This window comes from Anabas testudineus, chromosome 17, assembly GCF_900324465.2.
Source record: "Anabas testudineus chromosome 17, fAnaTes1.2, whole genome shotgun sequence".
NCBI lineage: Eukaryota > Metazoa > Chordata > Actinopteri > Anabantiformes > Anabantidae > Anabas > Anabas testudineus.
This window is the reverse complement of record NC_046626.1, coordinates 3709702-4249557: the sequence shown is the minus strand read 5'-3', so window position 1 is coordinate 4249557 and position 539856 is coordinate 3709702. Positions and strand designations below refer to the sequence as shown.

At 38.9% G+C, this 539856-nt stretch overlaps 6 protein-coding genes across 17 annotated transcripts; 3 read left to right on the top strand and 3 right to left on the bottom strand.

Annotated features, from left to right (window-relative positions):
* The first annotated feature begins 6790 nt into the window (after window positions 1-6790).
* On the top strand, window positions 6791-31845 carry LOC113171503 (solute carrier family 12 member 7-like). Of its 7 annotated transcripts, XM_026373892.1 has the most exons (29): window positions 6791-6899; window positions 6991-7116; window positions 7392-7632; window positions 14975-15066; window positions 15334-15465; window positions 19384-19530; window positions 20548-20602; window positions 21683-21813; window positions 21913-22037; window positions 22118-22222; window positions 22535-22746; window positions 22901-23068; window positions 23178-23276; window positions 23629-23686; window positions 23952-24126; window positions 24772-24890; window positions 25039-25137; window positions 25239-25358; window positions 25730-25834; window positions 26056-26224; window positions 26415-26610; window positions 27061-27230; window positions 27620-27751; window positions 27975-28082; window positions 28446-28547; window positions 29115-29284; window positions 29620-29634; window positions 29943-30076; window positions 30696-31845. In XM_026373892.1, exons 3-29 carry the CDS (start codon window positions 7494-7496, stop codon window positions 30785-30787), a joined length of 3369 nt encoding a protein of 1122 aa, XP_026229677.1. In that variant the 5' UTR covers window positions 6791-6899; window positions 6991-7116; window positions 7392-7493; the 3' UTR covers window positions 30788-31845. The 7 variants fall into 7 exon arrangements, with proteins under 7 accessions (XP_026229677.1, XP_026229678.1, XP_026229676.1 ...); XM_026373893.1 differs by lacking the exon at window positions 6991-7116 and having other exon boundaries at window positions 6795-6899; window positions 14978-15066; XM_026373891.1 differs by lacking the exon at window positions 6991-7116 and having other exon boundaries at window positions 6795-6899.
* A 3087-nt stretch (window positions 31846-34932) lies between these two features.
* col15a1b (collagen, type XV, alpha 1b) lies at window positions 34933-70285 on the top strand. The gene is made up of 44 exons (XM_026375514.1): window positions 34933-35044; window positions 35268-35332; window positions 49171-49358; window positions 49735-49944; window positions 50146-50298; window positions 52166-52240; window positions 52688-52771; window positions 54066-54180; window positions 54379-54419; window positions 54529-54702; window positions 54834-54860; window positions 54945-55007; window positions 55142-55219; window positions 55385-55447; window positions 55538-55690; window positions 58735-58788; window positions 59173-59208; window positions 59353-59499; window positions 59642-59701; window positions 59795-59830; window positions 59980-60021; window positions 60186-60248; window positions 60429-60464; window positions 60606-60689; window positions 60992-61057; window positions 61266-61301; window positions 61589-61651; window positions 62411-62500; window positions 62651-62686; window positions 62808-62861; window positions 62956-63012; window positions 63102-63161; window positions 63406-63450; window positions 64953-65034; window positions 65148-65176; window positions 65608-65706; window positions 67262-67406; window positions 67510-67568; window positions 67840-67962; window positions 68106-68204; window positions 68312-68386; window positions 68467-68664; window positions 68843-68958; window positions 69081-70285. Exons 1-44 carry the CDS (start codon window positions 35034-35036, stop codon window positions 69301-69303), a joined length of 3813 nt encoding a protein of 1270 aa, XP_026231299.1. The 5' UTR covers window positions 34933-35033; the 3' UTR covers window positions 69304-70285.
* A 595-nt stretch (window positions 70286-70880) lies between these two features.
* xrn1 (5'-3' exoribonuclease 1) lies at window positions 70881-89746 on the bottom strand. The gene is made up of 41 exons (XM_026374164.1): window positions 89506-89746; window positions 87819-88051; window positions 87226-87323; window positions 86849-86958; window positions 86626-86736; window positions 86452-86537; window positions 86281-86368; window positions 85974-86142; window positions 85736-85803; window positions 84660-84797; window positions 84408-84574; window positions 83879-83968; window positions 83150-83306; window positions 82815-82934; window positions 82553-82722; window positions 82343-82460; window positions 82081-82176; window positions 81780-81883; window positions 81520-81654; window positions 81095-81257; window positions 80698-80811; window positions 80434-80532; window positions 80221-80336; window positions 79922-80068; window positions 79706-79795; window positions 78655-78790; window positions 78448-78504; window positions 78132-78264; window positions 77958-78027; window positions 77623-77818; window positions 77372-77461; window positions 77144-77227; window positions 76980-77024; window positions 76773-76853; window positions 76328-76465; window positions 76064-76196; window positions 75255-75412; window positions 75015-75128; window positions 74349-74454; window positions 73993-74174; window positions 70881-73901 (listed from the first exon to the last, which is right to left on the bottom strand). Exons 1-41 carry the CDS (start codon window positions 89578-89580, stop codon window positions 73569-73571), a joined length of 5118 nt encoding a protein of 1705 aa, XP_026229949.1. The 5' UTR covers window positions 89581-89746; the 3' UTR covers window positions 70881-73568.
* Window positions 89747-92828: 3082 nt separating this feature from the next.
* cop1 (COP1 E3 ubiquitin ligase) lies at window positions 92829-110191 on the bottom strand. The gene is made up of 20 exons (XM_026375276.2): window positions 109500-110191; window positions 109304-109363; window positions 108173-108270; window positions 107214-107278; window positions 106955-107074; window positions 104685-104753; window positions 102645-102704; window positions 102100-102179; window positions 101878-101935; window positions 101057-101171; window positions 100573-100708; window positions 99313-99456; window positions 98591-98699; window positions 98354-98435; window positions 98123-98239; window positions 97157-97274; window positions 96704-96828; window positions 96353-96513; window positions 95617-95661; window positions 92829-93962 (listed from the first exon to the last, which is right to left on the bottom strand). The coding sequence occupies exons 1-20, from the start codon at window positions 109856-109858 to the stop codon at window positions 93945-93947; spliced, it is 2139 nt and encodes a 712-aa protein (XP_026231061.1). The 5' UTR covers window positions 109859-110191; the 3' UTR covers window positions 92829-93944.
* A 6187-nt stretch (window positions 110192-116378) lies between these two features.
* Window positions 116379-184214, top strand: pappa2 (pappalysin 2). The gene is made up of 27 exons (XM_026373658.1): window positions 116379-117348; window positions 121124-121356; window positions 122212-122439; window positions 122638-123236; window positions 132363-132511; window positions 134753-134892; window positions 135247-135400; window positions 135939-136131; window positions 136402-136535; window positions 140973-141155; window positions 141628-141931; window positions 145963-146091; window positions 146171-146256; window positions 151664-151860; window positions 153053-153166; window positions 154976-155111; window positions 155229-155403; window positions 156120-156185; window positions 156274-156370; window positions 156570-156747; window positions 159136-159349; window positions 160502-160670; window positions 160993-161125; window positions 161921-162042; window positions 167724-167795; window positions 179587-179685; window positions 183039-184214. Exons 1-27 carry the CDS (start codon window positions 116379-116381, stop codon window positions 183162-183164), a joined length of 5400 nt encoding a protein of 1799 aa, XP_026229443.1. The 3' UTR covers window positions 183165-184214.
* A 696-nt stretch (window positions 184215-184910) lies between these two features.
* Window positions 184911-520376, bottom strand: astn1 (astrotactin 1). 6 transcript variants are annotated; one of them, XM_026373631.1, is made up of 24 exons: window positions 520058-520376; window positions 457727-457908; window positions 440489-440745; window positions 440215-440357; window positions 437165-437314; window positions 422970-423119; window positions 421140-421289; window positions 417976-418143; window positions 408967-409051; window positions 406152-406226; window positions 401622-401759; window positions 394045-394195; window positions 374932-375098; window positions 368357-368551; window positions 352951-353078; window positions 328835-328939; window positions 323202-323390; window positions 227343-227620; window positions 224734-224867; window positions 223545-223696; window positions 202373-202508; window positions 200904-201004; window positions 198263-198446; window positions 184911-187622 (listed from the first exon to the last, which is right to left on the bottom strand). In XM_026373631.1, exons 1-24 carry the CDS (start codon window positions 520362-520364, stop codon window positions 187385-187387), a joined length of 3963 nt encoding a protein of 1320 aa, XP_026229416.1. In that variant the 5' UTR covers window positions 520365-520376; the 3' UTR covers window positions 184911-187384. The 6 variants fall into 6 exon arrangements, with proteins under 6 accessions (XP_026229416.1, XP_026229418.1, XP_026229417.1 ...); XM_026373633.1 differs by having other exon boundaries at window positions 423012-423119; XM_026373632.1 differs by having other exon boundaries at window positions 440495-440745.
* Between the last annotated feature and the right edge of the window lie 19480 nt (window positions 520377-539856).

Genomic DNA, 539856 nt, shown 5'->3' with positions numbered 1-539856 from the left:
ATACAGTGAGAGGCAGTAGACAGTAGAAAGGAAAGCAAAGATGATTTAATTTGAAGCTACAGTAATGTGAACAATTTACCAAGAAAAAAAAAAAATAAATCAATTGCTAGTCCTGATCTCTATAGCCTAAACTGGCCAGTCTAGTCACATATATGACACTACAGTGGATGTAACCTAAAAAAAAAACCTAATGTAATCTAACTGTGTTTGAGCCAGCTTTCCTTGAGAAAAGGGCAAGCATCGCAGCGCTGTCAAAATTCACAGAGTCCTGTTGCAGAGGCGAGCCCTGGCACAGGACTCCTGTGAACTCCTCCTGTCACTTAGCCGGCCTGTCAGTCAGCCATAATGGCAGTCAAATAACACTGTATCCACACATAAAGAGCAGGCAGGCAGCTCTCCATCAACATGAAATTTAGTTTGTGAGACATCCGTCAGACAGCCAAGCTACTCTGGACAGACAAATAGCCACCCTCGTAGGCAAACCATCACTACAGGCTTTTCAGCCTCTTACCCAGGCTGTCCATCAAGCAAAGGCTTCACTGTGGTTTTTAATATCCAAGTTTCTTGCCTAAAGGAATAGTTCAACATTTTATGAAAGCATTGTTTATGGAGCATTTTCTTGCTGAAACTCTGATACAACTCTCAACTCTTCTGTCTAATATAATCTTATGTTATATCACATTAGTTTAATTTCTACAAAAGTCAAAGTGGCCAAAAAAGACAAGTGGTTTTATGTAGCATTACAGTACGTGTTTGGCATTGTTATGGGGAAAATGCAGTGACAGGAGAAAGACAGTCCAGTTTTAGTTTTTCCTCCTGTTTCAGTCTTTGTTAATTTGAACTCAAGAATCTTTTTTTTTACATTTTACCTAGAAAGATGCTGCAAAAATTTGGGGGATGCTGTCGAAGCCTTCTGTTACCTAGACTCACAGAACAGCAGATATTCACTTCTAGAACTTGCTGAATGACACTCAACCTTCAGACCAATCAGAGAATTTCAGTAATTCCTGAATACTATTTGACACATTATATCAGAAAGATACATAAATGACTCGGAGAGGAGGTTCTCAGACTCACCCTCCTAACCAACCATAGTATTTCTACTTGACTGGGTTTAGAGCATGTTCACTTACTGTGATTTTATGATGTTGACTACCTGAAGCAGAACAGGACAGACTTTTAAGAACTGTAGAAGAGCACAGGAGAGAGAGAGGGATGGCTGGGCAGAGTAATTGGGTAGATTTTGAGTCCAAGGCTGAGGCAAGGACCCTGGTCGGGACACTGAATGAACTAAGGAGCAGACAATCAGACATCTGTGGACACCAGAAAAAACTTTCTTAAATCTTCAATAATCAATACAGGAAATTATTTTTACAGCAATGTCAAACAATGTAGAACACCTCCAACATGACTGACTGTGGGCTGTGAAATATGGCACAATACGCAATATTTAAAGGGGCCCAGGTGCACTGTGAGGAATTCTGGGAAACTTGGCCCCTTGACCTTCACTTGTTGAACAGCGCAGTATAACCTGGCATCTTTGGGAGGGCCCCCACCAAGTTAGAGGACTCGGCTCTCCCCTAGGGCACACTTCCCAGCAGGCCTCTACACACACCAAAAGCCTCAGCAAATCTGCATCGGTGCCAAATGCTCACTCTAGAACTAAACTGTGTCACTCTTTGCTTCGATATTTTTGCACTTACAATCATAACTGTCATCTCATGGTTCCTTAAATTACGTTAGTTACAGGCTTGGAACACTTAATCCATAACATTTAGCTGTAAGGGAAAGTATGAGGCTTTTCATAGCCAATGAATAAATACTCATGGCTGGTGTTTGTGTAAGTCTAACAACACACTCCTGTGTTACCAGTTTTAGCGATAAAACCTTTTTGATTGTGTGTGCTGGTCAGCAGAAAACAGAAACGTCAAATGGACGTAGCAATTATGAGGGTTTCAGAGATATGTTGGCCATGCCTGAAAGGCACCGGTGTGCGTGCATATATGTGCATTGAGTGTTTATGTGTGAACACACCTCCACAGCTGGATGTGTAGCTCTCAACGTGTCCATTTTGTAGAAGTGAGGCGCGTTCTAAATACAGCCCGTGCAATCACGCTTATGTTTTATAGCCAGCTCCCCGGGCGGTTAACTCCTGGGTGGACACACACCATGCATGTGGGCTAACAATCACTGCGGACAGGATGAGGAGCAATGTGTGTGTGTACGTATGTGTGTGTGCGCGCTGGTGTTTGATTGTGTGGTTGGACTTCATCCTCTCAGCCCTCCACCACTCATAGATTTAGACGTTGTTATTATTTCAGCATAGTTAGCAGCTGTGTTTTGGTGGAGGAACATGGCAATCATCTCCCCACTGCTGGCTTTTCTGTTGGTTGAGGGCTACAGTATTTATAACTGTGGACTGTTTTCATTCTACTTTCTCATGACACAACACAGACGTTTCTCGAAGTCCCAAAATCACATTTGGTTAATCCAAGGTCCATTTGACTTAATAAAATTTTGTGCCCATTTCGCTAAATATAGGTTAAAAATGTCACCAGATTCATCCAGGTGGTTGTATGGTTAGAGAGTTGGTGTTGCAGGCCCCCTAAACTCTAAATTTGCTGCTATTTACATAATGCAAATAAGTTAGTCAGTAAAAAGACAGAAAATGTTTATATATTTGGTACTTAAATAAAGGTATGAGCAAATAAATAAATCACAGATTATAGTTTTTATTGCATTTTAAAAAAGATCCCAACTTTTCTTGCTAATGGTGTTTGTATTCTAAAGCATATGTTCAACATATATAAAAGCATACTCAGTGTAGTTTAATTTGTCCAAAGCACCAAAAACTATGCGCATAGAGGTAGTACCACTGGGGAACAGGGATCCTGCAGGGCTCTGCTCGCTCTGCCAGAAAGTGAGTGGGTGATGACAGGTGACAGAAATATATCCGAGACAGACTTCTCCCTTAACAAACACCTCTGTTGGACTGTGAGCAGTAAAGGGTCACAGTTCGAAGCAGGTACTTCTTAACCGTTGGCTGCAGCATTGCACAGTTTTCTTCTTGCCTAAAACCACAACTACTGGCCCATGTCCTACCTTCTTGCATTCATTCTCTAGTTTGAGATTCCAAGCTCCAAAATTTGTTTAATTTTATTTATTTTATTTTTTTTGCTATTCCATCATTTTGTGGTTGTTTTTCTTACGGGAAGAATTAGAGGTAAAAGTTTCCCACTTATTTATTCATGTCCCCTATAATGTTATACTGTTGTTGTCATTTTCCACCTACAGACTTCCGTCGCCTCCATCCTGCAGTCACTTTGCCAGCAACCTCCATCTCTTCTACTTTTCTCAAGGAACAGCAGGATAGTCAAGCAATTTTCTGTCTTGTAGCTGAAGTCTACAAGATGGACCACTACAGACTACCACACTGATGTGGGTGCACCCTTTGCAGGCTACACTACAACTGTTATTGAATACAAAAAGTCAAGACTTCTTACACTTTCATTTTAATTTTGGGGACGGTGAATTATTGGCCTCAACTGAGCTCTACACCTCTAACCTGCCTGACATACACACACACACACACACACCGATCCCAAAGTCAAATGAATGCGCTTGGCATCTCTCTCTCTCTCTCCCTCTCTCTCTCTCACACTGTTTTGTTGGTAACCCACATGCAGACTTCCAGTGCCAGCAGAGTGTGGCGCAGGGTCGCTGTTTCCCACAGTCCCATAAAAGTCATACTTTCTTCTTACCCCCTGATCCACTGCTGTTGGTCCCCCCCCCCCCACCACCACCATCACCACCACAGAATCCCCGTCAAAATTTTCCACTTGTACCCAAAATAGTTGTCTGACTGCTGGCCACACTTGCCATGGTGCCCTCCTGTCGCTTATGGCTGTCTGAACACATATACACCTTATTACATTTTAATAGAAATTCATGTTCTTGTGAGAGTTTGTATGTGTGAATGAAAGAGAGAGAACGTTTGAGTAAACAAGATATAAATGAAAGCGTAAGTGTCGGCGTAAGCTAAGTGCCAGGTAACATTTACAACTGTACTATCAAATGAAATTTCAAATGTCTTATAACATTTATGAAATTTAAATAGCCAAGGGGGGTCACCAGGCATGTTGACAGTTAAGCTATGCACAAATGGCTCCAGAGATTGTTTGTCATTCAGTTAATATAACACATTTTTTTTACTTAAAAAAAAAGTAGGCTATAACTAGTGTATGCCAGCTAACATTAGTCACTACTCTTTTATTTTATTAACACAACATGTATAATCTTAAGTATGATAGTGAAAAATATAAGTAATGAGTTAATATAAACTATAGTAAAATTATAAAAAATGAATGATAATTACCTTTACCAGAGTTTAATCAGACTTTAATATTATACAAGGATTTTTTATTCTTTGGATAAACTACAAAGAAGTTCTGTCTAATGACATCAGAGGCGTAAAACCTGTGCCAAGTAAATGTGCAGACCATGCAAGCCCCATGGGACAAACCAAAAGACAACAAAATAAAAATGTAATAATTGAACAATATACCAAGATACAGATCCCTTAAAAGTGCTATATGGAACCACCATTTTCGGCTTTACATTGCATTTGCTATCTGTATTACTATTTAGATGTTGAATTATAATAATTTCAGAAATCATCAACTGCCTGAACAAAACGTGCATCCCAGTCCTGATCCCTGTTAATGCTTTTGCCCTAATATCACATTTTAAGGGGGCTGACAACACAGTGCAGGCAGTTGAAATGTATCCCCCGCGTGGTGACACAACAGTTCATCCAAACACTCCAGCGTGTTTGTGCAGCTACCTGGTTTTGGAGTGGGGGAGTCAGTAAACAGGTAAAAATGCTACAAATAGAATCTAGCCACTTAGGAATATAGTCTTGAGGGAGGGCAGCCTGCACCCGGGTCTGCGTCAGCACTGACCTTTTTGCTGTTTGCTGAAGGGATTTGATTTCACCTCTACCTCCCTCGCTTTGACTTTTTTTCAACATTCACACTTGAGCCGTCAGAGGAGGATAAAATGGCAGTTTTGTCCAGGAGGGAGAAGCTGTAATAGTTCAGTGATGAGCCAAATGATACCACACTAGTGATAAGCTGATTCCAGGAAGGAAATGTTTGGCATTTGTACGCAATATCCCTGAAGGTTACTGTATATCCTGGACGTCCATGCGTGCACGCTTCAAAATATACATTTGACATGGAAGTCAGAACCTGCATAAAACAAGGTCCAGTTGTTAAACCATGAAAATCTCAAAAAGCTCCACACTAAGCATTTCTGTCTATGAACGTTTTATGGCTAAAAGCTATTTGCAGTCACCCCCCATTGCTTGCTTACAACTACTACATACTTGTTCATGAGTTGCACATTGGTCTACTAGTCAATGTCACAGCACCCTCTGCTGACATTACACGGTCAAACATCACTTGTTGCTGACGGTGCCATATGTGAAAGAACATGGATACTGTCTTTATTTCCTCTATGTATGCTACTTTATTGTCCCTGTTGTTTTTTTCTATTATTGGTACACCACTATTTCCACTAGTATGATACTATTACTTAAGTTCACTGGTTTGGAAGTATACGTAAAGGAAGTAGCTACGTTTAAAAGATCTGGCTAAACATCAGGGTGAGCTATGTATTAAAGGTAAAATTGGTGTTAGCTTTAATTTAGTTTATTATTGATCCATTGGACCATTTGTCGTCTCATTTTCTTCGAACTCAGTTTATATGTACCGTTAAAAGGTGTTTGCTGTCGTCATCATTCCGTGACGCCGCTTCACAGCCGGTAAATTTATAAACATAAACGAGAGCAACAATAGCGACGGGTCTCCACATGAAACAGTTATGTTGGACTGTGACATCTTATGGAGGAACTTCTGTTGAAGCCAAAATACAACGAACATCTCATAACTAAGTAGAACATATAATTACAGTGAGCCGCGTTTTGCCATTCGCGTTAATGAACTGACTGTCGCACAAGTGACGTTGGTGTTTTTATTTTTCGCGTGTGCTAATTTATATAAAATAATTTCAGTTGGGCTATTACCTTTACATTAAAGAAAAGCCAGTTAAGATGTATCTAACAAAAAGGGGGATACTTAGCTAAACTGCTCTAGACTAAGCAAAGGCAAAGTAAGATAAAGTTAAACTGGGGAGTTAAGCACAAAGCCATACTGTGTGATTATTGTCAAAGCTAACAAATGGTAAGTTAAATACAGAAGAAGCTAACGTTAAGCTAAACAAAGCTAGAAAAAAAGCTAAACTGGTAAGGTAGCTGTCAAGAGCCATCATCTCAAGAACAACACATTGCAAATAGGATATTCACCTGCTTTGGAAAAATTATGTGGCCACAAATAGGCCCAACATAATTACGACTAGGTTTAAGCAGAATCTGGTAGGCTACAAGGCCATAAGTTACTTGTGGATACTTTCTGGCACCTTCAGAAGGATGTTTTCACAGTAGTCTAGGATAAATGTCCCACATGTTTAAGAAAACCTTGCATGAGCAAGCGCTCTAATAAAATGGTCATTCTCACAAACTGGAAACAATTCTTATTTTCTTCCTATTGTCTTTCAAGGCTCCGTTTCACATGTGCCCGTCTATTGTAATATTGGTACTCAGGAGACAGAGGAAAGTTTATGTCCCAAGGTTTTCAAGGTGTTTCCTTTGCTGACACAATGTGTGTGCCTGCAACATGTGGTTCCCTTTTATGCTGAACGTCAGCACTTCATAGCTACCCATAATGCACTGTGCTAAAGGTAACACCCATTTTATTTACCTGGAGGAAACCAGACATGAAAAATACCAGGCTGAAGGGAGGGGAAGAAACATAACGAAGGACACAAGGACAAGAGAAAAGGTTTGGATCCAGTTTGTTTTCATTAAATATGAGTCAGCTGTTTTGTTTTTAGTCAAAGTTGATTGAGGAGATCATTTGGATTCTACTACAGACACTTTGGAGTTTGTCCCACTGCCTGTTGGCAGTAACAAAGGTGTGAGTGAGAGAAGTGGGCCGGTCAGAGCAGAGGGCGGATCCTCTGTGTTCTCCATGTATGGACTCCAGCACACTTCATATGGTAAATAGATGGTCACATGGAGCAATAGTCTTGGAGCAGTGGAGGAGAAAAGGGAGGGAAAGAAGCAAGGAGAGAGACTGAGGAGATACACTGGAGAACTTTTAGCCTGCCTCATGTGCAGGAGGCGGCACGCGATTTAGAGCCCACTGGATCATATTACAAAGAGAAAGGAAACAACAGAGTTGGTGTGAGTGCCATGTTGTGCTCTAAGAGAACCCTTAGCTTTCCTCTTGCACCCTAATAGGGCTCTGTTTCTTTCATTTGGCTTCTTTTAGATTCTCCTGTTATTTGCGAAAGTGAAAGTTCAGATTGTGCCATCCTGCTTGCCGTAACTAGAGACCTCCTTACACTTTCTTGAGGGCAAGTAAACATCCAAGATGCCCACCAACTTCACTGTCGTGCCAGTGGAGGACACAGAGGATGGCAGCAACAGCGTGGGTGCAGCTGGAAGCAACAAACCTGTCATCCTGGTCTTTGGGGAAGAAGACAAGGACAACTTGGAGAGCCCTCAGTCAGGTAAGAATATATTGTAAAACAAGATTTAGTCTTGTAGACATGCTTGTGTGTTTGGAATCATGTGAGAACTGGAACATATCCCAGCATGCACTTAGTTAAAGTGTGTGAGTTTGATGAATCATTAGTGCATAAGCTGACACAAACTGCAAGATATGTGTAATGGTAGGCACACGCTGTGCACATCCCATAAACATACAGTTTGAAAGTGTGTTGATGCTCAGCTAGCCAGTACTTGCCGGGCACTTGCGTCAGTGCAACAGTGAGTGATTGTTTGGGACTTTTTGCTTCATCATGGTGCAGGGCTGTAGAATATTGTAATAGTACACAGGGCAATAGAGAAGCAGTGATGTCATGACTTGGTGTTTTGGGTCTTAACAGTAACAGCTGTTATGTTGTTTTGTATTTTTTTATGAAGGGCAAATGAACAGCCTTCAATACTCTAATATTAATACATTTATGCTGTATATAACTCTACAGCCATGGACATTCAAACTCAGTAAAGACCAAACACAGAACCTTTACTTTGAGATGTGATTCGTTACTTTTGTTTTTTAAACCAGGTGATTGGGGGCAATTAGGTCTTTGGAATGTGGGAGGAAACCCACATTAACACAGGAAGGAACATAAAGACTCCAATCATAGAGAACCCAGCCAGAGACATGTCTGTAAAGCTGCAGCACTAAGCACTGGGCAACCATGCTGCCCTGCAGCCTACAGCTGCTGAGGTGTAAGAGTCTTAGATGAGAGAAATCCATAGCAGATTAATGTGAACTCCTTCCACCTCTCTATTCTTCTCCTAACTAAGGAGATATAAGTTCAAAGCTCTTCCTGCTGCTCCTTCACCCAGGCAGTTTCTTTCTTGAGGAACGCCATCTGTCCAGTACATGAAGTTTCCAAAATTATTTTACAAACTTTTTGTCTCCCACAAAATCCCTACTGTAGGTAACAGATTTTTGGTTTAATTTACTCTATCTTTTTTTTTTTTTTTTGATACTACACATTTTGTTAACTTTTGAGAGTTTGCGGAACAAATCTAGACTACAGAACATTTGTACTTTTACTTGAGCAAAGAATGTCAATGTATGTTTTAGACAATTACCTGCTCTTTCACTCGAGTGTTGAGTTTGTGTACTTTTCACCACCTCTGCCGATATGACATTTCATGTATTTATACTAGCTGAAAGGTCTTTAAAGTCTACAAATTTGAGGGAATGAGCAAAGTTGGGTTATGGTTTTCTCAGTCTGTTTGCTACCATGTATGACCCCTTTTACACTACAGATGGCACTGGAGGTCTTTGAAGATAATGCGCTTTAAGATTTTGACTTGAGCTGCAACAATACTTGTGTTTTTGTCATGAACAGTTTTGAGATCAAGCTAAGAAATGGTTTTCTGGATCATTTTAACTGTTAGATCTCCACTGTGTGTGCATGAACACTTCAAGGGAAGCAATTAAGTGATGCATGATCTGCTGATGCCGTCCTGCTTTTATCTAATGTTTCTGTCTAACTCAATGCAGAGGTGGTAAAAGTAGGAGATTGTTTGCCATTAACACTAGATAAACTGACTTGCTTCATTATCTTTCGCAATCCTTCAGTTGCAATCCCACTTGCCAAGTGGCTGCACTTGTTAAATTCCACACTTCCTCAAAAACACCATGTGACTTGTATCTGCATGTACACTTGTGTGCGTACATGCAGTCAAAATTAGTTCATCAAGGACTGCTACATAGGAATTTGTTTCCTTGGGCAATGCCTAATACGTGCTTCATGAAAGGCGTGGAGGTGTTTGGAGTTGCCTATCTAGATTTATAATTATCTGGATAATTATGATTTTATGTTTTCGTAACTCCTGGGAATTAATGACATACTTTATGTCTGACTTGATTCCCTTGGGGAAATTGTTGTTTGGACAGCTGCAGTAGATGAGGGCACTTATAGGGTTTCTGTGTCTTGTCTAAGGACACCTCCGCATGTAGCCAGGAGGAACCAGAAGTCAAACTACCCTGGGGTTTAGATATATGCATGTACCGTTAATTGTTGCAGAAGGCGTGCAGCAATTTAGAGTAATTGGTCTGTTATGTCGGAAGATTAATGAAAATCGTTGAGCTGGAATCAGTTCCAGCAGCAGGTTAGTGTCCAGACATTAACAGTGCTATGTTCCCAGGTCTAAGAGTTGCAGAACTAAAGAAAGTTCTCTAGAAAAACACACACACACACACACAGTTCTCATTAAACATGCCATCTGTGTAAACATTAACATCCCAGTGCCATCTTCCTAAGCTGTATCTTGCAGCCAGTGTCTTTTTTATGACAGGACCTGCTTGGACTGTGGTTTAACCCCTAAGGTGAGGTTTTACATGTATTGTACAAAGTCCTGTTGGTCACTATTGTTGTCTTTGAGAGAGATAGTTGTCATAGACTCTTTCTTTTTTTTTTAGGTTTCCCAAAGCATCAAGTCTGATGTGTCTGATGAAGTGTTTTACCGTTTCCAAAAATGTCAAAATATTCTGTCAACTCCTTATTTTAAATCCTCAAAATCTATATTGTGAGCTACTATTGGAACCTTCTGATAATACTGGCAAAGCTGATCAGTGAGGGGAAAAAACGTTTCTGGATATAGAGTTTACTTACTGTGCTGGCATGTGTAGTGACTGAACAGTACAACATTATGTTAGTCATCACTAATAGCATTGTTTCTAATGTGTTAGGTAGGTATGATGCACCTCTCCCCTGCAGTAATTCTGAAGGAGGTTCCTTGTTAGTCAGCTGCCTCACCAAACTGGTTTGAGACTGGTCCAGAGGACAGGAAAATTCAAGATCCTCTCTTTGTGTTCTTTTTCCTTGATATAAGGTTGACATTTTAACAATTTCTCCATACATCTGAAATGTTGTCAAGAAGATAACTTGTTCCTATGTTCAGTTGAATATTTAGGTTTATTGCACTTGATTCCAACTTAAACAGATCTATACAAAATTAGGATGAATCAGGTTTAAAGCAAGAGTGAAACTAAGGATCTGTGTGCTTTGCTGACAGCCCCCAGGAAATATTACAGAGCAATATTTCTATCCACCAGGCATTAGTAAATAAAGAGCAACTAACCAAACAGGTAATGGAAAATGTGTATTTATGCAATGGCGAAATGTAAAACGGGGAAAAAGAGGAAGAACATTCCTCTTTTTATACTGTTTTAAAAGGGAAACACTAATGATAACATACCAACATGGACAAAATTGATAAAGACCCACATTGGTCACTGAAGTTACTTGAAATTGACAAAAGTAATAATAAATAAAAATGAACTCAGGAAAAACAGACATTGCTTTTGAGTTGCTGTTCAACAGAAGCATTAAAAAAAACAAAAACAAATCAGTGAAACTAAAACTTATGGTACCCTTAATTTAATGTTTTGTTGCACAACCTTTTGAGGTATTTTGGTTCACTCCTCATGCACTCACAGCTCCAGTTGTCTCAGGTTTGAAGGGTGCCTTCTCCAGACTGCATGTTTCAGCTCTTTGCACACATGTTCAAAATGAGTTATATCAGGAGTCATAGAAGGCCACTTCAAAATAGGCCAATGTGATTTGTTCTTAGCTATTCTTGTGTGGCTTTAGCTGTGTTTTGGGTTATTATCCTGTTGGAGGACCCATGACCTGCGAAAGAGAGCAAGCTTTCTGACACTGAGCAGTATGTTTTGCTCCAGAATGCCTTGATAGATGCAAATATGAGGCATACAAAGAAAAGAACACTGTTCGTAAAGTGCCACATGGAGGAAGCTTGGTTATGTTTTGGAGCTGCTTTTCTTTTTTTGGTAATCATTTGTATTACCAGTCTCTTCAATTTGTCAACAGCTTTCCTCTTGCGGCCTTGTCCAGGTAGGTTGTCTACAGTCCCGTGAACCTTAAAATTCAGAATAATAAGTGCAACTGTAGTTACAGGAACGTCAAGCTTTATGGCCTTTACCTTTATCTCCTGAGACAACCATGATACCATACAGCCCAGTGACTACTTTTCACCCAGACTTACTGATTACATCTGTTAGAGTAAATATGAGGTACTCTCTGATTTATAATTTTCTTATTACAATGTTACTTCACTCATAAGGATAATTTCTTGTTTCTTACTCATTATGAACGATATATGTGTTTGATGTTTAATCCTGTAAGCAACAGGAGCATGTACTCTGCTCAAGCTGCTCCCTGCACACAGACATAAAAACAGGAAGTGGTTTGGGGCTGCGGACTTTGGCTGGGAAAAACAGAAAAGTCCGGAGAAAAGGCTAGCAGTCTCAGAGTTGAACAGTTCTTGTTGCTATATGCCTGTGCTTATGTATATTAATTAAGTGTCTTCTCCTTAGAGGCAGTTCTTTTGTTTGCAGTATAATCATCCTATATTCATTGTAACCATAGCATACGCCCATATCATGCAACTTCAAGGCGTGTCATATTTTTAATAAAAAGCTTGCACAAAGGGGAGACGGACGGAGTCGAAGGTGGAAAGTCCTGAATGAGGCATTTATAACGCTAAGACCTCAGGCCGGCTCCCCTTGCAAGTAAAAAGGCCGAACAAGTGTCCTTGTTGTGCTTTGTTGTCTCCGTCTCTCAGCATATGAAAAGTGTTGTGGCTATTTTAGACCCAACAACATCCATGATGCTAATAACAGGACACACATTAGTGTTACATGTCCCTATGGTAAAATCATTTTTAATCTTTTCTAGGGTACCATCATTTTTGTTTTTTAAAATTCTGTTGAACAACAACTCAAAAGCAATGTCTGATTGATGTATTACTTTTGTCAGCTTCAAGTTATTTCAGTGACCAATAATGGCCATATGTTTTAAGGGCAAATTTTATATTGCACATATTTAATATAACTGATGTATAAACCTCAATGAGCCACAGATGTTATACGCAAAGAAGTATGGACACCTGCTGGTTGAAATGATCACTGCATGTGAAGCTTTTTGCAATTGGTGCAAAGGAAAAAAAAAAAAGAATTAGGGTTGCCACCAGTGTGGCACCAGTGTGAGTCACTGTATGTGCACCAATACACACCTGTGTGTGTGTGTGTGTGTGTGTGTGTGTGTGTGTGTGTGTGTGTGTGTGTGTGTGTGTGTGTGTGTGTGTGTGTGTGTGTGTGTGTGTGTGTGTGTGTGTGTGTGTGTGTGTGTGTGTGTCTTTAAGAGAGAGGCCATCATCCCTTTATGCTAGTCTATGTTAGTCAGCCTACAACTCGTCACAGGGCTAAGGCAATTATTAATAGAAAGGTAGCTTGTGAATAATTACTATGTTCCTGTTGTTTTCACACCACAAACTGCCTGCTGGTGTTTTTTCCATCACCGAGAGCTGCACTCAAAGGTGGATATTGTATATAATCTACCATGAGCTATGACATGAGCCTCATTGTAACTAGTGTATAACCATTGCTTATATCTGTTTTATGACCAGTGTGTTGTTCATTGCATTCCCAGTCAGATGAACGTAATGTGAATTTTGTTGTTTTCTGCATTAAATTGTCATAAAACTTTATCTGATCTTCATTTAAGTCAAGAGTATTACAAAATATGATGTGCCTAAAATAGTAACCTTATAGTGCTAGTGGAAAAAGTATGTGTCAGGTGCTAGAATACCTGGAGTCTTGTTAAGAAAATTAGTTTGGAGGTGTAGGCTAGAGCTACTTTGAGTAATAAAAAACACCCAAACCTTTTGAGTTTGCTCCGTACAAGAATAATGTGCTTATGTGAAAAGAACTTTCATAGGATCTGCGATCAGTTATTGATGATTTACATGATGCTGGAAAGAGTTCCAAAATGATTTCAAAGGCTTCACCTGTCACAATTTCACCAGTCTGCAGTTAGGCAAACAATCTATAAATGGAGACACTTTGGGACTGTGACTACTCTACCAAGAAGGGGCAGCCAGTCAAAATTACCCCCAAGAGCACAACAAACACTCATCAATGAGATAAAGAAGAAACTGTAAGGGACAGCTTAAGATTTGAAGGCATCATTGGAACTGGCTAACATCTGTGTTCATGAGTCTACAGTAGGTAAAACATCGGACAAGCAGGGTGTCTATGACAGGACACCACGAAGGAAGCTGCTGCTTACTAAAAAAAATTGCTGAATGCCAGAAGTTTGCCAAATAGCACATTGACACTGCACAGCAGTACTGGCAAAATGTTTTTTGCAACATTTCAAAAATTTCACATACTATTTATTTCCATTGTATACAGTTAAATAGTCATCCATTCCCAGTGAAAGGAACAGACATGCTGTCCTGCTTCCATATGTCCACTGCCAATTTACGTCATTGATATTCCCAGAACAATTGAATCTGAAGCTAGAGATGGATACACAGTGGCTACAGAATACCACAGAGCTAAAAGTCATTACAAATCTAACTCTACATACTGGGGGTGTTAGATTTTCCAGAAAGATTCTTTCAGTTGGTTTGAAGGACAGAGGTTCTGTCTTAGAAACAGTTTAACTGTTGTGAGCATACAGTAAATGTAACAAACACTAGTCATACACAGTCTTCTTGCTCATCATTGCATGCTACATTTTGCTCCAGTCTTCACTTTGTCATGTGCATCCACAGTACACTGTTCCTCTTAACTGCGCTCTATTGATATCTGAGCCCCTGTTAACCCGATGGGTTCTGCAGTTAAATTGGCATCTAGTGTGGTAAGATTCGAGATCTAACAGACTGAGGCCAATTCATGGCAACCAGGAGCAAGACAAACCAAATTGAGAAACAGTTTGAAAGGCATGTCCTAGTGTTACTCTGGGCTGTTTTGTCTTTTCAAAGGTGTACAAGAGCAGATTCTAGGGGCAGGGCTGTGGGGAAGACCCTTATAAAATTAAATCTTTATCCTCTGTTTCTTTGGCCCTTAATATTTTATAAATGGTACCTGGACTCTGTTATCCCGGGGTTTTATAGGATGCATCCCCATAACTAGATGCGGGAGAGTTCACTGGTCCCAAACATCACAAAGCTTTAAAAAATCAAAAACACCATAAAGACCATGTATGATTAACACATTAAAAAGTAGTTAAAAAGTGACTTTTGATGGCACCCAAAATAATTTTCAGGTTAGCAACCAGCAAGATGTAGGTAACAACTAATTTATTCTTATTTTCTGCAAGCCGACAAATATGTCAATTAAAAAATGTATCCTGTCATCATTATTCATTAAAACATGTAAAATAAGCCAATATATGTAATGTAATTTAGAATTGCATTTACTGATATGTGTGACAATTGTATTGATAAACTAACGAATGATACATGGATTTGCAAACCACACTGCTGTATCTACAGGATGTCCTTTTGTCTTAATAGAAGATGACGGTCAGAGAGAGTCCAGTCCATTCATCAACTCAGACAATGATGAAGAACAGTATTATGAAGGCAAGAACATGGCTCTGTTTGAGGCAAGTTCTTTCTCCACATATCTACAGTTTATAAATGTTAAAATATTTTCTGCATGTGCAAAACAATTGCTAAAAAGCTCATTCTTAATTTATGTGATCTGTGGTACAGGAAGATTATCTGCTATCATGGTATCATTTTGTGTTATAGAAATAACTAATAATATTAGTTTAAGTAGCTAACACATATAATCATTTGTTTTAACTATTTGGTCATGTAAGACAAAAGAAATTAACTGTTTGCGTTTATTTTTCTCTGATGCTCTGCAGGAGGAAATGGATAGTACTCCTATGGTATCATCCCTTCTCAACAAGCTGGCCAACTACACCAACCTGACCCAGGGCGTTCGTGAGCACGAAGAGGCAGAGTACGCTGATGGAGTCAAGAGGGTCACCGTCATGGTATGGATTTCTTTTGTTCTGTGCCATCATTTGACTCCTCTGTGTACATAACCGTTTTATGTACCTTCACCTTTCAAGCAGATTTAAATATGTGCCTCTTTCCCACTTCTGTTTCATTATCTTTGTTTAGAATTCTCAACTAGTAGTCTATTAAAATATGAATACTTCACTTTATCAAATCTTGCCTATGAAATTAAAGAATGAAATCCAAAATCCAGTATGACATTGCAAAATTAATTTCTGCTTTTCAGCACTGTAGTCTACAGCTACTTGTATTTGGGAGTATTTAGAGTAGAGTATCATAGGCTGTATTAGAAGAAAGATGTATCATGCTGTGAGTCTTTTAAACTAACTCTTTGTTCATGTTAGCAGACTGGTTCCTTTGTAGTACGACTTGAAAAAAGGAGAACTTGCCACTAGCACTCTACTTTTTGACAGATGTTTACCACAGCTTTTGTCTCATTTAGAGAGAGCCAACTCTCTCTGCAGGTGCAGGATCAGCCATGTCCTTCAGAGGTTGCTGCCCCTGCCACTCCCATTATGTGTAATCCTTTGGTTCTAGCATTTGTGCATTGTCAGGCCCTCTGAATAGTTTGCTGTCTGAATCATTTTTGCAGTGCTGATTAGTGATAATGATATAATATTTCTGAATTAACAGCTAACAAAATACAGATTGAGTTAGCTGTTAATACATTTTAATCACACCATGTGTGTGCCAAAACAACCCAGTGTTTATACTTTGATATTACTTATTACTTAAAATTGTAGCTGTTATCAACCTTTAAACAAAGTCTCAAGAGCAATAAGATCCCCTTTGTTCTTGGCCCTGTGTGGTGTGAATTGCCTGGCAGGTATGAGAGAAAGACCTCAAATCTCAGTTGACTAGTTATATTCATGTTAAGGTTGAGGTTGTGGCGTAGATATCTTTAACTGTGTGGGCCAGATCAGTCAAAAATCTCTCCCTCACATGTAATAAGACTCCTCCAAAAATCTTGAGTGGTGAATGAGGAAAAAATGTAGCAGAAGCCATGGTGCAAAAATAGATTTATTCATTGACAAGCAAGATGCACTAAACCAAGCCATCGAGACCAATAGTGGTAATGATTTCCATCCACCCAGAGTGCACCCTGTTCTATCTCCAGAGGTTGTGCTACCATTTTCCTCCCTGTATGGGTTTTCCCCTGGTAGAGAATGGCTCTGCCAAAAAAATTCCCCAAAATGCTATCATCCTACTACCTCACAGGAGTGCCAGATGTTTCTGTTAGGGGGAAGCAAAAGCCTCTCAGTTCTACATTTTATGCAGTGTTATCATGAGACTCTCTAATTTAGCAAAATGTCAATAATCTTTCACCACAAGGCAACGTAAGCTATACATTCTATGAACTCAACGGGCATGTGTAGCCGAGACCTGCTGGTGGTTCAACCTTCGCACTTCTGGTTGGCTGGATTGGAGAACACAGACACGGAAAACTGTGTGTACAAATGCTGGCTGTAGCTTCAGATTTAACTACCATATATGTGTTCGGTATTGATCTTTTCATCGAACACTCTTAAATCTGCCCAAATGTCAAGCTAATCAGAAAAAGTATTGCTTCCTCCTTTAGAAAGTGTTTGCCCATACTATCCCTTGTGCATGGTAGCACCATTTACCACTGTGCTACTGAGAATTGTAATGTTGCTGCAAGATCTTTAGCCCTTATGTTTAACAGAAAGTAGAGTAATGGATGGTAGCCTGGTATATTACAACAATATGGAAAATATGACTGCTAAGCTGTTTGTCGCTTCATTTACAAATATTTCACTTGGTACAAAATCCTGTTTATTTCTAAGCCTTTTAGGCTACAATTTGCACAATGTTGGGCATGATGGAATCTGAATTACTAGCATGCATTGAAATTTTCATTCTGTTAGGCTGTGGCATAGGGCAGGATTTCTGAAATATTGAGGTCATGAACCCCCCTACCCCTAAGCCTGCTCTCAATGTTTGCTGAAGCCCTGGTGATCTACTGATTTATTTCAGTGAAATTGTTGAGAATATGCTCTTTGTAGGTCTTTTGTAGTTTTATTGACTGAACATCTACAGTCTAAAAGAGCATAAAAGACAGCAGGGTCTTGGTCTGTCGCTCTGTATAGAGGCATTGAGAATGTTTCACTAAAACCCGCCCCCTGAATGGTAGTTGCATTTTTTTTAAGAGTGCACTGAAGTAAGCTTGGCACTAAAATAATCAGGCTATGCAGAGAGAGTGAGGTGGACAAAAACTGAGATAAGACGAGAGACACTTAGTAACAAAAAGGAGAAGATGTGGGAGATCTGGAAATCCACATCAGGCACTTTTCCACATTTAGGCAGACAACCCAGTGTGGTGGAGATGACCAAGGACAAAGTAACTCATAAAATGGTATGTAGGCTGCACTTTGCTTTTTGGAGAGGCACATGGAGTATATGTTTATACAGTTGGTTGCAGGATAAGAGGATGGAGGATAAGAATAATGTTAGTGGGTTTGAAGTCAGAACAGAACTGTTGTGTGGATTATAGATAATATTTTACCTAATGTATGTTAAAATGATACCAATGTGATGTGAATTATTCAAAAATGATTTCCTTTGCTTTTGGAAATATGAGAAAACATTCATAGTTATTGTTCAAAGGCACTTTTCAGAAGACAAAAACATTCAAATTCAATTGTATTTCTTTATATTTTGATTAATAATTGTTATTCTGTGTCCCAAATGTTGAATGTTCTTCATGTTTTAATGACGCTGTGAGTGGAATTACAATTTACAGGGGACAACCATAAAACTAATATACTATAAAGCACAACTTCAGTGGCCATTTGAACTTCTAAACCATTTGTCTTATAATTTCTTTCCATTGTATTCACAGACACAAACCAAAAACTTCTGATTAATACCTATATTTTACCTGAAAGCAAACCCTAGTTCACTCTATAAGCTAATGCTATTAATGACAAACATTTCTCGTTCTTGTGTATACATAAAGCTTTGTAGGAAGAGCAGGTTAAATCAGGTAATTATTCTCCAACATGATATTTCCCCTTTGTGCTTTTATCATGATACGTTAAACTTGCATTACTTTGTCCTTTGGAGTAGAAAAATGAGCTCACATTTTTCTGTAAGTCAGTAATTTATATAGTTATATTGTATATGTATATTATATATTGTATATGTATAGAGTTATTGCTATGACTGTTCTTTCTATCTATATTGACTATAAAGATGTCCCCTCCTAGCATTGGCACGAGGCTTCAGCAGGCAGAGTTGACTGAATTAGGTCAGTGTGTTCCAAAGTGATGGTCATTTGGTGCAAAATTCAGTGTGTCTGCACTGTGAGCTGCACAGGAGACACGGTAGCAAAGAATTACAAAATATTGTAACTTTGGAAGATACCTATTTGATTCTGCTGAAGTTTTATCTAAAAATTGGTCAAACTAGGACTAGGACTCTGAACCTTTTCCTCAATTTTTTTACATCGGAAACTAATTAGAAAGGTACTGTATCTCTTGAGGACCGCTATCGACAAGTATTTGTTTCAATTGCTACAGACAGTCTTTGCATCACTAAGATGTCACATTAAATTGCCATGGAGATTGCTTTTTGGTTTTCTTGGCAGATTAGTGGTTTGGTCCATACCATACCTGGGATCTGCTGGCTTCGAATCTAAGGGGCGTTGGTCACATGTCATTTTTGCCTCTGCAAATTCTTAATATCGGTTTTGATGCTTGCTTATTATTTATTATTATTATTATTTTGGAATAAGCAAGGACAGGAAAGTTCAACTGATGACATTTTGGAGTTCCACTGGACATCTCTTCTCCTCCTTCTTCTTTGAGCCGTTAATGTTAATTCTCAAATTCAGATTCTGAATTGCATATTTGTACATCTTTATCCATCACCAGGTCCCACAAATGGGAACCTTTATAGGAGTTTACCTGCCCTGCATGCAGAACATCCTCGGAGTGATACTCTTCCTCCGTCTCACCTGGATCGTTGGTACAGCAGGAATCCTGGAGACCTTCGCCATTGTCTCCATGTGCTGCATCTGTGTGAGTAACTCATAAATCCAACAGCTTAGCAAAGTGTCGTCTTGACAGTGATAGCCATGGGATGTCTGAAGTTGAGTCTGAGTCTGAATCACCACAGCTGTCTTCAAATGTATGGTGTATTGATTAATGACAGGATTAATTTCCTTGGCAGAGCTCAAAGATAAGTTCTCAAAAATAGCAGAAAATCAGTGTCTTATTTACAAACTCAGTTTGTACGTCAGTAGCTCCAGATGGCCAAACAGAGGGTTGACTGTTTGAAAGGTTTGAACTTAAATGCTCAGCACTCATGTGATGTGATGGATACAATCTCCACACAACACCCTCTTGCAGTATATACACACCCTGAAAGGCCCTGATGATTTAGACTAAATGATGATAAGAGAACAAAGACGTGATGTTAGTGAAGCTGTTTAGACGTATGTTGATACTATTCCATGTGTTTGTCTTTTTTAAGAGGGCTGGATTTGGTTTTAATAAGGTGTTAGATAAAGGTATAAACCCTATTCCTGAAAAGTTCCGATATTTGCTGAAATGCGATCATCATGAGTCAGTTCTCAAAGACTACTACCAATTTTAAAAATGTACATCTCTCACGATCTGCCAATGGGGTTTTGTATTAAAATCTAAATCAAATCCAGTTTTATGAATTTCATCTAAACAAGTTTTCATTCAACACATTAATGCAGGTGCTGACAGAAACATTAATGTAGTTTGGGATTTAATAAAGAATACTCTCTAATGATCTATAATATTTAAAAAAGGATTTATGTGGCTCCTGCTCTTTATAGACATCTCCAGACTTAAAGCTTGGCCTCATCTAACCTTTTTTTATTTGTAAGATAATATAATAATTCATTTAGAAATGTTTTTCTCTTATTTTCGATGCTACTGAACCCAGAACTCAAACTATGTTATCTGCATTGTTACTGTTGCTTTAAAATAAATGGAAGCTATGTGTGATTGATTACTTCTCATTGATCCCAAGCATTTCTCGCTTCTCACTTATTCTCCCTGCAGACCTTGCTCACAGCCATATCAATGAGTGCCATAGCAACCAATGGAGTTGTCCCAGGTACAATATGAAATTTTGTTGTAAATCTTTTTTCATGATTAGAGATACTGCAGTATTTTCATTCACCACTGTCAAACTAATTTATGTTTGTGGACAACTTTATTAAAATTTAAGAAGATCAGCAAGACAAGGATGTGAAACCTTTGGCATAACCAGTTTTTTCTGCATTAGTTGGTCTGTCTGGACTAACACAATGTGCTTAAGCTAATGATACATTTATACAGTACACCCTATTAAACACATCTATTAAACACTGATAATGTTGGTGGAAAACGTAAGTGAACCATTGGATTTAACAACTGGTTGAACCTTCTTTGGCAGCAGGAACCTCAAACTTGTGCTTCCTGTAGCCGTGGATTAGATCTGAAGAACACTGAGGAGGAAATTTGCATTATTCTTCCTCACAGAACAGCTTCAGCTCAGTCACATTGATGTCTGGTGTTAATGGCTCTCTTGAGGTTATTTCACAGCATCTCTGTTGGGTTTACATGTGAGCTCTGACCACTCCAAAAGGATTTCCTTTGTTTGAAGCCATTCTATGGTGGATTTACTTTGTTCTTCAGGGTCATTGTCCTGTTAAATCAACTTTTACTGAGCTTAAGATGGCAGACAGCCTCGCTGATTTGATCCTGTAGTATAATTTGTTAAATTTGGGAATTTATATTCCCTATAATAATGGAAAACTGAAAGCAATCGTTTGTGTGTAATTAGTTAATAGACAGTAGATTGTGTCAATTATTCCAAATGGTTCACTTATGTTTTCTTGCCACTATGTATAAAAAAAAAACCTTTTGACCTTATTTTCCTTCATGAGCAGCATTTCTGTGGTGAACAATATTGGGTAATTCAGTATTTTACAGTCCTGTAATTCTCATTCTGTTTATTGTTTACAACTTTTTTCTGCTGTTCTGTGGTTATGGATTGCTGGATAATTTTGTGTTTAAATGCAACAATCCCAGTAGGAGTGGAGATATCACAATGGATTACAAAAAGTCATGCCAGAAAAGTATTTTATATGCAGCTTTTAATGGTCAAATTAATGATTTGCAAGTTTCCTCTGCATTCCTAATCTCTTCGAAGCTGGTGGCTCGTACTACATGATCTCTAGATCTTTGGGTCCAGAGTTTGGAGGGGCAGTGGGTCTCTGTTTCTATCTGGGCACCACCTTCGCTGGATCAATGTACATACTTGGTACCGTAGAGATTCTGCTGGTATGTTCTTGGTCTGGCAAAATGATATATTAGGTACCTGTGCCAAACGTTAATAACACATTCCACCAAACCATCTGTCTGCTGTCTTCCCATTTCCAGACATACATTGTTCCAACAGCAAAAGTGTTTGACGAAAATGAAAATGAGCCAATGGTGAATAATATGCGCCTCTATGGCACGTGCTGCCTGCTCCTGATGGCACTGGTAGTGTTTGTAGGGGTGAAGTAAGTATCAGCACAAACACACTCAAGCACACACACCAGCACATAGACTTACAGGACATCTGTTCCCCTCCTCTCTACAGGTATGTGAACAAACTGGCTATTGTGTTTCTGGCCTGTGTGATTCTCTCGATCTTGGCTACATATGCAGGAGTCATCAAGACGCTCATAGAGCCACCTGACTTCAAGTGAGTAACAGCCAAGCACGGTTTGTCACTAAGCAATGACATGTTGTCAAGACTGAAATCCCTGTCAGTTGTTTAATTAAATTTAGCTTATTTTATTTTTAGGGATTAGTGTCCTCACAGAATCTGAGATGCTATAGTTTTTGACCTTGTGATGAATTTATTGTTTAGGGATCATACAGATTGTAGGTCATTCATATTTAGAGCCCAGTTGTTTAGGAATTACAACCTGCATTGTAATTATACAATATGTCGGGTTGATTTAAAAAAAGAAAAATGCTGAAAACACTATTCATCCTCTCTCTCTCTCTGCAGAGTCTGTCTGTTGGGGAACCGCTCTCTGAAGAATGAAATGTTTGACACGTGTGCGAAGATAGAGGTTGTGAAAAACAACACAAAGACCACCAAGCTCTGGTCCCTCTTCTGTGGCGGTCAATATCCCAACTCCACCTGCGATACATACTTCAGCTTAAACAACCTGACAGAAAAAACGGCAATACCTGGGCTTCGGAGCGGAGTTATCCGAGGTGAGAGGCATGTGAGGAAGGATGAGCAAAAGGCCAGTGGGATTTCCTCTTCTGCCACATCATACACTAACCTGGAAGCTGCTGGTTTCATGAGAAATTGCAAAGATGAGCATGAGCAAGCTGCTGATGTATTCTTATTTTGTCTGTCTGTTAGACAACTTGTGGAGTAACTATGGTCAGGCTGGTATGATTATAGAGAAGGAAAACCTACCTTCTGAACCAGCCCAGGGCTTCTCCACTGACACTAATAAGCGGTATGTCTTCAATGACATCACCACCTGCTTCACTCTACTGGTGGGAATATACTTCCCCTCTGTCACAGGTAGAACACACACTACAGCACCTCTGTTAAAAGTGCTGAATTGACAACATTTGAGAGGCGTATATGAACGAATGCCGGAATAACCTTTTAACTGTGTGTTTTATTTCAGGTATAATGGCTGGTTCGAATAGATCTGGTGATCTCAGAGATGCCCAGAAGTCGATCCCAATAGGAACCATAATGGCTATTCTCACCACCTCTTTCATCTGTATCCTCTAGAGTGTGTGTCTGTGTGTCGATGTAGGTTTTGGTTGGTTTTCCAATTGAGCGCAACACTGATTCTGTTGGTTAACAGAATCAGTGTTTTTTCCAGTCGGTTACTAGAAATATGCAGTGTAAGCATTTTATAATAATAATAATAATAATAATTAATACTTTATTGAACCCCTTGGGGAAATTGTGGGTGGACAGCTGCTATACGTTATGTCAGCGCTACACTACGGGGTTTCGGTGTCTTGTCCAAGGACACCTCAGCGAGTACCCGGGAATTGAACACTCACCCTGGGACTCGTAGGCGACTGCTCTGCCCCCTGAGCTTTTGGTCTTAACTTGATATTTAGACATCTCCTGTGTGGTCCTCTTTGGAGCTTGTATTGAAGGTGTGGTGCTGAGAGACAAGTGAGTGGATTTTCTGTCAACTTCTTGCTCAACGTAAACCAGTGAGTGTGGGGGTGCACTGGCAGTTTGAAGGTTTTTATGGGTGATCAGAAGCTTTTAAAAGAGACTCATTAGTGTTGAATAGCTGAGGAGTTTGAAATCAGTATCTAGTGCTTTATTGTGAAGCCCTATGCATTTTGGGATATGACTGAGTACCTACAAGGTACAGGGTATCCTGTCACCCAGCACATCTTGTAAACTTCACACTTGCTTCTGGTTGTTGCAGGTTTGGTTTCTCACTGAAGAAAACACCGGTGATTGGTGCTCTGGCCTGGCCGTCACCCTGGCTGATTGTGATTGGCTCCTTCTTCTCCTGCTGCGGGGCAGGGCTCCAGAGCCTCACTGGCGCCCCCCGGCTGTTGCAGGCCATTGCTCGGGATGGCATCATGCCATTTTTACATGTCAGTATTGCACAGATGTGGGATTTTTCTTATGTTACACTCGTGTTCTTTTACACTCATCACCAAACGACAAGGTGACTGTTGTTTTGTAGGATTAGATTTACACAGAAATCTTTTCGAAGTCTCTGACTGATTTATGTGTATGCTGCAGTTCACTTCTGCCACAATACAGCGATTTGGAAGCATCCAGACATACAAAGTATATTTAGACCACATTCAAATCTTAAATAATGGTTGATGAATTCTGTTTAGCGTCATCCTCTGTAGTACCAAGAGTGTAACATTGCCCGCTTTACGCCACTTCACTATCACTGGGACTGTTGTGTCCTCTCACATTAGTCATGGACTGCTTTAAAAAGATGTTTTAGGGTCAGCAGAACTAAAAGGTAAACATTTTCTTTTTACTCTTTAACATTTTTATGATTGAAAGGTTCCCACAAAAAAGCAGACAGTGAAACTTGCAGTTTTTTTTTGTTTTTTTTTTTTTGGCAAGTTTAGATACATCAGCAATGCTAATAATGAAATGTCACAAAGTACACCTTCACCAACTGTTGGCATTCATCAGATTAAAACAACATTTATGAAAATGATAACTCAGAAGTCATTTGAATTGGCACCTTCTTCTTCTGCATGTCTCTTTCTCAGGTCTTTGGTAGTGGGAAGGCTAATGGTGAGCCCACCTGGGGTCTCCTGCTGACAGTTGGGATCTGTGAAATAGGGATCCTCATCGCTTCTCTGGATGCTGTGGCCCCCATCCTCTCCATGTGCGTGCTCTAACACTGCTCTGTCTTCACCTACACCTCTTGTTTATCGCCTGCTCTTCCAAGCCAGTTTTTCACCTGCACCATTGCGTGCATGTGAGTGCAGTAGCTTTTGTTTTTATTGATCCTTCTCACTGGTGTGTTTGGTCAGGTTCTTCCTCATGTGCTATCTGTTTGTCAACCTGGCTTGTGCTGTTCAGACTTTGCTCCGTACCCCTAACTGGAGACCTCGTTTCAAGTTCTACCACTGGTGAGATGTAAACCAAACTGTGTATTCTATATTGGTCCATACCATACCTGCGATCATTAAACCATCAACAACCTGTGTGTACGTGTGTATGCATCCTGTAGGACCCTGTCCTTCTTAGGGATGAGTCTGTGCGTCTCCCTCATGTTTATCTCCTCCTGGTACTATGCCCTGGTTGCCATGATGATAGCCGGCTGTATCTACAAGTACATTGAGTACAGAGGGTGAGTCTGGAGGCTTCAGTTCAACATATCAATTCAAAATTGTTTTAAACTTTTTATTACTGGTAGCATTCAAGCAAAAACAGATTAGATTTTTTTTTAAAGCCAGTTCAATGTCACAACAAACACAAAGATGGTCGACTGCCAAACTTGTCTGGAAACAGTCAACAGAAGATGGGCCTTAGACAATAAGGCTGATAGTTAGGACCAGGGAATCTGTTGGCCAAGACAGTAAGACCAATGAGCATGCAGGAAAACTACTTCTGACTGAGGATAACGGTGCACCATCTTGTTGGAATCTTTCTCTACAGACACTTCCCTCTTGACGGGAAGAGGAGAATCTTAGTATCCTGACTGAGAACTTTATATTGCAGGGCAGAGAAGGAGTGGGGGCAAGGTATTCGAGGTCTGTCCTTAAATGCAGCACGCTATGCTCTCCTCCGACTGGAAGAAGCACCACTACACACCAAAAACTGGAGGTAAGCATATACTGTTTCTATACTGTAACATTTTCTGGTATCTGTTTCTTAAATGTGGGGATTAGTTTATTTTCTTTAAAAAATAAATAAAAACTTAGTTAATAAAAAATGTACTACATACTCTATGTGGGTAGCTTTTCATTTATATATTCAACTACTTAATTTGATTGTCATAATTATTTGACATTATTTTCCATGATATGTATTTTCTCTCTTTTCAGACCTCAGTTGTTGGTGTTGTGTAAGCTGAACTCAGACCTGACTGTGAAACACCCTCGTCTCCTGTCCTTCACCTCTCAGCTCAAGGCAGGGAAGGGACTCACTATCATCTGTTCAGTTCTTGAAGGAACCTATATGACCCGGGGGAGCGATGCCAAAACTGGAGAGCAGGTTTGTGCAGGGGAGTTAAGTCATCTGCCCTTCTTTTTTAACATTTTTTAGGTTTTTTAGGTGAAACAATGAAGATGTGTTTAAAATGTAGATTATCAAATTTAATTTAAGGTTGAACATATGCCCAACTGTGTAGAAATTACAACCATTTTAAAACACTTTGCCCCTCCTTTCTTTTTGCTTCTTGCAGAACTTGAAAAAGGCCATGGCTGCAGAGCGAACTAAGGGATTTTCCCATGTGGTGGTGTCCTCCAACCTGCGAGATGGATTCTCCTTGCTCATCCAGTCAGCAGGACTGGGAGGAATGAAGCACAATACTGTCCTTATGGCCTGGCCAGTAGCTTGGAAACAAACCCAGGATTCCTCCGCAAGGAAGAACTTCATAGGTAAACTAGATGATAGCACTTCAAACAGGGGGTTTGACAAAATAAGTTTCATGTTTGTTACTTTGGCTGCTCTTTCACTTGTGAGGGTAATTTACTTTGCATACAAGACAGAATAAATCACATTTCTCCCTACAACTGACAAACAAGCTGGTTCAGTATAAGTACTTTACAACAATTTCTTAGTGTGGTGGAGTATTTTATCCAGGGTTTCAGAGGGGTTCCTGAAGCTCTCTTCCCAACCCTGGTCCTCAAGGCCCACTGCTTGTTTTCCACCTGTCCATATCCCACCCACTACTCATTACCTGGATCAGGTGTTTTCAGCCAATCAGAAGCTGATTGGAAAACAAGCGGCACAGTGTGCCTTGAGGACAAGAATTGGGAACTACTGCTCTAAAAGCTACAACAGAGATATTGACACATATAAAATTCCCCCGAACTTTCCCTCTTCAGAGACGGTGAGAGAGACGACAGCAGCACATCAGGCTCTACTGGTTGCCAAGAACATCGACCACTTTCCAAGTAACCTGGAGCGTCTGTCAGAGGGGACCATTGATGTGTGGTGGATCGTACATGATGGTGGACTGCTTATGCTGCTGCCATTTTTACTTAGTCAACATAAGGTGGACATTTTTATATTTCGTCAACTGAATTATAAGTTTTACCAGTGCCCTATTTGACTTCATAGAATCTATATTCATGATAAAATTCAGGCTGATTTATATGCATGGGAAGCAAAGGTCAACCCATGTGGTCCAATCTCTCAGAAGTGGCCATGTGTTTATGATCAACATGTGTCATTTAGTGCATTAGAGTCTGCTGTGAATAGGGCTAACTCTGCAGGCTTTCACCATTGCCATTGACTGCCATTGCATTCAAACCTTCTGCCCAAGTAAAAAGTGTTGATGCTGTGGATGGTGTGCATCATTCTGATCAGTGGTTGAGATGGGATTTGATTCTTTTAGACCGGCATGTTATTGATGTATGAGCTGACTCTGATACGTGTCTGTAGGTTTGGAAGAAGTGCAAAATGCGAATCTTCACGGTGGCACAGATGGACGACAACTCCATCCAGATGAAGAAAGATCTCCAGATGTTTCTCTACCAGCTGCGCCTGGATGCAGTGGTGGAGGTGGTGGAGATGGTGAGACTATTAGAAATTATTAACTGACTCAACATTTCACTCTTCTTACTCACTTTTCGTATGTAAGCAGCTATAAGCAGTATGTAACAGTTAATGTAGTTAGTAGTCGTTGTCTTTTCAAGACACAGGAAGGATTGATTTCACTTGAGAACATTAACTGTAGCAGACAAATCATCATGTATGACTGATAATTAATTTACTAAAGTTCTGTCTGCCTTTCTAGCATGACAGTGACATCTCAGCCTTCACATATGAGAAGACACTGGTGATGGAGCAGAGATCTCAAATGATTAAGCAGATGCAGCTGTCTCGCACTGAGAGGGAGAGAGAGGTACGGTGGCACTCTTGATAATACATGTTAATGTTTTGGCTTTTGTCCCACATTTCAATATTATAATTATGTAATTATATGACATTTCCTGATGTTGACATATATTGTTAATTGTTGTAATAAATGTAACAGACAATTTCAAGCCAGAAAATGCCAGAACAGTGTCACTGTAATGTAAGACTTTGTGTAAAAGTGATTGTGTTCACTATGGTGAAATGTTAGGAGCTACCCTTCTTCCATTTAGGAATTCCATTGTAGAAATGATACAACAAACACACAGCACAATATCCATGCCTGTTCTGCCATTGTTGACCTTTGAACTCTCCTCCCAAACCTTGTGTTGTGATTCGACAACCGGCTCAGATTCAGAGCATTTCAGACATATCGCGCAGCTCCATAAAGAGGAAGAAGCCGTCAGGCGTCGATGCCCGTTCCCACAACACCCTGTGCATACCAAAGGATGAGGTAGCCAAACAAACTTGTACCAGCTAGCCATGGTCCCTTTGCTCTGTTCACTTATCATGCCATCCTTTGTCACCGTCGTAATCCATTCATGATAAGTGCAATAGCTTTAGCTGGTGCTGTTACCAGAAGGTGACGTCGGGCATATCATGTTCAGCCTCACTCTTCTTCTGAGTCCCTAGAGCTCATTTGTGAGTTTACAGCCTGCTGACAGATAAAGACACTAAGAGCTGCCACTAGAGGTAGACAAATTCTTCAATAAGTGCACTCTGATGTGCAACATTATGCTCATTTCCATGAAAGTGATGTGACCAGGATGTTCATCTGTGACTGCAGACAAACAGCATGCGTGTGCCTGTGTACTTTTCTAACCTGCATGTACTTTCATCGTTGCCCTTGTAACATCCACGTGGTGTCTCTTTTATTTTCTTTTTACATTTCTACGTTCCGCATACCTATTAAGCCGTAACTGATGATTTGATGAGACGTCAAGATGTCCAACACTGTAAAGACTCGAGCCACAATTTGAAAAACTCAACTCTTTTTGTCATCCAACCTGTCCTTTGTTAGGCCCAGTTGATCCACGACCGCAACACAGCCTCTCATGCTGCCATGAATGACAAAGGTGCAGCCACCACACCCGATCGTGTCCACATGACTTGGACCAAAGACAAACTGGTCAACGAGAGGAACAAACACCGTGAAGGCATGGCAGTTAAAGACATGTTTAATATGAAACCGTAAGTAGATCCAGCTTCAAGAGCTAGTAGTCCTCGATTTGTAGCTAATGTTGTCAAAGGCTGTGAATGGCTATGAAGCTACTCAACTGCTGCATCCTATGTATTTCAGCACTTCAGTTGTCACATCCTATTGCACTGTTCAGTGGCTTTTGCCTTGCCTGCATACTTGTAATGTCATTTGTTAAACCTGTTGGGAGTGCCAAACTTCCAGCACACACCCACTTCTGTCAAAATGTAATTTAGACGAGGTCTTGAGGCAATGAGAGCATCTATGTGGCTGACAGAACAAAACTGCCCTGTTCAATTTTCTTTTGTTGTTTTTGCTCTTCCTCCAGTGAGTGGGAGAACCTGTAAGTTACTTTATCTTTCAACTTCTCTGTTTTGCATGTGCACGTAATGTCTATGGGGTTGCGAGCGAGAATCGTCTCTGTCGTTAAGCTTGTGTGAAAGTGGCTCAGCAGTTCAGTTTGCACGAGCGTCACCACTGCGGTCACCTGAAAGCTGCATGTGTTTGATTCCTAACCACTCATAATGTGCTTCCTGCATTTTTACTTGGTTACTAACAATATACTAATACTAGAGTGAACTGATCTACAGACATGGTAGGCCAGTGTTTACCTCAGTCACTGCTGTACTTAACTTCTCTGGTTCGATGTAGCAACCATTCCAATGTGCGGAGGATGCATACGGCGGTGAAGCTCAATGAGGCCATCGTCAGGAAATCCCGTGATTCACACCTGGTCTTGCTCAACATGCCAGGTCCACCGAAGAACAAGAAAGGGGACGAGAACTGTATCCTTTTTCAAATGATCAGCTGCGTTAGTCAGCCAATAAAATGCTTTCAGATTAAAAGCATATATTCCTATCAGGGACAACTACTTCCTAAATTAAAAGCAACAATACCATACTGTAAAAATACATTAATAAATCCAAGTCCTGCATTTGGGAATGCCTCTCTATAAAAAGTACAAATTAGTTGTAAGCGATAACGACTTGTAGCATATTGTGTTATAGCTGTTCTATTTTTGCAGTAATGATAAACATTATGATACAATAGTCCAACCCTATTCTTTGGACACAAAAATCTCAGTCTGTCATTTTGTCTTTTGGCTCATGTTTACTGTGACATGCCCACATTATGGCGTGTATGGAAACACATCATAATGCTGCTATATGGTCATTATTACGATGTATAGAGGAGAGGGGGAAATAATCGTGGCGATACAAATATACGAATGCTACACGTTTTGTAGAGTAATATAAAATGTATCAAACGCACCTCCACAACAACAAGCATTTTTCACATTCAAAAGCAGAAGTTTATCACACTGTGGTGAGTAGATACATTTCTAAATGCCTGCATGTGTTGCTCAAGTGTCCAGTAAGTCCTTAACCACAACGTGTCTCTCAGATATGGAGTTTTTGGAGGTTCTGATGGAAGGCTTAGATCGCGTCCTGTTGGTTCGTGGGGGAGGATGTGAGGTCATTACCATCTACTCTTAGCACCAAGATGTTCTCAGCTGTTTAGAAGAACACTGGAAGGAACCGCATTTGGACAGAGGGGGAACCTAGAGGGCAAGATATGAACAACAATGTCCCAGACATTGTACACACAGTATGCTTTCCTCACGCTGTCAGAAGAAAAGAAGCGAACATTGACTCTGAACATTTTAGACGACTGCGCTGGCTGTGAAGGACTGGGGGCATCTAATGTGGCTTGACTGTATTTTCCCAATAGCACATTTCTATTTCCTGAAAGAGGTCATGTCAATGTTTTTATCGCGTCAGTAGGAGGATGAACACTAACTACAGCTTGTTGTATTTTTGTTAATATTTGTGTGATTTTGCTAGTTGCCAATAAGCCAGTTAGTTTCAAGAAGGAATGCTGACTAGAACTTTATTTATTTCAGTACCCTGAAGCAGAACGTTTTCATGGTAATATGAGTACTAACTTTGGAAAAATGAGACTTGATGAGCATTAAAACTTAAACAGGACAGTTTAAGGACAAATTAGCTGTATTGATTACTAGAAATACTGATAGTAACTGTTTTAATGCCACACACGACATTAATTAATGTGCCAAGAGCGATCAAAAAGGAAGAGATTGTGAAAATGAGCTTTTTTTAGTTTTAAGTTAATTGTATATATTGGTTTATTTTATTTTTATTTTTTTTTGTATTTGGGCAGAAATGTCAGTGAGTTCACTCTAGAACAAGCCAACGTGCACTGAGCAGCACAGAGACGATGTACAGTAGTAGTGTTTTCATTAAGTATTGCTTTTTTTTTTCAAAATCTACAGAAGATGTTATTTAGAAGACATGAACTTGTGTTAGAAAACTAAAGTCTGAAACTCTTGTTAGTCTGTATTTCACTGTGATCATGAATTTGATTGTTAATTTATATACTGAATTGTGTCTTAGTAGACAAACAGTTCCACCATATTCTCATCAACAGCAGCATCATATATTGTCTCATTTATTGTAGCCTCATGCCAAAGCAAACAATCTTCTGCAAAAGTATGGGTACCCTCTTACTTCTCAATAAAATTTTTATGAATATAGTTTTCTCTCATCTATCTACATACACTAACCTATAATGATAAAGTGAAAATGTATAAAACATAAATAAATAAAATTGGAATATTTTCTCTTCAAAACTTCTGACATTCTTAATTCAGTATTTTGCAGAAGGTGTACCCAAACGTTTCCGTAAAACTATATTTCTGCACCGGCTTTACTGAGCACTGATCATCTGAGATTTCTGGAAATATAATATTGTATACATTTCATCAACATCATTAGATTATGGTAAACAACATGTTGGTTTTTACTTCAGAAAGGAAGGACATTATGCTCTGTGACTTGTATGTAAAGATCTTATAAATGGACAAAGTGAAGTTCTACTTCCATGGAGGTGCTGGAAGAGCCAGATAACAAGATAATATCAAAATAAGAGTTTCTCCAGAGTCAGAAGTGCTTATTGAAACCACCACACATCTCAAAACATACATTTATACACATTGTGATAAATAGCAGGAAACGCCAAAGCAGGAAGTCGGTATACAAAGGAAATGAAGCAGCATAAGAGTTTGTTAAGGCAAATGTAGAGAACTGCAAATTGTTGTTATGTGAACTCTAATTACGCTTCCTGTTCTTTTCACTTTGTAATGAGGGTCTGTCTCGTCAATCAGAATCAGTAGGTTAGGTCTGAGAGAATTCATTCTTCAATTTATGTAACCACCTCTTTAAGTTTGTCATTGTATCATTCTCATATTGTAACATATACCCAGATGGTGATCAGACGTAATCCGTTCCTGTATGACCCAGATGGCAGCCGCGTGGCATTGTTGTCATCTCTTACATAACAGACCCAGTGTCACTTTCCAAAACTCAATTTAATCCTAAAATCATCATTGTCTCTCGGCTCACAAAAGAACAAAGCCAATCTTGGAGCTGCAATAAGGAGCTGTTGGGAAACTTGGCCCAGGATAAATGGCTTCCTGTTTGTCCCGCAGAGTGGTTAGCTGGGTCAGCACACAGAGAACAACAAGTTAGCCAGTCTGATGCTCTGATCACTGTCTGAACTTCAACTCTGCTCTCTGTAATCCTTACTCTTTGTTCAGTTTAAAGCACAGGCTTTCTTTTGCTAAGATTAATTTAACACTTTACTGTTTTCTCAATGACAGTCTTGTCTTCTGGCCTGAATCCACATTAAAAAACAAAATAACCAGTGTCACCATATAAAAGAAATCACAGTACTCATGAAAAACAATGATGGGTTCACAGGGACTACATTTTTCTAAATACAGGCAATGTTATAGGGTCCACAGTGATTGTTCCAACTAAGTCTGCCAGAAACCTGGGGGTGATCATTGATGATCGACTGAGTTTTACGGACCACATCTCCTCTGTTTCGAAGTCATGCAGATTTGCCCTTTTCAGCATTCAAAAGATTAAACCCTACCTTTTGGACTATAGAACACAACACATTGTGCAGGCTCTGGTCACATCTCGGCTTAACTACTGCAGTGTTTTACTGACGGGGTTATCAGCTGCGCCATCAAACCCCTCCAGATCATCCAAAATGCAGCAGCAAGTCTCATTTTTGATCAGCCGAAAAGGACACATTTTACACCACTGTTCAGATCTCTGCACTGGCTTCCTGTAGCTGTCGCATCAAGTTCAAAGCCCTGACCGTTGCCTTCAAAGTGGTCAACTCAAAAGCACCGCCCTACCTGACCTCCCTCATCGTGGTCTACGGTCCCTCTCGCTCAATGTGCTCAGCAAGCGCTCCTCTTCTCCTTGCCTGAGATATTTGCTTTGTACCTCACTTTGCTTTGAATAAAAGCATCTGCCAAATGACTAAATATAAATGTAAATAAAATATATTTCAGCTGTGAAATTGTTTAGATCACTTGGTTATTGGTTATTACTTCCCTGTTTGTTTACCTAATACCCCTGCCCTACCCACTGCTAATTACCTAGATCAGGTTTATTCAAACAATCAGAAGCTAGAAGGTAACATGTTAGATGAGGGTTGCAGGGTATGTAAAGAAATGATCTGAGACTTAAATTTAGGTGAAGAGCTATTGAGGGAAAACACACATGGTATAGGGAGGGAATGCAGTCTGCAAAGTCAGAGGAAAGGAAGATACCTTTCTTACTTTCCATACCACTATCATTCCAGCTTCTGCTGATAGTGGGGTGTTAACATCACAACATGGATCACTTCACTGAGCCTCCCTGGGACCTTGTTGACCCCTAAAGCTTTGTCTCTGTTTACTGTGAATGTGAACAATTTCTTCTTGGTCTTTGTTGTTTGTTGTAGTGTCTCTCTACAGCTTTTGGGATCAGTATGTTCAGTCTGGCAGTGGACCTGTCAAGATTTGACCGTTTGATAGTCAAAGTATTTCTTTCTGTGACTGACACAGACACTGAAAACACAGAAGGACCTGAAGGATGTTATTCAGCTCCAGCCATTATTGCCCATATGTTTCCATGTCTTTAAATAATGTAGTCGAAGTTGTAGTGAAACAGCAGTTAGGGCATCTTTCTTCTTTTATGGTACAAATGGAGTGATTTAATTAAATGAAACTCTTCAGGTTTGCCTGGATTATAAAAAGTGGCCATGGAAAATGGATAATAATATGATAATGATAATAATGGACACAAAGGGGGGGCTGATAAATAAATACGATATAGCACCCTGTTAGGACTTGAATTATATTTATTTTACCTTTGATTGTGCTCACATACAAAAAACGTGCTTGTCCCAGCCATGCAATTGGCTACTAGGCTTTGATTCATTTATCATTTCATTCATTAGTTTTTGGAATCCCCCGACTGTAAGTAAACTACTAGTTTACTATAGTTCCGCTACAACATATTTGAGGTAGATGGACAGATTTAAAGATGGATTTAACTTCATATTATCCTTAATGGAGGTAAATTGACTCATGCAGCAGCAGGATGGGAGAGAGGGTCCACTGAGTGAGTGAGGGGGGAGGTTTTTTTTTTTTTTTTTTTCCTCCAAGAGAGTCAGATTTCTCTGTTGGCCATTCGTAGAGACACTCACTACAAACTGAGAGTGCCTTTGTACTGAGAGAGAGAGAGAGAGAGAGAGAGAAGGAGCACCAGTGTGACTTCAGGTCTTCACAGTGAGGCACGGAGACCACGGAGTTTGCCGTTTTCATCACTCGTGCATTTCGGGCATTTCAAAACCTGGACTTTTATTCACTGAATTGCTAAAATGTTTCAAAGGTAAGGCCATTTCAAATCCTATTTCCAGGTTTCTTGCATGTAAAGAAATTGAATTGACTTTTATTAACATTCATACCTTGACAAAACCCTTCAGTTCCACCTCGGGGTTCACCTGCGTAGACACTCCTCATCTTCTTCTTCCTCCCTTTTTATGCACAGGCATTAATATTAACAGCAGTAGGATCTTTAAATGCAGCTTGTGTTGACTTGTGTGTCTCCCCAGGTGGTGTCTTGTCCTGCATCTCGTTCTGCTGCGCTGGCTGGCTGCTGCCCATCAGGTTACAGAAGGTAAGATTCATGCTCTGTCTCAACTATAAAGAAATAAACACATGCGATTGATCCTTAAGTTGAGGAGATGTGGAAAAAAAACGAAAGAGGATTTATTCAAATATAGTCCAATTTAGCTCCTCTATGTGTTGGTGCTATGGGCCTAATTTAAACTTTGATTCCAACTAGAAAGCTATATGAAATCCCCTTTTCGAATCTAATAATGTAGTTATATTTTCTCATTATTATTTTACTCTATTACTTTAGCGCTATATGGAGGTACTGAATGCAGCTGTGTAGCATCTTTTATTAGATACCTGGTGCCTCTTAAATACTCCCTCTCTTCCATATGCTACACTTCAGTGGCTGGTTATACATTTCTTTAATTATTCTTTTCTCTCTCACAAACCTACTACGAGACACATGATAAGGATCAGCCTGCCCCCCCCTGCCATTTCCATTTTCACACATCTGTCTGCTGTTGTGGGTTTTTATGTAGCTCCCTCCCTGCTGTGAGACTCTTCTTATACAGCACTGTAGGGGAAAGAGTTTGTTTAGCAACACACCAAAGCTTCCTCTGCCCTCTTTGTGTGTGTGTGTGTGTGTGTGTGTGTGTGTGTGTGTGTGTGTATCTGTGTACAATGAAGTAGCTGGAAGTGGCAGACAAGTCAAACACTGCACCAGGGTGAGAAACTAAGCGTTTAGTTTGTATGGTAATGCCCCGAGGGGTTTCCTCGGCAGTGCACACGCTGTTCGTTTGAGAAAATCAGACACACAACACTGAAAGGATGGCTGGAGGGGGTGGTGTTAGTGGAGCTTTGAAGTTGGATGCTGGGGACACTCTTGATTCTGTGCCAGTTTAATGTCAGCATGTGTAGTTGCTTGAATGGGTGATTTTAGACAATAGAAGCATTGGAATCATTCGTGTTTGGTTGTGGCTGAGCCTGAGGCCTGTGACTTAAAAATCCCCAAACCAGTTCGGAGTACCTGAATGAGCTGTTTATCATTGACAGTGTATCTTTGAGCCCATAACCTTCGCTTTCAGTGTGTTTACGTGCACTCAAGTAACCAGGTTACAGTGGACTTTCTCAAGTAAGCTGATTACTTAAGTGTCATGTAAACAGGAAACCTGGTTACCCTAATCAGGGTAGGGGATTAGAGAAACCTGATTTCCAAAGGTAGAGTAATCAGACTTCTCCTGGAGAAGTCAGATTATTCTTACATGTAAACACTTAACCGGGCTTTCTGCAAGAGCACGTGTGCATAACAAAGGCTGCAGACACTCACCACTCTACTACTATCAGCTGAGAAGTGCAGCTGGATGAAAGGAGAGATCATTACATCGATTAATGATATCTAACCTTTAAAACAAATCTGCCCAAAATTGATGAATTAAAAATAAAACCAAGACAAACTTCCCCATAGACATCTAAGCCACTCCACCGTGTATTTCTTTAATTCAGACAATTTGAGCTGTTAAAAATTGTGAACCATGCTTTTAATGTCAGCCCTTCCAAAATCAGATCGCTAATCAACCAGGTTACATAAGTATTTTTCACCTTATATTCTCCATTCACTATAATACTGTAATTTTGTCAGTGGTGACCAAAAGGTCTGAGAATCGGCCACTTGTCTTGTTCTTGTTGTTGTTGTTGTTCTTTCATCAACATCACTGGGGCCCCATGTGCCCTGAACAAGGCCTTTAACCCCAGGTACGTCAGTTGAGCTGTTCAGTAGCTGCTGGTCAGACTGTGGTGTAGATGTGTGCAACTGTGGTTAATCAGTGAAATGAACGTGAACAAATCATCGTTAAAAGCTGCTTTGTTAATATTTAGACATTTTAGAATGGACTGAGAGCAGGCATTTTCTGAAAACACGATCTGACTGATTTATCATCAATTTAGGGTTTTAAATGAATTTTGGCTCAGTTTTGTGAATGCACCATCATTGTCATCATCATTAGTTTCCACACATGCAGCTTAAAACAGGATTTCACATTTCTGTTTCCACACTCCTTAAAACACGTATTCCTGGCTGTGGGAACCTTCACTTTCCATTTACCGTTGGTTGAGTTGCCCTGAAAAGATCCCATGTTTAGCCAATATACATGATTGTAAGCTGAACTCAGTAGGAGTCAGTTTTGGATGACATGTTTGTCTGTACAGTAAAACCATGTCACACTATTGTACTGCTGACAGTTTCCTTGCTGTTGCAAGGATAAAATCCTCAATGGTATCCATACTGCGGCTGCTAAATATTTGCTTTGTAAACTGCCAAATACGTCATATTTTAACTTTCTCATAACCATTGCTACTTGACCTTATTTGGTCTCTGATGTTGGTGGAATAAAACTTCCACCAAGCTTAATTTTAGTGTTTTACAAGTGTAAAAAGCTGGCATGTCATAGAAGTGTATGAAAGAGCCTCTACTTAAATGTCCCGAACGCCCTCAGTGCAGCGGCGTCCTGTCTGGAATGTGCTCATTGAGTGAGACTGACTTTCATTTGAACACAGCTGGGTACAATGGACCAACTGTAAAAGGTGTCTTTGGTGTATGTGTGTAACGGTCAGCTCAGTGGGATTTTAATGGGAAAGAGAAACATTTCTCATTGGAAATTGGAAAATAAGAATGGCTGTTTCTTAAGGGGTTGCTTTACTTTCCATCGAAAGTGGTCTCATATTTTCCATGAGATGACGCTCACTCAGATGACGTAGCTCTCTGCTTTTGGTTTATGTGCAATTCTACAGTTCTCTTTTCACATTTTTACATGCATAGTTATTGTCTGTTGTTATTATTGATAATTGAAAGTTGCTTCACCCAGCACTTATAGTTCCGGTAATTTGGTAATGTTGAAATTCTTTTATTTTGAAAGAAATCCTGCACACATTAGCTTCTTCACACTTGTGTTTTTGTATGTTTTGGTTTCTGTGCCACAGCTGCCTTTTTCTTATTTACCTTTGGGTTAAACATGACAGCTCCAGTGATTTTCCTCCTTTCATTTCCTGTTATACCTTGTGGCAATGTGGATGTGCTGCTGACTGCCCACTCTCTAGTGTCTGTTTTGGTTGTCAGAACCACACATTGTTTACCAGTAGCAGTAGGGTTGGGGTGCAGGGTGAGCGCTCAAAGATCACGACTGTCACTGGGGTTTACATGGAAAGGAAAGAACTGCAATAGTCAGGGATAGACTTTACCTGCATTAGTCAGCACTTTAAAACACATTGTCAGGTATTGGTATTGAACAGCTTCTGTTGCAGGACTACATTAGTAACTAGACTTACGCAGTGATTATACCAACTGAAGCAGGATAAACAAAGAAAAGCTGAAAAAAAGAAATAACCAGATGTCAAATAACACTTGCTGTGTAACTGCAACATCCAGGGTTCAAGTCCAGCTAAGGACCTTGACTGTGTGTCGTACTTCTTTTCTTCTCATGCAGAAATAAGAATAATTAAAAGGTTCTGTCCTGTTGCATAGAATCCCACCAACAACATATTTGACAGTGTGTAAAACTTATGTCACATATAGACCGACAAGAACCAGACTCACTCTAAGCTGTAGTGTCATTTCATATGTGCAGTAGCATTAGATTATCTACGGAGTGCCAAAGAGGACATTATTTGTCTCCATTTCCCTGCTGTTTCATGTTTAATCAAGTTTTATGCTATCAGCCAGCATTTATAAACACCACTGTAAATAGCATGCATCACTTCACATGTGGTCCTGTTCATAGGAACACTATCTTGTACGGTAACTAAATCGCCAGTGTGCATTTGTTTGCACCAGTGAAATTGGGAATGCACACCAGGGTACATGCACATCAATAAACAAATGGCAGCAGAGCTGTCGTAGAGCAGTCTGTGCAGACATACATGCAGTGGCACACGGTGCAAAAATCATAAACGCTGAATGCAGTTTGCAACAGTGTTGTTGTATGAACTGGCTGGTGATGTATAACTGATATAAAATACCAAACTGCAGTAAAAGAATCATGACCTTTTTGGCTTTCCGTAGAACTGTGACCTCTTGGAATTTTGTTAATTATCTGTATAGAAACTAACCCATCTGTGTGAAGCGTGTTCTTTTATTTTTATCAGTAGGGAAATAACCTAAATTGCTTGCTACTGAGAAATAATATGCACATAGCTCTGCAGAGTGCGGTTGTTTCTGTAGGCATGACCAGTGACTTAACTATCTTACCATCTTTTAAGAAAAGCATTCTTACTTTATATAAAACTATTCTTTTGCCTGTTTGTGTGTGTATGTGCATGAAATCTGGAGGAAACTCTCCTGCAGCTTTGAACAATAGTGAATTTTGTGGTGGAGATTCAGTGGGTGGATGTCAATAGATGGTACGCTGCCAGCGGGACCACGGAGTGACTATGAGATAATATTTTCCTGTCACTTTTCTCTGACTGTTGCCTTTCATTCCACAAAGTTCACATCTAAAATGTCTGTCACAGTACAAAATGTCAAAATACAAACAGGAGTGACATCACTGTCCCGCAAGACCTTACTGTTCCTCTGCAGCGCTCACACCACGACGGCGCTGGTGAGACATTCTGCTGGAGAACACCCCATTACTGTGCATCTGCTGTGTTTCATTACCATTCGTATTAGAGGAAGAGATGAGTCGATCTGAGAGGTTGTTTGCTCTGTGAACAACGCTTGCAGCTGAGCAAACAGCCCCCCTCAACGCCCAACTTGCATACATGCATACACTGAGAGTCTCACATTCAAAGCTCCATGCCTTATACATGCATAAGCAGGATGTAAGCGGATGTAAATAGTTTGCCAGCTCATATCTATGATACCACATGTTTAGGGAAACTTTCATGACTGGTGTAATTGGTTTGATATACAGACTGTAGGCTATGTGTTGTTTTGACAAGAAAATAAAGGAAAGTTCTTGAAAACGTTGAACTTCCTGCCACTGAAAGCAGAAGGCTGTGGTATTTATGCATTGTGACATCATGTTGTCCTTCTGTGTCCAGCTGTCCCACTTATCTCAGCACGCACTATAGGGGAAAAAACCCATCACTGAGCGGCACACTCTCTCTGTCTCTGTCTGTGTGACTATGTCTTTCAGAGGGTGAAGTGAGGGTGAGATGAGGGCAGGCGGTGGCGTTGGTGGAGGAATGGGGTAAAAGTCAGGGACACTTTGTGTAATGGAAACTGTCCCTCTGCAGATGTCCACCTCTGACCCCCTAACAGATCCTAACAACACCTTCTTTTATCTGAATTATATGTTTTAGGCCTTAGAGCATAGCACTAAGTGTGTATGTCACGTGTCAAGTTCATCAGTAGTGGTCACTGAGACTGTTAAATGAATCAGCGCACGTGTTGCACTAACATTAAGGTATGTAATTAAATTACACCACATGCAGGTTCTGTGGTCCTATCCAGGACACAATGAGTGATACCCGGTCTTAATGTCATTGCCATTACTAAGCTGAGCTAGTTAATTCAGTTAATTCACTAAGTTGAAACCAACTGGCCAGCTTCATGATGGTCAGCTCATGCTTAATGTAACATGACCACACAGGACTTAATGGCAGCACCAAAGTAGGTTTCATGACTTTGATTACACACACCTAGGTAAAATATGGAGGATCTGGACTCCAGATCTCAATTATCTCAATGGCACAAAAAGCCCTGAGAACTGTAATATTAACTCTGCGGGTACAGAGAAAAAATAAAATATATGATTCTTGCTAAAGAATCCACCCTCAGTTCCCGATTCTGTCTAGTCCACTGTTGATCTGAAGCTCTCTAATGTGTCGTTTTAGTGTAACGTTCCTCTTTCCCAAGTTTCTGAATAACACAGCCTGCTGCACACGGTGCTACGCTAAGAAGTCAGTGAATACCACGTCAAAGTTTTGTTCAGTAGCGTCAGTGTCTTTGGCTAAACCCCCTGTCTCTGTGTGTTTGGGTCCGCGTGGGCAGGTCAGCTCTTTGGGTTAATCCTGCCCTAAGGTTTAAACTCTCCTCCTGATAATCTAACCGAGTACCGGCTCCCAGTTTTATCCTGTTTTCTTTTCTCCCCCTATTATCTGTTCTCAGATCTTTTCTTGTCTTCTGATCTAAAGATGCTCTCTGGCTGTTTGCCCCCTCCTTTTCCCACACAAGGAGTTGTGTTAAATAAGCACTGCCATGATTGCTCACACCTCTACCAACTATTACACCACTTTAAATGTTATTGGCCCAACATGTTTCAATTGAACTAAAGGATGCAAGATATTCCCTTCACACACACTTTACTCACACACACACACACACACACACACGCACAAACAGTCCCTTAGCCTGCAGGTAGTTCCTTTAACTTCAATGAGGTTAGAGGTGGAGCTGGAGGTTCAAAGGCTGTGACCTAGCAGCACTGGGTATGTCTGCACGTGCAGACTTCTAAAACATCCTCTCTGACTCTCCAGGCTTTCTTTGTCTTCCACCTGTCGTCTCCGAAGACAGGAGATTTGATCAGACACACAGATCCAGTCCATTTCTCACTGTCACCGCTCAAGCGGGGCCACAGCTAGAAAGTGATGCTGCCCCTCAGTGATGTGGTTGGAAATTGCAAGTAGGACACAGCGAGGTCTCTAGTTCATGTGTCATACCGTATATGAAATGCTACAATCAAGGTCAACTCTGCTGCTTCATCACTTTACTGAATCCTGATCCTGTCTTTGGCCTGTGCACTGCCTTTACAACTCATGTTATTGCTGTATATCAGTGGCTGAGTTTGACTAAATGTGGAGAGTGACTCACTGCTCCACAACATGTGACTTGCGACTGTACAGCCTTTCTTTGGCCATCATGTCTAAAAAAGAGCTTCTAAATGGAGTCTAACATTTCCTGACTGAACCAGGCCTAGAAATATGAAATGAAAGCACATCGTAGGAGGAGCGGAAGATGGGATGGAAGGGAAGGGAAGGCAAGGGAGCGGGGGGGAGGTGCATGAGAAAAACAGCAACACAGGCTTCATTGACTACTTGCCGAGTGGCTACAGTGACCATGTGTGTGGGTGTCTAAAAATGTGTAGGTGAGGTAAACTGTTAACCTGAGAACAGGTCCTCTCTGTTGACCTTTGCAGCAGGCCCAGTCAGTGTTTTGCTTCAGGGTTGGTTGAGAGGGTGTGTCAATCAAATGTACTGGGGCAGAGTTAAACATACAATCACACACAAACTCTCTCTCTCTTTGTGTGACTCTTTTCCCATAAACGTCTGAAGATAAGTGTTCAGAGTTTAATGTTCTCATGAGCTTAATATGCAAATTAGAAAGTTAGAAAAATTGTTTATTTACTTTACTTACATATGAAAAAGAAGAATATTGTTAGCATCAGCAGTGTCCAATAAATGAGTTTGTGTGTGGTTCTGGCACAAAAACACTGACCAGTGAGCCAAAACGGCTTTCGCTCTAATTGGCAGAGTGGGCCAACTAGTACACTGAGAAGCATAAAACCAAGAATACACGGACACACACACAGGAAGGCTTTGATCAGCTTTCAATAGTTAGCAGTTTGAGTCAGTAGCATTTTGTTACAGAAATCCAGGTCTTTATTTGTTTTACTGTGGATGTGCCCTTTAATTTGTCACCAATGCCTTGTATGGGTAACATCATGTAGATATTATGTACCAGCCATAACTACCACATGAGCTGAAGTACACCATCATTAACCATCATGTGATGTTCTCAATCAAATAGACTGTATAGTATTACAAATTATACTTTACTATGACACTGAGATAGTTAAATTCAAGGATCAGTTCAGGCTGATGTCATCTAACATAAACATGTAAAGTTAATAACTAAAAGTAGACTTGATGATGCAGGTCTTGTGTATTTTGATTTGATGACTTGACTGTGTCTGGCCACTAGGTGGTGCCATAGGCTGGTATAGCGATAATTCAGCTTGTAGTTTTGGATCTACTTAGTTTATTGAACACAGATATTTGGTATTTTCTTTTATATTGGACTTAACAAGAAAATACAATTTGGTAAAGCGACAAAAAGTATTATTAAAGACATTAGTCAACTCCATCTGAATTCCAAATGTTTGGCAGATAATGCCAGTGGTCCTTATGGAATTACAGTACTCCTTCCCTGTGGCTGCCGCTCCCACTTAAATGATTATTTGTGGGAATAAATTTAGAGCATCCCCCATGCAATTAGTTGTGACAGTAAACCAATTAGAGTTTATTGTTGAGGCGGTTGCTAGGTAGAGTGAGAAGTGAGAGAGAGGTGAAGGGTGAAGGGGTTACCCTTCCTGGAATCCAGAGGCCCTAAACGGGGTCACCCTGTACACAAAATAAGAGGCTCTGAGGATACTCATAAGAATGTGGATTTCATGTGGCTTTTCACCGGCCACGTGAAAGTCTCCACTTTTTTTTTTTTATCTGCTGAATTCTAAACTCAAGGTGGATGACACCTTAGTGACCTCTGACAATAATAATTAGAGCTCCAGCAATTACACAGAGGTGGATAACTATTAGTTAACAGAAGTTATTTTACATTTTGCAACAGTAAGCATTTATTTACCTTGCTATTGAAGGTGCATGCTCTGCTACAACAGCACGACCTGTGTGCTGACATTTGGTGCCAATATTTGTGAGAGCATGCTCAGTAACAGTAATAGTAGTTTTTACAGAAACAAAAGTTGCACTTAGGCTTTTTTTTATCTCAACAATGGATCAAATGTGTAATGTGGAAGGGGGCACTTGTAAAAAGTATGACCCGACTCTGCTGCTGTCTTCACTTCTATTGTACTTTTTAGAGTGTTTCAGCTCATTGTTTTGGTTTTGTGTCTCTCACCTTTAGCTGCTATAAACGTCTGATAAACTTAATGAATGGAATATGGAAAGAAAGTCCAGCTTTGAATATATATCCTGTTGTTGAATATGTCTTCTATAAGTTCTCGTAGTCAGATGACCCACCCCCCACCTCAGCTTAAGTGGACACAGAGATGGGTCAGTGGTTTGTAGGCAGTTGAGGGACTATAATTATACAGTACATACCTAAGACGCTGGTTGTGGGTTGATCTGACATGCCAGGTTTCACTATGGTGGAGCATCAGGACTGCTCCCCTATGTTCCTCTTCCTGACCCCCTCTAACCCACCCTCACCCAGCCTCATTCCACACCCCTCATCTCTGGCTGATCCTTGACTAATCAAGCTTCTCCTCCTGGGGGGTTTCCTCCCTCACCCTGTCTTTAAATCCTAAGACCATCATCTGCTCCATTAGAGACCACCCCACTTCTTTCCTCCCACAACTGTTTATGCGTTAGTGTTTTCTGAGCAGCACGGCTCTCAGCGTTTGAATCCACTTAGCATGACAGCAACAATCCCTAGATCAAGACAGAGGATTACATATTTTACAGATAATATAAACCAGAAAAAGGCAGATAGGAAAGAGTAGAAAGGAGTGGAGGATTAGATATTTTACAGATAATATAAACCAGAAAATGAATTGCAACACAGATCACAGACTGAAATCAATGCGTTTTCATTCTGTAAATGTGGACAGCATGTGCAGTGTGCACTGGTTATCTGATGAGAACAAGACGAAGAAGATTAGGAAGTCCTGATATGTCACTATAGACATAATCAACCCGCAAAACAAAAACAATGTGTACAAAGTCAACCAGCTTTCAGCTGAGAAAAGTGAGCAGTGTCATCACACATCCCTCTCATGCTCAGAGAGGACCAATCCAATCACCAATTCACAGTGTGAATAGCATGGTGCACATTGATTGTATGTGTGGGAAAGCCAAACATCAAGCAGTTAAAGGGCAACTTCACAGATTTTAAACTTACTTCCAGCAAATTCTGGTTTGGAGAGAAAATGCATATGAACGATGTTCCCTCCACATTACATCGTGGGGGAGTTTTGTACATTTCATACCATTTATATACAGGAAGGAAGTTGAAATTAAGGAAGATATTTGTTGGCTCATTGAACCCCTGTTTTCCTACTTTGACAAGTGACAATGTTTAGTGGGAGAGAGTCTTTTGTTTGCTTGAATATATGAAATTGATGTAACATGTTTTGTTTAATCACACCATACTTACCTGTCAGTGTCTAATGTATACACGTGAACACCTCCACCAAAAGCCCCTTCTTCAGAAGCACTGCAGCCCTCATCCTGGACCTCACCAAACATTTAGAGAAGCACAACACAACAGAACAGGCGTCTCTTTGTCACCGTCAACACGGGGCCTCTCTCTGTGATCAGGGAGCTGCAGCAGAGAGAAAGTGAACACTTCACAAATGCTTCCATTTTTCCTTTTTTCCTGTGTTTGGCTTGAGGACACCTAAACTTTGTGCACCGGTGGTAAAGTAAATCAGTTGTTTATGGGACATGGTTATGTGCAGTTATGGCACTTCCAATCTTCAAACATCAGTAAAGTAAATGTCCAACCTGCAGGTTGTTCTTAGTATTTTAATGTTATTTCTCTCTCAAAGGTACCTAAAATTATTTGGAGTCCCAAAGGACACAAGGAGGGAATGCTTTTCCTCCATGTCCTTATAAAGAAATGTCCGTTCAATGTTTGCTCACTCATTTATTTTGGTATATTGTTGGATAATTTCCACAAAGCCTCATTAGTGGAGACCTACTTAAAACTTGACAAGTGAGAGTGTTTGGTTTTTTTATGAATCATAGTGTGATCATTAGTCTAAAGCAACGGGAAAAAGGCGACAGGATGATTGACAACTAATATTTTGCACATGCAGTAGTGTAAATGATGCACCCTATCCCAAACCAGAGCCTCTGTGTGTTCCGGTGGGCTTGACGGGCTGTTTATGTGGCCCAGTTTGTGAGGAGAGGAGGAAGCTGGAGGAGTGGAGTTTAACGAACTACCTCTGTAATCTGCCTGTCTCAGAGAAGAGGGGAGAGAATCAAGTCGGCCGCGTTGGAGGGTGCCAGAGGAGGGGGAGTCAGTAATTACACAGGGAGCGAGGAGGGGAGGGAGAGGAGAACGAATGATATCAGGGAGTTACGGAGGAAGAGGCAGACTGACTGAGGAAGGGTAAGAAAGAGGACAGTGGAAGAGAAAAAGGGGACAGTTCAACAGGTTGTTCCTTGGATGATTTTTGCGACACTGGATCTCCACACTCCGCAGGACTCTCTCTCTGCATGTTGTGCTGTCTGCGTCCTCTCATAGCTGGAAACCTGTCCCTGCACCTGTCTCGCCCATATGCCTGTTTGCACATGTGGAGTATTTCATAGTTGCAGTTCACACGTTCGGTGTACATCACTGCACGCTTCTGCAGCCGTGTGAGAAACAGAAGGATGGGAGCCTTTGGTCTCTCTCTTGCTCTCCTCTTTCTCCTATCTTCTTCCACACAAGCCCAGTGGTGGAGTTTTATCTGGGCAAACCCTAAAACCAGCTCGGACTCTTCTCCTCCTTCCAGTACCTCTCCACCCATCACCTCACCTGGCCCTCCTGACTCCCCAGAGACAACAGAGTGGGTGGGTATGGAGGACAGGTGGACAGAGAAAGCTGTGGAGGGCAGTACCCAGGCAGAGACGTCAGTACTGGCCCTTACTCCCAGCCCCGGAGTGCCGGTCTCAGGCCACAGTACTGAGGAACCTGGGTTATTAGCTCCAGAGGAGAGTGCAGGTGGAGGCAGCCAAACCAGGTCCCCATACAAACCACTGAAACACTGGAGAAGTGGTGAGTGTTACAGGGACACTTACAAACAGAGGCATTTAGAGCTGGTTCGTGATGTCAGATGACTTTCCTAAGCTCTCTGAGTGTGTGAGTAGGTTTTGAACAGTTCAGTGCTTAAGGGGTTGTAAGTATTGGTTTAATGTTGCTAACATGACGAGGACTGGGTTCAGTATTATGTGATGCACCATAACGTAAATAGATGACACAGCTCTGAGTCTAACCAAGCACAAACATGCCGCTCTGAAATGTTCACTAGCTAATGGTTAGCGCTAATCTTTTTTTTTTTCTGTGACTGGATTATTGTAGCTTTTGCTTAACATTTATTTTAATGTGTTAATCTTCATATGCAAAGAAAGAAGCCAACAGAACACAAAGAGCCAAAACCCATACAGCTATCCAAAATCCAATTAAAGTTAGCTAGCCGTGGCAAAAGCTAATTTAGCTAAGCTAAGCCCACTTTGTGTTATTTTCCCTAACAGTCTTTACTGTAATTGACAAAAAAAATACAGATAATATATTTTCATTCACTAACATCTAGGTCATCTCGCTTATGTTGTACAATTATGTTGTAGCATTAGCACCGTCATGCTAAAAGAACGTTAGCTTAGCTTTGCCAAGTAGCAGAGCTACTGGCAGCTTTTGGCACTCCTCAAATGATGTGGTAGTATGGCTTTAATTTATTAAACTGCTAATTTCCATATTTCATTCTAGTCAATAATCGGTCTAGCTGTTGCAATGTTGTAAAATAAAAAGTGATAAAAGTGCGTTTTAGAATAACTAGTGACATCGTCACAGTATGTATAATATGTTCTTATACAATTTACCTATTCAGCCTTAAAACTGCATATTGTATATAGCCACCAATTTTTAAACCCAATTTCTGTTTTGTAGCTTTCATATGGTGCAACATATATATATATATATTTTAACAAAAATTATAATATATATATATATATATATATATATATATATATATATATATTTATATATATATATTGCTAATGACTTATGACAAGATTGTCATTGTGATTGTCATTGTGAACTGACTCCACAGATCTGTGCTGAGACTCTTAGTTTTGTTGCCCTTTGTCACAAACTTTTGATCCCCCCCTGTTTTTCTTGGCCAACTTGGACCCTGAGAACGCGTCACAGCAGCAGCGGTTCGAGCAAAGTCCTCCTGTACCTTGAGATGGCTGCCTTCCAAGCTCTGATACCTACTTACTATCAGGTTGCTGCTGCCAAGTCAGCCTCACACCCAATTCCAGTTTAAATGTGTGTCCCACAGGGCACAGGGCAGGGAAGAGAACCTCTGACTGTAGTCACTAGTCAAGATGCTTACTAAGTAAGAGCAGCAGTAATTACAAAGCACTAGCACATCTGGATTTGAGGCGTTAAAGCTTTGCTGTGTTTGTGTCTGTGTACTTTGTTTGCATGTCCTAAATGAGCCACACCACCCTTCTTTGCAACAATAAATATGGAAAATAGTAGTAGCTTGCAGTTTTTCTATGTTGCACATGAACACATCCTCACACCTTCAGACTTACACGGCTAATCCTCTAATCAGGCGTGTTTCCAGTTGGCCAGGCTGATGAATTAGACTAAATGTTGGCCTGTCTGGTCAGATCTTTTTTTGACCTGTGCACACAAGTTTATTTAAGTGCATTACAAGCTTTGTCTTTGTGTGTGTATGTGCATGACATGAGACATAGGTTGCTGGGCTAAGCTTGTCTGTAATGCTGATGGGAGAGTTTGCTGCAATAAGAGACAGGCTCCTTACAGGTGGGGAATCAAGGGCATGTGAAGCCATCTCTTCACATACACACTAAATAGTCTTAATTACCCACCATTGTGTGTTCGTTTCTGTGTCGGAGGATTATGTCCACGCTAAGCAGAGCAGCGAGGCGTAGACAGAGTCTGGATCAAATCAAGTCAAATTAAAGGCATGTCAGGATGATTCACAAGTGCCTCTCTTCCCTGCTTGTAATGTGGTCAGTGAACCAGCAGTACGCAGGTGACAAACAAGGAGAGCCAGTTTGAAAGGCTGTTAAGATGTTTGTAAGAACAGCTTCTGTGCACCTTGGAGGGAAGATGCACATGTTTGGTGTCAACAGAAGAAAACTATTTTACGGTCGCACAATGAAAAGAAATTATGAAAACATAATCCCTGTCTCTCTGTCTGTCTCCGTCAGATCAAGGCTCAGGAGATCATCTCGACCTGATGGAGTTAATTGGCGTCCCCCTCCCTCCTTCAGTCTCCTTCTCTCCTGGCTATGATGATTTCCCAGCCTACAACTTCGGGCCTGAAGCCAACATCGGACGGCTCACCAAGACCTTTGTGCCAGGCTCATTCTACAGGGACTTTGCTATTATTGTCACGGTAACGCTACAGAGTTGAACGCTTTTAAACCTCCTTCATCTGTCATTAAGGTTTTTAAAAGGTCACAATGACTTTGAATACAGTGTATTGACAGTGAAATGGCATTTATCTAATCATCTACCAGAATCTAAATCAGCCTGATTCTATGAAGTGACAGATATGTATATCAGAGAGGACAGAGGAGTGCCTGTGAGCAGATGAAGTGCCTTCATCTGTTGCCACCTTATGTAAATATGATGAGAAACCATTGAAGCTTAGGTGAAACAAGTGTTATACCTTAACCTGTACCTCAAATATTGCCATCATATAAAGGAAGCACAGTGCTGAAGCATGTCGTTTTAGTAACTTCCAGTGTCTTATTATACCTGTGTTTCAGGTGCGTCCAGCCAGCCAAAGAGGAGGGGTGCTCTTTGCCATAACAGATGCCCGTCAAAAAGTGGTAGAGCTGGGTTTGGCTCTTACTCCGGTCAGTGAGGGTCTCCAGAGCATCTTATTGTACTACACAGACAGCCACCATGCATCCCACAGCCACAAAGCTGCTGCCTTCAGTGTCTCGGATATGACTGACCAGTGGACACGGTTCACGGTGAGCAGAACTTGTTGTTGCGATTCATACAGTTGATACTGGGCTTTCACCCAGTTTTTTTATGATTTGCAAATACATGTAAATTGACTAAAACGCCTCTGCCACATATTAATGGGTCAAAAAAAGGGGTAATTTCTCTGCGGGAAATTTAATATCTTTAGAGCTCTTACATCGTAAAAAGCGTTTTGCTCTGCCTGACAGGTGGCGGTGGAACATGACGAGGTGCGACTCTACATGGACTGCGGAGAGCCAGAGAGAGCTACTTTCCAACGGAGGGCAGGAAAACTCACTTTTTCTCACAACTCAGGCATCTTTGTAGCTAACGCAGGAAGCACGGGTCTTGATAAGTTTGTGGTAAGTGAATGTCATTTGTATCTGTAGATGTTTCAGTAGTAAGACAAGTTTATAGTGGAGGAAAAAGGATTTTAATCTTATTATCAGTGTACAGCTTGTCTACACTGGTCTTTGTTGGCACGCGTGTGTGTGTGTGTTCTGGTCTTCCAGTAGCATTTGAAACAGCTGAACTATCATCTGTCCTCAGTCTGTCTCAGGAAAGTTAACTGTTTGGTTTTGTTCACTCTTTATAGTTTGATTGTTGCTAAGTATGCACAGCACAATATGACATTGCTGTCTTCAATTATTGTCTCTGTAATCAAAGAAACACTAATAGGCTTTATTTTGACTGAGGCTGAATTATTATATATTGGGTCCCTTCTGTATTATATAAAAACATTATATGATTACAATTGACAACAGTAAAAATATGGGTACTCAGTGTAAAACCTCAATGCAACTAAAGTGATTACAGCAGCAATTTTCCTTATATCCTACATATCAAAAGGGTGTAAATGGCCCCACAACCTCTTGTACATAGGGGGTCTGTTGTAGAGACTGTGGGGGTTAGAGAGGGGAAGTATGAAGGGAGGAAATGGAGAGGAGAAGGATGCCCTGTGGAAGGGAGGAGAGGATGGGGAGTACTGTAAGCCAAAGGCTGATGAAATGTCAACAGTGCTTAGTTGTGCTCAGGCCTTTGCTGTCATGTCAAATGTGACAGTATGGTAAAGTGAAACATTCAAGATTCAAGATTCAAAAAACCTTATTAATCCCAGACAGAAAGAAAAGGAACCATGACCAGGATCCACACCAACACAAGTATACACAGAATAACATCAATATCATCAACTAAGGGTTAGGGTAAGGGATAGGCTTAGGGTTGATCAGTTTGTTCAGCCTGTTAGTGTCTGCCACCTTCATGTTGCGGCCCCAGCAAACCACTGCATAGAAGATGACACTGGAACCACAGACTCATAGAACATCCTCAGCATGGTGCTGCAGATGTTGAAGATCTGTGCCTTGTCACAAAGTACATTTGACTTTGAGCCTTTTTGTACAGACATAATGCAATACTTGAATAAAACGTGTTTGTATGCTTGTTATTGAAAGAAATATGTGGGAAATGTTAGTACAGGGTCATTGATCTACAACACAATCTATTAACACAAATATAAAGTTGATCACAACAAGTCAACTGCTAAAACTCCTTACACCCTGATATTACCACTCACAAAAGGTAAAGACAAGCTGCTTGTTTCTGCATCATTCTGCTCTGTTAAGTGGAGCTTGACTTTTTGATCAGGTTACCTGACCACAGGAAATGTGCATATTCAGCAGCAGCCATGCCCAGTCAGAGATAACTGGGTCACTTCTGTGTGTGTGTGTGTGTGTGTGTGTGTGTGTGTGTGTGTGTGTGTGTGTGTGTGTGTGTGTGCGCGCGCATCATTGATTTGTTGTCTTGGGCATCATAGTAGAGCAATCAGGGTCTGGGGCTCTTTTTAATCAGCATGTGTTTGTATATGAACATTCTAAATGCTGTGACAACTGTGTTGACCTATAGTGAGGAATGAACCCCACCTCTTCATATAAAACAACAGCTTTATTAACATGCTGTGAGTCTGAATGTCACAGGCATGCTTCTTTAGAAATCTGGTCTCTATAGTGATAACAGCAAATACTCCACTGTGCGTGTGTGTGGTGCTCCAGCAAAAGAGTCAGTCACTAATATACTGCATGTCATAATGGTCAGTAATGATCATGCTATTGTATAATCTCCCTCATCACTGACAACACTAGTTGTTGTCTTGGTGTGTTTACTGGCACTAATTTAGAATGGACACCAAAATTAGGATGATTAACAGCTCAGTTTGTCTCTCTGTCTCTTCAGGGTTCCATTGAGCAGCTGGTGATAAAAGATGACCCCAGAGCAGCCGAGGAGCAGTGTGAAGATGATGATCCTTACGTGAGTCAAGCAGGCACACAGTAGTAGTTTGTGTGTTCATACAGCAGAAGCGTCCAGCACACAGGACGACTGTTTTCACCGTTTTAAAAACAAATAGTTTAATTTATTTATTTTTTTAAAAGCACAGTAACATTCAATATGTCGATGGTTTCTGTTTCAGTGCAGATTTGTACATGAAAAGAAAGTTTAGACATGTCATGTCAGAAATGTGTGCACATGCTGGTGTAAGAGTTGTGTAGGATAAAAAAAAAAGAATCACACCACCCCCTAGTGGTCAAACAACTCCATCAAACAAGGGTTGCATAATCCTAATTTAACTAAAGAAATACTGTATGTGAAAATATTTAATCCAATAGTCAGTTTAACTTGACTTTCTAGATACTTTTAATTAATTTAGTTGAATTAATTATTTTATTATTGATTCCAGTAATTTGATGTTTTACAAAGGCTTCAGGATATGCCAGCGGAGATGATGGTCTGGATGACAGAGAGACGGAGGAAGAAAAAGCAAAGAATGCACAGGAGAGAAAGGTAGACTGGGTGAAGCACTGGGAGCTAGCACCTCTTAACAAGCCTGTTAAGAGGTTCTTGCTTGTGGTGGCATGCATTGAACAGCTGGCATAATCACATATGAAGAATTTCTCTTGGGGATTAATAAAGTTTTTTGACTCTTGAATACATTATGGCGACACATTTCTGTGAAATTCACTGAGATATTGTATATCTTTGGAAAGTTTGGTGTCCTTACTGGATCAGTTTACTCTACTCGACTATTCCTATTTTGTGCGACAACTTAACTACACTTCCGAGGCAAATGTTGTATTTTTATCCAATTGCATCTATTGGTTGCCTATAGTTGGTCATAAAAAATCTTCACCAAACTCACAAATATTAACAAACACAATATTTTTAAGGATCAAAGGAGCCCTAAATGAAGATGCTCTCTCCACCACATTTCACTTTTGGGATTATGTTTTTATGTTGCCATATAATTCAGAAAAACAGTAAATTGCAAACAAGGCCATTACTTTTTTTTTGCATAAATATTTCTACATGATACACAGCATTGAAGCTGCCCACCATAGTCTCTCTCACACTGGGAAAGCTAGGTGGATTCACTGGTTTTTGGGGTGGTGTAAGAGGATTGTAATCTACAATCTTACCTGCAGATGGCACCAAATCATAAACACTACAGCCTTCAAATGAACTCCATTGTTACAGCTGAGCATTAAAAATGAGCCATTCTGCATAAAGAGCAATTTTACCACTGGTACTTTCATCTTTTTAGCTAATACCTGTACTTAACATATTGAAAGCTTAAGTATATTAGTATAGACTACTTCTATACTGTGATATTGTTCTACTTCCGTAAATGATCTGAGCACGTAAAAAAAAATTTAGTCTATTCAGTTACATTCTGCTGTTTATGATGCAAACCCCCTTTCTATCATCCTGACCCTAAACAAAACTCTAACCCTTGCGTACTGGTGAGTGTGTGTCTGCCTTTCTTTCCTGTAACTTTCATCCTCCCACGACCAGGAAGTCAGTCTGACCCTAAATATGCCATAATTTAAACTTACTCCAAAGCTTCAAAGTCAACTATCCTTCAGGAGGAGAAGTGTTCTCAGATATTTAAGTCATAGTGAATGTGTTCTTTTATGATCTGTAGGTCTTTAACATCAACAGGGTGGTCTAAACGTCATTATTGCTTTTATCAGGAGCCACCAGCAAGTCAAAATGTCTGTACTCAAGCTCTGAAGTGAATGTGCTTTTGTGCCACATAGCAGGAATTTTGACAGCACTTTATCTTTTTCTGCTCTTGTAGGAAGAGAACAGTGCTCCAGTCAGAGCTCCACCCACTGAGATTCCAGAGGTGGAGCTTAATGAGTACTCTGGTCGCATGACACCAACGGAGGCCTACGAAGAAATGCTAACAAGAGGTCAGAAGTAATGTATTTTAGAAATTAACCTAATATAGATAATGAAGAACTACAAGTCAAGTGCATACTGCACACTGTAGAATGAAATAAAAAGTATGTGTTTAGATACTGAGAAAATTGATGCAAAAATCACCTCATTGGCTTCAAGTTGCCCTATAGACCCCTTGATAAAACTTTAAGGTTATGCGTTGCGTACAGGGCCCCACCAGACAGAGGAGCCGGGAAAGAGATCAGAAGATGTGAGTTCAACCATTTTTAATTTTTATTTTGCTGTCAACAATGTGGTCTTATCACAGTTTATAATCTCTACAGACACAAATAATAGTGACAGTTTTATTTGAATTTCAGCGTAATTTCAGGCCTGAGTTGAAAGGAGAGCCTGGAGATGCTGGTCCACCTGGTCCACCTGGTCCCCCTGGACCTACACCTGTACCCGGGCATGCTCAGCCTGGACAAACGGAGCCACAAGGACCACCAGGGGTCCCTGGATCTCCTGGACAGCCAGGGACAGATGGACGGCAGGTCTGTGTGTGTCGCAGAATGTATACCAGATTATTAGTTTATTTCAATATAGAGTGTGTGTGTGTGTGTGTGTTGTCATCCTTTTATGAACCCCAGAGATTATAAGACTTTCATCCTCTCATTCTTCATAGGGAAGTAAGGGCGATAAAGGAGATTTAGTAAGTTTTTTATTTAGTTCTTCTTCTTTGGTAATTGCTCTATCTTGTGTATGTGTTACGACTAAATAGTATTCTGACCTCCAGGGACAGAGAGGACCTAGGGGCTTTCCAGGTTTGGATGGAACACCTGGTACCAAAGGAGAGAAGGTATGTTAAAGCATTCATCTTGTAGTGATCAACTTTGAAATACAGTTGACCTTTATGGTATAACACCACATGAACAGTAAGAGAAGCATCTTCTCCTCTCCTGTCCTCTTCCTCTTCGCTTTTCCCCTGTGCAGGGAGATCTTGGAGTTGGTTTACCAGGCCCTCCCGGCCTCCCTGGCCCACCTGGACCCCCCAGATCACGCAGTGTACCTGTGAGTATCCCTGTTTTTGTTTCTACTTGTTGTACAATAACATCAGTAAAGTATAATTTGCTTTTAGTGATGTAATCAGAATGTAGTAAATGTAGATAAAACTTGATGTGAAAGGCAAGATGCTGGAAGAATGTCAGTGTATGTCTTTATCCATGTGCGTTTCAGTATGGCGCAGATGCCTTGGGTTCTGGGTTTGAAGACGTGGACACTGACTCTGAACTCATCAGGGTGAGATAAAGACCAGTGAGATATATGTGGCAGCCGATGTGAATTCAACGTGTTGAATAAAACAAAGAATAAATAATACATTTCTTCTAGGGTCCTCCTGGTCCACCAGGGCCTCCAGGACCTCCTGGCCCTCCTGGAACCAACTTGTCATCGTCTGCCACAGCTGGGGGCCTCGTTCCTGGTCATGCTGGGCCACCTGGTGCCCCTGGCAAAGACGGGCTCCCTGGCCAACCCGGAATACCAGTACGTCTTCAATTTGCAGTAAATGTTTATCACAAATCCCTGCAGACCTAACGCTTATTTTGATTTTAAACATTTAGCAACAAAACAGATGGGAAGTATTGTTTTACAATGAAATATGTCATATATTGCCTTATTGCACAACACATCATCTGTTAGTCTGAGTTTATGAATATGAACACAGTGTTGTCCACCCTGACAAAAGACTACACGTTTTTAGTCTGCAAATGTTAGTTAGTTTAGTCATTTCATTAAATTTTGCCTAAAATTATAGTTGGGAGGCAAAAGGTCACAGTGACTGGGCTTGAGCTCACTGGAACACACATGTTTTTCTCATTTCTCAAATGCACCAAATCACTTGTGTCTTATCAAGCACAATGGAGCCGAGAGGAATGTAAGACCTCCACATTATTGGGAATTTGAGTGATGTGTTATGATTGCGCTGCAGACTGGCGACATGGAAAGTTTAAATAAAAGCAGGTTGTGTTCTGTTCACATTCTGTACTGGGTGTAAGAATTTTAGTCTTTCCAGTTATCACTTATCTATAAGGGAAAACCTCATTTCCCTTCATGTTTTAATTGTAGTCAGTGTAGTTTTCATTTATATATTACCATTGTGTATTGTGTCGTTTTTCAAGTATATTTCTACATATATGCTTACATCCAAATCCATTTACAATTTAAATATATTTTGGTCAGTCTGTCTATTATTTTCTCTCTCACCCATTATAATTACTTTCAATTCTAAGTTACTCCACACACTTACTCTCACTTATCCCCTTCCCTCCTCTGTTTCAGATGTTTGACGATTGGTTTAGTGGTTCTGGGCCCAGTGGGTCAGGTTTCAGGTCAGAGTTGGCCTCTGACCTCAGTTCAGACCTTGGCACTGGTTTCAGTTATGAATCCAGTTTTGTCTCTGGGTCTGGGCTTGAATTCGGGCCTGCTTGGGGTTCAGGCGAGGTACACTGCTTGCTGTGTTTACTCAGTGAACCAGCAAACAACAAAAAGGCAGAAAAACAGTCAAAAGCCAGTGTATTGAGGCAGCAATGAGATCAAATGTGAATTAAGCAAACAACAACTTCACATCGCTACCACAATGCTCAGGCTGAGGACTGTATGTTATCTCCAACCATGTTGTCTGAACTGCTGATTGGCAGCTGGCTAAACTGACATTGGCTGAAGCGCTTTCTGTGTGTGCGTGTGTGTGTGTGCATGTGTGTGCTAGGACTATCTGTTTTCTCTGAGAATTCCCCTGCAGTCCAAAACTCCTGCTGACATACAGTATGATCTGCTTGGAATTTGGTCAATTCATGTTGGTTCATTCACGTTCAGTTGAAATATTGTCATCACCAAAGGATACATTTCAGCATGAACTTTCACTTTGCGTGATATAGTGACTGGACCAAAAGGAACTGACCACAACTTGCCGTTTAAGCATATTTTATCCAACATGGTGAAGGAACAAATCTGCCTTTTGCCTCTTTTATTGTCTCTTTTTGCATACTGCTGTACTGTATACTGACTGTTCTCTGCCAAGGCACGCTGATGGTCTATTTAGCTCAAAATCTGAAATGGCCCTGTACTACCTGCTTGAAAGTTTAGGAACACTGTTAAATGTTCTCTGTTTCTGCATAAATATACCATAAACATCATATCCACACTAGTCCTAAAGCTAAATAAAGGGAACCTAATTACACAAACGAGAAAAACATATATCACACATGTTTGTTTGTTTTATTGTGGAAAATTATCAGTGTTCAATATTTGTATGTGGCTAAGGTGTGGGAATGTCAGGATGATCAATACATTTGAAAGGGAAGCTAGTGTCAGGTGTCAGTGTCAACGGGCTTGGAGTTGGCCTCTACAGCTGTTTTCCACAGCGTCACTGAGTTCTTGATGAAGGCTCGTAGAGTCCTGTGATGTTGTACAGTTCACACCACGTGTGAGGCATCGACTTAGACTGTATTGTATCTCCAACCATGTTGGCTGAACTACTAGTTGGCACAGGTTGCCCTACTTGCAGTAGGGACTATATTCACCCCTTCTCGTAGACTTTCAGAAGGCATATACAGTATATACATAATATAGACATCTATACGTCATAAACCAAATGTGGAGATATTATGGTATTGATGGTATTTTTATTCATTTGAATGTATGTATTCTATTTATTCAGAAACAGAGGACATTTTAAACAGTACACAACTTTCAAGCACCAGTGTTTCAACATTTTTCCAATTATTAATTGGAACTGTTTATAATAATTTTAACTGTACAACAGGGGCTGAATATGCTGATTGAAACATAGAACATAATTTACATCAGGTCAATTATTTAGGCCCAATAAACTGGATATCAGCATCAATATCACCAACCTGTCAAAAGTTTTCCATTTTGATTTATAGAAACCAGTAATCTAAAGAGCCACACAGCAGTGAACAGTTCAGTGTGCCTTGGAAGTGAATGTGCTACTTAAAAAGTCTAAGGCCTCTGAGGTACGCAATGTTGTCAGTTTGTACAAAAGAATTGTACAGAGACATTGCTGTACTTTGGTCTGTTACACAAAGGAATACACACACAGGAAAATTTAAATTGTAGCTTTATTGGTGAGAAGATGATAAAAGAATCCTTGTGTCATGCAAAATCTTAGCTGAAGGACAATTAGCAGTCGGAACAGTCTTAAGCTCAAAAAATGGGACTTGTGAGATGAGATGAGAGTTTTTTCAGTTTTGTGTCTGTCAGTTGGACAAATTAAAATAAAAATATAATATGATGCCGTTTGCAAATTATTCAGCATTGTTTGGAATAGATGCATTGACTCTAACAATCTTGTGTTGGCCCAGAACAGCGTTAGCATTGATGATCTTATCACTAAAGGAAGCTGACTGAGTATTCCTTTAAAGTGGCAGTCTACCACCTTTGGATTTGCAGTTGGCTAATTGTCAACAAACAGCTTAGCATCCAGTAGCGCAGTTCATCTGTACTGGCATCTTTTCTGTAACTTGCTCCTGTCTTTTTTGTCTGTGTGTCTCTCTATATTTATACAGGGTCCAGCGGGAAAAGACGGAGCTCCAGGTCTTCCAGGACCTGTGGGAGAGAAGGTAATGCTCAACAAGCTGGATCATGTCCTGATCTGGAAGCTCACTAAGCTTTAGGCTCCTCTCCTATTTGCTGTGCATCAGCAGAGAAAAGGAGTAGCTTCACAAGAAGGAAAGGGAGTCTTTACCTGCTTTATCAACCAGGTCTTGTATGACCTTGGTTCAGAATTATAAAGTATATGAGGTGGAAAAGCCAGTAATTTGAAGATGTACAGAGCTGATTACATTCCATTTTCACATTCATATTCTTTAATATGCACACATCTAATCGTAAATAATGTCCACGTTTGAGAAGGTGATGGACTGCCTTTAGTAATGTTGAACTTAATCAAAGTCTAAGTTGAAGTCATTGATATCTCTTTCTTTCTTCCTTCTTTGTGTCTTAAGGGTGACCAAGGGTTACCGGGGCCATCTGGACCAAAGGTACTTCATACTGCTCATGGTGGAGTAGGACAAAAATAAATCTCTTGCACATCATGTATAAATTGTGTATATATATCTTATCTTTCAAAATCTTAACTCGGCAGCTTTTCCTAATAAAGTTCCTGTTCCTTATTCCTTCTGCAGGGTGAATGTGGGGCGGAGGGCAGAGCAGGCCCTTCAGGGCCCCAAGGCCCCACTGGTCCACAAGGGGAAAGAGGCCCAATAGGGCCCCCAGGACCCCCTGGACCTCCTGGACCTCCTGGACCTCCAAGAACAAATTTTTTTGCAGAGGTTACATAATATCAAACAAACAACCTACTATGCTGCTGTGCTGTTATAAAATTAAGTTGCAAAGGAAACAATGGGTTAGTTTAGTGAAGAACAAAGAATGACATATTTCACTCTGACGCATAACATCAGACTGTTGTTTCAGGATATGGAGGGATCTGGAAAGAATGACATGCTCATTGGAGCTGGAGCCAGAGGCCCACAGGTTAGTGTGAGAGTTTGTCAGAGTGTATTTTTATATAAGCTATATGTAAATAGTTTCAAATACGGTAAGTGTTTTCTGATTTGTTTTTTCTAGGGTCCCACTGGTCTACCTGGCCCACAGGGACCAAAGGTAATCTATGTCTGAATATTTATTACCATACACATTATGATTTCACAATGCGTAAGTAGTAGTATACTAGTATTCTATGTTAGTGGTACAGTATGATTCCTACTACATTAGAAGTGTGTATTAAATATATTCTCTTGTGTCTTTTTTAGGGTGACGATGGAGCCCCAGGAGCTCCAGGGCTCTCTGTCAAGGTAGGTTGATTATGATATGTGATTCTGTTGGCTTCTGATATAACATTGACAAATATGCTTTAAAGTAATTTCTTACCAATGAGATAATAAAATATCTACTTTTATATAAGACATTACTTCTTATTCCTCTGACCTACCTCTTTCTACGCTGTGTGTGATTTCAGGGTGAACCAGGGATCCCAGGACCACATGGTATTCAGGGTCCTGCTGGACTACCAGGTCCAAGGGTAAATGACGCTACTAATGTTGTGATAGTTCTTAAGTTAACGGCTGCAACAAAAAAAGTTTGTTCATTCATAGAGTCGAAATGGCTTTGTTCAAAGTAAATCAAAGCTTTAAGTGAAACTAATGTGGACGCGAGGAAATGAAGTGGGTGATTAAAACAGCATATTTCTATTCATGAACAGGGGGCCAAAGGAGAAAAAGGCAGCCCAGGACCCAAGGTGAGTTTTCCAAACAAAAAAGAATCTATCACTATAGTTGTTGTATAGTGCAATGTGTTCCTGACATGCTACCTAGAAGATTGTGTATCTATCTAGTTGATTTAATAAATGTCTTCCTATTTCCTATTGCATGTGCTGTAGGGTGATCACGGTGTTGATGGACTCAGTATCCCAGGACCACCTGGGCCTCCTGGACCTCCTGGACCCATGATTAATCTGCAGGATGTATGTACACATGTATACTCTACACACATCCACACACACAGGTTGAATGAAGAATTGTACTACATGAGCGTTCAAAATACCCGCAGTTGCAATAAAATCGATTGGTGAACACTGATTATTATCAAAAATTATATAAACCAAGAGTACTTAGAACAAAATACCTCAAAATGATGCTAAATAAGTATAAGTTAACTAGTTAGCTGATTACTGAGTTTATCAACAATAGCTCCTTTTGCAAATTACAGATTAGACCTTTAAAGTTCCCAATTTAGTCACTGTATGTACTCAATTTCTCTTTCCAGCTGCTCCTCAATGTTACAGATGGTGTTTTTAACTTCAGTGAGATCAGAGGACCACCAGGGCCAATCGTGAGTACAAAAAAAAGCATTTTACTGTAATTTTAATATAGGTTAGGATAAGAACATGTGCTGTTGAGTGTAGCATAATTATTACTTCACGGTTCTGAATTGTTGCAGTTTTGCTTTATGTTGCGCATGTGGGTTTTGGCTTTACCAAAAATGATGATTAACTCTGTGCATGCATATGAATCTATGTCTGTTTGTCTGCATGTTGCAGGGCCCCGAGGGCTTGCCTGGCAGAGCTGGATTTCCTGTAAGAATATTTTCATATCATTTTAATATTGTATAAATTTGTACATGCATCATTTGTTTCAGTTTATAAACAAAGATGTAACAAGCTTTTCTTTAATCTTGCTTTTGCTGTCACTGGGCCAAACAGGGTAGGTAAAGAATAGCCATGGTTCTGTCACCATCCATGATTTTCACTAATCACTGTCAATCACAATCACGATATACTACACCAGTATATCCAGGTCCCATAAAAACTAGCAAAAGCAACAAGCTAATGAATTTAGGGATGCTGCTCTTATTTCTTCCCAGGGCCCCAGAGGACCAAAGGGAGACAGAGGCCTGCCAGGTGTACAGGGTCCATCAGGGCACAAGGTGAGAACTAGACCACAAAGTGACAAGAGTGTTTTCATTAAACATCATCTACACATCTGAGAAAGTGGAATCTACTCAATTAGTTGAGAAGCACAATGCCTGTACAAAAAAAAAGTCACACACCCTAATATTTTGTAGCCGCCTTTACCTTTCATCACGGGCACTCATTCGCTGTGGCATCATTTCAGTAAGCTTCTGCATTGTCACAACATTTATACCTGTCCAGAGTTGCATACATTTTTTGCCAAGATCTTGTATTGATGATGGGAGAGTCGGGCCGCTGAGCCAGATGAATCCTGGTATTGTCATCTTGGGATATGCCCGTGTCATCAGGGAAGAAAAAAATCCATTGATGGAATAACCTGGTCCTTCAGTTCCCCAAGATCATAGCACTGCCCCCACAGGCTTGTGCAGTAGGCACTAGGCATGATGGGTGCATCACTTCACCCACCTCTCTTCTTACCCTGTAGCTCCCATCACTCTGGAACAGGATAAACCTGAACCCATCAGACCTTCTTCCACTGGACACTTAGTTTTAGTAGTTTCATCAGTCTCCTTAGATGTTTTCTTTGCTTGTTTCATGTGAATAATTTGACCCTTATTATTAATTATCAAATGCCATATTGACAAATGATATTTCTTAATGATAATGAAAATGTACAAACATTGTTTGTACATGTTCATTATCAACTGTCTGCTGTAGTGAGTGAAATGAAAGGTCAAACCCTCAAATTCAGTTACATTTATTTGCATTAACAGGGTGAAAAGGGAGAACCAGGGGTGACTATTGCTGCTGATGGATCAATTTTATCTGCACCAAGAGGCCCCCAGGGGCCCAAAGGCATTAAGGTACCAGACAAGTAACCCTTGACTAATTCTTAATCAATCTTACTCATTAACTTATTATTTAAACCATTACTCCCATAGTCACAGACATCACCCCAGACCCAAATGACTGCATCTGCAGTGTAGTTTCAAATGTTCCATGTATGTTTGCAGGGTGACCGTGGGTTCCCCGGACCACTTGGACACATGGTGAGTTCATATACTAGAACAATAATATGTACAAATGTATGTCTAATGTCTGGAAGCAATTTTTTCAGCTAAAAAAACTGTTTATTTCTTTTTTTGCTGTTGCTGTTTGCATTGACTTCAGGGCCCAATAGGACCCACTGGACAAAAAGGAGAATACGGCTTCCCTGGTCGCCCAGTGAGTACCATTTCTTTGGTTGTGCATAGTCAGAAAATTAATTTTATTTCTCTCTGAGACCAATGTGATGTGTTTATTCTCGCTCTTTCTGTAGGGGCGACCTGGCATGCCTGGAAGAAAAGGAGACAAAGGAGATGCAGTTGGCCTACCTGTAAGAAGAAGCTCTTTAAGCTCATTATTTGGCTTTTTCAAACCTCGTGCTCTGCTCTCCTCAGTCTCATTATGTTCTCTTCATCTCAGGGACCACCAGGTCCTCCTGGCCCACCTGGACCTCCAGGAAGAATTCTTGGCCTGAATGGAGTAAGTATGGGTCTGTTGCCATGTTTACAAAATCTGCTTTGTACTGAACTTAGCAGCTTCATTAGTATATTTCCACAAATACAAATTCAACCATTGGAATAAAGGTGTGATCGTCTAATTCACATAAGATTGCTGCACACACTGACCAGGAACATGTGTACTCTGTGCCACAATGTTTTAACCCTGAATCTTGTGAAGGTTAAGCATTTAGTCTGATGATGTTGCTCTTCTTTGAATCTTAAAGACAGTGTTTCCCGTGCGCCCCAGACCGCACTGCAAAAAGGGACGAGTAAGTCAGACCATCTGACTGGTCTCTTTCTGTCTGAAATCGGACCATCTGGTGGTTCTGTTGGTGTGTGGGTGTAGCAGCATGGCGGCTCTCTGGTCTGGGCTACAAACAGCACCCTGTTCCTCCCACCTCTCTTACCTTCTTTCAACTTCTCCTCCCTTCGCTTTTGCTTACGGTTCTAATGATCTTTTAAAAGGCTTCATATCTGTGCGTCTGGCCTCACTTCATCAGGCATTAACATTGTCTTGTATATAGGTTGTTTTTCATTCTCTTAACTGTCTGACACTTTTCAAATAAAGAAGCCAGTATTTGCTGGACAGAAATGTGATTTGGCTGTTCTGATCTTCAGTGTATCTTGTGTTGATGTAAAGAAACACACCTAGATGCGCTGTTTATTTGTTGGATTCACTCTGGTCTTGCAGGACAAAAGTTAATGCCACATGTTTAAGGGGTCACGGTTTTGCTTGCCTTGTCTGTCCTTACCCTCCTCATCATCTCAGGGAAGAGGAAGCTGGATAAACCTCTGACCAAGAGGAGAAAAATGAATGAAAACTATCCCTACTCATTAAATGTTCTATAAATCAGAGTTGGTTGCAACTCACTTTCAGTCCAGTCCATTTAAAAAGGCAAATGTAGAAAGTTGATTCCTAAAATGTTTGCAGTTATAAGCTTTGAATCATTATTTATTCCACAGCTCCCTCCTTATTTGATTGTATTGAGAGTGAGATGGATCAAACTCTGGCTGATGTGTTTGGTGTTCATGGGTTTGTGGCTTCTACTATGCTGCCTTCTCTCTTGGCTGAATTCCAATCAGCTAAACTATGCAGGGGTCACATAGCTAGTCCTACCAGAGTGACAGTACAGAATTCATTATCATCACCATCATCACTGTCAGATTGAACATCCAAGATAAACATTTTATTAAATTTAGTTCAGTTATTATTTAATGCAGTGCTGAAGAATTCTGATTGGAACCTTTTCTTATTTCTTCAAAATTCACCTGTTATACTTTGGTTGTGGTTCAACGTGAATCTCTAAACTTTCACTTTAAAGTTGTTTGTTTGCAGGACAGCTCTGGTTAGAGCCTCTGAATGAAGTGACTGTTTGAAATCCGTAGAACTCAGCTAATAGACACAAACAAAATGGCAACGTATTTGCAAGATGTTGTTGTGTTAGTGTGTTATACTCAGAGTTGTGGAGGTGGTGGTCTGGCAGGGGGTTTAATGTCACTCTTCAACACATTCCCTTGATAAAATAAGGATGTGTTTTTTAATCTTTAACCTTAATCTTAATCCTGGCTGTGTTTTAACTTGTATAACAGGAGTTTGAAGTACTGACACTAATGTTTTCATCTTTGACATTTGTGTCTTTTTATATAACATTTATTTTATATAACATATTGTTGACAGATGCATGGCTTGTATTCAGTGTGAATCCATTCATACAGTTGGTGATGTGCCCATATCTGTGTGGTGATAATGGGTGTGGTTGTGTCTGTGTAGGAATCAGAGACAAGGGAAGATTCAGTTGGAGTTAAAGGAGACAAAGGAGACCAGGGAACACCTGGAGAGCCAGGCACACCTAGTAAGACCTTAGCTGCCACCAGCTGACTCACTTGTTTACAGTATGGTTTTCATAATGGTGTAAATTACTGCAGCAGTGTTTGTGATTAATAAAGGGGCATTTTTTCTTCTCAGCAGCACCTGGATTTCCAGAGGTTATTGTGGTGAGTACTGATGTTTCGCACACTGTACAACAGATAACAGTACAACCATCAGTGCAATTAATCACAGATTTTTTTTTACTCACTTAAAAAAACCAAAACAAAACACTATTTGTACGAAGGAGGTCGCTAAGACCCACAGAGAATTAAGATCCATGCATACTGTGTATTGTAGAGCCATATGATTTTCTCAGGAGCAACTCATTCTGCTGCCCCTGCAGTGGCAGATGGAAAAAAAAAATGCAGCTTTAATCATGTGTTTCAACGGCTATTTTTGCTACTTGGACATTAAGAAATGACTGTGTTAATATTATTGTCATTTACTTGCTGATATGTGGGAGTCTATGAAAAAGAACTAAACACGGGTGTTGAATCTTGTTTTACATCTCTTTAACTTCCTTTAAAGATTGATTTTTTTTTTTCGGACCTATCAGGGTGCCAGAGGTGATCAGGGATACAAAGGTCAGAAGGGAGAAAAGGGTGACGCTGCTCCACCTGGTCCTCCAGGGCTGCCAGGGAGGTCAGGACTTGTGGTGAGTTCTACTTACAATATTAAACTGTTTCTTGTTATTCCTATTTCAATTTCAGTCCTATCCTATATATTCAAGAAATAATGAATTGCAGTATCTTATCTAACGCATTGATGCAGCTGATGCAACAGTTTATTGCTGTTGACTATGTTTGTAAAGGCAACTTCAACTACTGTTAAAGTTGCACTGAGGGATTAGTTAGTTAGTTTAGTTAAATTTCTTTCATATAGTCAACTCACCATAAATCATATAAACAATATGAGCTAAATAAGATATATATAAACAATATAAACAAATCATCACAACAGCGAAGTATTGAATGGTGACTTTAAAGGGCATGGGCAGAAGGGAGGAAAGACGCTGTTCCTCCCAGTGCTTATATAAAAGCCCAGCCTACACTGTTTGTTTGTTTGTTTTTAAGTTATTATTATTTTTCCATAACTTAACGACTGCAATTGAAATTCGCCTTTTTTTATTCCATTGTGTTACTGTACTGTATTGAGAAAAACTTTTGTACATAACCTCGAGGCGACTTTGATTAAAAACATTATTTGCAGTGTTTTTAATCATACCAAGTCATTAAATTTCATGATATTTAACTTATGGATAAATGCATTAATATGGTCATAATAGTCCACGATGAAGTGGAGAAGTACAAGTGTACAATAACTTGTATATGAGACTTCATCTCTGGATTTAGAGAACATGGACCAGGTTTTATAGAAAATTGCCAATGACTTGCTAATGAAGATGCATACCTAATGCCCATACAGTCAATCTGTTGTTTTCCTCAATCATAACCCTAAACAATTTTGTTTCTGCAACTCTTTCAATAGCAGCCAAACAGCATTTCCCTTTCTCTTACCATTCGACTTCCAAAAAACACTCTATACATATGGTAGCCTTTGTTATTTCTTCCACCATCTCCATTATTGCATATGTAGTGGTTCTGTTTTCTCTGAATCCATTTTGGTGTTAAAGTAATTTATAAAATGATCAAAGTCTTTTGAGTTTTTTTTTAAATATTCCTTCATGTAAAGGAATATTATAAGTGTAAACATTTCTTTTTGCATGCTTTTTGGAGACCTTCGGTCATCCATGGTTTCCCTTTATATTTATCTTCCACCCAACTTATTAGAAATCTCAAGAAATCTAGATGGAAATGTATCATAGGCCTGATCTGGGTCTTCAACATAAAGCTCATTTGTAATTCTTAAGATCTAATTTGAAAGACACATTTCTCAATCTTAGTAATTTACAGAGAGCACATAAGCTGGGTGTTCCACACAGTATATACAACTGATATATGTGATCCTGAGTTTAGCAGAATGAATTTTAATGGTCAAGCTTTCCATAATGAAGTACTGTCATATCTTATGTATCCTTACGTGGAAAAAAGTGACAAGCTGAAATTGAATGACTCTCTAGATAAATATTCTTACTGTTCAAAAACAACTTGTTGCTCTAGAGTGTGTAACTCCTCGGGTGGTGCCTCCTCACCTTACTGGTCGTTGGTTGCAGCCGTGATAAAAAGGTCATTGTCTTTTTGTTCCCGTAGGGTCCAAAAGGTGAGTCCATCATGGGTCCTCCAGGTCCTGTTGGTTCACCCGGTCTGCCAGGAGCCCCTGGGTTTGGACAACCTGGTCCCCGAGGACCCCCTGGCCCTGCTGGACCTCCGGGACCTGCACCTGCATATGAATCTGGTGAGTGTGTGAAGGAGAGGAAAGGAGACACTGACAAATGATTCACCTTGGCCCTCAAGCAAACTCTAAAGCTGCTTCATTGCCTCGTCTCTGTTGTCCTCAGCTGTCAATATTCCCGGCCCACCTGGTCCTCCCGGTCCACCAGGATCTCCAGGAGATCCAGTAAGATACTTGTATTCTCTTGAGCAACGCATTTGAATGTTGTTCTTCTCTATTTGAGCTGTCGCAGAAAATCTCTATCCTAACACTACATGTAATTGCATTGCAATAGACCATCTTGCCAACAAATAACAAACATTTTCTGTGAGCAATAACAAGCTCTGATGTATCTGTAATAGGAAAGACATGGATACATCTATTAATAGTCAATAGTAATCTTTTAATGTGCCGTGAAGGCACAGCACTGATGCGCTATTATATTGTGCGTTCTCAGGTGACGGCCTATATAACAGTCCACTATCTGCCCAGAGAGGCCGAGGAGGGAAGCCTGGCTTATGTGTCTGAGAGAGGAGGAGAGCTGTATGTCAGAACACAGAAAGGATGGCGTATGATCCAGGTGCGTATGTCCGGTTTTCAGTTCACAAACACACACATGCCACCTTTTCGGAAAATAGAATTAGAGCGATCCTTATTCAATCGGAATGACGTGGATGGACCTTAACCAGCTTCTTTGCGTGTGTGTGTGTGTGCTTCTTTCAGCTCGGAGAGTTGATTCCCCATGATCCTTCTTCCTCACCTGTGTCCCAGGCCTCCAGCAGACCTGAAGAATGGAGCAGACCACATAGGATTCACAGCCAGGTACACACACACACATACACACCTGATAAGAACAGGTACAGGTGTGATCTAAAACTCTCTATATGAATTCATTCCTCTTTGGTCATTTACAGTTGTTTTTTTTATAGGAGCTTCATGAGGGCAGGAGAGGATATCAGCCCAGCTACAACGTGCTACCACAGACCTTCAACGCTGTGCCTGGGGTAAGTGTCCACCCTTACACACACCTTACAGATACCCCAGATTTTCAGACTTGGACCAGGTGTATTTTTCTCCTTCCCAGCTCCACCTGGTAGCTCTGAACGCGCCTCTGAAAGGTGACATGCGTGGCATCCGGGGGGCAGACTTCCAGTGCTACCAGCAGGCACGCTCCATGGGGCTGACGGCCACATACAGGGCCTTCCTGTCCTCACACCTCCAGGACCTGGCTACCATTGTGAGGAAGGCAGACCGCAACGACATGCCAGTGGTTAACCTCAGGGTGAGGAGACCTTTACTTTCATTTGCTTTTACATGTTGATTGTAATGGAAAAATTCAATCAAGTAATCACATTTCACTAATGTGGTCTGTTTTTTCCGACATGGCTCCTACACAGTATGTAAATCCAAACTTGATAGAAAGACACCCCAGTTCAGCGTTATTTATCTCCTCCTCCCAGGGTGAAGTACTGTTCAGCAGCTGGATGTCCATCTTCAGTGGGAACGGAGGCATGTTCAATCCATCCACACCCATCTACTCCTTTGATGGACGTAACATCATGACTGACCCTGCATGGTGAGTGTGTGTGAAGCATTTGCATGGAGAGAAATAAAAGGAAATGAGGGGAAATATTCAGAATAGAATCAGCTGTATATAGACTCACTGTTATAATATCCATCTCCCTCCTCTCCTCTCAGGCCAGAGAAGCTGGTGTGGCACGGCTCCAGCACAGTGGGCATCCGTCTGACCACTAACTACTGCGAGGCGTGGAGGACCGCCGACATGGCAGTGACGGGCCAGGCTGCCCTGCTGCAAACAGGACGACTCTTAGGACAACACACCCGCTCCTGCTCTAACCACTACATAGTGCTGTGCATAGAGAACACATACGTGGGCAACACACATCCAAGAAGGCCCTGAAGAGGCAGAGCGAACACACTAACACACCTCCAACACGTGCGCAGGCGTGCCGAGAATACGAAAATATGACACATATGAATGGGAAACACACGCAGGCACATACACACGTCATGATCACGGTCAAACACACAGACAGAGGGCACTTCTGCACATGAAGCACAAGCAGGCGCAGCCAAACTTCCTTCCGGGTATCCGTCCACGCATAGATCACAGTTATTCACTGTCTATTCACTAGAGATGTGTCAAATCACAGCCAGTCTACTAACCACAAACCATGGTTCTGTGTAGTTGGTGTAGTTTTTCTCACAGCTCCAGCTGTGTGTTGGTTTCCATTCACTTTCCCTTCTCTCTTAAAACAAGTCTGAGTTGTGAAGGTCCTAGTCGTAGTGGAGATGAAAGTGAATGGAAACCAACACACAGCGTGATTTGAATACTTGTGATTTTGCAGTAAGAGGACTAGAACCTGCAAAGCCACCGATTTGCTCATGCGTGTTTGAGTAGGAACAGTAGAGTGCAGTTGTCAGTCTATTCAGTTCTTTTATTGGAGCTGATATGTAAACACGGTCAATTTATGTTACAATTACAAACCTCACTCCTGAATGTGACACTGTTGTAGCTTAGAATGTTTAGCAAGGTCAACTCTTTGTAAAGATTTAAGAGACAGGGTTACAGGTTATCGTTGAACAACAGGTTATAGCTGAACAACGCCCGTGTGACTTCATCTTCCTTCTACCAGTTGTTCATCAAAACCCAACGAAAACATCAAAACCAGCTCAGCATTAGTTTAACTCTCAGTATTTAACAACTTCCCTACTCACTTACTTCTGTGACGCTTGTGCATAGTTTGACAATTTCCAGTTTACCACTAAGATCTTCTGTAAAATTGTTGAATCTGAGACCAGTCAAACAAGATTTAAAAAAAAAAAGGAAGCAGCTTTTTTGAGGGAATGTATGAAGAATCTAATACTGAATTATTATTCATTACTCAGCATTAACACAATGTTTAGTATTAGAGCTGAAATCAAAGTGTGATTTTCATTAATTTATACTGTAGCGGGACATAAAATCGAACCAGTTCACTGTCAGAGTTTGGTGAAGGTGGAACATGTGTGTGTATATATATATGTGTGTGTGTGTGAGTGATTTGTTGTTGTCCATATGTTTTTTTGTTTTTTACTCCATAGACGTAGAATTTTATATGACGCACGTTAAACGACTAACACATTTTTCTCACCACACATTGACTTGTAGTTCTGCCTGTAAAGATGATTTCCACCTGGTTGAAAGGAACAAAATGTTTGTAAATGTTTCAATTTCATTGATGCCTGATTATAATGTTCAAACAGAACTTGAGCTTCAGAGGAACATTTCTACTGACTGATGGTGCTCACAGAATAAACGTTTTATCTTGTGTGTTTTTTTAAAGTGGTGCTTTGGTTTTGGACTTAATATCTACTAATAACCACGCACGCACCAGGTCACTGGTCTCTCCAGCTGTGAGGCTATTTAAGAAGTGATTTTTTTTAAGTCATCAGGTGCCGAGTACAGTTTCCCGTGGTGACGAGCAGGAGCCACAGTTAAACAAAAAGTTCACTTTATTAAATGGATATTTACAGCACATTCCTGAATCTAAACAGCAACACATTATCTTTTTAGAGCGAGAATTCAGACTCTGTCTCATTTGCAGGAAAAAAAACAGACATAAAAACATATACATCAGGTGTGCTTCAGTTTCCAAAATGTGTTGAAACCTCCCCTTATTGCCCCACGGCCTGGCAGACTTGTGATGAGTTTTAGAATATCAGCCTTAAAAACAATAATCATAATAAAAAAACATACATACTGGGCCTGTGTCCCTCAAAACAAGGACAGAGTAAATACATGTCACTACAGCTGCTTCCACTGTAGCTTCACCACAAACACTGAAACAACTAGACTTCAGATTACTTAGAAAAGACCAAGACGCATTATGTGTATCATTGCATAATAAAACAGACTGAAGACCGTCTATAAAAAGGGTTTCCATAAAATCCATAGTATGAAAACCAAAAAAATTAAAAACGAAGCAATTTTTATCCCAATGTACGATCATGTAAACGAGCCCAGATGTGCACAGAAGTGGACAATAAAGCCTCTCAGACTTTTAATTTAATGTAATGGCCATGTCATGAAATTATAAATGGTTTACTTGCTATGTAACACTGTTACTATGGCTGCATTTACACAGATACAAAAATAACCTATTTGCAATCGTTACACTTCTAATTAGAAATTCTCTTTTTGTATCAATTCGTGTTTCTGCCTCATTGATTATAAACTGTGTGTGGTTCTTGAATCCTACGTCACACACCTCTGAAGGGCCACTAAGCAAACCCTAACAAAAAAAATATCACATCTGACTGCAAACAAATACACAAATGTGATATCCGTCTAGAAAATACATATAATCACACGTTGTGACTTTGCATTTAAGATTTAAAATATCAATGTTCTCATACAATTCAGATGAGCCCCCGCGTTCAAGAGGAAAAATCCATCTGATTCTAGTGGAAGCAAGGAAATAGATCGAAAAGGTAAAAAAAAGTTTTTTGCACCTGTGTAAAAATCAGCCAACACAAAAAATAGAGAAACTTTATGCATGTGTGAAGCTGCTTCTGGACTCTGGCAGTGTATAAAGAATCCTGATGCTTTGTAGACTTAGAGCAAACATCAGAATAAAAGCGCCAAATTAAAGTGTGAGTGTGAATGACCTGCTGGTGCTCTGAATGAAACGTGACCGCGACCAAATGGGAAACATTAAAACAGCGTTGGACTGATCCATGCTGGACAACAAGCTGTACAACTACTGTACAACATACACAGAGCTTCACAGACTGTGACCAGTACGCGTGTAACCAGGATAGAAGGCCTGGGTTTCTGCACAGGCAGTCAACTAGTTTTCTAAAACAAGCATGTGTTGTTAAGAGAGGAAGCTGCCGCTGCGGAGAGAATCTGCCAAAAAGAGGAATTCAACCATGGCCGCACGTCCCTGAGTACCAAAATCCAATTTCAATCCAAGAGAGTTTCTGAAAAATAAGGACTGTGACTCAACCAATCAGCATTGAGACGTGTGATCTCAGGCTGTGTTGCCAGGAGGCCACAGGAGTCGGCTTCAAACCTCTCCTAAATACACAAGGCGTCACTTTCAGGGCTGTAGGTGGACGGTGCTGGGACTGTTACAAACTGAGAACACCGTGAAAAACCTGCATGTATATACGACTGCGCTGATACACGTTGAGCACTTAAGGTCATTTGCTTGAATTCATATTTCAACAAGACGACTGTGTGGGCAGTGTTCATTTGATCTGCACTAAGAGTGAAAGCTTGTTTCTGAACACACACTGCTGCAGGGAAACTAGCGCACTGCTCATGCAGTTGATGAATTCGTTTTTTTATTTACTTGTAGCTGCGGCCATCAGTTCTATCAGCTACGATAACACGGCACTCGACAAATAGGAAATGGGGAAGCAAAGTGGGCGCATCACCGGCCGGTGGGACGCCGGAGGGAATAAGAGAATAGAATCGACATCAGGCTATTATATGATCCACAGGAGAACAAATCATGATCCAGCTGTGGATAAAAATGGTAAAGAGTGAAGTGAAAGTTGCTAAATTAATGGATAAAATTAAAAGAATCATTGATTGCTGGTCTTGCCGTCTTCTGTGACCTCAGTGTTTAACTAGTAACCAGTAGAGCTACCAGACGTTAGAGCTTCTATAAACCACAACAGAGCATTAACATATTCAGTCAAGGAAGTAAGCCCTTCATGAATTCTGCCTAAAAGAGAAACAGGTTCACAAACTAAATCTCTTGTAGGGGAGATCCGAAGAAAAGACCCAGAATGCACCCTGTTCTTCTACTCTGGAGTCGTTTTCCCACACAGATGAGCCGCAAGTAAGCTGATAAAGGCAATGTTCTCGTTCATGATCTCATGTGGAGCAGTGAGGGGACGAAGGAGTTCCGACAGACGTGATATTTGTGTCGTGAGGCAGATGAATAAAGACGTTTGGTCGTCATGTTTTGAAGATGTTTAAAAGAACGTGACTGAAGCTGCTCACATGTTGTATGAGGGAAAGAAAATGTCATGAAGACGAGGTTTTGATGAGAAATGTTGAGACGGGCTTTAAAACAGTCCCCCACCCCCTCCCTACACACACACACACACACACACACACACACACACGTACACACCATGTTCTCGCTCACACACTCAAACACCAGCTCATCACTCTGAGACTTTAGCCGCCTCGAAGTTGACGGCCAGCTTTCTCTGCTTCCTCTTAGAGGCAGAGCCCGGGGTGTGGCCTGTTGATGGGACATTTTGCCGGGGGGGTGTGCACTGGGCTGCTGTCGTTGGGGAAACGGCATCTGCTGGGCCGGGGCTGGATGACGAGGGGATGCTGTTGGCAGCGTTCGGTAGCTCGCTCTGAGCATGTGGTTGCCCAGAGCGCTCGTTCTGGGCTTTCTGTGATTGGCTCCTGGCCACGGTATGGGCCGCATTGTAAAACTCCCGTGTTTCCTGGTTCTTCTTGTTGGCTGACACTCGTTTCTTGGTCACCTGCGAGGATCAGACGACAGAAGCAATGTTAACGTGAGGGGAGACTCACTTCATCAGGGTAGAGTGATAAGTATTTGTTGTGTGTGTTGACCTGTAATGGGATGAACTGGTTGTGTGAGCCGATGGGCAGTGTTGTTGCAGGCTGGGAGCGTGCGGCACCGGGGAAAGTTCCCGATGTTCCATAAAACGGTTGGTTTTGGTGGTGGTGAGGAGGCAGTGGCATTCCCCACAGAGGGGCAGGAGCATAACCTTGGGGGGGCAACAGCAAACCACCTGGAGAAAAAGAACATACGACACATAAGAGATCCAAAAGAAACTGACAACTTCAGTGTAAACGTATCGTTGCCTGCTCCAAGCCACAAACCTGTGTTACTACTGAGATTAAAGAGCTGCTCTCCAACCTCAGCAACAGAGTACTCACCTCAAACGTAAAGAGGGAACACTAACCTTGTTGGCTGAAGACTGGGGTCATGGCTCCTAAGGCTGGAGCTCGTATCTGACCCACTCCCGGGTATAGAGGAGGTGGGAGAGGAAAGCCCGAACCAACAGAGTTCTACAGATACACAAGAGGACAAAGAAAAGACTCAAACATGTCAATGTCCACACAGACCTTGATGTCATGGTCATGTAACCAGAGTAACGGAGGAGCTGACATGCAGCCATGCCTCCTAAATCTCAATGACACACCGTGCAGGTCAAGATCCATCAGTGTGACCTTAACTGGTCTGCAATGAAAACCATGCCATGTCAAATGTCAAGTCATTTCTAAAGGGCCTTAAACTTCCCTTCCAGCAGAGAATATTTAAAGCTAATCATAAAAATAAGATCATCTTAGTGTTACTATTACAGTGTATTATATTACATTATTACACATCTACTGGTATAATAATAATAATATAACTATTATTGTTGTTGAAATACAGAAGTAAAGTAAATGTACTTTCCACCCCTGACTAAACCAGGGAAACACAAAACGGATGCTTTGACTCAAAGATCTGATGAATCACATCAACTATCCTGCGATAGCTCTGATGCCCTGATGTAAATAATTTAACGATCACATGTGGTTCAAATGAAGCACAGCACTTAAACACAAACACAAATGTGTCGTACCAGTCTTTGGAGGGCAAAGAAGGCTGCTTTCTCCTTGGCATCACTTTCTGACTGACACTGTGGGCCGTGAACCATCAGCCCGTTAGACAGCTTCACCTGACTCACAACGAGACCCTGCAGGAGCAGATGTTAGGTCAAAGTTCAAGGAAACAGAAACAGACAAAACATGTGGGGGGAAAGTGTTCATAATGTGTAATGTAAGAGATTCTGGTGTGTGTTGAAAAGACGATCACTATTAACCTGTCTGTTGCCTATAAAGCTGTACTCAGGCGGTGCCATGCCTAACCCCACACAGACACAAGCCAACTCTGACACCTTACTGCCCAGCACGGTGTTTGAGGGGTTGGCAGAGGACGCTGATGCAGCTGTGTCACCGTGAGGGACGTTCATCTTAGCCGCTGGTGGGGAGAGAGGGAGAGGGGGAGAGAGAGAGAGTGAGAACAACATACAAGGTTACAAAGTTGGTACAACCTACAGTGGCAAGAAAAAGTATGTGAACCTTTGGCTTTCTGCATTAATTTGTCATAAAATGTCTGATCTTCATCTAAGTCAACAATATTAACAAATTCACTGTCCGTCCATGTGTGTGTAAATGATGTGTCATGCTCCCTGAAACACTGTGACATCAGGAAGAAAAAATCCATTGATGGAATAACCTGGTCATTCATTATATTCAGGTAGTCAGCTGAACTCATTCTTTGGGAACATATTGTTGCTGAACCTAGACCTGAGCAACATGCAGCAACCCCAGATCATAGCACTGCCCCCACAGGCACTAGGCTTACTGGGTGTATCACTTCATCCATTTGTAGATTGTCTGCCAAACTGTAGACTGGTAAATTTGTCTTTTGAAAAAGTGAGGTTTGTGAGATTTTTATAATTGATCACATTTTTTGACAAAACACATACTTTTTCTTGCCACTGTATAAGTTAGTCGGTAGAGCTTATTCAAGTGCTGTTGGTAAGAAAGATAAAATGTATAATGTACAATCTACAAAATAAAATCTTTACTATTAAACTTGTAGTCAGAAATAGAGGGAGTTCAGTACCTAGTTTTTTGGAAGATCGTCTCCTGTTCTGTTGCTGGACTCCAGACGGGGCATTGTTCATCTCTTGTGGCAAAGCACTTCCTTTTCCAGAGCCGTCGATCTTTAGCATCTCCTTCAGCACCATGGTTCCCTTCTATACAAAAAAAAAAAAACAACCAAGACACTTCAATGATGATGTCCTAGTGACCCTGTGACCCCTCTGTTCCAGAGGACTCTCACGTCTCTACTGTGAAGACTTAACCAATCCATGCCTCCGATACTCACCATGGCAAATGACTGTGGAGACAACGGGCTGTCGGACTGGCTGGTTGGGGCCTGTGGAGGAGCAGCAGCAGGTGGGGTCTGCTGGCTACCCTTGGAGATCTTCAGACTGGCAATGAGGTCCTCGAACTCAGTTGCAGCCTGAGTGAGAGAACGGTGACGGGAGACAGCGGAAACAAAGTGGTGAGACATTATTTTACACTTCTCATCTTCACTTGTGTGAACAGGTGAGAAGGCAGCAACAGCATTAGATTCCTATACTCTCTGGTAAAGCGGTGAAAGGCAAACAACAAGGTTGAACAAACTGACCCATCTCGATCTAATGTGGACGATTTAAGCAACTTTAGCCAAACAAAACTCAGCCCTTCATCCCCCAACATGCAACACAGTGTGACGCAGCTTCACATTCTCTAGAGGTGAAAGAAAAGCAAACTGAAAGTGCGTGAACCTTATTGGCCGTGTTCTGTGTGGGAATAAGGGAGTTGGCGTCTTCGTTTTTCTTCAACAGTCTGATGCCTCCAACTGGGGTCTGCAAAATACACAAAGAGAGAAAAGAAAAAAAATACACATTGTATGTTAACATCTGGAAAATACATATGCAAATATTGCACAGTGGCTCACGTCTTAAAGTCATGGCTTGTGTTTGTGCACTCACAGCTTTGTTGGAGTGCTGGTTCTTTCCCTGCTGGGCCTGTTCTTCCTACAGTGTGGCACAGGGTTGATCATGTTAATTAGTCTAGTGTATTGATGCACACTATCTGTGTGTGTGTGTTATCTGTACTTTATGTGAGGTGTAAATACGCGCACACACACACTTACATTACTGTGCCAGTGAGCTGGAGGTTTGTTAGGAGGGCCGGAGTTCTGCAGAGACTGCCACACATTACTGTACTCATCTTTACTCTGGATGGAGATTTAAAGAGAAAACATTGCACAGTTAGTGGTGAACAGTGCTCCTTGACCTCAACTATTACTTTATGCACATAGTCTCCATTAGTTCAATCTATAGCGTGGGCATTTGTAAAGTGAAGTGGTGAACATGGTTACCTTGGCCTGTTGTTTCTGGATGGGACCTTTAGAAGGAGAGTTCCTGTTGACCTGGGCGGCTGCCTTCGCCACACCATGTTTGTTGTTATGCTACAGATAAGGGATGAGCAGGTAGAATGGTAAGAGGAGAGACAGCAGTGACAGAATGGAAGAAGCTAAAGGAATACATTTTTACCATTTTGTCATTTCAGACAAGACAGAAAAAAAAACTGCTTGTGTGACGTATTCTCTGCATCCTCTCCTGTTCTTACCTGTGTGGGTATAAAAGGTGACCGCGGTGAGTGGTTGAGGCCGCCCAGCTGGCGGTGTGAGCTGAAGTTGGCGCTGGCAGCTGGCTGAGGTTTCACGATGGCTGTGAGCTTGTGGGAGGTGTGATCCACTCGAGCTCCGTGGGAGAGGTTGATGAGAGCGCAGGGAGGGAGGCGGTAACCTCGAGGTGAGGTACACCTGGGGAGACAGACGACACCATGGTGACAAGGCTAGTGAGGGAGGCAGCAATTCACTCAAACAGAGAAATGTGAATGTTCTGGAAAAACATTTACACACTCAATTGCTACAGTTTTTTTTTTTTTTTTTTTTTAATTACCTGATGTTGAGACCACCAGTAAAATCTTCATCAAACAACACTTCATAGAGAACCTCTGCCTCACGATCCGCTGCAGACACAGACACAGACATGTTACGTACACATCTCCTTTGTCATATCACACATTGGTAGAATATTTAAATTGATCAAACCAATTAAACAGTGGGTCTTTACCTCCTTTAATGCCGATAATGGTTCCTCTAAGTCCCAGTGGCACAGTGAAGCTCTCCCTGATGTTAATGACTCTGTCAAACAGCCGATACTCTGCGTCTGGGTCTGGAACCACACCCTGCTGCTGCTCCAACGGCTACGCACAAACACAGACATTTATTTGTTGTTCAGTGAATGGTAAAAAAAGAATGGCATTACTGTCATCAATAAAGGGGCCATTAATCATCTGCTTATTGGGGAAGAAGGCGTATCACAAATCTGACTTCTCATAAGCATTTACACAAACTCATAGGCTGACACAGAGGCAAAATGTACCAACCCTGAAGAGCAGATGAGGCTTAACTGTCACACGGACTTTCTTGGTGCTCTTCTTCACCTGAGAGTAAGTGGGAGAAAACGAGGAAGAGGTTAGGACATGGGGACAGTAAACACATAATGTGTATGTGTGTGTGTGTGTGTGTGTATATGTGTGTGTGTGTGTGTGTGTGTGTGTGTGTGTGTGTGTGTGTGTGTGTGTCGCAGTCACCTTCGATTTCTCTACTGCCTCCTCGATCCTCTCCACAATGGCGGTTTCCAGCACTTGTAGATCACATGATGCCCTGCTGATGGAGCTGACCGGGTGACTCTTCAGCCATGAAGTGATTTCAGACACTTTCTCTGCCCTGTGGAACGTCCAGAAATGTCAGCGTTCATCGATAAATACTCCATCAACTGAAGGCACTCAGTTGAAACTCTCAGGGTGTTTTTACAGCTTGTTGTGTCTGGATCTTGAGACTTAAATAGGAACCGGGATTTGACCCAGATCAAGCTGGACCATGGTTTGGTTAATGTTTCTAATGTGAAAGCATATTTTGGATAGTTTGGACCTTTTGACTGTTACAGGAAGCTGACACAGGCAACTGTCACACCTTAAACAATAGAAGCGACTGGATAGCATAGTGGAAACATCACCAAACTCCATGTGGGAGAATCCCAGGGTTCGAAAACCGGCTGTGGCCTACCTCCAGTAGGGGTCCTTAGGCAAGACTTCCTTACGCTTACCCTGCCTTTGCACCTCAGATGTAAATCGCTTTGGATAGAAACGTCTGTCAAATGACTAAATGTAAATGTAAGAATAATGGGAAAAGAAGTAGAAAATGAGCAACTGGGGTGAGGAGATGAGACATTAGATTTAAAGTTTAGTCAGAGGACAGACTGAAAGACTCAATTTGAAAAAATGCCAAAATGTTTTTACTGAGAGAACGAGAGAGGGGGGGATATGAGACGATGGGAGAGCCATGTCCCTTCAAAGTCAAGAAACTACAGCAGCAGTACATCAATCAGTGGGAGTCTAGGATGACGCAGTCCACACAGTGGAAGTTCTTTAGTGTGATCCCAAAACTGCAGCGTGAGACAAAAACTAACGAGGTCAAACGTAGACAAACATGGACTCTCCATTGGTTTAGAGTTTCAGGTGTGAAAATGCCTTCAGCTCTTCGCACATATTTTTTCACCCTCTCTATAAGTCTGGATTCATACTTCAACTGCCAATTTGTACCTAAAAGTACATTGAGGTTACGTGTGTATGTGGATTTTACCCATTCTGGTCTTCTCCAGGCCAGATGTCGTCTTCGTAGAAAATATCATCATGACTGTTTCTGGACACTGTGTTGAACACTTCAGAAAACCTAGAAGAACATAAAGAAAAGCATAATTAAAAATGTTCAAATAGCGCAGCATATGTGACTTTTCACAACTGTGCTCTGTTAGAGTTTAAACAGTAGTAGTGTTACTGTCGACGCCTTTGGGATTACCTTTCCAGATATTCAGCTAACAATTCTTCCACAGCACCCGAGTAGAGCCACTCCTTTTCTGTTCTCTTGGTGTAACCGGGAACCTCCTCATTCTTCTTGTTGAACTTCAGGTTCAGACCAACATTCGCTCTTTGCTCCCCACACGGACTGGGCGTTAGAAACAACAAGAAAAATAAAAGCTAAATTAACCCGGACATATTCCTAATGCAACAATTAAGCAGAAAACATTTCTGCTGCAGATCTGAACGTGAAACGGTGAATGAGGAAATCTCCACCATGGGTACGTTCTTAACACTCACTTCCTCTTAGAGCCTCTGCCAATGAAGATGCTTCCTGAGAAGCGCGAGACAAGATAGCTGGTGATGCCAAGACGAGATGCCAAAACATAGCCGGGAAGGTACTTCACACAGTATTTCTAAAACGTATAAGATAAACAGATGTAGGTACGTACAGTAAACATACAAGTCTTCTAAACGCAATTTCTGAGTTAAAAGTGTTTGTGCATCTCTTACATGCTGATTCTGGATTAAGGGTTCCAGCTGCGGCTCGTGCGGCACGTTGAAGACTACGCGTACCCGGCCTTCTTTAATGACATCACTGGAATCTTGCACCTGTTGAGACAGTGATGAAGACATATTTCATAAGCCACCAGGGCTATGATTAAATTATACAGTCTTTATTTTTAGGTTCAAACTTCTAAGCAGCTGTTTTTTATCATTTAGTGTTTCTACAGTATAATGATCTAATGATATCGAAGCAGACAGCTGATCCCGTACCTCTCCCATGGCACCGTAGTATGGGTTCCCCACCATGAAGACAGTGGTTCCTTGAGGGAAGAGTTCATCTAAGCTCTTGAAGGAGGTCAAAATCGAGTAATAAGCCTTGATGTCCTGAAAAGATTAAGGGAGATGTGGAATATGGATAAGTGAGTTATTGTAAATTACTTTGCTTGATGACAGAGTGCAGTAGCATGTTCAGGATTTTGAATTGGAGGTTTCTGTGAATGTAAATTTGTATCAGTGACATTAAAATACTTACTTACTTTACTATCTCTCTACTACAAACAGAAAATAACATGCATTTGGTATTTGCAAAGTTTATATGAATGTTTACATTATGTTAACTTGTCTGTGCTCCTTAGCTTTGGTTGTTTTTTCTAAAACCTCAAAGTACCTTAACCACGGTCTGGTAGGCGAAAGGGAGAACTTGTTTGGCCCACTGTTTCTCTAGCTCCACCACTCCATTGGCTTTGGGGACATATTTCCTTCCTGTCAGCAACTGGCCGTACAAAACCACCTCCGTCTCATTTATAATGATGCCTTTCCTCTTCATGAAACTGTGAGAATGAGAAATGAATTGTGAAAGGAATCCCAAACATAAGAATAAGCATGATCGTGACAGAACAAAACGGTACAATAAACATGGGACAACTAGAAATAACATAATAAACAGCAGGTTTCACATTATGGTCATCATCAAAATAACCAAATATATTTTTTGTCAATATCCCCTACAAACTCAACAATATACCTTTGACACATTTATGCAAAAATGTTTCAAATATGACAGTTAGTTTTCTCATTTTGCGTGTGACATACTATTCAGTGATTCCCTGGACATCTTTGACCCAGTCCTTCTGCTCCTTGTCAGACATGCAGGTGACTTTGGTGGGAGGGGGAGTGGAAGGTCTGTCATACACTTTCTGGACACCAGGAGGTTCCTCCAGACAAAACCTGTAAAAACATGGTGAACATTTACTTTGGAAGTTTCTTTGGTGACCTCCAGTGGTGGGACTGAAACAGACACGCTAGTATGAGCTGACCTCTAACTGCATGCACTGGGCTTTTGTAATCCTTACTTGGTTTCTCCATCTGACACCGCAATGATGCGAGCTTCCTCTAGATGAGGCCAGTTGACAAACACAGACTTTCCCAGCACTTGTGCAGCAACATTGTCGCATATCTAGAAAGGAAAAGGAAAAACAAAGAGAGAAAAGAGGGACACAGTAGATGTGAATGAAAGGCAGAGACATATGCAACATAAGTTCTAAATGGCTAAAAACAAACAGACAAGCTCCTACCTCTCAAGCTGTTTAGATATGACAGAAAGTCATATGGAATAAATAAAAGTGAGACCAATAAACACAAACAAAACTTTACCGTCTCTCCTTCTTGCCCGGCCAGGATGTCCAGCATCATGTTCTCCCCTCTGCTGCTTTGCTGGAACACGACCACCCCAGTCTTCTTCTTAAAAAACTGGAGACAGCAAGTGAGAGGGCTCAATTAACAGAGGAGGGAAAAAAAGGAGAGCTTGAAATCTAGAGAAAAACTGCTTCTTTATTAAATGTTGCTTTTTTTATTACAATATGTGTCAATAGATAAGGTTTAGATCATAAGTCTGTACATATACAGACACACACACCTTATGTTTGATGTGTTGCAGAGTGGGAAAGCCGCAGAAGTAGAGAGCAGAGCGGTCGACGCGCTTGTAGTCGTGATCTAAAGAGACTTGCCAGGCATCCATGGGGATGTGTCTTTTCCTGAATCAGTCAAACACAGTAAAATGAGACTTTCTACATATCCTCTCTATTTTTTTCAAACAATATTTTGCATTTCTCTGAATGGTCCTTACATGGCATGGCAGTGGACGATGTCAGGGAACAGATGGGGCAGGGTGGAGCTGTACATGAAGTCGATTTCCTTGTCGTACGAGTAGACTGCACACTCGCTGTGCCGGTTCCGGGCCTTCTCTTCTTTAGTCAGCTTGTGATTGTAGAGCTCCATGGCTGCTAGTAAGCACCTCTGTACAGTAAAACACACATAATTCGACTTTTAATATGTTTTCTTAAATGACTGTGGCATTACGTCTCCTCCAACTGTTTGTGTGTGTTTACCTCATCTATGAAGGGAATGAGAACCACAGCCTCCCATTCCTGCTGCTTTCCATTAAGATCCATTTTAAAGTCGGGAGGGTAATACTCAATGATGGGAGAACTTTCACTGGTCATCAGGTGCTGAAACAATCAAAACAAGCCATTATCACCTTTATTATTTCAGATTTTAGTCATTAACCCTGTTTTACCATTTGCTATGTCGACTATGTTTAAAATACACAATTTCAGACACTTGCAGCAAGGAAGCTGCACATATTCCTAACAGAGTTTTAAAAATACAAAACAGGCTAACACCTGCATATCTGGGTGTGTGTATTTGGATGTGTGTGCGTTACCCTGTAACACTCAGGAAGCAGCCCCATACTGGCAGCAGGCAGGACTGCCAACAGCTGTTGGAAGGGCATGAAGGGTTTCTCGAGGTCAAATGTCAGTTTTAGCCCAGATATATTCCTGATGTCAGACAGGAAGGGAGCATAGTGGCAAGGGTAGTACCTACAGAAACAAATATTGGTTAAAAACATTTTTTTTAAAGGGAAGAAACTGAACAGAGCAGAGAATTCTTTTTGTGTTGTTTTTCGCAATGTTCAAACATTGTCCTATATCATGACATTACCCGCTTATCCAGGTTGCTTGAATTGAGAGAAACTAAGAGTAGACTAACTGGGAATTCATGAGATGTGGCTGGCAAGTAAGCACTACTGAAGCCACATCCCATCCAATCTACACCAACTCCAACTTCTGTTCAGCGTCTCTGTCATCAGAACAGCGTCTGTGTGTCTGTCTGTCAGTGGCAATTTGCTGGACAAACACAATTTTCATGTTGGCTCAGCAGAAAGTCATCAGTTATGTTTTTGTGTCTGGTTTGATTAAATTTCTCCTGGCCACTACAACTGGTGGTGAGAATGAAATCCAACAGAATTTTAAACAGACTGAGGTCTGTTCTTTAGACGCGTTTGATAAAATGGAATTCTATCCGCTTTGCGAGACGTGTGACTGATGGATGAAAAAATCTGTCTAAAGCGTTTCCTATGTGGCTTTGTGACATGTGTAAGAGATGTTCTTACCAGCTCCAGGACTGAACCCCGTGGTAATAGTAGTGCAAAATCCACTGGATACCTTCCACATAACACCTGGCCTGCTTGGCGAGGAATTCACTGCGAATGGAAAAACATATTTTAGAAAGAAGCAAATCACGAATTGATGTACTGGCAACTAGTTAAAAGCAGTGTGTTTTATTGTCTCACAGTGAGAGTCTGTCCCAGAGATAGAAACTGTGTTGTCTCAGAAATGAAACAGACAGTGAGGTAGGTGACCCTTCATGATTTATGTGCACACCAGCCAACTATTAAAAATGGATATGTCAATTCATTTTAGACCTAACGAGTAGATTCTCTTCTACATGGAGCTAAATGTGCAGACATACATGAAAACGTCATAAGCACTTTTATTTGTCCATAGTCCAACTCTTCGTCCTTAGTCATGTCTTTTTCTGAAACCTTGTGTGTGTGTGTGTGCGTGTGTGTGTGGGCGTGTGTGTGTGCGTGTGTGTGTGTGCGTGTGTGTGTGTGCGTGTGTGTTTGTTTATGCACTCACTCAGACACCACATCCACGCCCATCTTGGTCATGTAGTAGGTGCGTTTGTACTGTCTAAACTCCGTTTCAAATATATCGTCCTCCTCTTCCTCATCTTCTGCCACCGTTACCTCCTCTTCTCCAGCCACTCCACCTGATGAGGTCAGAGCTGCCAGACAGAGGGCATCCTACAAACAACAGGAATATAGAGATTGCAGGAAAAGGAACACCTACATAGAAACTGTGTTTACTTTTATTTGCTGCATCTTCTACCTCCTTCTTGTTGGTGTCTTTTCTAGCAGCTTCTTTCTCTGCCGCCAGTCCGGCCGCTTCATTCAGATACTTATTGCCGACTTTACTCTCAAACCACTTCAAGTCCACAAATACCTCGCTGAAATGTTCCCGGTCAAACTGGAGGGAGTCAGAAAACAAAAAGTTCCATTTTTATTTAAATTATTTAAATGATCCTAGATCTGCAAAAAAAATATATAGGTACAAGATACAACTCTTATCAAAAAGTCGGGACACTGCAAGATACTGTAAAAAAATCGACTGCAATGATTTGCAAATCATTTGAAATCTACATGAGCAAATAGTTTAACAAATAAAGAACAACATTTCTCAATCTAATGACATCCCTAAAATAATTTGGGGACGTCATCATCTAAAGTACATAACTGCACTAAAGATTAAGAGAAAACGAAGAAATTCCAGTATGAAGTGTCAGTGAAGATGGTTCGTCTTTCTGAGGGCAAGTAGAAAACTGTCCTGTGGTTTGACAAGTCAATATCTAATCCAGGCTAAAGAGGAAAGGGACAATCCGGCTTGTTATGAGCTCACAGCTCAAAGGCTAACATTAGAGATGCTTTGAGGGTGTATCTCACTGTGTGAAGGCACCATTAATGTTGATTTTGAGTTTTAGAGGAACTTATGGTGACATTAAGACAGGATCTTTCTCCATCTCTGACCTTGCTTAATTCAGTAAGAAAAAGCCAAACCACACTCTGCACGTATTTCAACAGCATGGCTCAGTAGGAATAGAGTAATGTCGCCCACTGTAAAGATTTGGTGCATTATGAACCAAACTGCTGAGCAGGTGAATAGATTTCTCAAAATTCCTGAGCTTCAACATTTGATATATGGTCTTCTGCTAATTTTAATCAAATCTAAATAATAAAAAAAATGATATGCCAAATAATGTCAATTACTGCTTCCATTTTATGTACTATTTACCTAGCATTCCAACTTTTTAGGATCCAACTTGGGACTTTTTAGGATCACTTACAAACAAATGTTCCAGCCAAGTCAACAGCACTGATGATACAAATTAAGAATCTACATTGTCTCACCTCAGAAAGCTTCTCCAGGTATTTCTCAAAGTTTCTGAGGTTTAGATGGCCGTACTCATTCAGATAACCTGAGGGAGAACACAGAAATCTGTTTAGTTTCTATGTTTATCATAATAAATCCAGTATCTGGTAATATAATAGCACGATCAACGCTTGAATTTAAAGACCTACTAATAAAATAACTTATCGAGATATTGAGAAAATCTTAGTATTGCCTATTTGTGTGTGTGCATCTCACCATCCAGGCTTGGTAGCACACTGATGTAGGTCTTGTACAGCAACGGTAAAGCATCATGGTTGATGTGAAGATGAGGAAGGTGAGGGATGAAATCGTTTCCCACCAGGAAGCCCATAAGAATCCAGTCGTCTATGATTCGCTCCAAGTCATATTCAAAACTGAGCTGATTCTGAACCAAAAACTTAACATCACTACACTGCTTACTTGTAACATATAGCAATGCAAAACACATTAAGACACAAAAACGTTCAATACGTAAATGTTTTTAATTTCCATAATTCATGTGGAATTTTGTGGCATATCTCACCCTGAGCTCAGAGAACTCATAGTCGATGTACTCCCTCATTAGAGACAAGTGAAGTAAATGAAAGGTAGTTTCCTCCGGAGCTGTTATTCTGAATGAGAAGGAAAGAAATAAGTGTTATGAAAAGAAAAAATGTAGACACATATATAATAGGAGAAAAAAATTACTAAACACCTTTTCTGGGACTTCTTTCCTCCAAAGCGGACCTCTTCTCTGAGCAGGGAGAAATTTGGCTCATGGCTGGTTAAACCCAACATTATCTACAACACACGTGTGCAAAGATAGTGTAAACATCCACAGGGCATCAAAATGGCATTGTGTCTAAATCAATGAGCAAGTAAACCCTACCAAGTCAGCATCGAGGCCGTACAGGCAGTGCCGGGTGTTGGGGTCGTGTCCTGGCTTGCTGTTCTCTGAGCGAATAAACTCCATGATCTTGTGTTCTCCTTCCCCTGGTGTCTACAAGAAAGAAAAACACACACATGCCGTCTAAGCACTACTGACTTAAGCTGTAGCTGAATCACTGTAACTGTGGTCAGAAACTACAGTGGAGGGCAAGTGGTTCACACACCTCATGACCAGACAGGTAGACTTTCACATTCTGCCATAGCTTGTCAGTGGAGAGCTTGTTGTGGACGAAATAAGTGAGCTGCTCCTGAAGTCTCGCCATGAATTCAGTACCTGGAATAATTATTTACAGTATGTAAACTTACTTTCTGTCTAGTGCAGAAGAAAACTGATCATGCAACAGCGCAGTAAATAAAATTGACTTTTAACAAGCAGTTTAGTAATACAAACAGTAAAAAAAATACAGAAGACACACTTCCACAATTCCCAAAAGATAACCATTTCAAATGTATTTAGAAATTCACTGTCACTTTAGAAACATTGTCCTGCTATAACAGAGTGTATACTTGTGATGTTGTTCTTGTGTAAGAGCATCCCTACCAGGAGTGATACAGTTGGAGTCAAAGCGGGCCTCTGTGGGAAGCACCTCTCCTTTGTCCAGAGCTTTTTTAATCTTGTCCTCTGCTTCTTTGGCAGACCTAGACACACACACACACACACAGATGTATATAGATATAATAGAGAGCAAGTCGAACTAACTGGCCAACCTTGAGGCTCACACTTTTTTATACACTGAAAAGAATTTTACTAAAAGTTCCTTTAATATATCTAAACAAGAGTTTGCATAGCGATCAGATAAATAAATAAAAACACAGTTAATATTAGTAGCTTCAGACTTGCTTGTAAAATTCAATTTCTTTATTTGGTGACCTCATGAAAAGCTAATCCAACAACCTTATATTTAACTATCACCTTTAAAGTTGAGGAGAGGCCTTTAAGGTTGAAAGAGCTATAAAGGTCAAAATCATTCTATTAGGATTTTTTATTATTACCTATTAGCATTTTGGTTAACTTGTGATTAAACAAGGAGCTCACGGTCATCAAAATTTGTTCAGATAACCCAAATTAACCTTTGCTGGGTGACATCAAATACACAAAGAGAGGCAAGAATCTTGGCCTGCAGCCATCTCTACCTGAATCTCCGTCCCCTCTGCTGGTTCATCTTCGCCCTCGGTGCCACACCGTCCACAGCCATGAAGAAGACCTTACGAGGCTTGATGATCCTGAAGAGCACTTCTAGGTAATGGAAGATGTCGGCAAAAATCTTTTCCTCCGAGATGCGAAAATGGACATCCTCGTCGTTTGGGTGCGAACAGTGGTGGATGATCCCATTCATGTCTAGATAGAGATTGTCAAATTCTGGAATCTGCAGTAAGAAAGAAGCAAAAGGAAAAAAAACAGCAATGCTATGTATAATACAGTTACAAGGAAAGGTGACTGGAACTATTTGCATTTTCCTAGTTTTCTACATAAATTAGTCACGAACTGTGATCTCATCTTCACCAAAGTCCCATATATCAACAAAAGAATATTTCAAAGCGAATGTCTTCATTATACAAACCAATTAAACATACATGTGATGAAAAAAGTAAGTAAGTAAAACAGTGCTTTAATAACTGATTAAACAAGCTTTGGCAGCAATAAACTCAAGCAAGCTCCTCCTGTAGGTGTAGATTAGGCCTGCACAACATTCAGGAGGAACTTTGGACTTTTCTTCCTGAAAGAACTACTTTAGCTCAGATATAGAAATTACAAAACACTGCCATTAGTTTTCTTGTGACTAAGTTTTCTACAATACTTCTGTGAAGAATATATGGTATTGAATTTACCGTCTATAATACATTTCTCAACAGCAACTTTCCTGTGATGTATTGTTTTGGCATCTGTAACAGAAGGTTTCCCTCACATGACAAACTTCAGGGCCATTAGTGAAAGGGTAGACTTGCCATTGTCAGTCACCAAAAGGATTCTAGTGGATTCCTCCAGTGTGATACAGACAAAAAAAAACAAACTAAAAACTCTCCCCCAACACACTGACAACTATGTGGACATGTTTTAGGAACGGTGACTGTGGCATTACCGTAAGACAGGAGCACACGACATACTTCCCATGTCGAGTGTAATGTTAACTAATGTGTAAGTGTATTGTCTTACGCAATGACAGTGAACAGCGTCCAGCTGATGAAACCACTGCCCCAGCGCTGAAATAATTTCTACTGCTGGCGAAACTAGGCCACCTCCGTCTAACCAGTGCCGCTAAAGTAGACTAAATTACTTCATCACTTACAGGTTGACCACATATGTGATAACTGTATTTAAAAACCTTTCACACACTGCAGAGCACGGTGGCTGTAAACTAGCCGCCAACAATAACTAACTGCACACTCTATTTACCTCCTGTTAGCTCAAATTAATTAGCTAACGTTAGCAGACAGTGGTGGGTTATTGTTGTTCACAATATTCTTCAACAACAAAAACCTCAAATATCCAGTGGTAACTTACACACATATACTATGTTATACTGACTTTGACCTGTTTGACATTAAAATGTGTAAATCTTATTTTTATTAATAGTAATCAAACTACAGCAGCAGGCTAGTAAGTGCTGCGAATTGGTAAATAACGTTACGCCTGTGTTAAAGCTACATAGTATATAGGTTAAGGGAGTCAAAATGTTTAGCAACAAGAGAGCTGTCCTGCCGCCGGCAAAAACATTGATAAGCTACGTGGAATGAAAGGCCCTCAGGTCGCTGATAGCAAACAGCTAGCCAGGCTAACGCTAAGGCCACTGGTATCAGTAAGCGGCGTGTGGTGTCCTACCTGATGTTCCTTGACAACTTCACTTAGACAAGGATAGCGCTCTGAAATCCATCGGTAAAATTTCGGTACCCCCATCTTCACCACGGAAATTCCAACGTCTGGATCAATACGCAGCCAAAACGGAAAGGATATATTCAGCTATGTAAGTAACACTACCTAAATACAAGCAAGGCTCAACTGGGTAACATCAGAACTTGGTTTGAGTGGAGGTTTTGTTTCCAACGGCCGCTAAGTAGCTAGTTGTCCGTGGTCCGTCTGCTAAAACATTCCGCCGATACTCAGTAAACATTAGTTCCATTTAGTTGTGTCCCATCGATCTTTTTCTTATCTCTCGCGGCTAAGATAAGATGTTAATACATGAAAAAACAAACACAAAAACAAAAAGCAACATCTGAAATCATTAATAGAAAATCAAGAAATACTGAGTCAGCAATAAAGTCATTCTGAAGTAATAATGAAGACATTAATTTGAACCTACTTAATATATATATTTTTTTTTTATCTTTTTCTTTTTTTTTTTTTAGCATGTTTCATTTATTTACTATTTGATTATAATTGATTATTTTGACCTTACCAGGTATCTTATTTAGATTTTTATGTCAAAAATGTCACTTGAAGACTGAAAATGGTAACCTGTTGGACAACCTTCATAATGTTAGACTGAATCAAACGTTTTTCAAGGTTCAACATTCAAAAAACTTAATTAACCCCAGAGGGAAATTGTTTTGCCTCATTACAGTTCTCAACACAGGCAGAAAGAAAAGGAACCACAACCAGGAAACATCCACACAAACATAAATACACTATACCATCAATAGAGAGAACTCAATATATATACAGAATATGTGAGACTGCAGAGTCACCAGAGAATTTCTGAAGATGGCTGGACGCTATACCTGAAGTCTGAGGTGTACAGGGTGAAAAGAAATGGAGACAGAACTGTCCCCTGTGCTACACACCACAGTGTCAGACAAACAGTTCTCAAGACGTACTGTGGGCGGTTGTTGAGGTAGTCCATGATCCTCGAAATCAGTGGAGTGTTAACCGGATGGTGTTGAATGCATTGGAGAAATCAAAAAACATGAAAAAACATGATCCTCACTAAGCCCCCAGGCTTGTCCAGGTGGGTGTAGGTGCAATGGAGCAGACGGTATCATCCACTCCAACTTGGAGTTAATAGGCAAACGGGAGGGGGTCAAGTGAGGGTTTGACCAGAAGTCGGGGGGACTCCAGGATCAGCCTTATGGCTTATTATAATATAGTGGCTGTAAAAATAATGGTGTTGCTTAGCTTCTTGAAAGCTGACCATTCTATTTAGTTATGTGGTTTCAGAGTTCTGGTATTACTCATGCTGGTTCTCTGTCATATATATATATATATATATATATATATATATATATATATATATATATATATATATATATATACATATACAGTGTAAAGAAATGTATTTGAACCTTTTGGAATTTCATTGTTTTCTGCATTAAATTATCATAAAACGTTATCTGATCTTCATCTAAGCCAAGAATATTAACAAATATAATGTGCCTAAAATGATAACACAAAAAATTCAGTTCTTTGCCACCAAGAATTGTTGATTTACATAAAGCTGGAAAGGGTAACAAAGTGATGTCAAAGACAAGTTCAGCAGACTAAAGTTAGGCAAACAATCTACAAAAGGAGAGACTTTGGGATTGTGGCTACTCTACCAAGAAGTGGTTCAATGAGGTAAAGAAACAACCCTGAGTGACTGCCAAAGATTTGAAGACTTGAAGTATGATGGAGGAAACATCATGATTTGGGCCTGATTTGCTGCATCAGGGCCTAACCAGCTTGTAGTGATTGGGGGGGAAGATGAATTCCCAAGTGCATCAAAAAAATCTTCAGGGTTAATGTGAGAATGTCTGTACGTCAACTGAAACTCTGTAGAAGTCAGGTGATGCTACAGGACGATGACCCAAAACACCAAAGCAAGTCCACAACAAATTCGCTTTTGGAGTGGTCAAGTCAGAGCCCTGACATCAACCCAATAGAGATGCTATGGAACGACTTGAAGAGACGTCCAAAGAATATGACAGAGCTAAAGCAGTTCTGCCAGAAGGAATGAGCTAAAATTCCTCCTGAACAATGTGCAGGTCTGATCCACAGCTACATGAAGCGCCTAAATGTATTGCTGCCAAGGGGAGGTTTGTTTTGTGCTATTATTTTAGACACATTATATTTGTTAATACTTAAGACTTAGTTGAAGATCAGATCACATTTTATGATAAATAAATGCAGAAAACTATGAAATTCCAAATTGATCACATACGTTTTCTTACACACACACACACACACACACACACACACACATACACACACATATACATACATATAGTTATTAAGCTCTGACTCCTGTGTGACTCCCTGTAAGTCTCCAAGCAGTTCAAATCAGGCTAACAGGTCTGTGGATGATGCGGTCAACTTAAGATTGCACTACAACCTCCCACATCCAAGTAAGCAAGGGACCTATGCGAAGATTCTGTTTGTTGACTTCAGTTGTTTGATATAATATTTTGCTGAGTTTTATTATTTATTTTTATTACAATCTCATATGTTGCATTTTTTAACATTGAGACACATTTTTCTTGCATATGTGGATAATAAAACTGCTTCTGATTCATGGGAGTTTTTACACACAGCAAACACACAACCTAGTTATATGTAGAAGTTGAGTCACCCAAACTGTTTCAAAGTGGTTCAAATGATTCACATTTATCCTTCAGGGTGGTTTATTTTCTCACTTGACCTTGTACTCGACTGGTACTCGATTGTTAGCTGTACCCTTCCTTACAGGACAGGTGAAGCAATCTTAATCCTACGGATGGATCAAAAGGCAGAATAGAAAAATGGAGACAGATCGTGTCTGAGATTTCTGTTGTGGAAAGGATTTTCCACTTTAACTTGGATAGATTCTTTCAGTCCTTTGTGTTAAGTGTCCTCTGCCCTTCAAATGAAGGTGGATAGAGGAAAATATTTTCCTCACCTGGACAACCGAAAGTTTCATAGTCATAGTCAAGAGCATTTGAGAACACTTCTGGACACTGCTGGAAACAGATTTAAACTAGAACTACAGCACTGCAGTTGAACGCCTCCTCCAAGTAGTGAAGTTGTAGTTTACATGCACATCTGTTCAGACTCATAGTCTAATATTCTAAAGTTATGCATGATTCCAAGTGAATGTTTGTGCCAGTTGTAATTTAATTCTGCAAAGGCGTTTTTGAGTTCAAATAATAGGACAGGCAGAAAATCTGAAAACATAAAAATGACGAAACATGACAAACCTGTTTTGAAATAATTTATTCAGTTATACAAATACAAAACACCTCTCTAACTTAGTTATCATAAAATAGATGGGTCTTGGCATATTAACCAAGAGCCCTCTGTGTTGACATGAATCGCCACTCCGCAGAAACTCAGATCAGCTCAGATCAGATTAGATGCTGAAGCCTACAATTCATGAAGAGTTATTTCGTTGCTACTTTAAAAGAGCTAAATCTGATTCTGTGAGGTTTTCATTTGTCAACAAGCAACAAATAGCGTACATACATGAGGAGGAAAGAAATCCAGTTTGATGCTGCATCGCAAATCAATACCTCAAGTTTCATGATCATTTATGATTACAAATACATCAAATCTCATTTTGTTCTGACAGGAACAGAAACATGAGCACAGAGAGGATTTCCGTGATTCAACGTTCTTCCTCGACGCTCTTAAGCCACAAACAGATGATACGCTTGACAGAATGAAATTCATGTTATATTTATTAAAACGGGCTTCTCCCAATCTGGAAAACACAAAAATAATTACACATACAGGGAAAGAACACGTTGACAAACCATGGGGTGGGGGGGGGGGGGGGTTAAAATCCTTTTTGCATCATCGTCATTTAGTCTTGTGCTTTGGCCTTTAAAAGGGAAAATGCATCACACTAGTAGCATTTGGCTGGATGTACCCTCAAAAGCAACAGCTTCATTAAAGAACAAAAAACAAAAAACAAAAAAACAAAACAAACAAAAAAAAAGGTAGAACTTATGATTTCATCTAAAACCATAGAGAAGTGTTCCATTATAGCCGATATGTGAAAAGAAACAAAAACGCTTGAAGTCCTTTGTTTCGCTTTGTGCCCAAGCTCAGTCTTTGGGTTTTGTGGCTGTAAAATCACAGCACATCTTGTCCTGCTATGCTGATGCACAGGTCTGAAGTCCTAACTGCACTCTGAAAATGCGTAGCTCATTAAAATAAGACAGGTTCCGTTCGTTTATTTCAGCTCTCCCATCGTTTTCGTCGGGCATCCTATTTCAGCAGGCGCAATGGGCTCTCGCTGCATGAGACTGATCCTTTACCAAACCAAGAGAGGTTGATCATAGTTCTGTCACCCGCTAAAATGTGGTGGGCGTTCAGACGAGCTCAAGTACCTGTGTAGAGTGGGAGAAAGGAAAGATTGTTTTGTTATCTGCTACTTGCTCTCATTGGACACAAAGTTTAGTTCAATTCAGTTTATTTATCATCTCAAGGCACTTTACAGTGTTTAAGGTTTAAGACCTTACTGGAATACAACTGTATATGGAATTCTATAGAAAACCCAACAACCCCACTTTAATGTTTAAAACAATAATATCAGTGTGGTCATTGCTTGAGTGTGATAAGAGAAAATTCTATTCCCTGAATCATGTACATGTAAACATGTACTTTTTACTAAAACTGCTTTTCTTAGAGTTTTAAATATGTTGTGTGTTGTATGAATTATGACTCCCTTTTATGTTAGACTGTAATACAGTAATAGCTGTCCAACATCACTAAGCAGATGAATCACTGTTTTTGGTAGAAATTATATTTGTACATGGCAAATAATTTACTAGTAAATGCATTAGAGTAATAAACAAACATTGTTGACATGCATGGCTACTGATTCTGTGTAACAATCATTCATCAAAAGGGGCGTGTTCAAAATAGTAGCAGCATGGAGTTCAATTAGGGAGGTCATTCATCTATGAAAAAACAAGTGTCAAACAGAAGGCCTTTATTTCAGGACAAAGGCAGCAAATGTTGTACAAGCTGGTTTTAGTGCATTTTTCACTGAACAGCTGAGTAAAATGGGTCGTTCCAGACAGTGTTCAGAAGAACAGCGCATTTTGATTAAAAAGTTGACTGGAAAGGGGAAAACATATAAAGTGCATAAAATGAGAGGCTGCTGAACTAAAATGATCTTAAATGCTTTAAAGTGGTAACCAAAACCTGAAAGACGTGGAAGAAAACAGAAAAGTACAATTCAAATGATTGAAGAAGAGCCAAAATGGCAAAGACTCCAGCTCCAGGGAGATCAAAGAAGATCTAGTTATCTGTGAGTACTCTAACAATTAGAAGACTATGAGAAGCCAAGCTATTGGCAAGAAGCTCCCACAAAGTCCCATTGTTGGAAAAAAAAGAAAAAAGAAAAAAAGGGACGTTTTTCATACAATGGGGCCGGGCCTATTTATTGCATATCCGGGATCATGGATCAGTTTAAATACATTAAAATACTTGAAGAGGTCATATTGCCTTATGCTGTAGAGGAAATGCCCTTGAAATTAGGATTAAATTAAAAATACTGTTCTAAAAACCGAGATATATATCGGAGGAATTGTGGAATGTAGTCCAATCATCCTGGTCTGGAATACCTGTTCACAGGCGCCAGAGGTTGGTTGACTCCATACAACACAGATGTGAAGCAAAAGTGTGGTTATACAATGAACTTTTAGTTCAGTGATTCACAGGAAAGCGAAATCTTCAAGAATTTTTATAGAGTTTATACAGTAAATGTAGAGTTTGTGAAGAATTATGGAGACACTGCTATTTTTGTGAACAGCCTAATATTCCTTTTTCTTTACTTTCTGTAAAGTTGTTGTAATGTTTTGATTTAGAATAGAATGTGCAATGTTCCCCAATGCATTTGTCTGTGTGGGGAAAAAAAAGTTATTGTGAGGATTTTGAGCTTTACTTTATGTTTTTATACACGCTGCTATTAATCTGAACACAACTTTACAAGTGAAAAGATTTGCTTTCTAGTGGTTTCACTCATGTTTGACAAACCTTGATTGTTCCTTGACTGTTTGCAGCAATCAGCACATTTGACTCCTGGAAAACAAAACCCAGTTAATAAATGATGACATTGTTGTCATTTACCACAATTGATTGTTAATTATCTATTGCACATTTTATATACATGTACAACAAAATACAACAATTTGGCTGACAGAAACATGCAATACATATCATATCATCATACTGTGATAATTCCCTGTGATAATGATAAGACACTGCTATATCGTGATCTGACAATAAGGTATGGAAAAACTGCTTCGTCAACAAATCAGATGTGAACTAAAAATGAGGGATCTGCAAACTCACAAAAATCCAAATGTCAGAATGGAAGCTGCTTTGGTACCATAAAAAATTAATCTTTTTTGTTTTTTGATTTTATGTATATTGTGTTTACAGTGTTAATGGTATGACAGCTTTCTTTAAATAAAAAAGCAATATATCGCCTCCTATACAGCCTCCCAATATACTGACTCACATCATGATACATATAATATCAGCAGATCATATCACCAGATTCATGTCAATACACAGTTGCAGTGACTTGAGTTGACTTGAAAAGAAACTACTGTCTGTCACCATTGTGATATACTGACTTGTATTGCCTTGTAAGTCTATATTGCACAGTGCGACTTCCAAATGCACCAAGATGCAAAGGTGTTCTGAAATTATTTGTGTAGCAGAACGACAAAGTAAGTGATGTAATATTCTCTGTTGTGTATCTCACCCCGTCGGGCAGAGCCCTCCAACAGACAGCGCTGACAAACTCATTTGTGTCGTCTTCCTTTTTGTCCTTGTCCAGGACACTCTTCACTGTGTCAAACTTGAACGTTAAGAGTGTCTTGGAAAGTCCTTTGTAGTACAGGTAGAGGGAGTTGTTCTCACTACCTGTTCACGCGCACACACACACACACACACACACACACATAAATAAGAGATGGTGTTTTATTTGCCTTCATTTCCATGCTAGTATTAGCACTGTAGTTATTTCTGGTGATAGCAGCTACACACTGACTAAACATGTCTCGCAGTACAGTTTTTTTGCAACATGCCTGGTATATTCAAAGTTAATTCTCACCACAGGCAACATAGTCTCCATTGGAAGCCAGACCAACAAAGTTCTTCTCATTGATGTGACCCTTGAAGGAGCGAAGACAGTGGGTTTTGTTGACATTCCACAGCTTCAGCTGACTATCTGTTGACCTGCACATAAAATTGGTTTAATTCACTTAATGAATCTAGAACTGGGCATTTGGCATTAAAACTGCTTTAAAGGAGTGTGAAGTAGAACTATCTCAATTGTTATAAGTATTTTTTAAGTTAGCAAAGAAAACAAAGACATAAATGGGTGTCTTGTGCAGTGTCTTGGTCCAGTTTCTTTAGGATAAGACAGGCATAGTATTTGTAGTGTCAGAAACTAAATAAAAATTAATGCAAAATGAACATCTAAAATTTGAGCAAACCAAATTTCTGATATTACACATGGTGTAAGAAAACTCTTTAGCTCAAAAATCAGGCTGAAGTGACTTACGCTGAAACTATTTCCTCCCCGTTGACAAACTTGGCATAGGACACTGCCTTCCTGTGGCCTTTGAACACCATGATTGGCTGCTTAGTGTTGCGTAGATCATAGTAGTGGACACAGTGGTCTATAAAAGCACAAAGAAAACCAAGAAAATAAGCTTTGTATTTAGGCAACATGAAACAAAACTCTAAAAGTGTGTGTGTGCATGTGAAAGGTGTTCTTTATATCTGGAAGTAACTCTCAGTGTTAGCTATATCAAGTAACCACAAGACAGGCAGTCATGGTCAAAGATGGTGCAATGTTCTGTTGCCTGATGGCTTTTACTCCAAACCAGCAAACCAACAACACCAAAGTCAAGGAGAGGTTTACTTTCACAGACACGGTATTGGACCTTAGAGACATGGGGAATGGGGTAAATGAGCCAGCACAATTTACTGTCAGATCACCACTGGACCTCTGTTCATGTCTCGCGTTTTGGCTACTTAGAAGAATGTTTCTGTGTATAGCAGAATAGTTCTAATTCTTACTTCTCCATTGGAAGGGTAATAAATGACGTTTTCAGAAGTTTGTCTGGACCACCAGAGTCTGTGTGACCACAGAAGAAATTTTGTGGTTTGCAAGGAAAAAGTGCAGCGGTGTGAGGTGTGCGCCCTGCAGTCAGGGTACAACAATAATACTACATCTCATGGACAGAAAAACAAGTTTTTTGTCTGTGATTTTGTAATAATGAATGGACCAATTTCTTCTCTAATTCAGACTTTGAATATCTAAAATAAACTAAACAGATTCTTACAAAGCTTGGGGCTAACACTGGAAAATAGCCTTGGAAAAAAAAAAGACTTTTTGCACAAATGTCTCACAATAATTGCAAGTTTGCATCAACTTTTCCCCCGAATGGCAGTAAACAATAACGAAACATAAAAAATAAAAAAAAAACTGACCCTCACAACCTAAAAACAATTCTATTCTTACCTGCACAGCCAAAGGCCAGATGATATCTGGAGGTGGGACTAAATTTCACACAGCAGACATTAGCCTTGGCCTCAATGCTGGCCACAGAGTTGTCAAGATTGGTTGACCATAATTTCACTGGAATAGAAAAAAAAACATGATCAAGATAAAATAAGAGATTTGACTATAGGTAGAAGTAGACCATAACAGAAGGAAATCTAAGTTTTTATATTAGAAAGAATAATGAGCTACCTTTAGCATCATCAGAACCAGAAGCTAAGAGCTTGGGGTCCATCAGATTGAAATCAACACTCCAGCATCTTTTTTCGTGTTCCTAAAGACAAAGCAGAGGAAACCTTAAAAAAGGCATAATGACACATAGGACTGATAATTTAAACCAATCAATCAATTAAATCAAGTAATGCAAACTCCAACAAATGGTAGGAATTGATTCCTATGTTAATACGTGAGGCTCTATGTTTTGACTACCTGATAGACTTTGGACCTCTGGCCGGTGAATCCATCCCACAGGATGACTGTGCCCTCATAGTCACTGCTTGCCAGGAGATTCTTGTGATAGCTGCTCCAGCTGATACAGCTACAACAAACAAGGTTTCCTTTCACTTTACACTGAGTCACATTCTTAATATTTGCTTTGTCCACCATTTATGACTTAGGCTTTTGTTGACCATATTGCAGCCCATGTCCAAAGTTAAATAGAAATATGGAGAGGGTTCTACACTGACATTTATTTTAGGAGACTAGTGCTCATACATGGGGAAAAAGGTGGGCCACAGATGAGAGAAAAAAAAAAAAAAAAAAAAAAAAGTAAAACATAAAAGTAAACATAAAAAGTTATTGTTTTAAGAAACAGTAATTTTTCTTAAAAGAGTAGAACATTAACACATACATAATGCATAATGCACATGATGCTGAATCAAACTGACTGAGAGATCACTAATCAATATTGGAAAAATACACCAGTCTACCACATTAACACCACCTAGTGGACAGACGTCTGAATAGGAACAATATAAAGCTACATAGCCCTAAATGCAAAAAGCTGTGACGCACTGTGTTCTCACCATCTCTGTTAAATGTGTGTGCCCAAAGAGGCTCACACATGACATGCAAAGACACCAATGTTCTGCAGGATCTGCATGCATGTGATTCAATCATCACATGCATGGAAAGAAATTACTTCCCCCTACCTGATTTTGGAATTGCAGGTCATTTCGTTGACGGGATAGTGGATGTCCACAGCATCCTGGATCACAGTGCCATACTCAAAGACCTTGATCTTCTTGGTCACACCAGCAATGGCGAAGTAGTCACAGTCGCGGTCAAACTCGATACTGAAAGAGAAGTGAGGACACAGTCAAAGACTGTGAGCGGGCTCATTGAGATTACACTGAAAGAGACGTGTGTCGCGTCTTTTATAGTGAACACACCTTGTTGTACTGTCTATTTAAAAAAAAAAAAGAAGTAAAACATGCCAACAATACAACTACCACTGGGTAAGTTTTGAATGCATTAAACTGCGTGAGTTTCTGCAGGTTCCAACAAGTTGAATAAAAGCATTTTAAGAACAGGTTCGGACATCAATCGTCTTAAATTGTATGCAAACGGGGGAAGTATGAATGAATAAGGAAAAAAATAAATAAATAAACTGCAAGTTTTAATTTGATCTTGCATCAATGTAAGTCCCTGAATTAATGTTAGCTAGCGACAGCTGATGTGCCCTGCACACATTTAACCAGAAGCAGTAACAATCAGCACCAGCTGAAGAGCTGCTGTTTCAAAGTTTTAGCTCATTCTGAGCTTTGACAACAAGAAGCACTTTTCTATTAATTTGTCACATTTACTCACTGAAGTCTGCAAAAGCTGTCAAGAAAACAGAGCTGTGTCAGGGCAGGCGTGTCATTTGCTGGTGCATTAAAAGAAGCATTAACACAGCAGCAGCTGTTGTTTTCATCCCTGACGCTGTCTTGTTATCATTGGATAAGAAGCAGACCCAGCACTACTTTGCTTATAGTGAACATTCCCTTAAAAACATGTAAAGCACGACAAAGTTACATAATGTGAACTCAATGCTAAATTAATCAACTTAACATAATCATCAATAATTATTAAGGCCTAAAATTCAGACCTATTGAATTTTACATTTTTTACAGACCTGCAGAAAACCTGTATCTAAAACTTGCAGGGCAATGACAACATTTACAGACACTGATGTCCCTTGTTCAAGATGTGCTATGTGATGCAATTGTTTGTTAGAACCATATAGCACAATATGAATATTGTCTTTGCTCTGACCTGTCAATTCTATTAACTTATTAACAAAGAACACAATTAGATGTGACTGAACACATCTTGTTAATTACAGAGTCAATAAAGATCAATGCTGTATGTGTATGTATAGGAGTAAAAGACAATCAAGACAATCAAGTTTAGTCTTTTCCTTTTCATACCTGGAGACGATACTGGAGCCGTTATAGAGGTCACTGGCGTAGGAGAGGGTGGCCAACGGCCGCACAGAGTTGTAGCGCGTGAATTTGGATAAACACTCCATAAAATCATCTAGCTGGTTCAGATTCCTTCCTTCATCTGACAATACCACACACACACAGTTAATATACCTCATAAAAAAAGCAATTGGATCATGATATAACATAAGTCAAAAAACAGAGAATTAACAGAGAATGTTGAAGGAGACGCACAATAACGTATCATTTGTATTGCATACCATCAGATTTTTGAATAAATAGACTTTTTTGAGAGTGCTCTTCATTTTAAGACAGACACCATCCATTTATTCATATACATCTCTACAAAATCAAATGAAGCCTCCCTCATGTCCTGCCTTACTTTACTGTAGTGCAGTTTCTTCAGTGATTAGTACGGGATCAGAAGTACTATAGATCTTTCTAGTGAAATTCTCTGTAGCATTGGTACCTGTGATGCGTGACATTTTGTTGGAGAAGTAGCACTGCTCCAGATCCTCAAAATGAGCCATCAGCCTCTTTCTTCTTGAAGCCAAGGTGCTGTTGTACCAGGTCTGTCGTTTTCCCTGGAGGACATATACCCAGGTTTTTTATGACTGGCAGTTGTGAACACAGCAACCACACAAGACACTTGTTTATTAGTGTTCAGTGTTCTGCTACCATAAATGTGTTGGTATATTGCCAAGATAACACATGTGATGTGCAAATGCTGACTGTGTAGTGGTTGTTGTGTTGCATACCAATATTCACAGATAAAGAACAGGATCTTCTTCCTGTGTTTCTATTTGTTTTACCACCCCAAATACATTTAGCTAATAAAAGAATAAGACTATTCTCGAGTAACCTGTAGGGACAAATATTGATTTTGGATTTCTGTGTGTGAAATAAATGAATCAAGGGGAAATTAACATTTACTTACATTCATCTGATTCAGACCAAAGAAAACAAACTATACTATTAAACTTACTATTTATTAATAGTAATTCGGCTGTCCCCTTATCTGTATAGGTATATATATGTTTTGTTGAGATGGTGTGCGAGTTTTTTTGTTAACATTAAAATAAAATATATGTCCAGTATTTCAATTATTTCTTAGTGCATCCACATCATGCGTGTATAAAACGTTCTATTAAGACATAAATAAATATCCATTTTAAACAATTCAAGTAAAATTTAGTAAGATAAATTAAATATCAGATCTCCACAGGGTTCACAGTGGTTAAAAAAAAAACAGCAATAAGCCAAAGCAATGCGAGTGTTTATCAAACGCACCTGGGTGGCTCCACCAAATCCTGGAGGCTGGCTGTAGTCTGGTGACTCAATAATACAGCTAGGCAACAAACACAAGTAAATATAAGGCACACTATACAGCAACACAAAAGGCTAATTATTTTATATTATTTCCATTAGTACAAACATATATGTGCTAAGATTATATTTTCAGAAAACAAAGAAAGAGTATATTTGCAATTAGAACACAGAGACCAGTTGTACCTGGGTGCTGGTGATGGAGTCTCCACATTAGGCACAGTACACTCAGCCTCCATCATTGGTGAGTATAGCCCGCTCATTTCCTGTAAATGTATATAGAGAAAACGTTTGTCTACCTCCAAATGTAATGAGTTCCTGCAGCTCCTGCTACTGTACAGTATAATGTGGTTTTATAATAATGCATAGAGGTCACGTTTCCCATGATAACATCCATGAATACTGTTAGAATAGTAAGTCGAACCCTCTATCAGCAGACATTTCTATTTTCTCAGTTTGATACAAATTCCAAACTGGCCTCTAAATGTTTTCAAGTATTTTAATTATCTTCACTGGCCCTGTGTTACAGTCATTGCTGATGCAAATGATGACTGCATTTGAGTCAACTCAGCAGACTGACTACTAAAACTTGCCACATGCACTTGTCTCTTTCACCTTACATATGCGTCATTTGTTTTTGACTCATGTCCGTCCCTTCACCATGAAACTTTCTCAATACCTGAGAGAAGCACCTCACAGGCTGACTTTTATGACTCTTTTTGTTTTGTTACCTCAACACGCTTGATGTCCTCTTCAAGAAAGTTGAGTTCTTTCTGTAGTTGCTCCAGTTGCTGTTGACAGAGCCAGAAACACAAGTAAGTGTGCCAGCATGTGCACATTTCATTTAATATCAAATGACTACATTTTGGCTGTGTACACCACTACATTGGCTTTGAAATGAAACAATCAAAAAGTAATTAAATTGTAGCACGAAGACTTTAATTTAAGGGTGTGGGGAAAAGGTCCCAACCTTAGGGACTCAAAAGTGAAGGGACAAACTCACAAAACCATAATTTAGTAAGTCATGTGCAGCTTTTGTCACCATTGATGTCATCATACATGCCCATACCAAAACAATCCATTCTTAACCATGCCTCACTGATGAGGTGGTATGCTAAGCAGCAGTTCATTCCCTTCTCCCTCCCCACCATTTGGTGCAAGTAGACTTTTCTCTCCATTTCTGTCCATAGCATGTTCTTCCTGAACTGGACTATTTTTTTTATATTTTGTTTTTTGGTTAACTCTAATCTTCTGGTCTTCTGGTGTTTGAGGTTCACCTCCTGTGGCAAACCAACTTTATTTACTCTGGTAAACTGTTCTCTTGATTGTCGACTGACACAGACGCATTACCTCCTGGAGGGTGTGAGCTGGCTGACTGTTCGGAAGGGGGTTTTCTCCAACAAGGAAAGAATTCTCCCGTCATGTATAGTTGTTTTCTGTGGTCTTCATGGGTTCTTTTACTGAGCTCACCTGTGTGCTCTCTATTTTTAAAAATGTACCAAAGTGTTGATTTAGCCACACCTAATGTTTTTGCTAGCTATCTGGACTGGTTTTGATTTTTTAGCCAGATGATGACTTGTACACTGGCAGTGACGGCTCCTTAAGCTCCATGCCAACAGATAGTAACAGCCGATTTCAAATGCAAATGCTAAACTTGAAATCAACTCAACGCCTCTTCTGCTTCTGCTTACCTCATAAGTAATGTAATGGGGAAATAAAGACCTGACTAGTCAGTCAAATTCTTTTAAGCCCCTAAAATAGGGTGATGATTAAAGCCCTTCTCAAACATGTGATATGCAACATTATCAATGTGCTAAAGTTTCAGTCATTCAGACATTAGTCACATTCATGTTCATATTCGTGAAAAACATCTGTGAAAAGCACAAATCATACATCCATGATCACTTTAATTTCAAAGATTTATTTAGTTCCACTTTGTGCACAGGAACTGACAACATAATGTATTTTCAACATCAATCCTCTGTGTTTTTCTAAAAATGCTTATAACAGACTGATGCCCTAAATTCCTATTTGCATTCTGCTATGAATTGTGAATTTCAGAAGACGAGCATTAAATTCTTTGACTGTCCTATAGTCTGTCTAAATGAACAGACAGATCAATGTAGTTTAGTTTTTTGCATTGATTGGAGTTTGTAATCCATTCCTGATCTTTTCAGTGAGTTAGTGTCTGCTGCTCCATGATACAGATGTTTCCCTACAATAGGTCATTTAAAGATTAACTGTAAGATTGGGGTTTTCCTTTTATTACTACACCGCAGATGGACTAAGAGGTCGGAGGATGCATTTTATTGTAAACTGTCTGTTTTAGTGCCAATTTGAAATAGTCCCAACTTTACTTTTTTACATAATAAAGTCTAAATTAATTTTTTTTTTGTTTTAGATAATAACCCTGGTGCCCATCTGTTAATGTGACTGCATGCAGATCAGACTTGTGCCACATTTAAAACACTTATTGCTAGGACCGACCCAGTAAAGATTGCTGTGGCAACTGTTACAGAAAAGTCATGAGGGTGCTCATTTACACAGAAAGCTGTCATGTTTAGATGCTGTCAGAATAAAGGTCCTGGATTTATATAGTTTGAAGTAATTAAAAACTTAGAATGTTGACCCCCCCCCCCCCACTAGACAAATATTTTATATTCTTGAAAACTGTATTGTATTCTAACTGACTGCACTTTGTGCAGCAGTACATGAGCTCTGTATATCCAACTTTTATATTACACATGTAAAATACAAAAAAACTACAGTACCTCTCTCTTGTTTCTCCTGGCCTCTTTAAGGAATTCCATGAGGATCTGTCTCTGGGCTGCTTGAGATTCCTAGTAGAGACACAAAGCACACAGTAACACGTCAGGAAAAGTTGCACATTTCTTTTTTGTTTATTCGCAGAAAAGATAACGTTTCACAAAACGTGATGTAAAAGGTTTAAATAAATAATGCTTCACATTATGATTTATCATCTCAAATTCAAACATTCCTAGAATCACACTGACACACAAAAACAGCATTTAACTCGCGTAGAAGTGGGCAGTTCATCTTTTTAAAGTAATTTAACAAAGATGTTCTACATTTGGGAAGGCGAGAGTATGCCATCCAAAACAAACACCACCACCATGACAACTGAGAGTGCTCATTTCAGTCAACTAAGGGCAACAATTCCAACCCCAAAAGTTTATGGGTGTTAGAAGACAACTGTTGACATCTGTGGCTACAAGCTTCTCGTGTTTTGAATGCCTATCATAACAGTATAAACCACAGGCAGGAAGCTGAGTCTTATTTTGGACTGATGCTCTCAATTGGCCATTTCTACATATGGCGTGGACTAATATAAACACCAGAAAAGGTGAGCGACAATAAGTACGTTTCCCTGAAGCTTTGCACAATGTGGGATGAAGACGAAAGACTGGACCCGCCTCAGAAAATTGGAAGGCAGGATGTAAGGAATTTTACTCCTTCACTTAAAAACATACATTTGAATCCTGTCCCGATAACAAAGCCGATTCCAAACCCCTTGAGGTCTACGATTCCGAATTAAATCCAACTGTATACATAGATTTAGTATTCTTGTTGCATTCTGACACTATTTGGCTTGTAGAAGGCTTCACTACAAAAAGTAAATGCACACCTATGTTTTAGTAGTAAAACAAATGTCATTTGTGTGACAGTCAAATTATGTATTTTCAAAAAAAAAAAAAAAAAAGGGGAAACTGTCTCATCTCTCCATTCACTTCCGTTTGTAGCTGTCCTCTGTGTTTATTTTGAACCAGGCTGTGAGGTGTCAGCACTGACTGGTGAATATATATGCAAACACAATTCAAAAAATAAAATAAATAAATAAGAAACACACAAAGTAAAACACATGACTTCCTATGTTGCATTGGTCAAACTGATTGTTGTCTGTATGTTATTTACACCAATGGCAGCATGTATTACATATGCTGGTTAAAAATGTTATTAGCTCTGCTCAACTAAAGCCGTTGACATACATACATACATACTAAAACTGATTGGTAAACTGTAGATTTGAACCATCCACTAGAACAGCATCGGTTTCTGCTTTTGTAAACAAGTTATTTAAAGCCCTGTGTGTTTATAACATAAATAATATTAATTATATTTTTATTATGTTGTCTAAAGGGGTGGAAGTAGGTCAGTTAGTAGAGCAGTCATCTACAAAGCTCTTGGACAAGACACCAAAACCCGTGACATGTGTGACGGGTGTCCAACAATAATAATCAATAAAGTATGTCTTTATGAATTAATTTATTTCATTTTATATGATAGACAGACACTGTGTGTGTTTGTGCACAGACGAATAGAATAATAATCATGCAGTTAAAAAAAACACAGGAAATATATTGGGTTGCTTGGGGTATGTTTGCAATTTAAGTAAAATTAAGTGAAATTTCTCCTTTTGTGTGATGCTACTCCATTTGACAAGTGGTTAATAGAAACACTGTGTCTGCCGTCACTCTAAATAGTGCTGATGTGACAAAACCCAACTCAACAAGATAGGTTTTGGCTTCTACTTCTCTTTTCTCATATGATACAGATAAAAAAAATAAGAAAATAGGACATGTGTCAGACTACCTCAGTGAGAGCTGTGCACTAGGTTTTACACAAAATGTGCCGGTGTAATCCAAACAACACAAACTCTCTGACATAAGCACCATGTGAAGCATTTCTGAATAATCTCATTGTCACTGACTGTTGTTGCTGGATCTTTTTGCACAAAAATTGGTTTAGTGTATACAGTAGTGTAATTCCCAGAAGTTACTGCTGCTGCTCTCCTCTATCAAGAAGACACTATTACATGAGAGGGCAACTACTAAAGTAAACTAAAGTTATGTGCCTAATAGCATGCACAAACAAACTTCCTTTCCCATGCGCCTCCAGAATAATCGTAACGTTCTTATGACTAAACCATTTTAACCAATGTGACCAGATGCCAAACACACTAACTAGTAAGGACAAAAAAAGTCTAAAATGCAAATCTCACCACCCTTAGTCCCTTACTTACAGCCTCCAGCTGCTTTTTCTTCTGAACCAGGAGCTCCAGCATCAGATTGACATTGGCTAGGTCCAGGTTCTCCTGGTCAGGACTCAATACATCCTGGAAAACCTGCCACCTTGATCCATTCTGAGGGTCAGAAATATTGATCAGTAACAAATAGTTAAGGTTTTTTTTTTTTTTTAAGATGCACATGAAAATCAGAACGTGTTAGCTTGAGGAAATCATAAAAAGAAACAAAGCCGTCATGTATGTGTATTTTACTTACAGGATGATCCAATTTTAGTCTCTTCTCCTCCGACCTTTGTTTCTGTTTAAGGATCAGTTCATTTACTGGAACACAACGGGACAGGGCGGTGTAAACAGTGAGAATGGGGGTAAATGAGAGGAGGGAAAACAAATTGTAAATGACAGAAATACTATTAGGGTGCAACTTTAATAGTACAACAAAAATATGGGGGTGAGGCACTTATATTTTTTAGCTGTTTTAAGCTTTAGTTGGTTCATTGTTGAATACCTGTTATAGGGGCTTCAATACCATAGGGGCAACTTTAATATGACATTTGAACAGTGTTGTAGGTATTGGTCAAATATTATATTATGGTAATACAGGAAGGAGAACAACTACAGGGCACATGAAAATTTGTGAACCCTTTAGAATCTCCCATATTGCTGCATAAATATGGCCTAAAACATATTTTGATTTTCAAGTCCTAAAACCAGACAAACAAAACCAAGTTCCACTTTTTCATTTGTTTATTGTGGAAAACTGTCTAATCTAGCAGAAGTATGTGAGCCTTTGCCTGCAGTAACTGGTTTCATGTTCAATTCTTGCTTGTACAACTCAGTATCCATAGTTGTATCAATGATAGTAAAATATTCTGGTCCAGAGGCAGCAAAATAGGCCCACATAATCTCACTGCCTGTACCATGTTTCAAGCTGAAATCAGGGGGTTTGGTATATGTCAAACAGACACTTCTCACTCAAGTAAACAAAATTTATTCTCATGTGTCCACAGAGCACTCTTCCACGTGGCCCTGAATAAACTGCAGGTGGATGGCATTGTTCTTTTTGGAGAGTAATAGCTTACTAATTGCAGCTCATGAACAGTGATATTAGCAACTAGAAGACAGTTGAATACAAGACATTGAATGAAAGCAGACAAGGAAAGAAGTTTGCCTTAGATATATAAAGCAAAGTTCAGCTTTCTGAACTATATTACCTACCAAGAAAGTTTGGGTAAAGCTGATCCACATTATCAACAATATAGTTACACTTGGGACATCTGTTGCTGTCCTCCAGGCTCTGGCGAATACATTTGAAACTGCATAAAAGGAGAAAGAAGTGAGTACTGTGGCAATAACTGAAACCCCAAAAGGAAATGAGAACAAAGAAACACTGTGACAATCTGAGTGACCAATAATTATGGTATTTCTGCAAAGAACTGTGCAGAAAGTACCGAAATGAAAGTGTATGATAATGCCATAAACAAAGCAGTTTGACATATGGTCCCCTACTAAAGTATTGGAACAGTGAGGCCAATTTTTAATTATCATATTTAGTAACAAATCCTTTGCTTGCAATAACTACATCAAATCTGTGACTCATTGACATCACAAAACTTTAGCATTTTTCCTTTGTGATGCTTTTCTAGGCTTTCACTGCAGCCTCTTTCAATTGTTGTTTGATTTGGATGGTTACTCCCTTGATTTCCACCTATAGATAGCTCTCTGGTTTTCATGTTGGCTACACCTCTCAACTATAAATGCAGTCTGAACAACCCAAATCTAAAACTGATCGTATACATCCATTGTTATTTATTGCTGGAATAATCAATGTAATAGGACACACCTGGACAGGAAAACACACCCATTAGTCACATGTTCCAATACTTTTGCTCACATGTAAAATGGTTGGGTTCAAACTAAATGTGTTATCTTCTAAGTTGTATATTGAATCCAGACATAAACACCTGGAAATAAAAGCTGAAATGTTGATCTTCTGTCTCATCTTCATCTTTTGATGTCAAACCCAAATGTTTTCAGTCTAGAGCAAAAATAAAGGAATTGTTCTTACTTTTACAAAACTTTTGGAGGGGAGTGTATCTGCTCTTACACTGGTTTATAGTTTGCATAGTTACTGTTTTTTTTTTCAAATTATTTTAACATGAGGATCAACAACTATCCTGCTTGGAGTTGCTCTAGTCACTTTGTACACATGCTGTCTCATTATACATGCCACATCATTAGTCTGCACCACCATCACTCGTGCATTTAATGTGCATGGCTGTTTTTGTGTTTTTTTCCCATAGCCACTATACTGTTAATTATCATTATGCATTACAGCTGGATACTTACCAAAAACTGTGTCCACACTTTGTCATATGTGCCTCTTCTATCATGTCGAAGCATATTGGACTGGAAAAACAGACATAATTGGTTTGGGCTGCAAGTCAAATTTCGGCTCACAAACTTTTGCACTACTGACAGTTAACTTCCAATACTTTTTCTAATGCAGTTTTTCAAGAGCACTCAAGACACAAAAACAACTTACCAGACAAAATCGTTGGTTTTATCCTCGTATGAATTCAGGAGGCCGTTGTATAAGGGTGCTTGATGGAGGGATTTCTTCCTGCTCCCCGAGGACACAGAGGGTCTGCTCAGAGAAGCAAACCCGCCCCGAGAGGACGGCACGGCGGCCAGAGTTGGCACCGACAAGCCGCCTTCGCTGCCCGTCGCCAGTGGTCGGGTGGGCACAACATTTCCAGAGCTGTTCCCATTAACGTTACTTGAGACGGCGTTGTTCCCACCGCCACTGTTTGTGTTCCCAGTGCTTCCCGTGCTGCTGCTACTTGTGCTAGGCACTGAACTTGCCCCACCAGCACTTTGCTGCGGTCGGTTGCTTGACATCATGCAAGGCCGGCGAGAAACACCCCAAAATCGGCTGCGTTGCTGCTCAGAGCATCCGGACAGTGCTGCTATTTCGCTACTTTAGCAGGCAGCTGGCTAGCTAGCTAACTGGCTTGATTATATGCTAGCATCCTGGGAGAAAGCAACAGTGCCCAAACACCAAGCTTATTTAAACTGCTTCACTTTTGTCACTGACGGCGTATTAGAAAACCACTATAACATAAAGGACAAAAAGACACGAACACCGACACAGACAAATAACAACCACAACTGCGTTTTCTAGGAGATTAGCCGGCTTGCTACTGTTAGCTACAGAGAGGAGTCTCTTGAGTTTCCTCGATTACCCAGACGCCCACCGCCCAGCCGATAGTTGGTTTCAACTATCGCCCTCTAGCGAGAAGGAGTTTAACTGCGCTGATCTCGTCTAATATTTTTTGTTGTTCCAGGCCAAATTCAATAAGTAGCTACAATTAGCAAGGATACAAAAACAGAATAACCAATACAAATACAAATGTAATTGTTCCTATGAAGTTTGCTGTATACTAATATCACTAATTAAAAATTTCCTCCAATGACCTTTACATTCTGTACAACATAGGACACCCTGTATAACCTCTTTAACTTAGAAATAAATGCAGTTTTAGTCCAGTATCTTTGAGCAGTGCTGAAATAAATAGGCTACAAATTTCTGAAAGTTATCAGTTTTAATAATAATGTGTCCAAGACATTGCATTTTAAGCTCCAGAAGGTGTACTTGAATCCATTATGAAATCATCAGCATAGAAATTCATTTTTGATCGTCGAAAAAGAACACAGCTTATGACACATCATCCTCAGAGATACACTTAGGCCTGCCAGTTTCTTCTTCACCTTTGCACACATCAGCAACATCAAAAGAAAATGATTGTAGATCCATTATTTTGTGCTTTTCTTCAAAAACTTTATCAAGAACAGATGGAACCAGCATTGTTTTGCACCTGAACAAAACCATTTTTCAGCACTCGGAAAAAAAAAAAAAAAAAACACAGGGCACAAATTTTTGTTTTCATTAACAGAACTGGCAACCACACTCTGTGCTCACTCTGATTGCACAAAGAAAGTAAAATCCATTATTGACTTATTAGTTGTCATGTCAGACATGTGCAATTTCAATATGACCTCCTGCTTTTTCTGTATGTGTAAAACAGATTTGATTTTCCTTTTACAGAAATGCTCAGAAAAGTAGTAAAATAATGAGTCATTTGTGCAACTTGGTGATAAATATTTAAGTTAACAATGTAATGTAAATTTCTTAACTGCTTTTGAAAGTAATCCTGATAGAAATGGTCCTAAATAACTGCATTTTCTTGTGTTCATTTCCTTTAAATGCACATGCTAAACAAATCCCTCTAATTACAGTGAAATCCTCTATCTGAACAGCAACATCAGCCACATTGTAATTCTGTAAACCTCTGAGGAATTAGATCAAAATCTGACATCAATAGATGAAATCAATAAACATCAGACGTCAGTTGCACGTAATCAATATCTGGTAAATAACAGCTCCATAGAAAGATGATGTAGAAGAATCTTTCCTTGTGTTTGTTATTTTTTCCTCTGGTGATATTGCCTTTACATCAAAAACAAGCAGGTAGGTCACATCCAGAAAGTGCAGCCAGCAGCCGTGCCAAGAAAAACAGCATCACGTCAGTCAAGCATCTACCTGCAGCTTTGCAAATAAAACCTAAGGAGCACTAACGTATTCACACTCACAGTTTATCCAGCCTTTGCTACTTGCTTTTCCATTTTTTACCTCCACACAGGCATGCGCAACATGGATTTTCCCATGTTTTTGTTTGCGGAAGAAGTTTATATGTATCATTATGGGATGTGAAATAAGGTTTTCAGCAAGAGGAAAACTACTGGATACACTGGAGAGTAAATTATTAATTTCCCTGAAGAGGACCAATATGTGAAATGTCTTTCTCTGGACTGCGTTAGTTAGTCATGCTGTGTTTAATTTGATGTACGATCCACAAGAAATTCAGAAAAATGTTGTTTTCAAATTGTAATACTGATTTATGTCACTTTGAATGTGATTCCTGGGGTTTATGGAGAGGACTAAAGGAGAAAGGAAACAAGAGACAGCAAAAATGAAACTAGAAAAATAATTTGAACACCTTAAACTACTCTACACGTGCAATAACTGACTCTGAATAAGATCCTTTGAGCAAAACACCTGTGGTACAGTATATACACCGTGTTGTATTAGTGCCCCCCCTCTTCTGTTTTCTACCAGTGGTGGTGAAAAGCTTGCGCCCTTTCTTTCTCCCCTTTTCTTCTTTCTTACCTTCCTCATTTGTCCTGTACATCAGCCTGGATTTTCTCCTATTGGGTCCCCGCTCTTTTTGCATGAGGGACCAGGTTATGTGTGTATGTGTGTGGTGTGTATGGGGAAGGGGGGGGGGTGTCCTTGCAGGGTGGTGCTGCAGGCTCAGCAGTGTTGTTGCGTTGGAGATGGTTAGTGAGTGGCAGAGAGGTAAAAGAGAAAGAGTGGGTGACACGGAGAAAATAATGAGGGGGTGTGAAGAAACAAATGAGTGAACGAGTGAGGAAAAGTGTGTGTGTGTGTGTGTGTGTGTGTGAAGGAAAACGAGAGACAGAAAGAGGGCCTCAGGGTCAGTGGGGTCAAGTCCGACAAGCTCAGATGAAGGATAATCTGTGGAGGTCCCTTACAGTGGGGGTTGAGGCCCCAGTGGAGCACGCCCATTCAGACTCCCTCACACACACACACACACACACACACACACACTGCACAACCCTCTATTGCTCTCTTCCTCTTTTTCTCCTCCATCTCTTCTCCTTCGTCCTTCTTTCCCCTCCTGTTTTTTTGTCGCTTTCTTTAAAACCCACCCCTCATCCCCCCCCCCAACACAGTTGCATCTGGATTTCAAAGGGAACTTTGCCAGCAGTAAAAGCTGAATGTTTAGCAGGCAGATCCCTCTGTCAGGCAAGCTGAGATTGTGGAATTCCTGTCTCCCACTCTTTAGGAACCGTTTTTTTTTTTTTTTTTTTTTGCCCCTTTGGGGGCCCCTGCCACAACTGCCAGTGGCCTCCTCCAGCTCGATCTCCAGCCTCGAGCCAGGACCCTGTTTGCAAATTGAGCCTGACAAAAAACCGTGGGGCAGCATTTACAAAAAGGCATAGATCAGCAACAGCTGCCCATAGTAGCCACTATTTATTTTAAATTGCACTTAGGGGGTGAATTGTGAGTGATGATAGATTGTGATTAAATACATGAATACATTTCTGCATGTCATAAGCACAAACACGGAAGCTTTAAAAGTCCAACGTGGTAAAACATAAACTTCTACAAAGACAGAGGCAGTATATTGTAGCTGTAAACATTTATGGATTAGTATAGATTTTGTTTGCAGTGTCTGGAAACATCTCGGTAAGGACGGCTGTCTTTTGAGTTAGAAGAGACTGCACAAGTTGCCAATAGATGTTTTTTCCACTTGCATCTTTGAAGAGTGAAGATGTTTATCCATGTGTGCAGAAAAAAAGAGGATAATGCTGAAATCAGTACAAAATAGTGTAGGATATTCACTTCAACTGTGCTTAATGTATTGCTATTAATATGATCCACTGGTGATATTTTCATTTTGATAACTGCCCTTCGTGTATATTACCTGATGCATCCTCTCGCTGCTTTGGCCCACACCATTACAAAGAGTCCAGTGCAACGCAGGTAGCATATCTGGATGACAAAAAGCTTTTCATGTGCGAGACAGATGTTGCGCCTGTCCGCGTCGCACCGCTGAAAAGAGCCAGAGCAGAGTGAGCGAGATCGATAGATCAAGAGAAGCAGGAGGGAGGTGAATAAAAGTCACTTTGATGCGTGAGAGAGAAAGCGAGTGAGGGGCAGCAAAGGAGAGATCAAACACACTTGTCGTACCCCTCCACCCCTGCGGCTCCGCCACCTCCAACATCAGTCATCCGCTGCCAGGCTTAACAGAAGATCCTCCCAATAAGAAGGCATAGACAGTGGTGGAAAGGAACTGAGGATAGATAGATAGAAGTGCACTCACTGTACAGGAGGATGTAATATCACGTTAGAGTTTTGCTCTACTATGTTTGATTTTACACACAAACCAACTATGAACTCATAAGATACAAATCTACTGTTTGAAATGAGCTCCAACTGAGTGAGCAGTTTGTCGCTTCTCATGCTTACAGTAATACATGTGCAATTTTGCTTGGTGCAGCAGCAATACTGCACAGGAACACACCATAACAAATAAAAGCCTTGAATATGCGATAAAAGCATTTTTGATTTAGAAAAATGCCCATGTGAGTGTTGTACTATTGGATTATCATGCATCGTGATGTGTAAGTAGCACTTTATGGTTGTAGCAGCGTGAGGTGGAGCAGATTTTAACTGTCTCTATGTTATTATTTCCTGTTAGGAAGTCAGAGGGCAAAGAGATAAATAAATAAAAAACACAAAATGACCCCAAAAAGATGAAAAAGCACCAGTCACTAGATACAAAATGATCCCAAATTACAGGAGACAAACTAGAAAAGACACAAAGAGACGAAAAACAGACCAATAAGAGACACAAATGTGAAAACATGGACTGTAGTTGTTTTGTGTGTGTGGGATGGTATGGGGAGTGGGGGGCCTTTTATGTGTCAGTGCCCTGGGCCTCGTTTTCAAATCATCTGTCCATGTGTTCAGCGAATAGTTTCACCTCATAATTTAATCAGATTTCTTTAGACTCATCTTATTCATCTGTATAGTACTGCACATTTTCCTCTCAATCCATTCCACCTTAGTACCATGTAGTGTATTTCTATAGTAAGTACACAGAGGCTACTTCAAATGTATAGTAAGCCTACTGTCTTCAAGTACTAATCATCTCCCTACTGTTTGTGATTACTACAAATGTAAATGGCATGCTCTTAGTGGCCACAGGAGTTTTGTTTTACTTGTGCAGCTACTTTTATTCTAATAAAAAGATCGGAATATTTCTCCTTCAGCTGGAGATGGATACAGTCAGGAATAGAGGTCATAAATAAACTTTACCACCCTTTCTGTCTCCCCTCAGCATCATAGGGATGCACAGCTCAGGACTGGGAAGAAGAGAAGAGAAGAGAAGAGAAGAGAAGAGAAGAGAAGAGAAGAGAAGAGAAGAGAAGAGAAGAGAAGAGAAGAGAAGAGAAGAGGATTTCCCCTGTAGAGTGGAAGGCAAGTTTAGGACGCCCCCACCACCACCACCTACCGGTGATGTCAGGGCGGGCAGGGGCTCCCTGATAAAAACCTTTGGACTCAGGAGGATGAGAGAGAGAGAGAGAGAGAGAGAGAGAGAGAGAGAGAGAGAGAGAGAGAGAGAGAGAGATGGACGAGTGAATGAAAGAGGATATTACTACTACTGCATGGACCGGTGCAGAGGAGCAGCAAGTCTTTCTCTGAGGCGCACGCAGACGCACAGCAAAACCAGGAGGAGCAGACGCGCAGATGCCGAACCATGATTTAACGGATTAATATGTATACGTTTTTTAATCCTTTCTCAAAAATGATAAGAAAGGCACTGATCAACAAGTAGGGTGGCTATTTTAGGGCTGGCACTTTGCAGTGCACCTCATTTTGCCCCTGGCTGCCCCTTTGCTTTTTTTTCGATTATTATTATTCCAATTCACCTTGCAGCCATATTTTGGAACAGGACGCACAAATGATGCCGCAGTGGTCAGGTAAAAAGAAATAAAAAGGCTTGTGCAAAGTCAGTACCGAGGAAAATCAGATTTCCATGATTTATGAATGCAAATAAAGTCCGTAATTTCCATAACAAAGAAGACATTTTCCTCAAAAAAATTCAATTTCTCGTGGTTTCAAAACTTTAAATCAGCCTGGCGATGTAAAAAATGCGTTTCTTTGCCTGATAGGTTTACTGAAAGGCAGACAGAAGTAGTTGGAGTATTTCTTTTATATATCAAGCACCTGAAACAAGGTGCAGATATTTTGCAGACAGTAAACATGAATGGAAAGGAGGCAAAGCTTCGCTGCTAAAGATCCGCGCAAAGTGCAAGAGTGTGGAGACCCAGTGCAGGGGCACCAAGAAAGGATTGAAGTGTATTTAGGTGAAAATCTAAATCTGTGATTCTTTAGACGCGTTAAACATTTACTTTATTCTAATTATAATTACCACATATAACATAAACCAAAAACCTCAAAGTGCATAAGTCCATGTGAGAAAGATCGAATGCGACGTTGTCTGTATTAGTTTGATCCAACTGGAAAGCACTGATAGCTCATCTTTGATCACTCTCCTGATTTGTTCACTAAAGTAATTTCATGTAAACTCTCCACAGAGCTGATTTTAAACAGCTTATTGTTGGGCGTAAATAACTCTAATAACTAAATGGTGAGATTTGCTGCTGACTTGGAAACCAGGGGCAGACTTTTAAGGGATTAAAACTTTATTCTCAGTGCAAAACATTCCTGCAAAATAAAAATAAAAACCTAAACCTTAAACCTGAAAAAATGTTGCTCATGAGACTACTGGCTGTCTTCCTCGTCGTTATCACCAACACGTGGCTGCTAAGCCCGGTTCAATCCGACGCACTCAGCCGGTACAAACGCGCCATAGCCCGGCGGGCAGACAGTGTGTACTCCAGGCTAGCAGGTGAACCCTGCACCGTCTCCGGCGTTTGGAGATCCCGGCGGCAACCCCGCTCCATCTCGCCGTCCCAACACCGCCCTCCAGCGGCCCGTCCTAGGACGCACACGAGCCGGAGAGAGACGTACACTGTAGCGAGCGCTGCTGCGGTTTGCGCAGGAGGGTGTAGGTTTGACACCGGGGCGCACCGGGTCAAGGAGAAGGGAGGCTGGGGAGATACAGACGATGTGGCACTGGGAGCGGGGGATACATATGCAACGCTGGCAGGACGTTTGTATGAGAAAAGCTCCACACATGAACAGAGAGAGCCACATTATGACAGCAGAGACGCCACACAGCTGCCGGGGACGCCTGTGCGTAAAGACGCCGCGCACAGCGCCTCCTCTTCGGTTCACGCGCAGTCCCAACGCGACAGGTTTGCTCGCAGCCTCGACTGGACGTTGCCATACGAGAAAGAGGAGAACTCTACTTTGAAGAATGTTTTCCACGTCACTTCAACAGACTCCACGGGACTCCGGGCTCTCTACAAGTTGCAGCAGGGAGATAGAGACCTTCACTCCTCGAAGGGGGCTGTGGAAGACGCGACCGAGGACTACTCCGGGGAGGTGGAAGAGGCGGATCCGCCAGCGAGCCTGCCTGTCGGCAGCCCCTCTCCTTGGGGGAGCCCAGTGCCTAGGGTGCCCCCTACCTGGATGACCGCCCTCTACTTCAGCGGACGTCGGGAGCGGCTGAAGCTGAAGCCAGAAGCAGGGGTGGAGCTGCCCAGGGCCAAGTTCAGCCTGGAGCTGTGGGTGAAGCCGGAAGGAGGGCAGAGCAACCCTGCCATCATAGCAGGTTGGTGTTCACTGATCATGCCTGCATTAAAGAGAGTTGTGGTATCCTACAAAAAGTTCCCCTCTGAGAGCTCATGGTCACACTGAGTGCTTTTTAATATTTCTTTCTTAAATCTCACTGGCCGGTGCAGGATCATCCTCCTATAGTGTCTTTAAATGCTCTGCTCACCTGCGTTGCTTGTTTTCTCCCATTCTACACTGTTGAGCAAATTTCACTCTGATATACAACGTTTACAGTGAGGCATGTGAGCATGAATCAGCTGCTACTGGGATTTGTAATTTAAGAGCAGAGTAGTGTGCTTGTGTGATTATGTTGTTAAATTGCAAAGTAAAAGTAAAAGAAACTGGTCTCAGAAGTCTGGTTTTCAGACTAAGGTCAGACAGAGTTTATCCAGAGTTTACCCCTAAGCTCAGTTTCTACTGCAGACATGGTGACAGTGATTAACAAATAACATGGTGATCAGATTTTCTTGCACTTTCTGCTGCCTGAATGATGCTGACAATTAGCAGGCAATAGTCGGCCACCGCTGAGAGCACAGTGTTCATGCCATCAAGTCCTCCAACCAAAACAGCCACATACTGTGGTAGGGTAGGTCATTTGTTCCTAGCCTCTCATATGAGCCACAGAACGAGCGAATGACAAATATCAGTTCAGTTAGGCTTGTTTTGTATTGTTCATGCTAGTGTATCAAATGCAAGACAGATGCACTTCCAAGTAGAACTTGGCTCATATATTGAATTATATTATTTTATTATGAATACAGTGCTCCCCCCATCTAGCTATTTCAACCTGATGTCATATGGAGGACTTTTTCCAGTTCATTAGAAGGTGATCTGGAGGAGTGGGTAGGCCAAGACTATAACCTCCCAGTACTGAAAAAACTAGGTGACATGGGCGCTGAACTGAAAAAGGCTTCCGTCGGGTGATGTCATGTGGAGGACTTTGTCAGAGGGAAGTTAAAACACTGATAGACACGTGCTCCTCAAACTACAACCAAACGGTTCCAGTTGAAATTTGGTGAAGTTGCCCTCTAAAAAGTAGCTGCATTTTGATATTGGTGTTGACTTTATAAATCCAGTCTTATAAATAAATCTGAGCTAAACGTCAAAGTGATCTTATGCACTGAAATATGAATTTATGAGCTCACATAAGTTGTTATCGTCCCTGCATAGCTGCTCACTCCTGTAGACTACTGCTTTGGTGCTGTCATTGAGGCTTGTTGAAATGTGTCAGCGTAAGAAATCAAACTGTCAAGTGAAGTTTCAGTGTTGAGATCTTGTTGGTATAATTTGCCTGTGTCCATTTCATGTTCCACAAACGCAAATGTTATTCCATGTGGATGTGCAAAGACAAAATCAAGTACACCTTAGTCTAACTACACCCCCGCCCCTCCATCCCACCCTTCATACCCCAGCTTAACCTCTTGATCTTAACATTTTTTAGGTTCTGGTTACACCCCCGCTGACAACCGTAAAAATCATGATGACTATAATTGGATAATGACACTGACAGTGATGTTACTGACAAAGATAATTTAATAATGCAGGATTATCATACTGCAGTGATGATGAATATGATTATTATGACTGGTTGTGATCAAGACACATTACTATTATCTTTATTATTATTATTATTATTACAAATTAATGATACAATCTGATATTAACACTCTCCCTTTCGTGACCCACTCTGTATTGTGCACCAGACAGCCATTAAACCTTAGCCAGGTGATAAATGCGGTTGCACAGCCTCAAATTTAGCTAATAGCTTCCACAATATATATAATGAGCTATCTGTTGACAACAATGTTGCTTTTTAGGCCATTTTTTATTATAATGATCTCAGGCTTTTTTATTCTAGACACAGACTCTGTGTAAATTATGTGGTTACATCACCATGACAAATCCCAGAGTGTGTTTCATTCAGTTTCTCTGCAATGTAGTTAGCTTGCCCATGAGCTTCCATTGATTTGGAGCAGCAGCTGCAGACACGCCGATCTTATGAAACCTTCATTTATCTTCACATGAAGATGAACATCACATTTTTCCAATGAACCCGAATCAAGAATGTAACTTTTGAAAAGCTGCTAGTTTGACAGAACAACACATACATCAAACAAATTGAAGAGGATAAAAGCTCTATGGTGCGGCACCACAGCTGTCCAGATAGTGAGGGAGACCACAAACTGTTACGTCCGCTCACATTTACTCTGATCAAAGATCTGACTCCATTATTCAACTTTTTTCCCCCTCATTGCTTCCTTATGCGAGGGCAGCATTTTGTGGCACAATCCTTTTTCTTTGTAGTGTCCTAAAGGAATCTGACAAATTATGTGAAAAACAAACTGCTATTGTTTCCTCCTAAACATGACATTGATATGGGTTTCATGTCTAATTGTCAGCGATGATGTTACAATGCTTCCATCTATTCAATGTCTTAAGCTCTTTTTTTACTGTTAAGGGTCACTGGGTTACTGGAGTCTATCCCAGCTGTCATTTGGTGATCACAGGGCCAACATACAGAGACAGACAAACATAAACACTCACATCCACACCTATGAGCAATATTTAGTTGCAACCTAACCTGCATGCCAATATATAACTATCACATTTACAGCACCACTGTAAAAATTTTAAGTATATATCATTGAGAACATCTCAACTTTAAAACAGGTGTAAATAGGTGCCTCAATAGTAACAGAAATGTCAAGAAAGGAAATTACTATAAAAAACAATGCAGATATATGTAATAACTTAGAGCCCATTTCCACAGCAGGAACTTCTCCTGGAGACCAGGAACCTTTTGAGGAACTTAGTTCCTCTACCTGCATTTCCACTGGAATGAAATTATTTCTAAAAGTTCAGGAACTATTCGGTGCAGCTTTTGATTTTGTTGATTGTTCAAATTCAGCACAGCATTTTTCAGCAGGCTAATTTAATACACTTGCTGTGACTTTGGTCTTGTTGTGGAAATGCAGATAAGAATTCCCTGGAGTTCACCCCTGGAAAGGTTGCTGGACCTTGTACTTCCTTGAAAAGTGAAGTACTAGGGACTTTCTGGTGGAAACAGGCCAGAGGTAAAATGGACACAAAATTCAGTTTTACAAAATCACTATCTAATTGAATTTGTGTGCTATCTGTAGCACCTTTACGATTTAATTTGTTACACATGCATAGAATAACAATAATGTATGATTGTTAGATTTTGTAGTACAGCTCACAGCATATACAGTATAAGGTAATGCACTTCGAAAAAACAATGGCTTCCTAAAGCTTTCCTTAACTGAATGAAAAAACTGGCTCACATCCTGGTAGACATTTTGCTACAGTTGCCCACTTTGCACACTTGTGCACACATACACATGTTAGCATATACACATGCACACACGTACGACATTGAGGAGGGTGAAGGGGTTCCCTGACCCTTCGCTGTCCCGGTGTTCGACATCTGGGGAGCAGATGTGGATCTGTGTGTTTCTGTTGCAACAGCAGATGGAAACATCAGTGCCTTGCCTTGGCTGAGTGAAATACCTCTGTCCTCTTTCCCCTCTCTCTTCTCTCCCACTGTCTCTGGCTCTATTTGTCCGCTCTGTCTCCGTCTTCTCTCTATCTGTGCACGAGCCTCTCCGTGCCTGCATGTGATGTGCAGTCCCTTGGAGAGATTGCTTGTTTGTGTGTTTATTTATTCATTTTCCCAAAGGCAATGATCATTTGTAAATTAGCTTTTCTTCCAGAAAAAAGTTATTTTACTTTTCTCCGTTTCTCTTATGCTGTAGGTGTATTTGACAACTGTTCCCATTCACTGAGTGAGAAGGGCTGGTCGGTAGGTATTCGGACTGTGGAACCTGCTGGAACCAAAGATGCAAGGTTCTACTTCACGCTTCGGACAGACCGCGCTGTCAAATCTACCACTGTCTATAGCCACCAGAGATATCAAGCCAATGTCTGGACTCACTTGATGGCCACCTACAACGGCCACAACATGACCCTGTATGTTGATGGAGCTAAGGTGTGTGGTTTTGGTGTAGGGCTGAACTTAGGTTCACACTTTGTTTTTTTTTTCATCTACCTCAGGTTCTCTGGAATACAAAGGTAGAACACTGCAGAGCTCATCTAGAACTATTTCCGAGGTCAAGAATGAACTGAGACATAGTTAGAGATTATGGTGGTAACAATTTGTTGGGAACAGATGTGGCCTATTTTAACTCTGCATGCACAATGACAGGTACAACTCAGGACTGTCCTCCTGTAATATGAATTAATATAAGGTGTTATTGTTAGGCAACCTCTAGCAGCCGTAATAATTAAGGAATTAGAATACAGATCAGAGGGTGTGGTGATTTGCATGGCACTGCATTTCAATAAGAAAACATAGGGTGCTACCGATGATAAAGAGAAAGTTGGAAAGGAGGCAATGACAAATAGCACTGCAGAGCTGCTGCAACCTGATGTTTGGCACAAACAGCAGAGTACCTAGTCATCACAGACAACTCTGTGTGTAGGATATCTGTGCTTATTAGTTTGTAGCAGCCTTGTGTCCTTTATCCAAGATTTGAAAACGGTAAACTCAGTGGAAAGCCACGCATAACAGCAATGAGCTCTGGTGTAGCATTTCACAAATTAGAGTCACACATTTATCAACATGATGACATGACATGTGTACTGCTGCCATCCGATGCTGCAGAAACTTGATTGCTATTTAGTTGATATTTGAACTTTAACAATCATTAACATGCATCAATATTTTTGACATGCAAGCTAATGGATTTCTTATTATTACACTATTAGATTATTACGTACTACAGAACGCCAACTTTATTTCTGCTGAGCTTGGCTTATGTTTTTTCTCTGCTTTTTCTCTTAGGTGGGAGAGAGCAATCTCCAGTCAGGAAATCTATACAGCCCTTTCATGAAGACATGCAGAACCCTCTTCCTTGGAAGTAACCAATCAGATCAGGGACACAGCTTCAGGGGTCATATAGGGGGCATAGTCTTGTGGGGCTACACCCGCTCTCAAGAGGACCTGCTGAAGCGGCCTCTTCAAAATGACAACAGCGAGCCAGTCCTGGTGATGTGGGCTGACTTTACTAATGTAACTGGCTATATTTAGTCTTTAAACTGTCCATTTTCCAGTCTATGAGACCATAACATTATACATTTGGAAGATTTTATTTTGGTCTTTAGTAGCATTACTTATGAACTTGCTATGTATTGATTGGAATCTAAAGTTAAGTGTTATACTGATGGATTCTGCTGCTGACTTTTTCAAATATTATTTTCTGACTTTTAGGTGGAACAGTTGTGGACTCCATATAAAGATGGTCTTCATCCAACAATTACCACCACTCCTGTGCCTGAACAAGATCTTGTTTCCCCATTCCTGCCACCTCCCTGTGGCCTGACACCCTGTGATAACACCGACATCATCTTTGGCTACAACAACAACTGGCAGCTCCGTGCCTCGAAGCAAGTTCGCTACAGGATTGTTAATCTGTCCGATGATGATGGTGGAAACCCCACTGTATCGGAAGCCCAGATCCAGCTCCAGCACCAGGCTCTGACTGAGGCCTTTCGCCCTTACAACATCACCTTAGATCTGAGTGTATACACTGTTAGAAACTCCAGCCTTCGACAAAGATTCATTCTCAGCAACTGCCGAATTGGAAAGATTGGTAATCGCCGGTGTGACCCTGAGTGTGACCATCCAAGAACAGGCCATGATGGAGGGGACTGCCTCCGACTGGGGCCCTGCTATAACTGGAAGAGACAGGATGGGGTTTGTAACATGGAGTGCAACAGTATACACTATGACTACGATGATGGCGACTGCTGTGACCCGGGGGTTACTGATGTCCTCAAGACCTGTTTTGATCCAGAGTCCCCTGACAGGTGATGTTGATAGTCATATGTGTATTATCTCTCTCATTTTTGTCTCCTGCTTCCAAAACAAATATAAATTTCTCACTTTTAAAGTTTACCAAAATACGGGAGAAGAATTGAGAATAATGCACACAGAGATACTTGAGGGACATTAATGTTAAACATTTGTGCAGGGAGTATTAGCTTAAAGACGCAATAGCAAATGGCAGTGACCGGCAATAATTCATGAATAAAAACATTGCTTCTGTAAGAGGAGAGAATGCCAAAACAGCACACTTGTGCGAGTGTGAGTGTGGCATTACTACGTACAGTGGCTGTACTGATGTAGTGGTGTGGAATGTACCTTTTTCCAGAACTGATCAAGATAATAGTTGAGTTGTTGCATTTGTTGGGGGGCAGGGAAATTGGCGATAAATGACAGTGGTGCTTAAAAATGTATGAACCTTTCTAGAATTTTTGCATAAATATTACCTAAAACTGGATTAGATTAGTAGTACTTAAACTAGACAAATTAAACAATGTGAGCAAACAAAAATATTGCCTTTTTCATGTTTTTATTGTGGTAAATGATCCAATCTTTAATATTTGTGTGTGACAAAAAGATAAAATCCTCAGCTTTCGGTAGCTGGTGTTACCCCCTTTTGCATCAATACCTTCAGCTAAATGTTGCTGGTTACTGGTATCACCCCGCACATAAACTTATCCCTATCCCTTCTATAGGTTTAAAGTCAGAGCTTTGACTTCACCATTCAAAAATATTCAATTTCTTCTGCTTTAACCATCCTGTAGTAGAAAGAAGTCTGTTTAGTCTCATTACCTTCCTGCATGAGCTACTTTCTGTTCAGCTTCAGTTCACAGATGGATACTAGAGGAAATTGACAATTTCCTGTAAAATTTGCTTGTACAACTCAGAATTCATAGCTGTTCCAATGATGTCAATTTGTCCAGGCAGCAGAGTAGGCTCAAATACGTTACTACAATGATGACCAACTTGTTTCACAGATAGAATAAAGCTGTTATGTTGGAATGCAGTGTTTGGTGCATGCCAAACATACTGCGTATCATTTAAACCAAAACGTTCTACTGGGTCTCATCTGCCTATAGAACATTATTCTAACATTAGACAGGCAGCAATACTCTTTTTGGAAAGCCGTGGTCTCCTCCTTGCAACTCTATCATGCATGTGATTGTTTTTATTGTTTTTGTTTAGACTGAGTGATGGAATCATGAGCATATCAGTCACTGAGAGAAACCTTTAGTTTATCACTACAGGTATGTCTTTGTGACCTCTCTGGCTATTACACTCCTTGCTCTTGCTGTGATCTTTTTTGGTCAGCTACCCCTGGAGAGGGTAACAGTGATGGTGAATGTTCTCTTGCATCCCTTTTTTCTGCCTGGTGAGCATTAACAACTCTTCTGTCAACATCAGACCATGATAGTGAAGATCTAGTTTTTGATTCTTTAAATAAGGCAGGGCCTCCCAGACATATACAAGATTGTCAACATATTGATTGAAATATTTAACTCTAAATTGTCAATTCAAATTAACTGGTAATGCTCCAGATTCACATAATTTTTCAGGTGGAGGTTGTTGCCAGTTAAAAAATTTTACAGAATTGCCCGTGTATCGATTAATATTAAAATAGCAGGAAGAATAAAAGGCCACATTGAAGGAGAGAAATGCAAAAGAAGTATGAGGGGGATTAATTTATAAACCAGTAAGGACATCATGTTTTTCCAGAGGTATAAATGGCCACTAATAAGTATTTATTTCCCCCCGTGTGGTGAGTGGGCTGTGCTATGAACAGCTCAACATGCTACATGTACAAATCGGTACGCTCACTTTCCCTGGTGGTTTCAGAGAGCATACTGTGAAGTGGGGATGATGGGTTAAGAGGCCAAAGTACACACTTATTTTTACTAAACAACTTGAGCAGCAGCCCGCTGCCTTCCATTTGGTCTGACAGACAGGCTCATGCAGAGTTCCAAATAGCTTGCATGAAGTCTCGCCATGAGGTCGTCGGCCCAGGTTCTTAAAGACCTGTTCCTTAATCCAAATTGTAACCACAAGCTTTACACTGGGCCGCTGGGAAGCAGAACATGGGAACTGGAGCTTTTTTTTAAACGATAGATTTAGCACTTGATGTCTAGAGTTGAAAGAGTGTGACAGCTTAACACAAGGATATATTATTTTTTTTCCATTTATATTTATAAATACCACAAAATGACCACTTTGTACCAACATACATGATTTGTTATTGCAATGTCTTGTGCCACAATCCAGGCATGGGGGCAGGGATGTAGCCAGGATTTTAGAAGCACTGAGTACAGTACAGTAATTAAATACCCCAGTATATGTTTATAAATGCGTCATTTATCATTTATCATTGATGGATTACTAGGGGAATGTTTGCTTGGAAGTAGAGTTAACAAATGTTTGTTTTATATAAAACAAACAAACAAACAAACAAACATAGTCATATTTTAATTTTGACCAATCAGAACTAGTACTAACACAAGACTACGGGATGGTACCCATTTCTGGGTCCAGTTGATAGTTTTTAATTTACTATATTTAAGTTGAATATATACAGTAAACCCTAAGATGTTTGGAAGTAGATAGCAAGATAGCAGATTCAGTAGTTTTATGAGTTTACTACTTAAAGTATAACCGTGACACAGGTCTAAAAAACGTACTTATCAACTTGTGTGTCGATTGTACGATAACACCTACTTGATCGTAGGTCACGATACAAGTCAATATACAGGAATAAAATGATGTCTTGATTGTGTGTGGTCTATCTGCTCCTCAACCGATAGGAAAACAAAAAAAGTCTTATGTTATGTTGATCGGTGTGTCATTTAATTTGACATCATGATTGGTGGATTAGGAGATTGCCACCTTTGGTGATCTTTCGTCTGGGACAGCCCAATTTTAACAAAGCATTCTTTTGACCCCCTTGGTGCTAAATCTGGGTCCAGAAAGGAGCAACATGTATTGCTTTGTTACCTTTCACATTGTGGTCAAGAAAAGCAGACTGTTGTTGGAGCAAGCCTCTCCCAGGTGTGAACTTGGACAGCTATGTGAATAGGGAACAATTGAAACACTAGTTAAAGTTAGGTATGAGTAAAATGAAAGTAAAACGTTGGCTTGCATGTGTGCGCTGGGCCATATGCAGAAGCTTATTTGATGGTGTTATGTTGACCTGGTATGAATTTAGTGGTAGAAATTCTCTACCCGGAGGAGAGGAGATGGACAGTAATGAAAAAAAGTTGGAAGGCAGCTCTCCACTCTGTTGTTTTGCAAAAACACACTGTCACTCAGTGGTCTGGTTCTTTGACCCCAAGTATATAAATTAATCAGTGATTCATTCTAGAATAAATTCAGTGGTTGTTGCAAAGAGTAGCCCAAAGAACAAATGATGAAATGAGAACAAACATATTCACCACACTTACCTTTGGGTAATGACTGGAATCAGTTTTAGGTTTGATATATGACATAGAACTGGAGACATCAGTGTAACGTGTTCATTGTGTTGTGAGGACACAAATCATGGCACACAATATTTTGCACAAGAGTCTTTCACAAGCCAGACCTCTCCTGTTTTGGTTTTGAGAGCCGCAATTCAAAAAGTCACAGTTTGTGTGTGTGCACTTACGGGGTGACGTAACTCCTGCAGTGAATCCTGCCAGAGTTCCTGTCTACGTATAAGCCCCCGACCCTAAATGAAAAACAACATTAACAGCCAATACACGGGAGACCAAAGTGTAGTCAAAAACTGGACCCAGCGATCTGACGGTAGTGTAGGTCTTCTGGAAAGGTCCTGACCCTGGCTTGTTGAAAATGCACTTTGGCATACTTGCATCCATGTGTCCGTGTGTGTGTGTCCCTGGATCCCAACTTGCAACTTTTGCAGGCAAAGAGAAAATTAATGGGAGGATGACATTTTAATGTCATTTCAGAAGCAGTGAACCATTTTTATGTTCAGTAGCTAAACGCACACACACACACAAACATACACACACACTCTCTTGTACAGCTATCTTTGTGAGGACATTCACTGACAGCCCAAACCACCAAGGTCCACTGCCCTGCATGATTTCCAACTATCCTCGCCCTAAGATACCAATTCACTCCCCCATCCACCCTGATTTGAAATGGTACCCCTAACCCTAACCTAAACTTAATTATATCCTTAACTTTAAAACCAAGTTTACACTCAAACAGCACCTTTGAAAGATGGAAAACCAGTCCTAACTCAGCTGGCCATACAAGAGCACACACACACACACACACACACACACACACACACACACACACACACACACACACACACACACACACACACACACACACACACACACACACACACTCTCATGCACACACACACACACAGTCTAGCCAGGTGTTCTGATTGTGGGACACTGTGCAGCTGCTGCTGGCCAGCGCAGGGCCAGAGGTTTTTGGAATCCAGCTGCTGTCACGATACAAGTTTGTTGCAGAGAGCCAGTTCTAGAGTGATGGCCAGTTACACCATAGCCTCTGGCATCACAATAAAGAAAAAGGAGTGGGAAGGAAAAAGACAGAGAGAGAGGCAAGGTTGGAGAGGGAGTGATGGGGTGATGGGGACGTCATGTCCATTTATGCTGAGACACATGTTCAGGAATTGCTCTCATTTTTATTTAGCAAGTCCTGGACTTGCCTGGGCTCTTCTGTGGAAAAGAACTCCAGGCAACATGCCTGAGAGAATAATTTCAGCCCTGTTTGGTGCTTTACATTCACAGAAATCTCATGCATGCTTATATTCAGGCTTATTCTGGTCACATTTTATTGTAGGTATGTTTTATTATGTAAAAAAACATAATGCTACAGTGTTTCCCAGAATGATGCACAATGCATTTCATCTTGTTTCTACATTTATCTCCCTTAACATTAAAATGCCAAAGGTGGTAATTCCCTTCCTAATGAGCATGTTAAGAGGACACATGAGAAGCAAATCATAGAAAAAAAAGTGAAGAAGAAATTGTGCGCTATTTCCATTTCCAGGCCATGTATCTTTTATAGTAAGCAGACTGTAACAATATCAGCGTTCATAAGTCAAGTTTTGAGTTATAGCTTCATCACTGAAAAAGCAAGGATCAATATCAGGTACAAAGCAAATCAGACTTTGTTGTCTATTGAGGCAAAGAAGTCTGACTGCTTTTAAAGGGGAAATACACCGCGCTGCCATCATTCTGTTTTGGCACTGATATCATAGTGTTTCTATCAAGTTCTACCAAGTTTTCAGTTTTTGGAGACTAAAACATCATGGTCCAGGCTGTGATTCGTGATCTATGTTGAAGATGTGGAATTGAATAAGCTGCACTGTAATTAGTCCCAGTATTCTCAGTTTGATAAGGTACAGTACAAGAGCATATCTAATTTTACCATTTAACATTTAACAGAATCTCGGGTAATGTTGATTTAGTTAATATTTACGCTTTGGAATAAACCTCCCTAAAGAGCAGGACAGCAGAGCTAGAAATCCTCCACATAGTGGAGTGACATCACAAACAAGCCTTTTTAAAAAAAGATATGATCTGTAACTCCTCCTTATAAACTTTCCCTGGCTTTGAAAGTAATGCTGGATGTGATTACTGTCAATTAGCAGGACATGTTAATGACAACAGCTTAGGTCAGACCAGACAAACACACTGCTTTATCCATTCCGTACATTTTTGCTCTTGTGGTTTCGGTTTTGGAAAGACGGCAAAAGATGCTGAATCCTACTCTTGCTACATCCTCATGCACAGTGTGGAGAAAATGTGTGTGTACCCACTCAGGTACCTGGAATAATAATAAAACATTTCTAATGGGTAATAATATTAAATTGTGTAAATATAAAAAAAAATACTAAATGCGGAAGAGTAGTGATGAAAGACGAAAATAAAACTAGAAGTGAAAATGACTAATTAAGTTTCTCTTCAACCTGCTTAATTTTGTTAAGTCTAATTTTCTTTCCCCAATTGAGAATGCAGCTGACTGACAGCAATTGGTGATGTTATCTTTGTATCCCTTTGCATTGCATAAGTAACTGGAGTTGCACTGGTATTTTGCACATTGGTGAAGTGCTAAAAAGCCTATAGTCTAACAGTCTACAACCTTAAACCTTATTTGGTCTACAACCTGGATTTAGAGTTTTAAAATTGTGGTGGACATGAATCAGCATTTGAAAAAATGTAATGCTGGCTCAGAATACACAGTACATGACAGCTTGCTGTGTTTGAGGCTGACCGCCGCAGACTGGAGTGTCCATGCTGACCACTGTCTACTACAACCAGCAGGTGATGTTATGGTTGTATCTGATTGGTTTAACCCTGCTATGGGTACAGGTTGGGTCAGGGGCTGATTTGTGGTTAAAAAAAACTGACTTGTCAACAATAAGAATTAAAGTGGACACACATCCACAATTTTTCATGGTGACAGTGCAAGTGCTGACTGTGCTCTGAACTTTCATAATTCATAACCATGGCTTTCACTTTCAGAGCTTTAGAGATGTATTATTTGCCAAATTGGCTTCAGATTTCCATTGAGGAATCTTCTTCAGTCTCAGAAGTTGAAGAGTCATCTCTTTAGTGGTCAGCTTTCTGTCACTTGTAATTGTACAGCCTAGGGTGATGGATACAGCACACAGCTTTGGCTGAACTCGGCTTCAGTAGTGTAGTGAGAACAGGGTTTCCCTGCAGCATCTTAAATCTTAAACCTTATTTAGTCAGGCAAAGTGCCTAACACATTCTTATTTACAGTACAACACATACACTTAGGGAACCATTGCATTAGGAGGAGGATTACACACATACAAGGCTTTTGGCTGCTGAGCAACACCTTTGGAGCAATGTAGAGTTTAATTGCCTAACTTAATTGTACACTGACAAGAGTGTATATTGGATGATGGGAATTACAGCTTTCTTATGTCATCTGTTTAGAGTTTTCCCAGCTGAAAGCTGAGAACTTACCGTCACAAGCTCACCTGTCTCTCCTGCAGGGTGTTGGAACAGTGTGAACAGCACTGAGCCAAACCTAAGTATTTTTAATGAGCAATCATATAAAATATATTTCTGATGTAAAAATGAGCATGTTTAGGCCTTTTAGGATTGAAGTGTGGTTAAATAATAATAAATTTAGCCATACAGCTGAGCTTGATCAAATACCTAAACTTTAATATCCGAACAATATCCACCAGTAACTGAAGTAAAGATTAAAGTATGGCTTAGTAATTTTAACAGTTAGCTCCACAGCTGAAATTGATCAGTCACATAAAACCTTAACTCCCTGCTTGTGAAATACAACATGAAACAATAATCCATTACGTTATAATCACTGAAAAAACACAGCTTGGCCTGTGCAAGGTGAACGAAAGCAAGACTTCACAAACAAAATTATGAATGATTCATACATTCAACAAAATGTGTTTTTTGAACTGACTGCCCAGTGCTAGACTGATGACCAGTGGAAGGAAGACCTGGCGGGGTTGATTTTTATTACCTTGCACATAAAGTAGGAGCAAAATTGCATACGCATTAGGTCCATTTAGGACACTATGATACTTCAGGAACCATCCGAGACTCACTTAAAAGCTTGAACTGCCTGGCAGAAGAGACGGACTCAGACCCTGTAGGTCCAAATAACTGAAAGGTGCCAAACCTTTCCAGCTCTGAAAGCAAAAGAGAAAAACGACATGTGACATCACTGCAGCTGAGAAAAACAAAATCAGCTTCACACATCAAAGTGCCTGCAGGGTAATTTATCACTGTCGGAGGGAGAGGGAGAAATGGAGGGTGATGAGCTGGGGGCAGTGGTTAGAAGTACCCTAACCAATAATTATTTAAAGTTACCGGCAATTGCTGTCTGCTAAAGAGATGCCACAGTATACAAATCCCTAAATCCACTCTCAAACTAACACAGAGGATCAGAAAGAGCAGAAATGATGTCTCCATGCTGAAAGGCATGTTCAGCAATAAAAAAACACTTGTTTTCCATCATGCTTTGGCTTAAATAAGAACATTTTAAGGATACGGCTGGTGATTTTCTATATTTTTTGTTATTGTCAACAAAAGTCGATAAAAAGACTAAAACCAACAATGAATTAATGTAACATCTGTAATTCAAAAACCAGATTTTAGCTTATTTATCTCTCCTATAGTGTTGTATACTGTAAACTAAAAGTGAGAAGACATAAGTCACTGTTAGTTTGAGTCTTTTCACATGATAACTACTGATGCTAGTCCAGCGCTAAAGAACAATTTACACATCCTGCTTTGTGCTTAAAGCACAGTTAAATCGTAGTTTGAATTAAATAAGTGGTTTAAAGTGGTTTAATGGTGTAACCGCTGCAGTAAATTGAGATGCAGTCACAGTCTGACATCATCGTGGTGTCTAAAGAGTACTCGTTTCAGCACCAAAGGAAAACACCTGTTTGGTGGACCATGGCTGTCTGTAGGGCCTTTAACTCAAGTGACTGATTTTGTCACCCTCATTCTAGCTGGATATTGTGAACTTTGACAGCCTTAGTGTAACAATATGCTATGTTTTATGTTCCGCATGTAGCAAATGTTACCAGGACAAGAAAAACACTGACATAGTTTATTTGTAGAACATTTCAATAGAAGTCAACCGTTTGAATTGAAAAGAAATAAAAGTGGTGCTGTTTAGTTTAGAAGAGTAAATTAAATTTTTATACACAGTTGCATTACACCAAAAATACATCAAGAATAAATGATACTCGAAAGTGACAATTTTGGATGCAATGCAAATATTCTCAACAAACGCAACACGGATGGGTGAGAACAGGGCCTCAAAAGTCACACTATGAAAAGGGATTCCACATCAGGTGATAATAAATGTGATAAAAATAACTTAAAAATTGGGTGCAGGCCACTCTGACAGGACAGTGCATCATAATGATTTACCATGACCATACACAGTATTGTCTAATTTTGGATTTGTTGTTCCAGCTCAGTTTTCCTTACTGGGGCACATATTGCATTTGTCTGTAGTATCAACTGTTAATTCTCCAGCCACAACTTGGCTTAAATTAAAAATGAATTTAGTATTTGAGTTTTGTATGTTTATTAATTTATTTTTCATTTCTGCAGGGCCTACATGAGTGTAAAAGAGGTAAAGGAGGTGCTACACCTGAGCGGCGCCGACACGCTTAATGTTTTCTTTGCAAGCAACTCAGTGCGTGAAGAGCTGGCAGGAGCTGCAACCTGGCCATGGGCTAAGGATGCCCTCACCCACCAAGGTGAGTGGAGCTACATAAAATTACGTTATAGCTGCCACAATCTCACTGCTCCTTTTATTTATTTATTTATTTATTTTTTGCTTTTGTCAATATATCCACAGTTTTCTTTCCTCCATTCACAGTTGTATTGTTCTTAGTTTCTCCTTTTTGTTATTACCCATCCTTTTAAATTTTACTTTCTTTGCCCTCTTTATTGTCGGGTTTGTCTGTATCCAATCAAGAGGGAGAGAGCAATTGAAGCTGGCAGACATTTACCCGGCACATTGCCTCTTTCCTCTTCCAATCATTAGTCCCGTTTCCACTGGAAAAGACTAATCAGCCCCACAACAACCAAACAAACAAACAGCAGTGTGGGCTCAGAACCATTGTTGCCACACTTTCCCAGATGTTCTTTATTTATTTACGCACAATTTCTGTGCCATTACAATGTAATAAATGGACATGTAGGAAACACATGGGGCAGATGTCCCTTTACAGAAAAAAAAATATTAAATAAAACACATCGCTGTTAGAATTCACACATCCTTGCGACCAAAAACATGTTTGAAACATTGCTACTCCACAGAGGTTTTTAAGTAGTTACACTAGAGCCAATTATACATTTTCACTAGCTATGAACAGTCAGTAAGGTGGATATTAAGTAGGTTTAAGGTAAAGAAATAGCACATTTACTGATGACATGTTTTATGGTAATATATTCACATAGTAAAGTGGTTACTGACTATGTTTAAAGCTACCCTATGTAACCTTCTTTATTTAGCAGAAATATGTTCCCAAACATTTCCACATCATATCTTGTTGTTGATGCTTTCCAAAACGTCAGACTCACAGAACAGCCCTGACAATAGTGTAGATGTATTGTCATTATTGTAGTTTGATTATATTATATTGTATATTATATTATATGTTGTAACGGGAGTGTAGATTGTGTTAGAGGAATCAGCTTTATTTACGTGGAATTTGCTAGGTGTGCTGCTAGGTGTTGCTGACTCAAAGAATTAATTTATGGTACATTTAAAAGATCAGACTATGTTGCTGTGAAACAAGAGAAACAGCTCTCCAACCATCTTTGTTCAGCGCAGATGTATTTGGTGAGTCCACTGCTGGAGGAGTGGCAAGGTTTTATTGTGTCCAGCAGCCTTTGTTTATGGCTGACAGAGTTTTTGTTCTAAATAGTTGTATTTCCTTTTTGGGATATCAACATCCTCTAATGTTGCTTCTTCATAATGAAACTTCAAATTATATAATAATAATAATAATTGAATTTAATATATCATTGTTATGTAGATTGATTGGCCTGAGATTGTCATTAACTTGGTGGAAAACACAGTTTTATTTTAATGCTACCATTTATATTGTCAGAGTAAATGTTCTATTTTCCAATTAACATGTTGAATACAGTTGTCTACTGAATGTCTAGCACATGACATTTGTTTCAGTTGCTCAGCATCTGTCCCTGTTTTAGAAGTTAGCGGATGAAAAGTCATCTCCAGGGGCCCAGTTGTTTACTATCTACATATTTAATGTCTTCATTGTTCAGTGTCTTCACCACTGAACATACTGTTTCTGATTAGAAAACCAATAACTGTCATGTCTGTTTTTGATTCTGCTATTATTGGCATGCTGCAGAAAATCTGTATCACCACTTAAAGACTATTTTTGTAAGCAGTCACCATAGCTTCCAAACCATAACTGATTTTTAAACTGCTATCTCAGACATACTTTTTTAAAGGTCTGGATTTTTATTTAGGCTGAATCTGCAATAAAATACATCCAAAATAAAATAAGATGTCCAAAATGGATTGTTTTTCAGCATCCAGTGTGCCTGCTAAGATATATTTTTAACTTTTCCAAATTTTGTTAACTATTTATGATCACGTGGGGGCCGGATTCTCCTGTGTTCTCACATTATGGACTGTCAGACGGAATCAGGCATGCCTATTATTTACTCTGCAGTAACTGTAGCTCACCTTTTAATACCATGATTTACTTATCTATGATACCTTTGGATGTAGAGGTTAAGAATAAAACTGCGTTGCACTTCTGTAGTAGTTAGAATCTGGATTTTTACAACATAGCTTCATCTCTGTGATAATTGTTTTTGAGGCCCCTGGAATCCTATCAAAAATATCTTATTTGAGTGATAGATTAACATTAATGTTGTGATGTATAGTGGAGTGTATTAATACATAAAAACTTAAAACGACAAACAATAGAACTAATGTTATGGATGTGAAATAGGTGGAATGGTGCTAAACCCATCCTACTTTGGTACAATGGGCCACCACAACACCATGATCCACGAGATGGGACACATTTTTGGACTGTACCACGTCTTCAAAGGGGTGAGCGAGCGGGACTCCTGTGATGATCCATGTCAGGTAAAACTGTTTAATTTTACCACTCCCATTTTGGTATAATGCTTGCACAGTTTTACATTTATTGATTTACAAAACAGAAAAACAATAACTCTCTCTTATTTATGGTAAGATCAAAAATTTTCATCTCAAATAGAAAAGTAGATTTATCCAACCACTATATACTGTACAGATGTGTGGTATGTGCCTCACATGAGTTTGTTGATATTTTCAATTGTTCAAAATATGAAGCAACAAATACCTGGGATTGTCTGTCTACTTTTTTATCTGGTGTCTATGAAGTGTGGATGCTCCTAACTGAATGGGGCTTTTCACTCTCCTGTTTATTGGGTACCCCTATATTTGTATGTGATTTAGGAGACCACCCCCTCCATGGAGACAGGAGATCTATGTGCTGACACTGCCCCAACACCCAAATCGAAAGCCTGCCATGATCCTGGAGCTGTTAATGATACCTGTGGAGTCACAACATACCAGGACACACCTTACAGCAATTATATGAGTTACACAGGTACCGGGACTGATAATTCTTAGCTTTAAATGTTAGTATGTCTACATGAATTAATGACCTACAGAAGAAACCAGATACATACACTTGGTGTATATGGAACAATGGTTTATGGCACTTAGGAATAGTGACTTGAAATAGACATACTGTGCAGCGTACTTACTGTATAACGTTAGATACAATTTGGTGGGACTAGAACAGGGCATATTTAGCCTTTCATCTATAAGAAACAACATGTGTGATGCTCTAATGGAAAAGTAATTTACCTTTTGATATTAGTAATACTTGTGTAATACACAATGCATCGGAATTCACCTGCACCTACATTATTGGGAATGTTTTAGTCATTTCTATTTAAGTGTTTTAGGGGTATTTCCATTGAAAATAATGCATTTAACCAATAAACTATTAGTTAATCATTCTTGGAGCTGTCCCTCCTCCTGATTTCTAACCTGTGATTAGGACTAAATTTAGAAGGCCAGTGCTTGAACCTGATTCCCAATGTTTACCTGGATTATTTTCTTCTGTCACATCGCATCAGATGACAACTGCACCAACCACTTCACTCCTAACCAAGTGGCCAGAATGCACTGTTATCTTGACTTGGTCTACCAGAATTGGTTGACAAACCGTCAACCTGCGCCCATCCCTCTGGCCCCCATAGTGACGGACCAGAGCCCAGATTCTGTGTCCATCTACTGGTTACCACCTATGAGAGGGCCACTTTACCAAAGGTATGTTTGTTACTCTTAGCTACGTATCTGTTTAACTGAGCCTTGTCTATTGTTTGCACTTGTATGTTTTGATCATAACCTACTGTAAATATTGACAAAGAATGCATCATGCAAAGAATTCATTTCTAGTTTTTAAAACCCATTTAAGCCTAAAAAATATTTTTTTTTATAAAACTTGCAACAGCAATTTATTTATTTAGCCTGTTAGGCATTCCTTAAGAAATGTCTTATTTGATAAACAGTGACTGTGTTTGTTTCCTTTTGTCCTAGTTCTTCAGTCCACGTATCTGGTGTCAACTGTGGTGACTGTGAGAAAGATGGCACTTTCCACCAGTATGCATACGCGGCTACCTCACCTCGTATCTGTGACACGTCAGGCTACTGGACACCTGAGGAGGCGGTTGGTGAGTCATAACTGCTGTGTGTGTTTGTGCCCCTTTATCTACAGAGAGTGTAATTACTATTATAAAAGTATCTATAAAAAATATCAAGATCAAAACCTTGAGTTTGAATTTCACCATGACTGAGAATGTTTTTAGCGATCCATTACTTGACCAAAATAGTTAATTGCTCCACAATTTTTTAATTGTTTAAATAAATAATGCCCATATTGAAATGAAAAACAGTAGTGATGAGGAGGCAAACTAATCTCTGCCAAAAAGTACTGATATTGACAAAGTCTCGAGTTCCACTTTTGTTTTCTGCCTCCACAAAGCTGATGAATTGCCTCCCTACACACACACAGACACACACACACACACACACACACACACACACACACACACACACACACTAAATTTCAGCTGTTTGTGAGGCTAATGGCTCCTGAACAGGGAAAAAGCAGAAAATCATTAAATGCTAATTGCCCTCAGCTACAGCCCTCTTTCTGTCACTCTTTTGTTGTAAGTGAGAAGCAAGAACAAGGATTATTAGGGTAAAGTGTTTGGGTGTTGTTCAAACATTGAACCTTCGTGATAAACAAAATACAGATGTAAAAAACAAAACATATCCTGTAGTACTTTAAACATTTTGCTTCATGTAAGCACATGGTCCTTGTTATTGCACTCATAATTTTTGACATTATGTAGGGTGAATGGAAAGAAACCAAACAAACAAACAACAAAAAGCAACCAGGAAGCAAACATAAAAGCAATAAGAAAGAAGAGAGGGGAAACTAAATGCACAAAGAAAGAACAAATGAACGTACCCATGCATCAACACATCTTTTTCTTCAGTGGAAACTCGACCCAAATGCGTGGAAATCCTCTGCTGGAATTCATGCTTTGAAAACAAGCGGTGAGGAGGAACAGGGGGATTACGTCTCCCTCTCTTTCGCTGCGGGGTCATAATGATGATAAAAAGTCAATTACAGTCTTACTCTAAACAGTGGAATGCACATAGTTGAGGAGACAGCCTGTCTGCTGGCTTCCCTAGCTCCCCTTTCACTATTTCCCACTTCTGGAGACAGTCAGGCATGGGGTCACTTTGTCAGACCACGGAGATGGGCAATTTTACCTTCAGCAGAGAAAAGGGAGAGAGGAAATCATAGCAACAAAAAACATACCTTTAATGGCAAAAATCTGCTGGAATAGCTTGCAAAATGTTGTTGCCTGGTCTTTGACTGGTCTGAGTTAGTTTCCAGGCTGAGGGGAAAACAGTTTCATAAACCTGTGCCCCTGTTGAGAGGGATTACGTTGGTTTATGTGCTGCATTTAAAGACGCCTCTTAAAGGTGCATTGTGTTGTTGATTTTACTGCAGTTTGAAGAGAGGGGCGAGAGCTAAACCCAAGGTAGTAACGGCCATACCTGCACAGGGCGAATTAAAACAGTAGATTTTTTTTACTACTGCTTATTCTCAAGTGTTGTGTTTTCCAAGTTTCTTTGTCACATGAGGAAGTACCTGCAGCCTAGTCAAGCTGCACCGGTAGTCCAGTTACTCGAAGATGGCTCACTCAGACATGTAGTTGTAAGGTTTGCTGTGTCACCCAGTGGCGTCTAAAGAGCATGGAGGAGATAATAGGAGACAGGCTTTTTTAGCAGATGAACAGGGCTGTAGAAAAGCAGTAGGACCGTTTCTGTGGGTGATGGACTGGGAGGTATATCCTTGGAGGATCGCACCTCCATCGTGACTGCTGTGAGTTACTGTGATGAAATCCTCAGAGTGACTGTCAGACATTACACTGGTTCAGTGGTTCATGGGGGAGGCCTGGCAGGACCCCATGTGGCCAGAGTGTGTAGGGAGCTGCTGGATGATGGAGGCAGCCATGCCACTGATTGGCCCCCATGTTTTCCTTTCCTAAATCCAAATGAGCAGCTGTCGTGATATTATTTTGTTCTTAACAAATTATACGACGTGCCATTAGTAATGCCACAAACTATTTAATTCCCTATAGATCCCCCATTTTGATAATTTAAAGGAAATTGGAAAATAGCATTAATATATTATAGCAGGAAGGTCTAGTAGGGACAATCAAAAAACTTTATTATTATTGTGTTAGTTGAAAGACATATGGCAGAAGTGATTTCTTTTATGCCAGGAGATTTTTCAGATTCAAATTTTTGAACATCCTTTACCAGAGCTGCTTTACATCTGGTACTTTTGTGGTGCCAGATCCTGTCTCTGATCTCACTGCCTGTCCCATAAGCAGTTTATACAAGTATATCAACTTTACAATAAATTCAGCCTACTCCACATAAGGAAGTTTCAGTACTATTTCAGTATTGGAGAAAAGTCACATTTGGGATTCTGTTTCAGGTTTTAGTTGATATGTCCAATAGAAATGTCTGTTGACATTTAGGAAACCAAAAAAAAAAGCACCCTACAAAATGTACAATTTAGAGTTCTGCTTTCTTAGAGGACAGTGTTTACCTGGCATTCTTTGTCTTTGTTTCAGTGTGACGATGCTCCACACATCATAGTGGTTGTTATATATGTAACACCTCATTAACATGCTGATTTTATTTGACTTTTAGCTGGGACACAGCTGATAATAACACTAACGTAATGCCATTGCATTGTGCTAATCACTAACACTGTAACAATTAACAACTCATTTTGCCTGGTGTAATGGTGTTGCTACTGTGTTGCTACCGTGTGGAATGGGCTTTAAATAAAAGGGCATGACTCATAACTTTCTTAACTGGAAAATTCTGCTCTTTTTTTTTACTAATGAGAATCAGTTTACTGGTAGTTGTTAAAAGTAATACTCATGGTGAGTGGGAGCTTTTGATAGCATCCCAGTAGTCGACATGGAATCAATTACTCTATGTTTTTTGTTATAAATAAATGTGTGAATTATTTCACAAGGCATGTATTGTCATGATTCAAATTCATGATGTATTCATGTTTTATTAATGGATGTTGTGTTTGTACAGACAGAGCTTCAAACTAAGTGCGTGTGTGTGATGTGTTAACGGGCAAAGTACTGTGTTTCATATCCAATCACAACAACACTTCCAAAGAAGAAAACAAGGGCGTTCCTCAATATTGTCCAATATGACATGTATTTATTATGTATTTCACTTTATCTTCAGACAAACTGGCAGGAACAAGTATTATATTTAAACTCTGGCACTAAATTCTATCTTCCAAAAGAATAATAACATTAATCAAAACACTACAGACAACAGAGCCACAGCCTCTTTAGCTAACTTGGAAACATGTACACGCATCTCATTGTACACCTTAAGAGCAGACGGACATTCAAAAAACTATTATTAACATCAAATTACAATCTAGTGTATTTTATCTATATGTTTAAAACAACAAGAATTATGCTGTAGTGCTGTAGAAACCAAAAAGACACATTTTAATTTAAATGCAACCAGATTGACACGGTACTGACATAAAAAAGTAATGGCATAGTTGTCAGTTAGCTGGTTTTCTGTATAAGTAGGTCATGAAATGTAATCCGATCTTCACCGATGTCACAAATATAAAAACAAACACAATAACAACAATCGCTCTGACATTATCCTGTAGTCACAAATATCTTATTGTGTACTATCGTATGGTATCGTAGAAATGTTCTGAGGTGATACTGCATGTAGGGCTTCAAAAGCAAATATAAGAAGCTACAGTAATAAGTTGTGAACTGTCTCTTGTCCCCTTCCTGTAATAATGGCAGCGTACCAGCTGCTGTCGATCAAATACAGACACATGCTTACAGTCATCCGAGACAAAAAGGAGCATTTCATATATTTCCTAGGCTTTTTTTCTTTCTTTAAACAAAACAGAACTATTAACAATGAATAAAATAACAAATAACTAAAATGTGATTTGAGTTGAACTTCAAGTTTTAAACATTATACATTGTAACTACAATCTTGTACTGCTGGGTAATTAGCAGAAGGAGAAGAAAATGTTCCTTCCTTTCCTTAGTCTTTTGAAGCAGCTTCAGAATCCAACACGTCAAGCGAAGAAGCTTGTTGATGCATGTCAATGAGAGACATTTTAAAGTATACTGAATCTTCTGAGACTTTACACACATACTGTACATTTGCCTTTTTATGGTTGTGACATTGTGACAATATTAATTTAGACATTTCATTCACTTCTTACTCTACATTTAACCACCACAACTAAATGCCTAACCCTAACCAATACCCTACCGAAACCTAAAAGTCTAACTTCATCCACGAGTCTTTATACTTTACCCTTTACCCTAAAACAGCCCATTGGGATTGTGTGGTAAAATGTCATCACAGTGCCGATAAATGGAATTCAATGAAAATTTGTCTACAAGATAATAGGAAAAAAGCGTGGAAAAAAAGTGTGTATTGATAACTGTCAGCTGAACTGACATCAATAACACAGTCTATGTGATGTTGCTAAACCCTAGGCCCACCTGATGTGGAGCAGCCCTGTGATCCCAGTCTCCAGGCGTGGAGTCCTGAGCTCAGCCTTTATGACACTAATGTGACGTCACCATGTCCTGAAACAGAGGGATGCACCCTCACACTGAAATTCCTGCACCCCATTGTTCCACATTCTCTCACCCTTTGGGTCACCTACATCTCTTCACGTAAGTCTTTCGCAAACTTGTGTAAACGCAATGGGGTTGTTGCACAAGCCTCTATGTCCAACTACGTAGAATTGGGATCCACATCTATCTAGTAGGTTATAAATCAAATGTGAGCACTAGGTTGTGTAAGTATGAAGATGAAGATGTAGAACTTTATTTTCTTTAGCCAATTTAAGAGAACGAAACCAACCATTCAAGGTCCAGAACCATTGGGATGGGCGCCACTGACACATACTTGATAAACAACCTGACACAACATTTAATCTTAATTTTTCTTTTTTTTTATACTTTAGCCAACCATATTTTTTGGACATTTTCGCATTATTTGCACTGATATTCAAGCTTGAACAGACAGTCATGTTTTAGTGGCTATCTGTCTGAAAAAGAGAAGACACAAAGGTGATAGCAAAAAAAAAAAAAGATTAGGAATGAATCTCACAACGACTAAACGACTCTGCCGTCTGTTTTCTAGACAATCCTGCCATAGCCAACATAGAGCTTATAACAGATATGGGGAAAAACATTAACCTCGGACCGCAGCACGTCTTCTGCGACATGCCCTTCACCTTACGCCTTGACACCCACAACACTGCCATCGCTGCAATAAAACTCTGCACCTTTGATGAGAAGATGGAGATTGATGCAGCCATGTTGTCTTCAAGCCCCGGCAGTCCTATGTGCTCAGGCTGCCAACCTTTTCTCTACCGGATTCATCGACAGCCACCCTTCACCAACCAGTCCCCATCGCCTCAGAGCCAGCAGACATTCACAGACAGGTAACAGGCTAAATGTTGTCAGATGTTCGTAGAAGTAAAGTCACTGATTAGTTACACTTGCTTCACTTTAGATATAAAAAACAAACACAAACCCAGGTGGCAATTCCTTTTGAGAACTGCGTCAACACAAAAAACTTCAGTTGGTTTTAGTGTTATTTGAACCAGAAATGTATTTACTGTACTGTGACATCCTACTTTGATAAATCAGGCAAGTTTACTATGCAGGAGGCAACCACAACGTGTAATGGGAACTGACATGTTTTTTTTCTGGCCAGACCACCTGAACACACTCAGGACTACACCTGGGGCAAGTTCCAGGGTTCAGTTTTCTCTTAGGTGTAGATGAATATTTATATCCTAGAGGCAGTGCCAACCACTGGCTACAAATGCACACAAAAACACCCTCAGACACACACTGCCTTGTCATCGAGAGCTTAGAGGAAAATAAGACTGAAGCAAAAAAAAAAAAAAGATTTAGGGCCAATATGGTGTTGGCATGTAGTAAGTTAGAACAAAGACAGAGACATGGTCACAGTTTCTCAAACCCTGCTTTTACATGAAAACCATTATCAGGATACAGGGTGGGCACCTGAACCAAACCCTTTGGGTCAACTTTTGGTAGAAATGTAAGTATTTTCTTTGGGTTCAGGCAGGATTCAGTTACGTAGGTCAAACTTTAGCTTAAATAGGCATAATTGCAGTTCAAAATACGACTTTACCAAACAAACAATATTCACAATGTTGATACAAATAACTTACTGGTAACTAATATTCAAGAAGGGCTTATATCTGCTAATAACTAAGGCGTCTTTAAGCAGTAGGGTGCCCTTAGTGTTTACTTTGATCAGTTGTTTTAGTGTTATTGTAAATTATCAATAGGTGATTTTCTATCACGAGTTGCCTCCAGTATAACTACCAATAGGGAGTCCAATCTATCAGTAGGTTTTACGTCAGTCAAGTGTTTAAATTCCTTGCCTTGGCATCAAAAGTTCATATTGTGGCAGTACTGGGTGATTTTTGAGAGTTGTTGGAACTCTCGCTTTATCAACAAAGTGGGTGTAGAGTTTAATAGCACTGTCTTGTTGAAGATGTGTGATTGTAGTTCACTCCAACTCAGTCATTATTATATCTGTAAATCTGGTCCAAGATGGTGATCTTATACATACAACATCTGTTTGATTGCAGAATTTACTATTGGCGGAGATAGTGTTGTAGTTAGTTTTAGCCCTAATTGGCTTTTCAATATGACATTAACTGTTTTTTTCAATGGTACATTAATGAATGATGACACACAGCATCAAATAAGACAAACCTGTAGCCTCATAAAGGTGTGTTATGCGCAATGTGATTTGCAACAATAAATGAATGTTACACATATTGTATCTTAGTGTGTGTGTCCTCAGATCTGCTAAACCTCAGACATCTGTCTCTTAAAAGTGTTTGGGTCTGGTTTTGTTTGAAAACTCAGAGCTCAAATGCTTCCAACATGGGGAAGCTGAGCTGCGGCTACTGATCCAAATCTGTTTCAACAAGCATATACTCAATCAAAAGCATGCTGAAGTTTTGGGATCAGTTAAATCAGTTTGTATCCTGTCTCACGTTGTGGGGTGTCCAAATGATTACAGGAATCCAAATGTAAAGCTACAAGCCAGTTTTTGATCTTACCAAACAGCAGCCCCCCCAGAAATCTTCCAACTGTCAACATTTAAAATACAACTGTAGCACAAAAGCTGATAAGAGCTTACCAGAACCTGACAGCTGTGTCACATGATTGGATATCATTCGGGACTAATTTCAAATGCTGTAGCACTCTGAATTTCTGAGAAGCTGTTGCTGTTTTACAGAGCTGGGCAGATGTTAGGTGGACACAGCTTCAAAAACAGTTTTTCAGGGAACACATATCCTATGTTACACAAGCTGTGGCTAAGTGCAAAAAGATGTAAGAGCCGATGGGAATTGAGTTATGTGCGACTAAGGAGGGCAGAGAGGGGTTGATGTGTGGGGAAGAGAGTGTTAGGTAGCAATGAATTTGGAAGAGAAGAGAGGCAGACCAAGGGAGGGTGGAATAATGATGAGAAAAAAAGATGAAAAAGGAGTGAGGTGAGACAAAGGGAATCAGAGAATCAGAAAAGATATACATAAGCATGGAGAGGGACACAAAATAAGTGTGGGAAGAATATATGTTTGAAGAGAAGTAATAAAACTTAAAGTGGAGGTGAGGAAAGAAGAAATGAGGGATAAGGAATAGGACGACAGGGCAGATGGAGACAACAGCAGAGCTGAAGTGAAGCAAAGATTTTTTCTTTTTGCTTTTGGAATAAAAACCAAATGTGAGCAGCAGAGGCCATAAACACTGCTGTGACTGCTTGGATCAGGTCCGTAGCCGTTTCCTCCTGCTGAACTTGCACCATGGTCAGCACAGAGCAGAGGACATGTAGGACTGCTCAGTTAATCAAAATTCCATCTGATGTGATGCTCGAGACTACATTTATTCATAGGTGTATCAGATATCTTTCTTAATTAGGAACAAATGTTCTGAGTGGTGACATAATCTTATCCATAAACCCAAGCTGCTAACCTCAATCACAGTAACAGTTTTGCCAGTCATACAATGAAGTGAGTGTCAAATTGGCACTAAATTAAAACGTCCACAACGCCTCTTATGGTGTTTCCAGCAGTAGCCCTTTCAGTCAGGATTACTGGATTAGTACTATAAATGAGGAGTTTGTCAGGTGGCCAAACAAAGTGTTCATTTTGTCAGCTATTTTTAGTTTTAGCCTTTGTCGTGAGATTAAAAGTCCCTGTACGTTTTATTCATGTTTAGTCAGCCAAATCGTTTTTATTTGTAGTCACTTTTTACTTAACTTAAACTCTGGACATTGTGGCTTCTAGAGGTATACAGAAGTACACAAACTCAGTACTCAGGTATAAATACAAACACCTGTCTAAAAATACTTGACTACAAGTAGAAATGCTGCTTAAAACTCTTTATTCAAGTTGGGGTACTAAGCACATCATTTGTTCAAAAGAAAACAATGTATTTTAACCAATATTAAATTAGACTTTGTAGACAAAATAAATATACAAGTCCAGTCCAGACATACTCTACAAACTGTGATTACTTCACAAAAAATGATTGCAAACTAAAGTTCAATTAAAAATAAAAGCTAAAGTTACTTGTGACTGTGGAACAAAACCACAGCTGGTGAGCAGATTTTAGCCACTTTATGTACTGCCAGGTGGTTAATTCACAATACATCATAATTCTTTTTGTGTTGATTATATTTTTTCTAAAAATGTTCATCTGCAATATTAACCAGTAACCAAAGGAGTAAAATAAATGCAGTGAAGTGAAATAACAATATTTCCTCTGAATTGTAGTGGAGTAAAAGTAGCATAAAATGGAAATACTTCAGTAAAGTATTGTATTAGATAAAAACATTGTAGTCAAAAACAGGAATGACGTGTAACTGGTGTGCACTAGTCACTGGGAAGATAATTTGTGAAAACAGATAAATGTGCATTTGGAATATGCTATTGGTTGAAAAAATAGTCCATGCAATTTTATCTCCTTTTTGTTCATCTGTAAAAATATTTAAACTTCCATTTAGTTGCAACTTTTTTTGTCAAATGAATTGTTCAAAGATGAATTCACCCCCCAAAGAACCCCTAGCACCTTAACTTAATTATCATGAAGTATATATTTGTACGTCTCCTGGTTATCCTGTGCTAAGAAAACAGGGAGGAGGATCTTTTATAGTTATAGCTCAGAAAAACTGATCAATGGCTTGATACTCAATCATGCAAGGTTACAGATTGAAGCCTCTGTGAGTATACCCTCCACTTTTGCTGTTATCCCCTGTGAGCTATTGTTTCCAGAATCCATTGGTATTAAAGCAGATTTTGACATGTTGACTTGGGAACATGTAAATACAGCACTTCCTCTGGACATAAGACAGCTAACAGTAACGGTATTTGCAAGAGCATTATATCACCATTCACTTAATCATCTCCTCTCCTTTCTTTCTCAGCTCTTTAAAACAGGGAGTCAAGTACCATTACACAGTCCAGGTGGAAGCAGAGGGCCTTCTCAGCGAACTCTCCCCACCTCTCCTCTACACCCATGGGCAGCCCTTTTGTGGGGATGGCCTCAAACAAGGGTCTGTGCACCTCAGTGAACATAATTAACATGAGGACTGAACTGAAAGAGATGGTGATGATGGTCCTCTCTTTCTATAGGAAAGAAGAGTGTGATGACCATAATCTACTGGATGGGGATGGCTGCTCCAAGCAATGTCACAAGGAGATGGGCTTCAACTGTAATGGTGAGTGAGACCTATTTACTGTGGTGCAGAAAGAATCAAGTTCCCTTCTAGGCCTTACACAGACTAATGATACTTTTTATATTATCATACATTAAACGCACACACTCTGACCTTTTTCTTACATGTAAAGCATGAATATCAAATACATATTTAGTGTAAAAGAGCATTCACTAAATGAAAATGATACAACAGCTCTCATTTGTGCAAACATTTAAGAAAAAAACATCAAGCTAATCAAATTTAATTTATAAGACATATAAGCTTCTGGCTTGAACTGATTCCACAAACCATTAATGTAACATCACAGCAACATAAGAGAAAACAGATGAGCTAAGGGGTAAAAAGCTAGTTTTTGGTTTGCAAAGTCACAGCTCTTGCTAAGAAATCTGACGAATTTTGACATTAGGCTGGCAAGAAGCGCCAGAAAAACAGTTTCAGCAGCAAAGTACACCGTTCCATCTTAAAACATATGTCAGACATGTTTCCTTTATTAAATTGGGATTGGCCTTTATGAGCAACAGATACAATCTTGGAAATTTTGATAAAATAATGTATTGATTTTTATCAATGATCATGTTATGGCTTTAAAATGGACTCTTTGTAACATCAGCTCACAACAGTTGTTGTGTTTTGCCATTTGGAAAAAAATATTTGCTTTATCTACAGTGAGTAATACGCTTTTTATTATCAAATCACATCTGTAACAGTCAGCCAGCTCTCCCTAGTCAGATCACAACCAGCTGTGAAAGCCTTTGCTTCTGACAATTGTTATACAACGGCCCCATATTTAAATGATGGAGCAGGCCACCTTGTATTTCTGACCACCAGAATCAAAGACTAAAGCATGAACGGAGGGAGTTCATCATTTCTAGTGCCTCGCCAGTGTGTGTGTGTGTGTGTGTGTGTCTTTTTTTTTTTTGTTAGTTTGTTTATTTTGGTGTGTGTGTGTGTGTATATACTCACCAAGAAGCTTAGAATTAGAAGAGTAGCTATGGTTAGGCCTGGTTAAAGCCTGTTATTTTTACATTAAAAGAACAGCTTCAAATCATTTAGATGGTACACTCACATGAAATAAGGCAAATGGCATAAATGCCATGGCATCTGTGTGCCTGGCTCATCTGTTAATGCACCATTCTGGTCGAGATACATCGTGTGAGAATTTTGTAATGCAAACACAGCTACTACTAGCTCGGCTCAGCATGGTGGCGGGAACAGACTACAAGACAACACTGGCAACAAAAAGCATCAGCTTTGTTTGATGTGTTGTGCATGTTAACCACAAATAAAACTGGCTCTTATAATAAAGTGATGTCTTGAAGTAAATACCATGTACTGGTCAAAGTTTGCACAGCTTTTCCATACAACTCTATGTTAGGCTAATGAGATCTGAAACTGGCAAAATACACTGCTTAGATATAACAGAAAGGTATTCTGGCGGAAGCTAACACCTGAAGAGCAGCTATTCAACTGAAATACATTTCAAAAGCTTGCATCGCCCAGACACAATGTGAAATTTAGGTGGCAGGCTTAACAACATACGTAGCTATACAGCAACTATTACAGCGACTTGCCCCCTGGGGACAAATAAAGTGCTTTTAATTTAATTGAATTGAATATTTGTAAGGTTTAGAGGAGAACGTGTGATTTGTTTTTAGAATATACATCCAGATGAGGAACATTAGGAAACAGTTAATTGGTGGCTCAGGTCAGTCATGGGGCTACACGTCAGATTTGAGGTTCTTCATGCTACTTTTTCTCTCCCAACTATTTTCAAATAAATATGAAAGTATCATTTAAGGTCATGTGGTTGTATAACTGCCAGATCGATGCTGCTGGATGCAGTTTGGAATTCTTAAGTGTATGTAAAATCTTTGCAAAATATCAAAGAAGTGGAGCCCTCCTGTATAAGAATCACCCACAAGACTAAGGCAAAATGTTTCTCAGTTATTGGACCAGGTGGTTAAAAAGAATAAAAAGTATGAAAACCATGCAGCATCAAAGAGTAAAAGACAAACAAAAAAGCCACAGAGAGTGTCTCCATCGTTGGGATTCTGCCACAGAACAATAATACTGTGTGTCTACACCCTCGCCTAGTCTGAAACATGCAGACAGGCCACAACAGAAGCTTCCCAACACGACATGATAGAAGGATGGGAGTTTACCCCAATGCTCCATTGTAAGCAGAAGGCGAACAATGATGCCTCTGCCAATGTGATGTTTGTTCCCAATTTTAGGTAAACAAGTAAAAGAATCATTGGATCGAGGAAAGCCAGTGAGATGACATCTCATAGTGATAATTAGCACACACTCGTATATTCAATGGGACACAGGGATTATTGCAGATGCCCTAATAGACTCACACACAAATCACAGGCTTGTCATGTCGAACACACCAATGTCTGTCCAAGTGTCTGTTTCTCATTGAAAGACTTACCAGATGAGAGCAGGCATCAGCTCTGCTGTTGTTGTATGTGGTGTTTTATCCCACGTGTAACACGTCCAAAAGCTCATCAGTAGCCAGAAGCTATAATGAGTAATGACTTTAATAATATGCAACATTTTGGTCATCTGGTGAAGTATTCTTTAATATTTCCTAGAAGTTGTGACACATCAGTTGAGATGAGACAGTACGGGATACTGGTTTGCTTCCTTATTAGGTCTTGTATTGTCTCCACTAACAAATGGATGGGACTTATTCAGGCATTGGGTTTTGTGTTATGAGAGCTTGTTACAAGGCTACAATTTCCATCATCCAGTCAATTTATTGGTCAGGGGGAAACCAGCAGAGACCGACATTCCGTGACTGAAGCTATTAGCGTCTGGTGTTTTACAATAAAATACATCATGACTAGGAAGGAAAACAATTTGGCAAAAACTGTTTGTTACAAATTGCTACACGTAAAATTAATTATTCAGTTGTATGTCTTAGTCATAGACAGAATATTTTTGTTTTTTTTTGCCACATTTACTTGACCCAGTTAACTCCCACTATGGCAAATTGTCTAGCTCTACTTTGTTGTGCTAACTATACAAGTTGCCATAATTATTCAGTTCCCACACAAGCTACTTTTATAGTCATCTCATTACGCACAAGCTGTGGACAAGCTGCACTTGATATGGTTGTTAAGAAATGCTGCTCAGGTTGTTTTTTTTATAAAACGTACAGTTTTTTCAACTGCCTGATTAAATAAAGGCTAACTTGCACAATATGGTTACAGCATCGGGAGCTTTAATTAAAAACAGATGGTCTTAAGAGTTAAGTCAAAGATTGTCAATCATTTCTAAGTTGTGAGGCTTGATAAATAGAAGACTTGGAATTAAACAGGCTTAATCATTTTCACAGGTGCTGTCAAAGCATGGGTGGAGTGTTTGGTTAGTTCACATAGTGTAGTACTGCCAAATGAACTCAGGAGGACAGTCTGGAATGTCTAGGTCTAATTGACTTTTTATCAAAAACATGTTTCCGTCAACTAATTACAGCCAATTGTGCAGCATTGACTCTTTGACAAAGCCCTGTCTACCTTCTGCAAGTGCTTTTTGTTCTTTATGAATAGCGGCTGCAGTACACACTGTTTTTCAGCCTGTACGCCAAGCTACATGATACACTGCTGTAGCACACATGTCTGTAGCCTCTATTGTACACCTATGCCTTGTTCACTAGAAGTATTACAGCCTATTTCGATCTCTTAACAGGGAAAACACAAATTACATAGTTATATATGAACAAATTACATAGTTCTAGTTATTATTATTTTTTATTTTATTTTCAAAATCTTGTTTTTGTTATAATCTTAAATTACCTGCTGTTATATAACTTACACTAAATGAAACTGTCTCACTTCGCATCTCTGCATGCCTCGCTGACATTGCTGCTTGGATTGCCATCCATGGCATTGCCTCAAAAAAGACATTTTCAACTCAACCTCTTCAAGACAGATGTTCTCGTCTTTCCAGCGAGACCTTCAATACAACTCAACATCTGCACCAACATAGGGTCCACAGTGATTGTCTTCATTAAGACTGCCAGAAACCTAGGGGTGACCATTGATGATCAACTTGGCTTTACTGATCACAAAACTCATTGTGAAGGCTTTAGTTGTAGCTCGGCTTAACTACTGCAGTGTTTCACTGCTGATGGGGTTACCAGCATGCACCATCAAACCCCTCCTGATGTTCCTAAAAGCAGCAGCATGTCTCATTTTTGATCAGTCAAAAAGGACACACGTTACACCACTTTTCAGATCTCTGCACTGGCTGCCCGTAGCTGCCGATTCAGGTTCAAAGCCCTGACCCTTGCCTGCAAGGTGGTCAACTCAACAGCACCGGCCTTTCTGAACTCCCTGAAACTAAATGCAGCCAAAAAAGAAAGGAAAAGCATGACTGTGAAAGTTCCTTCTTGACCTTGGAAAAAGTAGTAACAAAAACAAAGCTCTTAAAGCTTGGTCAACTCAATAGTTTAGATCTTTTGTTCTTCCACATAAAATAACGTGTTTATATTTGTCTAGACCAGGAGCAGCATTAAAATTGGTCAGCTCTTTTTAATTCGTTTTAAAATTCAGTTTACCATTCATGCAATGCAGGGAAAATGCTCTCTCTGGTATTTCTCCAGCACCATTTCTCATGCAGAAACATCTGCTCTCTTAAGAATCAGCTGGCTGATTTGTTGACCTAGAAGAAGAATTTAATTCATTAATTTAATTAATCTAATATACTGTCAGGTAATGGCTAAATATAATTAGAAAGTGAACAACAAAGTATATATTGTTTCATTAGATTGTTATCACTCAGGTCCTATGTTCCGATATAAGGAATATATGTTGAGTTACTTAATATTTCCCCCTGCTTAATGCTTATCGAATGTTTGAGAGTTGAGTAAGGGCATGTTTTTTAAAAAACTACATTTTTTTATTTATTAGCAGGCAAAAAATTTATAAAAGCAAGTCTGTAGTTTTGTATTCTACCAGACTTGGAATGAGTTTTAATCATTGCTTTGATAGTTCTTTGCAACACATAATGCTGCTGTTGTCACCCGATGACCCGTGGCCTATTGAAGTGCTTTTGGGATCACACTAACTGGCCAAGTCACATATTAGGTTCCCTTTCTGCCTATTAAGATTACAAAATTATTGTCATACACAATAATTAATTGAAGTCAAAGTTCAATTCTTTCCATAATTTACAGTCTGTTGACAGCATAGAGAGTCAGATATGGTTGAGTTGACGTGGCTAACATTATAAGTGGCCAACGAAAATACAGAATAGATTTGCTCAGATTTGGTTCACTGACAACTAGATTTGGATGGGAGTCTAACAGTGGGGGATGAGTGTATACCCTGCCAGATTAAGAAACCAGGCTTTATATTCTTTCATAAATCCTCCTCTCTTATTCTCTTTTCCATCTCCCAAGGTGAACCCAGTCAGTGTTATGTTTTTGATGGTGACGGTGTTTGTGAGGAGTTTGAGCGGGGCTCTAGTGTTCAGGACTGTGGTTACTTCACACCTTTGGGCTATATGGACCAGTGGGCATCCACTGCCACTGCTTCCCACCAGGACCCCAACCACTGTCCCGCTCATGCTGCCACTGGGGAACCATCACTTAACAAGGTATGTGGGGCACATGCAGCAAAAGATTCAGATGACCAACTCCCCTTGGAGAACACTGTGGAAATCCTCAACTCTGGGCAACAATGTCAGCAGCTGGGTCCATTTCCAAACACCTTGGTTGTCAAATGGTGCATAGAGAGTGAAGGCCATCCAATTCTAGAGTACAAAGCACAATGATGAATAGTAGGTGACAAACCTTCAGTTAAGCATATGGAGATATGGTGCTAGTGGTTACATGTATATAAGTCACTGTTAGCTTCTTGATTTTGATGTTAACAGTGCCTCAGTTTTTCAATTTCCTAACATCTCTCTTTGTTCTTTTCATGCAGAATGTTAGACACATCATTTCATTCCATTCCTGCCTTTCACTATACTTATTTTAAAAATGTTACATGGAATACATAATCTCATTTTCACTGAAAACTTGTATTGACCTCAAATAAAGTTCAGTAGTTCCACTTAAGCAGAGACATCCAAAGAATAAACACAAGTAGAACTATTTCTCAGATCCGTAATGAGCCAGTGCATCATTGATAAATATAAGCGCATGTCTGTTTTGCGAGATGGATTTTAAACCTGCTGAATAACGGATAACGCAGATGAGCTGCGTCTGTTATAGACCATCATGAAGATACTTTGTGCATAACTAGAATAGATTATGTGGAGAAGATTGTCTAGACAATATAGGCAAATGTGAATTTCAGCAATCACATGAGGTCCATACTGTTGAAATGCCAAAGTTTTAGAAACATGCTCAGATAAACCTTGCTCCTCAGCTTAATAGGTCTCAAAGTAATAAATAAATAAAAAAGATACTAAGTAAAGTAAATTCAGCTCAGCTGGAGAGTATGATTTAAGCCTCTTTTATCATGGGAGGATTGTTGGTGGTTCCAGCATCTCAGAACTGGCAGACCTCCTGGGAAGTTTCCCGCCACAGTGTCTATATGAGGAAAGGTGCAATAACAAAACAAATCCAAGTGTCATGAATAAAATCAGTATTGCCTGTCAAATGCTTCACTACTCTTATCCTCAAAGCAAAACATGTTCCAGCACAAACTCAAAAAGGTAAACTCACACAAGTTCAGAATGAAAGCATCAATAGGAATATAAGAATAGAAAATGGACATGTGCATGCTGAAGTTGTTATTATCTGTTGCATTGTTAGCATTAAGTATTATGTTTCTATGTGAAGCTCTGCAGGTACCAGCACCTAGAGGTCAGTGAGAAGCTGCCCACTGACTCCTGGTTCCCTTGCACTTTCCAGTCTGACACCAGTAATGAACTGGAACATTCGTTTTGGCTGAAGGTACTGTATCTGTTTTCCCCTTCACTGAATGATGTGGGTGGCTACTCTTGTGTTCCACTGCTTCCAGCGCTTTCCAGTCCTTTGTTAAATGGGGTCAAAGGGCATCTCACACAGACTGTTTACTCAAACCTCCACAGGCGCACATTTCCCTGACTTTCTAACAATTGCATGATTCATGCAACACAGTGGTTACTATAATTACTTATTTTCCAGGTCAACTGTGAATTATAAGTTCTAATGATCTTTAGATGATTACCAAATTATGGCTAACCTCGTAATTATTCTATATTTACAGTTTTATTTTTGACTGCAGGGGTACTAATCATCGAAATCATTCGGTAATGATCATTACAAGTTTACTGAAAAGCTATCTAATCAAGTCATCATTCATATTTTAATGCTTAAAGGGTTCATAAGTTAACAAAATACTTGCTTCTAATGGAATAATAATAATAATTTAGTAATCAAAAATAGGCCTCTTACTCATTTTTAATGCATAATTTATAATTCTAATTTGTCTGGGGGAACAAAAAACATTAATTACCCACTTTGTTCCTGATCATTAATAAATGAGTCTCGAACCTTACACATGGCACCATGAAACTGAAATTGATGACACTTGCATTTTTTGCCACTGCTGCAGTTAATATGATTCATAAGACTAATAGCCCAGCTTATCTTCGCCGCTCCAACATACTCAGTTCCTCACATACTTTATATGTCCTGCTTTGTGTACGCTTTACTTGGACCTGGCTTTCCCTTCCAGACCCGTGTCTGGTTCTCATATTTAGTAGTTTAGTATTATTTAATCTTTACACAGGACATTTCCCACAGTCAACTCTGCAGGTCCAGACTAAGCGTAGGCTAACTGTTGATTTGACAGATAACTTCACAGCTTTGTTGGTCCTGCTCCGGATTCTGTCCGTTACAGTCAGGAGCTTGTCTCTTTTCTTCCTCGCACATACTCATTCATTTTTTTTTTTCTTTCTATCTCATCATTTCCACTTCTTTGTTGCATGACTCATCTTTCTTTTATGGACAGCCTTTTTATCAGATGTCTGCAGCCTCTCTGGAAGGCCGCCGTCTCCCTAAAGACTTTTTCACCATCTGAAAAGCTTTCATTATAACACCCATATCTGCCAGCTCTCCACGAAACACTTCTTTTTCCTTGAAGTGTTCTTACTGAATTTGAAAGGCCTTCCTTCCCTTCAACATCTAGCCTTGCTTGATCTAAAAAGCTGTCTAAAAGCTGTCAGTCTGCATCTTCATTTGGAAGCCCTGTCTCGGTTTCTGAAAGGCCTTGAACATTTCTTTGAAGCAATGCTCTAGCCAAAATTGATTTTTTGATTATGGAACACTTACCGTTTGTAGACTTGACAGGTGGCTATAAAAGGTTGTAGTTCTATCACGGAGAATAAATGCCAGGGTCAACGTGGAGTCAGGCGGATTGCAGTGAAAACACAGTTGCCTTAATTTGCTGCATAGTGCACAGCATGTATACATTATCAGAACAAAGACCTACATTTGGCTTATTTGTTTTTCTAAATAGTATGTATTTATTAGGAATTCACAGTTATCAATTGCTTTTCACAAATGAGCTCCCTCTCACTGTATAACTGTAAGGAACAAGTGGCTACTTGCTCTTACCTGGCTTACAAATTATGACCCATACAAATCTGTGCATCCTGTACGCTGATGAAAGCAGATTGTGTACTTTGACGGTGTAATTCAAGCTTTGCTCACGGTGACATTAATGGATGGATTAATTAACTATAACTAACATACATTCACGTCAGCATGTCTTTTCAGGTAGGATTTGTCCATCCTGGAGTTGCAGCCTCTGTAATAGTGTATCTGGCTTCAGATGGGTCATGGTCTGGGGAGCAGTGTCGGAGGACAGCCACCATCTTCTTGTCAGATACCACTGGCAAAAACCACTCACTCGGTACTTTTTCTCTACATATCTTTCTTTACATTTATTTCATTATTTATAAAGCAAAGTAATGCTGTAGTGCAGCTTGTTGTGTTAGGAGCTAAACTGGAAACTCTCCCTTCTGCCCAGGGACGCATGACCTCTCATGCCATCAGAACCCGTTGGTAGTCAACGTGACCCATGACCTCTCTCAGCCATTCTTCCTCACCGCCTCGGTTATCCTTCTCTTTTCCTCCCCATCTGTGGCAGTGGGAGGTGTAGCCCTGAGGACCTCTTGCCACTTTAGCACCTTCGCCCTGACCGGGTGCGCATCAGAGGGTGGGCTCCCCCACAGCTAACTACTTAATACACACACGTACACACACATGCAGCCTTTCACACGCAGCATGCCAGTTTCATATCATGCTTGAAAAGGGATAATAGACAAAATAGAAACAAACTCCACATACTGTTCACATCCAACATTTAAATATAATTGTTAAGAACAAAAAATTGGCTATAAAGACAGACTTACGTCTGTGTAAAGAATATTGGCTTAATAATTGAGATACTTTATTTATCCCCTGGGGACAATGTTGGACAGCTGCCAGACAGTATATAATGGTTACTTCTACAGAATTCCTGTATCTTGTTTAAGAACACCTACACATGCAGTCAGGAGGAACCCCTGACCCCGGGGTGCATAAACGACTACACTACCAACTGAGCTGCTGCTGTCCCCCACTGATTGTCCTATAGACAGTTTAAATCAAAACCTTCCAAATCAAGGGGAATATACCCACAGTTAAGTCTAACAGGGTGTGTTTTGCAAAGTAATAAATGAAATCATTTGATCCAATTGATCTAATTTCCCCTTGGAGCCACACTTAACTTTAAACTAACTTGAATAGGCCAAGAGACTAGAAAAAAAAAAGAAATCAGAAACAGCTATCAGTTCAGGCCTACAAGTTGCTGTCGTCTCTGTGCCTCTCATCTGTCTCTTTCTCTCTCTCTCTTTTCCTCCCTCCATTCATGCAACAGCTGTTTGCGGCAGCCGTGTCAGATGGACAGCTGCAGCCCTGTCAAGATAGAACATGCCTCTGTCAGGTAGCTCCTTTCAAATGAAACACTTGACAATCAAGAGATTTGAAACAACAAACAAAAGAACTATCTATATATCAGTATGTCCCTGTAGGTGTACAGGAGGAGGAGAGGCCTCTCGCTGCTCTGTTCAGTGTCAACGTGGTTTTAGCATCACTGTCCTTAATGGCAGGGGAGCTCCACCCCACCAGGTACACTGAAGGTTATATTATGGGTAACACCCTACAATCCCATTTGAATGTTAATTTATTGCCCTTTTACCATGTGAATACCAATGACACAAAAGCCTATTTTGCATACATTCCATGTACTTCACGCCATGGAGGCAAAATAGACCTTTGCGTCCATGACATTTCATTTTTAATAGGGCACAAATCTCCCTTCTTCCAGAGAAAGGCCGAGCTGGAGTGTTTCCAAGGCTCATGGGATCGTGTAGTTAGCTGCCAGCCTGTAGACTGTGGCCTGCCTGATCAGTCACATGTGTACCATGCCATATTCAGTTGCTCCTGGGGAACCACCTTTGGCAAACAATGTTCCTTCACCTGTGGATCACCAGCCATACTACAAGGTAAGGAAGGGCTTTCTGTCTTCTGTTGTATTCTGCTGTACATACTCAGTCCCACAGACCATGCAAATAAATATCTTTTATTGGGAAATGAGAACCTTGAGTGTTAATCAGGAAAGGTCAGAGATGAACTCTGCATAGCAAGTGCCCGTGTTAGCTCCCACTGGCTCCTTCAGTACCAGCATTGGAAAATTCAATTCAATTCAATTCAATTTTATTTGTAGAGCGCTTTTTACAATTGACATTGTCACAAAGCAGCTTTACACAACCAAAGAACAGTACATGAACAGTGTATGTGTATGAGTCATAATAATGTGATTGTCCCTGATGAGCAAGCCGAGGGCGACAGTGGCAAGGAAAAACTCCCTGAGAAGGCAACAGGAAGAAACCTTGAGAGGAACCAGACTCAACAGGGAACCCATCCTCATATGGGTGATTACATGCTGTGTAGGCAGCAGTCCAGTATAACAGTTAAAGTCTTTTAAGTTAATATGGAGTCCAGTTAGTTATTGCAGGCAGACTAGTTCCATTCTTGGACTATCGAGCGTTGAGTCGAGAGCTCCAAGAAACAGCTTCCGACGTCCGCCGAGGCCGGGACCGACATCATAAGGCCGGGACCGACATCATAAAAATCCATGTCCCACTAGTAAGGAGGGCCTCCGTCATCAGTTGCATAGCTCCATCATTGCTTTTCTGTATTGGGCTTGCTGGCTCTAATCTTTAACGGTGTAATCCTCCACCCTATGTTGAGAGACTGTGTGGATTATTTCTTTCAATTATTAAAACGTAGGCACCAAATTCTTGGGGTTTTCCCTCTGTTACAGATGGATACCGTACAAAAACTTTACCACAGAAAAAGGCAGTTTAAAGTATGATTAAAAACCTAATATTGTTTTTGAGCTCTGTGCCCACCATAAGTGTATGTAAACCTCGGACCACAACTGTAAGGGAGGAAGATAAAATGAACAAAAATGTTTTGTCTCTACCTTTTTCCTTCTGATTCCTGCAGTGTCACAGCAGGTCTCCTAACTCCTAATGTTCTCAGCAGCCACCTTGTCACACCTTCAGACAGTTACTGTCTAGTTTTTTAGATGGACAAACCAGAGCAAGATGCTGCCAGTAGCATTTTTTTCAAACAAATTTAAACAAATTCGCGAGAAAACACAAACAGCTGAGACAAGAGTAACTAATCAGTAGTGTTGCAATAAAATCACAGTGAAAATGCCCTTTTCAAAATCACACACTTCATCTCAGTGAGGCTAAGTCCTTATAGTGTGAGAACCACACAACACAAAGTCACCAAGGAGTTCTTACTCGCGTGATATAAAATTCCCCATTGTGCAGCCTTACACAAACACTGTGTGTACACACACAAAGAGCACATTTTCCCTCTATTCTGAAGTCACAGTTTGAACCATAACCAGTCAGAACAAATAACCCTGGGCATCCAATACCACACACACACACACACACACACACACCAAGTCATAGTAGCACACAAGCATAAATAGGCATTACCCATCTTTAGTAAATAAAAAGTTACGCAATGTTGTGGATACTTTTTGAAGTGATTAGATAGAACAATCATGATGTTTGTGGTCAGAAAGCCATAGTAAACGCTCGAATGTCGTAGTAGAGTCAGCATTTAAGAATTGTGAATTCATCATATAAATACAGATTGCGCAGAAATAATTCTATTTGTGGCTTTTGGTTAAGTGAAATATGTTTGCAGGCCATCGTGTATCACTCAGCAGTGGAAGCACAGTGTGTAATTCACAAGAATGTGTTCAGTACACACCAGCTGTAACGGATTTTGATAAACACAACACCAGCACAATGTTTAAATAGGTTATAAAAATGAGATGCCATGTTAAAGATTCGTTGCATTTTATAGACCCAATAAAAAATTGCGAAAGGTTTAGGGAGTTATGATTCTCCACATATGCCAACAGTCATGCTTCACGTGGGGCCATACAGGCACAGAAAATATTAGCTTTGGGCAACGTTGAAGCCATAGACTCCTTCTCTTCGTAACTGTACAAGACAGAGCCATGAAACAAAAGCACAACGTTTTGCAGGACAGAAATTAATCCATGATGTCAACGTGTTTGTGCTTTTCCCACATTTTTACTGTAACTCTAAAGTGCAAAATGTATTGGTCTCATAAATAAGTGTTATAAAGTACCACCACGTAACGTTTAAAGAGTGAAATCAAAATCTTCAATGTTTAGAATCAAACACTGGTTGTTGTGCAACCATATCATTTAAATAAGCAAACACAACATACATTAAGTAAATAAGAAAGATACTACATACAGTAACTACAGCAGTTTCCTTCCTTTGTCCAACTAAACTGTGAAAGCCTCCTCCTCCACTCTCTCCACTTCTTAGGTGACAGTGACAGGCTGGTGTGTTTAGAGGACGGGCTGTGGTCTTTCCCAGAGGCCTACTGCAAGATAGAGTGTCCAGAGGTCCCAAACATACCTGATGCCAAGCTGCTGACAGCAGACTGTCTGGCCTCAGGTCATGATGTTGGCTCTGTCTGCCGTTACAAATGCAACTCAGGGTTCTATGTAATAGGAAGCCTCAAGAAGAAGGCACCGAGGTAAGTGTTGTGGGACTGGTGGAATCTTAGTGGACAGAGAATAGCACTACTGCTGCACTGGAACTATGTAATGTGTGTTGTGCAATACTAGTAAATCTGTGTAGACACACCAATGTAAATGCAGTTTTTGCCTCTCTGCATAATAGAGGAAATTCCTCTTTCAATTTATTTTTCACCATTCCCAATATGCACTACTCAATGGAATTCCGATCTTTGATTTAGATATTTTATGCAGCAGCAGAACAATGCATCACATCAACAATCCTAGCCCCAAGAGCAACTTTTTAAAATGGAAGGATATGGTTTAGAGGCATTTTTAGTTTATCATTTGCAAAAGAATATTCTGTTTTGGAACAAGTTCACATTAGGGCCCAATAAAATATGTACTCCTTTTAACTGGGCCCCATCATTACTTTGCCAGTTGTATTCAGTGGGTAACTGCTCATTACTGAACGCAGTTCACATGTTGTTAATGAGGAGAGGAGGAGGAGACTAAGTTTATATCCTGCTTTCGACAGAATCAGCTGACTGTCTTCACACATTTCAGTCTGTATTACTAGGCATGGTAAGTACCATGCTGTATATATAGTATTTTATTAAAATTACATTGCAGCCTATCAAATATCTAACAAGCTTTTACTATTATATAAAAAGGGAAAAATAAACAGTTTTACATTTTCACATTACATTAAGTTTAAATCTAACCTGATAAAAATGTAAAGATCCATTTGCAGCAGGGTATTTATGAGTTACACTTTCTCAAACATATAAACTTCTTAATAAGCAACCTTGTTAAGTCCAGCATAGAAAGGTGAACAACAGCAGCTATTAAAAACCTTTAGGCAGACTTTTTACATTTCCCACATTCAGTACTATAACACATACTGCTGCATTAACATACTACATACACCATAGCAGATCTTTATTATTGTAAACATTTAAGTTGAAAGGGTTGGTACAGAACATAAGCAGAGGTATGGCATGTGTGAGTTTTATTTCATATAGCCAATTACGACCACACACACACCTGCTACATATTAGTCACCTTCCTCTTATTACTGCTTGCAACTATTTTCAACTTCTTGAAAACATAAATTCTAAAAAAACGTTGCTTTGCCCAGAATTGAGATCACTTAGAGATGTTATCTCTAGGAAATACTTCAAGTTGGAGTGCCTACAAGGGGGGCAGTGGGAAGAAACGGGCTGTGAGCCCATATCCTGTCCAGCATTACCTGACGTATTCCAGGGCATGTACACCTGCACCAACGGCCTGTACTACAACACCATCTGCACCCTGCAGTGCCCAGACCCAACTGAACATGTAAGATTTCTACAATTGCTAATAGCTAAATACTAATAGTCTTGGTTATGATGTACAAAGAAACAACTGACAGGATAGTGCTACAACCATGCCTCCCAGAACTACACACACCACAACGACTGTATGTGCAGTAGATCTGGTTTTAGCCGCAGTCACACATTACTGACACCTTGTCAGATACTGACCTGCCAAAAGTACAGGACAATCTGTTCATATAACTTCTGATACAAATTATGGTTTCAACTAAACTAAATTAAATTAGTTCCTGAACCATTGCTCCTGAGTTTTGAGGAGACAGAGAATTTATTGTCTGTGTTTCCAGAGTGAGATTCGCTGCACAAAGGATGGTCAATGGACAACAGAGTTCGTCATGTGCTCCAGGATTCAGGGATCCTGCTCCCTTCCTCCTAATCTCAACTCTGTAGAGTACACCTGTGACCAGGGGATAGACATCGGTAAGCGTTACCATCTTTCAGAGATGAGAGTGGAATCCATCTAATAAACTGTGCTGATTAGAAAGAACTTGCAGTGCTTGAGTGCCAGATGTTAAATCACTTCAATGCTTCCCTAAGTACTTTACATTTATGCATTTAATGTTTGCAGACTTTGGAATGCTATAGTTGCTTGGCAGTGTTCATTAAAACCAGACTAAATGATATCACCACACACTGAGTAGTAATTTTGACAGATACTTACATTTGTCGAGATATTGTTGAATCGCACCGACTTATGTTGGAAAATATTTCAGAGCACACTTTTACAGACAGTCTTGCATCACACACAAAGTCAGGACGTTCATTGACATAATGCCTTTCCTACCTTCCTTACCCTAACATAACATAAAGCTTATCACCACAACTAAATACCTAACTCTATATAGTGTATAACTCTTACCATCTAACCATCGTTCAAATGTTAGCTCTAAGGTCTTAACTCTCAAACAGCCCTTTTTTAAGGGTGCGATTGAGGATTGTCCTTACTTTATCAAAATGTCCTCACTCCACTGGTAGTAAATTTAAACTGGTCCTCACTTTGCTGGCCTCACAAGAACTCACACACATACTCTCTCTCTTTCTCTCTCTTTCTCTCTCTCATATTGATGGTTGCCAAGACTCCAGACCACAGATCTGAAGTTGTGTGGTCTGGTTTTTCCTCAGTATTTGTACATGAATAAATTCAACAGATGCTAATGAGAGTTAGTGGTAAGTGTTATTTGATTTGCTATTTTTTTCCCTTCCTTCTCCTTGCAGGTGCTGTTTGTGACCCAACATGCATTGTGGCTCTGGATGTGGATCTGCGTGATCCTGTGGTTCTGCCTAGTGGCACTACAGTTGACTCTTTAAAACACTGGATGGTTCCGACCAAAGTCCAGGTGAGAGGGGAGGAAAGTTCTCTTAAGGTCAACTTATTTCTACTCTGTTTTGTGTCATCTAGCAGTTTTTCGATATAATCTTAATCTGATGAAGATAGTCACAATTATTATTAAATGGGGCCAGTTTTGTCTTGGCACCATCTCATATTCATCATAGGCATAACCAAATGTATAATATAACCAAAATGTTTTGTTTAAACTGTTTAATATAATTTAATACTACCATAATTTAAGAAAAACAAGATCTCTATTCAAGAAGTACAGCAACACACCTTGAGGAATGCTTCCTATTACAGTTATACAAGTACTGTTGCCACACGTACGTGATCATGGACTGGAGGTACACATAGTAGTAAACATCTTCTTTACATGTACACACTGACTTGCAAAGTTTGAGCCTTTCACAACAGTAGCTTCAGTAATGTCAGTCTTTAATAAAATCTGTCCCAGGCTGCTTTAACTGATCAAATTGTTGTTTGATGTACTTAACAAATCTGTTGATCAAATTTTCATTTCATTGAAAGCCCAAAAGCACTGGATCTCTCCCATAACGCTGTACATATCAGCTTGCAGGACCGGTTGCACCTGTTTTCAAAATGTTGCATGATGAAGTGGTGAAAAATGAGATAGCTTGATTGGCTTAAATAACCACAAGTGAGAAAGAGATTGTGGTCTTGTTACCATTTGGAAACTCTTGGCAGGTTTTTAACAGTTGTTGTTTTGCTTGCTTGCTGCCATGCGACTAGTTCATTGCTGCATGAAAGCTGATCCGCTGACAAACAGCGCAGATATTTTACACAAAAACACCCATCAGAATAAATAATGTATCCAAACATCTGGCAGTCTGAACAACAGCATAGAGTAAACTGAGCTTCTGCTCCAGACTGACTCCCTTTTGTTGTTAAGTACAAAGTGATGTTAAAGACATACATAATTGATGTATGGTACAGTCGCAATACAAACTTGTAGTAAACTTTGAGTTTACAATATATACTTATATCTCTGATGCCTTTATCTGCTTTAGTACCAACTTACATCCTTGGACAAAGGTTTTCAATTTAGTTATTTGTTGATGTGCAACTTATCAATGAATAGCTTTGATGTAAAAAAAAAAAAACACATGAAAACATGACATGTACTCCGCCTACTGCTAACAATCCCAACCACTGAGTATATATATATATATATATATATATATATATATATATATATATATATATATATATATATATATATATATATATATATATACTGAGTGAATGAAGGAGTGATTTTAAACACAGCCTTGGCGTTGTAAGGAGCATCTCTGATATCTAGATATTTTTTGGATGAACATTGGAAACAATGATTTCCTCAGGAAGTCATGCAGTGATTGTAAAGATAGATGGAACATGTCTGTGTGTTTAGATTTGATTAATGTTTAGCTTGACTTGCAGTTTGATTTCTGTCAGAGTTTGAAAACATCTGGTTTAAGCCAGTGGTATGTGTGTGGTAGGATAGGGAAACGATATCTTTGGATGAAAACTTTTGACGTTTCAATTATCTTAAACTGAAATTTGCTACAATGTTATCAGCTTTAGCACAAAGAATTCCTGTAGAGTCACAACACTTTAACCCTTTAAAGCCCAGTCCAATAAATAGTAGTTACAACATCCTATATTTTTAAATGGAGTGTGTATTGCACACTCAGAAGTTTATGATAATTATTTCATCAAAAGATTTTCGTGTATCAAATATGATACCATTGGCCTTATAGGGCCAATACACATGTATACATGTATACACATGTTTTTATACTGCTGAAATGAATAACCCTGACAAACTGCAGCTGAAATCTTTGAATCCACCATGATGTGTACAAATGTGTTTTATATCAGATATCTGACTGAATAATTGGCAAGATAATATCTTTTAGAGTCTCTAGGAGAACATTTTAAATTCCCAGATGTATACACATGTTTTTATACTGCTGACATAAATTATTACCACATTCAGTGAAAACGTATCCTTTTAATAAGTCATTTATTAATTTAAAACCTCATAAACATGGAGTAAAAGCTTAGTAAGAGACCACACTTTGAAATGGACATGTTTTGCATGGAGTTTAATAAGTAAACAAAACACCAATAAGTCTATGACTAAATTGTCTTTCAGTTTGTTTGTTTTTTACCACATAAAGCTTTAAAAGTCTGTGTGAGTCTCTGCAACTACCTAGAAATGAATAGCCCTGACAAATTGCAGCTGAGATCTTTGAATCCACCATGATGTGTACAAATGTGTTTTATATCAGATATCTGACTGAATAATTGGCAAGATAATATCTTTTAGCGTCTCTAGGAGAACATTTTAAATTCCCAGATGCACCAGCTAATCACACTATCACACAGCACAATTCGCCTCATGTGTGTATGAGCGTGTGTTCGTTATCATTCAAGTGTTTTTGCATTACTGGAAATCTCAGGGAGAGAGCAAGAGGAAAGGTTCCAGCTGACGTCAAGCCTTTTAGGAAATACTCACATCTTCCACACACACCGTGTACACGCATCATCATGAACAAACAAATGTCAGATTTTGGGTCTGAGTTGAAGTGCTGTTGTTCTGCTTTAAAGGTGGGTCTAAAACCATATCTTAGAGATCACTCTGGCGTTAACGCTGTTGCAAACACTGCTCTGGTTTCACCTGACTTTTGGGTGGTCAGTCAGCCAGCCAGTTAGTCCATCCTTGCCAAGGTCAAATAGTTGGCTGCAGGCCTGGTTACTTACGCCATATCTCTGACACTGCCTAGTGATTTCGAAGCATTGTGTTATCGCAAATAGTTTAGAGTCAGGTCTCTCTTGCTGGGTCAGACTGCACAGGAAATCACAGGATAAGATTCACTTTCTCTGTCTATGTTTGTTAGTCAATCAGTTATCTGCTAACCACCTTGTAAATTCCCAGGGTCAAATAAATGACACAAGACCACAGCCTCACCCAATGTTCACCACAAACGTTTGAGTTTTACATCCACTTTAGATGTATAAAGCTATTTATTTTTCTTCCATCACAATGTTTTCGTGCATAATAAACAACAGAAAAACAGTAAAAGCTTCAGATTCATAATGCACTGCATATGTCCTCGAAAACAACACAATATCTGCACGGAATAAGTGCAAGATGTAGTCTGGTTCATTTTTATATAACAGTTCATCCCTAGTTCAAATTTTTGGGTGTTATTGGCAAAAAATGTGCCATTGCAGCATTAGAAACATAACTCAGTGTTTCTTGAATATGAAACAGCACACAGTGTATGTAACTCTAACTATACATGATTATTTATACTAGCTATTTTTAGATTTAGACTAAATTAGATCCCCAGTAATGTTAGTTTTAAGTCCTTTTCATTGTTAGTCAATTTTTAATAGGTTCTGGAAATTTTATTTTCTGTCAGCTCCAAGAACAAGCATTAAAGTGAAATTTTAGCTAACCCCTTTCAGATAAAGAAAAAGTCAGAATGATGCCTAACAACTCTGCAGAGTGATATGAGTTGTTACTGATATGACAATATAATGTATTATTAATCTACTTAGATATCCTTTTTGACTAATTCCATTAGATGAAGCTCATTTACACCATAAAAAACCCTTACATCTTTAAATTTTGACTGTACATGTTGGCACAATGTCTTTAAAAATCTTGATGAAAATTTCTTTACTTTTCGACTTATTCATAGAATCATATTGATACTGTGTAATTTTTTTTTTTGTCAATTTTAACTTGCAGTTTTAGAGCAGACCAGTTAATTTTTCTTTGCTATACAGTGAAGAGACTTAAGTTCAGAGCATCAGATTATTTATTTGATGGTTTTTACATGACATACTAAACAACTTAAAATATAACATATTTTGTAATAAGTGACCTACATTTTAAATGTGCAAATGTGACTGATGCTCAAAGAAAAAAACATGTTGTGACAGAAGCACTGTAAGAGTTAAGTAAAACCCAAAAATAACAGTCAGTCACATAACCAACAACCTCCACAAAGAATGTATCAAAATCAGCCATTTGAAGAGGACCTAATAAACAGGAATATAGAGACCATACTACAAGATACAAACAGATGAGAATTGGACTATTGGGTGGAATTTGTTTCAGGACTTTTATGGTTTATCTCTGTACATTTTTGCAAAGTCCATGGACCAGGATTAACATCTACCAAAGTGAAGGAAAGGCCACATTCTGGAAGAAAAAAAGATCTGGTCATGAACCGTATGAAAATGAAGATGAGAAATTAGTGGTCTCTCTCCCCATTGGTGAGCCAATCTGATTAGCTGTTTAGCTTAGGGAATCACTGCACTGGAAGACAAGGGGGCACACATGAAAGGCACTTCTCATTTTTCATCTTCATCACATCTGAACATTCTAATATGAGAATATTTTGGTGGAGAGAGTTATTGCTTCTCATGCAGGTACAGACATGATATGTTAGTTGACTTTTGGCTATTTTGGCTTTGTCTTTTTGGTGTGTTCAAGTGCCAATTTTTGGTTCAGACAATGGTGACAGGTGGTGCAAAATACAGTCTAGCTGCTAGTCCTTTGATGTTGGAGAACCTGGAGGTAGGATGACCATCTTATCAAGAGATCATCATTTAGGCTTTTATGGTGAAGTGAAAGGCATTTGACAGTCTACTTCCTCTGAATTTGCCATAGGACAACCAAAGCATTCAGAAAAAGAGGATTCTCCTGGTCTGATGAAACAAAAATTACCTGTTGGGCAGAACCTGTTGAAAAAAACACTACTCAGCACCTGACTAATTTCATCCCTACAGTCCCTAAACCCTTGAAGAAAACCAGCTCCAGAGTGCTTATGACAATGATCTGTCACATACAACTCAGCAGTTTTCTGCTCTTAGGGGCCTTGCCAAAGCCATGGCATGTAAACCAGAAGATTGGAGTTCACAGTTGCACTTCCTATCTGACTGAGTTTGAGGATATCTGTCAGGAAAAATAGGATAAACTGCCAAAATCCAGAGAAGCTTGTAGAAATCATTGAGAAAGATTTAAAGCTACCAAAGGAGCTTATGCTGAATGAAGGGAAACTTTAGTTTTTCAATCGAATACATTTGCAAACATTTCTAAAAATGTCTTTTTATTTTGTCAGTGACTAGTTGTCAAAAAGGCAATTTTCTCTCTTTATAACTAACTCTGGATACTTTATGAAATGTCTAATTAAGTCAAAATGTTTTTTACTCATTCATACATTCTCATTGATTGAAGAAATAGCTTCCTTAGATATGAGCTACACTCACAGATTTCACAAAGTTTAGAGTTTGAAACATTTGGTACATTTAGTTTTTTGAGCTTGGAAATGCAGTGTTACCACAAGGTCTATTACTGATTACTACATGATCTCGATGAGGTAATAGGCATGACATCAAAAGTTGTCTCATGTATCATAAAGACAGAGGAAATATTTTTCTACAGCATGCAAAAGATGTAAGCAACACTGCTTAAACACAGTGAAATTGTTGAGTTGGTAGGTTGATAATCTCATGTTAAATCAGAAACTTTCTACACTGTGGTGTAGTTCTTGAGGTTGGTATAATTATCTTTCTATGGCTTGTTAAATGATGCTAATCTTATAAAGTGTTTGCCTCAACTATTTCTGCTCAGCTGTTGTCCTTATATGTCCCTTTTTTTTCCAGAACATAGTCTGCACAGGGATGATGAAGTGGTACCCTGACCCTCAACACATCCACTGCATTCAGTCATGTGAGGTAAGCGTCAAAGCTGCCAAGCTGTCCTGCATTGAAGTTTTTGGAGATACTTTTTTCCTCAGTCTGCCTTTTGCCCATTTGTCCATGAGGCATGTCATGAAGACCATCACACAAAACACTGTTTAATCCAGATGTCTGTCTCACCCAGGGCTTTAAAACGGTTAAATGAGTGAATATCTATTTTACTCAAGACGGATGCATCTGGCCAAGGTCGCCATTTTTGACTGTTCTACAAGTCACAAGTCACAGATCTGATGTTGTAGTAAAGTTTTTAAAACTTAGTAAGTGAAAACCTCTGTTGAACAAAGTGGTTATGGCTGCACCTGTGTTTGTACTTACCTATTCATTCAAGCTGACAGCACATACAGTGTTCTGTATCATATAATGCAACAGAGCACCAAAGCATTTTGTGAATATACAGTTGGATACCTCTTGCTTAATCATGTTCATATTCACAAACATTGGGTATGAGTATATATTAGTTCTTACATAACATGTTTAATATGTGCTTTCAAATCCTTAAGGTCAGAAGCATCTCAGTTTGGTTCCTGTCCCGTTTTTATCAAAGATATTTTATTAACATTGAGATAGGGAATACTTAATCCTTATAACAATTACACAATTTCTGGGCATAATCACATTAAATTTATTGCCCTAGCTAGACTCTTCCAACAATATTAAACATGAAGCAAAACATGCTGTATTCCTGTTGTCATCGCTACTCAACATACCAGAGGCCGTGTGCAATGTGCTTCACATTTCATGATGACAAATCTCAAGAAGATTTGATAGTCTAGCTCTTCAAACTTTACAAGAATTCTTTTCAAATCTGTCCAAAGAACTTTTTTTCCAGGCATCCTGACATTGCCAAATGTTGTTACGCCTGGCAAGCCTAATGGATTATTTGATAAATCAAAATTGAATGTATCATTAGATTATGTTATATTTAGATTAATTATTCACATTGACACAAGGATTTTAAATATTTCTGCCTAGTTTGAAAACAGTCTTTGTGGTAGAGAGTGGTAGGACACGTACTGTTTTGAAAAGGGAATGGGATAACATTTCCTCTTCAGTGAAAAGTGGTAACATATCATCTTATGGCAAAAGATTAGATCTTGTTCATCAACTGAGCAAAATGTAATCAAACAGAACAAAAACAGGAGTATTGCAATTATTGATATGAAAACTAAAATGTGATGACTTCTACAGTCTTTATTATGACAGATGACAAAACTAGATATTTATTTTGTCACCGATTCCCTCACTATTTTTAAAATTGACTAAGCTGTATAATTTGAAAAAGTATTTGCCCACTTAATTGAATCCAATATTTACATATGTAACAAGACGGGTAGCATCAACTCACGCTGTAATATTGTAATTAGCACTGTAGACTAGGGACCAACTATTTCTGCTTCTTTCATGTTTATGACGTTTCATTTTTCCCCATTGGAGTAAAAAGAAGGTAATATAGTTCAGATAGTCTGTCTGTCCATTCATCCAGTACTGGGGTTCAAAACAGTATATCTACAAAATTTGACAGTGTATTTTCCAGTCAACAGCTTTTTTTGCCTTTTAGAAATATGGGGTAAAGTTTTTTTTTTTCATTTTACTAACAAAAAAATCTTAAAATCTGATTTAATTCAGTTTTTGCTCCTAGCAAGAGAAATACGAATACCAATATGTTAAGTTTTGTTTTTTCTACTGAAGGGACAGATTCAACAGATAAAATATGACTAGATATCAGTCAGTACCTTTTGGCAGTAAAACTTAAGTTGCCTACTTAATTTTCCCTGATGTTTTGAATGGCGTTATACTTAATTCTAATATAAGGCGTTATGAGGCTATCCAGACACGCTCAGCCACAAGCAAAGACTGCATCTAAAAGAGATAACATTGTGTATAGGCCTACAGTACAGTAGATGTGATGTGACTGTGTACCTTGTCAAAGAGTTTCAGGCCCGTTCAATGGCAGGTGATGGTCAGTTCATCGAATGCTCTCACAATCACAACAGTTCAGGCCAATTGACAAGATAAAGTATGTGAACCTAATGGAATTTTGTGGTTTTCTCCATTAATAAAACTGATCTTCATCTAAGTCAAGAGTATTAACAAATATAATGTGCCTAAAATAATAACACAAAACAAATTCTGATCTTTCATGTCTGTATTTAGAACAACCATAAAAGCCTTATATTTGTAGTGGAAAAAGTATGGGAACCCTTGGAATAATGACCTAACTGAAGTCAGGCGTTAGCATAAGATAAGAAAATTAGTTTGGATTTGTGCACTAGAGCTAATTTGACTGGCAAAAAACACTCTTTTCTAACTTTCTGAGTTTGCTCCTTACAAGAAGAATACGCTTATGTGAGCCATGCCATCACCAAAAAGAGCTTTCGGAGGATCTACAATCAAGAATGGTTAATTTGCATAAAGCTAGAAAGCGTTAAAAAGTGTTTTGAAAGACTTTAGAAATTCACCAGTCTACAGTTACACAGTTACTGTTAGACATCACGAAGGAAGCTGCTGCTTACTAAAAAGAACATTGCTGCACGCCTAACGTCTGCCAAAGAGCACATTGACACTCCACAGCAGTATTGGCAACATGTTTTGTGGCCCGATGAAACTATATTGAACTATTTAAAAAGACACACAGCACTACATCGGGCGTAAAAAGGTCACTGCATATCATCATGAAAACATCATCTCAATCGTGTATGGTGGAGGAAACATTATGATCAGCCTGCTTAGCTACATCAGGGCCTGGCCAGCTTGCAGTGAATTGGGGAAAGATGAATTCCCAAGTGTAGCAAAAATTATTCAGGATAACGTAATAATGTCTGTATGTGAGCTGAAACTGTAGAAGTCGGGTGATGCTACAGGACAATGAATGAAAAGACAGAAGCAAGTCCATAAGAGAATGGCTTCAGAAAATCTGAATCCCACTTGTGGAGTGGTCAAGTCAGAGCTCAGACGTAAAACCAATAGAGATGCTATGGTGCGACTTAAAGAGAGCCACACATGAGACATCCAAAGAACATGACAGAGCTAAAGCAGTTTCCAAGAGGAATGGCAGAACTGCCACTTGAACAGTGCAGATGTGCAGGTCTGATCCACAGCTACAGGAAGCACCTAGTTAAGGTTTTTGCTGCCAAAGGGGGGGCCTTTACTTCCAATGGTTCATATACTTTCCAGCACTAAGAGGTTTTTATGGTTGTTCTCAATAAAGACATGAAAGATTTTTAGACACATTATATTATGTTATTACTCTTGACTTAGAAGACCACTTGAGTTGAATGTAGATTGAAGTTTAACTAGAGCATCTTTAAATGGGCCATACACAGATCCTTGAGGAACACCTATAACCTCTGAAAGATCAGAATTTGTTTGTGTTATTATTCTAGGCACATTATCTTTATAAATATTCTTGACTTAGATGAAGATCCGATCATATTTTATGAAAAATTAATGCAGAAGACATAATTCACATAATTTTTCTTGCCACTGTAATTGATGCAGGACAAGATCAGGAAGCGTTGTCTCATACATTAATAAAAATAAATTAATTTTAAATTTTAATTTTAAAGTGGCTCTCTAGTTACTCTAATCATCGCTATTGTTAGAAATACTAAAATGGTCAATATATTCTTGTTCACTCCAGTGTATTTGTATTATGGACTATAATAATTATGGCTGCTTTAGTGTGACTTTAAAACTTGTTCCACTGCATAATATTTTGTGCACACTGCAATTTGTATTATAAATGAAAGTTAAAACTGTGAAAGTTGAAACTGTGATTTAACGTCTATCTCAGCTCAATAATTTTTTTGCAGTGACACTAAATCATCTAAAAACATAAACCTGGATAAGTTCTATTTTGCATTCATCTGTTGGGCTCAGAAAAGGCTGGAAATACTGATGGAACATATAAACTGTTGATGTCTAATGGTTCAAAATATTCTCACTACCTGCCAGCTCTACAATTTTCCTCTACCACCTTCCCGTGAATGTTGCTAGGCAAAACAGTTGCTTATTACCAGCTCCTCCATGACAACACTGTAAATTATACCAGACCACATGTGCTGCATATGCTCTGTGCCAGATCTCATCCAGATGCAATAACTACCTCTCTGTCTCTTATTTTGCTCCTGTCCTTACTTCCTTAAAACCAGGCTGACATTTAGTGAACAAGTCAGCTCAAGCATCCTATCAGCAAAGCAGCCTTTATACACCTGCCAGGCAGACACTGTGTTTTGTAAAGTTTTTTAATCAACTTCTAAGGTTCAAAAGTCACAGTCACACCATTGATGTCTGGTAAGTGTACGTGTCTAAGTGTCTTCATGCTTTTTTAGATATTTTGTCCCAGCGTAATTAAAATGTTTGCTGGACCAATAAGGACAAAGAATGTGATATGTGTGTAACCTCAACCAATTAAACACATTGACTCATGCATCACTCCATATGAGGAATTCAGGGAAAGAGGACAGAATAAATCTTTTTAAACCTTTTGAGTGGTGGAGACTGTGCTAATCCCCTTGATCGCATCAAGAAGCACCAGTAGCTGTCCAATCTGAAAGATGTAAGAATAAACTCTATCTCTTACTTATTTCCAAATGACTTAATTCTTCTCCACGTATTCACACATTGTCAGTAATATGTATGGGTGCAATTTGTGGTGATACCAGACCAAATAAAGTAAGCCACATCTTCCAATTTCTTTAGGTGAATCCTGCCATGTTCACAGGCTCTCTTGGTAATTATTTATCGCCTGCAATAATTTTGAATTTTTAATCTCAAATCTGGAACAAGTAAGTAAACATTTTTTTAACACTACTGACGTTAGTCAAAAATATCAAATTGCACCTTGACAATAAAAAATAAACAATTAAACCATTATATACCAAAATAATCAATAAAATACAATTAAAATATAAAACAAACATGCATCAGTGCCTTCATCCTCCAGGAACTACCTACACACACTGGCCACATTAGGCTGGGCAATTTCCTGTACCATGAGGAACTCAGGGCCCACTGCCTCAGTGTAAGATCTGAGGATTTCATTCTCTTTATCTTACAGCAGCCACAATGCTGTTGGCTATGACATTGTGGCCTGTGCAGGCCTCCAACGCTATATCACCACTGACTTACCAAGGCGTTGTGTCTAGATTCTTTCATGCCAGTCACATACTCAGTGTGAACCTGCTCTCATTTGTAAAATGAATGGGTCACCAATGGTCCTCTTTCCATCCTTATGGAGTCTATTTCTGACAGGTTAGAATCATCATTTGCTAGCTTGAGGTCAATTTGTAGGCCTCTCGCAGTGCCCTTCCAGTTCCTTCTTAAACATAAGAGCGGATACTGGACTGTTTTGTGTGTAGCCACTGTATGTGGGGGTTGTCTTGCTTTTGCCTCTCCATTGCACCAAGGTTCACAATCACTACTTCTTCCTATATACACAGAGTGATATCTCTGAAGTTCCTTGAAGAACTAACTTGATGATTAAGTGTTCCCTTAAATGTTTTTTAAGCAGTGTGTGTTTTATTTGCGGTTGCACAAGCATCTACAGTTGTTGTTATTGGGCAGTTGGCAGACAGTGACATTTTAGGTGCAGGCATGATTGCTTTAGCAAGTGCACAGTGGAATCCAAGGTAAAATTACTTCTTGTTGCTGCACATCATTGTATCCAAAATAATTAAACCCTAATTCCGAATCCAAAAACTGAAACCAACTACAGTACAGTGGAACATACAACCATTGAATAAATTGTTTTTTTTAACAGGCTATTTATAAAATATTACCAAACCAGCAAAAACTTAGAGCATGTTCTACTACAACATATGATCTTTTAGCATTTCAGGATAACACATTAAATGTACGTAAATGTATATGTACAGTTAGTACACACCTTTACAGAACACTTTTGCTTTGCTTATCACAGTATTTTTTCTCTCGAGCTAAAATCTCTAAATAGTCATTGATTCAACAGGCACTGAGGCTTATATCCCCTTATAGCTGGCACACTATGTGGTGTGTTTTACAATCTACAGTCCCAAACTGTCATATCAACTGTCAATACACAGCGGGCACACACACACGCACACACACACACAAACACACACACACACACACGCAAACTTGAACTCCGTGAACTATCTTCGCTGTCAAAAGGAAAAACACTCTTAGTCACATGGAGAGGAGAAAAGGCCAAGCCTCACACTCCCCCAATTATTTTCAGAGTTCTGGGCAAGAGGGGTGAAGCAGGTTATGGAGGGGGAGTTGATGAAATGTCTGCTATTAAAAGAACCATACAGATACTTGGTAGGAAGTAAAAAATAAATATATTGCAGCTTGACAGAAAAGTGCTCACTAGAATTCATCTGTGTTTTATAATGTTCTGATGAAGAGCTTGGCAGATGCTGATGACAGCAAACCGCCAATGCTAAGAGGTGGAATATTTATGTTAGCAAGGTGTGGTGTTGGCTGCTGCGGCTTTGTGTGTCTTTTTTACACTGATTGGAAGGGGGTTAATGTATAAAGGAAACACATAACCCACTTAACTTTTGTGAAACAAAACCTTGATGTCTTCATTCAAGATGACTGCACATCTATCCTTTCCCTTGTCCATATCATTGTTCATTCACTTTGAGTGTGTTGAAGTTTTTATTTTGTTTTTAGTTAGGTATTACCATGTAATATGTTTAAGAATGTTTTCAGGTCTTACTATGCCTTTTTAAGTAATGGATATCTATGTTTATATCACCTGATTACATGGTCTGTCATGTCAATAATCTGTGGTAGGCATGGAACAACTACTATTTAATTTTGGGGGTTTATTGTTTTTTTTCTTCTTTGAGCTTGTGAATCTTAATTAGTATAGTTCATAGTGCCTGTAATTTAAATTGAGTGTGTTTGCTGTAGGAAGAGACTGCACTGTTGCCTGGCTTCTTAAGAAGATTTGATGCATCTGTTTGGGCTCACCTGTAGTCTGTCTGCATTGATTCGCTTTAATGTTCTATTCTGACCTTTGATCCTGATGAGATCCCCAGGGAGTGGAACAATGCTTTAGTTTTCCTCATGTTGGAGGGAAGTAGATATCTCCTTATTAAATATCTATAGGCCAATCACTATAATACCAGTATAAGTTTGCATATGAGTTGAGGGAGTTTCTACAAACTAATACCCACTATAAAGGTTTGTAAATGGCAAGAAAAAGTATGTGAACCTTTTGAATTGTAATGGTTTTCTGATTAATTAGTGATAAAATGTGATCTTCATCTAAGTCAGGAGTATTAGTAAGTCTGATTTCTCATGTCTTTATTGAGAACAACCATAAAAACCCCATAGTGCTAGTGGAAAAAGTATGTGAACCATTAATTAAGAATTAATAATGAATTAATAAGTGGTTGACTCACCCTTGGGAGCAATAAACTCAACCAGGCGCTTCCTGTAGTTGTGGATCAGACCTGCACATCATTCAGAAGGGATTTTAGCCCATTCTTCCAAGCAGAACTGCTTTAGCTCTATGATATTCTTTGGATGTCTTGTGTCTCGTGTATGGCTGTCTACCAAGTCGTTCCATAGCATCTCTATTGGTTTGAGGCCTGAGCCTTGATCTGGGATGATGTTTTCATGATGATATGCAGTGACCTTTTTATGCCAGATGTAGTGCTGTGTGTTCTTTCCAAATAGTTCAATCTTAGTTTCGTCAGTCCACAAAACATTTTGCCAATACTGCTGTGGAGTGTCAGTGTACTCTTTCATAAACTTCAGGCGTTCACATGTCTACTGTAGACTCATGAACATGGATACACAGTTCTAATTATGCTATCAAATCTTTGAATGTCACTTGAGGTTGTTTCTTTACCTCATTAATGAGTGTTTGTGCTCTTGGGCTTATTTTGACTGGCCGCCGACTTCTTGGTAGAGTAGCTACAGTCCCAAAGTGTCTCCATTTGTAGATCATTTGTCTAACTGTAGACTGGTGAATTTCTAAAGTCTTTGACATCACTTTGTAACCATTCCCAGCTTTATGTAAATCAACAATTCTGGATTGTAGATCCATTGAAAACTCATTTTGGCGAGGTATTGCTCACATAAGCTTCTTCTTATTGTGCGGAGCAAACTCAAAAAGTTAGAGTGGTTTTTGTCAAAGTAGCTCTAATTCACACCCTCAAAATAATTTACTTCCAGATATGCTAACGCCTGACTCCAATTAGCTTTTTTGAGGTCATTATTTAAAGGGCTCACATATTTTTTTCACTTGCACTATGAGGTTTTTATGGTTGTCGTCACAGAATTGTTCTGTGTTATTTTAGGCATAATATATTTGTTAATACTCTTGACTTAGATCACATTTTATGATAATGCAGAAAACCTTGAAATTCTAAAGGTTCACATGCTTTTTCTTGCCATTGTACGTTCAACAAGTTATAAATGGAGTGTCTCTCGCTAGCTTCAACACTATTGATAACTTTTTACTTCCTCTTCTATGAGTTAAAACTGCCTGATCTTTTAATGCTAACAATATTTTTTTTACATGTTTGCTTAAATTTTTTCGTCTTATTTTAGGTTTTTATGTTCCGTATTAGGCTGTTTTGTTTGTATTGTTGAGCGATAACCCTTAAAATTTTTTATATTTTTATGTGGTTTTAGTCTTTATGCCTACCTCCCTTGGCCAGGCCTCCCTTGTAAATGTTGTTTTAACCTAAGTGGAAATTACCTAGTTACATAATGGTTAAATAAATAAAAAATAAAATTACACAAAGAAGACTGAAGTTCACAGCTAGTACTTGCTTGTTTAATGTGTTGTTATAATTGCTTACATTTATATTTACATTTAGTCATTTAACAGACGCTTTTATCCAAAGCGACTTACAAGTGCGGAACAAGGCAAGCAAACAAAATCTAAGTCAAGAAGAAACATCATCAAAGCAGAGTGCTATCAAAAAAGTGTTTCTGTTTCAAGAGATGTGAGAACGAAAGGGTAGAAAAGTTTTTTTGTTGTTGTTTTTTTTTTTAAGTGCAAAGGAAGATGCGGAAGAGTTCTGTTTTTAGCAGTTTAAGATTGCAAGTGAGGTGGCTGAGTGTGCAGAGATAGGCAGCTCTTGCTTAATGGGTCTGTGCACCCCGGTGTGCGTGCATATATGTGCATTGAGTGTTAAAGATTACAAGTGAGGTGGCTGAGCGTGCACAGATAGGTAGCTCTTGCTTAATGGGTCTGTGCACTGCTGTTTAGAGTGCTATCTGGAAGGCGTACTAAAAATCTCAACATGACCTCAAAATTTTATGTTAGGTCTGCAAAGATGAGCTGTAGAGTGAAGATCAACCCACAATAAGGCTCAAACAATCTTTCAAATTTTCATAAAACTTGGGTGAGTAAGCAAATCTGTATTATGCTGGACTGCCTTAGGCTATAGAGGGTAATTCAGAGATACTAGTAGTGATTTGGGAGAGGCATCTGGTGCAGTTGCTGGTAAAGTATTTACTCAGAAACAGAACGATTAAATTGATTTATTTAGGCCACGGCAGTTTAGTTGGGAAAGGCAAAGGGATTCGTCAAGTAGGGAGTTCTTTGAAGTGAAGCGAAACCTGCAGAAATCTTCCCAGCAGCTGCTCTCTCCCCCTGCGCAGGTTAGGTAGAACCCTGAGTCTTTGAAATGACTCCATTGGCCCACTGGAGAGAGTCAAAAGTATCTTTGGCACTCAGCACTTATTTTCATATTGTTGGCACTTCAGGAAAGCCCTGAAGGTTCAGTTGAAAACATTAAATAGTCCTTAATCATGATGCATTTGAGATTCTATGTAACTTAAATTCCACTAACCGGTGTGTCACTCAAGAGTTTCTCCAGGAGGACTCAATCACTGGCCAGATCTTTTCAAAAACAGTTTGAGGAATTGATATTAACAGGTATGCTAAGTAATATGAAGCATATCCGAACCCTAATCAAATGACTTTTTTGTCTTCACTGTATGCCCCAGTTTAAAGTTATATGTACACATGAACCTCTGTTGCTCCAGTACTTTGAATATATGTACCAAATATTGCCCAAAAAAACCCCAAAAACTTTATTCAGTGTTTCCACAAGACTTCAAAGTAATTTCTACTTGCAACACTAAGAAAACACCTGAATACCTGTTGCCAAGTAGAGCGGGTATTCATGACAATAAGTACAAACACAAATCATATCACAGCTGTGAAATTCCTTGGGCTATAGTGGTAGTAGTTCACAGCAGGGGTTCAAACTTGTGAGGGAGAACCAGTTGTCTTTATGTTCATTCAACATTTAGAAGTTACTAAAAGTTATGAATATATTGTAAAAGTCTTACCTGCACCCAACCACCTGCAACTACACCCCAAAAATTAGATCAGATTGAACTTAATTCATGCTCAGACAAATCTTGGTACATAATAAAAAAATAACGTTTATATAGCATCTGAAGACATCAAATCTAAATTAAATAAATATGTATTTAGACATTAACATATTAACAACCTACTGACATTGGCATACCTTATTTTCTTAAAATCTACTTGAGTTTAATAGACCTAAAGGTCCCAGTTCAGGTCTAAAAGTTGCTGCTCAATTTACCTTTAGGAGACTATATGAGAGAGCAGACAAATCCAACTATAATATGATATTTTGGCATTAATAATTGAAGGAATTAATTGAATTTACATTACTAAAGGTCACAGACATCAGCTCCCTAATACAGAAAGTGCACCTCAGGATGAACATCCTGAGGCAGCTGATGACATTTGACCTGCCAAAGTCAATAATGAGACACTTCTATGCTGCCATCACCAAGTCCTTCTAGATCTGCTCCATCACAGTAGATCATCAAGATCTGCAAGACTCCAGGACTGAAAGCATAGGGTAGAACCGTCCCACCCTGGACAGAATGTGAAAATCTCCCTTCTGGCAAGGGGCTGCACTCCATAGCGACCCAAACCACTCGCCCAAGAACAGTTTCTCCTCAACTGCTGTTGGCCTCATCAACAAGGCCCTGGTGACCCTGCTGACACAGGATCTAGCCCCACAGTCTAGTACTGCTGAGCAATATGAACATTTGCAGTGCTGCTGTTCTTCTTCATTCACTCCATTCTGAGGTCATACCTTTGCATGGTCGAAACTTATGACCACTGTTTTGCGTCTGTCTTGTTTGCCCTCGTCATATATTATTACCATTTGAGCACCAACTTACCAAGTCCTTGTATATAAAAACCAGAGCCTTATTCCAAACATACTTCCTTCCTCTTATTTATGCTTACAAATATGATATAATATATTAAAATATTGTAATATTATATTAAACATATTTAATAAGATATAAAATAATATTTCTTTACTGTACTTTTAGTACAGTACAGCTGCTCCACACCAAAAGTAATATAGAAAAATGAATGACGGTTGGTGTACACTGCAGTGGTGCACCTCGGGGAAAGGGAAGGGGAAGTGTGTGCAGACGTTACGTGACAGCCAGACACACACACATGTTAGATATCAGAGAGTGGTAGAAAGTGTAAATTCTTAGTAAAGTGGTGTAAAGCAATTAGACGTTAGGGTGTTGCAAAAGAGAATCAGTTTTAGTCATTAGGTTGTATTTGGTTTGGCTGGGGGGGGAGGGGTGTGGGGGAAATAATATAAATATTATGTAAACTTTTCTGACAATACTCTTCTCTTTTAACCACGGTGGTTGCTTTGTCAGTGAAAGAATAAAGAAGCTTTGTGAGACAAAATGATCACTTTGAGTGAACTGAATTTTCTTGTTTCTAACTTGTATCTAGCCTTTTGGAGGGGATGGCTGGTGTGACACCATCAACAATCGGGCCTACTGCCACTATGATGGAGGAGACTGCTGCCCATCCACACTCTCCACCAAAAAGGTACACAAAGAGACATTTCAAGTGCTGCACATCTTGTCTGTCATAAGAAAAAGATTGATTTTCATCTGTAACATAACATTTTGTGCACCGGTTTCTTTAAACACGTTATAACTTTCTTATTACATTGCTGTCTACTTTTTTTTGAAAGTGTTGTTAGACTTATTTCCAAAGCTTTCAGGCTCACATCTTATGGGTGTAGCTTAGATGCTAGAGAAGTTGGATTCAAAGCCTGATTCTTCCTGTTTACAGTAGTAGAAATCCGTCTCTGTTGGCACGGGTGCTGTGCTACGCAGGAGACGAAGCAAACAAAGCAAACAAACACAGACTCCTGCTACTTTCCCCTCTCTCTTGTAAACCACTGTGTCTATTTAGTCTTCCCCGTCTGTACTTAAAACAACTGAGGAAAATTTGTGCCCTCCAGCTTTTCCACTCAAATTGTAAATAAGCAGGTTTTCACTGCCTCATGCTGCCATCTCACCTCTTACATTAAGCCATTAGTTTATTGCAGTAGAATGGGTTAAGGTTTGGCCATGATATATCTGAAGAGATTTAATTTAATGACAGTATTAGCAGATAGTAATGAAAACCCCACTTGATTATTTTGGTGACGGTCCCAGAATAATATTTTAAAGCATGTCTAGTGGAGCGGAGAATTATTTTTGTAAATAAACAGCATGATGTATGCCTATAATCTAATTGCATTGAAGTTAAATGCATATGATAAAGGAAGAAAAAATCAATTTCAAGCCTAATCAGCTTGGGGAATGTTGGAAATCTTAGTATCCATCCATCCTAACATCCATCCTGTTCACTACAAGATGCAAATTACACATTACACTAAGTACTCTAAATGATTGCTGTATATATTGTGTGGCTAAGAGGAATGGTATGAATAATAATAAGCAAGCCTAGTTTGGGCCAGTGGTGGAAGCCAGGTCACTCGTTCCCTCAACTGATTCTACATAAACACTTTTTTTTCCTTATTTTCCTATGCTTTCATGGGAACTTCTCTCCCATGCGGACATTTGGGAAGTAGCTTTCCCTCCCACACCCCACCTCTTACTATACTGTATTTGGCTACTCTGCAGCCACATATTCATGACACTCTTTCCGGAGGCCCTACCTCATCGGAGCCCCAGCTGTCTACTTCATGTCCGCAGCACGCCATGACTCACTGGCAGCTCCTTCCTAAACGTAGAATGAGTTCAGCGAGTCTGTAGCTGCCGTCATAATAAATGAGCTGCCAAACTGCCACTAGCTCTTTTACAGGGGAAGGGGGGAGGTGAAGGGTATATGGGAGGAAACAGCGAGGCGTTTGACGGTATGAGATTTGCTCGGCCACTGTAAAACAGCAGCTAAGCAAGCCGGGGGTCGTTCTGAGGAAGTGAACTAAACCGCAGTGAAAGTCAGCATCCTGACTGCCACTGCAGCTCCAACAGAGTGATGGAGCAGAAGTGGGGGGCTAATGAGGAGCTGTGGATGTGGCTCAACTGTATGCAGGTGTAGGAAATTACAAGTTTGTAATACAGCGTGACCCATAACACATATTTGTTATGATGCCACACCAGATAAATTGTAATTCAGGATGCTTTATACCAACTTCCTACAGTTTCATTACTTATTAATCATACATCAGACATAAACATTGAGTTAAATTTTTATCTTATTCTCCTACAAACATGACAAAAGACTGTTTCAGTATCTGGAAGTACAGGTATCCCCCATTTCAGCAACATTGGTCTGATGGGGCCAGTCTACTTGTTTTTATGGAGTTCAGGCAGTATTGCTTTTATTTACAGGGGTAGTTACAGCAATGACATGGGAGGCGGGATACACGAGAGATGGTTCAGGTGGGATTCAGACAGTGGCCAACATGGAAAATCTCCAGAAGAAAAGATCTAAGCTGCCACACCAACAATGGAAACACACAATCTTCCTTTGATTTGTTAACTGGAGTCTGTGATCCAGTCCGACAAAGAGCCAAAGTAGTAAAAACGCGGCAAAGAGCAAAAGAAGGAAGTCGAAGAGTACATGATTTTATGATTGTTTTTAGGTTTTGATTCCTTGCAAGTTAAAATTCATCACTTTGAACCTTTTACTGTCATGTGGATGAAGCAAAAATAACCCCTTTCGAAAGTTTGTAGAAAAAGTATCGAACGTGCTGTATCGCTTGTTTAGTTGGGTGCCTGCACAGCTGAATGAAGATGAAGCTGTCAAGGGAACAGATAATTGGTGTGCCAGTACACGTTAAATGTATCTTAAGTAAAACTGGACCTTCTACAGCTTGTTGAAAGTCCTCAGTGAAACTATTACCGTGCCATCAACCCCGTCACCATCTAAAAGCGAGTGCAATCAGCAGTGAAGGCCGACGAGCTGCTACCTCCCACTCTCCTTCTCGCCTTGCCTGCCATCATTCTTATTTTCTTTCTCTGCCTCTCGCTCTCCTTTAATTCTTGTCCTTTCTTTCTCTCGGTCTCCCTCTCACTCCTTCTCTCCAGGAACAAATGTTTACATTTCTTGCAACAGACTGTTTCGCGGGGCACCAGAGTTTATTTTGCAACCTGTGGTGATGGCTCGCTTCCTAGACAAGAGCTGGCAGCCTCTTGTTGTTGATTCTTAACATGTGTTGATCCGTTTACCTCCAGGGCGGTGCGTTCCTCCCTTCTTCCCCCTAAAGACCTTCAAGGTTTCTCGCCATTCAAAGGCCACGTTGAAGCATTTGACATCATGCACTTTATCGGCCTCCGGGGGGCCGTAGGAGTTCTCTTTGAAACTGTGAGGAAATACAACAAGTCTACTAAGACCAATCTCGGGTTTCTAAGCGGTGCTTACCTTTCAGCACAAAATTGTTCACTAGCTGCTAGGTCGGTTCAAGCAAATTTATTTTTTATTGTCTGTTTTTGCCATTCAAAGTTGTGCTATTTGCTACAGTTGAAATGTAACGTCCCTACTGGGAAACCTCCTCAACTAGTGCATTTCAGTCACTTTGCTTTTACTGGAAGTCCTGATGTAAAATTTTCTTTCCCCCTACTGCTTTTCATGCTTCTTTTCTAGGCCTTTAATTCATTCCTCACACTGGAAACAGTATACAGTATATATGTACTGTACATGGTTGTAGATGTCAGTCACCCACAAAAGTAACACCACCTGGTGGTTTTAATGTTGTGGTGCACAGGGGCCCATGATGACCAATGTTCACCACAACAATACCTCACACATACATTCATACAGCATACAAATATGTGTGTGTGTGTGTGATCTGAAATGTTGAATCTTGTGTTTTTGATTGAATGAAGCCACAGACTGTAGACTGTGTCTATAGAGCTCTGAGTGTTGTCCTTGCTTAATGACAGGTCATTCAGTTTGGGGCCGACTGCAATCAGGACGAGTGCACTTGTCGTGATCCGGATGCTGAAGAGAATAAGAGCAAAGCCAAATACTTGGAAGGAGGAGGTGGAGCAGCAGGAGGAATGCAATAAGATGGAGGGATGAAACAAACTAGTTAGACAGAGTCAAACCACAGACGATACACCACAACAAACAACAAACAAACAAAAATATTCGTTTTTAACATTTTATAAAGTAAAGAATGTCATTGAAGTCGGACTTCATACAATAAAAGTTCATTTTTGTTTTACCATGAGCGATGTTACTGTTAACAAGCAGGATCACATGTGAGTCATGATGGTTTAAAATTTGGTTTCTGTATTGAGTCCAGCCAAATAACACCCACATGTGAATAGAATGTTTCCCTTTGCTGTGAAGAAGTTAGGGGTTATCTTCACTGTTGGATGTGTGTACGAGCAGCAAGTAGGAGCCTAATTGACAACTGAAGTCTGGTTCAGACAGGCTTGAAAAAAGTTTATGCACTCTTGTACGAATCAAGTCATCATAATTGGATCAAATCAGTGTGGTATATGGAATCAAGCACCCTTCTGGACTTGATTAGCCTTGGGATGGAAAACCCAAAAGAACTGGCTGTGCCTAACAACAGTTAAGTACATGCACAGACCTTTGACTAAGGGCCACTGCTACTAACTGTGTTTACTAAATGTAAAAGGATACATATCTGTAAAGACTAACATGTATAGACTAATATATTTGGATCATCTAACATGTACTAGATCACCTGTTAGCAACACTATTTATATCACAGATCCAGTAGTGAAAACATTTATCAGCATGCGCTCAGGGCTTCCCAAAAGACCTGTGTTTTTGATTGTATTTACACAATAACATCATCATGTCCAAATGATAGCTCTGTAACAGTGTGAATTTCCACTTACAACATTCCAAAGTTAAATTGCAGAACTCAAAAAATCATTTTGGGAAACCCAGCCAGAGCTTTTGTGTTCAGATGTTCAGATTCAGTCGACATGTTTAACTTTCAGTTGCCTGCATGTTTCTATGTCTGAAAGGTTCTGCTGTCACTTACTCAGACGTAATAAAGTATCCACCCAGATATTGTATCTCCAAAAGTGTAATCATGCTGTTTGTGATATTTTACAGTACTTTATACTCTATATGAAATAAATACCCACTTTATATCGACTCCTCTTGTCAAGTGTGGTGATATGATTCTTTGCAATTCATTAGATGTCATTTGCACACAATGTTGCTGTCACAATGTACATGAATAGATAACCCCTCAGAAAGGCTGGCTTTTACATTTCAAATGAGCCCTAAATTAAAATTTCCTCTATTTCACATTACCTTTACTACCTTTACTGAACAATCACTACATCAGGTCTTATGGTTTTGGACATTTAAAAAAGAAAAATCAGTGAAGTTTTTCTTTTTTCCCCCAGAGGCACTAGGTTTCCATGGTTTTATAACAAGAGCATATTAACAAGTGCCCCTGATATTAATCAAGCTTCCTATCTTGGCATTACAAAATGTCAAGACAGCTTTTATTCTCCAAGTTAGCCTTTTGAAATCAAAGTTCAACATCTTTTTAATAAATACATTCCACTTGTCTGATATTTCTCTGGAACCTCTCAGATTCTCAGATCAATCATAGCCCTGTGGAAATCTTGTCACTGTGAACAACATATTTTATTGCCAATCAAGATAAGCACAGATTCAACTGCTTTCTTTGTGGTTAAACACTGTGTAGTACAAAAAAAAGAGGATTCAGGAAAAATGTATATTTGACTCAAGGCTCGATGCGCAAATAGGCTTTTCAGGATACAGAAGAACAGTCAGAAACGTTTCATCATATATTCTTTATTGTTTGAAGTAGCAAAGATTAGAGTGTAAAAGATGACCTTAGGATGCCACAGACAGTATGGAAGGTATTATATCATGCAGTTAATAAATGGCTGTATCACATTCTTCTCAAACGTCAAGCAGTCTCCATGTTGTTGCTCAATCCATTTCATGTGTAATTCCACTTTGTTAGATTATTTCACAATTTGTGTATTTCTATAGATCACAATCGGATCAAAGAGACCATTGACAGGAATCAATGAAGCGATCTGACAGTAAAGACTAAGCTACCCAGCAGGTATAACAGGACAACATTATTATTAATATCTACGAAAGCACACAGACATGGTGTAAAATATCACCTGTTGTACATTTATATACATATGTAAGTAAAACACTGTACTGTGCTAGAATGTGATGCTTTATGAAATACCTTGCTGGCTATGCAAAAATCTCCAGGCGTTTATTTTATGTTGGCATGTTAGAAAGTCTACAACAAATATACATTTGCATTTCTTTGACATCAATCTCATTAAACAATGTCCACTGCACAGTGAGAACAGAACAACATTATGAATTCAGTTAAAATGAAAGTTGTAAATATAATCACAATGAACACACAAAATACATTAGTAGAAATGTTAAAAAAACACCTTCCTAAAGACTAATATGGTTGAATAAAGTTTAAACAGAGAAGCAGCTGAAAATATAAGACACTGTTAATTTGCAGATTCAATACAGAATGATCATTTTTAACATAGTTTGTTAGATCTGTGGTTATAACTGTAATATGATAAAAACAAAGAAAGAAAATACAGTTAAATCACTGGTTTGTATTGAACATGTAGCGATAATGATACTGTTTGTGACGCTTGTCGTCTTAGTAGAAGCTCTTCATAACAGCTTCCTTTACAAATGCAAACTATCAATACTACATTCAGCAGGTTATAGCGCAAAAACTTTATGATACCGCTATGTACAGGGTTCTTTTTGAACGTCTATACTACTAAAAGAATTTACAGAAGACCAAACTGCTCCCATGCTACCTCACCTTTCTAGCTTTAATTAAACTCTTTTTTAAAAAATCTTTATGTAGCTTTCTCTGCGTTAGCTTTTTAACATCTCTAAACGACCTTCCATCCCTGTCTCCTTGAAATCTACATTTCTACACAACCAAACTGCAGCTGCACCTTTTGAAGTGCATGTAATCATCAACCAATGTATTTGTGACCGCAGTTTAGTCGTTATTTTAAATGAGAATGGGGTGCTTTGTTCAAAATATGTCATAGGAAAAAGATGGAAACTATGAGCGACTTTACATAATTACACAGCACTTACTAAAAACAGCTTATATTGTATGCTCACCAAGTGTTCACTTGCTGGGTGTGTTGCAGTTATTTTATGATAAACCAGTGAAACTGAAGCTACAGTGAGCGCGTCCACTTTTTAATGCAAACTTTGAAAGAAATAAAAACTAACTATAGTTAGGCTGATGAATGGACAAATTCACTTTGCTGCTGTTTTTGACCACTTGTTTGACATCAAGAGTTGCCTTCTGTAATTTTGTCTACACGTCTAAAGATATGACCAAAGATTGCATTGAAACTGGACCTAGCATGTTACCCTTTATCTGACTGAAAATTAAGAAGCCAAATGAAATTAGTAATAAAAAATTCATGATTTTACAGCAAAGACAAAAAAAAACAACAACAAAAAAAAAAAACGACTCAGTCTTTCTGTTGTTTTAAAATTGAGCTTAAGACCAACAGAAAAACAAGCTGAAACAAAGTGCACGTTCTTCTGTTTCATTTCACTAAGACAGTTGCATTTAATGACTTATTTTCAAATTCATCTCAGCAAGATCTCAGCATTGCACTCAAAATGGCAGAATCTTCACTTCCACGACTAGCCCACTTTGTTTTGCCATGCAGGTATACTGTATCCATTCCTTATTCTCAGTTTAGTGTGAAATATTGCAAAGAAAACCATCCAACTTCAGACACAGATTAGGTTAAGGTTTTAATTACACAAAAAGTTAGCTCTGGTAGCTAAGTGCACAACTGCCTCACAGTTTGAAGTTTTTCTTCCTTCACTTCTTTCCTCTGACTTCCCAGTGGTGCTTTAGTCCAGATTTGGACTTATCACAAAGAAAATATGTATCATTATTATGCAGAATTACTCAGCAGTGAAGAAGGACCAATGAGAATTGATGAGGCATGAACTGTGGAGGACTTTTATTGTGAAACATCTGCAGGATGTGTCAGGTTCGCCTTGGTTTCTACTTAAGATTGCGAGGGAGGAATATTTACCAATAATTGGGTCAAGCTAACTAGACTTGGTGGCATTTCAAACACGTTAAGCATTTCCATATGACACCATAAATGCACATATCTTACAGAAATAAATGGAAACCCTGCATTTTATTTGCTTCTTTGTTGGCTTTGATAAATTTCCCATTTTCCTGTGCACAGCAAAGCTGAAATCTTAGAGCTTAGAGCTCCTTGGGCTCACCGTAGTCATTATACATGACAGTGAGTGTCTGCTCGTCACAAGCCTTGTGTATGTCCTGGCCCATGTCCGACCAGTTCAGCCCAAAGGCCTTGGTGTCAGTGTAATGGCAGGAGAGGAATTTGAGGGACATCCTGCGCAGGCCGATCTTTGGCTCCTGTAGAAGACCCTTACACCATGGGGAGAGTTCGTCTAACTGGGAGAGGATGAGGCCGGCCTTTCTGTTGGAACAAACGATACAGAGGATTGATGCGTGTTGCTCTTAAGACCTTTATGATATCCATAAACCTGTTAACAATTTGGAAAGAAAAACCTGCTTTCATTTAAAAACCAGGACTTTGGAACATACCAAATAGAGACGTAAAGAGTTTTCAGAGGAACGTGATCAAAGGTACAAGTCCAAGGTAGTTTTAAGCTGAATGGCTGACACACAGATAGGGTACCATAAGACGAAATGTAAAGTCTCTGCGGAGTGGGCATCAGACCACCCTTCATCTGAACCAATTTTCACCCTCCTCTTAGAGGAGACCAAAAGACTAGACTGTAAATGCATCACTTTTATTGCTTTTGTAAACTCTTCAGAACCATAAAGGTTGTTAGCAAAACTGTAACAGCTTTGTCACCTTATGCAGTTTTGGAAAATATACAAACCTTTTCACTTGCACATCTTATTGCTTTTTAAGTTTATTTGAAAAAAAAAGTCATTATTGCCCAAGAATCTACCAACAAAAACGAAGAAAACATATTTTTAAATATTTTTGCACGAGTCAATCTTGCCTTTAGAAAAGTATTCAAACACTATTACAATGTCAGTCCAAACTATGGTCTGGTGTGTCCTGTTCCTTGATTTAATATGTGTCTAGAACTCACCTGGTATCCACCTATGGTAAGGTAATTGAACATTCTGTTGTTCAGTAAGATACATGACTGTGTATGTATGTCCCAGGACATAAACCGAGCCACGATACCATTTAGTGAGGAATAGGTCGAGACTCGGACAGTGTTCCCGGTAGCTCAGCATCCGCATTAACGGACTACTGAAAGAAGTCTGGACCTGCCAGGGCTTTTCCTAGAGCTGCACGAGACCTGAGACTGGGCTGACGGTTCACCTTTCAGCAGCATACAGCCAAAACTTTCAGGTCTTTTTAGATTTCAGGTTTTAATTTATTCTTTTCTATTCTAAAATCTTTAATTAAAAAAAAAAATTCAACGCAGTGAAATGTGCAAATAGTGAATGGGTGTGAATACATACTTTACGCCAATAGACAGTTTGACAGTTTTAATGTAATAGTGAAGGATAAGTAATGCCAAATCTGCACTGGCAAAAATAACTGCACCTCTCCTATGACATGTTTCATCACACAGATCCACTGAATCAGAAAGAATAACTGTTAGCACTATTCTGCTTTGTCTCTCAGCCAAGTCAGTTTAAACTTGTGTCACCAGTTTCTGCATGTTCTGTGTATCTCCCCACTCATGCAGACCAATCAGACTGCCCATGCTGAGCCCTGTCCACCACTAGTGTCAACAACCACTGATTATGTTCAACAAGAATGTAATCAGGTTTGCAGTTCATTTGCATAGGAATGTCATTTTTAGAAGACGGGATTGGGTGTTAATGTTGTGGCTGATTGGTGTATGTCTCTCCCAAGTCAAATAACTCTCTACACTGGTCTCGTGTTTTGTGTGTGGAATGTGTTTTTGCAGGATGTTAATATCACCGAAGTCAAGCAGCCAGCAAATGCAGTAAACAGTGAGAAACTTGCTGCCAAGCATCTGAAGGAAGATGGAATGTCGATGTTGATGCACATCAGCCTTTAGACACACTCAACTGTCTACAGTCCATAAATCACACTGTGGCTCTGCTGTTGTTTTAGAATGACATCACTGTGTGACAGAACCTAAAACCTACCCATTCACCACTGCTTCCCGTCTGAAGGAGCTCACAGGGTAAGGTGCTCTGTTATTGACACATTCCAACTTTGACCCAAAGCACACAGCGGCTGCTGAAGGTCTGGGTTGGAATGATGGAAGTAAAAACAGTGGAAAAATGAATGAATGAAGAAATGAATGGCTGTGGCAAGTAAAGCCTAATGGACGACCATAATACTATGGAGAGACTATAAAATGCTTGACATTGTCCTTTAGCCAAGCCAGGCCAGCTGAATAATCATCTCCATTAGTAACATGATGCACAGAGTTCACATAAAGACATTTCATAGGGACACAGAGTGCAATAAATAACCATTATGCCTGCTGCAGCCTTTTTGGCTCTTGCAGTGAAACCTTGTCAAGTGTTTGTCTAAAGTCAGAAAATGGCAGCGGGAGGGGATTTCGTTCATTCCACACACAGTTACTCCTCATTTGTCAGCCAAACCAGCACTTCTACAGCACAGCATCCACCTTCTGCCAAGCCACAAGTCTGCTGGACGTACCGAAGTCACCAGAGCCACAGCACAGTAGACAGATGAACTGATGACACATCAGAGCACCCAGGCTACACAGTCAATATGCACCAGTTAAAGGGAATTAATGACCACACTGCAATATTTGTCCATTTATAAATCTTCAACTCCTCCACAGTGTAATTGTCAAGATTAAATTTTCCAATGCATGCTAGTTCCAGCAATTTACTTCCAGCCGTTCAGTTTAACTCAATTTAGAATGCAAAAGGGTGCAGGTAAAAGAAAACCACATGCTCTGTTAATCATCACAGTCACTCACCTGGTAGAGTCATGAGGCAGATTGTGATGCTGATGAGGTAATGATGATTGGGAAGGTGAAAATGATGAAAACAAAGATGACACTGAAAAGGGAGACGACGGCGGGAAAAGTAATGGAGCTGACAAAGCCCAGACCCTGACGAGACCAATGACTGATGATGGCAAAGATACATTTAACAGTAGCCATAATGTCAGCTACAGTACACGCACACATGCCAAGTCTTCCATGTGAAAACAACAGAAGACAAATTGTATTAGTGAGCTTTGCAAAGAACCAGTGTTACCTTCAAGGGTGAGTTCAGCCAAATGACAAAAAACATGCTGCAGTTGCATGTGCATTATAACGTTGATCACGTGATATAATCAAAAGTTCAAAGATCTACAGAATTGACTTTACTGGTTTTTGCACCTTCAGGACATCTACAGAACGTTTCATGACAGGGGGCCAAACCCCAGCTGCAGAGGTAGAAGATCGAGAAGAGATCGCGTGATATGACTTAATGTTACTAAGTAGACCTTGAGGTGTGATTCTTTTCCTCCATGACAGACAACGTTAAGGTCAGGGTTATTTATCTAACTCAAGTTTAGAGTTTGATACAGGTACTCAATTGTTGCACATGCAGACTGAAGCCGTGCATTGTCCTGCTGAAATATCCACTGACCTCACACATCACACCATTACACACACACACAAGAAACCCATGGCATGGGCACGCACCCACAAACCGTCACAGCTTTTTCATTTTCGCCACAGAGAACCAGACATCCTGAAAACAACCGTTCACATGGACCCGTCTGATGACAGAACATGTTTTCAGTCTTTCAGTACATCTGAGATGAGCTCAGACCCAGAGAACTCACATTTCCGTGCAGAATTGATGTATGGCTTCCTCCTTGAGTAATACATTTACAGGTTGCACTTCTGGATTAGGCAGCACACATTGATAGGTGACAACTGTTTTCCGAAGCGCTCCTGATGCCTTGTGGATATTTTCCTCATGGCAGTGTGGCGACTTCTCATGCAAACCCTCAATCTTTTCACAATATTAGACATAAACTCTTTGCAATCTTGTGCTGAAAAATATTCTTTTTGAACTGATTGATGAGTCTCTCATGAAGTTTGGCACAGCATGTTGAGCTACGCCCCATCTTTGCTTGTGAAGACTGAGCCGTTGATTGATGCTCCTTTTAATCCCATGATCCTCTCACCCTTATAGTCTTATTTAGCTAAATTTGCTTATATATACAAACTGCATCTACCTCTGATCAATGTAAACATAGAACATCTTTTCTATGGACTTTAGTCAGGTAAATAAAAGTTTGAACAAATTGAGAAATGTTTTAGTTTTTAAAGTAATAAAGTACCAACTTTCCTGGAAATGAAGTACTGTACACTAAAAACCTATAGTAGAAGGAAGAGGGAGATTAATAAACATTGTTATTTGGAGTTTTACAGGTAAGGCACAGGAAAAGTCTGGTCTGGACTCATTTATAGTTTGCGCCAGACCTTGATAAGACCCACCAAAACAAGTAGGCACAAAAGTCTGCTTCTTATTTGTAGCTTGTGTGTTCCAGTCTCTGTGGCAAGCTAATATCCTCTTCTTAAACACTCCTTCAAACTAAAACCCACAAGTCCTTTTTTTTTATTTTTGATTTTGTCGATAAGTTGGTGTTTTGAAGTTAAACTTGGCAATAATATAGAAGCTGTGGCCTGTGGATTCATCTTACAATGACTCTGTGGCACTTCACTATGTTTCCTGGTACAGTAAGTGCAAGTGCTGCGTTGTTGTTGGCTATACTCTCTCATTTGCAAACCATATAGAAGCATGTGACAAGCAGTGTAAGGGTTTTGCATGTGTTATCTTATATAATTGTTTGTTGGATCGGTGTTTATTTTAAAAGTTATATGTACATGGATGTCCTCAGCAGAAGCAACATTCCCTCTTGCAAATGCATGTTGACAGAACCGTAACAACTTGAACAGGCTCAGTGGTGTTTTCTGGAAACTGTGTAGTAAGACATAATGTTAATGATGTCAGTGTTCTCAGGCAGCCTGTCTGCAGACAGTGACTTGGTACTGCTAGTGTGCTGCCATACTGTCATTCATTTCATTTTTCTAAAACCTCTTTATGTTCCCGATATTTTGCCACAGATTTTAGTGGTTTGAGGAAATTGGAATATTTATTTGCTTAAAATAAAGAAAAAAAAAGTGTGGTTTGTTATGCTTTCATTTGTCAGGAAAGCAGAGGAACGCTTCACTGGTTCCAAATAGCAATGGTTGTCACCATAAATCCTTGAGCATGTATAGGGATGGAAAATGGTTCAGAATCGCCCCCTCACAAAGACTCTCACATCAGTGCACATTTCTTTCTGATATGGATATAGTGTTATCCATGCGCGCATTAGACAGCCACTTCTAGTTTTGTTATATTGAAAGATATGAAAGCAACTTTACAATATTTGGATGTAACTGCAGCTACTGTTAGTTAATGTTGGTCACTTGCCAGAGCTCCTCTGGTTCTCCTCACACCACAAGTCAGTTTCTCCCTGACTGCTGTTATTTTTCTTGTATCTTTGATGCCTGGCAGTCTCATTTTTATAAGGTGATGGTCCAACACGTGCGTAATGTGTGTAATATTTTCTGTATTTGTTCAATTTAGGCCCTGTTCTCACTTCTGTGACAATTCCTCCTCTTGAGGTGCAGGTATCCCCTACTAGAGGTGTTACCATTCTCTAAAGCAACGGTTTGGTTTAGACCTCAATTATTCAGCCATGGTTTTGCTCATAAAGTTTTTTTTTTTTGAAAGGTTGGGGCCTCTGTCCCTCAATGCAGTGCACAGGAACAGCAGCTAATGGACACAGTGGTACTTTCTTGTGTAACACTCTTGCACAAAGTGGCAAACATCAGGTTTCTGGGATACTGATTATTGGGTATTAAATTTGGAGACATCATGGAGTATTAATATGTGGGACACTCTACCACAAGTGGGATGTCTCAAGCAGGCTGCCAATTACGGAATGGTTAATGCCACCGTTTTGTCAGACCCCTGGAATTAAAGCTGAAAGTCGTGGCTTTGCTCACATTTTTAGGCGTTTCATTTCAAATATGCTGTGGTGAAAATGCAAGAACAACCTTTCATCATTCCATTGTTTCTGGATCTAACTGCATGTAGTGAGCTCCACAGATCACCTGAGGCAGCTGCATTCCTCACACACAGACTTTATAGAAAGATAACTGAACATCCTCGATACATTCCACAACAGGAACAACCTTACAGCTTTGCCTTCTGCTGATGCTTCTGCTAAAATATTCAGTTAAATGATCAGCTTCCTTCACACATTAAGGTTAGAATACATAGATTTCAGAACACACATTCTGTCCAATGGCATTCTTGATAAGAAAAAAATGCAGAAGCGTATGCTTAAGAATGGCAAAAGCTTTGGATAAATCAATTAATAGAACCGAGTGCAAAATGAAAATATGATCCATGATGGAATTATCTATCCTATAATCAGCTAGTTCCTAAAAATATATCATCACCAATTCCATGGTCAGAGTGGTTGTGGACATTTTAGTACATTAATCAATGAGATTCCTCTATAGTTTCCAACTGCATCTTTATCACTTTTCTCACATAGGTGACAAATCACAGCCTCATAGGAAACATGAAGCTCAACTTGACCACATTAGATCTGAGAACTAGGAACTGAATGGATGTTCAGATACATTCATTTACTTATTCCTCTGCTTGTGATATTTTAAATGTTTGCCAAAAAACATCTGCACATTTATACCACAGCAATCCACTTTCAAACTTCAGCTCAATGTGAAAGTATTATTGTTCTAAGTTATTCTATTTTCATTTGACAGTAATAAATTGAAGCAGCAGCCTGAATCCCTCCTAGCAAGAGCAAGTAAACTCATAACAACGCAAAGTATACTGACTTACTAACTGTGATATTATGACCAGAAATGTATAGAAGGGATATGTAAACAATGTTATGTTTATATTCATTATTCAGTGTGGTAGAAACTAATAAATCACTGCCGGACGAGCACTTCTACTTTTACCCTGTGTGTATTTTTGTCTTTCTCTCCACTATAAAAAGTCAGAGAGCAAAGTAAACAGTCTGCTGTGATTGTGATTATGATTTCCTAAGAAAAATTCCAACCATAACAATACTTAATATTGAAAGCACTTTGACTAGAGAGACTGTCATGTAAAAACACCAAGAGCATATTAAAAAAATCTAATATTATTAAGTTCATCAAAGGCCACTGAGTCCAACCAAGGACATAGTCAGGACTCAAGTGGCCAGAATTGAGGATTTTCTTTCAGCCCAGCCAAAACATCTAGCGTTTCTAAGTCAACAGCCAAGCAGCATGCCTTAAATGATGGGTACTCCCCCAGCGATGACAAGGTCTGGCCCCCGGGAGGAGAAGTGTCAAGCCTCGGAGAGACAGCCCTTTTAGTGAATTTATGGTTTGAGTTAAAACGTCACGCGATGTTGGATGAAAAAAGGCAACACAAATGTCCTCTGGAGGATGCCAAATGGTCTTGTCAGGGAGATTCGATATGTTTCTAAAAACAGCAGATCTGATTATCTGCTGCCACAAGAAAGATAAAGCCACATTTGTTCATTCATTTGTTTCCAGATATTGCTTACTTGGCCGATACAAGCTTGCACTGAGTCAGAGCCTGAGCGGAGTTTTTGTTATCTATATCTTGACTGGGTAATGAAAATCTGGTTTATTCAGTGCTCATTGTTTGTGACAGGGAGACTGGGGATTTCTCTTCATAACAAGAGGAGCTGATCTGCAAAGATGAAACTGTGTGTGTGTGTGTGTGTGTGTGTGTGTTTGTGGTTTGTAACCCCACAGTATGTGGTCTATATGTGTGTAAGTCGGTGTCTGATCTGGTGTTTACTGCTGGTGGTACCACAGATCTGTGTTGTCTGGGTGGCAGAGGTATGTTCTCTCTCAAGAGAAATCAATTCATTTGAACAAATTCATATGAAAAACACATAGGACCATAGTTAGACATCTGCGGGGTGAAGTGAGTGCATCTCAACCTAATGCATTTTAGGATACAAACTGCAGTTAATGTAATGAAATTTGGTATGCTCGGTCAGCGGTGGCCACTATGTCAGCTTTCTTTTTTCCCCCTGTTAATCTGATTTTACAAATGCTGGCCCTCATTGGAAAAACATATTAAGACAACCATTTCTGACAACAATTAATAATTTTGCACGGTAATTATCTGATGACCTGCATTAAGCTTGCTGATTATTTGACTCCGCGTCGAGGATTTCTGGTCTGTTTTGCCAGATACGCACCGCGCCCTACAAGCGATCGGTTTACATCAGCCAAAACTGCAGAAAATAAACAAAAAAGCATTTGACTTGGTTGTCCAGACACACAACATGCCAAATTTGGGAGTACTTGATTGGGGGTTAGGGAGTTCACAGAGGGAAAATACCAAAAGGTGGACACAAATGGCATAAAAACAAATCGAACTGACAAAAATGCACATACACAAGCATCTCTGCCTGTGCACTCGTTCAATATAGAGGCTCTTTGATCACACCAAAACCAGATACCATCTCATTTGATGACTTGGCTAAAACAAAACATGTTTATACTTCCTTCTCCTGCTGCCAGGCCTCACCTTGAATGCACTTCTCTGCTGCTTTTCCAGCTCCGAAAGGCCTTTGTTAACATTAATCACCCCTCCCTTTAAGTAAATTGAGGGGCTGTTAATCTAAGTGTGTTTTAATGGAACACTTCAGAAGCAACTCCCTCAATTACATCAACTCTTTCCAACGTGGTCCCTATTAAAAACAACCTTTTATTTAGGGTGGTGGGACCCACAGACAAAGCGAGAAGCCGAGAGAATTAAGGGAGCCCTGGATAATCAGTTTCACCTGCTGAAGTGAAAGCATGCGCCACAGACCGCTGTTTATAAGTGCATTTTGTGGTGGACACATGGCGCTGTTTATAAAGCATTAGGCTACAATTTTACTTATCCATAGTTAGGAGGGAAATGCGGGGCCCCTCTCTGATTGTGTGTTGCTAAACGGCCCCGTTGATGTCACAGAGGTTAGGCTCGCTCGGCTTCCCAGTCAGTCTGAATGAATTTCCTCTGTACCTCTAATTCACACAAACAACCGTGCACAATCAAAGACAGTACTTTCGAAGCTAGGAGCGGAACATCTGCCCACCTCAGAAGATCTAAACAAGGGGTCAGATGCTGCCAAGTTTCAAATGGGCTGATACCATGGAGACTTGGCTATGTGAGCCACAGTAGGATGTTTGTAATTGTGCTGGAGGAAAAAAAAAACGTGATTTGGAACAAATTACTGTATAGCTTGCTTTGAAAAACGTGCGATAGGCCAGATAGGATTACCTTTGTTTTGTTTAGTGTGTTTTGGTTTTAAGAACGTTAAATGGCTTATTTTCTGATAGAATATTAGGATGTAATTTATACACAAAACTGGGACCAGACAAAAGTTTTAGCAGGAGGCTAAAGCGGTTTTTATCAAACAAAAAAATAAATAAAAAAAAAAAGCCCTGACAACAGGTGTCCTTCCGGCGGATCCCGGCACTTTTCTTTTTCAGGAACCTAGAATCTTTTTATGTAATGTAATTGTTGCTGAAGGCTGAAATGTTGCACTGTTTACGGTGACAGTTCCAGAATTCATCTACTGTCTTACATCTACAGTATTTATTACCACTTACCATGTTTCCCTTCTTTCCCTTTGTCACACGCTGTCCGTACCTCTCCTGCACATGAGAAAGGCAGGATAAAGCAGCATCTAGAGTGTGTAGGACTTGAATTTGCTGTGCATCATCTGCTGTTGGCTACAGTGCAGTGAGCAGAAAATAGTTTGCATCAATTAGAAAATGAATAGTAGGGCCCAACTTTGCTTTACTGTGCACTAGCGTATTAATCAGTATATTCATACACAGCACATTTTGTTCTCTAGTGACTATTTCTGACAGCAGGCTGGTTTATGTGGAACTGACTAATAAGTATTAATAACTAATAACTGACTAACAGTATTTCTAAGTGTGTGTGTGTGCTTACAGTTAGATAAAGTACCACAGTTTACAATAGGGTGTGCTTTGAACTGTGGAGCTCTATCGCACAAAGCAACAAGCTAAATCAGACCTTGGATACATAGACAATACTTGTGAGCAGGATCAATCCACTGTTGGATTCGAACATTTTGTTTGTATCAACAGCAAGTTAAATATAGAATACGAAAAGCCTTTTTCTTTCAACAAACAGCTTTAGTTATATGACTTATGAATTGAATTGCACAACTGATGGCATGCAGCATGTCTCCTACATGTAGTTGGACTCACTCACTGAGTGAGGGCTCTAAATCCAGTTAGGATGGGAAGAGTTTTACTCAACCATTAGGAGGTAAACTAATCACTAATGGAGCATATCTGTAATTTTTATTCCAATGCAAATGTGCCCCATGTTTATTTTTTAATGATCTTACAGCTAAATCTGTGCCTGGGTTTTGCAAGACATTTAAAATAGCTGGTGACTATTTTCCTTGTGAGAGCACTGTCCGTTCAAATTGCACTTGAAAGTGACGCTCACACCAAACTGTGATCCAGCCCACACTCTTGTCTAGTTGCCACTTTCCTTCAATCTTGCAGCCAGGCTGTGCTGTTATTATTTGAAGATGTCAATATCAATTGCACAAGTTCAGTGCAGCAGATTGCACTTTGCTGGTGCGAGGGCAACTCATGAATGGTGCACACATCACTGCATTTTCAGACACTGATTACAGAGAACACAGTCTAGATCATTTAAATGGCTCAGTGTTTTGGTATTATGTAAAAGTGTGACTCAGGACAGACCTACAGGGCTTTGTATAATGTTGGGTACTTCTGATAAATTGGCCATCAAGCTAAAGTTGATGATCAATTTGCTTGAAGGAATGCATTTTTCTGATTTCAGGTCAGAAATGTGGGAATTTCTGAAATACAAACCCTTCCTTCATCTGACAGCCTGATAGTTTCTGTCATTTTCCTTTCTTGTCTCCTACAGTTTCAAAGGTACAACTCTGGAAAGCTATAAAAAGCTAACCTGCTAAAAGAGGTTAAATGATAATGGTACCTGGGTCCAAGCTCATCCTCACACCTCCAGGTGAATTCCCCGAAGCTCTCGTAGCGCTGGTTGTAGTGGTAGAGGACACGGTGCAGCGTGGGAGCACCCAGGTCCATTAGAGTGTTGTATGCAGTCTGCTGCTCCTTCCCACTGGTGTAGCCGTTGAACAGGTTATAGATCTTATCAGCTATTTCTGGAAAGATAAAAACAATCAGAGGTCAACACAATCAGGTTCAATGAACACTGGCTTTCTGCAGCATCATCTGCAAGGTATTAGCTGCAAACTAGGTGTATGACACAGTTTCAAAACCTCAAGACCCAGTACGGGACCTAGTCAGGGATGCCAGTAATCAGCACACAGCCTTCTTTCTGTTTATCAAACTGGTCAGCTCACGCTATTCGATACCAAACTATACCTCAGGGAAGAGGAAGGAAGACCATCTAAAGTTGGTGACAGCTTTATCTGGAAACAGCGTTCTACTGCTGCTGTTTTGGAGACACCGTAAAGACTTACACTTCTTCTCTTGGCTGGAGAAATTCTCCCTTCAGGACATCAGAATTTCTGACAACTAGGGCGAATCAGTCTTGTAGCTAGAAGAAACTACTTGGATGAGAATTTGATTTTCCTAGGCCAGTTACTTTGAATTAAACAATAATGGGAAGTAATGAAAATATTGTAAATATTTCCACTTTATTTCAATTATATTGTTGGAAGGAATTCTGGAACAGATTGATGAATTAGTCTAGTTAAATGTTGGCCAATAGGGTTGCACCTGCTGTTTTATGGTCCTTGTGCAACAGTCACAGTGCTTGTTCCATGTAATTTTCTTGCTTGAACTATTTGATACGAAAACAGACAGATTCTACAGAAGACTAACCAGTAAACTATCGGGAAACTTGCAATAATCGAGACAAAAACAAACTGGGTAAGAGATCATTTGGCAGATATTGAACCTACTGCAGATCAGCTGCATTGTTATTTTACTTGAAAATTAACTTTGGGAGCTGCAGGGATGCTTAATCGTGAGCGGCATGCAATGCTCCATAGGCAGAGATTTTCGCGCCACTAGTGAAGACATCAAAACAACAAGAATTTAATTCCCAAGAATAGAGATCAGTGAACTTGACCTTTGACCATGAAAATTAGTTCATCCTTGAGTCTGCGTAAACATTAGTTCCATATTTAAAGAAACCTGATGAATGGATGGAAGGGATGAATGGACAGCCTAAACCTTGCCTCTGGTAAAAATCAGTCAAGTTGAAGTAGTTGCCCTTCTCTGATTTGTTAGAAGGGTGAGCCTTGCTTAAAAAGCCTTACCAGGGAATCTGCACTACTGCCTCAGAGCTAGGGGGTGAGGAATTTGAAATACCAACTGGGTGTCTTTGTGTGTGGAGTTTACATGTTCTCCCCATGCCCACCAACTACTTTGGTTTCCTCCCACACATGCATTTAGGGTTAATTAAGGAGTTTAATTTTCCTGTAGCTTGTTCATGAACACGTAAACTTCTCTGTCTCCGCATGGCTCTCTGTGTGTGTCAACCCTGAGATAGACAGGCGACCTGTCAAAGACGTACACAGGTTCCACTACCCAGGCAGATGAGTTCCCCCATCCCTTAAACCAGAAAGTAACAGCATCAGATGAGAACCCACAGCAATGCTTCCCAGAGAAGTAGACACATTTCAACGCCAGCTATTTGGACATGACATGACGAAGAAGAAGTGAATTACTTGGGCCAACCTAGTCTCCACCATCACCTGACCTAAAGCCAACTGAGATAGCTTGGGTTGAGTTGTGCTGCGGCGTGTGGCGTGCAGCAAAAGCAGCCAGCAGGTGCTCCACATATGTGGGAACTGCTGCTGCTGAGAAGCATTCCAGGTAACTACTTGGCAAGGCTGGTTCAGACAATGCCGCAAGTGTATAAAGCTGTTTTAAAAGTAAAAGGTGGCTACTCTGAAGCATCTGCAGTTCAAAACCTCTTTTGCTTTGTTTACACATTTTTACTTATTACATAGCTCCATATATGTTTCAGTGCTACTAGAGGCTGTGAGATGCACTTTTTCCTACTCTTTCTCTACTGCATACCCATTTTGCATTTTAAATCAATAAAACAGATGTCATTTTACATGCATATCTTGGTATCAGTAGCATATTAAAATAAATAAATCTCTCAAAAACACATAGTGGATAGATATTTTCTTCAGATAAGAAATGTTTATTTGTGGGCCTTCAGGTTAGGAACTTGTTCGCCTGTCATGACCCGGCCTGGGTAATGACGCCAGTAAAATCTGTAAAAAACAAAACCACAGAGTGGAAGTATTGAATTTCTTACCATTCATGTATTTCCAGGCATTAAAATTAACAACATAAGCCCAGAAGTAACACAATTCACTGGCTGGCCTACACATTCTGCAGTAATATCTTTGCTATGAACCTCTCACTGGTGCTGAATGGGAAAGAAAAATTAATCTCTGTATCTTCCTTACTTTTTAAATAGAGTGCTATGTTTTATAGTCAAATCACTGCAAGGTTGTGATGTACACTATCCATAAACATTTAGATTCAGCAGAAGAGAGCTTCTGTAAGCCACCTGTGCGGAGGATTGAAATACCATTCACCCTTCTGTCGCCTGTCTGCCTCTCTGCCCTCACCTTGTGCTTTGACGTCATCCACAGTTGGACATGGAGTTTTGATGGTGACCTCACTTGGGCTGGAACGGCGCCCTGTATTGTCCACTGCCCACAGTCGGAACCTGCACACACACAGATGCGCAAACATTTAAAACCCAGCAATGCAGTTTGATAAATCTGCTGCTGCATTACCTGCGTTCAGTTAACAGCAATCCTGTATAATCAATGCAGAACTGCTGCTGGTGCTAGAATGACAATAAATACGTCTGTACAGAACTAAAGGGCTGGAATTTCACTGAAAGGATAACTCCACCTAGTGGGCAAAATAGGACTTGCATCCACCTGCAGCTTCAAAGAATGAAGCAGCACCACACCCTGCAGTGAGGAAAGAGATTTTTACTAGCTTGGAGTTTTATTGAAACTGCAGTTCCAGAGTTCAAAAGAATGACTAGACTACAGGTGTGCATATTTTAGTGAGAGGGGGATATGATACATGATACATGTTAACATAACTGCAAAGACTGAACATTTGATGCAGCAGCTGGGATGTTTTCTGCCATGCTTCGATAAGAGCATATACATGTTTTACCCTGCACAATGTATTTTCCCAATACGGGATGCCGATCTGAAGCTCAGCCTGCAGGCAGAGATGAAGCCTCGAGTTGGGAAAGATGGATGAGCTGATACACAGGATAGCAAAATCCCCACTGATTCTGGGATTAATAGGGCATGTCGAGTGGCTCACTCAGCCCCCATACATCAAAACTGTTTAAAAAGGCTCTGTCCGTAGGCCTGTTGCCCTTTTTTTTTGTCTTATGATCTCTCTCCTTCTCTTTCCTTCCCTTTGTACTTTGCTTTTCATCTTTTTTCCACCTGTCTTTCTTCATTTTATCTCCTTTCTACCCCAAAACTTTGCTTCTGCTTCATTTGGCGCATTATTCTATTTCACATCTTCTATTTCCTCCTGTCAAAGCTGATAAGATATCAGATAGGTGTCAGCATGTGCATAAGAGCACCTAAGCATCTGGTGAGTGAGTATCTGAGTGATAAGAGAAGTGACTTCTGTCATGGTCACGGCATCACACTGCCAAACGCCTTCACTTAGGAGGTTAATTTAGCACACATAGTCAGTTGCTACTTACGTTTTTTACAATGTAACTTGCAACTTACCCTCTTTTCAGAAAATTAGTAAATTTTGTGCGACTTTGACTAAACTGCAATTTGGATATGACACTACCTTTGAACTCCACAATAAAAAAACAAACAATATACTATAGTAGGGTGTATGCTACTATGGAATAGTAGCATACATATTCAAGTACATAGTTTCGAACAGTGCAAACAGCTATTCTGTCAATTTTGCATGAATACAGTTTGTGCACTTTTGCTTTACTTTCTATTAGAAGTCATTTGAACTGCGACCTGGTATCAGCATCAGTTATCACGTTTAGTTTGCATGTTCATGAAAAAAAGAGAGTAAGTAATCCTACATGTATGTGGTATCAGGCTCCAGGCAGCGAATGATCATACTGATCGAAGACGAGAGGAGGTTGGGGATGTCCCCTAACATCACGCATGGAGACCTGGCCCCAGACAAGATGTCATCCACGAAGCTCAGAAGGGTTTCTGCCACAAAGAGAAACGAACATGTTGAGACAGCAAATTGATCCAACAATTTCACATGCCATTTCAGGATACATTTTGCATTTTGGTACATTCTGCTTCATCTTCAATAAAAAACAAGAGAAACGAATATGAATCAGACTTGTTTTTGAGTTCAGCAAAATACACTGCCCAAAGAAAAAGTCACCTCCTTGATTTAACTAAGCAGGTAACAACAGGTACAGGTAAGAGCATCCCATTGGATAATTACTCCATTGATGATTATTTTTCAGCAGACAAGTTATTTGACCCTAACTGATGCAGTGAGTAGCTTCTCATTTCCTAAACAACCATGTCAGAAGACACATCCTGTGGACGTGGAAAAGATGTTAATCTGTTTCAGAAGAGTCAAATTATTGGCATGAATCAAGCAAAGACAACATCTAAGGAGATTGATGAAACTACTAAAACAGTTTGAAGAAGTGTCCAATGGAAGAAGGTCATGTGGTCTGATGAGACCAGATTTACCCTGTTCCAGAGTGATCGATGCACCGGGGTAAGAAGACGGGTGAAGTGATGCACCCTTGATGTCTAGTGCCTACTGTACAAGCCTGTGGGGGCAGTGCTATGATCTGGGGTTGCTGCAGTTGGTCAGGTCTAGGTTCAGCAACGTTATGTGTCCAATAAAATGAGGTCAGCTGACTACCTGAATGTACTGAATGACCAGGTTATTGCATCACTTTTTTTTTCTTCCCTGATGACATGGGCATATCCCAAGATGACAATACCAGGGTTCATCAGGCTCAAATTGTGTCTATTTAGCAGTGGTTCAGGCAGCATGACACATAATTTTCACATGGATTGACCACTACAGAGTCCAGGCCTGAACCCCATTGACAATCTTTGGGATGTGCTGGAGAAGACTTTGTGCAGTGGTCCAACTCTCCCATCATCAATACAAGATGTTGTATTGATCTTGGCAAAAAATGAACGGGAATAAATGTCGAGACATTGCAGAAGCTTATCGAAACGATGCCACTTTGAATATGTGCCGTACTCAAAGCTAATAGTGGTCCAACAAAATATTAGAACGTGTGATTTGTTTTTTTTATTTAAATAACACATGAAATGAGAGTGCCCTGGACAAAAAGATGGAACCCTTAACCTAATGGCCCTAAACCCTTTTGTTGCACAACCTTTAGAGAGCAATCACTGCAAACAAGTAGTTACTGTAGTTATAAATTAGATTTTACACTAATTGTGGTTTATTTTGATTTGTGGAAGCGTTCCAACAAATTTCTGTCTGTAAACACACTCAATGTTTTCACTTTTGAACTACTCTGAGGTAAGATAAGCTCTGCTAAACTTCACCAGGGGTAAATAAAGTATATAAAGAACAGGGATATGCCTGTTATGTGCAGATTAATGAAACCTGACATTGGACATAGCTCTTTTGTTCCGTAAACAGACCAAAACGTAAAACAGATGAGCACCGCTTTGCTTTACCACAACACTGACTCTAAGCACAGTGTGTACCTGTAAGGCCTATCCATGAAGGGTCACGTTTTGTTTTTAAATGTTCCAGTGTCCACCGTGGAAAGTGAATCCATTTTCTTTTTCAAGGGCAGACAATCTGTCAGCGTGTCAATAATTAGCGAGCAATTCTCTCCTCTGCGTGACAATGAGATTTAATCAGCTGGTTAATCAGATACATGAATGGTCAGATTCATTAGAGAAGCAGCGATTAGCTGCTCAGCTATTACCTTAACAGTGATTCAGTTCTACACATTCAGCGCATTTTGATCTTCCACTTTGAGAGACATTTCTCTCACCACAGGATGTACTTTTTCTATTTCTGTGCCTGAAATAATCTTGCCATCATCTGCGAGGTTATAAAATAGCACATGCAGTCGTTCACTTAAAGCAGGTGTCAAAATCTTAAAAACCCCAACAAATATAAAGGACTGGAGTTGTGAAAAAAAAAAAGGCTTTGAGAAGGTTCAGGGTTGATGGCGGGGGCGTCCTTTTTTTAAAGTAGTTTTTTTAAAAGTTTCCTAACGTTGTGAAATTCCTGCCTCTGACATGCGGATAAGCCCACCCCTGCCCAGCTCTACAGTAATTGTATAGGTAACACCCTACACTGGTGATGGAGCAGTCGTAAACAAGACTCACACAGACAAACAACTTTCGGTGAATAAAACGTCACACAAAACGGCACAGTATTTATTAAACCCTTTGAAGTTTTCAGTCAGAGAGAAAGGACTGGGATTGTTTTTTTTAAATACATCCATCTTTATGAACTGCTGACAAACTGTGATTAGAAAAAACTCCAAGACATTGACCAGATATTCAGATACATTCACCTGAGCACGTAAGAGAGAAGCAACCCTCTGACCCCCAGCTTCTCCTCAGAACTCCATTCCTGCCGCTCAGGCTTGTGGTGACACATGCAGCATGCTATGTTTTCCCAGCTGGCACTGCATACGTCAAAAGGGCATTTGGCCACAGTGCAATTCACTGGAAAGAGGAAAAACCCTCTGCTCGGATGAGCCAACACTCTGTTTGTGCGTGTGTGTGCGCAAAGGTGTGAGATGATGGGGGCTCTGAGGTGGTCATCTGTGATACTCTTCTGTACAAGCAGTGCCTGTATTAATACATGTTTGTGTGAAATGATGGACGCCCTAAGGTGGCCACCTGTGCCTTTCTTCCACAAGAGTCTTGCCTCTACATACAGTATGTGTGTGTGTGTGTGAGTGATGTGGAAGGTGGGGCACCTACGTCTTCCCTGTCAACCCTCGGCATGTGTCACCAGCTGGTGAACAGCAGGCCAAGTGCCACAGAGTTGCGGATAGTAAGCCCGAGGAGAAAAAAAGTGCATAGCAGCTGTCAGAGAGAGGTGTTTACCCAGCGCTGAGACTGACACACGGGTGAAAGATATAAACAGTGCTGGAGATGTAAATGAAAAGTGACATTGTGAGGCTTTGCACCACTTAGCATATTAATTGCAAAGCTGTTTGGAATATCTGTCTAGCGTGTAAGGGGGGCATATAAAAAGGAAGCTGTTTGAAAACTCACACACAACACAGCTGGGAAATATGTTAAGTAATTCTCTCAATATCTGAGCAAGTTGAGCTCTAGATGGGAAACATCAATCCTCATATGCAGCTAACAGTGTGTCGGAGCATCCCAATATTTGTGAATATTAACCACTGCTCGTGTTTACTACAGCTGTCTCTTAGTGCAGACCTTTATGAGGCAAACTAAAGTATGTGTAAAGACATTAATGAAAACTGGGTAAATGTGCCGAAGGCAGGATGTTTGCTCATTTTATTAACCATTCAGGCCACAAATTTAATCTTTTTGTGGTTGGAAAATAGAATTAAACAGCACAAGAAGCAAGGGCAAGGCAATTCCTAAGCTCACTTACACATTATGTCTCACTGTAATGTGATGTCTGATTCTGCAGCTAGATGCAACCACTGGGAGGAAATCGACCCTAAATCTTCAGCGTAGTGTTATGGCTGATCGCTTAAACCCGCTGCTCAAACAAAACGGAATGCATCAGTAATCATTAACATACTGAATACAATGTGTGACAACTGGATAGAAGTACAATTACAATGTGAACTTTGTAACAGGACAAAACTAAAGAAAGTTATGATTTTGTATTTTTTGTTTTGCTAACTTCACCCTGAATTCAAGGGGTTGCTCACATGAGAATGTTGAGGTATGTTATAACTTGTGTAGCAGAGAAAACAGAAGCGAACAGTCAAAATACAACCCAGACTATCTGTCGTGAAGATCAATCACAGTCATGCTGGCCTTGGATCTCAACTTTGACCTATAGTATTATGTGTTCGATGTAGGCACACAGTTCTGTGCGAAATCATGTAATTTTAAAAACACAAAAACAAGGTGCACTTGTTGACAGTTTTACCTCCACGTAAATTGGCCTAGAAATTCTGGATGAATTGTTGGCTTGTTTACAACCTGTCCATCATCTGCCGCCTCTTGTTTTTTGCTCTTTCGGACCTTCGTGTAGTAAAGTTTATGTTTTCCCAGATCTCGGCAATTTGCTGACTTCAAACTCAACCATGCTGTCGATGCTGTCAAAACTACAATCCTAAGAACTTAATTAAAGTTAAGCAGGAATTTTCCTTTGGAAATTCCACCCAGGACATCCGTTATTTTGCTCTCTTGAACCATATTACATATTTGGCCTCACCTCAATCACTGATGTCAAGGCATGTATTTTGCCTTTGGCAGTGTCAAACGGACTGTGATTAGAAAATTGTTCGCCAAGTACAGATTGATGATCCATTCTCACACGTACACCTCCCCGTCTGCAATCACTCCCAAATCACATTTCTCACGCTGTAAAGTTGTGCAGAAGGTGAAGGAAACCGGCTCAAAACGGACTCTGCATGAACCCTTTTAAACACAGCACTGATGTAGATATGGGTCTCTCAAAAACATGAAAATACCTTAGCAACTTTGGATCACCTTATTCTGTGGTGGACTGACACATAACGCTATTACTCTGTGGGTTCAAGCTCTGCCATCCACTCTTTATCTGTCCAATCTTTCCTGTCAATCTCATCTATAACCCGTAAACCACCTGCAGGAGAACAGCAGTAAACAGCCCATTATAAACAGTTTGAGGAACCCAGCTTGTGCGTTGTCATGATGAGGGGAGTGCTTGATGTGGGTGGCCTGCTGGCCAAAAGAACAGAAAGTACACCTTGTTTGAGTATAACAAATATCTCAGTCAAACCAGACGCATAACATCATGTACGCATAACACTATGTCCTGCCATGGCATTTATAGACATTACTCAACCACATGGGAATAAAAAATACATGGAAACAAAATGTGTCTCTAATTTGTTGATTGTTGACAGACAGCTAAAAATATGAAAGCCTTTATCCTTGATGGCTGCTGACTTACCAGCTTGTGATGGTTACTATGGACTTGAAAACAGCATGCAAGAATTCTGACCTTTTGGATTTCTACATGTTGTTATCACCTGATTATTTCATTTAAATAGCTCGATTTAATACTTGAAGTGTTTCATTGTTGTGAAACTTTAGTCAGGTTGCAACCTGGCCCCCTACAAGGTTAATATGATCCCGATTATCTAGGTGGTTGCATAACCCTCCCCAAGAATGCCATACAACAATTTTAACAGAGCAAGAACAGTGTTGATTTACTGCGAGACACAGTACATAAAGAAAAGCTATTTTTCATTCTAGCATGAACTAGGACTGTGCAACGTTTAGTTAGATAAAAAAAAACAACAACAACAAAAAAAACACGACTGCAGGTGGTTGCAAAAAAGCAGCATTTTAAATCAAAAGAGGAAAAATAAGGTTTGATGATTTATGGCATCTTGGAATTGACAACTGGATCTGTTGACAAGACATATTGAAATGTATTTTCTTTTAGCAGGAGTAACGGTCTGCGCTCCCCACCTCTGAGGAACTTGATCCTGTATTTCATCTCTACAGTGCAGGCCAGCCGGCCTTTCCTAGGATGACTTTGGTAGACTTTAAAAAGATCAGTTGGGAAGGGCTGTAAATCTGTCTATTTAGCAAAATTGGTAAATCTGCCTGCAACAGGAAATTCTAGCTTGATGCAGTAATTCCTGGGGAAATAGGTCTACTGTAAATGTGAAACTTAAAGTATGGTATTGCAATAAAATTGGATCTTTTTTTTCTTTTTAAATTTATGGCTATAGGCAGAGATTTGCTTGGCTTTGTTCAAGCACTCTCCCCAAAAAAGGGGGCGCAAATAAAATGAACCATCCATAAAAATTCAGCTTTCATGCATAACCTGCAAATATTAGCATGTCTGGTTAACTAGCCATTGAACATATACAAAAAACAGGGACTTTGATATAGAAATACCATGAACAAACAATGGTAAAGAAGAGCAAAAACTGTTTTGATACAGCTGATTTAATAATCATTTAATCAATCATCTATTCATTTTTTATATCTGTAAAGTTTTCACAGAACTTAGAAAAGTTGGTTTTATCAAATTGTGAAATCTTTGGTCAATGACTAACAATTTGAAATCTTTGATCAATGACTAACATTTAAAAAGACAGAAATGAATAGTTAAACTCTCTTAAAATATATATAAAAATATATATCAAGTGCTTTATTTGCTAATTCAGTGGACGCTGATGACACTGTGCTAAACATGAGAACAGGTAACACAATAGGTTTTAAACGGTTTAACCATCTTTACAAACATAATGGGTTTATCCTGTGTGAGGTTAAGTAAATCCAAGTCTGATCTACGACAGAACATTATGGAGATCCAATTTTAGAGGGCTAGGATTAGGAGAGAGACACAGCTCTGAGGGACTTGTCATTCAGCTGGAGTTGTTTACTCTCCGCATTCTTTAAGTATGATTGGTTGGAAAAATCAAGAATTGCCAGGACACTGTTGTGAGTTATGGGATGCCTCACCTTTTGAAGTGCAGCCTGCTGTCATCATTTCAGTTGTGCAGGCCTGGACCTTTAGTGTGTGTGTGTGTGTGTGTGTGTATGTGTGTGTGTGTGTGTGTATGTGTGTGTGTGTGTACACACTTCCAGCAAATCCACTGTTGTTTTTCTCTGCTCCTTAATGAAAAGGACAGGTGCTTTAAAGATGATAATATTTTTACTTTGGAATCTTAATGTCTATTGGACATCAGACATCAGATAGCTCTATATGGGAATACAGGGGCTCGCACTTAAATGATGGTGCCACTCGCTTCTTATATGGGCCTATGTCTATTCATGAATGTTTTTCGGTGATGTCAGGCCTTTTATAGCATGCAAATAGCTGTTGTGAATTCCACAATGAGATAACACACCTCATAATTTTGCTAAGGATTGCTTCCCAGAGTTTGTGTTGTTGTTTGAATGAATAAATTCCTACATTCATTAATGGGATTTGCAAGGAGGTGGTGGGGCATATACTGTGCAGGACCGACACTAGTTTAATCCAGACGTCCATGTGAGGTTGAGGGCTAGAGTAAGATTGTGTTTTGGTTTAACTTTAGATACCCATGTTGTGTATGAAGTGACTCTATTAAGCCAGTTCACAGTCATTACCTGACCTTAACCCAGTGCTAGTGCTGCGAGTGTCTAAACCCAACCATAAAAATAGTTTAGCTGCTAACAGCACCATGTCTTACAATGAAACAGAAGTCAGGTTTCAAGAAGTACATAGTGTGTCACAGAGCTGATAAAGTGAGAGTAGAGTGGGAAAGAGAAAAAACAACAGTGAGGCAAGGAGAGACAGAGAGCCAAACGGGAAGTTTACAGTGACACCCACACACACACACACACACACACACGGACTGAAGGTCCAGGCCTGCACAAGTGAACTGATGACAGCAGGCTGTACTTAAAAGTTGCCCATAAGTTTGACCACTTCAACTTAAATGTTTTCCTTTCTCCATTCTGTAACAGGTTTCACTATGGGCTGCCTGGGAATTCATCCACTTGTGTTAAAGCAGACAGCTTCCTTGTAACAAGCTGTAATTGGCAGCTACACACACATACACAATTGGCAGCAAAAGCTTTAGCAAAAAACATCTGGACTTGGTTGTCTACCTTTCCATTGAATAAAACGCCAAAGACACCAGCAACACAACAACAACATATCAGGACAAACCCTTCACTGTTGTTTCTTGGCACAACCACTACTGGGCCATGGTGATTGGCCACACAATGGAGATTGTTCTTAATCTCCGAAGAACAACATCCCTTTGAATGTTGTCGGGTACTTGTTGAAAAGAAGATTTAGAAATAATAAGATAAGGAAGATGAGGCTGGGATGGCCTCACGGTGTTGTTTTAACAAAACATCCTTGCGTGAAAGACAAGGAGGAACAGCCCTCCTGTCTGCATGCACTTTCTCCCAGTTTGGTTTGATATGCTTACTGCTGAGCTGCCATTTGCGTCACAGCAGCATAATTCATAGAACATTAAATCTTCACAAGGGCGAAAAATTGTTTTATAATTTGATGGAAGTGCATCTGACCAAATTGATAACAGTTGCTGTGAAAGAGCTTTGCACGGCAACTGTAAATATAGCCAAATACGTCAATAAAAGAATGAAACACCTTGGACAAAGTGGGATACAACAGTCAATTACCTAGAGTCGAGGCTAAAGGCTGCATGCCTGTCATACCTTGTAAACAACTGTAGCCTACAGGTAAAAACAGTTACACAGAGCCTGCAGGCCCACGTATTAATGCTTTTTATGGGGAAAGTCAACATTTGGCTTCGACAGCTCTGCCTTCCCCTCTCACTTTTTCTTTATCTGTCATTCTCCCACTCAATTTGTCTCAATGCTCAGTTCACGCTGACAGCGTTGTTAAGTGCTTCTGGAGCGCTTAAGCGGTTCGTCAGTCGTTCAGTCTCACGCAACCGAGAAGCTTCTATTTCTACAAGCGTGTCAGTTCACACCAACTTGCTCCAATTTTTCTTTTCTTTGCGTGCTTAGTAAAGCACAATCTCCCCAAGGGGAACATTCAAAGCACACAGATTTTGCAGGTTTCTATGAACTTGTGAACTAAACCTAAAAAGACTCATCAAGGCCGATAACTTTATAGTTTTGCCAATGCTTCAAAAACAGTGCCTGTTTTTCTTTGTCTGTCAATTTGATGGCTAGCTTTGGTTGTATTTCTCCTATTAGACAGTGAAGAACAAGGTGGACAGCGGCTGTCCTTTCATCTGCGCCGATAAAAGGAAAACTAGTTCTATGGGCAGTGATGAATTAACCAAACTATACAGTCTGTATAATGGTTAGTTTGCTTCCTTTGCATCCTTCTTTCTTTTCTTTTCACACCCAAATCCTCCTACGCTGTCCTTTGGATGGAGATCATTCTAAGCTCTCTGGACATCAGATCCAGCAACAGAAAGGGCTCCATGTACAGTGGTTCACTGTTCTCACACACTACTTAAACACCTAGTTTGTATTGCAGCACCAACATCTATATAAAGTGGCTTCATTCAGCTTCAGTCTGGATTCAGAGTTCGAAATTGCTTGTGAAGTCAAGTTGTCATGGCAACCTTGAGTGGCCAAACCTAAGCAATCAACTCAGTCAGGTCATTTGCTTGAATCAGTTTACCCATTCCAACGCTTTAGGCAAATGCAATGAAAGGCCTCGTGTTTCAGAGCATACAAGCAGAGTACAAGCACAGTGCTCTCTGCTGTTCATATGCGCATACTGTAAGTGGTGTTTTGCACAGGGCAACAGAGAGAGTTATGTGTGGTATTCAGAAGAGGAATAACAGATCCACATGGAGCGCGAGCAGCAAGCAGGGCCCAAGATGAATCAGACAGTACCGCAATTCTGTTACTCTGCAGTAAGTATTTTTCATTAATTCCATGGCCATGGCAAGAGGGACTTAGCCTCTGACATAAGGAACATTTATCTTCTTCATGATGATATCCAAAGAGGCCTATCTGCTCTTCAATAGAAGTTTCAGCCAAAATATCCTTTTACATATAGCAGTTCAAAGCCACCATCAGAAATTGCTGACTTAACAGACACTGAGCTACAGTAAGTGACACCGGCCACCATAGTTTCAATACTTTACTTATATACTTAAATATAATAAAGATTTTTAGTAATGCCCTGTCAATTATAAAATATAAAATATCTCATCAGCTGACTGTCCTTATCTTTTAGACCTAACTCTAAGGAAAGTGTGAGTCTGAATAACCTAAAATTAACAATAACCAATAGAAGAAATAGCCACTAAAAAAGCATTGCATGAGTGTACGTGTTTTTGTAAGTATTAGGTCATTCGCTCATTCGGATTCCCAGCAGCCAAAGTGAGACACTGGCGGTAATACATTCCTCGCAAATGAATCTTTTTTTTTTTTCACCTCATGGAGAAATTGAGCTCCTCTGTAAGGTATTTCAGCCTTAACATGTTTTACTCAATCCTGCCATATTTTACCTAAACCACTTTTTCTCTTAACAGGGTTGTCATGGCTGGGCCCCTGTTGTATCTGTCTTGCTCTGCGGGGAATACTTGGCTACAAGGGCAATCTTAGTTGTCACTGCGTGAGTGGCAGGGTACACCCTGGACAAACTACCCGTCTATCATAGAGACAGACAACCATTCACACTCTAACCATTAAACTCACCGATTGACTCTACACAGAAAAGCCACAGCTGGCTGGCAGGTTCAAACCCATTACATTCTAGCTGTGAGGCAAGAGTGCTAACCACTCTCTAAATAGGACAATAGGAAAGCAGTAAAGTAAGCTCAAAAACCTGCTTTTAAAATCAGCACTAAATGTTTGTATCAGTGATATACTGTGAAGTCATTACAAGCTTTCTGCAGCATTCTGATGTCAAGGTGCACTAACCCCCAGTAGAGGCAAATTAGCACTTGGTGATGGCTCCTAAGAAAAATCCTGTGATTGGTATTTGAAGATGGTTTTGCTAAAGATGTATGTTCACTTCTAACATAATATAGTTGGGTAGACTTAAATTTGGATGGAAATCTCTCAATTTCTGAATTTGTCCAAGGAAAAAAGCACTGATTGGTGTGAGAATGCTCACTAGCCTCTCATTTAAGCCACTGCATCTCTATGTGATATACTGATGTCTGCCTATTTCAGAAAGGAAAGCACTGACTCACATCTGTTTAAGTATTGAAGAAGATTTCACAAAGGTTCAGCCTTCTTGGAATCCCTTGGTGCAAGCTGCTCCAACTTGAGACTTCACAGGGAGACATCAATGCTCATGTTGGCAAAAAAACGGAGAAACCCAGAGTGATTGGGATCTTAAAATCAATTGGTATTTTGTTATTGTACAAGTCATGGACTAGATATTTCATAAATGTGTGTGTAAGCCGATTACCATGCCAAAGACTGATGATGAACTTTGCGTATCATAACACTAAATCTAAATTGTCAATCTTTAACAGTCAAGTAAAGAGAATTGCAGAACCGTTGACCTACGACCACCTGCGGTAAATTGGATCAGATTATTGGAAATGCTGCCTGACTTGATTACCCCTGATGTACAGTGAAGATAAGATGGGCATTGGTTCACAAGATTCAAAAATCCTGCTCCAGTAGAAACTTTACCTGCGGTTTTGGAAGTTTGGGACTTGCAGTGGTTGGAAGGTTCAGCACGCCCAAATCTGAGGACATGCTACTATTGCTGGGTTGAAAGAGAGTTCTACCAGTATTGTATCAAGTTTATCTTGAAACCGTTATGTCCTTCACGTTATAATCACAACCTTAAGGCTCATTCTCAGGATTTGGCAGGTGGCGTTACTCTCTCTGCAACCTAGACACAGAAAATCAGGGAAAAGTGGCCAGATAGGTGGTGGCAGTGAAATGTCCCTGATGTGTAGCAGTTACACTTAACATGTTTGCAATAAAGCTGTTTATTTTATATCCAGCTACAAATAATTAAGTTGTCGACTTCCGCTTGGTCAAGATGACATAGTGCTGTGCTCACTGCAGTAAAGAGAAAGCAGGTGGGAAGGGTCATGCAGTGGCAGCTACGAGGATGTGACTGATGCTAAAAGGATGCTCAGTCTAGTTTAAGTTTGTAGACACATGTTTCAGTCAATATGTGATGGAGATTGGTGAGTAATGTGTTTATTGATTGCATTTGTGTTCCACTGACCCTTAAGCAAACCTTGCCCTCGCTGGGTGATCAAAGCCTGTTACATCATTGTATTGCTCACAGCTTAGGGGATGTTTGTTTCCACAGCGAGACTGGTCCAGCCGAGTGGTGCCCTGACTTAAAGCAGACCTATCATGACGCTTCCACACATCTGCTTGGGACTCTGCACATGTTTGTGTGTATGTGTGCACTTACACCATGATCTCACCTTGTGTGCCTGAAGCTTGTTAAAGGAGAGATTACTGCACAAACAAGCTGTTGTCAGCTCCAGACCTAACCAAGAACTGGATGCTGTAATCATCAGCTGTGTGTACTGTATGTAGATTTATCTAACATAACATAACCACAAACAAGAAACGAAATATACAAATGCAACCGTGCAGCTGTCAATGACTATACGCTGTGTATAAACAATGCAGCTTTAATAATGTTTTTCTAGAAAGCAGAATGTGCAGACATCTGTTTCTCATGAGCCTTCAGAGAAAGCAGAAATTTGGTCTTTTTTTTTCTGTATTCTTTTGTTTCTTCCACAGATGATCAGTGGTGTCTGTTCAGATCTTTCCCGTAAATGGATGCTCTGTTTTCACTGTCCTTCTGGAATTTATCATGCAATTCAGGGAAGAAATGATATTTCAAATGTTGAAGTTCCGTCAAACACTTAATAGCACTGGCACCACTTTAATTTTCCTCTTTCCCTACCACTTTACCACTGACCACCATCAGCCTTTTTGGGTGGTGGAGAAACAGGGAACGATAGACAGAGAGGTAAGTGGAAGAAAATATATAAAAACAAAATGTCTGGATGTAGTACAACATTTATCTCCTCATCCATTGCCTTTCAGAATTCCACATTTGGACCTAATTTAACAGCAGCATGCTCTTTTTAGTATCTATGTTTTAAGAGAAAAGGTTGAGTGTCAGAAAAAGCACTAAAACAGTAGATTCATTCATCTTAGGTAGCCGAAAAGACCTGTGTTTATTCAAATATCTCCCAATGATATGTTGTACACCTGTAAATATAAAGAGGTCCTACAGGATCATGATTTACCTTTGATCTATATTGCTATATTACACCTTACATCAATGTCTGTCAAAGTATCAGATGCTGCAAAGATACAGCACTACATCAATCAGGACTTCTGATTTATTATCCTGTAAAGGATAATGTCCCTTGCATGATACTGTCTGCACCTAGGAACTAGGAATTTTACCATTATGTTATGTCATTAGACATTTCAATAAAAAACTACTTGAATGGCTTTAGAACTCGTGCTAAGCTTTGTGTAGAAAACTAGAATACGGCTGATGATTTGATTTTTTTACATATTTGATATTGTCAATCAGGGGTATAATGGTTTGGAAACCAAGACACAACTACTATAAATAGTCTTTTCGTCACTCTGTAGTGTCGTGTATCCACTATAGAGTGTAGGTCATCTCTGTTGTAAGGCATTTATTGCCAATTTGCTGCACAAATGTGGCCTCTTCCATTTAGCTTCTACAGTGTCTGCTCCACATTGTACTCTTCATTGTAGCATCTATGTTTTCTGACTTGAGTTTGCTGTGCACTGATCCCCAGCTGCACCACTAGTCACCCATGCTGCACCTCTGTGTGGGGTGCTCAGTGCCTTGCTAGCAGTTGACATGATAATGTTTAGCTGTGTCCTTCAGTCTCTCGCTCTCAGCATGTCTCTGACTGACTTCAAGTGAGTACAAGTATGCTTCAATGAATCCATCACAGGCTACTTGTGCTATTCCATCCAAGACACTAAGTGTCAGAAACCTCAGTCCAAAGCCAGTATGTTGCGTTGTTATTATTTTTAAATACTTTATTGGTCCTATGGGAAAATTATTGTTGTGAACAGCTGCATAACTGCCATTCAAGGCTCTACTACTGTACTTGTGAGTTCAGTGTTTTGTCCTTCGATATATGGCCAGGAAGCAGGGGGTGGAAACCTTATGGCCTCTCACTGCAGGAATTACTCCTCAGAGGTTGTTGATTGAGGTGTATAGCACGCACCTGTCACATTTATTGTCTTCAGAAAGCACATTCATTTTAACCTGTTTTTGGGATTTGTTAACAGAAACAAAAATATAGAAAATCATTAAGCAAATCCTTTGAAAAGACACGGCTGCCTGAAAATATTTTGAATGTGTACTGACTTCTATATTCTTTAGATTGTACATCAAGTAAATTCCTTTTGAATGACAGAAAACCGAAGGATGGTGAAGTTGATAAAAAGATAGGATCGACGAAAACAAGAAATAGGAAAAAAAGAGAGAGAAGAGGCCATAGAAGGACAGGGAAGTAAGGGAAGGAAGGGAAGAAGAAAAAAGTTTAAGCGAGGGGAGATAAGAGGCCTAGAGAGAGAGATGATGATGGAAGGAACAGAGAGAGGAAAGATGAAGGAGTGGAGAAGGAGAAACAAAACAAGACAGCTAGCCAAGGGTTGATCTGGGGAGAACTGTACATCAGTTCATGTTAGACTTATTCTCTGAGATGACAGAAGACTGACAGCTGAAATCAAAACCACACCGAATGTTTAGCTTTCCAGATCTTTCCATCTTTTTTTTTCTACTCCGCTTCTTTCTCTCCATTTCCTTCTTTCCATCCCTCACTCCTCTCTTCTTCTTGGTGGTCCTATTCTCCCCTCACTTTACCTCTTGTGCCCTTATACCTCAGCATGACATCCATTCCCAGTCACCTCTGCCTGCGTGCTAACAGCGGGGTTTGCTCTTCAAAGCAATCAATCATCTGCTAAAGATGGAGTGCGCTCTCTCCTGCATCATGCATACTGTAGGTGGCGAGCCCATATCGACCTCTCTTGCATTATGTGTGTGTTCTCTATCTTTTAATGCAGCTGGACCACAGCAACCAGAGCTGGATAACTTTCTCTCAGTGTAATTAGAGCTGCACTGGGCAATTTCACACACTGGAGAGTCCAAATGGCAGTGTGAAGGAGCTGTTAAAAGTTTTGACAACTTCAGCACCCAGAAGTTATGGAATGCGATCTCAGTAAACTTTGTAATCCTCTGACCTATATGTTATCTGCTTGGTGTGTGGTGGGTGTGGAGGTGATAGGGTTCACGTGAATTTGGGAGTGTGGCGTTCTCTGGGCGCAGCACTTGTTTGTTGCCCTTTAGGAGAAAGTTTTGTGTTTTCGTCTTGAGATTTAATGAGTGTTTTCCAGTGGGTCAAAGTGTTTAGATACCCTACAGCTTTTTATGCAATGTTTTTGCATAAATAGCTGCAGGCCACAGGTTCTTGATAAAGCCAATCACAACTACTGTAACTCTACAAACAGCTCTAAAACACTTCCATATACTGTATTTAGAGATCCAAAGCAGCATTAAGTGTCAAACCTTCCAAAGTGAGCACAAAGACAGTAGTGCAGCTTTAAAAAATCTACCTTGTTTAACTTAATATAAAGACAACATATTGAACGCTGAAATTGAGAATCTCAAATAATTACTGTGCGCAAGGTACAAGACCAATAAACAGCATTTGTTCTATTATGTAACAACTAGAGGCTCTGAATTATTTGCAAATGTATTATACTTCTAAATAATTCTATTAAGTTTTTTATTTAAATTTTACACACTATGCCAAATATTTTAGAAGTGGGCTTGTAGTGAAATTGCAATTTTGCTTTTCTACACTTCTTCAAATGTTATCATGCCCTTCAGTGACCAGTATCAGTTATTGGGCCATACTGTAGATGTGGGTTGGTAGGCTCCTACTCCACTTTCAATCCAAAAATAACTTGGCCAGGTTTAAGAAAAGACTGTGGTTTGGGTTGAAATAATGACTAAAGTAACAATATCAGTTTGCTCATGTAAAAGTGATATGATAAAGTGCAATTTGCCCCCAGTGAAAAATAGTTACATAATATAATAACAATAAACCAGGTACCAGATAGAGACACTGTCTATTTCTATTTGTCAATATTTTAATCAACACATAGAAATAAAACCATACATTTTTTTAGTAGTTATAGTAAAGAAATAATTCGTTTTTTATAAAATCCTAGATGGAGGTATTATTACCCAATAATATATGTTGATGCTGTACATATAAAAGGTTATTTCTCATTAGAAAAACGTCTATGTACTGCACACTAAAACCAATAGAGCACACATGTCTCTGCCATGGTCACAAAGTCAGAACAGATCCTCTTTTTTTTTACTTTTAGCAGTGTTAAACAGATGTAAAGGTCCTTACTTGCAGTGCACAGTGGATTGGACTCATTGCCAACATCAGTGTGCTGCATCTAAGTGTTAGACCAAATGCTAATCTCTCACATAAGACTTGTTAGTATTAAGGATTTCCTTAAAGATGAAACATGTTCTGTTCATTTAGATGCTTTAGACATTGGAAACTGAATGTAAGACATTAATAAATTATTTTCTAATTATTATCGATTAACCACCTATTAGTACCTAAAGTGGTTACAACCAGCTCCACCTTTACCGACCGATGTTAACACATTAATTCATCAATAATTATATTCCCAAAGGGTGGAGTACTATTACTGTAGGGGCTTTGGTGCTTTGAGTTTATTTTGGATTAATTGATTTGTACCTTTACTGTCCGCTCTGCTAGAAATGTTGTTGTTGCTTCAGTGCAGATTAAGTTAAGATTAGTCTATTTTCTTATTCATGCAGAATACCATGAACTATAAATTCAACATAACAACAGAAAATAAATCTGTCTTTGGCTGTGTGTTTGGGTAGAAGCCTGTGTTCTTGTCTTCTAGGGTTATGGAGGTGAGCACAATTCTTCCTAAAACAGCTGTGTAGCTCAATAGGCTCAATAGGTCAAACACTGTGCTGTCATGTAGGAGACCCTGGGTCAAATCCCAGAGAGAACAGACATTTAACTGTGGGCAGCATGGTGGTGGAGTGGCAAGTGTTGCAGTCTCACAGCTAGAAAGTCACCGGTTTGACTCGAAGTCAGCCTGTGAAGGCTTTTCTCTGTGGAGTTGGTATGGTCTCCCTGTTCGTCCTACGGTACAAAAACACGCTGTTAGGTCAACTGCTGACTCTAAATTTAGTCAGAAAAAGGTATGAATCTGAGTGTGACTAGTTGTCTGCGTGTGTGATCCTATTTTAAACAGGGTTTAAAAAGTTTCTCTGGACCTCAGACATTTGTGTTCAGATTCTGTTACTAATACATTGGTTCTGCTAACACAAGACACAGATAACATGTTCATGGACCCACTCCACCTAGTCTAATGCCCATGACTCCAGTCCAAGGAACAACCCCTCATCATTATTCAAACATCCTATTCTAACTATTGCTCCCAAGTACAAGGTGTGTGTGTGACATTATTGTGACACATTTGGTGTGTTTTTCTCCAGCGAGATCACAGCATACTCTCCGCAGTATGCCATATCCTTGTGTGGTACATTTTCCTAAAAGAAAGTAATCTGCATAATTTTAATGAGGATGGCTGAAGTGCAAGAAGTGGAAACAAGCATTGCCTTATTTAGACAGAGAAACAGAATCTGTAAATTGGAAAAACCCAGCACAAAAGTAACAACCCTACTGACTGCTTCTGTGTCTCTCGTGCTCAGTGCCAATGCTAATTTCCATGCAAACACTGGACCACGTTCCACAGTGGTTACAACATGTTGCCTGACCACATGTTTTTAAGACTTTTGAGGCATCTTATTTGTCAGAATGTCTCATCTACTGTATCTCTGCATAACAATGATAATAATGACACTATGTTGTCATAGTAATGACTTGGGATTGCGACAGTTCCTGTTGTGTCACTTAAAAATTGTCTTTCTTTTAATTTTCACAATCATGATGAACTCTTTCCTAATATTAAATATTTGACCTTGTACCAAAGTACTATTTGGAAGCCTAAAAGAACGACTTGGGCTCAGGATGAATGAGCCAATAAGAACTTAGTTTGAACGTTTAGATCTAAGTAAACATTATGTAGAGGCGCAGCAGTCCCAATATGATCTCTCAACAACAGAATGTCACGCTCATTATATGTGAGCAGCCACGGTTTTCATCTTCTATTTATTGCCGTGACTGCACAGAGTAGGGGTTGGGACAAACATTTGTTTTGTAAGGCTATGGAACACAATGGTAATGGTGAGCTGACACAGACGATTTGCTGAAACGGCACGAGCAGGAGGACGTTAAAAAACATACTAAAACAGAAACTGAAAGGTCATATTGGCCATTAAAGTGAAATTTCACTGTTGCTCATCAGAAAGCTCCAGTTCCAGTGGTCCCCCTGCAGTCAGTATACATTAGCACTGAGGTCCCACTGACAGTTCACTTTCTTTAAATAAAGAAACACAAGGAAAAGATGAATGCTTTTACTACCAGTAAAGCTGGATCATCACTCTGGCAAAGTAGACAACTGCCCCAGGACAAACTGAGCCTTTTTGGCTGCAAAGGACTCAGTTTGTCTTTTTGGTTTGTGGTTTTTGTAATATTGTTTGGAAATGCACGAATGCACATTACTAAAGCACAGTATCAACTGACATGATCCAGTATGTGCCTGTGGTTTCTTCTTTCTTTAAAATGTGATCTTGAGGCGCAGTCCTGTCTGAAAATTGAGCTTGATGCTGCACTTGCATGACGCATATTTCTAATTTAATTCGTTTTTACTCAAATACCTACACAATTAACCTGCATTGATGCAGCTGTGGTGAATAACTGAGTGTATTTGCTCATCTGTACATTTTACCTCACTACATTTATGCTTGAGTAATTGTACTTTAGCACTAAGAGCATGTACTAAGTACATCAACTCAACCAAAGACTTGTACATAAACAGATACAAAGTAGGTAAATGTAACTTGGCTCCACAAGAGAACGGTTGCCTTTCCAAGGAAGAATAGAGGAGGCGTTGTCTCTCAGTACATCAATGTTTTAGCATGTCATTTATCCAGGTAGCTAGTTTGTTCTACTGTAACTTTGATGATGGCCTGAGTGACTGAAGTGTGTTTGATATTAGTTTAATTTCCACACGATAAGACTGTGTTTTAAGACTTTACATGAAAAAGTAACAAAAGACGTGGCGTTCAGGTGCGGTACAAAGTGTAGGTCATTTGTCTTTCATAAACTCCTCAGCATTGACAGATAATGGGTATGTGTTTATTTCAGTAATATTGTAAATAGCAATACATTTTGTCCTCGACCATCTAAGAAAGTAAATCCAGCTCCAGTAAGTTCATCAACTGTCAGGGTGCATGGATTAGGGTAAGCACATGTCCAGCAACACAAATAATCATACACTGTTATTATTAGAACAACACAACCTGTGGCCATCATCATGCTATGGTGATGTGTGTGTGTGATGTATGTCTTGCTGCCTTTGCAAAGACTACTGTGGAACTGTGACACAGAAGGCAGGTTTGTGGAGCTAGAAAAATAACCTCTAGCTGATGTGTCCTTAAGAACCTCCAGCACACATCAAATGACCTGTGAATGACCTATATCATAGGTAAAGCGTTTGGGGGAAACTGATAACTCTGCAGCAATTGCTGGTGATCATTATTTTTTTGATAGCCTACTTTGCACCACAAATGTCTGCTTCGTCCCTTAAGAAATAATTACCTGTATTTAATTCTCCATCTCTATTCAATTTATTCCATTCCAGAATGTGGACCACTGCCAGCTACCTCCAACACACACAACTGCTGCCCTACGATCATATAAAATCCCATTACACAACTTGATAGAGTGGTTGTAGCTTAAGATAGAGCAAATTGTTACCAATATGACATCACTATAGCAAGTGGTATTTTATAACTAATACCACAAAGTTTGTTTACTGGCACAGATAAATGACACATTGATTTTGTTTCTGTCTAATGAGCAAAACACAGATGCACATCACCATCAAGTGTGCTGCACAGAAAGCACAGAAAATGCCCCGTGATCATGGTTCATTATGTACTTCATGAGAAATATACTGTGCCTGCAATACAAAAGAAGTATGTCTCTGTCCATTATGTGTAATGTGTTACCACTGAGTGAGTGAGTCTGCAGCTGGAGCTTTCAAATACTGTCTTACATAAATGAATGTTACAACTTTATTCTAAGAAAAAGAAAACCCCATCGCAGCTAAAATGAACATTGCTGCTGAACCAACAGCTCACATTCAATATAATAGCACTAATAAAGAAAAACATTCTCCTGCCCTTCCTCCCGAATCTGCTGCATTGATTAATGATCCTCACTGTTGTAACAAATAGTTTATTCTCCCATTAAGCTACAACAAACTTTGGTCCTCACAGGGAATTGTACCAGCCTCCATTATGGATTTGGTCATTACAGCTAAAATAAACCACCCATGTTTTGCCAACTTCTACTCACATAGTCCCCGCCAAATAAGCTGGACTCATTGTTAGGGAAGACACAGCAGCTCCTGTGGCTGCTCATATGAGTTCTTCCTTTTAGTGAAAACATGAAGGATAACATATCTTAACAAATATATCCCTTAATCCATGTGGATTACACTGTGGTAAAAAAGATTAAATCATTTGAAAGTGCTTACAGGAAGAACAGCTGTTAACAAAAAACAAAGAAATACCTGCCACTCCTTCAGCTGAACACGAACAACATATGCAGGAATTCACCCTATTCAACAAACTAATACTGCATATAAATACTGTATTATTATTACTAGTGTACACCATCTTGTGGATATTTTAAAAACTACAATTGATATACATCTATAACAAATGGGGGTGAAGTTTAAATTGTAAAATATTTAGAAGTATACTGCATCTATATACTCTACGAAGCACTAATCAGTGCTTCGTATTTAGGCTTTACATTTAGTTTTTCTGCAGCTCATTTATTGTTTTGCAGTTGATTTTTAAACTGCTTAAAAACACTACTGTGACAAAACATGAAAATGTATAAATGTCCTGAGCCTTCTCTATACTGATACTGTACCATGTAGTAACCTATTGTTTTAAAACTGTAAATTGAAATTCCTTGTTTCACACCTCGGGAGCAGGCGTCCTTCTGCAGGTGGCAGACTAGATAGAAAACAAATTAGTTACCCTAACCCTTAGTAACCCTAACCCACATGGTGCTGACAAATTGGCAGGTTCATGTTTGAGCCAGCAGAAATAATGAACACTGGCCCACAGCTGCCCACACAAACTGTGGCCAGATGACTTTCTCACTGCCCGTCTGAAAGTGGTGCACATCCAAAACATCAACAGAGCATCTTGCTGGTTCAAAAACCCTGAAACACAGGGAGCAGAGCTATGTTTTGGGAGTTTGTGGAAGAAATGAACTGTCATCACTGGTTGCCTGGCAACATTAGCCTTTTTCACAGTTTTCCACATGTTGGGTCTTGTTTGTCATTAGTAGTCAAACTCTTGATGTGGACAGCCCTGGACACATGTACCTGTCTCAACTTTGGAGTGGTCGGTGCGCTCCGTCACCTTCTCTTGGCTGATGAGGTAATCAACAATCCGGACACCAATTGGTGGCTCAGTGTGGTTCCACTCCATGATCACCAATGAACTGCTGGGCTCATAGGTGTACGACAGTTTCAGCCTGGCAACAGAGCGACAGAGATGTAAAACAATATCTAACATGCAATATAATGAAACATTTTTGTGCATATTCTGTCACAAACCACCCAGCCAGCGGGTAATAAAGTAATTCATCCCCCTATGTCTGACTGGGGTGGCGGTCTGCAGCTACAGAACATGGCTTTGAGACCCCCTTGTGTACAAAGCTTTCTATGCAATCATTTCATTGATTAGTCTTCCCATCCGACAGGAGAAATTAATGAGTATCCTCTGTGAGCAAATGTGTAAAATGCAGAGAAGCTGAGAGGTTATATGTTGCCTGACTGTCTATAAGTGCAACCAAATCTAACAACTGTTGTACGAGCACCTGACAACCTTACAGATATGTGATGTCCTCCCTACTTCATCCACAGTTGACTTGATTTAAGTTCTCTTTTCACCCCACAGTCACACGGTGCTCATCCTGCTAATTACTGTATGATATTTACCAAGTTGTCCGGAATTAACTGATAACAAACACTACTTAGATCTAACTTTGAGTCTGATGAACTATGTGTATAAAGCTGATTTAAAGGCTGAGATGAACGAGCTACTCATTCCGTGCGTATGTGTGTGGTGTGTGCGTGCAAAGGCAACATCACAGCAACAAACGTCAGTTTTGCTACTGGGATGAATACAATCATTTTGCATCACATCGCTTTGTGATCACTTTGCTTCTCTTTGTTAGTTTCTTAGCATGTCTGTGTGGTTAGTTTGGGTCTCTCTGTAGTTGTTCTACATGCTTTTGTTGTAGTTATGTGATAGTTGTACGTCTGTACAGTTGTTTTGCCTCACTTTCTAGATGCATCTCTTTGTACTTGTTGTAGTTTGTGTATGTCTTGTTTTTTATTTTGCATCTCTTTACTGTACCTTTGTGAATTTTTGTAATCTTTGCATCTTTTTAAATGAGCTCTGTGAATCTCCAACAAGAAATAACTTTGAGTGAATTTAACCAGTATTTACCACAGCCCATTTGAGAGTCATGTCTGGAGAAAGGTAATTTTATTCAAAGGTACTAACATAGGCTGGGGAAGTGGAGCACAGGTGGGCAGCCCGTCTGTGCCAAATGCACTGGAATCACACCGACACCAGTCATCGATAACATCACCCTTCCCTGAACACCACAGCAAGCTCATCATTGCCTCCTGAAGAGCCTAGAAAGACAGAGAGAGAGAGAGATGAGCACACAAAATGTAAACATTTTAATATTCAACTGTAAAATACTCACTCTTGTAAACACTCTTGTGACTGTTCCACATATTACTTTAATGTTTACTAATGGAGGCTGTGTAAAATCTACATAAAAACAGAATTAAATGATTTACAAATCTGATAAACCTATATTTTATTCACAAAAGAACATAGAAAAGATGTTGTAAAATGTTTAAACTGAACAATCTTATAATGGTACATTTTCCCAGTTTAAACATTCCATATGTTTTATAATGAAGGGAGATAGAAATGGGGCAGATACATACACCAAAAATCCTCTGATGGATACAAAACAGGAAAATTGCACTTTATGGCTTTCACATGGGAACTTATCAAACGACTGCACTGATTTAAACGACTGGATGGTGTAGTGGTAGGATTACTTCCCTCCATGTAGGAGATGTCTTGTAACTCACTTTGGATAAAATAACAATCAACATCATAAAATTGCATACCCTCTTAATTGGTACACACTCTACTGCACACCTCTTTTAATTCCTCAGTGACTTTAATGAAGGACTTAAGCCAGGTAATGGAGAAGGCGTGGTGACAATAAGAACTATACAGCTATTCTTTGTAGGTACAGTTATTATATTCTGTACAGGTATATCTAATATATATGTATAACTCTGTATTACATGTTAGCATCGACTTTAGTTTCATTCTTCACACTTGGAATTACAAAGCAGAAAAGAATCAGATTCATATTGAAGCATATTCCATCATTTCTGAATCATTTTTGTGACATGTATTGTAAGGCAGAAGTCAAGGCACATTCATTTGGAGAGCACATTTCATTACAGAAGAACGTTAATGTGCTTTCCATATAAAAGAAGCACAAAAACAAAAAAGAAAATGTATTAAAATATATACATGGGAACTATACAGCTATAAACATCAAACCAGTATTGCCATCAAAACACATTCTCAAAAAGCACACATATTATTCATTCATTCAAGCCTGAGAAAACAGAAGTTTTAAGTTTTACTTTAACCATGTAGTTTTTATTGATCTCAGTGAATAAATGCACTCTTCCTGATCTTGTTCTTGCTACCACGAGAAATCCATATACTGAGGGTATACTGGGCAGAACCTTGTCTTAAAAACTACCAGGAGGAATTTAAAGTGAATTCTGGACAACGTATTATTCTGCAGGGCCTTTACTTTCCAGACAATTTACTTTAAATGTTTCTCACATTTTCCTACAAATTACCTGATATTTACTTTTTAATTACTAGGAAGGTTTCCATGAAAGGCAAAAAGGCAATCGATAAGGGACATACAGCAACCATCATTTGCTACAGTTACTACCAGGTGGTTATATTTGGGTTCTTTTCATGAAAACTATGTCTCAGGCAAGTGAAAATAGTTCATAAACAGTCATCAACATCCATAACAAGAACGGGTCTGGTAGTCTAGTCTGTTTCAAATGAATGCATTGATTAAATAAGTTTGTAATATAAAACTTTTTATTTTTGACAGATGGTAGAATGATCTACAAATATCTGTTGTATTAGTCTGTTATTCTGACCTGCTCACTAGCTTACAAAGACTGTACAGTATAGCGAGGTCGGAATTGATATCCTGCTGTTGGCATTAGAATTTTAAGTTGTAAAAAATGATTTGCCATCCAATGATTGTGTAAGATTGCACAATCCATTCAAGTGCCCATGCACTGTGTATAGAAACGTTTTTCAGAGATCACACTATCGTACTTCATATTGTAACAGTGAGAGCCAACATTCTGAATGCACTTTTATTCAATATGTTGCCTTTCTACACCAGCAGCTGCACAGTCAAGCAACAGTAACCTCGAAAAAGCTTCAGTCAATAACCAGCTGTATGTGTGTCCTGGAGCTTGAGGATGAAAGCCTGACACCTCTGGAAGGTGGACAGCAATGTATCGACCTGCTTTCTGCAGGAGTAGAAGCACTATAGGCGTCCAGTATTGATGAAGTCAAACAAGTCACAGCACAGTATGGAACAGCATCCTGACTGCAGAGGAAGGCATGGTGCTCCAAAAGAAAGACTTCCCCGTACGATAGTGTGTTGTTGCAACCTGTTTTATGATGAGGTTTGACTGGGCTTAAACACCCACATATAAATGGTCTGTTTAATTGCAGAATACTAGTTATTAGAGGGACTTAGAGGGTCATCACACACCCACAGTTTCCTGGAATCATTTATGCATTATCAGTTGCTGCTCTGCTGATCAAAAATAAAACTTTATGGGGACAAGAACACTGGACAGTAAATTCTTCCTTTAATCATATGCAGAAACAACAAGTGACAAGATCCAATTCAGGAGGATGAGAGATGTGTGCTAAAAGGAATGTGTTTTCAGACATTAGACTGTCCTTGATAGTTATGATAAGAACCTTGAGGATGAAAACAAAAAAAAAATGACTGCACCTACCTGGTATGTCTCATTGTTGGACACTAACTCATAGATAGGTGCAGCCTTAGTAATCTGCAACAGGACGGGCTCAGACTGCTGCCGCCCTTGCGCTGCCCTTGGGCTCATGTGACAGAGGTGGCAGGAGCGTGGACACTGGCCCTGGCTGGTGCAGTCCATGCGGACGCCAGCCGCCATCCGCTTCGCACCTGTGTCCAGCAGACTGGCGATGTATGCAGGGTAGGTCAGCGTCCTGGACTCCTTGTCACGCTCCTCTGACTCCTCAGAAGGTGAGTTACCTGAACAGATAAATGGAAGCGAATGGGTTAACTGTGAAATAACTGGTTCAAGTAAGGCCATTAAATTAATTTAGTAAATTACACCTGAACAAAGAAACAATTCTGTTCTCTTTAGCAACATGGCAAAACTACAAAGCAATAATGGGTTCCCACATTCCCACATCTCCCTATCTGGAGACTTTCTCACAGGATCCATGAGAAGGAGTGTAAATATTTGGCTATTGCTACAGCGACAATAAATGCGGCTCACATTTCCCTCTGGTAAATAAGGTGACTGGGGAGATCCCTGAATAACTAACATCATATTAATGTGACTAATGCTGTTGTAGACAATTGCAGAGCTTATTGTTCTTCTCTGCTAAAGAAGCTGATTAAAGTTATCCAAAAAATCTGCATAATATAAATAATGGCAGGGTTGTCTGTTTGTCACATTGACAACAACAGTGATAAACATGGTCATGGACCTTTGTCAGTCATCTGATGGCTGACTGTAATTAACTTGGTGCTGATTCTGTGGGAATTCAATCTTTTGTTTTACAGGATACATTTTTAAACAATCAAATGAATTTCCACTTTGTGTTTTCCTGTTGAGACATTGTACTTAAAAGGTTGAAACATTGGAACTGTTTTTACTTCATTCATCCAGCTGAAACCTGATATGACTGATATTTCCAATGTATTTTTCGACAGAACAAGGAATGTGAATTTGGCCCTTTCACTTAAACTGGAAGTGCATTCAGAAGTGTTGTCTTAATAGTCCGTATGAACAATGTTCATATGGCCATCTGACTATTACTTTCAAAGTAAGGGTTAATAAATTCTGAATCAGTCCTTCAAAATGCAATGATTACCCACAGTATTATGCCATTCAGCCAACGCTGCAAAACTGATACTGTGTCATATTGCAGATAGACAATGATACTTAAAATACATAAAAAGCTATCTAAAAGTTTTTCAAGCCAAAGAAATCTTCACTGGCCAAGTCAACTGCCTGATCTCTACCTGGTACAGCATACCTTTTACATACTGAATACAAGACTGAAGACAGAAAGACCCACAAACTTTATTGCAGCTGAAGGCAGCTGCAATAAAGACATAACAAAGTATTGTGAGGGAGGAAACTCAGCATGTCCATGGGTTCCAGCTTCCTTTATTTAAGGAAAGTAAAGGAAGGAACCCCCTTACTCAATTTGTGAATGGATTTCAATCCGATCTTGAGTGTTTTATTTAGAAATTCAGTGTGGTAGGTGTCCAGAGGAGAAATGCCTATCATATCAACACACAACCAAAAAGGTGATGGTGCACCATGTCAATGCGGCATTAGCAAGTGACTTGCAATTGTGTGGTACACCTCGGCCACATGGTACCCTTCAACACACTGGATTCCCTTCAGTCCCTTTAGGTTGATAAACCAAACCAAAAACCAAATAAGTAAAGGGAAAGAGCAACACACTTCAAATAGAAGTTGGTAAGATATGGTCTCCTACTGAGACCAATCAACCTAAAGCCTTTAGCAATCGGAGGATTGTGTATATAAAGATAAATGTGGTCTGATCAAAGGCTGAGTCACATTCAGGTGACAATGAAATCAAGCACTGGACACTCTCACAGTGTGACTCCACCTGGCTAGACAAAGGCAATAAAGAACGTTAGACTTTTGCTTGGAGTGTTTAGAGGCAGCAAATCATCAAGAAATGAACACATAAAGACAAAAAAATAACAATTATAACCAGTGAAGAAGTCAGTCGTCATCATGTGAGTGTGTGTAGCATTGTGCACAAAATATTTGCATTCACAGACTTTTTCATCTAAATGCTGCCAAGGATGTCAATGTCCTTGCACTCGTGACCAGCCAAACTTTAATCTGTTCTTGTCAGACTGGCTCACTTCCCACTAATCAGCTCTCATCATTCTATCTTCACTTGCCACCTCCTGGCAGATGGAAATTAAATGTGGCAGTTATATTAAGACAGCTGGGTGCCTTGTAGGGCAAAGAAGATTGGCAATGATTAGCTCAGTTTAGTTTTGGTTTAGTTCAGCAGTGTTCAGTGTCAGCTGGGACCACAGGGGGATATTAAAATTGATGAACAGCCCGGCCTGAAGACACCTGATAGCCAAACATCCACAGTAAATCATCGCACCAGGTCTTCTCCACTTCACGTTTTACCATAAATCTAGATACATCCAGTATCTTGGATATATTACTGTATGTATTTAAATCAATACCCCCTCTTTTAATTATATGTAAAACCATTATCAAAATCTTACCCTTTTCATGGTGCCATTATTAATTTACCAAAATGAAGCCAAAAGAAAAAAAAAAAAACGTGGGCAAAACCAAGTACCCCCATGATTCAGTAGCCTGTATATCCATCTTTAGCAATGATAACTTGAAGTAATCCTGTATGACTTGACCCGTAGCAGTTTCTCACATGGTTGTGGAGGAATTTTGTCCCAGTATTCTTTACCACATTACTCGAGTTCCTTGAGCTTTTTGGACATTTACTTATGCACACGTTATGGCATGATCTGAATTTTCAGTTCAAATGATGTCACACGATTACTCTGGCTAAGATGTTGTGTGCTGTGGTTTTGGTTGACTTGCTCTACATGAAAAACTTTACTCAAAATGTCATCCTCTGGAGAAGTACTTCAGCTACAATACATACATATTTTAACATGGATTAGGTCACAGAGGAATTTAAAGGATACTTTTAGTTATTCTCTAAATTAATAGTATTAATAGTATAGTTTTCTAGCAGAGGCTTGCTCTGATCTACAGGGTATGTCACTATTCCTAACTACTTTCCAAACTGCCACTTTCTGTGTTTTAGAAAAGCAACACACAGCAAAAACAGGATATTCCATTGTGACTTGTTAACAGTCTCCAGTAATGGCACACAAGTTGCTTTGTTTGTTTCTATATTTCCCATAAATTGACACAGCTACTGTTGTTTTGCACATAACCGTTGTTCCCTTTAACACCACGGGAAAACAGGCCTCAAAACACTCTGTGAAAAGCCTCTCTTGGCTATTTAGTGAGTCACTGACACACATCAAGAGCAGCTTTACACTTACCCAACCAGCTCCTGGGTTCAGTAACTGCCTAATGAGTGTTTACATATTTCCTGACAGGCTGCTTTGCTGATTTATGAATCTCACATTATGTGATGAAGCTTGTCTGAGGTGACATATAGCATGGCTAACACCAAATAAGTGGCTTTTAAGTGCTAAATTGATGCTCTTCACAATCATACTGAAAATGGCCACTGTGCAACTAAAGTTAATGGGAGAAAATGAATACCTGACCTTTAAATGCTCATGTTTAGGAAAAGTTCACTACTTAGTGTGGAAATTTAGGCCTGGCTCTAGTTTTATAACAGATTTGTTTCATAATTTGTTTGTTAATAGGTGGAAAAATTGGAGGGTGTTGAGGAGATGAGAGAGCGTCTGTTGAAGCATGTGAGTAGCCAGTCAGGCGCCAACTGCTGATTGATGAGAGGACATTCAAGTTGAAGTAGAATTTCTTCCATCATTCACTGGAGTAGAAATGTTAATGGTTATTCTTCAGTTTTTCTAAACCTGGAACCCCACCGTAAACGTTGACGCCACTCTGAGAACCTAACTCTCTAATTCTGTCACTTAAAGGGAAACATGCATTTTTGAACTTCACTTAGTGTATTTCTTGTTTTGTCACCCTCAGCTTCTGTCTCTTTCTGCTGCGCCTCCTCTTTCTGATTCCTCTCTCAAAGGCACAATCACGCTCTCTTTTTGCAATGCAAATACATGTGTGGTAGGTGTGAGGGAGGAAAGCTGGAGCCTAATAAAATATTCCTGCGCTGCATCTCTCTACTGAAACAAGAAAACCAATCTCTTCTCTCTCACTCACATTGTCTGATACTTCCTCTGCCTTTGCAATCCCTACTCTTTTGCTTACTTTTTCACTTCCCCCCTTTTTTCTTCTGTCAGCCTTTAGCTATGGTAAACTCTAAAAGGTGCATTCGTACACTTATCTAAGCATCTAAACAACTGTCAGTATCAACCCACGCACATTAACAAATCGACTCTAAGGGAAGCCTAAGGACTAGCAGTATAGTGCTTATCTTGAGGAAAATGCACAAACTTATATGCAAGCACAAACTCACAAAGCTCATTACATGTAATCATTGTTTGACAGAGTGATGTCTCACAAAGGAAAGTGATGACACGACAAAATACAGAAAAAAACAACCTCCCCAACCTCCTCCTCTGCTCTGTCCTGCTACAACCTAATTTGATTTATTTCTGACCGTGGAGAACTCAGGGAATCTTTGTGAGCCTACGTCTGTGCGTTTGAGTGTATGTGGGTTTTCTTTATGCTTGAGTAAACATATTTCAGTTTTAGAATAGCTGAAAGTGATTCTTTCTTCACACAGTTTCTTTGCAGTTAAATAGCTCTAAAGCTAGCTCAAGGTTTACATATAGGTAAAAATAAAAGTTTTGTTAATCAATATTTTTCATATCAGTAATTGCTTGTGTGGTTGTGAGTAACGTTATCATTGCAGTTTTTTGCTGAAAATCCAGTTTTTTGTAGTTGGGCTCAGCCTTACAGAACTTTTCAATCTAATTTGGCTAATTGTTTTGCTTTTATACTAATTCGTTGATATGGCCTGCTAACTCATTGCCCTTTTTTTCAGCAGCAGACTTTTTCAAATTCTATGCAGTGTATGCAGATGCACCTGTAAATGTGTGAAAATGTGTAAATCGTAAATCAATGGGGCAAACTAGGAACAGATGCAGGAGATGTTGCATTTATCATAAATAAAATGTTCCCACATTAATCCCTACAGTGATATAAATAAACAATGTTGTAATAAGCCTACGGTATAGTCCAGTATTTTATTCAACTCTATTACCTAAAAAACACATTGTTAGGCAACTAAACAAATGTGATGACGGTTTAGAAGCGAACGGAACATCACATAATGATAATGTACTGATGTGAAATATTTTTTCGAACAAAAAGGGTTTAAATGAGTTGACAGGTGGACTGCCACACCAGAAACCTGAGTTCAACTCCAAAGTCTAATGTGTTACTGTGTTTTACTTTGAAGGAAGAGAAAAATGGTTGGAGAGTGGATATTTTAGCAGCAAATTTCTGTTGTCTGTAGGTTGTGACATCAGTTGAGTTTCAACATATTAGCCACTTGTTATTTATCTTAATTGTTAACCTTCAGTTAGTTTTGCATTGATAATTTGTTGCAGTTATAACTCAACATTACATTATGTAGCAGTAAAACTCAATGGTGAACGCAACTGATTTTACACATCCAAGTCACAGTGTGTGGGTCTTGGAGGACTACTCCAATACAATAGCAATTTATAGTGGTATAAAGCATTTCTGTGGCACCAGGAGGAGTTAGTAAAGTCTGATAAATGTCCTCAAGTGATGTTGCTTGTGCCAACATTGGTTAGGACTGAAGAGTACAGGTGTTAAAATGACAAAAATCTGGAGGTGCAAAGGGAGAAAGAAATCAGTTTGCCAACTCTGCTTGAGGCCAGTGGTTCAAAGATGCACTAGCTGCTGCTGCTATCCAGTTTCATCCAATCTGTGACAGCTGTTGGGTTTGTGGCACGGTGCCACTTTTTTGACTAAGAAGAATGCGCAACATCAGAAAGATAGTTATGTTGCATCAATTTTGTTCATTTTGTACAGTGGTGAGGGTTTAGATTTCAGGATGTTTGTCTTTGCCACCTGCTGGGTCCTAATAGGCCTCACTAAACTATAGACACAGGACAGATGCATGGTGGGAATATGGTAGCATGAGCATTTACTAAGATATATTTATCAGCGGGGGTGTGTGTCCCCATTGGTATGAATCTGGGGATTTGGGGTTGCTTTGACCCATGCTGAATGACTCATCATCTCCATAGTACACAACAGATGGAGCTCAGAGCTACTTAGATCCACATAATACCTCTACATCTAGCCTTACTCCCACTCTCTCAAGCGAGCGAAAACTCCCCTTCATTTGCCACTGACTGATTTAAGTCAATCTGCCTGTTTACGGAAATATGCTGTCAAGCCTATAAATGTTTATGGGCATGAGAGAGAATACGGGGAGATTACAGCATGTAATCATCAGACACTGCTTGTGTTAATATATTACAGCTTTTTGGAGTGAAATCCTTAATTTACTGTCTCTTAGAGATATGCAGATATCCTCCTTTATGTCACCTTTCATCAGACCTTTTTGCCGAACGATGATTCATTAAATCAACACTCATCTTCGTGATCAAAGCGAAGGGTTTTAGCCCCTGACATCGTCGGCCTCATTTTTAACAGAGGCTTTTAAAGTAAATGCCTGAGTTGACACCTCTGTGGCTTCTGCAGACATATCCTAAACCATCACGAACGTGTCTCTCCTCCTGCCTGTGTAGAATAATGCAATTCACTGACTTCAATAATGGAGAGGTACTTCCTTTTAGCCACTAGATGATGCTAGTGGATCATGAAAACAGCTGCAAGTTATGGAAACGGGAGCCACCAGTGCACATGCTCCACTGTTCAGCAAACAAATGCAGGGCAAATCATACATAACCTTATAAATGTGCTTGGCCAAGATGAACATTATATGCTTATGGAACATGCTGATCTGAGAATGTTGGAAATCAAAGCAGGCAGTAGCTTAGTAAATGGGAAAGCAGTGAGATGGAAAACTGCATTAAAATGGAGGCGATCTGGAGGGATCACACTTATTGTATGTAGAGGAGAAAAATGATAAACAGAATTAGAGGCAGCAAAGAGGAAACTGAATGAGATGCAGATAAACAATAGTCAGTGTGTGCTGCGTGTCTGTATATGTGTGATACATTCTAAACTCCAAGCCGGCGAAATGGAATACATCAGAGCGCTTAATCTGTGTGAGAGGCAATGCTTCTCAGATGTGTTGTGCAGAATTTTCCGTATGCGTCCGTGCATATACGTGCACAAGCGTTTGAAGCGACACCTGCAGAAAGCCACACGCTGCCTGTACCTGATAAGTCACGACAGCAGGGCCATTCTTTGCCTGTATCCACCACAAGCAAATTGTAAATTAAAAAGTGTGCGTCTCCCTCAGCTGCAAAGCCAAGCTGAGATCCGGTGTGATTGCTTCTGCGTGGTGGCTATGAACAAAAAAAGGGAAGACATCTGTTTGTCACTATGCTTGTGTATGTGTTTGTGTGAAAGGCAGGAGCAGTGTGAGTTTGTATGTTTTAGTACAAGTGAGATACTGACAAGTTGAGATGACTGACAGAGAGTGAAAAGTGAGTAGCGTGGGAGGATATGCATTACAATATGTACGCGCTGCAGTGTAACAACACTTGAACTCCCCATGTCAGCAGCACAATCAATCACTTCAACATGACAATCAGCATCAACTCACAGATGCCACACAGTAAATGCCTGCATTAGGCTTTTAATACACCTCTGATAACTGAGGCAAAAATAACTGCACAGCTTTATAAAGCACCAGTGATTGGACACAGCACCTGAAAGTGTTCGATCATCGTAATGAGCAAGACACTAAAATCTTGCTGACCAGCTTCTCAAGCCACAGGGCAAAGCATATTTCCCCCGTCTATCAATAAGGAGATAACCAGTTTACTTTTGTAATTGCTCATTAACCTGGATCTTATCACTGATGAAGCTGAGGAACCAGATTATAATATTTTGGTTTAATTTACTCTTAATTACTAATCAGTTTACTGAAGAAGAATGGAGAAAACTAGGCCTTGAAAGCAGCTGTTCACCCACCAGCGTTCACTATATTGCATGCGTTGCCAACTGTCTCAACATTCTGCTGTTTGTGTTGTATGCGGGAACTACTTTGTACTTTGTTGTGTTGTTCTTTAAAGATGACATGGGCCCTACGATCAATCAGATGTGTGATCATAGACAAGTTTGATGCTTGTTCCTTGTGGATGATCTTTATAAATACTAAATGTGAATTTCAGCCAAAAAGTTCTTGACAATTTCTTTTCCAAGGACTAAAGTCCACGAAACTCCCATGCAGTAAAACTCCCTCCAGCACATTATGATTTGCATTTCCACAGCAATGCCAAAACCCCGGGAAGATGAAACAAAAAGTAGCCTCACAATCTCTCAGTTCCCACTATCTGCTTTTCTTTTGCAATGATCATTGTACATACTGTACTGCTTTACTGCAAACAAACAACCCCTCTGCTTAACTGCTGTGAATGTTACATTCAGCACTGCAGGACTTGCCCTGATAGTCCTTGAACCTTCAGAAAGTACAATACTTAGACCATGGACTTTATGGAGGAGTAGAACTATGACACAGAAGGTAGAGGACCCAGAAACCCATGTAGAGAACTTAAGTTCCACATAAGGTTCCTGGTTCTATAGAAAGGTCCCTTCGATGGAGATGGTGGCTACTACTGTGGAACATATACAGTAATGTAAAGGCCTTGCTCCAGTTGCTGACAGTCCATTGCCATCTAGTAAAGCTTAGTTTTTTTTATCTACACATCATATGCAGATGTGTTGAGTGAAATTCATTATCAAATATCCCTTTAACAGTTTTTAAATGGTGAACAAGTAAACATACATGCGATGAGGGAAGAGATATTGGTCATTCATGCCCACATCTCTGCCTTCTTTCGGCATCCAAATGAGTGACATCAGTAGACAAGTGGAGGCGTCCAGCCTGTTTTTGCACAACTTTGCACCAAACCCTCACTGTTCAGCAAGGCACATTCATCAGAAGAGCAGACATGACAAGTTCACTCTTCACTCAACACACACAATTCCCAGTTCGCACAGGAAATACAGCTGAAGAATAGACCAAATTAACTGAGCAACAGTACTCTACAGCATCACATGTGCACTGCAGTCCAGCTAATGACATGTCCAGTTTGGCCACCAAAAAAAAAAAGGATAATGATTAAAAAAAAAAAAAAAAAGCGTCCTATATACATTATTGTGTATTTTATATTTAGATTTGTGATAGATTTAGAGTTGTATGCTTTCATTACAGTTTCTTATTTGGTAGTTCTAGTCTTGAAGCACACACCATAAAATTTTATATGGAATATGCCTAAATATGAATATAAATTCTGTTATCAAGTGGTGCCCTGTTTTCTAAGTGATGTTGACTTTTGCTAAAATGTTAAATTGCATTGCTTTCTCCCCATATGTTTCCACCCACTTGATTCCAGGATTATTTTATCACTATGCACAAAACACTGAAAAGATTTGGCAAAAGTTCAAGATAAATGTATCAAACTTTAGTGTTTTTGTTTCCAAATGTGTACAAATAGCCATACTAATAAACAGGAATGTGTTAAGAGTGAGGCTTGAGCATGCATGAGCCAATGGATCACAGAGAGGAAAAAATTGATTCCCCTCACTCAGGCATGGATCAATGGATAAAGAGAATGGAAAGTATCTGTCTTACATCATAAGCTAGAAAACTACACAAGCTAAAATTCTTCTAAAGTTCAACAAAGCTTTAATGCAACAATACATGGGCAGCATTTCCCTGCTCTCTTACACTCTTTATACCTTTGCAAGCCTAGCTGAGCAAGGCCCTCCTTTATCCTGCTTTATACAACCCACCTACATAAGCAGACGCAGAAAATTATCTATGGCTGTATCTGACAAGGCTCTGTGCACTTTGATGGAAGCTTTATGTTTTAAGCAGGATGTGTCGCATGGCGGACTGCAAGCAGACGTTGTTTGTCTAAGTGCTGATTAGGGCTGCTGACCGTAGCCTGACAAGCCCATTAGTGACATCTCCTTCATGGACGCTGAAGGGTCCAGTAATGCTGTCTGTCTGTCAGAGTGTTTCTCCACATGTTCTCTTTGCGTGTGCATCAGCTTCACTTTGTTAACCTTTCACTTACATTGTACGCTTTTTCCTTCTTTGTGCAATATTGTCTATGGGTTTTTCACAGTGTGTACATTTTCCCTTAAATAGCACAGTCTCAAATGTTCTCTCAGAGCCTCCTACTGGAATTACTGCAGGGATAATTATGTTTCAGCTGGTAACAAGTTATTTAACCCTAACTGATGCAGTAAGTAGCTGCTCCTTTCTTAAACAACCACATCCGGTGGTCGTGGAAATGACCACCAGATGTGGTTGATTCTGTTCTGTGTCAAATTATTGGCACGTACCAAGCACAGAAAACATCTAAGGAGATTGCTGAAACTACAAATATAAAAACTAGAAGGATAGTGGGGAACCATCATCTTTGAAGAAGAAATGTGGTCGAAAAAAAAAACACTTGAATGATTATGTGATGATGATGAACATTTGGTGAAATCAAATAGGTAGTAGGAACAAAACTGTAGAACTCACGGCTATATTTAATAGTGAAAGTAAGAACATTTTATTGAACAGCTGTGTAGCCTTAAGAAAACTACTTGTTAGTGAGGCTAATCAGAAAAAAAGGCTTCAATTTGCTAGAGAGCATAAAGATTGAACTCTGGAGCAATGGAAGAAGGTCATGTGGTCTGATGAGTCCAGATTTACCCTGTTCAAAAGTGACGGGAGCATTAGGGTAAAAAGAAAAGCGGGTGGAGTGATGCACCCATCATTCCTAGTACCTACCATACAAGCCTGTTGGGGAAGTGCTATGATCTGGGGTTGCTGCAGTTGCTCAGGTCTAGGATTAGCAACATTATGTGTCCAAAGAATGAGGTCAGCTGACTACTGAATATAGTCACTGACCAGGTTATTCCATCAATGTTTTTCATCCCTGATGGCATGGGCATATTCCAAGATGACAATGCCAGGATTCATCAGGCTCAAATTGTGAAAGAGTGGAACCGACTTTGTATTGCAATGGTCATTGCAATGGTGTACACACTGATGTTGTGACATTGCAGAAGCTTATCGAAATGATGCCAAGGCAAATGCATTTTATCCTCAGAGCTAAACATTAGAGTGTGTGACTTTTTTGGACAAGCAGTGTCCAAAAAAGTCTCTTGTTTCACTTCCTCTCATGTCCATATTTGGTTTGATTAATGCTCTCTGTCTGTGCCTCTCCCTCGGCTCACTCTCTGATTACCTTATCAGCTTCACCTGTGCTATCTCACCTCCTACATATACAGATCTGCAACCCTCATTTCCCTGCTAGATTGTGCCTCTTTAGCCACATGTCAGTGTCCAGCCTTTTGCCTTGTACCTGCTTCCTAACAACCCGTTACCAACCTAATCTGTTTACCTGTAATTCTCTGCCTACCCCTGGTATTCTTAAGTCCCTCTGACTCTGACCTGTCTTTCTCCCTTCTGGATTATTCTTTTGGATTGTGGACCTTGGGTTGTTTGCCTCTCTCTTTCTCTGCTCTCCTGGATTTCTGACTAATGCTTGGAATTGATTGCGGCTCTGAATATTGTTTTGTTTTTGGAATCCTCTTAGCCTCCTACTCCTTGACTCACCTTAGCCATGTGCTCACCTCCACACCATCTCCTCTCTGGACTCCACTTCCCATTGACCCTGCTCATTGTCTCAGGAACGCCTCCTGCACCACTCTCTCCCCACATCAACTACTTCTGAAAAACCCATCCCCATCCAAGCCCGTGCTACCTACAACTACCTGTTCACTTCCTGATTCTGAGTGTGTTCAGTTCATGTTGTGTATCAGCTTTGCTTTGACTATTACTGTCCATATCTGCTGCATTCCTAACCACCTTGATTCATCCATCTCAGATCTCCCTTGTTCCTGAGTAACCAGTTGTAGCTTGTTGTGTCCCTTTATGAGCCAGGTTCTGACACTACTATAAGAAATAAATACTATGCTTTTTTTTTTATTTTTAAATGTGTCTTCATTGTTGTGGTGATGGATGGTCCATATAGTTGTAAAAAACGTGAGACTCACCCAAGGGACCTTCTCTGGAACTTTTGCAGAAATGTTCCAGACCTCCAAGATATATGTATTTGAAACTACATGCATTAGTTAGGCCAACAAATTGCCTCAACTAGTATCCACCATATGTGGGAATAGAAACTGTGTCTGATGTATGGTGTCTACGTCTTCTTTTCTTCTTTTTCTCTAATACCTGTCTTTCTTGCCACTCTATCTCGTGTTCAACCTACAACACTGTGGGTTTGTTGAGAGAGATCTTAGCCAAGAATGATTTATCACTTTTTCCTCCTGCATGCTTCACAGTCAAACATCACACCACCAGCTCTTTTTTCCTCTCATAGAACTGTGAATTGTTGCTGGCTATAATGGTAAGCACTGTGAGCTCTCCCGGTATTAAAGACCAGAGTAATGTAGTGTAGCAAAATGTTTCTTAGCTGATGTCGGTCCTGTGTCAGTTTCTGTTGCATCTCTGGATGAGAGGGGCTCTAGGAAGCTTTAATGAACGTGGAATCCAGGAGAGAGACAATGGAATAAGGTGTAATGATGTTAGAAATGCTGCTGGTGGAAAAATAACATGAAGCATGACTAGTAAAGGCCAGGTTTGCATCTGCAGTGCATCAGTGAACATCACTGCTTGAGACCTTACAAGCCAGAATATCTGTCACTGACTACAGAAGGCCTCTCTGTGACTGATGACCTTTTCTTTGTGCTAACTTTTATACGCAGCAGGAATCAGAGATTTTGCATCTGCCTACTCCAAGAATTACAGTGCATATCATCCTATTATAATGCCCATATACTAACAACCCATTCTCAGTCTCAGGACATAAGATAATGCTACTTTGTCCAGTCTTTTGGCGTGTCATAACCTCACTAAGGCTACACATTTGTGTCAACATCAGCTGACTACAATAACAAATGATGCAACTACCATAATGATACCAAAGGGTATACACTTAATGTCAGTATGAGATGCCAAAGAACAAAGTTTCATTATCTGATGCTGAGTGATGAGAATGTTTAAATACTGTACACTATGATTGCACATATCTAGAGAGATAACATATATATACTGTATATCTTTAGTATGTGTAACTAAAACTATGTGTTATTTTATCCCAGACATTTCATTTGAAATGGTATTAGCTAACAAATGACATTTTTCCCCAATAAAAACCTGTTTGAATATCAAAGTATAAATGGATAAATACTGTATATAGATAAAGCGGCATAGGCCTGTGGAAAACCTACAGAAATAAGTATACAGTGAAGGGCAAATGACATAATAGTTTTTAATTCTCCAAAACCATACTAAAGTAAAACACATCTGTGTCACAAGAAAGCAATGCAATATTAAAAGGCATTATTATGAACAAATAATGAGCATAGATTTTCATTTCCTCCCACTGATCATTAACAAGCATGAAAGGTCATAGAGCTATTATTGTGAAAATTGCTGCTAAAATAGCTTTTGAGTTGGTGTGAAAAGGCTCAATACACCAGAAAGCTCACTTGGCATATTGAGATGAATGAAAAACACCTGCTGCTATTATATCACAAATACATGCAGATCTAAAAGTCGGAAAATGGATCTAATACAACACGAATATCACGCCTGTGTTTGGTTGACACATCTAACAGGTAGGTGATAATAATCACAAATTAAGCCTTATCTCATTGGATGTTTATTAGATTAATAAATCAGAATGCCATTTTTACTACTGCAAAACATTTTTTAAAAGTCATCCGCATTTAGGGAGAGCAAATTTCAAGTTCTACTGTCAGTGTATTTTCATTAAGGTTTCAATCTACTCGAAAGTCTTCAGTCTGCCTTTATTAGTACTGTGAACTATTTTAAATCAAATGGAACAAAAATGTTGCATTATCACTTCACATAAACACACAGTTTTAACAAGGTGCTGGCTGCCAGAACAAATAGAGCAATGTGAAAATGTGTAGTGAAGCAGAGTTGCGACGTGTTATTTTGATAATGATCGCATTCCAATTGAAACAACTTTAAAATCCACAAAAGTAGAAATTTGCACTCAAATTGTCACAGCATTTAATTGGCCCCTATTAGGTCTTATTAGCCAATAGTTATTGTTAAGTAAACAAAGTTATATCTCCTTGAAGGCTAAGTACTGTACTATAGGTTGTTGTTGAGTGTAGGTTGTTAACATGCTGGAGAAGTTGTCTGGCGCTCCAACCATTGTTGTTGAAGTTATGAAATGAAAGGCAGAGCTACAATATTCTTAACTTTAGGTACAAAATCCATGTAGTTATAATGTATTGAGATGGGATGAAGGTAGAAGTTTGCTGGTAACAACATGGTAACGCTCTGTTGAATGGCAACAGTAAAATCAGCTTCTGTTGTGACAAAGAAAAGGTGGACCTTTAAGCTGCTGAACATGTATGTGACTTCAGAGTTTTAACATTGGAGGGGACATCACTAGTGACAGCCAAACAAGTATAGTATGTAAACATTTAATCTCATGGACCTCAAACATTTCACATAAACATTATGCAATAGTGAATCAAATGACATCAGCTCTAAGGAGCTTTTTTTAGCCCCCTTCTGTTTGGTTTTATGTGTCACAAACTCTGCTACTATCAACCTCATTTTTATATGCAGCGGTTTTCTGATAAACATCTCAGACTTTCCAACTTAATGGATTATATTTCATTGTTTGACATGGAATAACATACAGGGAATCTACTGTACAAGATGTTGCAGTTAAAGGAAGAAAAGTGCCTTTTTTATTGCCTCTCCTTCTTCAGGGTAGAAATGAATGTATTTAACCAGAAATTACTTTAAATCAATAAAATCACCAGAAATAATCAGAAATGCAACTGCAATTCTTCTGCCAGTGTTTACCACTTCAGCATCTTAAACCTTTCATGAATTTGACAGACAACGCCCTGAGTGCTTGTTGTAGTAATCTGAGAAACCGTGTGCCTGTGATGGTGCAAGCAATGTCTCTCTTCCTCATAAACAATCCATGGAAAGTATTTGACTGTCAACACATGTAAAACATCTTTTTGAAAGCAACAAAAAGTGCTTCGCAGTGACAACTTCTTTGTGTTGACAGCAGTTTTTAGACGTAAGATTATTTTGATGAAACTCAGCAGAAGACCCTGGTTCGATTTTTGATTTACTAAAAAAAAAAATCTCATTCCCTTCCTTTCTAAGCACAACTTGAGGGCTATCACCTTGGACATGCTTACTGCAGTGGCTGCTCCAGAAATTACTCTCCATCACGCTTGTTGGTGAGCCTCCTGGAGTTTCCACTTGTAAGGCACATGTGCACACACACACACACACACACACACACACAAACACTCATGGGAGGAAAGAAAAAATCACTAATGAAAGGTGAAAACCATAAAGGTCGACAATTCCACAGGGAATTTCTTTTTTTTATTTTTTTTTACACCGATAAAGATCAATTTGAGCATCTCAGGTTGGTGGTAATAAGATATAAGATGGTTGTTGAGGGACTTGTCTTCCAAAAATCTATAGCAGGGGCCATCCATTTTACCCTGCCAACTGGGAGTTACAGTGAAGGCTCGACAGCAGCAGGACACACACACACACACACACACACACACACACACACACACACACACACACACACACACACACACACACACAGAATATCATAAAACGGTTTATACCTAGTTATACTTCCTCTCGAACCTTCCAGTATGGAGCTACTGTATGTTTTGGTATATTTTTCACTTTAACTTTTCCTCCATTTTCTTTTATCATCTACATATTTATTCTCTCACTTTTATTCTGCTGTGGGTGTCCAGGCAGGTGCATGTGGGGCTAGGCCCTTATCTCTCCAAATGAGACTGGAAGCTGGCATTTTCTTCACACAGAGATTACAGAGAGGGTGAGGGAGGGAAGGTTTACTGCGCGTTACTTTTATCGGACACAGGGCTGCTGACCTTCACAGCAGGTGCAACACTTCTCCAACCACTGAACTGTCTTCTCATCCAAACAAGCTAAGGGAGAAATTGAAAATGGAGCATAAGAAAAAAAAAAAGTAGTGTGAAAGGCCACTGAAACTTCTGCACTGTGGCACCATTTCAACAATATCAAGCACATGTCCATCTTGATATAACTGAGATACATTCAGCACAAGAATCAAACAACTGTTAGGCAGCAAAAACGTCTTCACGTAGTTCTAAGTGAGATGACGTTTGACTGCACATGCATGTTAATTAGTAATTTCCTCTTAGACAAGGTAATGCTCATCTACACAGCAAAAACGTGTGATTTAAAGGGACAATAGAGGATTTAGCCCAACAAAACATTTAAATCCAAAATGACAAATACTGAAAAAATAACCCCAAAAAAGTGTTTATACACCACACATACAATAAGTATATATTTTGCACAATACGTACACAAATGCAATTTAGGATTTAATACTTAAATTTAAGTTCTCATGTATGTAAAAAAAATATCTTATCTCAAGTTTTAGTTTAATGGCACATTGGTATATTCCAACTCGTTTTCCCATATCATCAAATACTGAGCATTTGGAGGTGTATCATGCCTTTTTGCATAACTGTTTGACACCATGGGAAAAACTATACCTGCATGTCAGACGTGTTGTCATGACAACAATCATAAGTGCTTGGTTACAGTTGTGGAAGCATTATGGTTTGGTTCGGTTCAGTTAGAGCTAGGCGCAAAGAATCCAGGGTTAGCCTAAAGTGAAAAGATAAAAAAAAAAAGAAAGAAGAAAAAAACTTCCTGGACATCTCACACTGGACTTGAGTCTCCTGTGGGAAAGTCCTGCGTGTTGTTCAATCATTCACCCTCCCTGTCCTTCTCACTACACAAGCTTTTGGCTTAATATTCTACACCACTGCACTAAGTATTAAATATTGACATGCCTGGGTTATTTTGGCAGTCAATGGACACTCCTATGCATCTCATACTGAGGCAAAGAGGCGCCTTCAGCATCAACCAGCAAACTAATGTTATTTTAAGTATCTCTTATTATTGGACATTAACAGGCTTAAAGTTAAACTGACTACATCAAAAATCCTTGAAATATTTGTTTTACTTCTCGTGCTGCTTATTTTAGGACTTTTTACTGCACCAGTAGCCAAATTAGATTATTTACAGCAAATGAATGCTCATATCACAAATTTGTACTTATGCAGCAAAACTTGAGATGGGTTGAATGAGGGGGTTGACAGGGGTTGAAAATATTGAATTATCTAGTGAGTCATTTCCTGGCTTACACAAAGAAAACCTTTGTAAAGTTCAGAGTAGTGAGAGTGGAGAATCGCTTGTATCTGGAGTGTGTTTCAATCACTTTTCATCACAGGGGCTCAGAAGCTCAGGCTGTTGACAAGCTATAGGATTTAACATAAAATCTCTTCATGTGTATGTAGAATCAAAGCAACAAGAAAACACACCTCCCTGGGGAGCCTGCTTCCCCAGCAATTATCCTCCAACGGCTTCTGTCACCTTGCATATTGCACAAATTTAGAATAATGGATTCACTGTCTGTCATTGTCAATTTGTGAAAAGCTGGTTCACAAACAGTCAAAGCAATTGTTTTATGTTAATGTCAGGTGCAATTTATACAGTACATGAATCTGCATACACTGTTAATGTAGTAAACTTGATATTAGTTTGTCCTTTTTTAGTACACGTAACAATGGTTATGTATGGACTCTAGTATGGTTTTCTTTGTATCATGTTGTTTTTCTTTAATTATCCATATTGTGAAATACTCCTTATGAGAATGTTGTGCTCAAGTGTGTGAGTACACTTGAGAAGTCAATTTCTAATGCTTTTTCATACTAACTGTATTGATCAGTGCCATTTAAAATAGCACAGTAGCACAGATTTCTCATAGAATCACAGGTTGTCTGAAATTTCTGTTTTCAATAAAGAGACTTGTTTATACATTGCAGTGTTGAACTTAAAGCAGCTATATAGGTTGCATGATGGTATAGTGTCTTTTCATTGTTCGGACTAGTCCCTATGAGAAAACATTACATAAATATCATAAGTTATGAATATGCCATCCAAATTATAAAAATAGAACAGCCATAAACTAGAATTACTGCATTGTGGTTGTTTGCCTCCATTGACTAGTGATCTAGTTTACATGCATGTTCGTTTAGACTCATATTCTAGTAAGTCTATGCATGAGTCCAAGCAGATGTTTGTGCCAGATTCAATGAAAATGAACTGTAGCATTGACAAGAATGAGACATGAGGTCACAGTGACCCTGACCTTTGTCCACCAAAATCTAATTAATTTATCCTTGATCCCAAATAACAATTTGTGCCAAATTTAAAGAAATATTCTCAAAGCTTTACTGAGACATCACATTAACTCCCATTATTGAATGACCATAAGGTTACTGTGACCTTGACCTTTGATCTTTGGCCACTAAAATCTAAACAGGTCCTCAAGGAGGAGGAAGTGGACAGCTGTACCAAATGTAAAGGAATTCCCTGTAAATATTCCTTAGATATCTCATTCACAAATTTGGGTGGCCATGCAGATAAACAGACAACCTGAAAAGATAATGCCTCGAACCCTGGCTATTGCCGGCATGGAGGCATAAATATTCCATTTGTGGCAGATATGAACTTCTATGAAACCAAAGTAAGAAGGAAGAAGAAGGTGGGGAAAAAAAAAAACCATATACAGAAGGAATGTGCAGTAGTATTGATGAGAAATTGCCCACAGCTTTTGAGAGGTTCAAAGGTTAACACAGGTTAAGTTGCTAGATCTCAATTTCTCTCTCTCTCTCTCACATACACACACGTACACAGTCCTCCACCACTACCCCCAAACACTGTAGCTCTATTCCTCCTCTATTTCCTCCTCAGTTTCTTTTCGCTCTGCTCAACAAATTCCCTTTCTTTCTCTCACGCTCCATCTCAGCCTCGCTCGCTCTACCACTTCCTAGCGATTATAAATAACCTATGGAAGACATTTCAGAGAGTGTAGCCTTGCTGCAGGAGCTGTCCCAGCAAATGGAATATAATAACCCAACCCCTCCTCCACCATCTCTGCATGCTGCAGGTCCAATCGGTGGAGCAGGAAATATCAGTAATTAGGAAGAGGGAAAAGTCTCCCTGCAATTACTGCCTGATATCCGAGACATTTGTTAAGCTTGTTAGCGGGGACTGGTAGCTTCATTAGCAGAGGAGTGAGTGGTAGCAGCAGCAATAAAGTTTATTTATATCTACATTGCTGGTGACCTTTGTCACATGTCACTTGCCATATTGTAATTGTCTTATTTCCATCTGCTCTGTCATTAAAATGAAATTTTACATGGACACAATAATATAGACCAATGCATTTAGAGGAAATGCATTGGTCTTTGATGGCAAAACAGAATTAGAGATAGGAAACTACCAAGCTTCTGTAATAAGATGATGAATGTAGAGAAAGTATTGTTCAATGATAAAAAAAAGAAAAGAGAAAGGCCATGATGCAATCATTTTGGACGCTGTTACCAGTTACCTTGTGATGACGAGATATTGTATCTCCTTTCTATCCATTTATCTATCATTATCTAGAGAACAGCTTTATTTTCCAGAACAAAACAAATTAACAAGATAAATTGAGATAATGGCATACAAAAATAATAATTGTATTGCTAGCTGTTCTTGGCGTCTGTACCATGTGATAATTGCAACCTTGTCTTCCATAAATAGTGTTTCGGTATAACTAAATGGCAAATGGTGGTTGTGTTTTTGTAGGGAACGTAATCATTATGTTGTGGTGAAACGTGTTTAACAGAAAGCAAGTTGCAAGCAGGTGGCTGGGATGGATGGTGGGAGTAGAATGTGCAGGACTGCCAAAAACTGGACGTTCAACTGCAAGATCAAATGTTTTGTAGCTTTTCAATTTGGGTTGAACATTTGATCAGTATGTTAAAAGAGAAGGTAATCAAGGGGAAAATATATTCCTGCGATTGCAGTTTAATTGTAAAGACTCTCAGTTTTCAGCTTAAAACATCCCACCTAGCACACAAAATGAAAACATCTGCATCAAATAAACACATCACACGCTAAGCCTCTCAGAACATCAGCTGCACTTACAGTGTGCTGCTTGCATTCATCACTGAATTTAAAGCAGCTGCATTTCAAGATAATAAATTCATCATTATCATGATCAATTAATGCTGCCAAATAAAAGCTGTATTTTTTCATCAAAAGGATATGTGGTAATGTCCTCAGGACTATACAAATCCCTACAAGAAGAATGTAATATTTTAAATTATGTAGAGTAAAAATTACTTTGAAAACTTTTGGTTGTTATTAGTTATCATGTTATCAGTTAGTGTTATGCCCATGCTATTGGCATCACTGGTGGCTGATGGGAGAGTTGCAGGTCATAAAAATGAAAAAAGAAAAAAAAAAAAGAAATCACCTTCGGTAAGGGTCCCTACCATGTAACCACCAGGTATCCATACCCTAAGTGCATTTTATTGATACATATACTACTTTGGGAACATTTACCAGTGCAAGTGACACTAGCAAGCATGGCAACTTAAATACTGACAGTCCACGTAGTGAGGAGGCTGGGGGACATGGGTGAGTGACAGAACACAGGCTGAGACTCTGCTGTTTGTTGCCTGTTTCAAACTGACTATTGTTTCTTTAGTTTTTTAACCCAAACCACAATCTCTCCTTCAACCCAACCAGGTCGTTGCTCCGCATTTGTTATTAAAGGTCCAGTGCATTAAAATGCAAGACAACAGTGATATACAGTTTATGTAACTGCCTGAATTTCAGGTTTAAAATTTTGAGTGGGAGAAAATCCACCATTGTTATGAACTTTCCATCAAACTCAAAATTAAAGCACTGTTACTCCAGTGAAAACCACGTGAATGCTTTCTAAAAGGCTAAGAAACTCTGCACAACTCGAGTGTAACTGGCATACTGTATAATGACAGTCGCTGTCAGTCCTGCTGTGAAGCATAGGACAAACTGTATTCCAGGAAGGGTACAACTATACTCAAAGCCTGTCGTGAATAGTCACGACACAATGGCCACCAATTCGCAAGTCATTGAAAGTTTTTTGGACTAATAAATTTACAAGACACATGATAATCAGAGGTGACTGAAATAAAAGTCCTGTGAAACTTTGCAGAAATTGAAGTGGTGACATGTTTGTTATGTGTCCTGTTCTTTTAGAGAGTATTCAAATGGTCAAACTGCTTGACTTTATAGCTTTTCATTTGATGGTTCTAAATCAATCTAATCCTAAACAAAATATAAAGACAAAAAATTGATTTTGCTGTGACTAAATCACGTAGTCCTAATGAGTTAAACTGTGCTGTGCATATCAGGCAACAAAGTGCACAGGAAAACCATCCGAAATGTTGATATACAATATTTCAGGCATGCACTGCAAGCTGTAGATTTGATTCAGCTATGAGCTGTTGATGTTTTTTTTTTTAATTGACAGAAAATAAATCTCAGCATGTCAGCTGGTTATGACCATACAACCAGGGACACACACAGTCATGTGTATTCCCTGTTTCTAACTGGCTCGTCCACACAAACTGTTGAAGTTGTCCCACAGCGTGTCAATTTAAATCTGAGAAAAAGAGAAAGGATTCACAAGCACCCGATTACTCAGTCAAATTATTTACTGAGGCAGAATAACCACCATGTTCTAAGTGATCATCAGTGCTTAAAGCTCTTAACATTGGTACCCTTTAAAAACGATTTCCTGCTAAAAAAGACTGAACTTGGATAATTAGTGTCTCTCCCTGGGTGAGGCATTAGACAGTTCTGTCTATTTCCCCACTATAGTTACAGATCCACACTGTGTCATCAGTTTTATTTTTAGAAGAGCAGATCTTGCCACAGTTTTTTTGACATTTGGTCAAAAAAAATTGTGATCACCCTACTGATTCCTCTCTGCTCCAGCATTCCATCAAACAGTGTGTACAGCAGCGGCAACATGAAGCAAACACTTTCCAAAAGCTTGGATGACACCTCTCAAATATTGTGCAAGTAAACAGTGCTGCAGAACTCTGCATACAAATGCACAAACAAAACACACACACACACACACACACACACACACACACACACAGCTTGGGTTGCTCTCACTTATACAACTCATTTGTCAGCAATAACGTAAAGATAGTTAATATTCAGAGGGCACAGGCCCAGGCAGCCAGGTTAGAGCAGATCAATACACACAGACGAGCACAAACACATCTCTTTGTAATACAACCAGGGTGTCAATGGGTCAGCACCAGCGATGCTGTGATTGCATCGTTGTAATGTAATTCTTTGTCTAATCAGCAGAATAACTAAATACAGTTTATGGGAGAGTTCAAGCAGCCTGTCTCCTAAAAATTATGTCCCCATTCAGCTAAACTGCACATGCAATGTTTTTTATAGCAATGTATCATACAGTATTATGATCGTGTTCTCTTAAAGTATGAAGAGCTACATTTATTAATGGAAAGCAGGTTTCAAGGACATGGCTGCGTGGATGGCTTATTATGTACTGAACTGACAAACCACAGACCCCAGTTCGACTTTAGAGCTGCATGTGTGGTAGGGTTTACGCAACATAAGCAATTAGGTTCATGTTAGAGAACTATTGTAAATTTGTTGCTACTGCATTTTTAGGAGACAGGGTGGCTTAGCGATGTTTATAGGCTCTGAAGACCTATGTTCTATATCAGCTTCTCATGCACATTGTGGTCATATATAAACCAATGTTGAAATTCCTTTCATTTGTTCAAAGCAGATTTTTGTAAGCAGTATTTCAAAGCAGTATTTGTATTTTTTCTTTTTGATGAAATAGGCTGCTGAATTCTGACTTATAAACTGACATGCAGAAGATTAGCCCCTAAAAGACCTACCTATCAAAAGGCTTTAAAGGATACTTAATACATAAAGAAAATACACATTAGGTTTTTAACAGCTGAATGTAAACTCCTCATTGTTGCTAAAAGCACAAATTCATGAAAAATAAAGAAAAAGACAGGACATGTCCTCGAGTCAGTTTTGACTGGTTGATGACGTCTACACTTTCTATTGAGTATTGAGTAGATAAATTCAATCTCAGTGTCGTAAAAGCTACTTTCACTGCTTGCGCTTAAGTGCAAAATCAACAGAATAATCTCAGCACTCACAGCTACAGTATATCAACATGGCCTTGGTTTTAATGAGTTCCATGTTTCACATCTTGGGCCTTGATTTTCTGTATGACTAGCTGTGGAAGAGCTTTAACTGTCTGACCATAGCTTAACCTACACATGTAGTCAATCTGCATACATTAATGATTCTCAGTATCTATTAAACTATAATAAAGCATGGTTTTAACTGGAGGCAAAGTGAGAGAAATTCTATTGCTTTACATGAAGAACTAACCATAATATATGATTGAGTGCCTTCAGTGAAGGTAACTGCAGAGGGAAGAAAGGGATAAGTAGTGTTTCTGGTAGTTCATTACCCTGAATATGTTTGATCTTTGACTATATACTATACTCAAAGTGACAGACAACATCTGTAAAATATCAAAAAATGTTTGTAAATCTATTTTTCACACTCCTCTTTTTGGAAAACAGATAAGCCATGATGTCATAGATACTATAATTACATTATCTCGTTCTGCAGAGTGAATGCAGGGTGATTTCACACAGCAATTTGTGAAAAACTGTGGGATGTGAATATTCAGAGGATGGATGATGGAATTTTAAACTATCACCAAATTATCAAAAAAAGTCACACTTTTGTTTTTTGGGCTTGTTTCTCATCTTTTCTGCAAATTCTTTTAAGAAAGTCCAGTTTTCTTGTGAACATAAACAGCCTCCATCTCTGCAGGCATGTCATTAGCAGTTATAACACAGAGATGGTGTTAACAACAGTTTTAAGGTGTCACTTTTGAAAAAAATAATAAACTATTCCCCATGACACCTTTTCAACCAAGATTTATGTGCAGACAGCCTAGCACTCATGACAAAAATTATTTCATTTTGCAGACGTAGTATAAAGCTTTCCTCTCATTTTCTGCATAATTAAATGCAAATGTCAAAATATATGTAAGTATAATTATCCAGTAGTTGAGATGACTGAATGCCTTAATTTACAGAACTCATTCCACTGAGGATTCTATAAACTTTTATCTACTTAAATGCTGCATACAGACTAAATGTAATACATCCAAAATGATTTTAAAGGTGAAACTGTAATATTCCATAATGTCAGTGGACTGGTGTGATTGTAAGGGTAAGACTGAGTGCAGACCTATTCCAGTTCTTAATTTGTATTTACAGTGCACAAAGAATATATTGTTTGATTTGCTAATCTAAAGTCACCCATTCACTTGTAGTGACGTCTCATCTTTTTTACTGCAATTTGGCAGATTCACTGTTAAGAAAATATGGACTGTAGAGGTCATAGGTTGATGATGTTTTATTTTCTCCTTCTTCTTGTGTGTGCAAGCATCCAAGAACGTAAATGAAAAGGTATCATTACAGCAATCAGTATGTGCTCCCTCACTGGCTTCCGACTCTTACCACTGTTTTTGCTGAATCTATTATTTAAGAGGCTATGTTGTCAATGTGTTGTAGTGTTTTTTGTGAGTACACATGTCAATGCTGCCACACTGTTGCCTGTAAGAGTTTCACTTAAAACAGCAGATTGTTTTACTTTGCATCTTTAAATAGTTTCCTTATCCAATTTATTTTAGCACTTACAGCGGATCATACAGGTAATAAAGGTAATCCCAGGACTTCTGTTTTCATCTCAGGGCTGTGAATTTACAGCAACACAGTGGAGCTGGAGCTGGCTCCTTTGTTTACACTTAACTAGCTGATGGCACTACATCTGGGTGACATGGCAACATAAGATTGCTGCATAATACAGTGGACATCCTCAGTGACAAATGACAACATCTTGCATGCATGTACTGTAGTCTTATGCATTTGCTGAATACATAGATGTATAATGTTTTTTTCAACTACATTGCATAAGCACAAGTAAAGTGTTGAGAGGATAGAAGGCAGACTGTTTGAACATATAATTATTAACAACAGATGGAGAAAAGGAGGAAATGCGATTGTGGTGTGTTTGTAGCCGTGACATTAAACTGGACATTGGCATATGCCCAGCATTTTCACACACCATCTTAGTTGCTGTTTATTTCTCACTCTGCTAATGTCATGACTGTGTTTGACATCTTATGCTTAGTCATTGTAAGACTCCAGATCCAGCAACCTATTCCATAGTTATATCTAATCTCTAAGCCCTAATCAAGACTCTTAAAAAAATGTTTATAGTAAAGGCTGGTGAGATAGGGATCCTGGAGTCCTTCTGGACCGCTGGTTGAGCCCTTGTCAGCCTCAGCAGGAGTGGACAATGCCATCATCCATCTCTATCGTTCCAACAACACTTGCCTGAACAAGCCTATGAAGACTCTGTTGTGTAATTACATTACACAACAGAGTCTTTACTGTTGTGTAATTTGTGCCAACATCATCTGTCCTGCCTTGAAACTATAAAATCCAGGTGTATACTCGCATGGTCTGTTAGGTAATTCATGGCCATCCTCATTACATCGGCAGCAGAACAACACAGACTTTATACTCCAGATATCTTCTGAACTTCTCGAATGAATCTGTTTATGTTGGATTCATGTGAAACAGTAGTGGTGAACAGTGGGTCCAAATACCTTAAGATCAATCTCAGTAAAAAAATCCTGTAACTATTTCAAAGGTGATGTGGCAGAGGATGTAACACTAACCGACAAAAAAGATCAACCAGTACTATATTCTTTGAAGGTCCAGGTTTCTTAACAGCATGCTGTGATGTCCCCAAGCCTGTGGTGGTCAGTGCTATTTTCCAAGCCTTGGTCTGTTGGGGGAGTAGTGAAGGTGGTGGACACTAACATAGTGGACAAATTAATCAAGAAGGCTGGCTCTGTCCTGGGGAAAGCTGAGAGCAGGATGTTGTCCAAACTCATTTCGATCCTGGGCAACACCTTCCACCTGCTCCACAGTGTGCTGGCTGGACAGAAACATGTTCAGAGACTAATCACTGCCAAGTGCTTCACAGACCATCACATGACATCCTTTCTTCCAGTGGCCATTAAACTTTACAACTCCTCTCCTTCTGCCAGGGGAGAAAGACTAGGACGATGATGCTGTTCTAGTCTCTTACACAGAGACACAAAGGGTGATACATAGCCATATAGTCAATCATGTTTTCTCTTTGCTATAACTGCTAATTGCACTGTAAATTTACTGGTTTCATCATCCTCACGCCCACTGTTTTTACCATCATTATTCATGACATTCTATCATTCTTGTTCATCGCACTGCATGCCACTTCAGTTCATTGTACGCCATCTTTAGATTTTTTATCTTTAATGACTGATGTTGAAGTTATTTGTTGGTGTGGTTCCTTTCCCTTTCTTTTGAACAGAGTATATCTGTGACAAAGCAAAGCAAATTCTCCCTGGGATTAAAAACATCTTTCAATCTTGAATCATGAATATAAATGATGGCTGTAGAATAATTTAGTCTTTCACTTTGAATTTCTTGAGCATAAGAGCAGTTTCTGCTGCGTTTTTTAGTGATGTGGTCAATGTTTGCAATGTAATTTGATTTAATTTGAAACTGATAGTTAGGGATAGCTACCTTAGATGTGAAAGATTTCTTACTGTATGGCAAGCTTATGCTGAACTTGTGATAAATGTTTTCTCACTGCGACACTTTTGTATGAAGTAATGAATTCATGGCTAGAAAGTTGGACAGTGATATAAAAGCACACACTTGAACCAAAATGCATGGTAGTGCTTGTGCTAAAACTATCTGAGGAAAGGAATACTTGAAAACAATAGCCACAATATTTCATTTCAAATGTCCTAGTCATTTCCTATTCATGTAACTTCATGGTCTGTTTGACATAGTTAATGATGATGCTTCACTGGTGCAAAGGACAGGACAATAATCATTCCAAAGGCCCATCCGGTCAACAGCCCTATTCAAATGCTCTAATCAGCCCTGTTATTGAACAGTTAACCGTCTCTCATTATCAATACAGTGCTTCAGTGTGTAGTGTGCCAAGTGATTAACTGAGCTCAGTGATTCGATTTCAGTTACTTTTCAGTTTAAACAACATAATTGACTCTTTGCAGTCAAATTATTTGAATTATACAAAGCTCAGCCTTAAGCTGTTTTGATTTTCTGAAATATGCTGCTTCCAGTGAAAAAAAAAATTAAATGTCCTTTTCAGCCAGATGAGTTTTGCAACCTTCCTCTTCAGTATGACACTAGCCACAACACTAGCCATTCTGACAGACGAGCACAAATTGGACAGGCTAGTCACAGAGAAGCGCATCTATATGGGCACCACAAGCAAACTCGCAGCAAAAACTCCAAACAGCAAAGACACTAAATAAAAGTATTAATAACACTGAGCATAAAATATGGAAAAAAGATCTTTTTTGCTCTTCATGAGACATAACTGGACAACATTATGAATGTAGCTGACTCAAGTTTAACTACTTAACTGACAGCAGCTGTGTGCACAAATTGTATATTAACATACAATAAGATTCAGGCCATGATATTCAATAAATACTGTATCACTGTGTTAATGCCAGTGTGAACAAATTATTAATTCAGACCAGTAGGGGTCCTCAGACAAGACCTCCTTACACTGCCTTTGCCTTGTTCCTCACAAGTTGCTGTGGATACAATTGTCTGCCAAGTGACTAAAAATAAATCTAACATCACAAATTCCATCTGAGTTAGTCTTTTTATTGTTCAACTAGAAATACCATTTTCATGCTAATTTCAGTCATTTCTTTGCCATTGTGAAAGTGGGTGAGAACCCTTAATTTGTCCCTAGTTTATTTCCAACTTACACATTTCTTAACCATGTTTGTTAAATTTGTTAAGCCAGATTTCTTAATTTTTAAGTATTAGAACACATAGTATCCTGGGTTTGTTTGTGTTAAGTATTCGGTTGCATTTTTATTACATATATATACAGTACATAGATACATAGACTACTGTTTAAGACAGTAGTATTGTATTGTTTAAGTGTGATGTTTATAGATTTAGCTATAAGTTTCTAAGTTACTCAAGTCAGTTATACTCACCATCCATTCAGGAGGCAAAAGGAGGATGCATCCAACAACGTTCTCTTATTATACAGTAACCGCTATGATGTTATCAGTGATGTCATCAGATAGGCCAACTGTTGTGGAACTGGCTTAAATATTTCTACTAATGTTGATTTGTTTAACTTGTATGGTTATGGAATCGAGATGCAATTTAACAAGGCATGTTATATTTTGCAGTGTATAAAAGAAATATATTATACATTTTAGAAGAGATATTGTTAGTACCTGTAAAGCAAATGGTGTCACCTAGAAGAGGGTTGGTCCAGATTAAAGAGGGTATTTTTTTTTAGAGATGCAGGTGAGGAGACAATAAAGTTCAGCTGTGTGCATGTGTTGTTGATTTAAGTTATTGTAAGTTGAGTTGAGTTGAGTTGCCTTATCTAAGCCAAATTAACTTTTTGGTTCTTATATATATTTAGACATTTTGTATTTTGTATCACAGTGTTACATTTGTAAAGAAATCATTCTATTTTTGCCTATTTAGCCACTTTGGCCAGGCTATACCACAGCCATATACTCCTGATTTATGTTATCTATTAAGTTATCTAATATGATTTAGTCCCACTCTTCTGATGATGATGGTAATTTGATTAAATACAATGCATAAATATGTGAATATACTGTATAAGGTGTTGACACTAGATTTTGTCTTCAAGACTAAGCCTCAGGATTAAAGAATGACTCCTGGCCTTAACACATATTGTGCCTTTCTGGTGCCTTTTCTCAGACAAAACATAACCCCAGCAAGCCTGGAGCTTTGAGGGCAGTTTGAGTTGTTGAGCCTTGGGACACATGGCTGCCTTTTCTAATCCAGCCTAAAGTTGAGGAAAATACTGGGAGAGAGGACTAATAAAAGCCTGCACAGCCACATATTTCAACACCAACAGCGTACGCCAGCTAAAGTGAAGCAACAGGCCTCGCTGCTGCCCTTCATCATGGTCTTTAACTTCAACTGTCCCCAGTGGAGCTGCTCGGTGGCCATCAGTGGAACGCTGGGGCTGTAATGGGCAGCTGCCTTCTGTGAATTTGATGAGAGAGTAGTTTACTGAGTATGTACGCTTTGACTTGATATTCACCCGTGTACTTGAAAGCAACCTGCATCCATCTTGCCACTTATAAACACAGCGGAAAGTGCAAGTCAGGTTTTCACGGCATAAATGAGAGCCTCTTGAGAAAACCAGAACCAAAACATGCCTTGAATTTGAATTTCCTCTTGAAAGTTTACAGTGGTCGTTTCCACATGGCTGGGGATGCCCATGAATGCTTCCATGAACATGACCGTCAAATTTGCTTGTTTCCGTGGGCCTCTTCAAACACATGACGCAAATCCAGCAAAGCATCTGAGGGATGAGACAGAAAAGTGGTACTCCAAGTAGAGACTCACTAAAAGCAGAGTGGGCCGAACAGTGGAAAGCACCTGAATAAACATCCCTGTGGAAGAGTTATGGAAACCTACTAGAGGCTGGGCGAAACCTGAAGAAACTCGATATCAGGCAGTTTGTGTGGAGTCTACATGTCTTCATATTTCATTATATATTGTCATCTGTATTTATTTTCTATATTTCCCAGGAATAGCTGACAAACTTGTATCACATTCCATATGTTTTCCTCTCTCCAGTATATCTATTTTTCAAGGTGTCCACTTTTGTGATGCGTGAAATTTCCTTGCTGTTGCTATCAGCTGTAAACCACTGTTGGCTGGGACAGAAGCAAGACTCTGGGGTTATCTCAAACATGCACACACACACACACACACACACACACACATACACACACACAGTTACACACATGGTTGGCAGCCAGGCCAGGAGTGAGTGACTATAGCTGTTATCTCAGACATATCTCCAGACAGCGGTTATCCAAATCTGTGCACTCAGCTTGGCACAGCACACCATCCCAAGCCTTTTAGACACACTAGTCTGGACAGATGGATAGGAGACAGGGAGGCAGAGAGAGAGGGGGAGAGAGAGGGGGAGAGAGAGACTCAGTTTAGATGCACTACTAAAGAGAGATGGATGGAACAAAGGCGTAGGGCGAGAAATTGTAAAGGAGAGAGGTGAGAGGGAGCAAGAGAGGGAGAGTCGAACCATTTAGATATGCTGTGGTGGAGAGAACAAGAGTCAGGACAAATGAAAGGAAATAGACTGATGTGGGTGATGGAGGAGCAGATGGAAAGCAAGGAGAGAGGACCAGCGAGATGATGCCCTGTCTGTATTAAGCTGCTTTGTGTCAGGGAATTGGCCACTGACCCAGTGATCGCTGACAACCTATGAAACTGTCTGTCACAACATTCACCTTAACAAGTCATTTACTGTAGGCTGGTGCTGAGTCTTAAACTACTGATGTGCTGCATCTAAGACAAGTGGAAAAAAGAAATAAATACCAGCATTTATTTCCACTTATTCCAAAGTCATGGTGTTCAGATGTTAAATGATTGGTGAGCTTTGGATACAGAAGACGCTCTTCAAAAGGTAACAGCCACTGAGACAATTAATGTTATCGAGAAGGAGTTATGCATGTGGAAGAATAATAGTGTCAAATAAACCTGAAGTAAAAGTTTAAAACACTGTACTTACTTATTTTATGTTGTCTTTTCACCTTATAAATTAATTTCTGTTTTAATTGAGTCCTAAATACAATTTACGGACTGGGTAAATATTTGTTAACATGCCTGCCTGTGAACTACTGTATGTGGTACTGAATTGCAGAATCAGAAGACTTCATTCTAAATCCCATTTAGACTGCAACATCAATTATAACTACGATTCCAGTCTCAGAACACAGTCCTGTTCAGATAAATATAATGCTGTTTATCCAATATTTAATTTTATAGTATAGTTCCATGAGTCCCAGGTAGTCCTAGTCTATACGAATAGGACCAGTCCATGTGTGAGTCAACAGGAGGCAGGAACTCTCGATCAGCAGTGGAACAGAGAAGGCTGAATGCTGCAGATGTTTTCAGAGAGAAGACATTACTGCAAGGACGTTGAAATAACGACTTTATAAGAGAGCGTTAGTGAGTTTTATGAATGTGGGCGAAACCATGTTAGGACATTAAACACCCACTCAGCCGCTCTCACTGACCTCACCAGACACGCCCTCAGCATTTTAAGGCAGACAGTACTGCTTATTTCATTATGAGTTTGAAACCTTATTTTATAGACGCGCAATTTTTCAAATCATTAAAATTTGTCTGGCTGGTTAAAAACACATTTTCCTGTGGTGTGGCAAACTCCCAAACTCACATATTTATTACTACGAAGTGAGATAAAACAAATCCTTATGGGGCCTTCCTGTTTATAATGGAAATCTACTAGTGACAAAGATTTTCTCACAGTAAATGCCTGTACATAAAAGGCAGATTGAAGCACTAAAATTGAAGAAACTGATAAGTCATTTTATAAAACTAAGCTTGGTGTACATGGCAGATGCAGAACACATGGTCTGTTAGCAGGTGGTGGCAGCTGGAAAATGTCTGTGCATTAAAACAGCCACAAACAGCTTGTTACAAACAGCTGTCATATTTAACATGCTAGACATTTGTAGCTAACTACAGAATAAGCTGATGAAATGCTGACTAAACACCAAGCACAACCAGTAACAGCAACCAAATAGTATTTAAAGGCTGACAGAGCAGCAAATTACACATACTGTATGTCCAGCTAGTGTGTAGCAGAACATGAAATGTATGCTTTGTATAAATCTGATGCATACTGCAGCTGTCACTGCAGATGGGGAATGCATGTGGTTCATTTCAAATGAATGTGACAGAGCGGGTGCAGACAAGGTGTGAGACAGTGGAGAGGACACAGAGAGAAGAGACTTATTTGATTTTTGCTGAAAGTTTTATGACTCTTGGGACATATTCAGCTCCTACCTCACAGTCCCTGTGCTCTGTTACTGTAGCTACAGAATGTGCAGTGAGTCCACTTGTATGATTGGCTCCATGAACTGACATCTGAAGCTACCGTCGTTCTGATTCCTGCACGTTTCATTCAAACAGAAAATCTGGCACAGCACAGTGTCTGCTGTTCGTATGCAAAGCTCTGTCTGTGTAAACTGTGGGATAAATATATGAAATTGACTTTGAATCGATTGTACCGCAATACGCTTCCTGGGATGGGATGTTCGCAGTTAGAGAGGGTCAAAACGGTAGAGGTTAAGTATCTCTGCAGAGTGTGGCCTAATCCCTCCAGTGGTCGCAGAGTTGTCGGTCCATTTTTGCCATTTGCAGCAGAGCCAAAAGTCGCTAACTGTCCTTTCAGAAGCCCATCAAGTGGTTTATCAGATTGTCCTCACAGCAGTACAATTCTTTTTATCTGACTATTTCAATGTCCCACGCACACAGAACTACTTCAGCCTCTTTCTTCTTACATTTTGCCAAACTATAGTCTTTTTGTTGTTGTCTCTCTACCATTAGTTTGACTCACTTTTATTCGTCCACTCTTGACATTACTTCTCCATCATGACTTCCTGTTTTTCCACTGCTTCTCTAATCTGTCCTTTCCATCTCACCATCACCAAGTGACCTCTTCATTCTCTCTTCCTCTGCAATCATTGCCTCTCTCTCTCTTTCTCTCTATCTCTTTCTCACACACACACACACACACACACACACATTCGAACAGTCATGAAAGCCTGAAAGAAAGACATCTATAATACATCTGGAGGAATTTATCACAAACTTTACACTTTGTCAAGGCAGAGCAGATGGACGCTGGCATAGTAATGAGTACGCACACATACACAGAAACACACACTTGTGAGCAAAGTGTGCCTTCAAGCTTAGACACACAAACACATACACACAGTTCCCGTAGTAGTAATGATTCGGCTGTCACTGTGGTTCAGGGTGGAAACTGGTTGACAGACACTCTTCAGAGCCCTGCTAGAGACAGTTGGGCTCACTGAAACCTGCAGTGTTTGTGTGTGTGTGTGTGTGAGTGAGATAGAAGAAAAATGAGAGGAGGTTACAAAGAGCGAAAGAAACACATTAAAGACTTCCTCTGCAAAAATGTGAATCCAGTATGTATGGTTATATGTACGGAAAGCCAAAAGGGTCATATGTATATGTGTCAATGTTGAGTGTCACATTATACAGTGCTGCCTCTCACCAATTCTTTCTGCTGTCTTATCTTGCCAGCACTTCTCCTTCCATTGTCAGAGTACAGATAGACAATAGAGATCAGAGTCACACACATGCCTAAAGACACACACTCATAAACACACACAAGACAGAAACCAGAAGTTAGAGTACATGCTTGGACTTCTGAAATCCATTTTCGGTTTTCATCTTCTTCTCCTTCCCATCATCTACCCTGTCACCATCACTCATTGAAACTCCACTCACTGATTTACTCTACAGTCTCCACGGGACTGGGCATATGTGTGTGTGCCTATGAGTAGATTTGAGGATGAGAAATGGATTTCTTTGTGTGTGTGTGTGTGTGTGTGTGAGTGAGAGAGAATGAGACACAAAATCCTCTATGTGAAAATAGATTAGTGTGTGAATCAGTGGTGCCAAGATTCTTTTGTGCGCATGTATGCACTCATGTAAGCTGATGAGATGATTTTTCTTTATTACACATCTTTGTATGCGTGTCTGTGCCTTTCAAGGACTTTAGATGGAAGGCGAAACATCACACTCAACCTGGGCTGCACATGACAGAGTGCTGACATGTTGTCATTTCTCTCACTGACAGACAGCTTGGGTGTGGAGTGGCGAAATGAACTTTGGGTACTTTAATGATGCAGTTACATTAAAGCACATCGACAACTTGGTTTGACACAGGCGCAAAAATTACATGGTTAACAATGGTTTAACAAAACATCTTCAATATACTTCATATCAGGGTTACAACAATAAACATGTGACTTGTGTGGTTTTCAAACTGAACTCAAATATATGGATATATATTTATATATCTATATATTTTGTTTTTTCCAACAATTTTACTATTGTACTTATGTCACCTGTAGTCTTTTTCAACTCCACAAACAAATGCACCTTTTTAGGACCTCAAACTGCATTGTGCCTGAAGGAACATCTTTTTCAGTTCCTGAGCTATAGTCTCTGACCTCTGAAAAAGTTTTTGTTCCAGCAGTGCTTTTCACTCAGCTAGGTGGAGTCAGGGGAAAGTCGCTGCAGCACTACTGACTGCTGATGACACATTGTAATCTGGAACTTTTATTTGCTCTTATTGTTTGTAGCAATGTGACAAAAAATTCTGATTTTTGCAGCTTGTTTTGATGCTTGGTGTGTGTCATCGGTTATTAACTAATAGCACCAAGATGTCCATCTTGTTATCAGACCATATGTTTAATGTACAGTAGGTGAGGTGTCCACAATAATGACATCTTGGGGAGTCTGGAACAGACAGTACCTCTGGGGCTCAGAGATAAGCCACTGGGTGTATGAGACATCATCAGCCTCAAAGGTTAACCAGGAGGGTGATAAAAGCTTTGTTATTTGGGTCATGCAGAGAGGGCACCAACCACCTAAGTGCAGTCAGCTAGAGAACTGCAGTAGGTTGGAGAAAGGCACAAGCTCTTAGAGTGCGAGTCTAGATAAGAAAGGAGTACCAGCTGTCTTCCTAAATTGCTAATAGAGAAGGATAATTTCATTGTTGAGAAATATTGAAATAAATAATAGTACTGAGGACGCTCAGCACCATTATTTAAGTATTATTCAGAATTGTTGCCCCTTAGCTGTGTGTCTCATCCACGTTGTTTACTTACACTCTCATTTCTTTAGAAAAAACTGTAACTATATTAAAAATACTGTATTGGGATAAATTAAATGAAGGATAGTCAGCCAGTTAACCCAGCATTGATGTCTGAGCTACCATACATGTTAGAGCAGAAACTGTCTAATCTGTTATTTAGGCATCACATCCCTTGGTTACATCCAAGAGATGATCCTCACTCACAAGACCGCACATTGCTGAGATCTGAGAACATGACAGCAATGTTCAAATAAAGTTTGACCAGATTCAATAATTATCTCATAAGATTACCATTTTTTAAGGAAAATAAAGGTATTTTAAAAAAATACAGTGGTTCCATTTTTGTCATAGGTAAATATTTGCTGGTTTTATTTGTCCTCATTGAAAATGCACTCAATAACTTTAGAATTTGGACTATTGGTCAAACAAAACACATTCTGAAACATTACCAAGGGCATATGCTACAGTATTTTTGGCATTTATTGCTATATTGACATTGTGTTCTACACCAAACCATGAACTGCTCATATAATTATAGATTAGATTAATTATAGATAACAAAGTTAGTTGTAAATAATCGTTACTGTATCTTTACTGTATGTATGGAACAAAGCTGTCAAGCATAGCTCCTGAGCCTCAACACTGAACATGGAACAGTGCTGATGATGAACCTTTGTACAAGTGACCCCAAACATTTGTATGGTATTTTCAGAGTACCCTCCATCAACAGTTTTGGGAAAAGCACATTGTATCGGTGAGTCACTGTTAGTGCTGTGTCCTTTTGGCCTTATGTTATATTGAAGTACAACAGAATAAACTTTAAATGTTACTCAACATTTAGTCATACTTAAAGTTTCAGTTAATATATGCAAATAGTTTTTCTTTAGGTGTTTTATTGATTGCTGCTATGTCTGCACAGCAGCAGAAGTGAATATTTAAGGTTTGGAATTGTTGCCAAAAACGTAATCAAATGAACTGACATAATTAAGCTCTAAACATACATAAATGTTCTTTATTCTTACTTAATTCTCACCCATTTGAGCCCCCTCTCTCTCTCTTTCTGTTAAAAAAGTAAAGGTCACAGCCATCTAACTAAACAACAGTTTCGTTCATCAAAGGTCACCTATTTGCTGTGTACATAACTGCATAATTAAAAGGTCCCTGATTTGAACATATTAGAATTTACTTTGAGATAGATGAGACCTTGGAAGGTTATCACCACAGCAACCCTGTCATTTAGCATACATGGCTTCTTTGTAAATGCCACAGCTAACAGTTCTGACATCTTATTCTGGGGCATTTCCATCAGTGGGAGCAAGGCGGTTTCCCTCAACCTCACCGATCATATTTTTTGTACCCAGACCTTTTGAAGAGTGAAAATTGACTAACGCCTAACAATGTCAAAAGAAACCCCCATGTCACCCACTCCTCAACTAAATGTTGAACAGATTTTTCAAAGAGAGGATACTGTGGAAAATGTTCTGGTTTAACCTTTGATCTGTACAGGGGAAATTTGATTGAGGCACCCTTACTGTGTTTCTACAGTCATTCTATTCACACTTATTCGCAGGTGGGAGCTCACCATTGCAGCCCACATCTTCTACCACTGGACAGAGTCAATTGAGAATAATTGCCTCACTCAAAGGTGCACCAGCAGTATTTCTAAAGGAAAGGTCATTTTATCAGTTCTACAATTTCCTATTTTTAATCCATTGTCTAACTTCTGTAACAATTATCATTCGACCATTTGAACAATTTAAATTTCTCCCCCTACAGTCTGCGTGTCAGCCCTTAAAATGGCATATCATACTAACCTGCACATTGATTGAATTATGGAGTGTTCAAGATTTAGGAATCTTGCAGGATACAAATGAAGCAGTGAATTGAAGGCAATTTTGGCAACTGCACAGTCAGTCAAAGTTGTCCAAATTTGTCATTTGCCTCAGTATATTTCAAGCCATTTGAGAAATAGAGCAGTTCCTTCAAAGTCAAAACTGACTGGTTGACTAAAGGTGGGAACGTCTTCCATCAAATATGTGAGAAATGAGTATCATCACCCACTGATCTGTCCAAACAGTTCATTCAATCAATTCTGTCACTGTGCAGCAAGAGAATTCAGCTGATGCTGACTGCTATATCTTGGGCACAGCTTCATTTTGACACAACTGTAGAAGAGTTCAAATCTATTACTCACTCAGTTAAATCAGCTTTAATCCCAACCAGTCATTCAGACTAAATGATAAAACAGGCTGTTTGTCGAGGCCTTTAAAAACACAACGGATGGTAGTACTTGGATGCCCCTTTGTCTGCTACACCTATTGTAAAGACACTATACATGTATCCCTTAACATAGTTAAAAATTGGTCATACTTTATAAGCACCATTCATGCATGTTTATCCATTATGGATAACTGATAGCTCTAGGAAGCTAAACTATCCTGACTATCCTGACTATCCTGTCTTGACTAGAGGGCAAAGGTTTTGCCCTCTAGTCAAGACAACCTCTGTTGGGTTAGGGTTGGGGTTTACATTTGGCCATTGTTTAGTCCTCAAAAAAAGAATTAATCTGCCAAACTATCAATCATGCATATTAAAGAATTAGAAAAAGAGTGAAAGGTGTGCTGATTTATGAAGCTAGTCCAAAGCCATGGCTGCAAAACTCATAACAGAAACTATTATTGAGCTCAGAGAAGTTGTTGAGTTGATTTACATTACCATCTTAGCCATAAAGTGTTAGAGTAGATATATCAAAATAAGTTCAGATAAAGGAAGTGCTCTTTATGTGTCAAACTTCCACTCACTCTGGGCAACAAGGGGCATAATTCACTGCATGGCAAATACAGAGATGAAGCCTGCTTCCTGGTGGTGTTTCACTACCTTCATGATAGGCTGTCTTGCATGCCAAGAGATACTTTATCTGTCAAGTGTCATAAATCAGCGATGCAAGGATGTGGCTGTGCTTTAATGTACACTTTGCTGTCAAGGTGGGATTAACTTCAGTGGGAAAGACCCATGGAATAGCAAAGTTACAGGAAAGGTGGAAGAGATTACAAAAAGTGAAAGAGCGAGACAATGGAGGAAAGGGAAAAATATAATAATGTAGAAATAAGAGGGGGGAGCTTCTGAAAGAAAGTGAGTACATAGGGAAATGTGTGAGACAGAGGTGGTGCATGGGTAACAGGAAAGATGAAAATAGGAAAGGGTAATATTCAGAATCACAGGAAGAGTGTCAGATTAAAACAGAAAGTGAGGAGGAAGTCACAAGTTAATAGGCACAAGTAGGAGGAGAAACACAATATGGAGAGCGAGAGGGAGGGAGGGAAAGAGAGCGGCTCCCAAAAGCAGGGCAGTGTGTAACTGTGGCAGACTCTGTTACCCCGGGGCTTACTTTACTCTCACGCCTCCCCAGAGAAGCAATTAACAAAGAAATTATGGCGGAACAATTCACCCAAAGGCTCCTGGTGTCTCTCCTGCCGTTTACGTGTGCTAATCACTTTTTCCATTACAGTACAGAGAGAGGGAAAGTGGGAGCGAGATGGAAAGACAAAGTATTTGACAGAGAGCAATGATGAAGCTCATGTGTATAGTCCAATGGTGCCTTAACACTGAAGATATAACAAACTATAACTTTATTTATGATCTCAGGTGATCAGCTGCTGTCTGTCTGCTTAGGTTAGGTTACTTAGCTTGTGCACCTGATACGAATTCATCTTGTGATTGACATATTTTTAACAACCTGGTAACAAGAGTATTTTATGTATGTTGATTTCCCAAAGATCTCTCAGGTCACATTTAAAAGATGATATTGAAAATGTTACACGATCGCAATACTAAACCAATTAATTCTATTCGTGTCGGCATATAACACGGAAATTAATGCAAATGTAAAATTTCTTATTAATTACTGTACTTCTCTGTTATGAAAGCAGCAAAAGGTGCACTAGTTCACTTACGTAATTCAGACCCTGCTTAATATAAACCATACACCCTTAAGGGTGTAGAACATGTCTCAACCTTTTCCTAAAGATTAAATTTCTGTATACACAAAATTGCAAATATGCATTTATGAAGAACATGAGTGCAACAGCATCACATTTTCTATCAACAAAATATGGATTAGCTGATGAATTATTGTACATAACATGACAAGTATCAGTAACATGTAGATTTTTTCCTCTTTCTTTTCCACCAAAATATCCAATCTAGCATGCAACATGCAGTTTGTTTGACTGTAGGTGATCTTTTCTCAAGTCATATTTGGTTAAAGTTGGGGAAAGATTGCCTTCAGGTGCAATGTGTTTATTTTCCTTTATAAAACATAATCTTTTCCAACCTTATCCAAAGTGCTTTGCTGCCAATGTAATCTGATTACAACTCTATATGTAATCAGATTACATTAATAAACGCAAAGCATTATTCATTCACAAAAAATCTGCTGCTTAGGAGACAGCGTTGCATATTTGACTTTAATATACTTCACATCTGTGTAAAATTTCAAATACAGAAAGGGCATTGTGGTGGGAAAATGGCTCTCACCTTAGCTACAGTAATTGATTTAGATACAGAATCAATAAGATAATTAAATTTGGTTTAATCAGAGATATTTACACTTTATTTTTCAGATTTTGGTGTTAGTTTATTCTGTTGAGAATATGTGTTAGATAAATTAATTCAGCTTATATTACAGACGATTCTTATTACATGAATCTAAAGTAATCAAGGATGGCTCTTGTTTATAACAAGATCATTGCTACATCATAAAGTTGATATGAGGATTGACATCTCATGTTAACACCTGAAAATGCGTTAATAAAAATAAATTTTGACATTACAAGGGTTTATTTATTTTCTGATAAAACAAACAAAAATAAGAATCTAAGGCTAAGAGTGAGTGTGACAAATACATTTTTTTAAACACCAGACGACTCATTTTGGCTTATTGGGAGATAATGAGTCTAAAGTAATTAGGGGGTGATGTTTTAACATGAATTACCTATGAAAGACATGCTTGTTTATTTCACTTTTAGACAAGAAAGACCATCTGTGATTGAAACATTGTATGACTTATCTCCATGTAAAATAGGAGTACTCTTTCTGCATGCATAATTTCTGTCTCTCCTCATCAGGCTACATGAATCATGAGTAGTTAATAGATTCACAAAGGCGCCTCCCATTGGCTCCAATGTTGAAATGTTCAAGAAATCAGGAAGAGCTGTAGTTTTCAATCAGGTGTCTTTTGTATTAAAATAGCATTAACAGACAAAGGAGACACACTTGCTGTTTTTGGTTAATTCGGTGTTTAAAATGGATCTCTGATGTATTGACCCCAGATCAGCGTTCACATCTGGAGATTGCTGCACTGTAGATATGGCATTTGAAAGCTATCCTCCAACTGTTGAAATGCTCTGCTTGTGTCCCCCTGCTAAAACTACTCCAATGCTCCAAACTGTGGCTCACGTAGTCTCTGTAATTGTAGCTTTGTTCCGGCCCTCCTCTGGTCAAGCCACTAGAGGACAGAGTGATTGAATCAAAAGCAACATGGTAAGTCTAATGAATGTAAAAATGTGGAATTTTTACCTAAAACAATCTTTTTATTAGCTACCTGCAGCTCAACAAAATTGAAGTGGTAGGCTCTGGCTTGTTTAACAAAGATGCATATACTCAGTTAAGAGCACCAACGTTTCCTTCTCTTGGATTTATCTTTGGCCTCTGGCAATCTGCTATCAGTGTGAATGTTTTTTTCCCCATATAAAACGGACATAGACTTTTACAGCACCTTGATAAAGCCTCAGACTTGATTCTTGTTCCTAAAACTGAATATTTTGATTCAATTCAAGATAATTTGTTCAGGCCTTAGGGGGAAATTCAAGGCAAGTGGATTTGCAGACGCACACCGAAAGTTCATTTCCAAACATCTTAACATTCAAGAGTTAGAGTGAGCTAAAATATACAAGAACTTACAAGAGTTAGCAAACAATATCAAGCCCAGCAAAAGCAAAGTGAGAGGAAACACACTGGTGCACAACACTGTGACACAAATACCTCATAGCTGCCACCCGAGATTACAACTTCACTTTACAACCTGAGGAAGCGTCTCTCATCGCCGCCAACTCCCCTACCCTTACGCCTCTAAAACAAACGTCTGCATTGTAATTAAACCCAATCAAACCAAGCACATCTAATGCTTACACTAAACTGGGCTCTATAAATAAAATGGATCTTTTCTAATTTAGGCGTTCAGGCATGAAAGCCTTCGCGGCAGCGCCTGAACTCTTTTCCACCTTGCTGGAAGAAACAAACAAATTAGCCAAGTTGTATTAAAGCATGCCTGCTGTGCCCGACAGGTAGCTATTTTCAGGTTCAATTTTTGTCTCATATCTGAAGCTGGAGGTGGCGTTTTTCAAAGACGTTGTACAGGTTTTTAAGTGACTTGGGTTTACTTAAATAATCCTCTGAATAAGTGAAGAAAAACTTATACTTACTTAGAAATAAAATCTGCTATCGACTACTCCCAGTCATAACTCACATGCATATGTACATGCTAAATGTCTATATTTGTAGCAATGCATCATCACATTAGTTAGCTGTGGGGAACAGAACAGGAGGAGAAGAGAAAACCTGACTGATTGTGTTTGTTGTGCTGCATACTGTCATGGCATTATTAGGAACTATTTTGTGTGTATTGGTGGGTGGGAAAGATTTGTTGTTTTCTTTGTTGAGCACAAAACGAGATGAAGCATGATTTGTCGTATCTTCTAGTGTGACTGACATTGCTCACACAAACAAACTCCCAGTCAAGGTATTTATGATAAAATCTCAAGTTTGCTTCTGTGAACTGCATGTGTATGTGGTGGGATGTGTTTCGTCTCCGTCCCCAGGAGGCTCTTGGAGAGTGAAATGGCTGAACGTAGCTCGGGAGACAGCTCTCCTGGATATGGACACATACATACTGTACACAAACAAGCATTCTTTAACATGTTGACGTAAAGACATCTGATGACTTATATGGATAAAAGTATGTGATAACACCCGTCCAATGTTGGTCATTTTGGCACTGTTCCAGTTCCAGGGATAAGGAGATTTTATTTTATTGCAGAGAAAGCAGAGTAGCAGAAGTGGATTTGTGGGAAAAATGAACCTATTCAAGCTGTATTGATACTGAAATAATTAATATTTTCACACTGCTATACATTATACCTTTAAGAGGGAACTTTTGTGTTTGGCATCACCTCCTTTTTACCTCAACAGCAGCTTATATAAGAAGACTACTGTAGATGCTATTGAAAAATTAACAGTGCTATCCAACGTGAATCAGAGCATGAACGACCAAGACAGGTCTAACTAAACATTGCTGTTGAATGTCACTAATTCTGTAGTGGCTGAACAGGAGCTAATATCTGCAGCCAGGTTCCATAATGCTGCTTAAAAATACAAAGGAGAAATCCAATAATCCTGTCATAGATCGTGTACATTGTTATGTCTAGTATTCAGCATTTTAGTATTTAGTGTTTAGAATGATTAAAAACTACCTCTTCACGTCTTTTTTGGTTTATTTGTAAATTACTGCACAGTAGTGACTGCTGGTGTCTTGCTACATGTTTAGTTTTTTTGTCTGTCTATGTGTCCAGGCACATTTCAGAAATTACGTTATATGAGGCTTCATGCCTAATCCTACTTTGTCTCTGAAACAAGGCACTGTGTTAGATTTTATAACTCCTGAAGTGGCAAACTACATGGCTCCCTCAAGGGCACAACACTCTGGAAACCTTTGAACGCAATTCCATTGTAAATGTACCACCCTTCTCAAACCTTAATTCTAGCCTCGGCTAGGGATCGAACAGTTAAATCACAAGTCTCTAAACCACGACGTCTTTTGATTGAAGCGGTCGTTTCCAAATGAGAGCGGAGACCAGTTTTCCCTGTGTCCACCTTGTCCATCCATCCTCGTTATAAAAACCCCGCCATCCCACGCCTCAACACTACTCCATTCCTGAAACTTACAGGTATTAAGACTGACTCTTCAATCCCAGACGATCGATGCCGTCACTTACCAGCCGAGTCACACCGCTGATTACAGCATCCCTCACTTTACAGTACTGTTAGTGGACGAGGAGGAGGAAAGGGAGGAGGGAACTGGGTTGTGAACTGCTAGATGAGCTTGGACTCCCTGCTGGGCTGGTGGTGGAGGAGTGCACATTACAAGGTTCTGCTGCCTCTAGGTGCAGACGGATGCAAGAAAATACCTTTATTGCTTACAGTCAATGCTGTAAATGATTTTTTAAATCATTTTATCCTTAGATGACTTGGAAAATAACCCTGCCAGAAGGGCTTCATGGTCTGCTACTCTGTCGGAAACCAGCTAACGTGTAAGCTGAAGATGTGTTGCAAAGTGAGAAAATATGTTGGTCAGTCTCCTGCAGGCTGATAATTACAAACACACGTGCACTCATGCCTCCACACTCAGTCATAAAAAATGCAAAGCAACCCACAGATTCTCCAGGTCATGTGCACATGGATCATTGTCTGCTGTCAAGCATCTTATTAAAGAGAGTCAAACCACATTTTGCCAAAAATATCACTCAACATGTTTCCTGTGATTGCACATTAAAGAGAGAAAGCTTGGAACATTTAGAGACAAAAAAGGCAGGCATTTCCTGACACTTCTCATGTTGGAGTACAGAGCAGAGACAATAGCAGAACTTCAACAGAGCAGAACACAATGCAGCTCATTCTGTGCACTGCCTGATGTGCCTCTGTGCAAACATGAAAAAACATGAGTGAGTGGGAACAAAAGCATTAAAATGAGAGTGTTTCTCTACCTTGGACTAACTTGGCCTATATGTTATCTATCTATCTATCTATCTATCTATCTATCTATCTATCTATCTATCTATCTATCTATCTATCTATCTATCTATCTATCTATCTATCTAGCTATCTCCCCGTCGTGCACTCTGATTGTCTGGGCTGAGCTTCATCTGCCGTCTTTAATGAATTCTATTGGAGCTCATTTGAGGCTGTGATTAGATTTCTCCTAATAAATGGTGTGTGTTCTCAGCAGGTTGCCATCCTCGTTTTGGCCACCACTCAGCATGTGTGCATCTGAATGCATTTTCGTGCCTTAATATTGGTGTTGTTGGATTGAAATGGAGCAGAGCATAATGAAGACCCTCTTTAATGCCTTTTTTACTGCCTAGCTTGTAGCTCCTTATAAAGCATACATGTTTGTGTGTGTATGTGTTGCAAGCGTGTGCTGTGAACATGCCTCTAGCTACCTGCTGACAGAGAATAGTGCATCTGGTGCCTTCTTGGTGTTAATTAGATGGGCGGATCTGTGCTTTTGAATTGTTAGGAATAATAATGAGCATTAAAAATACAGTACCACCAATTAACTACTCAAAATAAAGGCAGAATCTGCTCTTTCCACTTAATTGTGACATTAAGGTTTATGGTTAGGTGTTATTTTCTTTTTCCATCTACAACATATGTTCCCATAGTGGGCAATTTAAAAATCAACTTTAAGTAGTAACATTGCATAATGTCACTAGGTCTGGCCTAGCAAGTTCACCAACCCAACTTGTACGAGAAAGTGAAGAGTTTGCTCATCCAGGCACAAGGCCGACATGTTCGATGCTGTCAGATTAATGGAAAGCAGCATATGTCTAAAAGGGGCATAAAAATGTGTTTTTCAATAGCAAGATAGTTCACATTTTGCATGTTGAATTGCTGCACTTATTTTTTACCTGTAACAATGTATAGAGCAATACAGAAGCAACATCAATAAGAGCTATATTTCACGATGACCTAACTACAAAATTAACTGATGGAAATAAAGAGTGGCTGCAATAGAGGGCAGAATGACAACTTTTGGCTGCTGTGATGCTCTTAGCTGAAGTGCTGACTGTCAATGAAGTTGGCTAAATGACTTTTGAACCAGCCTCTGGAACAGCCTCTTCCACTGCAGGCTGTTCAGCTAACGGAGCTGTCAGCAGCCCAGCTGAGAGAGATGCTGCATCATGCACTAGGGTTTTAAAAATCATCAATTTTACTGCTCCTAATTGTAGGAATCTGATGTTATGCTTAAAAGAACCAACGCTGACTGTTAGTTGTCCAACCACAGCCTCTGACGTCAAAGTCGGCTGCCCTGACATCCACCTCAATCTGCTTCTGAGACAGAACAGTCAGGAGCTGCATGACTACAACAAACTTGGACTCAGAAAACATATACCTAAATTGTTTTGGCCATTCGAGCAAATGAGTGAAGCAGTTGTTTTTCTGCAAAGAACAGCTTCTTTAAAAACATGGCAAAAATAGCTTCACTGATATTTGCGTCAAACCCATGACTTCATGACTTAAATTGGGTGATTCATTCAAAGCTAATTTGAAGTTTGTTTACATTTTAGTAACACATATATCGACCTCAGAAAGGAACAACAAGTACAAAAGCAGTAAAATATTCTTCCCTCAAAATCGATGACAAAAAAGTTTTTAGAATAAATGTTATAACCCTGGGGAGGTTCACATGAACGCAGCACTGGGACCGGGATGCTAAAGGCTCTGACCCACTGTTATTCAAACATCAAAGAAACACAAAAAGGAGAGAGCAAGACAAGCACTCACACTCTCTTTCTGTTTTCTAATCCCACATTGCAGGATTCTATCATCCCTGACACTTACTTAACGCACAATACCTCAAATATTTAAAAGACATGACAGTACTGCATGGTCTCTGCTTTTGCCTGTTTGAAGTAGTTACAAAGAAGAGAGTTAAAATGTCCACTACAAAACGGTCACTGACTGTGATATCAAAGGGAGTGAAAGGACAGGTATGGAGTAAGTGTTATAACCTGGACACAGTGGTAGAGTGCTTTTAAATAGACAATGGCTCCACTGAAAATGAAACTTCAGGGAGCTGTGAGCTACACATAGAGGGAAAAAAACTGTTAAACAGGAAGTGTAATTTAAATACTTATTAGACGTCAGCATCATGAGCAATGGTTTTTACTCCTTTAAGGAAAGATGCTACAACAACACACTCCCACCCCACAGTATCAGATACTTTATACAAACACTTTATAGCCGTTAGGTGTTTCAACACTAAAGATAATCGTTGCCATCACTATTTGACGCCCCAGGAGCGGCATTAATTGGTGCACTGGCAATGATAGTTACAACACACAATGTCTCACATAGGAGTCAAACGTCTGTCTCCTGTGAGAAAGTCCTGCATCTCGTTAACCCATCTGACAACCATGTTGTCCTCCTTATGCAGACTTCTGCCTTCGTATATAATACAATCGGACATCATATACTTACACTCCTGGTTGATTATTGTAGTTTCTTGAAATCTACATACCAAACATAAAATGTGCCTTTAGCTTAGGTATGTTATTATCTGACACTCTGGAAATGAGATTGGGCTAGGTACCACTAGCACTAGTACTGATGGTTGTATATATAGTATTTGACTGGCCTACACAGTGTGTACTGTTCTGTAAATGCAGTGCTTTAACTGTCTCAGGTAGCCTCCATAATTTTGTAGTAGTCTTCATACTGCAATTGTCCTTCATCATGTAATAACTCCTATAGCAACACCATGTGCCTATCAATATCTGAAAAATCACAGCCTGTGCATGGCTGCTTGTTGATGACTGGTCTCTGGTCAACGGTTTGACTTAACTCTGAACAATATGATTTTGCCCAGCAAATATACAGCCTTGATAATACCTTATTTGCTTCTCAATGACTATTCTCAGCATAAGTGCAGCTTATTGCTCATTTCAGTCAGAAACTAAAGTGAACTAGGGTTTACTTATACATTTGATTGTACTTACTGCAGATTGTCAACAATGCAAACTGTGGATCAGAATGCAGCAGTGAATTCTCAGGAACTAAAGGTCAAGATGTCGCTGCCTGTGGCATGATCCATTCCACTTATCCCATCAAGGGTCATGGAGGGGCTGTAGCCAATCCTAGCTATCCTTAAGGCGAGAAGAGTGGTATCTCTTGAACTCCTTTCACATATGCACCAAACATATGCGCATTTCTTTCCTTCAGGAGACCATTATTATAAACACTAAAATGTCATCTCTAATCATGTGACTTGCTCTACTGATGTGCTGTAAGCAAACGCAAATAAAATTTTGAGTGTAATTTACGTGTCATGTCATTCTTCCTGCACGCTCTATACAGCAACCAGCCCCCCCACCCTAAAATCAAAGTGACTATATCCCCCAGTGGGAACACATGCCACCCTGAACTTTCTTCTGCTATGTTCTGCATGTGTGAAAGTGCATATGTTTAAACAGCTTTGGACAGGTCACCAGTCTATCATAGGTGTGAAAGAGAGAGACAGACAGACAAACAACTATTCACACCCACACTATTCACGCCAACGGGCAATTTAGAGTCAACAATTATTCTAACTACATGTGCTTGAATTCTGGCAGGAAACCAAAGTACTTTACTGCCTAGAGGAAATCTAAGCAGACGCAAGGAGAACGAAAGGGTCCAGTGAGTGGGCTCCTTTTACTTAAATCACACCTGGTGGCCAGTGTAACAATATGCAGGACTAACACCAAACGTGTAAAGGAAGCTTTCTCCCCCAACTCTCCTCCCCAAAGCTCTAACTAATTGTGGAAATATGCCTTCATAAAATCTTAGTGTGCAGCCCCTAACTAGTCTGAGAATATTAATATTTGCTTTACCAGTACGTTTTGCAGCCTATCTATTTATTGTAATAATGACTCATATGTGAAGGGCTGTGCAGAGTGTGGCAGAGGGTAGAGGAGCATAGTTCAACACGCAGACTGAGAGCGTGACACTGATTCCAAGTGTCACGCTTGTGCTCGCTCAAATTGCATATGCTATGCTTTAAATGTCTTATTAATATTAAAAAGACAAAAATTAAAATGCAAGGCAATAATAGATTATGATGGAATTTTTATGAGCCTGTCCATCAAAATTACGGACATCGAGAAAGTGTAAGGCAACCTCTGGTTCAGACCCGGCACCTTCTTGCTGTGACGCAACAGTAGTAATCACTGCTCCACTGTGTCACCCTGTATGAACAAATGTATCTTAATTAATCTTTCCTCTCATGTTCATACTGTACATGTCCTTAAGATTCAAGTGGTACAGAGAAGATCAAAGTTGTCACATTCCACTTCATTAAATGATTGAGTGCAAGCAAATGTATCATCATTTATATCACTGACAGGTTAAAGTAAGCCATGTCTATTCGATTCTGATTCATTTTTACCTTTCAACTAGTGCTGGAGCTGGTGGTCTGTTGCTATGTAAAGACCATGGTCTGAATTAAATAAATTAATTAAAATATCCCACTGTTTATTAGCCCAGATTCACATCTCCTGCTTTCAAAATCTCCAAGCACCCTCCATCTCCCTGTATTCAGGCAACATAGCCATTATCAATATTTAATACCTGCAGAGACCGCTGCATAGCTGGTGAGGAAAACTGTAATGTTGCTCTGCAGGTTTCCAGACAGCGTGTCTGTTCAGTGCAGTTTTATTTATTTCAAAAAAAGACCAGCAGTTGTATTTAATTCTTTATTTTATCAGCATGGATTAGTTAGCAAACAGCAAGTGACACAAACACACACATATATAAAAAAAATGAAAGCTAGTGCTGCATGCTATATAAGTTACAAGCCATGTTCATATGTGCGGCGTCACTGCAGCATGCTGATACCCATTCTCCCAAGCCACCCATAAGCTCTAGGTATCATTTTCAAGTCACAAAACCAGCCCCAAAACAGGCTACAGTACATTGCGAATGGAATATTGTTCCTTATATAACTTCTATGCTGCATTGTCAATATTTGTGCTATATTGGTGTAAATCAAACATGTAGCTTCAATACTCTGTTTTCACATTCCAAACACATGCAGTTAAATTCACTAGTGACTCTAATTTGCTTGTAGGTGTGAATGGTTATATAAATCGGTATTTTTTTTCTTCTATCTCCGTTTTAAAACAGATTAAAGGACTAATATTTTTATCATGTGGTTCTACACATGTACATTATTACTTAGTTTGGGGAAAAAACAAAGATCGTGTATTGCGTGAAGCTTCCCGTTGCTCCAATGTGTTTGATCCAATTGCTCACACTACAGCTTGCAACAAATACATTACTGAACAATTACTGACCACGGTGAGCAAAGATTGCTCCAGATACTTACTTACTGTGCAACAGCCAACCAATTACATCTCTGGCCATTGCTCTGTCTTTGTTGTTGCTGTTCTAGCTGGTCGCCTTATTAGGCGACATGAAAGAAAGCATCTCTTTCATCACGATTTACCAGCTGAGACATAAAAAAAATAAAATAAAATAAAAGCAGTTATTCATGTCACTCTGAACTTTTTGAAAAGTTTAAGCATTCTGTGAACTTTTAAAAGTGCTCCGCTCTGCCACAAAATTGCCAGGTGCAGCTCTTTGTGAAAGTGATCACCTTTTGTTCTCACTGTGGCAGCTCTCCATTTATTTTAGGGCAGAAAACTGCAATGTGGTCAAAGAGAGAAGAAATCTGACCAAGGCAGATGTTGTTGGCGGTTAGCGCTAGGACTGCTGCTACTAATACAGCCATAACACTATTATTATCCTTAAATGACACTACAGCGCGTGTTGTGTAGCTCCAATATCAACGCATTTATCCAGCATTTTACATACACAAAAGAACAAACATGTATGATTCAATAAGTCTTCTGCTTCCCTGACAGATTCTATGCTTCGATTATGAGCACCACTTACAAAAAGGTAAACATACATAGACTCATACAGCTGTGAGCCGCTGCAATCTCTTGATCAATGTATGCATCCACACACACAAACACACACTCACACGGGGCATGTAGACTGACAGTTTCTGTCAGAATCATTAATCATGATGTGCTAATCAGGTCTGTTTGTGTTTGCTTGTGTCTCCCTCTGAGAGTCATGCTGTTTCTAACAAATTAATCCCTCCAACTGGGTGTTTGTGTGTGTGTGTGTCTCTGTGTGTGTGGGTCGATGTTTTGCAAGGTGTTGCTCTGTGTGATTTCTGCACTCGCTTCTGAATTGTGGAAACATGCCAGTATATTTGATAATGGAAACTAATAGCAATACACAAAAATAGAGCTATCTTCCTCACACACTTATTTATGACTTTTTTTTTTATTTCAGCTCTCCATGTCTCTAAATTATTGCTTATCATTACTGGCTTCGTTGTGACAAATCTGTTATGTTTAACAACAGACACTAACCTATTAGAACCGAACTCTCACACACGAATACCATTTCTTCATTAATTAACTTATTTTCAGTGCATAACTGACAACTTATCATCTGTTTGTTCACTGTAAACAAGACCCTTGACAAGACACATGACCTGTTGTGTAAAGCCAAATGACATACAAAGAATAATTCTCCTTCTTTCTCATATCAGTGTGCAGTGGATTAATTACTCACTTGTGGATTAGGTTTGATTTATTTTTCTTCAATGACAGCGCCTACACTGATGCATGAAGCAGTTTACAATGGCATTTATGCCGTCTGGTGAAATTACACTACATTAAAATCAATATTACACACTAAACAGCAGGGAAAAGGAGAAGAATTATGGCCTTTTTGGTCTTCGATAGAGAGGTGGTGTCTGCAGAGCATGCAGGAAGTACAATGTGCCAGAAAAGTATGGTGTGAGAAATGCAGTGTTTAGTTTACAGCACATCGAAGCAGCACCACTCGCATTACAGAAACGTTGTCAACACACCCAGTCACTTGCTCCTACAATGACCTGCTGCACTCAATCAGACATTACACATACCTTGTGTAGTAGGCAGATGGCAAGTTAAAGTCTGTTTATTGTTTAATGCTTCGGACATGCGAGACCTCACATACAGGTCCTCCAGGTAGTGTTGCAGTTGTATTCTGTCATCAGTGCAGACACTATGTGTTTTTCATTATTTAATGCACCTAATACCCACATTTTGTGGTAGTCTGCAGTACTTTTGTTATAGTTGTCCCCATAAATAATTCATTTTATCACTTAATTTCACCAGTCTAACAGGCAGTTAACATGGAGTTGAGATGACTGACATGACCGTTGCTCAGGCCCGGCAGTGTTTTCAGCACTTCCTGTGTTCATAGACCGTGCTCTGTGGTGAGGTCAGCTAACAGAGTAGCGTGCAGAGGTCACAGGGCTATCTGTTTATCTTAGCTGACACCATCACATCCAAACTGATGCATACAGAACTAGTGAAGGGTTCAAGCTTAATTTCTAAACAATTAACTCGTTTGTTGACTTCTCTGATGTGTACTTTTGCGTAGTGTCTGGACGAAAACACATCTCGTCCTCTGAGCCTCTAAACCACTGCTTCAAAATACAGTACATGTTGCTATTTCACTCTGATATCATGGAATTAGTTAAATTTATGATGAATGATAGGATAACAAACCTTTTTGTACAGTTCCTAATAAATATCAGGCTACTAAAACCCTCTGATATCATTTATTTTTGGAACACGGGGGTGCTGGCAACCACAGCAGTTGTTAAGGAGACTGGGTTTTGTACAATAACATCACATCGTCAAATCAGTTCTTTTTCTTCATTTTCCTGCACATACAATCTTTTATACTTTATAAATATAGTATATAGAGAAGTTAGTTTATAGTGGATTTGCTAATGCATGACTGCAGCATTTGGAAAACAATTCTGGCATAAGTATGTGGTGTACAGCATAAGCACTGTGCAGATACTGCACCTATTTGATAGACTCTGCTGTTTAAAGTGTACAAAAGATGAAAAGCCACATCTTACCATTCTCATCAGTGATACGCCCTGGATGATGAAATGCTCATCCTGATTATCTTTTTAAATGAGCAATGTCTTCAAGTCCAAAGCTATACTTTTCTTTGGTGATGCAGAGAGACTTTTAATCAGGACAGAAATAAAGTCTAAACCAAGCAAGACTAGAAATATCTGTTTTTTGATGGCAGGGTAACAAATTCATTACATCAATAGACATTAAAAAAGATACTGTAAAGTAACAGCATCACTACAGCAGCCTCCAGCTTCGAATTGCATCCAAACTACAGCAAGTTCAAGTCACATTAAATTGACTTAATGTCTAAGTCAATTTGTACAATATATGAAATTCGGATGAATTACTTTTCACAAAATAAACTATGAATTTAACATGAGATCAGGCTGAGACACTGGTCATCAGGGCAATTTAGTTATCCTGCGCAGAACAAACAAGACGAGGTCACAAAGGTTTCTTGATTTTATGTGAAAGAATGGCAAGAAGTGCGAGTACTTGCAGAAGCTGCAGTACATTTTAAACTTATGTGTCTGAGCAGCCTCTGGTTATAACCTCCATACTGCAGGCCAGTTGACACTCCAGCAACTGCAGAAAAAAGTTTTTCAATTTACATTTATTTCAAATTCAAACTCCTTGTCAACTAATGAACAAAAACACAGTAAGTTTCATGCTTTTCAACATGTTCCAACAGTTCCAAGTCATTCTGCAACATTTGTTTGTTTTGATGAAAGATTTGCATCAGCACTCAAAGATGCAGTAATTATGCAAAATATTTGGTAATTTCTCTTTGCAACAAAAATTATGAATGAGACCAGAAACAACAGCTAAGTGATTCAATTCTGTGTATCCAGAGTCTGAAAGATTCTATTCTTTTGAACACCATTGTTGTCACACTGTTTTACTGTAGTCTGTTTGGCATTAATCCCACATACAGTAGGGGTCACATTTCTAACTGTCACTGCCTCTTCACTGGTGTGCAGCAGGGCTCAGTTCTCGGTCCTCTACTATTTTCCATCTATACTACGTCACTAGGTTCCATCATCCAGTCACAACAGACGACATTGGCACTACAATGCCACTGGTAGCCTGCCTTCACTGCAAAGGACAAAAGCAGACTATCAGTCTTTTACTTGTCACTTGTCTGGGACACAAACATCCCTGAAAAAATACCCTCCAGCAATATGACTTAGACCTCAAACCACAACAACTGCTGCTGATGTAATCAACAAGGCCCAGGTTCCCCACTGACACTAACTCTGGTCGCACTGTGCCAAGTTTGAATACATTTTTTCTGCATTTTGCCCAACACATACTTATATGAAAATAAAAATAAAAAAAATATTAATTTATATTTACTTTTACTTAACTTTTTTTTCCCTCACTTTGCATTTTTTGATTACCTTTCAACCAACCAGTGTGACAACCTACATGACATATAACGTATTTCTGACTCCGACTCTTTAGGCTTAGCTATTTATCCATGACAATAAATACTAAATTAGGCATTCAGAGTCACAACAAGAGTGACTTTTAGGGTAAGCTTTCTCTTTGAGGACAACTGTAGCATCTGTTTTTATTCTGTTCCAGAGGTCATGGAAATAAACTGGATTTTAACGGTTCAATTCAGAGCCCACTCTTCTGAGACTGAATGTTGAGAATTGAGTTATAATTAGGTGAGATCCACAGCCTGTTTGAGGTAATTAAGCAGAAAAAAAGCTGATGAAATTCCCCCAGGTGGGCAGTGAGGGAGAAGTGGTAGGCAGGAAGTATTTTCGAGCCTGGAATTAAAAATGATTATTGATGAGCGATGATGAGCTGATGAGCGAATACACAGAGTGAGACAGAGAATGTGACACGAGGCCTGTAGGTTTCTCTCTCACTTATCTGTCATGCCTGTTTGCTCCCGCAGTGTATGCGACCTCAGAGCAGTGCTACACTCGTCAGCTCCTCCACTTTATGATGCTATAACAGTTAGCCATGACAATATGCATCCAATTAACAGGCTTTATGCGATTAGTCAGCCTATCCATTCATCTAATGTGATTCGCCTCATTACCAGATGACTTCATAAGGAAGATGATCTGTCTGCACACACACAAACAAAGATGGTGAGGGGAGGGGGGGGGGGGGGGGGGGCATGTGAAGGAGATGATGAAAGCTCATTTAATCAGAGAATCAATTCCATATGATGAGAGAACCAATGTTTCCTCCACTCAATGATAATGATTTGAAAGGACAAAACCATCTAGACTGATAATGCTAGATTTTAAAAGCCCATGTTAATATACACAATATATGATATTGTCAGTTCATGTAAGGATGGACTGTAAAGATGGCTACAGTAGAGAGTCCCCAAGCACTAAAAGCCTGGACATGACCATTTATTTCAGCTTTTGAGTAGCTTTTAGGATTGACAAGCTAAGTAAGGCAGGAGCAGCCCAGGGATTAGAGAACAGGGATTTCCATTGGAAGAATGAACCCCTAACGATGTGATGGAAAAACTGAGCGCCTCTAGTCTATACGAAAGTCACAAGGTCTATGATACCTCGCCTTCAATTTCATCAGAGGTTACTGGCAGTAGGATGTTATGCAGAAAAGAGCCTGTGTGCTCAGTCAGCCAATCCTTGAATACATTAAACCACATCGTGCCATGCTCTATATGGCTAGTTTGATAAGCTGCCACTGGGTGTATGAGCAACCTTTTTGCCACAGACAAAACTGATGCATTCTGTGAAATATATCATCATACCAGAGTCAATTTTTTTCACCTTTGACACACTTGCGTTGTTTCTGTACCGGTGGCATGGCTGCGTGCACAGTCAGTGTCACAGTTGCTCAGTCCAACACTTGAAATGATGTGTTTAGTATGTGAAAGCACACAAGACAGTCAAAGATAGACACAAATCATTTAGAAAAGAAAGCTAGTAGTGACCATCATTAGCAATTATTAAAGAAGCATGCAGATCAAACAACTAGAAGATGTAATGCCTCGGACTTCCTGCTGAATGCTGACTCCAGTCACTGTATTATCTCAAGCATCTATCTTTGTGTCTGTAAGGCTACCATTCAGCATTCACATTATCATAGAGAAAACAGCACTCAGATTTAGTGGTAGCTATTCTGCAGCTCTACTGTCTCTATTCTCCATTAGTACAGAAGCAGATGCTGCAGTATGTTTGGTCAAGTGGAAATTAATTGGCAAATTTCAACACAAAAGCAAACCATTTCAATCTATGTGTCTCGAGGTCATTTCTTCTCACATAAAAACATTTTTCTACAGATTGCTCTTGGAGAACACAAAAGCTGTAGCAGCAAGTCACTTTGGCAACAAAGTGAATTTGATCAGCTGTGAGCTTTGTTAGTGCGCATGAATGTGACCTTTAATTCAATAATACAAGACAAAAATGTAATCTGTCTCTGAATTGAGCATAAAAAAGCTTGACGAAAGCCTGTCAAAGCAGTCTGATGTCTGATCAATAGCCTCAAATTGTCTCTTATGACTAAGAAAATATTTACTGTATGAAATTAATTAATAAGCAACTGCAAATCAACTGCATGTAATAAAAATTATTTACAATTATGGTGGTAATCTCATTTACCTATATAGTTAATTTAGTACTATTCGAGCAAAGCATCAAAGTAATAAAAGAATCCACTTTGACTCAAGCATGGGTCAAGGCCACTGTCAACTTCCATCTTTGACTTGCAATACCACATGAATGCCTTGAGGGAGTCACTTCAAATTTGGCACTAATGTATTGGAGTCTGTGTTGACAATGATTTATCCCTAACCCTAAAGGTCAAGGTCACTATGACCCTGTGTCTGTCCCATTCTCGTCAACACTATATCTCTGGAACATCTGGAGGGAATTTTATTACATCTGACACAAATGTCCACTTGTGGATTAGCTGACTACAATATAAACCTAGACAAACATGCACGTAAACTCTTATCATAAGACATCTAAACGAAGATGCTACAAATGTTCTGTCAAACTACAGTAGCAGGTGTGCTGTTTTATGCTGCAGTTTCCTGGGAAGGCAGCATAAAACAGAAAGATGCAAGGCGGCTAGACAAACTGGTACAAAAAGCTTGTTCAGAGACTGAAATGAGGTTGGACTTAATAGAGCAGGGGTGTCAAACTGATTCACACAGGGGGCCAAAACTCAAAGCAGATTTTAGGGTAATTTTGTCAGAGCTGGATACTTGGCATCTTTTCTTGGCAACAAGTTTGTTATGTTATGTTTGGGGTAAGGTTCTGTGTTGTGACGATTCTCGGGATGGACAGGGAACAGCCAAAGTGAGACAAGTTGCACAGGTGCATTTGTATCTCCCATAAGTGCAGCTTCACTTGAAATGCCCTCACTGTATCATACATATCAGCGGTCGATCATGCAGTTATGTCCCTGGAGCTGAAGGTTTAAGACGCTGAGATGAGTAGTTATGTCAGCCAGAAACGCCAACTCACATTTCCACTTCCTTCACTGTCCATGAACTGACAGATCTCCTCGCCCAGTTAAAAACTCTGCTGAGAACATTTCCCTTAGCCACCACACTTCTGCATGATAAGGAATGATCAAGTTTACTGTTTGCAATACAGTGCTCATTACATGTTTCATTTTTAAGACTACCACACAGTATTTCCTAGTGTATGTTGCAGTGAAATGCTGAAAAATCACCAGGCCGGATATAATTGTATGCCGGGCCTTGAGTTTAACACATATGCACTAGAGGCTGTGTTGAAGAAACACACACAGAAAAAAATAGAGTACCGATGGACAAGAGAAGTAGCTGCAGTGGACAACTCGCCTCACTGTGTTGCAGGACTGAAAGATGCAGGAGACCCTTCGTCCCCACTGCCATCAGGTTCTACAACACCCTAGCTAATGGCAGATGATTGCTTTACTTTTACTGTCTTTTTATTTAAGAATACCTGAATTTCCAGGGGAACTTCAGGGATTAATAAAGTTTATTTTATCTTATCTTGAACTGCAACTTGAGTGGTTGGTTAAGGTATATAATCATGAGATAGTAATTTTTCTTTTACATGTGGTTGGTTACGCATACACTGACAGCTCCAACTGCTTTCTCTAATTCTAGTTATTTTCTTACATAGATGTTATAATAATACTGTATATAAAAGGACAAATACACCAAATTCACATTACAAGGGAAAAATAATAGTCAATAAAAATAATAATAAAAATAAAGTGCAGTAAAGCTGCATTGGAATTGGAGCAATATATCCCAAGTCTTAAAATGGTAACTCGTTTTTGTCTTTACTTAATAAATAGTCATATACTAAAGTTGCCAATTGTAAATTAATTGGCATATTTAACTCTATGTTACAAAATGGACAGTATTTATTAATGGACAAATGAATACCAAATTGTACAATTAATTTACTATAACCAAGAAACAGTTTCAGTGGTATAAAGCCAAAGAATGGTTGTGATCAGTTGTTATAATATGAACAGTTATGGTTCATTAGGGAACCTACCTACCTACCTGTACCTACCCGTGTATAATCAACACGTGGTGTTCTAGTAGAGTGAAACCTGGTAACATAACTTTAAAAATACAATGTTGGTGTAGAGACAAGGTCAAAGTAAATGAGTAGAAGACAAAACTGAGGATTCTGAAACAAGAAACACTAGCTCATTTCCTGCTCCAAACGGTTTATCAATGTTGTAGCTTTATTTGAACCCAAACCACAATTTTTTTCCTGAACCTAACCAACTTGTGTTTGAGTAACCAAAAAAGTCGCTTTTGTGGCTAAACCTAATGAAGTCACTTGATAACAGGGAACAGCCCATGAATGGTGTGATAACACCCAAAGCCAAAAGCCAAAATCTCTCACTCTAGTACAAAAACGCTTGAATAATACATCCCCATTGGATAAGCGTTGTATGCATTTATAAAATATAGAACAAATTTCTGTTGCTGTTCAGGTTGGTCTTATTGTGGTCACTATCAAGAAGGAGTTTGCAGAATGTAAACTTTCTGAACTGATAGAGCAGATGTGCCAGGAACTTTTTAGGCTCTGGGGACTAGGGACTGTGCGACAAGAGCATAGAGGATCAAAAAGCCAAGATAAACCAATTTTTGTGGAAAAATAATAAAAAAGGAGATACTGCTGCATTTACCCTGGCTGAACAAAAAAGCAAACACCACTAGCTGCTGACTATCACATTTAACACATATTTATTAGGCTCAGGTGAGATAAATGGCTCATTTCGAACTCATGCTGCAGCATTTCTTTGTGTGACCTAGAAAGTACACACATTTTAACAGCAATAGAAAACTTCAATATTTTTTAAAAATATACCATATGTGTATGTACAGAAACGAGAATGTCAATGCTCTAGTCGACATGAAGCGCTGGTCTATGTGCTGCTGTGCTCTGATTCTGTCCATCTAGCAATGTGCAGCTAAATCCCGCTAATTAATGCAAGGACACACCCCAGGGATGGCGCTGAGCAGAAATACGACACATCCCTGGGCAAGGTGAAAGTAATAAACACGCACAAGCACGAGGCAGTGCTGTGAGACGTTCTGTGGAGTCCAGTCAGTTTGAGCCTCTATCTCTTCATGTAGCGCAGGGCACAGCCTGCGGATGTAGCCCTCAGCTCCAGCCTTCACTCTGTGTCAGCCACACTTGTGCCAGTCCTCAGTGTCTGTCTTTAACACTTGTCTCTTCGTCTCTGTGTCTCTGTGCTTCTGGAACTCTTTCCCACTGTTTCTGTCTCTTTTCCATCCACAGCCTTTGGGTGTGTCTCCAGTATGTGGCAGCCATTGGAAGACATTTTCTGATAAATATTCATTCGCCCCTCCCTTTATACAAGTCCCCCCAACCCCCCACAGCGTACTGTGTCTGTTCAAATGCTAGTCAATTTCTCTAAAAATTCCACTGGCCTACTTATGGGTTCAGAGCCACTGCTTCCTCCTCTAAACTCCTTTGGTTCATTCCTTGCCTCACTGACATTGTCTCTCCTTTCCTCACCTAATCTTCCCATTCCTTTCTTGTCCAGCTCCTTCCCTTTCATGTTTTATTGACTTTTTCTTTCCTGTTTTCAGGTATTTCTCTTTCATATTCTCTCCTCTCTTCATCTTTATTTTTTCTTCCCAATTCCCATCTTCTTGTCCTCTTTCCTCTTCCTCTTCTGTTCTATTGCATTTTCCCTACTTTGTCTTGCTTATTCTTCTTTCTCCAGGCTACAGCTCCATGTTTCTCCTCTCCCTCTTTATTGTTTTCTTTATTTCTCACCCTGTCCTTTCATTTTTTATATACACATTTTATACTTTTCTTCTCCTTCGCTTTATCTTCTTTCCTCTTTTCTCCACACCAATCCACTAGTCTAAGCCTTATTATTTCTTCTCTTCTCTTCTCCTCTCCTCTTGCACACATGCTCTAGTGAACTAGTGTGAACTTCCCTGTACTCACAGGTGAAGGAAGTCATAATCCTCTACCCTTCTCACACTCCTTCTCTCATGCCCACACCATACAGATGTAATTCCTTAGTGGACAGGATCAGGTGGGAGTAGGGTGAGTGTGTGGGGGTTGGAGCATTTCTGAATGCTTCAGTGGCAGCTTAGGTGAAATGAAGAAAGGGAGGAACGTAAGAGGATAGCGGAGTAATGCCTTCAGCTTGGATCAATGGGATAGCTTTTTTCCTACTGTGTGTTTCTACACACAGTAGGAAAAAACTATGTACCCAAACCATCTCTTCCAGGCTCTAAAGGCCTCCAGGCATATGCTCACTTGGGAACCGGCAGCCTATGGAGCGATGTATACAAGAGGAGAGGAAGCAGGGAAGGAAGAGAAGCAATGAAAGAACTCAGAAAACAAACAACAAAGACAGTTTTTTTCAGAAAATCATTCAGGAAATTGATGCTTTCAGAACAGAAAACAGAGACAGAAAAGCAGATATATGTGAGAAAACAGTGAATGGATAAAATACCACACCTGAGATATGCAAACAAGACCAGAATGGAGAGGAAGAGGGTTAGGTGGCATGGGGATAATCTAGAGGAAAAAGGGGCAAAGAGAGATTGTCGGTGCTGGGTGGTGAGTAGAAAGAAAATAACTCTATGGAGCTCCACAGTCAAAACTGATTCTTATGGATCCATATCGAAAGTGTCTGTGTCTGTGTGGAGATGGATAAGAAAGTTAGAGGGAAGGATCAATAGGAGGAGAAGGAAAAGGTTGAAAGTTTTGGATGCATTTAAGTAGAATCTGTTTGGCAGGGTCCCTTAGGCAAGATATAAATTCTACTCTTCTTGCTTGTTTCAAGAAATGCTGTAAATGGTTGTAAATGGCTACAAGTAATGTGAATTACACATAAAGAAAGAACAGTTAGCTCCTCCTGTCACATGTCGAAGTGTCCTTGGCCAAGATACTGAACCCCAAGTTGCCCCTGGTGAGTCAGGTCAACTGCATGGAGGCTCTGCCATCGGTGTGTGCTTGTGTGTGCGAATGGGTGAATGAGATGCAGTGTAAAAGAGCTCTGAGTGCCAGTTACGGAAGAAAAGTGCTATATAAGTGCAGACCATTTACCATTTAACAGAAGTGAAGCAGGGATCATGGCTGTGAAATGAAAGTTTTTAAACAGCGCCGTCATTATATTATTAGCTTGGAGCAAAACTGTTGAAATGTCTGAATTCATTTTAGGTTCTTGAGTGTTGGGTAAGGACACGTTTTGAAAAGAGGACTGTAATGTCCTCGAGGACATCACAAGTAATGAGTTTATACTGTACTACACAAAATATAAGACTTTTCTCTTTTTATGAAAACTAATCCACTCAATAGTATACCCAGTTATCTTGTGCAGTGTCATGGGAGGTTGGAGCTGATCTCAATTAATTTTACAAAACAGAATGAATGGTAAAAGCAGCCAGAAAAGGAAATGGGGCAGGGTCAGATGCCAAACAAATACAACAAACAGACTTTGTAAGTACTGTACACTTTGTGTTGTATTTAAATACGTTTTTGTCCTTCATTGAACCCTAAGCTTTATGTTGTATTTTTCTATCAAGTGCTGCCTATGTATAGCTTTGACATATCAATACCTGACCCTAACCCTCCGCTGCATTTTTTTCTGTTTATTCTTTAATTGTTTAGTTAAGAGATATATGCATCATCAATGAATACTAAATGCATTCTCTATAACACCTTCTTTATTTTTTATTTTCAATTTTACAGTTGTTTATATCAACTGATTTTTTTTTTTCTTATTAAAAATTAATTAGTTAGCTACTGCTGTCAGAAAGGCTGTTGGATAATTTAGGCTACAAATTGCCTAACAATGTAAGGCAGACAGCTAGCTAGCATAAATTCTAACTAATTAGGTCAATGGTTTGATCACTCAATATAAAGAATGAACAAACTAAGATGATCACTCAACAAAAATTGTGTTAGTGATGTACAGTAAATATAAACAACATTTCAGCATCGTTAGTTGGATGCAGCAGACTTGTATGTTGAATTATGCAGTATTTTTATTGCTAATAGATTAAAACTTTCATTTCTAGGTGCAAGGATGACTCTTTGTCCAAAATTCTCGCTTTAATATTGCTACACCAAAGGTAACATCTGTATATCATAGCATATTTAACTCCATGTGTGAGAGACCATATGACCTGAAGGTGGCTGGTGGTGTCTTTACGACAAAGAAAATACTCCAAAGTGTGTCATATTTTGCAAATAAATTGACAGAGGGCAATATGATCTTTAAAGCAGGAAAGAATTAATAGTGTCACAGCAGGTCTCAACAGATAAAGCCTAACATCAAGAGGAGCTACTTTCAAGAACTCTGTGTGACTTATAATAAAAAAAATGTCTACTGGCAACATTAAAAAGCAAGAATGATTGACATAAAATAACTATCTAACAAGTCTTTCTACTACTAAAGCCTCTTTCCACACCCACCTTGTCACAATGCTTCATTTGACAATACACTAAAATATGGCATGGCAGTTTTCTTTGTTTCATTAAAAGTATTTCTTAGTTTCACAAAGGTTTCATCCAAGACCATAAAAGTACATAATGATGGTGGACTGTGTAATGATTAGGGCGGTGTTAGATAGGAGCTAATGTAGTATTTATCACCCTGAACAAACTCAGGGGTCTATGACACATTTGTATGCAATATGCAAAGAGAAAGAGTAGATCAGACGGTTATTTGTACGTACTGACCTTGCAAAGGTTCGTACAAGTTCATAGTTACATTTATTAGCCTTATTCCATGCATCATATGGAGATACATTAAATATTAATCCTCACTCATTTACATACCTGATAATTCAGTTTAATTATTTAACATCCAATGCCCTCTGACTTCCTGCATATCTCACTGCATGCTGTGTTGCCTACAGTCTTTTCATAGGTCATTACACACTTGCGCTGCACTGTTTATTCATGCAAATTGTATCACAATACACATAGTTTAATATCACACTGTGCCAGCCAAGAACAAAGGCAGAGATGAAGGTTAATAAGGAAGTCTGGCCCAGAATCTTAATATATGGCCCCAGTCTTTTGTGTTTTTATAAAAAAAGAATGTAAAGTGATTGGGAATTTTACGTTTCGAGGAGCTTCTAAGCAAAATACTGAGAGAGAGAAAAATTTAATGTCATAGATGCAGTTTGAAGTATGATAAAGTCAGTAAGGAGGGAGGATTCCTTCAGATTTAGGGGAAAAGAAAAAATATTAATAAATATCTGCTCAAGCACTGCACGCATTAAGTATGATCTTGTCTACAGGCGCCAAACTACCAGAGAATCCACACTCAAGGGCATATTTACAAAACCAAAGCTGAATTTGAACATTATATAGCTGCTCAGGCGATCTTAATTTTTTACTATTCTCCATCTCATTTGCATTCCCCTCGTCAGGGTAGATGGTAGGCAGCGAGGATGGCTACTGCTCTGCTCATTAACATTCCCATCTATCCTCTTCCAGCATTTGTTCAATCTGTAGCCCTGTAGGTGTGAGCTGATTCAGAAACTGGCACAGTGAAGAAGGCAATTAATCATTCTAGGTAATAGGCGAAATGTGGTAGATGAGCACAAGGTGTAGGTCTCCATGTTACACCGACACAGTATTAGATAATTCAAAAGTTTGATGTACTACCGTGTGTTGGGATTAAATTTTCACCTGTGAAGGTCTGTTGCTGACAGAACATACATCCCTGATTGGAGACATTTTCCTTAACCTGTAACATCTTTTCTAGAAGATTATGAGCTTGCTGGTTGTTTTGAAAAAGAAAGGGAAATAATCACAAGTGGTTTTGTTTCCAAACCAAATCTGCTGTTTGCCGAGGAACAGGTGATCTCTAGAACTCTAGAAAGTTTACTTTGCAGTAATAAACAGTGACAACTGAGCCTGAGCAACGAGCACACTGTTAAGTCTTTGAGACAGTTTCCCTATAAAAAGGAGCATGGTGCTTTTCTGGGTGAAAGGACTGACAGCAACTGCAACTTTCAAAGTCCACCAAACACCTACTCAAGATTCACGAGGGTTTTGTCAAATGCAAGCTCTGAACACAATTAAACTCTGTCAAAAACTGCATTGCTGTGTAAGACGACTTAATATTTTACACTAATTTTGTCTCCTAATAGAAACAATCCTGTACATACTTTTTTCCTAACACACAAGCTAGAAAAAATAAACCGAACAAAGCCAATCAATCAGTTGGTTGGTGCTATTAAAATACTGAAGTAGTTATGTTCTATTTTTTTTATGGCTGGGCTGAGGCACTCACAGCACTAGGATAAAGTCAGGGAGAGATTTTGCAACTTTTCTGTTTGTAGCGATTCATTCATTCAAAAAATGTGTTGCACCACAACATAATTGTTACATTATAAAATAACACGGCCAAACAGCATGCTAGCTATTGGGCGTTGATTGCCAGGTAGCATAACAGTCTGTTAACTGTTGAGAAAGACACATTCAAAGGAATGATTAAAGAACTGCAGTGGAGGTAAATCTTACTAGTGCAAAAATACTTCACCCAGATACTTTGTACCTTAAAGGATAGGATTACCACATTTTAAAATCTGGAATGTGTAATGTGGGAATGGAAAACCAGGGGAATTGTGATCAACATTTTAATACTTTAACACATTGGCTTGAAGCATAAGATATTGTGCATTAATATTAAGTGTGTTTCTCACTTGTGCAGCCGAAATTTGAGAGGTACCTTTTTTGAATACATTACTTATATATTCTGTGTAGCCCTGACAGTAGAATAATCCTATATAAAGGCCCAAACGTGCATATCAAAGAATAAATCTGTGGTATGCCATGGAACCACCAGAACATTAAGTACAAGTACTGCAATACATATTTTTGGTCATACCACCCAGCACTACGGATACCTAATTCAATACAATAAGATCTTCTGACACCTACTACCACCATAGACCTATTTTTTAGCTTTTACAATGAGATACTGGAAAAAGTACTGAGAGCAGAGTCAAAGATGCACTGTGAAACTGTGTAAATAATGAAAAGCTTTATGAATAATACATAAAGAGCAGGGATACTGTGTCTAACCATCTCACATGGGACATACAAGTATATACAGCTCATACACCATAAGTTCAACTCATTTTCGCAAAAGCTAGAAGAAGTTCACTTCCAAATGAAATGTTTACTGGAGGTAAGCTTGTTCATGATTTTTCACATGTTGAATGACAACAGAATGACTTACCAACAAAGCTCTGATTGTCTTGGTTGAGGAACAGGCCTCGACTAACCAACATAAGTGTCCTGTTCTAGAACACAAAAATCCTCTATATTTATATTTAGCTACTGCCACATGCTTGGCCCACCAGACTGGGTAAACTGGGATTGGGATGAAGGCGTTGTGAACTGTGAGTGGCTGTCATTTTCTTTGTTGTGTGACCAACTGGTGTGACTCACTTGTGCTGGCTGCCACAGTCCACTGTTGAACAAGACTGTGACTGACAGTTCTAATGCTTCTGCACTTTTTAAATATTCAGACTCCCACATGTACAGCACTGTCTGGACACTCACACATACTGAAATGTAGATTTACTCTAAAAAACATTTAACGAATATACACTGAACGAACACTGGTTAAGCTAGCTACACTTCTTTTTTCAGTCCTAACCATCAAATCTGAACAATCTACATATTTGTTAATTCAAAGTGACGAGTACTTTTTCACGTACGTTTCAAATTAATGGCCTTTATAACTCCAAAATGTGCCAGAGAATTTTCACATTTTTACCTTACTGTCAGTATCAAAGTTATCCAGTGATAATTGTCTGTACATCCATCAGTACATTGCTAAAAGGAACGACTAATGTTTTCGTTGGCGTATTTTTAATAGTGTCATTATATATGAATGGATGACTTAATGGGCCTACTGGGCAAAAGCCCACTGGGCATTGACCCAAGCAGTCAGTGGGGCCCTGGGCCAGATCCTCTTTAAAAACTGACGTTCTATTCTTTGTTTGAAAGTAATTTAGCTCAGTTGAATGATACAAAGCATAAACAGACACCAAACTAACGAAACAGTTGCACAACGGTCAAAAACTGACATGTAATAGAATGATTATTTCTCAACAGCATCTTAAGGCTACAGTTACTGAGTAAACAAAAGTACTGAAGAAATGAAGGATAAAATAAAATAAAATAGTAATAAAAAAAAAAAACTAAATGCTTGTGTACATTTGTGGTCACAGCAGCAGTACTCCTATCACACTGGCACACTTCAGCAATCAGGTTATCACCCACACGCATATAGCATCTGTCAAAGCGTTGGCTACCACAGCTCGGAGTGAACTGGTGTGGCCAGGTCATGCTGCTTTGCACGATCCCTTCGCTCCAGTGAGATCCACATGCCTCAGAATTGCTCTGACTGCGTAGACATGGAGAGGTTTGATCTTTAAAATCTAACTGAACCCTGTAGACCTCCAGAGCTCATCACTATTCTGATGGCAGAAAGAGAAAGCATGAAATATGTATGCCTCCGTTTGTTGATGTTGCACACAAACTCTCCGAATTATCAAACAGCCAAAGTCCTACTGTCAAATAATCAGTGTAGTGATACAGGCCAGAGCCTCCGGAAGGTTTACTCCACTGTCTTGTATATGAGGAAGGGGTGTTAAGATCCACTGTGTACACGTGCCTGCTGAAACACAATGCATATTTAATATTTTACTCAGTTCATACCATTTCATTATTTATAACTTAGATTTGTGTGGCTTATAAATATCACTAATTTATGTTGTCCTCTTACTGCTATATTATGTACTACTTTAATGCTGCAATTAAAACTGATCTTCGCCATTCAAGAATTTCTGTTCAATGGTACAAAACCATCAACTGTAACTAAATACATTAGGCATTAATTGTGTTAACTCTCAGATGTTGTTTGTTTTTCTCATCTTTATTTGCTAGTTAAAAAACACTTGAGGGTTATCTTTGATGTATGATTGACAGTTTATTAGTCTAATACAGTAAAGAACACTGACCTCTGGAAAGTATTGAATACTGCGAGCACTATAACAGGAAAAAAAAAGTTGCCGTGCATTGGTTTACCAAAACAGCCTAATGATCTAATTTCCCAGAAAGAAAAAAAAAACTAAAATAAAAGGATTTTAATGTGAAACACATTTTGTTTTTTGCCAGAACAGAATACAAAACAAAGTGGACTAGCAAACAAGATTTAATGTACTAAAAGAACTTCATAGTCCTGCACTGAAATACCCCTGCAAAGGCTGAGGTTCTATAACATGACTAATTGTTTTGTAATAAATAGAAACTAACAGGGGTTTCTGCTGTTGCCATGACAACAATAATAAATGCTTAAGCACAGTAACATAATGTTTTCATTTATTTATTTTTTTTTTTTTGAGAGTTACTTTTTATTATTTTTGTATATACACCACAAATAATTACATCTTATTCACTTTCCAACTAACTAAGGAGCATATTTGTCATTTCCTGGCAGCCAACCCTAAAAATGAACTTTCTATCCAACTGCAAACACTGGTCTGTTTTTGTGGGGAACATAATTGCAACACAATGACCATTTTTGTAAACAATTACTAATTAACGACAAGTAGCAACTATGTTAATTGATAGATGTACACAGACAAAAAATATCTACAACAGATACAACCTGATCTTGCAGTGCAACATGTTGTTTTGTGACTTCTACACTAAGAATTTAAGGTTGCTTTCAGGGGCTCATAGCACTTGGTTATGGTCGGGGAAAGATTTCGATCTGGCTTATTAGAAAAAATCCCACAACCACTTCAAACACAATGTCTCCACAAAATTTATACAATACTACAATGTTTCTCTAACCCTAAACAAAGTGGTTCTCATGCCTAAACTCAACACAGGACATTCAACTTGAACTTGGCTCTTCGGTTTGTCAGTTCTCTTTGCAACTTTCTTTTTCTTAATAAATGTAGTGCTTAATTTATTCGAAACATATACTGCCTGACAGCATACTGATTATATTTGTTACATGTCTCTTAATGAGGAAAAACGATGACTTGACTGAAATACAGAGGTAGTTTTCCTCTTTTATTCTACTGTTGACTGTAGTCAGTGAAGGCGGGACATAATCAGGTGTTAGTCCCAGGATGCACCCTATTGACATTAGTATCTATCTATTTGTTCAGCAGTAAGTCTTCTTCTTCTTGGGTTGTATGTTGGGAAACTGCATTGTGGTATTTTCAGCTGAGCATCTTACATAATTACGTGGCTCAAACATTTATATCGCACCTTTGGGATTTCGTGGTTGCCATACCAACTTAGACATGTACCCAATTTTGTTTGCATCAGTGCCCATGCCAATGTGTGATAGCTTTGGAAGAGAAATCACATACCTACACATTTAAAACAGGAGTGAAAACAAATGGATCTTTTGAATTTGAAGTTGCATTGACTAAAAGTAAATATGGTTTTATTAAAGTCTTTAAAGCCAAACTGATTTAAGTAAAAATAAAGGAAAGAACCACAGTGGTTGTGTTATGTAAAAAAAAAAAAAAAAAACTTTGGATAAAAGAAGTTTCAGAAAAATACAGGCATTATTGTGTAAAAGACTTGCATTTTCTTACAAGGACAGACACAATCATGTTGACAAGAGGAATCGGATTTCACCAAACACAGGTGCCTCTTTAATCCCACTAAAACCACAGACCTATTTGTCATAGTTGACAGCTGTTTCTGACACTGAGAAACAACACAATACACCACAGCTTGATTCACAACAAACTCTGCTTTCTTATTACCGACTCCCGATTGTTGCATCAAATTATCCTCACCAATTCCTTTGGGAAAACAAGATTCTTTTATGTAACATGTTGATTGTGGCCGAACAGCTGCCAGCCGACGCGCTCTTTGTCTGTTGTTCTTCCCATTGTGCCGGTCACTGCTACAGAGTAGAAGTGGAAATATGCAACTCCCTGCAAGTTTGTGTCAATGACAGACTTCATCAAAACACAACTCACATGCATGGACACCCACCAGCTCGCATTCCTACACACACACACACACACACACACACACACACACACACACACACACACACACACACACACACACACACACACACACACATCCTTGCATCTAGCCATCTCTGTGCTCAGTGTTTGAGTATTCTGACCAAGGCCAGACGGCTTGTTGGGATTCAGTAGGGGGAGTCTTATCGAAAAAAAAAAAAAAACGATTGAAGGCATGCTGATAGATACCTTGCCTAAGGTAGAAAACATTCCTGATTGTCATAAGTCATGGGGCCATTCAATTTACTGCAACATCCAGAAATAATCAGGACTGTCCCCAGTACTCTCTGCTTCTCTTCTCCCTTTTATGTAAATTCATTGTTATTAATATTATGATTATTTTTCCCTCATGTGTTTATTCATGTATTTTATACCCGATTCCTCTTAAAACTCACTTTTAAAGAACAGAGAGAGACTGGCTGTGATGTCCTGCCTTGTCTCCAAAGACTACTACACACTGACAGCACCCCCACGGTTATTATTTATTCTTCTAGTGTGAGGGAAGCAGTAGATATATTACATGTATTTATTTAGGTATTTAACTATTTATTTTTATTACTTTATTTCTACATTTGTTTACCCACTGCCTTTGTACTCCCTTCCGAATATCAACCCCTAATCCATTACCTCACCCTTCTCCCACTGAATGCACTTTCACAAACACACACACATATTGTATACAAACCACACATATGTACAAACTCAACAAGGCTCCTGTTGTAGTTCCACAATCTGTCCTGTTTACAGTTGTGGATTTTATTATTATTAATATTATTATTAACAATAATATAGGAAAAAAAAAACAAAAGGACACACAATAATCATAAATATAAAAAAAAAAAAACACTGAAATGGTGAAACAAATGTTGACAAATGACACTAAACAGACGGGGGGGTCCTATAGAGCAAGACTTGGGGTTTTGTCCTGCCCAAAGCTGCACTGCCGGTTTTACCTGATCAGCACCTGTGCTGGTGACTCTATATGCCTCATTCTGAGTGAGTGCTTTGCACATGCTGGGGATGGTGCCAGTTTTAGTAATGAGAGGAGCCAACAAGGTAACATATGGATTCCCTATAATTACAACCTTTCCCCATATGCATTTTGTTGAACTACAAAAAATAGTGCATTAGCAATTCCTCCATGCTCAGGGTGAGGGTCATAAAATAATACTCACAAATCATTCCAAACTGTGTAGTTTGTATTTATATATGTAGAAATTACATGTATATCAAATAACAGTAATAACAAATCTGTACTTGTAATACAATTGAAGCTGGATTAATAAAATTAGGCAAAAAAGTGAATGTGAAACTCAAAGCTTGGACAAATAAAACATGCCAAAGGTCAATTTGCAGTTTCAGAATTTGGAATTATTTTTGATCATTATTTTAAAAGCTCAAATTCTTTATGACCCTGCCCAGCCCAGACAACTCTACTCATACCTTTATGCCCTTTGTCTTAATCTGAGTTAATGCCCTGTATGTGAACTTCAGTAATTAATTAATATAGTAAAAAAAAAAAAAACTGTTTTTATCACTAAAGGATAAAATTTTGTGCTACTAAAAGCTTCATGTTTGAAGACCATGACTTCCATTTCCTGTCATCTCTCCACTGTTTTTGATGAATAAAAGCAAACAGTCCAGGAGAAAAGACTAATAAATTATCCAATAGACCTCATATGATTTATTTCAGCTTGATATACCCACAATATTGGATATTTTGAATCACTGTCAGAAACGTTTATGCTCTCCAGAATGATGAAATGACTCTATTTCACCAGTAAAACGGTGTGTAAATTTACTCTTAAAGGGTTTACCTTCCACTACATCGCTTTGAAGGTTGACCATAACCATTTAGTTCTGGATTTTCTCATGTCCTTAAAAGCCACGAGGATAATTTTCGCTATATGAGGTTTCTGCGGCGACACTGGCAAAATTCATTATCCAATAAAATGGCTTCAGCCAAAAAAAGAACCAGCTTTTGCTTGATTCAGACTGAGAGTGTGTGCTGCATGCAAAACGAAAAGCCCTGGGAAGTCAAAAGCCCTCTTCTTTAGAGGAGTGTTTGCCCTCCCCTCTCCTGCTTCATCTTCAGACTTAATTAAACAAAAGAAGAGAATGGAGAGTCTCCCACTCTTATTGCATTCTGCAGGGATAATTAGAGCCCAGAATAAACTAGGAGGACTGATACAGCTCAGTTAGCAAACAAAAGGAGGGAGGGAGAGAATGAGGAGGTCTCAGGCTGCTACAGTATTTAATATTCATGCTTCCATTGAATCGAAGGCTCTCTTACTGTACGTTAAGTCAAAGTGCTGGGACCCACACTTCTTCTTCAACTAAAAGTGCAGTGATTGCTTCGGCCTGTAGGGGGCAATTTAGTAGCACAACACCACTTGTGCTACTTTGTATTGTGTGTGCTAGGGTGACAGGGTGTGAGTGTGTGTGTGTGTGTGTGTGTGTGTGAGAGATAGTGGCAGCTTCTGTGTTCAATTCAAAATCAATTCAGCTTAAGTTGATTTCCTGCAAAATCCAGATACGGAACGGCATTCTGCGGGAGGAGCTCGACACATGCAACTAACAAGAAATAATTAATGATGAATGGTTTTTCATCAACAAATTAACTGCTGCCTCAGTTTACATTTGGAAGTGAATGTTAATTTACCTCTGTATGTGTGCATGTGTGCATGATTACGTTTTCAATGCGGCCACGTGGGGAGGATTAATGGTGGTTTTATTTAGTATTTTAATTGAAAGGCCCGTGGAAAACTAAGTGCTCTGTATCCTAATCACACATACTTAACCCCATGAAATGGAATTCGGGGCTCAGTTAGTGATGTGTGTGCTTTGATGAAAAAAAAATATGGCTGGGAGTTACAGTACGGGAGGGGAGTAGCAGCATCTCGATGGCAATACTGGTGCAGCTGCAGAAACAAAGAAGCAGTGATGAAATCTAACTGTAGTCAAACAGATTTTATCATCACGCTCGTTGTAGCCCACTGGGGAGCTTTGTTTTTTTTTTTTTCTCCCCTTTCTTCTTCTTCTTCTTCTTCTTCTTGCATGTTTTATGTGTGATAAAGATGAACTAACAGAATTATGTATACACTTTACCTAGAAAACAAGCCCGCAGTGCAGGACCTTGTGTTTGCTTGAAGATATGTTCATCAAGATGTTTTGCTTCCACATGCTGTCTGAGTTAGCTACCCTCCACAGACTGCCGATAAGTGAGAGTGGAGAGAACTGATTTTATGCTGGTATGAGCACAGTTTGCTCACCCTGTTTCTTATCTTCATCTTTTGGCTGCATCTTCTGTTTTTTTTTTTTTATTTATTTTGCTTTTACCTCACGGTTATGTAAAGCACTTAGCGAATTCAGGTAATTTGCCACTTCAATTCCTTCTCCAACTCTCACAGCTTATATCATTTGACAAGCTATGAAGAGTGGCAAGCTGCAGCGCTCGTATGGTGTCGAATGATTCGTCACGACTTAACAACAAGCGCGGAGAAGAAACTGCAACAACACGGCAGGTTTTTTCGAATCCACCGCGGCTGTTTCAGGCATTTCTATAAAGCCACATTTGCTGTATTATTTATCTTGATCAGCTGTCAGTTGGCTAGATTTCACTGCTGCAATGCTGATATCTATAAAGAAAGGCACTTTAGAAACAGAGTGGCTGTTTACCACTCTGAAGAATAACCACATTTTCCTGACAAGTGACTTCACGTGGTTATGCTATTAACAGCTTAAAACAAGTTGAGCTGCAAAACCGGAGCTAGTGTGACCTTTTCATACCACTGAGAAAATGCAAGTGAAGCTAATTTTAGTGGCGGGCATCTCACTTGCTCAAAAATCTATATGCCTTAAAATGAAAACACATTTTCTTACTTGACACAAATGTCTGTGATTACTTGGAACAGAGTATAGGGACAGATGCACCTGCTGTGGGTTTGTTTAATGTCCGTAGTGGTTGCAACACATTGCATAAGCAGCAGCATATATACATGGTTGCACATGGTTTCTGCTGTGATTTCCCAAGCTTTAAGTCAAAATGTCTGATTTGAAAATTTTATGATGAGGTGATGATAACTGATTTTATTACTACCTTGATTTTACTTTATAATTATTTGGTAATTACATGCTGCATTATTATTATCAAAATATTACTCTGCCCCCCATTACCTTTTTATTGCTAAAAATAGGGCTACCCCTCTATTTGCCAGCCATGTCTAATATGCTTCACAGCTGACATAAATAAAAACATATATTGGAAAACATCTCTAAAATAACACTCAAAGATGTCAGTGGAGGATTTAATAGATCACCAGTCACAGGCGCCTCACCTCAGACAAACATCTGTGTCTATTTTCCTGTGAAAACTCATCACATACACATCATTATTTTACAAAATCATCAACCTGTCTCCTCTATTAAACCGGAATTATGACTAAGTGGCAGCTGTTGCTATTTTACATACTGAAACTTTGCAAGAAAGCAGATAAGGATAAAGCCTGATGAACAGTTTTCTCACACTAACAGACTCAGCTAGACCCACCAGTTCCTGGGCAAAAACATGGTCACCTCAATATTATTTATACCAGGACCAGGATATAACTTATGAGTCATTTTTGCTTCACTTCTCTTGTTAGCGTAGGATGACAAACTCTCAACACTCAAAAAGGTCTACATTTACCTACCACAGGGAAGATGGTGAAACTGCCAAGACAGACTCTCAGTTGATGACACAAAGGAGCCATATGTTCAGCTTCTTGACTAAAAAAAACATGTGCAGCAGAACGTGGGTTTGCATTCTGAATATATTTGGAGGCAGTGTGTGTCGAACAAGAAGCGTTACCTCCCCGGCTGCATGAACACACACCTGACACTCTCAGCCGTGGCTTATCTCACAACGCAGCATGGGATGGGATAAGGACAGGGTATATCGGAGTGTGTGTAGTGTAGTTTAAGTTGTGTTGTGTGACGTCTTACAGGTGTCACAGTTTCGCAGACATGTATGCAAACACCCCCCAAGCACACAAATAAATGATCTTCCTGTTGACTATATCCTGATGGATTTATTCCCCTGCTTTCTTGTTGGTAGTACAGTATGAAGCATAAAACTAGCTGGGACATCCACTGCAGCTGAGCCTCTAGTATGTTACATAAAGATAATAACAAAACGTTTTAGACTTCCTCTTCTTTTAATTTGTAGTCCGTTAAATATTCTGAAACCTTGCCTGGGGCTGCACTCCTCCACGGTGCCATTCACCCTGTGGAGGATAATGATGTTAGATGAGGGAGGGCTTCAAGCTCACTTTTTCCACTAGTAAAACTGTTGTTCCTTTTGAATATCAAACATTTCTGATATATTATGAAGCTAATACTACAGTATTTTTTAAATTACAAGTATATCATTTTTACTGAGAGGTAGTCTTAGCAACATTGTTTTTTCTTGAATTAAAAAAAGCTCTGTGCTGAACCTACACATGGCCAATCACAATATTCTATATATTATAGTCTCTTCTGCAGTCTGGTTAGACTACTGCTGTTGGAGGTGCTGGTATTCCATCAATGCATCTGTCCCTAAACAGTTTTGCTTCATGCAGCAAACTTAGTTTTCCCCATGCATTAGCCACACACCCCAGTTCTTGTTCACTTAAAAACAAATGTGGGGGCACATTTGCAAGTCACAGTGGTGTACCTTGCATTTTCTGCAACACAGGCTGTAAAATGTGACTAAAATAATTGCATTCTGGAGCCCTGAGAGGGGTTTACATACAATTTAAAGCATGACCACCAAAGTCCCATGTTGGTTCACCGGTCCCCTGTAGGTAAATGAGCAACAATATGAAGGACTGTTGGATACACAGTACACAATTGTACATACACAAACGCACACATGCTTGGTGCCCTCAGGCAGAAAACTAATTCTTCTCTTTTATATTTAAACAGGAGAAGAGGTTTTGACTCTGATTTCGTAAAAACAGGCATCTATCCACATGCAGCAGTGGCAAAAGACTTAAGTTTTTATTTTTCCAAATAAAGGCTAAAACAGCTCGCTGTTTCAACACAGGAAGAAAAGACGGCTATGGGTGAAGAGCCACACTCGTGAATTATAAAGCATTAAAATGAGGGAGGTGGGGACGGTCTCGGGTAGCTACACTCTCTCTTTCCCACACACGCGCACACACACACACACACACACACACAAACACACACCGCTGAAATCTCCTGAGCGGCACTGTCATCACTCTTCATTTGCTCTGTGGATCACCAGAACCAACTTAATGTACCACTACACACTCACACACACAGATTCCTCACACATCATCACAATCTACTATCTCATCGTATTTCCATGTGACTCAACCATTATGCCGCGTTTTATAACTTCAGCAATTTTTCATCCGTGACCATCTCAATCTTCAGCAACAAAAACGCTGCTGGAGCATGAAGTCTTCGCCATATGAGCAGTAATTAAAATACTTAACCAGCCAATCTGCAGCCCCACACCTTACTAAACAGGTAGGCAAAGAGGTTTCATTCTCAATTTAATTAGCGGGCCTCCTGGAACAAAGCAAAAGTTTTGACAGTGCAACTCAGGTCTTGAATCTGTTCATCTGCCACGAAGAGTCTGTTTAGAGATTACAAACTTATATATAGACTTATGAATAGAGACGTTAATGTCAAGACAGCAATGCATATTTGCAAGTATGGGAAAAGCTCTTTATTGTGTGGGAGGAACTTGAATTCTCCACTGCAGAAGCCAGTAGGAGATGTAGAAAGACGTGCTCTGTCTCAATGAAGCGTCATCAGTGTGTATGTGTGTGAGATCATCCATATTTCACATTTACATAACAACTAGTCCATGAGTTTTACAAAGGCTATGGAACGGACACACGAAGAAGCAGGGTCAGTCTCACACATACCAAGAAACATGCAATTGCACAGTATGTATGTATGTGTGGGACTTACAGGAAAATCTAATACATCCATTTTATGAACATTTGTAATTTGTGCATTAAAAAACAAGAAATGTCAGACAAAGTTACAAAGCTTTACAAATGCCTGAGGTAGGAAAAGTTTATGTATTGTTTATGCACTTTTAATTTTATTAGAGAGAGGAGAGAGAAAGAGAATTAGTGCCACACACTGTGATGTCTTAGTTTCTTTTTGTTATTATCGGATACAGTGATCTATTACAACACAAATATGTGTTAAGGGGAGGTTCAAAGTTTGTTTCGGGTCCTTATTAGTTGATGTAAAGTATAATGTATTTAGTACTGATCTGCTATGATGGTGGTAAAGCTAAGTAAACATCAACTTCAAGTGTCTGAAGTTGAAGTTATTAAAAAGAAATTGATCTTTTCCTTAAGATAATGCAACATAAAGAGTAATTTCATAGGTTAGTAAACTGCATCCTCTCAATTCCTACAAATTCTATGCCCATTAATTAACACTACCAGTGGGCCAACTGTAGTCTGGGTAAAAGGAAACCTCACAGATTTCTAACATGCTTCCTATGTCTCTAGGGGATTACATGTATTGTAACTTCCCTCTGCCTTCCCTATCTTAAAATATGTCTCCCTCCTCCAGATCACATCATCTAGAGGTGTTCTAGAGGAGCAGATCAAACAAGACTACAACCTCTGCTATCACGAGTGTACAGATGACTTCATCTGAAGTGAAAAACTAGGCTAGAAGCAGCACCGAGATATTTTAAGATAGGGAAGGCAGAGAAAAGTTTAATATCATTCATGTGCATGTTCTCCCCAAACTAAAATTGTAGGAAGCAAGTTGAAAATGTGCGAAGTTGCCCTTTAATAACATTAATACAAAGTACTACAGAAATGAAACTTTTTTTAGATTAATTGTAAATTAAATAAAAATCATTAAATGTTAACAATACTAGGTTAGAAAACAATATCATACATATCAAATGTGCACATTTTTCCTCGTAGTGCACAATCAAATTAACCTCTGTAAATCTAGCACAAATGAAATATAAAGCTTTCTATGATGTGAATTTTGCTATTTATGCTCTCGTCAATTAAACACAGCACATATGTATAAATAATGGATCGAGAAATTGCCTGAAATGTCGGAGTGTGCCTCAAAATGCATAACAGTCTAAATCGCTGCATCCTTTTTACATTCAATCTAACTAACTAACACCTGACAGGTGCTTTCACCTGGCCTGGGGCGTAAGACATGGCACTGCTTCTGATGCTACTTTTAAAAAGCATCTGAAATGCTCAACAGCACAGTGACACTTAAAGAGCAGAGCTGTGTCTGAGGGAGAGTGAAATAACATGACAGATTGGAGCTTGATGTGCTGGATGGCGGAATGGGTGCACAAAACCCTGACTTGGCATTATTTCCATACTAACTACGAAACACAGCAACTGTGCTGATTATTAAAAGAGCAGCAAAATTCTAATTATATTATGCAAAATGCCTTGAAAAATCTGTGAAATGATGCTGTAATGTGTCCAAAGTGTAAGACATGATTAATGAGCCTATAGAATGTGCCCATATGCAACACAGTAAAAAGAAATCTATATGTATATTATTTAATAATTTGCTATATAATATCTCTATTGATAATTTATAATTTAATATTAGGCTTTCTTCAACAATTCTTCTTAAAATGCTTTTCTTGTTAAACAGCCCCGTCGGTACAAGCACCTTGTTCAGATACAGTTATATTTTCTTCTGCTCCTGGTAACACTTCTGCCGAGCGAACACCTCCGCTCTACATGCAGAATGTGTGGAACACAGTCTAATTAATTTCAGTTGCCAATTTGTCTGCATTTCACAGTCAATGTGAGGTCTAATCACAGCTGGGTTTAAAGCATGAAGTCAGGAATGTGTTGAACAGCGAGTCAAGTTCCTCATACACGCTGTGCACTCGCTGGTAAAAGAATCTCAGCTTCATGCTACATGTAAATTCTCAGAAGTGTTTCAGTGCAGCACTGGAGACGGCAGTAACAGCCTCTTTTTACACTTAAATACCTATATTCAGCCTAAAGCTGTGAAGGACATATGTGACATGGAAACTGAAAATCAATAAATCATAGAGTAGGACTTGTTCTGTTGTTCTGATCAGACAATTCTGGGTAAACACACAACACACAAATCGTGTTCCATAATAAATAATCTGATGAATTTCTATCCAACGTTCATGTTTATCTGTCTAGGGAATCTTAATATCAAAGGATTTGGAAAGCCCACTTATTCTCTGATGTGCATCCATCTGTTGGCATTTATGTGTAGAATGTAAAGCTATTTCACATGCTGTTTCACATTTGTTGCCACATTTCTGCTGTATTTATATTCTGTATTCTTATATCTGTAGACGGATACTTCCTGAGTTTGTCACATTGCTTAAGACATTGTCTTTTTTCCGTACTGTGATTAGAATGCATTGCCTAACAGCTGATAGTAAACACTTTAACAATCAAGTCATTACCATTCTGTTTGCTTTTTTATGGATTTTTACATAACCTTGACAGGGGACAAAGGCTATTCTACGTTTATGAGTACATGTAAATATTATTTCTGTTTGCCCTGCATACATTCATGCTTTTGAAATGCACACACAACTTGATCTTTGGTTTGAAGTGAAATGTCACAGTGTTTACCAGCTATCTGCCAGCTTTGTGAAATTCATTTCCCAGTACTCCACTGTGTCACTTGGAAGAAGCCAGGTAACAGTAATTTTAAAATTTCTGTCCACCTGAAATTCATCTGAAAAGCAATTTCATACTGGGATTTATAAAAATCTTTGAAAATTGAATGTCTAGTGTCACCAATTCATTTTTGATGTTGCAAAAGCACAGTGTTGCAAAGTGATGTGTGAATGCTTATGAGTGGAAATTAGCTAACTGACATTAGCAATATATATTAAGATTTAAGATAACTAAATATTAGTTATAAAGCTAATGTCTGCCTTTTTACCACATTAGCAAGACAACTAATGTGTTGCAGAGTTAATGCTGCAGGTGTCGCTGCCCGATTTTTACTGTCTAGCTGATTTATTGTATCCATGCACAAAGAAGCTATGTACAGCAGTTTCTATGCGACAAACAGTCTGTGGTACTTGTGTCTTCTGAATTTGTAATGTTAGAGTTAATTAACATGGATTAACAGTTGATCAGGATGGCTATTATGTTGGTATGGGAAATGCATGAAATGTCAAGAAAGAGTACAGAGACCACATTTGATATAGATATGGGAATTATGCACTAAATGGTTTAAGTAGCTTACTGAGACACTGACTGTGTATTTGCATACTATAAATTACTGGTCATACATGTTCATAGTGTAAAAGAGTGAAGTAGCAAAAGCCCTGAATATTTGACCTAAGCAAGAGTTTTTGTTGTTATTGCTGAACTTTCCATTAAACAGGAAGAAATGTTTTATTCAATCTTTTAAATGATAAAGTTGCTTTAATAATCCTCATGGACTGAAAAAAAACCCCAGTATGTGGCAGTGTATTCATTGTGGGGGTTGGCTTTTGATACGTGATCATTACAGTCAAACTAAACCAAAAGAAGCTACGATTTCAACAGCGGTCGCTTGTGCACAGATACATACAAATCCCATGCAGAAACACAGAATTTGCAACATCAAAACACACAGAGCTCAGTAATGTGCCTTGATTGCAAATTAAAATGGACTCAAGTCAGGCAGCAGATTACAAAGCTGGCAAAGCTGCTGCTTTTAGACATTTGTGAAGACACTGGGGACGGTGATGGATTTACCGCTAAGACGTCCCAGCTGACTTTACAGATATTGCTCTAACTGTCCTTGATATCTCACTCTCTTTCTGCTTCCCTCTTTCCTTCTTGCTCGCGGTTTCTCTATGGGGAAAGATATTTCTGTCACACGCCCTCATTAAATCATAGACCAGCTACACTCTGAAAGTTGAGGAAATGCCTTCAAAGAACACACACTGTACACACACACTATCGTAAATGAACAAGCAAAATACCCAGTACAGTACACAGACAAGGTTTGCCTAATCCCTAGTTAATGAAAGGAAGAGAAGGCTGGGCCCAACAAAGTCTTGCAGTTTGCCAGCCTGCACAAATCCACTGTGAAATTAATGCCATTTATAGAAAAAGCCAATTCTGTGATAAGACTGCAAGAAAAAATACAGCAAAGTCACAATTATAAACTTGTGGATTTTTTGTCTACAGAATAGAAGTGAACTCCATTCAGGTTGGAACGATCTGCTTGAAGCTGTTATTGGACGAGTGAAACAGAAAACAAGGTGGAATTGTTTTTTCTCTGCTCATTAAAGAAGCACAATATCTCCTGTACTGTAAATATACACTGAATGCTGAGAGATGTCGAGAGGGGTGTACCGATGGGAGAGGACATTGAGAAATAAATTTGCAGTTTGGAGCTCAGCTCAGAAGAAGTGACACGCTGCACAGGACAAATGGCCTGTTCGCACATCAGTGTCAATACACTGGATTGCTGCGGAGGGAAGGTGGCGGTCGAGGAAATTGGATTGACTGATAGGATGTGGTATTGTGGGCTTGGAGGTTGTGGAGGTGAGAGCAGAGCATTAGAAAGAAGTTTAATTCAGTACCAAAGTAAGCCCAGTCGGCAGAGATTTGATTTCATTGGTTTCATTTTTAATATGCAGGAGCTCAAGCACTGTTGATCTTTCTGTACATATCCAGTGATGGAAGAACCCAGATCTGTGTCTACCACACAGTAGACAGTAGAATTACTGTCTTACACACAAGCGCTGCATTGAAAAACTTTCTTGTGTAAAGGTATTTGCTTCAGAAATTACTTAAGGAAATTCATCAACTCATCATGCAGTTCTTTTCACACTATACACAAACCGCTGGGTTAAGTGTTAACGATCGAAAATCACATATAAGTCACCTTATTACACATGGCTAAAAGTTCAATTCACACGGATTAAAAATAGTTGAACATTTAAATTTGTGAAATATGAAAATGAACTAGTTCATGACACCACAATCTAGAAAACATAACTTCCATTTATTTAGCTGGGTGGAGAGGGTTAGCAGCTTCTGGGATTGATATAGACTATTTGGTTGCGAAATGTAAGAGACCTAAACGTTCTTGGGTCCCTGAACACCACACATTGAGTGAACAGTGGTAGAGAAGTACAGTAGGATAGAGAGCTGGAGGAGTGTAAGGACACACACGTTTACATTCTTTAGTGCAAACTGGTGTATTCAGTTCACTATTTCAAATGAGCACGTTCAGTGAATAATGTTCTTTTAGCTCATTCATGCACAACACTGCACAGTACGCTATAACCCTTCTGAATCACAGCATACATACTTAACCAACAGACCCAGTCATACACACAGTTTCAAAAGAAAAAACACGACACGCTCGGTAAGATCAGTTTTGACACTATTTAAGTTCACCAAAACTGTCATAGGAAGTTTAATGTTTGAAGCCCTAAGAGTGCCAACACACCCAAGGTCTGAATACAATAAGCCTTCCCTACATAACTACTGTCTAATCTGTCATGACCAACAGAAACAAAAGAGAAAAGAATGGAAACAGGCACAAAAACAAATTCCCGGCAGACAGTGAGAGAAAAAAGATGAGAAAAGCTCACTCATTGGAATGAAAAGAAAGCAAATTGATTAAAATGCTGCAGCAAACCCAAGAATATTAAGAGAAAGTGCTGAAAGGAGGAAAAGCGAAGGTGATGTCTGACCGGTTCCCCCTCCGCTCCTCCTCCGCATGTTCCCCGCCAAGAAGAATAAAATGTTTAAATTTCATCCGTGGGACGACCTTGACTGGTCCGAGAGTGGAATTAAATTTCTGTGGAGAAGAGTGGATGTTTGAGTGGCTCGAGCGAGACAGATCGTGTAGGACATGATTAGAAAATACTGAATAACACGAGGAGGGCCACGATACATAATGAATTACAACTGGCTCGCCGCATGCTCTTCAGTGAGGAGTTCAGGTATGAGGTGAAGGTGAAGTGATGCTGGGCTTTGTCTCAAAAGAGCAGCGCACTCTTGTTTAAGGATGGCAAAGAGTGTGCTTTGGTTTTGGTACGAACATGAGTTCATTTTTTATTTAAGGAAAAATGAATGTGCAAGTGCATTTAAGAATAACGAGGAACAGAGGCTCTGATTAAAGCAGAATTTAAGACAGTTTTACCATTAATCCAGTTTAAGGACATCAAAAGCTAGCAATGCTGCATCAATCATTCTATTTTTCTGCACTGCCAACCTTACCGAGCCACATGCTGACGTCAGCGTTCCTGAGGGAGCAGCAGAACGCGCAAAATGTGCACCTGATCATTTCAAAGCAGATGCTGCTCCTTAACCATTCCTTAAGACTGCGAAACAGAGATTTGAACATAACGAATCCCGTGCTCAAAATATCACACCACAATCAGCATAGATTTCAAAAAACAAATCCTCAGAAAATATTAACTTGTTTGTTTGTTGCTTTAAAGCCCATATGGGCGTTTTCTGATGTGTCTCCGGGACTAATAGTTCTGTGAACACTGCAAAGGCACACGCCTGGTACACCAGTGATTCATGTCATTACAGCTGGTTTGGTTAACACAAAGACTGCTCAGATAAAAGGGCTCTGTTTGGATGTTTTATATTAACAGTGGGATAGGACTGCCCTCATGGTGACAAACCCACAGAGTTATCTGCAGCTCCTCTCAACCCTCACTGGCATCATGATTTTTAAAGTAATCTTTACACATACAATGTGCAACTTTTGGGAATCCAGCTAGGAGCAGGATGAGACTCCACTCTGCAATCCACCCAGTTTGTTTTTTTCATGATGAACATGAGAACTACATAAAAAAGGGAACCATGAGAAAAAAGTTTTTAGACTAACTTACTAAAGTCTCGTTCAACAAACTAGCTCCTGACATTTCCACTCACAATAGATGTGAACATCTGTAACCATGGTAACTGTACACAAAAAGATAGAGACAGCTAGTGCTCTTGTTAGAACTATGTAATCTGACATCAAGTCAATACCAAGACCAGAGTGTATTGAGAGAGACCTTCAAAGATCTCAAGACTGGCCTTGAGACCAAGACTGATCTACAACCCTGAGCTGTAGCCTCTGTAATATTAGATAAATATTTACGTACAAAAATTTGCCTAAATGAATGATATGAAATGAGGGTTCATACCAGATGTCTTAAAGAATATGTCTGAACTGAAGCAGTTGTGTGAGGAAGAATAGTCCAAAGTTCCTCCTGGACGCTGTGCAGGTCTAATCCACAGCTACAGGAAGAGCTTGCTTAGTGTGACTGGCAAAGGTGTTTGTTGATATTTGTGACTTTGGTAAAGATCAGATCAAATTTCAGGATTAATTTATGCAGAAATCCAGGAAACTGCCAACACTGTGACTTTTTTCTGTGACTGTAATACTGTAAATGTCGCATTGTGATATTACTTTCAGTGTAGAAATCCCTCCTCACTCTATCCCCTTTCCTACAAACTGAAAAGATCCTAAGTTATCAAACGTTAAGCTGAGTTAGACAGCCTATTCATTCCTTATGATATCTTTCAGGCTTCCACTTTTGATGATGTCGAAACCAGTTGTTTTGCTGAGCAAGGAAAATGAGTCACTGTGAGCTGTCTGGTAGATAGATTTAAGTTTGCCTGCCCTTTTGTTCTGTGTGTGAAGGTACATGCATGTGTCTGTATGCGCACAGGAGCATTGTGGGTAGCTATCCAAATAACACACCTTTGAAAATCTCATCTACACCATGTGGATTTCTCGATTTGAGTTGAACACCTAAGGGAGCTCAGATGAAAAGTTTTGCTGTGACTCTGAGTCAAGACGTTAAGTTGGTGATTAGTGTACTCACTTAAAAGCACTATTGACTTGTAGCTCTAGGCCATGAGAAACACTCAGATATAAAATAGTGCCTTATATTTGTCTGAAACCATAAATACAGAGAAAAGAGTTCTTTAAGGATTTCAGTGATTTGTTTATTGTGTCAGCCACTGGTTTGAGAATCAATACATGGTGTAACAGACAAGTTTTTCTTGCAACCTAACATGTGTAGTGTACATTCAAACCGGAGGCAGGATAAATACCCAAGAACAAACACTATTAATTTGTTTATTTCTCTCCTTTGTGTGTTCTGCATTTGCCCTGACAGTGACATTATGTATATTTATGCTCCTAATGCCCAGTGTCTTAGTGCTAATGACTTTACATATTCCTGTCTTAGTAGCTAGGTGAGCGTCATTATTATTTCAAACTATTCTGTGTACGTGAATTTACTGACAAACACAGTGTATGCACTGTACTGTGCATACACAGTACAAGTGCATACAAGTGCAGATGCACGTGACCTGCATGTACCTGAATGAAAAGAAATCCAGATTTAATACTACAGAATACACACTGAATGTATTCAGTGTGAAATACAGAAAAATAAGTATTTAGCACAAGGGGGAAATGATGTTGTCTCATAATTATATGATATTGTATCTGATAATTATGACTTTGTGTTTTATCAATATGACACCTGTATCTTCTAACTGTGAGATAGGAATCTCATAATTATGAGAAACGCCTTGCAATTATGACCTTTATCTCCATCTTCATTAGAGCTTTGAAACATTACCACTTGGCTAGATAATACAATGACATGATGTTAATGTTAATTAGATACATCAATAAAATGCAGCAGCTGGAAGTTGACTAAATCTCCTTTGTTCACCGATAGTAAACATCAGTGCCATCATGATAATGTTAGCTGAGCAGCTGAGTAAATGTACTAAGTTACATTTCAGCACTGACAAACCTACACGAGATGCAGCACACAGACTTCACAGCTCATTGTTTAAGACTTGAAAAGAAGCCATGTTGGTATCAGCAGAGGCACTGGATTGTACAACCGGTCACATCTGTGTCATGCTCACCTCCTGTGCTGCTTTCTTTTCTTTACAATATAAATGCTACCCCTCGGAAATCCTGCATAGTGAAAATACTGATTTTCATTGCTATGTAGACGATACTCTACTTACGTCCCAATAAAAACCAACATCACTTATATGCCTAGTGTTGTGGAGTAGTGAACTGCTTGTAATTAAACTAGTAGCTTTTGCTGTAACTTACTGGTAGTTGACCCACATCCATATGTACATGCATGACTGAAGTAGTAACTTGTACAGTAACTTGTGAAGCTATGCTGTCATTATTATGTGTTGCAGAAGTTAAGAACGGCATCAGTTAAGATTACATCTCCGGTGTAGCATTTGTAACTTCAACATCTGATCAGTGCTTAAGATCGATCCTCTGGCTGGACAAAATTCATTTGTCAGTAAAGATGACTTGGCTTCAGCTGTGGAACTCCCCACATGATAATCTCAGGCAGTCAAACGCACATCCTTCCTTTAAATGTCTTCTTAAAACTTATATTGCATGACCTTTTTGAAATTCAATTATTTTTATTTTTTTTTATTAATGTTAGACTTTGATCTTTGTTTTTAAAGCTGCGTTGTTGTTACTGTAAAACAGTAAAAAACTTTGTTTTTAAAGGTGATACATGTATAAAAGTAGGATTATTGCTAGATTTCCAACATGAAGAAACTTTGAAATGCTTTTTGTTTGTACATCTTCTGTTTATTGGATGCAAGAAAGCACCCGTTTCTTATCAGACAATCCAGTGGTAATGTGATTTGTGTGATCTGCTGCATGTAAACTGATCCACTCTTTGGCTCTGTTTGGCCTGGTGAGGTGCGTTGTCTGCGACTGTGCTGACGAGGCTCAATAACAACCAGTTTTGTGGCAGAGCAGCCGGACAGTCTGTTTCTCATCTTTAACTTCAACTTCATCTGCTGGAGTAGTTCCACTTCGTCAGACTCAACTCTTCTACAGAGCGATCTCTCTCATCGCAGACTGTCTCGCTTTCTCACACACACGCGCGCGCGCACACACACACACACACACACACACACACACACACACACACACACACACACACACACACACACACACACACACAAATACGCACAAGCTCAAATAATTTGATGCACAGAAAATGTGGTAAGCAGTAGCAGACATCTGCGTCACGTCTGTTAACTGTCTAGTGACTGAACAAGCAGGAGACACTCATCACCCTGCCCCCCTCCACCCCCAGAGAGGCAGATGACATCTCCTCCAACACCTGCGCCCGCACCATTTCTGCGCCTTTTCTGCTGCATCTGTATCGAGGCTGCTCCACCGTTCACCTGCTCCTCACATTCCCTCTGTTGCCTCTTTATAATCTGCTCCTCTCACCTCCGCTCATCTTTAACAGTTCCCCTGGTTTGCTCTCTCCGTCATGCCACTCGTCTCTTTTTGGGAAATCAGCACTTGTTTCATCCAGCTCCCTCTTTTGTCTAAGACTCCGACAGTCTCCTCACCTCTTTCACCTCTTTCTCTGCACTCCCAACTTTATCTTTCATCTATTTCTGAAGGCTAGCCACTTCTTGACCTCACTTGTCTCTCACACCTAAGTTTGGTGGGACAGAAAAAGAGATCAGAAAAAGATATATCGAGCAGAGCTGTATCCACAGACCCCAGAAAAAAAGTACTGGTATCTTCACATTGTGTTTAATTCGATTCCCCAGAATTGTACATTTACTCACAGTAAAGCAGCTGTCCTGTCCTGCGGTTGGCATTGCTCTATGGTTAAGAACACACTTCTCCTGCTTTATATTTCTAATCTCATGTAGCCAGACATTCTTCTTGTTAAGCTGACGGAGGCTGGGAGAAAACCCCATCAATAAAAAAGAATACATAAAAAAATACATGATCTTCAAAGACCTGATGCAGCATTTTGAGTTAGTGATTAAAAAAGTGCTCACCCCATGTTACGAAATTCACTGCATCTCTGCAGAGGTAGACAAGGTAGGAAACTCAAAGGAGCTCAAAACAGCTACACATTTATTATTTATTATTATGTTATTAAGAAGAAGTATTTATCTCTTTAAAGTAGCAACACCGCAATACTGTATGCTGAAAAGTACCTCAACTAAAACATTCGGCATTCAGAGTTTTAGGTGTGTTTATTTTACCATTATGATTTTTAACTATCTTGTAAAAGTTTAATTTAACTGTTATGAGTCGAAGAGTCTACTAATGACTCCATGTATTTTGTATCTTAATCAGCAAATGAAGTGAGGTAGAAATCTAAAGTACATATTATCTGCTTCAACAAAGTACCACACTTGGATTTCGATTAATTATGGTCGTCTACTCCAGGGAGACCTTAATGTCAAGCAGGCAGAGGTCATGACCAGAAGGTTGAGGATTATTATGTTAAGTATGCTCAATGTACAGTTATTAATCACATGTACTTCACTTGGACGGCATGTCCTCCCTCGGCTCTTTCAGCATGGGGTCACCACAGTGGCTCATTGTCTGCACATTTATTTGACACAGGTTTATCTCTGTCTACTCTTCCTGACACACCCTGGTTAGTGTGAGGGTCCAGTGTTTTGTGTTGGCCTCTCAGAGCCACAATAGTTGAGGAATGCTACACTAAAAGTGGCTGACATAATACTGCGGCAAGTTGTATACATAGAAAGTAAATACAAGACACTACATATTACAGTACTCACTAAAGACTACAAACTCAGCATAAACCTACCAAAACAGAAGAAAATACACTGAAGTGTGACCACAGTATATTCACAGTGTTATATGACACAGGAGACAAGAGAAAATCAGCCTCTGCAGTAATTCTACTGCTTTTGCAACAGCACATCATCATGTTAAAATGAGCCCAGTGACTTGGTGATCGATCTAACAACTGTCTAATTGTGTCTACATCATCCAGTTTAATTCAATTTGTGAATCAAAATGGGATCAGTACAGCCAACCATTAAAATATTCTCAAATACACTTTGACTGTTTATTTACTCAGTAATGACAATTTCAGTGTTTCTCTGACAACTGCAACTTGTTAACTTTGGCAAAGTTTCAGTGAACAGAAGACACACACATCTGCTTATGCAGGTGCTGGGTTGTAAAATACTGATACAGTCTGTCTCAGTAGCACTGTCAACTGCTGCCTCTGGCAAACTGAATCTCTCCCCAAGAAACAACTGGTATGTAATGACTGTGGTTTACATGTTAGACTGTGACCATTTGTTCCTCATGCCTAATGATAAGGATTCTAAGAAACCATCACTGAAAGCACTGCATCCATAGATATATGTTCTAATACTCTTTTTACTGCTTATTGAAGTCATTACAGATGCATCGTGTTTTTGTTAAGAGGCCCGTTTTCTTACCCAGTTCTCTGGGATATATAAATCATGCATGTCTGAACACGGAGTGATAAAAACTTGAATAAATACTGCACCTCACTTTAGCTCGGAGGTCTACATACTGTATGCAGAAGAGAAACACTGAAACATCTTTATCTCCATGTTGGAGAAACTGCTATTGCTACTTTCACGCACTGTTAGGAGAATGGGAAGAATAGGGAAATCACCTGTTAGTCCAGATAAATTTGGCCAGAGCACACCAGAGCTGAGTTTTAGCTTCTGACATCTGCATCTCGCTCTGCCGCAGCTCAGCTCTGTCGACTTTAGTATCCAGGTGTTGGGGACTCTCACACTTTTGCCTTTAACAGCAGCTTTCAGACACAGTGTCACTCAAACCAGCCAAATGTAGAATGAAAAAACTATTAAAATAGTTTTCTAAATATGTATTAGTGATTTTGCTTTTAATTTGAAATGTTGGTACTTTTATTAAAGCATTATTTTTTGCTCCTATTTTCACTTTCATCCTTCCTGTGCATTTTATTTTCATTTGTACTATGTTCTCAAAATGTTTATTGTAGTACATGTACAGTATTGAGCATTTTATGCTGAGAAATTTCCCTAATAATTAATATCCTATTGTATCTTATGATACAATACGAAATCCAGACAAACCTAAGGAGAAACAAATCACAGTCAAACAACAAAAGATCATCTTTTCATATAAATGTAAAATAATGTCAAATAAAAATAAGTTATACTCATTTGTTTATCAAGTTCAAAGACTTGCTTTGGATTTCGACTTCAGATCCTATGAGCGTATTAAACCACAAAGACTAACATACTGCAGCACACAAAGACAAAGAAGATGTTTATATAAAGAAGCATGTTACCTGGTGTCAGCAGCGAGTGTTGCATAATTCCCAGCTGGTAAGCAGGCAGGACAGGTGGTGCTAATCTGAGGTGTGTGTGTGTGTATGTGTGTTGTGTGAGGATGTACAGGGGTCGCAGAGGTCAGGGCCAATTGCGAATAATTCTAGCCATGTCTTTCCTGCTCTACCTAACTGCTCTCCTCCTCGGCTCCACTCTCCCGCCCTGGAGCGAGACTTTCTCTGCAGCCTCTTTGTTAAAATGACAGGCCCCTAATAGAATAAATAAGGCACCTATTTTTACCTGGCTGCTGGCAGGGCGATCACACATGGAGGCACGCAATTCTGAGCTGCGCCGGGGCTTGGTGAAGAGCTGACACCAACGTGAAGGGGGGTTGTGGGGGGGAGGGCTGAGGTTGAGGAAGGAGGTTGCGGTGATTTAATTGAGATAGAAAGTAAGAAGGGTAGCTGGGGAGCCCTCAACAGGGAGGCAGATGAGTAGATGGAGAGAGAGAGACAGACTGAAACAGTAGGAAGAGATTTAATTGTGAGTGACGGTGTTTGCTTTTTGGTTACACACAGCTTTTGCTTGTGCCTGAAATGTCCCTCTGCATACAGTTTTTTCAATTTCACTTTCCATTTAACATTTGAGCGCAGTCTATAATATCACGTGCACATTTTAATTGCTGTTTGAACGTTTTCACGCACGTCCAAAGCGCCTCATTATATTGATGCCGTTCTCAAGCAAACCCTTCATGTGACACTAAACAACCGAGAGATGAGGACAGTTAAATAGGACCAATCAGATCCATTATGTGCGCTTTGTGAAGGCACTGTGAGATACTTGCAGTACTGTCCCTATTTTAGGAATGTATTAAAACACATCAGAAGATAGTTCTTGAAACATTTTAGACCAGCCCACACAGTACTGAACTGACTCATCATATCCTGTGTGAGAAGTGTTTCTATGCTTGTCAAATATAGAGATAGAGACACTGGCATAGTGCTGTGTCCATTTTAAGAGTTTTTTAATAACTTTGGAATCAGTTCTTACAGTACACATCATGCAATGAACAACTTGAAATATTGTGGGATTAAAAAAAGGCTTTAGAGGAATGGGTGAAACTAGACAAAGGGAGAAAACTTAAACGTATCACCCTGTTTTGCTGTTTATCCTGCTGCCTCCCTAGTCACAGCCAGCAGCAGTGATATCTTAAAGTCCAGGAGTCCACTTGTCCATCAATGCACTGTGGTAAAATGTTAAAGCAGTGGGGTTTGCTACAGTACATACAGCAGTGATGCGAGTAAGCCACATACTTTGGTTATTTCATTCATTGCTATAACAAAATAATATTTATACTTAGTCATTAGTTGGGAAGATATTAATTACAGTCTGTACACAATTTACAGGGACATACATTGCAAATTATGAAAAAGCACAATATGTTACTGTGTTACTGTGTAAACAGTGTTAAATTCATGGAAAAGTTCTATCAAGACTCTGACAGAGTTACACTGTATTAGTAAATGCTAAATGCTAAATTGGTGTGATGGTTTAATCCTTGCCTACAGTAGGTGGTGGAGCATCACGTCAGTGTTGCTGTACCAGGTAAGGTTCCTTGAAAATCTTTGTCTCTACTTAAATTAATGTTCAATTGTATCAACTCAATTTTCATATGGTAACTAATGGTGCTTCCAACATTTATTTCAGTTCTTTCATTTTCCAATCACATGCACTTCCTCCATGTAATAAACTGCTGAACATGAACGGGAACAGGGCAGCAGCTGCTTTCTTGCTGTTTGTGTCAGATCTCTGGCGTGGTAATTGAGGTCATGTGTCTGACAATAGGAAACTCATATCAAAAGCTAGAGCAGGGAAGAAAGTGCTATTAATCACCTGGACAAGGCATCATGGCACACACACACAGTCACGCACACAATCTCACACACAGTCTCACACACACAGACTATGTTTAATGAGCTATAGCCACATCTCTACAAACCTGACCTATGTAGCACTGACAGGTAATGTGTATGTGTACTGTCCATATATCTGTTGGTACTGTATGTGTGTGTTGTTTTCAAGTTTTTGGGTCATTAGGAAAGTAGTGTATGTACGAATCAACTTTATAGGCCGAGTCGTCCTATGTGCTTCTTTAACCGAAGCACTGGAAGAGCTCCGGTCTGCTGAGTTATTGTTCACAGTCGATGCACAATTGCCACAAAACATCCCCCTTTCTGTGATGCTTTTATTGATTTTGTATTAAAGTGAAAATCCTGGCTGGAAGAGTGGTTGTTTTAGGCAACAGTGCAATTTTATATTTATGAGAATTCACAAAAGCTTCTCCCTTTTTTTCCAAACAGCCCACACACTATTTGATTTGGTGAATGAGATTTTCCTCATAAGTATGAAGTCATATAATCCAGACGAAGTGCTCGGAGCTGCCACAACGGCACTGAATGAGGAAGATACAACAAATTCCTTCTATTTCTGCATTAGAGACCAGTGTTTCTTCACAGGTACTGTGAAAAGTATGCCTAAGTACTGTACATGTATTCATTTTTTTCTTTAAATTTATTTTAATTAAGTTAATTTATACATAAATAGGCCTTAAACAGCTGGTTGCAGCTGTGCCCTAGGCAGCTAAAGATGCAGAAAATGATCAGGCCAGCCTCTCTCTGAATATGGAAGGAGGCTGCAGTCAGGCACATCTTGTATTTGGAGCAAAGGGCGAGGACATGGATCATCAAACTCTCCTGTGAGCTCATTATTCCCTCCAAAAGGCCAGGATGTTTCCAAGAAGCCAGGAACAGATTAAGAAAGATGACTCTGATTTCAAGTTTTTGCCAGTGGAATCTGTTTCATTTCCTAGAAACAGATGGTCCTGAGCCAGGTTGAAACGGTTACCCCCCTTAGATTGAATCATTTCAGATCTTCACAGTCGCACATGCTCTCTCCGTTTGATGGAAAATATAGATACTGGATGGATTTCTCACCAGTTCAGACTATCAGGTTTTTAGTCCCACATGGACCAATCTGATGTTTTTATTGCCGCTTCAACATGCAGACTGATACCAACAGGAGTGTAGGTGGAGGAAAATATAGACTGTTACTGTTTACATCAAGAGTCAACAGTACTGTGTCTTGTAGGAGTTGTTTAGTACTTTGATAACCGATGAATATACGTTTTTAAATTAATATTTAACATCAAAATACTGTATTTAGGTCCAACATCGGCAGCTAATGATATACAGTAGCTGAGAGAGACCTACATAACTACAGCTTTACTTGATGTTATTTTACTTCCATTCCTCTTCTGTTTTCTATTGTCTGACAATCTATCCAGAACCTCACCCAAAATATGGGCTTTGTCCATCTTTTTCTTGCACTGCTTACAAAAACCACAAGCTGTTGGTCACCATCTATTTTAGTTTTGACCACAAGAACACATAAGAATTTATGTTCTTGCTGAATTTATGTGTTTGTCCAGATTCAGAACTTGCAGTCATTTCTGAGGAGTAATGAGAGTGTTCCACATAATAGATGCAATATTCACTTCTGTTCTTCTTCCAAACCGTCAAAGACTAGAAATATGTGATAGGTCATCCAGTGAGTTCCCATCTTTAGTTGTGATTAAAGGCTATTGTTAACTTCTAGGGCGGTTCCTTCAAGAAGAGATATATTCATTATTAATTTATGATTAGAAATCTAACACTCAGAAATTTGTATTATTTGCCTTAATACTTGTTAATTCCAAATTCAGTATTTACTTTATATATATATATATATATATACACATATATAGTAGTTACTTTACTTTAATTTGTTGAGAGTCAGGATTGTCATAGCCAGCATATGTGAAAAATGTCAAGGATAACACAACAAAGTGTTATTTCCACTGCGGTTTTTCAAGTACCTTCTGCTACCTTGAGATCACGGTTGCGTACCTAATTTGCAGTTTCCCAATAATAGTAGAGTAATAGAGTAAGTGTAATGTAACATATGCATGCGCATTTAACTCACGGAAATAAATAGATTAGATACTGTTATTATTAAATCATCCTGCCATGATTAACCATGCAAATGCCAACAGTAGCTCGCTCGACCACCAATCAGTTGCTTCCACTGCTTACAAGCAGTGTGTGTTACTAGTGTGCTAATACTAACTACTTGTAGCTAATGTGTACAGCTATAACAATGTTTGATTTGAGAAAAGTTAACCACAGGATCGCTGTAAGAATGAATTCTGAAAGGCACCACCATATAGATAAAATAATAACGATATGATAACCAGCATCCACCCTTTGCTTTAATTTCATAGTGTCATACAATGGTGTATTAAGTGTTATAAAATGTACATGATGGGTTAATCAGTTCACTGTTACACACTGTCCAACTGTCCACACAAGTGTAAAAATATAGCAAATGTCTAATACAAAACAATATTCACACTTGTAGAAGTAAACTTCTATAAATGTTTCATGTAATCTTTAGGACTGCAGAAAGGTTGTTTAAAGTGCAGGTTCACTGACAGCAATTCAAAGACGAGACTTAAATTGCCTCGCTCTAGCATAAATTGGTGAGAAAAAGAGAAGCTGAAAAGAAAAGAGCGTGGCATTTTTGACTGTATTGAATCGTTTAGCAACGTCTTCAACCGGTGTGTCACAGGTAGCTGAAAATGAAGAGTAATGCACTTTTCATGAGGGTGGGAAAACTCAGTCATCTAATGCCATCTGTCAGCGCAGGGGTAACTGGGAGTGACCTGTGCAGCACAGCGGGGGTGTCCTTGGACAACGCAGGGGGAGGGAAGAAAAGTGGACGAGGCAAACAAAGCAAATGACTCTGGACAGTTTGGAACCATTGAGGTGAAATGGCGTGAAGCAACGGGCTATTACTTATCTCTGCTGCGACTTTAGTGAGAAAACAAGCACAGGTAACAAAAAGTTGCATGTCTGACATATGCTGGCATTTTGAGAAATACACGAACAATGAAGGAAGCAATATCTTTGTTTTTTTTGTTTTAAGTAGACCTGCTTCAGGCACTGAAGAGTCTGGTTTAGTTTAATTACTTCAGATAGAACAATTGCTGATTATTGTGCAAATCTACACTATGATCTACAACACATGCTCTCCTTCAGTGTGAAACTCAAACAGATGGCAAAAGCACTGTGGTATTACAGTGTTTGTAACGCGTAGAGTGCAGTCAACAAACACATGTAGCATACCAACATGATGTGATCTTTCTGAAAAAAACCATGGTAAAAACAAGGAGTTGTCATGGAGCTGTCATTTACATGAAAGGATTTCACAAGGTTTGACAGCTGTGTTGCTACATGTACCCCTACAGAAACCCTTACGTGGAAACATACAATTAAAAAAACATCTGTTCGGTAACTAAGAATATAATCACCAGCTTGTACAACTGAATTTCAAATATAATGTACTTTATTTTTCATACCGAGCTGCAGATCACTCTTTTATTTTTGTATTTTAAAGAACTCATTCATGATGGAAACTGTGTTTTTTTTATTCATCTTAAAGGATTTCTTTTCATCCAACCACTATATGAACTGCTTTTCCTGTTATGGGTCACAGTAATGCTAAAACCAATCCCAGCTGTCACTGGATGAGAGACAGGGAACACCTTGGACGAACTGGCAGCCTGTCACGGAGATGACATATAGAAAGAGACCATGATTCACACTCACATTCACACATATGGCCAATGTAAAGTCACAAATTAACCCAAATGTATTTGGACTGTGTCTTTGGAAGCTGTAGTGCCCGGAGGAATCCCACACAGGCACCAGGAGAACAAACTCCACACAGGAAGCCACCTAGCCATTATTATTTCTCTTTTCATAATAATATAAATAATGCTAATGCGGGTGAAGGGCAGTGTTATATTTCTTTTGGTGTTTCTTATTGAATTTCATTTCATTAGGGAGGCTAGAACAGACAGAAAAGGAGGATGAGTTGCCACTCTCTTCAAAAATATCCCCCACTGTAAAAAATCACTGTATGGGAGTTACAATTCTTTTAAATATGTTGCCCTTCAGGTGGTAGCCTCCTGTGGACCATTTTTGGTAATGATATATAGGCCCCCAAAAATACAGTGTTCTGTTCTATGATGATTCGGCTATATTTCTTTCGTCTGTATGCATTGATACTGACTATTGACATTTTACTTGCGCATTTAAAAAAAAAAAAAGTTTTTCACTGTTTGGTACCAGATGTGCTCAACATCAGTAATTAATTATCTCCAGTTAGGCCTTTTTCCAGGAACCCTGGAGACAGCAGTTGTTTAACCTCTTTAAAAAACACAGCATTCAGATGCATCAATAATAAATTTCAGCCTATATCAAAAATACCTTTTCTAGGAAAATGTCGTAGTCTTATTCAAGCACATTCACAATTTCTTAATCTAACATTAGCAGTTGTATACAGAATTTCTTTTACATAAGAGGCTGACAAATGAAATACTGTGGCACCTTGGGATATATTGACAATGGACTTGATTCTCATTTTTATTTTATATTATTTTACAAATTTATATAAGTTTATCAAAATAAATTGTCATTACAGTGCTATTTTTACTTGTGTAAATTGTTTAAGCATGCAAGCATTGTTTGTGTGAGAGGAAAATCAATTTGAAGGTGCTGTGAATAAGTTTAAGAAGCACTAACATGATACATTTGTGATTAGTTACTATGTCAAAACTTGGCAGAATCCAATGAAACCAACAAAACACCATCTAAACAAAGTTGGAAATCTAACTAGATATTTGATAAAAGCTTTTGGTAAATGTTTGTTGGCAAGTGGACACATTTTAGTCCTTAACAAAATTGAGGTTCAATATCCTGCCATTTTGATGAGAAGTGATGTCAGCTGGCACTCGCTCCATCCCACCCCCCCACGACCCTCTACAGGATAAGCACCGTAACTAATGGATGGATGGGGTAGATGATAAGAGGTGCTTGTAGGTGTTTGTTTGCACTGTAGATTGTGCCCACACAAACCCAAACCCCTACCAAAACAATCAAGAAGGCATAAAAAATACAAACTGAGTGTTGAAACGAGACTGCCACCCCGGAAGTATATTACATTTCTCTATAGTCGAGTGCAACCAACAACAGAAAAAGAACGAGATAAGATCTCAAAATGTAGTGCAATCAATGGGTGTATAAATAACAGCAGGAATTATACTGTTCCTCAGACACCCCACACAGTCGCACACACACATCCACTTTGCCTTTGATGTACAGGTCAATAAATATTCAGAATTGTTCTTATATAAAAATATTTTGCAAATCCACTCCCTATGTATGAGTGTGTGTGTGTGTGTTCTACCTTTGCTAATATCCTGATACTCCAGCCAAAGTTGCCTCTGGACCTGTTTGTTGGGGTACCAGATGGTACAGGACTCCTGGAACCCATACACCGCCTCCTGCACATAGTGGTTCCCAAACTCCCTGAGGATGGACACGAAGTCACTCCGCTGCGTCGCCCCGTCCAGAGAATGGATGGCCGAGCTAAAGGCTAGAAAGACGGAGGAAAGATATGTGAGGCGGTGCTTTCGGTTAAAACCAAAACAGGAATGAGATCTAGGAGGAGAAACGTGTTTTTGTTTTATCCAGCGCTTCCCTATTTCTTTGTTTGTTAAGTAGTAGAGGTAAGATACACAAAGCTGCAGGTAAGATACACAAAGCTGCAGTCTCTGAGGTTTTGCATATATCACATATTAAATACAGATGCTGCCCTGGCACAAGCTAAATGGAATCCCTACTACAGTGTCTGTTGTTACTAGAAACTAAATAATAAGCATTTCAACCACTAAAAAATGTATATGTATTCTACTGCAATGTTTTCCCACTAGGTGCAAGCTGTACATATTTTTATTTAACAAACTGTAATCAAGTAGTTGTCCCACAGCCCATGGCTGATTACTTTATTTTCACAGGGATACTATAAAAGAATGAATTAGGAAAAAGCACTCTACACTAATTTTGGGTTATTTTAAATAAGTAAACATGAAACCAGGAGTGGGAACTGTATTTAATTTACAGTGAAGGTTGACAAACAAAGCCAGTAGTGTATGCAGGAGCGTTACTGTGTGATGGGATGAGGTAATAATGTGAGAGTTTTTAATGCTAGTTTAATAGTAATTAAATTATCACTCTTTATCCTTTTTAATCTAGATTAGTTTTACTTTGATAATTACATATAGGTTTTCACTTTGCATCTGCCACTAACTGTGTGTAATGACTTTAATAGACATCTGAGCTAACTATTTAGTATTGATGAACCTGTTTAATTAAGAAATTATCCACAGTGAGGACACATGGATATGTACAAACATGGGCTTACACGCAAACTTTGAATTAAACACAGTAAAAATTAAAGTTAAAATGTTCAGTAGTTGATAAGTGTCTTTACATTTGTGGAGAGGAGCAGAATACCTGATGCAGAAGTTTTGGGTGGATAAATAAAAAATGCAGCATGGGACATGTTGGCACAAAATACAGCACATTTTTGTTCAACCTTGGAGCATCTACGGCTTCAAACAGAATATAGGAACTTTCATGTTTACAATCTGTTTTTTCCACACTGTTGTTATTTTCTTGTCAGCATTTCTTCCCCTTTCTCAAATGTCAGCTGTCTTTCACTCATTGTTCAGCACAGGGACATTTTTGCATTGATCACTAATGACGTATTAGCTAATCAGCTAAGATGCCCATAGTAAAAATGAGCTTGGGACACTTTGGTACTGATAATGATAAATGCTAAAATGCAACATAATGTAAGAAAAACAGAAAAGTCATGGAATCAGTAAACTGAAACAATAATGTGAGTTATGCAACAATACAGCATTTGGTAAAAAACAAAAGTAATAAAGTTTGCTAACATTATTCACTGACCTCTGAGTGTCTTGAACTGAGTAAGTGTAGGCTCTACTGAATTCCACTTTTTATTTGTCAGAGAAAAGATGTGCTATTTGCCTTTTTTTAAAGCTACATATTCAACCTATAATTGAAAAATATTTAGGACTTTTACTTAGGCACCATGTGTCTATAAAGTGTCAGTGAAAGAGGTTTGCTGGAACCACTCATCTTGTCCATTATGGCATCTTGGGACAGTTTTAAACTGGTTGAGTACAACTTGGACAGTTTGGGTGCCTCCGAAATCATAGGCACTGAAAAATAGCACCTTTAGAAGGCATGGTTCCGGTACTCCAGAAAAACTCTGGTGAAGTTCATTTATGGTGGAAATGTGATTCAATCTCCTTCCAGCCCACATCAGCAGGGTTTACGTCTTTGCTAAGCTCGTTTAATTTTTTTCAGCTTTCTGCTGGCAGTTTTTTTGCTTTGTATTTAGATAATTATCGCAGTTATTACAGTTGTGCCATCTCTCCATGTTACAAAACAATTGTTCTCTCAAGGAATATTCAACAGTTCAGTTCATCTTCTTGACTTTATTTTTTTTTATTTCTACCTCAGAGTCATTTCACCAATGGCTGGACAAAAATATTCCTGCAAAGCTTTTAGCGGGCATATATTTGTTTTTAATTACTGTAAGTGGTCGTAGACTGCGTTGATCATCATCTTAGCAACAGCTTTGAATCACCACAAAAATAGCAGTAAGCACTGGAGATCTTATTGAGCTTTTACCTGCATTTACATGCCTGCCATTACAAACTCCAGTGATGTGGAACAAACTGTAGATGTGACAGCGCTCAGGGATTTCTCCAAAAACAACCTGTTCTTTACGGCCTTTTAGATTTTAATTGTTTATGTGGTTGAGTGTTTCTCAATGAACAAATCCTAAATAGTTAAAGGCTCCTGAACAAACATGTAGGTGACCGGTGAGTTGATACCATTTTGTCATTGGCCGTCCCTATTTTCTAGAATCAAGCCTAAATTTAAAATTAGTTTTAATACTGCAAATCACTAATATGTTATAAGTTAGTAGCATAAAGAGCCAGGTTAGTAATTCACCTTATAGCTGACTCCTATCATTACTACATGGCTACATACATAGATCAAGTTTTTAGAGTCTTGAACTGTACATTTTTGAATCGGAGAGTCTTTCAAGCTAAGTTTCCATCAGTGGAAAAGATAAGATAGGCCACCTGACAAGGCATGACAAGCATATTCTCTGCTGTGTTTTAGTGTTTCTGTGAATGTAGACAGTAAAGCTCCCTAAGGGACCAGCTGTAACGACAGGATTTTCCACAGTGGTGGGATAAAAGGATGTCCACAAATTAATGTGACAAATGTGGACTTTTGGGGTGTTGTAAGGAAACAAGCAAAGGGCTTGTCCCCTAATGTCATATTAATGTTAGCAAATTCACCGACTGGCTACACAACCAAAAAATGAAGTGCATGACAGAGAATGTTTGATATGATACATCGACCACTGTATAACAAAATGGCCACATGCTCACTGGGATTGTCCTGCTACAAATATTGCAAAGAAAAAGTGTAGTAGCAGTTTGTCATTATCCCTTCCAGGAGAAGCAGTATTAATATCTCATCCCTCATGCTCCGTTCTCTCTAACTTTTCCTCTAAAATTAAATTAGGAGGCCACTGAAGTGAGAGACAGAGAGCGCAGCGAGGATGAGCGATGGGGGCTTTGCTATCAGATGTAAAAATCAGTAGCCTCACCCCTCCGGTGGCTGTTGAAATATGATGAGCTAAAGTGGGAAATGGGAGTAAAAAAGATGAAAGCTGCCGAGTCGCCTCTGAGTGAAGAGAAAATAGAAGTCGTATCCTCAGCAGACGGGGCAGCCACTCTCAAACCGCAGCAGCACCATTGGAAATGCATTTGAGGTGTCATGGCTGTATTTACAGTAGAGTGGCTGCACTTATCGGTATGGAAACTGTTTATGATGGATTTCTGAATAATGCATGCACTTAAAACACGACAAAAATCCAAACTGTTAAATGACACTCTACTTCCAGCCAGGCAGAATGATTGAATTTAATATTTTAACAAATTTGACTTTACCCAGATGTTGTCAACAGAAGAAATCATGTAGTGAGACAAAAAAAGAAAAAAAAGAATAATATTTAGTAGCGAGAAAGCCGTCAGAAACTATTCAGTATAATCCCTGACGTGTCAGCCAGGAGCAGCCATCGGAAGAAGTATTGCTTGACTAAATACCTATCCACAGTTATCTTTTTTAGTGGAGTTTCCGTGGCAGGCGCTGTTTTGGTATGGATACAAAGCTTTGTCATATGTGACAGGCGATCAGAGACAGAGGAAAAGGAAAAGACAAGGAAAATAAAATCAGATGTAGATTTTTGTACGCTGACCTCCTTTCTGACTATCCATTAATTTATCCTTGCCTATCTGTCTCAACGTCCATCATTACATTTGCATGTGACATAGACTGTTTACATATACAGATGATTCTGTAACAGGAAACAACAGCACATTCAGGAACTCTTTGCTGTTGCACAACAATGATGTGAAAAACTGCAATAAAAAGGAAGAACAAAGATGGATATCAGCTTTTAAGCAAGCGTATGCAGTCGATCCAGGCTGCTCTTTAATCGCATTCTCTGTGCCTGTTGCTTAAATCACTGGTGTCACGATCTGGCTAGTTCTACAATCTATAATTAATGAACTGTTTCAACCTGTACTTCTCCGGAACAGGTTAGATGACACAGTGGCACACAGGTACACACACAAACACATACTCCCAGTAAATAATGGATGTGCACTTAGTATTTAGTGTTTAAGCGTGAATATAATAAACTACCAGTGCCAGTTCATTAGGGAACACCTAGTGTGTACTAGTTTCTGTGCTCTCTCTTGTCATCCTTGTGCCCTACCTTTTAATGTTGACATCACATTGGAGGAACAGTAAGTCTCATCATCATCATTTGTAGAAATGTGTAAATATCAATATCATGAGACTTAATAAAATTTGATTAATTAAATAAAGCAACACTAGCAGGAATTGATATAAACCATTGAGGACTAGTCAGTCAGATGGTCCAGGACTTGGGTCCAGAATGAAATATTTTACCTTAACTACTGTATAAATTGCCATAAAACTTGTATGGACCTTTATGGTCCATACACGGAACCACACTGAGGCTTTGGGCTTGAGGGTTCCGTGGAAAGGCTACCTGTTTATGCTTTCCTACCCAGCATACCTTGCCTGTTTGTTGCAACAGGAGTCAGTGGACACCATGCCTTGCTGATCTGTGGCCCGTGTATTTGGTCGCACTTCTTAAGTAGCTTTTGACTTTGTGCTCTTTTGATTTTGTTATTGCCTTTCAGGGTTCTCTGCAAGCACCGCAGCTCAACAGAAGCACCACAACTCTGCTTATAATTGACTGTTTCAACAAGGGTTTAATTTGATATAATGGACCCAACTTGAACCTTTTAGCACTGCATTACAGAATAGCCAGCAATACGCCCTGTGGTGTCTTTATGTGTTCAAGAACTGGATTATCATAACACTACTTCTGCTGTTGCTAAGAATAGATGTTTAAACCTTCTTTGTTCTGCTGGCACTTTCTGCACATGCACAATTGAGTTTCTTCAACAATACAACAACAGTGAAGCAGCATCTTTGAAGAAGAGTTTAAAAATGACGCCATGTTTAAAGATGGAAGTCTGCCTGTTAATCACATAGTGGATCAAATATGAAAATGAAACAAAGTATCCAAGCTGTTATGATAATGTTGAGCTGCTAACCTTGAGGCGTCATATTAATTACATTGTGATAAATAATTGATAGCCGGTGGTGCAGTTTAACTCAGACATGAGGAGAGTTTATGCCACAAATAACAGAGCATGGTCTCCTTCTACATAAATAAACAATCAGGAATAACTTTATACATATATATATATATATATATATATATATATATATATATATATATATATATATATATATATATATATATATATATATATATATATATATAGATATACATTTGTATCTCCAGATCACAGGCTGATTTACCTTGAGAGAGGACCCACTGATTGAGTTTGACGTGGTACAGCACAGAGCGAAGACTCCAGTGCTGAACGAGGGGATAGCCAGACACCTCGCTGTAGTTCGCCATACCTGACCGAACACACAGAAAAAGACATGTATTAATATGGATGTGGTTCCTGTTTCTAGTTTAAAGTGGGGCTCAGGGAAGTTCACCACCAGACCTGTATAACCATAAAGGAAAAACTGTGATATTATAATACATATTTATTCCTCCATAGTGCAGGGGATATTGCAGTCTTCAGTATTAGATCAAAGGGCCCTACACTTTCTTGTTTACTTTACCTGAAGAATCAGGAAGAATATTTAATAAATATTAATGTTATATTAGATGACAGGAGAGAGAAGCAAGCAAAGTCTCCGGTGTTAGATCAAAGTGGAGCCCGATGTGCGGCTCACCCTGCACCAAAAAAACACAGAAAATGGTAACATTAACGTGAAATCGATTCAGAAATAGTAGAAGGCAGGATGAAGTCTTCAGTGGCAGATGAAAGAGGAGCCCAACAGCACATTCATATTAAACATGGGTATTTTCATATCAATCACGCTACGAATACCTCCAACTGCTTCCTCTTAATGTGCAGTGTGACAAAGCTAAAACTAAATTTTCATCCTCTGTTTGTAGCGCAAAGTTCCTGCAATTGAGATAATGTGTAAATATATATTCATGTTGAGAATTTAGTTTGTGCCACTTCACTGCCATTTATAACGTTTAAAGAGAACAATACAATCCCTTAGTGCTTCATCATGACTGAATGATTCTGTATCATTTGATATTAATCAGCACAGTATCTGCCTGGATCACAGACAGCGTGCAGTGATCAAAAAGGGGACGAGCTGTGAAAGAGTAAAAACACCACAATATGTTTAATTTAAGAAAAGCAACTCAATATTCTGTAATTTACTATTCTGTGTTCACTTGTAAAATGACCCACTTTAACAATAGAGCATGATTAGAGCACAATTAGGAGTAATTATACTGTTGTCACAACTTAGACTGAAGCCGAAAAGTCAATAATACCGATCTAATTATTATTCTTTGTTCAAGTGGGTCACATAAAAAAAAAAAAAAAAAAAAAAAAAAAACAGTTCTCTGGAGCCAGGCTGTTTTCTCTTAGCTGTGGTGCAAAACCAAAGATATTCAAAACTCAATAATGTGGAGCAGAGCATGCAGAGAATCTGTGAATTTTTGGTATTTTCATTTGATACATGGTGACCAACCCATTGTCGAGTAAATCTGGCTCCAGGTTGAAAATTGGATTCTATAAACTTTAAGGCTGAATTAGTTTATATAAAGTTGTTGTTCGTCCTTGTTCGTCACATTAGTAATGTGTAAATGTACAAGCGTCAGGCTTTTTCACTTTTAGCCTGCAGCTCTTTCAGGAACTTAAAAACGACAAATGTTGCCAGCAGCAGGTTACACTAACGTTTGTTAGTGAATCTTAATGTTTTCAAGTTATATACTGCACCTGAGCTTTAAAACTTTGACATCTGCTTTTGGCAAAAATTATTTTCTAATGTAAAAAAGTGTCACTATAAAACTTCGCCCCATGATCACGTATAGATGGTGTAGTCTTGAAGTTCAACAAGGTTCAACAGAGAAACTAATCTTTCCTAATAAAACGACATGCCAGGAGTGGAAGTCAGACTCCTTTTCAATTCCCATGCATATCTAGGTAAAACTCAAAGGTCCTGAATGGGGATTTGCTGGCTTTTAAACAGCTTGTCAGAAATATGACATAGACAGTAAACTGCTGAGACATTAGACATTAATACCATATGTTGTGATTAGTAGTGAGGAACCTAAAGAGAATGAACTCTTGAACGTGCAACTCAACTCAACTTGTTTCTGTTTCCCCCAAGAGGCCAATACAATTTGAACATATGCTGCATTAACATATGTTAATAAATGGCCCATTAGTCACATTAGCCATTGTTTTAGTTTTTTCTTGCAAACTTTAATTTTTTAATTTGAGTTTTTTTTCCTATGGGAATTATAGGTACGGAAATGAAAAAAAAAAAAAGTACATTGACATTAACTGAAGAAATCAAATTAATTGAAACTTGATTGTTATGAGGCAAAACTATTTTATTGATGTATGTTAGGACCACTGTAATTGTGTGTTTGAGTAAATTGCAACCTCAAACACATTTTGTAGCAAACATAGCACATTTTTTGAATGAAAGAGGTGCTATTTATGAACAAAAACCAAAGTCATGAAGAGGTTATTGGGGTACACAAACTCAATACTCAAGAAAAATACTCCACTACAGATAGAACCACTGTTTAATCTTTCTACTCAAGTAACATTAATTTAAGTAAGACAATGGTGTTTTTTAAAGGATGTTAAATTTGAAGCTGTTGATAACATAAATGTAGATGATCAGTCCAATACATACAGTACTTAAGTAAATGTACTTAGTTACCACATCTGGGTGTTGTTCATACACCCCCCACAGACCAAAGCTTGATGCTGTGTATTTTTAGGTTTTGGCAACACTTTAGTTAAGCTGAGGGAAAGGTGTGGGTTTCTTTAAAAGTACATAAGCACACTGTGTCTGAAGTCACTGTTACATTTGTCTCTGTTAAATTATATATATATATATATAAAAGCACAGAACATCACAATTTTACTGCTGTAGTCAGACAAACTGGACATTGTGCTGCTGGGATCTGTGGAGGGATCACTAGTCAATACCCAATCTGGAATTCAATGTCTCAGTCAATATAAAGCTACACATCTTAAGATTCAAAAATCCACTTCAAGTGCCACATATTTCTCCATATTTCTTTAAAGCCCAGTGTATTATTGGCTGTACATTGTTTTGCCTCACTGACCAGACCTTTCCCTGCCAAAATCAATACAGACTCACAAAGTCGATCAAATGCTCAATCAATCATTATCAGTGGCAAACATGCAACTGACATACAACACACAATGTAAATGTACAAAGAGCAATGGGATATAAGAGGAAGAGAGAAAACACTCATTATTCACCACAGTGGGAAAGACAAGTTAGTGTTAGATGATTCATGCGTTTTTTTACTACAACAAACATTATTTTAAAACCTTGATGAATAAGCTGTCGTGTTTTTATTCCTTCTATTGTATAAATAAGAGTTCCTCACCTTTGGCATAACAATTCACTATTAGGTCTTTATCATTACCAACCCTTATAGTAGGCTATAAGCAGAGCTGCAGAATATAAATCATCTTGTCTCCCATGGCAACTGACAGCCGTGTCATGCTGCGGCAGAGGGATTACAGCCGTATATCACCATGACTGCTCCCACTGTGTTCACAAGCACATCCAGAAGGTACCTGGATAATGCCAGCGACCGAGACACGTTTCTGTGCATCTGCAAGCACAGACACTGACGAGGAGAAGGGACGAGGTGGGACAGAGGGGGAGAGGAGAAGAGAAGAAATGTGTGAGAGAATAGGAGAGGTGGACAGGTGGAAATGTGGCTGTGTGGCGCGTGAGAGATAAATTGAGACATGAGAGGAAGACAATGAGGGGAGGGCAGCAAAGGTGTATCAGCTGCATGAAAGGGAGGGAGGAAACACGGCAGAAGATGGATAAAAAAGAGAATCTCTGTCATCTCCAGTGAAGGGCGGCGGTTTATGAGTGTCACGCAGATGTGAAGTGACCAGCATATTAAATTTGTGATACATATTCAGAAATGAAGAATGGCTGGGCCGCCGTCACAGTCCATCCCCTGGAAATTATGGTCATATGTTACCAAATTGTTTTCCTAATGACAGGGTATGCATGGTGCATCTGCACAGTGTACGACTGTCATAACATAGAACAGGGTTCACACTCACAGTCTCGTCTGTCACACTATGTCACTGAGGACTTTTTCTGTATTAAACCAGAAATTAACATGAGTTCCTCAACCCAACTATAATGTCTAACAATGATCTACAGTGGCAACTATAAGTGAATAGTTAACTGCAAATACAAAAGCAAATACACTGTCAATGAATATTTTACTAATATATTCAGTATCAGTAAATTAGCAAATTCTTAAATACATAAATGAACCACATATCTAGATTTTATTTCATCAAGCAAAAAGAAGTCCAAAAATTGCACTTCATTTCATAATTTGTAGGAAGACAAATATTGTGGAAATTTTATTTAAGTATAGAAATAGTAAAAAAAGAAAATAAATGTTTTTAAATTAAAAACTAAACCACAGACAATGTCGTTAGAAACCCGGTCTCCTAAACATTACATTCCTACATGTACAACGACACTGAAGCCACAAGGAACATAATCACAGGTGGATTACATTTTCTATTAACATTTTGAGGATATGTCATTAATTGACATAAATACAGTGCATTCTTGCCAAACCATTCTATCCAATCATGTATGTCAGATTACAGAAAACATGGAGCCACATAGAGAGCAAATATGTGATTTCTGAGAGACTGAATATAACATGCAGGCATCAAAGTGACACTTTTAAAGTGTGAAGACTGCCATAATTTCCAGGAGAGGCTGACATTATAATTTAATACTGTCTTAATGCTCCGTCAAGTGCCTATAGACAAGATAATGGGCCCAAGTGTGTAGACTATTAACATTTAATGTTCTTTTTGAAATACTGTATATACTGGTAACTTTATAGATTACAATGTTTAAAACTTACATGGTGTAGGGCTGTGACTAATATTTCATTTGTATTTGGTCATATAAGTGTTAGCTGTTTTGCTAGATAGTCACAGTTTAGGCAGCTGACATGAAAACACAAAGAAAATTTATTGCAACCATGCAATTTTGTCCAATTATCTGCGAGGCTGAACTGCATTCTGTACTGTCCCTGAATGAAATAGAACATGTTGTTATTTTCTTGAATAAAAGTGGTGCATAAAGGCAAATGAGAGGTCAACCTATAACAAGAAGTTGATAAATATTAGTTTTATGGGATATTATTATATTATTTGTAGCGGCAGGAGACTTGTTGGAGACTGGAGAAAAGTGGGATGTCTGCAAATGTTACTGCTAACGACCGTGTGAAGCAATCCCTCCATGCTCTGCACAACAGCTAGGTAAATGGTTTTCCACCGTGTGCAACATTGTGATGGATTGACAAACACTCTTCTACTGGAAAACACACCTGGGACAGTTGAAAGGTGATGACAACAGACGGAAGAAATTGTGGCTGAGGCTGTGCTGAAAGAATCAAGCTTCAATTCATTTCATTTCTTTAGTTAATGCCAGTGTAGATTATTTTTAATGGGAATGAATGAATGGGATTACAATAATCTCTTCTTTAAATTATTTGTTTCTAACTAATGCTGTTCTGCTTATGAATCAGACCTAGTTGTGAGCGCATATTAAGCCTGAACCTTAGACAGAACAAAAAAATTACAACACAAAAGACAAGGTTTAGGTCCCGATACATGTAGTGTATTAATGTTGAAACAAATATATAAGAATAACATTAGAGTTAAACAAGACAAAAATGACGTCTGAAGCATGATGAGTGTTGGAGTGGATGTGTGCAAAGCCAGTAACAGATTCTTTACAAGGGTGCTATGAAAATGCAATATTTGGCAGAAGCCTGACACCACCTATGAACTTGATGAATAAGCCTCTAAATGTGATGTTCCTGCATTGTCCTCACCTTCAGCTACATCCATTTATCCCCTCTTATGGGAAATGGCTCCCCGGAACGATAGATACATTCCCCGGCACAGAGAGAGGGAGAGCACACTACTAGATAACCTCGCCAGCCCCAGCCCCAGCTCCCCGCCTCCCTTAGTGAAAATGAATAACAAGCCCAAAACATATACAGTAGCACAGCGTATTCTTCTTCTTGCTGAAAGGCCTTGTCTCCCTTTTAGCCCTGGGGTGCTCTGCTCTCATTGTCTGACAGAATGATTAATTTGACTGAACTTCGCTTTGCAAACATCCCAAGTTCACAGTCTTTCTCCGTGTAGTCGGCGCCAGAGCTTTTCAGAGAAGCAGCTTGTTCAGGGCTGTACGCCGTAGTGCAGCTTTTTGTAAAAAGCACAAGGCATAAATAATTTCCAAATAGATTGGGAAATAAATCGTTTTTAAAATCCACCCAATAAATAACCATGATGTGGCTGTGATAAGATCAGCATGAATCTAACTGCATTTGCGTACTGCTTTGGTCAGGACAACGTTGGGCGAGGGCTCAGTGGAGATCAGACGTGAACACTTACTGAACGCATTTATTTAAATACTCAGTGTAAGTAAAGTTCTTTTAGACATTCAACCACCACTTGAGTGTCTCTTTTTCATGATACATCACATGTTTACACTACAGTTTTCCAGGGGGTAACGGTGACAGCTGCATTAGCAACTTTGAATGTAGAATACTGTACATTTTTTACATTTACCACACAGAAAAAGCTTGTATATTTAATGTAGTAGTTCAAGGAAAGACTGCAACACACTGATTTGCAGTCTTTATTCAATTTCATAATTTTACACCACCATGGTAAAGCATTCCAACAATCACCAAAAAACAACTACTATTATTACTACTGCAGCTGCTACTACCCTCAGTGGCTCTGTCTCAATCGCTGAATGCACATTGCAACCTTATATTGTTGATACTGATGACAATTCATATTCTCAAGGAGGTGAAATGATGTTGCTTAATAGTTTGGGGTGGAATATACAAAATAACATCATTATTTTAATTTCCTTTTATCAAATACATTTTCAGGGTTTGGTGAAATAATAAATATGTTGTGCACTAGGTTTAAAGCTTGTATATTTAACTTTTAAAAACACACTTTACTAAAATATGCTACATACCTTATCTAAGTAATCTTAATGTGCAGAGGTACTGTTGACACTGATTTGCAGTCTTTATTCAAATTCATAGTTTTACACCACCATGGTTAAGCATTCCAACAATCACCAATAAACAACTACTACAACAGCTATTTGTTTTTGAATGAAGCTCGCCCTCCTAACCAATCAGATAATGTCATCATCAATCATCATCATCATCATCATCATAATTATAATAATAATCATAATAATGACATTTGCTTTCAGAACTGTAGAAGTAGATTTAGTCATTGCTTCTTTGCAAAAGTAGCAGGATTTAATCACTCTCTGTGTTCTGAAGGTTGGTGGTGGGCCAACAGTTTGATTGCAGCTAGATCACACTTTGTGCCTTCAACCCTCTGTCAAAATGAGTCATTTCTGAAGTTGAGAAAATTCTACTGAGTCTTGTAGGATGGTCTAATGAAGTGTCTTCATATTGTGGAACAGCTATACATTTGCCAAGTAAACAATCTGAAATAATTTCCCACCATTGGTTCTGTGATTTGCCAAACCTCAGAATCATCAACAACTTTATTTCTCCAGCTATTTATGGTGCAGAGAAAATAGTGTGTAGCTCTCTCTGTACAATGATGTACATGTTTCCTAAAGAAAATAAAAGCTGAAAAACACAAGAATAAAACTATGAAAAACATAGAAAAGTGTGTGATGCATGAGTAGAAAACATAATTGAAAAGCAGCTTTGTTTTCTTACTCCAGTGAATGTATTGTTGCAGAATAAAAAGGTACGAGCTGGAGCAGCTATTAAGACATGAAGTAACACAAAAGACAGGAGGCTTAAGGAAATAAAAAGAAAAGATAAAAAGCTCACAGACTTTAAGGAGAACTGTGAAACAGGGCTGTAGTTAAATGCCAAGTATCTGTGAACAAAAATAGAACCAATTAGGACGGCAGAAATGGCTGTTGTAAACTGCACTAACAAAGGCAATACAGCAGTCGCCAAGTCTTGATAAAGATTTCAAGGAGCTGAGAAAAGGCTAAAATTAGATTCAGGGCTCACATTAGTCTTAAGCTAGGCCTTATCAAAAATAATTCCTCTAAAGTCCTTACAAGGAATGAGAAGCTCTTATTATTAAGCGGTAGGTAGGTGCATTTGGAAAGCACTTGACGCGTCTCCTGCTGTTACTGTGCAGCTGGCAAAAAAATAAAATAATAATAAAATAAAAATTTTGAAAGCTTGAAAAAAATTAAACATGCAGCCAAATATGGGGTGGGAAATCCTAGAAACTTTGTGTTGTAAGGCTACATACTATGAGTTAGTAAGTATGTAAATGAAAATTGAAAACAGGTAAGAAGAAAAGATTAAAAATAAAGCAGCTTTCTTTTTTATTTTAAAGTCATAAAGGACTATGCTAGCTCCTATGTTAGGGGCATAGCAGTTCTATAAATCAAAGTAAAAATTGAATCAATATTCCTGTTCTGTGAAGAGGTCCAATGGGAAGAAAACAGTAGTCCTAGCTATGAAACCCACAGGGAGAACCAGAGTTCAATTCCCAGCTATTGGAGGTTTTAATGCTCTGTGATCCATCTTTTGTATCACAACAGTGAAAAAGCAGACAGCCAACAAAGATAAAAACACTGAAGTTAAGCCGCATGAAGGTAAAAGAAGTTTGTCTTTCATTCCATCAATGCACCTGAGTTTTCTAATTTTCCAGCACCTCGTCACGTAGAATGACTTTGTTGTGCGATTATCGACAATGTCTCTTTTCTACAGAATCTTATAATGCTCACAGTTTCACTTAATGGCTTTTTCAAAATAAGTGTACAGTCAATTCCAATAACTTTGGCTCCCTTTGGAGATTTTGTGTATGAGACCAGCTGCAATATTACAGTTCATTCAGGCAAGACACAATGCAGAAAATGTAATTGATGGAGACTTTGGGGTTGACGCCCACAAATGGGAAGACACAAGTATGAAGCCCAGTGGCAGCCCAATAGCAGTGAGGAGCAAAATCCCCCTGGAGCCTTTATTGGGTGTTGAGGCTGCTTCTGGTGTGGTAGTGGAGGGAGTGAAGCCACTTTCACAGACAGAATGAGCCTTAAAGTGGTGACATTAATGAGAATGAGTCAGCTGACAGGTGTCTGCATTAAACTGCTTGTATTGCTTGAAAGATTAGATGTTAAAGGTTGAAGCAATTAAGATCAGCTATAACGTTTTAAAACATACAGTATCACTGTCGGGCCCACATTCATATGAAAACATTTTTTGGAAAACTGTATGAAGGGCCAGGAAGGCACCGCATAATCTCCAAATCCACACCCAGAAATTCCACTGTACTACCATGACCTAGTGCTAGGTTGGCAGGATTAGACTTTTAAAACGTGGCACTGAGTATAAAAACAGCGAAGTGTTCAGTTCCGTCCTCTGTGGCTTGTTCACTCAATAGCACAGTCATGGAGAAATAGCCAGAGTGCTGATGAAATTTTGACAAAGCAGACAACTCCATTAAATAAGTCAGATTATATGAGTAACACAGGTAATGAGACTCACAAATCCCAAAACACAGTGGGCATTTTGATGAGCTGAGTGGCTGGGTGAGGGAAAAAAATATGTCAGCAAAAAAAACTCAATATCACTTGTGATTTCCATTGAGGAAAGGGAGAAAAAACTTTTGTTCCAGCCCCAATTAGACTGCTTGGGGAATGTAAATTGAGTTTTCTTGTTAACATCTGTGACTCCATCCCATTGGGAAGCAGGGCAGAGAATATCCGACAAGTGCAGGGCTTGGTGATGCTTGACAGTGAGAGCACAGAGCGGATGGAAGCCGCAGCCTGTCTAAACACCCAACAGTCCTCCTGCGACTTTGCCTTACGGCTGGAAGTGGTTTGTTATTTTAGTCGCTTCTCTAAGGAAGATTCATAGGAATGAGCTCAGGTAGGAAAGTAATCTTATGGCTCATAGAACCCCATTAACTAGCCTGGCCTGTGCTCCATTTCACTCTTGGATAAGCCTGCGAATGAATGATTTAGTAGGGAAAAGAGGGGGAAGAGTGAGTGAGGAGGAAGAGGCAAAGAAAGTGGCAGCCCCTTAGCATGGCAGGAAGCTTCAATAATATAGCAGAAGGTCCATTCTCTCATCTAATGGGAAACTAAATGTAATACAGCATAGCTCTGATTCCTTCCCCAGGCTACTCCTCTAAGAAAAAAAATGCTGGAACAAAATGTTGGCCCCCAGAAATGATGAGCAGACACCATGGGGACAGTTAGCTTCCCACAATTCAAGGCAAAGAAAGATTACTGTGAAGAATTATCATAATACGAGCCTTCACCACTCCTGCTTGTCTCCTTTCAGGCAGGTAGTCTCCACAAAGTGCTTACACTAATCCCAACATTACAGTTCCTATGGACCATGCTTAACCAGAAAATGTCCTTGGCGGCCTCTGAAGTGCTGTAGCATTCGGACCATGTCCAAAGTCAGAATAGCTGTGAACTACTGCAGAAAGAAGGGGTCTCAGCCATGACATGTGAATCCTGTTATTACTATAGGCAGTGTGGTCCCTGTGACACTTCCTAGCTCCTTTTCTGTGGCCATTTTTATGTCATCCCTAGTCCTCTCGAATAGAACTTGTACTGCTAAATGGTGCCTGTGATATTGTTGGATCTGCTTGAGGCTAGATGGTGGCTGTACAAATGACATGTTGTTGGTCAGTTCACCACTTTCGTCCATGCTGACATATCTGGACAATTAGTAGATGGATTGCCATATATTGCCTGAGACCAAGGGCATTGGATTGATGTGACTGTGAGGTAAAGTAGATACAGATGGTTAGGTGGGTAATACTGAATACTGTCACCACTATTAAGTAATTTGTTTTAGTTCAACATTTTACTGGATATTCCTCTACTTGATAAATGTTTTGTATAGACCTATTTGATTATTTCAAATCTAGAGCTGCTAGCTGGCTGACACTTTCAAAATGAAATGTCACCATTTAATGTCGCCCACAAGATGAATCACTAAAAACAAAACACATCAAATTTAGTGACATTCCTGTCACACTTGCGTCCTATGTGATCATCTGTTAGCTGTTGCACTAAACTGCTCTTTGCTCTAAGAATCTCTAAAGGTACGTCATCAGGTGAATAGGCCGGCCTCTCTCTTAAGATCAGTATGGTTCTTACTGAGATCTAAATCAAGCAAATACTTTTGGTCTGCATGAGCATCAGAATGTGACTTGTTAAGTGCTGTTACTTTACATTTGGACTGTGTGTTCACCATTTGAGTTAAGATGCCTAGATGAAGCATGAATGTGAGAGTAAGCTGACAATATCATATCAAACTGTACTGTATCACATCAGAGTACCATGAATCTTATGTTATACCGTATCATATCAGACTGAAGTAAAATGTATCATATCATCCAGTATGGTATCATATCAAACTGTAATGTATTATTTCATCACCATAAAGGAGGTACTGTAAACTGTCTCTGCAGATAAACCCTCAACACAACACAACTGAAATTATAGTAACCTTGTGTGCTAAATCAATGATGTATGACATTTCCTAAAACTTTATATTTTGTGACATAGTGTATATTTACATATGCTGTGGCAAATGGCATTGGCAAGATGGAGGCAAACCCCTCCATTGTAAGAAAACCTAGAACTAGCTGGGCGCAGGCACCGCTGACTCCTCTTGCTCAGATGAAGACAATATGTTACAATGTTAGCTGCTGCCTAGACAGCTTTTACAATGATTGTGTGCTCCTGATTTCATCTTTCCACATTTTTAACAACATTCCCATCAGCCTCAGTTCTACCTGCCAAACATATTAGACACTAAACCGTTTGCATTATATTTTACTCACAACACTGCCGTTTCACACAACAATCATGCTTAGTTGACCATTTTGTGTTCTGTTTGAGTTAAGTTTTCACTCATAAATACAAATTATAATATTTGTAATGTTTATTTTTTCACATATCCATTGTAATGCTAGACAAAAAAAAATAAAAACAATTTGCAACTGAATCACAAATTTGGAGGGTTTGAGCAACGACTGTTGCCATGAAGTCCGCCAGGTGTGGCAGTGCATATAAATCCATGTTTTCCAACAAATATAGCTAACATCTAACAAATCCTACTGACTAACACATTATTAACAAACCTCAAACATGTGGTAATTAGGCTGGCAGATGTGGCAAGTGACAACTCAAGGTGACATGCTTTTCATTTCCGCTGCTCTGAAGGAAGGCTAAAGGGACCGTTGATGCCAGCGACAAAAATAAGATGCCAAAAATGTTCAGAAGATACCTCAGTGCTTGCATGGTCACAAGGCCATATGCTTCAACTTTAATTATGAGGGACTTGGGGAGAGAGGGACTCTGGGATGAACTATGAATCACTGCCACTCTGCCTGCCTCTAAAGCCCTGTTCTAGTGGATTTAAACACTGCCCACACAGGTCTCCCCCTTTCTATAAATAAACCTAAAGCATGATGCATGTGTTAAACAGACAGCTGCCCCCACATTTTGCTGTCATTTACACCTTTTTCCATTCTGATTAAAACCTAAAAGAACAGAACATGCAGTAAATTACAAATACTGATTGTCAACTTCACATGAGCCAGATCCAGTGAAGGACAGGGCAATTATTAATGTAAATGTAAACGTCCAAACTTCCCATTAACTGCATAAAAAGTGCAATTTATGTACAGTAGGCACAATGTACAAATACATACAGTCATGTGGGCTTTACCTGTTCAGAAAGCAAGACTGAAACCCTGACACAAATGTCGAGTCTTGTGTCGTGGTTTCAGGAAGACAGAACCTGTGGGTGGAGTAGACTGATTTCAGTCTCATGCCACCACTAGCTTGATTCCCAAAAGTTGCAGAGTGCATCTATAATTTATACTGATAGTATGATGATTGTATGATACTAGCAGAAATAGAAAAATATTAATAATGCTCTGGAGTTGATATCCAAAATGCTTAATTATTATTAACAAAAAGAGACACTAAAAGTAGTTTCACTTAACCAAAGTCTATCTCTTCAAAGCCTGTCGCCAGCGGGGATCAGGAGGAATATCCACAGGCTGACAAACTCTGAAGTATGAACAAATCTGGTGAGCCTAGAAGCTCCCAAGCTGTTTCAGCATTCTTCTACATGCAAGCTGCTGGTTGGCATGTACAGAAAGAGCAGCAGATACATGCCAGAGCTGGTACCAGCATCAGCTGAACTGAGTATATGAGATTTTATAGGTTTGTAATAATCAGCGGTCTCAACAAGCATAAAGCTACAGCGCTGTACAGTAAGTCCAGAGGGAAAAATACATCAGTCACTAATGGCACTAATTGTAGTCAAACTTTAAACAGTACTCAGGTGAGTCTCTAACACTTTTTAAGGTTTTAGTGCTTTTCTGGGGCTGGCAGTTAGTTTGGTAACATAAAACAGAGAGCAGGCAAGAGACATGTTAGTGTCAGACTTCATAGTGTAGGCATATGTTTTGGAGGCAGAACATACCAGTGTAGACTTCATTCAAACACTCTTTGATCATTTTGTCCAAACACTGAAAGTTGGCAGTGTCAATAAAGATAAAACCTTAAAAGTAAAGCTCCAAGTTTCAGTCATTTGTAAGCTGAGAATACAGCACACAGATTTACGTAATTTATCACAACTTGGAGTGCATAAACAGAACCAAAAGTACAAAGTTGCATAATCCCATTGCTTAAACTTAAATTTGCAGTAAAACATATTAAAGAGAAGTGAACCTGTTGATGACTATTCACTTGTAGAGAAGAGATTTTCCCTTCTAACCAATTAGAGAGTCCAATGATTTTTAGCTCGATTAGTAAGTTTTGCATCTTTGTTACACTGGTGAAAGAAGTGGTCTCCTGGTGAGAAAGCGAACCGAACCAAAACGGGATCAAACGCTATGAATTGCATAATTTGAGGGCTTTGTGTGGTGTGTAGATTTCCATTTCTTTCGTTTGTCCACCAAAAACATGCTGTCTGATTAATCGAGCACAAACTTGGAGACGTGAGGAGGTAATAATAATAAACAATAATCAATGGGATGACCAACCTGTATTAACATTCTTTGTGAAATCATCTCTCTCCTGTCTCTCTCTCTTCTGTTCCTGCAGCAGACCAATCTGACCAATAAGAGGAGAGAACGTTTTCGCATGATTTGATGTGACACATTTTTGTTTACTTGGATTTTTCTCAGTGTGAAAAGAAATTGAACTAAGAGGAAAACGCTTACAAATTTACAAACTCATCCAATGATTCGGACCAAAGCAAACGCACTAAGGTGTGAAAACACCCTAAGACTTGGCCCGGTGAAACCTAAAGTTAAATAGCTAAAGCTAACAAAAATACTAGCCTTTCTAGCTTCAGATTGGCAATCAGAGCGTTCATACCACAGTGTGTATGGAGGAGGGTACAGTGTGGGGTGACAGACAGTAAAGACAAAACTAGTGTAAATGATGAGGTCTAGATGCCCTTTACCTACCTCCAAAGACAAATAACTCATACTCTGTAGCCTTTGATAGAAAGGTTTGCTCTACAGTGCATTGCATGTTATCATTTATCCACAGGGCATTGTCCTCCTGCAGCATGAGCGTCTACTATGGCCTGATTCTTCTTCAAATATGAAAACCCTGTTCTGATAAAGAAGCATTCACACTCCAACCCTGGTCCCATCAGGCCAAAAACAAGCTCACACGGACTGCAGGTGGCTAAGAGGCAGGTAAGTCTGTGTCTCCAGGACTCCCAGCCCAAGCACCCCCACACCTATGCCCCAACTGCCACCCCTCCCAGCTGCATTTATTATCCCATCCAATGTTGTCAGCTAATTAACTGACGTTTAACACGGGAAATGGCTGGAGCAAATCCATCCAATTAATCAGCAGCGAGGAATAAATTAAAACCTTTCCTAAACGTGATTACCATTGAGCCTCAGCATTCAAAATTGAATTTTAATTGAGCTTTCAATTTCATATTAGAGTTACAGTTGAAAACAGAAATGGTGGAAGGACCAACTGATGCACTTACACTGCAGGCTCTTTCTAACAAATGCCTGCAAATTAAACCTGCCCTTGACAGCAGATAAGACCTACTGAAGAAACTAATGGAAAATTAAATTAAGATATAAAGGGCAAATATTCTAAAGGGCATCATATGAATGCACAATTAATACAATGTGCATTAATAAAATAAATGTCTGGGAAAAATAAAACAATAACATGTTAAATTGCTGCAGAATTAATGGAGCAACAATTCAGACTGACTGTAAAAGACAACATTGTGACACACTAAAAGCAGATTAAAGCAAACAAATAAATACTATGCAAAAATACTCTGTTCTACTTTCAGCGTCAAACATCTCTTTATTTATTAAATCCATCCAAGACATTTTTTTTTCTTTTTCATATAAGACAACAAGCAAACACTTTTAATGAACGGAATGTTCTTGTTAAACGAAACCATTTAAAACCAGCCCAGTTCACGTACTTAGTTAAGATTTGTAAAGAGATGGTCTGCATTGGTAAACTTTAACAAACAGTAGTGCACACTGGGAAAATTGTATTGATTAGCAGTGAGGTAACAGTAAATTCACTTTCTATGAACTTCAAATTTGAATCTCTGCCACTAAGGCACACATCTAAGTCACAAGGTTGTGTGCTGCTTCCAGACTGTATTGTGTATTCTGCATCTGGCAGAATCTTTACCATTTTTTTCCTCTTGTTGTATAAGAACAATTTTCTTTTATTGTGGCCTGTGTGTTGAAAGCATTTTTTTCTGCTACATATAAAATTATCCACCTGCATTGGTCAGATTTTCTTGTTAAAGTCATTGAATCAGAGGCAAACCAGCCTCAGTGTTATCAGGTCATGCTAATAATGGAAATAAAAAGTTGCCTGCTCTTTAAACACTCAAGTAACCCATATAACTATATAACAAATAACAGTAACTGACAGTGATGTGTACATCTAGTTATGATGAAGTTGGCTGAATACATAACAACATGTCATTGCAATGAAGAACTCTAAGACTGACAGAGGACAAGAGGGAGTGGAAGACAGCGAAGCACTTAAGAAGGGAGACCCATGGAGACTGACAAAGTATAAAACAAGTCCAGTACAGAGAGTAAAGTGACAGGAAGTGTTACATGGTTGCAACCCTCCCGGCGGCAATGTGCAGCTAAAGTGCAGAAACATCAACGGGTCAAAGCACAGTGCAGTCGAGGTGTGATAACCACAGTTGTTTGTATTGCAATTGGACATGTGTGTGAAATAAACTGTGTGCTCATGTCCAACTATAGTGCACGAATGCGAGGTTGACTGATCACAATGAAGAAGAAGACAAAAGTATAGGAGCAACTATGTCAGCATTAACTGTTTCCTTTTTCCCCAGGAGAGGGAGCAGAGGGGACAAGAGGGACATGATGACGAAGCTAGTGAAATGATGGGCTCTAGATGCCCTTCACCAACCTCTGAAGATGAACTACTCAGCTGTTGATAAAGAGACTTGCTCTGCAGCGGATCATGAAGGTATTTCATCGTTTATCCTCCATCTGCCCTGAATTAGTACTGCAGGTGTCACTGGAGAGGATTCCTCTTTTTTTTCCTCTCTGTATAAATGTAATCTCAACTCAAAAATCCATGGCTCTCAAAAGATTTGTACACAGAAATACGGTGATTATTCATATCAGCTGCCAGGAAGAGTACAAATATCAGCCATTTTCTGTGACAACTATGTCACTGTATGTAAATTTGCATGAGAGACATATCACAGTTAACCACTTGGAGAAAAATCCCAATTGTTTAGGGACCTTTACTATAACTATAAGAAATAATAACTACACTTCACTCAACATTTGCATAGAAGTACAGTAGGAAATGAAAAATGTGATATATATGGTCAGATAATAATTGTTCTGTTTTGATCAATACTACACAAATCACCATGTTGCTTCCTATTGTATTGACTGTGTACATGACACGTACTCATGGCCACATGTTCAAAGTGATTAGAAAATTTCTTTTTGTGCATAACACCATTTAAAATGTATTAAAGTGGCCAGACACCAATGCTCTTCGAGGCTCTGTGGTGTTACGTGTTTTTATAAACTCACAGTTGCTATCTGATTAAACTGTGGCAGCCTGCAAGGATGCTTTTATAAAAAGCAGTTTTGCATGTTTCCCTGTCCTGTAGGTGTTAGGTGTTGGTGGTTACAAAAACTGGATAGTAAAGTTGAATCTCACAACATTTTACTTACTTTTAGTTGTTTTCCAAACAACAAATTTTATTAATACTACTATCACTATCTTCAGACTGATGAAGCTACTTCTAAACTTGTAAACTCTTGTATGCAGGTCCAGGAGAAGAACTAGGTTCACTCAAAAGAAACCTTGTTAAAAAAAGCTAACCAAGTAAACCAGATTACTCTGAAGGCCTCTTGTCAATAAGACAGTCGAACTTCAGATTTACTGTAATAGTTGTTTTCTCAGAGAAACCCCCAAAATACACCAATTATCTTCACGATTCTGACACCAAAATAACCCACTGAGACACGACTGTTGTCGTGCTGAAGTAGTCGCTCCAGAATGTGTTTCAGTGCTGAATAAATGATGACCCCTGCATGCTTTTCAAAGTAAATATATGCTGAATAATTGCTGCGCCCCAGCACACTCTGCATCCCCATTCCCCTTAAAAAACAGTGACACCATACTCACTGCATCTGCCTCATTGTGTTTCATCCACATCTTGACTAGAGAGCTGCTGTCTGAGGACTTTGTGTTAAGAAAAAAAAAACACTAGGGGAAATACAAGGGCCCCTGAAGGCATGACCTTCCCTCGCTGCCACCAATTATATCAAGGCCTTATAAAATATAGATTATGTGCCATCTTGGTGCTGACATATCTAAAGGATCGTAGCATAGGGAGTGTGCGGAGGCCGTGGGCAAAACCCGAGGGGAGGCCAGCTTGAGTATGACAAGATGAGGGGAATACAGTAACACAAAGGATGACCTTGATGAGGCAAAGTCGGCCTGCTTTGGCCAGGAGAGTCACACGGGGAACTGCATGATCAATTCAAGTTTAATCAAGGCTCTAAATTTTAAAACGCATTCATTGCAATGATATTCATTATCCTAAACTGCAATCCGGACCAATAACCATGTATTATTAATGGATAGGAGCTGAATTTGGAACAATTGACATTTAACTTTGTGTCTTAACCTTTCAACATAAATGTCAAGTCAAATTTTAATAGAAAAAGTTTGAAGTTCATCCAACAGCGATTTCATACATTTCAGCTCAAAAGTGAATCACAGGAAAAAAAATATGCCGGTGGCAAGATGCTCCTGTGATGTAATTAGCATCAGCAGAAAGAGGAAGAAGAAAAATCCTTCATACCTTACTTTCAGGGAACAGAATTTTTCCTGGTGTTAAATGACATGCTGCTATTGTGGTTTAACATGCTGCTTGTAAGGTCAGGTAAAAAAAAAAAAGGTTAAATTTGCAGGGAAATAGACTCCAGGTTCTCTTACCACTGGCACTTCAGGTAAGTCTTGAGGTGTGCTATCACTCAATATAAATGTAACCCATAGTGGAAGAGCTCTGTGTGTCAGTTAGTAACTCCCTAACTCCCCTTGCTCCTGTGAGTATTTCACAATTTTAAGACTGACTGTCAAGGCTAAATGTGAGAATAATATCACCTAAAATATAAACAGTATTAAAAATAGATGTTGACATGGGGGACCTCTGTATGACAAAGACTCAGCAAAAATGCTGAAGTAATCTCAAGGCCTTTACCTTTGCAATTTTTAGCTGTGCTTTAGTAAAGCATATTCCATTAAGCAGAGAACCTGAGTGTCTGGTGCCAAAGGGCAGTTGCCAAGTTATGGACACTTCTTGTATGAAAAAGATCCTCAGCAACACTCTCCAATGCTGCCTGTCTCTTTTTAAAACTTTCTCTTCTGAACACCTAAAGTCTTGTGTCAGCCATTTCTCCAAACCTATTAGCATAAGTCTGTGGCTTTGATGCTGCTGAGCCGTTGCAACTGGCAGGACCGACTATTTCACCTCTGTTCTCGACTACAACTGTCTAGAAATTCGGCATGTGTACATGGATCTACAAAGACACAGATACAATGTGTTTGTTGCAGATTGCAGAGGCAGTTTCATTATATGGCTGCTAGCGGAGGTAGAATACAAGTCATGCCCACCCGCTGCCCTTCTGACCCTTACCAAAGGATTCGGCTCTACCTGCTCCTGCTTGGAGAAAACTGTCAGTCATTCAATTGTTGGGTCCTCCTTGCCTTTTTTCTTAGTTTTTTCTCTTTCATCCTCTAAATTTTCATTGTCTTTCTTTCCATCTTTCTTCCTCTATTGTCTGAGTTCCTCCTTCATTTTTCTTTGTCTATCTTCTCTCTTCTGCTCCATTATCTCCCAAGCTCCATCTTGGGGGAAATCTGCTTAGCAGCCTTGAGCATACTTGCTTTCCAATTAAATCAAGATGTATTTGCCTTTCAAAAGCCTGCCTTTCCTCATTCTCTCTCCCATCGGAAAATTGATGGAGGTCTCTGGCCTCATGATGAATGGCTTCCAGGCCCAAAGATGAATAGGAAGATGAATGATTTCACCACTGCGAGGGCTGGAGAAGGCTGGAACAAGGAGTGCTGACATTGTGACAAATACACTGACCATAGCAACCAAACCTGGGCAAATCAGCAAGGGACGCAGGGGTGGCATGCGTTCATCTCAGCTCAACAGACGTTCCGTTCGCCGACACTGCCTCTGCACGTCTGTCTACCCCACGGACAATTACCTGAGCCTTGCAATTAACTGCAGGCGCAGCGATAATGCTGACGGCCTGCCAGGAGACGAATGGAAGTGGCGGCGTGCCAGCTAGCTGGGGTTGGAGATGGCGGAGCCCGACGCTTGTGATTGTGCACTCAGTTGAAATGTGGAGGCCAAGAGAACAGGTGCAGTAAGGTGAGAAGATGCCCCAGGTGACTTGATGTAGATGGTAGCACCGCTTTCTCGGCCAAGAGTTCTAGGCCAAAACAAGATTTTCCTCTGCCTTCACACAACTTGCTGTCATACATCTGAGAGGTAGCAAATGTTTATAAGAATTAATTCAATGAGCGTATGATGGCCCATCTGTTTTAAAGAACCAATAAGTAAGACTGTAACTGTCCTGTAGAACATAATAGCTGTAATACAGTATATCCACGTAGGGGGTGACAAGATTGTTGATCACTAAAAATGACAAATGACAGACATTTAGGGGGGTACCTAAACTTTTCTCATTAGCTTAATGTAAATGTGTAGGTTTAGTTCATTCCAAGTTGAACTTTCCAGAAGTAACATTAGTTACATTATTACATTTCAATATTTAAACTGAAAAATGTAAAAGTAAAGAAAATGAGTAACATTGTCCAAAGAAATAGTCAAAATAACTATTCAAGCAAAGTTACTCATATTTTCAAGGCAGCAGGGGAATTTGCTAACTTTAATATACAATATGCAGCTAGCTCTACTGATACCTGAGACTGTGCTTCATTATTTATGGTCTGCTACACACTGCCTTGCTCTGCACTGCTTTTCAGGTGACTATCAAATTAAAATAAATATGCTGCAAAACAAACTAATCAGAAATTATTTTATTGGTTAAAAGAGCCTTGCTGGAAAACTTTTGGAAATAAACATCTCTGCCACATTATTGTGAGTCAAACCTCTGACTTCAGACACTTGGCTTTGAAATGATTTAAGGGGCACTGTCAAAAAATACTCACATAGACATATATAACTCATATGCGCAAAAGAGAACATCCAAAAAAAAAATGTTTTTCCCTGCTCTGCCCACACCTTATTGACTGAAAGTGGAGAATTGCTGCCTTCCAGCTCTTAAAGGATTTTGACCTAACCCTCACCTTGTACAGTAGTTATGGTGTCAAAATGTAGCACAGGCTGGTGCATGAATATGCAGCACAAACCTTTGTGATGTTATGCTATTTCATATAAAGTATGTAGTATATATAATTTTTTGTACTGTAGAGAGAACACAAAGCAACAGTGGAGGAAAACGTGGCTTGGAATGCTGAAATTCCAATTATTACAGTATATTTAATTAAATTAAATTATTACTACATTTATTCTACCACAACAAAAACACGCTTGTATGAATAGGATTAACATTGGTATTTACATTCTAGCACTGCGGGAAACACAGCACTACTGTATTGTATACTGGTTTACCTTTATTTTATTTATATAATTTTTTTACAGGTATGGTATTAAGCTAAGTTTGAAATATAATTAATTTAATAAATAAAGTATTTTGGGAGCATATTTGTGGGCATGTTTGGATTTAATCTACAAAAATAGGCATTTATGCGCATTATTTAGAGCAGATCCAAAATTAGCATTTTTCAAATTTTAATTTGCGGATACTTAACCCCTGCAAGTTTTGGGGGTCAACTGTAGTAGAGGCACTTCTTAACTAATTGCATTTTTCAAAAAGTAACGAAAAAATAAAGCACCTAATGAGAATGAGTGTAAAAAGGTTGTTTTGAAAATGTATTTATAACTGTGATTTTAATGTGTTTTTAATGATTTAAAATCATGCTTCCCATGAGAATCATAATAGGCAGGGACACGTGAGTCATACTAAATTCAACACACACTAGCACGTGTCAGCAGTAATAGAGGTCTGATCATGTTTTCATAAACATCTGACTCATATGAATTTGTCAAACACAAAAAAAATTATAATAATACTAAGAAATACTATCCAGACACTGAAAAACACAACAAACAACACAGACTGAAGAACACTAAATAAAAAGGCATACGTATAAATTGGCTAAAGTAGTGGACTGTGTAGTATTATGTTTCCACTGTCATTCTGTCATTACCTCTACTCTAAAAATAAGTATATTGTGAAAATATGAATTCTACTATATAACACATCTGTTATGCCTGAAGCACCAATGGGTGCATTTATGGACACTGAGTGAGTGCTTGTCAGCTTTCATGAGGCATTTATATGATGCTTGCATCATTTCTGACAAGGCAGTGTAACAGTGCGTCAGTTTATGGAGAAACATCTTAAATATAAAATAGCTTGAGGGTAGTGTGATCGTTCCTCACGCCATCCAACATTGCAACCACACTATTGGCAATGTGTGCTATATTTGTCTACCAAGTTTAAATTTAAAAAGTATGATAGAACAGAGGTAATAATAATTATTATTAATCTAACTCTCACTATATTGTCAAGTAAAATATGAGTGTGGAGAGACATGCATGAAAACTGCACCTTGACTGGTTAACTGAGTGCCATTAAACCTAACATCACAAAGGTTTGTGCTGTAGTAGTCATTTGTCTTAGAATAGGCTTGGGTTCACTTCTAGCACTTGGGAAAGGGAATCAAAACTGCACCACTGTGCCCAAGAGTACACTGTGTGCTTCCATGGTGCCCTACTGGATGCTTTGAAATGATATTTCAATTCATGATATTTCTTTTCAATAAAGCCATGGCTGCAGCAGCAAGGGCCCAACACAGAGGCATGAAAGGAAGAGTGCCGCTGCGTCAGACTCTGTTCTGGCCTGTGTGCACTGCGAGCCCAGGGGCGATGTAGGGATAAAAAGGTTTGAGCTGTGCAGGTGGAGGGGGGGCAGAGGGTAGACAGGGGCTTGGGGACGTGACAGCAGAAGATCCATTTAGATTAGACAGTTTTAATATCCTCTGAAGTTTCCAATAAATGGCAGTTGGAACCACTGCTGAACCACTGTCATTTGATTGTCCATCACCTTAGACGCAACCCCAGATGATGTGGTTTTGAACTGCTGCCCTGACCGACCTTGTATCTCTGTTATATCAATAACAAATGACAAACCCATCCTGCAATCTACTACCTTCTACACTGTACGGCAATTCAGAGAGAGTTACACAGGTGCCTGGAACAAGCTTAGCCAGCAGGCTGCCTGAATGAAGCATTTCCAAGAAATATGCTGAAATAGAATTATTAATTTTACACCCTCCATTGTCGTACTCTCTACCACACTCCAAACATGAAGAAAAATGTTATTACCTATGCTGGCGGAGCATGGGGATATCCTCTCCATTACGAATGCCTGCTCTTTATAAAATTTCTCCATGTTCTACAAATTAAATGCCAGCACTGACGAATAATATAAGAAATATTATTTTCAGCTTCTGTCAGTATGGAGTGGTTCCTAACACAGAGCTTCTCCGTCAAACTGACTTTTTTTCTATTCAGCTAGTCAATCAAACACTAGAAGGTGAGCTTAAACCCGGCAATCAGATGGATGATGCAAATCTTTGGCCTTTAAGGTGTTTTCCTCTTGTTTTTCTTTATGTTATTTCTGTTTCTCTCTATGTTTCACACTGGACGGCTGTGTGCTGTTCAAACATCGCTGCCATGTGCTACACTGGTAATGAATGCAACAGCGAGATTGCATCTGATGCTACCAACTAATGGATACCCACAGCGGTGGTGTAACACTGCATCTCAGCTGTCATTCTCAGCTAAAGAGAAAAAGATATTCATCATTTATAAGAAAGAAATCAGATAGTGGATATGAAATGTTTCACGTGCAACAAGGGGTCTTAATGTCTGACTATATGGTTCTGATAACTGAAAATCACTTTCTATGCTGACACAGCATAGAAATCCCACAGCATAGACTCTGAATTATAAGTCAATACTCTAAGGCTGCAGACTAAATCATGTACATGAATTTTACTCTGCTCTATTACATTTTATTCTTCTTCACTTGTTATACACCTAATTAAACATTATGACCTGCATGTATAGGCAATAAAAGAAGAAAAAAACTGCAACTATGTAAGCACAATATTGGAAAGAAATCTCATTTTGAGAGACACCAGGATGAAAAGCTTAAAATTTCAACAATGTGAAGCATGTTACAATTATACAAATGTCTCTTTTTGGGCAACTGGATACAAATAAAGAAGTGAGCAACTATCTATCACAAACTTTATGTAATTTTATTAACGGTGTGCACTTAGGTAATCATAACATAATTTTCCAAGTTCGTGATGGTCAAGTAACAGATGTGAGGACTGCCCACACACAAATACATGATGGTGTACATGTATGTGTACCACACAAAGAAAACTAGATTCTGAGAAGTTGACTTTATGGTTTTGTGTAAAGAGGATTTCTAACAGGCCAATGATGAAGCACTATGCACAGCTGGGAGATAGCAGACTGAACTATGAAATATGGTTTATACCTGTGAGGTATTCTGGGTCGGGCACAGGGTCCGACAGCTCCTCATGGCACTGAACCTCTGTTGGCACCGATGCCACAACCATGCCATCTGGGAGCTGCTGCTCGATGCCTCGGGCAAAGTTCTTCTGCCTGGTGTGAAGAGAGACATGACAGTGTTTAGACACACCAATACTCCAACATGTAGGGGAGGACGTCTAAGGAAAACACAATAATGGGTGGGAGATAAGCAGAACTAAAGTAAAATGCCTAAATGACTAAAATGTCCTTGTGTTCACATTGTCCTGTTTGCCTTTACTGTTTATTACTTTGTAAACCCTGTGCTAACAGTGTGCTATAAATATTACAATCAAATCTGATTATCTTTCTGAAGTGCGATGACTATGATGCATGAGATAGCATTCCCACTGATGGTTTACAGGCACATGTGATGAATAATTGACACTATAGATGCCACAAATAGTTTGTCAGGAAGAATGCTTTGGCTTTGTTGGAGGGCCTCAGCGATGCAACACAGACAGTGAGCAAGATTATGCTTTTCTTTTTGACCATCTTTTTATGAACAGGCCTGAAAGCTGGTGGGGTAAACTGAAGTACCATCATGCAAGCAATTGATTAACAGTGTGGTCAACAGCGTGAGGAAAAATCAGGCTTGTGTTTGTGCAACCCCATTGAGGATGTTAAATCACATAGGAAACACTAAGGCAGAGTCTTTGTGTCTATATAGCATTTGTTGTGAACTCATAAACAAGTTTATGCATATGGCCCTGGACCACAAATAATTAAACAAAAATAACAAACAAAGTGTCAAACAAGTTGCAAAATTCCATGAAATGTAGCACACTCCTGTTATAACACCCACTTCCCACCAGAGAACTGCCAACTCTGAATTTCAGCTTCTGAAAATCCCATGATAGAAATCGCATGAATAATGGGATCTTTGCATCTACAGCACTGACGCATTTGCAGCCCTTTGAACAACTGTTTTTGTTTTTTCATCTTCAACATTTGTGGATGTTAATGAACTTGTTTAATGCAAATGTAGCTACCTGAAGCATTTAGTTATATTTATGATGTTGTATTAAATGTTGTGCTGATAGAAACAAAAGTGAAGGAGTAAGTGAAAAAGAAGCAACAGCGTAGATCAAAGATGGATAAGTGTTACTCATAAGCAACAGATTGTAAAGCAATACATTCTGGCAGATCATTAAGTGAAATCAATACAGAGTAACAATCCTGCAGGTCTGTGCAGTGCATATAAGAGACAAAGTCTCACATTAAGCACGTCATTTTTCATCATGTTGATTGTTCTGCTGCAACGTGACTCATCTTGAGTCCGTGAGCTGACGTCCTCATTTATCTGTTGCTGCCAGTGACTCTTGGTTGAACTCACTCATTTTGTCCACTCCATCAGTCTTTGTCTCAATGCCAGTTAGGTTCACAACAAGGTTCCACAACAGAATGACTTCAATAAATCAGTAAGTCGAGTCATTGAGGTGTCTTGGGACCAAAGCTTATGAGAATATATCTTTATTTTACTCCTGTAGGGATGCACAGTTCTCATTATTTCGACTTGTACCAGACAGTCTTTTACATTATTCTAATTGTTTTATTAAATACCGTCACTTGCTGCATAATTTCCTCATTTTCTTCCAGTGCAACATGAGCTAAAAATCATATGTACATATATAATTCAATACAAAGTCATGAATACCTGAGATTTCTGATATCTGATATTTCCTGTCATAAAATTGACCTTTAGCCTATATACATGTGGTTTATATTAAAAAAGTGACTGAATTGACAGTCATTCCAGTCCGGTTTTACAAGGACTTGTAACACGATCCACTGTGCCTTTAGAAAAATGTATTTACTTAAAAAGAACACAAGGTTTCAAGCCTCTTTACTTGTTAAACAATCAGATTAAAGAAGAAAGTGTGAAGATGGTCTCAATTTAACAGCAAAAGAAATTATTCACTAGGGACAAAAATACAATCTACAAGTACTGACAAACAAAGCGAGTCACTATCTGGAAGGCTAAGCTCTCAAAATCCCCAAAACCAAAGGCAGGAAAAGCCAATTAGACAATTCTCAATCATTTACATTTCTGCAACTCTCACAAAAATATCTAATTAAGAAAGAAGAAATCAACAATATGCTGACAATTACATTACAGTAGATAATCCCTGTTTCCTACTGCACATACTGTACTATAGACCAATCTGCAGGGACACTTGGGTATGTGACAATCCAAATGATCTTACCTTTCCTTAAGTCATTCTACCATTAACAGGATAGCTATTACAAGGGCACTTTGTTGTTAAATGACAGAGACAAGAACAGCTATTTAAGTTCCCCTGAATTTCATCCAGGAAAATGTTTTTATTAGTTTATAGTTTATAGTTCCCCTGTAATGTGGGCCTTAAACAAAACTTTCAGATCTTCCCAATAGGCAACAGTATGTGCGATGTTTCCGTATGTTTCAATAATTTTTGAATATCAGAACTATACAATGGAGCAGCCTGATCTAATACATTTTCTTTTACCTCATGTAGACAGTTTCATTTACCTCGGGAAGAGATTGCACCTGTATGCACTATCGATAAGAGGGAAGCCAACAAAGGCAGTGTGATGCTCTGCTCTAGGCAATGCTCTGCTGGGAAACCTTTGGTCCTGGCAATCACGTAGATGTTACTTTGACACTGTTGCAAATCAAATGTGGTTACAGAACAAGTACAAACTCCTTCATGTCAATGGTATTCCCTGATGGCAATAGCCTCTTTCAGCAGGATAATGCCCCCTGCCACAGTAGAAAAAAAATGTTCAGAAATGGTTTGTGGAACATATTACAGTGGCCCAAAAGTCCAAAGATCTCAACCTAACTGAGCATCATGATGTACTGGAAAAACAAATCTGCTGATGTCTCAGTGCCAGAGGACACCTTCAGAGGTCTTTTGGAGCCCATGCCTCGAGGGTTCAGAGACGTTCTGGCAGCACAAGATGTACCTACCTAATATTAGGCCAGTGGTTTTAATTGTGTGGCTGGCTGACTGGCATATTTACATCAAGATACACCAGAGAATCATCAGTTCTTGTTCAGATCTGTACTAAAATACTTTTTAATTACAAACGTTTAGCACAGCTTTACTAAACAGTTACATGGTGTGTTTCTGAAATGCAGTGCATGAAGTAATGTATGTTGATATTGTCTCATGAACTCTGACAACCTATCAGTGGCTACTGATATCCTGTGAAACATATGATCAGACATCTGCACCTACATTATGTATGTACTACTTTTGACAGTTTGGTTTCCTTATTAGTAATTTTTCCCCCCTTATTATGCTACAGCAAAATAATTTTGCCCTTTTTGTAAAATAATTCATAATTCTAGTTTCAAGATTGAGTGATTCGAAATTATCTACAAATTACAGCATTATAGATGTTTAATTGGTCTTCTCTCCCTTTGGTTTTGAGGTGAAATATGACAAAATGTATTTCCAAATTAAAATAAAACGTGTTTTATTTAGATTTGAATCACCCCATAGCTGATATTTGTGACTGCAGTTTTGCTGTGACCATTTACAGATTGTTGGGAATGCTATTTGTTTTTTACACTAAGAGAACTAGAACTGAGATGTGCTTGAAGCTGCACATGCAGATGCACACAAGAGTGTATGACTGCAATGACATAACATCTAAGTCAGTTTGATACCTCTGTACCTTAAGAGGAGCTAGGTTGGACTTGAAATGTACTTTTAAAAAAGGAACCAGCAGACCATGTTGTTTGTCCCTGTGAAGCATTTTATTCACTTTCTAGGACTCAGGGGTAAGAAAGGCTTGGGTGGTCTGAACACTGATTGCTTGAATCTAACATCACACACTTCTACTACTGTTCCAGCAGGCATGGAAAATGTGTTTGGTTTCTGGCCACCTGACAAGTCTAGGTCCAATATTTGCTCACCTTAGTCCTCACCAACTGCTGACTCTTTCACTACTGCTGTAAACGCTGCACTGTTTTCACCAACCAGTCACTAACGTTGTCTGCCCTTTGGCACTAGGCAGGTAGGGTATAATGGGTTTATGAGGGCTTTTGTGCTGAAAATAGCTGCCTGTTGCCACTGGAAACAAGGTTAAAGAGAGCAGTGAGACTGAAGCGAAACAACCAACTACTCTGGAAATTATTTTTTTGTCGGATTTAGTATATATTTAAGTAACTTCTTTACAGTGATTATATAATACATGTTTTTAAATGTTAATAATTTTGATAGAATAAAGTGAATGCTGTAGAATTAGAAACATTTATTTATTTAATTTATATGTACTCTAACTAAAGACCACAACTTCACACAACTTTTTCAGTTGGTAATAAGTCAAAATTAAGTTTTAATCAGGACTCTACTAAGTGTTTGTTTGTTAGAGACTAGCCTAATTCATAAATAGCTGTTAACAGCACTTATTAAATATTATTTATGCCAGCTAATATACATTAAGTTGCAGTTTTTATACTGTAGTCAATCTGTGGGAAAATAAAAAAAAAAGTGAGTGACAGTAAACAGTGTGACAGAAGCAAAACATTTATTGTCAGTCTAGACATTTCTGGATGAATGACTCATTGATACAGTCCTAAAATTTCAATTGACCACTTTACACTGAGAATATTTCCTGCCAGTAACCATACTTTATACACGTTATTAAATTAAGAAAATTATTCTTTCACTTTAGACTGAGTGGATACTCTTTCCAGTTGCAACTCAATTTAAGATTGGTTTTGTTAAAAAGAAAAAAAATCTGTAAATTGCCCCTTTAAAATATGCCCAGCAGTATCCTTTAAAAACATGAAAGGTCTTCATGGTTCACACTGTGACGGCTTTCCTGTTAATATACACCATGCATAATACACCATTTGATTCATGCAGTGTTCTGAGCCTAAGCTGTGGGGGGAAAAAGGAAACAAATATTTACAAATTGCAAACTGTTGCCTTTGGGAAAGTCGCAGCTTTCAGATCAACAGAAGCCACTGGCTGGAGTAAAATTACCAGCATTCACATGACATTTTCTTTGCACGATCATGGTGTGGCCAGGGGAGTAACTGTAATTAGAAGACTAAAACAATGTAAAATCAGAAACAAAGCTCATCTGCTGGGGGAGGGTGATTGTGCTGTATTTTGGGATGACGCTTCTTTGTGCATCCTGAGGGCCTCTGGAGTGGAATCATGATGTAGTGTGATGCAAAAAGAAAGCAATTACAGTGCAGTATCAATGCTCACTGGGTTACTGTAATACTGTATATGCATCCTAAGCTAGCAAGGAAACAGTTTATTGCCTGTTGCTACAGTGCTGTGAAAACATTCAACCCCCTCCTGGTTTGTTATTTTTGTGCCCAAACCAGTCCTGTCAGTTTCAGGACTGGTTTGGAGCCAGTTCTTAATTTCAAACCAGTTCTTTCTTTTTCAACTACCACAGAACCAGCTCTCAGACAGGAAAACTGGATCAAGACTGGCACAAAATCCTTGCTGGTCTACTAAGAACCACTTTAGTCACAGGCTGTGGGCTGGACTATTGTGACTTTTGCTGTCAAGATAAAAATCTGTGTATCACCTATTCGATAGTTTAACTACAGTGTGACTGGCAAAATGCAGTTAATGCTAACTGCTGTAGTTAGTTTGGAGCCAAAGCTAACAAAAACTAACATTAACATATAAAATTTCAGTTTTAACAGCAATAAAAATATATGGAATGCGATCGCTGTACATAGCAATGTGTGGGACCAACAGTAAAGTCAGGAGCACTGTTTGTACAGAGAAAGTTTAGTGCTTGTTGTAGTACTTAATGTTAGCTGTAAAAGCAGAGACATGCATAAGTATAGTGACATAAGACGTGGCTCTATGGTACCTGATCTGTCTCACAAGGGTTACATAACTATTTCTAAGGCTGTGGGCCTCCATAAAGCCACAGTAAAGTCTCATCCAGGAAGTCAAAAAAGATCATAGGAAAACATCCCAACTAACTGCAAGCCTCTTTCACCTCATAAAAGTGAGTTATCATGACTCCATTACAGATACCAGGCAAAACATGTCATCCACGATAGTGTCATTGTGAAAACCACTGCTAACCCAGAAGAATTAGTAAAAACTATTTACTGCACCAACACCATCAAATCACTGGTGCAGCGACAGCGGTCAACCAGTACACCTCGCTCTGTACGACAGAGTGTGGCACATTAAAAACTAAAGTTCTGAAGTGGCCTAGTTGGAATCTGGTCCTGAACTAGTTAAGTTCACAAAACTCATTTAAAATGTGTGTTTTAGTATTCCCTCAGGTTGCCTTTGTTTTGTGTTAGACTTGGTTTGAAGATCTAAAAGGGTTCAGTGTAGCAGCCCTGTATAGTATTGAAATGATGAAAAACAAGGTTGGCTGGGATTTTATTGACACTAGAGTCAAACATCTGTCAGTTTCTGCTCAAAGTAATTATGACTGTGTTCAGCTGTCACTTTAACAAAGCACACACATTGGGAATGTAATGACTACATCTCAGTTTGTGAAGACAACTCATTATTAACTTATTTTTCTCTCTTTAGATGCATACTAAGTGGAGTATAGGGTGAGTTCCCATCACTGTATTTACGTCTAACATTTTTCATTGTTAATTTTGTTGGATGATGACACGTAACATTTAGCAGCCATCTGGCACACTAAGGGTGTCATATTTCATTTTCTTAGGGTGAAATCTCTCTGGAAGTTTGAAGAAGGAACTTTTGTTAAACTGCCAGAACTTACTAAAGACATTTTTCTTCTGTTGGCGCCATAGTGAACCAGCCACCTGTTGTTGAATTATTCAAATGTGACAAAGCAAACAACCCTTTCACTTTTTCCTTTGTTATTATGCTGATCTCCCCCCCTGACTATGCGGCAAAATAAACTCAAAGTGCTTCAAGATGAACCAATGGGGGGCACCATCCACCCTTTACTTCTCCTTCATCATTTTGAATTTTGAAATTAACTGAGCCAGCAAAGGTATTCTTCCTCTTTAGGGAGGATTGAACAGGGAGGGGAAAAAAAAGATGCCCGCACAAAGTAGTTTGGGCGTGGGGTCTCAGGTGGCAGCGTGGTCTTAATCATTGATCTCAAGCAGCCATCAGAATGAGAACAAAGGGCACTAAAATATTCATTAAAACCTGCTCTGAGCTTGTCGTGTGAGAGAGGAATAGAGAGGGGAAGAGGAGAGGGATGACACTGTTAGGAGTAATGAGAGGAGGTTAGCTTTTTAACATCTCATTACTAGAGTCCACTGGCTCCCACAGAGACAGGAAGATAGAGACCCCTGTCACTGAGCTCTGTAGTATGAACCCAGATCTTATCGTGCCCAGTGACTGAGATATCACTGTGATAGGAACTTCCTTCCTGGGCATGGATAAATGTCTCATATGGCTTTGTGTCCAAAATGATCTTGTGCCCTGCTTCCAGTGACATTGAGAGTGCAAAATATCACCCAGGAGAAAATCAAATAAATACATTTGTTTTTCAAATGGTAGTCTGTGTAGTGAAATGGGGAAATCTTCCAGCACAGAGAGGAAGGAGTGTATTCTACTTTCAGAATAAAAACTTTGCATTTCAGGGCTGGTGAGCTTGAAAAAAGAACCATGAGAGGCACACTGTGTGTGCGCCTGTGTGTGCGCACGCATGTGCATCTAAGGTGGAACTTTAGGGATGTAGCTGAAAGGACTTGGCTGTCAAGTATATAGGGAGTCCACACACACAAACACCTTTGGAGGCGTATATTTGTTCATGGGGGTAAAATATGGAGAGCATGCATTTGCGTGCATACCTTATACCATATATAAATACATTTGTGTGTGTGTGTGTATTTGTGTGAAATTAAAAAAATTCAATGTAATTTGAATTTCTGTGGATGAGCAGGTAGATTTGCATTAGGAAAATAAAAATAAAATAAAATTTAAAGAACAAGTGCATAATTGAAAGAAAAGAAAGATGAAAAAAAGCAATGGCTCTATTGTAGCAGGAAGAAACAAAATTCAAAAAGCAAAGATTAGTCTATGTGTTTGGGTTGATTCAAATACAAACTTCCACTGATGATTAAACATGATTAAAATGTGACGGCTTCTTTTCTCTGAATGATGGAAACAGATGCTTTGTGCCACTCCAAAGCAGTGGGGTATGAGCTTTTGAAGAAGTGCCAGTGAACATCACATAAAGGTTTCTTTACCCTCCCTCCCTCTGTTGATTTCTCTCGCTTACTTTCCCTCAAGGGCAAACAGTGCATGTAATAAAGATATGGGAGGACACGAGCCACAAGTGCTGTTTCACTTGCAGATTTAAGGTGCCACTAAGTCAATGGCAGCTTGAAGTGGCTGTAAGAAATGACTAAATTCTTCGAATTTTGAATGTTTTCTCCGACTAGAGATAATTTAGCATAGTGTCAGTTAACTGCACTCCCCTGTGCGCGCCTCACTGTTACAGTTTATAATGACGAGTGGAGGGAGCAATGAAGAGGTGCAGCCAATGAGTGCAGTGTTTATGATAGCTTTTCAAAACATAAAGATGTTTATCAAAAGAAGAATGACCAACACGTCAATAAACAGACATTCTATTTAAAAGTAGGACTGGTTAGGAAAAAACGGGGAACAGAGGGTTCTCATTATTCAATATATTCAGTCTTTGAATCTGTGGCTTGTCACAGTAAATTTGTAACATATGCAGTAAATTTTATATGTATGCAGTGGACGTTGTGTTTTAGTTACAAGTGAATGGTGTTCAAAATGTCTATTTAAGGTTATGTAAGGTTTTGAGGATGTCCATTAAACACTTCTGGGTCATCAACCTGTCCAGTTAGGATGCAATACTGATTGTAAACTAATTTCACTTGCTGTTGTGCAAATTGAACAGACAACAAGTGGAAATTAGAAGCAATTATAAAAACAACTCCTATAAAGGAATGGTTCTGTAGGTGGTGACCTCATTTCTCTGTCCTCATACTTTCTGGCTGATTTTTGGTGACCTTTGCACTTTGCCAGTCTCCTAATCAATAGAGGTGGCATGAGGCGGTATCTGCAACCCACAGAAGTTGCTCAGGTAGTGCAGGTCATCCAGGATGGCATATCCAATGCGCACCATGGCAAGAAGGTCTGCTTTGTCTCCCAGCATAGTGTCAAGAGAATGGAGGAGATACCAGGAGACAGGGCTGTACACCAGGAGACATGGAGGGGACCGTAGGAGGACAACAACCCTACAACAATCTGCGGGGCCTGTGCTCACAGCCCAACACTGTACAGGATTGGATGATTCGCCAATGTTGCTCTGTGCTCTTCATGGATGAAAGCAGGTTCCCACTAAGCACATGTGACAGACGGGACAGAATCTAGCGATACTATGGTGAACGTTCTGCTGCCTGCAACATCCTCCAGCATGACGGGTCTGGTGGTGGATCAGTGATGGTCTGGGGAGGCATTTCCTTGAAGGGCCACACAGACCTCTACGCGCTAGTCGAGGTGCCCTGACTATCATTAGGTACTGGGATGAGAACCTCAGACCCATTGTAAGACGATATGCTGGTGCAGTGGGCTCTGGGTTCCTTCTCTCCTTCTGAGAGATGACAATGCTCATGTGGATTGTATCACAAGTTCCTGCATGATGAAGGCATTGATGCTATGGACTGGCCTGCCCATTTGCCAGACCTGAATCCAGTAGAGCACCTCTGGGACATTGTGTCTTGTTCCAGCCACTGACCCCACTTTGCACCACAGACTATCCAGGACTGATACCCTAATCCAGGTCTAAAAGGAGATCCCTTAGGAGAATATCCGTTGTCTCATCGGGAGCAGCCCAGATATTGTAGGGAGTGCATACAGGCACTTGGAGGCATGGCTTACATGGCCACCAACTATTTAGATGCTCAAAGTTTGCCAAAGTTTTCCAGTATAAGACAACTTTCTATTGACATTATTGCATTACAAATGTCATGCTTGTTACATGTGAAGTTAAGGAAGCTTTAATTTCCAAGGCAAAAAGTAACATTTTTAATAAGCCCTACCATGTTTATTTAGTGCCTAATCCTGCACATGACACTCTCATGTAAAGTTAAAGCAGTAACTTCTAAGGCAAATATTAATTTTTACTAGGCCTAACCAAGTTTATTTATTACCTAAATCTAACTCAGACATATTGGTGCCTAATTTCAAACAAACTTTGTTAGCACAATTGTCAAGCATTTTTGACTAGGTTGAAAATAAGTTTTAAACCAGCCATTTTGGTGCCTGATTTCAAAAAGGGGCGCACTTTAATCAAATGCCTGCCTACTTTTGTGGAGGTGTTCTTACAGCGGTCATTTTGGTCACATATGAGAGTTGGAACAAACGAGTTTGAGTTTCAGAAACGCTTGTGTGTGAGGCATTCAGGAACCATCCAGACTGTAGATTTTCTGTATTTACATGTGAATGTAAATATATAGAATTTAGTTTTTTCTCTGGCTTTTAAATTTTACATCTACCTGCTACAATGGCCTGAGGCCCTTTAGGTCATGCAAACCTGTTGCTGTGTAAATGACTCATGATTGTCATGACTGGATACCTGATCTGGATCTAGACACTTCATCTACAAAATAAACCGAATAAAAGAGCTCTTCACACTGCTTTAAGGTCAGTTTGGTTTGTTGAAGAGATACATTATAGTTGACTTCAACATGTGAAGCCAGATATTATAAAGAGTGAACAGTGAAGAGTGAATAGTGTTCAGTCTGTCACCATTGAGATCTAAAGCTGGCTAACAGTTGTATGCAGATGTCAGGATGTTGTCTTGTCAACACAAACAGTTCAGATGAATCATTTAGACATTTCAGTTTCTGTTGTGTCTGCTCTCAAACTTATTATGCTTAAGTCAGTTCACATACGAAGGCAGTCCACATCATAAATTTGTTTTGTAAAACATATTTTTCATTAATTATTTTGCTTGACTGTTTTGCAAGTAGGAGTCAGAGATGTGTCATGATTGAATCATTTTACTATTACCAAAGAAAAATAATCCTTGATCTGCAGTGTTATAACCAAGGAAACATGCTTTTTTTATATATTATTATTACTATTATTATTATTATTATTATTATTATTATATAGTTAGTGGGAGAGTTGAACAAGCAGACATTAGGACTACCAAATTATAGCAGGTGCCTAAAAAAAGATTTTTTTTATAAACAGACTCTACACTATCAATTTCTGTACAAAAATGTCTTCATGCCCTTAGAATGCCCTGGTAACAGAATGGTTACAGTGCATGTCGGGTAAACACAGGGCCCATAGTTCGTGTCTGGCCACATGTCATACTGATATACTGAAGCCTGCCTCTACTAATACTATCAAGTAAAGGCAACAAATCTCTAAAAGAATTGTGTGTTTGTGTGTCTTTTGAGTTTTTTTTCAGTCTAAAACTAAAAACCATTTTTTATTTACTACACAATGTGTCAGTTAGATGAATGTCATAGGTCTACTTACAACCATCAATCATTAACCCTATATATCTATCTATCTATAAATCTGATAAGATGGGTCAATTTGATCCTCAGTTTTGATCTGATAAAATACACTCTCAGTGTTAGTGCACCAATGTACATGTGCCGGACTAGTAAAATAAAAGCTTTCATGCTTTAGAATTTATTTAATCAGCCTTAAAATGGGGTTGTTGGGTTTTCGATACAATTATACTCTGTAAAGTCTTAAACCTTACACTGTAATGTGCCTTGAGATGACTTCTGTTGTGATTTGGCGTTACAAATAAAATAGAATTGAATTGAATTCAACACTGTTGTTGTGAAGCGACCTGGCACACGTTTTTCCCTTACCCAGGTTGTTCAGTCAAATATGACAAAGAGTTGGCATCATATTTTGTTGTGCAGATGTGTGTAATGTGACGTTGTACGAATCCCCAACTGTAGTATCAATACAAGAGTGTGCTCATCAAAAGCATAGTTATTTGTCTGTCAGAGAGCAGAAAACATGAACTGGTCTTTATTTTATTTTACTTTCTATTTTATTTATTTACATCATTTCAAAGCCCAGTTGAAATTACTTGAGGGATGTGGCTTGAATTTTTTTCTCTTTACTTGACCAAACATCTCCAGAGCTTAGGAGTCAGTACATACAATGCCTATCCAAACAAAAAGTCACCGCCATATTTATCTAAGCAAATAGGTTAGACAAATTGTTTAACTCCAACTGGTGTATTGAGTGGCTTTTCATGTCTTAAACAATCATGTCTGAAGACACATCCTGTGGTCGTGGAAAAGATGTTAATCTGTTTCAGAAGGGCCAATTTATTGGCATGAATCGAGCAATGAAAACATCTAAGGAGATTAATGAAACTCCTAAAACTGTGTTAAGAACTTTCCAGTGGAAAAAGGACATGCGGTCTGATGAGTCCAGATTTCCCCTGTTCCGTCATGGTACATCATGGTAAGCAGAGAGGTGGGTGAAGTGATGCACCTATCATGCCTAGTGCCTACTGTACAAGCCTGTGGGGGCTATGATGTGGGGTTGATGCAGTTGTTCAGATCTAGGTTCAGCAATGTACCCAAAGAATGAGGTCAGCTGACTACTTAAATATACTGAATGACCAGGCTATTCCATCAATGGATTTTTTTGTTCCGTTATGTCACGGGCGTATTCCAAGATGACAATGCCAGGATTCATCAAATTAATATATTTAATAATTAAATAAAAAGAGTGGTTCAGAAAGCATGACACATTACTTTCACACATGGATTGGCCTCCACAGAGTCCAGACATTAATAGCCTTTGAGAGTCTTTGGGATGTGCTGGAGAAGACATTGTGCAGCGGTCCAACTCTCCCATCATCAATAAAAGATCTTGGTGAAGAATTAGTATAACTCTGAACGGGAATAAATGTTGGCAATGACAATGCAGAAGCTTATTGAAATGACGCCACAGTGAATTTATGCCATAATCAAAGCTAAAGGCGGTCCAACGAAATATTAGAGTGTGTGATTTTTTTTTTGGACTGGCAGTGTATAACTGCCTTTAGAGGCCAAATTGCCCATAATGAGTAAACTTGCATCTACAATTGATGGAGTTTCCCTTTAACATCCACTCCACTTAACATTCAGCATTTTCTGGGTTATTGCAACATATTAAAAGATCTAATCTGATACATCTTTAAAAATACACTAAGAGGAACACCATTTTTCACTCAGCTGTCTGAGCACCCTTTTGATACTGACCAAAGGATATCATTTTTGCCTTGCAACATTAAACCTGACATTTAGTTTTCTTGTGGACAGATTTCCCACCTTATACCAGATACATAGCCAGAGGCTGCCTTTCATATGTAACGAAAAGTCGATCTACAGTATACTGACCACCCCAACGATTTCAAACCCTTAACAACCCTTGCGTGTTCAACGGCGGTGCTTGCTTCCCGTAACTTGTGTTCATTTTACATTCAAATCTTCATCTGGTCCAATTAGGTTTAATTTCAGCACACAGGCTCCTGGTCAGTTTTAATTCATTTGCTGCCATCTCTTATAATTAGGTCTTGCATTAACCATGCCTCCCAGAAGAGTCTTCTTTCCTCTTCCACTGCCTCATCAGCACAGGAAGCATTTGGTGCTTTTAAAAGTCTGCCACAGACCCCTCTCTCCATTCACAAGCACTTTCAAATGAGATCAGAGCATTTGAGATTTAGATTCTTCATGATATTAACTTTCTTGCTTCACCCATCCCCTCCCTCTCTACATCTCCAGTGGTGGATCCCTAGGTGGATTGCCCCCGGCAGCAGAATCCATGCATGGTCCAAATTAAATTCCTGGGCCACAGATGACTTTCCTGACCTTCTGGCTTCCTGGGTTCAGTGGAAATGATTGCAGCATGTGGACAGTGATAATTAACAACCTTCTAAGTACATCAATATCTACATTAAATCCTGTACGAATTATGAATGAGGCAAAGCATCTCTTTGCCCCTCTGTGGTTCAATATCTGCATATACATAGAGGTGATGGGAGAGTTTGTTTTGTGTTTACCTGAGACTTGGAGAAATATCTTGTGTTTTATACAGGGCAGCCCCAGACAGTTGCACATTACTGTTATCAGCATTTAGTCAGGGAATTGCCATTAAATGTATCACAAAAATCATACCCCATCATGTATTTTCATTCAGCTGGGTAATTTAAACCATATGCCAACCTGAAAAAAAATCTGAATGAATCTGGTGCATAATGCTTAGCAAACTAACAACAATAACAATAACAATAACAATAACAGCAGTTATCTGTGGGGGTTTGGGGTACAATACAATGTGCCATGCGATGTCTACAATATCTGGATGAAAGTGAGAAAGGATGTGTCCCTATGGAAGGCATTTGTTTGAATAAATAAGCAAATGTTTGCATGATACATTCTTTCCCCTCTGGTATATTTGAACCAACTCTCTAGATAAACGCGTAATGTGGAAAGTGTCATTATGTACTAGAAAGGAACTGTGTGTGTAATTGTGTTTATTAGCAACCCTAAACAGTAGATTCATTTACCAATATAAAGAAAAGTGATTTAGATTATTGGTTTGTTCTGTGCACATCTTTACATGAATGTATTTACTTCCAAGTGAAGCTGGAAACATTTAGGAAGGTTTTTTTTTTATTTGTGTTTTTTTGTTTTTTTCAACTTAGAATGATGCATCCGTACTGGAGGTTTACAGCAGTTCTAATGTTATTATGTTCTCAAGCACTCCATGATCCACCTTGAATGAACATCTGCACTGTAATTTTGAGATTTATGTCTACATCTCTAATTAAGCCACTTTCTTTGACAGATTTTGCACTGCACCTGGTAGTAAAATGTGACCTGTGTCTCGATAAGCCTTCACATTTGCACTTGGTCTTAATTAGTTTTCTGTGTGTGCGCCTGCATTCAGATCTGAACTCCATATGAGAGTCAGAACAGCCATGGAGCATCCCAAGTCAAGGGAAGCAGCCCTGCTGTTTTTTTTTTTTAGTTAAGGAAGGTTTTGCTTCCCTCCTTCAGTTTGCTAAGGAGGAAAGAGGCAGATGATTTTTCAATGTATAAACTGGACTGAAAAAAGTGGCTTAACTGTACACACCGAAATCTAATTTTTATATTAATGAGGCAATAGATTTAACAGCAAACTCACAATACGTTGGTTGGAGTTGATGGAGGATGTAAAATTACAAGCATAAAAAATGTAACTTGCAAAACCACCATGAAGTCACTTCATGTCCAAAGCAGCTTAAAAAGGTGACTGACACAGTTCTATTACAGCACTGTGGGAGTCAAAAGTTCAAATCCTGCCAAACTGTTTGCCTGCTGAAAAACAAATGGCAGAACAATGTCCTATACGCTTCACTTTACAAACAGCTTGTGTGTTTACCTGAACGTGGCCTTGAGGATCTGTCCAGAGGTGCTCTCTTTAGTGTGGTTGTTGTACCCATAGAAAAGGTCTCCGAACACAGTCTGGTTAGCGGGGATGTCTGCTGCTTCACCACAGTCAATTCCCTCAGTGCAGGCCTCAGACAGGGGCAAGCAAGACCTCCCATCCGGACCACGCTTGTAGTCCTCAATGCACCTGGAGAGGTACAATTTTTAGTCATTTCATGCATTGATATTTCTTTCCTTAGTTGATTGTTTCTCTGTTTTGCACTTTCATTTCCTGCTCTTGCTCTTCCTGTATTTCTTAAGGGAATTAGTTTGGGCACAAAACATTTTCTGAAGAATGAGGATGCCTTCTTAATAAAAGTTTAAAGGTAATTATATTTTTAAAGATAAAATGCTGATTGCACTGCTGAACTGTCTAAGCCTAGTGCCTACCATACTACTGTAAAACTAAGCTGTCATTTAAATAGTTAACCATTTGACCAAGAGCAAATATCTCTTGGACTTTTAAAAGATTATAGAGGACTGCACAGCAGAGCAAAGGATCAATACAATGCTGTCTCCGGTTAACAAACCACTTTTTATTTGGGCGAGAGAACTCAGACACTGAATTTTAACTTGGCTGCTTATGTGTTTTGTTGTGTTGGTGCAAAATAAAAACTAATAATAGCAATTAGTAAGCTGGCTTGTGCTTTTTTGCAGTTTTCTAATAGCTCGTGGTGATTTTTAAATGTAGCTATTTAAGCACGAAAGACAACATTGTACAACATAGCCTACTCATCATGACTGACACATGTCAGAACACACACTGCATTGCAGTTTGCTGTGAACAGAACTGCATAGCTACAGACTAGTTAAAGAAAAATCACCAGCTGGTATGAATGTTGTAGCTGATTGGTGATATCTTGCCTCTGTTTCCGAAAGGTAGACTACACACAAAATTATTGGTAACGTTCCTTTAAAGAAAGAAAAACCTACAATGGTCACTGAATTAACTTGAAACTGACAAAAGTAATAATAAATAAAATTTACTACAAATTAACTCATAACTTAAATTATGAAAACCAGACATTGTTATTAAATTATGGTTCAACAGGAGCATTTAAATAAACTAACTAATGAAACTGGCCTCTAAGAAAAAATGATGGTACAGTTAACTTCTTATTTTGTTGCACAACCTTTTGAAGCAATCACTGCACTCAAGTGATTTCTGTAACTCTCAATGAGACTTCTGCACATGTCAACAGATCGTAATTCAAGTGGTCAATTCTATTCAAAAAGATCTGTGATAATGTTCAGCTCAATTGTTTTTTTGTTAAAGCTACAGTTTGCAGCTAAAGCCTAAGACTTGAAATCAATCCATTCTGTTCTACTATGCTATGCTCTGCTACGCCACATTCTGACTACTCCTTCGGGTATGAATAAAAAATAAGAATCCTACAAACTCAATAATCAAGCAGAAATCACTTAAATGCTCTGATTAGTTAGAAAAGCTCAAAAACTTTTGCAAGAGAATCGCTCTGCAATGCTGCCAGTGCAGTTCAATAGGTCTGGATCATAAAAGCGTGTCTCTGCAATAAAATATTTTTCAAGGGCTAAACTATTCTAAAAAGTTATATACTGTAGCTTTAACAGTATCTAGACCGCCAATACATTATACAATTTACAGAAAACCAATCACAACTAGAATGTATTTTTTTTTTTTATCTTTCAACATTAGGCATTCATTACCACTTGTGCTATGTATGGAGGATGAGCATGTTAATAGATAGACTGGTCGGAATATTGGTTTACAACATGTCGATGCATGTTCTTCCAAGATGCCATCTACTAGATTTTTTTCTGGGTTCAAATTATGCACAACTCAGACCTCACAACTCAGCAGCATCCAGCCTGCTAAATCAATTCTATTTCACTGGCACAAAATCCATCTCAAAACAGGAGTTGGAATCCAAACACAGAGTCCTCTCAAGACTCGTTCATATTGATGATGTTTTGACATCTCCGTGCATAATAAAGTGAGCGAAATAAAGCAGATGAAGCAGAGAGAGAAAAAAAGGGGTTAACGAGGGAAGGATGATCTGTGAGGGATTTTCACAGAGAGGTTCTCTCCTGGATGCCAAATGTCGTAAAGCTGCTGCCAGTCTCCGGTGGGAAGAGCAGAGGATTTGCCACACATGCATTGTGGCAAGTTACAACAATAAAAGGCTGTTGTCAAGAACAAAATAAATTAGCAGTCTGAATCACCTGTTTATGCATACTTGACATGAAAACGCTGTAATGTAAAGATGGCAGCAAGATAAAAACCAGCTTGTACTAATGTCAAAACCTGCTGTTTACAGATTCTGCTGATGTGTTGTAGGTGGGTATTTGTTTTTACATCATATACAAAGACATTTACATTTCCCAAACAGTGCATAATTCTACCTATGGGTGATAACACCACCGCATACATAGGAGCAAAAAGTGCTCTTACCTTGGACCGCCCTTAAATTAAAGCCTATGCATGCCCAAAGAGATAGAGTTTATCTACAGCTATCTAACACAAGCACAGGGGGGGAGGCAGTTTGAAAGCAGCAAAGTTTACATAGCGAAGTACGGTTAGAGGTGGACAACAAAGGACCTAAACATGAGAGACACCAGTTTCCTTATTTGAAAGGCACAGTCAATGTGTACCTGATCAATGTGTACCTGATTTTAACCCAAACCACCTTTTCTCTAATCAATCTGTTTATGTGCTGAGCCCTAACCTTATAGTTTCTGCACATGCATTTTTTTTTGCCTAAATGTAAGATTCATATTTAATGTTGTAACCATGAAAATGAACTTCCAGTGCATGAAAGCCACCTACCGTCTGTGTTGGGGAAATGACTTTTTTAATTAAGGTTACAGTAACCTTGCATAAATGTTCCTATACACTAGGATTCGGTCTAATATGTTACATTTATCAAGCCCCAGTTACCAAAATATCAAATATCACTCAGATATCAATGTAACCTAGTCCAATTATGAACTAATGGACAATTGTAGAACAGTTGGTAAGGTAGTCATCCATAAATCCCTGATTGATAGTCGACTCCCGCCTGCTCCTGTCCACGTGTTGGGGTGTCCCTGGACAAGAAAACAAAATAGTAGCACAATCATCTACTGTATGTGCAGCTACCCAAAAGCAATTTCCCCATGAGATCAATAAAGTAGTTAACAAAATCAGTAATCTAGTCCACTCCGGTGCTTTCACATAGGAAGCTCAAACATTTGTGTGTCCTACTCACAAAGCAGCTTCATTTGCAATCACACTAACATGCTCCTGAGAAGCTATCTAGCTAATAACTCACATCTTCATGCTTCAACTGATTCAAATTAGTCTGAATGTGGCTAATGAGCTTTTCGAAAACCAGGGATTCTTCCATGCATATTCCGCACATCCTCCAGCTCATACTTTGCTACAAGCTGTCTTCAGATAATGACATCCTTTTTACCAACAACGGGGATTTAGTTAACATTTGTGTTAACTAAGTCAAATATATGGGGTGATAAGAACAGATAACTGATCACTGGATGGCCGGGCATACACCCAAATCAGGCGAGTTCATAATGGATGCATTGCACTTAGTTAGGACCTGGTACAGACTTGTAACACAGCAGAATTTCTGACTCATAGCAGAAACAAGCACAGATGTAACTGCTGATGTTAATGGTGGCTCTGTTCCATTAAGTGTCCAAGTAAGCAAAACCAGTGAGCCAAGAGAGTACCAAGGCACTGAATGGAATGCAGCCATAATTAATGTTATTAATGACAGTCATGCTTTTCCTGTTATGTTATGTCATGATCTCTCCTGTGAAAAAAACATATATCCATTTACACTCTGTACTGAATGTATTCGTAAACTATGTATTCACTTGACAAGTACTGATAATTTGTATATTGCAGTATTAATACAAACCATTATTATGTTATTTCAAACATTTATTTCATGAGCTTTTTGCTTATAATAAAATATAACTGTATAGAGGCAAAAATCCAACAATTTGTGGAGGCAGAGGGAAAAGAACATTCAGAAATACCATATAGCAACATGGTCAAATTTATAACAAAATACACACAACACAAAAAGCATGACCATTACTTGTTCATGGGCAAAAACATTTCACTGACATTTCTGTATCAGAGATGTTGGTTTAAAATTTTAGACAGGATTGTCAGTATTTTTAAACTTTAATCAAGAATAAAAAAAAGTAGAAGAAGCATTTAGTGTTGGCACTCAAGATTTAAAACTTGTCAAGGCCTCTTAAGCAATGACCGGAGAAACATTTTCAGGTCCAAAAAATAAACTTCAGTTCAAGTTTTACTAACTTTTTTTTTCTGTTCTCATTGTGAAAGTGTGATTCTGTAGAAAACTGGATGTCTTTAATTAGGAAAGAGTGTAACTAACTGTTCTAAACATAGTTAACTCTCACAAATTGGCAGCTGTAAACTGATCTGGCAATATGATTCTCCCCCACATCCTATCAACCTCAAGTTTGTTGCCCACACTTCAGAGTGAGCAACTGTCAATTATCCCCAGTGAAAAAGATGCCTGATATAAAGAAATAAAGCCAGCTACCCACACCCACTCGCATCTTCCGAAAACTCATACCTGACAGTTACAACAAGAACCACCAACCACTACTGAATCCCACTATATTCCACCAACCCTCTGACTAATAGCCACCAGTGTGACACTAACACATTGTTCAGTTTCATTTGACCAGTCTTAGCTTGGTTCTGCTCTAACTAAACAAATGCACTGTATTTATTTCTACAGCAATATAGTGAGTAAATAGAAAATCTACTTTATTGTTAAATGGAGCTCTACAGATAACCTGAGTCATACTAATGGAGGTGAGCAGGGAGTGAATTCACTAATTGCAACAAGTAAAACTAGTCAAACCTAAACATTACAGTATATGACCTAAACATTACAAGACAAGGTGGATGTGAGGGACGTTTAACTACAACATCATAAAGTGTTCTGATATGAAGATTTCACTATAACATGCAGCAATCTGTCATCGTCACATTTTAGTAAATTTATTCTAAAAAGGTGGATTTTAAACCAAAATGGAAAGAGAAAAAATGGCACTTCAATATATGTAAATTTATATTATCTGGCGTCACAAAGAGCTCAAGAAAATTATGAGCATTATCAGTATTAGGCTGCAATCCAACTGCATGTTATAAACAGTGACAGGTGGAGACAGGATGAAAGACACACTGCAGCCATCACACACCCACTTTACCATAGAGTTGGGTGAATAGGGTAGATGCACACATGAGCACAAAACATGTCCAATCTTAAAACAATAGTTAGGTGTCCACATGAATACTAAAACTGGTTCACACTTGTTCACACTATTACTCCTCCTAACACTGCCCGTAAAAGAGATGACATTCTAAAGCCCTTGTAATGGAAGTGACTGGGGTCAACCTACGCAAAAATATATTTACAAGAGTCCTAAGCTAATATTGGTAGTTTGGATAGATCTCTTAAAGACCACACGTTATCATGGCTACCAATGGATTTGCATAGATTCATACATCATTTATTCAGATAATTTATTATACAATCACTGAACTTCTGAAGTGCAAATGGATCGGTATAGTAGTTTAAATTTTGGTATGAAGCTAATACTCATATCTGCTAAAACAAAGCCACAAGTCAAGCACACCTGAGCAGTGGTTTGGTCTGGATGTTTGATAAAAGCTTTTACATCAGCCTAGACAACCTTCACTACCTTGGAGAATGCACCACAGTTCAGCTGAGCTGAACCAGACTGTGTACATATGGAAACACACAAACTGATTCAATTAAGGGTGTTGCCAAACCTATAGTTAATTTGGCTCTGCTTTCAATCAGTGGAGCAGTTTGTAAGCTTAATGTGTTTTCTTTTGGTCATAGAAAAATTCTAGCAAACCAAAATGCATCACTATAAGCTACACAAAAATTGTGTTGTTTGCTCATTGGTGAAATGGATCTGGCACAGGAATTGGAAAGTAAACACACCTGTGCCAGTCAATATTCCTGTGAGTGAAAATTGCAATAATAATCTCAGTACTGTACCAAACATTAATGTACACTGTGAAAAATGTATGTTTTGTGCCATACCATGACTAGATCCAGTCAAGGAATGTCATCTTTATTAGAGTTTGAGTTAACCAGATTAAACGAAATGAGCTTAAAAAAACCAGGTTTTCTGCATTAAATTTGTGTCACTGTGAAAACCTTTGGCCATGGCTTTAATGCATATAATAACTGAATCTTTCTTGGAGGACTGCCAATGTGCCAATTTACAATTTACAAAATAAACAACAAAAACAAATTTGGGGATTATTTTTACTTAAACAAGATATGGATTTAAGAATTATGAACAAACATATGTTGCATATTTTTAAAGTTTGTCTTGCAAACCACGTTTCTTATAAATCACTTAAGACCCGCTATTAATATTTTGATATTCTCAATAAGACAGGGCTATAAAGTATTATAATAATAGTAGTTAAAAATATAAACCAATGAATCTTTTCTTTCTTACCCACAGAACATCTGGATGTTGTAGAGTGTCGGGTCATCCTCTAGAGGGGCCAGCTGCTGGAGGCACAGCTGTTCACATCCTCCATTGAAACCATCTGAGCAGTCGATGCCTATGTGGTGGTCGTAGCAGCCAGTCCCATCCTTCATAGGACTCAACCCTGGAGGGCACTGTGGAAGAAGTAAGTGTTTTTAAATGACTAATGATAGCAGTTTTTTTTCAATTTCATTTACAGACCCTCATAGAGCTTCCTAAACAGTGAGATTCTGCCACATTAACACTAATCCCAGATGGGACAGGTAAACAGACCCAACAACATCTGTGCCACAGAACGCTAACAGTCAGATTTCTGTTCCTATTAGTGCAGCCTGTGTAAGCACTGTGCTTAGTATGTTAAGCTGCACAATACAAGATGCTGCATGTAAAATCCTTATTAGCCTTAATGTCATTAGCAACTGAAGCAATTCTACAGATTTTTAATATTTATTACTTTAATTATTAATAATAAAAAAAGAGTGCTTAAAGGTGACCAGAGGAACACACAAACTCACAAATTAATAAAATTTTCAGCAACATGCAGGGTGACAAAAAACTTTAAATTGTGTTAGACTATTAGATAGTAATCAATCAAAATATTTCCCTTAAACTCACAAATGTCAACATGCTGTTTATTAAGTTAATAGGAATCTAGGTAACAAGGCATGGTCCCATACAGAACATATGTCCTTGATGAGCATATGTTCTGTATGGGAGCTGGGTAATCAGGAAATGTCATCTCAACAGTTGTTCCTAAGCTATATTCCCATAAAGGTCTTATCAGAAAAATATTATTCTTTGTCTGTTGAACTTATGAGTCCCATAATCACCCAAGCAAAGAGCAGCGACTTGATGAAGGCAGAATGACCTGGCCTTAAATCTGCATTGTATTTGTTTAGGTTAAGCTATACTGGTAGGCCCAACTGGCTAGTTAGGGAATCATCAGAGAGCCAGGCCCAAGTTGTCTTGTGTGTTGGGATGTGTGTTGATCTCTCCCTAAGATGGCAAAGTGAATCAGAAGTTTGGCTTGAAGTAGCTCAGCATGGCCCCACTTGTGGTGCGCCTTGTTTACATAACAGAAGTATCGTTCACATCTGGTTTAGGATATTAGCTAAAAGCCTTCCAGCCCATCGGCTGCCCGGTGGGTTTTGTAGGTAGAAAAGCCAAATGGCTGCTCTGTGGGACTTCTAGTGTTAATCGTCGAGCCGTAGTCACTTTCTAAAATTCAGGAATTGCACCAATAGCCATGACTTTGCAACCCTGAATGAAACACATCCCTTACCACTGTCTCAAGAAGCCAAAATAGTATGCAAACAGTACAATGTGCAGTAGTAAAGCCACCTCCCTGTCGAGTTACAGCAGCTGAATGCTGCTCAAGGTAACTAATATCCACCTCATTCTTTTAATACATCAAACTACACAATTCAATTCAATTTTTTTACATAGCACCAAATCACAACAGTCAAGTCATCTCAAGGCACAGTGTAAGGTTTAAGATGTTACAAAATCCGTGCACAGAATTATATAGAAAACCCAGAGAGAAAACCTAACAATCCCACCTGAGCAAGCACTAAGCAACAATGGAGAGGAAAAAAAGAATGGAAGAAACCTCCAGCAGAACCAGGCTTACGGTAGGCGGCCATCTGCCTTGACTGGTATGGGTGAGTGGTAAAAGGAGAGAGGAAAGAACAGTAGGCAACAAAAAACAACAACAATATGCCTCCCGAACTTGAACTGGGAGCTGGTTCTGCAGGAGAGGAGCTTGATAGCTAAAGGCTCTACCTCCCATTCTACACTTTTCTAGGAAATGTCTAGGAAAGTAGACCTGCACTCTGAGAACAAAAAGTGTTTTGCTGGGAAGATTTGGAACTATGAATTCTTTAAGATATGATGGAGCTTGATTATTGAGTGCTCTGTATATAAAAAAGACACAGCACAGAGTTAGGACGCTTTGTGAGAGTGGCTACAGTGCTGACAAGAAACCTAGGGTTGTTCTTATCCGCTTCTATTAATAAGGAATGTTCAGTCCAGTGTATTTTTTTCTTTGGTAAAGTAAAGTTCAGTACAGTAAATTCAAATTATATTAAAAAGTGGTCAGATAAAAGATGGTTTGGGAAAAAAACTATTAAAAGATCAATTTGAAAACCGTATGAGTGGGTTTATTTACATTTTGGATAAAACCAATGGAGTCTAGCACTAAATGCAGTGCGGAGGCAGTTATTATTAACATCTACATTGATGTTAAAGTCACCCACTATAATCACTTTATTTGCACTAAAAACTAAATCACATTCTGAGAATTCAGTTAAAAGCTCAGAATGAAGGACCGAAGAACTGTTCACAATAACAAACAAGGCTGGTTTTTTACTTTTTCAGTTTGGACCAGAGAGGTTAAGAGGGAGGCTTACTGTAGGTCTAGGGTTGATTAATAAGCTGGAGTGAAAGATTACTGCTACTCCTCCACCCTGACTTAGTCAGGCTGACATTTTCTTCCTACTGTAGTCAGGTTTCAGTTTTAGTAAACCAGCTAAGCCTTTTCTGCTCACCAATGAAACTGTTTTTACTTCCTGGTTTAGACTTCACCATTTTACATCCAAAAAAAAAAAAGCCTGACTTGCTAATAAGGCCCTACAACCAACCTCCAGTGGGTGGACCTTAAGCTTCCAACCACACCTTTTTGCCTTTGCTGCAAGCTCTCCATACCTGTTCCTGCCATACATCATCATGTCAGCTTCACAATATACACAATTCGCTGTGCTACTGACAACACATCTGATCTTAGATTGCATAGCTATCTCCTGAGGAACTATACAATATCTTCCTAAATCTACTTCCATTTGTCAGTCTTTCCATGCCTTTGTAGATGACTTTTTCACCCCGCCCCAAAAAAACAACATTCTATCTTGATTCCTTTTTTACGTCTATGTGCCTTTCTCAATGGCTGCTGCAAGACACTTCACCATTTAATTATGTCTCCAGGTATATCACCTATCCATCTAGATTTCAAGGAAATGAAGGCACATCAAAAGTTGCTCCTAGCATAAATCTAATCCTATCTGCTTCCATGTCCCACACTTCCCTCCAGCTCACTTTCTTCTGTTCTCCAATTTCCTACCTCATCCACTGGCCCTGCTGTACCTGAGAGACTGACTTTACACATCTAGCAGCCATGTCTTGCATCTGCCTCCTACAGCCAGTTTCCTCCTGTCAGCTGCTGTTGCTTTTCTCCAACTATGCTGCAATATGTTTTGACCAAACCCACACCGTCTACCAAATTTTGTTCCACTTCCTCCCTGCCGAGACTGTTGCTGCTGTACTTCATACTGCTCTATGCCAACATTCAACAGCTTTATCTCCTGTCTAGCTTTTGTATATTTAACCTTCTTTGACAAACTGGCTCGAAAATCCCTTTCCATAGACATTATAGAAACACCTTATAATGTATAGCAGTGCTTAAACAAACCTTTTACATCGGAAGAACATTATTTGGAGGGCTTTTTCTAATTTAACAGATGTTATCCAGTAGCTCATACTAGGAAGGTTATGGTCTTGGTCGATCAGTTCTTCTAGAACTCCTACAGAGGGCATGTGAACTGAAAAACTTTTCAATCTGAAGTATAGAGATCTTTTGATACAGAGAGAGAGAGAGGGCAGAGAGAAGCTTAATACCAATAGTTTTCAAAATAGAACTGTAAGAAGCAAGTTGAAAATTAATGCACACATGGTAAATCTCTGCACAATGAATTTTGCTCTCACAAAGGGAGTTTTTAAAGTTTCATCTTGTATATATTTCAAAGCAAAAGTGTCTTTGCATAGCAATCCCACTTGATTATTTACTGTGGCACATGGAAAGACAAGAGCAGTGATGAAACAGCAGACAACCAGTGTCAGTGTATAATGAAACCTTTTTAAAAGGATTCTTGTTCTGGGAAGAAGGATGAGGCAATACTGTGGGTTTAAATTTAAATTTCCATACAATTCAGACAGAACTGTGCTCATATTTGATTAAATGATATCCTACTTTTGAAATATGCAAAACAGCAATGAGCAATTAAGATAAGCTTCTACAAATTAAAAAAAAATAAAGACTTTAACTTACGACACTACAGAACCATGGACAGCTAGTAAATTGAAATGCACTTGGTGCTGAGTGAATTAACAAGACCCAACTTCGCCCCAGTTCCCTCTTTCTACACTCCTGATCAGTATTTCCCAAACATTTTTTTCAGAGACCTGTTAAGTCAAATTCACATTATGTTTTCTGTCAGCTATTACTTCAAAGGAAACTTTGATGGAGTGCATTTTAACGAGGCGCTGCTACCTTCAGAACAGCGACTAAGCAGTTGCTTTCCTCTAAGCACTGACAGATCAGCAAAAGCTTACTTTATTATTTTATGCCCACACAAGGTCCATGTGGCTCATTGCACTAATAAACCCTCATAGTTGCTGTAGGTTTCAGTCCAATTTTAGTGAGTGTACATACATAATAATAATTTAAGAATGTCTACTTGTATAAAACACCACAATATGATTCATTTGGAAGCATTTAACTGATTTTATTGTGTAAACATCTCACAAAGAGCAACAGTTTTCTTGAGCCTTTTAAAGCCCAGCCTTTAACCTGGATTATTCAAAAGGAACATTAGTTAAGGCAGGGCAATTAATTCTTATTAGCTGATTAGCATCGACTGCCTAAGTCATGAACCACTGGCTAATTAATTAATTGTATCACTACTACACTTGCCTGTCCAATCATATTCACGCACATACTGCCATCAGCACTGTCACTTTTCACTATTACTCAGCACAGATCACTGCAGCTCAGTTTATTGGAATTGGATTGTATTAATGTAGTGTTACATGCCATTTTCTTTCAAAAAGCTGATGTAGTCCACAGTTTTCATTTTCACACAGTCCACATAGAGGTTTTCAGTAGTGTTTACTGTCAGGGACCCTGGACCTTCTTTGTTCTTCGTGGAACCATCACATTTCAGTTTTAATGACTAGTTACTGTATATTTTTGTGATTTTACCAGTACATAACAGGCCCAAATGTTGACTGTGTGCTCCCTGCTCTCTTGATAAACTGATATTGATTAAGTCCCTCTGCGTGGGAACCATTGTGACAAATGTCTTACTGCACAGAGCACATGAAATGTCTAATGTCCTAACATTCTGTGGCGCAGAGTCTTTAAATCACAAGAACTCAATGCAATCCATGGATGTGTGGAGGTCGCCGCCCTGTTGCTGGCCACAGATAGCTCTAGTTATTGACTGCAATAATAGTCTTCCTGCATGCCAAAGCAGTGAAACCTCTGGGCCACATCCCAGCTGTCTGTAGGATAATAATCATTAAGAATATGTGCCTGTCAGAGTCTTTGTCTGAGGATTGCTATCTCTTGAGATTCATACAAATCTGGTCTATAATCCTTGGTAAATCATTGATAATCCTTTGTATAAAACCACTCCCCAAGCAAACAGTCCCTAAATCCTTCAAAATTTTTATCTGATTAAAAACTTCTCGTTGTTGTTTTGTTTGGTGTTTGGACATAAAAAATAAGATACCTTTAATGACTCAGCATGGGCATCACATTATGGAAATAATCCTGACTAACAGCTCTTAACAAAAGTCTTGAAGGGCTTAGATGCTGGTGCTTTCTTAAAATATCTTCTAAATGATTCATTCATATTAAAGAACGGGATATTCTTGTCAATTCTATTGTCTTGCAGCCTTCTCTGAAATGATGCAATACCCACATGACATTTCGGAGCAAAAGATCATTAGTTATCACTTAGAAATTCAGCATAACAACATTTTTTTGACTTTTGAAAAGGCTGAAAACCTCACTATGGACTGCACAATGCCTGAATCTCTCCAGGTTAAGAAAAACATGAACTTTCAAATGCTGCCTCCGATTCATACTATTCAACATTATTTAGAGTTCAAATGCTCAGTAGGCTCTAAACAGCAGAAGCGACTTGAAATATAATATATAAATAAAGCTACATAAAGTGCCTGCCACTGAGGGTTCAATCATAGCACATGTCAACGTCTTTTCATACTATATTGTTGCTTGCTGCAGGTCAAAGTGTTATGTAGCACAATTTAAAAGGCATTGAAAGACTGCTTTGGAGAAATGTTCAGACAGCTGCACAGTCTCCGTCGCCAGCGGAGACCTCCGTAGGACTTAATTCTGGACTTTTAATCTCTCGCACTCAGGTCAGATATGGACATTAAAAAACCTGTGAGTGATTGACAATGTCCTTAATGGCCGTAATCTAGTATAAAAGTATCAGCTTTCCAGATGAATCTGGTACAGTATTTTGGTAAAATTCAAGCATGATGAACCCCTATAACATTAGCTAATATTCTGATCATGCTGTTGATCAGCATGTCCTAGTTAGCCTAGTTATAATCTGAAGTGAAAAAACATCCTGTGTGACATTTCTACTGTGTATCTGGAACTAATGGTCACAGGCCATACTTCTCCAAATGATGCACATGTCACTAGATAATGACCATTCACTGACACTAACAAAAGGGTCTTTAGAGGCAAAGTAATCACCTTTTATCTCAGACCATTTAATAAGCAGAGAGGGAGTGCTCTCCGCCCCGATGTGGAAGAAGCCAGAAGTGCAAAGTCTCTGGAAACCCCTCTTGAACTACCGTGCCTTTTAATCCTGTTTCCTAATAGAGCGGTTGAGGCTTAAGGGAATCAGCACTGTACCACTGCCAAACAGCAACAAATCCCTTTGAGAGGAGTTGGACAAACTGTGCACTTTTCAAATTTGTCTCATAGGCCGATCAGTTAATGAGTAGTGAGTGAGGAAGGTAATATGAACGAATTAACTATTACTCAAAGGGGTTTCAATGAAGAAATTCTCAAAGATTGCTGGTTTATTGAAAATTAAATAAATCACATGTACCATTCTTATTTCACTACACTTGTATTCATGTGCTTACGTTGATGCACTGTGAAGATAATGCGCTGCTAGAATATGAAGATTGATGCCAAATGTTTTACAGAAAACACCATAGCAACCAATTTTGTATTAACACAAAAGGGGACATGCTGACATTTAATGTATAGGGCAAGTGACAATTACATTGATATTGAGCATATCAATGAAATGTTCTCTCACCATATTTTTCTTTTCCAATCAAAGTATCAGTTGCAGTACAACATCCAGTATGCCTGACTACAGCATTAATAAACCCTTTTATGGTAGTGTCTATTAACTATTTGAATAAAACAATAATCTTTCTTTAGCTTGAATAAACCCAACCACACACATAGGCCTCTGGAGTCAAACTCAGGTTACAAGTTACAGGTTCAGTTACAATCCTGCACATTATATACACATAATCTATTCCAGCCACCTCTTTGCAAGTCACTTTCTTTAATAATAACTAATAATAAATGAAATGTTGCATCTGAACCTAATCCACATCATACATTCTGTTCTCTACAAAAATGTAACTGTGTTCACCGTTTAGTTAAACAGGAAGGTAATATTTAGGAGATGGCTGATGATGTTGATGAACAGTATGTTGTGGTTTTGGAATTGTCAGTAAAAGGTAAAATATTTCACCTGTTAAATTGGTTTGTTATTTTAACACAGTGGATCTAAACACTGCTGAGCTTCACTATTGCTGTGGAGATGAGGCCAGTGAACTAACAAAATATGACACAATAGCTGCTGAGAAATAACACTCAATTAAAATGTGTACAGATTGTGCTTTTTACTTTTACAAGAGGAGCCCAAAAATAGCTTGTCCAATTTTGCAACTCAGTATATGGTGCTACTATTAATTCTGGATTTTAACTTGGGTGACGTACAGTACACAAACGAAATATTTCAGGGCTGACATTCAAAGATTCACCCTTTGGAGGTAATTTCAAAGCATGGGCAGCATTTTAAGTAGGCTTTATAGTCTTTGCCAGCTGTGTGGAGGTGAGAAAAGGAGCCAAAAATGGTACTTCTCGCTCAAGCTTTTTTTTTTCTTCCCCACCGTTATTGAACTATTTGTAGGACTTTTGACATCAAAGGTCAAGTACAATGTCATGCCTTCCTGAAAAGAGTGAACATATGTAGTGTTATCCCAATTTTAAAAAACAATTTCTCATCACCCAACTTAATATCACTGCTTTTTTACTCTGCATTCCAGTGCGGTAGTTCAGGGCAATTATTAACACTTAATCTCCAAACAGGTGAGACAGCACATCTCATGTTACTAGTTCTGAGAGACCACAAACCAGCCCTCAAATCTATAAGAACCAAAAGTCTCAACTGTATGGAATGCAAGGTATTTTGCGTTTGTTTCTATATATTTCCGTTGTCATCTCTGTTTGCTGTGTATTTACTGTTTCGATCCAAAAGAAAAAAGGTCAAATCAAAAGTTTTTATATAACCTTTAAAAGTTTTAAAAGTTTTATTGTATTGTAGAGCTTTATGTTTCTGCCTGTGAGGCTTTAACTAATAATATTGTTTTATTTCCTTTATTACGCTCTGTCACAGAAATGACAGAGTAGTGTTTCAACCAACTGATGTTTACAGAGACCTATATGGACCTGATGATGCTCTGCAAATAATGACTGTTTTGTTTCAGAAGAAAAGAGGAAGTAGCATGGCATCATAAAGGTCTATGAATGCTATGAACTCAGACCTGCTGTTTGACCATGTCTAAAAGCAAAAGGCAATAGCTCTTATGCCTATTATCAACAGTCATACAGCCTTCCATGAAAGCCTCCTCCTTCTTTTGCATGTCTTTGTAGTTTCGACATGCTAAATCATTATGGGTAGCAGCACACACTTTCAGACAGTCTCTCTTTGAAGGCATTCATGGTGGTGCACTCAATAGTATACACAACAGTGGGCAGATTTCAGGGAGAGTTTCTCACTTCTGGCTAGTTGCCATGAACAGTGGCTGTAGTTGGTGGCTGTCTGTTTGAGAAAGTTACACAATTGAAACATTCAAAAGCTGATTTTAAATGCCAATAGACAATGTAATTCATCCTTTTCACAAAATGTCATTGCTATTTAATGTTGTGTAACTGCAAATTCCATTCCATCCATTTAAGCTCCCAACAGACACACTCCTGGGTGTTGGGATGCATTTCCATTAAATGTTAAACATAATACATTTTATACTCCTATCCACAATGTCCTTAGTCCTGGACAGTGCCATAAGAGACGTGTCCAAATGCACTGGCACTTGCCACAAAATTCAGTAACCTTTGTAAGCGAAAAAAGGAATGTTTTATTTCCCCCCCCCCAACATCTTGCTTGTTTTTCCAGTGATGCTTTGTGTCTACAAAATCTGCTGTGGGAAATGTTACTGTAGTTTTCCAAGATATCTTACAAAGTGATTTTAAAATTGCAGTTAAAATCATTATATATATTTTACATATAGTACACAGAAAAGCTAGTAGACAAAATCTAATTGAACCATCTTAAACCAGATTTTCAACGGATTGTTAAAAAAGAAAAGTGTGCTTGTAAATGTATTTATGAATTGCATGCGACTTAAAAGTTAAATAGTAAATACTGAAAAAAGGAATTACTTAATATTTATAAGTGCTCAACATAGTATGTGGTAAATTGTGTAAAGGTTATTTCCCGTTATGCAATATAATGTGTTAGTTCTACTTAATTTCAACAGACATTGTACTTAACTTAAAAAGCTTTTGTAGTGTTTTCATAAAGCTGCTTTTGCTGTGTTGCAATGAAAACAATGAAACCTAAGGGGTTGCATGAAACTGAGTTATGAAGGTTGAACATAATAACTACTTAGGTTTCATTTTTCTGAGTATGGCTAAATACAGTTTTTTCCCCTTAGCAACACTTGTGTAACTCTATACTGTATAATAAGGCAATGTATAACTTTCATGCTATAATGAAACGGTCTGTTATAGATCTATGCATAACATTAAAATGTGTATTGACTGATACATCAAACAGAGAACTGAGATGATATTTTCCAGAAACTTAAAAGGTTTATCCACAGTGCAGAGAAAAGCCCACAGGAGCGTTTGTATCAAGTTCACAGAAGAACTTATCTATTCTGAACAAGTCTTAAAGAAATCACATTCTGTAGCCTAAAACATTATTCCAACATTTCAACTTCCCTTTCATGTTTCTTAATAAAGAAAGTTGTCTTGAGAGAGTTTTTTCACAAGCCAGTGTGATGAGATAAGCAGCGTGTGTCAAAGGTCAGCCTATCCCTGAGTGTTTGGCTTCTCATTCTGGTCTCTTGTGGATGCTATAGTGAGTTAGTGGAGGGCAGAAAACGTGGACATTTAGTAACCCTTCTCACCTCCTTCACAGCAAAGTGCAAAAAGCACAACAGGGAGTGTGCTGCAGGTCAAATGGACACGTTGCAACTGAAGACCTTTCTTAAAGAGAAAGATCCTGGCTCTTTTCATTTTCTGACTGTTGGAGCTTATAGTAGACTGACAGCATCAACCTGACACTCACTTAACTGTAGTCAACTGCCACCCAAAACACACTTTCTGAACCTAAAGAATTTTATATAAGGTTCTCACTTGGTGAATTAGTGGTAAAAACTTTGCTAACATAAAAATAATCTTATTACTGGTAGCTGAATCTTGAAAAAGAAGCTGAAAAAGAAAAAAAGGAAAGTCACACATTACTAAAAAAAAAAAAAAAGCACTATTCATACTGTGAAGTCCCTGCTGAAGTCTGAGTTTAATTTTGAAGTTTCCTTATCTAATGAGATAGTGTAGTTCTTTTCAGCTGTTTCCAGATGCTCTTTGGTCTATAAGGACTTCAACAGGATTATTTGAGGCTAGAGTCAAAGTCAACTACAGGTCTGGGAACATCACATTATACATGTATAGAAGCAATACATGTTTCAGGAAACTGAAAATACACTGATTCTTTGATAATTGTATTGTTTTAAATGGCTTAGAGTTGTGTGCTCAGTTCACTAAATGATGAATGAAAAGACTATTTTGGCAGGCTCAGTTCAGTATGGGAGAGGAAAAGTGAAAGTTATTAAATATAATATTAAGGACAGTATGTTTAATTAAGCATCTATTCTCCACTGATGAATATTTCCATCTGTCTGTTACAGTTTATTAATGTTTTTTTTTTCCTTTTGGAAATGCTTCTCAATGCTGTAAAATAGAACATCTGTTTGTCATATTCCACCACAACCAATTAGAGTTTTTGTAGTACACTGGTATGTGAAGCTAGGAGGAAGTAGTTGCTATAAATTCTGTAAATAGCATACTATTTCCAGCATTTCTCTAATTTTATGTATGCTCTTTTACATATGTTTCGTCAATAGACATATATGTTTAGATAAATGAATGTATTTGTATTGTACTAGACTACTGTATGTGTAAGTCTAGAATCTATATTACAAACATATATATTAAAAATATGATGTGCTCTCATTAGCTAGCTCTTCTTTACAAATCACATACTCACACCAGGCTAATACTACTGCTACTACTACTACTACTTCTACTACTACTACTACTAATAATAATAATAATAATAAAATAGTGTTATGTTAAGTACCAGTGAAACCTTGAACAGGAGCAAACAATTAAGAAAACATGATGAAAATATCACATTTCTGTTTCCACCTATAACAGATATAAATCTCAGGTGTGTTTCTATTTAAAAACTTGAAAAGATAACGCATTGAGGGTTTTTTTGGGGGGAGACTGGAAATGCACTCATGCAATATACACATATGCTCTTGTATGAAGTACTGTTGCCTTGGGCACCTCACACACCCCTGTGGGGAGGTACCATACAGTTTGAAAACCTCTGATACAGAACAATCCCTACATTACCTGAGAGACAGAACTGGGTCAAAACCAACCAAAACTCACTCACTGCTGCTCCAAAGCAAATGGTAATAATTGGGGGCAACCCAGCTGAACATACCGACAGATGAGCCCATGTTTCAGCTTCAGTCCAGCTCTGTCCCTTAAGGAAAATGTTGCATGCATCGTGATTACAGACTTGAGCAACTGGCGTCTTGTATCCAGCAAAAACACACTAATTTTCCACTTACGAAACTGCATCAGTATCCTCATTCCCCCAACAATTAAAAAGTGTAATTACAGGAAATCTGATGAGATGGTAAATGGTAAAGATGCATAAATCCCAGCTCCTCTTGAGTGTTTAGCATGCATCAAACTATTATCTTAGATTTTAGTTTTTATTGAATTTGAGAAAGAGCCGCTACTTTATAGGTAATGCAGTTTGTAGATACTAATTTGTTTTATTAAATAAAAAACTACTTTGAATGTTAAACTCCTTGAAACACTGTATCTATCAATTTCTCATTTACCTTTACAACAGATACAGATGCTTTTATAAACAGTGTAAACACACACCGCCACACATAAATCCAATGACCATACTGTAGGGGAGAAAACATCAGTAGTGACAATCTAATGTGCTCCTATTCTTCTTTAGGCCTGAGGTCTAGCTATATCTCTGCCAGGTATTGACTCCACTCAACACTGCTTAGTGCCGCAAAATGTGATCCCAGTCAAGATTGGTTTTTGCTTCCTAAGGGGAACTGTGCCAATACAAAGTGGAGAGAAGAAGTGCTTGAGCTAGCAGGATACTGTACAGTATGGTGTGCTGCTGTCCAGAATAATTTTTTAAAAAGAATCAACAAGTGACTGGCTGCTTAGTCGTAACTGTAGGTGGTGGTGTTTTCTGTTGTTATTCTGCAATGCTGTCTATAACAAGTACCCTAAATTGTGTCATTCTGAGTGTAATTGTGTCCATGGTTGAGATGGAGCATCGTGTTATTGGTGTAGAGTATGTGGGCTTTGATGAAAGACAACATGAACTAGGTTGAACTGCCACTGCTGAGTGCAGAGCCTGATGGATGAAAAGCAAGTCATTGTTTGGTTAATGAGTAAGGTTAATTAATGCAGTACTGAAATGCTAATGAGAGCACATCATATTTGTGATAGTAGGTAGAATGTGAGATTGGAATCTGCTCTGATAAGGAGATACTGTAGCTGCTATAATGGTTTCCAGTAAACAGGTGTGTTGGTCCAGTAAGAGACTTCTGTGAATGATGGTCTTGTGTATCTCCTCCTCCTCACCTTATACAAACCAACTGCCAATGATTTTGATATATTTACTACAGCTGCTAGATGTTGCCTAATTACCACACTTAGCTATGACAACCCCCTACTGGCCAACTCGTAGGTCAGCAGATGCTCTACTGAACTATAAACCTGCTATTTTTCATCTCTTCATTGAAAAAATAAATCACATTAAACGTGTATGTAAATACACATTTGCTGGTTCTGTTTCCTTTGCATATGGATAGGCCAACTTCTCCACTCCAGGAAGCATGAAAGCTTTATATTTTGACATTGGCATATTGACATATTTGGTTATCTTTGGTATTCTTTACATTTTGGTGTAAAAACAAATTAGTGTCTTGTGTCAAGGTCAAAATCAAGGTGTCCTTTCCAACCAGCTAAAAAAAAGGTATGATTTAGTAAGTTTGAAAGAAATACATCTGTCTGAAGGATTTAATACTAGGACTTCTGCTACCGTAGATACACTGTACTGTGACAACAGCCTAAGTCATGTACTTGTTTATACCTTGTTCACAAGTCTCTTCTCTCCCTTGTCAACACAGGGCCATAAAGTAGACATACAGTGAAACACAAACAGCTGTAAAATGCACTAAAACAGCACTAACGATGAACACTTCCTTCCTGTGTACTGCAGCTGTATATATCAACATACACATACACACACACTGTACGAGGTGTTTGGACAGCACCCAGCTATTCTCATAATTCCATCCTGATGGCAATCTGCTCTGTCAACAACATTCTTGTTTTCCACCATTTTGCAGGGGGGAAACAAGTGACAAGACGAAGCTAATTAATCTCACAATCATCCTGCGATTATTACGCTCTCACTTCCACGGGCGATGTGTGCTGCCTCTCCCTGGGAGTGCAATATATCTGCGAGATGAAGTGGGTCGGTCAATGCAGACCGCCAGCATCAGTCGACTCTCACGCAAGGAAAGATATTAAACACAGACAGGACAGCTACTGGCAGCACAGACTGAGACAAGGTGTTAATTGATTAGGGTGGAATCGGAGCGCTGGGGCCCAGCCAGTTTACCACCCTGATTAGACGGATGAGAGGCTCATTTATAAGCTCGACAGTCACAAGATAATTACTAAAATACACACTAATATATGCAGTGGCAGCTGGGAGCGGTGCTGTGTGCTGATGGACAGGACTGGGATATGCGTGTGTGTGTGTGTGTGTGTGTGTGTGTGTGTGTGTGTGTGTGTGTGTGTGTGTGTGTGTGTGTGTGTGTGGGTGGGTGAAGATCAATGTGTCAGCTCACTTGGAAATGCTAAGAGTTGGTTGTAAGACAAACTGCATAATAATCATGTCTCATTTAGATAGAATACTAATCAATTAAGGCAACTATGATAAGCTAGTCTTAAAACACAGGAAGTTTAACAGCTGAAGATATTTTCCAAATTTTCCAAAAGCTGCAGCCACACCACCATCTCTAGTTCAGTCATCTCCACAGCTAAACCCAAATCCTTCCTGTCTGACTCTCCTTTGTGATTGATAATTATGTACGGTCAGGGTCAGATTTACATAAATGAAAGTGCATGGGAAAATTTGTGATGCTGCTTTCATGCAATTTGTGTGCAATTAGGATCTGATTTACAAAGACGACAGCAGCGGCGGCAGCAGCAGCGTCTGCGATGGACTTCCAGGCACATTCTACAAATGAAGGGGAGCAGAATGGGATGAGATCACCAAGATTTAAAAAAAGGCAGCAAGAAATAGTAATACTGAACAAATGGAGCCACAGCTCAACTCCACCTGTCAAATGATGTCTGCTGCTCAATAAACTGCAATACCACCTGAACTTGCACAATTATTTATATTGTTAATGCAGTTGAAGCCTTTAACCACATCAATTCGATCAATTCAAACTGAAAATGGGAGATTTATTAAAAATAGAGAAAGAGGGAGCCAGGCAAAAAAACAGGTGTAGCAGAATCTTAGAGTGCAGCAGGTGAAGGGGATGAGATGAGATTTGATGGATGTCTCAGTAGAATACTGAGGAGACTGCAGCCAAGTGGTGTACAGTATTATCAAAAGAATGCAATTACCGGTCTGTTTGGAGTTTAAAAACATGAAGCACAATGAACTGCTGCACAAATTACCATCTCCTTGGTTCTGAATTAAGAAATAGCTTGTTTTTTGTTGGCTTAGTGTAAGTAACTTAAATTCTTTATTATTAACAACTATGAATTCTGGTTCAAGGTCATTAGACACGGGAAAAGTAAGGGTTGATTTCACCTCCTGAAAATAAGCTTCCTCCTAAATGCACCTGCTCATCAAAAGTAGAACATTTCCACACAACACTGATTCTAAATCCAGCAGAACAAACAGGATTTATCATATCTCCTCCAAACATTTGCATTATCACCCAGAACTATTTTCTACACATGTATATAGCATTACCCTGCAGCAAGCGATGTAGTGAGTGCTCTACAGAGTATTTTTTGCCTTGAGTTTCGCCTCTCAGGATACATATAACCTCATGAAAACACACTGGAATTGAACATACAGTACTGTGTATCCAAGGTAAAAGTGTAAAGCACTATTCTCTTCAGCACAAACATAAAAGTCCAGCACTACATATCATATGAGTGGTTAAAAAAAGAATGATTTTAAGAAAATATAGTGCAAGAGTACAGCAGATGTTTATTGTATGTATTTTTTTTGCCATTATTATGGAAAGAACTGCCAGTTTTTTCAGCAGGTAGATTTATTCAAATGTAACTGTAACTAAACCTGTCTATGGGTATAGATCTACATATCGACAATATGTTCAGTAATATTAGATTTTTCTGCTAAAAACATGTAGAGGAAGTACATAGATTGGATTTTGATGTGTTTATTTAGAAAGCAACTGTACCCAGTCCTGAAAAGTACTTAGCGTGGGATTATTTATTAAACCTTAAACATCTTCTGTGGAGTACAAAACAAATTGGTGTAAGATCATTTCAAATTGATTATCATACTTTGTCCATGTTTAAACAGCAATTCCACTTTGAAAAATAATCTTTTTTTTCCTGTTTTGTTATTTGTTATATCTATATGTATACTATCTCTATATAGCATGAACTCAGTAGACACACTAGAAGTAACGATTTCTATTAAATTTGTGGTCGCAGTAGAGCTCAGTGAACATTCACTGATGGTGGGAAACAGAAAAAATAACAATGCTGTTTGTTCTTTTTTGTTGCAAAAGTTTTTAAACATATCACAGAATTCTCCAACATGCTCACAGGGATGGAAACAGAACAATAAATAATTAATAGAATACAAAAGGAGAGTCTCTTGACACCTTAAAGCATTGGCAAGAAATCTTTCCACTCCACTGTTTCTCTTTGGAATTTTCAGGGTGAACAAATTGGATTTTCTTTCCTGATGCTTTTGGCAAGGATTTGCAACACAGCGCAACATAAAGAACCAGCGTTTTAGATGCTGGTGAATGCAAGTTGTTGTTTAAAGGCATGCAGTAATTACAGTATGTGTAAAGGATGCTATGTGCTTTCTCATGCTTTCTCACAAAAGGAAACAGCAGGAAAAAACTGAATGTTACCTAAGTAAAACATAATCAAAGCTCGTGAGACTTCAAAGTCTCGGCTGGAAATCACTGTCATCTCTTCACACAAGATGGAAATTGGATGGATATTTTGGGCTTTGACATTCCAGTGCAATATTGGTGCAACTCAGTGGATTCATTTTACAGCGTATAAATCAATTTTAGATAGGGGAAATTCACACATGTACTAACAAGTTATACTAACAAGTGGTTAAACTTTTATAAATGGGAAACAGTTACATGACCAACATCTTAATGCAATGTGAGCCAGTGAATATGCAATGCTTTGAGGCAGTAGTAATACATCTGTGATGGAATCAAATTGCTCAGCGACAAAATTTAATCTCCCTGAGCAGCAGGTTTGTGACATTTACATGCCCACAAGAAATAAACAGGGTTATTTGTTTTGATGAATGGCACAACTAAGCCTTCAAAAAACTCAGAGGCGTAATCTTATTAGCGGAGTGCTAACAGCTAATAATATTTGTAGTACAGTTGTTCAATATGTTGAAGTACCAGGTGTTTCACTAGAATAACTGCCTGAATAAGTCTGTGAATCTCCAAAAAAAATGACCATGTCTCCTAAAAATTACACTCCTATGTTACTACGCTGCAAATGTGATTACATAGGGAATTACAGAGGTTTTTGTGTTTGTTTTTTTTTGGCAAAGAGGTGGTCTGGGTGGATGGTGGATCATTAAGGAGCATGTTTTTACTATACAAGTATTCTATCTTTGAGGTTTGGAAAATATTGTGGTTTTGTTTAAAGATTTAAAAACATGTTCTGTGAAGAGTGACTGGTAATTTTTACTGATTTAAAAAGACCACAAACTTTCTCTAATCTTAACCAAGTGATGTGCCTGTCTAAACGTAGGCATAACATTTTTAATAGCTAATAATACCAAGATTGGATATTTTGCAAGAAAATAAATATGTTCGGTATCAACTGTCAACTGTCAGTATCAACTAGAAATGTTTCCTCTTCCTCTAAATATTGTAAAATCTTAGCAGATTTCAAGGAAGGACACAGTATAATGAACCATCTCAATTTAATACATACATGCCGGCATGGAGAAAACACCACAATCATGTAAATGTCTTCTGCTCTACCTCTGTCTAACCCTCTTACTTATACTTCACAGCCCCCCCCAACATTCCTGAGGAAATATGTATATGTGTACTACAAAGAAAAACATAAATTCCTCTACACATACTGCAGGTTGACTGTTTAGACCATTAATTTTCACTACAGGTCTGTGTTTATCACTTGTTACAACCTTGTGACCCAGAACCCATCTTCTACCCATGTCTTTTCTATGAACCCTGGTCCAGTTTAGTATCTCTTGTCTTCTTTTATACGGAAGTTGCTCTTTTCTCCTACACAACTTTTTGCATATTTACCTTACCACTTAATGAACCAGCTAGCTGTGTTGTGTACTGCAGCAAGCATGCTAACATGTTAGATTAGTGTAATAACAATGAACATCACATCTGCTAAATATTAGCACCATTAATGTTGTTACTATTAACATAGTATTTCTCAGCACTGTTTGTGCTTTTTCACTTTTAAGTTCAATTAAACTCTGTGGGATCTTAAAGAATTACAAATAGTGAAAAGGTGAACTATATGTGAATTTAAATGACCTAAGGTATGCAAATGACACTACACATGTCAAAACTAAAAATGATTATGCATACAGCCTACTAATGTTAGTGAGTGGGACTTGGTTATCAGCAGATGTTCTTACACAGCATAGTTTTGCATGGCTGTACACTGCCTAAAGTAAAATGTACCCATATGTGCTAAAGGGACCTTGTTATGTCTGTGTAACTGTCTAGAAATACGCGCTCATGCTTGAATGTAATAATGAATGAAAATTTCCATTGAAAATGTTCACAAGTTGCTTCTCTCTCTTTGAGATGCATTATAAGAGATAAAATGAAGCATACAAAATTGCATAAATATCATCTTCTCAGCCCAGATGAAAGGCTGTACTTGTTTGCATTAAAGTATTTGAAAAGAAATCAAATTGTTTGGTGGTTTGGTGGTGCCTGACAGCTTATCAATAGTAGTGGGGGATTTAAGGGAAGCAAAATACTAGCAGACGGTGCTAAGATTCTGCAAATAACAGGAACGATATTGCTGGAGTCCCCAACAGATGGAGAAGAAAACAAACCTGGCTGCTACACTTCCTGGTTGCTAAGCACCACCTGGAGGTAATGAATGTGTTGTCGGCCTAAGCAGCATATGAGACAAAAGGCAACTATGTACTCAGACAGAAAAAAAAAAAAGTATGCTGGAAAATATGTTGATTTGTGGTCATAAAGTCTGAGTCTGAGGATAGGGTAATGTTATATGTATAACACCTATCACTTTGTTGTACAAAAAGAAAGATAACTCACCACACAACCGGTGGAGTCCAGCTTTCGGTCAGATATGCAGCGGAAGTTGCGACTGCAGCCTCCATTGTCTTTGGTGCAGTCTCTGACGGGTCCAAAAGAGTCGAGGAGAACCTCCAAAGAGTCAAAGGATGAACTGATCATCAACTCTTCCCTGAAAAGGATGAAAAAGAGCATCCAACAGACAATTACAACAGAGTATTACTGTTGAGAACCAGCAATGACAATGACAGCTGGGATAGGCTGCAGCACTCTTGCGACCCATATGAGAACAAGGGATAAGAAGTTTACAACACCAGTTAGGCTTGTTGGATAAATGAGTGTTGCACTTTTTGCTGTCTGCAGAATTGGTCTGTGTTACCCTATAACCCTGTAACCAAACCCATCAATGATGTTAAGGTGTACTGACAGACTGCACTTCTACATCACTACAACAATTTGAAAAGTTTTAATGGTGTAGGGAATGGAGTAAAGTCCAAAATAGAGGTATATTAAGTCCCACATTAGCCATGTTATGTTATATTATACACTTTTATAAATCCCTGCTCTGCTGATGTATAAACAGGTGCATCATTTGGAAACGTGCTGTCAACCTAGTGGTATTAGGTGGTGACCTAGGCTGATCGCTCATCCTGCCAGAAGAGCAGATACTCATAATGCAGGTTTGCAAGATCCATTGCCATTAGATAAGACAGTACATATAAAAAAGTAGTAAGCAAACTAAAATTTAGTTTAGAATAAGAATTTTATCAGGGATGCTTTCAGCAGATGGCGTTGACAAAAGAGATGAGTACACCAAGTACACACACTTGGAACTACTCCTGCTAGGTGTATTCTAGCATTTATATTTATTGTAATTTTAGAATGCCCTTGAGAGCTAGGGGAAGCTTAGTGAAATATGGAGAAGGAGAGAGTAAACTCACTTGAAGTCTATACCAGTAGCTGGATGCCTAAATTTGCAAATTATGACTACATTATTGTGTCTCTCTGTCCGCTTAGCACATTAGCTTGGTCAGTCATTGAGTTTGTTTAGCACTAACACTAGGTTAGTTTGCAGATCACACAGTAATTTGCTAATCATCACTACAACGCACAGTGTCAGTTTGTTTGCAGGAACATAATGTATCACAACAAATCACTATTGATTTTATCAATTTTACCTTCATATCAGTTAAATAAGACTTATTAATTCAAAAAAGTGAGATTTCTCGCTGAAATTAAGCTTCCAATTAGTACAGTTTGTCTTGCTGTACAGAATATGCAATTAACTCTCATTAAAACTTATTAGAATATCACATTTCATTTTATCATGTTTCAATGTGCCTGGGATGGGAATTAGGAACTGTGAAAGTGGTGCTTAAACCTTCTGTGTTCCATGGCACACTGTGACACCTTGCTCTGTATTTGAGTCAATAAAGGTATTTTGATGAAATATAAGAAAAATCATGACTTTTCACAGAGCTATTGTTATTCAGAGTAATGAGATAAAACCATGTATTCATTGCTCTAACCTTACATTGAGCAGTCACTTCATGTTTCTGTGTTACTTTTTTGTTAACTGTAAACCTCATGCAAGGTCAATAAGCAGATCAGCCAACTGAAGGACAACAATATAAGTATTTGAGATGAATATAGATGAAATACAAAGCAAAAAGGACCTTTGTGTTTTTTTACAGAATCTAAATCAGACCTATTTTTACAGAGGAATGATGCTGCTGATGATAAATAGGAACTTGTGTAATAGCACTGACATGAACCTTGCCTTGGTAAAGAAAATGATGACCTCTCAAACACTCATAAATATTTTCTTCTTTCAGCTCCCTGTAGTCTCCTTTTTTTCCTGAGTGAAAAGATTTAGTTCTCCCCCCCTTTCACAGTCAAAATGATGTTATCTTACAAACCAATTTTTCCATTATAATTGCCCGTTGCTTTGTTGTCATTTATTCACTGTGGACCTATTGAACGGAGGCTTGGCACATGATGAAACTTGCAGCAAGTGTGAATGTTATTCACATTATTTTGAATTATTTCGAGCTCCAATTATAGTCAGGACACATCCAAAGATTGCGAGCAAAACTATTTACAATTTAATGTCATACTAGACAAAGGGACATTTAAAGCCACGTCTACAACATCCATTACATCCCAAAATACCAAAGTGGTAGGAAGACTGATTCTGGTCATTTTGTTGTTTTTAAAGCCAAGATAAATTGGGTTTGTTCTAAGAATTGGAATTAAGTGACACCATAGGGCAAGAAAATCAAAACCATTTCTTCTTTTTGGAGCATAAATAGTTTCCAAACAAAAAATTAATCTACTTCTTGAAAACATTTCACCTCTCATTCGAAGGGTGTCTTCAGTTCTGACTGATTGGTTGAGTGTCAGAGGTATCTAACCAACTCAACAATCATTCGTGTCATCAGGGTCGCAAGTGATGGTCGAGTGAACCTAATGACACACGCCGTGGTTGAGTGAGACGATGACCCACGAATGACCTCAGCGACCCTCACAGTGCTTTTAGAGTTTTTAGATGCCCTAAAATTATTATATAATACCTTTTGTATTGTCACAATATACAACACTTTATTTAAGCATCAGAATGCAACTTCATTACAATCAATACATACATAGCTTAAACCTTTAAAGTAAATTCAAATTTTCAAACTCAAATGCCAAGTAAGCATGTATCCAAAAATGAATAAAAATAAATACGTGACCAATGATTTCATGGATCCTTCATCTTAGTTTTGCTCATTCTGCTGCTACTTTCACATATATCCTCACATCTGGAGGCCCCTGTTATTCTCTGACATTCTCTGTTTCATCCTGATCCTGGAGCTACCCCACCCGCTTTCTCTTTATTTAGCATTTTGATAGAGTTTCTTAATGTGTTCCTGCTTTCACCAGCTGCCCGTTTATGACTTCTGAATTTGTTTGCCTGGACAGTCTGTAAGCGTGTTCACTGAAGTCACTGTGCTACTTTACCATCCCTCATGTCTGTATTTGTTGTCCTCTATTCTGCGGCCTCTTACACACCTGCGATAAATAAGCACTATGTGCAAGATATTTCACATTTTGTCTAAGACAACTGTTGGTACTTGAAAGAGGCAATAAATGTATATATCAATTATGGGTACCATCAACATGGATAGCTATACAATGGGATGGGTAGCAATATAAAGAACCATTCAATCAGTCTATTTACCACTGAGAAGTCTCACTAAAAAGGTTTTGATTCAAGTTATGTGCTGCAATTTACTTGCATTAGTTACTTATTCACTTCTGAGAAAGTGAAATTTGTCATCGACAATGAATAAAAAAAAAACGATTAAATGAAAAGATATTTCTAAGTATAACTGCTTTGATAGTTTTGATATTCAAGATTATAAAAAATAAGGTGAAGGGGTTTGTTTTGCAATAATATTCATCCAATTAGCTGTCACATGGCACAGAAGCATAGGAGAAGGGGATACACATGTCTGATCTTGTCTTGTATTTTGTATTATGTATAAATATCTAAAATATAATAGAAGCACAGATAATATATCCTTATGAATACTAATAGCATCTGAATACAAATTCAAGGCAATTCTACGAAATACATTAATACATGAATAAAAACAAGGCTGAGTCGTCATCCAGTCATAACTGCCATGAAGGCAGCTATTCAAGGAGAGGAAGATCTGCCAGGGAGCAAGACACAGTAACAAATTAATATCAAACGTGAGGGAACGCAGCTCAAAAGCAGAGCAAATCAGCTTCAAGAAGGTGTTAGCAGTGTCTCCATGTGTCCCCTGGGGAAAACTGTATGCGGCATTCATCAGATAATAGATCAGAGGAAAATGAGCTATTTACACATCTTCAAGAAAGCTGTCAAATGAAAATAACATGTTGAAAGAAAGGGAAGAACGGAAATGTGTAAACATGGAGTAGGGGAAGTGAAAATTCTAAAATGATGTCCAAAACTGAATAGAAATACAGTAAATATGATGTATGGAGAATATATACAGTATGAAATGATGCACGCTACATTCCTGTCGACAGAAGAAATCAAACAAGGTGCATATACAGTGGTAAATACTGCATAATTTCCAAGATCAGTATTTGACAGTTTAGTGAAATATAGTTTTAAAAAATTAAGACTTCTTTTCCTCTCTTTGAGCTGTAACATGCAAAAGATGTGACTCACTCTCCATTCACTGTAACAGATACCTGCTGTAACTCCAGGTTTTTAAACACTTTAGAGACATTTGCTTCTTTCAGTCACAGACTAAAATATGAATCTGCTCACTTTCTCTCCTGTTCGGAGAAATCAAGTCATGCCTTACTATACTTGTAAAGACACTCATTGGCATAACACACAATACAAAACACTCATTAAACTTCTGAGGACTGGCTAATAAAATGTCCTCACAAGAACAAAATTTCATCCACACAGGGAGATAAAGACATGCACACACATACACACACACATACTGTAGCTAAAGGCCTGGCTACACATGTGCTGTATTATCTCTACATCCATTTCACCTTTAAGTCATTAGCAGCAAGCACATGTGTTTTCTCCAGGTAACTTTCTGGTTTATGCTTTCAAAACAATATTAACACAATATTTAATAATAATAATACCAGTTTGAGAGATTTCAAGTGACTATTTCGTTATTAAATCACTGGGTCTGAGAATCAAGCAAGCTCAATACGAATGAAAGTAAAAACAAAAATCTAACAAAGTTTAGCCATTTTCCATAATAGTATTCTAGCTCTTGAGGCACGGCCTCATCTCTCAGCTGAGTCTTTCTTTCAAATCGCCTCTGGTTTAGGGAAACAATAATGTGATATCTGTTGACAGGGAGTCTGTTGCAGTTGAGGAGAGACCTTGATCTCAAGCCTGCTTTCAATTAAACCCGTCAGAACGCCATGTAATGACACATAGAGTATGACAGTTCAGACATGTTCTCTGCAGCAGTTCAAAGAACACTTACCCTCCATGTACAGCACTACCTCGATTAGTCGAGATATATGGCTCACTGCTGTGAAAAAAACTGAGCCACATTGTTCTACCTCTTTAGGTTATATTGTAGAAATTATATAAGAGCTATAAAGAAAGTCTTTTTAATGTGTATACCTTCTATTTCCTTGTATTTTGTTTTATCATAAAGAGCTTAAATGGGACTGATAATTTTTCTGCTCGTTAATAGAATTATAATAACCAGCATATACACCATAAATAATCAGTAATGTATGGCACAAGGATAAACTGGCTTTACTGTTGTACACTAAATGATAAAATAAGTGTGTTTGCAAAGGGATGCTAAGATGCAGAGATAAAAGGAAAAGAATATCATATAAGAAAATGTTACAAAGTTTAGTACTCTTCATATTCTGTAGATAAGCTTTATCCCTTGATGTATGTGTGGGTTTTACTGAGTGGATAGTGCCATCAAATTGTTCATCTTCATATATCAAGTAAATTGTGCTGCCTTTGCTGGAAGTTAACATCATGTATGCTATCCTCTTACTGAGATGTATTTGGTGCTCAGCCTTAAAGATTTCTTTAATTCTGCTTAATGCATTCAAAAAACAACAACAAAAAAAAAAAAACTAATGCTAAACAGCAAAATCACTTTCTTTTGGCAATGTATTTAGCAAGGTTTCAGTGGCCACCTCCTGGCGTTTCTTTTTATTTAGAACCACTGCAAAAGCAAATAACACATTATTATACAGTATATTCCATGGGCAGTGTAATGCAATGGGAATGGTATAAATGTCATGGGAAGATTGGGAAAGTTGCACTTGAATATAACCTGAATTTCTAGGACACATAGAAATTAGCAGAATCAGACATTAGACAAAAGGTACATGATGTCGACAACTTCAACAAATTCAACATAATTTCATTGAAACACTGAAACCTTTTGATGATGTTGCTGTGGTTTCTCTATTCTCCGGCTGCCAGGTGTAAAGACACCATGCTTCACCAACAGTAAGACAGACTGCTTGGCTGACTAGACTGACATGTTTGCTGGATGAGCGTCACTTTTTTAAAATTTGTCTTTACCCCTGTCAAAAATATGTCAGTTGTAATTTACGTGTCGTTTTGCTGTCTACAACCATGACAGCTTTGCTACTATGAATACACTCCTGTTTGTTGTTCTGAAAAGAAACCAACTAATCTAACTGTATTTCCAGACAAACATTTTTCCCACTGTACATGCTCGCCTTGTGTTGCCTACATTCCCCCTAGAGTAGGTCTGCCCCAACATTTCACAGCCTGCTGCATTAAACCAAAACTAATTTCATACTACACTACATTGTACTGTCAACAAAACTTTACATAACCTGCTTAAAATTATTATGAAGTTGTCAAGTATCAAGGACTGAATGGGTTGTAATTCTATTTATACTAACTACTAAATAATAAATAAATACATATAAAAATATGGATGAAGAAACTATCCAAAGTGCCTCTGACTGACTTGACTAGCACAGTGTGAGTATGACGTTTTCCCCACATGCCTAGCTGGTAATACGTCACATAGTTTTGCTTCAAAACATACAATTATCACATAAATTAATCATGTATTTTGTGTTTGCTGATGTTGACGTTAGTTTGATGTTAGACTTTTTTGAAGATCTGAAACTGCTTAGTATAAAGTACACAGAAAACGTGAAGAAATCAGGAGGTCGGAATATTTTTAGACTAGTATCTTTTGTCTCAGTATCTGCTGAGTGAGAGCAACCAATGCTAAGTGTCGATTCCACCTCCCAAGGGATGATTGACAAGCATCACCTTAAAAGACAGAGTAAAAACTGTGGTTGAAATGTGACCACAAGATGAAGAGGCCACAAACTTCATCCTCATTTCACTGCGTCGGTCTTGGTGTAAAAATGTCTTGTTTTGGACCAAACATCTGGACTGAACAGTATCACCGGCCCACTGATATGAATGCACAATAGCTAAAAAATGTTGTGATCTTACTGCTGTCAGCTGAGCCAGGTTTAATAGCAGCAATGTTTAAGCTCAGTTAAGGTTTTCTCAGTCACTGCACACAGAGCTGTGAACCATTTAACAGCAGAGAATCTCCTTATAGCTTTGAATTGCCAAGATTATTTTTCTTCCTATTTGTTTTATTCAGTTTTTTGTTGTTGTTGTATTTTTTTGTCTACCTTTTGCTATTTGATTTTGTTTTAGATGTGAAGTTTTATTACCTTGTGAATTATGACTGCTAAGACCTCAGTCATTAAACTTATAGAGCTCACTGCAACAACAGTGAATACAGTACAAATGGTGATTAAATGAAAATACAAAACAGTGAGGTGTGCTGGGCGTGTTTATCAAAAAGTCAATATGTGCTTTTGTGATGCTTCATCAGAGACAATAAAAAAACAGAGTGGACCGAACAGAACTTGCCTCAAGTATTGTTCAGTTTGGTGCAGTAGGCAGTAAAATCCTACATCACTTCACAGCCTTATTAAACCTTTTATTTCTTTAGTTGCAGCTTCTATTATTAGGTTTGCCAAACACCACCACTAGAAGGAAACGGTGAATAAAAGAGCTACTGGTAAATGTCATCTCTCACCGCACATCCACTGCATCCTCCATGACTGTCATGTCAGTCTTGCACTTGGCTGAGGGGTTGATGGCGAGCTCGGCGGGGGGGATGACAAAGCTTTTACTCAGTGGCAGCCACATTCCTTCTCCTAAGGTGTAGGTGAACCTGTAGAGGACAAAAAGAGCACAAGAGACAAGGATGGTTATAGTGGAGTTTGCATGTTCTTCTTGTTCTGTGTCCACCCATAGTCAAAAGACATAAAGGGAAGGAAATCTCTATCTCTAAGACTTAGTTTTAAAATGTGTTTCAGTGATCCCAACACAGGTGGACAGCCGAGATGCACCGTTCACACCTGTCTATATATATCTCCAAGATGTCCACAAGTCCACTTTGTTTACATTTTGTAACTGCTGCATCACTTCCAACAAATGTTTGACCTGTGACTCGTCCATCGTGCACCTTGCCTCTCATTCCGTGTCAGCTGCTATCAGCTCCAGCCATCAGCAACCCTCTACAAACTAAGTAGTGAGGAATAAGCATAATTCTGCTCAAAACCTTTTGAAACGATATGGGTTTGAAACCTGGAAACATGGTGGAAAAGGTTTTGGCACAGGTGCTTCTCAGTGACAACTGGACTAGCTTGTGGTTTTTGAAGATGTTTCACTTCTTAGCTGATCTCCACAAATAATGGGAAAGAGTTGTGAAGCATGTATTCAGCTTCATTCAGCAAATAAGCAAGTCTCTCCAACTCTTTCCACTCAAAGTTTGATATTTTGTAGCCCAGTCAAGGCAACGTTTGTGACATCCTGACTTCTCAAACATCAGAAAGCTAAGTTCTAAACAAATCTACTTCGTCATGTTCAAAATAACACTTGTCAATGAAGACAATATCTAGTCTCCATAAGGTGCCAAAACCAACCACCATATCACATCAACATCAACATGATCCTGGATAATGACATCAAGTTGACTAGGCATTATTTATTTTACCTTTCAGGAAATGTATTCATTTTGCATAACTCTTGTTGTTTTTTTTTCTTTGTTTTGTTTTGGGTTTTTTTTTTTACAAAAGGACACTGTGTGCTAATAGGTGCAATGCATACATAATGAAAAACCTGGAGAAAAAAGGCCAGTGAGAGTTTCCCCTGAGATAAAACAGGGCTATAAATCTGTAAACAACAGATGTCTGGAACAAGAGCTTTAAAATAATTCTTTATTTGTGAGTCAATGAACATCATCAATCTTTAAACACTCTGCAGATGAAATGTAATGCTTCCAACTTTAAGTTAAACAGTCTACGCTGATTAACATCAAATGCATTATTAGCGCTGATGAATTATGCATGCATACTTGTAGTACAAAAGAGGGGAACTTGTTGATTAAACAGTTAACAACCATTTTTATGCAGACTAAACAGATTTCCCCATTCACAATTGTTCAAGTTGCATTTAATAAAATGCTAACTTTGCATAAGAAAAGGGCAGTGGAATGTGGGGATTGCATGCATTACCAGTCACTTTAAGAAGAGAATGATTAAAGCACTGTGGAAATGAAACACTTAATTACATCCAGCCAATTACTCCCTTTGTTTCAAAGTCAAGTTTTCAGTGGATCAAAGTGTTGTCGTTCCGCCATTTATCGTGTAACATTTGGTTCAAGCTGTAAGCCATCTAAAATAGTAATATGCTGTGTGTGTTTTTCTTTCCGGAAAGATTTTCCACCTTTCTCATAAGTCATTTCACCATCTCTTCTGGGACTGTGCACAGCAGGAGAACTGAAATTCCCCGTGATGCAGTATGACGTATATGGGTGACCACAGGACAAATTAGCAGCCACTTAACGAGCACTGCTTTATAATGGACAACTGGGGACTAGTGCAGTATGCCGCTGTACGACTTATCTGGTTCACCCTGAGAGAAACTGGAGGTGGAAAACACTAAGAGTTCCCATGAGACAACAGTTGTCGAGTGGAAAACATGTTTGCAGAATTCAGAGGAGCTTCTGGTGTTTAATACTGTGCGAACGGCAAGCGCTGCGTGTTTGAATGCTGACTCTCAGCATTTATCCTTTCTGACACAGGAGAATTTTGCATGCATGCTCGAGTTTGCTTTGTTGCAGTTTTTTTTTCTGCCTATACCACTGTGATTCTAATTGCCTCATTTGCTTCTGTGTTTAATGGTAATATATGCTTTAGCAAACAAAATAATGGCTGCGTAGCTCCCTGAGCGCTGGGTGACATTCAAGGTCTAACGCAGAGTCAACAGGGTTGCCTGCTGGTGTTCAAAGCTCGAGACTGATATATTTAAACTAGAATGGATGGCCAGGTGGAAGCAGTTTATGGACAAAGACATTTTAAACTGCGAGAAGAAAAACGCTTCTTGCAGAAAATATACTAACAGGAAAGTATCAAAGCCTTTTCCTGCAGATATTAGCATGATGCCAGCTTCCTGTGTCAGTTGCCAACGTAAAGGCAATGGTAACAGCCACGAGAGCGGGCCACAGGAACTGTTTGGGATTCCTTTCTACTGTAAGCCCTAGCACAAACAGTGTTTTGTTGCTTTCACTGCTGCGGAGGCAGAGAGTTGTAATGAAGGCAGCAGCACTTCCTCTGTCAGATCTGTTCTCTTTTCAAGTCAGGGAATGGATCATTTTGGGAAGAAAAAACATTGTTAGCTAGCTCTATCACAGACGAGTGCTCTGCTGTATGTTTCTTTATGAAATGTTGGCCAGAGAACATGGAGAAGGGCTACCCGTCAGCTAGACTGTATACGTTCGTTTTAAGGCATCTGTCACAGAACAGCACTTATTGAGCATGTTGATTATTAAAACATACAGTTGCCTCAGGAAATGTTCACACACTAAACTAAACAATGTCCAATCAATTCAGTTTTCCCCATGTGAGGTTAGGGTCAGAGACATATCATGTTTTTGTTGAAATTTTAATAAAGACATAAGTTAAAAATGAGCTTCAGTTTGTATTTATTTCATCACTCTACAGTGATTCCCTGACCCGAACCCTCCATTGTGAGTGTCTGAATCCAACCATACAAAATGTTAATAACACTGGAGTCACAAAACTACTTGTTTTACAGCAGGTACTTTTGTGCAAAAAAAGTATATCTGATATAGCATGTGAACATTTAATTGATTTGTTAAGTATCAGTACCACATTTGTAACTTAATGTTGATTGTAAAAATACTGCATGTCATGTTAATAGCAAATGTATAGATATTGCAATTATGTTCAACACTAAAACCTATTTGTGATTGCAGTTTAGTTAGAGCAATTAAACAAGTAATGCTCTGAACCTTGACTCGGGAGGATGTCAAATGACTGGACCTCTGGGATTTTTTAGCAGCACTAAAATTTGTTGTTATGGTGTTAGAAAACTGCAGAGCGTGCAGGAGGCACGACATGACACAAACATTATGCTACAGAAATCACTGTGTTTTGTTTACAACACAATGAGGCAGCAGCAGTTGGACAAAATGATAGATGGCAGAAACGTCATCAACACGCCCACTCGCTGTGAATGCTCCGGACAATTACCTGCTACTTTGTACTAAGGAGTCGACTGGTTAGAGTCAGTTCTAAAATACAGGCCCCACAATTAATATCTATGGAAAGTTCAGGGTTGCAGGGCTTGCATGAAAACAGCTAACAGTGTGAACAGTTCAGTCATCCAGTAAACATGAAGCATTTGTATTCATGTGACATATGATTGGGTGCTGGGCTTAAAGCACTGCCAAATCATGGATGACCAACACTTATGGGTAATTATGAGTACTGCTAATGTGCTGTTCAGCTCATACTATAACTGCAGGTCTCGACCTGATCCCCAGCATCACTGTATACTACTCTTCTAGCTCAGCACCAAACAGCAGTTAAAGTTGGCAACCAGCTGCAGCAGCTAAGAATCTAGATTTTTCTGTTATCAGTTTATGCAGTCGAATCAGTTACACTTGCACCACCAGGTATTTGTTTGTAGGATTTTTTTTTCACACATTTTCCACGACATAACCCACAGCAACATCAATTTTACGTTAGATATTATGTCTGATAGATGCTCCCCTAAGTTAACCAGTTCACTGTGTCTTTCTGCTGGTCAGTGCTGTGCACAGTGGCTTGTGAAGTAAAGTTGTGAAGACCAAACCAACAAAGTGCTGTAGTTTCACCACTTTGAGCAATCTCCTTTCACAATATAAAAGAAATATATAGAACAGTTATAACAATAACTATTATGCTAAATACAGAAATCTATGACAAATTTAATGGTATCAAAAGAACTCACATCTGGCCTGAGAGAAAATGAAGTGGCTCTGATTTTTCAATTTGCAAATCTAATCTCAAACTCAATTATGTAGCAGAAGGCCTCCTGAGACTGGTCTACAGAAGGCATTTTGCAACCAGAGCCCAGGATCCTCCCATAATCATGAGGGAGAGAGTCAGTGAAAGTTAGTGTACCAGAATTATAACAAACTACTTGACTATGCAATCTTTTTGTGCATCAAGCATTGTGCAGCACCATGGAGAATGTTTTGTGAGGTTTCCCTTACCTGAAAATGCGATCAGAAGGTTGTTCTCCCATCACAAGATCAAAACCACGCTGGAAGATGGTGTAAGGCCAGGGACTGGCATGAAAAAGAGAATAGATCACAGGCAGAGACAAAAAAGACAAGAGAAAATGAAAGTTTGTGTTAAAATCAAAGCCAGAGACGCACTGAAATGTATCTGTCCTCCTAATCTAACCCCCCTAAAATCACAAGGCATGTTTCAATATCTAACTCTGCGTCATTCCTGCCTCCAAAATCACACGCAGCATTAAGATGTGTGCCGGGCGTAAACATGCTGATTGAAAAATGTGTTCCCCGACAGCTGACATGCAGTGTGACTTTGGCTCACATCTATTTACCAGGGGAGCGGGATAAGGGAAGATGACAGGATAAGACAGAATGGGAGAAAGAGACACAGAGAAAGAGGAAGCAACAGAAAGAGCAGATGATGAAAAAAAAGGACGAAGAGTGAGAGCTAGAGAAATAGAGAAAGGAACAGTGAGGGGACGAGACAGATGCCAAGAGGCAGAAGTGAGAGAAGGAGAATGATGGAGATTAATGGTGAGTGGCAGCTCAGGGACTAAACAGTCTGCAGCGTGTGAGTGTAAGGAGGGGAAGCGGCAGAGGCCCGATGTCATTCTGAGCAAACTCTTATGCTACTGTAAGCAAAAAGAACATCGAGGTAGAGAGAAACTGCATCTCTGCCATGGGCTGTGGTCATTAAACATTTAAGTCACCCCAGGGTGCTTTAAATGACAGGGCCACGACAGGGACACGGGGAGAGCACCAGGGGAATGTGAGGCAGAGCTGCACAGTTGGGTGAACTGAGAGAAAAATGTCTCAAAATACACACACACACACACACACACACACACACACACACACACACACACACAAATCAACATAGAGAACATGCACTGATGCTGCCATGGGATACAGTTAAAATAAAGACGAAGTGGCATGCTCTGTCTGCTGCAAGCCACAGAAAGGTGATATGATAGGCATAAAGGTGCACTAGAGCACAGTCCACAGCACCTAAAAAGAATTTCTACAATCAATTTGAAATGATTCAAATTAGGATTTTAATGATCCAGGAAAAAGGAATGCATCACAATTACAATACTTTCAAAGGCTTCTTACTCAGAGGTACTGTGTTACATCTTCTTATTTTTCTGTCAATTATAGCCCAGCTATATAAGTAACAGTCTACTGCATTGTACCACTGGAAAATGAAATAAAGTCTAACCCAGAAGACAATAATGCACATGATAATTATAATTTGCATGCTTGTTCACACCAACAGAAAACCTGTTGTTATTTCTAATTCTAGTGAAATATTGTACTGATCACATTTGGTCAACATGCACATTAATGCTGAATAAGATGTTTGCAAGAAAGCAGTTTTTAAGATTCAACATTCAAAAAACAGAAAAACATACTTTGAATTGAATCATCTTCACCATTTCATTTCAATTAATTTATAATTTATAATATATTATAATATATAATATTTTGAGTTTAATTTTGTCCTTTCTTCACAAACTGAACAATTAACAGTTTATTTCAGAAAATACTGTATTCAAATAAACCTGTTACCTGTTTTCACTAGAATAATCCTCAAGTCACAGTTCATGTCATTTGACACAAAATAGCATATATTGCAACATTGTTGTATATTTTCTGTAAAATGAATGAATTAATAAATTAGTTAATTATTTTTTTTGAAAACATATCAACCCATCATTGACGTCATCATCACTTTTATCACAAAGGACATCAAAATTCAACATTACAGTAAAGCACTCCTCATTTATTTATAATCTTTACTAAATGGTCTCGCATAAAAGCAGAATCCCACAAGACAAACATGTGATGTGTCATGGTTGAAGCATCTTGTTTTGAGCACAGACTGTGCAGTCCAATTGAAATTTAGAACTAGTTAAAAAATGATAATTTGATATCATGTTTATCCACATCAGAACACGGGGAAATCCTCCTGTATGTCGCACTCTTTCTTGGGCAGAAACACCGCTACACATACACCTCGTGTCGTCACCCAGTTGCTGGCACTGTGACAGTGGTGTTATCAAAAAGTCAAGGACTTTTTATTAGGCAGTTGTGAACCCAATTAAGCGTTTATATGGCTTCCCAGGACAGGGTCTGAAACAGCATTTTTCAAAGCCAAAAGATATCAAATCATCACCTGGAATCATTAACGTAATATAGAATAAGTCACCTTGCACCCAAAAAGATGAGCAGACCAAAAATGGAGATTAAGCAAGTATAAATTTACTGACTCACCACCGGCCTAAAGGTGATTGACTTACTGTTGGCCATACACCTTTAGTCACCCCCCGAGTAACTTAAAGTCATTGTATTTATTACAGTGACATAAACACGTCAGAGCCTTTATGTTTAAATTCAGGTTCAATTTAAGTATTAACCTGGGTAAAATTAATTTTGTTTGTGCTGACCCCAACTAGTATTAGCCAATACAAGGTAAGGAATCACAGTGGTGTTGATGATGCAGAAAGATGGACAGACTCCTGACATAATTTTTTATTTTTTTATTGAGCTAAAACAACTAGTAGTAGTTGTAAACAGCCTGTGTACTTCAGGTGCTCCAGCAGTTTAGCTTGATGCTGAATATTAATTGGCTTTGGCAGCATCACTGTTCTTTTTGATGTATCTGTCCAAGAAAAGAAATGGCCCCGTTTGATGTGTAGGAGGATTCCTTTGCTGTAAATGAGTCTCCAATCATTTCTTCTTGACTTGATGAACAATCACAAACCTTCAGGAGTTCATTAACAGAACTTACCCCTGATTTGGGCCCCACTCGCTGCGGATGCAGAGGTGCTTGTACACCGGGTCCTTCATGTAGCCATCTAGGCAAAGGCATTCTCCTGCAAACAGAGAAGCAGTAATTCAGTCATGATGTTCTGATGATCGTTCTCCATTTCTAACTGGTAACAGTATTTGTAGTTAATAGACATATTCTAGCTCTATATGAGCTCTGATATCATGTTGTGTTGAAGGGTATTGTTCTATTGCACTGATTCTGTGTTGTTTCATCAAATGCAAAAGTTGCTTCCTAAACCACATGGTTACTTTTTATTTTATTGTCCATCTAATTTGACTGATCTTCACGATTCATGAAGCACAGTGCTAACACATAACCAACTCTTGGTTTTTCAGTGGCTTCTGTCTTTTTAATTCCTGGAGCTTAATTGAACAACTAATTGCAATGCAAATGTACGTACTGAAGTTCACTTAGACTCATTAGTCCAAATGTCTAGATTTAATAGGCTGCATTTATATTAGTGTTTTTCGCAGTTCTCTGACTGGTCCCTGTGACTAACATCCCGTACCTAAATTGGAAAGTAATTAGATCAGTGATTAGTCTAATGAATAGAGACTTGGCACTGTCATTATTTACTGAAGGAAAGCATGTCTGAGACTGTGATCTCCCAAACTGATCATCTAAAACTGTTCCTAACCCCTGAGTTCAGGAGCCCAACACATGGTCACAAAAGATTTTTTAGGATGTTCTGATATCTGTTTGGCAGTTTTTTTTTTTTTTTTTTTTTTTTAGTAAATGAGAAACTTGGATCAGAAATGTACTAGTCCCTCAGCAGTGGGACCAGAACAATACAGTGTTGAAGGGATTTGGATTTATGTTGTCATCCCCCTGATAAGTGAAGGCTTTTAGCAAAGAACAGCGAAACATCAGCTTTTTGTTCTGCTGTCAGCTCCCAGGAGAAATGTCAACATTGACTTTGCTCAGCATGATTGATGGGGCCTCACCTTTGGTTTTGAGAGTTACTCAGGGGTAACATGTACAACATGCTCTGCTCATGCACAATGGGAGGCAAATGAAGGCCATGAGCCCTAGGCTTTTATACACCACTGTTAATGGAAAAGGTCAACTGTCAGTACCTGCCAGGCTAAAGGACGTCATATTCACTGACTATCCTGCTTATGATGCTTGAATAAAAGGGCTCAATGTTGAGTTGAGTTCAATGTTCATCACAGTAAGTCCAGTTAAAGTCAGTCGTAAGGGGAAATGACTGAGGTAGAGAAAAGTGATTTTGAAAATTAAATTGCAGTTCCAACAACCTCTTGTTGGGGCTGACATTAAAGCAAAAGTCAAAAATGTGATCGTATACTAGGATGCTTGTTGAAAGTCACACTGTGTGTCATGTTATTCAAGAATAAAACCTCTTCAGCTAGGGGATCGACTGTGCAAAAGTCACATTGTGAGACAATTGGCCTAACTGTCTGATACTGTCAGGATTTTGTCCCAGGCTGTCTTTGGTCGTAATATTATTTGAACCTCTCTCACGACGTCATCTTTCATCTGGGACAACCCAAAATCGCAAAGTGTATACCTTGCCTAAGACAGATTCTTAGGCCTTCTGAACTCAGCATTGTGACAGTGTACTGTATGCTGTATACAGGGCAAGAACCAGAACCATTTAAATCAAGCCAACAGTTTGGCCATATCAAGTTATTTCATGTGGAGACGCTTGCATTGTTTCCATATTCCATGTTTCTCTCCCTTCACTAAATTGAATTTTAGTTTTAAAACATCTTGTTTGTAAAGAAAGACAACTACAGCACTGCGTTGGGGCACTGGTCTTCATTCAGTTGCTGGTCCCTAAGTTCAAAACATTCAGGAGCCCTGACCTAAAGCACACCATTCGATGGTAAAATTGAAATAGCACCCACAAACTGTGCTTGTTTTTCCCCATAAGTTAATGTAGAACCAGGAAGACAGTCCCTAAAGTGGGATGGATTTTTACAACAGACACTGTGTATAATAATTTTACACGTTTCTCTTCCTAATTAGTTTTACCAGACTGGAGGTTTATTCAAAAGCTTGATTATCTAACAGGCTGTGTTTCTTGCCCTATCAGACTTTTTTTTTGTGATGCTGCCACAAAGTTCTCAGCAATTAACACTAAAACAATATTATTGTTGAAAACAACCATAACTACATTAATAAGATCCAGGTTAGATGAACCCCATCCTCTTTAACTATGTCTTGCAGTTGCACATATGCTGGCTTTGTTATAGCAAAAATATATATCCTGTATAAAATGTACACATTATTATTATTATTTTTTTTATCACAGCTTAAAGAGCTTCATTGAAAATGTTTATTATGTTTACACTTTTACTTATTGGCAATAAATATCAATTATTAGTTTCAGAAATGTCTTCATCTGTACAATAACATGGAATGTGTTACTCATACTTCTCACCACTAAGGATGAAGTCAAACAACTTAATCATGTCATAAAACTGATAAATTAAATCACTCAGATTTCAAGTGATTTTGAAAATATTTCCTGAACGATACGCCACAGCAGTAGGAACGTAAAACCACATTTTCATACACTATTCACCTGGCTGCTTTTCCCACATTCCCCTTGGCAGCACTCCCAACTCGAAGACACTGTAGCTCTGAACATAATTGCTACTTTGCTGCTTTGTGAAATGTGCAGTGAAAGAGCTGAAATGTTTGCCGCTAGGAAGCCAATTGTACACGTTGAGTGACAGGTGACGCTGTGTCCAGACAAAAAAAAATTAATAAATAAAATAAACATGGAACACTTGAGCATCAATGAAACGACAGAAGCTGCAGTGTTTCATTTGTTGTGTAGCTACTCGGCAATGCTAAACGCCTCATCTTGCTTTAATTACTGTTTCATTGCACTCTGAGGTTGCAGCAGCTCAAACTTGTTGTGTGCTTACAATGTGTTCCACTGCCTAATTGCTTAATATACAGGCACTGAGCCAGTTTCTAAGCTTCATGCTGTATTTTCATCACCCCCCCCTCCCCCCACAGTTTGTCACCTTTTAAGAACATGCCGATTTCAGGCAAACAGGCTGAGCAGAATTTACAGATTTCCTTTAAACAGCCCCAATCATGTGATGTGTGGGCAGCAATAAAAGCAGCACTGGTAATATTTATTTATTATATTTTTTTTTTCATGTTCAGAGAGTTGTCACTTGTGCACAAAAATATTCAGCTCATCAAGCAGATATCCACACACTTCTTCATTATGCAGTCACATTAATCAAGCCAGTATGTTATGATGTAGGAGCATGTGTCTCTAGAGGCATAACATGTCTCTTTATGTTTCATACACACACACACACACACATTCCAGAGTTGACACAGAGAAGGAAGGAAGGTGAGGAAAACAACCAGTGCCCAAAGTGTCCAGACTGAGCTTTCTGCAGGAAAGGAAGCACCGCTCGTTAAAACATCTGCCATCTTTTTTTTTATGTCTTGCAGGAGCAGCTCCGATTTTGTCGCAACCCATCTCAGTTTTCATCAGTATCTCCTCCAGCAGAAAAAAGAGGATTGGATTTAAGCTATCTATAGCACCTCTGCAATCTCCGTGCAGCCCACACACACACACACACACTTTCACTCAGTCAAACACACATAGACATAAGCACAACGGTTTCATTAGGAATGCATCATTTGAAAAATACAATACAGTTAGTGACACCTTTCTGCTAGTGCCGCTGGTCCATACATCATTTTAAGGAGTAGGCAGAGTGTGGGTTTGGGTGTGTGGGTGATTCTCAAAAATGATTCCACAAAAGGCAGGGATGAGACATACTGGCCCAGCTTTTTGATTCATTTAAAGGTCTCAGAACTCACTGAATTGCTCAGGGGGGAGTCAGGCTGCTGAATAATGGATGCAAAACAAGGGAGATGCTTCCTCCACTTTTAATTTCTCACTGCGCATATAATTTGAGTGATGCACTGGCAGAGACTTTCCAAGAAAGCAGGTAAAACTAAAATGATTCATTCTCTCCACTGTCTGCTTTCCATTAGGGATGTAAACAAATACTGATATAGAATTTGGATTTGACCAAGACAGGAGATACAAATAAAACAATAAAACAACACAACAATTTGACAGTGGACAAGACAAACAGCCTCTATTCCATTGTTCACCAAATTATCAATGGTAACATTACTTTACTGTAGACAGACGTAACTGACCTTGCTCCTCTCTGTTGCTCACTTGTAAGAGATAAATCAGAATATAGTGTGGCTATCATTACATGCACAATACTACTAAAGCAGACATAGTAAAGCTTTTGAGGGAAAACATATCAATACTGAACAAATTTCAGCCCCAGAGAAACAAATTGTATCAGTGCATATGTAAAATTACTGAAGTACTTGTGCTTTATTGGAGAATTTGCATGTTAATTTACTTTGAATCTTATTCCACTTTGAATAAGAGAATTCTGACTCCACTACATTTATCTGACAGCTTTAGCTACTGCTTACCTCTTACTTCTTCTTATTTTGTACTTGAGTTTTGAGTTTGTGCCATTTTTTACCTGATGATTAGATAGTGAAGTTTGGTGCAATCTGAAGGTAGCCAGGAACTGACAAGATGAAGTTAGGGATTGTGTCAAAGATGTTCAAGAGAGGGTTTCTGATTAAAAAAAAAAAAAAAAACAGTTTTCAATCAGGACCTCCTTAAAAAAAAGCAGTATGACACATTGAGTTATCATAGCCAGTTTGTTATCAGCTGCACCGCTCTTTGAACATGCTGATCAAAACAGTAGGAAAAATGTTACAATATGTGTAACAAGACATTATGAAAATTGTCAATTATCAAAAAAAAAAAAGAAATCTGTCTGACTAAATTGTATAATTGTATATAAAACTTTCTTCATGGTGTACTTGAGGATAGGGAGGATTAAAATGGCAGACAGAGTGATAAAGGGGTTGTTAAACAGCAAAATGTTTTGCAGTTCTGTGTAATCCACACACTGCTAATCATTTGGAATGTCAGTGTGGAGTCAGTGCATGTTCTTCTTCTCAACAGTGACAAAAAAAGTATGTTGACTGTTTGGAATTTTGTGCTTTTTTTGCATTGATTTGTCATACAATGTGAGTGGCTCACATAAGCAAACTTTTCTTGTGTGGTGCAAACTCAAAAGGTTTGAGTGTTTTTTGTTAGTGACAGTAGCTCTAGTCCACACCGTTAAACTAATTTTCTTAACGACTCCAAGTATGCTAGCACGTGACTCCAGTTTGCTTTTTTGAGGTTATTATTCCAAGGGTTCACATAGTTTTTTCCTTCCGCACAAAAACGTTTTTATGGTTGTTCTCAATAAAGACATGAAAGAACAGAATACTTTTGTGTATTTTAGGCACATTATATTTGTTAATACTCTTGACAAGGAGTACTCTTCAGATCATATAACATTTTATGACAAATTAATGCAGAAAACCATGAAATTCCAAAAGGGTCACACATCTGCAGCTGCATTTTACATCCATGTCCTATAGAGTCACTTGAGATCCATCCAAATAATCGTGAATGTGATGACAGATAGCCCAGTAACATTCAATGAAACAGTGTAACTGCATTGTGCTAAGTTTGCGTTTACTTTTTAGTCTGTACTCTTCCAATTTTCAGTTTCTGGGTCACTAAGAAGAATGTATTAACTGTACCATCAGTCAGTTATTGGCATGCTGCTTTTTCTTCTACATAGCGACAGTATAATTTATCATTAATGTCATTTCAGGCATGCCGCCACGCCTACATCTATCACTCCAACGCACTATTCATCCACCCATCTATGGCTTATTGAGAGAAAATATACTTGAGCAAAACAAAGCAAACTATATACAAAGCAAGATTGAAATAGATTTTTCAAAAGAAGAGAAATGATATTTTCAGCTGTCTGATAGTCATTGTGTATATATAATAAGGCTCAATAACATGAAAGGATAGGTCAACAGTTATTCCAGTCTGTTAAATCAATAGTTAGGTGGCCATAAAAACGGATGTTTCTCGCCCTTTTCCTCCTATTTATACTTTACTGCTTCAGGTTGAAAATGCAAAAAGAAAAGAAAGAAAAGAATTTACCACAATGCAGCCTACTAACTCTATGTTAACAAAATATATGTAATTCAATATCTGATCTGATCCTACAGTATATCAGCCTCACAAAGACTCCTCTAAGATAAGGGAACTAGAGACGGTATCCAGTTCAACCAGTTCCACCTCTATTACCCTTTAGGTCTCTAGATTCTTTGTTGTCTAAAGTATAACTTATTATCATTGCATTAAAGATGATGACGTACTTTACTGATACCTGTGCAGAACCAGGAATTGAACCACTGACACTGGCTTTTGTAGACAGCTGCTCTACCAACCAAGCTCCCCATTAGCTGAGCTCCTAACTCTACATTCTAGGACACAAAGTGAAGAACAAAGTGTGTTTACAGTGTATCAAATCCAAAGGACAGATGTCAAAAATTAAAAGGAGAAATCAAACTGATAAACACTGTGTTTTCTAGATGGCCATCCTCTTATCAGGATGTGGCTTCACAGAAGTTTGTAAGAGCAGCGGGCAGACAGAGCTAAGTGGCAGCTAGAGCTAAATGAGCCTCTACAAAAGAAGCAAAGAACAGAAATTAATGGAGCGAACTGAGCTTGTCTGTTTTACTTCTCACTATAAAATGTATATTTAAGAAAATTGTAGTGAATGATCACAGCAGAATAACTTATTCTATTCAGAGCATATTCTTAAAGTTATTGAGCTGTGTTTATTCCTAAAGATACTGATCCCGTTTCAAATCTAAATGACAAAGTGTATAATTTTCACTCTAAACACGCTTTAATTCATATTTCTGCTCTAACTGTAGTTCTCATACTTCATGCAACACTAATACCTTAAAGGAAGCTTGTGTTTTTTGACATAATTACCCTGTTGTGTTCTTGAACTCATTTGCACAAGCTACAACTGTACATGTATAGACAACACTGATGCAGCGACCTGCCTAGTCACGTTCTCTTCTAATATTTTGCTTCACATCCTAAAAATAAATATTAATAAGTAGATACTATATTCAAATAACCTTCCAGTATCTCCTGCATCAACAGCTGCTGTAAAGTACTGACATTTACAGATGAGCTAATGTAAGCTGATAGCTACATCTGTGGAGGATCACCAAGATACCTCCTTCACCACCACAGCCCCACGACCCAACCCCAGATAAGCTGCAGATAATGGATGGATGGATATGGATGTAGTTTGAATTATGCTTTCCCTTGTTTTTCCTGTAACTGAAGCTGTTTCTTTTTTTCTGTTAAATTTACTAGACTGTTAGTTTCAGATGTGACATCAATTCACACTAAACAATCACACTTGGTGGGCAGTTGACTGCTCTGACAAGCAGCTTAGACGTTTTGGCAACTTGCTCATTAGCATTCACAAAATCAGTAGTGATTTTCATTTCCATTACTGGTTAGTTCTACAATACTTAATTAGTTTTATGATTGTTTTTTTTTTTTTTTTTTTATAAATAATAAGATGTCGTATATACTCTCCATGCTGCTACCAAAATGATTGATCAGTTCCGCATACAGCTTCTCAGGAGCAAAGCAGGTTGAGTGCTGCAGGGGATATTTTCCATTTCAGGCTCTGCAGCCCATCTGAGTATAGTCACAGTCACACCTGTAAACAATGACCAGCGAGGGGCTCACACTGAGTGATCAACACTGCGAGATGGGGAGGCAGTTGGCAGGAGCGGGGCAGTGGCTAATACCTAGAATGTTCCACTCTGCCTCCTATAACAGTAAGTTTACGAGCCAGATCAAATGATTTTATATTGGTGAAAATCTAATTGAATTTGAAATATACACAAACTCAAACTGTTTACTGCCTTTTGTTTACCTGTTAGTGGAGCAGTAAGGTGCCTTTGCAAGAAATCACCCTCACAACTTTATATGTCACAACATTATGATACTCTCATACTCTCTCTCTCTGTCTCTGTTCTGGTGTCTGATGTCTGTAATAGTGTCCACTATCAATAATGGCACAAAAAGTCCAAAAACCACAACAATTACAATGCACATCAGGCATTAGGCCTGTTCCAAAATGCTTCAGACCATTTAGGTGTTAATCACAAATGTCACTGCAAAGCTGTGCCAACAGAAATGTGGTGTAATTTTTTGACGCTTGATGTTTAATTGCTTGACACATGTCAGACAAACCTAGGATTTAACTAATGCTGATGTCCCTGGAGTGGCACTGCAGTTCTACAGTGTCACTGTACAAACATCCACCTGTGACCTGCCAATTTATAGTGACATTATTATTATTTTTTTACTATTTCATCCTTCTCCCTCAAAAGACATTTTTTAAGCGATTTCCTGTTAAATGAGTAAATCATATCACTGTGTGCGCATTTTATTACAAGCACACTGACTGCAGTATTTTAGGCTTATTCAGACTAGAAGTTAGTCCTAATCTAACCTCATCTAACTGTATTCTGCACAGAATTGTGATATAAACCAGTCATCTAGGAAACCAAAGAGATGACGCTTTGTCCACAATGCTGGACAAGACGTTGCACCAGTAGCTACTTCATGTTTCAGCTCTCTAATTTTCTGTTGTTGCCATAAGTTTCAGTTGTACCAGTGTACTCAAGCCCCTTAGAAATGTGCTGGGCTATGATGCAATGCCATAATACAGAGTTTGGATATGATATGCTCCTTCACATTTAAAGGAGCCATTGTGTTGGCCACTTGTTGAACTACCTTGCTATATCTGCTCACCGAATCATCAGTGGAATCACTGGACAAAGAATAAAAGGGTGAATATACCTTGATGCTCAAGATGTCCACTAATATCTATCTTTGGTTATTTTTATATGCAAATTTCCTTGTCAAGGGCCCAGTATACAATGTATTCCTGCAAATATGCTGCATCGAGCATCTGTTTTCTAAGGTACAGACCTGATACTGTTTATGCCATGCTGTGATCCTACCTGTCTCTTGGTCACACTGGTGCTCACATGGGTCCAGGAGGCGTCGTCCACACAGCTCACTGACCCAGGGTCCGCTGGCATTCTGCTGGTAATACAACAAGATCTGGGCCGGGTTCAGCCAGTCTGATGCATCCAACTGGCTCCCATGAAGCAAAATGAACCTTGATCCTATGGAACACATGAAAAGACACCAGGAAAGAGGGAAAGGTTAGAGAATGAGGAATGGAAAGGAAGGAAGAGAGATGTGAAAGAATACAAGAGAAGGCAGGGTGAAAACACACAAAAAGCATGCATTAAAAATGTGAACAACTGGAACATACACATTTTGATAAAAGTTACAATGTGAAACTTGTTTGTAAATTAAATACCAGCCATAACACCAAATTAAGAAAAGGAAACAGACTGCTCCAATTCAAATGTGAGGTGTGGAAAAAAGCAACCAAGTTGTAATATGGTTTAAACTATAGATAAGCTTTCCACTGATCATGATCATTCTATGAATTCCTAAAGGTGTGTGTACATTTATTACTAATTATAAAGAACTAATTTATAAAATGCATTTCATGAAACTGATCTAAGTAACAGTACTGCCCCCACAAAACTATATTAACATTTTAACATACAATTAGGTGAGGAATCAATGCCTACAGCAACAATTAATTAAGAGTTTAGTTTTCATGCATGTTTGTTTCTTGAACTCACCAGGCATCTTCACATAATTTAAGTCCCCTGCTGTGATCTTCACATTAATGGCACAAAAATAAAGCATCATGATGGAATGCGCCTTGAACTTCAGCATCACACCAACACTTTCCATTATTTATGACGTTGCGAATAAATGTGGCATTATTTTTAACCAATGTGTGCTTCAAAAGATAATGAGGCAAGGACTGCATAGTAAGTGTTTCTGTTTTATTTTAAACTCATCTATTTATGCTTTAATTGCTTTGTTGTAAAAAAGCGCAACACATAACTTTCTTTCCTCAAAACTTTCTCTCTAAAAGTAGTACTGTAGTTTCAGTTTGCGACTAGGAGAACATGAACAACATTTCATAAAAATGAAAAAGTAAAAAATGTGATCTGCCAAAAAAAAGGACTGGATACCTGGATATCACATTTACTGTACCTGACCCTGTGATCTAGCCACTGATAATCTTTGTAAATTAGCAGCAACAATAACTGACCAAGCCCTGTCATTGGGATGCACTGGGCATTTGCTAACCCACATTTAATGACTTCTTAACAAGCTGTGTGCACTTTGTTCACTTTGATTATCCCTTTAAAAGTAAAACATGGCTGTACACTCTGACAATGGTCATGCACATCTTGTGTAGTTAAATGTTTCTTTAAAAATTTCACCAATCAATAACTTTTCTGTTTTCATGACACATTTTATGTCTGATATGTCTCAGTTATAATTATTCCAGTATATATGTATATATATATGTATATATACTGGAAGAAGAGTCTTTTCTTTGCCTCACTAACAATGTGCTTCTAAGGAAGGCAGTGTCACTTGTTGGTCACTATCAACCTGACGTACCCCTGAAATATCAACCTGAAGTAGATATTTAGACTTTTGTTTTTTTAATAGACATTCATGGTTTCCAGAGGATAACTCCAAATGACTTTGGTGATACCCTGATTTGTGCTTTAATACTACAGCAGGCATTTATAGTTTTAAGTAAATGTAAACAGCTTTTGGACTGTGATAAATTCACTCATGTTCTCGTCAGGATGAGTTGTGCTAACTCTGCTGATTCCCTGACTTTTCATCGCAGGCCACCCTCAGGTCAGGTATCTGGTTTACAATGATAACGACCCATTTTTCCTTCCTTCTTAACAGTTTCTGAAAATATTGCCAACCATTCTAGGAGTTTGTTTTTACAACATTCTTCACATTTCATGAGCCACTGAGTGACTGAAATGTCCAATTTCCAGCAGACTGTATGACAGTCCTGGGCTAGGACTGGGGCTGACATGTAGTATAACAAAATAACTCCTCAGCTGCTGTTGGTACAGGCACAATATGTCCCTTAGACCACTAAGTCACAGGGGCTCTCCTAGAGATGGTTTGAGATGTAATTTGGATATGTCACAGATGGTAGTAGAAAACCTTTTCCCAATACAATCTGAGATAATAAACTTGCCAACATTTCTATTCTAGACTATCTCCAAGTCATACATAAAAGTTTGTCCTGTCCTTTGTTATATATTTTGAATAGCAGGAGATATTGTTACCCTGTGTAAGCACACAAACATCTCTAGATGACTTCTTTCCCTGATGTGAAAGGCAAAAAGAAAGTTGTGACTCTTATTTCTTTGCTTTTCTTCACCATAGTTGAGGGCAGACACATGTGCAGCTGTTGGCATTAATAGCTTCTTTCCCCAGTGGTAGAATCCAGATTTTCATCTGATTCACCATGACATCAAATCAAGGCTGATGAGATTGTGGAGACATTTATGGAAACATTCTAAATCGATCCCAGTTTTGTAATTCAACAGGCAAATTCGCTATCTTTCATCTCTCCTTTCAAAGTTCCCTCCCTGGGCGCCTCCCTGGAATTTTAATATCACCCTGGCAGGCTAGCGTGTACCACAGTAAAGCAGCAGCGCTCTGAATCAAATCAGACCTCCGGATGATAGATGAGTGAGTCCAGTCACAGTCTATAATATATCTAGACTGCCAACACACTTCTGTGACAGCTGAAAAATGCCAATGAGCCAGAAGGTGTCAGTGCTTGGCCTCTGCTGTGTTTTTTTTTTTTTTTCTGTAGATGCTAGATTGAAATTCATTAGCAAGGTGGTTTAACACATCAGAAAGTACAAGGTGAAAAGTGATGGAGGGTTTGCTGCGGGTGGTCACTGTGACCTGGCCTCAATGTGCTCTGATGCTTTGAGGGCACATCTGTTGTGTGGTCTCACATGGGAAACCTGGAGAGGGGGGTGGTCGACCTGGCATTTACCTTTGTCTCTGAGAGAGCAAACCAAATCAGCAGCTCAGCCGCAAAACATGGCCACTCGGTTTGAGAGATACAGCAAGCTAAAGTCCCCAGAGAGCGGCAGGAAAAATGCCAGTTCAGCACCCTGAGGCTTTCGCTGCCCACAGAGGTGTGTTGGGGGAAGGGCTGCATCCGCAATCTGAGGCTGGTGTAAAGCCTTACCGTCAGCGATGAGGTGCTCCGGCACATGTAGGATTACCCGGACTGAGAGGCTGCAGGAGAGGTGAGAGGAGTAAACGAGGCCGATCACGCAGCTGATGACACTGATCAGAGTCAGAGTCGTCTTATTGATGGGGCTCCGCGGAGAACCTGCTGCTGGGAACAAACAAGAAAGGAGTGGGGAAGGTGGAAAAAAAAAACAGTAGAGATGCGTCAAGCGGTGACTGCGTTTTATTCCCCCACAACCCATCCATACCACAAACACATATGCACGCAGCCACACACACATATACAAACACTGTCTACATAAGGAGTCATTTTACAAACAAGCCGAATCATGGGTTTAGTGCCCATGAAAAGGACCTTTGGATCAAAAACCAGAAAGCTTTTGGGAGGTTTAGACTAGGCATGGCCTGGTGGCACAGAAATAAGGTTTACCTTTGAAGGATATTAACATCCATGCTGGGATGTGTGTGTGTGTGTGTGTGTGTGTGTGTGTGTGTGTGTGTGTGTGTGTGTGTGTGGGAGGGTGGGGACATACTAAATAAAACTGTTCAGAGGTTGTTTTGCAACCCCCCCCCCCCCCGTTAGAGCGAGAATGCTTCCCCTTATCTCGTTTCCTTCAGAGTGTAACGCAGAAAGTATTAAACGTGACCTCATACCCACAGGGGCATGCATACATGCACACACAAACAAAATCACAAAGTGACCTTGGAGGCAGTCACTCGCACTTTGTTTAAAGCGGTCATGTTTTCACAAGCAGAATAACTGGGAGATTGTCACTTTTAAATTACTCCAGCAGAACTTTCTCATTCAAAAGGTGCCCAAGGCGATCCTTTAAACAAAAGCCAAAGTAGAAAGCTGACCTATCATGTCATGTATAAAGCTGCTATATTTAAAACTCACTGAGGAAGTGGATGTAGGGCATAATTTCACCTTTTTATACACTTTATATTTTCAGACTTTTACACTGCAAATCTACACATTTCCTGTGGCTACTAATATTGTCATCCTTCTCTCATCAGTCATGTGAGTTGAAGAAATACTTTTGTCATGCCTAATGAATCATCCTCTCCACTGGAGCTAAACAACACAGCCAGGGCAGTGTTGCAACCACTTGATTCTATTCTTAAACCTTGCTCTAATTAAAGGTGTTGGCTTCACTTCTGGAGGCTTTGCCGTGTTTGTGACACCTGTGCACATGACGGAGGAATAATTGGCTTGGAGGCGTTATAAAGTCTTGTAACGCCTTCTGACAGCACCTATTATTTTGGGGGCATTGTATGTTTTTCTTTTTTTTTTCCCAAAGTCTTCCTTTGTCTCTCTTGCACACACTATTACTGTACATCAAAGCTGTAAGGATATGGCATGCTATTAGATGAAACGTGCCGCACTGCTTCATGTTGGCAGCGTTTGCCCAGGATCCTCCTTAGAAATAATATTTGTGTGCAATATTATTTCATGGCATGGTGACTTTTGTGTCATAGGATGCAGACTATATGGGAATGCTCCCGCTGAAAACCTCTGATCTCATCATCTTGTTTGATTTCATTTAACAAGATTGTATGCAGATGCACTGAGATCAGTTTTACATGCTCACAACAACTCTACACACACACACACACATATATATATATATATATATATATACACACACGCACAGCTTATAGACAGCATATACACAAAACTATGTGTTTCCTTCAGGAACACACACAACACTGGAGCCATCCATCTGCTATATGCAATGTAAAAGTAACGTGTCATGCGTCATGGCGATGGCAATACCATCAGACGGCGGGATTGACTGTCTGTAGGTGTAAGAGTCCTCCTTACCCCCTGAGCCCCACGCGCTGTTGGCGTTACCATTTCTCATACCTCGACTCCGGCGGCGACTGCGGTTTGGGTCAGTGTAAAAGGCCAGCTGAGGCTCACTGTCTGCCTCCGTCCCAGAGTCCCCATCTGGGTTCAAGAAAGTTGAACCCGCTGTTGGATTCACACACACACACACACACACAAAAACACAACTCTAATGAAAAAAATGAGTTCTAGATCAGTGGTGGTGAAATTGTGTCCTCAAGTTGGCATCACTTAGATGGCAGGGAAAGGGCAGCCTAAATGAAAGATGAACCCGATGCTGGATTCAGTGTGGATACAGATCAGAGCATAAAAGTTTTCTCCAATCAATAATTGAGATGGAAGATAATGGAGATGGAAGCCAGACTTGAAAACAACTTTTTTTGGTGGTGGTTTACATTGCTGACAATTTTAGATTCTGTTGTTTCTTTACTGATCCAGCAACAATGCATTAACATAGTTCTTTGAATAGACTAAAAGAAGACCTGCCCTTACTTCATGGAATATCTCATAGAAACTAAAACCAGACAAACTCCCCAGCAGGCGTGGGTGAGTGTACACAATGCAGCCTTTACCGTTTGATCTGTGTTTTTTTTTTTTTTTTAGAAAACTCTGGCTAACAACTGTGGAGACATTAAATTCATTTCACTGGGATCACTCACTCATATTACTCAAGTTGATTGTCGAGATACGCAGACATACGCTTTTTGTTTAATTTTGGTGACATCTGAAATACCAGACTACTACTGCACCATTCTGCCAAACTCTGCACAACAGAAAGCACCAATATTATATACGTTAAAGGTTCATAATACAGTAGAAGCTAAACAAAAAAACAGTCCAAATACATTTTATGACTTTTAAACAAATCAGCCACGGCTCCTGTGGAAATGTTTTTTGATGTTTTTTAATAAAGAAAGAGCAGTTCTAGTGTTTTTTGTGGCAATTTGTGGCAATTACCAATTCTGGTGTGATGAGAGCTAAGGTTTTATACTGATAGTAGTATTTTGAAAACATATGTTAATGTTATCAATATGTTTTACTCCCCTTACTTTAATATTAACCTGTTACCTACATCTATCAGTTGTTATTCCCAAGCTATTAAAAGATTACTACTTTGATAATTACCATGATATTACTGTATCATTGTTATTAGCTAAAAAAAATCCTCCCTCTAATATCTTGCTGTTGCCAAGCTAGCGTGTAAAGTGCTTGAAATTCAACATATAATTTTTTAAGCTAATTGTTAGGGCAGAGAATGCCAGCAAACTATTTCACAATTTGGACTTTGATCTGCAGTTTCTAATCTAATATTGTTACATGTATGATGACAAAACACCTGAAAATATAACAGGGACAACATTTCTAGCCATTTCTAGCTGTGACAGCTTCTGTTGAAAGCAGGTGAGAGTAGCTCAGCTTAAAGTATTCTGTAGTATCTTGGGTAAATTTGGGTGATAATCAATCATCAATCAACAGCCCATTTAAAGAAGTATGGATGAAAAATGGGAGATGATAAAGATAAGAAGTATTTGAGGTGAAAAATATGAAGGAAAAACAGACATCAACAGATACAACACATGTAGTGGCAAAAAGAGTAAGTGAACTGTGATTCATGGTTTTCTGCATTCATTTGTCATAAAACTTATCTGATCTTCATCTATGTCAAGGAAGCAATCTACAAATGGAGACAAATTGGGGGTGGCAGTAGCTCAGGTGGTAGAGCAGTTGCCTACAGACCCTAGGGTCAGTGGTTCAATTCCTGGGTTCCTCCTGGCTACTAGTTGAGGTGTCCTTGGACAAGACACCAAAACCCTGTAGTAGCGCCAACTCAGTCTGGCAGCTATCCAAAACGAATTTCCCCAAGGCGATCAATGAAGTATACATTATTATTATTATTATTATTATTATTAAATTGCGACTGTGGCTACTCTACAAAGAAGCGGGCGGCCAGTCAAACCCCAAGAGCACAACAAACAATCGTGAGAGACAGCCAAAGATTTGAAGCCATCATTGGAACGGGCTAACATTTGTGTTCATGTGTCTACAGTATGTAGACTCATTAACATTGAACAAACAGGGTGTCTTCAGCATAACACAAGGAAGGAAGCAGCTGCTTATTAAAAAGAACATGTTTTGTGGACTGAAAAAACAAAGATTGAACTATTTGTAAAGAACACACTGCACTACAATTGGTGTAAAAAGGGCTTGCATATCACCATGAAAACATCACCCCAATCCTCAAGTATGATGGAGGAAACACTATAATTTGGCCTGCATTGCTACATCAGGGTCTGGCGACCAGTGATTGAGGGGAAGATGAATTCCTGAGTGTATCGAAAATTCTTCAGCATACTGTGAGAATGTCTGTACATCAGCTGAATCTCTGTAGAAGTTGGGGGATGAAACAGAACAATGACCCAAAACACACAACAGAATGGCTCCAGAAAAGAGTGGCCAATTCAGAGCCCAGACCTCAACCCAACAGAGACGCTATGGAACGACTTTAAGAAAGCGACACACATGGGACGTCCAAAAAATAAGACAGAGCTAAAGCATTTCTGCAGGAAGAATGGGCTAAAATTCCCCCTAAATGACCTGCAGGTCTGTTTGTTAATACTCTTAAATTAGATTAAGATCAGATGTTTTATGACAGATTAATGTAGAAAACTACAATATTTCACATACTTGTTCTTGCCACTGTATGTGAATATGGACTGTGGCTGGACAATACCAACATGACTCTTGCTTTTTTAATGTGCTTATTTGTTTTCACTGTTTTCATGTGGACACCAAAATCAAAAAATGCTATTCCACTGGTAAAACAATTCACAGCTTTGTGTGGGGAAATAATCCCTTTCATCGTCTTCAGTGACTGTCTATTTTGCATGTTGCTGATATACTAAATGTCCCTGTCAGTGAATGGAGTCTGACTGATCTGTAATTTAAAGCTACATTGTAATCTTAAGCATGAGGATTGATATACAGTGAGTAGAAAACAACCGAATAAACAAATTGCTCTTACAATATCAAATGTCCATAATGCATTTAAGCTGGGTCCATTTTACTGGAGGCATTAGCACTATTTAGAGGGCATGTATTGAAGCTTGTCTTACAAGTGTTAGTGGCTTGCGAATCACAAAGTGAGTGGGAAAATCCATCAAAGCAGCAAAGATTTGTTGCCTCAGCGGGATATATGGGAATCGAAATAAAAATTCATGCTAACATTGCTCAGTGACAGGAGAGTTAAAAATCCCCAACCAAAACACAGTGTTTGATTAAACTGGAGAGGATTCCTCCGAAACAATGGGGCAATGAAAACAAATTTGGCACCAATGTCAATGTGACAAACTGAGAAGGACATTTTCATCAGCTTTTCACATTGTTGGCTTTACAACAATATGCACTGTAGATATGAATGCAAAGCGTAAATATTATTGGCAGCCATGACTATCTGACGGCACAGATGTTGCCTTGACTTCACAAGTGGGATGGCTGTTTTGATGACACCATTGTCTCAGCAGCATTTAACACAACTGATTTAATAATAAAGCCACATTCACTGCATACTTTTTCCCCACAAATGTTTAGTGGCAGGGAGCAAAGTCTTCCAGAACATTATTCAGCATGCCATTAAAACTCTGCACTGAAACAAAGACAAATACAATCTCTATGCACTACACTGGAGAAGAAGGAGCTACTTGTTCCAGTAAAGAAAACTATTCTGTAATAACTTCAAACTTAGAACCCATTAGAATTCAGTTAAATCATTCATCATTCAAGAACTCAGTGCTTTTCCCTTTTGAAATTTATTTTATCTCCTCTGAAATTAATTTAAGTCTTCACTTGTTTTCAGACATGCACTGGAACCCTGAACTTGTGTAGACCACACAAGTCACAGAAGATGCTGTTGGTGAGAAGGCAATGTCCAAGTCAGCTTGTGCGGACAACAAGATCCCTAGGAAATCTAATTAATGTCCAATTGAGCCCCTGTGTGAATACAGCAGGTTAGGACCAGAGAATTCATAGCGAGGAAGTGGGCATGTTGACAACATTACCTTTGCCAGAGTAATAAGTAAGAGCAAATATTTACGATACTTTCTGGTGGTGGGCTTTACATTTTCCTTCAACAAACTAGAGTGTTCTAGAGAAAGCATCATATATAATCTTATGCCTATCGCTGCTTCAGTATGCCCTAAACAAAACATGATATCTGCAGTGTTTGCTGAGGCCAAAAGGACAATCTTATGCTGTGTGCTAAATATGTGAAAGAGCAACTCAGGGCAAGTCCAGAGTTCTTATGTGAAAGTCCAGTTGTATTATTGCAAGCTCAACAGGCAAGCCACTTAGTCTAACCTGACAAGTAATGCTATGAGATCACTTAACAGAAGCTGCAGTGCTTGTAGGAAAAACAGTTTGCATTGTACAAAGGCCTTGCGTTTGCAATATGCTGCCTTAAAGGATAAAATAGTCTTAGCACACATTTGGATGTTTTGCCATCATTGTTTTACATCAAACACAGTAATTTCAGTTTCTTTTTGCCATTGTAGTAAGTGGTAATGTGTGGAAAATAAGATTTGACCATTCATGTGTGTCATGAATGTTCCATAAGGAGGTTGGTATAGAGACTTTACCTGTACAGACAATAGACATTTGACTGACTGTTCATTCTGATTGAAAAATAAGAACCAAGACATTTAAGTGATGCACACCGTTATTAAAAAAGCATAGATCCATAGAGCAGAAAATGAAAACATCTGGTAGATTTAAATGGACAGAATATGGGAATGGGATACTCACTGGATTACACACAAGAGTAATAATGTGTCCTTATCAGGTAGGATGGCTAAAAGGTTCCAGATTTACTGCCATCAATTTAGTTTCAAACGTCCAACAAAACTGTACAAGTAATCTCAAGGAAACGCCAGTGATCAGCTACACTACAATCAACTGTTTCCCCAAACCTTACTTGAACAGAGAAATATGGCCGCACTGAATAGTTACAGTGTGTCTTTCAAGTACTGGCAAAATCGGTGGCCTTGATTTAGGACACAGATCATGTCAGAATGTGTCCCTCTGATTGAGCAGGTCCAGTGAGAGTACAGAAAAGGTTGAAGCTAAATAACTCTGAGGGAAAAATGTTGAAGCAACAAACCTGGATATTAAAAATCACCCAGTATTGAGAAACTGTCACATCAACACTGGATCGATGACAGGAGCTCAAAATTGCAATTTATAAAACTAGGACAGCTTTGTGCTGTCTGTAGGCAAATACAGACAATGAGATTTTACTTTAATGCTTAAGTTAGGGTTGAGGTTTTATTCTGGGGCTACACAATTATATGATTTTCAAGTTTAAAAAGGTGCAAATACATGTTGTACTGCAGCTCCACTGGCTTTAGTACCTCAAAAAAGCAACAAATGCTTGTTTGAGGTCCCTTGCCTTTAGGAGCCCAAAACTGGTAGCCAGTTATGGATTTCCACACTGCTTGACATCTATCAGATCAGTGCAGTGCTTTGAAAAAGCTTGTATTATCCAGACTGAAAGCTGAGCATTTAGTAGTACAAAACTCTAAATTCTATAAATTCTATGAAAGCTGCTTCTGTTTTTTTTTTTTTTTTTTAAATCCTAGTTATGTAGTTAATTTCTGTGTTTCTGTGTAGGTCAGATGTATGAGGAAATACTGTGGGTTATTTTTCTGTATTATGGTTTATTCTGTGACATTAGATCAATCCAAATAATTCACTAGTTATTTGTGTTATTTAATGACTTTCCAAGTTCACAAGTATAGTAAATGACGCTATTACTGTAAGTGTCTCTCCGAACACCTGAACAGAGCAGAGCTGTCAAGGACAGGCTTTGAGGCTGCACGAGTTTTAGAGAGGAGAGAACATAAAAAAGTGTCGGCTACAATGTAATAGTTATACTCTAAAATAGCTTAAAGTGGTTCAAAGTGCAACAGCATGTCTATCTGTGTAATGTACAAGAAGAAAAGTATTTTCAGAAACAGTTAAGAGGAAAAAGTACTTTACAGCTTCTGAGATGAGTGCTGGCTGACCTATTGCAGACATTTGCAGTTGAAATTTACTGAAATAACATTTAGATCAAAGTCAAAATGAATTTGAAAAAAGTGCTAAGTTGGGCATTAATATCAACTGTGTATAATGGTTTTCTATATCAAAGTTAAAATTTTTCCAATTAGTGGTAAGGCTTTGCAAAAAAAAACAAGCTTGTTGTATCGGAGGGCTCACAGTTCAGCTTGGTGCTTACGTTCCTCTAAGTTTCATCAGAAAAGCAGGGATCGCAATGATTTCCTTCAACACATCATGGCAAGATGGCACTTGAAATGTGATGGCATGTCCCTGCCTGGCTTACAGAGGAAAACAAAAGTGGCTCCTAAGGAAATAAGAGTAAATCTCACACAACAGGTTATTTGTCAGCCTTTGCTACTAAATAGAATCCAAAGGTACCACACTCAATGATGGTAAAAAACATCAGAGGACCTTATATACAGAATATTATATAATAATTTACAGAATTGAAATTTTGGTTTGGTTCCAGCAACCCCACAACCCTTAGAAAAAGTTGTTAGGATAATGAATGTATGGATGGCTGGATCTACTGATTGATGGATAATCAAATCATCATAAGTAATTATAACTAGGTCTTTATGTTGTTTCATTTACAAGATACAAATAGTAGAGTAGCCACCACCATGGACCTGTTTCAAGAGACGCCTGCTGTAACAGGTCTGCTAGTCCCTATTTTTAAAGACAGGTTTAAACACAATAAAAAAAGAAAACAATGTAACACATCAAAGGACAAAAAAAATAATCTTTATATGCTATATTTACGTGTCGATAATACATTGCCAGTCCACCTTTAGCTTTAATTTCGATTCAATAACATAACGTTGCTGAACCTAGACCTGACCAACTGCAACAACCCTAGATCATAGCACTGCCCCTACAAGCGTGTACAGTAGGCACTAGGTATGATGGGGGCATCACTTCATCTGCCTCTCTTCTTATCCTGATGTACCCCTCACTCTGGAACAGAGTAAATCTGGACTCATCAGACCACATGACCATTGTATAGTTCTTAACCCAGTTTTAGTAGTTTCATCAATGACCCTTCTGAAACAGACTAACCTCTGTTCCACAACCACAGGATGTGTCTTCAGATGTGGTAGTTTAAGAAATGAGAAGCTACTCACTACATCAGTTAGGGTTAAATAATTTGTCTGCTGAAAAATAATCACCCATTCACGAATTATCCAATGGGAGGCTTTTACCTATTTGCTTAGTTAAATCAAGGTGGTGACTTTCTTTGGACAGGCGGTGTATGATAAAAGTAAATGTTCCATAAATTCCACAAATTACTCAATTCAAGAGGATGGTATAGACGTCCATGTGCATACATTGTGAGTTATTGCACATAGTTTCAGTTCACAGAGGCAAGAATATGGTCATTTACAATGTAGAAATACAGATGACAGTATTGTTGATCAACCACCTGGCTGCAGTGCACATATATGTCTTAAATATTTATAACTAATAACTGCAAGTTATAACTGTAAAACTGAGGTTGGAAGTATACTGTATAACATCTTAACAGTGGGAGAATCAGACTAAGAAACATAACCCATTTTTGTCAGATGTACTAGTCCTTGCAGACAGAGCTTAGAACAATGATTTGGCAGCTTCCTCCGCTCTTTGTTTTAATTAACCTTTTGTACTGTGCATAGATCCTACATTCAATATGTGACACTGCACTTTTTGTTAAACTAGGAACCAAACTAATATGGATGACGGCAATAGCAGAACAGTCCCCAGACAAAGAGTCTGAATTCTTCAGCAAGCATAAAAGACAATTTTCACTCAGGGATACGAAGTGCCTCACTAAAGCTCAACCAGAGACCTCAAATGCTGCAAGTTGAATCAACCATTTTAGAAATATCAGTAGTTACATATTGTATGTAATGTAACTATGTATGTCTAAAGACATGATAAGATTTTGGAGATTTTCTTTTTAACTGCGATAAAAAAGAAGCATTCAGACATTGACACACACGTTACACACCAATGTTCAGTGGTTCAGAGTGATGACCTACTGCTTGGCAGCCACTAAAGTTTCTGAGAATGTTTTTCTGCTGTCTGACTATGTTACAGATGGAGGTTGGATTGCAAAATTATTTTACTTGTGTGATATGTTTTTACACCTCGGCTGGTTTAATCTTTCACTTTAAGGAAAGATAACCATAGTGTTTAGATTGGTTAAGTAGAAAAGTATTCCCCTGCTGCAAAAGACCCATGAATTAGGTCCATTTGTTACGAAACCACCATCTTTTGCAGCAGAACAAGACAAACTAATGGAGCTGAAACACAGTAGAGGATAAAATACTTTATTTGCATATCTGTCTGTGCCATCATGTCCCAAGTTACAGAATACCCCAAACTATCTTTATAAGCAATAAAGAGATTGTTGCCTTTTCCATCGACGGATTCCATTATAAAATACAGAGAAGTAACACTAGACAGGATTTCAATTGCAGTACAAAAGTACAAAAAAAATATATACCCACATACCGTATCTGCTCTTGACTAATTAGGAATAAATTATACACCTGCTCAGCAATAATAATCATGAAATACTGATGGGGGCCGACACCACTCACTCCCTCTGTAATTTCTTGCTCCCATTTGGCAATTCTGTTTCTTTTAGTTGCTCTAGAAAAAACTCTGGGGTCCATTAAATACCTTGACATATGGACTGAAGAGAGGCACTTGGGCATCTTCAGCAAAAAGGGGTCAATACATCACCTGCCTTTGCCTCATACGTGCATTGAAGTTGTCTACTGAGGACAACAATAGCTCTGTTTGTGCATATTTTATGACAAAGATGAAAATAGTTGACTGGACTGGAAACACCGACAACAAGGACTCAAGACTGCATGAAGCAGATCTAATTGCCTGAGTAGACAGCCTCATTCTTATGCAGCTGGCTTTGGAGAGTACTAACCTGTAGGCATCAAAATTTCAAAAGTGGTGTGTGTGTGTGTGTCGTTTGAGTGCATTAGGAAACAAATACATCACCAAGCTTATACAACAGCAATTACAATGAAATCACAAGGACTTGCTTCCTTCCGTATCTTCCTGGCTTCATATTTGTGCATTAAAAATAAACTAAACACTACTGAGTTAATTAGGATGACTTTTCTTATTCTAAGCATGGAGCTGTGGTGTCAGTGAGTTGTCTGGCTTGGACATAATAAAGCAGACCAAACGCTTGTCTAAACTCTAACAGATGCAGTCGAAGAAAGAGCTGCAGATAAATAGACAGAGACCACAAGACTGCTCAAAAAGGACAACAAAGACTCCAAATCACTCTGTGAAGACAGATGTGTTTGAAATTGCAGCTGGACTGTACAAGACTGGATCTTTAGCATGATTTGGAGAAAGGGCTGTTTATTGGGCCTACAACGTTTTCAAAATATAATTTGGTAACACTTTATCTTGAATTCACATGATATAATGTGACATTTCTCACCACTTACAATACCATTCTCAGATAAAGTTCCAGCCATTTATTATATGAAGCAAAATTGTACTATTTAGACACATTCATTCCAAATAAGTATTCATTCAACACTGTCAGGGGCCAAGTTAGTTAGTAATGAATATGAATAATGCCATGGTGTGAACTGCACACTTACAGACCACGTCCTTGAGTTTGCGTATCTTTTGTAATCTTGCACAGTTTGGTCTGAGTCTGGAAATGCTTCATGTTCCATCCACTTGTAAACAAACAGGTCTGAAACAAAACTTTACACTTAGAGAATGTGTTAAAAATAAGTATTTACACTCGAAGGTCTCCTGGATCTCCGGTTATCAATCTAAACCTATACCCCTATACCCTTCGCTAGGATTGAAGGCATGAGTGCTGAGTGCCAAGGATATCACAGTCATGCTGACATGCAGCACGGCAACAACCAGATTTCTAATGTGATACTGCTTTAAAAATGCAGTTCTACAAACACTACTTTTTACTTCACAACAGATAATGATTTGTTTGTTTATATAATCAGTTATTGGGCCTCATCAAAACAACCAGTTCCACAACTGCACCAGCAGTTCACTGCTGCTAAGCAACACAAACAATGAGCTTTGTGTCTACTCTCTGCCGTAGCTGTGCTTCTTCCTCTTTCTCTCTGCACCTTTCTGCAAGTATCCCCAACCAGCAGTTACTGGCCCTACATACCTGCCAAGTCCCAACCTGCTTCCCATCTCTTCTTTCCACCTCAACCAGTCGAGGCAGATGGCTGTCCACCTTCAGCCTGGTTCTGCTGGATTTTTGTCCAACTAAAAACTATGATATACTACATTTATCTAAAGGTTGACTTGTATTGTTCAACCAGGTAAAAAAAGTATCACTTGAGAGATGCTTTGGTGGTATGTGTGATTCCAGACAGTTAACAGCTTGATCGCCCAGTACATTTCATAGTTTCCTGCTCTTATTGGATGGTTTCCACTAACTTTTTAGCAATGGGATCAGACCTGCAAGATGAACACATTTCTTAATTAAGCTATATTTTTATGCTCTATGATGCATTATCTATCCTCATGCATTGGGTATGTTTATATAAAGTATCTCAATTGTGTTTGCTCACTGAGTATCCTGGCTCCTTGTCATCTCCTGATGACCACTCACAGCTTAACTCAAATTGTATTTCTGGCGAAAAAACAACAAAAACAAAAAAACATCTTTTAGGCAAAAGATGTTTTAAAATGCTGAGTTGGGCTGGTGACAGCAGGACTCATGGAATGCCTTGTCCCGTCAAATTACTTTGTCTGAAATAAGTGTTAATTTTTATTTTGTTTGCAAAATTTATTAAAATGTATTACAGTAAATGGCAGTGTACCCTAAGGGCTATTGGGTAAATTAATGTAGCTTGCAATGCTACACTAATCACTATTATTATAGCCAGCATAAAAATACTAGAGCAGTCAGTGACAAAAATTCCCTGCCATATTAATCTTGTTTTCCACTGGTTTAAGTCAAGGTCATTTCTGTTGTCTCCCAGAGCAGAAACTGAATAAGTCCTGAATGAAGGGAAATTGCTGCACAACCATTCCATCCATGCTGATTAAAAACATTTAAAAAAACAAAATATAGCGTTAAAATAAAAAATAAAAACTCTGAATGTTTTTGCATTTACACAATTTGCTTGACCCCTGCAAGCAAAAGACTGGATCTTTAACAACAAAAATGCCAAATCTGAGAACTTACTAATTTGGCGTTTTTCTACATGTAAGAAATTTATATGTATCGCTAAGTGACACCTGTCCATCTTAACGTTATATACGGCATATGTCCAACTAACCACCATGACCTTTTCCCTAGGAGGCTTTGCAGTGCCAATACAACTTAACACTGCTTTCTTTTTAATGTGTCAAGGACAGCAACCACTTTTCCCATGGCAGTACTTGTCAGAAGGTACAGTGCTTGTTTAAGTGTTCAAACAAATAATCAATACCATTATTTTTTTCTGGAAAAGACAAGTCTATTACACTCTGAGACAGAATTTTACAGCATACAAAGTTTTTTATTGTAGCAGTAACTTTTTTATATAGTAGACAGCAGAAATGCACCAGTCAACACTGCAAAGTAATCCAGGCAGACCCAATGCTAATATCAACCTCAGACCTTCTGACTCTTTCATTACTTTGGTATGAAGCCTCACAGACTAGCTGGGCAAGGTAAACATCACTGTGTTGTTTGCAGTTCACTGAAACCATGTTACAGGATTTCTGAGCGCTGACGTTTTTAATATACCAACACCTCCATTTGGAGCTGCCAACAGTGCCTAACTTCCCTTTCTGTAGGCTTTTGGGGACGTTAAGTCTTTGTTCTCAACCTCAATTATTCATGAAAGAGATAGGTTGGATGTTGTTTTCCTCCACTGTGTTTCTCTTATTCGAGAACTCATCGCAGTTTGGGAAAGCCGTGGTGGCTGCAGGTGTGCAATAAAAAGAAAGAAAGGTCAGATACAGACATACAGCAAGAAAGAGAGAAAGACAGAGAGGAAGAAAAAAGAAAGAAAGAAAACAAGGAATAGATGCTTCTACTTTGAAAGCAAAAAACAAAAATGTCCCAAGAGTCATGTTTGGTTTCTATCACTGCAGTAGGACATGTAATTAAGATGACTGATTGGTGGAACAAATACATGGGAGGTGGGTGTGATAAATTATGTACAAATGCAGAATGAATACCTCTCTTGTGTTACTGTGGAGTTTTACAATTTTTAGAGTTTTTCCTCACTGTTTGGAGAAGACTTCTGAATTTCTGTACACTCTCTCTTTATGCTACAAAAGAAGCCACAAAATGGTGTTTAATTGCAGCTGCGAATAAAGCATCCTTGCAGCCAAATGTGGAGGAAAGTGAATTATGGTCTTAGGTTAACTGAAAATTTCCAGAATGACATTCTGAAAATGTCACTCCCTTCTTTTTTTCTTGTTTATCATAATGGGATAATGTATCTCGGTTTTATGAACTGTAACCCCTCTCCTCAATAGAATACAGAACAACTTCCTACACTTTTGCAGCTTGAGGAGACGGGGATGAACATGAAAAGAGATGGGAATTGAATGACAACAGTGTGGAACACAAAAAGTACTTCAGATTGATTGGACGACGCTATGAAAGCCAAACAGTTAGAGTAAAAAGACCACAATAAACAAAACAAGGTGTATGTTTCACATTCACATTGTATGAAGGGAGTTCATCTCTGATGTAGATTATAACACTGCGTTGACCCTGAGTGTGGTGTTTCCTGATTTAACTTTAACATAGCCTTTAACCTGTATTTGTTCCTGTATTATTGATAACCTTTGTCCAATGTGTTGAAAATGTCTCTGGGTCTCTGGGAGTTTTCCAAAGGTCATTCACGATGTTGTCAATGATTAAACTTGCTGGTGGCATTCAGTGAGTCGCTGTGATTTCTAGCAGGGTTTTAGAGCTGTGAGAGATAAACATTTGCAGATAAAAGAAGTGCAGCTGGGAATTGATCACAATGCTGCTGTGAGATGTACACCTAATAACTACATTTCATGTCTCATTGTTGGTGAAAAAAATTAATACACTTTCACTCAAGCTTCAATGTGTGTGCCATGGACCACAGTATATGCTGTGACTAGGTTCCCATGCAGCAACAGCCACATAATATGTAAAATGGCATTAAAGCTGCACCTGACTCCTGAGCAAAAACAGGAAAATGTCTAATGTGTTTGTTCACGCACACACACACACCACACACGCACACACACTTGCATAGTAAAATGACAATGTGCCACAAAATCCCTCAATCCCAGACTGGAAAAGTTGAACTCTGACTTTGATATACAGCATGTAATAATTCCTATTAAAGATACAATGTTGTGTCACAGTTTAAAGGCTTGTTAGTTTAAATATGTTTTCATATATTGTATTAAGAAAAGTCACTGTTGTGATTTAAACAGTGTTGACTGATTGATTCTGCAAAGTATTTGCACTGCAGGTCCCAACCCTGGACCTTCAGAAAGTACTAACCTCAACCATAGGCATGAACTACAGCTCCAACTAAATCTATATCCTGGTTTCTGTGGGGTAAATGCAGAGCTCTTCTGCCCTGAGTGCCCTGCTGTGGAAAAGGACCTTTGGAGTACTGAGATAAGAGGTCTGGTATTTTGTTACCACATCTGGCTTGTTACAAAATAACATAAAATAAACAAATCTGAGTAATAACAGCAAGCCTAGTGGGAATTTATGGTAATGTTAGGTAGCGAGGCTACCTTCCACTTCTTGTGGGGCAAGAAGTGGAAGGTACTTGTTCTATTTTTGGGACTTGTGGACAAGAAAAACAAGTCTTGAACTTTCTAGCAAAGAACTGCTTATTTACACATCTAGGAGTCACTGTACAGAGCAATATTAGCATACATTCAGAGTTGTGTCTTTGACCGCTGGACTTTTTACCTGACAGGCATAGAATCTGGATGTAAAAACACAACCAAGCAGCTACACATGACAGTGCTTGTTGCCACTGGTAGTAGATCGACTCACAAGCAGTGGTGTTAAATGTGATCTATTTTCTGCTGTAGTCTGTCAAAGGGTAAATCTACCTGGTAGAGTGACTCACCACGGGTGTTGCTGGAGAGACGCTTGCGTTGGCTCGTGGAGGTGTTGTGCGGAAGCAGAGTGTTCTGCTGGTGGTTGCTGTCGATGGGACTCGTGGCGATGATGTTGTCCTTGTATTTGTTCATTAAAGCCAGCTTGGTGTTATCACTCACTGTGGTGAAGTGGGATATAATTACAAATAAGGCAAGAAGCAAGGCAGGCAAGTGAATGTTTTTGGCTTAATGGTTTTTCAAATCACAATTTAGCAGACAAAAGATAAAGTAATGGTAAGAAAGCACTCCCAGTAGGGTTCAAATAGACCAAATTAAGGAAAAAGCTGGCATGAAATTAAAATTCATCAAGGGAATTAAAAAAGTCATTTAAATCTCAAAGGATGAAATCATCTGTGTTGGTAAATATTAAGACACATAGTTTCAGTGAAACAATGAAAACATATTACATTAAGAACATGCTTTCTGTAATAATTCTGTGGGTGGTAGTTTTTCATTCCACAGTTATTTTAAGCCATGCTAGCTGAATGGCTCTAGGCATGGCAATGTCAGTCTGCCAGTTGGTCTGTCAATTTCAGTTGTACTCATTGGCTCTAAAACATGAATCTTACTGACTTTGTTGACACCGTGACATTTCATACCACTGTCACCAGGAGTTTTCTTTTTTTTTTTTGTGTTAGCTTTTAGAAAAACGTCCTGTCACTTCAAGAAATTGCAGTGGTTTAAATATCTACCCATCATCATCATCCTTTCTTTGGTGATTGTGTTTCTGTAAGGCCAGTGAGGTCCACAAATTACAGCTTTCAGGCAAATTGGGTTGATTGCCATGCAGTGCAGCGCATGCATTCATGTTTTTCTCAGTACTGCAATTAATGTTATATTGTATCATATTAGGCATCAAGTACTGAATTCTGCAACTGTACAGACTAAACATGTACAAATCTTCTTAGCTCTGCGTAGTGTTTAAAATGCTAAAAACATAAAATACTTAACCCAACTGTTGATACTATAAAATCAACAACTTGTGATGCTTTCAGAGATTATTGACATTTCTTATCTCTCTCCACTTTCACCAAACCCCGACTGGTAGAGACATATGAATGCCCACCCTGGTTCTACTGGAGATTTCTTTCATTGAAGGAATTGAAAATTCATCTAACTGGCTTAACTGTAACCCTAACTTTAAACTACCTCCTCAACTCTGAGTTACATATGCACTCTTGTGCATATCATACCATTACAACAAAAAACCTTAAGCTTTTATTCAAATTAACACTGAATGTTGACATAAAATGTAGCATCCATTATTGCAAATTAAATTAAATGTGCAAGCTGAAGCACAAAGTATAAATTTACATGTGAAAACAATATGTAGATTGTAGATAAGTGTTCTTTTTTGTCTTAATAACAATTACATTTTCCTCTGTGACCCTGTAGCGACCTCTACAGTTGTTTACATTGTTCAGTATTCCATGTGTGGCCTCTTACCTGCATTTTGTATTTCTCTAGTCCATTAATCATTTTAAATGCTGCAGTGCACTGATAGCCTAATGGACAGTGCACAGTCTGTGAAACCACAAAATCCCAGTTCAAGTCTGGCTTTGGACCTTTGTTCCATGTTGTGCACACTTACTCTTTTCCCATCTGCATCTCTACTGGTAATCTATGCAATAAAGGCTAAAAAATACCTTTAATTTACTGGATCACTTTGCTTTATCACCTGTGTGTAGGGGCTGTTTGGATTTTATAAGAACACCTTGTAAATGCGCTGTGACCATCACTGATCTCCTGCTGAATCACAGCATTGGATCTGCTGCAAATTGAAATTCAGAGGGAATACCTAGTTTCAAAACAGCTCCACTTCATACAATAACTCTCCTGAGAGTGGTGCTCAACTCCAGCATCCACTGATTATGAATAAGATGTTCTCCAAGCAAATTCTTGGCAGGCATGGAAGCCTTTTGATTATTTCAAGTGTGAGGAATAAACCTCTTTGAAGACATACGTGCAGGTTATATATTTTTGTCGAATGTATTGTCTTTGTTACGAACAAACATCTCATTTAAATTTTCAGATTTTTAATAGACATATAATTGCCAGCCTTCATGTCTATGAAGCTAACACTTTAGTCCTCTCCCCCTGGACATACATTAACCTGGGTGATTACTTCCCACTTGTATGAGACAGTAATACATTAAGATATTTAATTAAAAATCCAATTACTTTTTAAAAATTATTTCAATTATTGCCACTGTGGTAATGTAATTATACTGTTCCATGCCTGGAAAATAATGTATTTTGTATCCCTATGTCTTCAGCACTGGCATATGTAACCTTTTCGGCATGCTGTTATTGCTTTTTCATATGGCTGAAGAGGAGAAACCTCACGCACACACACACAGTTACAAAGTTATACAGTTAGTTTGTAATTTTAAATGATCAATGATCAAAAGTTTCAAATGCACAATAAAGAAATCGTGTGCAATGTTTACTATAATTAAATAAATCTCATTCAGCATTTCTTTCTGTTCTCTCAGTGTCTACATCAAATCTGTAACAAAGAATACAGCAACAATTTAAAATAAACCGTTAATACACATTAACATAATTGTGTAGACAAAGCAAATTTTTGATTCCTCAACATGACCTTTTGCTTTGATAAGGAAAACAGCAGCTACTTTGAGGAATCTAATATACATAATGTTTTTGTGCTTGCTACATAAATGTGTTCCTTCATAGTTCAATGTCTTAAGTATCAGTAATAATCTCCAATATAGAAATTAATAGAAATAAAGGAAAAAACACTGAATAAATAGGTTTGTCCATACTTTTGACTGGTGTTATGTGTGAGACAAACATAAATGGCATGTTTATGTCAGGACATTGTTGTTCACAGTTTGATTGGTACTTTTTAAATTACATCATAGTTTTATAGCATCATTTGGGAGGATTAGTGCTACCAGCTGCTTATCCCAATGGACTAACTCAGGACATGAGCCAACTTGATGAACCAGCTCCTCTTTTCATGAGCTGACCTAACCATATGTATTGGTCAACTTACCAGGTGTGAGGTCCATATTATTCTTGTCATTGCAACCCTGGAGGGAGTCCAGGGTACGGGTGACTTGGCTGGCAAATTCCTCGCCTCCATTCATGCATTCCCTCTGCAGATGGTGACGTAGGTCAGTAATGTCGTACTCATACCTGTGGGTGAATTAGATATCAGTTAGCATCCAATTATTTTGATTTATCCAAGATGTGGACAAGCAATCCACATCCACTAATAATACATTTAAAAAAGTAATTCAGATAATATTCATCCACCCAAACCCTACGTGTACCCATCCAGAATTGGTGTCTCCCGGATGCTGAGGGTGCCACTGGAGTTGGGCCCCTGACCCCGGGAATTCCTCAAGCTTTCCCGGGCCTGGCCTCCCATCAACACTGAGGGGATGTAGTGGATCTCATTAGCCGCTTCTGCGCTGGCACTCTTCTGGGGCTGAGGGATGCGACGCCGTTTACACCAGCGCCTGCGGGTGTAGAGGATCAGGACCAGGCACAGGATGGAAAGCAGCAGTGCGATCATCCCACCCTGAGGGGAGGAGGGTGGCATTTGGAGCGGAGACAGACAGATGAGAGAGGGGGGAGAGAGAGTCAAAGGCATGAACAGAGCCAGAGAACCTTGCCAAGTAGAGTACAGATCAAAGTCAAAGTTGTGATGCCAACAGTACCATTTGAAAAGGTTGCAGGTGCAATTTAGTGAATAAGACCTACTGTGTTTTAACTGACAGTAGCTGTCATGCTACCATGCAACAATTTAATGTTAAAACAAAGTCTCTTGACTGATAAAGTAGTCTAAGGCCATGTTGAATGTAGCTCCTGTGTTATTTGTTTCCTTTGTGCTAGACATCCTGAATTAAGCTAAGGATTGGTACTGGGCTGATCTCACCATGTTTTAAAGGATCAGCATCACTTAAAAATAAAGCAGATTACATGCAAACTGTACCATGTTTACACTCAGCTGCTGTTCTCAAACCAGGAGTCTTTTATTCCTCTCATTTGGAGTGAACCTCACTTCCCTAATCTCTGAACTACTCAGAACTACACACAAAGTGGGACAGAGACTGTGCATTATTTTATGTGAGCTGAAATCCTCATTAACCTTGCATGCAACAAATACTGCAAGAGACAGTACAAAAAATTTGCTTCACAGTCTCACAACAAACTCAGATAATGACAGAACAGATGTGTGACCTACCCTAGTCCTCTCCATAAGGCTACTGGCTACTGTAAATAGTTATCACTGCACACGATCAGCTCTTATTTCTCTTCACTTGAGGACGAAACCCATCAGATCTAGGCTATGACCATTTCTACAAGCTTGATTCACAATGACAAATATTTGCAATAATGTTTCTAACCTAAAACTACATTACTGTGACATTTCCTCTTAACAGAAATCCACTTGGTTGCTAATTGCAGTTACAGCTACAGCTATTCTAGTGGAGACGGTATTATCCTCTTCAGATCTAGTGTGATCAGCATGGGTTGACTTTTGCAACACAAGCCTAAATGTGAAAAACATCACAAGGTCAACAGCTGTCTGTTGAAATATGAAAGGTACAAGTCAACCACTATTTTAAACTAAATTGTGCAAGCGCTTGTCATCTCTTGACATGACTACTGCAATGCCCTACTGACACGACTCCCATCATGCACAATTAAACCTCTGCAGATGATACAACATGCAGCACCAACTAAAAAGGACACCACCTGTTTATAACTCTGCAGTAGCTTCCAGTGACCCACATCAGATTCTGATTCATTTCTCCCTTGTCCAGCTCTTCTGTTTCACTAAATATGTATTTCTTCTTGTGGCACTTTGCATCAAATGTCTTTCTGTCTCTTATTGTTTGGATATAACCATTTGCCAAATGACTAAATGTAAATATCAGCTCATACATGTATTCTAGGAAGCACTGATTCCAGATGACTGGGTCATGACCGGTATGACTACTTTTATTTTACTCATTTTTCTCTCTGATTTTAATGACTTATGAGGCAGTTTAGGACTTGAGGGATACAGCCACATCCACACTAGCACCTGTGGGTGTAAAGGACAGGATGTGGGCACTAGATGGACAAATGGAGGGCATGGAGCCTGCCCTGAGGACACAGAAGTGGGGGGACAGAGACAAAATTGGATGGTGGAATACAACAACAAAGTGTGCAAAAAATGTGAGAAAACTGTTGGAGAATCTTGCCAAGAAGAAAGATATCAGATCACACCTCCTCTATGAATAACAGCAATGAGAGCAGATATCTGGGCAGTTTGACTTCACTCTTACTTTATCTACAGTATGTCAGAGTCATACCGTGATAGGAACAATAAAGTTAAATCATGATGTGTTTGGATACACACTGCAACTTGAGCATCTCAGATACAAACACAGCAAGCATGGTGGAAAGTCAAGCCAAAAAATAGGGTGATGATGTGCAGGGTCATTAATAAGTAATAACTGATTGTGTTTGCACTTCTAAAGACTATATGTTGATGTCATGGCAACAGGTCCAGCATGCAGCCACAAGTAATAACAATCATAGATGCTCTGGAAAATTTGTGGAAACATAACACTTTGGTTGACCTGAAAGGTCAACCAAAGTGTGCCAAACCTGTGCCAAAGGTATGGTTAGCCACAACAATGTCTAGTTAGACAATTATTAAATGAATTTATACTGTAGTCCACTGACTGTGTGCATCACATACAGACACAAAGTGATACCTTTAGTGTCAGTAATTGACAAAGCATTGTTTTATGCCCTAAGAATAACAACAGGTTGTATTGAGTTTACCAAACAATTTTGCATAATGTGATGCCACCCAGCTGAGAACTGAGACCAAAATCACACACTTGCAGAGAGTGAAAGAGAAAAACAGTATCAATTAACCGCTGCAGACCTATTTTATAAAATGTAACTAAGTCCAAACTATCACTACCCTTCATTTTTAAAATATCATTAGAAAGTATTTATAAAACAAAATGAATAATCAAATATCACTAAGCAATAGTTTGGCCAGACAACAGCAAGTGATTTGAAAAGAGGAAAAAATTAAATTCAGTCAAACAAGCAGAAGTAGTTACAGAAAGATAGGCAAAATGATTAAATAAAAAATGGATTTTAATCAGTAATTTACATAAAACAAATCCCCTTTCAAACATATTAGGAGTTCTGAGGCTGAATAACAATGGAAGTTTCAGTTGCTCATATTCATTTAAATTGGCAAAGTAGAGGTCTATTTGCATAAGTTGTTTGCTTAATCTGCATAGTCAAGGGCATTAACAAATGACACTATGATATGGGCCACTTATGCAGGAAATCTGCATGCACAGTGGTCAAAAAGGAGACCAGAGTAATTTGGTGTGTAGTGATTACATTTTTAGCACTTTGAAAGTCACCGATGATCTCTTCTACTCATGATAGAAAAAAAACTGTACTCTAAATAAATTTGTATGTTAAAGTACCTCTCCTTCACACTTTGATAGTCAAATTTGCAGGGTATATACTGTATGCAGTAGCAAGAAAAAGTATGGGAACCTTTTGGAATTTTCTGGTTTTCTTCATTAATTTGTTATAAAATGTGATCTGATCTTCATCTAAGTCAAGAGTATTAACAAATATAATGTACCTAAAATAATAACATAAACAATTACATTACAATTGGAATAATGTTTTCATGATGATATGCAGTGACCTTTTTACACCAGATGTAGTGCTGTGTGTTCTATAAAAATAGTTAAATCATAGTTTTATCACAACACATTTTGCCAGTAATTTTGTGTTAGAGTCCCAAAGTGTCTCCATTTGTAGATTGTCTGCCTAACTGTAGACTGGTGAATTTCTAAAGTCTTTCAAATCACTTTGTAAGCCTTTCTAGCTTTATGTAAATCAACAATTCTTGATCGTACATAGATCCTCTGACAGCTCGATTCGGTGGAGCATGGCTCCCATAAGCACATTCTTCTTGTATGGAGCAAAGTTATAAATTTGTCGTGTTTTTTGTAAGTTGAAGTAGCTCTAGTCCACATCTCCAAACTAAGTTTCTTAATTTATGCTACCACCTGTCTCCAGTTAGCTTTTTAAAGGTCATTATACATACATTATATGCTTTTTTCACTCGCACTGTGAGTTTTTTTATGGTTGTAAAAACATAAAATAGTGCAAAATATGCCATTTAAAATTGGCCCACCACAGTGGCAAAACTAGCATGAATGTAAAAAGAGCATTCTACAAGACACCCAAAAAAAGTTGAATTTCGTTCCTGCATGGAAGAGACAAAACTCAAACGTCTTTTTGCAGTCTGACATACCAGCCAATTCTAACCTTTAGGAGTGCATTTTTTCAAAGTGATTATCCAGACAGATTTTTTGTTTTTTCATTTTATTTTTTCATTTGGTTTTAGCAGCCTCGAACTGTTTCAGTTAGAGTATGTTTAAATACCCCTTGAGATGAAGATGAGATTAAACAGCACAAAATTCAATAGTAGTTATGATGTTTATTATTGTTGATAGTGAAATGTTTGTTTCCTAAGTAGTTAACATGTTGCTTGTTAAAAACTTTTATTGTTGAAAATGTTAAATTTTGTTCATTGTTGATTCATTCAACATATGTTATTATTTAAAAATATAAGTACTGCCGTTATTTCATTTATCCGAAAATAAACTAGAATAAGATGTCAAATGTCAGCTACTTCAACTAGTTCTTTATCAGATCTACCTCAGTGACAAATGCAATTCAAACTCATCAGCCTGCATAAGGACTAAAGAGAGGGGGCTAATTTAGATGATATGGAAAAAAAGCAGTTTAATGCCAGGCATTACTTATAATGACAGTGAGGACTAAGTGGACTGTGTCCTCTTATAGAGCCAATAAATCCAAACCACACATCAAAGCATGCCAGCGCTCTAGCCCCATAATCCACTTACTAACGGATGAGGATGATGTTATAATGGCACCAGTGCTCCTTATGACTTACACTCCTGTCATGTAAGTCCTGAATGAAGGAGAGAAGACATGGTCTTCCTCAATCTGACAGAGCAGGCGTGTTATTAGAGCTGAGTTATCAATCTGTCACTTAGTCTCTGGTTGCAAGGCATTAAGCAGGCAGGCGGAAAGATCTAGACTATCTGACAGCAACAAGATAGCAAGAGGAAGTTTCTTGCTTTGAATATGATACAACTTTATCAAAGCCAAAGGGCCACTTGATTGAATTTGATATTAAAATACAATATAATGGAAACTTGACAGTATTCATGCACTGAATCCTCTCCCATATTGGTTATTGCAAGTCTGAATCTGTTTGAATGCTGTTAAAGTAAAAAATGCAATACATTTAATAAAATGAAATTAAAGTACATTAGTTAGCAGTAGGCTCTAAGATTCAGTCTCTATTTTGACATTGAACAAATATGGGTTTTCTCACTGAAAATTTGTATAAGGTGGTGCATTTCATAAAAGCTAATACAGCATGAAGCAATAATAGTGATAGACTGTGTGTGGTGAGAAGAAAATAATGTGAATCTCAAGCAACACTTGTCATGTAAACATTTATTCTGTTAAAGTTAACTGGCTTATGGTTGTAAAGCAATCACTCAGTTGGAAATTCCTAAAATGTTAAGGTTTTGTGCATTTGAAGGAAATTCCTTTGCATCTCCTTGAGGAAATGCCACAAAAATTTACATGTTACATGTTTCGCTACAAATGATCTAAAATACCTCTGGTGATGCTTTGTCTTTCTATCTATGGGCATTATCATTAGTAGTATTTTAATTTGTGGGTATAGAACTAGTAAAATTGAACCTTAAGTGCACTTAGTGTACAGCTGATACTAGGGGTTGTATCAGGAAGGGCATCCTACAAAAAAAGCTGTGCCAAAATTTACATAATTATGCAACTGGCATGAGATATGCCAAAAGTGAGACTAATAACTACAGATACAGCCTCAGAACGCAGTCTTTCCCAATGTTATATTGTCCTGCTGATGTTCCCTGTCTGGAATAAAAGCAGGACAGAGATGAGTTTTTGAACAGCAGAGATTACAGCTAGAACAATTACTTTAGAAGAAAGCATTAGTGAGTATTATGGATGTAGGTAAAACCATGTAGCAATTACATAGTTGCCCACACCACCACAATTGTACCTTTATATAATGGGAGCTGTGGCTTTTCAGATACTAAGAAGTTGATTGTAAGCTCCACCAACTGCGAGCACTATTCAGACGTAACTATACGATTCATGCATGCACCATTCCTTGTTAATAGACCCAAATGCACTGCTATGATTCCTTGAGAGCAGCAGCATATTAGCACCTAAATTCTGCACACAATTATTTTGCTAACATATTACATCCACAGTTACACAGTGGAATTTAAATTGCAAATCTTTCATGACATCCGTCATAAAACACAGTTACACTATCATATTCTGTACATTTATAAGTACACCATTTCTTTAGCATTAATGGAGAGTTCTAGTTGAAAAGGAAATGTAAGACAGTGATACTGGCAGCAACAGATTTTTGTCTTACACCATCCTATATTTGTAGTCTCCACCATTACTAAAGTTTCTTATGCTTGGGCAATTAGGGTCAGGGAAAGATAGTGGACTGTCTTACTAAAGAAAAATAAAAAATCAATACAGACTTGCCGAAACACAACATCACACAGGACTCTGGACTCAAACTTGGGTCTGCAGTTTGTCAGTCATCCTCATTATAGGTTCTCCTTCCATCCTAAATAGAACTTGACAGAATAACTGCAGAGGTTCACTTATACAGGGAAATGACATAATGGTTCCTGTTGTAACACCAGGATGTAGGCTTGCTGCCATGATTTGTCTGACTTCAGAATCTACTTATAACTTTCAACAAGTCACTACAGGTTGGCGTGTACATAAACAGTTACGGATACAGTTTGAGAACAATTGAGGTCGTCTAAAATAAGAGCTTAACAGTAACTTCAGATTTATGTACCTTTAACAAAACTACTACTACTGTATTTTTTTAACCTTAACCAAAGTGTTTTTGTTGCCTAAACCCAACTACACACAGGACTATGGAGTCCTGCCTGATTGAGCTGCAGGTACGACCTTGTGCTACCAGCAAGGACAAGAACATCAGCAAAACACAAAACCTGAGAAGAGAACTAAGTGTTTCCTTAATTTTTTAAGTCTATTTTGTTGTTGCAAGATTTTTCCATTTTACACACCACCTGTTTCAGGCTTTAACAATGCTTTCCTACAAAGAGTTGTATTTTTCAGTTGCATTGTGTCTGTATTCACCTGTGACAGGTAGGATAAAGGCTAAATTCACATGCTTCAACTTTTTTTTTCCACCCAATGATGCATAATTTTGTGAGAGCCCCCCGTTGGTGCAGATCCCCACTGTGTAACGCACCATCCTCTCGTAATAAATGAGAAGGACTGTTTTTTTCATGCAGAGTAAATGCCTGTGTGAATCCAGTCCAATCTAAGCATGAACAAAAGGAACAAAAAATGACATGAGTTTTCCAGTTGTACCGTATTAATAACATGTCTGTTCAGTCTTTCTTCCATGTTGAAGTAGACTTCCTCCTAAATATAACCTTTTCGTAAGTGTTGCATATATATCTATGTATGCTATATATATATATACTCAATATTTAGCTGGTTTCAAAATGTCTACATGTTCATATTCATCTCAGTTTGCACAAACATTGGCAAGTTCAAGTGACTAACATTTCCAATGTTTTATCTGCACAAATCCAAAACTCATTTTTACACTCATTCAGGTGTGACTAATTCATTTGGTGGCAGTGAATGAGAGATACGAATTCACCGTGCTTCTACAAATACTCTGAAAATTAGAACTGTGAATGCAAGGAAAATAATGGGGGGGCTGCATAAAACCGTATGATATTCAATTACTATTACTTGGGCAATTGTGATGATTATTGAGTCCTTGGGTTCAGATAAGACAGAATGTCTTGTACTGAGGAACAGAATGGAAATGCTGGAGATAATCACACTTTAAATACACTTTGAGCCAAGTTTTTTACCGAATTTCTGGATACTTCTATTGGGTCTTTTGTACCACCTTATCGTAATTTTAAATAGTCAAATCCTTTATATTACCAATAGTTTGCACTTAAACTGGTTAAAGATACTTTGTAAAATGTAACTGCAGTATGAAATAGCAATTTCATACTGCAGTCATACTGCAATATGAGTAATAAGCAATCTCTAAATTTACCTTATATATTTATACTTAAAAGTACATGATTTTATTTATTATGTTATGATTTACCAGAGACACATATTTAAACTGAGTAAAGGCTGCAAACATGTACTGCTGTTCTGACATGGTGTGAGAAACAATGTAACTCAACAATTAGCACCACTGTAAAAAATCTAACATTGGTACTGACAAAGCCAGAGCTGCTTCTGAAGTTCTTCTTTTTCCTTTTCTTTTCAGTCAGGGTCGACTGTATAGGAAATTAAATTGAGGCTAAATGTCCATGGTTCATTTTTCTTCCATATTAATCTTGTGTGCTGTCCTCTACATAAATAAACCAGCTGAGCAGCATTTAACAGTGCAGATCCTGTGCGAGTATGATTTATTAAAAACATGCTGTCTGCTTTATAAGACACTGGCCCTTGCTAAAATCCCAAGACAGCGGAAATTATTTGATGCTGACGCCATATCAAGTTTGACTGGCTGTTTTGTCTGCTCACTGAGATGCAGCTTCAGGCACAAAACAGTCACAAGAGTGGAAAGAAAGAGAAAAATGACACTGTACATCACAAACGTCATGAGTTGGTAGTTTGGTTCTGTGACTCTTTTGTTATCTGACAGTGCTCTGAACCTTAAGACTACATTTATTTATACAGTAGACTGTTAGAGTTAGAGGTCATTTTAGAAATGTCCTTGTTTTTCAAAGAAAAGTTGAGCAGACATTGTTAATGTTGTAAATGACATTATTATAGCTGTTTTTTAATGGCATATCTACAGTACATACATTATGTGAACAGAGGCTCATAATTAGCAAACGTTAGTCCTTTGTTCAAGTGGCATGTTATGATTGATCATACAAAATGCCCAATATATTTAAAAGCCTAATTGATCATGAGACATTAGAGTCAAGTCTCTTTGTGCTGCTTATACTGTATGTTATATTTAAATAAATATTGACAAAAATGCTACTACATAAAAACATAACACTAAATTAGTGTTCAGGCAGCAGTGTAAGCTTGTTTTTTTTTTTTTGTTTGTGGATACAAAAACGCGTAGAAATACGTTATTCTATATATTGAAAAAATATAAAAAAAGCAACCAATAATGTAGTTTTAGTGTGAAAGAAAAATTATGTTGAGCTGATTTAACCTGGTATCGCTTTAATGTAAAAATAACTTTTTCTTTTTCAACTGAACTGTTTTCATTTTTTTTCCATAGTGCTCTGTTGTCTGCATCAGAGATTCAGCAGCACTACAAACAGACCAGGCGTTTACAGGGAAGCCGTGGATTGGTTTGTCTTGCTCAGCCGGCTTTTCAAAAACAAGCTATGGTGGGATGCTCAGAGAGCAGCTCTGGAGGATGGGATTCAGCCGAGGCTTCTGCGTTACAAGTGGTCAGGGCTGCATTGATTTAAGGTTTATATGATCAATGCTATCAACAAGGCCTTTAGGAGGGTCACCACATGAATGTCAATATCCCACAAACTGAGCTATGTCCCAATGACCATCCTCTCCTTTAAACATACTGATGCTTTGTGTCTGGGCTTGTGCATTAATCCCTGTGTCTCTTAATAATAATTCACCCATTAAATGTTGACAATTTTCCAATAATGTGACATCATTAATTGTAAATTGAACTATGACAGAACACAGAATGCTACCTATGACTGCGATCTCACCCCTAAGCTTGATTTGTTGTTCTGCTCTGCTCAAAGCCTTCGCTGCATCTACTTGTGTTGTGCTGTACGTTTATCACTCAGCAATTGCACCACTAGCTTCTTTGCTACAGTACTGAGTTAGTACAAACTCTAGCAACTGAAACTGAGTGGTTAGAGTTGGAGCTAGCAGATGTTGAGCAGCAGTTACTTTTATTGAGATTACTGCAACACACAAAAAAAAGTCAAAGGACATGGTTAGTATGAATGGTGCAATGCCACCAAAAGGACCAATCAACAAGACATCAAATGAAATCGAAAAAATCTTTGAAATTACAGATATTACTTTAAGAGTTCATGGGTCATATTATATAGAGACTTTTATTTTTGTGGGTCTTTGGTGGGTAAAGTGGAGGCTTTTAGATTATGTTGTACAGTGATATTTCACTTTACAACAGCAATAGACCAAAATATTTTAGTAAGAAGCAGAGATTTACAGAAAAAGAATTGAATCCCACTCACTCTTGCTAACTTCAATTAAATTATTTACACAGTGTTGCTTTCAGTAGCCTTTCAGAAGTAGCCTAATTGGTTGTGTAGCAGTCTATTAACAATGGCTGAGAATGAACAATCCCAGCTTGCTAAAATACACGTATTTTTCTTTAATTAAGAGCTGCTGACCACATTAGACATGCCAATAAACACATTTCCTCTTCACATGCTGTATTTTGTGAATATTAAGACACCAATGTGATAAAACTTTGTTGTTGAGCCTCAAAGCCATCACTTTTTCCACAAAGGTAACACTTTTATGCAAAAGACTGAATAAATAGACATTCTATGAAAATCACTCCTGCTCTCTGTCTTTCTGCAGATTCTGCATGCTGCTCTCTCTCCCTTTTTCCATTTCTTCCCTTCTTTCTCCTTCCATTTTCTATCAACCAAATGGCAAACAGAGATGTTCTAATCTAATAACAAGTATGAATTGGTGTACATCAATTTGATATTACTCTGATCTGAACCTTGATGTGTAAAAATAATACTTTTTATCCATAAATGGAAAAACTGACATTTTAGTTTAAAATCTCATGATGTAGTGTTATCATTTCTGCTAATATATCAGCATGGGACTTATGGTTTGGTAATTAGTCCAATTAGTCCTGTACTACATCTAGTTAAAACTGTAGCTTAAATGTCTATTGTTGTATGTCTATCCAACACAAACACAATACAGAGTCAGACCCAATACATACAGTGTCCACACAGAGCAGTGCAGAGCTCTCGCTATACATTTACACTACACAAATCTGTGAGTTATCATTTAATAAAATAAATTACATTTATTTTTCAAGTTCATCCACTTACACAGAGATTTGCAGGGCTCAGCGGAAGCATGCTGTAACATAACATAATTTTGTCACATTCAAGGTGTTTCTTTTTCCCACTATGACCCATGACTTTGATTTCTTAATCTATCTGTAATCAAAGGTATAGTCATATTTGCGATGGACGAGGAACAACCACCTGCTCTGTGGTGCTGGACGATGATAGCTGTGCTAAATGAGAAACACCTTTTGCAGCAATTACAACCTGGCAGACCTTAGGCATTCTAGCTGTCAATTTTGATGGCTTTCCTTCCTCAAGGTCCCTTTCACGCTGGTGTAAATCCCCTATTTTACCACCTCCAAAGGACTCCCAGAACATCACGCTGCCTCCACCCTCATAGACTAGTTATTACGCACTTTTCTAGCATCTTTTCATTTGTTCTGCATCTGACAAATGTTCTCCTGTTTGATCTGAAGACCTCAAACCTCTGTAATCAAACCTTTTTTCCAGTCTTCAAGTGTCCAATGTCAGTGCTCTTTTGCCTGTCTCCGTCTTTTGTTTTATTGGCCAGTCTGAGATACAGCTTTTTCTTGACAATTCTGCCATGAAGTCTCCCCTTCACTGTTGATGCTGACACTGGTGTTTGACGTGTACTATTTAGTACAGTTGACACAGGACCTGTGGGGCGTCTTTGTCTTAAACTACACACTCTCAGATATTCGTCTTCTTGCACAGTTGTACATCGGGTCCTCCCACTCCTTTTTCTGTCCCTGTTAGACCCAGTTTGTGCTGCTCTCTGAAGGAAGTACTTAACAGAATGATAAGACACTTTATGTTTCCTCACAGTTTCTAGCATTGAGTAGCCGTCCTTTCTAGGGACAACAATAGTCTGACGGGTCTCTAATGAAAGTTCTTTCTTCCTGGCTATTGGTACCTATTGGAACCTGAAAACAAACAGCTGCTGATGTTCAGATACTAAACTGACCTAAAGAATGCCATGCTCCCTTGTTTGCTCTATCAGTACTGTTCTCAGCTGTGTGCACAATTGCAAAAGGGTTTTTTCATAATCAATGAGCCTGATAAAAGGATTCACTTGAATTAGCAGCCATACCAGGAGACTGACAATTGCTAATAACAGGTCTCTATGCAAAATGTAGATCAGTCTTTAAAAATCATCTGATTCATTTTGATTGTTTGTCCATCTTCCTCTGCTTATCTGGGGCCGGGTTGCGGGAGCAGCAGACTAAGCAGGGATGGCCAGACTTCCCTCTTCCCAGACACCTTCTCCAGCTCTTCCGGGGGAATGCCGATGCATTCCTAGGTCAGTCGAGAGACATATTCCATCCAACGTGTCCTGGGTCCTCCCCAGGGAGGCGTCCCAGGTACATCCGAAACAGATGCCCAAGCCACCTCAGCTGACTCCTCTCGATGTGGAGGAGCAGCGACTCAAATCCAAGCTCCTTCCGTCGCAAAGTAAATTGGGTGGCAGACGTAGGAGTGTGCCTTGGCAACCTAATCCCTGGACAATGAATCTGGCTTAATTGTTTATGAAATGGATAAAATGGTTTGTGAATTGATCACTTGCAACATTTGCAAACTTTTGAGCAATTGTGTATGTCTAATACTTTTGTAAATGTTATATGACTTTCAAAATGCTGCATGAAGCATTTACTTCTTCATTTATACCAGAGACCCAGGTTATAATATTTTGTCAGTGTTTTTGGTTTGAAGACATTTTCATTAGAAATCATTTTTCTCTATTCTGGGGATGCAAAAACATGCACTATTATCTGTATTTATAATTGAGTATTAATTATGCATGTAATTCCATAATGTCCCAAAATGAATATGATGCTAATATCCATCCATCCATTATCTAAACCATTTATCCTGTGAAGGGTGGCAGGAGGTGCTGGATCCGATCCCAGTCACTGGGCAAAAGGTGGTGGTCAACAGTCTGCCTAAGGGCTGATTCAGAGACATATAGAGACAAAAAAAGCCATTCAAACTCACATTCACTCTAATTAAGCATCACCAATTAACAAAACTGCGTCCCTTTGGATTGTGTGAGGAAACCAGAGTACTGGAAAAATGAACACACACCTTCTAACTGTAAAGCTAGCTACATTACGTTAATGTGAACAAGAACAAATTGGATTTTCTGGACAAAGCAAAATAACTTTAATGCCAATAAACACTGTCTAATGAAGTGATTGTACAGTCAATACGACTCACAAGGTGGTGAATTGTCTGTCAAAGTTGCCATATCAGTCAGCACAGAGCAGACTAAAACAAAGGACCAGTCTGGCAGTCTGTTGTGCAGTTAACAGCAGACACCATATGCCCCTGACATACTCAACTGATCTCTACCTTTTTGGGTTGAACAGGCACAGTGGGGGGCTTTTTTCATACCACTGATCCAAAGCAAACATGTACCCTGCGGACTTCCACACAGCTGAGGTAAACCAAATCTGGCCATACTGACCACGTTCCGCACCATCCAGCAAAATCAGTCAGTAGTTACATGGGGCAGGCCTGCTACCTAGATTTTATGCTTTTCCTTTGCAGCATTGGTTATAAAAAGGGAGGAATCATATGAGAATATTAATAATGTAATTGACTGTTGCTTGTTGTGAAGGCCTGCATACAGAATGTAATGATTGGACTGATCCATTGAGACACTGTAGCAAAGCAGCAGCTTATTAAAATTTGGAAATTTAAAAGGGAGAACTCAGAGTTGCTATGAAACTGGAGCTTACGGCTCTCAACAGATCACCCAATCCTGTCACACTGAACATTTGACTCTGTCTCTAATGTTAATGTATCAGGGCTGTCTCTCTCTCTCTCTTTTTTTTTTTCTTTTCATTTGCCTTCGTTTTGGGATTTACCTTGGAGCAGTATCTGCATGAAGGATTTCAGCTGAAGTTTAAAGTGTCAGTGTTTCACCAGGTCCTGGTACAGACATACACAAGGTTAGTTATCTATTATGGATGAGCAGCAGCTGCTGCCCAGTGGAGGACACCATGGTCACCTTGTTGGATGTGTAGGAACAGGGAGAAGCTTTGAACCCTGCACAAGGAAGCCTCTAACTTCAGAGCAGTGCACTTTAAAAAATGCTGGAGTTTAAAGGATGCAAAACTATTCTCTGAGAAAATATTGTTATCAATTTCAGTTGTGTATTTCAGAAAATTGAAAGTAAAACCTAAATTATCAGGTAAAATTATAGCTGGCCCAGGCAAAAGTCGCTTTTCTGGCCTCACACCCCAGGTTCAGTGCAGTTCATTGAACCTGATTTTCCTTTAGGATCAGGCCCATAATAAGTCTGGCTTGTCTTCAAGCCAAAAAATGCTGGAGTCCCAAATCATCCATTAGGCGTAAACAGTCTCTTGGTGTGCACAGTGGCCAGGCAATGAACTGTGACAGATCAGACGTTCTGCTTTCAGTTTGAGCCGACCTGGCTGGGATGTGCAGACCTGGGATCAGTTCAAGTCCATTTCATGTGTTTGATAAAAACATGGCAGCAGTGCTGTAAAACACAGCCCCCTGAGACAAATGTTAAAATAATGAAAGGATTTCCTTTCAACACTAAAAAGGTTAGTGGGTTTTCAGCATGATGTTCATAGAATGTGGATAATATCTACAGTTGTAACAAGTGTTCAGTAAATTGCTTAGTCCGTTAAATAAAAAATAAAAAAATAAATAAAATAATTATATATAAAAAAAAGTTCTGTCAATTATTTTTATCAGTGTTAGGATTTGTTGTTTTATGTCACCGTAAGCTGAATATATTTGGGTTTTGAATTGTTGGGCAGATAAAATGGAACATCTGAAGACATGATTTTGAAAGATCAATAGGTTTATTTTCGTGCTGATCAAGAAGGGAAATTTTAGCTTCAACCTTAAATATTTTTTGATCTGATCACTGAGGGTATCTCTGATTGGAACTTGGTTTTAAGCTGTTTCTTTTTTTACTAACTGTATCTTATTTTTCAATAATATTCATGCCACACTATTGTTTTGTTGTTGGTTTTGCTTCTGGCACAGTCCAGGTTTCTCTCTTCCCCTGTCTGTTCTGAGATAAAAAAGTGTTACAAGTCATCTGGCCTGAGGTTGCAGGACGTCCATAAGCCTACAAATAATAGTAGAGTAATGGGGCTCAAATTTAGCAGTACAATTTGGGTTCAGGTCAGGCCTTAAATGAAAAGGAAGGAACCAGCCTATGGTCCTAGGTCTACAGTATACACAACTCTACTTTGAATGTGTCCACTTCACAAAAGGCAGACAGCAAGAAGCATTAAACTACATCCTTTCTATTTTGATCTTCTGTACTAGCTTTGTGCACACACAGGTACAGATCTTTTTGATCTTTCACTTCCAATTATCTGGATAAACAGTTAGGTAATGTGTATTCTTTTTTGATGAAGGGGGAATTTATCCTGTGCAATGTCTAATTCAAAATGTTGACTATCATGAGAGCAATGTGGAAGAATTATGCTACATGAAAAAAATCTACATGGAGCTACGCAGAGAAGGGTGTTATGGGTAACCACAGGCTGCAGAGGCTCACAGGAGTTCGAACCTGCATACCTCCTAAATACCAAGTATATGCTGTGTGAGCTGTGCATTGAGTGAACAGTTTATTCCATGTCATTTCTTCAGTAAGTTGTGGTTTGTAAATGCGTCACTGTAGTATGCATACATTCACGTAATGCTAAACGCGGAAGAGTACATGCAATTCCACCTTTAGATAGCAATGTAAACTGGACCTTTCATGACCAAAGACAACCTACAACATTCTCACAGAGTAATTTCTACTGAAACCTATGAAATGTATTTAGGCATAATAACAGTATCTGCCAGCCTCAAATTGATGCATTGATTCAACCGCCGTTTTATGAGACCTACATGTTGCCAATGCTTAGCAATTATATCTGTAAGAACAATGTTGATATTTCTGATAGAAATGATACCAAAGCCTAAAATATCCAAGATTTTTTATTATCCCATACATCTTTTTCCAAAAGTCTCCCAGGATAATGTCTGTGCTGACTACTAGCATCCTGCAGCCTCCTATGACATACAAGAGAAAGACCTGTAAAAACCCTGTAAAGCTGCCTTCACAGGATTCTTTCTGCATCCACAAGGAGCTGAACAAGTGACATGGCTTTGGATTTATGGGTCGGGGCCTCCAGCCGAGTGGCAAGCTGCAGCAGTGCCTGGGCAGCACAGCAGCAGCGCCGCTTCCATCTGTTGTCACGGTCTGCTCATATCTGCATGCTAATCCTTCTCTACCCACACCTTCATGAAAACACCCTGGTGGCAGCGCTACTGCTGCAGCTCTTTCAGGATGAAGAATTAGTGGGGCAGAGAGCACAAAGACACACACCTGAAGTTGATAGGATGTGAAATGCAGATAGAGCGGGGAGTAACAATGGGAGATTAAAGGAAAATCAAACCAGTCAGAAGAAGATCCTCTGCACTGGCTATTTCACTGGCACATAAAAACTCAAGCCTGTGCGCCAAGTAGATCAGCTTGATATTTGCTAATACATGCGAAACATGCAGAGGATAGTCAAGGTCAGTTATTTGTCATTATTTCAGGTTCTCGAGGTCACTGACATTCAGTAGGCGTTGATGTGCACCTCCCTACCTCCATTCCGCACATGTAGCTGCTAGCAGGAGTCTACTCAAGCTGACTAATCATTTGTGTATGCAGCTATAATATGCTTTCAATGTCTGAAAATACAGATCATCCATCAAAGCATGATTGTAATGTCTTTGGGCTGGTAAAGGGCACTGGGAGTAGGTGTGGCATATCTAAGATCTAATAAATATACATTTCCTCAGGCAAGAGGAGGAAGCAGTGAGATCTAAGGATTCATTTCCTACTTTGCCGACATAGCAGATAAGGTTTGATACAGTGCAGGCACTGCAAAAATCTACATTCTGCAACTGAAATGTAAAACTTTATAAATATATGTTCCACACTAGTAAAGATTTTTCACTGCTTATAGTTTTTTCAATGTCTCCACAACATAAAGAGGACAAAGAGGTGAAGATGATCTTTTCTATATTTTACCTACTACCCACAGCTTTAGAGTCCAATCTTACTGGACACTTATCTCTAGCCACAACCAGACTAGAGGGTGTGCTGTAGACTTTGTGTTTCCTTCATATACTACTTTTATTTTTACAAATGCTACAATTTGAGTAATTAAAAAGTTGTTTATTTTCTTTTGAAAGTCTGTCAAAATTAAAAAGAGACTTCAAAATAGTTTCCATTTTTAGCTGCTTTGTGAACATTCATATAACAGAGAGTTTTACCATGACAGAAATGTGCAGAATGCGGAGTTCCTCCTTTGTTGAATCGTTGGCTGGGTCTTCAGTCGGTTCTGGGAGGTTCAGACTGCCATCCTGGTGGTGGATGTGGAAGAGCAGAGTGCCATTCTCCAGCCACTGCTGCCTCCAGCGCACTAGAGGGATGTCCTCTGAGTTCCCAGAGATCTCTGCCAGACACAACAGAAAACAAAGGGGACTAAATGAGAAGCTTTCTCTAGTTGCAGAACACATTTTCTCACAACTTTTGCCAACATAATGAAGAAAATCCACAGACATTTACCAGAAAAGAGAAACATTAAGGTGTGTGTTTGTGTTTAATAAATAAACAGATTGATGTTTAAAAGCCACACCAGCTAATGAATGTGATATGAGAAAGCTTATGCTGTTCATTTTATAATTTTCCTCCAATTGATGGGCTTTTTGGATGACATTCTGTTGTTGACTTATTCATTTTACTGTTAACAGGGACAGGTGACTGAACTATCTCAACAACTAGTGGACGAGTAAGAATAGTGGAACAGACATGTACTGTATGATCCCTGGATGTACCATGCAAACATGAAGACAGTTATTTAACACTACTTTACCTGATGTTAGCATTGCCTTTGTGATCATGTCAGCTGATGTTAGCATTTAGCTTTAATGGCCACTGTTTAGCTTTAATGGCCAGTAGCAGGCTGTAGACTCTTTTTTCACAGTTTGCTGGCTGTTTTTATTGGCACTCTTGACCTAGACATAAAGTATGTGCATGACAGGCAATTTGACAATTTAAATTTCGGCACTCCTTGCTCGCAGTTTAACCAATGTAATTGGTCCGTTATCAGTCATTATCATGCTCATAGCTATGGATTAGTAGGGCACCTGCTAGCTGCCAGTAAATTTATTATCATAATTGTAATTTGGTGACATCTTGCATGTGTACCAAATATAAGAAAAAGATAAGTAGAAGATCAGGGTGGATAGGTGGTGCTTACTGGCAGGTAGAGAAGGAACCTACTGAGCAGATAAAAACAGATAATGACCCACTGAATGCCATTTGAATTAAGTGGCCAATTTATATGACTGCAATTATTCATTATAACTGTACTATCTAATGACTATCTAGAGATGAGATAAAAGAACCTTGTGTATAAATGTGTGAGTGTATAAATGAATAGTTATGATAGGTAATGTTTTTTATCTTTGCATTAGTCAGTGCCAGTCATCTTCCCTATATCTATACCTTGCCTTTACTTCTGCCAGTTTGCATCCATCTTACGAAGAACAAACATAAGAAGACACAATTCAAATCAAAAGATAGAGATGAGTAAATAGTGATTTTATGGAAGTAAGCAGAGCATAGGGAACACCGTACTTTGTGTCATAGCTCAGTTCCTCAGACAATACATTCCACTCAGAGTGGTTTGAAATATTAGTGATGTATGCCAAAACACACACTCAGTGCAGAAATGGAAAACATTATAAATGCATGACAGAGTTTTATGGGTGATTTTGCGTTATGTAAGTGTGAAAAGTAGGAGAGACGCATCAGGCTCATAAGGTCTGAGAAGTAAGAGTGCTGACGGTAAGACATAAAACTGAAACAGAGATCACACTAAGTGTAACCAGGTCTACATACTGAATCCCACAATCAAACTGCGCCCATACGCTGCTCTGTCAATGTATATACATACATGTAAATCTATATGAACTTATGTATATACACACACACACACACACACACACACACACACACAAACACACGCTCCTTGGTTCAATCTATGGTACACACTAAGCCTGTCACACACTCCAATACAAACAATCATATATACAGTATAACCAAACCAATACTATCAGGACAATTATTGCTTTCATATACTGTGTGAAGAGTGGACAACACTAAATTATTTTCCCGTCTTCTGTCTCCAGCCACAGTTCGCTCACTTGGTTTGCAGAACACTGTACAGGCACCATTCCTGTTTACACCTTAGATTTCAACTACAACTAAGGAACCTGCCACCTACTGTACAATGTTTTAATGATGAGAACATTTGCACATTGGATGCATTAATAACAATAACAATGAGGAGTACAGACACCCCTTAAAGTTCAATATCAATAGTAATGAACTTTAGAAAGAGCAGGATGAGCCCCAGTCCCACTCACCACCCTAGGAGAGGTTGTAGAGATTGTGAATTTATACAAAAAAAACAAAAAAACTGGACTGGTCAAACATCATAGATGCCCTACACAGTACAATAAAGAACAGAGCGAAATAGGAAGAAGGAGTCTAAGTGTGGTCTTACAGATGAATCTAGAGCAGTTGTACATAAGAGTAAATTCATGCAGTTTGCAGGGAGAATCTGATCACTTTTTTCTTTAATAGTTATGATTTTATTTGTAAAGAAATTCAAGAAGTCATTGTTGCTGAGAGTTAAGGGGATACTAGGCCCAACAGAGCTATGACTCTTTGTCAGCCTGGCTACAGTGCTGAAAGGAAGCTTGGGGATGTTCTTATTTGCCTCAATTAATGAGGAATAATAGGTGGTTGTAGCTTTATGAAGGGTTTTTTATATATTATTAAGCTGTTTTTCCAGACTAGACACAATAACAAACAGGACTGGTTTTTGACTTCTTAGTTTGGATCATAGAGGCTAAGACTGAGGCTTATAAATTAATTAAAACTATGTTTAGGTCTGGGGTTGATTATTAAGCTTAAGTGAAAGATTGCTGCTACTCCTCCACCCCGACATGTGCTTCTAGCAACATGACATAATATGACTTGGGGGAGTTGACTTATTCAGACTGACATATTCTTCCTGCTGTAGCCAGGTCTATTTGATGGTCACTTATCAAATACTTTACTAACAGGGATTTCGACAGGAGAGATCTAATAATTTACAGTCCACATTTGATTGTTTTCTTTTTATTTTGTTCTTTTAGGGGAGTGTTAAGTTCTTTAATCACTCCTCTTGTGTTGGTTTTTGATAAATATAATTTAGGAGGTGGCTTCATTTCTTTTGACATGTCCAACAGGCTACTGAAGATGTTTTATCAGTCTATGTGTGCTGGGGAGGCTACACCAAGGCTGGTCAAGCTAACAGATTAAAGAAGCTGATCAAAAAGGCAAACTTATTCAGCTACAAATTGATTCTAATGAAGAGCAAGATGGACGACATCAGGTAGTCTTTTGTTCCTACTGCCATAAGACTGTAGAACAACATCTGTACAATAATGCATGCATTATCGTCTGCAAAATTTCTACATATCAAAAAAACCCAACCCCTGTATATATTTCTGATGTGAACTCTCTATTATTATTGTTATTATTAATTGATAATTAATTGTTTTGTTTTGTTTTTCTTTTATATCCTTATTTACCTTGTTTACTTTATTACTCATATAGTGCCTTTCTTCTTTTTTGTTATTTTATTATACCTTATTATATTTTCCTAAATTCTCTCTTTTCTTATACTTTACTTTACTTTATTTCTTTAATATCTTATAATATCGTAACGTATCGTATCTTATACGAATGGCATTTAGAAAACAAGTTCAGTAAGTCATATCAACAACTATTACAGACAGATTTTCTTTCTTATTACATTTTTCAGTTGAAACAGTCAGTTCTTATTCTGTACAAGTCAGTACAAGACAACAGCTGTGGCTGCTCAGTATCCATCCATCCATTATTCTAACCATTTTTCCTGTTAAGGATCACAGGGGTGCTGGAACCAGTCCTAGCTGTCACTGGACAAGGCAGGGTACATCCTGGACATGTCGCCAGCTGATCAAAGGCTTCTGCCCTCAATCACTTTGTTCAATTCCAAGTGTTTGCAGGAAGGGATTAAATTTCATACAACAGTAAATTTAACAGTAATCTTCACTATGGTTAGCATTTTTAATGCATATATTTTTGTAATATATATGCTAACGACTACATTTTTCATCATAAATAGCTTAAAAAAAGAATAGCTTTTACAATGCAACATGGCAAGTCTGCTTGTTTTATTTCTTTAAAAACTTAATAAGTTAAGTGACCTCTCAGCAGTTTATTGATTCAACTCATAATTTCCAGTTAAAAGACCTCAAGCCAGTTGAAAATTAAAGTTCAAGTTGAACTAATTTGATAAGAACAAAAAAAACACATTTAGATTAAAATCCACTAAATTTGTGATTTTCGGTGTTGTGACAAAGTTACGTGAAAATTATACAAAACAATTGCAGTAAAAGATAACTAAAGCAGTTTTAAGTTCTATATTGTGTTTTATATGACTTCCATTAGTGTTAGCTAAATCTGTCAATCCCTTACAAAATTCTAATTAGAAGTGTGCACATCACATCCTATTTGATGCAACCATTTGCAGTGTGGCACAGAGTGCTCCCCCTTATACTGTTTATGGATTACTTTGGACACTGTGCCACAGAAAATACTATTACACTAATTGCTGGCTTGACCCTGAGCAGTAGAGAAAACTATTATCTAAATATATTATGCTAGCTCTACTAGTATACAAGCTATCAAATAATTTAAAGCTCATTTTACTCACAGATGTCACAATAAAATTAACACAGAAGTGAGAGCAAACACAATGCAGAGCAGAAATAGATTGCGGGGGTGCACTGAATGGGCTGCAGTCCATTAGCCAATGTTCCATAATTGATCAGAGTTCAAAATATGTGCTGCCTTATTTGTGCAGCAGCGTGGTTGCAGGGAAAATCATGGACTGTAAGTAATAATGAAGTTTAAGCCTGATCAAAGGAAAAGCAGTTGAGAAGTCAGGGGAAGTCAATGTGTCACTGAATTGTGGCTGTCACATCACCAAACTTAATTATCCCTATAAAGCCCTGTGTAGAGATCTATACACAAACACGGGCAAACTCCATGCTACACTAGACCATTATGCTGATTACTACTGAAGATGTAGCTGGTAGCAAAATTTTCCTGCTGGTAATAGGCTTTTACATAGTATGCAAAACCTCAGGAGCTAAAGTTACTCCCATGCACCAGCACAATGTGTGTCTCAATTGACTGTGAGCTTTAAGTATTGAACAAGCAGAGAGGGGTTAACAAAAATGCTTTTCAGAAAATCAATTTAGGCCAAATGTTTATATTTCACAAATTCTACAGTGACATTGAAAGGATTACAAAATCTTAGAGTACATTTTTAATATTTATGTTCATCTCAAGCCAAATAATCATTCCACTTCACATAGGATTAAAAGATACCACCCAAAGATGACCCATTTAGATGTTCACGTTAATATTAAAACTACTAACAATCTTGGGTTTTAACATTTATAATGATGTGGTTCACCTTTTTTTCCAAGTTCAAATACCTTGCAATGGAATTTGTGACATACATGATTCATTTATATGCAGATGCCGTCAAAATAGATTTTCACTCAGCCTTAGATGATACTGTACTGTGCACTTAGAACTAATAACCACTAAGTAATGCAGGGTAACATACAATACAATTCAGTATGTTAACACAGTCAAATTAACTTAGCATTAGTAGCTAAGCTTTTCTGACCAAGACCAACCTCCCACAGTCACTATTCTAGAGTGGAAAGTATAAGCCTGCTTTTACCATTACTACTTAAGGTCAGTAAGTGCTGACATAGTGCACAGAGGATAAATTAGGAAAATAAAAGGAACTTTAGTTAGGCAGATAGGTTGAGAAATGCTGTGAGATTTTTAAAAAGCTCCCATTATGCTAAATGTCTACAGCTAATGGCAAGAAAAAGTATGTGAACAGTTTGAAATTATCTAATTTTCTGCAGTAATAAAGATCACAATATGTGATCGGATCTTCACATACTGTAAGTTGCAATCGAAGTATAGACGTACAATGTGCTAATACTCTCTCATGTCTTTATTGAAGACACCTCTTAAATATTCAAAGTACTTATACTATACTACTAATAAGTTAATTTCTGATGCCAATAAAAGCAAAGTGAGTCATGAGTTGAAGAGATGAGAGGTTTGGGTTAAAGCCACGTTAACTTATAAAAACATGCCTCAGAAAAAAAGAAAAAGAATAATCCCAAAAGGGCTACTTTCATGTGTTCTTGAAGTTGTAATGGGTAAGTCACATCAGTCCACAGACAAATTTTCTATAAATGGAGACATTTTAGTACAGTGGCTACTCTCTGTAGGAGCGGGCATCCAGCCAAGATGACTCTGAATCTCTGTTGTTTGTGAAAATGCTCAGTCATCCAGGTCATGGTTACCCCAACTGGACTTGTTGCTCAGTAACAAGTCTAGTTGATACTGAACAGCAATTTTGGGCTAACATCTCTGTTCATAAGTCTACCACATGTAAGAACTGAAGACATAGTGTCCAAAGAATAACACAGGCAAAACCAACACCTGGCACTGTGGAAAAGAATGGTCCAAAATTGTCTTCTGAACGTTGTACTGCTCTGATCCACAGCTACAGGAAGTGCTTGTTTGAGGTTATTGCTTGTTGTTGAGGTTACTGCTTACTGTGTTCAATAAAGACATAACTGTGGCTGTTATGTATTATAACCTGAAGCGCATTGTGACTCAGATAAAAATCTGATCACATTTCAGGCCAATTAATGCAGAAAACCAGATCACTGCATACTGTAGCTGTAGACCTTTACTCTTGTTATCAAGACAATCTTTAGCTCACAGTCTTTCTTAAACTAGCTAGCTAAAGTTTCACTTTATATGTGCAAATTCTATGTAAGCACTTTCTGACCTTGTATTAAGTGTAAAAGTAGGCATCATTAATAGTGTGTGCAAATTAGAATACATTGAAGTCACAATGACACTTCACTTCATGTTGTGTGAGTGTACACCACATTCTTTGTCACACAGCCTATTTTACTGATTACTGGGAAAGGGAACACTTGCATGCTGGATAACAGCAATAACCCTTGTATAGATTATAACCTGTTTACAAACCAAAACACTTACTGTGATACAGCACTGTGCATTTTTTGTGCGTGTCTGTGTTGGTAATTGTGAGAGTATAACAAGGTTAGGCCTGACAATAACTGATGCCCTCATGCTGCAGTGAAGAGGGAGTTCCCTCTGCCCATAAATAAGATTTAAGAGTCCCGACTGGTTTTAACCTAAATGCAAATGATGTGTCAGAGTGTGACAGGGCACTTTTTAAAAAGTGTGCTCTTTTTCCCCCAAGGGACTAGTTTGCCGTGAGAGTAGGATTAATGAGGCTGCTGAGCCTTACTGAATGGGACAATATAGAGTACCACCCAGCAGAGAGGTAAAGAAAGAAACAAAGAAAGAAAGAGGTGGTGAGGAAGATGAAGCGACAAAAGCAGAGATGGAGTGGTGGAGAAGGAGAGTAAGAAAAAAAGAAAGTGGCCACCTACAAGTATTAAAATGGATCAAAGCTATCTGATTATGCTGCATTATTCTTGTTGCTCCTCTGAATGCAGATTTGCTGAAGCATTTAGTTTAAAGCATGTTAAATTCTTTTAACATTAAACTAATGTTGCATCTGCCATAAGCCTTTTGAAATCTTTACTCCAAGCACAACTACCACAGAATCCCAGCACAATACATTTTTTTCATATCTTAATTGACAGATTGATCAACAGAGCTCTCAGACAACAACATTTTTTTCTGGCTGCTGCAGATTTGCTCAAGATGTACAATACATAGGTACATTGTGCTTAGCACAAAATCTTGTTCTCTTTCTCCAAGTCACGAATCCTAAAGACCTCTGCTTAAACAAGCACAGCTGGCATAATTAGAAAATCCTTGCCAGGGATTTCAGAATTAAAAAATGAATCCAACACTTACTGTCGCAATATTAATGAAACAAGATAGAAATAAACAAATGAAAGTAAAGTGGTCTTTCTGGTGCAGTTTTAGGAACACGTAGGGCACATTTGTGGAGAATTCAGCAGCATAACTGTAAGATTTTAGCACCCATATGGGAGGTTTTGTTTTGTTCAAGGCAATAACATCACAGTGAAGTGTCAGCAGTGGAATAATATCATTTATCTTATTGGAGGGAGCATCAAATGAAGGGCTGGATGTTAAACTAGGCCTACAACAGATTTATACAGGCCCTCTGGTATCTTCAAGGCTACAATTCAGTGCTAACAATGACACCAGGCAGCGTGTATGCTTATTCTCACTACAATAACATACTGACTAGTCAAAACATTGGGTAATTTACTGCTAGTAGGATTGTTGGATAATCCCCTTATTACCCTCAATTCAGCCCGAGATACACGGCCTGGTAAGATCACTTATTTCTCCACAACCCCAAATGTTTTCCTTTTTTTTTGTAAACTTTTTTGTAGACTTCACACAGCTTCTGAATCAACAAACGACTGTAGAGTTTTCCTTTAACCTAATTTAATATCATTTTACAGTTTTAACGGTGTATACATTAGTCCAGTAATTTTATTAAAACAACATTTTTAAACTGCATAGTTACTACTCTGATCAAATGTGCCACAATAATTATAGTAGAAATTTTTGTGTATTCTTATTTAGGAGTCAAATTTAGCATGTTGCATTTGCATTGATCACAGCAGCTGGGTGAATCTAAACAGTTAGGTATCGGCTGCCAAATGCAAAACCATCCTATACTCACAATAAGTAATTGCGTTAAGAGTGTGTATTATAACAAAAGGTAACAAAGCTCTATGCAAATTATTAATGCTGGATGCTGTAATGATGGATATAGTTATCTGGTTATCTTGGGTATTTAAACCGAGAAGAGAATTGGACTAATTTTTTTAATAACCTGGGTTAATTATGCATTCTCATAGTTATTTTCTAGACCATATACAATCCCCAGTGAGGCAAATTCCTTAATTTCTGCTGGAGACTAAAAACATTTGATATTAAAAGATCAATATGAGACAAAAGATTAATGTTTCAGCTTTGATTCCCATGTTTATATCTCTGTATGATTGATTATTCAAACAATAATTACTGAATGTATACGCTCAGTTTCAGATTTGGGTTTTGCATGTTCAGACTGCATTTATAGTGAAGATGTATAACCAACATGAAAACCAAAAAGCTCTCCATGGGTGAAAAAGAAGCAACTGTGAAGCTGAGAGAAAATAAAAAAATAATCAGAGCCATTGCACAAACATTGGCCATAGCCAGTACAAGCATTTAAAAAGTCATTTAACAGTCATGAGGAAAAAAGAAAACACTTGTGGACTAAGTAACAGATGTCAAGTGGATGGACTAAGGAAGACAACAGCAGTTGACAACAGGAACATTGTGAGAGCTGTAAAGAAACCTAAATCCTAAAACAACTGCTGACATCAGCAACAATCTCCAGAGAGCAGAAATGAAGGTATCACAATCTAATGTTCACAGAGGACTTCATGGACAAAATACAGAGGCTATGTAAAAAGATGTGAACTCATTAGCAAAGAGAATAGGAAGGCCAGGCTGGACTTTTCCAAAAAGTATAGAAATGAGTCTCAAAAATTCTTGGACAAGGTTTTATAGACTGATGAGATTAACCTTTATCGAAGTGATGGAAAAAGTTTGGAGAAAGAAAGGATCCGATCATAAATCTGAACCCTGAACATACAATCTGTGAAACACAGTGGATGTAATGTCATGGCTTCTTCTTCTGGCTCAATAATCTTCATCATAATGTAACACATGATAGCAGCAGTAAAATTAACTTATTAATGAAATAATAACATAAAAAAAACATTTTGTCAGCCAATGGTAAAAAGGAGACTGAAAGGAGTAACCACTAAAACACACTACAACCGAAAGAGGCTACAATGAAAGCCTGGAAAAGCATCACAAAGGAAGAATGCTAAAGTTTGGTGATGGTTTGTTTGGTCAATGGGTCACTGGCTTATTACTAGTTTTATTCACTTTATACTATTTTAGGTCTATCTAGTGTCAAAAATGATAAGCCTCACTTTTCAAATATTCTTGGAGGGGAGTGTATATTGACACTCAAAACCAGCCAAACAACCAGTAGGTTCAGAGCTTCAGTTGGGGGACTGCAAAAAAATGTAAACATGTATGCCAAAAAATGCTGAAAGGTGGAGGCAACACACAGTAGGTTTCCTGAAGGAAAAAAAGTGTGATTCAACAACAGAAAGTCAGTCAAATTTCAAGTTGTCAACAAATATTTTCTGTTTAACCCATTATTCCATGTATGACAAACAGGGCCCAAGTATGTGTAGGGTGTCAGTCAGGGATGGTGAGTAGAGGGAGAAAACACAGGGAAAGGGACAGCCTATTTAATGTTTATCATTTCCTTTTTAAAACTGACAGTGGTCTAGTACATGGTAATGGCATACTGTGCTGACTAGCAGGTGTAGAAGTGCCATTTGGCTATTAACCCATCAGTGTTCCCAAAAACTGATAAGCAGTTAACTACACCAACATGAGGCTGATTTCTGAGGGTGCTGTGAAGTATACACTTAACACCATAAACACATTTTTTTGGCCTTTGGCCCTGACACAGAAGTGGGAGGGGCGACTTTTACAAAAAAAGAAAAGATATATTTTGGGGGTATATGATTATCTAAATATGTTTATTGACCTTTGAATAATCATTTACGTCATGTATAAGCCATGCTAACATTTTTCTCAGGCTCTTAAACACTGATGCTTCACAGGAGCTGAGATTTGGCTCAGGTCTTATTTGCAATCTTATATCCCAATCCTGCATGTGTTTGTTTGCATGAGAGGCATGGATGGAATAATCTAAATATATCATCATGGAAGCCAAGCTTAAATGGATCTAGAAAACTGTCACTCAAAAAAGACTAGGCTACAATAAAGCACATCTCAGGTTTATGGATATTATACTGTATGTGAGGTTCTTCTGAACGGGATATGAGAATATTCACAATATGATAAGGTACAAAGTCATAATGTGAAAACTGAAATATACTGAATATTACAAAAAGAATTGTTGACCAACTGAAAAACTGAAACTGAACCTTCATTACAGACAACATATAGCGTACAATATACGCTTTAAAACTGTAGAATACTAATAAAATAACAACTGGGCAAACATCACTTCGGACATTAACATGATGAAATTCTTCAAAATGAAGACATATTAGTCCTATTGGTTTTCTATAAATACAGTATTACTCAGTTTACACAAGGTTCTACAGTTGTGTAATAAAGAGTTATCTCTCACAAAAAGCTTTTGGCTACATACAGTCACCAGCTCAGTTGCTCATTGATTACTAGTTATAACAGCTGAAATAATATGCCACCAGTGAGGTTTGTCATTACAACTAAAAAGTGCAACAATGTGAACAGTACCGAATGTTTTACTGCCATTTGGTCGTGATACATGGTGTCAGAGTTTAGTGCATATTGCTGGCCGGTGAGAGGAACCAACATGTTCAGTGCACATGGAATGCTGCACTTTAAAAGCCTGGCTGTAAGGGAGAGCTGTGCTGCAACACCAGCAGCAGGTTGAAAAAAAAAAAACTACACGTCAGGGTTCAGTGAGGATTGAGTTTGGATCAGGTCTTAGGGACTTATAGTGTATAATGAGACATTCATCTCTTTGTTTCTTTTTGTTTTTTGTTTCTGGGATATTTCCTCCAGCTATTGACATTATATGACTTGCTCTATTTTTTATGCTTTATTTCTGCTGTAAGAAGACAAAACACAGGTCAAATGTCTCTGTCCAGATCAGGTTATCTAACCAAAACAGCCGGCTTTAAAATGTTTTAATGTGATAGGGATTTATCAAAAGTCAAGGTCTGGTTCTTCTGCTTACAACACTACATGTTACTTTATAAAATTGGTCAGATATTTGCAAAAGAGCAGACAGTAGGTGGTTAGACAGATGATAGCCTAAACAAAGAAAAACATTCCCACTACACACATTATCACTAAGAAGACAAATTACTGAAGTTGAGTCCTTTCTGGATCTTCAATTTAATTTGACTTTTTTGACAAAACAAATTGTAAAAAATGTAGATTTTTTGGATCTAGATTCTCGATCTCTAAACTAAAAATGAAAAATAAAGAAAAAAGAATTGATTAAATATGTAACTCATCTCAATTACCTTGGCTTAAGAAGTTAGACTATTAGTTAAATAGTGATTATGCATAGTAAATGTGTTCCAAGTGACTGTAGTATAAATACACCTGTGAGTGGAGGCACAAGTACAGGTGACTCAGTATCCTAGTCAAAAACTGCATCATAAAGAAAAAACACATTCAAGCAACTCAGAAAAAGGCTATTGAAATGTTAGGGGATGGATACAAGAACATTTAGAGTATAGCCATAGGTATGATTAAGAAAGAAGGGACCTATTGAGGGAGACCAGCAAGAAACCTGTGACTCCTTTGAAGGAGTTACAAGCTTCTTATGGGTTCTTCACCAGTCATAGCATCTAGTTTGTTAGACAAAAAATTTATATTGGTTTTATCAGAAAATAAAACCTTCTTCTTCTAATTGACTCCAGAGACTTCCACACTTTCTGGCAAATTCTAATAGGATTTTTTCTCTTGTCAGTCTCCCATAAAGCTTTGACTTTTTCTTAGATTCATCAGGAGAATCTCCATATGTGATTTAAAAAGCAGGTAAACTAAATAAAATGAAGAGATTGCTCTTTTATGACCTGGGGCATTACAGTCCAGCACAGTCCAGCATCCAAAATAAAAGCCCGGTTGAGCATCATTCACTCATTCATTGTCCATGGAGACTATAGACTGAGGCTTTAATGCTGATTTGTGACAAAAAAACTGTTTCGATATTTTATATAAATATCTTTTTTCTTTTAATAGTTTTTTTCAGTATGTTCTTTTTGGGTATATAAAAAAATATAAACTAGAAGTGTAATGTTTAATTGAATTAGAACAAATGAAATGAAAAATATGGTGATGGCGTTAGCATCTTAACTCTGAGTGGAGTTTAGGAATTATTGTTGTTTTATTGTTTAACCGTTTGATATCTCCCTACGCCATATTTTGCCGACACAGAGGACAGACACATGCAGTGATTTATATGATTCAAAGTGTTTTATCGTATGCTCGGTCATTATTTAACTTGCAGAACACCAGTTTTTTCCCAGTCTGACAACATGCTGGTTGGGGCCATAATGTGCTTTGCTGCAAAATTTTAATTTGGCTCCATCTGTAATCAGCATGCAGCCTGTTCCACTGATTTCTAAAAGATAAATAAATAAAAACAAACAAAGAAAGAAAAAAATGAATTTTGAGGCCATTAAGGGGGAAGAAAACATATTTAAAAACTTCTGAAGGTTTAATGTTGATTAAATGTGAATGTTGACAACTATAGAATACAGGACTACATGCTGAACTAAAGGCTGTCCCTTGGTTCTTCTTCGTTTTACCACATATTACTAAAATTATCAAAGTACTGTATGTGCTATATATAGTAGTCTTTTAAAATAATGAAATTCTTTCCTCTCCACAAAAAAAAGATGGTGATATAATTTTAATATAGTTTCCCTTTTTTCATTTACATTTGGCCTTATTTTATATTCGTTACGCACATACCTTTACCAGAAATAGACTTAAAATGAAATACTCTAATACTCACCATAGTGCAAAAAACCATGGTGCAAGATCAACATAGTATATTTAAATATGAAATATGTAAACAGCAGACAAGTTAGAATAAATTAACTAAACAAAGAAAATGTTTTGTACAGAAAGAGTTTACCTAGGAGGTAAAAGAAAAAAAATTACAGCTTCAGAGGGGAGACTGACTGTCACTAGGTTGGGAGGTGAGGGACCTGTGGGAATTAGGGCACAGTTAAGCAGGCTCAATGCGGCAGGGAAAAACTGAGTTAGGTCCTGGTTCTGATGGACCGAAGCCTCCCGCCAGAGCTGAGGGACAGGAAAAGTATTTGTGCGGTGTGAGAGGGGTCAGCTGCAATCCTAGCTGCATGTCTCCGGGTCCTGGAGTGATTGGAGGCTGCAGCTGATCACCTTCTCAGCAGAGTGCATGATGTGCTGCAGCTTGGCCTTGTCTCAGGCCGTGGCTGCAGCAATCCAGACTGTGATGGAGGAAGTGAGAATGGATTTGATGATGGCAGTGTAAAAGCTCACCAGCATCCTCACAGGGAGGTGGAACTTCATCAGTTGCTGCCGTCTTGGTGAGGGAGCTGATGTTCTGCTCCCACTTGAGCACCTGGGTGATGGTGGTTCCCAGAAAGCAAAATGACTCAACAGAGGTATCACAGAGGATGACTGGTGGGAGGGGGACTGGATCCTTCCTGAAATCCACTACCATCTTCACTGTCTTGAGAGCATTAAGCTCCAGGTTGTTCATGCTGCACCATGACACCAGTCGGTCCATCTAACATCTGTAAGCCGACTCGTCTCCATCAGAGATAAGGTCAATGAGGGTGGTGTCGTCTGCGAACTTCAGAAGTTTGACAGACAGGTGTCCAGATGTGCAGCAGTATACAGGGAGTATGAGACATGCTTCCTTAGCCTCACAAACTGCCGTCTGTCTGTCAGGACAATCAGCTAGGGAAGCTTTTCTCGGAGCAGAGATGGGACAACAGTGTTGAAGGCAGAGCTGAAGTCCACAAACAGTATCCTAGCATAGGGAGTCCAGATTCTGGAGGATGAAGTGGAGGGCCAAGTTTACAGCATTGTCAACAGATCTGTTGGCTTGGTATGCAAACTGCATGGGATCCAGAAGAGGGTCTGTAATGGCGTTGAGGTAGGACAAGACGAGGCACTCAAAAGATTTCATGACTAGAGAAGTAAGAGCAACAGATCTGTAGTCATTCAGTGATCCTGTGATCCTCACCTTTTTAGAAACTAGAAAAATGGCTGAAGTTTTAAGGAGGATTTGGTGAAATATCTCAGAATTTAGGTGAGTGTTTGCTATATACTGCTTTCCAGAGTAACCAGAAAGTTACCGTGATGCAAATGTATGTAATACAGGAGAGGCACACTCTGGGGCCAGAAGCTGAACAGTGGAGTCCTGGTTTCATTACTTACAGAAAACATTTTAAAATTTTTTTCTATTGCATATGAGTGTAGCTTTTTAAGATATCGGAATAAGGGGACATTCCCACACAAACTATAATGTGACAACAGTAAAACAGCAAGTTACATTTGATAGCCTGGATAGTCTACAGTTTACAGCAAACAGACTGATTATGTTCGCTCCTGCTGTTTCCAGAGTGTTTCACTCACTGCTGTTTTTACCTCCACATTTCAATTTGCTACTTCCTGCTTGTGGATAAGTGCTTATACCCAACCAGAATTGAATTCGGGCATTTAAGGTAAATCTATAAAACGTCTGAGTTAGAGCTAATGTGATGCTCTTCTCAGGTCCAGCCCTACTTCGTGATTTACTGTAATCTGGAATGAGTGTGTATCTCTACATAACATCTTGTTTTCTGTTTCAGGCATGCAAGCACTGTGTTAGATTAAAGCAGAATCCAACACATGGTGACAGCAAACACAAGAGGCCAAGACTATAGGGTACGCGTCTGTTATAAATTTTAGCAAGCCCAAATGGTTGAGAGTCTAATGCGAAGATATCGACAGAGGCATTCAGATGTAATGAGACCGGCGAACTGGTCTGTTTTAGGAAGATCTGGAGCTGAGGGAGGAATCCTGTTTTCCTTTCTGAGTCCTGTTTACCCAGTGGGAAAGGATAGTTGGGGGGAGGAGACCATATGGCTATGGAGCTGCACACTTGTCCTGGGATTTAACAGCAGCGGTGTGTATGTGTGTATGTGAATATGAGTGTGTGGTGGTAAGAGGGGGTGAACGCTAAGGCTATTCTGCTCACATCCTCATGCAGTGTCAAGAGAAGCAACCCTATCTTACCTCTCCTCTCACAGTCATAGCTTCTGGTTGGAGCAAGGAGGCAAGGGGAAGATAGCAAAGAAGAGTGCGAGAGCATTAAAGTTGAAGCCGGTGTAATGGGATAGGTAGATGGGGAGAAGCAGTGGAGTAAAGGGTGAATGGGGTGAGGAGGCAAGAAAAAGAAAAACAGGAGAAAGATACGCTGTTGAGCTTTTGATCGGAGGTCTAATCTAAATTCAAACTTCAGGCTATGAACCCATCACTGCTGCTGCAACCTCACTGCCCCCCACTCACATCCACACACACACACAACTACACATGCATGTATAAGAATCAGCCCAAATATGTCTAGAATCCTTATCAAAGACATCCTTACCACCTCAGCCAACCACAACATAGTTTGCAAGTCGGGCCCTGCGAATATGAAACACTGCAAGCACGTGGAATAACTTCTGTAGCATTTCCTTTAGCGTGATAACTCCGAGGATATTTTCCATGAACCAAGGAGTAAACATCATGATTAGAGAGAAATCCTGATGCCTGTGCTAAAATGATCCTGAGGTTCATAAATTAAACACTTGAGTGGGCAAAACAAAGTAAAGTAAGTAAAGTAAACAGGTACTCCTCGTGCTATAACTGGTTCTCTGTTTCAACAGACCCAGCACTATTTGTGAGGAATTGAGAAGTTACAAACAAAAGGGGAAGAATAAAAGTGGTGGAACTCATTCACAGACAGAAATAAACACTGTTCTGTCCACGGGACTCGTTTTAAGGTTTGTTGTTTATCCTTTCCAATTTTTTACCTGAATGAGAAAATTAAGCAGCACAATTAATCAAAGTTGGTACTTTTTCTATCAAGCGACCACACATAGGAGTCCCATATCAGACAGCCAGCAAATGCTAATTTGTGGTAGCGCCGTAAGTTCTTTTAAAATTTCATGTCAGATGATTGTGTGTTGGACAGGAAGGATAGAGGTCAGGGCGGGATGGTCCACTTCAAGATGAGCAAGATCACAGGAGGGTCAGCTAGCAGCTGTAAAATACATGGAGAGCTCAATTTTGATGAGATTCAACAAGATGGACCCCCAGTTGGCTGTGATTAGAAATTCCACTCGTAGAAAGTCGCACGCCCTGCAGAGTTTGTGCGAATGTGATCACACAGATGAATCCCATTAAAAGCGAAGCGGAGCAGATGGATCGTGTTGTTGCCAAGATTGGAAGTTTCAAAAATGGTTTCGACAGGCTGCTAAGCTGTTTAAATGAAAGGCGTTGAGGCATAATACATCACTGTATGCGGAGGCAAACAAAATAAAGCCAGGGTTGCTAATTCTGCAGCTATGGTATTGTTTGGATCTTTTAAGCTAAATCTAGAGAGTCGAATAAGTGTGTACTTACCACAACAAAGATCCAGAATCCTCTTATGTGTACAGGTAGAATCACACATGCTGTGTTTGAGGATGAAAGCTTATGTAAACCATCTGTTCTCTGCTGTAAGATATTTCTAACAAATCATGCTTTTAAGTAGATATTTTCTATCATGATATCACACCAACAAGAATGATATCTGTTTTGTTTTGTTGTTTTTTGCAAGTTGCAATACATTCTTTTCATAGCGGTACAGCATTGAATGACATTTTCTGTGGCCTGTTGATTTGGTGTCCTATGACAGTGAGCATGCAGTGCCAGGACCCTGGAACTGAAACAGCTAAATGAGAAGAGGTTCAAAAAGCAAGTAGTGTATCTTTTTGAAGGTAATACTGACCATCAACACATTACTGCACCTAGCAGCCATGAAATCCTGTCCTCAGTAGAGCCAGAGGATTCAGACGCCTTTGTATTTAATCACTCAGGGGATTTATGAATGTACGCCACAACAAAATGAAATCACAATTTCTGACATGCTCTTCAGCTCTCAGTATGCAAATCTGCTACCTCATTTTGTCGAATGAAGACTCCCAACAATGTCAATGGATAATATGCCCCCTTTTTCAACAACAACAAAAAAACAACACTGCATCTACCTGCAGCACAAATTCAAGTGTCAATTCCATGTAGAATGAGATTAAAAAAGCAGCCATTCAAACAGCACCAATGTTCTTGTGTTATGTAGTCATCTCATCTCCACATTGACTTAATTCAACATGCACATCAGCCCTCCCAAAAGAAGCACATGCAGTGCAGTGGACCAAACAAACGCCAAAGCTATTTGCTATCCTGAGACAAACAGCAATTACAATTTCTGTTACATCTCATTGGTTAACCCATTTGTTCTTCTGCAGAGCTATGGATATGGAAAACAGCTTAATCTCCATGTGTACGAGATGAAGAAATATATGTTAATGGTGCACTGGAAAAAAATGCCGGATTTACGTGAAAACATTTTAGAAACAAGTTTTCTTTTGCTTAAAACAAGCCCATTTTCCTGCCAGGTAGGCTATTTTAATAGGATTTCTCAATGCATAATACTGACCTATAGTCAGAGCAACAAACTACAAACTACAAGTCTTAAAGGAATAAGATTGGATTACCTAAACATGGATTATTGCTATAATTCTGTCAACATAATGAAACTTTAACAAAGGCTGTTCTTCGGAGCTTCGGCCAACTGGGTTTTCCAGTCTTACACTGCCAAAATGTTGTCCCACTTCCTGTTTTGTGCTTTTATTTTGTTTCACTTCCAGTTTCTTCCCTGTTCTTTCTGTCATGAGCTTTAGTAAATTATATCTGATTATTTTCACCTGGCCCTCCTTGTATCTTTTATAAGCTCCCTCCAGGTTATTCTTTACTTGCCAGATTGTCGGACATCATTCTGCTCTTCAGCCTTGGTTGCCTCAAATTTAGCCTGTTTTTGACCTGCTTTCGACCCTGGATCTTGCCTCTGCCCTACCCCACGGAAAGACTGTTAGTTGCGGCTTTTTTGTATTTTTGGACCTGTGCTCTGCCTATCTAGACCCTGCTCTCAGGACAAACCTCAAAGATACCATTAAACTATTAAAATGCAACTAACAATGTGTAAAACCTTGGTTAAACCAAAAGCGGACATCTTGCACAATAGGTGTTCAAGTTAAAAAAGCTAAAGTATACAAAGAACATAGGCAGCAAATGAATCATTCACCATAGAGTTTACTAGGTACTTTAACTATCTTCAATCTTAAAATAATAAACCATAATTTGGAAAAAAAACTACCCCAAATATAAAATTAGCAAATTAAAAATCTTTAGTAACTCTAGTTACTAGTGCAACTTAAGGAATAAAGGTAAACTATCAAGTAAAACATTTCAAATTTCTGTACATTTACTGAAAAATACTGACTTTATTTTAATTAGTGGGGCAGATGAAGTTTCTTATGAGCTTTAGCCAAACTTTGGACTGCATTTCTGCACTTTTTAAAGGACACAGAATATTTTCCAGACGGGTACTCTGCCAATTTACCTGTCCATTTTTCATCAGGTCAAACTACAAGTACCCCATAGTCCCACTTGAGGAGAAAAAAATGTTAATGGCTGAGAGAAAACAGTTAAAGTGACACTGTTACTCAAGTCACCTTGAATACTTAAATGCAGTATTCCACTGAGACTGGTCGACGCTCCCAAAGGCAATTCAGCATGCCTGCCAAGTAGCACAAGTACCTTAGTTCTGCCTGAATAACTAGTTAGCCTTCATCATGTTGCAAAGTATACATTATGAGCAAGAGGCTGATCGTCCAGTGAGTCCAGCAGTTTTGCAATACCAAGTTAAAGGTGTATATGATATATTGTTTTCCATATAGTCTTACCTTGTAAATAAAGTGTTTGTTGACCTTCAAATGATTTTTGCAAGCACTGAAGATAATGGAAGCAAAAAGCAGAGGATTTGAGGTATGTAACAACTTACCAGTAAACTGCAGGCAATTCAAGCTCATTTTGTACAAACAGCCAAATGTTTTTTCCAACTGAGGACTGAGATTCAGTCCAAAAACAGCACCACGGTAAAACTGAGCATTCCAGCCTTTGTCAATGTACATTGGATGTATCATTACCGATCCACTTAACAGTAAGCTAAAACAAAAACTAAAGGTGAGTCCACAGAAAAATTCCCTTAAGCTGATGAGTATGTAAACAAAATGCACTTACACCACTCTGTACAGTGAAGTTCAACATGCAAGTGAATTACCAGTAAAACAAACATATAACTGACTACGGAGGGACTTTAACAAACAAGGCTGTATTTGTAAGGCAGACTTACAAGCACCTCAGGCTTATTTAGTCAAGTATAACTAAATTAAATGACAGCCTGACCCAATACTCAGCTATTCCTTCATTTGTTCTTCTCTACAGATATATAAATTATGTTATATATTATATAGCTGATATTAAAATCTCTGTTTAGAAACCAATACTTACAGTACAATGCCTCAACTGAATCTGTATTGCAGGTTAGACCCAGCACTGATGGTGTAATCATCCTCAGTCTACAAGTCTGTACTATATGTCAATTTTAAGGTGGTAAACATAGTGATGATTGTAGTGATCCCAGCACTTTGGAGATACACTGTAACCCTTAGAAATGTGAGAGTTGCAAAGATGTGCAAGAATAATTATTATGGCATTATGGCTTGTTGAAGAATTATTTTCTCATGAAAGACAAACTCTCCATACAAGTGTTCTGATGGTGTATGAGTGAAAGAGGAAAGAGATAGGAGAAATAAAAATAAACTAGATGGAATTGATCATCTGACTAAAAGCTATTCTGGTTACTTACAACTTGGGTGTTTCATTGTAATGTGGGTTGGTTAGAGGTGAGTGGAATTTTTGCAAGGACCCAAAAAGTGTCAGAACTCTTGCTCTGTGCTCTCTTTAAAATAATTCTCTGATTTGACTCACTAATGTAATCAACACAGACCTCCTGACATAAGCTGGTCATCCACTTCAAAACAGATTCTGGGGTGCAAACTCTGCGAAAAGCTGTGGTTAGCTTGTGATTGTAAAACCAATCCCCACATTTGACAGGCAATGCTGCTTACAGTCCCTTGCTTGTGCAGTCTGTCTTTGTCCAACTTCAAAGCCTCATAAATTTTCCAGGCATTTAAGCACCCTACTCTGATTGATCGCCTTGTAAATGTAAAATATATATGATTTACCAGATCCTGACCACTCTCAGCTTATGAGCATTTAGTTACAAGCTGATGAATCTAAACTGCTTTGCTCACAAAGGTATGTCCTCCAGTAATTTTATGTTTCATGGGGAGGGAAGGTACACATGGGACATATTTTTAAAAAGCATGCAAACAAAAACAAACCACCAGAGGCTTAGGTATCCACAATTATGTTTCAAGCTAAAAAAGCTCTGAATCCTTCAGTTCTGATACCTGTTAGATCACACAAGATACAGACCCAGATATTCTAAAAATCACATCCTCCAAATCACATGACATTTACTCCAGAGCAACTCAATATATTATATAATTGTTTTCCCGGGCTAAGCAGTACTTCTGACAGCAATAGGTCTGGGGCATTAAAAGGAGGTATTACATTGTTCCAACTGATGAATGCATTTGTTCTTCATCTGCACCAACTCTGTAACAATCATCCCGTTGTTGCAGGGCTTTTCTGCAGGTAAACGTAGGGGTCTACACTGACTTTTGCAAAGAAGGGGATAAGCGTAGGTTGTAGAAGGCGAAGAAATGGAAGTGGCTAGCAAGCAAGGTATATAAAATTAAACAAAACCTGGCATGGCCATCGTGTCATCTACATTCAACAATAAGCGTAGTAACCTGGTTAAAACATAATTTTACATCCTAAACTTTGGCATTGGTCCTTGTGGACACGTACATCTAAACTTCATCATTTATACTTTTGAAAAAGCATGCTTTTGGAATATTAAAAATTAAACAACATGGGAAGAGTCAATATCTGAATATCAATATCAAGAAAACTGACAGGCCACAAACCACAGATGATTTAGAAATGGTTGACCTGGGACGATGGAAGTGAGAAAAACATCAAACCTCTTCAATATTTGAAAATGTATCTTTACTAGGAAGTCCCAATTTGTGTTCCCTACCTACACTCTTTACCAAGCCTCTTGTGGTAATGGGTTTATTAGGTTTTAAATGTAGAGGATGTAAAAGCAGTGAAAATGTAAAGGAGTAGCTGTGGATTTTTGCCAAAACCACTGGCATATAGTCCAGCTGCACAGCAGAGCTTTACATGAGCCTAATGAGCATAAATGTTTGTTGATAAAATGCTGGCGATAGTTAATTTTCAAAAAGAAATGAGGGTTCAATCCAAAGCAGAATTTATGAACTTAAAATGAAAAGACATCCAGTGGACTTTATTGCTAAATATTGATAATGATTAAAACATATGGCTTGTTATTGTGTAACATTAACAAGCTCCCCTTTAAATGTACTGCCTGTTTTTTCCCACTTTGTTATTTTGTAACCATTTCTTGGCACTGCTGCTGGCAGAGGAGCTTTTTAATTAAGGTGAGGTGGCTTCCCACATTAAGGATTATAAATTGGATTTTGAAATACTAAGGTCATGAATCCTAAATCGGGGTTTTAGAGATAAGCTTTGTTTTGCCTGTGTTGTTTGGAAGAATAGCAACCATTAGAGCTGTATTTTAAAACACACAATAGTCTTATTTTTATTAGAAATGTTGCAAATAAAAGTTTCTCAGAATGCTGAGTGTATGATGATACTGAGTGGACTACAGTAATGTACTGCAAGAAACACTAATAGAATAAAACCAATTCAAAAAATTGTAATTGACTGTGGAAAGAAAAAAAGAATGCTACTGCAAACTTTGCTGCTAACAACTTTACATTACAGCTACAGTACTACTATACAATATGTATATATATTAAAAATATATATTACATGCTTAGCGTAGGTGTTCACGTACAGTGGGAGATGAATACTTAATTTTCACATTGAGAACACAATCACTAACCCTTGTATTTGTGCATTGTTCTAACCAGAGCTACACAGTCTCTCCTCTCTGTATTATCCCACTTGAGTAAAAAGCAAAGATATGAGAAAAGCATTGCGATTTGTATAATCCATGACTCTGGAGTCAGTTGAGCCCCCTTTCTGCAGTTAGGCATGGTCATCCACTGGAAGGCTGGCTTTATACAAAACATCAATCATTCTGTATAGTTCGAATAACAACATAAGCTGTTGAGTCTAAAAATCTAAAAAATAAAAGCCAAAATTCCTAATTCTAATTTAAAAAAAAATAAAAAACTGCAGGCTTCAACGTGTATTGATGGCATTATATAAAGGAGATGGAAGTATATTGTATTCACAGTCTAACCAGGTTCCTTTTTCACAGAGGGTGCCTACTACCTACTTTTTCCCATCATTCATTCTGGTAAAGTTCTCCTTTACAGTGATATACTATCTCTTCTGAGGAAAGTTAGGTAGAGGGGTACTCCACAAGTTGGAAGAACTGCAAGAAACACTGAAACCCTCAAGTTTTTTTTTCTACTGTGACAGTTGGTTCAATACTTATGAATTTTAAACTGTTGATCCAACAAACCAGAATCGAAGATGATTTAATACCTAGTGATTTGAGGAAATCACCTAGTGATTTTAGGAAATCACTAGGTGATTTAGGAAATCACTAGGTTCACAAATTATTAATGGACTACTGGAAAACACAAAACCACATTAATTGAAAATAGGAAAAAATAAATAAAAGCAAACATATATTGCCTACTCTCCTCTCTTTACTGTCCACTCACCCCAACCTGTCGAGGCAGATGACCGCCCACCTTGAGCTTGGTTCTGCTGGAGGTTTGAAGTGCCTTGATATAACTGGTATAACAACTGATTTGGCGCTACATAAATAAACTTGAATTGAAAATTTAATTCAAATTGCTGTGCACATCCTAGAATAAACAAAACAACACTCAGTGTGCACATTGCTTCAACCCCTTCAATTGGAGGTCAATCCCAACTGTGGGAGCCATTAAATGGCATCCTATCTACTGTTATGGATGAAAAGAATCTCCTAATTCCTGTAGTGCAAATCAGTAGGATCTTATCTGCAATGTTCCACGCTTTGCAAATGCCTGTGTCTTTAATAATCCATGGCACTTGTTTGTAACGGAGGCCTTTGTTGCAACTTTGTAGTGTGCCAACATCAAGTTGAGTTATTTTGTCTTAACAATTGCAGGAGTGTCCTTCCAGAGAAAGACTGTTTAAAGACATTAACTATCCCTCCCGTGATTTTCCCAACCACTGTAGGGTTCCAATGACAAGTTTTCTAGTTATATAAAAGTGTTTTAAGGTGAAGCAACACGAGTTGTAGGATTTATATTGGTGTGTAAATACAGTGTGCAGCCAGTGTCTATTGAGAATCCAAGCAGTGTGTGTTAAATGCAGCAAACTTGTTTTCCTGTGTAATGAGGCTGGTAAATTTGCACTAAACACTCTGAGAGGTGGGAATGACAATCTGTCATTCTGCAGTCTGATCAACCAGAACCAGCTTACACCGAGGCTGCCTCTGCCACTGCTGTAGCTGCTGTGGCTGTTGCTGTGGCTGCAGCTGCTGCGGCGAACTCTCAACGTGTTAGGGCTTATCTGGGGTACGCAGGAGGCACAACAATAAACTTATCACCATCCAGGCACTTGGCGGGATGTAGCTGCAACCCCGCCGAGCTGCTCTGACCACGAGCCGGCCCCGGTTCATCGATCATACACACCAGCCGAACATAATCTAGGGACAGTGAGCCTTTCAAACCACGAGCTCCAGCTTTGGACAGCGAAAGGGCAGGAAGAAAAAAAGAAGTTTTGCCAGGTAATATAAAAAGCTCCTGGTAAAAAAAAAGAACCTGGAGAAAGAAGTTCAATAACTTTGCAGGGACATCCACACCCTGCATGTCAACTAGCTTCCAGGATTTTGATTGAAGCTCTGCACAGGCCCGCAGCAGGGCTTTTCTATTCCTTCTTTTTTTCTTTGTTGAATCGGTTACAGTGCCACAAGAATTCATAAAAGTTTTAGTAGGAGTGTTCCATCAAGGGTCAGGGAGAAAAATCTCTTTTTAGGACAAAACTCTTATACAAACAAAGATGATTCTGAGGCTATTTGCTGGTTGAAGCTCTAAAAGCAGCAAAAAAAGGGTGACACAGTTAAAATGAAGAAGCAACATTGCATACAGACAATTCTGAAAGCACGCAATGTGACTGTATCATGCAAGATAACAAAAGGAGAGGGACACCTTAATACCCAGACAGACACAAAATAGTCGGATGCAGGTACTGTCACTAATATTAGATATTTCTTGGCCACTGGAGACAGTACAAAAAATAATTTAAGCTGCATATTAGAAACATCTGAGTCTTTTCAGCCTGATGTGATGTATTTTGGGGGGCAAAATATCTTCTCTAACCTTTCCATCTGTATTTCTACAATCAATTAAGCTAAGCGAGGAGTCCTACTTTGATGCAGGGCATGTATTCTTGCAGACATATACCCTCAGTCATGTTCCATCTTCAAATATAACCCTAGAGGAAGGATCAGCATGGCCGTCACATCAAACCGAACACGTCGACTTGCCCCTTGCAATCTCAATATCTGGAGCAAATTGAAGGTGATTTTCAATAACTGCGCTGACGAGCGGCAATAGACAGATCAGAGTCATTCTCTCCATCTGACAGGCTGTAATAAAAGAGATGATCTGACAGCCCCTGTGTTTCAAATGGATCACAGCTTGGTTTACGCTTACAGCTTGAAGAATATTTGTACAGCACAGATGAGATGGTGCATGTGTTAAATGCTCTTCTGATAGGGGTTTTATTATGCAGTAGCACTCCTGTTTGCATTTAAAGTCACACTGAGTGTGAACTTGGTGAAACAATGGAGAAGAAATTTGATTCCAATTTTATATCATTAGATTATTACTCATTAATGTAAAAGCAAGATTTTACTGCTGTAGCTGGTTGATGTAGACCTTTTGAACAATTTTTGTATTCGAGTGCAACTAATTATTATTTTAATTGCAAATTCATCTGCTGGGTATTTCCCCCATTAACTGGTTGATTGTTTAGTTTGCAAAGGTTCTGAAAGAGTGAGAAATGCCTTCACAAGTTCTCAACAATTCTTCAATTAGCTGCCAATTTACTGGAGGTGCGCAACAGTGCAAAGTGATCCTGTCACATACACAGTCAGTTAATTCAGCCAGGATGTGGGAAAGTATTTCTATAGCACTGTTTTAGTCAACATTTCATATTCACATGTTTTTTCAGTGTTGATTAAAGTTATAAACAGGACACATGGCATTCTTCTACATACCTGTAAAGATTAGACATTGATAGTGAACTCAAAGAGGCGGGAACTCACACGTGTTTGTCATCTCATTAATTACGCCTGACTCTAATCTGTCCTTGAAATACACTGATAATACTAAGTGTTCACCTATATTTGATTTAAACTGGTTAAAATGACAATAAATTATTTATTTTGACAATAGATAAATAAGTGTACTGTTCTTGCCTCATTTGTTTATGCAGGTTGCCTATACCTAGTTTTATAAAATCAGATATTATATTTTTGTGTAGAAATAGAAGGTTCATACATTTTTAGGAAGCTTTTGGAGTACTCAGTAAGTGTATTTTTCTAAAGAAAATAGTCTTTCACGTTTCCCTGCAGACCGACTCAAAAGAAGAAAAGTGCCTTTATGATGGTGTAGAAAAGTGCCCATAAAGCTCCCAAAATGACACCAAGGCTAAACAATCCTGTCTCGGAAACAATCTTGGCTTGATCAAAAATTGTGGGGTTGGGGGAACATTGAGCGCCATCATCATCCAGCTCTCCTACTCTCTGTGTTCTGCTGCCACTAAAGCCATTCTAGTTCCCACTCTAAAAGAAAAATATGACAAATAGTAATCATGCTCCAAGGCTCATATTTGGGATGAACCCATCATGTCTAAACATATTAGGCAAAGATCTTAATCACATGCAAAGCTCCATCCCAAAACAACTTGCCAACAAGCTTGTATTTGGTGTTAGTCTTCTGGTTTGTTCAGTAAGTGTGGGCCAGAAGTGTGACAGTAACAAAGGCTGTGTCAGGAAACCTCTACATTGTGTCATTAACACACTTTACAGTGATTAGAATGCTCTGAAAAATCATGCCCTTTTCTTCAAGAGACAAAATGCAACATATGGTTCTTTATGTGCGCTGGTTTCAGTTTTCCCAGACTACATGGACATTAGGGTCACCCACCTCCAATCCAGAAGGGGGGGGGGGCATCAAAGCCATTCTGAATCAAAAAAAGGAGGCATTCAGGTCAGGAGAAAGGGAGTCAGCGAAGAGGGTTCAGAGACTGCTGTCTGTCAAGATCATGGAAAAGGAAAGGAGACTTACAGGAGGAAAACTGGAACTGGCTCCAGCAGCCAGGCGACTGAGGGGACTATGGACCGGGCCAACGTATTTAATATTTTTTTATAGATTTCAGGCTGAGCCTCAAAACTCCCTGCAATTCACTACAGGCTTTTCAGTCCCTCCCCTACACAACTAAGCCAACGCCCACATGATGTCCATATCAGCAGGTCAGGTGAGGAGAAAGCTAAACAGACTTGCATCTCGAGAGGGTTCCTCTTGGGTGGAAAAAGTCATGCTTATGAATAGGAGGCCACTCCCACTATCCTCAGTCACTGCAGACCAGTGACTCTGACTTCACATATTATGAAGGTTTTTCAGAGGCTGATCCTGGAGTCCCTTCAACCTTCGGTCAAACCCTCATTTGACCCCCTCCAGTTTGGCTATCAACCCCATCTTGGAGTGGATCATGCCATCATACATTTGCTCCATCACACCTACACCTACCTGGACAAGTCCAGGGGCTTAGAGAGGATTATGTTTTTTGATTTCCCCAGTGCATTTAACACCATCTGGCTGCACTGCTGGGAGAGAAATTAACATGTCAACATGTCAACAACAGGTTGACACTACCCTGATTTTGTGGATCACGGACTACCTCACCTAACTGTGTCTGAAATCGTGGTCTGTAACACAGGTGCTCAACAGGGTACAGATCTCCCTTCCACTTCACCTTTTATACCTCAGACTTCAGGTACAACTCAGGGTCCTGCCATCTTCAGAAGTTCTCTGATAACTCTGCAGTTGTAGGATGTAACCAGGGTGGGAACTTCACAGTGGATGGTATAGACTCAACCATCTTCAACTTAGCATCAGTAAAACAAAGAAACTGGTGATGAACTTCAGGAAATCTGGGAGTCCTGTCAGCCCTCTCTCATTACAGGGGGAGAAGGTGAAGGTCTTATACGAGTACAAATACCTGGCAGTGTACTTGGACAAAGAAATTATCAGCACTGTACAAAAAGGCTCAGAGCAGTCTGTACTGCCTCTTGAGAAGGCTCAGGTCCTTCAACATCTGCAGCACCATGCTGGGGATGTTTTATGAGTCTGTGATTCCAGTGTCATCCTCTATGCTGTGGTCTGCTGGGGCAGTAACATGAAGGCGGCAGACACTAACAGGCTAAACAAACTGTTTAGAGGGGCTGGGTTTGTTCTGGGGGTCGAGCTGCACCCTCTTACATATTTTGTATATCTAATGAGTTTTCTTCTCTATTATTATTTATTTATTTAATGCAGGAGTGACAATTCTACTCCAAACTCTCTTCCAATGTCATTGTCATGGCTGCATTTTACCCTTACTTGTAAACAAGACCTTGAGATACTTAAACTCTTTCACTTCAACCAATTAATACAGTAAATTCATGACTGTTTTGATCCCTGATGTGAAATTCACAAACCACTCAGCAGCATGTAAAGTAATTCAAATAATATTTGTTCTTGTTATACTCAAAATATAAGATTATCATAACAGCATAGAACATTAATAGGAAAATCCATGTTCATCAGTTGTAACATTAAAGTGAAACTGATAATGAATTGCTTATTGTAATACAGTATTGGATTCATTCACGTGAAATGAGTCAGAGATTAATACTTTTGTAAAAAAAATCTGAGTACTGAGTACCAGCACTGGTTTATCCCATGAAGTATGTCAGTGTTTTTCTATACATACTTGAATGTACTGTCATTCTGTTGGGCATTGAGAAATTACACTCAAGAACTTCAAATGTGCTTCTAAAATTATAACATAAATATTGTAATATGATACTCTGTAGGTAGTTGCATCAACAGCAGTTATTGCCTTAATTGCTTCGAACTGTACTGTGCACTGTGAACTAGCATTTAGACATAATGTAAGAAAAAGAATGCTAAGTGCTTTTATCAATTAAATGTCAGTCCATAAAGAATTATTAGTTCTGCCTCTGTTACACTTCCACCAAAGATATTCAGCACGGGAGTTGCTATTTCTACAACTCTCAGGTAGTGTGTTTGTATTACACAGCTGAGAAACTTTGAAAAAACACAAAAAAAACAAACAAAAAAAAAAACAAGAAACAAATGTATTTATTTCATCTACGAACCCTTGGGAGGACCTAATTTGTCACTGTTTCATCCTCAGTCAGTTTCCCGATCAGCTACCTGCATGCTGTCTTTTTGTTGGACCGACCCTGACATTAATATTTCTTTGAACTAAATGTCAGGTTCATCTGTACAGGGCTTGACCGCCACTGTGGGGCCAAGGTGCATGTTAATTCTTTTGAAAGCTAATTGAGTTTCAAGTGAAGAGTTCGGAATAATTAAGGCAAAGGCGCTGACGGGTTGACGTTGCATAAGCATGAACTGCCCTGAGAACCACCCCTAGCATTAAGGATCCTGGCACTTTGAAGGTGATACTTCTTGAAGATTTTGTCTTAGTTGGTAGGATATGATGTTAACTGCGATTAAAGGTATGGCCATTTTAGATATTAAAGTCTTCATGTTAATGCAATATTCTTTACTGAGAGTTGGACATGATATAACATGGTTCTAGCAATAGCAAAGTCAGTCTGACTGTTGCTTCACCACTTTGGTCCTGACTGCAGAATCTTAAATACTACTGAATGGTCACCATGTTGTTTTGCCCATACTTTGCTTAATTTAGTTAATTAGAAAATTTAAAAATTCTAAACTAAGTAAAGTACTCCTTACAGCACATAATGACAAGCAGGGAAGATCTTTTTTTTCCTCCTCTTTTTTCTTCCATTAAACTTTACTTTTTCTTTTCAATAGTGCAAATAAAAAGTGGAATAAGTAACCATATCCCTCTAAGATATTTTGGGACTTATTCCACCCCTAGACTTGTTGTATGCTGACGTGCTAAGCACGGTTTGAAGATGCTGCTGTGGTGAGTGATCCATGCTTCCAGCTCCTCAACCTGTTCCCTGTCAGCATGCTGACACTCTGATGTAGAAGCCATCAAACAAGCATGAGCAATAAAAAAAGGAACAGTGAAAGCAGCTTGCTGCAACAACACTGCTATAGTTAGAGGTTAAATTCCCGTAGGGTCCACCCAAACTGAAATGTACACTTTACAGTGAGAATACTGGAACTATCTAAAACTGCACTGAAATAAGTACAATATCCAAGTCAGTCAAACTTCAGTTCTGAAAATACAGTTCTTCTAAAACATGGAGACCAAGCTCTACATGCAAACCCATAATGTAGACTCACATATCTACATCTATATTACCTATAGGAGTCATCTTAAATTGTTTTAAATGTTTGTAGCTTAAAAGTTCACACATTCTGACAGGTTACATAGAGAACATTTTACCAAGCAACAGAAGTAAACCTCTAAGCTAGGAGAACAGGTAAGGTTTACCTTGGCTGTTTGCAATGCAACTCAGTGCATCCTATGTGCTGGTGGGCTGTTATCTGACTTAAATAGTTGAATTAGCATTTAATCATATGGCATGCTTTTACTGTCAATATAACATCTGGCAAATTTTACTGTAAAACCAAGACCTTGATAGTTCATTGGTAAACTAAAATCTAAAGAGTTGATTTGCATCTGACATTCATTCAGCAATGAAAATGTAATTTGCAGTGCTGATGTGCAGCGGACAGTGGTGCAAACTATAATCTCCTTTAGTTAGTTAGTTAGTTAGTTAGTTAGTTAGATTCAATGGTGGACTGAATGAACACTTTATTAAGCAACGAAAATTCTGCATAACCAGCAGTAGTGACAGATTGTAAGTATGTCTTAGTGGCTAATATAATTTTGATATTTGGGTAGAAAGGACCATACAAGGCTGAGCTGGACTGGATTTGTTTTCCCTCGTGGTGCGAGTCATTTAAGTTCTCAGGTACAGAACATAAACAACTGCATTCTGACCTTTTAGAAAAAGTGGTCCCAGTTCAATCACAAATAAATTGTGGAGAATCCAACCTCTTTTTGATCTAACTACAAGGCCTCCTGGGATGCTGTCGAGCTAAATTAAGTTAACCTGCAGCTAGCCAAAGAAGGAATCAAGATCTGTAGCAGCAAAGCATGGTGTAATTTTGGTACTGGTGCAGAAAAGACTTGAGTCCCCTGTTTCCTTTTTTGGTCCTGCACCATGCACATCAAACTAATGAGTCTAGCTTTTAATGATGCATTTCGATTATATTGATGAGACACTGAAGCAAACAGAAGAAAGCTCCAAGTTCAGCTATTCTTGTACTGATGTGGACCAGAACAAATAAACTAAAGGTTTAGAAATACCCTCCCACTACCTCCAGCACCTCTCTAAGAGCTGGGAACTAAAATAATAATATACTTATAGAAATTAATCTTTCTCCAAGAAATGAATCTTATACATACACATATATATACCCAACATTATATTTTTATAAGATTTCTGACATATTTTTAAAGAAAAATCTACTATTCCCTGTTTAGCTCTGCAGAAAGGAAAGCTCCCAAACATATTTGTCACTCAGGCCTCATAGACAGAGTTTGTGTAGAGGTTTAAAGCTAAAGCATGTAAAGATTTGCAAATAGCCTGTCACTCAAAATAGTTTAAATGACAGACCTTCAAACTGGTTTTCAATTGATTCAGACGCTTCAGATCCATTCAGAAGACCTTTAAACCTCACAACGACACAATGCACTGCTTTTTGCTTGATTGACTGACTAAAGAACTTAATTGTCTCACAACATTCCAGCAAACTTGATGATCACTTCAGAGATACAGAAAATAAATGGAATGGCATTTCAATATGGTTTTGATGATTGGTTACTTCAGCAATCTTTCTTGCTGTACAAACTAGGATAATTTGACAATAAAGTAGTGTCATATATAGTTTCACTATAAAAAAAAAAACAAAATGTATCTTCATGGAAAGGGTCAGCTTACATCTGATGCTGTGGGGAGAGAGTCCATGCATAGACTGTGGTGGGACTGACGGGTAAGCACAAAGATAGAACATGCTAGCAGCTTAATGATGCTTTCATTCTGGCAATTTCCAAACAAATGTGTGTCGTTTGCTAAAGGTATCTCAAAGGTAATTTCATGCCTGTATTGCTAGAACTGTGCAGCATGAGCACACGCTTGATTATGATACATCTGCAAATGCTAATGGAAAATTGGTTAACAGCTCTAATCTGCAGAGTCATTATGATAAACAAAACAGTGGACGCATAAGAGACTAATAATGAGGATATGTAACTGAAAGACAAAAAAAAAATATGGACCACTAGCAACAGTTAAATTTAGTTTTTTTGACTGGGTATAGATACTACAGTAGTTCTGTTTAGTACCTTGCTAGGGGCTCATTGTCTTTAATCAGATTCTGCAGTTTAAGAGAATGAGAATTATTATTGCAAGGTGAAGTGGTTACTGTAGGCTTTTTCTATGAATGATTAATGAGGTTTTTATACATTCCCACAAGCACAAGAGATTGCATAACAGTCCCTGCACTATACTGGGTTACAGCATGACAATAATACAGTATGACTGAGAAAAAATATCTAGAAAGAGTAGTTCCCAATCTCAGAGATGAAAACCGGAGAGGGTCCACAAGAAGTGACAACATTTTTCTAGCCAAAAGCGAAGAAAATACCAAGCTCTTAGTATAAGTATAACCTAAAAACAAATCAAGTTCTTAACTTAAGCACTCACACTTAGGACTGATGTTAATAAATGGAAAAATGAAGGAGAACAAATCATTTATTTATCCAACCTGAATTGAGAATTGAGTTCTCTTTCAGTGCTCTTTATGCTTACTGGTCAACTTAGGAAAGCTCAAAAATCTATAGGTTGAGGCGAGAGATCTGAGTAGCAGCCTCTTTAATGTTCACAACCTACTACTGAGACCTGACAATGAGATTAGACTGAACTTAACAGTACTTTATCCTTAAAAAATGTATGTAATGTAAATGTATACATAAGTAAAATAAATCAGCAAAAGACGACATGGATTCTTGACTAAATATGTATTTACACATGAACACATTAGCAACCTACTGACTTTGGCACACCTTATTTTTAATAGGTTCTTCATTTGAAGTGGGAGACAGCTAGACATTCTCATTCACTCTCTCTGTTAAAGTGCCTCATTTCACTGAGCAAACAGGTGCAAGCCTTCCATTGCAATAGTGACTACAGTGATTAATGCCGCAGCTAGGAACACATTGAGGTCAGATGACTACCTGAAGGTACTGAATGACCAAGTTTTTCCATCAATAGATTTCTAATTCACTGATGGACCGGCTATATTCTAAGACGACAATGCGAGGATTCATCGAGCTCAATCGCCATTTTCACACATAGATTGAACACCACAGAGTCCAGACCTTAAACCCATAGAGAGTCTTTGGTGTTTGCTGTAGAAGACTTGTTTCAAGTTAAAAAGACATCTCTAGATTTTGACACTGTGTCTTGTTAGTTTACAATGTGTTGTTCGGCGGAACAAGCAAAAACAGGGAATTTAAGAAAACAAGATTTCTCGCACAGTCAATCAACACCCTTCCTAATCTGAGAATGTATGGAGGTCCTCATTGTGAAATAGTCACACATGTATGCAATTGATTCCACTCATGTCAAATCCTATAGCCCTAATTTATTTTTCAGTTTTCAACTGCAGGAGAAAGATGGAATAATAGTCCTCAAGGTGATGAAATGTCAAAACCAATTATGCATATAACAAAGGAGACATGACTCATCTACTTTAATGAATTTAATTATTCAAGTGTCCAAGACCTCGAAGCAGTGTTTTCAGATTCATCACATTTTTTTATTAGATTTTCTTCACTGATATAATGTAATTATCTGATCTCTATTAATAGCCTAATCTATAAAATCACAAAGCAATATCCCATCAGCCACTGGAATATAATGACTTCCTAGAGCACCTGCAGTATGAGCTGTCGTCTGTCCTTCCCACTTATCAGAGGTTTTACATCTAGTTTGGTAAATGACAGGTTTAGGTAACATTGAACAAATGTAAAATGCCAATTTTAAAATTTGGAAGTGTATAATTAATAGTTTTTAGATATGATCTTTGGACATTTATTGGTAGTAAGTTAAGACATGTCTGACATAACTTACTCAGAAAACCTGACTGCTGCTTATTTAGATGTACAATTCCTATAACAGTGTGTACATATACGGTTCTTTTATTTCTCAACACAACACACAATGCACAATGTTGGAGCTGAATGCAGCACCAATATTGATATGCTATAAACAGTTTTTTATCTAATAATGTCAATTTCTGAATACATAAAATAGTCATTATGAAAAAAAGACTCATAGACAGAACATCTCTGTCAAATTCCCCCAGCACAACCCAACCTACACTGACACAATAAATAAAGTATAGCAGCATCTCAAATTAAGTTAATGAAATAAATTATAACTGCTTGAATATGTTTGTGAAGACCTTTCTGCTTAAACCTTTACTACATTATATATGAAAGGTAGTGTGAGGTGACTGATGACTTCAGTTATCCACTAGAGTAACCCTAGGCTGAAAGCAGTCCTGTGCCTCGGATGTATCAAAATACAGAAGTCGCTATCTTCTGCTTTATCTGCATGGAGCTGCACGACTACATCTTTCATCTCTCATCTTTATTCACAGTTAGGTGGTCGTTAGAAGTCTTATTGATGTACAATAACTGCATGTCATATGTGATAAAGTCATATCAGTAAACCGTCTGGAGGGCTTGATGACCATATTGTGTGTCCTTGGATTGTTTTCTCCTTGTCTCAGCTGAGTGACAGAAGGTCAAGCTTGATTTCTCCCAGCAACATAACCCTGTCTCTCCTTATCTCGTTAAATGAATGGAAAACTAATCTTAATTGATGCTAATAGAAGTCAATGACTACCATGAGGAACAAGTCCTAATGTGCTTGAGCAATTAACCTAATATTTACTGGCTGTGATTCTCAGGAGGTGCTAGCTTATGCCTGTCTACTCGCTCCCTCTGCTATAATGTGTAACTGCTCTCATTCATAGAAAGAAGAAGAAAAAAAGGAGAGAGCGATGAGAATCAGGAAGAATCAAAGAGAAAGGTGATGTTGGTGCAAATAACTGAAACTCACACTCATTAATGCCAGTGAATCAAAACAATCCTGACAGCCGATTTCATCAAAACATTCACAATCACAAGGCTACAAACTGAAATTGTTGCAATCGAAAGAAGTGGATGACTTTTCACATTTCACCTACACATACATTTACTATAATCTATTGAGTTGCATGTATTAAGTGCTACAGTAAGAACACTTCATTTAATACACTACAGGTACTTATTTAAGTACTGTTGTGACTGTATCTTCTGATTGATGAGAATGCAACTAAACTTCTCATTTTTTCCACATGAATCAATGTAACCTTGGTTTTCACATATGGCACATAACACACCTGACTGGCTTGGGGACTGTGAAAAACAGTGATAAACTTGAAGCAAATAGTTTTAGCAGCAGTACTGGAGTTTAAATAATAATGCCCATTATAAACGGTTGCAATTAGACAGATGTTGGAACATACAATGCTGATGTTAGTTCCAGCCATCCTCAAACTAAACTCTGTAAAAATAACAATTTGGAACAATACAATTAGAGACAAAAACCTTGAAAATAAAAATAAATGCATCTCTGTGAGAGCGCGCACAAAACCTAAGTCCCAATGGACAGAAGTTAAATAAATACACTGAATGCAGAACAATTTGCATTTTTACATTTATTTTACATTTTAATGTGCTGTTGGTACTGGTAATACAAATTCAGACATTTTCTTTATGTTCACCTATTGCCTTCATACAGTACTTTCCCAAAGCACTAGTTCCATCTGAATAACAACAGCATTATGTAATAAATGTCACTGTGTCGCTCTCTGAATTTGTCTTTTCATTACTGTTGGGTACTCACTAGTATTTACTTACTTTGCAAATTTTTCAATTACTGTTGAACTTCTGTTGATGAAATTCAACACTTCCTGGTTTGATGTTTCAAATGAAAAACACAACTAGTAAAATGACTGTCCTACGCAACTGAACTGCAGATGTGACTACACAATGTTTGTAAGGAACACACTAAAGTCGTCTTCTAACCTTAAACATATGCTGTAAGTGCCTAAAATGTTTTGTCAAATTTCCTGTGGATATAAATTTTCGCCTAACTTACCTCTGGCTGCTATCAAAACTCCAAATTTAATATTAGCCCTACCTTTTCTCCTAGACTACTTTCACCCGATTATATAAGACGCAGCAAGAGCAAGAAACCACAAAGAATTGCCAGGCTACGCCTATTAAAGATATGTAATTATTATATATATAATATTGAATCCTTGTATTCCATTTGGATATTTCTTTCATTCACTGTGTAGTGGAGTGGTCATCAACTGACTCTGGAAACTGACTTTTATTTAAATATTAATTATTTTATTTATTAAAATAAAATGAAGAGACACATACATGTCATTACTGATATTTTGTAAATTTACACAATGACTTATCCAACAAGTAATCACATGAAAATAAAACTGTATTATTATGTAGTTCATCAATGAGATATCACAATTAACAAACAGCTTTAAAATGTAAAATTGTACAATGCAATAGGCTACCAAACCATTATACCACCATCCATGTGCCATTTTTGATTTTTTGTCCTTGTTTTGATAGAGCAACACAGAATCAAATTTTTATTCAATGTTCAACACCGAAAAGGTGGAATCAGAATTGAAGTTCATGACCACATTGCCTTTTTTTCCACCTCCTCCTCCTCTTTTAGAGCCATACAACTGTCTCTTCTTGATCAAGCCTCACGGCTGTAGCTACTTCATAAAACTGAGTTTTTAATGGAGACATTTTTATCTGCAATAGATAATTCAGTTCAGTCAAGCCGGTAAACATCATTTTCTTTTCTGCACTGGATACTATGTCTAATATCCATTTGTATGAGCCTTTCTGAGAAGCTTTGGGAAATGTGGATTTTCTGACTGAAGGCTTTACCTTAAGGCTGCTAAAGCAAGTGAGAACAGTTCCAGGCGAAGACTGCTACTCCTCCTTAGCATTAGTCAAACATGACCCACATATTTGGAAGATTTCAATCTACCTAATAAGTACAATATATTATCAAAAGTATTGTGACACCTGTCTCTATGTACATGACTTGCACATTAATTTTAATGGCATCCCAAACTTAGTCTGTAGGGTTCAATATGTAGATGGCCCACCTTTTGCAGCTGTAACAGCTTCAACTCTTCTGACTCGCAGTCTATGCTCTAATTCATTCTAAAGGCTATCGGGTTGAGGTCAGGACTCGCATGCCAGTGTGCACGCCAGTCAAGTATGTTTGTAGAAGTAGTCTGCATGCCTAGATGATTGATGTTATACACCTGTGGCCATGGAGTTGATTGAAACACTTGAATCTAATGATTTGATTTGGGTGTCCAAATACTTTTGATAAAATAGTGTATACACTTCATGACTGGAGCAAATTGTCACACATATTGTTATAAGCCTCCCTTTCAAGTCTGGTTGACTGATTTTATTAGATTTTTGAATTGACGTCTGATATTTTATTTATATTTAACATATTCACAATAATTATTAATGCACTGGAAAATAATTTGAAACAATAATGTTCTGTGTATTATATGATGTGATATTCATTGTCAAAAGCCAATGTGAGTGCTACATACTTTTTTAAATTAACGACTGTAATAATTAAACAAAGGTTTCACAGCTTTAACAGGAAGTTTCAATGAACACCTTTAGTTCACAAGTTTAACTTTGGTGAACTTGACTGACCTGCACTGATTGCTTCTGCCATCTGACAGAAATCCAACTGGACATCAACAAAAACTTTACAAAACTACACAGAAGGTGTAGCATTAGCACCAGCAGCAACAGCAGCAGCAGCTGCTCTGGGCTCAATACAAAAGCATGACAAATGCACATTTGTGCATGTTTATGGCTGTGTTGCACAGGTAAAACACTACATATGTATTATGTGTTACAAGATGTGTTACAATGTTGCTAATGCACTTCATAAGCTACGGATGATTTCCACTCTCACTCTCTATCATCATAGAGAAAGACTAGAGAGTGGAGAAAAACAAATATCTCTACAATGCAATACAGTGCACTGTGCAAAAAGTAAACTAAGTCAGGTACAGTATGAGATCTTTTTTGAGCACTTTGTTGTGGTGCAGTTGCAGTGGACCGCATTAAATCATAACATGGTTCTTATATTTCCTCCACATCGTAAACTGCAGTTAGAAAATCATCACAGAGCCCGCTTTGATGTGGTGTAAATGACAAATAAAATATAAATATGTTATCATCACTATAAAACACTGGACATGGATTATAGACATTTTACGTTTAGTTTGGGCCTGGTTAGATTTATGTATCAATAATACTCAACTACTCCTCCACTCATCCTTATATACATTCCACTCAAACTTTTCCTTCTTGTTCCTGCAGTTGAAAACAGAAGCTGTAGTATTTGTCACTGACCTCATCAAGGAAGCAGTTCTTGTAAGCAAGCATGCCTTTATGCCAGGTTATTACAGTTGTTTAAAACCAAATTAACATGGATTGGTTGGTAAATTATTTAAACTCCAGGCTGCTGAAGTCCTCTTTGCTCAGTGAGGAGCAATGCAAACCAAAAACAGCTGTTCAGTCCAAAAATGATGCTCTTTTTACACAGGAAAATGTTTATGTCAAAGTTCACATAAGTTGAAATGAACCTAGTGATAATAGCAATTCATTTAAAATAAGCTGATTTCATTCAAAAATCTATAAAACCAGATCTTTTGCATCTGTCTCATTTTCTACCGCCAAATGTGGCTGTCACCATTCCACTGCATGATTTAACCTGATTATAACTTCTTGATGTCATTCTATCATAATATTTCAACGTTATCAAACCCTTTTTGTGTCTTATATGTCGGTACCCTATGTCATCAGCATTTCATGCCATGGGAACAACAACAAGTAGACATCAATTAGAATAATGAGAATGTGATTGAGAACTGTCTGAATATTTTATATACATTCTATCACAGGTTAGAATTGATTTCAGTTATTCTTAGAACGTGATAACAAATAATAGTACTTTCAACTTGACTATTATGTTTTGTAATCAACCATGGTGATAACATCCTCTCTGACCCCTTTCAGTGCAGTGCAGTGCCTTAATTGAGACGTTTTATTTCTTGACATCTCTGTTAAGCGCTGTAGACATTCTAATAATTCAGAATACGTGACTTTGCCAGTGCCACAATGACTAAACCTCGAAATTTGCATCAATTTTGAAGCAGCAGTCATTATATGCCCATACATTCACATGTTCTGACTCACAATGTGTGTCTGGCAGAGCTGAGAGACAACAGTGGCACAGTGCCCTTAGCAGTCAGCCTCAGTTTCAATTGTTTTTTGTTTTTTATTCTTTTGTTTTTTTTGTGATCTCTTTTTCTTTCTAACAAGCTACATGCACTACCAGCTAAAATGTATTTTTTATATTTTTGTTTGGACTGTGTTAGAGCAGGTTATGATCATTTACATTAAGAAAAAAAATGTTTTGTTTGCTTATTTTAGAACAAATCATCTATGCTTTATCATTTGCAGAATTGTTATCCTGGGGGCCAAAGCATGACCCGCGTTCAAAATGATGATTACCATGCTACTCATTTGCTTTCTCCTGAGTGAGAATACTGTGTTACTATGACAGCCCAGGCCAAACTAACTCTACATCCATCTAAATCATGTCTACTGTTTGTCATATTGCGTGTATAAATTCTCATTTGTCCAAGGCCCAGGCCAGTGTTCAGTCCTCGCCTCCACACACAGAGTTCCAGCAGTGGTGCCGCAGACACTTTTAATAAGCCAAATGATACAAATCACAGCACATGATGCTTCATTACTTCACTGCGACATGTTTCAAAACAGCAAAAAAGAAGAAAAGGGAGGAAAAAACGCTGTCAAAATGGCACAGATAACTTTTACTGTGATCGCACGGTTGTCATAGCTTATTAGAGAAAATAAAGCTGAACATGTAGTTGTTAGATCTAAAGATAAATATGTAGATGAAGTTACATATCTTATGTTTGAAGTTTTACCTGAAAAATCTGCTTAATTGATGTAAAAAAAATACTTTCAGTGTCTACTCAGTGCATTTCGTCAAGCTTTAATGAAATGTCAATTTCAGAATGCTTGGCCTCGTTGCTCCCTTGCTTTTTGTTTTGAAGTTGATTTCTAATTTTACTCCAGTCCTGCTGGATTACCTTCACCTACTTAATGGCTTCCTGATTGTGTGTTGAGTTCTTCTGTTAGCTTTATTAAAATTTCATTTCTGCAGTAATTAAGCAAAGCGGCACTTCTTTTCTTGAGGGGTGCTTGGGCTGCTGAATTGTAGGCACATTAATTAAACGTGATGGTCTTGTAAACATAGAAAGCTGCGGTTTAATTGCAATGTTGGCATAGTGTCCAGAAAAAATGCTTTTGAGATTGTGGCATATTAACAGAGCTCTGTGGAGACTTGGAGAAGAGTTTTCTTTATGTTTGTTGATAATTTGATCCACAGAAATGATTCTGTTGTAGCTGCCTGGAGCAATATTGGCGTTGACAATATGTGTCGAGCTTTGCTTTCAGTAGACTTCAAAAATTAAGGCGTATCTCTTTGGTATAAGTCCGTCAGCCAACAGTCAGCTTACCTAAAAAAAAAAAAAAAGAAAACTCTTCCCTCAGTGAAAACAAGCCTCCTGACAGAGCGGGAGAGTAAGCCATTGTTTTGGTACAGGCAGCTGGAGTGAAAAGTGTGGCATAGAATGCAAATGTGAGAGCTGCTCTAGTATCCAAAAAAAAGAAAGAAAAGAAAAGAAAGAAAGCTTCAATTGTGGAGACAGGTCATCTGTCTTCCTCCTCTGGGCCAAGACGATAACATCTGTTAGCACATATGGCACATCAGAAAAGAGTAGGTTTGTAAATCTAACCGAAACAATGACAACAAGGAAGGCGAGTGGAGGACAAAAACCATGTGCCGATTAGAACCAGGCCTATCCATCTTGTGCACCATCACTGCATGTACAGAGATACAACTTTGCAAATTCAATCTCATCTACCTGACAACTGCCTTCCCGTCCTTTGAACATGTGTGTAACATCTTGTGTAAAAATCGTCTGTTAATAAGCCATGTCGAATTAAAATACTTCTTTGTATGATTTGTTTGACTTGGTCATCTATAAATTCCAGAAAGATTAGCATCACGGGGCAGATACATGAGGAAACCAATCTACAGGTATATGGATACAAAGCTGCCTTGACTGTCTTAAGCCTTTTATTAATTCTGGTGACAGGATGATGTCCTGCTAGATAAACAATGTAGGCCTCCACTCTCTTCTGCACTTCTGTTCAACACAGCCTCATGGCCATATGTTTTCAGACCAGATAGTCACTTAACCTTCTACCAATAAGTCACAGATTCAGTGCAAAGGCATTCACAGTCAAATACCTCATGTTCAGGGATGTGCCCTGGACCCATAAAAACCTGCAAATATTTTATGAAAAGGCAAAGATACAATAAATTTATTACATTTATTACAATTCTGTTAATGACATTTCTTCTACAACAAACCTGTTATCTGGGTTGCTTACACTGAAAAACAAATCCCAAACAATCTAATAAATACAGTAGTGCTCTTTTTTTTTTTCAATCCCACAATGCTCAAGAAGGGTTTAACCATTGTTGTTATATCTGCCAAGGTCTAAAGCTCCTACTGTGCTGTTGTACAGCAGGTGTAGCCTTCTATTCATTCGCATAGATAGCTTGCAGAGGTATGCTGTTGACTGTAAATTATGTATAGTAACTGGTATGCTGACTGATAATAGACCGTTGCATATGAAAGGCCCTCAACCAACGGGCATCCTAAGGCAATAAAATGCATTCATATTGACGTAGGTTTGACATTATAAAAGAATAAACTGCAGTGAAGTGTTTCATTTTAAAAAAATCTCTAACATCCATTGGGCATCCCTTCTGACTACTTGGCCACCTTGAAGACTATTTTATCTATTTCTAAAAGATAATCTACCTTTGAGTATGTACGGCCCTCACCCACTGTGCATCCCATGTGATTTTGGTTCACCAGAGAATAAAATGAATCTCCATTCCACTTTTTAATTGCTGTGGGTTTGGATGGTAAATGAGATGAGTTAGTTTTTGTTCCTCTTTCAAATGCACCAATGGCCACTGAACTCTGGGAGCACCCAGACAGTAAGGGCTTCTAGTTGTGGATAATAATGTGTACTGGTAGGCACAGAATTTCATGAGTATTAATATGGAAGAAATAAATTGCACTGGTAATATTCTTTAGGCTCTATTTGTATTACAGGTAGTTCAGCCTGATTTACCCATGGCAAACCCCCACATCCTGAGAATTGGGACGAGATGGTGTGAGTGTGTGAGAGAGGGTGTGACAATGTGTGAGTGTGAATGAAAAAGGAAACTAGAAGTGGCGTGTAGGCCTTCTGGCAAAAACAATGTATGTTATTTTCTGATCTTGCCAGATGGGTTTGTGTTTGTGATGGGTGTGTGATATAACCGCTCATTTCTGAAATTTCCACTTTTGCCTGTTGCCGGTTAGAATTTTCAAACGAATCTGAGACTGATCGTCATAATAAAAGGTGTAAAAGCATTTTATTGATCTGAAATCATTATAGAGGTAGTGCACTAAATGTATTATGAGGGCAAAGCTGCTGGCTGCTGTTTCTTTATTGAAAGTCTGCTACATCGCTTGCTTGTAATACATAATCCATCATCTTACAATATATTGACTTCTGGCCAGCTAAAAAGAAACATAAGATGAAAGCTCTTGGAAATCAGTGAAATCTATTTTGTCTTTCTCGTGAACATCCTGTAAATATTGGCTTATATTGTGTAAAAAGGTGCAGAGCTGTGCACTTTTTTTAGGGCCATATGGTTACATTTCACACAGTACTCACAGCTGCACTCAGCTAATACTCTATATTTATTCAGCACAATGCAAAATAATCTATTTCTTGACTTCTTACGCAGACTTTGTGCTGCAGATTTTTTCACTGCAAGGCAGGTATTGCTGTTAATGAAATTGAGACAAAAATATCTAATCTAGAACAAATCTAATAAAGGTGGAGAACTTTCAGATCCCTTCATCTGAAAATATAATTAACAGTGAGAGAACTCCTCAAACATACATCAATTTCAGAAATTATGTAATTAAAAAAATATTTAATTAAACATCATAATAGGTTTGTTTTTTATACGTTAAAATGTTTCATACCAAGAGTGTTTAGATTTACACCTTTAATGAGTGCATTTGAGGTATTTGGTTCATACTTCAGATTTTGTGACCTATGCTCTGTGAATGCCTCACAGCGCGGATGAGCTGCACAGCGTGAACACAGTGCATCAGATATGCAACGAGCTATGCCTTCTACATAGACAAAGTTGATGCGTCTCAATTATGGCACTGCATCCTTCGAAGGTTGCATTTAAAGATCACAGCATCGCTGCGAGGCTGTCCCATTTCAAAGTCTTTCAAAGGCTGCTGAGAAATTCAATCTTCTTTCCTACAGGAAACTGAGGATCTAAAAAGGGGATCCTTCACAGCCAAGGCTCTCTGAAGATTATTTGTGCACCGGTGCCTTCATACACTGCACGCTTTAAAGAATGCAGCCACCGAATTGAGACACAGTTAATGCTAATTGTTTAATGTAGAGGCAAGTAACAGGTCCTCTTAACACGTTAAATTGCATCATTAATATCATTTCCAGGATGTTGTATTCAATTTGTTGATATTGGGAGTCACCATTACTACAGACTCCAGCGCTTGGGGAGGATGTACTCCAGAACCACATCATGGTTGTGCCGTTTGTGTTGCAACAAATGAGTTTGCTCTTATACTCCACTGCTCTCTGTGTCTCTCCTGTGTATTTCTGCATCATCATCATCATCATCTTTTTTGATGAAGCTGGGGACATGATTAACATTCAAATACATTTTTCTCACTGGCTGTCATGGCCAGAAGATGTGAGAAAAAAAAAATAAGTGTGAGTGAGCGAAACCCAGCCATTGCCAATGTCTTCAAGCACTTGGCTGGGTTCTGGTGCAAATTTCCCCATCTCGACAGGGAAGATGCTTACTCTTGGTCAGCTGGCGAAGGCCCGGGGAGAACAAATCACAAAGGCGATAGGGGGGTGTGCATAAACCATTTGAGGAGGAGGCCCTTCATTAAGAAGGAAATAATAATGTGCCCAGGTCCATGGCAAAGCTCTGAAGAAATCTGATGGAAAATCATTATTCTTCAGCGTTCCGGGCTCTCTGGAGGGTGGAACAAGCAGCATTTTGTGTTTTAAAGATAGTGTTATTCAATTTTTTAATGATAACATGATGTTGCCGTGCAATATACTGCCAAGACATTGGTGGAATCCTTCAGTCAAATGGTCTGTTACAAAGTGCAAGTGGCATCAATGTACACATTTCATCACTACTTAATGTGTTGCTTTGGTGTTTCTATTCATAGACACAGTAGTAGCAGCAGCAGTAAATAACAAATGTTTTGCTGTTGGATATTGAGAACGACTGTATCTTAAAGCTAATTACATTACCACAGAGCAAACAAAGCCAAGCTTCATCAGCAGCATCTCCAGGGCCTGGACTCACTGACAATTAAAGCCACTTATCTAACAGATCGACGGGCTCATCTCTCCTTCTCCCTCTCTGTCCGTAAGCCTTTTGAGCTTCTCCCACATCAAATCTTTTCTTCTTCACTTACTCTTTGGCTTCTCTCATTTTGACCTCGTCTTTCTTTCCACCATTTTATCTTGTCCCCAGTTTCCTCTTTCTCCTTCACTATCACCTTTTCTTCCTCCCCTCACATCAGCTGTCTCTTGCTACCTTGCTCGGTTGCCTCTTGCCTCCCTCACCTGTCACCCTGGAGAGCTTTAATCATCAGCTTAACGTCACACCCAGTGTAAGGAATGGCTGACAACACACACGCACACACACACACACACACACACACGCTCGCACACAGACTGTAAGAGAGACAAAGTACACCCTGACCAGACTGCCGGTCTGTCAGGGTCACAAAACAGTGTGTTTATATACAGTTAATTACCATTTATTTCTTGTCACAGCTTGAGGGTTAGGGTGGAGAGTTAGGGTGGCTGTGGATCAATAGGTAGAGCAGTTGTCTTCCAATCTTAGGCTTGGTGGTTCGATTCCCGGCTGCCATGTCACATGCCAAAGTGTCCTTGGGCAAGATACTGAACTCCAAGTTGCCCCTGGTGAGTCAGGCCAGCTGCATAGCAGCTCTGCCATCGGTGTGTGCTTGTGTGTGGAATGGGTGAATGAAGATGCAATGTAAAGCGCTTTGAGTAGGTAGAAAAGTGCTATATAAGTGCAGACCATTTACCATTTACAAGAGCAAATATGCAGGACCAAAGGCTGTAGACATGCCAAATAGCTACAACCTCTGTCCCTATACAGTTAAAATCTGTACACCATCCTTTTAAAATAAGCTTAAGGTAGAAGAGGAATTAGATTAGACTCCTCTGCTGCGTGTATGAACAGATTTATAGCACATTTTTAAGTGCAGGTAAACTCATTCTTTGATTGCATATATAACCTGATGTCACTGAGTAACCTGCATCTAAATTCATTCATAGCAACAGAAAATCATTCATACCTAAAGACAATTTAGAGTTATCAAATATCCTGCATGTCTTTGTATTGTGGAAGGAAATTGCGGTACCCAGAGGTAACCCACACAAACACAAGGAGACCATGTAAACTCCTTCTTGCTAGGAAGTGTGAGTTCTAACCACTGCTTGACTGTGGCAACCCGTAAATACAAGGTAAACTATTTAAAAGTATTCGAATAAAATAGTAAAGAAATTGACTGCACAAGTGGTTTAAAATGTAGCCCACTAGTGGCATATAACCTGTCATCAACAAGCCCCTAATAAACTTTTGGCCCCATTTATTCCCAAACCTCTGTGTCACTGTCCATTTTATAATAAATAGTCTCTTTTTTTACTACCTGTATGGTTTAAAGGTGATAAGCTTCCCAAGGGAGCAGTCTCTGACAAATTGAAAATTCATGACCATGTAAATATTTTAGTAACACAGCATGGCTGCCATGCACGCCACATTCTGGCACAGCCCTCAGCCTCAGGCCAGTCTTGACATTGTGCAAAAAAAATAAGTTCACCATTAATCCACTTAGTTTAAACTTTCAGCTGCTATATCTGGCTTTGTCACGGTCGGCCAGGTGACTTTATGAGACATTTCACTGGAAATATAGCTGCTGTGCTTGGCAAAATTTAAAAAAGAAGTTTAAATGAAATGTGAGACGTTCCCCTACTGTATATTTCTTTTGTATGCTCCACACAGGACACAGGTTCCTGTAAAAGGTATAGAGCCCTGCCTGTCTGGTACCTGATACGGTATGAAAGTACAAAGGAGGAAAGAAAACAAGTAGTCACCACTTTAGTTCTGGGTCTCTCACATTAAAGCTCAGCTTTTCAAGAAGATTCTATAACCTTTTACCATTTTTCTATCTACATTTAGAAGATAATACATTCACCCTTCAGCTTTAAAGCTTAATTAGAACAATAGTAATTATATAATAATAATATAATTTTTTTATGGAGCAGATTATGCGATGTCACTGTGTTGGTAAAGTCATTAAATATTAGGTTATTAAAACAAAACATCAGGAAATTAGACATATCTTACTATTTAGCCATCATCTGGAGGAAGACACGAGTGATAGTGTGGAAATGTACTAAATGAATGTGTATAGGAATGTGATTAGTTGACAATTAGGCTAACAGTCCTAATCAATGCTGCAGTGATAAGCCATCCCACCTAGCTTAATAAAAAACTAACATGAGTCAAATACAAAATTAAACTATTGCATAAAGTACTGACAGTGATTCTTAATTTAAGAGACATTCGTCTTTTCAGTTTCATTCTACAGAATCCAGCTGCTGTAACATATTGTGACAGAAAAGTCAACTCCCCTTATAATATTTTCTAAAAACTACAACTGCAAATATGAAGTTGCCATGTTTAAAAACTTAGATTCACATAAATGAGGCTTCTTGTTTCACCTCAGTTCAGCTTCCACTCCACAACGTGTCAGGCTTGACATATCAAGGTCACAGTGCAAAGGAACAGATGCAAATGTTCATCTTTCACCTTCGACCCGAGCTCCAATACACATATCTTTACTTATTTTTATTTTAACTGTGTTGAGAACCAACAGGAAAAAGTCTGTGCCCTAGTTTGGGTTCTGACTGATTGATCTTGAGCAGCCATATTTCCCTGGGTGCAGACCGAGAGACTGACATAACAAGGTCAAGAGATGCCAAAGGGAGACTGAGACGTGCCAGTAGGTAGCTACAAATATTGAGCAAGTAAACTCCATGTAAAAAAGAGAACTCAAAAATGTCAGTCTGCTTGGGAAGGTTGTAATACATAACTGAGATGAGTACGGCATCAACAACATCAGCAGTGTTACATTGTCAATTCTAATTGCAAAAAGAACGTTATAGGTAAAATATGAATATATTTCCATTTGTTGGCCTCGTTAAGAGACATTTGGCATGGTCTCTAAACCAACCAATAGAGCTAACAAGCTAACTTTGTTATTAACTATCCTTAAGCTATTTAGCTACTGTTACAATGGTGCCACAGTGGTGTAGTTTTATGACAAAAGTGAGTTTTAGCTATAGTGGCTAACTGAAATAGATGGTGCTCTGTATGTTTATGGATATGGATATTAAAAAAATAGATTCTAAGGCAACCGCTTACTTGATTTTAAATTGCAAACACAGAACAAAAGCCAATAAAGATTTCACTGTAGCTTTACTTCTACATGCACATTAGTGTATCTCGCTGATCATGTTTAAATGTTCGCACATGGCCCCTAAATTTGTGTTATGATGACATCAATGATATAAAAAACATTTGTAGACTCTTGAAAAGAGAAACGTCTCCATAGATTTAAACAGTATCAGTATCACTTAATACATTGTCTGCAGTTGGAGCTGCTGCATCGTTAGTTTTATGTCAGAATAATAGTCCATCAAGCCAATGTGATGTTGATTTCAGTGGTTTGGGTTGCAATACTGCAAGTGGCCACTTTGAGAAAGAAGCAACTACTCCTAATGGAATATGTTCATTAAAGAAGTGTCAAAAAGAAAAAAAAGTTAAAAAGTAAGATTTAACAGGCTAAACAGAGAAACAAACTAAAAGTAGCCCACCACTCAAAGATGTGTTTCATTTAACTCTTCAGTTAGGTTTTACCTTGCAGAATGTACAGTATGTATTTTGTGAGTGATGTTTGGTGATTTTAGTTTTTGTGGTGGACATGGGAAGCATACAGCTGTGCATGGGATTACTGTCTTTTTCATATCTAGATATCTTTTCATTTCCTTTCTTTTCTTAAAATACTAATTACAGAATTAAAATTACAGAATTGAATGTGATTATAAGGAATGTTACAAATAAAATTAATCCATTATTATTATGATCATAATTATAATCAAAGCAGAGCATTTTATATGTCTAAAACATGTCTGGAGGGGATCTTTACATTTTAATTTAGTGTATCAACCAATTTGAAAAGGAGCACAATTTTCTTTTGTGTTTCAACACAAAACAACATTACTTAATGAGATATTCAGTTCTTTTTGCTCAGCAAAGAACTGACAGTTAAACCTACAATAACACCAAAGTTCAGTTTAACAAAACACTTGAAAGGTTTTACTCTGGGTTCTTACTTGGTTTAAACTTACAACTAACCAGCTCTCTAAAAAATGACTCGTAGAATGTTGGATTGCCTTTGAACTGATGTCCTTCTTGTATGTAACACCTCTCCCTGAGTTTGAGAAACTGACAGATCGAGGCCAGCCTGTGATGACAGTAGCAAATTAAGATGTATTGCTTTTACCGGGGTGATGAAATCAGGACATCAGAGGGGGAAATCGAAAAACTCTGCTGCTCTCAACATGAGACATCCACCATGTGCTTCCTTTAACGGAAGCTAATCTGAAAACCTCTGAGGAATTTGTTTTCTTTTTTTCTTGTGTGAATTCTTGCGTGCTTGTGCGTACACATAATAAGATTCCTCAATCTTTTACTTTATTTGCTTCCAGACGTCTCGAAGGGAGCGTGTGCATGGGGTGTCATAAATTACTACACCCTAATCTTGAAACAAGGATGAAAAATATTTGTAGCCAGAGTCTGTTTGTCCAGCTCCTACACCTATCCCACTGGCCTCTGTGAGCCTGCATACAGATTACAGTTTCTTTCTCTCCTGATCTCCCCCCAGCCTGACAGCCTAATAAAACACATGTGGGCAGCAGTACCATTTTTGAAAACTATATCAACAAGCTGCAAGGGAGCTGGCAAAACTGGCTGTTTGTTTGAGTGTGCCTTTATGTTGTTGTATTTTGCTGATTTATTTGTTTGCCTTTTTTTTCCCCTAAAACCTGACTCTCTGGGAATGAGATTAATCTTGGAAATGTTTCTTGTTTTAATCCTAGCAGAGGTGCTAGGATCAAGATGAATCTAGTATTCAGGTGTCACTGGGGCAGGTTATCAAACTTAAGTAGTTCAGTAGACACTGACTGAAATGCGTTTTTAATTAGTTTGGAAAACTTAACAAAAACTAACATTTTAAGATCTTGTATGGTTGTGTCTAGACATAACATTTCAGAAGTTTTAATGAGCAAGGTAGAAGTCAGACATATGTAGTACTGTAGAAGTTTACTGATCTTGGCGCTGATACTTTTTTTTATTTATTATTTATTATTTTTTTTGTCCATGGGTTAACTGGGTTCCAGTTAGAGTATGGATCAGGCAACATGTTTCTGTCCAAACCCCACCCGAACCTGAGTAAATGGTGTGGTGGCTGAACCCAAGAAACATATTGTATTACAGGTTCAAACCCAAAAAAGCCTTAAAAAGGAGAAAAACTGCTTTGGACTTGACATAAAACAGCAAAGGGCTGTGATGTTTTGATTACTCATCATTTTTTAGATCAGCCACTGGTGTTATTTCTCATTGAAGAAACTACATGATTTGGACTCATGCAAAGTTGTTATGCATCATGTACCAATCACACATTAGCATTTGGAACCTGTTTGTATCCTTGCCTTACCAGTTCAAAGTTAATATATATATATATATACATATTTCAAACTTCTAATAGCCTAACCAGTTGCCTGTACCTACTCTAAAGCTGAACATTGCACCAATCCTTAGAGCGTCTGTTTGTCTCCCAATTTTATCACATGAACATGTTGCTTACAGATAACCCAAATTCATGACCACAATCATTAGCATGTCAAAATAAGCGCTCAACTCTGAATCATGTTGAAAATGGGCAGGAAAAGCACATCAGCACATCATCCAGTGCTGCTTCTGAAAGCAAGATATGCATTGTACAATATTTCTGGTGTGTATTGTACAATATGTTCAACATCAAGACATAAAAAGAAGAGAAGATATCAGTATCTCACAATATCAGGAGAGTCAGCCACTCTCTCAGTGTCTTGCATATTACAAAAAAATTTTCAGTTCTGCAGTGGTACCTTGGATATGTGAACCAAGTAGCTCATGGAAAAAAGGTGTAAAATTAAGTAGGCGGCACCTGTTTTTTCCAATGTGTCTAACACATTTAATCACTATTCAGTCGTAAGAATTAATTAAGCTCTCGCTTAGCATTCATTGTTTGGTAACTGCCTTCCCAGATACCAAAAGGTGACTACAAAGCTTTAACTTCAATTATTTATTTATTAAATTATTTTTGAATATTATATATCAGTATAATATATACACCATATACTTTTGTTGTTGTTTATTTTTCATTTCAGACACATATTTTAAGCTGAGTTTGATGTTAGGTTTGGATTAGATACCATATGATCCTTACTTTGAGAATATAACTGTTTTTGTACAAAAACACAAATCACATTTTCAGTACTGACTAAATACCACCATTAATGGAACTGATCACAGACCAAATAAGACTACAAATTCAACCAAAATATTCAGCACCAATTTTCCATATTTAACTGTGCTAAAAACACATTTCAACACTGGCTTACAGGCAGATGGCAGAAACAGTTTCTCTAACTGTATGGTTTCTTGCTGCTCTTTCTTCCCCTCTGTCTTTTTCTGAGGCGCTGTCGAATTGATTCTGGCATGATGGAGAGAACCAACTGAACATGAATGAAGGTAAAAATCTGTAATCAAGTAATTCCTGACCAATATTTGATGCTTTAATGTTTGATAACTTAATGAACCTTCATGATAATCATTACCCAGATAGTTGCAGTGAGTGGAGGTAAAGGTACCACCTCAAATTGTCTCTCCTTCCTTCCTGTCTTTTCCTGCTGTGGCGATAAAAACACCACCTTTCTTTAGAACTCCTGTCTAAGCACCCAATCATGTTGCCATGGAAACCATTCACCAGCAGCTATAAGCTTTTCTCTTTCTGCCTTTCTCCGTCTTTTTGCTCTCCCTCTGTCTAATTCCTCCTGTTCTTCACAACAGTTTCCAGTCCTTGCTTTGCACAAACACCATAATAATCCTTGATCTTCACATGATGTTAATCACAGATTTATCCTTAACAAAGGCAGCAAGTGGCAATATCGGAAGTAAAGATTCTGCTGGGGTGAAGTTATGCACATAAACAAATTTGCCAGAAGCACACTGAGCAAAAAAATCTAATATACACTGTATCACTTCATGTTTATGGTAAACAACCATAAACACAAATGGGCCTCTAGAAATCCAGCCTCCTCATTAAGTATTTAGACTCATAGTTGCTGATAATAATGAGGATATTAGCTTTAGAAGCAGTTGGCTTCTTGACTTCATAGTTTGGTGTATCTTCTGGCATGCAGTGAGAACTGTGGAACCTTCTCTTTCTAAATTGTGTTCATTAATTAAATTTGTCTCAGTAAAAGTTCTGACAGATTTCAGTTTTTCATTTATAAACACTGCTAAACTTTCTAAAAGACTAGAATGACTGCACTAAAATTGAATGCCTCCATGAAGCAGTGAAGTTGTAGATGTCTGAAACAGGACATACATGAGGTCACAGTGACCTTGACCTAAAACCACACAAATGTAATGCATTCACTCTTGACTTGCCAAATTTGAAGAACTTCTTCATGGTGTTCAGGTAATATTGCATTGACTAAATATATAATTAATTCAGTGTTGAGTCTAAATAGCACATTTGTGGCACATTTGAAGAAATCTCCTCAATGCATTATTCTAAAACTGTGTTCACTTAAATGGACAAATGTACAGTAACCTGGACCTTTGAACTTTCAGGACCAAATTTAAATGAGTTCATCACTGGGTCCAAATGACCTAAAAACATTATCACTTCATCCTAGAGTCTAGGTCCAGGCTTCAAATTTGTAGAAATTCCCTCAAGACTTACTTGAATCGTGCCACAAGACTGAGACGGGTGAACAACAGATTACACAAAACCACAATTCCTCTGGCCATGGCTGTCAACAGTGATGATTTGCAAAAAGTCAAGTTTCCTGAATATTTTCTATAGTCACCCTGAGCTATAGTGTACATTTAATAAGCTGACTAGTCTTGTACTTCATATACAGACACATTTATCTAATATTAATCAGATTTACCTGAACACATACATTACTTTAACTTAGACAAGGCTGCACTTAACAGCATTAGTATTAGTGTGCAAGACAGATGTGTCTGCATATGAAATGAAAAATGTACAGTATATGGCTGCAACTGAAATGCAACTACACTTCAGATATCATGTATTATATTATTATTATTATTATTATTATTATTATTATTATTATTATTATTATTATTATTATTATTATTATTATTATTATTATTATAACATAAACTCACCTTTCGTGAACAACTGGGGGAAAGTTGCTGAATTTTCAGACTTAACTTCCAGTAAAAAGTTTTCATGAAAGTTTCATAATCTCATGAGATTTTATGGATAGGAATACAAACTGGAAGGGGCAGGGATGGTGTAGTTTATGGGTGCACAAGGCAAACTGACAGAATACTATGAGGGTCTTTCACTGAATTACAGTTTCCTCCTCTCCAATGGATTCACAGGGGGTTCCATCTATAATCTTATGATGATTTACTGTATACTGTACAAACTTGGAAACTGTGTAAAACATCTTACTTAATATAAGCTAAAACCTGTTGGTCTACTTGTTTTGCAAGTGCACATTCCTGGATGTATAGCACAATCCTCTTATTTTATGTACAGGACTGACTATACTAAATGCATGCAAAGACTGCAGTGTTAATGGACATAGCACAACTTTAGCCAAGACAACAGAAATGAAAGTGGAAAAGTTGACAGATATTGAATAGACATTGGTTGGGTTCAGCTGATTGTAGTATTTTATGTAGTGACTAAAATTGCCAATATGTCATCACAGCAAAGTATGTGTACATAGAATGGATTGGAATAGTTTCACAAATGGATTGCATACTTAAGAATCTGAGTGCAGCCTCACATTATTGCACTCATCACATAAAAGTGATTTTATATGCATATAAAGGCATCTCCCACTTGAAGAATTTATGATAGAATGAAAGAGTGCAAGTGCAACAAACATAAAGGTTTATGTGCACATCCTGGACAGCGGCGGCGTAAGTCCAGGATGTCCACTATGTAACTGTTCCAAGCAGACAGGTGGTAGCACCTCATGCTTAACTGGTGCTTCAGCATCATCTTACAAGACAATTACAGGTACAGTATGTTGCTTTCTGCAACATGTGAGACTGCAAACATCCAAGACAGACAGCTCAAAATTACTCAGACTTTATCCTGCGAACCCCCTGGTACAAAGTCTGTCCATGTGAGCCCATGTGTGAACACGGAAGGTAACAGTCCAGAGTATTCACAGGGAGCGAGTAAGTGTTTCCGTTCAGTTAATCCACTGAGCACAACTGAAAGTACAGGAAATATTTACCATGCTTTGTGTTGTTGGTTTCCACTTCTCTCCTTCTGGACACCGGAGTTATATTCCCATCATTTCTAATATCTAGCTAGCTTATATGCTGTAAACAAAACACTGTTTTCAGTGTACTTTTTGTGTCTTGTTGTTCCTCCTGCACACGCTTCACAGGGACCACCTCTCCACCCCTAAGCCAAAGTGAGAATACATCTCAACCAGACTTGTGGAGTGCATATGTGACAACGGCATTAGAAACCGTTATTTACACTGTTAAAGCCAAATGAAGCTTGTATACTGTAGTTTACATTAGGGAGTGAGAACGATATAAAGACTTTAAACACCTGAAACAGCAGCAGCTTCTTCATGAACCTTTGAACAGCTGGTATTGTGATCCTTGTAGAATAATGTAAAAACAACAACAACAACAAAAACAAAAACAGAATAGATGTTTCTTAAAACATAGCTGGAGCCTAGCTCTAGCACAGGCACACTGTATTCCTCCAGCTCAGTAGCAGAAAGAAAGAAACAATGGTCATGCTTGTGTGTTTTAAAAGTTTTTTCAGGTGATAAGTGTTTAAAGCACAGTTCAAACAAAGTTTTTAAGTAACTTAGAAACACTGCAGAGATAGAGCTCAGGAGTTTGACAGCACAGCAGGGCCCCAACACTCACCTAAATCCATCACTTTTTTGTTTTCAATTGCAGAATACATAGGAGAATGGGATCACCAAACGACCGGCTGTAATCACCTGCTTCTATTGTTATGTTAAAAGCAGTGAAGTTCTGAAAGGATTTTTTTAAGTGAAAGAACAGTACAATTTCACCTTCCCTTTGCATACTGCTCTTGGTATTATAATGGGAGTTTAGATTGGATAACGCTTTGCAAACATTGAGGAAAGAGGGTGTATTTTATGTTAAATTAAAATCACTGACTTAATCCTCTGTGTTCCTTTATTGTGAACACAGTCTAGACCAGGCCTGCAGTCAGCAGAACATAAATAATAACGCTTCTGTATTTGTCAAATGCTAATACAAACTTTATGCAAACCTATACACTTAATAAAGTTGCCACATCAAGTAGAATACCCTCATACAGCAGAAGTGCTGCTTTTAGCATTCTGACATCAGTAAATGAATCACATTCATTCTGAAACATTCATATAAGAACACATTCTTTGCTGACTGAATCTACAGTAACTTTAAGTCAAAGTTCTAAATTGGTTTGTGCATTTAGTATTCTGCAAACTGGCAAGGACCAGAATGTAATTATCCACACACATCACGTGTACAGTATGTGCAAGGCCACTGGAAATAGCAGCACTCTAGACAAGAGTTGCAGGAAGTGCACAGAGTGAGAGATGTGAGACAGAGACGCAGCAGGAGGTGAAAGGACAGATGCTGTGTTGTAAAATCGATGGGAAATTAGTTATTGTACTCCAACCCACGGTTTGGTCCACTTAACACAGCCAGGAGTTACAGCGGCTCACGGAGGATATTAAAGTACTTTAAAGCCTTTAGTGCCTGATTGCTGCAATTTGCGTCAAATATTGTAATGTCAGTCCTCCACAGAATTACATTTCACTTCATGTGACATGATGCACATTTTTGGATTTAGCATGAGTGACACTTTTCTGAGAATCCTTATCACAGATGCTCGTCATGATTAAAGGTCCATAAATCTGTTTAGAAATCAAAACCTCAAAACACGATGATCTGCAGGCAGGTTCTGGAGCTTCTTTATTCAAAGTAATCGATCAACAGTTGTCTGTACATCTGTAGTTATAATCTAAAACAATAACTTCTGATAGCCAATTTGACATACTTTTAATTGTACCAAATGTAGATAACCAACAGCTCAATGAATATTTATTAAATTCTATTGTCTTTTTACTCATGTTCACTGACTCTTTGACTGTTTGTGAAATTACTGAATATTTTAGAATATTATAATCAGAAGGACTAAAGGCGAGGAATAATACCCTGGCTGTTAACGATATAGGCACACTGATGAGCTATAGGCCATAGGTTAGCCATGATAATGTAACTCACCTACACTGAGAAAAAACACTTATGTCAGCGCGAAAATCCAATTAATAAATGAGTTGTGTGCTCACTCATCTCAGTAAAGTGTCTCAGACTCCCTATATTGACAGTAATTAGATGTCTCCGTAACATATTCATTATGATGGGAGTATATGAAGTCGGTTTTAATTGCTCAGCGGGGTGCAGCTCAGCCCATTGTCTCACATCAGGGCCTCACCCCAGGCAGATTTTTTTTTCTCCTCAATAGTTGAAACTGCTGTTATTTGGCAGAGTTGTACAACTCCTCCCACCAGTTAATGATCATTTTCCAACCATTTCCTCCTGTAACACCAAGTACTGCAGCGTAAAAGTCTGTCTTACATCTTCACTGCTGTTGCATGTAATATTACAGAGGGAGAGTTGTGATGAAATATGGATTAAGGCCAGTGTGACAAATAAGCCTGGTTTGGATTACAGCTAGTGCACTAGTGCATGTTGTATGCAAGAAGAGCTTGTATCCACTTTGAGTAATTTAAAGTGATGCACACAACTGGACAAGGATTAAAAAACAATTTTGAAATGGAAGTCCACACAGCGGTTTTATTCCACTGTATTTCTCCTTGATTGTATTCACTTCAGTATGAGGTCGGAGAGCAGCTGGTCAGGACTCAATGTGCTGATGATGATGTGGGGGCCGAGATGCATAATGCTCTTTAATAAATTATCTGTTTCTCTAGCCACATAGTGGGACTAGTGGTTTGAGATGCTCTCCATAATCTGCTATCACTCAAATCAAATCAAATGACTAGTCACTAAATCAATTAAAACCTCCCATGTAAACATTTGAGCATATTATGAAGAGGAGGTTGATGGACATGATGAAGGAGGACATGAGAGAGGTTGGTGTAAAAGAGGAAGACACAAATAGCTTAAGATGGGGACACAGAAGAGTATATCTTAGGCTCTGGGAGGCTTCTAATGGTAGAGTTGTCTGCCAATCATAGGATGGGTGGTCCGATTCCTGGCTGCCATGTCACATGCCAAAGTGTCCTTGGGCAAGATACTGAACCCCAAATTTCCTCCGGTGAGTCAGATCAGCCGCATAGCAGCTCTGCCATTGGTGTGTGAGTGTGTGTGTGTGTGTGCTTGTGTGTGTGAATGGGTGAATGAGATGCAGTGTGAAGCGCTTTGAGTACCAGTAAGGTAGAAAAGTGCTATATAAGTGCAGAACATTTACCATTTATCTAACCCCTTGGATTCACAGTTAGTTGACTGAGAAAATTAATCTGTATTAATGCAAATAAATTTAAGTAGCAGATACAGTAGATGTTTGTTTCAGGTTTTATGGGTTGTGTCTTTCTAGTTAACCTCACATGTGATATCAATCATTTATGAAGTAATCTATTGTTATTCAAATCACAAACCTGGACAGTTTATTGTCCATTTCACTGGCAACAATATAAAACTTTTTGTGATGTGGACCTGACACGCGCCAGACAAATTATTGTTCCACTCAGATGATTTGAATGGGAGGCAGTTAAGAGCTGACTTCCCTCCAAGCCTCCGGCCCAGACGTGCAAATCACTGGCTGAGCAAATACAGTCTCTCCCAGAAGGTAACTTTATTACCTCACCTCCACACGCAATTTATGACACAACACCAAAAGGGTAAATTTCTAATAACGTATCCTGGCTTCTCTGACACTAACAAGTGGCTGCACTCCTGCAGCTGAAATTTACTGTCACTCACAGAATCCCCCTCTTCCCCAGTTGCTTTTAGAGGCTTCGCAGAGAGCCAATTTGGCGAGAAAAATGTAAGGTATTGTAAAAGGTATGAAAAATGTGGAATTTAAATTGCACCGACTCACAACACACACAGGTAAACACAAGCAAGCATTTAAACTGCATACACTACTTTTAAATTGTGTTACTTCAAAACAGGTTGATGGGCTATGGAATATAAAGGAAAAAAATCTCATTGTGCTTCATAACAAGATTTTTTTTTTCTCTGCCCAAAAAGACAGCTCTAAGGTTATGCTGAACATTAAAACCATCCCTTAAAACTGTCTTTCTCTATCTATCTCTGTCTCTCTAAGGCCTTCAAAAACTACTAATTACTGGACATTAGTTTAGTATAAGCAGTCCTGATGAGACACGTGTGAAGATGAAACACTGCTGCTGGCGCGAGGGGTAGAGTAAGAGAAACTACAGTGCTGTATATTAAACTGATTGAAGTGGTCAGGGTCTAAAGTCACAATTTGCAGCAAGAAGTTTTGGTTCTGTAGAACTTTCTATCAGTATTTTCTATCTTATTTTAGAGTTTAAAGAAAATAAAAGCTAACTATGCATGTGTTGTTCCAACAAAAACAGATGAAGTTTTATAAAGCTGTATCAGATTTATAAAACTTAAATAATGTTATAAATAAAATGCTGTTATCAGTCATCATGGCCATTGTTATGGTTCAAAAGGGCACCCACTAACCTGCCAGTAGACGGTGTGGAAATTAGGCGACTTCTAGCAGCTGTGGTTAATATGACCCAGAGAGGGCATTTTTGTGTCTCTAGAATAGCAGTAGGAATAAACACTCTCTTTTTAACTTGAAATAGACCTCAGATGTTTATTTGTATAAACAAACTAGGCATTTAGCTACATCAGCTAATCCATGAGGGTATAATGAATGTTTTGCTCGCATTTGAATTGTGTAAAGCTGTGTAAAGCTAAAGTTTATTTTATAGGCCCTTGCTGTCTTGTGCTGCAAACACCTTCTGCATAAAAGTGGTTAATTGAAAGTTGAGATTACCCATGTTATGAGAATATGGCCAGTTATTTTACCTTACATTAGGGTATTTCTGCAGTTATAGTGCAAACACTACTACACCTTCTGTGCTGCCTGAAACTGGCAATATTAAAACAGATACATCATTTAATACTAATTCATGTTTATATTAACTGAAATACCATTATGATGGTTTGCAACTGCGGGATCTATATTTGGCTTTTCATTTACCATCATGAAACAGTCCCTTATTCAAACAAAGAAAAATTATTCAAAATTTTTGTTACAGGAAGTTTTATTCTTGGGTTGGTTCTCATCTCTGAGTACTGTAGTTTAGGATGAACTCATGCACCTTTATTAAATTGTATATAACTAATACTAAAATTAATAAAGTTTTGAGGAAGTCCAGTTTAATTGAGCATCACATTTTCTGACCTTACCTAAAGACTTTGCATGTATCCAGTAAATACTTTAAACCTTAGGAATGTCTCGCCAGTTAACTGTATCTTCAAGTAGATAGAGCAAGGTGCTGCTGTATTATTGTTTAGTTGTCCTACAGTATGTGTTTACATACACAAAGAGGTGCCAGCGGATGGCATAATGTGCTGAACACCAGGTATTGTGGTGAAGGGACATAAAATATGCTGAGATGAACCATGTAGCACATTAATCATAAGGAGGTTACGACAGACTCAAACCACCATGGAGAGGTCTAGTGCGACACAATGACAGCTGGTTGCTTAACACCAGCTCGACAGAGTCTACACACAAACAACGTGCTTATCACAGTGCTGCTGGGACACTGCTTTAAATGTAATTGCTGCTTGGTAAGACTGCAGCCACACAATGTTGACGTGAATGCTTTTGTTTACTCGAAAGGCACATAGCAAATCAAAGTTTTCAAAAGTTTGTTATTCAAAGCTAGCAGCCTTTACTTCGCAAAGGGGAATTTGATAAAAAGCAGAGGAAATCAAGGAGCAACAAAAAGAAAGAACAAATAAATAAATAAAAAGCTGCAGCTGCTTCAGTGTTTATATTTAGGTAGCAGGGATGCTACTTGCACACCGAATTGTGTTGGGCTCCCCGGTGTGAAATTTCATTAAAAGTTTTCTGTCCCAGAGTAGAATGCTATGTAAGGAAATGTCACACAAATTTAGACTCATTAATATGCAGCACCAGTCCTGTGGGATCTATTGTGCTGTGCATTTGCCCTCACTTATTTCCCTCCACCCCATAATGAATTAACTGTTGCCTAAATTAGGCCTTTAAATGAACTATTCAAAGAGCCACCGCAGCATCATGGAGTAAACACTCCGTAATATTGCAATCATCATTAGGGACTTTTACAGGACTACACCAGAATGACTGTTCCATATGTCTGTTAATTAAAACAGACATAGAAATTATTTGTATATAGTGCAGTGCTTTCTGATGTATTGAGAAATACAAATACAAGTCTACTCAGTCAAAGTACAGACAAAGTAATTCATGCTTAGAAGCTAAATCATAGGATGTTGCCCTTAGTCAAACAGGAGGAACACCGATTACAAATTCTGCCTTGTGACTTCCTCTATTGAAACTCTACCTATTCTATACTGAACTGTTTGGCACTTGTTGAGTACCAAACCAAAGTGCTTGTAGCATAGGAAACTCCTCCTAGGCACTAGGAACTTTCTCGTTTTCCAACAAATAAGCAATGCAGTCTTGCTTTTAGCAGGCTAATTTGTTGGATCATCCAGTGGTTTTGGCCTTTTGGAATGTTTTTGAGTTTTGGACTTTTCGCTGAATTGAACAAAAGCATTTTATGCATTTCATAAAAAATGCTTTTGTTCAATTCAGCGAAAATTAATTGATCAATTCAGCGAAAAGTTAATGTGGCATGTCTTCAGAACGCCACAAGTTAAAGCTCTAAATATATATGCTCCCCTCCAAAAGCATTGGAACAGTGAGGCCAGTTCCTTTATTTTTATTTGTCATCAAATGATGAATATGAGACAAAAGAGCGACATTTGGATCTGAACGTGCAAGAAGGGGACAGTTTTAAACCTTATAGAGCATGTACATGTATTTGTTACTTACTCACATGAAAAATAGTTCAAACACAAGGTGCTATCTTCTAAGTTGTTTATTAGATCCAGACGTAAATATGTGGAAATATAAGCTGAAATGTTGATCTTTTGTCTCATATTTATCATTTGATGCCAAACCCAAATATTTTCAGTCTACAGCAAAAACAAATGACAGTTCCTTCTTCACTGTTCCAATACTTTTGTAGGGGACTGTATATTCTTCAGAACTAAGGTAGCAAAAATGATTACTTACAGTTTTATCACAATTCTTTTTCATATTGTTTTTTTACATGATGTGGCTAATGGTCTTACATTGAGGCCATCTCGCTGTTTCAAGTCGCAGCTTAAAAACCAATGCTTATTTTTTTAAGCCACATATTAAAATATGACATTACAGAAAGAAGATACAATGGGCATGTAAACATGTATGTATGTATAGAAGGTCAATTTAAGGAGGCAACAGCATACTTAACAACAGAAATACCACAAACCATGTGTTATAACAATGTGTATTCATGCGTGCCCACAACAACAGAGCAGCGGCAGCTCTGACCTGACGTAAAGCTCCGCAGAGCAGATTCAGCACCATGGACAGCGGCCAGCGGAACTTCATCCACTGCTACCAAACACAGTGCAGGTGATGCAGCAGCGATAAGAAAGACTTAGAATAAAGCCTGAAAACCAAGAACTGTCACATTCTAACCAACCAGAAAAGACAGGCACCACCAGAGAAAGAGGCTACAGCTTCAAAGTTGCGCTGAAGTGAGAGGAGTTTGGCAGCAAGCTTGCTAACTAGCAAGAAGTTTCCCCCCCCACACACACACACACACGCAGAGCAGCTAACGAGCCACGTGTAAACACTATGGACAGTATACTGATGAATAAACACAGAAGCCATGGAGGAGACTCTCCTCTCACACATGTGGCTGTTTGCTGCTGACTCGACCCGAAAACCCTCAAATTGTGTTAGCATTCGGATGCTACGTGGCCTGTTATTGCCATAATAAGAGCTAAGTGTTGCTTTAGCCTACGACAGTCTTGTCACTAACATATTTATCAACCACCGAGTGTCACATTACCACACATAAAGTCAGATTTCCGCACGTAGGTTAGGTGTTTTTTTATCCTGCTGTGGCAGCTAATAGCGTTTCTCCAAATGAGTGAAAATGTGGTAGGTAGCCAGGCCTAAGCTAATAGACAGATGCTCCAGTGTTACAGCAGAGACGTGAGGCTTTAATCTGATGTTATTATTATCATTATTAGCGGCTAATGAGCCGCGGGAACGGCCTGCCTTTCAAAAACTCACCCAGGACGAAGAAGGGCAGCTCGGTGTTCTCCAGGTCGTCCACCACCACCACGTCTCCGGGAAAGTCGTTTCTAACGGAGAAGAGCAGCTTGGGCTCGGAGGCCGACGGACTGTGCATGATGCTCAGGTCGTTTTCCCTCAGAAACGGCAGCGCCGACACGGTGACGCTCTTCATCTTGCACTCGGTGTCCTGGCTCTGGTCCTCGTCGCCGTTCAGACAGCGGACATTAGCGGCCAAAAGGAGCCATGCGAGCCCCAGCAGCGGCAGCGGCAGCAGCAGCGGCAGCCCCATGTTGATGCTCGCCATCTCCGTCGCTCGGTTCCCTCTCCCCTCCTCGCTGGTTCCCACTCAGGCTCACTTGAGTCTCGCAGAGCAGCGAGTGAGCGGGGATGCGATACATCGACGGGCGCACACAGTGTGGGAAACAAACGCCTCTCACCCCCTTACACCTCCCATACACATCTGATCAATTACATGGTTTTTGTTGATACAGCACTGAACAGCGATTGTGTGGCTGTTAATGCTGTTGACCCTCTTTTCTGTAATAGATCAATAAAGTGTCCAAACGGCTGTGTAATAGCTACGCATGGATTACCAGCAGGACGTGCACCCGGAATGCCCTAAAGGTCTCATCTCCAAATGCCTCATTATGTGTCATTAAATTGAACATTTGACATCTCATAGAAATTTGCATATGAACAACACTCAGAATCTAGTAGTTTACTGACCTCTGTGACTGTGTGGATACATAGACAGGTGATGTAGATGCTCAAGTTCAGTTTAAAAAAATGCAGGGTCAGTGTTTAATAAAAAGAACTTCCACCTTCTAATACTAGAATATATACCCTCAGATTAAGCACAGGGTGTGTTAATGTGCATGCGACATTTAAAGCTGAACAGGTTTACCCATCCTTCCACAACTTGATAGGGCTCAGTCACTCACCTGATGGTGCACACATGTTGTCACTATAACACCTCAGCAGACAGTCTGAATATCAACCACAACTCAACAACTTGGTGGAACACAAAACTGTATTCATCCATCCATCCCTCCATCCATTTTCCTAACCTATTGTCTACTCAAGAGTCACAGGAGTGCTGGAGCTTATCCCAGCTGTCATCGGGCAAGAGGCGGGGTACACCCTGAACAGGTTGCCAGTCCATCGCAGGGCAGACATACAGAGACAGACAACCATTCACACCTACTGTATGGGTAATTTGACACGTGGATTTGGATCCAGTTCATTCTTGCTGCAACATGCAATTGCTATGCCACCTAACTACATTTTCTTGCATTTATTTATTTAAATATGCTCCTCAAGTGAACTGCTCTGAAGCAATACAAACTGTGCATTTACACTCAAAAGGCAAAGCAGGTGCCATGGGAAATGACATGACATGCGACCTTTGATAGACCTTTCTAACCAGACTGCACAACCAGTCCCTGAAACAAACCAGCCAATGCATTTCAACCTTAGAACCATTATGTTTTGTTTGTTATGTTTCAACAAATTGTGCAAATGAACTAAGACTATATGTCAGTATGAACATGATTTGCGCTGATTACACCGTATTTTGAGAGTCTGGGTGAAGTACACAGTTACACTCATGAATTATCTGAATATCCACAGATAAATAAAGCTCTGCTTCCTAGTAATGACTAAGGTAAAGTACCATCCACATCGACAACAGCGGCTTTTTTTAATCAGTAGTAAAGATTGATGGTGGCTGTGTGGAGTATGCAGTATGTTTTTTTTTTTTTAAGAGCATATTTGTGTGGATGAAGACAAGTCACATAACAGATTTAGCTGAGCTTTTTAAAACTGTTAACAGTCTGATGTAGCAGCTCTCTATGTCCCTGCAATGACTCATGTTCTGATTGGTTTGAGCATTTAAATGTCAGGCAATAACACCTACAGATTAAATTATCATGTTACATATGCACAAGATGTAACTTCAACCTCCAGTTTACTTTCCAGTCAGTTGTAAATGCTAATCCTGGTCCAATTTAATCCGCTGTTTGACAAAAAATAGTCTGCAGTAATCTCAGTTTATCTGCATAGAGCTGCTCATTCTCATTTAATGCTTTTATACCCAAAGACTGGAGAAGAGTAGAAAAAGAAGAAGATACCCAAGGCTGGCTACAGTAAATCTGTAAGCAGAGTAAAACTTCATTTTGTGCTTTTAAATGTAGTGATTGCATTTTATTACATAAATTCTGTTATGTCTAACTTGTGAAGTGAAATCATATTTTCTGGAATTAAAAATGGGGAAAAAAAATATTATCTTCAGTTACCAAACACAGAGAGAATAGGTGATGCAGTGTTTAACGTTGCCTTTGTCTCAACTTTTTTGCAATGTTTCGTGGGTATCAAAATCAAAATGAGCATACATTTTTCAAAGAATACTCTGATTTCTCTGTTTCAACATTTGATATTTTGTCTTTCATAGTCAAATGTATTCAATATAGATTTAAAAGGATTTACAAATAATTGTTTATTGTCTTATTGTTTTACACAGCATCACAACTTTTCTGGAAAACGATTGTACATTATATTTGAGTCATGCCTGTATAAAATATTGACAATCAAACACTACTTTCAGGAATACATTTCTCTCTGTCATTTGCTTGTACATTGACATGACTTACACTTATCAGTGTTTTTTTCTTTTTTTTTTTTTTTACTAAGACCACAATTCTGTGTCTATAAAGTGGACAAACAAATACAGAGGAGAAATCTACAGACATTTCATTGACACTAAAACTTCCATGGGGCTTTTCTAAATCCTTTGGCTGCTTTCTTGACCAGACAATTTGCCATTTGGATTTGGATGCAAAGCTGTAGGAATAGAAGATTGTTTTTTTTCTGTGTCATCACCATCCATTTAATATTTAAGCAGCTCTGTGGCTTCCTATTAACCACCATTTCTCTCCCTCTCTGATCCATCATGAACTGGTTTAAAGTCCAAAATGGGGCAATATTTGGGATTGAAGCTAAAAAAAGATCGGCAAATTTCACTGGCCTTGGACACACACAGTGTTATAAGTGAATTATAAGTGAAAATAAGTGGAATAAACAGAATACAGGCTGTCATGAATTCATTAGTGATGGAGGACTGGTGGTTCCTTGAGACACCAGTGAGAGCAAATTCATCAGTATTCAAATCAGATCAACTGTTTTTACAAAGTATTTGCTTCTGGATGTATTTTTGTTTGCCGTCACTTATTTCTTCTGGGTCGTTTCACAGCAGAGAACCTCGGGGAAAGACAAGAATACTGAAACTTTTCTCATACATTGCTTTAAGGCCTGGTCAAAACTCTTGTGATCATTAGGAAAACCTTCAGACACTGTGTTAAATGTTGTTTCTCTGTAGAGTTTGAGGATATGGATGGCAACATCAATTTTTTTCTTCATGTCAACAAATCCAATGAAGACACCAAAGAAAACAGGATTTGATCCCTCTTCAAGTAAAACCCCTACAGTTTATTTTGATTCAGCCCCATGTACTGTACATTGTCCTATAAATACTCACTAGAGCACCAAATGCGTATTAATCCATGTCTCTAAATAGTACCCAACAAATTAAAGCTTGTTCAGTGCCACAGTAAAAGTGTTCAGAGATGTTCTGTAGGAAATGAGAAACAAGCAATGGAAGATAACTGTACCCATCACCATCACATGTCCATCAATACCTTTTAGGCTTGCACCCATTAGGAAGCTAGAGTAATGCATGAAAAAGGTAATGATGTGTGGAACTTTGGGAGGTTGAATCAGATTCGACACTATATCCATCTAAGACGACTTTGGATTCTTACACACCTGATTCCATGCCACAGAGCTGTCTGGACTGGTGAGAAACCTGAGTAGGTATCTGCCAATAGTTTTATTGTTAGTATTCTATTCAGAACATCAAACAATTACAGCTTATTTTCTACAACCTAATTCCAAATATGGAGGTTGATACTTACAGGAAATTATATTTTTTCAAATATCTAGTGTGAGTGCTACTCCTGACACTGATGTAACAATCAGCTTGAGACACAATTTATTCAGTTTTGATTAATGCTGCCTATTCTGACTAGGTGCATTGTCATGGTTGTTTATGATCTTTCTTTAGCCTTAACAAGTGCCAGGCATAAAAAAAAAAAATCTTTGAGCTAAATTTTCCAGAATCAGACAATATTCACATTCCTGCCTCACAATAGGTCGGTTTCTAATGAGCAAAGGTAGGGTAGAAACCCTGAAATGCTACAAGTGCTACAGCACCAGTAAAGGGAGTAATCCATTATTAGTTTTAGTTTCTTCTGAGTGACTAAAATGAAAATGTACACTTTTACAATCAATTAACTAATTAATCAGCTAGTAAGCTAGCATTACTTTTGGACAAACTGTCTTTCAACCATAGGGCTCAGATTAAAGGCCAGAATATGGCAAAAAAAAAAAAGCAATGCATACTGTAGTAGCAGCTCATCTACCATTTATTTATTTATAACAGACAGTAAGGTGGCTTTACAAACTGTCCTTCAACCTCAAGCAATCACCACTGATCACTGTAGTGTCCTTGAATATTAACCTGGCTGCTCTGTACCTCAGTGCTAACAGCAGAGAATTTCCCTATAGGGATCTTTAAATAGCATTTTCAATTGCTTTCATTTAGTCTTGAGGCCGTTTTTTTTTACAACTTACCTGAAACATCCTAAATTCAGTGAGAATGACTGTAACAGCATCTCTGGATGTCTCCTCAGTGTACTGTATTATACAGTGATAAAACGAGAAAGTGAGGGAGCTGCTTTGGTATAGCCTGGATTATGTATGATTTCCAGTGTTTATGATTAAAGGAGTATAGGGAAAGGCCAAATAAGTTTCTATGAATGTGCATGTACGTGTGCCTTTGGAGAGAGGGGAAGATGGAGACCAGAGAATGAAAATACTGCATGTGCCAAAAGATTGTGAGACAGTGTGCACATGTGAAAGCGATTGCAAGCGAGGCAGAAATGAAATCCCGATTTGTTCACACAAGTTCTAGGTCGATGCGGATAATCAAAAGCTATGAAAAGAGGTGTAGGGGGAGGAGAGGAGCAGAAGAAAGACAGTCAGTGAAAGTTGAAAGAGTGAGAGAGAAAGAAAGGGAGGGGAAGAGGAGAGCACATACATCAGTGGCTGTGACTAGCAGGTGCAGGGGGATGCTGGGGAGGGCAGACTGAGGGTCTGATCAAGAGAAAGATCTCACTGTTTAATCTTGAGACTCTTCCCGGTGCCAAACCAGCAAGGCTTTGGCCCACTGTATGGCTTGTTCTGTGATCAGGAGCTAACAGATTCATCTTTTCAGCTCAGTCACCCCTCAGCCTCTGCGTGGGTTGCAAAGTTGATTACAGCCTAGAAAAGGCTTTTGTCATCATGCTGTTGGAGCTCCAACAACTGGTTCAAATCATCCTGCAGCACTTACAGTTCAAAATGCTCAGCGTATGACATAAACATGCCACTTCAGACAAACTGTCCCGATTATGCAGTCTTTTAACTCACTTGTGAAGGATTGTATTAGCCCGAAATGATTTGTTACATGATTCTGTTTATGTAGGTGTATACACGTGTACAGTACGTGTGTTTGTGAAAGCTCACAGGCTCACAGGATGATTGGATGAAAGCTATCGGTTACATTAACTGCACTGTAGTGTTTTTTGATGCATACATTTGTGTAAAAAGCTTGTATGCTTTTAAAAAGCAAAAGCTGAATCTTGAGCTTACCTATGGGTTTTAAACAATATAATGCAGGCTTAATATCATTTTAATTACAATTCTAAGCACTATTATGTGTTTGCTGACCTCCATAATCATAAGCAATTTCTCAAAGTTGCCTTAGTCATTCACAACATTCACAAATGTTGAACACAACATGCTATACATATGTACAGATTCTGAGACCCCGAGTGGTGACAGTGATGATCTGCCAGCAGATACTCTCCCACTGGGTAGATGGGGTTAGGTTTTGGACAGAAGGTAAGTCAAGGCAGAATGGAGGTAGGCGGACTAATATGAATTAAAAATGAGGTCTTACTGTAAACATTGTTTGATGTGGAGGTGCAGGTGGGTAGAGGTCTCTAGTGAAGGGTGTGGGTCGGTTTAAGCTGTCAGTATGATGTAGCGAAGCACAGTACAGCAGGCAGGCCTGGGAGGTGGAGAGTTGAGAGGTAAGTAAAGACAATATGGCAATAGGGAATCAGCATCTGCTGTGTGGCAACACAATAATACATCTGGGAGAGAGAAACGGGTGAGTAGCTTGCACTACTGAACAATCACACCCAAGTCTAGATGGGTTTGAGGGTATAGAGTAAGACTGAAGACTGGGGGCAGGATTGGTCATTCATCAAAACAGCAGGTCCAAAGACAGGCTAGAGGGTTACTGTGTAAAAAGCAAACAACAATCTGGCAAGGAGACAGGGCGGGTAAATCCAATGAAGCTGATTAGGTGAAGGAACCAGAAAGCCAAGCAGACAGGTAGGATGGTGATCTGTCACCACCAACAAGTCAGGACAGTCAGAGAGTACAGAGAAACAAGATATTAATAGGCCTCTTTCTAGGAAGTCACAGTGGGTCATGGAGGTTTGCCTGTCCTGTTCTTGTGAACACTATATCTTAGGAATGCCTTGAGGGTATTTCTTAAAATTTGGAACAAGCATTTACTGCTGTTGTTTACTGTTGTTAGGGACAAACTATTTAGATTTTGACGGCCAAAGGTCAACATCACGCCTGTCCCATATCTCAGGGACAAACTAGGACTAGGACACATGTATGAACTGATTAGAATATGGGTCTGGTCAGACATGCATGTGAACTGCATCTTCACTGGTTGGCGCAGACATACAACCATGAGGCAGTAATTCTAGTTTATGAGTATCCAAACAAGAGATAATCTCTGTAGAAGCTGTGAGGCTCAAACATCTTACGATATCCCAAGATATAGTTTAAATGCAACACACACCCGCTGTTACTCAAGAACAGTGTGTTCTACCCCCTGACCTTCAGAAGGGTAGGAGAAAGAAAAGTGAGCGATAGCCACATCAGTGCCCACTGCTATCATTGTGCCTTCTTTTCATTTTTGTTGAAAATGAAGTTAGCTATTCAGCAAAAAAAATAAATAAATAAATAAAAACAACAATAAAAAAAACAACAACAAAAGAACTGTACGCCAAGAACTTGGGACCAAAATGAAACAGCTTGAATTTTTTTTTCTTGACAGTGAACAAGAGATTTGTGTGGTGGAATTAGCTTTCAGTCAGCAGATCTGTCAAAATTAGGGTTGAATGTGACACTCTAGATGAATAAGTTATTGCTGTGCTCTGCAGTTCTGTAAAAGCACTGAATCAGTGGAGCTGGTTTCACACGAGATTCAGGCCTGCATCCGTTAAGTAGTGAGGCTCTTTGTGTTGGATGACATCGACATCTCTGACCAGCAGAACTAACAAGGAAAGGCAAGCATTTTATGTGCTGTTTCATAAACACGAACAATGCCATCCACACATGGCCTTCATGTTTAAGTGTGGTAGTTGTTCACTATAAAAACAACCAAGTCCATTAATCTGCTTCATTTGTGCAAAATGTACCATTTCCGTTTGTGTGGTATTGTTTTGCTTCATTCCACTGAATAATTTACCCAGTTCTTCATACACAAAAACTGTAAGTCGTATGCAGTGTCAGTATTAGCTCAACTTCCCCAAACAACCAGAGCCTGCAGAGTGAGTGATTGCCATGGTAACTGGGGACTGGTTGAGTACAGGAATTACCATAAGAAACAGATACTGTGTAAACCCCTGGCTAGGGAAATATTTGGAGAGCTTTTCTTTGCAATGAGACTCTTGGAGAGTAATACAGAAAAGCACCTGCAACCTCAGCAACACTGCTGCTGTCAATCCTGTTACAGTGTCACAGTGAAGCTTCCCTCCTATCACGAGTCCTTTTTTACAACAGCGTCACGTTGCACTGAATAAGTCTGTGGTGAAAAAGAGCTTGAAAAGTGAACCACAGCGTCTTAGAAGTATGTCTGAGTTAGCCATGCCTACCCTGGACATGTGCGTTATAGGATTAAACAAAGTGATACAGTAACTGCTCTCTGGCATATTGTGGTTATGCATCCATTGCAAAAGATCATTTGAGTTAGTCTTTGTGTTTTCAAAAAGGACTCGGCTGAGTGTTAGAACTAAATTGAGCTGATTCAAAAGACTGAGCGTTTCAAAAAGTAAAAAAAAAAAGTTTTAAAATTAGAAACAAATTTGTAGTAGCTTGTTTTCTATAAGTAAAAAAAAAAAGAAATTTCACTTAACCCTCTGGCAGACCTTTTCTTTCATTGATACTTTTGGAAAAAAGTCTTCTTGTTGATGTTTTTTTTTTTTTTTTTTTTGGAGTGTAGTCATCTGCAAGTTGTGCTGACCCCTCAAAAAAAGGCTGTAATCTATATTTTGCTTAGGAAAGCCAACACGTGTGGCCCTAGAGAAATGAAATCTGTATGGCTACCAGATGTCACCATGATCCTGCATGTGCCACAGTTCAATATACAAAAGATGACAATCTGGCATTCATCACAAAAGAATAAAAATCTATCCACTAGAGCCTTAGCACTAGAAAATGTCATTTGCCCTGTACAGAAAACATCTAACAGAGACCATAAAAGGGAAAAAGAATAATTCCATATTTATGGGGAAGATTGCTCACATTAAAGAATCAGTGAGAGGTACCCTAAATATGGAAATAAATCTGTTCATTCAGGACCAAAATGCAAAAAAAAACAAAAACATAAAGATATAGTGGCTACCGGTCTGTGTTAGAGGCTTCACAGTAAAGAAAGAGAACAAAGAAGTCATTTCATGCTCAGACCAAAATCAGGATGCGGAACCAGAGAGACAAAGCTACAAATCATCCAAAATATCTTCCTGGGCTTGAAGGCTGGTCCTCAGGTGTTCAGGTTCCCTTTCATAGCTAAAATTAGATCTTCAACCTGTGTGAATCATCTCTGGGGACCTATCGTTATCCTAGGGACAACTGCAGTAATGATCTGAGTTTTTCTATTATGGTATTCATCCCACTGAAATTACACTTTGTCCTAGGATCTATTGATAATACTGTGTGCTGCACTTGCTCACGTATCATATTATTTTTTACATGTTTTTTGCCAAACTCTAACTCTCTAAGCTAACTGTTTTGAGACCAGTAGTATGCAACACGTAGAAAACCCTTTGAAGTCTGCTTGATCTGGATGACTGTTGTAAAAGGTTTTTTCTTCTCCTGGGAAAGAACTCCTCTGACCGTTGTTTTGATGTTCCTTAGCTTACCAGAGTGTTCTTTATTTTAAAAAGTGTCCCAGATAGTAGATTTGACCACATCTGAATTTGCTATGTCTTTGAGGGGTTTGGTTTGATTTTACAGTCTAATGATGGCTTTCTTCACTGGCAGTGAAAGAGCTTTGGAAATTGGACAACTCTAAAAATTGTATCTGCTTACCTGTCAATCAAATCAAGTGCCAATACAATGACTATCAAAATCAGGAGTGTCCAATTTATCCTGCTAGTTTTCTAACCATCCCTGAACTTACAGCTCTTACAGTGATTGCCTAATCACACCTTGAGGACCAGGACTGGACCCCACTGATCTTAATGCTTACAGGAAACTATAAACAGTAAATACTGACTTTTCATCTTACTCTATGACTTTTAACACCAACAAGGCTTTCTGCTTTGCAACTTCAATAGTCATTTCCTTTAACAAACAACATGTACTACTCCCATTGTTCCACTTATTAAGGGGATTTAGATATTATAAGAGAAAGACTTTCATCAGGATAAATGAAAAAGACAGATGAAAAGCAGTGCTTGTTGGACTCGTACCCAGCATGCTTCTTATACATTGCTGATTTGATTTTCAAGCCTAAAACTGTTGTGCAGATATACAGCTGGTAATCCTGCTCCGAGGTAAGTGGTATTTGTTAGAAAGCTTTGATCTGACAGGCCAATTAAATGTGTTTTGTGTTATTTACAGTGCACAATACAGCAGATGCTTCTCCTGATGTATGGTTTACCAATCAACAAGTACATCTCTACAAAGGAATCACAGCTTCTGCTTTGTTACTAGGCAGGTGGTGTAATGAGCAGAAATGGTTCAAGTCAAAGGGTCATTACACTTTTTGGTTGAGTAATGAATGAATTTGGAGTTATTTCTTCAGTCTTCAGCCATTTATCGATGTGTATAATGAATGATTTTATATCTTTTAGGAGGTGTACTTTATGGGTAAGGACAGATGGGTAATGGAATATCTGCAAGGTTGCCAGGTGGAGGCACATTTTCTGTATCTCTCACTCTTCCTGTGTCTCCAACAACTGACAAACGCACTTCAAGTCTTTAGCTGTACTAAAGCTCCTGTCAGGTACACATTGGCTTTTGTGCCTCAATTCACAAATGGTAAACCAAGCACGAGAAAGAGGAATGACAAATTTGGAAACTGAGGTTCCTGTGTATTTGATGGTGATTGCAAGTGAGATACATTTATAATTAGCCTCCACATGGCACTGCTACTCAGGATCAAAAATGTGCTCAGAGGTTTCAGAAGGTGGCTTTGAAATGAGCCATTTTCAGTTACCACATGGACTTTGCATATATGACATTGTATCATGTAATGTTAAGGTACTTTCAGAGACTCTGTGTTTTTAACAGTCTTTGTCCATCATTTAACTGTTTCCAGTTCAATACACTGTGTTTGTCTGGTCTCAGTCATGCCTAATAGTACACTTTAGAAATTTTAGAGACACAAGTAGGCTAATTAGCTTTTCATTTGTACTAGCACTGGTAAACACTAGATGTGGGCAAAGCCACAGCCAAAGATCAGCGTAGCATGGTACCAAAGTTCAACAAAGTGATGAACAACAATGATGAAGAATGTGCAAACTTTGCTTTTACTGTGAATAGACCTGCTGTTGTTCTAGGTGGCTCTGGCTATCACTTACTGAATTTATATGCATCACAGTGACGGCCTTGCAGGTGGAGTAGACTTTTTTTAATGTGTGAACATTAGAAACAGGATGTTTCAACTATAGTTTAATATCCCTGCATTTTGCAAAAAAAAATGTTTCAGTGGCCATTTAGTGCATGCTCATCTGTAGTAGTTTTAAGTTCTCATCTTGTTGTACTTCTGGTTTGTTGAGTCACTGTTGAGTTGGGTGCACGTTCATCAAGCACAGATGAGAGAGCAGAAATGTGCAATGTTCAAATTCACAGACAGTTTTTGACCTCCTATTAAGCTATTCTTACTTATTATTTCCTATTTTTTACTTTCTTATTTTAGCATACATTCTCAAACAACTCTGTACAACCCACAATTGGGATTATTTTCATTAATGGCATTGTTATTGTTAGCCTGCTAGTGTTCTGACCAATGTGCCAAGAGTTTTTCACTTGTAGCTCTGCTACTTTAATGCATAGTATGTCCTTACTGATACTTTCTGTTTTTTCATTCTGCTAACTATTAAAGAAATACAGAATAAATAGGAAGGTGTGCTGCTTACAGTAACAGAAGCGTTCTGTCACAAGGTATCTGTTACCGGGCTGATGATAAATAAGCAGTCTTTTCAGTACTTAAACACAATAAGCACCAACCACTGGCAAAAAAAAAAAAAAAATTATGTTGATGCAGGGACAGGCTGCTTGCAGACGCTTCGTAAGTGTAGAACTGAATTCTCAGTATTGCATCTTTATCAGCATGTGAGGGGTGAGCTACTGACTAAAGTAAAAACATGTTTTTTAAAAGTCTCATAAGGGACACACCTCATTCATTCATCACAAGAAAGGCAGTTTTATGTTATCCAGTCAGTGTCACTTTGAACTGAAGCCTATTTTTGGAATAAACACCTACATCTCAGCTTGTGTGTGACATACAGGCACATTATTATCAATTAATCATCATCAATTGTTGCCTGACACATTCTCTCTGACCTGACTGACATATTAGATGCGCTCCCACTCGACTCCAACAAATTATTGCACTTACTCTTTAGTTGTGTCCTCTGAAAAACTTGTCCACTCCCAGAAGAAACATTTTCCTATCTAATAGAGGTAGGAAGAACAAATAGCTAGGTTGAACTAATTACTGTAGGAAACCAGCCAAAACATCTAGCACTCCATCTCTTTCTTGATCTCTGTGTGTGTGTGTGTGTGTGTGTGTGTGTGTGTGTGTGTGTGTGTGTGCGTGTGTGTGTGTGTGTGTATGTGTGTGTGTGTCACACGCACATAAACACTCACAAACACATCTTTTTCTGTGTTCGCTCTCTCTCTCTCCTAAGATGTGACCACAGGGAATGTTTCTATACGTCAGCTTTGCAAGATGAATGGTGGACATCTGCCACAAAGCCTCACCGGACATATTACCTGAGACACCAAACAATAACCTCCACACACACACACACACAAACACACAAGCACACACGCACACACAAATACACACACAAACACAGAGAAAACACACTGAAGCAGAGACTGGCCTGGCCTTAAACGGCCTGCCAAGACCTGACCTTCTAGTTACGACCATGATCACCCCCTTGGGAACGGGTGGCATCTGGCTAGGTGCTGTGCATGTCTGCGTGTGTTCTGCATCATGTATGCTTGTGTGCCTGTTTCCCTGCATGTTGGTGCTGGCTCTGTGTGCCCCTTTGCATGTGTGTGTGTGTGTGTGTATGTGTATGTATATATCGCTGGCATGAAGAGCAATACCACAAGGAGCCAGGGCAGCATGAGAAGGGCCAGTGTGCCCCCAGAGTTTGACCATCTGTGCGTTATTGGTTGTCATTAAGGTTTCTAATTTGGAGGTGTCTTGGGGATTAGCCAAACGAGGGCAGAAAATGTCATTACGCTGTTCCTCCCGCTGAGCTGCCGTGACCATATTTACATATTTATACACCTTAATTGTCTTTGCCTCGCTGCCGTGACATTGAGGCAGCCAGAGTTTTGTAGGAGGCGAGAGGAGAAAAAAAAGAGAGAGGGAATGTGAAGAGGACAGAATGGAGAGATGCAGACAGTGAAAAATTTAGCTGTAGAGCTGCAAATGAGCAAATTCACTAGAATAGAGAAGATTAACAAAAGGCACAAATTTAAAAAGTAAGAGATATAAACACATCAGAAACTGTGTAGATGTGTAACAAGATATTTTAAATGCATCCTAAGCCCCGTCCACGCTGGATTCATTTCTCTAGGTGCGGGGGATGATTTTTAATGCTACCTGTGCTGGGAAGTGATTTTAATCCCAGCCTGAGCTCATGTGCTGGTCATTTTTCCACCCCTGTAATAATTACAGCCACAGTCACCCACTGTGTGTATTGCCCAAAACAGCCCCGTAGTATTTTTGCAGGAATAGCATGCATGTCCTATTTTTCCACTCTGCCCTGTGTGGAAATAAGTATATGGAGATGCAAACATGCTTCATCAGAAAAATGTAAAGCTGGCCATGATCAGCAGGTGTCGAACAACACAGTGCATGGCAGCTTACATGCATGTGAAGCTGTGTAGACACAGACGGGTCCATGCTGACCCCTGTGCACTGCAACATTAAAACCAGCAGGTGATGTTAATCTTGTGGCTGATGGCCCTCTGTGTTTAACTACACTATGGGTATGGGTCAGGTCTTCTGGAAGGCTGTGGAGTTCATTAATAGATAATTGCAGGTAACTGCCTGGGTACATTACTGAGCTTTGCACATGTGGGTTTGCAAAATTGTCCTTGTGTAGAACTCTGGGTAGTCATATTCTCTTTTGAGGCTTCAGTTGTCTTTTTGAATGCATTTTGTCTTATTTAAAATAGAATATACTTCATTTGTTTGATTTTTTTCTTGTAGTGTACCTAGAGGTGAGTGGAATCTCTCTCTGTCTCAAACATTTCATGAAAACTGCTGTATGGACTGAGAGCGTGAGTAAAAGTGGATCTAATCATTGATCATTGTTCTCCTCCAACTCCTCCTTTCTCCTGTAAAACTATGACCCTTAATATGTCTGAGTTTAAATAGGCACATAACAATGATGCCAACGATGATTTTTGCAAGGCTCTTTTCTTTCCTATTCTGTACAGTCCTGTGATGCTTTCCGCACTGCTGCCTTCAGTGGGGGAGGGAATAAAGAGAGACAAGCAGGTGCACCATCATGTTCTATTTCTGGTGTAATTAGAGAAGAAATGGCTTCAGTGCCTTTACAGACTGTTCGCTGTGGTAGAATCACACTTGTAATGTGTTGACACTCAGAGAGGAGCCCAGAGTGGTGGCAACGAGAACCACAGCTGCTCAGCAGTTTAACACGTTCATTACACCGTGCAGGTGATTATACGTACACGCTACCTTTTTGTTCTCATAACAATGGCTCATTTCTGATGATAAGTGATGGTGTTAATACACAGCCGAAATAAATGTACACTCTGCAGTTCTTCTGGCCTGAAGCTAATTGCTGTTCCTATTTCTGTGTGTTTGTTTGCATCTTCCTGTCAGATTACTATGTGATGCAAGAGCCTGTAGTCAGCTCCAACAACCCAAATGAATAGAGGACTGCAACACCTACAAGTCAGAATTAATAAAATAGAAGCCTGCAGTCAACCGCACCACTCAGAGCTAACGTAGCAGTGGCCTTACCACCAAAAAGAAATGAATGGAGAACTCCAGTAATTGGACATACAGTAATGAAACACGGTACTTGAAGCAACTGTGGAACATTCTGCTACCTCAAGCTCTTCATTTAATACATGCAGAATGAGAGGTGCTTTGTGTGGTTGGTACACTGATGTTTTCATGGCTGAAGAGACATTGTACACTCACTCTTCAAACACATTTAGTTACCGCCATCAGTGCAGCAAGATCAAGTGTGCTCCAAGTTTAGGACATAATGCCGTGTTTTGTAGAAGTATTATAAAATGAATCATATTTTTTTTTGTCTGTGTGCTTCAAAGCTGTCACAGTTGGCATGAGAGCACTTCAAGGTCTCCAGGCCCAGACTGCTAAGGTTACTTTACAGTTTTCTTTTTTTTTGTGATCAGAGCCCCAGGGTGAAAGTCTGATGTGCCCGAGGCTCAGAGATTCACAGACAACTTTTCAGGTTTTATTTAAGCTTTTATTAAAGCTCTCTCACTGTGGGCAAATTCAGACAATGCTACTGCTTTACGTTGTGTCCTTACCCCCTTTGTTCATTTCTTTGGAGAGCTGCGTTTGTTGTTGTACAAGGGGAGATCTTATCCCTTAAGAAACTCTCTCTTTTTCCCTCAAAGGTTCAGGATTGTAGGCCATTATGGAGACAAGACATGAAGGGAGACGTGAAAGGTAGTGAATTTCTCTGATGACAACAAACGAGTGCTCACGCTTTACCATGATAAAAGCTGACATTGCAGTGAAAACGTTCTAGTCTCAGTAGGTAAACATGTATGTCTGTGGCGTACATGTTACGATTCCCTTCTCCGACCAGCTGAGGCAGTGTCCCCTGGAAGCCTCTGTATTTTTGTTTACCTGTTTTGTGTTTTCTTGCACTTCTGGGGGCATGTCTCGACTGGTTTGAGTGTTTGCAGGTTTGTGTTTTTAGCAGGTGATTTTTGTTATTCCTATTTAAGTTGGTCTCCATCCATTAGTTCTTTGCTAATGCATCACCTGTCAACCTTGTTTGTTCCCGGCCTCCTCTATTTACCTTTTCCCAGACCTCTAGTTCCTCTTCACAGCTTATTAATCTTGCTAGTGTAGTTAGCTTGTTTGTTTCTTTATTATTAGTCCTAGCTTTGCAGTTTGAACCAGAGTTGGCTGTGTTTCTGTTTCTTTTGTTTGTTCCAGTGTTTGCTGCAATTTTGTTTTCTTTGTTTGTTTCCAGCTTACGTTGTGACATCAGTTTCTTATTAGTACTTCGTCTTGAGACTCTGCAACATAAGAAGACTCAACAGGACACATGCAAGGATCCAAAGATCCTCCATTCACCTTGCTTAAACCTTTGTTTGTTTTTTATTGCAAGCTCATTTATTTATTTCTTGTATTTGTATTCTCTCTGTTCTTTTGTGTCTTTCATTTTTTAGTTTTGTATTTGCTACTGTAGTGTTAGTGATAAATGTGCATAATAGTCTCATTCACTGAACCTGAAATGATCCGTGCCAATCAGACAATCATTAAAGCATCTATTAAATCATTCTTATATAACATAATCTCATAAAGCCCTCACTTGATAAAATAATTCATTTATCATGTTTCAGAACAGTATAGAGTCATCTGTGCCTTTGCACTGTTTAATGTTCTGAGGTGTTTGCCCAATTCCTACATCATGTTAATTCAGTTTTTGGTATGTGATGTTGATACAGGAGGAGGATCTGTCTTCAGAATCATATGTGATAGCAGCCTCCTCTACAGTAAGTGTACGTATCACAGTGAGTGAGAAAGAGACAAAGAAACTATTACTATTACTTTAATGTATAAAAAATAAATCTCCCTGCTGTCCAGCATTTAATGTCACGGCAGAAAAAAAAATGTATATATACAAAAAATAATAAAAAGAGAGATCAAGCTGAGCTACTGAGTGGGTGTTGTACTTCTAAGCCCCGAGACAAAAAGAATAAATATCCTGTGGATTTCAGTGAGCTACTGTCATCCTCTTGCTCCTCTCCCATTGCAGTTTTCTGTTCTCGACGTCCCTGCTTTAATCCTTTATTTGTTTCAAGAGGGGAGGAATAGAGGGAGGAGTGAGAGATCCCTCACTGAATATCCCTATGAAGAGGCATAAAAACAAAGCGCACTTGGCTTTCGCAATGACACAAAATGTAGTGGTTTTACACTAACACTGCTCTTCCTGCCAATAAACCATGCCCCTATAGCTGTCAGTAATGAGGCCTCAGACTAAGCTGAGGTGTGCTTTACAAAAATCAGTTTGTACTGTCAAATGTATATTTAAATATTTTCAACAAACAGACTCATCACCGATGCATGAGGAAGAACAAAGAACATAAATAACATGTATTTGCTGAAACTGTGTTTGTGCACCATCGTACGTGCAGCCATGAAGACGATGCCTTCGTTTGGAGGCGTGGATGTTTTGACACAAACTAAATTTAAATTTACATTGCTTTCTCTGCTCATCTGATCCTATTCAAAAAAAAAAAAAAAAACTACATCCCATAGCGCACTGACGTCTTTGTCCCTCTGAAGCTGCAAACCTCTGGGTGCATGTTGCTGGCATCTATTTATTTATGGCTCTGCCAAACAGGCCTGGAGTGCTCCTCTGATGTCAGTCCATATATAACCAACTTTCTTTCCGCTGGCCACATAGAAGGACGCACTATTCCACAATAACAAAAGTTCAAGGAACTTTCTAGCTGTTTTTAAATGGAAAACACCATGCTCTATTTCAGGCCATGTAAATAGCATTAAGGCTGTTTTACAGCTAATACAATCAATACACTACTTTACCCCCTGCACATGGCTATTTCCTCTTTCCTTGTTGGAAGTGGGCTTATCACTAACTGTGTTACTTGTGTTACTCAAGACAAGTTACACAGCAAGAGAGAAGCCACTGTAGGTGAGGCGTACAGAGAGCAGAGTGTAGGTCAGTGTAGGTCAACACAGTAGAAGATCAAGACTTCCTGTGTTATATTCTGGCTTTTAAATTTGAATTCAAATAAGAATTGAATGAATTTATTAACTACTGATTGTTAAATGTTTGAACAGTTTTCCTTAAATCTTTCTCTGTCTTGTTTAAGTGTTATCATCTTTGTCTTATCTAACCTAATATAGCCATCTTTGTAGGTATGTCTGTAGTGGCAATGTGCACAATCGAACAGGACATTGTGTTTGGACTAGAGGGAATGGTGCACTCTGATTCATCTTCGTGATCCATAGACACAGTCAAAGTCCAGTCTGTTTACGTATCTGCATACAACCTGTGCTCACAGCTCTGTCTAGCTCTACAGGGTGATTCACATAGAGTTTAAAAATGTGTACAATCAGAATCATGACAACTGAAGCACAGACACGACCACAGTCACAATCACCAGCACCACCCGAGTTGTAATCCCAGCTCCTGCCTGTCTCAGACAGCCTGCGCAGTGCCAGCTATAGCCTGTGGTGAGTAACCTTATCCATCTAGCTACAGTGCTGCTTGCTCCTCAGCAGACACAGCTGAGGGTGAACCCACTTTCTCTCTGGCCACAGCCAGCGGAGGTCTACTGCATGACACAGAGCCTTCTGTCGAGGACCAGAGGAAAACATGCAGATTCACGCATATTGCACTGTATTTTTTGAGTGTACACGTGGAATATTGAATTTAAATTTTAAAACTATGACTTCCATTCTCATAATCTCAAAATTCTGAATGGTTTGCTTATTAGTTAATAAAATAGCTCATTGCTGTTCTGAAAAAAACATACGGCATGAAAAAAGGACTCACTTGTTGAAAACAATCCTCACTCACATGAACAGATGTCAGTTTGTAATTTATAATTGGTAATAGGGTAAGGTTTTCTCAATTGTAATTGTGTACAACTTAATGTCCCAGAGTGACAACCTGTGGCGACATATCAAATTGTCCTTTTTAATTCTTGAATCAAAACTAAATTATAAATATAAATTAAATATACTAAATATAACTATTTGTTTGGTAACCCTTCACAATAAGGTACATGCATTTACAAGCAGGTACTAAGACACAAATAAGGAAACAAATCAAGAACTAATTGTGTTGATGTTTTGTACAAACATTTCTTGGAAGCTGCCAACTCTGTTCAAAATTAGAGTCAATTCTCTACTCAGACACACATTTGTGGTCTAAAACTAATTTTCTGGAAATCTCACCTGAGTGGGAGAGGGTATAAAATTAAAGTGGCAGAACTTTCTAATATTTCACTAGAGTGTAATAATCCAGTGAATATTTATGACATAATACCCTCGGTTCCACCCTCAGGACTTTGCATTACCATAACGATCATGTTTCATGTTAAATTACCAGCAGTGTTACAGACTGTTCAGGCAAAACAGTTAAGAGTTAAGAGCAGGTCGGGGTGAATGGATGGGTCAGAGAACATCATGACTTCCCCATGACTCAAGCGTGAAATACCGGGCCTCATGCAAGAACCACCCTCGCCAACAGATTTGTTCTTAGCTGGCACCAATGATTAGCTTAAGAGAACTGGTGGCTTTGACCTATTTTCTCATACCTCAATATTTCTGTTTTGTAGATGAGTGTAATTCACTAGTAGTCCAGACCTGTAGCCTATCTGTCATCAACAGACAACAACAGACATTTCTTCTCAAGGAGGGACACACTAGTCTTACATAAGAATTCTAATGGCTTGATTTTGAATTTGGCCATTAAATACAACATGGCTTGATGTAGAAGAATTTAGGTATTAAAACAGGAAATTTTATTTAATTAAAATAAACACAAAAAGACAAGTTTATCCTTTTACTGAGAGCGATTTAATTGGCTCTTGACAGTATAGCAGTTTCTATAGTTCTGTACTCAGTGGATAAATGTAGGTAAGATAACCTACTGGAGGCTGTGATGGTGTCTGAATGTTCCCAAAAAAGCAATCATACTTAAGGGCATTGATTATGATTATGATCAAATCTCATGAACGCACAGAAGAACAAAATCACAGTATTTGGACAGAAAACAGAGCAATGTATCCAGTAAACTCAAGCTCAAACACACAATCTAGCTTTCAATGCTACTACGCCTATGCTTTTACTCAAAGAGCTGGGGTTCTAATATGTAACCAAGATTGAGTTGGTTTAAACTTTTTTTAAACCTTGTTTTCACTATCAAAGA

Excerpts from the sequence above, each read along its gene's own strand:
- xrn1 (XM_026374164.1), bottom strand. The coding sequence starts at position 89,580 with ATGGGGGTACCGAAATTTTACCGATGGATTTCAGAGCGCTATCCTTGT. Across the intron at positions 82,461-82,552 it reads ATCGTCCACTGCCATGCCAT|GAAAAGACACATCCCCATGG; the intron begins GTAAGGACCATT and ends TGACTGATTCAG. Across the intron at positions 77,025-77,143 it reads CAGCTCACTGGCACAGTAAT|GAAGAACAGGCCCAGCAGGG; the intron begins GTAAGTGTGTGT and ends GCCACACTGTAG.
- pappa2 (XM_026373658.1), top strand. The coding sequence starts at position 116,379 with ATGTTGCTCATGAGACTACTGGCTGTCTTCCTCGTCGTTATCACCAAC. Across the intron at positions 141,932-145,962 it reads CAGCAGACATTCACAGACAG|CTCTTTAAAACAGGGAGTCA; the intron begins GTAACAGGCTAA and ends TTTCTTTCTCAG. Across the intron at positions 156,186-156,273 it reads ATAGAACATGCCTCTGTCAG|GTGTACAGGAGGAGGAGAGG; the intron begins GTAGCTCCTTTC and ends ATGTCCCTGTAG.
- cop1 (XM_026375276.2), bottom strand. The coding sequence starts at position 109,858 with ATGATGTCAAGCAACCGACCGCAGCAAAGTGCTGGTGGGGCAAGTTCA. Across the intron at positions 108,271-109,303 it reads AAGTGTGGACACAGTTTTTG|TTTCAAATGTATTCGCCAGA; the intron begins GTAAGTATCCAG and ends CCTTTTATGCAG. Across the intron at positions 104,754-106,954 it reads AGAAAAAGCAGCTGGAGGCT|GAATCTCAAGCAGCCCAGAG; the intron begins GTAAGTAAGGGA and ends TGTCTCTACTAG.
- col15a1b (XM_026375514.1), top strand. Across the intron at positions 59,831-59,979 it reads CTGGCCCACAGGGACCAAAG|GGTGACGATGGAGCCCCAGG; the intron begins GTAATCTATGTC and ends TGTCTTTTTTAG. Across the intron at positions 61,302-61,588 it reads CTGGCAGAGCTGGATTTCCT|GGCCCCAGAGGACCAAAGGG; the intron begins GTAAGAATATTT and ends ATTTCTTCCCAG.
- astn1 (XM_026373631.1), bottom strand. The coding sequence starts at position 520,364 with ATGGCGAGCATCAACATGGGGCTGCCGCTGCTGCTGCCGCTGCCGCTG. Across the intron at positions 418,144-421,139 it reads GGAGCACCTCATCGCTGACG|GATCAAGGTTCATTTTGCTT; the intron begins GTAAGGCTTTAC and ends TGTGTTCCATAG. Across the intron at positions 401,760-406,151 it reads CCTTCTGATCGCATTTTCAG|GTTCACCTACACCTTAGGAG; the intron begins GTAAGGGAAACC and ends TGTCCTCTACAG.
- LOC113171503 (XM_026373892.1), top strand. The coding sequence starts at position 7,494 with ATGCCCACCAACTTCACTGTCGTGCCAGTGGAGGACACAGAGGATGGC. Across the intron at positions 20,603-21,682 it reads AACCAATGGAGTTGTCCCAG|CTGGTGGCTCGTACTACATG; the intron begins GTACAATATGAA and ends ATCTCTTCGAAG. Across the intron at positions 23,687-23,951 it reads GGTGTGGTGCTGAGAGACAA|GTTTGGTTTCTCACTGAAGA; the intron begins GTGAGTGGATTT and ends TGGTTGTTGCAG.